Source organism: Cydia strobilella, chromosome 10 (assembly GCF_947568885.1).
Source record: "Cydia strobilella chromosome 10, ilCydStro3.1, whole genome shotgun sequence".
In the NCBI taxonomy this organism is placed as follows: Eukaryota; Metazoa; Arthropoda; class Insecta; order Lepidoptera; family Tortricidae; genus Cydia; species Cydia strobilella.
Window position 1 is genome coordinate 10,854,524 of NC_086050.1, and position 481,909 is coordinate 11,336,432.

At 37.2% G+C, this 481,909-nt stretch overlaps 17 protein-coding genes and 1 long non-coding RNA gene across 18 annotated transcripts; 8 read left to right on the plus strand and 10 right to left on the minus strand.

Moving 5' to 3' along the window:
- Nucleotides 1-20,663: 20,663 nt before the first annotated feature.
- Nucleotides 20,664-21,838, plus strand: LOC134744769 (uncharacterized). The gene is made up of 3 exons (XR_010128117.1): nt 20,664-20,816; nt 20,932-21,159; nt 21,652-21,838. It is a non-coding gene; the product is annotated as an uncharacterized LOC134744769 (long non-coding RNA).
- A 9,908-nt stretch (nt 21,839-31,746) lies between these two features.
- Nucleotides 31,747-32,999, plus strand: LOC134744658 (cuticle protein 16.5-like). The gene is made up of 2 exons (XM_063678558.1): nt 31,747-31,874; nt 32,182-32,999. The coding sequence occupies exons 1-2, from the start codon at nt 31,770-31,772 to the stop codon at nt 32,932-32,934; spliced, it is 858 nt and encodes a 285-aa protein (XP_063534628.1). The 5' UTR covers nt 31,747-31,769; the 3' UTR covers nt 32,935-32,999.
- A 4,035-nt stretch (nt 33,000-37,034) lies between these two features.
- On the plus strand, nt 37,035-440,856 carry LOC134744939 (mucin-5AC-like). The gene is made up of 7 exons (XM_063678887.1): nt 37,035-37,127; nt 37,519-38,231; nt 40,793-40,808; nt 41,147-41,847; nt 45,396-45,911; nt 45,960-46,322; nt 440,845-440,856. The coding sequence occupies exons 1-6, from the start codon at nt 37,116-37,118 to the stop codon at nt 46,306-46,308; spliced, it is 2,307 nt and encodes a 768-aa protein (XP_063534957.1). The 5' UTR covers nt 37,035-37,115; the 3' UTR covers nt 46,309-46,322; nt 440,845-440,856.
- On the minus strand, nt 52,214-53,361 carry LOC134744688 (cuticle protein 16.5-like). The gene is made up of 2 exons (XM_063678597.1): nt 53,213-53,361; nt 52,214-52,893 (listed from the first exon to the last, which is right to left on the minus strand). Exons 1-2 carry the CDS (start codon nt 53,222-53,224, stop codon nt 52,300-52,302), a joined length of 606 nt encoding a protein of 201 aa, XP_063534667.1. The 5' UTR covers nt 53,225-53,361; the 3' UTR covers nt 52,214-52,299.
- LOC134744697 (glycine-rich protein-like) lies at nt 54,420-55,309 on the minus strand. The gene is made up of 2 exons (XM_063678605.1): nt 55,058-55,309; nt 54,420-54,932 (listed from the first exon to the last, which is right to left on the minus strand). Exons 1-2 carry the CDS (start codon nt 55,067-55,069, stop codon nt 54,447-54,449), a joined length of 498 nt encoding a protein of 165 aa, XP_063534675.1. The 5' UTR covers nt 55,070-55,309; the 3' UTR covers nt 54,420-54,446.
- On the minus strand, nt 58,602-60,743 carry LOC134744695 (chorion class B protein B.L1-like). The gene is made up of 2 exons (XM_063678603.1): nt 60,445-60,743; nt 58,602-59,021 (listed from the first exon to the last, which is right to left on the minus strand). The coding sequence occupies exons 1-2, from the start codon at nt 60,559-60,561 to the stop codon at nt 58,602-58,604; spliced, it is 537 nt and encodes a 178-aa protein (XP_063534673.1). The 5' UTR covers nt 60,562-60,743.
- On the minus strand, nt 66,011-68,662 carry LOC134744686 (cuticle protein 16.5-like). The gene is made up of 2 exons (XM_063678595.1): nt 68,567-68,662; nt 66,011-66,702 (listed from the first exon to the last, which is right to left on the minus strand). Exons 1-2 carry the CDS (start codon nt 68,576-68,578, stop codon nt 66,106-66,108), a joined length of 609 nt encoding a protein of 202 aa, XP_063534665.1. The 5' UTR covers nt 68,579-68,662; the 3' UTR covers nt 66,011-66,105.
- LOC134744941 (uncharacterized) lies at nt 93,593-98,209 on the plus strand. Its single transcript, XM_063678888.1, has one exon. The coding sequence runs from the start codon at nt 93,593-93,595 to the stop codon at nt 98,207-98,209; it is 4,617 nt and encodes a 1,538-aa protein (XP_063534958.1).
- LOC134744589 (esterase FE4-like) lies at nt 111,329-114,238 on the minus strand. The gene is made up of 3 exons (XM_063678448.1): nt 114,038-114,238; nt 112,031-113,301; nt 111,329-111,553 (listed from the first exon to the last, which is right to left on the minus strand). Exons 1-3 carry the CDS (start codon nt 114,215-114,217, stop codon nt 111,367-111,369), a joined length of 1,638 nt encoding a protein of 545 aa, XP_063534518.1. The 5' UTR covers nt 114,218-114,238; the 3' UTR covers nt 111,329-111,366.
- LOC134744539 (prominin-1-A) lies at nt 117,511-160,694 on the minus strand. The gene is made up of 18 exons (XM_063678359.1): nt 159,544-160,694; nt 159,207-159,262; nt 155,242-155,465; nt 142,167-142,354; nt 140,969-141,064; nt 140,448-140,650; nt 139,686-139,821; nt 138,979-139,149; nt 138,625-138,724; nt 138,334-138,415; nt 137,452-137,615; nt 136,365-136,586; nt 135,486-135,601; nt 134,300-134,490; nt 133,541-133,699; nt 131,918-132,057; nt 118,410-118,475; nt 117,511-118,134 (listed from the first exon to the last, which is right to left on the minus strand). The coding sequence occupies exons 1-18, from the start codon at nt 160,535-160,537 to the stop codon at nt 118,107-118,109; spliced, it is 3,336 nt and encodes a 1,111-aa protein (XP_063534429.1). The 5' UTR covers nt 160,538-160,694; the 3' UTR covers nt 117,511-118,106.
- On the plus strand, nt 183,294-188,111 carry LOC134744771 (circadian clock-controlled protein daywake-like). The gene is made up of 5 exons (XM_063678682.1): nt 183,294-183,384; nt 184,614-184,833; nt 186,298-186,428; nt 187,399-187,554; nt 187,936-188,111. The coding sequence occupies exons 1-5, from the start codon at nt 183,315-183,317 to the stop codon at nt 188,103-188,105; spliced, it is 747 nt and encodes a 248-aa protein (XP_063534752.1). The 5' UTR covers nt 183,294-183,314; the 3' UTR covers nt 188,106-188,111.
- On the plus strand, nt 192,499-196,201 carry LOC134744772 (circadian clock-controlled protein daywake-like). The gene is made up of 5 exons (XM_063678683.1): nt 192,499-192,575; nt 193,379-193,598; nt 194,662-194,792; nt 195,176-195,331; nt 196,025-196,201. The coding sequence occupies exons 1-5, from the start codon at nt 192,506-192,508 to the stop codon at nt 196,186-196,188; spliced, it is 741 nt and encodes a 246-aa protein (XP_063534753.1). The 5' UTR covers nt 192,499-192,505; the 3' UTR covers nt 196,189-196,201.
- On the minus strand, nt 200,651-224,339 carry LOC134744664 (circadian clock-controlled protein daywake-like). The gene is made up of 5 exons (XM_063678566.1): nt 223,971-224,339; nt 213,362-213,581; nt 202,548-202,678; nt 201,665-201,820; nt 200,651-200,829 (listed from the first exon to the last, which is right to left on the minus strand). The coding sequence occupies exons 1-5, from the start codon at nt 224,044-224,046 to the stop codon at nt 200,663-200,665; spliced, it is 750 nt and encodes a 249-aa protein (XP_063534636.1). The 5' UTR covers nt 224,047-224,339; the 3' UTR covers nt 200,651-200,662.
- On the plus strand, nt 239,865-244,992 carry LOC134744662 (uncharacterized). The gene is made up of 5 exons (XM_063678564.1): nt 239,865-239,992; nt 241,068-241,293; nt 242,360-242,511; nt 243,356-243,517; nt 244,774-244,992. Exons 1-5 carry the CDS (start codon nt 239,929-239,931, stop codon nt 244,947-244,949), a joined length of 780 nt encoding a protein of 259 aa, XP_063534634.1. The 5' UTR covers nt 239,865-239,928; the 3' UTR covers nt 244,950-244,992.
- On the plus strand, nt 251,042-269,568 carry LOC134744667 (circadian clock-controlled protein daywake-like). Its single transcript, XM_063678572.1, has 5 exons — nt 251,042-251,174; nt 252,438-252,675; nt 258,694-258,824; nt 259,165-259,314; nt 269,408-269,568. Exons 1-5 carry the CDS (start codon nt 251,117-251,119, stop codon nt 269,557-269,559), a joined length of 729 nt encoding a protein of 242 aa, XP_063534642.1. The 5' UTR covers nt 251,042-251,116; the 3' UTR covers nt 269,560-269,568.
- On the minus strand, nt 364,736-430,191 carry LOC134744602 (trace amine-associated receptor 8b). Its single transcript, XM_063678466.1, has 9 exons — nt 429,853-430,191; nt 382,161-382,604; nt 381,956-382,081; nt 377,286-377,402; nt 371,220-371,359; nt 370,662-370,836; nt 366,732-366,860; nt 366,014-366,139; nt 364,736-365,358 (listed from the first exon to the last, which is right to left on the minus strand). The coding sequence occupies exons 2-9, from the start codon at nt 382,377-382,379 to the stop codon at nt 364,888-364,890; spliced, it is 1,503 nt and encodes a 500-aa protein (XP_063534536.1). The 5' UTR covers nt 382,380-382,604; nt 429,853-430,191; the 3' UTR covers nt 364,736-364,887.
- An 8,914-nt stretch (nt 440,857-449,770) lies between the features above and the next one.
- On the minus strand, nt 449,771-458,424 carry LOC134744669 (circadian clock-controlled protein daywake-like). Its single transcript, XM_063678574.1, has 5 exons — nt 458,272-458,424; nt 453,719-453,941; nt 453,087-453,217; nt 450,793-450,948; nt 449,771-449,969 (listed from the first exon to the last, which is right to left on the minus strand). Exons 1-5 carry the CDS (start codon nt 458,330-458,332, stop codon nt 449,818-449,820), a joined length of 723 nt encoding a protein of 240 aa, XP_063534644.1. The 5' UTR covers nt 458,333-458,424; the 3' UTR covers nt 449,771-449,817.
- Nucleotides 458,425-469,897: 11,473 nt separating this feature from the next.
- Nucleotides 469,898-470,479, minus strand: LOC134744943 (uncharacterized). The gene has a single exon (XM_063678890.1). It carries the CDS (start codon nt 470,477-470,479, stop codon nt 469,898-469,900), a length of 582 nt encoding a protein of 193 aa, XP_063534960.1.
- Between the last annotated feature and the right edge of the window lie 11,430 nt (nt 470,480-481,909).

Genomic DNA, 481,909 nt, shown 5'->3' on the forward strand with positions numbered 1-481,909 from the left:
TATATAAGCTTCTACATGTATGTAGATAAGCCCACTTTTTCTAACCAGCCTTCTGTAAAACATTAAATTAAGATATCAGATTCTCTGCTTTCATTTGGTCGCCATTACCTCCAACGCTGAACAACAGTTTACGTACAGCTTTTCTTAAAAGACGTTTAAAAGACATTTCGTATATTTTTATTTATTAATTAGTTAACTTTAATTATATATGTACCTACCAAAGTATACCGCCTAGGAATTGTTCCATACATACATCCTCCACACATTGAACTCACAATTCGTAAACCATTATAAAGGCGTCTAATGCGAGTTAAGAGTATTGATGTTATTAGTGTTAGTACATTGAAATGTTGTGGGAATTCTAAACTATTAATGTGTTGTAGTAGTATTTAGAAGTAGGTAAATGTTTAAAGCATTTTTTTCGGCCTCGCGTATAGTTTTCGAAAAGGGATTTTATGCGTGTAACGATGCTCAGTTAAGAGTGTTGATGTTATTAGTGTTAGTACATTGAAATGTTGTGGGAATTCTAAACTATTAATGTGTTGTAATAGTATTTAGAAGTAGGTAAATGTTTAAAGCATTTTTTTCGGCCTCGCGTATAGTTTTCGAAAAGGGATTTTATGCGTGTAACGATGCTCAGTTAAGAGTGTTGATGTTATTAGTGTTAGTACATTGAAATGTTGTGGGAATTCTAAACTATGAATGTGTTGTAGTAGTATTTAGAAGTAGGTAAATGTTAATAAAGCACTTTTTTCGGCCTCGCGTATAGTTTTCGAAAAGGGATTTGTGCCATATTATGGTACCTGTTACATGAGATACTTTTTGGTAAGTAATATAGTTTTGTAGTTTCACAGATACACTACCGCTCAAAAGTATTTAAGCACCCGCAATTTTCACCATACAATTGTATACAAAAATTATTTTCAAAATCATACTGTTCGATCGCAGGCAAATGACTCTTACATGTTGGATTGAATTTTTATTTAGGTAGATATATTGAGCCTCAAATTGTTGCCAGACATCCTTTAAAATTTCAAGTTTACTTTATGCAACGATTTAAAAAACCCTTATATACTAGTTCATACAAAATAAAACGATTTTGTACTGGAAAACGATTTATGGATTTTTTTACGCTTGGCATTTGGTAAATAGGCAATGTACACAAATATTCTGCACATCATTTTGAATCTCGATATGTCTGTTAAATTAGAAAAGTAAACTGCACAAAAAACTGTTACCCGACTGCGACTTAGCGGTATAATTCTGAGTCGATTTTGTATACAATTGTATGGAAAAAATTACGAGTGCCCAAATAGTTATGAATGGTAGTGTACCTACATGTACATGTATGGTAAAAATACACACAAATAGAGCAATTATTTTATTCGTAGTCGTAACGCTACGGGAACCTATTAATTATTTTTTATTGTGTAACATCTATCGAAATCTTGGAGTTGCCCGCTAGAAATCTCATATAGGGATAAGTTCGCCTTTATACCTCACTTTCTGAATTGTTTTGACAACCTTATTTGTGTGTACCTACAATTAAGTTCATATACTTCTATACAACATAGAAATCTCAAAATGTACCACCCGGGCGCCATATCCTCTAGCTACGCCCCTGCTGGGCTCGAATTCTGTTAGTGTCTGTGCGGAAAGAGAAGAGTCATAGAATGTATTAGTTCCCATATATTTCACGATTCTTCTCTTGCACAAACTGGTGTTTATTTGTTCGATGGGCATAATTAAATATTTGTTCCTAAGTCACATATGTTATCTGTTTGTCTTACATATATATCTTAGCCTTTTTGGGCTAAAATTTTTGTTGGCTAAAATGTCTTCTTGTGCGGATCTAAGATAATTTTTAGACTTTATTTAATTCAGTAAGTAAATTCCAATGTTTATAGTGAGACGACCGAACAGGGTGCTTGAATGAAAACTAAAGTATTACTAAGTGTTTTACCTCTTCCACAATTTGTGACTCGTTGAAATGTCTTCACGTTGCACGGGAATTATATTGACGACTTCTTTTGAGGGTTGCGTGCCAAAAAGGTACCTACAAAAGGAACCCTTATGGTTCGACTGTCCGTCCGTCTGTCTGTCGTATTGCTAAATATCTCGAGAACTACTTAAGCTATCGATTTGAAATTTGGTATATAGTCATGAACAACGCTAACCCAGACACATTGAATGTGTTATTTTTTAAATTAAATATGAATGAAGAGGGGCAAAATTTCAATGTCTAGTTACTAGGTCAAGTGGGGTATAGTTTGAAAGAGCTCAAATTGAAAAAATGGTGAAAAAAGTTGATTTATGAAGGAAAACCATTTCCCCCCTTATCTCCGAAGTTTACCAGTGAAAAATCATGAAATTTTTACAGTCATTATCATAAATATTACAGGAAAAATATCACTTCTCTATGTTGATAACTTTTTTTTTATTATCGAAAAACTTTTCCGAATTGAATTTCAAATTTTACCACCTTTGCGAGTGTTTATTATACTTGAAATTTTTATGAGATTACAATTAAAACACCTTCTTTTAAATAAAAACTAAAAAAATTAATAACTGTAAACAATTATCCCTGAAAAAGCAACATACATTCTACCGGTCACGCAAATTAGTTAGCCGATTTGCCGATAGATGGCGCTGTACATAATTAGGCTTAGGGCCACTTACACCATTCACTAACCCGGGGTTAACCGGTTAAACTTGGAGTTACCATGGTTACCAGTACAATTTGACACTGGGTTAAAACCAGGGGGGTGTCACTACGCAGTTTAGGTATATTTGGCCGGCGCACCGCCCAGGCAGGTGTATGGCAGTGGGCTGCCGCTCGGCTCGCACGATAGTCGTGTCACGTGGCGCTCGCGCAAAATTGTAAATACGCAATGGCTTCGAAACCTAAATCGCGATCTAATCTGTATAAAAGATAATGTTCTGTTTACGGATATCTGAATAAACGGAAGAACAAGGAAGCAGAAAAAACATTTTTTTTAAATTTCGGACTATATTAACCGACATATTTTCAAAGGAATAAGTACTTCTAGGGATCCCTTATAGGGATAAGTCCGCCTTTGTACATTGTTTATATTTTTGTTCTTTTATTGTGTTTGCAATCTGTCTTATGTACAATAAAGTGTTTACATACATACATACTTCTGTGGCATACCTACTTCCGTGAGAATCAGACATACTATCTCCGGCTAAAAAAATTATGTTTACAAAATCAACGTTTGTAATTCCTACATATTTATCTTAAAAATAATAAATCAGTAGTTATAGATACAAAAACTTGTCAAGTGACAACCCCGTGCCGACACTCGCAACTCAGTCATAAAACTGCGGCGCGCAAAGAAGATTCACGGTTCGTGCGCGGTTATAAGTTTCAATTTTGCTTTGCAGGCGGCGAGTGTAGGTATAATTTTATACCTAAATCTGGCCTTTGTGAAGGAGTGAATTTTCTGTACGGTAGTACTATTAGTTATTCTGTGTTAAAACCCCGGGTTAGTGGGATGGTGCAAGTGGTGCTTAGTATATTTCTGGCCAAAGTCTTTTGTTTGTAGTTACATGAGATAATTAAAAGTTTGTACGGAATCCTCGGTGCGCGAGTTAAACGAACTCGCACTTAACCGGTTTTTTTAGTCTATAAATAACTGCAATTCGAGGACATTTTAGCAATTCACTAATATGTTGTTGTAGAAGTTAGAATATACCTAATGTTTCGTAGTTTTTAAGAAATGCGAAATGCATTCTCGTCCGTTATTAGATATTACGTTTTAGTTAAGTTGTAGGTGCACGGTATTCAGGGTATTCTTCCATATTTTCCTCTTACTTACCTTTTATATGTTTAAATGCCAATATGTGATTTAATTGTAGCTCTTCTTAAATTACTTGTAGGTATGTGTTGCATGATGTGTTCTTCAAATTACGAAATATACCTATTGAGATTTCTGTTACATGATACGTTCACCTGCATCTTTTTGTGTTACTTTTATATAAAATTGAGAATTGACAGGTGACATGTTTATTTTTTTTTGCAATAGGTATATTAAGATAAGAAACACATGCATGAATTATTTATTATGAGTAGGGTAAATATACTAATAATGGGGTTTAAAAAACTAACTATGGCGTTTACTCTTAATATGTGTCGACTTTGTGCACAATTGCTGTTTAAGACGATGCCAATCGCTCGTGTAAGTGCCAGTTGCATCAACCACACTTATTAACAGACTGATCAACGTCACTCAGTCAGTAGTAGACTGAAACTTCCCATACAATAAAATTTAGCGAACTTTTTAACGGTGGCAGAAGGATTGGTGCAACCCACCCTAAGTGCCAGTTGCACCATCCGCACTTGACAGACTGATCAACGTCACCCGGCGCGCCGCGGCAATATACTATGAAACTTTCCATACAATACAATTTAGCGAACTCTTTAACAATGACAAACAGCTTGGTGCAACCGACCCTAAGTCTTGCTAGCATGCCAGTCCCGGCACTGTTATAGCGCTATAACGCTCTGGTATAAAAATCAACTTTTAGAAACCATTGATTGCCGCCGCTGTTGGTGACGTCGCTTGCATTAGTACTTACCTTTAATTCATGATTGTAATTTAAAAAAGAGTAGATCTATCAGAACACAATCTATGAATACACTGGGTTGTATAATACACATCACAGAAGAACAACAAGAACAAGTTTTAAACGGTGATTAATGATTAACCATGGATTAACCCTTTTCTGCTGAGGGCAAAAGCGACGGAATTGTAATGTGAATATTTAATATTTATTTATTTAAACTTTATAGCACGATATAAAATTGTACAAATGGCCGAATGGTTGAATATCCGTTTGACGAAATAATATTATTATTTATATATTAAAACAAAAAATAATACTTACCTTATTTGTGAAATAAAACCTGTGACCCGTTGACCACGAACGCTGTAAAGGGTTCGAAACGTCGGGTTGTATTATAAATTCAATATACGCGATATAATCCGTTTTCATAGTTTTATTTCATGAGTAACTATCGCGGTAACCGAAGACAATATTACCTTATTTGGTTTACATATTCTTAATCTCTAGCTAAGCCATTATAAAAACATAAAAAGGTTTTATAATTAGTTATTTTGAGGGCAATTTACAATTTTTATTTTAATGTATTAGAAACAATGTGATGTTGTATGAAACCATAGATAAATAAGTAAGTTTACTTATTTTTCTATTTTGGAACGGAATTTTCAGAAGTGCCAGCGACTGGGATCGTCTTAAAATTGTTTTAAAGTTGTCTTGTTGTACATCGGTGTTTTCCATCATTCTAGATGTAAGGACTAGGATAAACAATTAATTATATTACTTTTCTCGTTATACGTATTTTTAGGCAAGTAATTATGTAATGCAACGTTTTAATTTTAATAATTGTTTTATTTATCTGACATTTTATTACACTGAATATTTTATCGTTGTTACTATAAACGATTACAAAGATATCGTTTTAAACGAATCGTCTTTAAAATCCTAAACTAATGGACACAATATTTTTAACATATACGATAAATAATTAAATACTAATGTAATGAAACTATTGTAATAAAGGTGAGAAAGAGTGAGATTTAAAGTAAAGCAACCATACTCGTATGTTTCAAAACGTTTGGATGAACTGCTTTTTAATAAATAAAACGTTGAGTAGCGCCGAGGCGTCCAGTCAGCATCCAAAGTAGACCGACTTTTACCTACAGATACAGGATTTTTATACGTTAATACTCGTATGTCGCGCTAACAATAGTGCTATAAAGTCAAAGTATATAAAAATCTGCCTACAAAATTTTACCAAAATTATACTAGAATTAACTGAAATGATTGAAATGAAAGCATTTTGTGTCGATTCATAGTTTGCAAAATTCTAAATTCAAACATTTGTTCTGCAAGGTAGGTTTCTCAACTCAATGGCTCTTTCTAGGTACAAATAATAAATACAAATACAAATAATTTATTGAAAAAAAGTATTGTACAGAGGTTCATCTTAAAGACTAAGAGTTGACACGTCTGTAATGTCAAGGCGTTAGAGTGCGTGTTCAGATATTGTGAACACCTTGGCCGCTCCGATATATCTTATGGCGACTGTACATTTAAACGTAAGTTACAAGCGCGAGAAAATAATCTATCGCTTCCTGCTTGTACCGCCTCGTAGGCGTCCCGGCCGACGTCGACGGGCCGGGCCGTCGAACAAACTACCTTCGAAAAAGTTAGTTGGCAAAATAATAAAATTACTTTTGATGCTGACTGCTGCGTGTTTAACCCTAGAATAGAATGCAATTGTCAATAAATTTTGACTAAATTTGTTTCGGGTTAAATTGCTTGACGGCCCACCACTGGCGTTTGTAAGGGTAGGTAATGCTATACCGAGCTTATAGGTTAGGTACAGCGTGGAAATTATGGGCCTTGGACGGAAAGTGCCTTAAAACCTTAAGTTACCTCATTTTACTTAAAGGAAACATGCTTTTATTTTTTGAAACAAACAAAACTACATTCAAAGATTTTTTTTAATTCGCTTGTCTCGCCCGGAAATCGAACCGATTAAAAATTCCAAAAAATAAACACTAGCTATTTTATTCTACTAGTCGATACAGTTAATGTTAATGATTACATTTTTCTAAGAAACATTAGGTCTGTCGTACGAAATATCCATAAAATCGAATTTTGTATTTAAGAATATTTTTAGAGAAGCTAAATTGAAAAAAAAAAACTGGCCAAGTGCGAGTCGGACTCACGTTCCAAGGGTTCCGTACATACATGTCCGTCTTTGGGTCACAAACTTACATGTGTATACCAAATTTCAACTTAATTGGTCCAGTAGTTTCGGAGAAAATAGGCTGTGACAGACGGACAGACGCACGAGTGATCCCTATAAGGGTTCCGTTTTTTCCTTTTGAGCTACGGAACCCTAAAAATGAAATCTTTGAATGCACTTTAGTTTCTTTTTAAAAATAAACGAATGTTTCCTTTAAGTAAAATGTGCTAACTTAAGGTTTTAAGGCACTTTCCCTCCAGAGCCTATTAGTTTTTTCCATCCTGTATATTTTAAAAAGTAACTATCAGTGTAACTCCGGTGAAGATTTTTATACACTAGGATTTTGAAAGTGGTTTAGATCGTTCTACGGAGCTTCATCAATTGAATCATTAAAACCAGAAACTTGTAAAGGTGCTGCTGAATGTGATATCTACTTTTACAATTGTGATAAGTAGATTAGTCATGCTTATTCAGGATTCGGTGACCTAGATCGAGCCCTGGAAAGTAGGCTCAGAAGAGAGGGTAACTGACTAAAATTTTGGCCTAAGTAATTTAAGAAAAAGTAGAAATGAATAAGTGTCCCTATTGCCAATTTTTTTAAGGGACACTAAATATGCTTATTTTTTTAATGTAAAGGCGCAATCACACTGGGTTGTTTACCGGGTCGATCCCCAAATGTAATTTAAAAAATATGAGGTTGATAGGCAACCGATATGGTTTGCATGCGAACAACCCAGTGTAACTACGTAATAACTGGTGACATTGAAACTATGATGAATGTTTGTCAATCTAGTTACTTTATTAATTGTACGAGTAGTTATTTTATCATTCAATTATTATTAACGATTTTAAAGGTAATTTTGTTAAAAATAATGTTTTTTTAATAAATAAGTAAATCAATAAATATAAATGTGTCGATGTTTTGTAGATGGTGTCAATTAATGAACAATAAAAAAATCAATGTATTACAATGTTTTCTTTTTATTTTAATTAATGAAATAATTAAATATTCGTTAATGCAACAAAATAATACATTTTACATACATGTAAAACTACAAATATTTTTTTTTAAAGAAAAATAGAACCAGGTACCCAACAACAGGCGGTATTATCGCTAAAAAGCGATCTCTTCCAGACAACCTTTGGGTAGCAGGAAATGTAGAACTCGTACAAAAGTCAACAGGTAGTGCAAGGAGCTAAATATGGAGACTACTTTAATACGTTACCAAATAAAAAATCTAAGAATTAAAAGGGACTTAAGTATTACTATTTTACTACTATAACTTACCTACATGTGAATGTGAAACTGAATTTATTATTTAATATAGTGTGGCCTATACTCAGAAAGGGGCCTTAGCTTATTAAGTTAGATATATATACTCTTTAAAACTAAACACAACTGTAAATATTTTTTTGTAAGTTAAGGAAATAAAGGCTTTATTATTATTATTTGTATCTCCTTGGATATCACGGGCCTATAAATCCCGGTCTTTTGATAGGCTTGCGTGGGGATATAGATCCAACACGTAGAGGCCCCTTGGAGAGCTTTAATGTCATGTAGAACGCCTGCTGGAACCCGTTCACAGGCGCAACAATAGACACCCATGAACCGGTCGCAGCAGGCATTGGGACTATTGCAGAAAAAGTGAACAGTATACCGGTCTATGGATTGAAGTTTGGGTGGACAATGAGACTGGGCTATTGTAAAGAACGCCGGACACCTGCCATAACAATGTTAATACACGTTATCGAGGCAGGTGGTGACTTGCCGCTGACTAGATGGGCCCCTGAAACTGCCGTCGTGAAGACGACCAGGAGCAACACCGGTGTGAGCGGCTCAGGGGTGTCGAGAGGTGTGCGCCGCTTTCTACCCAGTGGCTGTTAGCAGCCACTGTGCCAACTCGCGTCTTATGCATCTTTCACTTCCACCCCTGGAGCATATAGCTCTTACGACTCCCCTCTGGACGGCCAATTAAGGCAAGCCAGAGCTGAGAGTCCTGCGGGTCCCCTTGGGGTCCACTCCGACCGACGAAGACACGCCGGAAACGGAGACCCTGACCGACTCTCTGGAGCACTCGGGTCCGTGGGGTCGTCACTCCCCAACAGCTCGCCACAAGCTGCCCTGCGTTTTTATTATTATTATTATTATTTTATAGTGTGTCAGACGTGCGAAATTCAACCGTCTTGAGCTTTGAGTCAGTATTATTTTTCCCATTTTCTATTTTACAGTGGCTCATGAGTATGTAAAGAGTCTCCCTGCTGACGAGGAACTTATGACAATAAACTCGCTATTCCCCTGCATTTCGCTTCCTGTAGGCAGTAACAATAATTAACGAGTCCTATGTGGGATGTGGGCGTCCGGCTTTCCCGTTATGTATAGGTAAAAAAAAAACTATTTTCGGGTTTTCTTTTTAAATTTTAGGCATAGGTAAGTCGGAACCTGTAAAATTAATAAAGGAAAACCGGTGGAAATAGAGTTCTACGGACGTCCAGCCACTGGTTGTGGACATAGTATCTCAAAAGAAAAAAAAACCATATAGGACACTTCCATAGGTGTCAATGGTTTGTTTCTTCCGCGCCGCAACGCGTCAATATCGCTCACATAGGACGCGGCTTTAAGACGATAGTCGCTGATGTGTCCTTGAGCGTCTCAGCGTCTCTGTACCCGCACCCCGCTCACTGCGATCGTACGTGAATTTACCACAACGAGGTTCAGATTTTAAACCTAAAAATAAATAATTAAATATCTATGTACAACGTAAATTGATAGCCTACTATATTAATTAATTAATAACTGTTTTGTTAGGAATCGAACTTTATTAAAAACGTAAAAATGCCAATATGTCCGCGCATGTTAGAAAACTTCTATTTTTATATTTCAAATGAAGCTTTCTCAAACATAAGTGGAAATATTGTCATTATTTTCGTAATAATAGGCTGCGAAACACCGTGTTAAGCGCGCTAAAGCGCGTCAGAACCTTGGTTTCAACTTTCTGCAGTTATTTAGTCTTTGGCCACAATAACTACAATTTTATTGCACTTGGGCTCAGCACAAGCATACAGAGTACAAGGAAGGCACGGAGCGACGAGCGACACAGCCTCCTAGTCTCAAAGCTAGCACACGACTGCCGGCCACGCTTTTTTCGAGCTACATACGCACGAAATGTTGAATAATATTCGATTTCTTTAAAAAAAATATTATTTTTTAACATTATGAAACGTTGCATTTGTAGTGCCTGTTAATACATTTATTTTAGTTTAAAAATAACTTTAATCGATTAAACCGTTTAGGAGATATAAGCAAAGTTAGTCGCAAAACGGCCTGTCGTAATGTTCCTTTTATGAAGAAACTATAAGTCACAAGGAAAAAGTCAAACGTTAGGAATGTTGTACATAAAATGTAGATTAATTTTTTTTTTTTCATAATTTTTTGTTGAACCGTTAAGCAGATATATACTCTAGAAAGTAAGAGTTTACGGCCAAAAATAGCGACTAGCGCCTTAAGTCCAACCAGTCCAAAGTTGCTAATGATTACAATGCTTACTCGTATTTAGTCCTGTATAAATGACATTTGTAAAACTAAATCAACAATAGTAAGTCGCTTGTGCAAGATCGACTAAGTAGTATATTCTATTTGCATAATTATCGCCCACCTACATCGGTGCATAACAGATTAAATTATTTTGTAGGTAATATAGAGACACGTAAACAGTAGACAGTCAATCTCTATACAAAGTAGCGTCCCCGTTTTGTACTGTAATGTAAAGACTGGGACAAACAAAGGGTTGTTTGACATAATTATTGAAAGTCATAATGTAATGATTGTCAAATTATCATTAGTCATAATTCTGACACCGTTAACTTTCAGGATTTTCGTAAGGTTATCCTATAGATAGGTTAGGTTAGGTTTGTTTTATGGCCCCCCGCGGGTTGCTCACCTTGTCGTGGTGGAGGGGCTTAGTAACCGTGGCTTGGTCACCCACGGTGAAGCGAAGAGGCAACCAGGGCCGGCCTGTTTGGGTCGCGGGCTGGCCCGAGGAGGACGCTCCAAGTGGGCTGGTTAAGCCCGCTTGTGATGCGCCGAAGGTGGACCGTCGAGGAAGAGGATTGTCGGTATTGCGGTAAGCCGTTCTCCCTATCTTCGGCGGCCGAGGTGGGATCGCAGGGGAAGAGGAGTGATGGTATTTCGATGCGCCACTCTCCCTATCCCCTGCGAACTTGGCGGGGCCGTTCCGCTGTAGCGGCGTTAGTGGGGCTTGTCACCCCCCCAACTATTACTATTAAAACTACTCTTATGCTAAACACCTCTTAAGAATTTACCCCTAGAATTTGGCCATGTGATCGTCTAGTCTAGCGTTAGAACCCCTCGAAGTGAACCGCGGAACCCTAGATTCTTTAATGAGTAACAACTATATTTTGGACCCAGATTTTAAGAAATAATTATTTATGGTACTGAAGATTATAATTTATTATAACACTAAAGAATAATGCAAGGAATATTTTAATAGTTACAAGAGTAGAAATAGTTAAGTCACAAGAGAGCAAAATGACGCATTTACGGTGAGGCCGCACATCGAATACAGAACGAAGCAAATGATTCCATAATTGAAAGCTGAGTGTAGCGAAGCATTCTAAAATAGAACCCCGAGCGCAGTGATGAAATTAATATTACAATTTAGTTAAATCTATCTGTGTAATGTAAATGCTGTTAAAGGCTTACTACATATGACGTTATTTAGGTAATTGCAGCATACATGGTTAGTATGAGATTGAAAATGTAGTAGGTAAAATGAGTTTAAAAATGTTTTTGGTGAAGTCCCGCTACGCCTATTAAGCCTTCGGGATAACATACGAAGCAGCACTCCCAGGATAAGCCCATTTACACCTTAGCTTTTTAGGGAAAGTTATAATTATACTATCACCTTCTAAACGATGTGTGGTTCCACACGTACTGCTTCGCATGCTCGATGCGGGTCAGAAGGCCTTATCCCGATTCAAAACATCAATCGGGTCACCTATCCTAACATTGTAGCCAGACGGGCTATGACCAACGCTTCGCAATCCTAAGCATTCCTAGATGATCTGATGAAAGAAGCGCCAAGTATCATCAGTCAATCAAAATTACTTCTTTTTTATGTTCAAAAGCTAGGGATACTAATCCCTTTTCCCAATTCCCAGAACTAAAAGAATAGACTGTATTTCTAGTCTTTAGACACACAAACGAAGTACCAAGATTATTTACTATATTTTATGAGACAGAAATATCAAGTCGAGCATTATTCCACTCTGACTCCTCCCATTGGACTGCTCTTGCCTGCCAAGGGATCCCTAAAACAAACCATTCTTCTATTCCAGAACGGCATGTATACCTAAACCCAGCTTGATATTTTAGGAATTTATTTTGTATATACCTTGGAGACCAGAATGAAATATTTAGTACCTCGCTTCTACCTCAGAACACTAGAAATTTTAGCAAAATAAAACCAAATAGTATAAGATTTTATATACAACAATACCTTTTTACGCAGATACATTATAAAATAGGAATTTCTAGGCAATTAAACCCCTTGCCTATTACACGTACGCTTTTCAGGATAATGAAGAAAAATATATATGTCAGATTTTTAGATCAAGCATTAAAAGAGACCCTAACTCCTAACAAATGGTGAGTGAGAAGCTACCCTATTCCTAATACAATGGCCTATTCTAGTGTAATCAAAGCACAGATCATACTTACCATAGACCTAGTACTTTGAAAAACACGCAAGTGATTTCCCTAATTAGAGAGCTAATCGTTCAACCGGCCAAGTTGATACATCAAAGCTAAACGGCCTGTGTTATTAATCCCCTCCAAGGCGGGTTGCACAGAGGCAGGGACAGCACTTGGATAGATTAGGTCCCTATTATGTCTATAAATGGCACATATAAATATATTTAAAATACAAGATCTCCAAATACTGTAGGTTTCAAACGAGCAGAGTTTACACTCAATGGCACGCACGTGATGCCCTCGCTTTAGTCTAACAGTTGGGCATTGGAGACCAGGGAGGGAGAGATATTTCGCTTTCTATGTTGGTAAAGAGAAAGCGCCAAGTACACCCTCATCTTGGTAAGAGAAAGACCTCCTTCCATTTGCCGTTTGTCACCGTTTTGGATAGCAAGTGAAAGGCTAGACTACTGTCTGTCTAGACACTGATCTGGCTTTAAATCATATGAAAAACAAGTAGGAGTTTTCTGATATTATTTTCAAACAAATAATTTTTATTACTTTATAATTTATGTCATATAGACATTATATTTTACATTTAAAACAAACAATCATAACGCAAATATTTAATCAAAACAATTTAATTAGATTATTATTCTATGAAGGCATAAAATGATAATGAAATACTCAGCCCGGATGCATTAAGTCCAAACGATATGAGTTCATAGACCCCATTCGTCCGAAAAATAACACATCTTCTAAACTTAGCCTTGTTGAAGACGTTTGCCCTCAGTAAAACCAAATAATAGATATCGTGGCAGAGTATTCACTTGATGTTAAACCTTCATTACAAAACTCCTGTTAAAATTAATAGCAAAAGTGGAAACACACTGCTCGATAGTATCAAAGTTTATCCATTACGAAAACAAACATAGTTTCCGCAAAGCCAAACAAAGACACAATTTCCAAAGGCTAACTTCATTAGGTCAAAGACTAAGTCTTGTCCCAAATAAAGTCAAACACTTAGAAAAATTAACAGAGATTTTCCACCCACCAGTAATTTTTTCAAACACTATTAAACCAGAGTCAATTGCCGGTCCGAAGCACAAAATAAAAACTGAATTCTGATCCTTGCCTACTCCCTTTTATATGATTTCGTCCTGACATAATATTTAAAAAGTCTTAAAACAAAGTACTTCCGTATCGCCATTATGTTTTGCATTTAAAGTTTATTTTTCTGTGCCGAAATTCATCCCTAAGTCGGACAACTAACTCGGACAAAAACACCTGCGCTTCATCATTAACTCGGACACGGTTCTAAGAAAATTTGTCCGAGTTACAAATTCTCAGAATTTTAAGATTGCAAATTTTTCATAAAATAGTCTGTACTTCCTTTAGTTAAGTCTCATTTTTGTTTGATAACATAAGTCGGACAACATGCACCTGCGTGGACATTTGATTTCTCAAAACAAAAAGTCGTAACAACGTGTCTTTCGTGTAATTATCCTGGTCTTATTCCTCGTACATAAGATTTGTTTTTGATTGACCACCTTAATCAGAGCCATCTATGATACCTCTCACGCAACCACTTGAACGTTAAACAGCTCGTTGATAATGTTTCGACGATCAATACTTTTATACGTACGTCGTAATGCACTGAATTTCTCACGCGGCCCACAGATGGCGTTGTTTTCAAAAGTTGATGTTATTTTCTAAGTTTTTGTCTAATAGTTTTTTTATTGTTTTTACTTTAATACAATTGTATTTACATTGTAATGTTTTGTCCAAACCCTAGAAAGAGAGAAAATCAAATAAATCGACATAAAACCATATGAATATTATAAAAAAAAACTAATTTTATTTTGAATCTAAGGCTTCTTACTATTTATATTTATGGATAGAGCATATGGCTAGTCACAACTCACCCCCAAAATGGATTCAAGTTTTGTAATGGCTCACAATGTGTGCTATGGAAACTTTAATCTATTTTTCTAGACTTGTCGGTGCTTTTCCCCCCCCTGTTTAAACGTGTAGTGTGTATTCCATTACTAAGTGACTGTTAATGACTCAGCTCTGAAACAAGTTCATTAGAATTCTGACAATGAACCATGATAACTCTTTCCCCAGAATCCTCGCTCCGCTATGAGATACCAGGTTGTGAGTCTGATAAGTTCTAATAACTCATCCTTGCCAGTTCATTCCGGCATCGTCGGGTATTCCTTCCCCCTGTGAGCCGCACACTTCCGTAGAAGAGCATCTAATGAGACAGCAAGAACTCCCCACACGAAACGAAGAGACCTTTAATTCTTATAAGTACGAAGCTTTCAACCTCCATTGCCAAAATTCGAACCAATTTTCACTGCCTTATCACCCTCAGTCACGCTTTCTTGGCGCATGTCTTGTACTTGAATAAAATATACCGACTTAAGTTTGTTTAGGTGTTTTTTTTTTTTTAATATAAAACAAACTTAAATTTGACAAATAAATACCCCATCATGGTATGATAAAAACCTTTTCGTCTAAACTAAAGCATTGCTTAACCAAAATAAATAACATTAAAATTATTTGCTCAATAATATACCTCACTTTCATGAAAACATAACTGTACTTCTTTAACCTCTTGAAAAGAGCCTCGCCCTTTCTAGACGCTCACGGCCCATCAAAATATGTCGAATGTCGGATAAATCCCATCCAAGCCAAGGTGTGTAGAGTTTCGTATTGGGCTTATTACCATGTGTAGTTCTGGCTACAAAAATCTACCCTTTAAATGGGTCTAGTCCAATGGACTTTAACCTACTGATAAGATTTTTCCAGCCAGATGTCCCATTTTCCCCCCCGTTTTGTTCCCATTGCAAATGCCGACAAATCTAGTTTACCCTGATTACCCTTAAGCTTTTGTCTATCTGCATCAATCCATTCTTTCCAATACACAAATACATTCATCAACATTGGCTTTCATCATCTCACATACAAATCCTCACATAATTCATCACAGACTTATAACTAAATATAAACACTCAACACACAATTTTCCTTCCTCATTCGCTCTTTCACTCAATTGATTACAGACAGCCAATGCCCCAACAAGTAATCAAAAAAGTATATTTTAATTTATTATTTCATTAAAACTTGAATAATAATTTAAAAAAAAAGAATAAGCCTATTCTGTCCTGATCCAATACTAATCCATTATTTCTAGTTCTAGATGTTTAAAATAAAAATAAAACTCGTGGCAATCATCCTGAGCCTACACTTTAATAATTTGATTTTTATTTCTTATTTATTTATCATTATCTGTGAATATTTTGACTAATAAAATTAATAATATAATTATTGACACACGAAAGAAAGAAAAATGCACCAATTTAGCCCCTTTTTTTATCACTATTGCCGCTCCAAATGAAACACTAACAACTGACACAGAGAACTGTACAGTCAGTTGCAGAGGAAAATTAACCACCTTGCATTCCTACAAACGGATAATACTGCTAACTGAACACATAAATAATGAAAACATAATCCTGAGTCGCACTCATTCCACAGTCAAAACTGGTGTTTTAAATAATGACTAACAAAAATAATTCTGTAATCCACACAATATAACGCAAATACCTACGCATATACCTATGTACAAATTATTCCCGAATTTCTTGAAAATGTGTTACCTACCGAATATCAATTAGAAAAATCAAGAAAGCATGTAATTATAAAACTATTCGAATGCTTCAGAGATCTAAACGCCAACTTAGTATTATATTTTATATAATGTGGACATGTGATAATATATTTTCTATATTAACATAACCTGGAAATTGTTTCGGACTTGTCAAAAGTTGTACTCACATGTTATAGGCAAATATAAAGAAATAAATACAAATACGTGAGTATGTTCTGAACTATCCACCCATAAACAAAAGGTCACCACAGTTGCTAGTCATCTGTCGATGTGGGTAAGTGAAAGTTAAGAAAGTAAAACTCTCTGTCCTTTGTTAATCAACTCCGGTCGCAATATCTGCATGGGATTTGTAAGAACTTGTTACAAATATGGTTTATTAAAGATACTTTTGCTACTCTCGAAGTTACTATATCCACATAAATCCAGCACTAAAGTATGCTTTTAATTCATGGGACTTGGAATTTACGTCGCTATAGCCGAATAATCGCTACAACCAAGGTTGTAATAAATGAAATCCACTGTATATAGATAATTTCATACATATAAATGGTTTATTCCATAATTCAAAAAAAAAAAAAACAAAGGAGGCAAAAGTAGAAACGAAATGAATACATACTAAATGTCCGAAGTTCCATGTGTGATGTGAATTTGCACAATTCACCTTCAGTGCGTACCTAAAAGATTCTTCTCTCCGTCCTTGGCTCGTGCAATCACCTGTTTATCTTGACTTTAAACATACTTGCAAAGAGGTTTCCTTGATTGTTTTATTAATCATCCATAGTAGTTATGATGTTGTGAGTGCTAATGATTATCTAAAGAACACCTTGCTCTCTCCTTCTCCATTTAAGTCTCGAGCTTTTAATGAAGCAACTGCACATCATTCGTCGTGTTTACTGTCGCGCAGGGAAACCGTGATTGAAGCGTTGATCCTAACACGCAGTCTGATCTGATGGGTGCCTGGTTCAAGTCCAGCAGCTGCGTGAACGCCTTAATCAGCACTAGCACGTCTTTGTGTCACTTTCGGCAATTCCACAGATTTCAATGTTGTTGATGAATAAAGCCTCTGCCATGATTTTGAAAGTCGAGTAGAATTAATTGTAAAATTCACTAATTTTTGTCACTCGCGCACAACAATAATCACAAATTATACTCATTTTAACATAATTTGAATCAAATACCACTACACTTTCTTCACTTTTTCACTAAAACAATAATTTATTCGTAAATTCACTTTGTTTATTTTGCAAATTAAATATCAAACTGAACTGTCAAAATTGAAACCAAATAAACTTACCGCCAGGTTATTGCCAAAACCCAAGACCACCCAAGACTATTAACGACAGATCAAAATATCAGAAAGAAATAATTTTATTGAAATGATTTTTGATTGGTCATATATTTTTTCTAAAGATCAATCTAATCTGTTTTTTTATGAAGAATTAATTAGCAATCGATTCATTAATTAATTTCAATACTGTATGAAAACGACAGTGTAAACCCGCTTTTTCGCATAGACAATATTCTTTTATAGAGGTGCGCGAGCGCCCGTGAGTATAATGTGACGAAATCAAAACATGCTCTAACATCCCCTGCAACACACCGAACACAACCCACGCAATTGGGTCGGGTATAGTTTGTTTGTCTATGAATGTAGTGTATCGGACTTAGTTAAGTAAGTTTCTAATAGATGGCGTAGCAAAATAAATTATTATTTAGGCCTTAAAATTGCACGTCATATTAATTTAAAGATAAATATGCATTATACAATGGGAAAATTTAACTAATCAATTTAATAACTTCAAAACCACAATCAAACCTCTAGACTGAATCGAAATGTTTAACACCTGCTTAACTTGATTTGTCTATGGCAACCTTCGCTACTGTCAATTGTTTAAATACCTATTTATTTTCTTCTTGAAACGACGTTCATTTTTTCTTATTTATTATTCAGGACAGTTACCTATTCCAGTTACCGGCGTTATACTGTTAAAATACCTAAACATTCGACAACCGCTGAGAACAAAACTGAAGACGCCATTTTTGTAATGGAAGTCGTTGCGTCTCTTTACGATGTGACGTTGTTTCGTGAGTGATTAGCGACTACAATTGTCCAGATGGACCTAATTTGAAAACCAGAATGCAAAGCAAAGATTGCCTCCGAGAGGGCTCTTATGATTTTCGCAATATAACCTATCATAAAATCTGTAGAAAACAAAATGATGTGGGAACTCGGAAATATTATATGGCCAATGTTCCCTCTTTTCTCGTCAACTATGAATGAATCTAGTGCTTTTTTACTATGACCCAGCGTACGATCAGTCTATAAAGGATGTTTAACAGGCCTACATATCGTTATTATGCATGAACTGAGTTTTAAACTTGGAAAATTTATTACACAAACAAGGTAAGGTTCTATTAATTTTTTTTTGTGAGATAAAAATGTCTTTTATAAGGTGTTAAAGCTACTTTAGCACAAAATAATTGATCGCAAATTGAACTATCTATCATGAAATCTACTGACCAATGATTCCTGTCCCTTACAGACTAGCATTAAGGTTTCTTGTTAAATAATAAGTACCTACTTTGCTCGGTTGTTAAAATTCTATATATAATGCTCACATCTACTGTTGTATGTTTTAAAACAGAAAACAACCAAAGTTAAGATCAGTATTTAAAACATTTTTGTTTGTTTTTAGTTTTAGCTGTCTATCTAATATAACAGAAATGAAGAAAATTAAGCTTACAACCTGTTTTTTTTGTTTTTTACAGCAAGCTAACAACTCTGCTGATATGATCCCCGGGTACCCGATAAGCATAAACTGTTTACCAGAACAAAATAAATTGGCTCTATATTATGAAGATACTAGTGTATTTTGAAGAAACATTCAACACTCATTGGACCATTTGTTGTCTTGAAAAGAAATAATAATAAATAAATAAATAAAGTAAGTACAACCCCATACTACTAGTTGACAGTTACCCCTAGGTTTGACCATACTATGTTTAAAAATTAATTGTTTTCAAAGACTGACACTTATTTCAAAACCCTAAGGAATAAGTGGAGAGGTTCCCTAGAAAGAACATTCCTAGCGTTATACATATTATTTTAATTCTATTCACTAACCTAGTTTTAATCCTGTTAATCTGAATCTAACCTATTTGTGTCCTAATTAATAGAAATTTGCCCCGTAAAGCAAAAATATCCTAAATTTCCTTTTTCTTAATTGTGAAGACCCTAAATACTTATAGTAAATATTAAATACTTTAAATGAAGCTTATAAATAGGTTTTCTTAAATATACCCTATTAGCTAACTCTTTTTCTTTCTGTTTCCAGCATTTCCTGGAGAACTGACATTTCTCCGCAGCGTCAACATACCCGCCTTCACTGTACATCTACTGACTATTCCCACTTAAGGCAGGTATTTTATCTTATTATATAAATACAAAACTTATTATATGCTTAAAAACTCATGGATTACATCTAACACAAATATTTCAAAAAGCCTAAACGGAGAGTTCCCGATGGATGAGTGAAAAGATGAAAATGTCTTTAGACTTACATATCCTCCCTATTCTAATTCTGTTTACTAACTAAACTTAATCTCTAGCTTATTTGTGATCTAAACTTATGGAAATACAACCTGTAAGACAAAGGTTCTCAAACTTCTCTAAAGTTTTGAAAAATAGTTTTGTTCTAGATGAAACTTAATATTTCCTGTGAATCTGTTTAATAATTACCTAGATTAAAATAGTATTCAAAATGATGCTGCACCCCCTCAAATGGATGATTTAAATGTAACCATTAAAGAGTTTTCTTTTTTTTGTTTCAGGCACTCCAATGAATATTGTCCATATAAAAAAATTAAGTTTTTGTTGTTAATGAATGTAGGTACACAAATGATGTTTGTTTTATTTTTCAAACCACAAAACCCTCCTTTTTCCTCCATTTCGTGCTTATATTTTACCAACAATTCCTTCATACCACCCTACTTAAATGGCAATAAAATAAAATAAATCGATAGCTTAATTAGTTCTCGAGATATTTAGCAATGTGACAAACAGACTGACAGAGTCGCACCACAAAGGCTTCCTTTGCACCCCCCTGGTACGGAACCCTAAAAAAATCGCATTTGTAAAAATCATCTAACTACCAAGTTAACGAGATAAACTCAACCCATTCATGGTAGGCTCCTATAGATGCACCATACGCGTACGCACGTATAAGACAGAACATACGCAATGATTGCGCGTTAGCTGCTACTCCTATCAAAAGACACAAGACATCTTGCTTAGTCATCTCCCCTCTCCCTCTAAATCTCATATCTAGTTATACTAAATTCATACTACCAACGTAACGAGATAAACGCATAAATGTCATTTTGATGTCTTGCTATAATAAAACGAACCTAACTTGTCAATCTTGCGCCTATATTTTTCAAATCAGCCGCCTTCCTCTACTGACAAAGTCGCCGTGTCAGAGTATATCTGTGATATGTACCAATGGCACCAACCATCCGCAAAACGTTTTCTTTCAAAACAAAACATGGACGTTCGCATAAAATGTGAACTGGCGATATGTGATTCCAAGTCAAATAAAACAAATGTTTGGAGTGTAACTAATTTTAAAGAACAAGTTAGTATTATACTTTAGCCCTTAAATATTGTTTTGTTTCAGTAATGCCGTATGAACAGTCTAGTGAAAATTATGTACGTTGTTTCAATCTTTCAATGAAAATTCTTGTTTACAGATTGAAATATCACTCACACGAATCTACAAAAGGATTTTGCCACGAATTATGGATGAAATACAACGATAATTATTGGAAAATGCAGTGTTACAGGTTAAAATTATTATAAAGCAGAAAATCAAGAAAAAATGCCTGTATTTAAATGTCTGCCTTTAGTATTTGAAGACTGCTTTTTATACTGGATACAACAAGAAAGATGGCTTTATATGTTGCATCGCCTAACGTCAGGTACCTTAAAGTCTAATCCTACTCGATCATATTGAATTTGTACTGTACATTCATAAAATACTAATGCCTATGAAAGTGAAATACCAATAAGTCACCTAACGATAAGGAACCCAATGTGAATGTCTCCCCTGTACCCCTAGCTAATTTCATCTTAACTGCTGTAACCTGCACACTACTAGCTATCTATTTGTCAAATGTAGTGTCACATTTGCGTTTTTATTAATAAAAAAGTTAGACTTCACCCCCATTCCTTTAGTTACTTGTAATTTTGAAGTGTTTTATACCCCACTGCTCATCATCATCAGTCTAATACGCTTCGGTTTTGTGACTAATGTAATAAGGTTCACCCCCCATTATCTAAACTGAAGTACTCTTACATGACATTGTTATAAGCTATCCTGTCTCATCTCATCTTAAGTGTTAACCTACTAGTAAATTTCCTATTTAATAAGGCAATGTTATTTAACTAATGTGTCTATTTTTATCTCTCAGATACAAGATACACTAGTAGTTACAAAAATGAAGATTGCTCCTAAAAGTCCCTAACATGACTGTGATGAAAGAATATGGAAGATGAAAAATGGGTACCTTCCAGGCAGCAGCATCTTTAAGAACGTTACCCTGAACTAAGACTGAAAGCTGAAGAAATGTATTTAAAGCCTTAGTTATTAAATAGTGAAGTCAATATTTGTCTTTTTATCTCCAAAAGGTCAGTTATTTTCTCTTAAAAGTCCAAAATGTAGTGTACACACTCCGTTTCACGTCAACAAAATGTAGCCGACGGCTACTTTATAGATCCCTTGGTCACAGAACCAAAATGTACCCCAAGGTACATTCTAAATACTGGTCACGGCTTCCAAAATGTCACCCCCCCAACTATTACTATTAAAACTACTCTTATGCTAAACACCTCTTAAGAATTTACCCCTAGAATTTGGCCATGTGATCGTCTAGTCTAGCGTTAGAACCCCTCGAAGTGAACCGCGGAACCCTAGATTCTTTAATGAGTAACAACTATATTTTGGACCCAGATTTTAAGAAATAATTATTTATGGTACTGAAGATTATAATTTATTATAACACTAAAGAATAATGCAAGGAATATTTTAATAGTTACAAGAGTAGAAATAGTTAAGTCACAAGAGAGCAAAATGACGCATTTACGGTGAGGCCGCACATCGAATACAGAACGAAGCAAATGATTCCATAATTGAAAGCTGAGTGTAGCGAAGCATTCTAAAATAGAACCCCGAGCGCAGTGATGAAATTAATATTACAATTTAGTTAAATCTATCTGTGTAATGTAAATGCTGTTAAAGGCTTACTACATATGACGTTATTTAGGTAATTGCAGCATACATGGTTAGTATGAGATTGAAAATGTAGTAGGTAAAATGAGTTTAAAAATGTTTTTGGTGAAGTCCCGCTACGCCTATTAAGCCTTCGGGATAACATACGAAGCAGCACTCCCAGGATAAGCCCATTTACACCTTAGCTTTTTAGGGAAAGTTATAATTATACTATCACCTTCTAAACGATGTGTGGTTCCACACGTACTGCTTCGCATGCTCGATGCGGGTCAGAAGGCCTTATCCCGATTCAAAACATCAATCGGGTCACCTATCCTAACATTGTAGCCAGACGGGCTATGACCAACGCTTCGCAATCCTAAGCATTCCTAGATGATCTGATGAAAGAAGCGCCAAGTATCATCAGTCAATCAAAATTACTTCTTTTTTATGTTCAAAAGCTAGGGATACTAATCCCTTTTCCCAATTCCCAGAACTAAAAGAATAGACTGTATTTCTAGTCTTTAGACACACAAACGAAGTACCAAGATTATTTACTATATTTTATGAGACAGAAATATCAAGTCGAGCATTATTCCACTCTGACTCCTCCCATTGGACTGCTCTTGCCTGCCAAGGGATCCCTAAAACAAACCATTCTTCTATTCCAGAACGGCATGTATACCTAAACCCAGCTTGATATTTTAGGAATTTATTTTGTATATACCTTGGAGACCAGAATGAAATATTTAGTACCTCGCTTCTACCTCAGAACACTAGAAATTTTAGCAAAATAAAACCAAATAGTATAAGATTTTATATACAACAATACCTTTTTACGCAGATACATTATAAAATAGGAATTTCTAGGCAATTAAACCCCTTGCCTATTACACGTACGCTTTTCAGGATAATGAAGAAAAATATATATGTCAGATTTTTAGATCAAGCATTAAAAGAGACCCTAACTCCTAACAAATGGTGAGTGAGAAGCTACCCTATTCCTAATACAATGGCCTATTCTAGTGTAATCAAAGCACAGATCATACTTACCATAGACCTAGTACTTTGAAAAACACGCAAGTGATTTCCCTAATTAGAGAGCTAATCGTTCAACCGGCCAAGTTGATACATCAAAGCTAAACGGCCTGTGTTATTAATCCCCTCCAAGGCGGGTTGCACAGAGGCAGGGACAGCACTTGGATAGATTAGGTCCCTATTATGTCTATAAATGGCACATATAAATATATTTAAAATACAAGATCTCCAAATACTGTAGGTTTCAAACGAGCAGAGTTTACACTCAATGGCACGCACGTGATGCCCTCGCTTTAGTCTAACAGTTGGGCATTGGAGACCAGAGAGGGAGAGATATTTCGCTTTCTATGTTGGTAAAGAGAAAGCGCCAAGTACACCCTCATCTTGGTAAGAGAAAGACCTCCTTCCATTTGCCGTTTGTCACCGTTTTGGATAGCAAGTGAAAGGCTAGACTACTGTCTGTCTAGACACTGATCTGGCTTTAAATCATATGAAAAACAAGTAGGAGTTTTCTGATATTATTTTTAAACAAATAATTTTTATTACTTTATAATTTATGTCATATAGACATTATATTTTACATTTAAAACAAACAATCATAACGCAAATATTTAATCAAAACAATTTAATTAGATTATTATTCTATGAAGGCATAAAATGATAATGAAATACTCAGCCCGGATGCATTAAGTCCAAACGATATGAGTTCATAGACCCCATTCGTCCGAAAAATAACACATCTTCTAAACTTAGCCTTGTTGAAGACGTTTGCCCTCAGTAAAACCAAATAATAGATATCGTGGCAGAGTATTCACTTGATGTTAAACCTTCATTACAAAACTCCTGTTAAAATTAATAGCAAAAGTGGAAACACACTGCTCGATAGTATCAAAGTTTATCCATTACGAAAACAAACATAGTTTCCGCAAAGCCAAACAAAGACACAATTTCCAAAGGCTAACTTCATTAGGTCAAAGACTAAGTCTTGTCCCAAATAAAGTCAAACACTTAGAAAAATTAACAGAGATTTTCCACCCACCAGTAATTTTTTCAAACACTATTAAACCAGAGTCAATTGCCGGTCCGAAGCACAAAATAAAAACTGAATTCTGATCCTTGCCTACTCCCTTTTATATGATTTCGTCCTGACATAATATTTAAAAAGTCTTAAAACAAAGTACTTCCGTATCGCCATTATGTTTTGCATTTAAAGTTTATTTTTCTGTGCCGAAATTCATCCCTAAGTCGGACAACTAACTCGGACAAAAACACCTGCGCTTCATCATTAACTCGGACACGGTTCTAAGAAAATTTGTCCGAGTTACAAATTCTCAGAATTTTAAGATTGCAAATTTTTCATAAAATAGTCTGTACTTCCTTTAGTTAAGTCTCATTTTTGTTTGATAACATAAGTCGGACAACATGCACCTGCGTGGACATTTGATTTCTCAAAACAAAAAGTCGTAACAACGTGTCTTTCGTGTAATTATCCTGGTCTTATTCCTCGTACATAAGATTTGTTTTTGATTGACCACCTTAATCAGAGCCATCTATGATACCTCTCACGCAACCACTTGAACGTTAAACAGCTCGTTGATAATGTTTCGACGATCAATACTTTTATACGTACGTCGTAATGCACTGAATTTCTCACGCGGCCCACAGATGGCGTTGTTTTCAAAAGTTGATGTTATTTTCTAAGTTTTTGTCTAATAGTTTTTTTATTGTTTTTACTTTAATACAATTGTATTTACATTGTAATGTTTTGTCCAAACCCTAGAAAGAGAGAAAATCAAATAAATCGACATAAAACCATATGAATATTATAAAAAAAAACTAATTTTATTTTGAATCTAAGGCTTCTTACTATTTATATTTATGGATAGAGCATATGGCTAGTCACAGGCTGCAGAGGAAGAGGAGTGTCGGTGTTACGTTGTGCCGTTCTCCCTGTCCTCTGCAGCCGACTTGTGGATTTGCGGCAGAACCATAGACCTGATCGGGGAAATTCCTGGCTACAATACAAAATGGAAGCCGAGGAGGAAGGCGCGTCTTACCATCTGGCGCGCCTAGCGTGAAGGGCCTTCGGGCATCCGCGAAGGAGCCGCGCTCGTGGGCGGCTGCCGCCGGTGGGCTCGCAGATGACAAGCGCAAGCGTTCCTGTAACCCCACCAATAGGGCGGCGAGGCGGCATATGGGGGGTTTTTTAGTGGGTACACCGTGGGCCTCATTAGCCTAGACGGGAGTCCCACATAACCACTCGGGTCACCCCCCGCACCCGGGTGGTATGCGTAATGCAATTTCCCCCCTAACAAAAAAAAAAAGGTTTGTTTTATGGCAATCCTAAAAGGTTACGCAATTCTGAGAAAAACCAAATTATGACTAACGAAAATACGGACAAACAATACGTACACTATGACTTAAAACTTTATGGCAAACAATAGAAAGCCGTAAACACTGTTAGGTACACACTTTGGGAAGCTACTCGAGCTGAAGGTTTCACATCAGGTCGCGTCGTTACACGACGAATACCTACCCCTTGTAGGTTTTTTCGGAAAGCCTACCGGCCAAATTCGAACAATGCTTTTAAGTTTTAAGAATGTCACAGCGATACGATACATGCTGACACCATGCTGTTGATCGCTGTGCCATCTTATAAGCATTCTTCGAATTGGGCCGTACCGTACGGCAGTGTTGCCAGGGCTCTTCAGTCAAAAATTACGTTTCGTTTAATGAAAAGTCACATTTTTATTGCAAAAGTCACATTTTTGTCCTTGCATTATAAAATAAAAAGAAAACCGGCCAAGTGCGTCGAAATCATAAGTCACACATATGTCACACAGTACACAGTCACAGGCGAGGGCCAAAAGTCACGAAAAATGTGACTTGTGACCATCTGGCAATACCTACTTAAAGTTTACAGTAGGTAATACTACACTATTAAGAGTTGAAGTCAAAGCCCCCCGCAATAAATTAAGTACAAGAAACTGATAGCTTAATATTATAATGTGACGACGTCGAACAAAACTAACGCTGCGTCCTGCGTCTTACGTAAGCGAACAACAACTAGAACAACTCGCGAACGCGAAGCGAAGCGGCGGGCCCACGGCGTTTGCGTTCGCAACGAGATCGCCCACGTAGGACACTTCTATAGGTATCAAAGGATTGATTCACCCCGCGCCGCATTGCTTCTCTTCGCGTTCGCGTGTTGTTCGCCTACGTAGTACACTGCGCGATATGTCGGATAGGACCGGCGCTTTAAGATTGGTAGTCTGTATTACTTACTTGTATTTGGTAGTTGATATTTTAAGCAAACCAGCCGATGTGTCACTTAAATTGGATTCGGTCTTGGCAGATTTTGGCTGCGTTAAAATGTCAACGACCCTAAGAAAAGGTCGGTAAGTGCAAGTGGAATTTAATTTCCGAAACATTACATGTTTTCATAGCTGATCTCGTTTACGTTACACAGCGAGGTATACAGCGAGCAACATCTGCCTGTCACTGCCAATTGACCATGAAACTGCCAGGAAAAAAAAAAAAGAAAATCTTGTGGGTCTTGCTTGCAATTAGTAAGTACCTATATATTTGACATCTTCAATCTCCTGGTTCTTGCGGAGTCTCCAGGTTCCATCCTCTCGACGTGTGGGTCCGAGCCGAACATCATTGGAGAAACGAAAGCTGCCATGCTCCGATGGCTCGGGCACGTAGTCCGGATGGGGGAAGATCGCGCAGTCTGGAGGGCGTACTCTGGAGTACAAAGTGGCCGAAGACCGTCTGGACGCCCAAGGTACCGCTGGAGAGACGAAGTGCAGAAAGACCTCAGCGAACTCGGCGCCTTCGACTGGACAGAAACGGCTTTGGACAGAGTAGCATGGCGGTCTTTGGTGTCGGAGGCCATAGATCCACTTCGGGTCGTCGCGCCACAGCAGTAAGTAAGTAAGTATATATTTTACATCAGATCAAGCCTATGATGCCAACCAACGTCACTAAATCGTTACTCCTCTTTTTTTAGGGTTCCGTACCTCAAAAGGAAAAAACGGAACCCTTATAGGATCACTCGTGCGTCTGTCTGTCTGTCTGTCTGTCCGTCTGTCACAGCCTATTTTCTCCGAAACTTCTGGACCAATTAAGTTGAAATTTGGTATACATATGTAAGTTTGTGACCCAAAGACGGACATGTAACGTAAACAAATGAATTTTAAACACCGGGTCCACTTTTGGGGGGTAAATGAGAAAATTTAAAAATGAAGTTTTTCTAACTATATCGTATTGCATATCAAATGAAAGAGCTCATTGCGAGAATCTCAAATATATATTTTTTATAATTTTAGGATAAACAGTTTAGAAGTTATTCAAGAAAATAGGCAAAAAATGACCACCCTTTATCTCCGAAACTACTGGGTCTAAAATTTTGAAAAATAAATACACAAAATAGTTATTTACCTATAGATCACAGGAAAACCTATTAGAAATTTGAAGTCAAGCGTGAGTCGTACTTAATTACTTAGTTTTTGATCCGACCCCTACGGGTTTTTTAAAGACGTTTCACATAAAAAATACATTGTTTCAATTGTGTAATGTACGGAACCCTTGGAACGCGAGTCCGACTCGCACTTGGCCGGTTTTTAATTTTCTGTTAATATTGACGTCAAGCTGGCAGAAAAGTCTAAAGAAGATTGTCATAAAAAAAAAACTGTCAGCATGATTATATTATTACAGTACATAGGTATAGTGCTACTTTCTCGCACTAGTGCGTCAAATAGCACTTTTCGTGCATATGCCGAAAGTTTAAAGGGCCATATGAACTGTAAAACGTTGTACGATACACGTGCGAATAGGTAATTCGCAACTCGTGTCGATTTAAAACACTCCCTGCGGTCGTGTTTTAATTTATCGCCACTCGTTTCGAATTTCCTCTTTTCCGCACTTGTATCGTAAATAACTATTCTTGAACAATTATTTGATGTTCACGATATTTTGTTGGTCACTCGGAGTAGGAATATTAGAAAATTCAAATTAGAAGTAGGGACTCAGTAGAAATAATTGTTAATGACATCTTTGAGCTATCTACAGGTAGCTATTGTTATAATATCACCACTGAACAATTGTAATAGGTAGGTACTCGTACGGTCAGCAGATAGCGGGCCAGGGGGTCTACCTAGCCCAGATGACAAAATAGTAGGTATATACTACAAAGGAAAAGAAAAATCTTGGCTAGGCGACGAGATCTCCAAAATGTCGCACACTCCTATTCCCTTAGTAACAAAGTTGTGTTCAGATCATTTTATACTTACTTACACCTCGCCCGCTCACCAATAACAAAGAAAACTCATAAAATAGATGGTCTAAGATTTAACTTCTTTAATTATATGGAGAACTCGTGAATTTCTTTATCTTTGTGCCTAATCTAAGTGGTCATTCCAATTTATCGAATCGAATTACCCACCCATACAGGATGTATTCGTTCTCTTGTTCTTATAAATGCCAAGGGCAACGCAATGAGGTAAGATTGGACGCAATCCATAGAATAATTGCGTCTACTAGCTAGTTAATAATTTTTCACTCCTCATGCTCTGAACTGAAAAAGGGTCATTGTTGTTCTAAAAGGGGTGCATAAAATGATACGTGTCTGCACTAGAGCATTTTGCGTTCAAAGTACGATTTTTTTACGATAAGCAATTGAAATTTGAGTTTAAATGGATTTGTTATACAATTTACATTCTGATATTTGACTCTCCATTCCATAAATAACGATACTTTTGTATGAATTGAAAGTACCCTCATGAAATACTACTTATAAAAATTTATACTTAGTCATGTTTAAAAAAAAACACATGCATTTTACTTTCTTCGTAATCGAAATAAAAAGTAGTGTTTAACTTGGGTGAAATGCATCATTTCAGCCTCGGATTATTGGCGCTCTCACATACCTCGGCAGAAATGAGTACCTTTCATACTTTACATACATCTACTATCACCAATCAAGATTCCACTTTGCGACTCAACTTTCTTGGTTCGTGGTTCCCGGATCGGACGATGTGAAAATGCTCAGTCGCTATCTAAATCTACTGTCAAATTAAAAGCACCATTTCCGTAGATTGTAACAACTCAGAAACGATTAAAAGATCTTTGGTAAAAACTTTACCTGCCAGTGTTAGCAATAAGAATACTTGAACAGGACAATGCACTCTACGAACTTACTTTATGTAAGTATATCCTGCAACGTTTCTCCTTTGTGCTTGCCCAACGGCCGTTATACTGACCTTTACAAAATTACGATTATATATTGCAAGTTAGGTAGCTATGTAAATAAACAAGAATTTTTATACCTACATAAGAATGTACATATAAGTAAATAAGTGTATCTAAATATAAGTAAGTACTTATTATTTTTAAGTAAAGTGGAGTTTATTAGAAATTTCAAATAATGTAAATTGTAAACAAATGTGGCATATTTTGTTAGCACTTGATATAATATATAAGCTTAGAAAGCTTACAATACAATACATACAATACACACAAAACACAAATACCGAATGGCGAATACATTATTATATACCTTCGTAATATTACGAAGGTTTTTTTGCACTGAAATATTAATAAGTAATTATTAATAATATATTTTTAATACAAATTAATATAAATAAATGATTTAAGTAAGTATACCTAACTAAATATAAACTGTTGATAAGACCATGGCAAGTGGAGTTCAATAGAAATGGCAAATAATGTAACATTATTTGCCACAAGCCGGAGATAACCTTACAAAAAAGTATGAAATTTCTGTGATCACTGGACCATAGCGTAGAGCAAAGAGGAAGTACGGAACGAAGTCCTTGATCTGTCGGCGTTGCCAATTAAAATAAAGTCACCTATCGAAGTGCCTATCAACGCATATTTATTTTATTTCAATATACTCTAGTTTTACAGACTGTACTCTCATATCACAAAATGATTTATAATGTTTATTTTAATGTTTCGACAGCTTGAAGATTCAATTGGTACAGTACAATGCATACAGTACTTATGGAAAGCGATGTTTCGATATTTTTTGCTAATGTTTTAGGCTTGCTAAACTAGTTAAGCACGACCTTAGAGGCTAACAAAATGGCAAACATATAGTCCACTCAACATAATAGAAAAAATAAGATCATTGGATAGTTGTAAAAGGATAAGTACTGTCGAAAGCTTAAAAAATCGGAAGGAAATACAAAATAAAACAAAATAGGTAAATATATGCAGTGAGTTTCATAGGATACCTACCTAAACTGTGCACGTTGTTAATGGTTTCTTGTCGTTTGATTTTGACGGTTCTTTGCTGCGTATATGTTGTAAAGAAATTAGTTTTTTAGACAACTAGAATAAATTTAAAACAATTCAAAGTATCCACTTATCGGTATCTCAACAAAGCCCACCTATGCATCATAAATAACGAGGACGATAAACCGGGCCCGCTCAAGGCTCTCGCGCCCTATGGCTCGCTTAATTTGACGTAGGCTCAAGCGGAATGAAATCGAAAGGCTATCTTTGACTCAGACGACATGCTACGCGATTCACAAATATGCCGTGACTTGTGATACGACTAAGCCCCAGTATAGCTTGACACCTACTATGAAAATAGCGAAAACGATAGCGTTACGTTTATTTTACTCCAAACATAATATGACTAGCTAGAAGAAGTTAGAAGTCATGACTTTTATGTGAGTCGTGTGAAATACAGAAAGAAGCTCTTTCTAGACTACAGGTCAAAAAAGACAACAACATACCTACCTAGTGCACACGAATATCGATCATACATCTATTATCAAATTATTGTCAGGGTAGTTTAGTGTTGATATACAGATCATTTAGAGTATCATGTATAGTTGCGTCATAAAAATAGTAATCAAGAAGGAATAAATTAATCAAGAAATTATAAAATTACGTTCCTCGAAATTTATAACAAACGATTAAATCAAATACGTAATGTATCTTTGTTTTTTTTTATGATAGAGGCAAAATCGCCTGATGGTAAGCGATTACCGTCGCCCATGGACAACCACAACAATAGAGGGCTTGTAAGTGCGTTGCCGGCCTTTGACATGGGAGTACGCGCTTTTGGATGGAATGCTTGATGAAATCGCCGCATTCCTCCCTTTAAGCAGAGTCGTCAAATTCTACAAAACTACAAATAAAGTCGTTTATACTGGACGGCTTGTAAGGAAATGTTATGGTGAGCGCGGAGAACAGCAAACGGTGTGCGCGTCGGTAATTCGAGGTGATATACGCCGGCTTACCTTGGCAATGAAAGTGAAATGGACGCACTGCACACATACGTATAAAAATCGGAGCACTCCTAGCCGAAATTATTCAGTTGCCAACTTTAGAACCAGCAACATGTACGCCAAGGTACTAAAAATAATTAGTTTTGTTGCGCAGTAATAAGGATTTAATCTAGTCTGATTCGTCAACTTTTCGCAATATTTTGCAATAGTGTCGGGACGATATCTTTCAACAGAGCCATCCTTTGTCTCAAGAGTTAATGGACTTTGCTTTTAAAGATGGAGGCTAAACAAGTCTATATAGAGCTTATAAAAGTTTCGAATGCAAAGTAGAAGAACACATTTTAAAGTTGAAAGTTCAGTTGGTGTAGTGTAGGGAAAGTTCAGCAGTAAATTTTAGGTAGGTGTTTTTAATAAATGTCGCTTATTTTCAGGTGATCGTAGCTCTGTGCGCCGTGGGCATGGTCCGCGCTGGAGGTCTCCTCGCAGCAGCTCCAGTGGCCTACTCCGCTCCCGTCATCACCAAGACCATCACCCCGGCGGTGTCCTCCGTGTCCTCCTACTCCACACACACCGCGCACGGAAGCCCGGTCGCCGCCTACGCCGCTGCCCCCGTCGCCACTTACGCCGCTGCCGCTCCCGTCGCGTACGCCGCTGCCCCAGTCATCGCCAAGACTTATGCCGCTCCCGCTATTGCGACTTACGCCGCTGCCCCCGTGTTGACCAAGACCATCACCCCCGCCGTATCCTCCGTGTCGTCTTACTCGACCCACACCTCTCATGGTTCCCCCGTAGCAACCTACGCTGCCGCCCCCGTGGTCGCTAAGGCCTACGCTCCCGTATCCTACGCCGCTCCCGTATCCTACGCCGCTCCCGCTGCCTACGCTGCTCCCGCTGTGGCCGCATACGCCGCCCCCGTTGTCACCAAGACAATCACCCCTGCTGTGTCCTCCGTGTCCTCTTACTCTTCCCACACCGCTCACGGTTCCCCTGTTGTGGCTTCTTACGCCGCTGCCCCCGCCGTGGCCACTTATGCCGCTGCCCCCGCCATCTCCACATACGCCGCTCCCGCCATCTCCACCTACGCCCACGGCGCTCCCGTCCTGAAGTCGGCCGTGGCCTACTCCGCCGCCCCCGCGGTATCTCACCTCTCCTACAGCGGACTCGGTGCTCACTATGGTTGGTAAACTGAATCCCTCGAAACTTTTGTAAATAGAAAATGTAGAAAATAAACAAGTTGTTTATTATAAAATGTGCCTTGTTTATATGAAATACCTCATACATTATCCTACATAACTATAAGGAGGCTTAATTAGGAGGCTAATTATATTGTCTAATATAATGTGCATGAATGTTGATTCATCAAGACGAACCATGTTGCAGATTTGCATAATGAAGCCTGCATTGCGGAAATTTCACATATGCACTGGATTATATATATTTTATGGTTTAGTTTAGCTTAGTTTAGTTTAGTTTATTCAAAGTCAAAGTCAATATAATCTTTATTCACATAGGCCTAGCAACAAGCACTTTTAAATTGTCAAGTTTTACATATTACCTTAATCTAAATATCAGAGCAATTTATTGATGCAGTTATTATTATTCTTAAAAACATTGAATTATTATAGAGCTTATACGCTTAATAATAATTGAAATCTAAGATTTACAGTTTGCGTCAATTAAAATATGTTTTAATGATAAATTTTGGTCATGAATAAATTCCTTGTTCAATCATCCACGTAGGAAAATTATATTTAACATTATAGCAACCATTATACATTAGTACCCTGATCACTGCCGTATTGGTAGAATGTTAAATGGTTCCTATTTAACATTATAGGTACCTACTACTACTAAAATGCTAAAATCAGGACCTTATCAGCTATTTCTGTGGGTAAAACCCACCGCGAAGACGGACATCCCGCTACCGAACATTTAATATTTTGTATTTTTAGACTTCATATGCACATAAGTAATATAAGTATCCCAATAGTGAATAAGTATATATTATATTTATCTTAATTTGTAATTATATGAATTTCTTAGATAGTTTGGTGGCTTAAAGCTATGGAAGAGACAATATACACAAAAAAATTAAATAAATGATTGAAAAGATAATTAACATTTAAAATAATTAATTAATAAAACCTAACCTAACCTAACTCTAACCATTATACAGAAATTAAATATGTAAATATTTTATAATCAAATGTATTTTATGTCCAATTAAAAGAAAAATATATATGTAGGATGGATCTTTTCGCCACATTAAAAAAGTGAAATCTAACCTAACCATATCATACTTACTTAAAGTGATCAATTCTAAAATGGCATTTTATGAAATAATCAGTCTAGCAACTTATGATCTGTACGGATATGATGGTCGTTCTTATCTACGTGACAGCGTGATAAAACTGTGTCCGTCACTTTGAATCCCGTGGTGGTAAAAAGTGACGGTTATTTTATCACGTGGATAAAGCCAGGCACGACATTGTAAGACATTACGTTTATTCTTACAAAACCCGCGAGGTGTACCGGGCGTAATTAAATTATGTACCTTAATTACATTTTACATTTAGCAAAATTATTAAAATTTACCGGGTGTTTCCTGTAACACAGGGTTTCTTAAAGTGGGGTCCGTAGCATGTTTATCGGGGGTCCGCAGTAAGTCAGTTACCTACTTTAAATATACTTATTAGAAAATTTTGTAGTAAACTTGACGAAATCTAAGTGTAATGAAACTTAATTTAAAAAATATATAGATAAGGGTTTTTATTATTTTCCTAAAATATTTTTTGACCGGGGTCCGTGCAAATATTTAAATTGTGAAAATGGTCCGTGACTGCAAAAAGTTTAAGAAACCCTGTTGTAACAGGAGCATTAAATTAAACTAGAGGCTGTACTCCTCAAACTGACCAACATTTGTTCAGCAACTTTTAAAAATAACTTGTGTTTTGATTTTCATTATACTTTAAAGTTTCTTCTAAGACGCAATGTATTGCAAAATTTGTTATGTTTCAAGGGTGACAAGCAACGTCAAACACACAGATGGTAGCGTACATTGAAAATAATATTTAATTAGTATGAAAAAGGTATAATCTAAAAATTCCTAAATTTTGAAAAGTTGCTGAACAAATGTTTGTCAGTTTGAGGCGTAGCCTCCAGTTTAATTTAATGCTCCTGTTACAGGAAACACCGTGTATATTTTTTGAAAAATGTTATAAACACGTTATTTCAAAATATTTATATGACTTTTTGAACGAACGAACGAGCGAGCGAAGCGAAGCGAAGTTCTTAAGACGGGCCCACCAGTGTACCGCACAAGCATTGGATCTATTTGGAACACACGGCTGGCTAGGGGCAGGGGAGCGTTTTAAGGGTTCCGTACATCACACAATAACAACACCACGTTTTACGTAAACCATTGCGGCTAAGCTGTATCCCTAAAACAGCCTAACCGCATTTTTGTTCTTAAGTCCGACTCACCCTTAACTGTATAATATTTCTAATAGGTTTTCCTGAAATTTTTAGGTAAATATTTTTGTTTTTTCTAATTTTTTTTTAGAATAGTTTCGTAAAGGGGGGGGGGGGGGGAAGGGGGAATGTTTGCCTATTTTCTTGAATAACATCTACACTGTTTATCTTAAAATTATAAAAAAATTATATTTGAGATTCCCACAATAAGCCCTTTAATTTGATGTATCACACGATAAAGTTGCAACTTTGTTTTTTAATTTTCTCGCTTAAAAGTGGCCCGTTTGTTTCAAATTTATTTGTAGACGTTACATGTCCGTCTTTGTGTCACAGACTTACATATGTGTGTCAAATCTCAACTTCATTGGTCCAATAGTTTCGGAGCAAAGAGGCTGTGACAGACGGACGGACGGACGGACAGACAGATGCACGAGTGATCCTATAAGGGTTCCGTTTTTTCCTTATGAGGTATGGAACCCTAAAAACGATCGCCATTTGGAATTTCTACATTTATGTCCTAATGATGATGAAAATTGATTTCTGAGAATTCGTAGTCAAAATTGTAAAAAATGGTCGCCATCTTGAATTTCTTAATTTTTGTCCTGATCATAATAAAAATTGATTTATGAAGATCTGAAGGGCCCTTAAACATAAATCCGTAGTCGAAATTATAAAAAATGGCAGCCATCTTCAATTTTCACATTTTTTATTCAATCGCGTCGAAAATTAAATAGATCCATTTTTTTAATAAGCGGATACGTCTGCGAGCGATGCTACAAATTTTTATATTAAGGAAAAAAATAAAAATTTACGCTTCCGGCTGGACTTGAACCCGCAACTTCTGCAATCCGTGCAATGCTCTTAACCAGTTGAGCTACGGAAGCCCACCAGAACCTCGCAAATCCTTCCATTCCTTCCCTTATGTATACACTCCTTTGGGGTGGCTTAAAGCGATATCTACCAAAGACGATTACATCTCCCCAAAGGCATAAGGGAAGGAATAATTTTTGAAGGTGTATTCACAATAAATAAAACATTATTAAACTAAAATTTATTTGTAAATTACCCAACGAAAAGGAATCAACTAAAAAAAAAAAAACAAATCTTTTATTTAAAAACCACGGATGGATTGGACGGCGTTATCTAAATAACTTATAATAAAAATATTATTTTTGGTGGATATCGCCTCCACAACAACACAATTTTTATACCTATACTTCCTATTATTATCTGCTGCTCGGGAATACTAAAGATTAAAGCTTAAATTAAGGGAGCTATTAATTTTATAGTAGTAAGTATGTAAGTAGCGATATTTTTTTTTGCCAATAAATTCAATTAATATCAATTATTTTCACGTTTGTAAATTGCCGAAGGCAAATTGTTATGTGATGGTTGTCTGAGGGTGACCATGGTTTGCTATTTTATAAATTTACATTTTCATCACAAGCACAACTTAACCAGACCAGGGCTCCTATTTCTGGGCGGTTTGCCCTTCGGGCATCTGAAGCTACCTAACGAACCTAACCTACTTACTAAAACAAGAAAACACACGCACTGTGCGTTCATTAAAGCACTAAGATACCTAGGTAAAAAAAAAATAGGTTTACACTTCAGGCACAATACTAAGTAGTTTTATTCACAATTCGTTTTCGATAATTGAGAGTATCTTTGTTGAGACGAATATTTAGATCACTCAAGTTCATTATCAATTTGATATTTGAATCCACTTAGGCAGTGCCCTTTCAAATGTCCTCCTCTGTCGATGCCGTCCACTGTATTTGCGCTCACTGAATATTTGTTACAAATCATTGAAACACTATCAAAATTTGGTTGGTATAAAAACCGGGGCGTACCGTGCGATAATCATTCAGTTACCGACATCAATTGAAGCAACATGTACGCTAAGGTACTAACATTAAAAATTCTAACTCATTTTAAGTCTCATAACACAATTTAAATTACGGAAAAAAGTGCTTGAAAGTTTGTATGATTGCCAATTTATATATGGCGAGTCAGAAATATATTTTTTACATTATTTAATGCCTAATAAGTAGTATGTATAGGTATATCATTATCGAGACCACGTCCATTCTGACAAGCGTGAGACGACCAGAAAGAAAGAAGTATTACCTAATGTTATGGGCAGTTTGCACACGAGTTTCAAGTTTACTATTATTATCTTCGTCCATCTTGTGACTTCACAGATCATGTTAAAAATTGTATAATGCAGAAGCAATTACAAAGGATTTTGTCAATTCATACCTACATTTCGTAACAATTTGTTACTTATATTCCAGCTGATCGTTGCACTGTGCGCTGTGGGCATGGCCCGCGCTGGCGGTCTCCTCGCAGCAGCTCCAGTGGTTTACTCTGCTCCCATTGTTACCAAGACCATCACTCCGGCGGTCTCCTCCGTGTCCTCCTACTCCACACACACCGCGCACGGTAGCCCAGTGACCGCGTACGCCGCTGCCCCCGTCGCCACCTACGCCGCCGCCGCTCCCGTCGCGTACGCCGCCGCCCCCGTCGTCGCCAAGACTTATGCCGCTCCCGCCATCGCGACATACGCCTCTGCCCCTGTGGTGACCAAGACCATCACCCCCGCCGTGTCCTCCGTGTCGTCTTACTCGACCCACACCTCTCACGGTTCCCCCGTGGCCACTTATGCTGCCACCCCCGTGGTCGCTAAGGCCTACGCTCCCGTAGCCTACGCCGGTCCCGCCGTGGCCGCGTACTCCGCCCCCGTTGTCACGAAGACCATCACCCCTGCTGTGTCCTCGGTGTCCTCTTACTCTTCCCATACTGCTCACGGTTCCCCCGTGGTAGCCTCTTACGCCGCTGCCCCCGCCGTAGCCACTTATGCCGCTGCCCCCGCCATCACCACATACGCCGCTCCCGCCATCTCCACCTACGCCCACGCCGCTCCCGTCCTGAAGTCGGCTGTGGCCTACTCCGCCGCCCCCGCGGTATCTCACCTCTCCTACAGCGGACTCGGTGCTCAATATGGTTGGTAAACTGAATCCCACGAAACTTTTGTAAATAGAAAATATAGAAAAAAAAACTGTTGTTTATTTTATTTTAGTTCTCCTTTTATCAAGAGGAAAGGATATTGATGTTAATAAAATTAGATGTTTATTAACAAATCGGCCGCGTAACGGGAAGCATTGGCCGTATTTGACTTGACTTTCCGCCGGTGCGGCAGCTGTATCTGCGCTTGTCTTAGCCCCGGTGCATAGATGGTTTTTCCATGTTCCCGTGTAATTACGAAAAAGTTAAGTATACTCCCAATATTCTTACCTCAAGTATATTCCATTTTAATAGTACAAGCTTTGCTTATTTTGGGGCTAGGTTGATCTGTGTAAGATGTCCCCTAATAAATAAAAATAAAAAAATAAAAAATAAAACGGCAAGTATTTTTGCGTAACGCACTGTAATTATTTATTTGCCTTTGGTGGCGCGGGACGGGTAGGATAAGACCTCCAGTGAATGAACACTTAAGCAATTATCCAAGTTTGAAAAATTATTTATCAGCATCATTAATAATTTGAATAATTAATCGCAATTTAATCAATCCTAATTTAATAATTAAGAAAGTAATTTCTGCGATTTTTTATTACTTTCATAGTTTTTGAGTTATAGCATAATTTATCAAAAAGTACCCAAAAACCTAATGAATGAACATAAAAACTAGTGAATGAACACCGCAAAAACCAGTGAATGAACATAATTTCGATTTTTTTAATCAGCATTAAAAATACATTTTTAACACAACCCGTTTCCAGCTCTGTTTTAGTAGTATAGCAAAAGCGTTCATATCTTTTTATCCCCTCCATATTGATTTTAAATATATAAGAATGTAATAAAATGATAGGTATTCACCAATAACACAGAAATCCGTTATATATTAATAAGAAAAAGAGAATAAATCTCTCAAATAACAAACATAAAAAAACATACAACCGAATTGAGAACCTCCTCCTTTTGAAATCTTGAAGTCGGTTAATAAGAAACAACTTGCATATTATGATGAAAAAATGTCAGGCTCAGCAAATAATGCTTAGAATAATAGACTTCATTGCGTTGTTTGTGGTTACATTATTCTGAATACATAGAATTAGTAGAAACCTAATGAATGAACAAGCCAAATTTTGTACTGTTCATACATAAGCATGAAAAATCTAGTAAATGGACTCTAGAAATTTGGTTTGTTCCAATACTGGCTGAATGAACCAGAATCGTTTTCTATGCACAATGACAAAAAACAAGTTCAATACCATTTCGTTTACATATAAATTTAGAAAAAAAAAAAAGAAATCTAGACGACACCAGTAAATGAACACACCGTTCATTTACTGGTTTTAGAACATTTGATATGTTACTCCAAACGTAGGCACACTGTTCTTATCTGGCATCTAATTTTTCCATACAAAACTTTAAAACCAAAAATACGTCAACTTCAAACGCCAGTCACATTGAAACTGGTCGAAAATAAATTTATCACGGGTTGCCATTGCATAGGAAATAAAGTTGTTTATAGGAAAAAAATACAACAAGTGGTAGAAATTGCTATATTTCTTATTTTAGACAAAAACCGTGAATTTGTTCATTCACTGGGGGGTGTTCATTCACTGGAGGGTTTACCTTACACAGTACAATTTTGCCGTATTTTGTCACCCCGTCAGTCAGCAGTAGAAGTTGCTAAGCGGGCGAGGTTTTCAAAATTACCTTGACACGTGAGATTTATTTCAGTTTTTAACCCTTATTTCACCAATTTAGGAAATGAATTTTCAAAAATGGTGAAATCTTTTTGTCAATATTCGAATTTTCCGTCGTGACATATATCTAATACTTCGTGGAGGTTTCAATATGTATGGCTTAAAATCTGTGCGGAAAGAGAAGAGTTGTGGGATATATATGGGAGGCCATAAATTCTATGACCTTTTTTATCTGCACAGGCTCTAATAATGTGTTGAGATTAGAAGCGTAACAACACTAACAACAAATGTTTTCCTATCACAACTACTTGCCATGATCAGCAAAAAATCCTCGTAGGCAAGGTTGGTTCTTAGGCTCGTAGGTTGTGAAACCAGTTGCGAACGAGGCAATTTTTTTCTTTATTGACAACTGGTTGCTTAACAGGAATAATTATTCTTCTATCACAACTAGTTGCCATGAAAGACTAAAAAATCCCCATAGACAACTGGTTGTGAAACACAGTTGCGATGGCGGCCGAAAGGGTAAACGTATTCCTATTTAAAAATTCAAAATGAATTTACTAAAACAACATGGGCGATGTATTCTATCACTCGTAATTAGCATTGAAAGTATATTTTGTAATACCTACAAATTCGGTATTACAAATCAGTTTCACCTAGTGCCCTTTCAAATGTCCTCCCTAGCCGTCCACTGTTCGCGCTCACTAAAGGAGCACCTAACTTGTTACAGTTGTTACACATCGTAGACACCTTGACAATGAAAGTGAAACTAGTACAGTACAGTAGTAGTTTGTATATATATAAACCAAATCGTTCTTTTCAACCAGTTCAGTTCAGTTGCCAACACTAACTAAAGCAACATGTACGCCAAGGTATACAAATAATTAAAATATTATATTCAAAGTAATGTCAGCTGGAAAAAAATGTCTTGAAGGATTCTTAACAAATTTAATACCTACTTAAGAGTATTGAGTGGCATATGATTCTTTAGAGCAAATTATTTTAAATAAGTTTTTTTTTAAGTTAGATAGAGCAGTATTAGGAGTAGGTAAGTTGCTTAGCGGATTTTAAGCTTTTAAGGATGCAACGTGAAAAGCGCTTAGACGAGGACGACGAGGTTGATGAATAGTCGCGCTTCTATCATCCTTATCTAGTTATTGTCGGACTGATAATAAGTAAGTAGGTATTTAATTAATGTCAACAATTTCAGCTGATCGTTGCTCTATGCGCCGTGGGCATGGCCCGCGCTGGCGGTCTGCTCTCTGCCGGTCCAGTGGCCTACTCCGCTCCCGTCATCACAAAGACCATCACTCCGGCGGTTTCTTCTGTATCCTCCTACTCCACACACACCGCGCATGCTAGCCCCGTCGCCACGTACGCCGCTGCCCCCGTTGATGCTTATGCCGCCGCTCCCGTCGCGTACGCCGCCGCCCCCGTGGTCGCGAAAACTTACGCCGCTCCCGCTTACACGACTTATGCGGCCGCACCCGTAGTCACCAAGAACATTGCCCCAGCTGTGTCCTCTGTTTCGTCTTACTCCTCCTACACCGCTCACGGTTCTCCCGCTGTGGCCACTTATGCCGCTGCTCCGGTCGTCGCTCCCGTAGCCCATGCGTACGCTGCACCCGTTGTGGCTAAGACCATCGCCCCTGCCATGTCCTCCGTGTCGTCTTACTCTTCGCACACTTCTCACGGTCCCGCTGTAGCCACGTACGCGGCTGCTCCCGCCGTGGCATACTCTGCCGCACCCGCCATCTCCACGTACGCTGCTCCCGCATTTTCTGTTCATGCCGCTCCCGCGTACGCTACCTACTCCCATGCCGCTCCCGTCTTAAAGTCTACTGTGGCGTACTCTGCTGCCCCGGCGGTGTCTCACCTCTCTTATAGCGGTCTTGGAGCTAACTATGGCTGGTAAATGAATCGCAATAATTGTAGTTAGGTACTATTTATATAAACAAATTAAATAAATAATTTTGTCTTTTATTTTCAATAACAATTTCAATAGGGAATTCCCTGCTACAAAAAATAATTGACCACACAGTACCTACGCTTAATCCTTATGATAATATATTTATACCTAGACATAATGCATATTATGTCCTGACTTACTGGCTCATCTACGCAGAGCGTACAATAAATAAGAAGCTATTTTGAATAATTCAACCTTTAAGGGGGCTAAAAGGAGAATACAGTTCGTAGGTGTTAAAAGTTTGAGCTAGGAACTTGAAATTTCGTGAAAAGGCATTATATTAAAATACAGGAAAATAAGTTTGTCTTTTTTCGAAAACTATTTAGTCCCCTAAGGATGACTCACGCTAGACCGGGCCGGGGCCGGGCCGAGGCGTCTGACATGATTATGACAGGATTTTACTCTTATTATGGCGCTTTACCAGTTTAGGGTTTTGGTTGGAGTTTGTCCTTGCAAATATAGACTAGTTTCCGCGTGAATACAGGGCATTTTCCCTTGATGTAAGAATTCAATATAAAAACTGCAATTTTGCGTTAGCTCCCTTTTAACGAACTTACACTAATAGATATACCAAACTGTCAGTCAAAGTATTTAGAAGCTATTACTAGCTTCAGATTGTTCTCTCATCATTTTAGAAGGAGATACAGGAGATACTTTTGAGCTATAAGACCGCTTGTTGGTACCTAATTTAATGTGGTTATCTGTATTCTTCAGAATAAAGAATATAGTATTTGTTTGTCCTTTCCACATCTCGGGACCATGGGTTCCGGGACTTTTGGGAGGCGTGCGTGGGGCCGAAGCCAACAGCGCAGAGCCTTTCCTTTAAGGCAATTTAATCTAAAAGTGAGGTGTACACTCCTTTTCACACTTCCCTGTCTAGTCTTAGAATGAAACTTAGACCTAAATTGTTTTAATATTTCAAGTATTGAATATAAATATGAATAAGTAAATGTATAAATGTAACTTTCCGGTTGTCCTGCCTACCTAGGTAGGTATGGCTCATGTTTTTCTTTGATCTTCTTTTTATCTCTGCTGTTTAGTGTGTATGTTAACACCTCCAGGTCTGTTTCTTAAGTATGTTAAGTACATTTGTACTTCAAATCCATTTGTATATGTGACTGTTTGTGTTCTAAATAAACTAAAAAAAAAAAGGCGTGGCGGATACCATCCCCGAGCGCACAAATTGATACATCCGGAGATGGTCCCCGCCAGGTGCGAGTACTATTGCAGTGCAGCACTTTTGTGCTGCGATGGGAACTGAGGTGAGTCTGCAGTAGTCAGTTCCCGGTAATCCGTTCAGCAGGCCGCCGGCGTTATGACATTTTACACTTCCAACCGGGAGCATAGGTCCCGCTCTTGCGACTCCACTCTGGCTGGCCGGTGAAGACAAGCCCAGAGGCATAAGGGCCCTCTGCCATTGCGACCTGTAGACGAGAACATCCGGACATACGAAAGCAAAATTCCCGAGTTAAAACGGAGACCTTCGCTAACGCTTCGGTCAATAATGTTAACTTTTGTGATTAAGTGCATGCGTCAGTTAAATAGTATTTTAGTTAACAAGGACATGACCAAAATTGCATGGTTTTTATCGCGATATTCATTCACAAATTTTATTCAATATTGTGCGAATTGCCAAAGTAATTTAAAATGTCACATTGATGTCAATTACTTGACCATAAATTTGAATTACGATTCTCATGTTTTAACTCGAAATGCGAGCAACCTTAACGCCGTTAAGTTAACGGCCATTGAGTCATTTCTTCAGCAATGTCGGTACTAAAACATTTTAATGTTGGTTTTTAATTAAGATAGGTTATAATGTTATTAAACCTAAATATTTTGCAATTATAACCGTAATACATCGTTTATTAGGTTAATATAATAATTAAGGAGTTTCGATGGGCTGTTTACGAGTGTGGTAAAATCGAGGAGGCCAGAAAAAAAGACTTTTACAGTACATATGGTGCTACTTTCTCGCACTAGTGCGTAAAAGAGCACTTTTCGTGCATATGTCGAAAGTTTAAAGGGCCATATGTACTGTAAAACGTTGTACGATACACGTGCGGATAGGTAATTCGCAACTCGTGTCAATTTAAAACACTCCCTGCGGTCGTGTTTTAATTTATCGCCACTCGTTTCGAATTTCCTCTTTTCCGCACTTGTATCGTAAATAACTATTGAACTTGATTGGTCTTTGTATGGAATAAGGAAATAACCCTACAATTGTAAGTACCTACCAGAAATCCCATTAATAAAGAGACTGTAGGTTTTGATTTAAATGATTAATGCTCCTTTTCATAGTTACGTTATAAATAACCCTTCAAGGGGTCCACTGACTATCAGTCCGCCGGACGATATCGGCCTGTCAGTTGTTCGGAACTGTTAAATGTTTGTTCTAACTGACAGGCCGATATCTTCCGGAGGAATGATAGTCAGTGGGCCCCTTTATAGGATCACTTTGTTGTCCTTCCGTCTGTCCGTCTGTCCACCTGTCTGTCAAGACCCTCTCTCTCTACTTCCCTCACTAGACCCTCTTCTCTCTAAGCAAAAAGTAATGTCAGAGTGATTGAGTGAAGTCATTACTATTATACTTAAACTTTATTCAAAAATACCTTAGACCACCAATAGAAGAGGATTTAAACATAAGTACATAAATATTTAAATTGAAGCCATTTGGCCATCGAATGCAGGATGCATAAGTTGAAATTGCAAACGACATCTTAAAGGTTACGAGTAGTTTCCTACACTGAAACTGGAAATGTATTTTGGATTAATTACTGGAAGTTTGGGTGGAGCTTTACCCTGACATTGTTACAATTCGCAGTCATAATGCCATGCGAAACTCGTTCTTGCTACCATATAATTATGTAGCCTGAAGCGCTATTTTGTAATGTAATGGATGTTATTTGCACCGGATAGCTCGAGGATTCGATACCAGTTTGTAGACGCTGGTATAAAAGAGAACGCAAGTGCTCTTGAAATTATTCTGTCAACAAAACACACGGATTAAACATGTTCGGAAAGGTACGCAGGAGTAAAAAAAAATATAAAAATTTAATGAAGTATGTGATTAAAAAAAAAACGTTTGTTGATTATAAGAAGTCTCAATTAATATTATAATTAAATATGAAAAATAAATAAACTCGTTTAAATTGTGCTAACGTGGTAAAATAGGTATCAACTAGAAAATTATTTTATTCTTTATTTATAAACAACTCGAATTTTTCAGACAAGTAAAATGTTTAATGAGCCATTTTAAGTAACTAAATATTTACAGGTATCTATTTAAAAAAAAACAAGCGCAATAGACCGCACTGTGTAAATCGAATATAAGTAGGTATAATAAGTTATGCAACGAATAATAATGGATAAGCTCTTTCGTTTTAATTTACCAAAATATTGAATAAGTAACAGTAACGGACAACGCTAACTAACTTCTTTCGTATTGTACAAATATATTTTTTGTATTTTAAGTTTAATTTACTTTCAGTTCATTAATTTCCTTTATTTGTTTACAGCTGGTCGTAGTCCTGTGCGCCGCGGGCATCGCCTCCGCCGGCAACCTGCTGCACGCCGCGGCTCCCGTAGCGTACGCCTCTCCCGTCTCCTCGGTGTCATACGCCACACACACGGCGCACACCGCCCCCGTCGCCACGTACGCTGCTGCCCCCGTCGCGTCATATGCTGCCGCCCCCGTTGCCTCATACGCCGTCAAATCCGTCGCTCCTGCCGTCTCCTACCAGACCATCTCGACTCACTCCGCTCCCGTCGCGTACGCCTCCCCCGCTGTGGCGCATTACGCCGCTGCCCCAGTTGTCGCTAAGACTTACGCCGCGCCCGCCATCTCTACTTACCATTCTGCCCCCGTGGCTTACGCCAAGACGTATGCTGCTCCCGCGGTGTCTTACTCTTCCTACTCTTCCCACTCAAACCATGCTGCACCCGTGGCGTACGCTGCCGCTGCTCCCGTCATTGCCAAGACCTACGCCGCCCCCGCCGTGCACACCTATGCCGCCCCCGCTGTGCACACCTATGCCGCCCCCGCTGTGCACACCTATGCCGCCCCTGCTGTAGCTTCTTACGCTGCCCCGGTTGTTACTAAGTCTCTTGCTCCCGCGGTGTCTTACTCTTCTTACTCCACCCATTCTGCGCCTGTGGCATACGCTGCCGCCGCCCCCGTGGTCGCTAAGACTTACGCGGCACCCGCCATCTCTACCTACCATTCTGCCCCCGTGGCTTACGCCAAGACGTACGCTGCTCCCGCCGTGCACGCCTACCACGCTGCCCCCGCCGTGGCCACTTACGCCGCCGCTCCCGTAGTCAAGAGTGCCGTCACATACTCCGCTGCCCCGGCTGTATCCCACGTGACCTATTCTGGCACCTACGGCAACTACGGCTGGTAAATTATCCGAACGAACTGATTGTTAATGTTTTATGTTGATATAATTTATTGTAATATAATGACAGAAAACAAAAACGAAAATATATAATACATACAAACATTTTATATTTTTCTTTTCATCATCATTTTGAATAAGATAGTAAAGATACTTTATATATTTAATGTACAACAAGTATTGGTTGTACATCGATTAAAGAGAGAACGCATACATTATACGACCTCCTTTGTCGGGTCTTTGATGTATGGGTAGAAAGGAGCTAATAAGGTCAAAAAAACAAACGAAAAACGTCGACTTTACGTTAGAAATTTCTATTTATAACTATACGATGAAAAAGTGTGTGTTGGCAATCATGATAGTGTTTTTTTATTGCAGTGATTGAAAGTTATAAGGTCACAACGTTTAAAAATTAAAAGCCCTTATAACTTCCAAAATTAAAAAATAATGGTACTTACCTTTCTTACATTTCAATTAAACTACTTATACAAATTTTTTTAAAATACAGTTGCTCAAAAAGTGCTACTTTACGTAGCTGTTTAGCGTGCGGAAAGTTGGTTTTCGCGAACTAGTTACTCATGAATGTTAATATTAGTTTCCTTTAAACGTCTAAATCAACATAAAAACCTACTATTCATGTAAGAATACGAAAAATATACATATTTTATATTTTATTACTTACCTCTTCATCATTATAACACGTCTATTTTTTTTATATTGAATTAATAAGTTGTCGGAATGGAACGGAACGCCTGTCAAAGAAGAGGCGTTTTTTCTTTCTGCTTTAAGTTTCCAAAGGCAACATTTGATATTGTTTTTATAAATGTACGATACACAAATAATCGTAATTAACGATATTTGGGTAATAATAGTACAATGTTTTATATTTACAATTGTTTCTGTCCGAACATGCATTTAAAAAAAACTTTCATTGAAGTGGGTTCAATAATAATCACCCAGCTAAAAAAACACCTCTTCATAATGTCACTGTCAATGATGTCACAGAATTAATAATATAAAAGTTTCGAATTCCTTACTTGTTGTTTTTCTTATTTTTTCGCAACTGTATTAAAAAACGTCATTCTTCACTCGTCCCCATATCTCGGTACTCGTGAAGTAATGACATACTTTCCGCACTGGCATCGAAATGTACTATTTCCAAGCACAACAAAATTTGTATCATTTAGTAAGAAGCGTTTCGTGCGTCTAGTAGATACCTATGTTAATGGCACCAATCATGGTACATTTAAGAGAAAATATGGACTATTTTTGATATTTCACCGACACCAGTAAAATTTCTACCGCTTTATGCGTTAAAAGTTGAATGTCCTATTCGTCGTTTATGTTTTTGGTGTATTTAATGAAAGCTACTGCAATTGGTTTCAATATTATAAACAAATTAAAACTATGTTTTTTTTTGCTCCAGTCATTGGTAGTATGGCGCCATTAATTATAAAACTAACATAAATCTATGATAAATTTAACTTTAGAAGCTCTATGGCGTTTAAAAACTGATGATAAATATACTTATTTTACAATATTTGTCTATACTATCCCATTACTGGTGCCACGCCCATCATTGGGGTGTTTACTGTTTACTATATTATGTCATAATTTTTTGACTCTCATTTCCGAGTATAGTATTGCTTAAATACAATTTGTCCTATATATGTGAACCTCACAAAAACAGCATCCATTGAGATAAAAAAAAAAACCTAAAATAACCTGGCTTATTGGTCTGATCTCGAGGTCACGTAAAAGAAGTTACACTAATCCCATTACACGGAATGTCATGGAACATTAATTGAATCATAGTCTTCGTTGGTGTGGATAGAGGCACACTCTGTCACGGTCTTATGGCTCCTCTACACGATGGACCATTATAGTGGCCTACTAAGATGGGCCAGCGTATAGAGAGGGTATAGTGGTGTCGGATGGCTTATAGCGCGGCGGGATGCATGTCCATCATGTATAGAGGAGCGTTCAGGTTTGTTACTTATTACATATTTTGATGATTATACCGGTTTATATGTGATGTATGTATTTTGCAAATTTGCTATATTCTTAATCGTTATTCAGGTTAGTTGATCCATAAAATTATACTCATACATTAGTAATGCTCAATATAGGAATATAAAGTCGGTACTAATGATGAAGTATTTATATAGGTATCAAGTTTTTGTTAAACTACTTAATCAAATAAAACCATCAACAAGATTTCGAAATGGGGGCGGATTTTTGAATTTCGAGCGCTCGCTTACGTCACTCGATAATCTGTGGCGAATTGATATTTTTGTAATACGAGCAATAGAAATTTGGATTCCACTCGCTTTTAATTCTATTAGTAGAATTTAAATGCCTAATAGTGGAGATATATTGAAGGGAGCCACACAAAATTTTGAAAAAGTTTGTCCAATTACTGAAATGTTCTGCCACCAGAGTGCAGCACTAGCCCCTTTAGTTAAACCATAGAGTAACTTACATATACTGTACCTTTAACTGGTTTTTGACAAGTTTTCAGAGATAATAAAATATGACATTGATGCATCAAGGCGGTTTGTTTACAGAGGACCTACCGGGAAACGCGAGCCCGTAATTTCGCTATCTGCCTATTTATCGCTCGAATATGCAAGAGTGACAGAGATATTAGATAACGAAATTGCGATTTTCTTGTTTCGCGATATACCCTCAGATTGTGGTAGTCCCAAACCCTGGTAAACCCTCAGGTTATGCAACAACATCATGAGCTTTCACGTTCGAAGTTCTATTTAATCCCAACAGAGTTCAAGACTTGTTTACATTTAAAGGACAAAAAACCGGCCAAGTGCGAGTCGGACTCGCGTTCCAAGGGTTCCGTACATTACACAATTTAAACAATGTATTTTTTATGTGAAATGTCTTTAAAAAAACCCGTAGGGGTCGGATCAAAAACTAAGTAATTAAGTCCGACTCACGCTTGACTGCACATTTCTAATAGGTTTTCCGGTGATCTATAGGTAAAGATCTGTTTTGTGTATTTTAAAAAAAAAATTGACCCAGTAGTTTCGGAGATAAAGGGGGGGGGGGAATGGTAATTTTTTGCCTATTTTCTTGAATAACTTGTATTATTTATGTTAAAATTATAAAAAAAATATATATTTGAGATTCTTATAATGAGCTCTTTCATTTGATTTGTAACACGATATAGTTTGACAAACTTAATTTTTTAATTTTCTCATTTACCCCCCAAAAGTGGCCCCCGTGTTTAAATTTTTTTTACGTTACATGTCCATCTTTGGGTCACAAAATTACATATGTGTACCAAATTTCAACTTAATTTGTCTAGTAGTTTCGGAGAAAATAGGCTGTGACAGACGGACAGACAGACAGACGCACGAGTGATCCTATAAGGGTTCAGTTTTTTCCTTTTTAGGTACGGAACCCTAAAAAGGCTTATAGGTTTATAAAACTTTATTTTTCTCAAAGAAATTATTCATTTCACTTCAGAGAAACTTAACTACAGCAGAACTAAATATAAATAATCAATAAGTATAGCGACTGCATGCGTACGGTACATACAAGGCTCTTAACTAACTAAAACTTAAAAAAAAAAATACAATTCACTGGTTTTAAAAATTTAGCAAACTTAATGTTTAAACATTCAAAAATTCAGAACAATTATTCAATTTGTTAAACGCTTTTCAGATTAATAAATGTTAATCGTTGACAAGGGTCCAAAGAAAACTCTTTTGTATAAAACTGTGTCAGTAACCGGCTCTCCACGTCAACCGCATATTGAGGTCGGTCCCGAGGCGTGATTCATACGGCTAAGCCGATTCTAGCGAGAGATTGCCTAAAAGGAAAATATGTGGTATTTTCTATAAAAAGGGACCTTATTGTCGATGGCGCTTACGCCATTATAAACGATGCTCCGATATAAATACAATGCCTCGCGACCCTGTGCGGCGTAAGCGCCATCGACAATAAGGTCCCTTTTCATAGAAAATGCCCCATATTGGTTACATTGAAATTGCAAAAATTGTATACACACCAAATTACCTTCAATAGAACAGTTACGTTCTTTAATAAACAAAACATTCATTTTAAATTGAAACATCGGTTAGGTCCTTATTCTTATTTCAATATTTAAACCAATATATATCTATATCTAGGTGACATTCGCATGTCAACTACAGCTGCATTACTGTTGCGGCGTCGTTGTTAACACCACTGTCAATTTCCTTGGTAAAATGAGTGACGCCATGAACGTCATAATCGCGGCAGTAATGCGGCGGCAAATATCGGTGTATTCCCATTTGTCCACGCCTCATACTATAAATGAACAAATCATTTTAAAATGACTGCAGTTTGTTAAAATGTGTTTTCGTAAATATTGCAATCTAAAATCTAAATGTTTTTCGCTAGGGGTTATTTATTTTATCTTCACACACGTAAAGTCTCCGATTGCAACTAAGTCCTAAGGAAAAAAATCATGGCCGTAGGTCTATTAGGTAGTACTTGAATTAATGATTTTGCAAAATTGCCTTGTCTTGCTTGGTTTCCTCGCATTCGATATGAAAAGTAGTGTTTAACTTGTGTGAAAGGCACCATTTCCGCCTCGGGCTATTGGCGCTGTCACTGCGTTCGAGCGCCAAACTACAGAAATGGATGCCTTACCTGTTAACCCTTGGTTAACAACCTACTATTTATTCAACAATTACATTTTAGACCACCAACTCTTCCAAGTTCAATTGCAAAGTACCTAATAGGCCGTGCGTACGATGCCTTCTCAAAAAGGTAAAAATAAAATAAACCCTTAAGGATGACTCACGTCAGAACGACCCGGGTCCGGGTCGAGGCATCCAACACTTCGTTTTCTATAGCAAGCATCACGTGATCATGATCATAGAAAATGAAGTGCGGGCCGTTATAGCGTGAGTCATCCTTTAAATTAAAATAATGAACGGAATCAGATCACAGAAAAGTTACTATTTATAAAATAATTGGTTGCATTGCTAATCGTAATCATCGATTTAGAGGGCAAATACTTTATGATACGAACGCTCGCCCGAGCTCAGCAAGTGATGACAATAACAACCCCGAAATGGACTGAAAGTCTGTGCCAGAAAAACGATCGGAAAAATAAATCAGGGATCACTGCCGTTATTTATCACATCGTCTCGATTTTGGTTTCATTTGAATTGATTTATGATTTGGCCGTTTTCTGCACATTAAAGGATGGCTCTATCAATGTTTCTAGTTGATCGAGTGGATAAATAATAGAGTAGTTACTTACATAATAAGTTCTTGAGGATGTAACAGTTAACCGTATTTACTGTATTTAGGTAATAGTCTGTGGGTAATAGCAAATCTAGATATAACTCCGTAATAGATGGATACAGTCTAAGGAAAAAACGTGCCTCGAAAATCACGAAAATTTGATTCTCGATCAGATGGCGCCACTACCTTTGGCCTACTCTCGTATAGAGGGCGTTGACGGTTTCGTTTGTTATTTAACAATTTTAACGCATATGAGTGAAAGAACATGGGTCAAAGTCATAAAAATAATTAATGCAAATAAAAAAAAACATTTATCCATATTTTAATATATTTTATCGTATTTTTATAAATCTTCATTTTTAGTTTTAAAGTGTGTCGATAGATGGCAGTGAATTTACTGTCGTTACAAAATTTACTATGACAGTACCCCTCTATAATATTATATCCTCTTTGGTAATAGTAAACTTGCTTGTATAATGAGTGACAATGACAAAAGCATACAAAGTAGAAGTATGTGTTACTTCCCTTAATATTTATGAAAATTGACTTAGGAAGACCTTTCATTAGAAGAGAGGTACTTTGATTATTTTCTAATGGTCTTATATTTGTAGTTTTGGTTCCATATTGGGCGGTAGATTAAAAGTAAATAAAATATTTTTCACTTTTTATATTTGAATATTTACAAGCGGTATAAAACTGAAAAAATAAATAATAAAACGCAACCAGTTTTAACTTAGATTACCAGCCGTAGTTACCGTAGGCGCTGGAGTAAGAGACATGGGAGACAGCCGGGGCAGCGGAGTAGGTGACAGCGGTCTTGACTACGGGAGCGGCGGCGGCGTAAGTGGCTACGGGGGCAGCCTGGTAGGCGTGCACGGCGGGAGCGGGAGCGTAAGCCACGGGGGCAGAGTGGTAAGCAGAAATGGCGGGCGCGGCGATGGTCTTGTGTACAAGCGGGGCAGCGGCATAAGTGGCCACAGGGGCGAGGGTCTTGTGTACAACCGGGGCAGCGGCGTAGGTCGCTACAGCGGGAGCGGCGTACGCGACGGGAGCGGAGTGGGTTGAGATGCTCTGGTAGGAGACGGCAGGAGCGACGGATTTGACGACGGGGGCGGCGGCGTAGGTGGCAACGGGGGCGGCGGCGTATGACGCGACGGGAGCCGCGGCGTATGATGCAACGGGAGCAGCTGCGTACGTGGCGAAGGGGGCGCCGTGCGCCGTGTGCGTGGCGTATGACAACGAGGAGACGGGAGAGGCGTACGCTACGGGAGCCGCGGCGTGCAGCAGGTTGCCGGCGGAGGCGATGCCCGCGGCGCACAGGACAACTACGATCTGTAGAAATAACATTTCTATGAAGAAACTCCCTGAATATGGGTATTTTATAAATAAAGAGAATTAAATAACGAAATATTACATAGGCTTACATTTCTAGCGTGTTAACAAGAAAGTAAATTATGTTAAGGTCAAGTTAGTGTCAGATACTTATTCGTATAGTAGACAAAATATTTTATTATAAATTATTGTCTAAAGAAAATAATCAGTAAACTAGACTTGAATCTTATGTGGAACTACACACAGCTATGCTTTGCACAACTTAACGTTAGTCCCATGAAAATAAAATAACCAAAATATTATTACTCCAATCGCATACCTTGGCGTACATGTTTGTATGAGTGTTCTTGTCAGAATACTTTTGAGAGCACTTGCTTTCGCTTTTATACGTGTATCTTCGAACAGGTATTAATCATTGGTTATTGCAACCGGTATGTTTACAAAGTCAAGGTGAGGCTCCACCCATCGATCTTAACGTTACACAAGTTATTTATGTGCCATCGGTATTTTGGATCCATAAGGAAATCCTGAGCGGAACGATTTGGTAAGATCTTCCTATCCGTCAGCTTCCTTGATTACCAAGGGCTTTATGGGTTTCAGCCTTATTTAGTTGGTACAAACTTTTTTATTAATACGAATTTAATAGCTATGCTAATAATCTATAGGATGTTGTTAAAGGAAGTCAATTAAGGATAACTAGAGACAATTTTATTACTGGTTAAACATTGAGGACAGTGGGTTTCCAAATATATTAAGCCAAATTTTATGTGTTAAATTCAAATTAAATACATAATAATAATATTACATTAAAGATGAATATTGTTTTAGGTAGTTTTCTGGGACTTGTACAGTGTTAAGATTGGCAAAATTTTAGGAGATAAAGTTTAAAACTGATTACCGCGTTCATTACAGATCAAACGAAGTCCGATGATACTTACACTTTTACTTTTTGAAGTAATCAAGTTCTAAAGTTAGTAGGTTAGAACTATTTGCCAAAAACACGCATGATTTTTCCGAAACTATTAAGTTTTGCTAACAACATACACGGGGATCAAATCATTAGTCCTTAAGGACCTGTCATTGGTCTTCGTTTATTGATCCGTACGAAACGCGAGACCGAGTTTAATACTAATAATTGTCTTTCGTTACTGTAGCTATATGCTTTAAGACGGATCGACTGCACAGCAACCGCCCGCTATGTGATACAGTCTTTTCAACTTAAGGAATTGTCCTTCACATATGATAATGATTCATTATGTGTACCTACAATAAAATGTTACACATCGAAGGCCGCAAAAATATCTGACACGATCTTATTTGTAGAGCCATAAGCTTCGCGGCCTTCGAAGAGTAACATATTTGCAGGTGACTGTCTCTATACATATAAGGTGGGAGACATATACCAAGCCTTTTCCCCATGTTGCTGATACTTGCACAAACATTCCAGACATATCTTATCTTAAAAGTTAAAATAAAATGCGATTATAAATTATATAAATATTATAATTTCAATACAAAAGTAATGAATAATAAATACTTCATAAATTCACTTTTTACCAGCCACCATAGGCGCCATGTCCGTAGGAACCGTGACCGTAACCGTCATAACCAACAGCACCGTAACCGGCTCCGTAGCCCGCACCGTAACCACCGTAGCCGTGGGCGGGAGAGCCATGTACACTGTATTGGTTAGCGTAAGAAGTCGCAACGGGAGCGCGGGCATAGCCTAAGGCTGAACCCGCAACACCTGCATATCCTAGGCCTGCGTACGAAGGAGTAACACCCTTAACCACAGACACGTGAGAAGTCGCGTGACCGAGACCGTGGCCCGCTAAGCCGTATCCACCATATCCTAGTCCTCCGTAACCACCGTGGCCGGCGTAACTTCCGTAACCCAGTCCAGCGTCGTTACCGCCGTAGTCACCGTACCCGCCATGGCCCAGATTTGAGCCATAGCCGACAGCTAAGCCGTAGCCAAGGCCGGAGCTCAGCGCTCCAGCATGAGCAAAGCCGAAAAGGCAGGCGGCAATCACAGCGATCTGAAATAAAGAAAATATTTATTTATTTACAAGTCGAAGAGTGTCTTACTGTGGTAAAGAATTTAATATTGCAAAATTAGTAACAAAGGTAACAAAGGGGAATTTTAAAAATGCTTTACTCGAACCTTAGCAAACATTTTGTTGTTGTTTCTTCAAAACTGATGATTTGAATGTTTCCCTGCTATTGTTAGCCGGCTTTTATATGAAAAAGGTAGGATATAAAGCATTCTTTGCCAAGGCTCTATTCTATGAAACGGACCGTAACGTGATTACTTTTTTTGCAGCCCGCCCGTGTTCGGCTGTAACGTTATTGTTAAGTAATTAGGTTGTCTAATTTGAATTATTTCATAAAACACCTGGTAACCATCTTCATCAAGTTCTCCCCTGTAATCTTGTCTAATTAAATCTTGAAGTTCTCTTAACTGTAAATGATTAATGAGGGATTTTAGTACTTGTTTAGATACTCCATTGTTAAACAAGCAGCCGATATACATGTTAGAGCAGCCTTGTAAGTTACTTATAACTCTTTTTTATCTCCGCAAGATTGGACGTGAATTGGGTTGAATCATAATTGTAACTATTTGACTACCGGGTACAAATAATTGAGCACGTTTTATAAGGGCACAGTCAGCCTTAGTAGCTCCTACCTTCAGCTGTGTTTTAAAGCAATATTTCGCAGTAACGTAACAAAGATTAGTAGATATGAACAAGTGTGGGAACAAATCAAATTATTTTATTAAATATTTTGATTTGTGTTTTTTAAGTAGTCACACTACTATATATAAATAAAAAACTGTAATAGATGTCATATATTAAAGAAGTGACGAAGCCCTCTAGTAAGTTTTTTGATTAGTAGATATATTATACTTTAGACATCGTAATCATGTTCGTTAATTTTTTTTGTGTGCACATTTTACAGTCGGCACAAAGTACCTGAAACTTTAATAATTTTGTATCTCGATTGCAAGAAGGAGCATATTGAAAGGTAGGTAAATCGCGGGGTGGCCGCCGCACTAGACGTTCCCGAACTAATTTAGTAGGTACCTATTTGAACGTGAGCCACTGTAGCCGATACATCAATCGCCTTCGAGTGACGTCCAAAAGTGAAGTACGCTAAAGGTGACGTTCGGATGTCAATTAAAGCTGCTCTATTATTATTTATTAACTCTATTTGTTACCGCCACTGTATCTGTCCATCTCCTTGATACAATTAGTGATGGAATGAACGTCATATTCGCAGCAGTAATGTGGCGGCGAATGTCACTAATTTTATCAATCCAATCGTAAAATAAAAGATTTATATGACAGATTCGTTTGGCGCGTTCTTTTAACGATTTTTGTGTATGCTCTCCTACATAATGAGATAGCTGGACAACTCCACTGTACCTTGTGACGTATAACCTCGTCTCCAAGAAAATGTTTGGGTCTCCGAGCAATATCTATCTAAGGAGGATTTATTGATGGCACGATTCGCATCGTCACGTTACATTGAGCAGAGTTTTGAGTAAAATCGGTTTTTAGGTGACATAGTGGTATGTAGTAGTGGTCTAAGTGATTTTTTAGGGAGCAGAATATAAGTACTATTAGTATGCGAATTTTACCTATATTATAAGTACATAGGGTATAGGGGGGTAGGCCTTTGATAATTAATATTACCTACTTAATAATACAATATTATAGTCCGTGGTGTACATTTAATTATTTGGCATATGATGATGATGATGGAATTTCCCGTTGCACAGCCCCCGTGAAAATAAATGCTTGTACTTTGTTAAATACATTATTATCTTATTCTACAGCTAGATTTACTTACTAATTAAAAGTCATGTCATGTATAAAAATCTAAACTATTATTTGGTGTCGTTATTAGCTAAGTATAGTTGGTCAAGCGAATCTTGTCAGTAGAAAAAGGCGGCAAATTTAAAAAAATGTAGGCGCGAAGGGATATCGTCCCATAGAAAATTTGAAAACTATAATATATTATAAAAAACCTAGAACCTGAAATAGACTGTGCGCTATTGGATTTGCCATTGTCAAGTTTATGGTTCACTAAAGTCAATGACTCTATTAACTCTATTTATAAACTACTGATTGTTTCCTTAGTAAATAACTATCTACGGTGAAAAGCCTTTCAATAGATAAGATCGAGGTCGCCTCAGGATACCTAAGGTGAATTCAGGTAGTCGAAAGGTTATGTTTGACGTATCATTTTACTAACTTTCCAGCTTCAGGAGACTGGAGACTGCGCGAAGCCGATTTGTATTATGTTACTGTAACTAGTTTTAGGCCCAAACCTCAACTAGAGTCAGACCAGGCTAAGTGGGCAGCGATTTTGACAGTCCAGACTGAATTTCATAGAGAAGTTTGACTTTTAAAATAACACTAGCACAGCTTGGGATATCAAAATCGCTGCCAGCTTAGTTTGGTCTAACTCTACCTTCTACTAGAAAATCACCGCGCAACTTCTTTATCAACCGCCTGAGATAAGTAGTAGACCTATAGACAGACGTGGCGAAAATAGGTAGATCTTGTAATGTTGACGTCGTCACCCTAAAATCGTAGATATCATGCAAAATTCCTAATCACGCGCAAAAAAATCCAATGTCATATTAATAATATAACGATGATAAATAAGAAATTATTCAGTTAAATCACGAAAAGTTCAATAAATACAACAACGTACAATTTTTTTATAAATAAACTGAATCATAGTGTTTTTTTTGAGAAGATAAACCATGCGGTCTACGTGCCGGACCATGAATGAATCAAGGTTTTATTTTGTAGCCGTTCTGAGCAACTGATTTAGATACATCCAGGTAAGGCTGAGCCCGTGGCGGTTTCACCAACTCACAAACAAGAGGTCAATTTATACTGGCTGTGTAAGTCAACCGGAATAATCCAATGGTGATTCTTATTATACAATCCACAAACAAAGAATCGATGGCGTGATAAATAGGAGCAGGTACCATAACTTCTTTTAACACGTACCAGTAAAATTACTGTATTTAGTGTTGTGAAATTGTCAGGAGTTCCTATCGGTGTAATACCAGCAATAAGCCATTATAGCCGTAAGTCTGGGAAATACTCTTCAAGAAACATTCGGGCCAATTCGAACAATGATCTAGATATCAACTAGATATCCATTAGGTATGAAACAGAAACGATAACGAGATATAAATATCTCGTTATCGTTTCTCTTTCTTAAAAGAAAGTCATGTCAAATTTGACATTTCCACGATTCCGAATGTCCTCTTGAACGATCTCTTTAAGATTTGCTTAAGATATTACTTAGACATCCAATGGATATATTATCTAATGGATATCCCAAAACGTCACAATAATTGTAGCGTGAAATGACAATTGGTTTCTCGAATCGAACTGCAAAAGATAACTAGTTGAGAACTAAACTATAACGTATCTGTTAGACCTCGTATTGTTCACATATCTAGTAATTATCACGTTGTTCGAATTGACCGGATTGTAGGTAAAATATGGATTTTTTCCAGGCCTACGAGTAGGTATATTTTTAATGATATTTTCAGTGGATAAACTGGTAAATTGGTAATATTGCTGGAAATTATTAATAAGTATTGTCAACAATAGGTACAAATATATTTGACGTTGAAAAGTCGTTTTATTGTCATAAATAAATTACAATTGTGCTATAGTTTACCATCCGTAACCACCGTATCCGTAACCGCCGTGGCTGTATCCATGTCCGTACGATGCGTAGCCCAATGGGGCGTAAGACTTAACAATGGGAGATCCATGGTAGCTGTACTGCGAGACGTGGGAGATGGCCGGGGCGTGGGCGTAGGAGATGGGTGCAATGGTCTTGACTACAGGGGCGCCTACTGTCTTGGTTACGATGGGGGCGGAGTAGCCGAGGTCGTGCCCATAGCCATAGCCGCCGTAGCCATAACCGCTGCCGTAGCCAAGGGATCCGTGGCCAAGAGATCCGTAGCCAAGGGATCCGTGGCCAAGGGATCCGTACCCAAGGGATCCAAATCCGAGGGAGCTGTAACCGGGACCACCGCCGTACAGGTTTCCAGCCCTGGCGAGGCCGAACAGGCAGACGAGAAGAGCGAACTGAAATGGGCAAATTAATGATTGGAAGAGGATCTTTACATAATACAGGACAGCCATATTGACATTAGGTATGAAAAAAACAAGAATTAGGTCAATCTCTACACTAACAAGTTTATTAAGCCTAGAGCAACATTTAGACCATTCCACTATTGTGTTGTTTTTTTAATTGATCATTTTTGTTGCATTTCCTAGTCAAGAATAATAACCTTAATGATAATAATATACAATACAAATACTCTTTATTGCACACCTCAATAAAAGAAAACAATATAAAAACAAACAGAAACACAAGCAGAGGTGAACAACAGGCGGTCTCATCGCTAAGAAAAGAAGCGATCTCATCCAGACAACCTTATTAATAATATAATTTGTTGTGTTGTATTTAAATTATAAGGCTCATTCGGTTTTGTCCTAGCCCTAAGTAGCTCCTAGTCAATTAATTTGCATATTAGTTTGTCTTGTAATTGTACTCTTTAACATTATTTTTTATTAGGTATGTAAGTTACAGTTACTAACATATATATAGCTTATTCTGCTGCCTATGCCGTTAAAAAAATTAGACAAATAACAGATGTAAATACAGCAAGATTGGTTTATTATAGCTATTTTCATAGTCTGATATCGTACGGAGTCCTAGTGCGGGGACGGGGTGCAGATGTTGAGAGCATATTTATTTTTCAAAAAAGAGCAGTGCGAGCAATTTGTAATCTAAAACCACGCACGTCAATAAGAAATCTTTTTAGAAACGTAAATATTATAATATTGCCGTCGTTCTTTATTTATGAAGTTATTATGTACGTCAAGAAGCATTCCGAGGATCTTCCAAAAATTAGTGACATACAAAACTATAATACGAGAAATAAAGGAAAACTTGCGGTGCGGCGGTTACAAAAGTTAGAAAGTCTTTCGTAGGACAATCGATCCATTTTTACAACAAAATACCTAGTCACATAACAGATTTTCCATATCATGAATTTAAAAGTTGTAAAAACCAATTTAACTAAGAAAGCCTACTATAAAATATCAGATTATTTAACTAATAATTTTTTTTGGGATGATTGTGATATATTACCGTAAAGAGTAGATACTAAGTCTGTATAAGTTTTAATTATTACTACTAAATCTACTAATAATACAAACTGATATGTAACAATAATATAATATACACGACGGACACAAGTGTATCTTGTATACCTATGTGGGAAATAATTAAATTAAATTATATTATGCCTGAAATAAATAAATATTTAATTTAATTGTAGTTATTGTTTTGGCCATACAAAACAATTAGTTCCTTCCCGTGGACACTTTTGGTTAATATGTATTTAATTTTTTTTAGAGTTCGGTCGATATCCGACTCCGTATCATCGCAGTCGAGTCATATGTGTATTTTATTTTAATTCTAAAATTTTATCGTCCTCACCTTTCCAATCATGTTGTTTCCTTTGCGGTGACACTGGGAATGTTTCTTCATCCAAATATTTTTGCTTATATATGTAACTATGAAGGAAATAACATAGCCTTTGCCAAGGCTGGCCATTAGCAAATTGTTCTGATTACGACATTGTCACCGCTAAATTGATATTTAATTTTAATAGTGAGAAAATGATACTGAAGGTGAACACACAAAGAGGTGGAATGAACTCCGTAAGGAAACCAAAGTTTAATGCACGATAAAAAGGCGATTATGGCCTGGCCGCACTATAATCACAGACATATATCTCAACAGACGCTTGTACTGCGATTTGTATGAAAAGAAAGGTCGTCACTGATTCAGTGATGTATGTATAATATATGTCGTCATTTAACTGATCCAGTGATCAATATTCGAAGACAATAAATGGCCTCTGCCTAGTCCGTACCTACCTTAGTGACCTTGCCTACGAAGCTGTCCAGGGTTCTATCCCAGTAAGGGAATTTATTTGTTTTTGTCAAAAATACTTGTTATTCACGAATGGAATGTTTTTATGTACAAGCTTTCAAAATTGCAAGCTAGGTAAATTTTTGCGTGATATAAAATTTTAAATTAAAAATTAAAACAATAGTAATAGGTACATTACTAAATGTATCAACCGCTTCCCGTCATTGAATATTATTTGTCGTTTCGATTACCTATATTTTATTCGCAACATATTAATTAATTCTATCCTAGAACAACCTCCATTGAAGCGCCTTGATTATCGAGCTGTGAGGTTATTGATTAAAATGCAGCCATTATTGGTTGAAGGACCTTGATATTGATTTGTAAATTTGTGCTGCAACCAAAATATGCAGTGGATAATACCATACGACTAAATTAATTAATTTAATGTCTACTGGTTTCCATATTACCAAAGAGGATATAATAAGATAGAGCGGTACTGTCATGGTAAATTTTGTAACCACTGTAAATTCACTGCCATCTATCGACATACTTTAAAACTAAAAATGAAGATTTATAAAAATACGATAAAATATATTAAAATATGGATAAATGATTTTTTTTTGCATTAATTATTTTTATGACTTTGACCCATGTTCTTTCACTCATATGCGTTAAAATTGTTAAATAACAAACGAAACTGTCAACGCCCTCTATACGAGAGTAGGCTAAAGGTAGTGGCGCCATCTGATCGAGAATCAAATTTTCGTGCTTTTCGAGGCACGTTTTTTCCTTACACTGTATCCATCTATTACGGAGTTATATCTATCTTTGATATTACATATAGATGCATCCCACTTACAGACAGACGAACGAATGAACTTGAACATCCGGGGCTTTTTAATGAGGAATGCAGTCTTTGCAGTAGGTACATGGTCCTCGGCATGTGAAGTAGACATAACGTGGTGGGATACTTATATGTCTGTGAGATCTGTGTACATAATGGTTCATAATGAACTTAACTGGATAGTATAATTTAGACAGAAGGGCAGTTATTCTCGTCGCTTATATAACACATCGCCTCACTGAACCAGTTTAACCTGTTTTCCTAATTGAACTGCTGGGTAAACTGAAAATTTGTCATGTAGTAAAGAAACCGTGATTCCACCCCAGTGGCCGTTGTCTGAGGTTGTTAGGTGTTGCAAAGTTAGGTCTTGTATGCAAAGTGATACACGCGTTGTATTTATAGGACCTGAAAGCCTGATCGAACTTGTTAAATTCAACTAGGGAACAAGACATATTATTTAATTAATATTTTGTGTCAGTGTATAACTTGACAAATTGTAGTAATTTTGACATCACTTGCAGCGAATTTCGTTCGGACTATAAATGTACGAGATCATCTGTGAGACATGTCAAAACGAGATTAATCTGTAAAGTTTAAATTGTCTGTGTGTAAAACAGTTGCGCCCGCCTAGCGGCTATGTGACGCATTAGAAAGAAGGTAGGCGATCTTGAAGTGACTTTTTATTTAAAACCACTTAAAAATTTGTCATGGCAAAAAAAGCTTTCTACCAGAAGAAACAATTATTGAAATCCCGTTTATCATGCAGAAGCAAGAAGCTACTGATTAAGGTGTGCATCTGGAGTATAGCCCTTTATGGAAGTGAAACGTGGACAATGACCCTAAGAGATAGAAAGAGAATGGAAGCATTTGAAATGTGGTGCTGGAGGCGAATGGAAGGCATTAGTTGGAGAGACAGGATAACGAATGAGGAGGTGCTAAGAAGAGTGAGTGAAAGAAGAGCTATTCTGAACACTATTGCAAATAGACGCGGGAAAATGATTGGACACTTAATACGACACGACTACTTCTTTAAAACTATCCTGGAGGGGCGGATAGGAAGGAAGCGGGGTAGAGGAAAACCCAGACGCAGCTTTTTAGATCAAGTGAAAGAAAAAGTAGGGGTCGTGTCGTATCAAAAAGTCAAAGAGCTGGCGCGGGACAGGGAAAGCTGGAAGATACTCCACCGACAAGAGAATAACTTAAGTTAATGATGATGATGAAAAATTTGTCACAGTAAATATGTAACAATTATAAATCATATACAATCATTTACATTCTTTTGCGTTCATAAGTAATATAACAAAATTTAACAAAAAGACACGTTACAATTGTTTCCCAATTTTCTAATGCTAAAAAAACGAATTATAATTATTGATGACATTTTACAGAATGTGAAATAGTAAATTACTAATGTATAATTTAATTTATAGTAGCCCCCCACAACGTAGCTACAGATGAAGTTCATAAATATTCATAATTGTTTGCCATCGTATTTTCACGGAAACGCACGTGTCTTGCTATTTCAGTCAGTCTCAGTACAATAAGTACTGAGGTTGACAGAAGTAGCATGACAAATACGAACGTTTCCGAGAAAATACGATGGCAAACAATTATGCACTACATCTATTTATACTTACTTCCCGCATACTGGTTCATCTGAAGCTATGCGCTCGCTAACCGTGGGAACCCGAAACATCAAGGTAGAAGGGATAGGATAAAAGCAGCGTTATTTGTGTAGTTCAGTATTTTCAACCGTTCTATGGGCGTGAGATGTCATAACACAAACCTACAAAAAGATAAAAACAAAAATAACCTGCCAGTAACATTAATGCCGGTCACTGCAGTCACCATAATAATATTACAGTCATGTCATGAGCTAACTAAAAAATTAAATAACGCTTCACATTTAGTTTAGGCGTTCAAGTTGGTTCATCAAAATTTTTACAACTTGTCACTCTCGTTGAAGGCGCGGCATTGTTTATGTTTTGACACAGTTTCTTGACCTTGTTTATCCAAACCGGCCATCACTGACTGACCCGCGACCTCGCCAAGTCTGTTTCCAAACCAGCGTTCAAGATAAACTGGAAATCTCATACATAATTCACGAGTTGATGCTCTTTCATTTTAACACACAATCATATATAATAAGCAAGATAAATGTTAATTACACGCTTTATGCTTTCCTTTGTAATTGTATTTAATTAATTGTTGTGGAGTATCTTTCATCTCAGGAGGTAACATCTTATACCCACAGTTTTAATTACATCTCTGTTTATTAATAATGTAAATTTGTCACTTAAGTTAATTTTACACTTAGACTTTTTAAAAAACGACGATTTGTGGACATCTGGCCGCCAATTTTTGAGATTCGAGCGCTCGAAATAGAAGGCGAGTGGTCGAAAACAATTGCATACGACAAATTTTCACAACGTTTTTCGTATGAAAAAAAAATAATTCGTGTAGTTTTGAAAATTGCTATAGTTATACCTTGTGGTGTCCAGATAAACATACTAAAAGTCCTCGAGGGTAGGGGTTATGCTGAGGGGTTATGTAATTACTTCGGACAAAAGTTTTAACATAAAATTTCCTACAAAGGTGGTTTGTTTATTTTTACTCTACGAGCAATACTTTAGTTTAGGAGCTAACAGGCCAATTCGAACAATAAGATACGTCATTTACAAGTTCTAGAAACGATATGGATTAAATATGTCAGTGTCAAAAATGAGGTTTCTTCAAACAAAAACGTTATTTTTGACGCTGACATCTAATACATATCGTTTCTAGAACTAGTAAATGACGTATCTTATTGTTCGAATTGGCCTGACAGGCTGTTAAAGTTAACAAAGAGATAAAAAATAGACGATCTAAGAAAACGTCGTTTTTTCGTTACTGTTCATCATAAATTAAATTGACCTCCCCATGGCCTACCCATGACGACTCCATGGACCACCCCATGACCACCCCATAGCCAATTCCGTGACCACCCTATGGCCAACCTATGACGACCCCTTGGACAATCCCATTACCACCCCATGGTTTACCCATGACGACCCCTTGGACAATCCCATAACCACCCCATGGCCAACTCATGACGACCTCTTGGACAATCCCATAACCACTCCATGGCCAACCCATGACGACGATCCCATGACCACCCCGTGGACAATCCCATGATCAGTACGATCACCCCATGGTTAATCCCATGACCACCCCATTACCGAACCATCTTACCAACCCATGACTTTGTCCACTACCACTGAGAAGGTAAGTAGGAGACTATGGCTCTCTTCAATATTATTATTCACACTACAAGGAATTTAAATTCTACTAATAGTAGGCACTGAATACGAGTGGTCAATACCACTCGATTCTCATTTTCTATCGCTCGTGTTTTCAAAAATAGCGTTTCATCGTTTTCAACAGATTTTCGAGTGACAAATCGAACGATCGAAATTCAAAAATCGGCCCCTTCGCTAGGGTGTACGACTGGTGCTGCCCTTATTTTATGGGTATTTCTATGTTAAAACTAATGGAGTTAAATTATTTCTAACGGCTGCCGCTGCGGCGGCTGTGTTTGTGGCAATCAGAACCACTTCTCCCTCCACCGACTTAGCACCTTGCCATATAGGTATAGTTTTTTCCAAGATAATATGACAATTCTAGCTAAGTATAATATTGCAATCGTGATTCTGTACTGAAATTGATGTTATAATAGGGATAGTGAGGCACGCCTTCAAATGAAAATACGAGTAGTTAGTTTGAAGCCTGGCTGACCTAGATATTTCCAATTCTATGTCGTGCTAATCTTTATGTGCTACATATTATTTAATATTTTATTAATAGCTTATTTCTAGTGAAAGCATCGTGAGGAAACCTGCGTGTGTACATCGTGGCTTTGTGTGAAGTCCCCATGCAATACGTTTGGACATAGCGGAAAATTTGGACCGAACAAGTATCAGACGTAGTACTACTTATTATTTATTCTGTGGTATCAGTGGGACGTTTTTATCAAAAATATGTAAGCATTGCGACTATTTTTTTTTCGATCCTTTATGTACTCACTGCTAGTAGCTATGTAAAAAAAATATACTGGATTTTTCCCAAATATGTATAGCCTCTATATTTAAAGCTTCCTGTTAAAATAAACGGATTGCATCCCAGCTGCAAACAGTACGAGGATTGTATTTTTAGCCTGCAGCAGTATACCCATAAAAATTACTGCAACGATATGTGCCGCCTAAGGTCATACCTAAGTGGATTATATAAATCAAACACAATATGTTTAGAAAAATACTGTTTTTAATTTCAAATTGTATAAAAATAAACTTTTTCTCAATTATAAAAAATAACTAGATTTTTACATTCGTGCGAGGTAATCACCAGCCATAATTGGCCAAACCGTTGTATGCCACGTGGGAGACCGCGGGAGCTGCTGAGTATGCCACGGCTGATTTCACCAACGGGGCGGAGTACGCAGCAAACGAGGCTGGGGCGTAAGACGCCAGGGGCGCTGAAGCGTAGCTCAGAGGGGCAGCGTGAGCGTAAGCTGGCGCGGAGTAGGCGAAGGAAGCAGGCGCGGAGTAGGCGACGGGAGCGGGCGCGGCGTAAGTCGCTACAGGCGCAGCGGCGTAAGAAGCAACAGGTGCTACCGCCTTAGCATACACCGGCGCGGCATGAGCGGTATGAGTGGTGTACGACGACACAGATGACACAGCGGGAGCAACGGCCTTCACAATCGGCGCGGAGTAGGCGGGTAGCGCTGGCGCAGCGTAGCTCTTGATAACCGGGGAAGCGGCGTAAGACGCCAGGGGGGCGGCGGCGTACGGCGATAAAGCTGGCGCAGCGTACGACGCGAGCGAGGCGTACGGCGAGGCGTACTGCGAGGCGTATGGCGAGGCGTACGACGCGGCGTAAGGTGAGCCGTAAAGCCCTCCGGCTTTGGCAGCCGCTACTGCGCACAGGAATACTACAAACTGTGGAGAGAATAGATTTTTGTTAATATTTTTAGTCAATAGAGCTTAAGTTCGCAATACAAATCGATATGTCGTGAACAATGGACTAGGCGAATGACATCGATCAAATTGTTTGAGTGAATTGAGTGATGAGTTCACTTCGGCAATAGTCGCCGGTATTTGTGTAAATGAGGGCTAACGCGTATGAATTCGCCGCTAGGGGCGCTAGTGTAGATGGTGGTCTTCGCAAAGTTCGAAACCCCAGGTTCCATTAATATTGTGTGCAAGAAATAAGAAGCGATTTTGATAAACTCAACAAAGGGGATGAAAGTTTTAAGCTAGGAACTTGAAACTTCGTAAAAAGACATCAATCTTATTAAAATCCAAGTATATACTTAGTGATTTCAGCGTTTTTGAAAATTCATCCCCTAAAGTGGTGAAAAAGGAATTATTTAAAGGTAAAGGCCTATTTTGGTCCCGCGGGAGTTATGGATTGTGAAAGAAAAGCTATATCTCCCTGGGGAGTTATAGCTATCTTTTTTAACTCTGTTACTAATTCATACGAAGCAAGTAGGTTATAAGTAAAATACTTGTATACGGGAATTTTACATTTAAAATACTGACGTTTACTGATAATTCAGCCTATGTACACCCTACTGCTGGGCACAGGCCTCCTCTCATGCGCGAGAGGGCTTGGACTATAGTCCCCACGCTAGCGTATGGGCTAGCCCAATGAGGATTGGGGACTTACACCTTTGAATTTCTTCGCAGATGTATGCAGGTTTCCTCACGATGTTTTCCTTCAACGAAAAGCTGGTAGTATTTAATTTAATAGCCGTTTAAAATATTTTTACACAATTTTTAATCGTGGCTGAATGCCGAGTCTGTGCCTTCGATGCCTAACCTGACGAGAAATTACAATATGGTGGACGAATGTTTGAATTGTCACTGTACATATTTAATAATTATTCAGCTTAAAATTAAGTTTTTTCTTAGCAACTTTGTGTGTAACTCCGGGGGTAAGAATATTGTACCTCGTTGCACAATGTACTATTAGACTTTGTATAGAGAAAGTAAATGTTTATGAGTGAGTTTTGGAAAATTCTTTCTGTACGGGGGTTGAGAGGAGATTGGCAGTTTGTATCGAGAACATTTATTTAATTGAGGGAGTTCAAACTTTTGAAGAAGACATTGTGACACTTATATCTCTTGTTTTCAACTGGTTTTTAGGGTTCCGTACCCAAAGGGTAAAAACGGGACTCTATTACTAAGACTCCACTGCCCGTCTGTCTGTCTGTCTGTCCGTTTGTCACCAGGCTGTATCTCATGAACCGTGATAGAAAGACAGTTGAAATTTTCACAGATGATGTATTTCTGTTGCCGCTATAACAACAAATACTAAAAACAGAATGAAATAAATATTTAAGTGGGGCTCCCATACAACAAACGTGATTTTTTTGCCGTTTCTTGCGTAATGGTACGGAACCCTCCGGTTTTTTAAAAATTGATTGTGGCGCTGATTCTTTTAATTGCACAAAGTTCATGTATTAGGCTTACAACAACCAATTTAAAAAAAAAACACCCGAACGAAGTCATTTATGTAGTTACTTTGTCAATGAGTTCTCAAAAATAGTACGAAAGGTAAAATTTTGATAAACATGGGCTTAAGAAAATTTACAATTGCAAAAATCGATTCAAATGGGTCATATGCTTGGGAAAATTGTTTTGTAAGTAAGGCCTATGCAGTTATCGGTCCCTCAAATATATTAAAATTTGAGGTGCATTTTTGATAACGATATAACTTCTCTATCTCTAAGCACTGAAGTATTTCCAAATTCACTTTTCGCAACAAACATTAACCACAAATTCCACACACTGTCCGTACCTTGGCTGCCATTATGTTATATAAAATCCACTACAGCAAGTGATACGGTTTGGTGGTACGCGGTAACTTTTATACTATTCTAGGTTACCCCCAAGCTGCGAACTAGATGGTTATATCCCTTGCTGTGTATTTCCATTTGCGAAATTTAGTCACCAATGAAACGTGAGCTCGAGATACTTAACAACTATGCGTTATCGTAGGGCTCGCTTATACTGGTCCTTCTAAGCCTTAATTTCCTGAGCTTGGTAAGCGATTGAAGGTCTACCAAGCTGCTATACACATTGCGTATTGACCGACGCATGAGTGACCAGTATAAGTATGATCTTAAGGACATATGTTACAGTTCAGAAATAAGATACAATTACATCGGTTTGTTCGTTACTCTTTATTTAAAACCATATTAACCAAGATACCTCGGCTACGTATACGTAAATAATTTAGGAGCCAAGCAGCACTAGCGAAGAGTCGCGAGCGTCAAGATAGGTTTGTGAATCGCGTACGTGCGCAGGATCAGTCTGTCAGTTCAGTTGCATGAGGTTATTTCAGACGATGTGTTCTGTCGCTGTAAATAATGTTAAAATGCCGCGTCTCGCTGCAATAAGTATTTAGGTGCAAAACAAAGTTTACTTCAATTTACTAATAAAGTGCTTTACTAATATGCTGTTCTAGTCTCAAATATCCATAATAAAAATACCATTAGAAGGAGACAATTAATTGATTACAATGTATTAGAGCGCTGGAGGCCTAGTGGTAAGAGCGTGCGACTTACAATCCGGAGGTTGTGGGTTCAAACCCCGGCTCGTACCAATGAGTTTTTCGGAACTTATGTACGAAATATCATTTGATATTTACCAATCGCTTTTCGGTGGAAAACATCGTGAGGAAACCGGTCTAATCCCAGTAAGGCCTAGTTTACCCTCTGAGTTGGAAGGTCAGATGGCAGTCGCCTTCGTAAAAACTAGTGCCTATGCCAATTCTTTGGATTAGTTGCCAAGCGGACCCCAGGCTCCCATGAGCCGTGGCAAAATGACGGGAAAACGCGAGGAAGATAATGATTGAATATATTAAATTTATCAGTTTTATGTTTTAAAAAAAAATTCCATTTCAATAACCTTTTAAGAGCAAAAAGTGAATTATAATAAGTAGGTAACTACAAGCTACTACTATTTTACTACAACTATTTCGTTCTCCGGTTAGTGCTGTAAATAGTAAAGTCCATTTAGTATGTGCATAGGTGATGAGTGTATCCGCTTTGAAACCGACGAGTACCTACTGCTTAGTCAGACAGTCAATTAAAACTGAAATGTAAGTACTATATACGCCTTCAATGTTTACGATTTATTTGTTTTTCGGAATATTTCCGATCAATCATTTACTTAAATAATTTGTGTCGTAGCGACGTCATTATGATGCCATAATTACGTCATTATTACGTCATTATGACGTCGCTGACGTCACTTTCCTACCGGGACCCTACTCGTAATACCTACTAATGTAGTGCTTAAAATTCTGCATAAAAATTCATTACTAAATTATGGTATTTTAGTTATAATTATGTAGTGTTCGTTTTTAGTTTACAATATAGATTTTGTGTCATTTAAAGTGTTGCTGCTGTTAACTGCTCTGCTGACAAAATTTAAGTACGTTACCTTTTTAATTCTAGATTCTTATTCACCAGAAACCATAAAATATATTTATACTGATTGTCCACTGATAAGCTTTCTTTTGAAGTCTCTTATATGTCAATGGGACTAACTACTTTTGGTTGTCCGTCTCGATACCGTACCTATAACTATACCGTACCTATTATTAATTAATAATAGTCATTTGTTTTATAAGGGGGCAAAGTTGTTGTTTAACCCCTCGTGCTAATATTGATGCCCGAGTAAGAAGACTCCAAAATTGAACCACGAGCACAGCGATTAGTTCGAACAATGGAGTTTTGAGCGTTGCGAGGGTTTCAAGGCACAATAAACTTTGCGACCGACTGAAACTCTAAATTTGTCACTACATCAACTGCGAGGAAAATACTAACTGTAAAACATTAAAAATCTAATCCATTTTTATCATTTTTTTTTAAGATGGGGTTTCGTCACTCAGTGACGATGTCACCCCCGTGGTTTAGTTGATTACCTCTCTACTGAATTAAATACCTAAACAAAGTTCGACACCCTTGTCTCGATGATACCAGCGTTGCAGGTTGTAAGCATCATACTCTTCTATATTTTTTATTTCGATGCTTGCACGGCCTATTGCATAACACATGCGGCTTTTGTGACTTTTGTCTAAGGGCACACGACACGTGGCGCAACTAGACGCCGGACAAGTCAATCGTGCGACCGGTTGGTCGAATAGTCGGTCTGAATTCGCGCTGTTCTCGCCAAATGACCAGCTATCATTGAACCGGTCCGGAGCGTCCTGTTGAGTTGTCGAAATATTTTTTCAGTGATTCTGCAACGTTATACTACGTTTACTTCCCTACGTTGCGACTTTGTTGATAAATTTGTGCCAGGAAACGTATGACACTGACAGATGGTTCACAATGATATATCATAGAGTTTATGACATAGACCTAGACCACCACAACTCCTAATTAGGTCAAACTATGGATGGTATAGAAAGGATGCCAATCTCTTATGGCAGAATTGTTGCAAAAGTGACCGCTTTCAGCTTTAAATAATAGTTCCTAATCTCTCCGGTGGCGCTAGTTAGGCTCTGGGACATGAGTATAACATGAACCATATAATAGTATAACATGAACAAATAACCCGAACAAATTACGTAGGTTGTTTTTGGTAGTATTTCGGTGTATGGTGGAGCCGCCTAATTACTGTTTTTTGATGGACACTTCATACATATAGATTTGGCTCCTTTATATAGTCTCCATGGGTCAAACCATTATGACGTCTTGTTTAGAGGTATAGCTACAGTACAGTACAGTGATATGTGATACCCCTTCATACTCGTACAAACTTCTACACAAGAGTGGCGGAGGCAAGAACTACGTCTTGGCAGCTGATAGTAAATAGTTTTTATAGAGGACAATCCAATATAACAATAGCATACTTTAAAAAAATACACGTGTTTAATTCGAGTACCGATAGTAACATCGCCCACGCAGGTACGCATCTCGCTAAAAGATAAAGTTTGCAGGAAAATTTGGTGTAATGTGTAATGTCTCCATAAACGGACGCATTGTAGACTATTGTGGAGCGTACCTAACGAGCTTGACAATGGACAACGATGTGGAGCAACCTTATTGTTGGACACGACACGCAATTTGTTATCTTATTTTTAAAGCGATTCGGCCAGACTTGTTACGAAACTGGAGTGACACCCCTGAGGAATGAGATGGCTTCCGTCTGGTTCTATTGTATTTCGCTCAATTTACAATCCATGGAACCAAATGGAACCAAGCTGCGCCCGCAACTCTCAAAAACCCGTCAGTAAAATTTTAGCTCCCTATCAAAAATATACATGTCATTAATTTAAATATCAAACATTAAAAGTTGGATCATTTTCGCTAAAGTACTTCCTTTTGTAACTCCCAAAGGTAACATCAAACCTACTAATTTGTTTCAGAAGCATTGAGTAGTACCTACCTACTAGTAACTAAGACGTTTTTAATATCAGGTTTTGAGTGTGATAATTCATCATGAATTCGTCTCAGATGCTTATGCATTATGAATGAATATCTTCAGCGACCCTCTGGCCTCGCTCCAGCTCAACCAGACCGTTCGTAGCTCACTCATGACGGACCGCTGCCATGAGTGTACAGGGCGCCCGAGGCCACGGCTTCCGTCCGGCGGTTTCCAACCGAAAGCGATGGTTGCGTTATTCGTTTTGCCTCTTCGAATAGTATATCCTATCTATCTCCATTTCCGTGTCGCTATTTCTTGGTGTTTGCCGGCATATACTCCATAGGTCTTCGTTACGAATAGTTTATGGCCACAACAGCTTAATTAGCGCTGAGTAATAATGATTTTTAAATCGATTGCACTCTTAAACTCACATTTCCAAATGTGTGAATTGAAAATGTAAAGGATTGCAGTTAATTAGAGCTGTTTTCAAGAGATATGGGGGGTATTCTGGTCCAATACGTGTATTGAATTCTTAAACAGTCTCTATACAAAAAGGTGAATAACTTTGTACCTACTATGTGCCAGTTTCTAGGAGTCGTATTTGACTTCATATTTTTGTAGCTTCTGATATAGCGAATATTTTAAATCAATTTATGAATTTATGAGAAGTAACAATCTCACCTAACAACAAACCTCTTCTGCATACAAAAGACTTATTAATACCGTGTGTGGCCTGTAACAGGAGCAAAAACTGTAGGCTGAACTCCTCAAACTGACCAAAACAACAATTTATTAGCGACTTTTAAATAGTATATTACTACAAAGGCCGTGATGTAAGGGGTTGTCGGCCGAATGGAATAGTCGGATACTTATGAGGCCGGCAACCCCTTTTCACGCCGAGGTGTGTATAGTGCTTTTCTCAAACATGCAATGAAATAATAATACAAATGTGATGATGATGATTGTTTCATGTCCTAATGTGATAGGTTATTCAATGCGTGGGATATTATAGGGGAACGAAAATTTTTTTTTTCGATACAACGCACGGTTAAGGAGATACAGCCCTATATTTTTTTTTCTTTTTTGTTTTTTAAATATATTTTTAATAAGATAACTTGTGTATTGATTTTTAGTATACACTTTAAAGTTCATTCTAAGATGCAATGTATTGCGAATTTTGTTATGTTTAAAGGATGACTCACGTTAGAACGGCCCGGGTCAGCGCCGAGGCATCCGACAGTTCGTTTTCTATAGAATGCATGACGTGGTCACCGGTCACCTGTCATAGAAAATGAAGTATCAGTTGCTTCGGCCCGGACCCGGACCGTTGCAGGGTAAGTCATCCTTAAGGCGTGACAAGCAACATCAATTACAATGATAATGGTTAATTGAAGATAATATTTAATTTGTATGAAAAATATGAAGTCTGAGGAACTAATAATTTTTAAAATGTTGTGAACTAAAGTGTCACCGTTTGAGGAGTACAATCTATTGTTTTAATGATTGGGTCGTGTTACAGTCCACACCCGGTATAATGCATAGAATGGTTTGCGATATCATGACCAGTCATAGAAGGAGAGTCGAATTGGCACCTACTTCGCTAGGAATGTTGAGTAAGGTTCAGACATAACCTTAACGCGTCTTGCCAACCATAAATGATGTGATTTAAAGTTGACAAGTCGACACATTGCTTCATAAACATCGCTGTTAAGAAAATATGAACTTGCTGTTATTTCATGTATTTTAAGGGCATATAATTACAAAAAGGCATGCTAGTTTCTATGATAAAAAAACACTTAATTTAATAGCAGCTTGAAAAATTATGTAGCTCTAATGTAACGCGCACTCGTATTTGTTGCACTTCGCATAACGAATAAAAAAATTAAAAGTTTGCAGAAATTTATTTATAAGTATGAAATTTTCATTCGTCATAATCTTAATCTAAAAGATAAATTAACTTACAGTACCTACAATAAAGTCAATCATATAACTAAAGTCAACCGCTATTACAAAATAGTGCTATACTTATCATTAAGAACCAAGAAAAACTTGCGTCCTGTGTGAAGTAAAACAAGGGCAGATTGAACATATCATTACCAAGAATAACTAGTGCCTTGGCTACTGTACGATTCATGAGTCACCGGAACTTCGTCAAGCACAGGCATATAAATCTTATAAGTCAAAGCTTCCATATTCGGTCTCGACGCATATGCAGATAGTCCTTCATTAATCAGAAAATGACTGGAATGTGAAGGGGCGTTTATGGTTTTGGATACTTTCGGTAGATACATTTTCTTCGGATTAACAAAAGATGTAACTGATGATACGTAATCTTCAAAATACGGTAGATCGTACTTGCTAATATATCGCTCAGGTATTTGTACAGTTTTCTGATCATAAAATGGAACTGCTGATGAAGACAGGCCTCCAAATAAATGTGAAGAAGTGGCATCTGGGTAGTGGGACCATAAAATTATGGCATGTGAAGATGCTACATAGCATAGTAGAATCCACACCTGAAATAGAAAAAAAAGCATTCTATAATAAAATTTTACGATTTTACATCTTTATACTCCACAGCTGAAAAAGGACCTCTCTGACAAAAAAGGTAAGAGGCTAACTACAAGTTGAGTCTTAAGCATACAATATGTCGGGCTTCCTAAATTAATGTTATTGCATAACGAGTTTTGCAAAACTGTAATGCCATGCACGAATGCTTTTAGTACCATGCCAGTTTTCGATTCGAAACCACGACCATTTATTTATACGCTCTACATTAATGACCTGCAACTGGTGTAAGTTACTGTGTACCTTTGCACTCATTTTCGCCAATATCGAATGGCGACTAAATATTTTTTTAGTTGGCTGCGTTTTATAAGGTTCCTTAATCCAGTTTTACATTGACTTGATGCAATAAGGACAATGTGTCACAATAATTATTGTACAAGTAATTTTAAAACTTGGCCTTAACTTAATAACCTTTGATTTTAATAAGTCCATTAAAATTAAAAAAGGTGACATCAATTTGTGGTATTACTGATTTATTTTAATAAAGGCACGTACAGAAGTCGAAAGGGTTTCTTCATGAAAAATTACTTGTCATTTCAGTGCGTAGCTACGTTTAAAAGAACTATGAATTGTCTTGGAGACACTGCTGTTACCGAAGCATTGAACACTAATAGGAAGCAATTTCGGTTCTATTCTACCCTGCTTCTCCGCTATTATCTTGATGGCATGTCATCGACTTACTGACTCATCCATCACTATAGTATAAGTATATACCTACTCAAGGGCGGTTAGCAAATCACGACAAGTTGGTTTTATTTTTAACAAAATGTCAAATGTGACTTAATTAAGGTTAATTGCAAATCATTATTAAAGGTGATGTTAGTCGACGCGAGTGTGTTTTGATTAATAATTTGATAAAATATTGTAATAAAATGCTGATAGAATTGGAACATGACTCGACATTTAGCTGTATGATTATCAACGTAATTTATTATCTTAGGCTCCAATGCAATTTAAAGCTTAACTTCAATTCCAAATTAGGCAACTAATACATATAAATATTATACAATATGTTATTTCATACATTTTTACTTACATGTGCTACTACTACATACGTTTCAGTTAGTGTCCTTCACTCTTTAAATGTTACGCCATTACATCTGCGTAAGCCCTATCAATTGCATGGCCTTGCGATCTTTACTTGCGTAGGCGTCGTTTATCAGGCCCGTGGATCTGTTGCACTTTCAATTTGTCAATGAACTGTTTAAAAATATTAGCATCAGTTAGCACAAATACTACAAACGTGTAGGCATGACCCAAATTTAACCTGTATGGCGTGAGAAATCCTTGTCACATAAGGAGCTCCACGCTTTTAATGAATAGCTTTTCTCTCAATAGGTATGTAGCCATCGTTTTCGTGCTATAGTTTGTCATAATAATGTATTTAATGCAAAAAAGTCGCATTATAATATTGACTGTAACTAACTATAAGGTAGATAGCGAAGGCAATTGAGCAATGCAGGAATGATTTAATGAATTACATCAAAATATTGCTGCGTAAGTGTTGTCCTAGGAACTAATATTCTCTTTATTTATTTTCCTTCTTAGGTATTTTCAATGTATATAAAAGTAAAATATAAAAACAAAAAACAATACAAAAGATATATAAAAACATTATAAATAACCTAAGCTAGAGTGCCGCTAGCAGCGGGGCAGGGCCCAAGCTGCAGGTGGTCAGGGCCGCAGAGAGAGGAACCGGCGGACTATCCGCGCCGTGTCCAAGATCACCGCCTTCTGCATTATTTAATTATATATCATTGGCAAGACATTTTTGTGAACATTTTGAATTTCAGTTTTTTATTTTTTTGTGATTATAAACTGATCGGCGATTGGCTCTAGTCGCCCTGATAGAAAGTTATGATAGAGCCCCGGTTCAGTAACTCGTTCACCGGTTCGGTTGAGATAATTCAAAGCCATCGTCTTTATCATTATCGCCGCTTGTATCCATGCAGCGGTCGCAAAATATTGTGTTTCATTCATTAAAATGTTTCGGTAAAGCCTTCATCGTATTATTGGATTAATTGGATATTTTTAATGCAAACCGGCAGTATTTTTAGGGTTCCGTAGCCAAATGGCAAAAACGGAACCCTTATGGATTCGTCATGTCTGTCTGTCTGTCCGTCCGTATGTCACAGCCACTTTTTTCCGTAACTATAAGAACTATACCGTTGAAACTTGGTAAGTAGATGTATTCTGTGAACCGCATTAAGATTTTCACACAAAAATAGAAAAAAAAACAACAAATTTTGGGGTCCCCCTACCCAGAACAGAAACTCAAAAAAAATTTTTTCATCAAACCAATACGTGTGGGGTATCTATGGATAGGTCTTCAAAAATGATATTGAAGGTTTCTAATATAATTTTTATTTCTAAAGTTTGCGCGAGAGACACTTCCAAAATGGTAAAATGTGTCTTCTAAAATAAGAGAATGATAAAACTAAAAAAATATATGATGTACATTACCATGCAAACTTCCACCGAAAATTGGTTTGAACGAGATCTAGTAAGTAGTTATTTTTTAATACGTCATAAATCGTAAACCGTAATTTACCTTTCACTCACGTTTCACATAAAAAATACTTTATTTAAATTGTGTAATGTATGGAACCCTTAGTGCGCGAGGCCGAATCGCACTTGACCGGTTTTTAATAATGTCACGTCAAAGCATATTATCGAATTTGCTTACCCGTTGTTCTTGTATTGCCGAAAGTATTTAATGAGTTTGTATAAGTACGTCTGTCTTATAGCGATTAAACAATAATATACGTACCTATTGTAACAATAAATTAGAAGTTGGCAGTATCCTTTCAGATTATAGAAGAACGGGAAACTTCTGACACAAGTAACTAAATAAATAATCTAGAAGTCTACTTAGAGTCAATAAAAGGTTACTAATTTACTATTAATTTAGGAACTTTACTACCCAGTAAAAGTACCCAGTATATTTTTGTTCCGTTAGTAGTGGAGACGCCCGGGTGTTGGTGTGCCGAGGCCAGAATATTCTTGAGCGAATTGGGCGGCGTTTGAGGGAGAGAGGTCACGACCCTCGTAACGTTCCGAGTCATTCCTGATACAGAGGATTCAGCGCGGCAACGCGGCGAGCATGATGGGCACCTTTGCATCTGGAAGGGCACGGGATAAGTTGTTTGACTAAGTTGGCTTTGTTTAGATTTAATTTAGTTTATAGTTAATTTTAATGTCATTTTTTAATGTACCTATTGTTTGTAACTATACTTATATTGACCGGGATATAGACCGTGATGTGATACTATGTAATTTATACTGTAGTCTAATATTATATAATAAAGTCTAAAACCAATACCAATGTTGAAATGCCATTGTAATACCAAATACTTTAGTTTTGTTTAGTTTTGAAGTTTATTTAGTTTCACGAAAGTCAAATGACAGCTGTTGTCCCACCCTGAATTGGAATAGATAGACATCTACAAACGTGTGGTTCTATTTGGAATTCCTGGGACTATTTGATTTGAGTTTTCGGATGGACAAACGCGTCTTCCAATGATCTCGGCAACGACCGGTCGTGACTTCGTGAGTTGTCCTTAAGCCGCGTATCTATACATACCTATATTATAAAAAAACAAAGTACCCCGCCACGTCTGTCTGTATGTCTGTGTGTCTGTATGTTCGGTTTTCACCTACCAATAGAGCGATTCTTAATTGAGGAAGGTTTAGGTATATAATTTATTAAGGTTTACCCGTCCGGAGCCGGGGCGGGTCGCTAGATTACTATAAACACTGTTTCTGAAACACTATGCAGATGTTTACAAAAACAATTAATGTTTCAGCTCACATAGTGTGGTAGAGATACAATGAACATGGCGATAACTTCTGTGTTTCAGAAACATGTGGGTTTCTGTATCTGAAACAATGTTTCTAAACAAATGTTTATAGTGAATACGCGGCTTTATCTATAAATTAACGTATTTTCCGCTTGCACCTTCAAACACTATTGCTAAGGTGAAAATATTTTTTACATCACTTAATCGGAAAAGGGCTTTTTCTTCCCTGCCGGGCTAGTACATGATTGGCGCGAGAGTATCTCGCTGCGATAGACTATACAGTTAGTAAAAGAAGGGTAGTCTATCTCGCGGCGAGATACTGTTGCGTCAAATCATGTACTCGGCCTAATACCGCTAAGACGGATCACAGCGCCACTTTTCTGTTCAAGGACATTTTATTGCCAGTATAAAATATTGACACAATGAAATAAATAGTATGCAGTTACTACTATTATTTTAGTTTAAGTAATATTTTGAAACATTATAATTTCCTCATAGGTGCTGTGCTGACGCGAAAAGCAGGACGCTACGCGACGCTAAGGATTAAATGTACTGTAATTATGTCATGTTGTTCCCTTGTGACACAATCTACAATTTATATAGATAATAGTTACAATTCTTTTAACGAGCCCAACATGACAGCAATAAAAGCATGTAAAAGTTAAACTATTATTATTATAACACCACGTTTTTCAAGACAAGATTGAGCCTTTGGTTAGAAAAACAATTTGTCCGACATAATTGCTCATACATAACTTGAGGTCGAGTATAAAGGTGATGAAAGTTTAATGTGCCAGGGTCCTTTAAGGCATCAATAAAACATGGGATGGTAAGTAGGATCCCGTGTTCAACGAATACATACACACTAGGCCTATTATTGTTTTTGTAGGACAGGGTAGTTTATTATGTAAGTTCTGTTTTTGAACGACATCCAAAAACAGAGAAGTCTAAAAAATTTAAATGCCTACGTTAAGTACTGCGTTTCACGACTAATATTGTATTTGTTGTGCAAACTTCTGAATAGGGATGATAACACATGTTGAATTTTATAACAAAATCTAGTAACATAGATAGCAAATGAGCAATTTATCACAATAGTGTAGATATTAAAATAATATAGGGAAATAATACAAAAATACAGGCCTTAAGTTTCAAAATTTAAGTAATTTTTTAACTTCCCAAAAGGAAAAAAGTAAGGCTACCATTCGATTCTTTACATTTTGTCCAAGAAAAGATTGTACAGCAACTATATATACATAAACGCAATATTTCTCCGACAAAAACGCAATTTTCTTGTTTCGTCCATTCTTCAAGATGGGATCTCAGTGACCTTAACGTCGCGTTCACTTATCGTTTTGTTAGGAGCGTTTCGCGAGTGAAGTACGACTGTCGGACTTTGACTATCATTTCTGACTTTTGTATTGCCTCAATGTAATGGGTCTCGTATAGACATTTGATCCTAAAAACAAACCTGATCCATTGATACCATTAATAATAATTTGTCATCTAGCCTATTTCACCATATTTACTTGAGATGTAGTGATGGAAATCCCCACAGCTCTCATATTTAAATACTGGTAGCCGAGTGATTCAGCTTACAGCATTCCAAATTTTTAGTAAAGGACAACAACTGTACCTATATACTTGCATCCGCGAAGAAATCCGAAGGTGTGTTGAATGTGTATAAAACTGTAGTCAAGATGAAAATAATTTATCGACAAACGCCAATCAAAAAATTAAACCGGACAAGTGCGAGTCGGACACGCCCACCGACGGTTTCGTACTTTTTAGTATTTGTTGTTATAGCGGCAACAGAAATACATCATTTGTGAAAATGTCAACTGTCTAGCTACACTGTCGAGGAACAGACCCTATGGAGGAACCTGGTCTTCAACAGAAGGACACGATGTCACGATCCTCAGTATTGATGCACCGACTGAAGAAGAAGCTATCACGGTTAATGAGATACTTGCAGCCTGCTGACAGACAGACAGACAGACGGACAGTGGAGTCTTAGTAACAGGGTCCCGTTTTTACCCTTTGGGTACGGAAACGCTTGCTCGGTTATCAAATATTTGTATGAGAAGTTAAACAACAATTTTGCGCCCTTGTAAAACAAATAACTATTTATTAAAACTTACATATTGTCTTCGCCTGCTTTATTAGATAAAAGTTGTATAACGCCTGGCCTTTTTCGAAGCAAGACTATTAACACACGGGACAGGCATGTTATAAACACGACTAAAAAGAAATAAAAATGCTAATCCTAGAAATTAATTTTGACTGTCATGAGTGTCATGTCAGTAACAAAGAAAAGTAATAACTCCTAACGGATGGACAAGGCAAGTTTGAAAATATTTTTGCAATAAAATTTCCATGATACTTTATTAAGCTGTTGTGTTATGTGATGTGTGATATGAATGTTTAATGAGTATTTGTAAGCAGTTTTGGACATCATACTCGTCGCTGCGAAGGTAAGTATGTCAAACTTTCATACTACATACAGTGAAGATTTTTTTTTCAAAGCGGACTAAATAGGAATTGAATATATTATACTATGTGTACACCCGTAGGAAGATCTACAAAACCTGGTGTGAGATTGTACCTTTTTATCATAATTATATTAATTGCAAATTATCACATTTTACAGGATTTTAAGCTATCTTTATCAGTACAAATGACAGACAGTACATTATGTATATTAATAAGAATAAGTCTCTTCTACAATGTATTCTACAAGATTTACAATTTATCTAATCAAAAATTAAGGAGGCAAATAAAAACTGAATATTTTAATACAAAAAAAGTAAACATAATAATTTAATATGGAACTTATTCCTAAAATATATAATATGTACACACCTCGACGAATTACTTAATGTGCGCTTAACCAGTTTGATAGATTGTGATCTAGTTTTCGTAAACAAGATACTATAGGAGATTTATGTACGCAGATGACCTTTTATAAGGCAATTAAGTTACAACAAAATCTGTCATCAGTAACACCGCGAAGGTTATTTTGAAAGTGACAGACATAATATCTAGTAAACCACCTACATTGGTAGTCAACATACAATTAGCCTAGTCTTTCTTTTTATGTTATTTACCTACAGTTAAAGAGTGGGATTCACTCACGTCGTCTGTTTTCGCAACTGAATACGAGCTTAAGTTTCTTAAAATCAGAAATATATGGGTTACTTACTACGATACTAGTGAGCTTTATCTTTGGCGCTACCATCACTTCTGGAAAATAAGAGAAATTGCTCGATAAAATAATGCGAGTAAATCACATGGCTCATCAACAAAATACCGAAGTAACGTCGTATGTATCGTCGATAATTCGTCACTTTTCTACCCCACCATGACATACGTAAAAGGCATTAGGAAAACTCGTTCAATTGTTTGACCGTATTCTCGTACAACAAATTCCAAATTCAAACTGGGTTCTCTTACGGATAGTGTGCTTAGTGGGGCCACCTACATGCGAATTGTATGTAAATATATATCTGTGCTTATACTGAAGCGAAATAATGATTTATATCATTTTCAATATCTATGTCTGAGATGGCAGTCGTTGATGTTTGATGGCCTTGCGTTCGAATGAGCCATTTTGGTTAGTAGAATTTAATGAACATGCAATTTACTTATTTGTATGTGGTCCATTTGTCCATATTTAGAAAATATTGTCCCTATTTTGACATTTTGACATTAATGTTTGTTAGAAAGAGATGAAATTTAACAAACGTTTGATAAGTTTTATGAATACGGGGGTTAATATAAAATTATTAAAATAAAAGTATATTTCATGTATCACACTTCTTGCTTCCATTATATTTATGGTGAATAATAGCGGATTAAATTCTATATATCTACAATTGTTGCAATGTATGATGTTATGTATTTGCAATAAACTCTTGTATAGAAATTGGTCAGTACGGATGGATGGCCGTTCTTGTCTACGTGACAGCGGTGTTAAAGAGTGACAGTTGTTTTATCACGTGGATAAAGCTATCAATAATCCACTTGCTGCTTATAAATTTGGCGATTGTCGGAATATATGCATATCGGAATAAGATATTTACAGAAACTGTATCCGAATTAAGGAACTTCCTATAAACGGGGTTTTAAGTTTTAAGCTGTATAATGGGTTCACACTTGTATACACGATTTTTTTTTAAACTCCGTTAACTTCGGGGTATGGCTAAGTAGGTAGTAAGTAGACCCTGGCATTCAGTATTCTAAACGTATTAATTAATTAATTAAAAAGTTCTTTATTTAGATAACCAGGATCCACATATTGTTAGTTACATATTTTGTTTTACTTATAACTAAGGTTAGTAGGTTTATAATACAATAAAATAACAATTAAAAATTAAATTGAAAATTAAATTACATTACATTATATTATTATTATTATTGTCCGTTCATGGATCACCGCTGAACACCTCCACTTGCGACTGTGCAGCACCGATTCATGTACGGACAGTTCAGTCTGCTCGAGATCATTTTCAGGATACTGTTGGTGCTGGCCCTCACCCTGCGCACCAGAGTATTGTGAGTAGATACAAAAATTTGACAGCTATCATTTTTCAACCTTAACGCAACGCAATGATATAAGGTATATTTTTTTCAAATGCGCAGATCTTTGTGAACGCCTTTATTGCTTAGATATGATTGACATTTCGTGCGATCAAATATTTTTGGCTGGAAGTATGCGAAGAAATTATCGAATAACAGCGAGCTAAGATATTTATGGCATTAACTAATAGTTATGATATAATTGATATGTATTTGCATGTGCATAATTTATTGAAGTTTAGTCCTGTTTAGAAATATTTGATATATCTGCTGGCGACTCTACATTGTTGTCACACAGTTGACATTTGTTAAAATGTGTAGCTTTTAATGCAGGCACCGTATAATTTAGTTTCTTTTAGTTTAAAATTCGATTACTTTTGACGCGTAATCAGATACGTTAATTTTGATCCTGACGTACTAATTGAAAATCCTTTGGTACGGTACGCCACTATGCTCTGCTGGCCAGCCATCCATTGTCACTAATCAATCCGCAACACTCACGAAACTAAACCTCCCAATTCCCCTCGCAATTCGTGTTCGAAAATTATTTGAATTTGTAACCGTGAATCTGCCGCTGGGCACCCTGATGTAGCTCATTTATGTTTAAGATTATTATTTTGTACCTAATTTTTACCAAAGTGACTGATGTAACCAAATTATGCTAGGTACTGTATTTTTATTGACATGTGCCCCTGAGCCCTACGGATTAAATGTTTGAATTTTAAATGCGTGCGGTGCACAGCCGGCCTAGCCAAGATGACAATCACTATCGCTACGACAACGAAACGCTTTGTGTCTCTTTATCACTCTTCCATATTAGTGCGACAGTGACAGTTGCGTTTCGATCGCTACGGAGCGTAAGCGAATGGCATGTTGGCTACGCGGCCTGACCTCATCTGCGAATGCGATAAGCGCTAACTACGCATGGGCGATGTAAAACTGCTCGTCGCTAAAAAATGGTTAACTGCGATATAAAATATTTCATAAACTCAAAATAACACATCACTTGGAACAATGACCCAGTATTTTATAAAAAAGCCTCAGAATGAACGGTTATTTTGCAGACCGTTCTAAGATAACTCATATTTTGTGTCGACAGATACCTACGCCCGTGTCAGACTACGAGTATATAATTAAGTATCTACTTTAACTTCAAATTAATCTAGTATTTCTTAACTTTATATTATGTACTGTAACTGCATTTATGTACCTTTTTGGTAGATAACTAAAACATACGATTTATTATTGTATTCGATTGCCGCGACCTCCAAACTTTTTGTTCACTATTTTTGTATACGTACTTATGGGTAGTTTTGTACATTGTAATTTTGACAGAGGTGAATATATTTTTCCTCAGTCTCCCGCTGATTGAGAACGCAGTAAAGGGTTCGAAACGTCGGGGTGTATTTTAAATACACTATACGCACATACGCGATACAAATCAGTAAAAATAGTCTTAGTTCATTGGATTTCAAATTTAGGTCAAAAAGTACAAAGATCATTACATAACGTACAATCGCAGAGATTCCCGGTGAACCACCTTAAGTGCAAAAATCATTTAAACGTCTTTCAGACGGTCAGGCGATATCATGAAAGTGATGACCATGGCACTTAAAAATGTGGGTGTTGAAAAAAAAAAGGTTAGCTCAGATAAAGTTTATTGTCGTCCATTATCTTTGTGACGGCCGGCATTTTCAAACTAAGATAAGGAATCCAAAATGCATCCTAATTAGTTACATTTATGGGGAGGCGAAGCTTAGCCTAAACAACAACAACTAATAAACTGTCCTTACTACCTATTGTTTGTCTCATTACAGTCAAGGGCATAAATATATATATATATATACATTCCCAAAGTTCCAAAAATATGTGTACGCTCTTATACCTTAGACAATAAAGTCGTGTTCACATAATTTCGAGCCATTTGACCCTTTTCATTATTAAGATAAAAAAAACCTTAATGGATTGTAATTGGTTATCTCTATGGGAGGCGGAGTTTAGCTCGCTCGTAAGGATCGAGGTAAAAATGTTCTTAAGTGGTTCACCGCGAATGTCCCCGATTGTACGTAACAAATGTAACAAAAGATAGGTTGCTGTTTACAAATTAACCATGTTAACGGTAAATGTTGTAATTTAAATGGCAATGTCACAAAGTAAGTAATATGCGATATCACGAGCTTTGACAAACAATGTTAATTAGGTAAATAATTGGTATCGGTTAATCTTACATGAAAGCTGCTTTCATTGGGCTTCCAACATGTTTTAACAATATCTATGCAGTGACTACTGTACTATTAGTAAATTTAAACCCGTCCGAATACAAAATATTAACCGTAGTACAAATGAATGTAGGTATGGATGAGTACTATGTATAAAATTACGGTCTACAACTCGTACATGCTGTCGGCAAGTTGCGAAAGATGACATTTGTATCAATAGACTTACAAAAGAGGTTACCGAAGAACGTGCGAAGTGGAGAAGATAAAGCCAGAAATCGAACCCTGGTGGGATGTGCTCCCGAGACTGGTTTTTTATACAAACTCGTAACCGGGAATTTCCGGTTCTCGACATATAAATTTAGCCCGGGGGCAATCTCTAGGCCCTGGACTCAAAAGCAACATCTGAAAATACAACCAGGATGAACGTAAGTTTTTCAACTGTAGGTATTTAATATTGTCTTCGGTTACCGCGATAGTTACTCATGAAATAAAACTATGAAAACGGATTATATCGCGTATATTGAATTTATAATACATCCCCCGTCCCCGGGGGGGAGTCACCCGTTGACCACGAACGCTGTAAAGAGTTCGAAACGTCGGGATGTATTATAAATTCAATATACGCGATATAATCCGTTTTCATAGTTTTATTGTAGGTATTTAATTATAATATACCTAGTAGTAGTAGTAGTAAGTAGGTTAATATGTTAGATAAATAGATTAATCGAGGCATCTTTGTTTTTACCTATTAACCTAACTACACACACACACAAACTTATTGCTAAGATATTAAGTTAAGGTTTTTGGCCCTTCATCCTTGTCAATAAATTATTTCAAGATCTGTACAAAAATACAAAATTAAAGCTAAATTGTCTTTGCGAACCGTACACGTAGCATATGTTCCGTTTCCCCAGCTGACTAGTTTATTCACTCAGCCGCATGCATGTTCAGTTTATAAATGTTATAATGCCAAGTAGGTTCGGTAGCAATTTTCTTAAGTAGGCAATCAACTTCTACCACATTTGATTATTTGCATTAGACCTTGGGAGATCTAGGACATACAAAAACGGTAATTGCAATAGTTTACAATTAAAATAATAACTTTTTGTAAGGTACCTAGCTGTGTAAATAAAGTGTAACCAGTTTTAATAGATTTATGATATATACTTAATACGTTATGCGTGATTTTGAAGGTACCGTCCTCAGACCGTCTCTTCGTCAGCAGTTTAGCTCACAAATCAGAACCAACTCCTTAATAAACTCAAAATAGTTCGTAATAAAATTGCCGATTTTATTCTTATTTATATATTTTTGGTACTAAACATTAGTAGCTTACTTATCTTATTATAACTGCTGTCTTTGTTAGCTCTAGCAGAGCATTATGGCTCCTCTACACGATTGCCCAGCGCGGGACTAGCGAGATGGCTATGCGATGGTTGAGAGCACGCACTATGGAATAGGCCACGTGCCACGTGTAGATGCGTACGCACCATCGCTGGCCCACTACCTTTGATGTGCGGACGAAAAACTGACAGGCGCGCCATAAGCTATCCGACACCACCACTACCCTCTACACGCTGGCCCATCTTAGTATGCCAGTATGATGGCCCAATGTGTTGAGGAGCCACATCAGTTACCACTGCATACGAGAGGCTTAAAATGAAATAGGAACTGAATTCAAAATTAATAACGAAACATACTAAAACACTCTAAAACACAGAGTAATAACAGTAACAGAGCATTGGCGCGCCGCCTAACCCGCGCGCCGTGTCTGCCAATACGGCGTAATACAGATTACCGCGTAATTGCACCCTCTGCTGTCTCAGATGCGCTGAACAATGGCCAAGAATAATTTTTGTGCTGATATCATCGCTTTTCCGTTTTTATTTTACATTTTAATTGTATATACATAGAAAAATCCATAACTCAGGAAAAAATATTTGTGATAAACACACAAATAAATGCCCTTGCCAGGATTCGAACCCGTGACCTCCTGCGTCGTAAGCAGGGTAACTACCCACTAGGCTAGGAGGCCGTTAACTCTATAGGAAACATCAAAATAATTTCCAAAATGCAGTTAGTATGAAAACTCAATGACGCTACAATACACCTCCTTTTAATAAATTTTGTTGATTTCAAAATAATTGTACTAAAAATATATTTTATTTGTTTTTTAAGTGTATTTTTGTAGATATTATTAGCGCTGTAAAATAATTTATATATGTGAAACAATTCTATTATGTAATAAAAAAAACTCCTTGCTGAGAACTCTAAAAACAAAACTCATTTAAACAACGTAGTCACCAAAAGTTACATTTCAACAATAGCTTAAAACTCCGGATGTCGAAATACCCTTAAAATACAAAACATTTAATATTAAAACTTATATGTGAAACTATTAAACTCAAAGTTGCGAAATGACACAATTAAAATTGTTTAACGAGTCTTTTAAGATTTAAAACGTATATAATATTGTCTTCGGTTACCGCGATAGCTACTCATGAAATAAAACTATGAAATCGGATTATAAAAAATAAAATAAAAATATATTTTGTTAACCAACACAAAAAACAGTGAATTGCAAGTACAATAAAAAATCAGGTAGAATTTACAAATATTAGTGCAGTAAAATGGATAAAACTCAGCGAGACCGTTCATTTTTAGCCCCCGACCAAAAAACTTAAAGCTAATTCTTAACTAAGTTATTAAATAAATAACTAGTAAACTAAGTTATTAAATAAAATAGTTCGCTGCCAAGGCGATGTTATTGGACAGTTTATCATTTCAAAGGCTTTATTAGTAATGGGTACATAGTTTGATAGTAATACTGGTAATGGTAATGGTAATGACGTGGATTAAAGGTATGTAATTATTAGCCATAAAAAAGTAACACATACTACCCATATATACCTATATATACCCTTGTGTATACTAACCTTAGTTGTAAGACTTCATACTGCTACTAACAAATGTAATTTATTATATAATTTAATATTAATTTTACATGTAATTCAATTGTATATGGACATGGTCTGAAATAAAGAATTAACAGAAGAACAAACAGTCAAGTCAAAACAGTCGGAGATTTACTTTTTCTTGTTTAATATTAATACCCACTATACTAAACTGGACCGGTGGCTTTTAAAATTTATACCATGTGACATACTTAATTATTTATGAATCCTAACATGGATACGCATATTACTAAAGCCAAGCCCATATTTAAGTGTACCTACATCAGATACCTAATCTTTCTGATCTTAATTTACCGTAACACCCCTCGCTCGCGGCTAAATAAGATTAATGAAAAACACCTAGAGATGAATTCAGATTTTATAAATATGATATTAACTTTTTCTGTCTGCATCCTGCTCCCACTGGTATATAACGCGTGAACCACACTGAGATTAATCAATCTTCAATAATATCTTTTTTGATCAGGATGCGCCTTTTGATGATAAAACTGTTTCATAAAATTTTGCGATACCTATTTAGTAACAGGAATAGATTTTAAAATATTTAGATCAGTACGGTTTTTACTCACTATTATTTCTAAATATTTTGAAATATGTCTCACGATAGTTTAAGTGCGATTAGGAATAGATTTTCTTCATAGCGGCATATACATACACTGTACCTAATTGCTACAAATATTGAGGTTTTTTAGTAGTGATTTATTTTTATAATTTTATTAAATTGTTTGATTGATTTTATAAAAGGCTAAGGGACTTACTTTAATATCCCAAGAAAGATTTACACTGTCTGTCAAATCAACCAAAGAGCCATACACAAATATGTCATGAATAATTATGCAATCGAACCGCCATACTCGTAACTTCCCAATTTAACTATCCCATTAGGCTAGATTACTGTATAAATTTAATTGTTTTAAGGCATAATATTGTCTTCGACTACCGCGATAGTTACTCATGAAATAAAACTATGAAAACGGATTAAACGGTAGTATAAATTCAATATACGCGATTTATATTTCAGGCAGTCATGAAATTTTTACAGATGACTTTCGGATTGCGACCGCAGCAGCGTTACGTTGCATCAATCTTCTTGATAAAATGAGTGACAGATTGAACGTTCTTATCACGACTGCAATGCAGCTACTACAGCGACGCAACTTAGGTATCGAGGATCTGGTCCTGGCAGAATATCAGTGCCTCTCCCATAGGGTGAAGCGCGTAATACTGAGCCAGAACATAAAGGGTGCGACGCACACAGCATTTTTATATATATGGAACGGTATTTCAATGCATTTTTTATTTCTATTTCAATTTTGTAAAAATCTGTGTTTCTCTTGTTTGATTTTGTATTATCTGTTTATTATTGTCATTTTATTATTTGTATTTTCTGGGTGTATTGTGGAAAACAAATAAACGGATTATCCATCTATCAATCAAGGAAATTAACAATGACATCGTCGTTTACCGCTGCTGCAACGCCGCAGCAGTAAAGCTGTACCATGCACCAGTAACGCTGCTCAGCTGACCTCGCACTTCCGAATATCACCTTTATACTAAAATAAACGATAAAAATAAAGTAATACATCTTGTTGCGCTTTCAATAATTTTAAATCTACAAAAGTCAGCTAAAAGAAGTAAAGTCAATCACCATACAAATGTGCATAATTATTTTCCGTCGTATTTTCACGGAAACGTACGAACGTCTCTTGCTATTTCAGACAGTCTCGGTACAAAAGTACTGAGGTCACTGAGGTTGACTGAAGTAGCATGACAAATACGAACGTTTTTGAGAAAATACGATGAAAACCAATTATGCACCATCACCACATTTGTACTAACTATATCGTCGTTGCGTCTCTTACTAAGTCCATGCATAGTAACAATCATTTTGACATATCGTAGAGATTAGTAAAAGAGTATATTGGACTCGATAGTAAACAGCCCATTGGACGATATGACAACATAGAGTAATGCATGTAAAGATTGCGAGATGCAGATAAGTATAGATATTTGGACGTTCAGTGATTGCCTTCGGTGTAATTGTAGCGCGAGTTCAAGAACATGACAGTTGTGCAGCCTTGCCGACAACAGTTCTGATTCAGGGCCGGTGTTAAGTGCGAAAAGAGTATCTTATAATAATGAATCATTATATACATTTAGCTCTCTAAATTTAGCAATCAGGAATTTTGAAACAGCTTGTTAGTAAGTCTATGCTGACTTACTAACAAGCACATAGAACAATGCGCCAAAAATTTTTTCGCCACACCGAGTAATCTACGACGAGTAATCTGTACTAATATATAATCTACTAGGTTTTATATTATTTTTATTTTTTAAAGAAAAATAAAAAATAAAAATAATATATAATCTACTAGGTTCAGTCGAATTTACAAACAACTTTACAAGCCAACGCTCCAAAAATATATTTACACGACCTTATTGTCAGTGCCTAGAGGCTTGTAAACTAGTCAAAATTCTTTTCGTTGTCTTGTTTTTAACCACTCTGTCACGCTTCTATTTTTGTTTTTTTTTTCAAATAAATAAAAAAAGTTGAGTGCTATTACATGTCTTTCTAGATGTATATTTAGCTGTAGAACCCACAAAAACATTTTCATGTAAAATGTTGCTAAGACGAAACTGTTAGCGACGCTCTAACACGACAGTAGATGATTCTAAGTTAATTTAAATCGAATAGTTTAAGATTGTATTCTTAATAAAGATTTTATCGTTTAGGTAGGCAAATTCGCTCTAGATTGTTATTAGTTCGTAAGTAACATGTTTATACGCGTTATTTTATAGCCTAGGATTAGTTATGTATCTAGGTTTCATTCGATTTCATAAGAAAAGGTCAAATTATTTCCCTTGAATTCCTAATCCCATAGTAAAAAGAGTGAGATAAAGCATTAGAAAGAGATTAAAATGTAGATTCGTTAATTGGCTCACGAATTATAGCCAATCATAAGAAAATGTAGACAAGGATAGGTAAGAATGAGCAGGACGCACGATCAACTTCTCATTGGTCACACAAAATCCGCCGAGCATTTCGATATCGCTCAGATTTTACTATGGAGTTAGTACGTTCGATCAAATATCACGTAAATTATAAATATCCGACCATAATAATGTATGTAGAAATCGTAGAGAATAATATCGTTTATCGATCAGTGCAGGTACTATTGTCATAGGCCTAGCCAAAGTATTGTATTCGGCCAGCGAAAGGGCAAAAAACCCGCGCTATTGTCCTCGACGCGAGCGGACAATAGCCCGTATTGTGTGAGTATTACCGAGCAGAACAGAAGAGATTCGCTAATCGAGTAGCCTAATGGTTTAGATGTTAGGATACATAAGTTTTAATTCGATAATTACGTGATTAATTAAGTAAACATAATGTAAGCGATAACGAGATAACTAAAATCGAGGCGATGACGGCCGGATAGCGTCATTAGCCAATCAGAGCCCTTCGAATCGAACGAATGGAAATCGATCTTATCTCCTTATCGTAGGAGCTTTCCTTTTCTTAAATTTTCGTATAAATACAGGGAAGGACGACTGGGAAAGCACAGTATCGGAAAAGCAGCTTCTACTATCAAAAAGTCCTCAAGAAAACCTGAAGAAGTTTAAAGTGCTCAGTCGTTCTACTCTCAGTTACCGTGTTAGGAGTATTTTTATACCTTGTACCGCGATTAATAAAAGTCAGTTTTTACAAGTGTCGTAATTAGTTTAATTCGAATTCGTGGATAGTTATCCTGGTCCTTCGAGGGTGAGTTGGCGTGGGAACGGACACGTCTCGGCAGTACGAGTGGCGGCGGCAGGGCGTGCCAGCGACCAGACTCTACAACTGAGCTCCGGAGGCTATAGTGCGTCGCGGACTGCATTATTTTCTGGTCCTTCGAGCCGGATTTCCTGTCAGCCCATCGAGACGTCGTGTTCAAGCCCATGTCTCTCAATATGGTAAAAACGAGGTCGAAGTCAGCGTCGCGGATCGACGAAGACAGGCAGCGCTTCCTAGACGAGGGCGCGGCGGCGGCTCAAGCGCGTGAGCTCGCCCGCGTAGCTGCAGAGAGGGCCGGAGGCGCCGACGCGGAGCGTCTCTCCCCTCCACCTGCCGAGTCGACCGGCGCAGAAAGGACCAATCAGCGCGCTGCGAGTGCCGAGCCGCTCGGCGCAGCGGCCGCGCTACCACCGATCGAACCCAGGTTTGGGGACTTACCGAGGCCACCGAGGTCTCCATCGCAAGATACAATGATGCTGTGGAGCAAGGATCTCAAGAAGCGCTTACGGCGTCTATCGAGACCGACACCGATACCGTCACGTCATCCGAAGACAGTCACCAGAGACTATACGACGTCACAACCGCAGGTAACTCCTAGGGAGGCAAGCACCTCGTATGCCCCTACCCGCTCTCATTCCGTGCGTTCGTGCGCGAGTACTATCGTCGAAGCCAGAGTCTCCCAGATCGAGTTGGAAGCGGACGAGCGGCTAGCGGCGATCAAGAAAAAGGAGTTACAACTCGAAGCCGACTTAATTCGTAAGCGGCTAGAAACCCAGAAGCTGCAAATACGTGCAGAAGGTAGTACGACCGACACGGTTTCCGATCCAGACGACATCGAGCCGCAAATACAAAGAAGAATCCTTAAGTGGATGGACGAATCGCAGGACAAGACGCGAACCGAGCCCGTCAAGTCCAACAAAAGGTTAGCCAACGAGCCACCGCCAGACTACGACACTCCCAGGCGACCTACGCAGGCGGAGCGGCATATTCGACGTCGCTCACCGAGCCGCGAGGATCGTCGGCGATCGTTATCGCCACCGGACGAGCCCCGTACGCCGCACACGGCACGTACGCAGCTCACGAACGAAGGTACGGTTGCGGAGTCTATGCTGCAGTTATTCGAGAGAATGCAAATGGCGGCTCGTCCGGCACCGAAAGATATATTCGAGTTGCCCCACTTCTACGGCGATGTAAGTGAGTGGCGAAGTTTCTACAATACGTACACCGAGACGTCGAAGAGATACAAGTTTACGGACTACGAAAACGTCGCGAGACTGCGTATGGCGTTACGCGGGGACGCGAAGACGTGCGTGTCACACGTCCTATCGACCGCTACGAAACCAGACATGATAATGCGGATATTGAAGAAGCAGTTTGGCCGAAGCGAAGTGCTTTTGGACAAGGCGATCGAAGATTTGCGAAGACTGCCGCAGTTGGGACCGAGCGCGAACGATCTCAACACTTTCGCAATCAAGATTATGAACATAGTGTCAACAATCATAGACGTCGACCGAAGACACTGCCGATAATCCGATGCTCATACGAGAAGTCACGGACCGATTATCGCCTCATTTACGCAGCAGATGGTGCGACTATGTAGCCAGGCATCGGGACATCGACGATCCGGAGATTCTACAACTCGCGGATTTCCTGATGGAGGAGAGCGAGCAAGAGATGTCGTTCTGTCACGCTCGCGCGGCCCCGAGGCGCGCACAGACCCCGTATGCACCGCCGCACGCGCGCGCGACCGGCGCTCGACTGACTGCATCCGCGCCGCGCTACCCCACTCCGGCTACCGCGAACGCGAGCCGCTACGCGATTGGCCCGAAAGTCACGTACGCCGCTCGTCATGTAAACGTCGCGAAGTCAACGTGCCTGTATTGTGGGGGCAATCATTCGACACCGGACTGTCGTAAGCTCGCCACACAGAGCATAGGCGCGAGATGGGAATGGGCGAAGCTGAACAGGATCTGCTACAGATGTATGGACGCGAAACATCTCAAGATTCAATGTAAGGCGAAAGCGTGTGGCGTGGCAGGCTGCCCGCACGTGCATCATCGATTACTCCATGCTGACCCGATGCAGGAGCCAAACGAAGACACTACAATGGCGGTAACTCTGTCTGTGCAACGAGCGGTTGCCCCTCCGAGAGTTACGTCATCGGTCGAGCCAGTGGCGAGAGCGGAGCCGCGGCCCTCAGAACGAGAGGACAACGACCCACGCGTGTACGTGTCATCGACCCCGAACTATAACGTGCTGCTCAAGGTGCTACCTGTTACGGTAACAGGCCCGAAAGGTACAGTTCAAATTTTTGCCTTTTTAGACGACGGATCGACGCTATCAATGATAGATCAAGATGTCGCGGACGAGATAGGAGCAGTGGGCGAGGACGAGCCGCTCTGTATCCGCGGAATACGCAATCTGAAGCATACATCAATCACGCAAACGGTAAAGGCAACAGTGAGATCTGTACGAGGAGGCACCGCACACGGGATCGTCGTAAAAACAGTAGAAGGTTTGGGAATCAGATCGCAGTCGCTCAATAAAGCCGAGTTAATGAAGTACGAGCATCTCGCAGACATAGGAGACGAGTGCTACACAGGTACAGGAGTACCACAGATGCTGATTGGAGGTGACTTTAGTCATTTAATAACTCCCATGGAGATAAGGCAGGGCGGCGAGGACGAGCCGTGCGCGATGAAGACTCCATTGGGATGGGCATTTTTCGGAAGAATGCCGCGTATAATTCGTACCGTCGAGCAAACAGTCATGCATTGTCGTACCGACGACGAAGACTTGAACGAGCAAGTGAAGAAACATTGGTCGATCGAGGCGCTTGGAGTAACACAGAAAGAAAATGTAAGTCCGAGCGATCAGCGAGCCATCGACATATTCAACGCTACGGTACGCAAAACTACGAGAGGCCGGTACGAGGTAGGACAACTGTGGGCGTCCGACGAAGTGAAGCTACCACCGAGTTATGCAATGGCACGATCGAGATTGCATAATCTGGAATCGCGAATGCGACGCGATAAGGACTTTGCCGCGGACTACGCAGCCCAGATACGGAAGTTACTACAAAAAGGATATGCTGAACGCATAATGGAACCACCGCAAACCGATCGAACTTGGTTTTTGCCGCATTTCAGCGTGTTTAACCTCAACAAAGGAAAGGGGAGAGCCGTATTCGACTGCGCAGCAAAAAGCCAAGGAAACAGTCTGAATGATTACATCTTAGCGGGACCGGACTTGCTACAGAGCCTGTTAGGCATACTACTGAGGTTTCGCGAATGGAGCTTCGCAGTAGTAGCGGACATACAGGAGATGTTTCTTCAGATCCAGATACGAGCCGAGGACCAACAGAGCCAGCTCTTCTTGTGGCGAGGTACAAGAAGAGACATGGAGCCGCAGGTTTACAAACTTAATCGAGTTTGTTTTGGGAACGTGTCGTCACCTTTTCTCGCGCATTCCGTGCGCAACCGGAATGCGATCGATAACGCAGATAAGTATCCCGAGGCGGTCTACGATATCCAGAACAACCACTACATGGATGACTACGTGGCGTCATACAAGACCGAAAACGAGCTGTTAAGAATATCATCGCAGGTACGAGACTCTCACGCCGAAGGGAACTTTCACTTGCGAGGCTACGCGAGTAACAGCGAACGATTGCTAGCGAGTATAGAGCCGGAATTGCACGCACAGGAGCCGACGCATCTAGGCGAGAGACAGCAGACCGTTCTAGGTATGACCTGGGACCCTAGCACCGATACGCTAGGCTACAACACGAAGATGCTGCGTGTACCGGAGGCCGTGAAGACTCGCGAACGACTGCCGACAAAAAGGGAGCTACTTAGCGCGATAATGTCCATTTACGACCCGATGGGACTTATCGCACAATACGTAATAAGCGCGAAGATTATTTTTCAACGAGTATGGGCGAAAGGGACGACATGGGACGCACCGTTACCGAACGAAGAAGCCGAAGACTTTTTTCAGTGGCTGAAAGCACTGAAATTTGTAGCGACTCTACGCATTCCGAGGCAATACGAGTCGCCGAGTAGAGTAACAAGGTACACTCTACACATTTTTACAGACGCATCGACCGAGGCATATTGCGCTGTAGCGTATTGGCGCATAGAGAACGCGGAACACGAAGTGCAGGTCAGCCTGGCGGCGGGTAAGAGTAGGGTTTGTCCCCTGAAAGTACTTTCCGTGCCGAGGCTGGAGCTGACAGCTGCAATTATCGGAGTCCGACTGGCAGACACAATAAAAAACGAACAGAGATACGATATTGAAAAAGTAAGTTATTGGACGGACTCGCAAGTGCTGCTAGGATGGATCAGAGACGACGCACGAAACTACAAGCCGTTCGTGTCACACCGCTTAGCTGAAATAGCTGAAAAATCGGACCGACAAGCGTGGAGGTACGTGCCGACCGACGTGAACCCGGCAGACCACGCTACACGAGGCAAGCCGACGAGGAAAATCGACATCGACGACGATTGGTATAAAGGCCCGCCATTTCTACGCCGACCCGAGGCGGAGTGGCCGAGTCAAAATATCACTGAAAAACCGAGTGAAGACCTCCCTGAAAAGAAGTCTAACGTGAAGGCGGAGACCACGCTGACTACGACTACATCGAGACCGGACCCATCGAGCGTGTTACCGGACATACGACGTTTCAGTAACTACGATCGACTAATCAACTCTACAGCCTACGTGTTGCTATTCGTAGAGAAATTGAAAACGAGAAATAGAAGACTACAGCTTCAAGTAAGTCACATTAAGCGAGCCGAGCATATGTGGCTACAAAATAGTCAGCGGAGGAGCTTCCCGGACGAGATACGAACACTGAACGCGGGACGAGAACTGGAGAAGAAATCGAGATTATACACTCTAGCACCCGAGCTGAGCGATGACGGCGTGCTACGTATGAAAACCCGCTTAGGTAGCGCTCCAGTCTTGTACTCATCACTGCATCCTGTTATATTAGACGGAAGGGATCCATTTACCAGATTAATGGTCCTACGAGCTCACAGACGATCAGCGCATATACATAACGAGGCCGTTATAAATCAATTGCGTCAAAATTATTGGATTTTGCAGTTACGACCGACCGTGAAAGCTGTGGCGCGAGATTGCGCGCTGTGCAGGCTACGCCGAGCCTTGCCGCGCGCGCAACCTCTTGGCGACCTACCACCCGAGCGACTACAGGCTTACCAGAGGCCATTCACCTACACCGCGCAAGATTACCTAGGCCTTATGTACGTGACCATAGGCCGACGACGAGAGAAGCGCTGGGTGTGTCTGTACACATGCCTAGCAACACGAGCCATACACTTGGAAAGTGTATACAGCCTGTCAACGGACAGCGCACTCCTCGCGCTACGTCGCTTCGCAGCGAGGCGAGGATGGCCGAGCACCATGTATAGCGACAACGCAACGTGCTTTAAGGCCGCATCGAACGAGCTGCGTGAGGCCTACCGACAATGGCTTCCGCAACTACAAACCTACGGCGTGCAACAGCGAATGAATTGGAAATTCATTCCCCCCGGCAACCCCTCGGCAGGCGGAGCTTGGGAGCGCATGGTGCGCACCGTGAAGACAGCAATGCTCTATACATTCAATACTAGAGCCCCGAAACCCGAAGTTTTCGAAACTATATTGACCGAAATCGAAAATATCGTCAACCGAAGACCGCTTACACACGTCAACGTCGACCCGGACAGCGAAGAAAATCTCACACCGGCACACTTTCTTTTGCTCCAAAACGCTAACCTACCGATGATTGGAGCCTACGACGAGAACGAGACGAGACAATGGAAAGCTGCCCAGGCGCTAGCTGACCACTTCTGGCGGCGCTGGACGAAGGAATACTTCCCACTTCTGGCACCACGCAAGTCGTCCGATGACGGAGGGCGACAGATCCAGCCGGGAGATGTGGTCATCATATCCGAGCCGAACGGACCACGTAGCGTGTGGCCCAAAGGAGTCGTCGAGATCGTCTACCATGGACCCGACGGACGGGTTCGCTCCGCAGACATCAGGACGAGGCACGGGACGCTGCGCAGGCCAACCTGTAGGCTTGCGGTCATCGCGTCGCAACCCAGACACCAGGAGTCTTCGACTGCGGGGACAAAATGTTAGCGACGCTCTAACACGACAGTAGATGATTCTAAGTTAATTTAAATCGAATAGTTTAAGATTGTATTCTTAATAAAGATTTTATCGTTTAGGTAGGCAAATTCGCTCTAGATTGTTATTAGTTCGTAAGTAACATGTTTATACGCGTTATTTTATAGCCTAGGATTAGTTATGTATCTAGGTTTCATTCGATTTCATAAGAAAAGGTCAAATTATTTCCCTTGAATTCCTAATCCCATAGTAAAAAGAGTGAGATAAAGCATTAGAAAGAGATTAAAATGTAGATTCGTTAATTGGCTCACGAATTATAGCCAATCATAAGAAAATGTAGACAAGGATAGGTAAGAATGAGCAGGACGCACGATCAACTTCTCATTGGTCACACAAAATCCGCCGAGCATTTCGATATCGCTCAGATTTTACTATGGAGTTAGTACGTTCGATCAAATATCACGTAAATTATAAATATCCGACCATAATAATGTATGTAGAAATCGTAGAGAATAATATCGTTTATCGATCAGTGCAGGTACTATTGTCATAGGCCTAGCCAAAGTATTGTATTCGGCCAGCGAAAGGGCAAAAAACCCGCGCTATTGTCCTCGACGCGAGCGGACAATAGCCCGTATTGTGTGAGTATTACCGAGCAGAACAGAAGAGATTCGCTAATCGAGTAGCCTAATGGTTTAGATGTTAGGATACATAAGTTTTAATTCGATAATTACGTGATTAATTAAGTAAACATAATGTAAGCGATAACGAGATAACTAAAATCGAGGCGATGACGGCCGGATAGCGTCATTAGCCAATCAGAGCCCTTCGAATCGAACGAATGGAAATCGATCTTATCTCCTTATCGTAGGAGCTTTCCTTTTCTTAAATTTTCGTATAAATACAGGGAAGGACGACTGGGAAAGCACAGTATCGGAAAAGCAGCTTCTACTATCAAAAAGTCCTCAAGAAAACCTGAAGAAGTTTAAAGTGCTCAGTCGTTCTACTCTCAGTTACCGTGTTAGGAGTATTTTTATACCTTGTACCGCGATTAATAAGTCAGTTTTTACAAGTGTCGTAATTAGTTTAATTCGAATTCGTGGATAGTTATCCTGGTCCTTCGAGGGTGAGTCGGCGTGGGAACGGACACGTCTCGGCAGTACGAGTGGCGGCGGCAGGGCGTGCCAGCGACCAGACTCTACAACTGAGCTCCGGAGGCTATAGTGCGTCGCGGACTGCATTAGAAACCATAAGGCTCGCACTGTCAAAAAGTTATCAGATCTCTTGTAGAGCCAAGCTTCTTTAAGCCCTAACTTCACAAACTCTACACCTTAGTCAAATTATGTGGCTTAGCTGTTTCGGCGGGGATCTTTCTCTTTTACTCCAATGAAGGCGTAATTAGAGTGACAGAGAAAACGCCCGCAATTTGCGAACTTCGATTTTCGCGGTTATAGCCCTCATTGTGATACTGTTTAGGAAATTAGAAATGTTAATAAATACGTTAAACATTGCAGTACAATGACTAGTGTTTAAAATTGCATAATTAGCAAGCAGACTGTGGACAGGTGCTCTGCTTCCCATCGCAAAGGTCCTGCCATTTGTTTGGCCTTCGCATCTGGGTCAATGTGAGCTGTCGCAGTCTTAAAAAATTGGACTACCGATGGTCAAAACCAGTATCGTCACTTCAAGGAAGCGCTTGTCAAATAATAGACCCAACATCTTTTTTCGTATAAGAGCCAGACAGTAAAAAGTCCCTGATACTTATTCACAAAAAAGAAAGTTCTGAAAATCAATGTAACCTTCTATAAATATCGTCGTCGATATTAACACGTTCAGGGACGGAAACACGAACCAAAGGAAACAAAAGGCTACGCGAATGCTATAGCATTCGTGTCCGCGAATTTGTTAATGATTTTTTTTTGAATTAAGATTAGTGATAATAAAAGCGAAGTCGACCACCCAGTAAGTATAACATAATATCTGAAAAACTGAAAATATACCTCAACTAGGCGTTTATTATATCTGAATAATAAGTCATACGTACATTATACAATTTTTATTTTTCCTGATATGAACTGCCTAGAAAATAAAGGAGAACGTTTGTTCATTGGAGTTAATATACTTGTTTCAATATTTTTACTGTGTATAGTTAAATTAATGTGACTCTACAGCACTTTCATGTATACCGGTAGCCAGTAAATTATCTTTATGGATCGTTTTAAACGAGTTCGAATGATGTTCACAAAATTTAATAGGTGTTTATTTGTATTTTGTTGATATGCTAATTGAGTAAGATGTAACAATAAAGAATATAATGGTATTGCTATACGACAGTAGGCCAAAGGTAGTGGCACCATCTGATCGAGAATTACATTTTCGTGATTTTCGAGGCACGTTTTTTCCTTAGACTGTATCCATCTATTACGGAGTTATAACTATGTTTGGTGAATCGTACTTACTTATGTACGAAATATCATTTGATAATTACCTGTCGCTTTTCGGTGAAGGAAAACATCGTGAGGACACCGGACTAATCCCAACAAGGCCTAGTTTCCCCTCTGGGCTGGAAAGTCAGATGGTAGTCGCTTTCGCAAAAACTAGTGCCTACGCCAATTCCCGGGATTAGTTGCCAAGCGGACCTGAGGCTCCTATGAGCAGTGGCAAGAAGCCGGTATAACGCGAGGAAGATGATGATATTTAATTGATTGCTTGAAATGTCACTTCATGTATAGATAATTTTCCCATCATATTTTAGCCCTCCCCTGTGTCATGTCCGGGCTGTATATGTATTGTGACATAAAAGAGACAACATAATACATGAATAACATAAGCTACTAGCATACACGCATATATCCACCTTGAACCAGATTTAAAGGCAAATTAATCTGTCATTGTAGGCGTATGTATAATAATGGCTTATTGTTCTGCTGTCTCTACCTACATGTCAGAGTTCCGTTTTAATGCCCATTACAAATCTCGATTTTACTTAGATATCATTTCTGTCGTCTCCATATCTAAATTGTGACGAGGTTTTCCTGCGTTTTTATTGTGTGTAAGAGTTATCAATTAATTCGTTTTCAAGGCTCGGCTGATCTGATATAAGTATATACTCATGGACAAATTTAGAGGAATGCAAAAAAAAGGTTTAATTACTGGATTATTACTGGACCTAAAGTAATTTTAAAATTAGTACCTAACTTTTTTTTGCGTTCCTCTAAATTTGTCCATGAGTGTATGAAGCTGGAAACTGCTTTGTTAATCAATATCATTATTAGGCTGTAAACAATTACGAAGTAAAAACATTTAAGTAGACACTTTAGAGTGGCATTTCTGCTAAAATATGTAAGAGTATAATTTGTGCCAAAACGCATAATCGTACATACTTATTAATTCGAAATATTTATAGCCCGCAGGCCAGGAGCATATAATATATCGTTAGTCATCGCCTCCCGGCTGATACTTTGTCTGATGATAGTTTAGATGCTATTGTGAATTATAAAAATAGTCGGCCGATTGTATCGCGGTGGAAAGACCGTCAGTTGGTGACATGAACATGTAAAAAAAACAGTCATTTCCTCCCGTATGTCAGATGATAGTTTAGATGCTATTTTAAATTAAAAATAACCGTCAGCCGGTTGTATCGCGGTGGGAAGACCGTCAGCTGGTCACATGAACATGTAAAAAATACGCGCCTTACCAGTTATGTCCAAAAAGTATGCGTAATGCGTAATCCGTTTATTGAAACGCCTGATGGAATGCTACATGCAAGTTTCATGATTTTAATATCGTTCTCATAAAAATGTATGGTGCCTCGTTTTTACATGTTCATGCAATCAGCTGACGCGTTTTCCACCACAATGTCCGCAATACAACCGGCTGACATTATTTTAATTTCACAATAGCATCTAAAAATTATCTGCTTTGCCCGAAGGTTGACTGGTAGAGAATGCCTCATAGCATTAAGTCCGCCTTTTGTACGATTGTATTTTCTTTTGTGCAATAAAGATTAAATAAATAAATAAATAAACTATCATCTGACAAAGTATCAAACGAGAGGCCATGACTAAATTTGTGTTTTTTAACGTGTTTCGGTGTTTGCCATTCTTCAACCCACCAACGGAACGGCAGCTGACGTTCACAAGGGTTTATCATACATAGCCGTTAACTACTATACGAGTGACAACTCCACTAATGAGCGATTGGTCATGGAAATCTGTTCCTGGCTCGCGGTCTATTGCGATTGTGTACTACTAAAGGCTCATCTTATTATTATACATTTTGAGTGCTCTAGGGCAGTTTGGGTCCAGTGTAAATAATAATTGGGTACCTAGCTAACCCTTTTTGCAAGTTAGTTCGTAGTTTTACCTTCATTTCATAATGGTCCCTTTTCGATCTCTTTAGAGGTTGGATGGCGGGCATAACGCGCTTGTTAATGGTATGCGTTACCTTCATAGAATTCTAAGTACATATTGAAACCAAATAACGTAATGGTCGAGTTTCAGTTCAGATTCCAATCATAATAAATAGTTTTACAGAGCTTGAAATATCACATCGTTTTAGGTTTATTTTTTTCCTTTCGTAAATAGGTAACTTTCGTAACTTTTTATTTAAATTGATAGATTATTGGGCAAGGGCGATATTTCAAATTTGTAATATTAATAATTTCCCTGTGGGAGGGAGCGACCTATAAGTTATATCGGCTATTATTAAATAGGTATCTAAGAAACATCACTAAAATAGATGTCTGGTAGCAATACAAGTAAACATCTTTTTATTTATTTAAGCCATTTAATTCCTTAATAATTATACACATATTTATATTTCATTATTAAATTCATCACATAATAAATTAAATTAAATGTTATCAAATTATTTAACATGCATGTTTAAGTCGGTAGTAATTTTATACAATAATTTATTTATTTTTATTATTAAGGACCTCTTGACGAGTAAAGGCCTCCTCCAGTAAACATCTTACATGAAATAATCGGGTTTCCGAGTTATATTTAAATATAAACAGTGTACTTATTACCAAGCATACGGTCAGGGTTCTGGATGTTTTTATATGAGCACATCATTTTTCTGCTAAAAGTTGGATTTCATTATTCCCTTGGATTCAGGATAGATGTCTATTAAATTTAGTTCAGTTGCAATGTAAAGGTTACATTGCAAACGATCATAAGACCAACCTGTCGTCATGTATGGATCAGAGTGTTGGGCCCTAAAGGTGAGGGATGAAAAGAGATTGCATGTAGCGGAGATGAGAATGTTAAGGTGGATGTGTGGCGTGACGAGATAGGATAAGGAATGAGTATATAAGAGGAAGCCTGAAAGTTGCACCCATAACAGAAAAAGTAAGGGCAAGTCGCCTAGCATGGTACGGGCATGTGATGCGGAGGGATGAAAGTCATGTGTCAAGAAAGGTATTAAGAATGAATGTGGAGGGAAGTACGAGGAGAGGAAAACCGAGGAAAAGGTGGATGGACTGTGTGAAAGATGATATGAAACTAACGCAAGTGAATGATGAGATGACGGGTGACAGAGATGTATAGAAGAAAAAGACATGCTGCGCCGACCCCAAGTGAATGGGACAAGGGCATGCGAATGATGATGATGCAATGTAAAGGTTACAATTGGATGGCGAGTGCAACAGCGTTCCTGTTATACAACGTTACTACTGCAGCTAACTGACGCGAGCGATGATTTACCCCGAGTCGCAGTGTCGATTCAGAGCTGGCCGTTCGACCAATGACATGATATTTACTCCTTTGCAACTACAAGAAAAATCTCTTGAACATCGTGTAGCGCTGTATATGTTCTTTATAGATCTCAACAAGGATGAGTAGGGTAAGTTTGTATGAAGTATAGCGCGGAATTGGATGTCCTCTTAAACTTTTGTCATTTATCAGGTCCTTCCAAGATGGCATGAATGCCTCAGTTCTATTTGATGGTGAAATGTCAGCGCCTTTTTCCTGTATGCGGATGATGCTACACTAGTTGCAAACTCTGAAAACGAACATCAGGAGTTGGTGACGCGATTTGGTCGCGCCTGGTGTGCGATCGATGTGGCAAGAAATGCCGCGCTGCTATAGGACTTTATTGCCATCAACAGCGATCCGTGTCCCCATAAACCCACAAGCGCCGCAACAAACATCTATTACAACAGATGATGTGGCCAATGATGATGATCCCTCTATAACCATTATACATTGGAAAACCAAATTAAATTTGAAATTTATTATACGAACCACGAGCATATCTACCGTATGCTCCCAGGTATTAAAAACTAATCCAATTGTCTACAATTGACTTCGTTGATGCTTGTCTAAGTCAATGCCTGTTACGTGGTGGGGCAGAATATTGTCTTTCAAAATCTGAAGGCTCGACCGTGACACTGAGCCACGTCATCGTGTCTGTCACTTTCTCGACTCAAATAAGCCTTCTCATATTTTTTATTTCCGAAAATAATATACGCTTAGGTGCCTATTTAATATCTACGGAATCCTAAAAACATAACATTTACAGAACACCCAAAACCTTATTATGAACTTATTAAAACTTTAATTGGTTGTATAGCTATAAAAGTAATTGAAGTAATTGTGAGGTCGTCCTTTGTGCTACTCCTTGCTTCACTTACGTTTTAATTCTTGCTAAATTTCACAGTAATTAGCAAGAAAAATTATAGCAATTAACACCGTGATTCACCGAGCAAGGATTTTCTTGTGAAATTTATTCGTACTAAAAACCACTGACTCGGAATATTAGATTGTTTTCGGAATTAATTAACTTAATCGCTTTTACAAATTTAATGTTCTCTTACAAGTCTTTTTCTGGTTTGCTCGCAGCGTTTGGCGAAAAAATTGACAACAGTACTCCGTAAAGGAGTCTCATTCTGTAACGAAATCATGTCCTTTTTTAACGCGTAGCAGGTTCTCTTTCGGCTCTAGGTTTGCCCATTTTGTGCGACTTCCCAGTCAACAATGAATATGTACATTAGTTGATGATAATATTTTAAGTGTTCCGTACAAAACTTTGTTCATGGAACACTTATGGGATCATTCCGGTATTGCAACTTTTTTACAAAATAACTGGTCCGAGAAGTTGGCGAGTCAAGTGTGCCGAAACAATAGTGACAAAATTAATGATTTACCCGCCTTAAACATTATGTAGGTCCCCATTTAAGGGAAACGGCATGGCTGGTCACCTTAAAATTACCTTAAGTATATATGTATTATACATATTCTATCTATCTTTTCTTCTATCGGTTCAAGGATCAATGTGAAAATTAACATTCACTATGCTGGAGACTCCGTGTAATTCGATACACATAATTACGCACATGCAACCTACTTATTAATAATTTCATAGAACTGCAGTCACCTATCGATCACAACATGAGTACCTATTTATCCTTGTTGCATTCGACATACACCTTGACGTTAAGTCATTTTAATAGACTTTAAATCTAGGCCTGTAATATGTACATTTCGTAAGCCCAGGTGGAGCTTACGGATATGTGAAATTGTATGTGTATTTAATTATAACGATGTGGAACGGTGCGTATGGGCGAGCCTGATTCATATAGACTGGCAGTATAGCTAAAATTCTAGAACATAAATGCAAACAAGCATGTACTAACCCAATGTACATTGTAATTACTTACAGCAGTTGTTTGTTCTTGGTCTTATTTAATTTGATGAAGCTTAGACAAAATGTAAGTTCGCGAATGAATCAAGAAAAGCCTAATTCTCTAATCTCTAAGCGCGAGTGATGTATCCTAAACAGGTCTATTCTCCGAAGACCCAGAAGTTATTGTATTATTTTGAATATCAAACCTTATCTTGTTTATTAAAAACTGATATTACATTTTCTATTTTGTTCGTACTTATAAAGGCCTCAGAGTTCCATCGGGAAACTATAATGTTTGAAATCGAAACTCAAGCGCTCGTCTAGATGTTTAATTATTATGTAGTTTAAAGTTTAGTATTACCTATATCATCGCTACGTTCAGAATTAGACACAGATAGTTAAAGTGCATGTAATTGTAGCTATATGTGTCCTACAAGTAACTTATTTGCATACGGAGATACGGTCCATGTTCATTATGTCTGCGTCCAAGTTGCCTGTGCATATAATGTCTATTTAATTTCAGTAACCACTGGCCACTGTGTGACCCAGGTACACGGTTAGGTAGGTCCACAAAGGTACTTTAATTCCGACGTTTGACGACGACCGACAAATTGACTGATGGCTACGATGAAAAACCCCAAAGGCTCCCCAGTAACTATTGAATTTTGTAGGTGTACGTTACATAAATTACGAAAAAGTCACTGGTACGAAACGGGGCTCGGACATACAACATTACTACCCTTTGGAAATCCGCATGCCTTATACTATAAGCTTGGCTGGCAACACTGGTGCAGCGAAAACTCACCACGAACCAGCTTTTGTCACAATGAAAATTATAAGCCTTATCTAACGAGTAAACAACATAAGCACAGTCTAAGCTCCTAAACATTACGTATCACCTATCCCGTCTACCAAAGCTGGTTGTATGCAGGTTTCGCAACGAGCCCAGCCCAGCCGTGTGTGGCCATCGCTTACCGGCGCCGGCGCAAACTATTAGTCTAGCTCTAGCTTAACCAGTATATCTAGGACCTCGATATCCGCAACATTAAAAATAACGAAAAATTATCCGTCTGATGGAGAAATCACAGAAGCGTCATCATGCTTTATGAGGTGAATATGTAGGCCTTAATGAACAATTTTAACATGAGTGAGACAAACTAGCTTATTCATACTTTTGATGAATCAGATGTCGACGTTTTCTATGAGACAATTTTTTTTCAGATTCAGAGAAGTTTTCATAATTGTTAAAGTTATTCAGCATGGCCTAACTTTTAGGGTTTTCTACAGGTTTGCATAATTAAAGAGTACACTGTTTAAGTATCTTCCGCTAGTGCTCGGCAAGCGGTTAGAATGTTACACCAGCAGACTCATGCGTAAAACTATCTAACTAACGGATCTAGATCGGCTCTTTTGCGGCGAAAGGTCAGTAGAACCCGTCAGTATTGTGTAACTGTCGGTCACTTTGTAAATAATCTATTCTTGCAGAACTCAGTGACGCATCAAGATGTTCTTTGTGATTTTATGATTGCCGAAATTACAATTCTGGTATTAAAATGAAAATGTACTTAAGTCTTAATAAAAGTACTAACGATAACCAAGTGAGGTCGTGTCTTCAATTTCACCATTATCAGAGCCTCATTCGAGAAAGTCACTTTGTGAGTTTACTACTTATTACAAAACAAAATGGATTTTACAACCAAGAATTTTATAGAAAAAAACCTAGCATTTACAGATTATATTTCAAAAATGGATATACACCTATAAAAAAATCATCGGGGTCCCTTTGTTTGCAATAATTATTGGAAGTCATAATAAATACTCGTATTAAAGTTTAAACTAGTAGGCAATTCATAAACTCGAACGCATCATAATAAATACTCGTATTAAGTAGGTAATATAAATGAAGAGTGGTTGTAAAGTTCAATGACCGCTCGATGATGTAACGAAGATGTTCCGGAGTAGGTCAGCGAGTCAGTGACTCGCGGGGTTAAGGCCGCTGCTCATCTTCCATAACATCTTGATAATTCACTGCCAGTTATTCGACTTACAACTGTGAGCACAAATGTAAGCTGGCGTTTCCGCCATTATCCTACATAGTAAAAAAAACCGGCCAAGTGCGAGTCGGACTCGCGCACCGAGGGTTCCGTACTTTTTAGTATTTGTTGTTAAAGCGGCAACAGAAATACATCATCTGTGAAAATTTCAACTGTCTAGCTATCACGGTTCATGAGATACAGCCTGGTGACAGACAGACAAACAGGCGGACAGACGGACAGCGGAGTCTTAGTAATAGGGTCCCGTTTTTGCCCTTTGGGTACGGAATCCTAAAAAGTATCATATTTATATACATAAGTCAATGTCAAAATATTCTTTATATAAGGACGTTATTATAATATGGGGTGAACTTTTATTTTTTTGTTATTCTGTCAGTCACGTTTCCCGTTGTTTATGTGATTCCATAATTCGCATGTGACTGTGTCTTAAGGGGCCCACTGATTACCAGTCCGCCGACACGACATCTGCCTGCCAGTTGTTCGGAACTGTAAATTTTTTGTACTAACTGACAGGCTGATATCGTCCGGCGGACTGATAATCAGTGGGCCCCTTTAGATACCCACCTTTTTTAGTTTTAATATATTATTCAATATGGGCTGCGACTGTCATCTCTCATCCCAAAATATATAAAGCATATTTACATAAAGTAAGAAATACATAACAATGTAGAACAAACAAATAAGAGCTCGCCAGTCGAATGTTTTGTTAATTATATACTGTAAAAATTATATGCCAAGGTAGTGTCCGTGCGTAATATCATGCCATACTTATAACCTTTTAGATTACATTGAAACAACAAAGTTCTAAAGGGTAACTGATTAACCTCAATGATAATTTTCGCTGATTCATAATCATGTCATAACTCATATTAGACAGTTGTGACAGTTGTGACTTGTGACGTAGCGTCAGTAAGAGCGACGTTTTGAATAATAGCAAAGATGATACAATACGGAATTATTTTATAAGGAGAAATAAAAGCCATTTTTTAGTTAAACATAAAAGTTACAAAGATAAGATACAACACTGAGATAAAAGTCAGTTCTGTCTACTGTATCAAATTCTCATATTCCGTTGACATCTAAACAGCCTGGGAGTCGTACCTTGCCGACACGTGTAAGTATTACGGTATATATGCTTCCTCTTTAATTTTTCTAAGGGCCACTTGCACCATCTCACTAACCGGGGTAACCGGTTAAACCTGGAGTTACCATGGTTACCAGTATAATTTGACACTGAGTATTAATAGTAGTAAACCACTTTATTGTAAAAACAGCTTCACATGACTCACATAAATTTCGGTACAAAGGCGAACTTACCTATAAGGGATCCTTAATTATAAGGGATCTCTTTCAGATAACCTTAGAGTTAATGAGTGGATTTTTTTAGAATGAATTGTGTAACTATAGGGTTAGACATATTAGATCTCTCTCGTGTCTTGACTATAAATGGTGGCACTTGTGTAAAACTTATCTTTAGAGTAATATTATAATTAAACTCGGTGTTAACAAAACAAACGTTTTATTACTAAATAATAATTTATTTAAAGTGTAAAAAAATAGTATTTAAAGATTAGTACTTAACCAAATCACACTTCATTGGAAAACCAAAACTTTTTCAGATTAACGCTTAACTCCGGGTTAGTGGAATGGTGTAAGTGGCGCTTAGTATACGTATTCGTGTTATTGTATTATAAAATACCTTTGAACTCTGTTAGATACGTTTTGCAGTAATGGAAAACGACTTAAGTATGTAGGTTGTGTTATTTTAATTTTCCTTCTATAAACCTAGCTCCTATTATTTACTTTATTTTTGGATACTATTCTAAAATAAACTATATATTCGACTTGCAAGCCTGCGACTAAAACATGAATAAAATTACGTACACAGTTCAGGCCGCGTAGCCAACATACCAATCGCTTACGCTCCGTAGCGATCGAAACGCAACTGTCACTGTCGCACTAATATGGAAGAGTGATAGAGACACAAAGCGGTTCGTTGTCGTTGCGATAGCGATTGTCACCTTGGCTAGGCCGGCAGGTAGGTACCTGCCACCTTACCTATACCACCATATCCATACTCCACGATTGTTTTGTGCGTGGTTTCTTCTTACGTTGCAATACAATATTAAACCAAATGGATAACAAATTTTACGTTCGTGAACACGCTCCATATTCTGAATTTTAGGCACCTTACAGATTACTACTAAGAGCCACTCTAATGCCACATTTGCCGGATCCAAACTCAAGGGCCAGCCACATTGTACCTATATACCTAATACCTACTAGTGTACTAAAAATACGATCCGACTTTGGCGGCTTTAGAGAGATACTTAAGACGCTTTTGCGAGTCAACTGCCCTTTCAACCTTTTGAATACATTAATTGGAATACATTTCAAGTGGGTGAGAGCCCTTGAATAAATTGTAGTGATTCAATTGAATTTTCTTAGAGAATTTTTGGTTTCTTCATTGGTCACAAAACCAACGTCAATATATTTGAAAGTGTTCTCATTCATTATGCATTCAGATATTGTGACGCGAATAGCTTCAGAATACATACTTAAAATAGTTATATTGCATGCGTTGCTACTAAATTCAATATAATATATAACTGATATTGAATTTAGTAGCAATGCAAGCAAATTGGAGTGGAGTGCATTCCAAAATTAGTGTTCTCTTTGGAGATTACGCCCCCCGAAGTTGTTAGTAACTTCGGTCATAAAACTAGTTACGGAATTCTTGTATCTCAGCAATCCGTCAATCTTAATGAGATTACTAGAACTAAATGTTGTTCGTTAGACAAAACTTATTATTGTTGCGTAAAAAGATAATAATAATAAATCCCGAAGTTTGTTGCTATACTGACTTGTTTTTTTATGTGTTAATATGTATAACTCATAAAAAAATTAAGTTACAATAAAAAGCCCATTTATTTCATAACCAACATAAGCTATAGGTACACCAAAAAAAATATATTATACAGTTATAATTTTGAACTAATTAACTAAAATAAAATAATTAATTGAATCTATTAAAAACTAAGTAGGTTTAGACCCCTCTCGAGTCTTTACTCGAGGCCTTTGCCTCCCCCAAATCATGCCATTTCGCTCTGTCTTGAGCTACTTCCTGCCAGTTATTTACTTTTCATTGTAAGTCGTCTTCCCAACGAGCGTCTGGTTTGCCCTGTCTTCTAGTTCCTTTGGCCTAGTCAAAAGCGTAAGAATCTTAGTCCAGTGACCGGCCCACTTCCATTTTGATCTTAATGCATATTGGGTAACATGTTAAACTTTTTTTATCGACTTTGTCTTTATTAAATCACCATCGAGACAGTACAGAACAATAACGCCCCTCTGTTTTCTGCGGAGCTTCAAGCTTAAAAAAAGTGAAAATTTTGTCGCTGTATCATCATTCGCCACACAGGAAATAGGTACGCATGTAATTTGGATTACAAATGGTAGTTATTTATATTTTACCTTTACTTATACAATTTATCTATCAGAATCTAGACTTTGTTTTCTATATTTTTGATATATATTTTTCCACATTTCATACGCCTCTGGACTGGGCATACTCGCCATCTCAAAATCGCTATCTATGTAAAGAAACCTTAAGTTGTCTTTGTTACTCGGCAGCCAGCGTACTTGAAGCTCCTTTGTAGTAGTAGGTGTTGGGTCCCTGCAATGTAATACATAATATTTAATTATATTTGCTGTGGTGTAACAGCTAACACTGCTCTGCAATTAATCGGCATCATCTTTTAGTTATAATTGAATCCTCTCCAACAAAATTTCATTTCATTTCATTACTCGCTACAATCTGCGTTAGATTTATTGGTCAGTGGTTGTATTCCGCCTGTCATGTAGGCAATGCTTACGAAATTGTTAGACTTATGAAATTTCATATACTAGGCTTTCCTATTTCTGTCATGCCAAAATTGCATTTAATACTCCTTTAACCATATTATTTTGAATAAAGTAAATTCAATATAAAACCTGATGGGTTCCAAAAATTGTGTTTTTAAACGGCTGTTGAGCCACTCAGATCTGTCCGGATCTTAATGTGGGCATGCAGTATGGTTCGATTCATCTCAATCATTGTAAAAGTGACGTATGTAAAATCTAGATTAGCTAGGCCGATGATGCCATGACTTACCCGTATTTCGCGAAATTTGTCCACATTGTAGTCATTCGTCTAATCATAAGATTGTCGTATTTATTTATTTTAAAAGGCCAAAGTACAGCATCGAAGAGGTATAAAAGGTCGTCTCCATGGCATGCGCCATCTATTTCATCATAACCTAGAGCAAATTTTAGGTAATTTCTGTTACCCGAGTATTTGAAATAATAATTGAACACCGTAACGTTACTTGCCTCAGCTAAAATTTGTGACTCAAAAATACTCGGCATTTCAAAGTGTAGGTGCTTGTACAATTCTGATAAATTCATTGCAGTTTTCATGCTAATAGATTCTTCAAGAAAATAAAAATATTGTATTTCTTTAGATACTTTTGCAGCTTCTTCATTAGTTTTGAACAATAAATCGCTCGCCATCAAGTACTTTCCATTTCTATAATTAATTGTATCTAGGGTATCGTACGAAATGAAAAACAGACCTTCTTGATCAGTTGTTCCATGAATAATTGATATATTTGTTGGGTTTCTTTTAAGAAGATTATAAGGATAGTCAGTTATAATAGCTTCAGTACCAGGAAACGGCTTTTCAATACATGGTAAATGAATTAGTTGAGTATCAAGATATTGTTCTACAGGTTTATCATGAGGTAGTGCAGCTAATTGTTTGTATGTCATGCTATTCAAAATACTGTATAATTCATACGGGTCTTCGGTGTCATAGCCTAATGATTTCAGGACATAATTTGCGACCCATAAGGGTTTCCGTGTGATTGCCCAATGGGCAAGAGCAGAGCCACTTTGAAGGATGGCTCTCTTGACCAGGCCATCCAGTTTGCCGCTAGCAATCAGAAGTGATACAGACGTTGCGCCAGCACTAACTCCGAAAACTGTTACGTTATCAATATCACCACCAAAAGCCTTTATATTCATTTTCACCCATCGCAAGGCAGCTAACTGGTCTTTCAGCCCTGCATTACCTGGAGCTTCTTCGATATCCAAGCATAAAAACCCTAAAACCCCAATTCTGTAGTTAAAGGTAACCAGTATTACGTCATGTTTGAGTAAAAACTTTGGTCCAAGAAAGAACTTTCCTCCGTCTCCGAGGAAAAATGCCCCTCCGTGAACATAGACCATAACTGGCAAAGGTTTCGTAGCAAAAGCTGGAACGAATACGTTGATCTTGAGACAGTCCTCTGTACCCCTGATGACGATGAAGTTATTCTGGGGACATGCCGTGAAATCGTCCGTGGCTTTGAAAATTCCTTTCCATGTTGGCGGTGGGAGTGGAGCCTGGAAAAGCAACACAATTTTGACGAAACCTGCAGTTGAAGTTAATCTACTTGCGGGGACAAGATTGCTTTTGAAATCCCAAATATCAGAACCTAAATCTAGAATAATCTTTTAACAGAAAAAACCGACTTCACAAAACAGTTTGAAACTCTATTAAAATTATTAACGACATAGTGCATATTTTAACAATTACAATTAGTCTAAAGATGTAAAAAATAAATAAACTGAATGGAGAAGACAAATCAGTGAACGTGAAATACGTCACTGAGGAGTTCTGTTCCAGTCTTCACCAATAGTTCCACTTCATCAACACTTTTTTGAATGCAAATGCTTGATTTGGTGATGGAAATACAAAACTCGCTATATGTAATGTATGACAATAAAATTTGAAGAGTTAACTTGATTCCTCACGAATCCCTCATCAGAACTGGATTTTGGCAAAAATTGCAAATTGCAAATTTGGAAATATATATATTATACTTTAAAAAAAAACAAATCGGCCTAGTAATCATGGCGTTCTTAGGTAATAAACATAACAAATAACAAGAAACACAACTAAATAGATCTCATTTTATTAAAAAAAAATGGGTTTGATGCAGCCTACATTTGGCGATTGGTTGATGGATATAAGTTATTTCTAATAAGTACAGACCACTAGGAGTAGAGTTATAATCAAAGTAATTTAGACTTCCAATGTGACTTACTAATTATCCAACTACAACATAATCAAGTTTACCTTGAACCTTGCCTTCTCATTAGTAGTCGCATAAGGTATTCCCAGGTACTCAAATATCAGTCCATCTTCGCTTATCCTCCCACTCAAAGTCCCTTGTTCGATAGTGACCTCTGGTGCGGGTTGTTCGATAAAGTTCATCGCGACTAGCGTAAACAAAACTACATGTTTTCCTGACCGCATTGCACAGACGGCTTAGTTATACTGATCATTAATTAGGATGCACTTGAGTATACCCTGTATACTTAATTGTTACCTACTTGATAAGTTATCTTTTACGAAGGAGATGTTAAGGCTGCTTGTACATGGTACAATTTAATGAACCTTTTTACGAAACGGCATAACACACTATATATGTATTAAATAATAAATAAATATTATAGGACATTCTTACACAGATTGACTAAGTCCCACAGTAAGCTCAAGAAGGCTTGTGTTGTGGGTACTTAGACAACGATATATACATATAATATACAAATACATAAATACATATAAAACACCCAAGACTCAGGAACAAATATCTGTGCTTATCACACAAATAAATGCCCTTACCGGGATTCGAACCCAGGACCATCGGCTTCACAGGCAGGGTCACTACCCACTAGGCCAGACCGGTCGGCAAAGGTGTAAAGGTCGGTAAGGATGTATTATTATGAGTCTATATATATATATATATATATATATATATATATACATAATACATTATTGTGTGTCTAAATCTTTGATCGTCGGCTGATATCACTGAGATCTTTTTATAATTAATAAAAACATGCGCAAAAAACAACTCATCGCTACTTGCTCATCTTCGGCGGTGGAACAGCTACTTCATATATATTCCATATTGTTTGTAGGATAGATAACAATGATTTTTTAATGTCCCTTAGGATTAACCTATCATTATTACAATAAGATATTGAATTTGTTTAATATTGTGTAGGACGCCTAATTACTAAATAGGTATATTATATGTACATTAATAGTAATTGCCCTTTTGGCGGGGTCAGATAACGTAATCAAAATAATTCCGGTATACCTAACACGTTTAGCAAATTATTAATATACACAATTTTAGACCCTTAAACAATACGATGATTGCGAGGTCTATATTTACACACTAATATTTATTATAATATAAATTAATAAATTTGTGTATAACATCACGTGACTAAGAAAACTTGTAAGTAACAGCATTTCTTGAGGAGAAATATGAAAATGGAAATTACAGAAAAACCATTTCATAGACATAAACCCAGTCCTCTTCACCGAGCGACACTATTATCCGCGGATTGGCGAAGGTGATTAAAATTAAAAAAAACTGGCCAAGTGCGTGTCGGACTCGCGCACGAAGGGTTCCGTACCATTTCGCAAAAAACGGCAAAAAATCAAGTTTGTTGTATGGGAGCCCCATTTAAATATTTATCTTATTCGGTTTTCACTAATACATCATCTGTGAACATTTCAACTGTCTAGCTATTACGGTTCATGAGATACAGCCTGGTGACAGACGGACGGACGGACAGCGGAGTCTTAGATTATTAATATTAATTAGGGTCCCGTTTTTACCCTTTGGGTACGAACTCCTAAAAACACCTTAAAAATTTGAATACAGAGGACGGGTACAAATTATCGTCAACTTGGGGACCAGTGATTCAAATGTTGAAACTAGCGGATCTATCATCGGATCAGTGAGATTGAGGGTGAGTGAGTGAGATACTGAACCACTTCCAGAGCTTGAGAAAGGAAAATACGTTGCTATCTCAATCAATCGATGCATTTGCATGGTACTAACAATAAGCCGATCTACATCTAACTAGAGTGGCGTAACATATTATAGTATCTAATGCCACACAAATGTTAACCGGTTGGTCGCAGATAGATGGTTCACATCGAATGTGGCGTAATGCACAGCTACCTAATTCACGAAATAAATGTTACGCCTCGACTGTAGGCTGGTGGCTGTTTTAACTTGACCGCATAATGTTGTTACTTACTGCAGCTAAGATGGCTTAAAAAAACTAATTATTCGCTGTGAACAGCCAATTGTTTGGCTTACCTAATTATGCATAGCTGTTAAAGCGACGCTAACTTATGTAAATATATATACCTACGTGATTTTCTGAAAAACTTACTCAACTCGTCATGACTTAAAATTTAGGTATTGGTGACACTGTTAATCAAGCAGTCTCATTTTTTTGTTATTTTGAGTAATTTTTTTTTTCATTTCAAGTTTCTCATCTCAGTAAAATAAATCCGATTTAGCTCACTGAAATGAAAATCATACTCGATGGGTAAAAAATATTGTATGTTTCATTCTGGTGAATGCTATCGGAGAGTAATATAATTAACATTTCCGTTTTTTAAATATCATCTGATTGACCGCTTTTATATACAGTGATTCTAATTTCTTTTGGTGAATTATTTGTCGTTTCATGTCAATAATAAATAAATATCTGGGGACAATCTTACAGACAAAAAATGGTTTTAATTAAAAATAGGTATATATTTACAAAGTTATATAAAATCCTTAGTAAAGTTAAAGGTACAGTAAGTTGCAGAGATAAGTGACCCCCTGCAAACAAGTTTCTATGCAGTGGGGGTGACTTATCTCTGCAGCTTACTGTACATTCATTGTACTCCAATACTTTAAGTGAAAATTGAGATCCAGTTACACTGGTCAGTCAGAGATGATGCGCCCGGCAAGCATTGAAAATGACATCTTAGATAATTGTCAGTATTTGCATACTACTATGACAAATCACTGTTATACTTGCATGTGTCAGGGCCGCGAGTAAGAAGTTTGAGGTGTAAGGGTATTCCAATTTTAACCTAGTTTACCTAGACTGTAGAAGATTTATACGCCCTTGGAAAATGGAACCGACGTGAAGTGGCTCAGAAAGCGTAAAGTGGCGGTTTGTGGGGTCAGGGGTCGGAGGCCAAAATCCTCTTTTGGTCGCTTAACAAGCGTAGTTAGTTGTTCCTATACTAGAACGAGAGACACTAATGTTGTAAGTTTACCATACACCTTGGTGACTAAAACGTTTTAACATTATGTAGTAAAGACGTAAAAATATTTTCGCATTAATTGTCGAGCGCACAACAGAGGAATTGTAATATATCTTACATGATCATAAAATAAAATATATTAAGCAAAATGAAATAAAAATTGTAGTTTCAATATTCTCAATTTTTCACTAGGCTCTACAAAAAAGATCTTTTTTTTTTAAATATGAAACATCATGGTTAAGATTTAGATTCCATTTAATTCTGTTAATATATAATCTAATAAAATTAGAACATTACCTACGAAAATACCTAGTCATTATTTTTTTTTTTAATTAAAAACAGGTGTCGCCAAAATAATTTTCCTACAAATTATTATATAGGTAATTTAAAAGCTGTACTGAAACTGTACAGCCATGATAAAAATTCACATTAAAACAAACATTATTGGGCAAAACGTATTTTAACAATATACATTTTAAAATCAATAACCAAATTATACTTACAAATAAAATAACCAACATCGGTATATTATAATGCAATACATGCTAAAGTTAAAATTCGATTTGATATCGTGAAAATTTGCCTCGTAGCCGATTTTTAAGCTTCAAAGCTTCTTTTTCTTGCTGTTGTTGTCTGTACATGTTCGTACATGCGTTGTGATCGTCATGAATAAATATATTTTATCTTTATCTTTATCAAAGTCATGGCTAGGCCTAAATACTAGACCTCAAAGGATGACTTAAGCTAGACCGGGCCGTGTCCGGGCCGAGGCGTCCGACATGTCATTTTCTATGACGGCTGATCGGTGATCACGTGGTGCTTTCCATAGAAAACGAAGCGCCGGAAGCTCCGGCCTGGCCCCGGCCCGGTCTAGCGTGTCATCCTTTGCTCTCCGTCTCGTGATATAAAAATGCAAAGGCAAGACGACCGCTACGTATAAAATCTTTAACATTATTTGAGTGACTCGTAGTTTGGCAGTTATCAAGGAACATCTTTTGGATATAAGTGTCACCATTGTGCTTTTGCGTTTTACGTTTAGGTGAAAGAACGGTTAAGTTTTTACATCCCATCACCAGCTGTCATTTCTTGGGGGCGGTCTGAAAACAAAAAATAAGCCGTCAGATTGATGGTGGCCATCCTAATCATATAATATTTAAATTTGAAGACTAACTTAGTTTTTTTTACTATTATACCGGATTAACCGGATGATGCTCGGGTCAATGACCCATAATGATTTAATGATAGAAAATGCGGAAAATTGCCAAATGTTTCTAGATCAAAACAATACGTTTAGTTTAGGAAAAGGCTTGGATCCCTGCATTCCAAGTCGCAAAATCAGAGGCGTTCTCTCTACAAAATAAAGTCTATTTACGCTGGTGTATTCCAATTGCTGCCCTCGCAGATTGCCGTTGTCGTCGTTGTCGGTGTCTCTTGTTGACTGAAACAATTCATCAACATGTCAATATCATAAAATACATGTAGTAGTAGTAAACGGAACAAGTAGTATAAAAAAAAAAACAATAAGGAGCCTTAAAATAAAAATTACAAACTAAAATTAAAAACTAAACTTAAAAATAAACTATAAATAGAAAATTTGCCCCAAATCTCCGTCTATTAGCAGAGTGCCCAGAAAGCTGGCAGTATTACCACGTTGTATGACAATGCTGATCCGCTGTGCTAGATATGACCCAGCCCTCTGGTCACGCGTCAATTTCACTAACCTGCGGCTACATTCATTGAAACTAGTAAATAGTAAACTATTTATTGTACAAAAATACACTGTCTGTCTTTCACCAGGCTGTATCTCATGAACCGTGATAGCTAGACAGTTGAAATTTTCACAGATGATGTATTTCTGTTGCCGATATAACAACAAATACTAAAAACAGAATAAAATAAATATTTAAGTGGGGCTCCCATACAACAAACGTGTTTCTCAAAATGTGTAGGTATAACATATTGCTTACAATATACCCAGGTACTTAATACGAGTAGATGAGTAGTATTGTAGCGGTTAACTATTTATACCTCTACTCTATACCTAACTATAGCTATGCTACGCCCAAAAAACTTAGTCAAAGCTAAAAGCCGTATTCTATAAAGAACAGTTTGAGAACCCTAGTTTAATTCACCTCAAAATGGGGTAAGATTGAAATATCACTTTTAAAAAAATCGAAGTTTAGCGGTAAATAAAGGATTTATTTAAATTTGAAGTAAAGTTTGAAATAGCTTTTTTTTTCTCGGTGTGAGAATGCTGTAACGCATCGTGTCCGGTCATTACTTGCGTCAGCCTGTGGTGGTACAATGAGGATCGTCTAGCTTAATTGATTTGTGATCGAGTGCCTTAGAGAAAATTACCTTCCTTTCTTGTCTTAATAGGAAACAAAACCAACACTGCAGTTAGGGGACATTTCGGTCTCCGGGTCAGTCGTTACTAAGGTCAATATATTAACTGGAGTGAGTACTTTGTTCGGCGGACAATGCAGACTCATCACTCACTCTACCTGATTTCTCCGAGATTTTGACGTAACGAATTTAGTTCAATGCGATATAGTTCTAAATAGTTAACTATCCTGGTATAAATAAGGACCGATTTATTTTCTAGCGCGACCGATCAGGTTAGAATATGTGATTGAGTTGATACATGTATGAGGCTCTTAGCCCATCGTGTACGACCGATATCGTTCTGGTACAGGGACGCCCTACGCCGATCCACGGCCCTTAAACATTGTTATTGGGGGCAATTGACCTCCTTATCGCTGCGAAGCGTTACGTATTCCCATTGTCCAAAGGACCGGTACTTAATAAATTGGGTTCTAGACCCTCCCCCAGTAACCATGGTTCTATATTTATATATATATATGTATTCAGATAAAGAGTTTTGGTTTGGCCAAACCAAGGTCGGAGGTCAATTGTAAGACATGACGTGTTTTGGGTACCAAGTTATCGCCGCCGCCACGCCGCTCGGACTAAGTACTTCAGTTTCGCCTTTTAGCGGTCAAATTTAATTCAAATTTAAATAATTGCCTCAATATCCCGTACTCTGCGTCACCACCCAAGTTTCTCTTAAGTACTTAGTATCTGTTACCTATCTGCCCAGTGAATACCTACTCAAGCTCCCGGCTGCTCAACTCCCACTCTGGATCTCGCCTCTGCACTCGTTGATTTAATCAGCATGACGAATAGTACTGCTGTAGCCTAGTGCCAGTACTCATATGGCTTGAAACTTAATAGAGTATCTTGGGCCTAACTCAATTGTTATGTAGCATTAAGTAGGTCAACTGCCATTGGCTGTGTCGCCTCTGGCTCACTGCATCCTCAGACCTAAGTCGGAGAGGGCTCTAATTCCCTTCCATGACAATTCAGTTGTTTGGCTTTAGTTTAGTCCCCTTTACTCATCTAAATTTAGGTAGTAAGGAGTAGTGTATCTAGTAGTGACCAAGTGAAGTAAGTATCGTGACAGAGTTGTATGAGAGCGGGATTTTTAGTACTGGAGATTCGATCAGGCTCATCTCATGAGTTCAGGATAGTATCTGTGGACTGGCTATAATTATACTTAAACGAAGTCTGAGTCTAGCGAATCTCCATTATTAAATACCCGGGGACGGGTCTTAATCTTAGTAATAAAAGAAGGTAGTATCAGTTTAATTATTTTATTTCCAAAATTTTTAAACTTTTATCTACCCAGACACTTGGGTAATCTAGACTAACACAAACGAAACTGGTTGATTATTTAGACCGCGAATGAATGCAGTGGCATTCATCCGTAGGCCGGACATTCCATTCCTAGCGCCATTCTAATCAAGGGGAAAACGAAATGTCCAAATGAAAAACCCCTTCGGCATCAATCAATATAATATATGTATATACGTGTATATATGTACATCATCGTTATACTAGTGCATGCTTGCAATTTTCTACTCAAAAGAATATTTATTTAATCATTGGTATCACCGAGGTTGAGACACACTGACTTATCATACATTATTCTAGAAAAGCATCTTATCTACAGCGCGTCTAGGTAGTTTCACAGTCAGACCTCAAAGTGGTCCCATTACATTTAAATCTCGCCCATCTCAATATCTACCCGCGAAGAATCCCCCCCCCGGCCCTGGGACCTCTAACGACTCCCCCGCGACGACAGCAGACTCCCTTATTCCAGATCTCCCGACATAATGCCGCTAGTAAAATGGTAAGTATGATCACCCCCACGACAGCGACTCCAATTTCTATTTGGTTCCACTGCCGGATCCCTTGTTTCTGCCCCGTGGGATAAATGTTGTAAGCTATCAGATAGGTATCCATTTTACCCAATCCGCAGCAAATTGTGAAGCTTTAGCTCTCGATTCTATTACCAAAGCTGTGAAACAACCTGTGACTTACTATGCATAAAGTTAGAAATACTTTACCCGGACTCCCGTAGCCCCACTTATTCTCTTAGAATTAGCTCCTCGAAGCCTCTCGAGTCGCATAAACTCCCACCTCAGTGGATCACATACACTTCTATTTATTTACACTAGTAATGGCACTCCACTCTCCCGCGATGTAAACTTAGCCCACCAATCACTCAGGCTCTCTCTCTGAACGTGACTCGAACCTTTCGCCGGACTTGCTCGACTCGCGCCCAAATTCAGACTGACTTCCAAATCCCGTTCCCTGCTTTGCCTCCCGTTTCAAGAGACTCCTCCCCCTGGAAAGAGAGATGGTATCCCCAAATAAATCTGTCCGGGCTTCATTTTTCGGCCCATGCGTTCACATGCTCGTGATTGGAGGATGACCATTCGATCATCTTAGATCCCGCCCTCCCCAATTCTCAGTAAATGTACCTTTTTTTTCCGCCACAGTTTTTTTTCACAATTTCGCTTCCGTCAACATCTGTTATCAATTCGCATTGACTGGCTATTCCAAAGAATCAATTGTACAACTAAATTTATGTCTTCCCGTCTTTGCCTAATTGCCTTAGCGTCGTGTTGCACCCATTGTTTCTTTCCTCTTAATTCTTTGGGCGTAGTTATTTTAGTGTCAATAAATCGTGAATTGTTTTTGTTTAACTTAATGGCTATAGATTGGGTTTTTGTCTAATTTTCGAACAATTCTGACTAAAATTTACCAACACCCTAACCCTTGTCACGCTTTCTAAAATTTATGACAATACGTTATTGGAAACCATTTCGAGTATAATAAATGGACAGATAAATCCATGTCAACCATCTCACACTCCCCCAAATATATTTTTAAACACCTACCAAGTCGTTTAAGGATATATTTCTCCTTCTACTGTTTCTGTTGACATCGAACCCTTATTCCATTCAAATTCCCACACTAATCCAAATTTTCACACGTCTATCTCAAGTTTCCCACGCCTATCCATTATGTCTCAAGGACGGCAATAAAACCTATCCAACTCAGGTCTCCTTTTTGTTCATACACTCTCAACTCCCCGTGTTTATGACGGTGGTCAACATTCTTTACTTCCCTTTGTTCGCCCTAACCCCCAATAAACCCTATTCTGTTAAGCGTTCCCATAATAGCGGAACAGGTGGATTGCATTGAAATTGCCCTTGACACTGTCAGTATGGGGGTCAATCAGGGTGTATACGTTATTGTACGGAACTGCCCCTATTACGTAAGGTCCCTCATACAGACGCATGAATTTCTTCGTTATTTTTTTGTCGGCGTCGGACTTTGCAAAAGTCTTAAGTTTCACCCGGTCTCCGATTTCGAATTGTACTAGCTTATGGTTCATGTTATAATGAAGTTCTCTACTCTGCGCCGCCTTAACTATGTTCTGTCGCGCCTGTATCCGAATCTGCTCTAACACGTCTCCCTGTAGATTTACCCCCTTCGCTATGGTTTTATCAAAATCGGTCGATAGTAGGGTCCTTGTCCCCCATACTATCTCATTTGGCGAGTACCCTGTCGTAGTATGTGTTACCTGATTGTAGCAATCTTCTATCTCCGGTAATATATCTACCCAAGAACGGTGCGATTTATTGCAATATGTTCTAAATAACCTCCCTAATTCCTTATTAACTCTCTCTGTTGAATTCGGTCGCGGATTTCTAACAGATGTGTGTGTTAATTCGATACCTAATTGGCGAACGCCGTATTCAAAGATTTTTGATGTAAAGTTAGCGCCTCTATCCGAGCATAGTGTCCTAACCTTGACCTGGTTGCAGAATTTTTTTACGCATGTTAGTGTAGACTTCCCGCTCGCCTGTCGTAGTGGATATAGCCTGATCAGTTTACTATAAGCGTCCTGTATTACAAATATGTATTTGAACCCGAAACGACCTGCCGGCAAGGGCCCATAGATGTCACAAAAGACCCGTTCTCCTATCTCGGTAGCTATTACAGTTTTGATCGGTCCCGTGTGTGCCTCTAACGCGTGCTTAGACTCCTGGCAAGCTTCGCAAGCTCTCACAACCCGTCCTATTATGCGCGTCATATTTGAGAAATAGTAACGACGCTTCATTAACGCATTGACCTTGTAACGTCCAAAATGACCTATTTCTTCATGTATGCTAACAATCAAATCCCTCTGCAAGACCTCAGGAACATATACCCTTAATGTGTCCTTGTGTAAGTCTTTCCTATAGAGGACCCCTTCTTTTAACACATAGTATTTTGATTCAGGTGTGCCCGCTGTTTCCATACGCCTGGTTATTTCACTAGCTACCCTGTCACGGCCTTGAAGGCTGCCTATTTCCTTCCATCTGTCTTGTACTACCCGCCCTAATAGCACCTTGAATAAATTCATTTCGGGCCCTGTAGCCTTGCTAGTCAGTACATCGGTTGTCCCCTTTATGTGTCGAGATAACACATCGGCTACTGTGTTGGATTGCCCCTTTACGTGCTCAACCGTGTAGTCGAATCGCCCTATGTAGTGTACCCAACGTATCATCCGCGCGCTCAGTAATTTACATGTCTGTAGAAATATCAAACTCTTATGATCTGTTCTAATTACTAATCGTGCCCCCCTCAGGTATGTCTCGAACTTCGATAAGCTAAAAATGATAGCCCACAATTCCTGTTCCGTAACCGTCCATTTTTGTTCCGTTTCCGATAAAGCCTTACTACAGAAGCCTATTATCCTTTCCTCTCCCACATCGTCCAGTTGGTAAACATAACCAGAGACCCCTAAGTTACTGCTATCAGTCTGTAAGTAGTAAGTCTCCTTCGGGTTCGGATGTGCCAGGAGTATTGTGTCTACGAATAATTTCTTGACCCTCTCAAAGCAATCGTTTTTCTCTTGTGTCCATACCCATTTTGTATTTTGTTTTAATAAGTCGCAAAGTGGCCTAACCTCTTCGCTGTACCTCGAGATAAACTTCCTGAAATAGTTCACTAGCCCCAAGAACCCTCGTAATTGTTTGGTTGTTCGAGGTATGGGGAAGTCCAGTATGGATTCCACTCGTTCAGGATCCATACGCACCCCATTAGTATTCACTATGTGCCCCAATAGTTTTACTTCTACACATAAGAATCGACACTTTTCGAGTCTGCCAGTTAACCCCGCGCCTTCCAATCTACCTAGTACTTGGTCTAGATGTTCTAAATGTAGCCTTATGTCCCCTGTGGTGAATATGACGATATCGTCCAAATAGTTCACGCAGTACTCGCGTACCCCCTCTAATATAGAATCCATTGCCCTGGAGAATCCCGCCACAGATGTCTTTAATCCTTGCGGTAAAACGCGGTAAGTGTAAGTCCTCCCCATAAAAGAGAATCCCGTATATTTTCTCGAATCCTGATGTAAGGGTATTTGAAAATAAGCGTTATTTAAGTCAATCAAACTGATATAATTTACTCCATGAAAGGATTGCAAAATCTCTGAAGTGAGTGGCGGTGACCCCGCGTCACCTATCATTTTCTTGTTGAGTTCGCGCGCGTCTAACAAAAGTCTTATTGACCCATCTCGTTTCTTAGTGAACGTGAGTGGGCTACAATACGGGGTTGCCTCCTGCCTGATTACACCTAGCCTTTCTAATTCGTCTAACTCCTCTTTTACCTGTTCCCTATACGCCAATGGTACCGGGTAACTATATTTCACAAAAGGGGTGTCGTCCACCAACTCAATGACGTGTTCGTATTTGTTAGTCAGCCCTAAATTGTCCGTAAATACTTTACAATGCTTGTCTAGTACCGGCATTAAAAGTTCCCTTTGTTCATTACTTAAGGCTGAATCGCCCAGGTAGTACCCTTTATTTTTTTCACTGTCAGAATCATTATCCAATCCACTACGCCCTATCGGCCTAATATCTCGGCTGAGTACCGAATTAATAGTAGCCGCGTTCGCCTCTCCCCCTAACCTTTCAACCTTGCAATCTGTATTCAATCTGACACAAGACTTGACTCCCAAATGCTCGATAGTCAATGTCCGCTCGCTACCGCAGTTCACTACCCCCTTTACTCTTTGTAACCAATCGTACCCCAGGATCAATGATCTAGGTAACCGTCGCATAATTAGTACGGGTGCTTCTACTAAAGTACTTCCCAACTGAAACTCTATTAGTACTAGACGGTTCGTGCTCTCACTTCGCGATCCAAATGCCCCGTGCACTTGTATTGCTGGAATAGCGATCGCAGGTAAATTCCCATTCTCCCTTTGAATAGAATCGTGCAACTCTCTAGTCATTCCGCTAACCTGACTCCCCGAATCAATAAGCGCATTTATATCCCTCCCGTACAAACACACACATATTTCCGGTAACCTAGGTAAAGAATAGTCAAACCCTAAGTTGTCCAATTCATCGGTTTCATGGAGCATCGTGTACATTCTCACTCCTCCCTTTGTGCAAAACCCACAAGCAAAGTCCATTTCATTACATTCTGCCACGTTGCTAAACTGGTCCTCCAATAAGACGCCTATGGCCCTAATTACTGACTGACTACTATAATTGTCAACGCTTGCACCGCCTTTCAACAATCGTTTTAGACCCCCTTCGCCTACTCCCAGACTCTGTCCTGGCTTCCATCCATTGTTAGTTAAAATTTTATAAGCCACATCTGTCCTTACTCGCTCCGAAGTCCCTCTATCCCCCGTACTACACAACATTAAACTAACGGACCTCGATTGTGTGGGGAAGTCTAGTTTTTTGACTGTCCCTCCCCCACATGTTTCATTTGAGTAGAGCTTTCTCCCTCTTTCACAAAGGCAATAGCCGGTCTAGTGCTGACCCCTTCTCGCTCAACCCCAGATAATGCAGGTCTGTTAAAGTTTGTCCTGTACCCAAATCGACCCTGGTGATAACCCCGTCCTCTCATCGAGCTTCCCCTGCTCCTCCACCTATTAGCTGAAATTGTCGCCACGGTAGGACGTGCAAGTGGAGACATGTTGTACCGTCCTCCTCTAGAGCTACTACCGACTACCCCTCTCGCGACCCCCCTTGACTTCTCAACTATATTTTGCTCCAAGCTTCTCAGAAAGTTCGCCCCGCTCATGATGTTAACTTCCTCAGTCCTAGTAAACCACAACCTCTGTATATCTATCGCGTAGTGTCGCATAATGGAATTTACTAAGTCTCGCTCGCTAAATGCAATAGTCAGCGACTGCATTGATTCGGCATGCTCGGCAAAATGCTCAGACATCGTCATTCCTGAATCGCTCGTATATACTGCATTAATCAGCCTATACCTCACGGACTCCTGAATCTGTTCAGTCCAATAGTTTCGTCTAAAATCAGCCTCGAAGTCGGCGAATGTAACCCACCCCTTCGAATATAAATCCATAACCTTACGGGCGTGCCCAGTAATGCAACCTAGCGCTATATCAATCTCGCGATCTGATCCATTTACTGCCCTTATATACTTCTTTAACCGCTTTAAAAATGCAATAGGATTAGTGAATGGTTTACCGTCGAAACTCGGCTTGCTAACAGAGGGTTGTACCACATATAAATTCCGAGCCTCTGAAACTGTTGTTACGGTACTCGCGGATGCAATACTAACCGACCCCTGCTTGTCGATTCCATCACTTCCTGCACTAGCTACCCCTGTCACCTCACTTATAGAACCGCTCGCACTTTCCCTTCGTACCCCGCCCTCATTCGAACTCAGCTGTCTTAGTTTCTCTTCGAATTTGTTAATTTTATTCAAAATCAACTCTAACGTCGCATTTCCCCCGGCTTCTGTTCTCTCGTTCACCTCTACCTCGCTAGTATTGGTCCGGCCTAGTCCTACCTGTCTCGCATTGCGTCTCCCTCTACGCGACGACATCTCTTACAAATCTGTATTAACGCAATCTGTACTAAATCTGTACAATTGTAATCTGTAAATCGGTACTATTGACCGTTCGAACCCACCAAGGTTAAGTTAGTTTATATTTTGTACAACCTTTGTCATATAATAGATAAAATTTAGACAGTAGCGAAATGTTTATAACGGATGTTAACGAAGCTCAAAATGTGCTACAAGCATATGAAATCTCAAGGCCCAAGGAACTTAGTCTAAGATATAAGCAAGAAGTAATGTCTCAAACGCCGCAATCTCCTCCGTGGAACCCTGTAAATGTTACATATTTGAGACATACAGTTTATTTTTGCATCCTTATACATAAGGTAAATGTAAATGCACAATATATATACATGATAACAAGCACAGTGTGTCTCTTATCCCACCTCGTATTAAACTCAAAATCTCTCTCTCATAGACCCGGTCACGATTCCTACGTTGTGTTCTATTTTTATGCTATTAAAATAGATCTAGTCGTATCGTTATTTCGAATACGTACTTAGATCCTTGGTCACACGCACCATTTTCTGTGGTGGTACAATGAGGATCGTCTAGCTTAATTGATTTGTGATCGAGTGCCTTAGAGAAAATTACCTTCCTTTCTTGTCTTAATAGGAAACAAAACCAACACTGCAGTTAGGGGACATTTCGGTCTCCGGGTCAGTCGTTACTAAGGTCAATATATTAACTGGAGTGAGTACTTTGTTCGGCGGACAATGCAGACTCATCACTCACTCTACCTGATTTCTCCGAGATTTTGACGTAACGAATTTAGTTCAATGCGATATAGTTCTAAATAGTTAACTATCCTGGTATAAATAAGGACCGATTTATTTTCTAGCGCGACCGATCAGGTTAGAATATGTGATTGAGTTGATACATGTATGAGGCTCTTAGCCCATCGTGTACGACCGATATCGTTCTGGTACAGGGACGCCCTACGCCGATCCACGGCCCTTAAACATTGTTATTGGGGGCAATTGACCTCCTTATCGCTGCGAAGCGTTACGTATTCCCATTGTCCAAAGGACCGGTACTTAATAAATTGGGTTCTAGACCCTCCCCCAGTAACCATGGTTCTATATTTATATATATATATGTATTCAGATAAAGAGTTTTGGTTTGGCCAAACCAAGGTCGGAGGTCAATTGTAAGACATGACGTGTTTTGGGTACCAAGTTATCGCCGCCGCCACGCCGCTCGGACTAAGTACTTCAGTTTCGCCTTTTAGCGGTCAAATTTAATTCAAATTTAAATAATTGCCTCAATATCCCGTACTCTGCGTCACCACCCAAGTTTCTCTTAAGTACTTAGTATCTGTTACCTATCTGCCCAGTGAATACCTACTCAAGCTCCCGGCTGCTCAACTCCCACTCTGGATCTCGCCTCTGCACTCGTTGATTTAATCAGCATGACGAATAGTACTGCTGTAGCCTAGTGCCAGTACTCATATGGCTTGAAACTTAATAGAGTATCTTGGGCCTAACTCAATTGTTATGTAGCATTAAGTAGGTCAACTGCCATTGGCTGTGTCGCCTCTGGCTCACTGCATCCTCAGACCTAAGTCGGAGAGGGCTCTAATTCCCTTCCATGACAATTCAGTTGTTTGGCTTTAGTTTAGTCCCCTTTACTCATCTAAATTTAGGTAGTAAGGAGTAGTGTATCTAGTAGTGACCAAGTGAAGTAAGTATCGTGACAGAGTTGTATGAGAGCGGGATTTTTAGTACTGGAGATTCGATCAGGCTCATCTCATGAGTTCAGGATAGTATCTGTGGACTGGCTATAATTATACTTAAACGAAGTCTGAGTCTAGCGAATCTCCATTATTAAATACCCGGGGACGGGTCTTAATCTTAGTAATAAAAGAAGGTAGTATCAGTTTAATTATTTTATTTCCAAAATTTTTAAACTTTTATCTACCCAGACACTTGGGTAATCTAGACTAACACAAACGAAACTGGTTGATTATTTAGACCGCGAATGAATGCAGTGGCATTCATCCGTAGGCCGGACATTCCATTCCTAGCGCCATTCTAATCAAGGGGAAAACGAAATGTCCAAATGAAAAACCCCTTCGGCATCAATCAATATAATATATGTATATACGTGTATATATGTACATCATCGTTATACTAGTGCATGCTTGCAATTTTCTACTCAAAAGAATATTTATTTAATCATTGGTATCACCGAGGTTGAGACACACTGACTTATCATACATTATTCTAGAAAAGCATCTTATCTACAGCGCGTCTAGGTAGTTTCACAGTCAGACCTCAAAGTGGTCCCATTACATTTAAATCTCGCCCATCTCAATATCTACCCGCGAAGAATCCCCCCCCCGGCCCTGGGACCTCTAACGACTCCCCCGCGACGACAGCAGACTCCCTTATTCCAGATCTCCCGACATAATGCCGCTAGTAAAATGGTAAGTATGATCACCCCCACGACAGCGACTCCAATTTCTATTTGGTTCCACTGCCGGATCCCTTGTTTCTGCCCCGTGGGATAAATGTTGTAAGCTATCAGATAGGTATCCATTTTACCCAATCCGCAGCAAATTGTGAAGCTTTAGCTCTCGATTCTATTACCAAAGCTGTGAAACAACCTGTGACTTACTATGCATAAAGTTAGAAATACTTTACCCGGACTCCCGTAGCCCCACTTATTCTCTTAGAATTAGCTCCTCGAAGCCTCTCGAGTCGCATAAACTCCCACCTCAGTGGATCACATACACTTCTATTTATTTACACTAGTAATGGCACTCCACTCTCCCGCGATGTAAACTTAGCCCACCAATCACTCAGGCTCTCTCTCTGAACGTGACTCGAACCTTTCGCCGGACTTGCTCGACTCGCGCCCAAATTCAGACTGACTTCCAAATCCCGTTCCCTGCTTTGCCTCCCGTTTCAAGAGACTCCTCCCCCTGGAAAGAGAGATGGTATCCCCAAATAAATCTGTCCGGGCTTCATTTTTCGGCCCATGCGTTCACATGCTCGTGATTGGAGGATGACCATTCGATCATCTTAGATCCCGCCCTCCCCAATTCTCAGTAAATGTACCTTTTTTTTCCGCCACAGTTTTTTTTCACAATTTCGCTTCCGTCAACATCTGTTATCAATTCGCATTGACTGGCTATTCCAAAGAATCAATTGTACAACTAAATTTATGTCTTCCCGTCTTTGCCTAATTGCCTTAGCGTCGTGTTGCACCCATTGTTTCTTTCCTCTTAATTCTTTGGGCGTAGTTATTTTAGTGTCAATAAATCGTGAATTGTTTTTGTTTAACTTAATGGCTATAGATTGGGTTTTTGTCTAATTTTCGAACAATTCTGACTAAAATTTACCAACACCCTAACCCTTGTCACGCTTTCTAAAATTTATGACAATACGTTATTGGAAACCATTTCGAGTATAATAAATGGACAGATAAATCCATGTCAACCATCTCAAGCCTGTAGCTAGCACACCATGCTCTCTATCGAGCCACTGGTCGAGTGACGGGAGGAGCGCCCCTATAGTGCGAACTCCATAGGGAGAGTCCTTCAGGTCACTCTTCCAGCGCTCCCTCAATCTCTCAGCGGCCTGTACTACTGTGCTATACCGTTGGATTATATGCATAAAATATACCTACGACGCGTGGAAGCGATTTTAAAAACTATATATATCTTTATCCCATTACCATTTCATCTTGCCCCAAGTTTTTTTCAGTTACAATCGTAACTTTATTCAAAGGTGTTTATCTAAAAGAAAAAGTCTAAAGGATGGGTGTCTAAAGGATGTCAAAAAGTTTTTTTTTAATTAAGTGTAAACAAAATTTTGTTCTATTTACAAAAACCATAGTTTCATGTACCTGTTCCTCAAGCCGTTAGAACAATGGAGCTTTCATAAAAAACACTACTCATCTCGTCTAAAACCCCGATCAATCTTACCCCAAAGCACCCTATCCTCCACGCCACGAAGAACTGTGAAATTTTCGATCTGGCAAATTATAACGAGCTAACTTAAAGATTTAAAAAAAAGTTTGTAAGTACAGTAACTACATCAATGAAGAAATTTTTTATTTTTAAAATAATTTTCTTTTTTGTTTTTTAACTTTTCAACAATTGTATAAGAATTGTGTTATAGGTAACTATTTTTGATAATTAAGGATCTGTTGATATAATATTTTAACTACCCTCCGCTTGCGACTTCAACCGCATAGAAGTTTCCAAAACATTTAGCCCCTAGGAGGATATAACCAAACGGAGTAGCCATTAATAGGCTTTCATCTCTGTCGAAAATAGTCGGCCAAATATGGTACGAAAGTGAGAAATTATTGCACATTTTACGAATGTCTTAAAAACTGTGTTTAATTTTCCTTTTTACAAATTATTCTTGTTCTAGGTAGCATTTTGCTCTTGGTTTTACCTGTTAGGCTAATACCTATCGCAAAACACACCATGGTACATGGTACATGGTGGCATGGTGGTGGTGGTGGTGTGTGGTAAATACCTATCGCAGGAGTTAACAGGCCTTATATATATATATAGGTAATTGAGAAAAACGTCAAAGTATATGGCAGTCAATGTTGTCCATGTCAGGGTCGAGTGGATCTGCTTAAAGCATTATTTTCTTGCAATTTCCCAGCTCGCTGTACATTACATACCCTGATCCTAAGGTAGTAAGGTTCAGGGCATCCCGGGCCCTGACCTTCCGTCCGTAGGCTCGCCACAGCTTCACACTAAGTGGAGTCAGGAATGTGCACCAAGTCACACCCAAAAGGAGACCGCAGAACCACCAACCATGCTGAAAAAAAAAACAGACTAATTAGGTTTTATGACTGGTTGGTAAGATATATTTTTTGTATAATAATTACGTTGGAATTGGAAGCTGGATTAATCCAGTAGTCAGAAGAATTTAATTCAGGGTGACTTTTCGGTCGATCGGTATCGTATCGCTGTTATATCTTATAAGTATTGTTCGAGTTGGGCTGTATGCTTGCCAATTCCATGTGTAACAAAGATACCGCTTCCATTACGCACTTCATAGTTAAGTGCTACGACGACACAAATGAGCAATTGTCTCAACAGTTCTGAAAACACATAGACCCGGTTATCCTCTGCACGCCGGATAAGCAACAACTATGTTAGTTTCATTTAATTTTCACTTCTCTAATATTTAGGTTAAAACAATAAAATGCAACTAACACAGTAGTCCTCATACAAATAACCTAGTTTCAGACATTGAAGCCTTTCATACCGTTTAGCGTTTGTTCAGTTGCAGTTTGCACCAAAGATAAATAAGTTAGATAGATTAAGCTAAAATCTGCTAAGCAAGCTTACCTACGAGTTTTAATGAGAACAGTTAGGCTAAATGAACAGATTAAATGAAATTAAAATGTTATTTGGTTGGGAATTCTTTGAGATAATATGATAAGAATAAACCCCTCGAAATCCGTAAATATGAATCAGTCAGTGATGACCTGATGACGACTAATTCGATGCAATGAAATAATGTTTGAAAATATTAAATATCTCTTTTATTCACCATTAACTTATTAAAGTAAGTACTACAAACTATCGATATTCATCAGTGTGTATAAGACACAAATTTATTAAGGCAGCAAATGCATACTAACTAATAGGTTTCGTAACAATTTGATAATGTTACTGATTGATATCAGTATTATTTTAACTTTCAATTAGGTGCAAATTAATATTCGTAGCATAAAACGTAATAGTTCATAATGATTTTCTGCGTAGTAGCGTTGTATGTTATAATACTCACGACTTATTATTTGTGTATTTGTACAACTATATTTTTTACAAAAATAAAATTACAATTGGAAAACATGTTCCCTGTCAATTAAGTTCTTTTTTTTGTACTAGTGCTGGTGGCCTAGCGGTAAGGACGTGCGACTTCCAATCCGGAGGTCGCGGGTTCAAACAGGCGGGTTTCGAACTCATGTACGAAATATAATTTCGTATTAACCATTAGCTTTTCGATGAAGGAAAACATCATGAGGAAACCGGACTAATTCCAATAAGGCCGGATCCGGCCTTCACTTTTTCTTTAAAAAAAACCAAATCAAAATATTTAATAAAATAATTAGATTTGTTTCCAAAACTTGTTCGTTATACTCGTAGTTCAGGAAAAATTTGTATTTACTGTTGTAGATGTCTTATTTTTTAGCCAGAATTACCGTAAAATTATTTTATTAGGTGCTGTAATACTAACATAAAAAGGAAGGATAAATTGAAGAGAAGAGATACATCATCGATTTTCTTACCAATGACCCGATGTATCTAGTGCAGAGCAAAGACCTAGCGGCTTCATAAACGGTGAAAAGGGGTCGGCATCGCGCCGCCTGCTTTCCGGCCGCTGTGAGCGCATGGGTTCGCCAGCCGGCCACGTGGGATACCAACCGAGATACGTACATTGCAACTTTCTGAAAAGAAAATAGACCTTTGTAATAATATTTTTGTTGTCTTGTCACTTATTGCATGCCATTAAAACTTATTACCTATAATCATTACAATAGGGCAAACAATATAAAGTTCACAAAATCACAATATAAACAACACACACAACACACACACACACAAAGCACGCACACACACAGTATAAAGCGCATGAGAATTCCTTCTGAATCATTCTTGTTTATTCGTGGACCAGAGGGAGTACATAGTCCTGTCTCAGACTGAGGTGGGAATACCTACAATCTATATAGGTATTTTATGATATATTTCTTAACAAACAGTACTCCTTACCTATTTATACTTCAGCCCGAAGATAATTATTAATAGCCAAGGGATTAAAACCCCTGTAGGCTGAGCACATAATTGGCGCGACAGTATCTCGCCGCGAGATAGACTACCCGTCTTTTACTAACTGTATGAATTAAAGAGGGACGGGTAGTTTATGTCGCGGCGAGATACTCTCGCGCCAATCATGTGCTAGCCCGGTTGATCACGCAATTTTATGTCAGAGAATAGATTAAATACTTAATCAAGATATTGTCCTCATTTCAAGATCACTTATTTATTACCTTATGAGCAATGGTTTCTCCCTGATTGTCGATATAGTATTGCGCAGTATAGATGTGGCTGAGTGATATGTTCAGTTTCCTCCTGAACGGCAACAGCTGAAGCTCCAGCTCAGTCAGTTTGTACACCACGTCTGCTCGGAGCTGTTCTAGTGGTTTTATATTCGTCATGTGCAACCGTTTGGTTCTTGTTGCTGAAAAAAAGGAACTAAATTCATTTTAGGGGGCTTAATAAGTAGGGGGCTAAATAGTAAGAATAAAAAAATATTATCAATGCAACGGAAAGCATATATATTTGAAATCAATTTTGTTTCTCTTCACGTGCCTCACACCCACACACATTAACAAAAACAAACAGAGAACGAGTCATGGAAGAAAACGACGTTTACAATCCCTGAAAAACTTGTTAACACTAATATTATGCAATATCTTCTGGAAGATCTTCAAAGCATGATTGAAAGCCTATACCATGCTTCTTTGAAGATAGGTCTTAAGATGAATATGTCCAAGACTAAAGTTATGACGAACATCCCCGGTAAATCGATTCCAATCATTAAGGTTGGGAACGAAATGCTAGAGGTGGTCGAGCAATACTTGTATCTTGGACATGTTCTATCATTTGACAATACACACCAGCAGCTTAGAAGGAGATCTCCAGGAAAATCCAGCTGGGTTGGGCGGCATTTAATAAATTGGCAGACATCTTGAAACCTGCTAACATTCCACAATGCCTGAAAACTCGCCTGTTCAACCAATGTATCCTGCCCACCATGACCTACGGTGCCGAGACATGGACGCTCACTAAGGAGGCTGTGCATAAAATTCGCGTAGTACAGAGAGCCAAATGGAGCGCGTCATGCTCGGTATCAAGCTTCAAGTTCGAGTAAGGAATGTCGAGATCCGTTGCCACACCAAGGTGCTAGACGTTGGTTGGGTGGGACATGTTGCTAGGCAGAGTGATGGCAGGTGAACTAAAATGTTAACGAAATGGTGGCCGCTTTCGGATGAAAGAAGCCCCTGGCATCCGTTGGCTCGTTGGGTGGACGACATCCGGAAGATTGCGGGTCACCTCTGCATGAGATTAGCTCAGGACCGGGACAAGTGGCGTACTAGAAGAGAGGCTTATGCTCAGCAGTGGGCGATAAAGGGCTGATATGATGATGATCATGATTATGGAATATACAGTTACCCAAAGTTTCCAATCTGCTAGCTGTCGTCAAGTCCGATATTCGTGCTCCAATGTTTTCCAACTGATCCACTAAAGAGGGCAAATCTTTGCCAACAACTGGCCCGTTGTATTCCATCCTAAAATTAAAACAAGTCTAATATGAAAACTCATTAGTCAAAAGAAAATTGTGTATCTCACGGCCTCTTGGGTAATAAATTCAAAGTTTACTTTAAGTAATACTTGAATTGAAAGTTAAAGATTTTCTTGCTGTTATTAAGCAAATACTCTTTTGGCGAGATTTCATCTCTAATAAGTAAATTACAAATAACTACGTTTGCGAGAAGAGGATTTCAACTTTGTTAAAATTACTTCTGAAAAAAAAAACCCGAGACGGGCAGGGATTGAATAATTATTCCTCGGAAAGGTTTCTGTACTTGTGTACAGTATCTGCGTCTGAAGTTTAAAAGATCTGTACTTAAATGTAAGTAGGTATTATTATATTTTTGTAATTTGGCACTTAAATAGAACATTTCCCTTATATGTAAATAATACTTTTATATCAATTTATGTTATACTTTAAAACAAGCCATTTGTTCTCTGATAAACCTACAATTTATATAAATATTAAATTGGTAACGTGATTTCTTGGTAACTCCAGACATTTTGGTGACTCCAGAGACGTAAAAGGTGTCGGTCTAAAAGACAATTCGCAGCGTTCCAAAAGCGTTAACAAAATGTCTTAGGATAAGTATGTCGACGTAGGTGAATCGATAATACAATCCATTTATGCGCTTTGCGCGGTTGACTACAGTAATGGTTGAAATAAGAAACTTGTATGGTGGTATTGTATAAGCTTGTATTAGAATTAGGACATGTCTAAAGATAACATAAAAACCATACCTGTATTTCGATAAGTTCACATCAGACACCTGCAAAATCCTATTCAGCAGTTTGTTAAAATTGACAGAGATTGTTTTCAAGAACCTGACGTCAATGGATGACGTCAGACCTTCTAAGTCCACCTGCAGTTGGTCCCATTCAAAATATGACGTCTCTTTATTGACGTCCAAAACTTTGTCCAATTGAAACACTATATATGCCGGCCGGTCCTTTTCGCAATCCCTGTAAATGTCAAAATAAACAGGTAATAAATAGTACAGTAACTCGGGTCGACTTAAAACACTCCCTTCGGTCGTGTTTTAGTTTATCGCCACTCGTTGTGAATTTCCTATTTTTCGCACATGTAGCGTACAACGTTTTACAGTACATGTGGCCCTTAAAATTTTCGACATAGTTGCGTAATGAGAATTATGACTTAAAATAATGAAACAAAGCTAAATTTGGTATTTTTTTATTAAATATCAAACCATTTATTTAATAATAATTAATATCGAACGAACCATTATTATGAGCGTTTTCCGTTTTGTTATCTGTCAAAAGCTACTCAAACACGCTCCAAGGTCAAATTACTTTCCCCACTAGTGAATAAAATGCGTTTTTACTTTCGTATTGATTGTGACTATGACAAGGTACGAAATGGGTCGGAAATTGAATTATTTGACTGTTCCTCACTAATTTACCTACGAGTTAACAGCCTTTACCTAAAATGCCGTTCACCCTCAGACAATATGTACGCAAGCCTAAAGGTGCCTAAAGATGATTTATTTTCAGGTTAACAAAGGTCGACATGTACTCACGCTTAGACTATTGCATACCTGGGATATTTTCCCTCTAGGGCTAAAATCTGGCTAAACAATATTGAATTAACTAGTTACAACAGTTATCGCTGTCCGTTACTGCCGTTTGGGACCTCATTTTACGATTGACGATTGACGTTAATTATAATCGTTAATCTGTCACTCATTTTATCAACAGCGGAGTCGTTGATGCTGTATAGGATAGCTTTTATTTGTTTAGTAGATAAAAATGTGTTTGATGGGAATGCCATTAAAGAGTTCAAAAGATAACAACAACACAACATACTTACCTAAGGACATCCTTGACGGACACATCAATAGTAATATTCTCGAGATCCGAGAACAACGCATCGAAAATCCCTTTTTTGTCAGTAAGCAAGGGCGAGGGTCGGTCTAAGAGTGCTGATAAAGTTTGGTATTGCGGCGTGTCCCAAAGAGCGCGACACACAAAAACCTGGAAATTAGTCATACCTAATTTATACGCAGGTTCATGAAAATCATGGATAAGTAATCTAAACTTCGTAAATGGATATACCTACATAGAGTACATAGTATATAAATTATATTATAATAAAAATAATATAGTCCCTACAGGAATGGTCTTTCATTTTTACAAGCTTTTACTTAACTTGCATTATGTTGTATGTACCTAAATATTGTACCTATGTAATTAATATTGAATAGTTGATTAATACCAGTAAATGTTTAGTATTATATCTTAGCATACCTAAAACTGTTGATTAAAACAAAACGCCATTGATATGAGGAATAACGAAACGCAAGTGTCAAGAAGGACTGAATGCATATGTTTGTACGGGTCCTATTTTGCAGGTTTTTGACCCACGCTATTTAAGATGTAAATACTCTGCACTAATATTACCATACTAATCGTAATCGCATAGGATTTTCCTAATGCCACCCCAAACGAAACATACTATCCGTTCCATACTGCCGTTTGCGTCAATATGATTTAAAACGTAGCTTTCATGGATACAACAATGAACTTTGTTATGATAACGCATAAATTGAATTGAATTAAATTGATTGATTGATTGTGAAAATTCAAGCAATACATTGAAACATTTATTTTTATGAGTATGTACACCTAAACCCCTCAAATAAAGGAAATCCTAAAAACACAAGCTCGCCCTTATACGCAACGCGGGTCTTACCTCAGCATGTCCCGCAATAACAAAAATGGCGGATATCACGCCCCATAAAATAAGGGACACGGCGCACATCCAGACAGCCGATCTGAAACATTCATCACAACTCTGAAAAAAGGTAAGTTGTCGCACAACCTAGGTAATAAAAGTGGTTTGCTCGTAGGTATTTACATAATTACATTTTATAACTTATTTGCTTAATGATTTTCCTATATAAGATTTTCATATTAACTGAATTCTCTACGTAATAGTGGTCAAATTGAGATTGGATGAAAAGTATTATCACTAAAAACTTACATTTGTAAAGTTCGTTTAGCAAGCTCCTTACTGTTGCCGCAACCGCACATCAGAGCGAGTAGCACAAGCATCATCACGAAGCCTACGGCCACCACGCACGCTAAAATGTAAAAAGAGATGATTGCTATTTTTTATTTTTAGGTGTCAGTTTTTTTCCAAGCAAAGACCGTCGCAGATATACTTTGTACTTTAGTAATTCTATTTACTTGACTGTTTTTATTTCATAAATACTTTTATGATGCATCCATAATGTGTTGCTTAAAACTCGTGACAGCATTCGTCAAATGGCCGTTCTTTAATATTTTTTATTTGGCATGTACCCTTTAAATTTGAATTTTGTAATACCATGCTCACCCAACAAAATAGTCCATCTCCAGAACTCGTACTGTTGCATCCTGACAAGCGCGGAATCAAACTGCCTCACGACGCTGTGGAGCCCCGCCGTTAGATGGCGGACCATGTCGCTTAGTATCCGTACGGCGCTTTGCAATTTCTGTCTCTTTGCTTCAATGTCGCGAAGAATTGCTGAAACTTATTTACTCGTAATGCATGTTAAATTTATTTTATTTTAATACTCTTATCTAGATATTAATTAATATAGTGAATATATATACACATATACTTACAGATATATAAATATATATATATATATATATACCGGTGCATGTGCTCAGGGTAACTAATAAAATTAGTCCTACTAGGCTTGTTCTAGCAGGTGCTTATGAAGTAAGCGTTTGAAGGTTATCTTGCTTGGGGCTTGTCTTATCGTCAGAGGGAGCGCATTCCAGAGACGTACAGCCTGGACAGCGAAGTGATTCTACTAGTTTAAAATAGGTACTTATTATTTTTGTTGACTCGTAGAAAAAGTATTGTATACAATAGTTATAAGCTTGTCAATCTCGTACCCAATAAGGCGACTCGGCAAGCTTCGTGGCCGTAACACAGTACTCGACTGAAAAGCTCTCCATTATATCACGATTGTATAAAATACTATTGGTTACAGACCTACATAAAGAAATAGTACTATCCCCTCTTCGCCAGATAGGTTATCAAAATCTAACCTTCCCTGACTTGCGTCGTCTGCGTGGATATGGCATGTGGCAGCGTCCTGAACTCCTGCCGGGCGTTTGATATGGCACGGGTCAGATTCTCCACTCCTAAAGTGCGCAGGTCGAGAAGCTGTTGCTCACGGAGTATCTGAAATACAGAGAAACAGCGACTAATCACTCAGTACAAACATTGTTTGCAAAAAACTGTCCACGTGTTAAACTGACAGTTATCCCTTCTCCATAAATATACCCCGCTCCTAGTTTTGAATATTACTCAATACACAATTTTCCACTATTAAAAACAGTTTTGATTGGTCAATATAAGTTTTGATTATATAAATTAAAATTAGTTATACCTATACCTCAAACCTCTTGCGACAAAGTTTACAATATCTAACAGGCATACCTAACTATTTGAATCTTCTTGCATACACATTAAAATGTTAAAAGATTTTTTAGGATAGATAAATAAATAAATAAATATTTGGGGACATCTTACAGAGATCAACCTAGCCCCAAACTAAGCAAAGCTTGTACTATGGGTGCTAGTGCATGGCGAAAATACACATACCTATATAGATAAATACATACTATATACTTACATAGAAAACACCCATGACTTAGGAAGAAATATTTGTGTTCATCACACAAATAAATGGCCTTACCAGGATTCGAACCCAGGACCATCGGCTTCACAGACAGGGTCACTACCCACTAGGCCAGTCCAGTCGTCAATTTAAGTAAATTTTAATAACTTAATAAAAAAATACAAACCAAGTCGAACTTTAGTTGTATCTCCAACGAATTCATGTTAATAGTATCACAGAGCGGAGCGTCTTTAGAAGTGCAGTGCTTCTTCAGGATATCTAGCTGTTTGGTTAAGTCCCGTATTCGGTCTGATGCGGTGGAAGCCAGCGCTCCAGCCCTAATGCTAACGTCGCGGAGAGATGCAATTTTCGTAGCGATATCTTCGCTTTCTGAAAAATTCGGTTTTCATATGTCCATAATTTTTGGTATTTCAGAAACTTATAGACAAATCTTTCAAAATGCTTTTGTTTATTTCCGTACTAGGGGCCGTTATTTTTGTAAGCAGAATCACAAATCACCAGCGGACAAAGCGAAAGGATAAATAAAATAAGAACGTGGTTAGTGATAAAATAATCAAATCAACTAGCGTAAAGCATATCGTCTCATAGACACTTCAAATCGACCGCTAAATCCGAAAAAAGAAATCAGACATTGATTTCTTTCAACCCTGTTCAACAGCACACTTTAAAGATCAAAGCGAACTCAACCTGAGATGATATCAGCCAACGAATCGAACACCAAGTCGATGCCGCTCTCAGACGCGATGGCTTGTTGAACCGGCTCCCCGAGGAGAGGGCCCACGTCTGAAATTAATGAATCCAGTTACGAATAAACTTGTTGATGTTTACGCTCCCATTCCCGATTTTTATTGGTTAACGCTATCCGACCAATTTAGAATTGGTTTGTAAAAAATCATTACGAGAAAATTCGGAGGTGAGGAATGAGGTTTAGATTACCAAAATTTAAATCGAAGTGTCAAATCACTGTATAAAATCCATTATTCATATGGGGCGCAAGAATTGTGGTTGTCAATATTTCGATATTTTTCAAGTAAGTAAAGTCGCTATGTCAACAAACTTACTTTTCAAGACCTGTCCATAAACATGGACTATTTAGGTAGGTAGGTACGATATCCTTAGGCGGCACCAGTGTGGCGTAGCTCGTGCGCAGATGTGGCCAGCCAAGTCGCAATGAATGAAGCAACAATTATTTTTTTATATACAAGGAACAAATACCTATACTGTCTTATTAAGAAGGAGGAAAAAGTGGCGAGCGAGAGGCATGAGGGATACTTTTGTCACTTTCTAAATGTTGCCATTTAGGAAAAGTAAATCTTCTTTGGTAGTTAATAAATTATTTACTTTGCTCGTGGTTCAACTATAGAATCCTTTCGCTTGCTCGTGTTTCAATTCTACACTCGCGGGTAAAATACAACTTTGCACCCTTGTATAACAAATAACTATACTTGGTCACTTACAGAAAGTCAGAAGTCCAAACTGAATGTCTGCCAACGCGCAATGGAGTGCAGCATTTTAGGTGTTAAAAGACCAACCGCGTCCGGAACACTACGCTGCGCTCCAAAACCCGCATTGCTGACGTTGGCAAAAAAACCGCCAGACCAAGTCTATCGCATGCATCTGGATAGTTGGGCTACATAGCCACCAAATGGATGCCGGTAGAAGCGTGGGCGGGGTAGGCCAAGGAGGAGATGGAGAGACGACTTTGACACCTTCCTTTACAACTGGCCGGAGGAAGCACAACATCGGGAGTTATGGAGAACCAGAGGAGAGGCCTTTGCCCAGCAGTGGGACACTCAAATGTTTCTTGCAGGCGAAGCGCAGTCTTCTTAAGTCTATGGTCAGCGCACGCAGTTTTTTACTAGTGTAACTACCATCTAATACTTACTTCTCAAATCCTGTCTATAAGCATGGACTACGATATCCATAGGTGGAACCAGAGTGTCGTGTAGCTCGCGCGCGGACGCCGCCAGCCAAGTCGCTAAGTCCGCGCACGCGCAGCTTACTATGTTTCGGCTGTCGGTAGCAGCGCCAGCAGCCTGCTCGTTGCTCAGCGCCATGCCTGACATGAATACGCTGGAAATGAAAACAATTAGTTGTACTAAATTATAATATACTTATGCAGGTATTTTACTTACGTACCTTTAGAAAGTAAGCCTACCTATTTTAAGGAAACTAAATATTTGGAAAACAATTGTCATAAAAGCTTGATAATTAATAATAATTGGAGATAATTTGTTAAGTATTATAACTTTTATAATAATTATTATATTATACAGATTTAATTTTAATTCTTTACATTTCACAGCATAACAGTATGACCAAGCACTGTGAAACCAATATACAATTTTATACACAGATTATAATACACATGTCAAAAATTAACATAACACAGAAGAAGGGGTCATTCAGATTGGTTTCTGCAACAATACTGAATATAACAAAATTAAATATATTAATAACGTGTCACTCACGTATTATATTAAATAATATATCTGTGTCTCACGGAAATTTTGTTATAACAAAATTGTCTCAATGGATTTATATATCAATTACTTCTTCAGCACATTCAGCAGATTGTCTGTTTTTGTTGCATGCTCATATTTATTTTACATAATTCAACATTTTTCCTTGCTTTGATCTGGTAGTATTCACCAGATCTATTCAAACACAGGCGGTCGGTTCGGTACTGGGTAAATAATTTACACCGGTTTTTTTAATGGATTCTCTTTAGCTAACGTTGCTTTTAAAAAACAACAAATACTAGAAAATGTAATTGATATAGTCAAACCAAGAAAAGTCTAAGGAGATTTTGAGAGCACACGCAGTGTAGGTTATTTTAAGCGTCAAACTTCTATGAAATGATGACGTATAAATAACACTGGCACTGCATGTGTTGCTGTCAACATATCTGCAGACTTTTCTTGGTTTGACTATATCTGCTTTTATGATTTAACGGGAAAATTATATATTTATTGTTCATTTCTTTTTTATTGCGAATATATTATGTATCTCGAAAATAGTAAATGCACGGCGTAAGCACAACATTGCAAGCGTAAATTTATAATATCATAGTATTAAAAGCGCTGGTGGCCTAGCGGTAAGAGCGTGCGACTTTCAATCCGGAGGTCGCGGGTTCAAACCCCGGCTCGTACCAATGAGTTTTTCGGAACTTATGTACGAAATATCATTTGATATTTACCAGTCGCTTTTCGGTGAAGGAAGGCCTGGGGAACTAGGCCTTGTTAGGATCAGGGTTGAAAGGTCAGATGGCAGTCGCTTTCGTAAAAACTAGTGCCTACGTCGATTCTTAGGATTAGTTGTCAAGCGGACCCCAGGCTCCCAGGAGCCGTGGTAAAATGCCGGGATAACGCGAGGAAGAAGAAGAGATAGTATTAAAAAATAAACCCAGGGAACTTGCTTGAGGTGTAAATTTTACAGTTTTTACACTGTAAAAACTCTATAGGTAAGCCAGTACCTATAGAGTTTTGAGTTAGACAATTTAGTAACATGCAACCAATATTCGACACATGGCTAACTACAAAGTAGGTATAATAAATTCAGTCAATCGACCAAATATCGCAAAGAAACGTAAAACTTACTCATATCAACAAGATTAGGTATATTTATCGGGTGCTTGTTTAAAGCTGAATTTTACCACAGAATGATGACTGAAACTGAACTTATCTTCGAATATTATGACCCCCTCGTAATATTCGAAGATAAGTTAGTAAAGCCACAGAATAAATAATAGTACTACCGTACAGAAAGGACACTTCCTATAAAACCGAAGTTTGACAGCGATTCAGGATCGAATCAAGCGATTCAGGGGCTATCCCTATCTAATGTATGGCACTATCCCTTTCGGCTATTTAGGGTTGTCAAAATTCAAGTCATTAAGTATCTTATCTGTGGTCGTGCACGCAAAAGGACGACAAGTGGTGCTAATCTTAATAATTGCTCGAAGCAATACTGAGCCGAACGGAGCCGAGAATGCTCGAAAGGAGGAATGTCTCCCATTGGTGTCTCCCCATTTAATTCACTAACTGTTCTGCCGTGTCAGACGTATCTCTGCTATCTCAAAAAACATAGTTTTGAGTAAATCGACTTTAAAGTTTTTGGTGAGCGTGAAAACTAATAAACTCATATATTTCGTGAGTTTATTGAGTTAAGTCATTTTTAATATGTGTTTTGTGTTTCAATAGACGTGAAGAATAATATTTCTTTACTTTTTTTTTGTAAAAGTACATAGTTTTTGAAATAAACGCATAAACATAGTTTGGCGTAACCACTGTTTCATACATTTGGTGGTTGCGCGTAACTATGTTAACTTAAAGTTAGACGAGTTCGTTGTATGAGCGCTCATACTATTTCGCGTGGCCACGGCTCGCGGGCTTATTGCGGTTTTCGTTTATCTAAAGTTAGAAGACTACATTGTATCAACTTCTAGTAAAACGTGTAACCAGGGCATGGGGAATATTGAGGTGGTCACGCGTAGTTCTTTTATCTTAAGTTGTAAGAGTTCGTTGTATTAGTGCTCCTAGTAAAACGCGTAACCAGACTACACAAGATAATCCATTTTATATTGTGCTAACTCACATTACATACAAGGAGCCCGATTTCCATCAGTCCTTACATCATTGGTTATAAAGTAGATCAATCGTATGGTGGAAAGAGCCTTATGTTTAATAGCGTTTGTATGTATTGCATGTATGTATGTATGTATGTATGTATGTCTGTATGTATGTATGTATGTGTGTGTGTTTGTTTGTATGTACTTTATTAAATATTTAATCCCAGTAAGTGTAAAAGGCGGAATTAATGGCAGAAGGTCAGTTACTTCAAAATTTTTAACCGCCTTAAAAAAAAGGTTCTCAGTTTGACCCGTATGTTTGTCCGAGATTATCTCGCGTTTGGCTGAACCGAGTTTGATGCGGTATTCAGAAAAATGTTTGTTACATTTTGGAGAAGGTTTTAGTATACATAGATCTAAGCTGATGCTGAACCCTGGCTGTACCTAGTGGAACTCAGGTTTGGTGCAACATAGGCACACGCTGTTTTGGTCATCCAACACGTCTTAATGAGTAGTTGGGGGAGCAGTACCCAAGATAAAGCTGATGCTGAACCCTGGCTGTAACTAGTGGAACTCAGGTTTGGTGCAACGTAGACAAACGCTGTTTTGGTCATCCGACACGCCTTGATGAGCACTTGGGAGAGCAGTACCCAAGATAGAGCTGATGCTGAACCCCGGCTGTACCTAGTGGAACTCAGGTTTGGTGTAACATAGGCACACGCGGTTTTGGTCATCCAACACGTCTTAATGAGCACTTGGGAGAGCAGTACCCAAGATAAAGCTGATACCATAGAGTAACTTATACTAGAGCGGTACTGTCATAGTAAATTTTGTAACCCCAGTAAATTCACTGCCATCTGTCGACACACTTTAAAACTAAAAATTAAGATTTATAAAAATACGATAAATGTATTTAAATATAGATAAATGATTTTTTTTAAATGCATTAATTATTTTTATGATTTTGACCCATGTTCTTTCACTGATATGCGTTAAAATTGTTAAATAACAAACGAAACAGTCAACGCCATCTATACGACAGTGGGCCAAAACTAATGGCGCCCTCTGAACAAGAATCAAATTTTCTTGATTTTCGAGGCACGTTTTTTCTTTAGACTGTAAACATCTATTACGGAGTTATATCTATCTTTGCTGATACTGAACCCTGGTAGTACCTAGTGGAACTCAGGTTTGGTGCAACGTAGGCAAACGCTGTTTTGGTCATCCGACACGCCTTGATGAGCACTTGGGAGAGCAGTACCCAAGATAGAGCTGATGATGAACCCCGGCTGTACCTAGTGGAACTCAGGTTTTGGTTCAGGTTTGGTGTAAATTTTTTGTGGGTATTAGAAGATATATAGTAAAAATATTAAGGTCAGTTACTCCAAAAATTTTATTCTGAATCAGAATCGTTTCTATGTATTTCAAAATAAGACACTCCAGCGATCCAAATATATGTTTAAACTAATATTTTGCCTCTACTGACACTGTTTGAAACTTTTTCTTGCTTTTAGTAATAAAAATGAAAAGAAGAGTAAAAAAATATGTTTTATAAATTATGTTCATAACTTTACTTACTTTTTATGCATTTATTAGTTATCTTCTACAGAAGAAAGAAACTACTACAGAAGTATGTAACAAGATACTCGTGCATTACGTATATTATATTGTCAGTTATTTCAATTAATTTTGTGTTTGTCATTTTTTATTTACGTTAAGATGTTTGTAAGTAGGTACCTGTCGGGGCTTCTAACCTCCGTGGCGACCTGACATAGACCGACTGACTGACTGGCTGACTGACATACATATTTGGAATATTGGAACATTTGGAACGACCGACATTTAAATTCAAAATTAGACATGACAATCACAAGACCAGTTGACGACTAGTTCATGACAGACAGCGGACGACGATAAACAGTTCAGTACCTATGTAGGTTATCTTAAGATTTAAAAAAAAAACGAAATAGTTTAGTTTTTCACAGGGTTTTCAGCAATGATTACAAAGTGAGATTAGCTAAGATAATTAGTCGCACAACCTTTGTTTTCTACCACATTTCTATCACTACACTTGTTACGAATGTGTAGTCTACACATTCGTAACAAGGCTTTACTTCGTAAAAAACTCATTTCAAAGACTAATTTATCATATTTTGAACAAACAACATAAAAAAACACCGGAACGCTAACTTAACCGGGTCAATATTACGTACGTAATGAAATGTAAATGTGACGTTTTCAATCAAAAGGTACCACATTGTCGCTTACCATAAGGACGAAAATTGCTTGTATCTTTATACAAAAAACCTGTCAGAATGTCCTTATGATAAGCGACAATGTGGTACCTTTTGTTTGAAAACGACACAAATAAACAAATACACGTGGCAAGGAGCGACGAGCCCCGCCTCACCGCGAGCCGCCTATCGCCGTACTACCTGCGTGTGGTTACGCGAAACTATGATAACTCGAGATAGTAGATATCCAGTTTGCCGTAAAAAAACTGCGAAGAGTTACGCATAATTATTCTAACTTGAGTTAGAAGAGATACGCATAACTCAATGTCCAAAAATTCGAAAACGTCTATCTTAAAACATGAAATATCTCAGTAACTAAAGACATTTTTTGAAATTTTGTTTAAGTATTATATAAAGCATAGTGTCTAGTTTCATTTTGCACTGGTTAGGCGTATCTCTGCTATCTAAAGATAGCAGAGATACGTCTGACACGGCAGTGTTCGCCCAAGATACAGGCTATGCCTAGTTTGGGGACCTCTGTTCATACTGTTATAAATGTACCGCTGTATGCGCGCAACCTGGACCTCATGTATATATACTTCATCTGCAAATTCCCATCTTTGTGTGTGCAAAATAAATATATATTTCATTTTTAATTTTTTTTATTTTTTTTTTTCATTTTTAGGGTTCCGTACCTTAAAAGGAAAAAACGGAGCCCTTATAGGATCACTCGTGCGTCTGTCCGTCTGTCACAGCCTATTTTCTTCGAAACTACTGGACCAATTAAGTTGAAATTTGGTTTACATATGTATAAGTTTGTGACCCAAAGACGGGCATGTAACGTAAACAAATTAATTTTAAACATGGGGGCCACTTTTGGTGGGTAAATGAGAACATTAAAAAATAAAGTTTTTCAAACTATATTGTGTTACATATCAAATGAAAGAGCTCATTGTGAGAATCTCAAATATATTTTTTTATAATTTTAGGATAAACAGTTTAGAAGTTATTCAAGAAAATATGCAAAAAATGAGCATTCCCCCCCTTTATCTCCGAAACTACTGGGTCTAAAATTTTGAAAAAATTACACAAAATAGATCTTTATCACACACATCACACAGATCACAGGAAAACCTATTAGAAAAGTGTAGTCAAGCGTAAGTCGGACTTAATTACTCAGTTTTTGATCCGACCCCTGGGTTTTTTTAAAGACATTTCACGCACGTTTCACATAAAAAATACATTGTTTAAATTGTGTAATATACGGAACCCTTGGAACGCGAGTCCGACTCGCACTTGGCCGGTTTTTTCATTGGTAAAGCCAGGAACCGTGCGCACCTTGTGATGGACGATATTACCGTCGCGCGGGTTTTTACCTTCTATCTCGATTACTCTGAAAATATAGTTCTGCTTAAAATTTTACTGGTCAGATCCCTTGGCTATGTCACTAGCTATTTTACACTAAAGTAATACAGCTACGATTGCATTCTCATATCTCTCATACTAAAATTATACTGCTGCTGAAATTAAATAAATGAAAATTATGTCTAAGTTCTTTCTATCGAGGCAACTTTAACCTTCTGAGCTTTTCGTCGTCGTTTTAGTTTGCCCTTGCAAGCCTAGTTTTCGTGTGATTTTTTCATAGCATTTGCCCTTGTTGATAGGAAGTTTTGGGACACTTATTCTTCTATTAGGATCGAAAGAGCTTACTTAAAAATAACATAAAAATACCCATTCTAAAAAAATTGTGGTGTACAACTTTAAACAGAATGGCCCAAACATTTTTTTATACGTATACTGTACCTAAATACAATTGAGAAAATATCTAATATAATGATCTTGACTTTACTTAAAAATAATGTTTAAATGACAAATTGACTATGCGTTACCGCTAAAAGGGATGTTGTATGGAACTGTTTTTATTTTATATTAATTATTACAATTACAAAAAAAAAAACATTAATTTTAAATAAAAAATCGAGTTTAATTAATATAGTGTTTAAATTTCGCGCCTAAACGCTCCAAGATGTCACGTGATCTTGATGACGTCACGATGTGATAAATAAACAAACTGCTGTCAAACTGTCGGTCACAGCGTGGATCAAAAGCTGTAGTATCTAATTTATCTCTCTTTCTAATAGATATTGCGTACATATATAGGTATAAGCTAAATAAAATAATGAATAACAAGTTTTACAAGGTGAAGCCTATGTGTAAAAGAACAACAATCAAGACACTAGAAAAAAAATTACAATAAAACAAATATTTGTTAGGTACGAGTACATGAGTAGGTATTACCAAAAATAGATATAACTCCGTAATAGATAGATACAGTCTAAGGAAAAAACGTGCCTCGAAAATCAAGAAAATTTGATTCTCGTTCAGAGGGCGCTACTAGTTTTGGCCTACAGTCGAATAGATGGCGTTGACGGTTTCGTTTGTTATTTAACAATTTTAACACATATCAGTGAAAGAACATGGGTCAAAATCATAAAAATAATTAATGCAAATAAAAAAAATCATTTATCTATATTTAAATACATTCTATCGTATTTTTATAAATCTTAATTTTTAGTTTTTAAGTGTGTCGACAGATGGCAGTGAATTTACTGGGGTTACAAAATTTACTGTACCGCTCTAGCATAAGTTACTCTATGGTATTACACTTACGTATACGAATTTTGCCTTGAACTTGAATGATATTGTTAATTCAGCACTATGTATATAACGTTAAGTGATGAAATACATTGCAAAAATTAATCACAATAACAGATTTCATACAAAAACACTTACGGTTACAATTTAAGATGAATTATTTTGATACAACTAAATTTTGAGTGCAAATAGCGGGATCCGGTTTAACTTTTAAAATTTTAATTTTTTCGGTTTCCGCCAACGTGGCAATAATAGTTTCATTCAGTCAAAAAATTAAAAAGATTTATAGTGAAATATCGTAATAACAAAAAACATAATATACACTTTATATCGTGTAATAATATGTTTTGTACGTAATAAAACTAATGGCGAAATAAAAAATACATATAGTTTTTGAACATCCCAACTCTTTGGTTGTCTAGGTGGGAGAGGTCACACCGTGACGTAACGCGCTCCTTATTTCTAATTAATTTGTTACGCTTTTGTTCCCTGCTATGATAAAAAACATAACATGTTATATATTCGCGATTCATGTCAGCATCCCTATCAGGAATACCGAGCCTCCATAATTTGCCTCTATAGACTTCGTGGGCATTGATTCCCTTCTTCGTGGGCAGTCAACGCCCACAAAGTCTATACTAGGGCAAATAGAAAAGTAAAGTCTAAGAAGTATATAAAATCTAGGTTGCTAGAACCCACAGTTTTTTTAGGTACCAGGACCGTAAACATTGTATTTGACGATGTACTACGTACTTTCCTCTAATTTTACTTTGCAATTAGCTTTTTGTACAACATTCAGGCCGTATTGGACTTTAATATTCCGATATAACTTTTTCATTGCAGATTGGTGTTTGATGGGTCTTGCGAATATTTTAAATTATGTAAGCGCAAAAAATAAAAAAGAAATATTCAGTTTTAGCTGCACGCCGGTGAGTATGATTTATTAACCTCTTGGGGTTCAATGTCCTAATTCTGGTACAAATTAACTCCAATGAAATTTGAATCATTACTAAATGGAACAGAGTTGCTTTTGGTTTGTTTCGTTTGATTTTAAAACAAAACATAATCAACTCTATTTTATAATACCATTAATTCAAATTTGCCTGGCAATTTTTCTTGTATGGTGGGTGGTTTATGTGGAAATGATATTTCCACATAAACCACCATAAAGTTCGAGCGACCGTTAAAACCTCTAACGGCGTACCATACAAGAAAAATTGTCAGGCAAATTTGAATTAATGGTATTATAAAATAGAGTTGATTATGTTTTGTTTAAAATTCAAACGAAACAAAGCAAAAGCAAAGTTCTGTTCATTTAGTAATGATTCAAATTTCATTGGAGTTAATTTGTACCAGTATTAGGACATTGAACCCCAAGAGGTAAATCATACTCACCGGCGTGCAGCTAAAACTGAACATATTATGTGCCTGAGGGTAGGTCCTCAGGTCGGTAGGCCGCGAACCACGTTCGACGTGTTGCCTCTCTGTCGCACTTGTAATTTCATACGTAAGTGTGACAGGGAGGCAACACGTCGAACTTGGTTCGCGGTAGGCCCTCAGATAATAACAATCCAGCTTTACTTGGATAAAAACATTCGGTAGTCAAACAACCTTTGCGCAACTAAGAACACATTGTGTTCAAAATAGTCGATAATAATAAAATTAGAAAGTTTCTTTCCTGATATCAACGTTTCCGATGTCACCCTCTGGTCTATACTTATGACAGTCTTTTCCGAATTAGTTAAGTAGGTACCTACTGTTGCGAATGCAACTTATTATTGTATAACATAATTATTCCTTATCTTATGTAGCAGCCGTCCGGCTCGGCTAGTATTCGGAGGCTTTTCTAAAGCACCAATTCCCAGCACTCCACATTATTTTGTATCGCGGCCAATGGGGTTGGCCGGTCGAAGTATTTAAATTAGCAGATGGCGCCAACATAGCTTGCTCTGTCAATCCCTAGAATAGTGTAATTTTTTTGTTTTTTTTTAATGGAACTTTACGGCCTGGATGCTTTAAGCCAAATTTCATAGAAAAAGGGGCAAGCTATTGATGGCGCCATCTATGCAAACCTTTGACAGTTGCCAACCCCATTGAGGCACCTAAATTTAAACCACCTTTTGTACCGATCAAATATTGAAAATCACTCTTTTATCAGCCTCCAACAACAACAAAATGCAACACACCACTTCTGCATTTAACTGTTTTGACAAGAACCTTTGTAAACCAGAACCTATTGAAGAATATATCAGTTTACTGCAAATCAAAGCTTTTATTTGATTCGTCGTGATCCTGACCTGCACGGCGGCTACAGGTACTGTTAATTAACTTTTCTGTATATGTACTTACAAAACAGCTAGCCTAACTAAGACGATAACTTTGTTAATGAGGAAATCAAATTCTGGTGTCATCTCAAAGTGCTCTTTAACTTTTAACGGAGGTGCATTCATATTTTAAATATATAATATTAATTTGATTTTAATATCAGTCCACCCCTCGTACCAAAATGTAAAGTTCGAGCGAAATGCGCTGAGAGCAACATCAAATTAGTATCACATTTTTTAAATATCTGAATTTCTTCCTAGAGAAAATTGGTAACTGTGTCGGCACTTCATTTAACTTTTCTCAGCTTTACATTTCAGCCGTTTAATAGTAAAAACTCGTATTTAATTTATACCAGCTTCATAAAAGGATATTTTATTTCATGCCCCATAAAGTTGCTTTTAATACAAACTTTGTAGTTTGTTGCGACGTTGAGAAAATGGGCGGTTAAGTGAGATAACGCAAACGAGGCGAGTATTTCATTGAGGCCATTTCTCAAAAAATTGGCACCGCCAGGTTAAATTTGTTTTTCAAAAATTTCACATTTATTATTGGGATCGTTAAAATGCAACCTAAGCTACCTATTAGAAAATGTGGAAGGGAAGCAATTCCTTTGATTCGTTTAGAAGATATAGGCGTTTGAAATTCGGGTGAATGACATCAATGACGGGTGGAACATACTTTGTCCCCAGGTTATTGATAGTAGAAGCAGGTTATCGAGAAATAAGTACAAATTCCAATGTGATTTAACCTGTGTCCGTTGCCGTTGACCTGCGGGCTTAGCACGGTAACATTTTTATCGCCTATCACTATGCCTGTCACGTTCTTTCAAGTATGTAAGTGCGAAAGTGACAGGCATAGTGACAGATGATAAAAATGCAACCATGCTAACACCGCTGGTAACTTGTCATCATTCACCTGAAATGAGCGTCATTCACCTGTCCATCACATCATTTTCAATGCCTTCTAAATTAATATAATAAATCATAATATTCATGGGAATCATGTAGGAGGATGATGATGAACATTCAACAAAAAAAAACCCGGTTTGAATCCGGCCTCCGTCGCTGGAGGCCTTAGTCTCTTTTTTAAATAGACTTATCTACGACATTTGTGTAAAAATATCCAGGGAAGAAAATGGGGTCTACGTTTATATTTATGGAGACACAGTCGACTAACGTTTTAACAAAAATAATCACTGTTTGCGTAGGTATATGTATCGTGGATTTTAAACAGTTATCGTTTGCCTGTCATATGGCGAGTGAATGACGCTTCGTTCACCTGCCATTGCATCATTCACCTGACTTTATTGGACAGGTTAACGAGACGTAAGACAAAACTACACATTTTTAGGGTTCCGTACCCAAAGGTTAAAAACGGGACCCTATTACTAAGACTCCGCTGTCCGTCTGTCCGTCTGTCTGTCTGTCTGTCACCAGGCTATATCTCATGAACCGTGATAGCTAGATAGTTGAAATTTTCACAGGTGATGTATTTCTGTTGCCGCTATAACAACAAATACTAAAAACAGAATAATATAAATATTTAAATGGGGCTCCCATACAACAAACGTGATTTTTTTTGCTGTTTTTTTTCGTAATGGTACGGAACCCTTCGTGCGCGAGTCCGACTCGCACTTGGCCGGTTTTTTATAATATACAGCTTTAACAGACCGGATAGGTTTTATTCCTAAATTAACACACAAAAGCGATCCTACAATCCTGAACTAACTACACGTTTCTGTTTGACCCAATGGTTAACTGGTAGAGAATGCCTTAAGGCATTTGATTAAGTCCGCCATTTGTACAATTTTATATCGTGCAATAAAGTTTAAATAAATAAAAGCTATATTAACGCTATACAATTATATAGTTACGAGTATTTGTTGTGGTATAAGTGACATTAACCTGCCGCAAAATCTCGACGTGGACCATATGCAGGTGATGGGGAAAATGACAGTTATGTCGCACATAAAACTAAACAATGAATTACGTTACATATCTTAATAGAAATGCAATAGGGTGATAGTAATAGCGAAGTTAATAATTTGTGTGGTTTTCATTCCTCGGAACATCAGTACCTCGCGCTGGGAAATGGAAGGTGATTGGTAAAACGTAGTTACAATATTTTTTCGTAATTAATATTCATTAAATCAATTTCAAAATATTAGGCATCTGTTTAAAAAGTCTCTCAAAACATGTGTTAATATTTTATATATAAAAATTATACATACTGAAAAAAAGTTCTAAGATAATAACAGGTGGCGGTGCCATTTTTTTGAGAAACGGCCTTAAATTCTCGTGAACATGACACGTTAGGAATCCGAATTAGGCTGTAATGGGTAAATAAATGTCCTAATTTATAGTGTTAAAATAGAATACGAGCTTTGTTTTAAACGGCGGTTAGATTAAATCTACATAAATTCATTTCGTATGAACAGCGAGGTGCAAAATTTCATGGACTTATTATTAAGTGGCCATGTAATTTTGTGGCTAAGAGTAAAGGAGAGAAAAAGTAGTATCTAATTGAACAAGTTTGAGAACAAATACAATTATTTTATTAAATATTTTGATTTGTGTTTTTTTAAAGTAGTCACACTACTATATATAGTATCTAATTGTTTGAATATTAGGTATTTTAAAACGACGGTGAGGTAAGTATTATACATATTGCAAAAAAAATCAAAACTTACAAATAAATTTAGAAGAAGAAGCACATTCTTCCATACACATACAACCTTAGGAAATGGAGAACTCTAAACCGTTAACAAGTAATGCAAATTATAGTGGTAGTGTTGCCTCGCTAACCAACAACAAATGAATTTATAAATTAATTTTTAACAAGCAGAAACGTCTGCGATCGATGCTATTAAGCTTAGAATAAATTTAAAAGTGGAAAAATTACTGCCTTGGGTGAGACTTGAACTCACGGTTTCTGGATCCAGATTCAGAGGCCGTGAGTTCAAGTCTCACCCAAGGCAGTAATTTTTCCACTTTTAAATGAATTTATGTTCAAATACCTAGTGGCGCTCAAGACATTTCGTAGTCAAAAATGTTATTTACCATGAATTACAAGTCGTCTGTTTTTTTGCAATGCAATATGCCATCAAGTATGATATTACCGCTATCCTGCTTTTAAATAACTGAACAATAAACATAATGTAATATTCAAATACTTACCAACAAAATAGTGCCAAAAATAAAGTGATCACCGCCAAGACTCGGCCATTGTAGTCTGAAACTTCATCATCAGGAAATAGAGCTCCGGTTTCCGTTTCGTCATCGCAGCCAGACTTTGAGAACAGTGATAGTATCGCCAATATCAGCATGTACGCCGGTATAATGAACGCTATGCATGAGAATATCACTATGACTGCTAGGAATGTAGATTCCACTTTGATGGACTGGAATGCAAAAAATAGGCAAGTTCAGTACAAAAAAAAACTTAAGTAAATTTATAACAGCGTCAGTCTCAATAGCCACTACGTTATAAACACAAAGGTAATTGTAACATACAGTATACTTTACTTATATTTATCTACTACGTTCGTAACCCCAACAAAAAGTAAAATACAGGTAACTCGGAAATATATGTGAATATACAGGTCATACTGAGCATCTATTACTATGGGACCAACTCTGAAATTGCGAAACATGTTGACTCTCCCATAGAAAACATCCACATCTGACCAGCCAAAATGCATGAAACTGCCAATTTTAGGCCAGACGGAGGATGCGTTATTTTAAACGTCAAACTTCTATGAAATTATGACGTTTACTTAGCACTTGCACCGTCTGGGCTATGAAAGTCGCTGCCAACTTAGCTTGGTCTGACTAGAAATATATTAACGGGAGTTGAATGAGATTACCGTGGGACGATATCGATTTGTGTAATTTTATAATGTGCTGGCGGAGATTATTTATCTTATTAAATACGAGTCTACAATATTTCACTTAAGTCACAAGGGATCCTACTACTAAGACTTCGCTGTCTGTCCTGTCTGTCTGTCTGTCCGTCTGTTACCAGACTGTATCCCATAAACCGTGATGGCTAGACAGTTGTAATTTTTACAGATAATGTATTTCTGTTGCCGCTATAACAACAAATACTAACAACAGAGTAAAATAAATATTTAAGGGGGGCTCCCATACAACAAACATGATTATTTGCCGTTTTTATAGATAATGGTACGGAACCTTTCGTGCGCAAGTCCGACTCGCACTTGGCCGGTTTTTACTAGCACCTAAATTAATATTAAACATTCTAGCACATTCTACCACTAAATTATTATTTCATCTACAACTATTGCAATAATAACATACAATTAACACGACACGCGTTATCATATAATTTGTACATAATTATATTGAATTAATTACTTTAATATTCTTCCACAAAAAAGTATCTTCAAGTGAATATGTATCATGTAATAATGTATCAAAATGGTGACACAAAAATGATTCTTTTAGTAAATAAAATAGTTTTAAAAGTTGGGTTTATGTTGTACTGTAAGTTATTGCTATACATAATTGTTTACTTTTCTTTATTATTATTATTATTTCTTTAACAAGACTTGAACAAAAAAAAAACATTAATATACAAAATGTACCACCGTTTTAAATTACTTCAGGAAAAAATACCTACCTACTGTATTGTGGCATGACCAATACATCTTGCGTTAAGAAAAATGTGCTCTTTCGAAAATAAGTCAGGGGAATCTCGGCATAATCATGCTTTTACTGCGCCCGGAGGGTAAATTTCATTCAGAATAAATATACATGAAATTACTTTTTCTTCAAATTAAATTATTTTCGTGTAAGCACTCTGATATTAAGCACCAAATTACTTTTTACAACTTCAAAGGGCAAGGCATCTAAAATCGTTTTAAAAGTTACAAAATTATGATTTGAATATGATTTGTAAGTTTTTTTTATACGACGTCGGTGGCAAACAAGCATGCGGCCCGCCTGATGGTTAGCCGTTACCGTAGCCTATGGACGCCTGTAAGTGTAAGTGTCATATTACCACTCTATTACCTACACAGTACACACAGCTAGCTCTTTTAGAGTATGGCACATAATATACAATTATATTATTAGATACAAATCTAGGATAAAAGACCTGGCAGATAAGGTTAAGCATTATTAGTAACATCAAATTATAATATTCATCTGACTTCACCTAATAATTACAAAAAGCTGTTTTATTTTGTGTAGGTAGACACGCTTTAAATAAAAAGTAAGATAAATTCTCTTTTAAATTTTTCATCAATATTTTCAAATAGGAAAATACCAGTAACTGATATTACATTACACTGATTTAAACTTTCACGATTTTTACTCATTATTATTTATCTCCACGGAAAATTTAAATTATTTTAGATTTTTTTTTAAATATCGAAAGTTGAAAAATCGAATATTGTGAGTGTTGTGTGTCGACCCGGTAGCATCCCTAGTGCGCAAAACGTTCAAGTTAATAAACAAGACCAAGTGCGGGTAGTTCGAAAAACTCGCGCGCCTAGAAGATGTTGATGTCAACTTTAGCCAGTCTTCTCCGAGACCACGGGGACAACGCCGTCCTCGAAACGTCGCAGGTACATTTTAAAACTATTTTACGCGATTAAGTCCCGTGGAGATAAATAATAATGATATTACATTGTTCCGCATGAATGTGTAAAATTCAACGTGCATTAAGAACAAAGCCATTTACACCAAAGGTTTGGCACTATCGTGTTGCCGGAAGCCATCCTTTTAAGGTGTCAGAGGAACGGGATATTCGTACGCTCGTCGGTCAATGCAGACAACGGGCATCCATGTAACAGCCGTATTCGAACAATTCTTATAAGATGTCACAGCGATACGATACCGATCTGACAGTGTCAAAAGTTACGTTTTTGATTGAAGAAATGTCACTTTCGTCCCTGACAGATCTGTATCGTATCACTGTAACATCTTATAAGCATTGTCCGAATACGGCCGTTAATCACAGATCACTAGATCTACTAGATATATCATGAAAAACTACTCGCAGTCGCCGCAAATTTGCTCTCCCACTCATGACGACTGAGAATAATGGGCGGTGTTGTAAATTGTCGCAATTGGACAGTTTTAGGGCTTACTAATTTAATTAGTACTTATTTACTAGAGTATACCTACCAAAATTTTACTGCGCTGAAGCGCTGATGACCTAGCGGTAAGGGCGTGCGACTTGCAATCTGGAGGTCGCGGGTTCAAACCCCGGTTCGTACCAATCATTTGATATTTACCAATCGCTTTTCGCTGAAGGAAAACATCGTGAGGAAACCGGACTAATCCCAACAAGGTCTAGTTTCCCCTCTGGGTAGGAAGGTCTGATGGCAGTCGCTTTCGTAAAAACTAGTGCTTACGCCAATTCTTGGGATTAGTTGCCAAGCGGACCCCAGGCTCCCATGAGACGTGGCAAAAATGCCGGGACAACGCGAGGAAGATGATGATGATTTAGCCCTTTCTTACCTTACGATGTCAAAATTAGTAAGTTAGGCAAATCATGAAACATCGCTATCTAGAAGAGATTTCAGAGATTTTCTGGGTTGTCTAATAAACGAAACGTTTTCCAAAGTTTTAATCAAATATTTAATTCGTTTCGAAAGAGAAAATTTACAATTTAGGTGACCATTTATTTTCGGAAACGAGTGCTAAGATGCTTCAGATTGGCTATCTTATTCTAAATCTGAAATATTTATTTGTTTTGAATCTACTGAGATTGGCTTTTGCTATTATTAGATTCCTGTGAAGTGATATCAATTAAGTAATGCAATTTACAGACAATTAGAATTAATATAATTATAAGATAAAAATAGTACATTGTGCAACATGGGGCGTAAGTTAAATATTGCAAACGATAGTATAGTTAAATCGCGATCGGTATAGCTATAGACTCGAGTTTGCAATATTATTACGCCCCGAGTTAGTTACACAAAACACTACAGATGTGTGTATCAAGAGCAATGAAAATGGGTACCTTCATTCAAAATATATAAAATTTGTTACACTTATTCCTTATTAAGGAATGAAGACTCAGTGATTTATTCCAGCTCCATATATTTCTAAGAAACGCTATACTATTTTCTACATACATCTACTACAGTAAATGGAAATACCTTTACCTGTAAAAATGAGTAAGGAAATGAGAAGTTTCCCCATACGATATCCTTGATAAGACCTAAAATTTTAAACTTGCGCGTTATATTGACTACAAGTTCGAGTCTGCTAGTCTAAGTATCGATTTTTTTTCCATAATGCACTCTTTTTAGCACTTACTGTACAGTGCACTTGTTAGACAAGGCTTATTTAGTGCCATAGTGCATTCTCTACCAGTCAACTTTCAGATGAAACAAAGAGTTTGTGGGCGGTAGTCAAAATTCTGATTTAAAATTATGAATTAATTATTAACTTACACAAAAAAGAAAATATAACCAACATCAGAAAGATAACTTTACTCACCAACTGGAAATTCAAACGGGTAAATGATAGCGAAGAACTGTGACATAACCCCGAAAGGATAGAACCCCTCTTCCGCCATTAGAGCCGGTATCAAATATGTCTCCGACTGAGGCTGCAAGCCGAATCTTATCTTACTCCTGTCCTTCGGCTCGAACCAATCTTCAGTGTAACTTGCCCTAATGTTGTTCTCTGTCACTACAACATCGACAGATATGCTCAACGTATCTGTGGGTTCATTGAATAATTCCCGCGTTATAGGTATCATTTTCATAGTAGTCGATGAAATCTCCGTATTAGTCGGTTTCTCTATATTCCTTATTAGCAACGAATCCGATTTACGAAATGGCACATTGGTAGATCTAGTCCTTAAGCTGTTGTATTTTTCTATCCAAGACTTTATTGCCAATGAGTTATTTGCGTTATCGGCGTCTCTTTTGGTCAATCCTTCTCTCCATATACTTCCATGTCTATTCTTTTGGAACTGTGAATCGTTTCCGGCATCCTCCATATCCAATAGGGACTGGATCGATATTCTTAGATTATCTCTGAAATTTGTTTCCATACAGCTATCCCAAACTAAGGCCAGAGGTTTAATGTTAGTGCCGTCTGCATTAATTTCTCTTGCCGCGGCATTTCGATCAAAGGCTTGTAAATTGTCGTTTCCTTCGTCTGCATCGTTATATTTCTTTTCTGTTGCCTTTTTGTTTTGCTGTGAGTAAATTGTTGGAATTGCCTGATAATTCTCTGACTGTAGCTGTGCGCCCGGTACGCTGGCGCCAACGACATTTAGATTGTTTCCGGCGGAGGCCGCGGGCGTCGCTTCCGATGTCGCCCGGATCTGTCGGATTTGCAAGGCAAAAATGGCGTCTGTAAAGCTTTCTGGTAACGTGTTTACCTCGAGCGCTGGATTCAACTCTGTTTCCGTTATTTGCGCGGTCTTAACTTGATTTAAGAAAAATATTGCGATGGTAGAAATTAGGGCAACAGTTGACATCACTGCGAGGTTTACGAGCACCCATATATTTGTTCCGAGTTAGAGGAGTGTGTCGCGAGGTAGCGAGACACTGGACTGAGGATTTGTAGCACTTAGCAGTCTGCCCTGCCGGCGACGTTGCACAATCGTATCGAGCCGCGCCACGGTGCCTTTACTGGATTATGTAAAGAGTACTTAGCGAACAGAGTCTCGCATCTGAAGCTATGCTACTTTATTGTTAACTTTGTTATACGGTAATAATAAATAACCGCGAAACCATTGCCTATTAAAGTGCTAGTAATTAGCACTACATTTATTGTAGTATTTACCCAGTCCCATGGTGCCTATGAATAACGATAGGAATTCATTCTTGTTGTACTAAAGTTATAAGATTACTTTAATAACAATAATAACATGCACGCCTTATAAATGACCGGGCTTGAAAACCCGAGAGTTTGTAACGGAGATACAAATAATAATAATAATATAATATAATTATTTATTTCAGACCAGGTCCATAATTATAAACATTAATAAATATTATGTACATGTATCATGACGAAATGGTGTGCTTTATAAGGACAATTAATCATGTTTTATAACTTTTATATTTGTAAATTAAATTTAAAATTCAATTAAAGTAAGTAATTTACGCCAAATAACATTTTTACCGAAATTACAATGTCAATAATTAAGAATGAATTCATATGTATATGTTTTTGATACTTGTTATTATTCAGCGCTGATGGCCTAGCGGTAGAGCGGCGGAATTTCCAAATATAGGTACCTGGGCTGCTGGCTGAGTGAAAACTGGGATCCAGAACAGGAAACCAGGGTGAGAATAGAAATAGCCCGTAGTATGCTTTCATTAAAATGCAAAAATTGTATACCAATAAAGACATTAAGTTAAAACTAAGATGGAGACTAGTAAAATGCTATGTACTATCTACACTTTATTATGGTGTTGAAACAGGGACCCTAAATAAAACAATGTAGAAGAAAATAGATGCCTTCGAAATGAGGTTGTACAGGCATATGATGAGAGTATCATGGACCGCAAGAAAAACGAACATAGATATCCTAAAAAGAATGCAGTAGAAAAAGGAAGCACTAGCAACAGTTAAGCGGAGAAGATTGCATATTTTGGACATCTAAGAGAAAAAATAGAGGGAAAACGGGGAAGGTGAAGAAGGAGGATGAACTGGCTCGATAACATCAAAAAATGGACAAACATCAAGGACGCGGCCACGCTAACAAGACTGGCCAAGAGTAGAAAAGACTGCAAAGGTGGCCACCGACGCCCGCTAGGGCATGGTAGCAGAAGAAGAGAAGGTGGCCTAGCGGTAAGAGCGTGCGACTTGCAATCCGGAGGTCGCGGGTTCAAACCCCGGCTCGTACCAATGAGTTTTTCGAAACTTATGTACGAAATATCATTTGATATTTACCAGTCGCTTTTCGGTGAAGGAAAACATCGTGAGGAAACCGGACTAATCCCAACAAGGCCTAGTTTTCCCTCTGGGTTGGAAGGTCAGATGGCAGTCGCTTTCGTAAAAACTAGTGCCTACGCCAATTCTTGGGATTAGTTGCCAAAGCGGACCCCAGGCTCCCATGAGCTGTGGCAAAAATGCCGGGACAATGCGAGGAAGATGATGACTTGTAATTATTCTACGAGTGTGTGAAACAAACTTTAGTTACTGTATACTTGTCGTGTCAATTAATTTTACTCATAACTATTATTTCCGTATCAGATGAGTAAAATGACCCCCCCTTTTTCGCACCGGAAGTGCCTATCTTTATTCTACTTTCGGCAAGTTCCGCCGTGGCAGACCGAGTACCAAGTTAATTTCATCGCGATATCAAGTTATTACGAAATTTTACGGCCGACTCTTCTACCGCATTTATAAAATCTAGTAAAAAGTAAAACATTAAATAGAACAAACAAAGTACTGATTAGTAGGAAAACATATTTTCTGTACAGTTCCGTAAAGGTGATGTAAGCGCGTATGATTACAGTTATAAGGCTTCGCGTAACGAGACCCGCCACGCTGCAACTAGCGCGTTCATTGGCTTACATACCCTATACCTAAGCCTATGTCAACTCACTAAAAGCAGGCTAATACATGTTGGTTATTTTTTTATTATATAAAAACAATTACTTTTATATACTTAACGCCACTTGCACCGGCCCACTAACCCGGGGTTAACCGGTTAAACCTGGAGTTAACATGGTTATCAGTACAACTTGACACTGGGTTAACGGTTTAACGGCTTAACCCCGGGTTAGTGGACAGGTTCAAGCGGCACTTAGTTGTTACTTATGTTAGTAATAGAAAAATGAATATCAGTCATGCACGTTATTATTAAAATTTGGCTAAATTTGTAAAATTTGATAGTTTGAAAATATAAAAAATATAAAATGATTAAACAGCAAGAAATGTATGAATTATTCACTTCAAAGCTACGCATGTAGCGCTTAATCGTAGCTTGTAGCAATACCTTTCTCGTAGCAAAATTTTTTTGTAGAGGAGTAACAATTATTCGTCGCGATTAGTGCGGGATGGGTTAAAATAAAATAGTGTTTCCCATTCTATACCCCAAAACTAGTGTTTCCCATTTTATACCCCAAAAATAGTGTTTCCTATTTTATACCCCAAAACTAGTGTTTCTCATTTCATACCCCAAAAATAGTGTTTCCCATTTTATACACCAAAACTAGTGTTTTCCATTTTATACCCCAAAAATTGTGTTTCCCATTTATACCCCAAAAATTGTGTTTCCCATTTTATGCCCCAAAAATAGTGTTTCCCATTCTATACCCCAAAAATAGTGTTTCCCATTTTATACCCCAAAAATAGTGTTTCCCATTTTATACCCCAAAACGTAAATAATAATAAAAAGAGTGTGCATATAAAAGTGCAGAAGTTGTCGTTTCACGTTATCTACTTAAAATTTGTCGTTAATTAATTTGTATGTAAGTCTATAAGTATACAAAAGTACATTGAACGGATGTGCTTCCTACACCTATATACGTAACTATTTGATATATTTCAGGGAACGCAATTATGTGGAGTACACTCCACAGTATACAAATGCACTGGAATCCGGTTTGTATCAATGCTAAATCAAAATCCCACGGCGTAAAGTACTACGGATTTCCCAATGCATCTTCAAGCGTGTACTTCGACTGCGACCCGACTACATAATTCATCCCACTTGCTTACGGACACATCGTATTTGGAATGTGACTGCATTATGTACGATGTAGTCAGCCGTGGGTAAATCTGCGTCCTAGCACAGAATAAGTAATAGTATTTCATACCGAATGAACACGGTTCATCCCGGCTAAGGCTATAACCGCGAAAATCAAAGTTCGTAAATTAGCAACTATCTCTCACTAATTTTTTTTTTTTTATATATTAAAGGAAAAAATAGAAAAAGTTACACCTCCGGCAGGATTTGAACCCGCAACCTCCGCAATCCGTGCGTTGCTCTTAACCAATTGAGCTACGGAAGCCTACCAGAACCTTGCAACTGTAGTATCTCTGTCACTGTAATTACGCATTAATTGGAGTAAAAGAGAAATTTGCGAATTTCGGTAGGCCCTCAGAAGTACCTCAACCCGTGGCGGTAGATTGTCTATATTCGATTAGCAACTCGATGACAGAACGTTCAAAATATCAGTGTATTGTGTCTTGTATGTGAACTGGTCGATTTCAATAAAAAACAACTTTTTTATTCTACCACGTTGCCATGGTTATGCCGAAGTATTATCAACTGATTGCCCTAAATACCTTACACACAAATTGATGCTTATAGAGACATGTCGTGCGCACATAGACACAAAATCGATTTCCGTAGGTACTATTAGGCCAATTCGAACAAACATTGACATCAGAATGATATTTTAGTCATGTTATTTAGTTATCTTGCGTCACGCCCGCGCCAATATGACGGACAAGTACGAGCGAAATGTACGATAACTGAAAACATCAGCTAGTGTCATTCTGATATCAATGTACGTGGTTTTTGTACCTAATAGCTAAAAGTTAGTTAATGTAATTTGTTTTTATTTTTGCCCTAGTTTATGATCGTCAGTGTACTACAGTACAAATTATTTTATTTATTTGCATACTCGGTAGAGAGCGTGCTTGCTAAAACTGTCTATAAATATATCAATGGTAATTGATGGTGTCATTTCATGTATTTATTGCTATTTATTTAAGAAGGATATGTGCTCAATCCCATTCTAATTCCGGTTTGTTAAACAAGTGACAGTTGTTTGCACCTATAAACACTAAAAAAGTTATAAACTGAAATAGATCTCATATACACGGTGTTTCCAGTAACAGGAGCAATAACAATAAATTAAACTGGAGGCTGTACGCCTCAAACTGACCAACATTTGTTCAGCAACTTTTCAAAATTATGAAATTTTTAGATTATACCTTTTTCATACTAATTAAATATTATTTTCAATGTACGCTGCCATCTGTGTGTTTGACGTTGCTTGTCACCCTTTAAACATAACAATTTTTGCAATACATTGCGTCTTAGAATAAACTTTAAAGTGTAATGAAAATACAAACACAAGTTATTTTTAAAAGTTGCTGAACAAATGTTGGTCAGTTTGAGGAGTACAGCCTACAGCTTAATTTAATGCTCCTGTTACAGGAAACACCCGGTATTAAAAAAAGTAACGAAGCCCTCCAGTAGTGAAGGCCGGATTCAAACATTTCAAACCGGCGTCTTTAGCAATCCGGGCTATATTAAATAAAATAATTTGATTTGTTCCCAAAGTTGTGACTACAAAAAGTTTATTAAAAGAAGACAGTCCATTAGGTAATGGATTGTTTCAATGTACAGTCGCCATCAGATATATCGGAGCGGCCAAGGGGCTCAAAAATATCTGAACGCGCACTCTATCGCCTTGACAATAGAGGCGTGTTCAGATATTTGTGAGCGCCTTGGCCGCTTCGATATATCTGATGGCGACTGTACTATTAGTATCTTATAAGATACTAGTACACAGGAGTAGATAGTGGTACTGTATACAGAGAAAATAGAGATACAAATTAAGATACAAACAAAATTATCTATTCGAAAATAATCACTGTTGTACAGCAGCGTGTCATTAATATACCAGAGTGCTGCCATTTGAACCAAGAAGTTATTAAGTCTGAACTAAACAACTTCCTTAAAGGTAGGAATGGGATATTTTAATTAAATCTCACCTCTGAATAGCATACTAGCGCGTTATATGAGTATAAACCTTGTATCCGGGCATGTGACATCAATTTGAATACCGTAAACATCGCGCTTCAGGTCTCAACCATTCCTTTGCATTCCTCAAAATCCACGTATCAAAATGCCACAACTACCTTTCAACGGTACACAGCGATATCGACTTTGAAAGCAAAGGCGTCAAAAGGTTAAAGAAACATTTCCCCTGAACGTGGAAATGGGGGCGCGCTCCCGTTAAGGCATGTATGTGAGTTAAGTCAACATACTGCTTTTCTTTGGGGCGGAGGTTTTACGAGATTTTTTTAAGGGTAAATTGACTGGTCGCAGGTGGCTAGGGAAACGGGTCAGCGGGCCTCGGCGTGTCATGTTCATGTGCCACCAGGGACGGATTCGGGTAATAAATGATAGTAAATTCACCCTGATGGCACTTTGTGACCAAAATACATTTATTAGCCTTACAGCTGAACCTTTTAGTCTTTAATATACGCACAAATAGTTATAACGGCGCAGAGCGAAGTCATTTGCGCTTGAAAATAGAATTTGTCGTAATGGAGCCTTGCAATTAGATTTCGGCGTGAAATGAAAGGTCTTGATTACATTGAGATTTTGAGTAGTGTCTGCTTATAAGAAATGAAATGCAGGCACTTAAGTGTAGGCACGTAGGGTTATTATAAATGTATTTTTGAAAGACATACCTAGTCAAAAAGGTTCTCAATATCTTATTTTATTTACTTACTTATTTATTTTTATTATATTGGTTCAAAAAAATACACAGCATTACAGCGAACTAATACACTGTGAAGGTACATGATACGGTCTTAAGGAGAGGAGGACAAACAGTAGGTACAATTGCAAAAATGAAAAACTTATGTATACAAGATAGAAGATTCACGTTTAACCATCCTCTCACAGAACTGCATACACTCTCTACACAGATCTATCCAACTACTTGCAAATACATTCCGGTGCTGATGCGAGGAGCGCGTTAATATATTGAAGAGCGCGGACAAGTGGTGATTTGCCATGGGCCGCACAGCTGATAAGTGACGACTTCGCGGCCGGAAATTAAATTGGGCCTTAACCATAGAAGGGACGAGCAGGCATACGACTTGTGCAGCCTGTTCAGGGCAGAATATCTTTTCAGATTCTTTAACTAAGTCTAAATCTAAAAGAGCTTACTAATATATGAGAGCGTGCTTGCTAAAACTGTCTATAAATATATTACCACAATACATTGAAGAAAATCCTATAACTACGTTATGGTAACCATATGGTTATCAGCAACGTTAAGCTGCTGCATTATTTAGGCTTCAGCTTATCGGTATCATAAACATTAATGTTAGGACAAGGCGGAATTGTTGCAGTCTAACATGGATCCTCTTTGTTGTAAGACAACGGTCTGGGCCTAGCCGCAAATCTCAATGGATACAGTGGCAATTTGTATTTGAATAAGAAAAGATGTAGCTCTGATAAGACACTCAGTGACATTAACTTTCTGCAGTCCAATTTAAATCACATCATCATTTTAGGCAAAAGTAACAATAAAATGATAAATAAGATTATATTAAAAATTAAATAAGGTGTGAATCATAATCACAATTATTCGTCTATCGTCGCAAATACCGTAACTGTATAAACATATTTTTTTCTAAGTACTACTCAAATTTTAAGGAGTGTTCGCGGTGTTCTATTCTATCCTATTGAATCCGGCCCTGCTTCTCCATATTTCTATTAATTACCGTGTCAACTAGGTCACGTCTTGCATCTTCCGGAACTAGAGGGCGGAGCCGCGTCGATACGATGCTGCCTCTTTTAACTTACTTAGGCACTGCTTCAGCGAGATGGACATTAGAAATAAATTATTAGGTACACATAGTATCAGCATTTATACCTATTTAAATAAATAAATAAATAAATATTATAGGACATTCTTACACAGATTGACTAAGTACCACAGTAAGCTCAAGAAGGCTTGTGTTGTGGGTACTTAGACAACGATATATATAATATACAAATACATAAATAGATAGAAAACACCCAAGACTCAGGAACAAATATCTGTGCTCATCACACAAATAAATGCCCTTACCGGGATTAGAACCCAGGACCATCGGCTTCACAGGCAGGGTCACTATCCACTAGGCCAGACCGGTCGTCTATTTAAATATCTATAGTTTTTTCTATAATTGATGCATCTAATTTTAATAGATATGTGTATAAATATAAACGCTTAAGAAAGTTAAGACACCTCTGAAACGCGGAATGCCGACAATAGGATAAGGATTCGCCTTTATGACGTCACTTTAGTTCAATCCAAACGAACGAAACAAATGAATTAGGTACCTTTTATAAAGTTAGCTGTCTTGAATATAGTTATTGCCAAATAAGCGAGTATAAAATAAAATTAACATTTAACTAAAATAATAACTTATTAGAATAGTGGAAGGAAATATAAATTTAAGTACCCTGCTAACTCGTAGATCAAACCAAGTTAGTTAGTCAAATTAAGTCGTCAGTAAATAAAAACTACACTCATCCTTTTCTTTTTGGTGCTAGTACTAGTATAAGAAAAAGATAGTATGATTCTCTCTGTCTATGTTTGAAATGAGACAATCCTTTGACAAACTATAAATTTATTATTGATAATATTGCCGAACTATTCAATAAGCGGAGCTATTAATAGTGATTGTGATTTCTGATTTCAACAGCTGGCCCATTAATCTTACACTACCCTTGCCTTAGTTGCTTTGCCCTGTTATACTACAAATATAGGGATGTATACTACCTACCTGCCTACCTGTATAATTTCATTATTGAATAATCATATTCATTATCATTACATAATTTATTTCTGAACAAAGTTTATAAATTAACCGTAGGTTGAATATTTTTTCTAGAGATGTAGATATTTAAGATCAACTGAACGTATTTACTAAAGGAACTTTAATGTCTGTTTCTGTAACAATAATGTTGGTAGGTATTGTGGAAATTTAGGTTATGCTTGAGTTGTCCTTAAAAGACTACAGCTTAAAAATAGCCTAAATATTTTTAAATGTAGATTAACTTTAATATTGTCTTCGATTACCGCAATAGTTACTCATAACTATTTAAATGACTATATCGCGTATAATGACAATTATTACGCGATAAAATCCATTAAATAGCTTTGTTTTAAGTAGGTATGACTGATTTTGTTAAAATTGAAATTAACCATTACTGCTAAAACTACGTAGGGATAGTAATTTTCAAAAAAATAAATTTGTCGCATTAAATCATCATTAGGTACTTACCCGAAATTTTATTGACATATGACAGTAAAGTAAGTAATCGTCAGGGCAAATTGCCCGGAGCGGCGACATGGCCTTTTAGCGGTCGAATCTAGCCAGCAGACGGTGGCGCGTGGCGAGACAACTTTACTGCGGCACATTGAATTTAAGCCGAAATTGCTCCACGTATCTCCCAGCTTTATGAATATACTTACCTTATATTCTTACCTGTTTTTATTCATAATTATTTTACCTTCTTTTTTCGAGAATTCATGCTAATGGTAAGTAAAAAATTGCGGAATTTTTAGCAAATTGAGTTAAAAATTCAAATTACGGAATAATTAATTAAGTACGAAATTTTCAGCCAGCCGCATAATGTAAGTCAAACATAACTTTATAATAATGTGTACCCATCCATATACTTCAAAAGGGTAATAGCTAAATATACGTGAGTAATTTTTTTACTCATTAGAAGACATGCATGGTGTTTTCATTTAGCGTGGTAAGTAATAAAAAGTTTTGTCAAAGTCTAATTATGTACTTACAAAGTAAATATGCACTTATTGTATTACACAGGCTTTTAGGACTTAGAGTTTATACTTACCTAGCAAAGAATTTTAAATATTAGGAATCTGGTAAAAGGAAGCTTCGGTTTAACTAAGAAACCTTAACACAACAGGCTTGTGATTCCCATCATTTACCGAACGACTCTGAATCTAAACTAGTTAGTATAGTACGGCATAGTTGAAAGATAGTAAGTACTACTAACAGTGATTCCTGTGTTTGCCATGTCATGGTTTTATTCTTATTACCACATTAGTGATAAACAAGGGGCAGTTAGCAAACCCTACGGACGCCTGCAACATCAGGCATATGTGAGGTGTGCAATAAAGAGTATTGTATTGTATTGTATTGTATGAGGTGTCACATCTCTAATATAATCATTGTAATTGAAAGCGCTCTTTTTCGTAAACTACATACTACGCATGTTGGTTTTCTCGAAAACTATTGACCCGCACTCGCACAGCACAGATAACACAAAACACACCCGTCGCGCCGACACATAGCGAGACTCGAAGAGCTCTAATTAATTCTGAGCTGCGGTCCCGCTTCTGTTTGACTTCTTAATTAGGTTTTCGTGCTTGCTGTAAGAAGTCAATACGTTAAGAGATCTGTGAATAAGAGCGCGGGGTATTGGTATCTTTTAGCCATCAGGAAATTATATTTGGTTTGGTGCAACCGCCCCGGTTCACCACCGTTAAAAAGTTCGCAATTTTTTTTTTTTTTTTTTACTAGCAAAGGCCTCCCCTCGTTTCCTCCACTCGACCCTGTCGTTTGTAGTGTCCCGCCAATCCGGATAAAATGCGTCTAAGTCGTCCCGCCATCTCCTTTTCGGCCTGCCTGCACCCCGGCCAGCACCATCTATGGTGTTCCGTGGGTCCCACTCGGTAACCATTTTGGCCCACCTTTCAGGGTGCATGCGGCAGACATGCCCAGCCCAGTCCCACTTAAGCTTAGCGGTCTGGACACCTACATCTACAACTCGAGTTCTGGAGCGCAGTTCCGTGTTTCTGATTCTATCAGTTCTGCGAACACCTAGTATACTGCGCTCCATCGCTCGCTGGCAAACCTTGAGTTTGGACTTTAACGCCTCAGTTAATGACCATGTTTGAGCACCGTAGGTTAGGATAGGCAGGATACACATGTCGATGTCGATGGGGGTCGCCCTTCAATAGCGCCTTCATGGACATAAATTTTATTATATATGGGAAATCTCATAGTTCACTACTGAATGACGTTAGTCAGTCCGTAAACTGGGGACGGTGCAACCGGCCCCTAATGTAGGTACCCTTATCATTGGTCTGTATTCATTAGTTAGACGGTATCGTTTCAGGGAAATTTCTATACGAATGGACCTTTTTAACTGCTTTTTAGGGTTCCGTACCCAAAGGGTAAAAACAGGACCCTATTACTAAGACTCCTTCTGTCTGTCTGTCCGTCTATCTGTATCTCATGAACCATAATAGCTAGACAGTTGAAATTTTCACAGATGATGTATTTCTGTAGCCGCTATAACAACAAATACTAAAAACAGAATAAAATAAATGTAAGAATAAGTGGGGCTCTCATACAACAAACGTGATGTTTTTGCCGGTTTTTGCGTAATGGTACGGAAGCCTTCGTGCGCGGAGCCGACTCGCACTTGGCCGGTTTTTAGATTTTCATAATAGATATGTATTTGGCGTATCACATACGATGATAATCATTTGTATCTATAGTAATCGCGACAGCATATCTTATGAAAACAAATGAGAAAATATTCAATTTATAATGTATGTTTCAATATAAAGGGTTAGTTACCTCAACATAAAAAATAAACTAAAAAGTGCAATCTTATTAATACGTTGACATTAATAAAAAGTTATCTTTTTCGTGCACCTTCCACTTTTTACTACCAGTTAATGCAGTTGATTTTAATAAAATATTAGAAACTCTTTTTATTTTATTTTATTTAAACACCTCATAGCTCATAAGATTTCTCATTGTATGTTAAGAGTATCTGAAAATGAATGCAAATGTGACTTTCCATTACAGAAGGGTCCTTATGCTTCAATCGCAATAAGGAAGTTTCCATTAATACGAGTCGAGTACCTCTATCAACAGAAATTCTGGTAGGAACGTATTGCAGATGAAGTATTAAGGACCCTTCTCTCATGGAAAGCCACAAATACTTTTATTAATAACCATCACAGTACAAAAATAATAAAATATATATTATACCTAAATTATTAAAATGTTGTTCATCCTGGTTTCCAGTTTATTATTTTAGAAGACAATACTTATTCGTCTCCGATATATACTGTGTATAGGTACATGGTAAATGGTCAAATTACAAAAAAGTTACCTATTTTAGGTCCGCTGAGTTCGGTTAGCTTGCTTGGTACCTATCGAGGTTCCCCAATCACACCAGGATTCTTCTAAAGTTCTGGAAAGACCCTGTTGGTAATTTACGTAGAATTTTTTTTCTTTTAAAATACTTTGTAACTTAGTACCACGAATGTATGGACTTATATCGTAGTGCTCATTCGTGAACACTCATCACTAATCAATTATTCAAAGCCCAATCAAGTCAAGTGCTAATTATTCAAATGATTCTCGTTTGCCCATCGTTTTCCTGTTAACATGCGGTAACCAGTAGGTATTATCATTAGCAAGGAATGAAATTCGATGTACATTTTATTAAAATTACCCGTGAATTGAGCTACTTAATCATAAACGTAAGTCGTGACATTGTGTAGAAAACATCAGAATTTCAATCAGTGTCCGCTAAGTGCAATAGATTAAAAGTTAAAGAGCAAGGCCACGGATATTTGAGAAAACCCGCGCATAATGCTTTACCACTGACATATTATGTATATACATGCTGTCGAGAACAAATTTTGTCCGCGAGACAAGGGCCTGACACTCTTTGATAGAGAAAGATAGTCTAATTATGATTCCTATAAGTGGAAAAAGAAAATAGTGACATGCTTTGTCCTTATCACCGACCGGGTTTTTTTTCATGGTCGGGTTATGGCAGCATAGGTAGCAGGCGATGGCGAAATACCGAAATTTATGAGTGAAAGAGAAAAAGGATTGTGATGCCATACATTAACCTGTCAATACATGAATATGTCTTTCTCTTACCCCTGGTCGCTCGGTTTCATGTCTATAACTACTATACTATGTCTATGCCGCGAGATGTCCGCCATTTTTTGCGTTTGACGTCTGTCATTAAGCTAAAGAATAAGCGCAGCTCTAGCCGGTAGCAATGAAGTGAAGTAGCACTTCGTTGAGGTGCGGAAACATTTAATTTCTTCGAGACGCCGCCTTTAGTGTATACATAGGTATTACCTCAATGTGCTTTACTGTTTTATATAATTTGATTTCTCCAGTCTTCGACACGAAAGTTACGACACGTTTGAAACATTAGAAATATTCCAAAGTTACTTTCACCTATGGTGGTCGTCATTTTACACAATTTAGTTGCCTGTAGATTTCTCAAGGAAACAAGAAAATAAAACCTGTTACACGAATGTAAACAATCGCTCGTAGGTTCAAATATAATTAACCACACAAATTTTCCGCGGAGGTAACACGAATACACAAGATAAAGTTGTAAATGGATTGCGAATTCAACCAACGAATAGACCGAAAGCCAATTTCATTATTTCTCTCCGCGTTGGCTATCCACCTTTGTAACATTGCGGGAATTTCCTTTTGTTTTTCACGAAATTAAATAAATGAAAGTCGAAAACTATCGTTGCCGTTGATATTGTAGTCTGTAATTGATTTAACGTGGGTTTCAGATGCTTGTTTGTTAAGTTTAGGCCTTAAATGAGCTATCATTTGTAGAGAAATAAGTGTCGGTTTCAGTATTCTGTAGCTGTAGATTTTGTTTCCTTCCTGGGGATACTTACCGGTCAATGGTCAATTCGAACAATGTGACGTTATAGTTTAGTTCTCAACTAGTTATCTTTTGCAGTTCGATTCGAGAAACCAATTGTCATTTCACGCTACAATTATTGTGACGTTTTAGAATATCCATTTGATATCCATTGGATGTCTAAGTAATATCTTAAGCAAATCTTAAAGAGATCGTTCAAGAGGACATTCGGAATCGCGGAAATGTTAAATTTGACATGACTTTCTCGTTATCGTTTCCGTTTCATATCTAGTGGATATCTAGTTAATAGATCATTGGTCGAATTGGCCCGTTAATAGTCATGTCAGCAATAACTTTGAATAACTACTTAAACATTTAGTGGGTTAAGTTCTTAAATAGAGGAAGTTAATGCATAACTTAAGTTCTTAAGGAGTGTACAGGTTTTTAAAGGGTCGGCAACGCGCGTGTAATATCTCCGGTGTTGCAGGCCTCCATAGGCTACGGTAACTGCTTACCATCAGGCGGGCCGTATGCTTGATTGCCACCGACGTGGTATAAAAAAAAAACTTACAGTTACATGCATGTAACGGAAGTATTTCTTTTTGTAAGCAAAGCAAAAGTTCTCATCTCACACACTTTGAACATTTCCATACATTCAAAATTGTGTTTACTTGGAATGATAGAATTTTAAATGTTTAAAAGAGGAAGATACCTAGAAATATTGTTCGGTTGAAAAATAACTTCTAGATTTTAACTTAGGTATCGGTTTTCATATACCTATAAGCAGGTTTTTAAAACTGTCCTAAAAGTTTATTCCATGAAGGGTTTAGCAACAATATCAACCCTACTTGGAAATATGAACGAACCCGATCGCTCGTAACTCATAATATTAGTGGTTAGTTATCCCACTCAAAACTTTATTAGCCTGGACAAATTCGTTTAATGGCCCATGTAAATATTCCATCTAATCCCGGTATTATCTTAATCTGTTGCGGATGCGGACCATGTTACTCAAACACTAAAGGATGTGGGATGGGATCACATTTGTAAAGGATGATGAGAAGGGAAAAGAGGGACAAAAACTATATAATGTGAATGTGAGGCAAATAGGTACTACTAAGGTACATTGTACAGACCTATGTTATTTGTAAACTCTTAAAAATAGGAATACCTATATATTATACTACCTTCTGCCCGCGACTTATTTTGCGTGTGGTAATGATAATGATTGATAAAAACTACCCTATGTCCTTCCTCGAGCTTCAAACTATCTCCATACCAAATTTTATCGAAATCGGTCGGTGAAGAGGTAATAGACAGACAGGCAGAGTTACTTTCGCATTTATAGCCGGTCAAACAACTATGTCAGTGTAAAAGGCGCTTAATTCAAATTTTCTATGGGACGATTAAATTTGCCTTTTTTTCTACGGACGGAAGTGGCTTGGCAGACTATATAATATTAGTGAAAATTAAAAAGCAATTGAAAATAAATACTTACCCGTAATACATCTCTAATTTTATGTTTTTGTTAATGTGTTAATTTTATTCCTACACATTTAATTAAATACATACCTACTCAGACCTTCTAGGGGCCAGCCAACTGCATTGAAATGTATTACAAATGACAATGCGTTCAAGTCGCCGAACAAGTTCCAACATGCCTGCAAGCTAACAACTTGTTGGAACAACTTAACTTTGTCCCAGCTGAATTGACCAAAACTTTATTGTACTTTGGATGTTGTTGGTCCTATTAAGATCTAATGCAATAAACCGAAAGCTAATTGAGACACAGATAATTAAATGAAATTTGCTTCGAAACAAACTAGTCCTACAGTAGGGACCATCTAAGTGAAGTGACCTGATCAGAGAAAATATGTATGCATGTAGAAATCCGTTTTCAGTTATGCATATTTTACTTTTTCCAAAAACGATAGGGATTTTCCTGTTCTAATGAGCCTTCTCAGATGGATAAAAAGTTGGAAGAAGGAAATAATGGTTCACTCTATAAGGATACTCGGAAATTGATATAAATGAGCGGCGTTAAGAGAGGATTCGCCTGAAGAGTGGATCGCTGGGTGCAGATTCGGTCTGCTGGCGCCAGCACGGGACAGGAGCTTACGACAAACCTGTGTAAGGTGAGCTGGAGGTCATTTGACGATTATACATAACCAAAGATAGATATAACTCCGTAATAGATGGATACAGTCTAAGGAAAAAACGTGCCTCGAAAATCAAGAAAATTTGATTCTCGTTCAGAGGGCGCTACTAGCTTTGGCCTACTGTCGTATAGATGGCGTTGACGGTTTCGTTTGTTATTTAACAATTTTAACGCATATCAGTGAAAGATCATGGGTCAAAATCATAAAAATAATTAATGCAAATAAAAAAATCATTTATCCATATTTAAATACATTTTATCGTAATTTTATAAATATTTATTTTTAGTTTTAAAGTGTGTCGACAGATGGCAGTGAATTTACTGGGGTTACAAAATTTACTATGACAGTACCGCTCTAGTATAAGTTACTCTATGACATAACTGAAGAGTCGTATTATGCTGGTTGTACTCGTATGTAGTAATTAACGGCCGCACTTCAAGTGGAGCGACAATCCTTGGCCATATGATGCCGTAGCCCAGCCATCAGGCTAGTAGGGCATTCAGGGGAACCAGGTAAAGGATTCGTGACCAGTCGAGTACGTTTGTGTGGAGAAATGACCACTCCTATTGGCTCTTAATCACCTACTTTTATCTAACTGTACCTAATAAATTACAACAACAAATTATAGTTGCGTGAAAATAAAATCCACGATTACCTTACATATTTAAATATTAGTGGTGGTAATTGCTATAACTATTTCAAATTTTAGGTATTTAGGTCAAACGGTCTCTGAGAAAAACGCATTTAACTGATTTGCAAGACCGAAGTGATCCCATAAGTGTTCCGTTTGTCAAAACAGAGTTTTGCACGGAACACTAAAAACCGGACAAGTGCGAGGTGGACTCGCCCACCGAGGGTTCCGTACTTTTTAGTAGGTATTTATTGTTACAGCGGCAACTGAAATACATCATCTGTGAAAATTTTAACTGTCTAGCCATCACGGTTTATGACACAGCCTGGTGACAGATAGATAGACGGACAGACGGACAGACACAGATAGACAGACGGACAGAGGAGTCTATAGTAATAGGGTCCCGTTTTTACCATTTGGGTGAAACCCTAAAAATAAATCTTACTGACTCCGAGATAACACGGCTTAAAATTCATGGAAAATCAAAGTGGGCACCCACTCACTGTGATATATACGACCCATCGTTCAAATGTCGTTGGGATAACAAATCCATGTGAAGCCAGAGTAGTTTCGTGAGGTCATTTCAGAAGTTTTGCTTTCTTGAGGGCACAATTTCATTCCGTGGTACTGATATATCTTACTATTAGACTTATATTGACCGTGATATAGACAGTGATTACCTTTTGTATTATTTCTGAGCTCCCGATATTAATAATAATATAAGTCTAGTGAAATTAACCGTGAATCATTCAAAACTCTGATATATCTTATACCTTTAAACGAGCAATTTTTGTATATAAGTACAAGTACAAGACATACCTATGTCTATATATTTATATATATTTCGGGGATCTCGGAAACGGCTCTAACGATTTATATGATATATTTGCTATATCGGGGTTAGGTAGGGGGGGAGCCAGGTCTTATCTCTGGGAAACGTGAATTTTTAAGTTTTTAGATAGATGTTTTCCGAGCAAAGCACGGTCTCCCAGATATTTCGTCTATATGTTCGTAACTGGAACGATGTTTAATACTTCAACGCCTCAAACATTAGTCGTTCATCGACCTTGATAGGTGAATAAACATCTATAGATAAAATATGGTAGGTACCTTAATCAATTTAGTGATGCAGATATCACTATAGACCAGTGTTGGGCAAAAAGTAATTTCATTACTAATTAACAATTGCAATTACAAAATTTAATTGCAACAAATAATTTCCATTACACGTAGAAAGTAATTGCGCATCCAATTAACCATTGCAATTGCAAAATGTAATTGTTAATTAAATTTTTAATTGTTAATGAATCTTTATTTTCAAAATCAGACGAAAATTTTGAATGAGCTTAAAGTTTGATTAAGCAACATTGTCTGCATTAACTGATTTTGTAGCAAATTTTTAGACGACATCTTAATAAAGTTAGAAATGATATAATTCGGTCATATACTACAATTAAATGATCTATCAACATTTTACATATAGAGGAGATTATTATTCAGGAATAAGTTCTTTTCTGTTGTATTAATTTACCTTGTAACTTTGTATCTCGTGTTTCCTGTACATTTTTGAGCTCTTGACATTACGGTTGTGTAAAAAAATATTAATGATTTCCGAGAGGCAGGTAAAAGTAAAATATGGTGCTCGTTAGAATCCGCGTCGTCGTTACGTCGCAGGTAACTTGCCTACAATTTTGTAGAAATGACAGAAAAGCTGTTTTCGTTTTAATGGGGCGTTTGAGGCTCATAATGGGTTCACCAATTTAAACCCTTAGCTGCCACTGAGACAGCAATTTTATAAAAAAAACAATTTGTGTAAAAAGTACGAAACAAGTCGTTTTTCTTTACCAATTCATTGCCTAGAAGCATTGCCAAGTCATTATTTTGGAATCATAATTGGTTGTGGGCAAGAATAACGTCAGGATTTTATTTTTATTTTTATAGGACATTCTTTCACAGATTGACTAAATCCCACGGTAAGCCCAAGGAGGCTTGTATTATGGGTACTCCGACAACGATATATATAATATATAAATACTTAAATACATAGAAAACACCCATGACTCAGGAACACATATCTGTGCTCATCCCACAAATAAATGCCCTTACCGGGATTCGAACCCAGGACCATCGGCTTCACAGGCACCCACTAGGCCAGACCGGTCGTCAAATTGATAACAATAATGTTTACCTTGTTGGTATTTGTATGTCAACTGCAGCTAAATTACTGTTGCGACATTACTGCAGCGGCGTTGATGCTGTCTATTTTCTTGATAAAATAAGTGACGGATTGAACGTCATAAACTAAAACTATCTATAAACAGAAACTTTGGTTTAAAATATCTAAAGGCATGTAATTTTATATTTAGTTTGTCTGCCGTGTGACTAATTATTATGACGAATGCAGCAGGATATTTGTTCGTCAATTATGTCCTTTCGTGCTCTTCTTGAATGGACATTGAACTTATTTATCATTCGTTCCCTCGTTTTAGAAACTATGATCACATCGACGTTGGATTCAACCAATATAGAATTTACAACGCAGTGTTTTTTAGGGTAAACTTAAATTAAACTGCGACACATTGGGCGATTATCTTTAACAACAATTTTTCAAACTTAAGCTTTGGCAAAAATGCTTCGTATGTCCAGCTGTTCTCCTCTGCAGGTTGCATTTCACAACCGATGCTCGTGAAATTTTGTGAGAAGGTCCGATAATTATATATATATATATATATATATATTTTTTTTTTTTTCAATTAAGTTTTTGGGAATTTTGCAATATCCCAAGGGAGCAGGGGATCGCGAGGTATAAAGCTCACAGAACCACTAGTTTATAAATACCTACTTACATACATGTTAGAAAGTGACAGGTATGGTGACAGGCGATAAAAATGCGACCGTGCTCAGCCTGCAGGACTACCAGTTTTGTAGACAGGGTCACTACCTAATTACTAGTGGCCATAATAATCCTTCTTTAAATAAATAAAACACCAATCACTGCCTCTTTCCGCCTCTTTTATGCTTTGTTAAATCTATGAGTATTTAAGTAGGTGATAAAGCGGGCGGCCGTTGTTAGAACTTACAAGTGCCCTAATCCAATTATATATGGGCGCCCGCCAAGTTGTAAGTTAGGATAAAAGGGTGCAAAGTAGAGGCGTTCGTAGCTGGAATAATAAGTAAACTTGTATAGACGTTGTCCTGTGGTAAACTATATAAGTATCTAAATAAACACCTATTTAAAAATATGGCCGGCATTTTAAGATAACAAAACTAGTATTTATATTATTATTGATAAGTTAAATATTCGCAGAACCTCTCGCTCACTATTTGTAGTTCGAGTTGGCTTCCAGATTGTTCCTTGACAATTTAGTTGCAACTTTACCTTTTTTGATGTAAATACTAGTCGTCATGAAGTAGGAAAAATTATTAGAACACTTGTTTCTACGACTACTGAGCCAGCTCCGATTTTCTCGTAAAGTTGAAGTGTCAATCGATTTGTTTTCTACATTTTAATCGATTCGTCAGGTTGGCATAAGCTACAATTTAACAAAATTGAAAAAGTACGTTTATAGAAGTTTTTAAACGATTTAAAGTTTATATCACATAAAAACCGAATGGAATAATTTAGCGTTGTAAAGATGATCGCTCACTTGTGCATACGTGACCTTCGAGGACGTACGTCTGTTTATTTTTAAATCCATATAGTAAAAACCAACCAAGACAACACCTTTTTGTAATGCAGGTTCCTAAAAATATTCGAGGTCATCTAAATTAACTGGACAAAGGTCGCTACCTAAAGCGTAAACACTAGATATTAATAAAGTTAATTTTTTAAACAATCGACTATTCTCTAACAATAATCGTGATACTTAAGTTTATTTCGTCATTTACCTTCACTGTCACTTGAACGAACTGGCAGTTAATTTTACTTATTTGCGCGACTCCATTTGATTCTACATAGTTATTAACTCTTAGGTTTCTGGAAAGTGCATTTTTGTGTCCTTTTGCGTCATATTATGCCTAAAGCGTAAACACTAGATATTAATAAAGTTAATTTTTCCAAATAATCGACTATTCTCTAACAATAATCTTGATACTAAAGTTTATTTCGTCATTTTCCTTCACTGTCACTTGAATGAACTGGCAGTTAATTTTAATTATTTGCGCGACTCCATTTGATTCTACATAGTTATTCTCTTAGGTTTCTGGAAAGTGCATTTTTGTGTCCTTTTGCGTCATATTATGCCTAAAGCGTAAACACTAGATATTAATAAAGTTAATTTTTCCAAATAATCGACTATTCTCTAATAATAATCGTGATACTTAAGTTTATTTCGTCATTTACCTTCACTGTCACTTGAATGAACTGGCAGTTAATTTTAATTACTTGTGCGACTCCATTTGATTCTACATAGTTATTAACTCTTAGGTTTCTGGAAAGTGCATTTTTGTGTCTTTTTGCGTCATATTATGCCTAAAGCGTAAACACTAGATATTAATAAAGTTAATTTTTCCAATTAATCGACTATTTTCTAACAATAATCGTGATACTTAAGTTTATTTCGTCATTTACCTTCACTGTCACTTGAATGAACTGGCAGTTAATTTTAATTATTTGCGCGACTCCATTTGATTCTACATAGTTATTAACTCTTAGGTTTCTGGAAAGTGCATTTTTATGTCCTTTTGCGTCATATTATGCCTAAAGCGTAAACACTAGATATTAATAAAGTTAATTTTTCCAAATAATCGACTATTCTCTAACAATAATCGTGATACTAAAGTTTATTTCGTCATTTACCTTCACTGTCACTCGAATGAACTGGCAGTTAATTTTAATTATTTGCGCGACTCCATTTGATTCTACATAGTTATTAACTCTTAGGTTTCTGGAAAGTGCATTTTTGTGTCTTTTTGCGTCATATTATGCCTAAAGCGTAAACACTAGATATTAATAAAGTTAATTTTTCCAAATAATCGACTATTCTCTAACAATAATCGTGATACTTAAGTTTATTTCGTCATTTACCTTCACTGTCACTTGAATGAACTGGCAGTTAATTTTAATTATTTGCGCGACTCCATTTGATTCTACATAGTTATTAACTCTTAGGTTTCTGGAAAGTGCATTTTTGTGTCTTTTTGCGTCATATTATGCATAAAGCGTAAACACTAGATATTAATAAAGTTAATTTTTCCAAATAATCGACTATTCTCTAAGAATAATCGTGATACTTAAGTTTATTTCGTCATTTACCTTCACTGTCACTTGAATGAACTGGCAGTTAATTTTAATTATTTGCGCGACTCCATTTGATTCTACATAGTTATTAACTTATAGGTTTCTGGAAAGTGCATTTTTGTGTCCTTTTGCGTCATATTATGCCTAAAGCGTAAACACTAGATATTAATAAAGTTAATTTTTCCAAATAATCGACTATTCTCTAACAATAATCTATACTTAAGTTTATTTCGTCATTTACCTTCACTGTCACTTGAATGAACTGGCAGTTAATTTTAATTATTTGCGCGACTCCATTTGATTCTACATAGTTATTAATTCTTAGGTTTCTGGAATGGTATCTGGAAAGTGCATTTTTGTGTCCATTTGCGTCATATTATGCAAGAAATAAATAAATCTATTGAAAGTAAAAGTAAAATGAGCTAACTTAAGGTTTTATGGTACTTTCCCTCCAGGGCCCATTAATTTTTTCCACGCTGTTTTTATCTTAATAGTGCCTAAATATGTTATTAATATTAGTAAATCAGATAATTTTAACCGCCAGTCAATATGCTAAAAATCGTTTAAGTATCAATACGTTATGTTGCACGACTATGCTTAGTTGAAACGCCAGCGTTTGTGTAAAATTGGAGATTTTCAGGTTGTTATTACAATTGCAGGAAAATCGAACCAGCTAGTTTATAAATACGCTCTCCGATTATACAGATGTTTAAGACCTCAAGATCACAGATACATTGGTTCATTTGAGCACTCTACTACCATGGCAGGTAGCAGTGGAATTACTACTCTCGCTTCCGATCGGAACCTCGTCATTATCGAGCTAAAGTACAGTGAAATATACGTCAACAGTAAGGTACGTTAGCAGACTCGTATCTGATCAAACTGTTGTATTGCAAAATATACCAACAGAGATGGGCATAACGTAAATAGTTTAAAATGAAAGCGCGAACTACAGGTTATTTTAGACATACACGATATTTAGAGTGATATTTTAGAGAATATTCTGATGGCATCATGTGCACGACTGGATAAAAATTCAGGATTTGAGAAATGTCTTGAATTTGAGGAAAAAAATATATACTAACTAACTTTTAGAATTTTTAGAACAAGCTCGATAAAAAACAAGTACGAGTCGGAATCGCCCACCGAGGGTTCCGTACTTTTTAGTATTTGTTGTTATAGCGGTAACAGAAATACATCATCTCTGAAAATTTCAACCGTCTAGCTATCACGGTTCATGAGATACAGCCTGGTGACAGACCGAAAGACGGACAGACGAACAGACGGACAGAAGGACAGACGGACAGAACCCTACGGTACGGAAGCCTAAAAACGACTGCAGTAAGTAACTTGTCTGCGATATATGTTTATTGATTTTTATATTCTAAATTACATTTTTAAATATGCAAGTTTGAGTTATTATCTTATAGACCCCATTATTTTGAGGCCTTAATATGGTTTGACGCCAAAATAAACCATCCCTTAGCTTGGCACCCCTGCATATACAATAAGTTTGCCTGGCTGTCCTGAGTTCCCCAAAAGTTAAAACCTAAACTGTATGACGGAGAAATTTGAGGTTATGTATACATTTCTTACTAATGGCAGCTACTGAATCTACATTAAAACGTTATTGCAGGTGACTAAATACACACACTGTACATAATATGATGTCCTTTATACATGCGGAACAAAAAAGTCGTCAACGAGCCATTTTCTATAAAAACAGGCTGCGGGACCTAGATTTTGTTAGTTCCTTGTTGTGTTTCAAAGTTTATGCTACCTTATATAACTAAATATTGAGCATTATATAAGATTTTAAGTAATATTGAAGCCACAATGCACTGGTACTTGCCGTTTTTATGTATAGCTGGATTTTTTATTGAACATGGATTTACTAGATTGACACGTAAGTACCTACCTATATACAGCTATAAAAATAGTTCTAATTTTGTATGTTAAATACATATCCTTTGTCTTTCTGGTACATTTTACATTTTATACATTTGTCTTGTTGTTGTACATTTTAATGCAATTATCACCCTCTTTCTCTCTCTCTCCTCTCATCTACTCAAAGGTTAACTGGAAGAGATGCCTCAAAGGGATAAGTTTGACTTTGTACTTCTTACTAATTGTATGTTATTTTTAATATGTCCTTTTGTACAATAAAGAGTTTACTACTACTAATTTCAATCAGTGGTTTCTTTCTTATACTTCTCTTAGAAATAGGTGTTATCGATTTTAGATGTACCTATGATATTACTTTAAAAAAAAATATTACGTGTTATTTATTATTCCTCGTCATTATATTGTTTTCCCGGTTGCAAGCTAAAGAATCTTGAGCATCACACGGTAACATAAATCCAAGATTTTGCTTTTCCGAAAGCATCAGGCCTTCCAACTGGAAGAAGAAATTATGTTTTTGTAGAGGTTAGATCGGTTACCTTATGATTATTTCCTTCACTCAAAAGATTAGAGAAATGACTTTTAATTATTGACAAATTCATGGTAAGAACAGGAAACTTTTTAGTATTTACATTGTGTCTTCTTATTTGCCTACCTAAAATACCTAATTTGTTTTGTTTGAAAAAAAAATTAGATAATTTCTCTGGTTAGATTATTTTCGGTAACGTACGTAGTTCAATATATTCCGCCCCAGATACTATTGTATATGAGATGATGTTATGTCATAAACCGTATAATAAATAAGAACCACCACCCATAACAAGGGCAAGTGAATCATTAGTTAGATATATATATACTTAACATTAACTGGAAGAAAATTGTCTTGTTTTGATAATTAGTGTGTTACAAAACAAAATCTTGTTCGTACTTAATGCAGTAAAACAATTTATTGAGTCTGGATATTTTTATATTTTTATCTATGTCCTTAGTAAATAACATTGATAAATGGAATAATGGAATTTAGTTTGCTTTTGCACTCAACAACGAATTACAAGCAGATTTACAACTGTTGTCTTACATTGTTTGCTTTAAATTGAAGTTTATATGTACATATGCATCTAGGAAGTAAAAGATGTAAAACTGTCAGTGTAAACTGTACCGGCAAAACACATGTTTCATCAAAAAAGGATTTTACAAAATAGCGCGTTAAAAAGTAATTCTTTCTATTTTCAGCGGACTTTATCCACCCATGTCCTTTAGACAACAAGCCGTGCGTAATGCAATCCACAATTGATGCAATCCCTTACTTCACGAAGGGAATGCCTGACTTGGGAGTACCAACTTTAGATCCTTTTTATATCGACAGACTATCGATTCCGCTTGCAGGACTTAAGATTTCCTTCTTTAATGGAAACGTTACTGGATTCAGGAAGGCCGTCATAGATAATGTTGAGTAAGTAAATTCATAATATAACACTTAGAGCTGGTTGCACCAACAACGTTGACGGACTGATCAACGCCACTCAGCTGTGAACTATGAAACTTTTCATACAATAAAATTTAGCGAACATTTGGTGTAAACGACACTTACTAATATTGTCTTCGGTTACCGCGATAGTTACTCATGAAATAAAACTATGAAAACGGATTATATCGCGTATATTGAATTTATAATACATCCCGACGTTTCGAACTCTTTACAGCGTTCGTGGTCAACGGGTGACTGAGGAAAAATTACAAAGTGCAAAAATACCCACATACTAAAATAATGAACAATCATAGACTACAAACTTTAAGGCTGGTTGTACATGCAAAAACCGGTTCATAAGGCTAGTTATACACTATAATTATTTTTCAAGTAAAGATATATATATATACGCGATAAAAAACTAACACTTACTAATTATTAGAATGAACAGTTTGGTTTCATAGAAAACAAAAAACGGTGTCTACTATTTACTAGAGTCTGTGCGGAAAGAGAAGAGTCGTGAAATGTATGGTATCCAATATACAATACATTCTACGACTTCTTTTTCCGCACAGACTACTAATTAACACAATTAATATTGAGATGTGACTTTAAAATGCCCTTTGAAGTATTAGGTACATAAAAGTAGGTGTAACGTCCCAGACAGTAAAAATAAAATTAAACAATCGTAATGAGTTGGTAATTTTATTTACGTTTTTAGGTACTATTGCTACTTCGTTTTTATTTCAGTTCATGTTATGAAAAGTGTTATATATTTGTTCATTTATTTATTACCATATTTTTCTTCATAACGCAAACCATACAATTACTTCACACTTTTTCATATTCAGCTTAAGCTATATGTATAACTCGAATAAATAATTAGTCATCGAACTAGTCGTCGTTCAGAACAAAACGTTTTGATTTTCCTAATTAAAATTTAATCTTGTTTGACATTTCTTGACCTCAACTAATACAATTGTTGGTTAATAAAATCACTCCGATCAAGTTGAAGGTTACATCGATTAGATCACTCGAAGAAATCGCGATTTTTTTCCTCTAAAACAACACGAACTCGAACGTGTCACCCTTAAAATGACCTTCGTTTCATTTCACATTTAAGGCAACGCGTCAGTGCAATCGGCAAAACTGAGGTGTTAGATACTTATGTAAATAATAAACGTTGGTGGATCAAGTCCTCTTGACATCAATTGTGTTATGCGTTTATGTTCCTAATTACATATAATAATACCTAGAGTAAACTTGCACTCATTTTTTTTTTATTTTTTTTTAATAATAACATCCGGCTGGCATAGTTTTGATGCTATTTAAATCATTTAGACATTTTCCTTACGACTTTAATAAGTTACCATTCGATGTTTTTTACCTGAACTTATGTAAAAACATAGTAATTAAGTCAAATCACAATAATGTGTGTGTATATTGCAGGTCTAATTTAGCTAAACGCAAATTCGTCCTAGAGTTCCACAGCAATGTTACCCTCAAGGGAGGTTACGAGGCCACGGGGACAATACTCACCTTCCCCATTAATGGAGAAGGAGACGCCAAAATAAAAATAAGTAAGATATTAGTTTGATGGGTCTCTGTAGATTCTTAGTATGGTGTTATAACTTAACATCTTATCAACAGTATGTGACGTGCCCTCAGGATTTTGAGAGATTTGAAACACCTTGGGTCCACCGTATCTGACTAGCATACATTTTGTGATTAGTTTGTAAAGTACATGTTATTTAAATACTTGTTTTATCAGTTCAGAAAATAAGCAATTTATTACAATAAACTGGAAACTTAAATAATATAAGGGAATAATAAAAAAATACAAGAAAAAAAAAAAGTTTTTTTTAACTTTCTAATAGGAAAAAAATAATGGTACCATTCGGTTGCTTACATTTTATTGAAAAAAAAAAATATTGTAATGCAACAATATACATAAACGCAATAGTTCACCGACAAAATCGCAATTTCCTTATTTTCCATACATCGAAACGCTTCTAAGCAACAGCGACGTTACATGGTGTCGTCACGATATATTGCCATTTTGTTAGAAGCGTTTCGCCAGTAAAGTGCGATTGCCAGACTGACCATTATTTGTGACTTGTATTGCTTTTAGACAATGGGTCCCATATAAACCTTTGATCCTCAAAACAAACCTGATTGACTGATACCATTAAATAATTGTAATACCCTATTCTGTAATGTACCGAACACACCGTGAAACTTTAATTTTCAACTTTCTATAACTAACATAACTTATAACTTACTACTGCTAGCAATCAAATTTTAGATGTGCACAATGTATGTAAATTAGGTGTACTTACTTATAACTTAATTATGTATGTAAATTAGGTGTACTTACTTATAACTTACTACTGCTGGCAATCAAATTTTAGATAAGCATGTATGTAAATTAGGTGTTCTCTAAAAATTGATCGAACATCAAATTAAGTCAAAGAATTATTGAACACAGGTTACTTATCAATATGTTTTCAGCTTAAGGTCTAAACAATATGAATGGTTTTATTTTGACAGCTAACCTCAAAATGAAGATCACGATGAATTTGGATATGAAGTCAGATGACAAGGGTGTCAATCATTTATTTTTCAAGGATTACAAATATAGCTTCGGCTCTGGCGATAAAGTGCAATACAACTTGACTAATCTCATTAAAGACAGTCCCGAATTGAGTAAGTAAACAGTGATCAATACTAATAACAACTAATACATAAAAATATAAATTTTATTACATTTATGTAAACATGTATCATAAATGAGCTCTGAGAGCAATGCGAGACAACTAACACGCCTACCTAAACTAACCTAAGTTGAATCCAGGACAACTGAAAAGTCGAGAATCGCGCCGCGCCGCGTTGTTAAAATTTTTACTTTGGTTTGGAACTTTGGAAGGCGTGAACACCAAGAGCGAAGCCACGCGATTTCCCTACACCATATTTTTGCGCCTAAAAAACCTAGGTAGTAACTATGATATGATAAGTATGTAGTTCCTTTGTCCAACGAAAAAGGCAGTCGGCAATAGCAGTAAAAATTAAAGATGTTTTTATTTCCAGGCCGAACTCTGCTGCAGTTCCTGAACGAAAATTGGAAACTCGTGTCTGAAACGTTCGGGAAACCAATATTAGATTACGCAACAGAACTGGCTCTGAGGACCATCGAGAAGTTCTTTCTCGCTGTGCCTTTTGAAGAGTTAATTGAAGGACCTCTCCCTTCGTTTAAATAAATGCATAAACAAGCCATTTAGGCCATCCTAAAATAAATTTAATGTTATGAAAATATAGGACGAATATAGAAATCTAAGTGTTTCTATACGTTTTTCTTTTCCATTATCCCTAAAATAATGTAAAATAAACTATTTTTTTAAACTTTTAAACAAATTAAAAGTGGAAAAATTCACCGTCTTGGGTGGGTGGTGGAAGAGCTCCGGGCTAGCGATCCCGTGGTCGTGGTTTCAAGTCCCACCCAAGACGGTGAAGTTTTCAGCTTTTAATTTGTTTCTAAGCTTAATAGCATCGTTCGCAGACGTTTCTGCTTGAGACAAAAAATAATTCTGTATTTTTTAATTCTTAAGATACCTACCTATTGTTCGGATCCAGACTACACCAGTATTTACTGCTGCAGTAATTAAATTAAATTAAAATATCTTTATTAAAGACAACAAATTGCTCCATAAATTGATTAGTTATTGCTTATCATATATGTTAGTAACAATAGTTACCTAATAAAATAGTTATAAACAAAAGTGACTTTGTTAGATGATCCATTGCCCATAACAGAGGACAATCTAGCTTATTAGCTATCATTAATGCAGTGCTACATAAGAAATCCAAACATCGATTTTGACATTTGCGGCAACAATAGGCTATTTGACTAATTTTTGAAAATGGTTTTAATTGATTGTTTATGACTTAATAATTACACTACATTGATATTTCCGTGAAATTTCCTGTATTCAATATAAAAAAAAAATGTTAAAGTTTATTTATTTTGAACGCGCCTTAAACGCTGTTTTTGCAAAGGGGCTAATCACGTGACACGTGTGACGTCACACGCGAGTAAACTCAGTCAATGACCTTAGTAAATCTTATGGTTTATGTGCATTGAATTGATTATTTCACTGTAAAATGGTATATAAATGGTGTATAGTGCCGCAATGTTCAAGTACGACTATAAAAAATCCAGATAAATTGTTTGTTTCCGTTCCAACGAATCCCAAAAAAAGAAAAATGTGGTTAAAACTAGCGCGAAGAGACCCAAAGAGCATTTTAGCGCATACAAATGTTTTTATGTGTGAAGACCACTTCGATGTAAGTAATATTTAACTGTAAATAAATATGGTAGTTAAAGCAGCGGATTTTGTTGTATTTAACGAAACAAGATCTAGGTATTTAATGTATTACTACATAACCTCATAACATAGCTCTTTCAGCATTAGTAGGTAGTTAGTAGCATACTTTTTCTTTCAAACTAAAGTGCAGTATGGAGATACTATTCTCGTCATCGTATTCTATATATATATCGTCGTCGTATTCGTATCATCAAAATCGAAAAGTTCGTAAATAAACAATTTCTACGTATACTCACACAGCTGTTTTTACATTTCTAAGTTCCGCAGCATAGTAATCCGGATTATCTTTAAAGAAAAGTGCAACCATTAATGCGTCTATGTCTGGTAGGTTGCCGCTATCAGCTTTCACATATTTCGGCTCCATTTTGAGATTCTTATGAATATTGTGCTACTAGATATACGGATAAATCGGAATATATCAGAAAACTGTGGAACAATAACTAAAATTAACTAAATACAAATAAAAAAGTTAAAACACTCAAGGCAATCAAGAATGTTTACCCGCGTGTGACGTCATCCGAGCGTTGACCAATCACAGAGCGTTCACGTCCCTGATGAAATTTCAAAAAATATTAAATTTTCTTTCGTTTATATTCCAAAAACTAAACATAATTTACATTCAAATATAGTGAAATATACTTTATTAGTTTATTATCTTTCAGGATGACAGCAATTCGTTATGTAATCTGAATTCAAACGGTACCTTTCTCAAATTAGCGATCCCTTGAAGAAATAAAAAAATAAACGTTTAAGTAACGGTATCAAATTATACAACATTCAAGTTTTCAATATTTTCAAGAGCTTTAACAAAACAAAATTACTTCTTCTTAGTCGGCGTCTTCATTGCTGAAGGTCGTGTCTAGTTTGAAGAGTTTCCTGCGCGATGTACCATGCTCTTCCAAGTGTTCCTGTCCTTGGAAGCCTTAATAGCTTCAGGTATTGGCAAGCTAGTGATGGTTTTTATCAAGTCTGCTTGACCACAGGGTAGGCGATCGACCGTGTCCTCTTACTCCTTCGACCTTACCAACTACCATCAGCTTTTCTAAGCTATCTGGGTCTCTACGAGCGACGTCACCGAAATACATAAGGATTCAATGGAAGCAGATAGTGGACAGCCTTGTGGTTATTCCGAGCTCCTTGAGTATGGACACGTTGGTCCGACGTGCGCTCCAGGGAATTTGCAGCAACACCACATCCCAAATGCGTTAATTTTCGCTCTTTCTTTCTGCCTTATTGTCTAGGATTCGGCGCCATAGAAGAAGATTGAGAAAACTAACGCACGCACCAGTCTGACTTTGGTTTTTCAGGATATGTTGCGGTCTTTCCATACCCTAGTAAGTTTAGTCATAGCCGATTTAGACATTTGGATTCTTCTGATGATCTCTTTTTCGTTCCCACCCTCGTTGTCAAGGAGAGAGCAAACTGATCGACAAATTCTAGGTCTCTGAGTTCATTGGAGCGAGTTAGCGTGACTTGTTGATACTGAGACCAACTAACTCACTTTACTTATCTACTCTAGAAAGTAGCTCATCCAGTTCACGCTCGGTTGGTGCAAATAAAGTAGTGTCATCTGCGTATCTTAGATTGCTAACCATCTTGTCTCCAATAGATATTCCACCATCCCAACCTTCAAGGGCTCGTTTCATTATACATTCTCCATATATGCTGAATAGAATTGGGGATAATATGCATCCTTGTCTGACTTCTTTTTGCGGCTTAAAAGGTTTCGAAATGACATTCTTGACCTTTACAACTGTGCTTCCGTCCCGATAGAGGTTTGCAATAAGCACAACGAGGTGCCTGGGTACTCTCATTTCTATTAAGATGTTCCATAAACATTTCCACCTAACGCAATCAAAGGCTTTTGAGTAGTCTACAAAACACATCAGCATTGGAATGTTGAATTCACGACACTTTTCTATAATCTGCCTAACATTCACAATCAGTTCCCTTGTTCCTCGACCCTTAACGAATCCTGCTTGCTCTGCTGGAATCTGCCACTGCAGAAAACCGGCGTTCGTTGATGATGTAAAGCAGAACTTTGCTTGCATGGGTAAAGAGCGCCACGGTCCTGTAGTTTCCGCATGACTTTGTCGAATCCTTCTTGCGCAACGCTATTAGAGTAGATTCTTGCCAGTCCATGACCCATTTTCCTGTTTCCTGTTTTCCATATACGGTTGCATAGACTTTGTAGAAGGCAAACACCGCTATCTCCTAGGAGTTTTAAGTATTCGGCAAATATACAGTCACTTCCGACTGACTTATTAGTTGAGCTTTTTTATAGCAAACTCAATCTCCGACTTCAGAATGTCAGGTTCTAGAGGAACATCGGTCATGTTGTGGTGAAGGTTTATTGATGCCGCTGCCGCATCTGCGTTCAAATTTTGGCAATAACCTCTCCACCTGTCTACTACTTACTAATCCATACTAATATTATAAATGCGAAAGTGTGTCTGTCTGTCTGTCTGTCTGTCTGTTACCTCTTCACACTTAAACCGCTGAACCGATTTAGTTAAAATGTGGCATAGAGGTAGTTTGAAACCCGGGGAATAAATAGTTTTTATGTCCGAAATCATCCCTTAAGAGAGTGAAAAGGGGGGTGGAATTGAGAGATCGAGTTAATGAATTGCCTGATAATTGATGTAAGCAATTAAGCTTATGCTCAAATTGAATGATTGGTATTACAGTGTATCCAGGCGCTACACTTACTCTAGCTGCTGTTACTGATTCCACGCAGATGAAGGCGCGGGAAAAAAAAACTATTACTAATAAAATGACAAAGACAAAAAAATATTCGCACGTCGAGTGGATTCAATAAAATGTTGAATCTTAAAAATAATGGTATTATAGTTTTTACTTTATCACTTTGTGGGTATGATTGATTTGTATATTATGCGAAATTGCAGCTTTCTAGCACTAACGATCACAGCAGCAACAAGCCGCGAACGGACAAATGGCGAAGCTATAGGTAAGGTAGGTAGATAACCCTAAAAACTACTATATATTTGGTATCGAGCGATGTTGCCACCTTTTTTTATGGAACTTGTTACACCACTCCCATCTATATACCTATAATTATTATGTTTTGTGTCGATATTTATACTGTTTGTCCTTTTTACAGATGGAACGAAGTCGTCAACAAGCCATTTTCTATAAAAATAGGTCGCGGGATACAAAGCTTGTTAGTCCCTCGTTGTGTTTAACAGTTTATAGTACCTAATATAATTATTTACTATTTTTTAAGGTTTTAAGTAATATTAAATATTGAAGCCGCAATGCAGTGGCACTTTTCATTTTTATGCATCGCTGGATTTTTCATTAAATATGGACTTACCAGATTAACACGTAAGTATATGTAAAAAGTTCTTATTTTTATTAATGGTTTCTTTGAAGCTCTCTTAGAGTTAGGCTTTATCGATCTTAGATGTATCGATATTTATTTCATAAATACTCGTCATTTTATTGTTTTCTCTGTTACAAGCTAAATAAGCCTGAGCTTTACATGGTGTTGTTGCAAATCCATAACTTTGCTTTTCCGAAAGCATATGTCCTTTCAACCGGGAGGGGAAAATGTGCCTTTGTGGAGGTTAGGTCGGTTATGTTAGGATTATTTCCTTCACTCATAGGTTTAAATAGATCACTTAGGTACCTAATTTGAACTAGACATATCGACCGGGACGTTGACCGTGATTACCTTTTGTATTATTTGTGAGCTTATTTATATTATTATTATCCCGATATACGCAGTTACATGCATCTTGTTCACGGATAACTCAATTTTAAGTTTTGACAAACTCATTAAAAGAACAGGAAGTTCACCATTTATATGCCCTTACCAAGCTTCGAACCCGGGACCTCCTGCTTGGTAGACAGGGTTACTACCAAAGAATATAATACTCACTGTTACTATTCACTAGGCTAGGAGGCCGTTGAATTATATTTCAGCTTGTCAAAAAAATGGAAATGTACATGGATTTAGGACTTACTCGAAAATTAAAGTTTTCTTGTATTGTTTTAGCCAAAACTAGAAAAAGACAAGATGCGAGACTATCAGCCTACGTATACATAAAAAACTATTCGATAGATTTGTTTCATGTACTATTTTTTTTATTGGTAACGTGTTAATATTGAATTCCTTACATTTTCAGCGGACTTCATCCACCCGTGTAAAGTGGATGACAGGGCGTGCTTAATACAATCAACAATAGATGCAATCCCATACTTCACCAAGGGAATTCCTGAGTTAGGAATACCGACTTTAGATCCTTTCTACGTCGAGATAGTGGCGATTCCGCTTGCAGGACTTAATATTTCCTTCTTTAAAAGCAATATTTTTGGATTCAGAAAGGCTGTCATAGACAATGTCGAGTAAGCAAACGCATAAATATGCGTAAATATATTTATCTACATATGTATTATACACACTCGAAATGAAACTATCGTGAGACATATTTCAAACTATTTAGATCACTACGGTTCAGATCGGTACGGTATATCGCATAAATGTCCATTTTTATCCTCGACTATATGGGTCCTCGCTGCGCTCGGACCAATAAATTGCCTGGGATATAAGTGGATCGCTTTATGCCCTTTTTGTACAATCTACTAATATCTTTAGATATCTATTTACATATGACTTGTACATAATTATAATTAGTCATCGAACCAATCGTCGCTCAGAACCAGACATTTTGTTTTTCCTAGTTTAATCTTCTTTCGACCTTCCTTGATGTCAACCAATAATATTGAGTCGCACTTAAACTATCGTGAGACATATTTCAAAATATTTATCAGTACAGTTTTTACTATTATTTATATTTTTTAATAATATTGAGTGTTTGATACAACCATGTTCAAGGTAACATCGCTTAGAACAATAAATTAGGACTTTCGCAAAAATCGCGAAAATGTTTCCTCTAAAAACATCTTGATACGAACGTGTCGTTTTTAAAATCAGCTTCATTTCATTTCAAATTTAGGGCAAAGTATCATTGTAATTAGCAAAGCAGAGAAGTTGAATATGTTTGTTTATTTACCTAAATAATAAACGTTGGTAATATCAAGTCCGCTTGACATCAATTGACATTGTGTTTATGCGTTCATATTCCTAATCATATATGTTTTTTTTTATATAAATTAATTATCCCAGTTGACAACCATACAGTAGGTAAATTTGTAATTATGTTTTTACCTTTTGAGGGTAACTTATTTGCCGTATACTGCCGGCTAAGTTTAAAATTAGTTTGGATGTTATTAAAAACAATTGCACATTTTGCTTTGAAACTAATAAATCTAACTTTCGGCGGTTTATTTTAAATTACCTTATTAGTGAAATTTTGTAGGTGGTAAGTTTCCAAACTTATATCAAAATACAGTAATTAACTATAAAAATCAAATATTTGACGATACTTATTGTATGTTCATTTTGCAGGTCTAATTTTGCTAAACGCAAATTGGTGATAGAGTTACATAGCAATGTTACCTCCAAGGGCGGTTACGAGGCCACGGGGAGAATACTCACCTTCCCCATTAATGGAGAAGGAGACGCCAAAATAACAATAAGTTAGAAATTCAGTTTTAGGATGACTCACGCTAGACCGGGCCGGGCCCGGGCCTAAGCGTCCGACACGTCAATTTCTATGACGGCTGATCGGTGATCACGTGGTGCTTTCCATAGAAAACGAAGCGCCAGAATGATTGACCCGGCCCCGGCCCGGTCTAGCATGAGTTATCTTTTATTTGGCTAAAATTCTAAGCAGGTCTCAAAGAAAATTCAATTATTCATAGCATATGATTAGACTTTGAAATCTTATCAAAAGTATGTGACATGTCCTCAAAATTTTGAAGTGTTAAAAATGAATACTTACACTTATAAATATATTTTCTGCTTAGGGAGGTTGAAACAATATCAAGGTATTTCATACTTCATGCTTTTATTTTCACAGCTAACCTCAAACTGAAGGTCATGATGAATTTGGATACGATGTCAGATGACAAGGGTGTCAATCATTTATTTATCAAGAATTACAAAAATAACATCGACTTTGGCGGTAAAGTGCATTACAACTTGACTAATCTCTTTAAAAACAATCCAGAGTTGAGTAAGTAAACAATGATCAATTATATCAACTAATGTCTAATATCTTAAGGGTCCCCGGTAAGCTCGGTTCTCCATACAAACGTAGTTCCGCTCTCATTTTAGCACGACTTAGTGGGGCAGAGTGCTCGAACAAATTGTCGTAAATGTGGACACGCTGGATATTCATGATATACGTATAATTCAAAATGGCTGCCATAAAATTAAAGATGGCCGACGGAGGAGTTGGTTCCTATCTAAAACTTAAAGCTACCTAACAAGTACCTGAAAAAAATTGGTGCTTTTGTCCAGCGTGTCCACATTATCACCTGAAACTGTCCTACTACTATTGGTTGCCAACTTTTACCACCTTATGCGCTGCGAACGCTTTAGTTAACCCCACTTTGCACTTCGCACGGTGCCAATATTATTTTCAACATGTATGAAATGTATCCTAAACGAGCTTTAAGAGCATCGCGACACAAACAGTTGACGACGCAACTAAAGGACAAATCAAAAGCCGAGAGTCGTGCCGCGTTTATGCAATTTCACTCACATCACTTTGTTTACGAACTTAGGAAAAGTTGTAAACACCAAGAGCGACGCCACGCAACTTCTCTATTCCATATTTTTCTAGAAACTATCACATGATAAAGTACTTCCTTTGCCTAAGGCGTTCGGCGATAGCAGTAAAGACCAAACATGTTTTTATTTCCAGGCCGAGCCATGCTGCAGTTACTGAACGAAAATTGGAAACTCGTGGCTGAGGAGTTCGGGAAACCAATAGTGGCGTACGCCACAGAACTGATTCTGAGGGCCATCGATAAGTTCTTCCTCGCTGTGCCTTATGAAGAGCTGTTTGAAGGACCTTTACCCTTTTAAATAAATGCAAAACCAATGAACCTGAAAAAATCTCATTTAAATATATAGTTATATGATATTTAAACATGTATATACGTTTTACTTTTTCATTATCCCTAAAATAATAGCATAAGGGAACTAGGACAAAGCTCGAAATCTCTACACTACAGAGTTCCGAGTTTTGTTGATCATCAGTTCTTATACAACTTTTTTGGTCGCAGTTGGATAAAATGTTCATATGTATGTATAGACAAAAGTGAAATTCCTAATTCTCCCTAAGTTCTATATTAAGAGATGTCCACTGGAAAATTATTAACGCTAAATCTTGATTTAGCAATTTTTTTTTAAGATACCTATATTTCACTAGACTTATATTGACCGGGATATAGACCATGATTACCTTTTGTATTATTTGTGAGCTCCCGATATTAATAAATATAATAAAGTCGATAATATAAGTCTAGTGAAACTAACCGTGAATCATTCAAAACTCTAATACCTATATTTTTTTCGCAAAGGTAGGAAAGCTCAGTTTATAGGTTTTTTTTTTTGTAGAATTTAATTATATTGACAAATACAACATTTTTTAAGCGTCCCGTGCATTGGTAAAAAGGCAGCGGCAAAGTACTAATATATTAAATTTGTAATATCATAGTAGATTGTTAACCAAGAGATGAAGTGGTGCCTTATGCCTGACTTAAACACTCTATTTTTCATTTCGAATACGAGGAAAGTAAAATACATGTGTATTTAAATAAACAATAAATAAGTATAAACTTTCGTAGTATTTTCTTGAGGGTACTTTCAATTAACAATTTAGGTAAAAGTATAGTTTTAGGGTTCCGTACCCGAAGGGTAAAAACGGGACCCTATTACTAAGACTCCGCCGTCCGTCCGTCCGTATGTCTGTCAGTCCGTCTGGCTCATGAATCGTGATAGCTAGACAGTTAAATTTTTCACAGATGATGTATTTATGTTGCCGCTATAACAACAAATACTAAAAACAAAATAAAATAAATATTTAAGTGGGGCTCCCATACAACAAACGTGATTTTTTTTGCCGTTTTTTTTGCGTAATGGTACGGAACCCTTCGTGCGCGAGTCCGACTCGCACTTCGCCGGTATTTTTATGTATTGAGGAGTTAAATAACAAAATGGAATTGAAATGGAAAATTGTATAACAAATCCATTTGTCCATATATTATGATTGTTTATGGTAAACCCTACGAGGATATAACCAACGGAGACGCCATGTCTGTAATTTGCTGTACAAAAAAGTCTGCCAATTTTTGCGGGGGAGGGAACGTCAAATGTATACGTAACGTCAAAATAGCCATGTCAGATAAACGTCAGTCCATACATTGTGTATAACCAATAGCCGACTTTTTTCGACAAAGGGGAACGCTTGTTACTGTTAATGGCTATTCCGTTTGGTTATATCCTCCTAGGTGTAGCAGGATCGTGTAGAAATTAATAGACAAACGTGGAATTCCTATTCATCCAAGTTTCGTATCAAGAGAATGTCCCCTGGAAAATTGTAAGCGCTCAATCTGGATTCAGTAAGTATTTTCTACAAGAAGATTGAATTTTTCCGCAAAGGTATGTTGTACTTTTTTGTGTAGAATTTAATAAGCTTTAATGTTGCCTGACACCATATTTCCATAGATTACGTAGATTCAGAGTAAATTGCGATTTTTCCAGGAAGGCACACATTTTCCAAGATGTAATATCAAAAGAATAGAGCCAAAAGGCTAATCCTATCAATAAGACAACATCCAGTAGTTACGTAACATTTTATTTATATAAACTTTGCGCTACTTGTACCTACCAGTAAACAAATTGAAACTATGTTAAATACAAAGGATTTTAAACCTTAGTAAAACAAACATTTTTATCCATAAATAACTTAAACTATGAGTTAGTTACAGTTTTATTCGTGGTATTCTTTTTATACTTATCTGAGAATTAGAATCAAGATTTGAAGTACCTATCAAAAAGTCTATTCTTGAAATAATGTTTTGCATTCAACTTTACATTTTACACTGGTAATTAATTGCTTACTTTGATAGTCAAAATAATTTTCGTTGTCTTGTTTCTGACCACTCTGTCACGTTTCTATTTTTATCTTTAACTATCAAATATATAAAAAAACTTGAGTGCTATTGCATGTTTTTCTAGCTGTATAGGTAGATTATAATTCTCTTGAGAAAAATTAAAAACTAATTTTCACCCCATACAAAAAGCTCCACTCCGTCACATTTTTTCGGGACAAAACAAAAGACATCGAAAAGAAATTTGACCCAATTATAACGAATCAAAATCTCGACATGCAGCCGCAGAATTGTTACCTATGTAACAGAGCTCATGTGGCTATATTTTCATCTCTATCATGAGACCAGTGCATTGATACATTAACACTGAACTTGCATTATTACTTTAACTTAGATAAGGTGGGGTAAGGCTATCACCGGGATAAGAGTATCACTTGACTTATACCGTTATCCGTGATTACTTTTTGTATTGTTTTCGAGTTCCCGATCTTTCGACGTATAAGTCTAGTGAAACTAATAACCGTGAATAATTCAAAACTGTATCACTTGTATGGAATTCTCATACTGTTAGTCTTGTCTTGCCCCGAGCAAAATTAACTAAGTTATTCTTGCCCCACCTTATCTGTATATCAAATTTCTGCCGAGGCCTGCATGTGATCTGTTGACTAATGAATAAAAGAATGATACTGATTAATACAAAAAAAGTTTTGATAGTTAAATTTCAGTACCGTACATTTTTTTATACCACTGTCGGTGGCAAACAAGCATACGGCCCGCCTGTTGGTAAGCCACCGTAGCCAATGGACGCCTGCAACTCCAGAGGTTGTCGACCCTTTAAAAACCTCCGTACCGTACATGTTTAAATTGACTCCGATTGCAATTTTCATGGTAGTCAGAAGTATAATTTATTGCAAAATTATACATTTGATATACTTACAGTAAATTACCCAATATCACCATTCTTTCAGTGATTGTTTTAATTAACGTTAGGTTGTTATTTCTCAAATTAGAACTGAAATTGTTTAATTTTATTGTCTTTCTTACACAGAAATAGTGTTCTATATAGCCAACATCAAACACATATACGGTTTTTTTAATTATATTTTATATCATTTTAATTGAATATTTTTTTAACTTGTTGAGGAAGAAGCGGTTCAGATCGGATCACTGAATAGAAGTATATCGTATCTGTATCGTAGCCGGGCTCTGAAAAACGGTAACAATTAGGTTTACCAAATACCACAACAACTGGCAAGAGTTTACAATAGCAAGGGAAATATTTATACAGCACTTAGCCTAAATTCTAGAAGATATGTACTATGACATTTTTTTCAGTAGGTAATGGTATTTTCACCACACCACACGGTAAAGGCTCTCTTGATTATTCTAAAACTGATGAGAAAGTTGTTTTTCATCCACATGTGGGGCAAAGTAATCTGATGTAAATTTTGAGTTATTTCCTTGAATTGCCCTTTATTAAATGATGATTTTGAATGATAAATATTTAATAACGTTCATTTGGATTTGATTTGATTTTGTTTGTTATTTTACAGTTAGTATTTTCCTCGCATTGGTGTGATGAAAAATTTTGTGTGTCACCCGGTAGCAAAACTTGTTTAAACCTCGTGCCTTGAAACCCTCGCAATGCTCAAGATGCACCTTTTCGAACCACTGCTACGCTCGTGGTTCAATTTTGGGATCTTTCGCTTGCTCGGGTATCAATATTAGCACAAGCGGTTAAACAACAACTTTGCCCCTTTGTAAAACAAATAACTATTAAAACATAGTTTAATTTTACGATACATGTGATGTTTACATTTTACAATCCTATTCCTCAATACTTGACAATTATTAAATATATACTACATTGAATATAATCTCTTTTAATTAACTCCTGTTTCGTATATACAAATTGCTTAATTAAAGATTTAAAAAGCCTCGATTTAAGGCTACGTAAAGGTGGTTTTTAATTCTCACATTCAACTTAAAATAATTAAATCGATTGCTAATATCAACACTTACTCAGTCCGCTATCAGAATGAATAGGAACCAACGTAGTTTGAAAAAGTTGTTTATAATTTACCGATCTTAAGTACTTATTTGCCTTGTCTTTAATACCTCCAATGGAAAATAGTTACAAATCGTACCTATGTCCAAGTTTTGTTAGGTATTAAAGATAATGAATTACTACATTAATAATTATGCCAGATTCAACTCTACTTGGCTGTCATACAAATAGTTTGTAGTGAGTATATAAAAATTAGAAGAGCATTTATTATAAAACTCCAATGACTTTACTAATATTCTGTATCAATCATTTTAACGTAATTTTCATGCCAGTGATAATAATTAAAAGTCCATTCTCATCACGAACCGGATAACACCACACGGTTTTAAACAAATCAGTGGTAGGTATAATCGATTGATTTTTTAAATTATTATTTTCAATATTTAGGAATGGGTACGTAAAGCAGCTCATCGTAGGGCACAGCGTTGAAAAACTTCGTTGCTGTGGACACTACGACGTTCATGGCATAGTCTACGACCGGTTTGCCGAATTCTTCTGTGACTGTTCTCCAGTTTTCATTCAGGAATACGAGAACTGTGTTACCTGAAAAATGTTTTAACATTGTAATCAATAGATAGTAATAGGTAATATTAAAACATGTTTAGAAAATATATGTAGGCCCTACATGTAGGTAATATGTGTATTTTGCCCTTGTTATGGGAATCACCTTGAATATTGCAATGTAATATTTAACAGCAAAACTAAAAACGCCTGCCCGGATGAGGTCTATTCAAGACGAGTAAAATTGCCAGACCTGTGAAATATCTACAGGCATTTATCGAACACCTAGGGTTTATTCATGAACGGTAAATAACAATACAAACATAATTATAATGTACTAAACAATAGAAATGACCTATTTCAAAGATAAACATTTGTGCTTTGTGCTCGGATAGCTGTCAACGGGCAGGGTGTTCAGAAGGCCGGCCGTATTGCCTCCTCGCTAAATGACGACACAAAATATACTTATTCACTGTGCGTAATAGTGTCCCGCCATCTGTAGAGAACACGGGCTCGATTCTAAAGTTTCAGCCCCAAACGCCTCGAAAACCGAAAACTTACGAGTAACTGCTTCTTAAGGAGCATTAAATTATTTGCGGTGTTTGAGGTTATATAAGAGGCCGAGGTGGGAGGCGTTTATAAAATTTTGTAATAATTGGTGTACTTAGTTAGGAAATCTACAATTAACTTAATTATTAATATTGCATCTAAGTTTTCCAAGTTAGAAAACTGATATGTTATAAAGTCTACGTTATACATATAAACTCTCAATTTAACAGTATAGAGACTGTAACTATACATTTAAATATGCAACTTCTCCAAACATTTAATAAAGTACTTTCTCAACTCATAACTCAGAAACATTAAATTCACTTACTTAATTCGGGATTTCCCTTGAAGAGATTGGTGATGTTGTAGAAAATTCTATCACCATAGTCGAAAGTGTATCTATAACTCTTGATGCCGAAGTGGTCGCGGCCCTCGTTGTCTTTGTAGTATTTAGTCTTGATGTCCATTTTGATAACGGAGTTCACTGAAAAAAAAGTAAGTACTTTTTAGATAGAAATAAAAACACAATATTCATAATCTAATAAGCTCATCGTCTAAAGGCATAAAAATAGCTTCTTTGGAAAAACGAGACACTTTTCTGAAAATAAATTACTTATATAGTGCGATATATATATATATATATATATATATATACTAGGAGCAAATACCTAGGGACTCCGTGCACCCTAAAAGAGGCAGTTAGCAACCTCAAAACATTGCTAGGCTTCATGGAGGAGCTGGGGTGGTTAGAGTAGCGCTACCTCGTTTCACGCAAAATAGGCACAATAGTTGTAGAATTGCGGAAAAATACCCAGAAAGACTAACTAGTGCGGCATAATAAACGCAAACGTTTAATGCAAATAAATGATTTATGATTTATAAAATAGTAGAAATTAAAAAGAATGGAATTAAAGAAATTCCATACTAAATTGTAGCCATGTTAAAGCATTTTACGTCAAAAATGTGAACATACATACATAGGAAGTAGCGCCCTCAATAATTTTCTACAATTTCTTGTCGGACTATTATAGCTATAGACGCCTAGTTATTCTAAAAATGGTAAGAAGTGAAAAAGCGCAACAACAACAAAGTACCGTTATCGTCCGCGTCAACGCTGCAACAGCGGTCAGCGCATACAACAGCAAGGCTGCTGCATTCGGCATCCATATAACATTTATATTTTTCTATATTTAGTTGATACAAATACTTACCGATTTTGATCTTAGCGTCGCCTTCTCCATTGATGGGGAAGAGAAGCAGCCTGCCGACCGCCGTGTATTTTCCCTTGATGGTGATGTTGCATCGCACCTGCAGCTGGAAAACGTTCTTCTCCAGATAAGCCCTGGAAATTAAACATAAGTAATTTCTTAAATTTGAATTCTCACAAATTCTACACTGCCACCATCACGCGTAAAATAATTAAGTAATTATAAACTATAATCTGGAATTCGTTGAAACGGTAAACAAATGAAGAAGTATTCCAGTGGCCGCTACGTCTGTTAATCGTAGTTGGGCAGAATATTGAAGTAGGTAGGTAACCTATGAGATTTTTTTAGGTTAAGAGAACATAAAATAAACTATTGTATAAGATTATTTTATTACATGCTGTCAGCACTATTGAGTTTTTAAATATCGAAACGGTTTAGGTATATGTTAGAATCGCATAAGAGCATGCAATGAAACTAGAATACGTATAAAATACTATGTACCAACTTAAAAACCCCCAAAAATCACCAATAAACAGAAAATCATTAGGTACATACTTATAAATTATCAACAGGCAAAGAGCAGTATGAAATAGTAGATTCTACAACAAGGGCATAAAGCGATCCATTTTTATCCGAGGCAATTTATTGGTCCGAGCGCAGCGAACCTACCTACAAATTAACTAACACTATTTAAAATACCACAATTTCAAGGGACACAAGCACATTCGAAACAGTGGACGATTTTTTTGCAAGGTTACGTTCATTGAACCTTCAAGTTTAAGTTCTCACAGGCACTACAGCAACAAAAGGTTCGCTCAAAGTCGGTTTACGCAACTGAGAATAATGCACCGCGCCGGTAATTGCTGTGAGGCAATCTGCGTGGGATGCCTACATGACCGGGCCACAGAGGACTGATCTGCACAGAGTTATAAATTTTCATATCTCATGCTCTGAAAGTGGGTCGTTGTTGTTCTAAAAAGTGTGCAGAAAGTGATACGTTTCTGCTTTAGTACAGAAAAGCAGTGTACTCCTCTGCGTCCCCATCCCATGAGCAACTGGTTGGAAACAAAATGGAAAAATAGTGTCTTTATTTCCCCGCCTGGTACAATTGGTAATTGTGCTAATTTTACTAATCCCGCATTGAATCTTTTTTATCAAAAATGATGTAAGTAAATTGTTAAAAATATAAGTTAGTCTAAAAACATTCATTTACATGAAAGATATACAGTGGTAAATTATTCTTGATTTCTTTTGTTGAATTGTATTTATTCGATTTCATAAGGTAAGGCCAGGGATGAAAAGAAATACACCAGAAATATTTTTTGAACCTTACACTTGCGTAAATGAGCAAAGGCAGAATCTTATACAGCCACAGTTAAACGTTTGTACGATATAAAATCGGTTTTTAAAGTTAATCTACAAACCTATAATAATGCAAAAACATCCGTAATTTCGTGTTACTAACTTCAAACTAGTGTGTAGCTGGCGATAAAACTTGATCGACGTGTTGGAAGTACGTACAAATTCAAATAATAAGTGTATTGAAACTGTTAGCAACACTGTTTGTAAGGATCATTATTTATTATAGCTTATATTTTGATCATTTTTACTTTTACGATTAGCTTAAAAAAGAGTATCAGTTGACCCTTCCTTGTCACTGGTTCCCGCCATCTTGAATTGTTATTAAAAGGCGGGTACACTGTGATAAGGGGCAGTTCGTGTACAGACGAGTTACAGTGTAGACGTCTTGGAATATTTATTGTAAATTGGTGGTTATTATGTTGGTAACGAAAGAATAAAGTTAAAATATTGGTACAAGTATTAGTTTTCATCATCAACCCGGTGGTAACCTAACAATCAGAAGCTGGATCCAACAAAAATCGATAAGATTTTGTTTTGCCACGCCCCACGAACGTAAGGTTTTCTTTCCGTTGGTATCAGTGAGTAAAACATTATTTACCGGAAAGTATGTTAAATTATGGTAAGTCAGTCATAATTTTTATGTATTTCTTTTACCTTCTTTCATTTTAAATAAAACTGGTTAGATAATCTATCGTCGTCTAAGATAATATCATTTAATGTAGTAATTTTGGCATATGTATGTGAAGAAAGAACGTACGAACAAATAACAGGTATTCTCAGTAATAATAAAAAATTAAAAATATGAAATTTTAAAATCTACAGTTGTCTATTAAGCGTTTTTTAATACAGCATAGGAGCTAGTGAAAAGTCGATCGTGTCATTAGAATGTTTCTTATTTTTATTTTATGAAAATCGATTGTACGATGCTGTAACACATCGATTATTTCAAGTTCAGGCTAAGGATGCATTGTTTAGTTTTCTGCGTAGCAAAATAGCAGTAGTGTAATAGCAGACTACAGTAGGATATTGTTTTATACACATTAAAAATTTACGATCTGCTGCATCTTTGAGGTCAGTTTGTGGTACTAAAATAGGCTAGATGACAAATTTTCTTTAATGGTATCAATCGATCAGGTTTATTTTTAGGATCATATTCATATTCCTTTATTGATAAAATTACAAATTTTACATGTCATAAATATTAACAAGTAAATATCAGTTAATTACAATTCATCCAATGTCTATATGGGACCCATTGCATTAAAGCAATACAAAAGTCAGAATTGATAGTCAAAGTCCGACAGTCGTACTTCACTCGCGAAACGGTCCTAACAAAAAGATATGAACGTGACGTCAAGGTCACTGTGAGCCCAACTTAAATGTATGGAAAATAAGTAAAATTGCGATTTTGTCTGTGAAATATTGCGTTTATGCATATCGTTGCTATACAATCTTTTTTTGGATAAAATGTAACCTTACTTTATTCCTTTTTGGAAGTTGAAAAAACTAGATTTTGAAACTTAGATCCTGTATTTTCTTATCATTTCCATATATTATTTTAATATCCATATTATTGCGATTAATTGCTCATTTGCTATCTATTTTACTAGATTATGTTATACAATTTAACATGTGTCATCATCCCTATTGTATAAATACACTACTTAGTAGCCGTGAAACCGATGAGTGAACTAAAATGATAACTTGTCAATTTTATTGAATATCTCTTAATTAATGCTGCGTTTGAATAAGAAAAGCCTCGAGTTCCAAGTGGTTAAACGCGATTTGCGTCAGTGTCATAATTGTCCCGAATGCAATCTGTTCTTAAACTAAAATAAGCCTCAAATATTTTCATAAGGAATTAATGATGTAGCTGTCGAAAAACGAACCTTATTCTAATTTTGCCAACTCTGGTATGTTAAATCTCCAAGTTATGGAGCAGAGCATATGTCTTATTTTCCATATTGTACACTCCTCATGATATATATATATCTCGTAACTTTATGCGCTGAGCATTCAATTATTTTTGTGTCAATGTACCCAACTACTTATGTAACCCAATATTCATATGCAAATAAATCACTCATCATTCATACGAGGTCGTTGGGAAGTCGATATTATTATTTGATTAACTCGCATATTTTGAAAATTAAAAAACTCATTTTCCCGTTTTCTATTATTTATTGAGAATATTTTGAATATCGTATAGTGTATTATATGGCAGTAACTACATTTTATTATTTATGTTTTGTAATAATACTAATTCATACGTAAATAAAAAAAATAAGGGACCTTAATTGGAATCATATAATATGAATATAATGCGAAAAAATGGGCCTTGCCCCGCTGCCGGCGGCCAGGTTAGGTTTTTTATATTGTGTTTATATATTTTTTGTACTGTTTTGTAAGTGCTTTTATATTTTACTTTAATATCCATATTATAAAAACACTAACTTAAGATGAAAGACAAATATAGAGAAAATATTATAATGCGTAATATGTAGTCGGTTATGTAGTCGTCACATGTACTCATATGTAGTCATATGTAGTCACATGTAGAGTCACATGTAGAGTCACATGTAGAGTCACATGTAGAGTCACTTGTAGAGTCACATGTAGAGTCACATGTAGAGTCACATGTAGAGTCACTTGTAGTCACATGTAGAGTCACTGGTAGTCACATGTAGTCACATGTAGAGTCATATGTACAGTCAGAGCTATGTAGTTACATGTAGAGTCATATGTACAGTCAGAGCTATATTGAGTAATTCTCATAAATAGAAATGATGGCGTACGTGTAGACGCTAGTATCAGTAAATACGAACATACATCTTGTGAAATCGATGTGTATAGTGGATGAACATGTGAGACCTTGAAGTGCGTGGATGAAGGCGCTAGACTTTTATTACAACTCTCATAAACATATTTACAACACTAAAATAAGGAGTCAACCATGTAAATATGTATAACATACAAATAAACAATAATAATAAAAGGAAAAACTTAATAACGTCGCTACACGCTAATATGTGGAGTTCTCATTCAAGTGCAATTTAGATTAAAACTGAATAAATTACAGATAATGTGAATGAAATATCATATTACATGTGTTATACATTACTCGTACTTGTATTTTTGTGTACACCTACAAAAAAAATAAGACGAAGGAGTTATACACTTGACTAATAAAAGGAACGCAGCGTTACTATCGCTCGTTCATAAATATAAAGGAAATCGATATACGCGTACATTAGTGATACCTGTTTTCTTAATGTTCAATTTGAACTTGAGCGCGTTAGCCATAGAGTTGAGACATTCCATATATATATGAAAACTCTGCTTATTACTGAGGAGATATGATAAAATCTTTGCAAAAGAAATAACATGATCTTATAAGTTTCGTTCATAAGAGAATCTCATTTCTTCCATTATTTAAATCACCATAGTGACATGTAATTATGTACATATAAAATAGTAATTAATAAGGTGCTTCGTTTTCAATATGCTGTTTCTGTTCAATATTATCTTGACAAGTAAGCATGATGTAAATTCTAGTCTCATATTTTATATTCTAATATGTAGTGTGTTTGATAACTGATAATTCAGAAGAAAGTACCACTTATCCAAATGTCAATTTCAATACAACAAATAAATTGACAAAAAAGTCTTAATTTAATAACGGTTCTTAATTTGAATAATTATTTACGAATACCTATCTCGATATAGTAAAATAGTATTAAAAATAATATGCAAGATAAATTGTATTCGACATATATACCCAAACTTTATTTTGCCCAGGGTTTTATACGTGAATTATGACAGTAATATTAATAAAGTCTTGTTTTCGTAAAGCCAAAATAATAATAAATAAAAAAAGATATTCCAAGCATACGTATTGAAATAATTACATGCATTAATTGTGGAATCTGGAATTTAGTCTGAATAACGAATTAGGATAACAAATGCACCGTAAACAAAACCCCTAATACAAACCCGTATTACAAATTGTTTCTAAAAAAAATACGATTATATTTGGAAATTAAATACTTTTAATAAAGTAATTAATTAAAGTCATCTTTTTTTGTGACATGGAATTTGTTCTTGTAATGAATCACTCGTTAGTTTATTTGATGTTCTTAAATTTGGTTGAGTATTCATGAGTCTTTAATGGCTATAATAATGACCTAAAGCGGGTAACCGTCAAAGTAATATAATTTAAAAGAAATTATCGAATAATCCTGATATTGAAACGGGACTTACTCGTTTACACTTCCGTTTATTAAGTATATGAATGAAATATTGTCAAATAATGGGTAGCCTAAACCAAACAACATAATTTGTTACTCATAATTATTATTATTATCAAGAGGTTTTTTATCTCAGCATATGCTTGCATTCATGTTGACTACGGGTTGGACCCGAAGATATAAAATCAAAACCATGCATTGTTTATATAGGTGTAAGACTTATTATGTTAAACTTTCATTATTAAACGTTATTGCACAATACATGATATAATACATGACTAAATGACTAATAAATTGTGGACTATGTGGCTTTAATAATTAGGTAAAATACTTGGTAGCCATGTCGTTTATGTACGAAAATATCTGAAACGTGTAGCAATATTAATCCATTACAAGCTTAAATCGATATGACTACTAAACCAACAAATGAAATAAATCAATAAAATAAAACCACGAGTCTTAAGTATTCAATAATAATTTGAAGGGAAGTCTTGAAATATCGTCAATACCAAAGGGTTTACTATTGCTCAACTGCTGTTGACAATAGGAACATCGTAATATGGACAATATTCAACATTAAGTACTGCCTTACTGTTGGTTGTTAACTTATTAAAAATATTTGATAGATGAAAGGGTTATTTAGGATAGTACATACATCTTGATAATTATTAAAGATCTTACTATTAATTTTTTTAATAATAAGGTATATTTGTTGTCTGATCTCTATTTGGTACCTGCGAGGACATGTTATTCCAGGTTGCTTTATTATTATTAAAAGATATATATTTGCTATCGCAAACTTCTGGCGATTTGTGAATACATAGTTAAAAAAAAAACTCGTGACCAGCTCAAACTTGATGACCAATGTCATTAAATAAAGTGTAACTAAAAAATAATACTAATAATATTTACATGATTAGAATAAGCGCAACATAGTCTGCGTTATATGTAGTATTTATGTTGGTGTGATATTTAATACATTTATATTCAATTCAGGTACTGAAATATGCCGTATACTGCGGTGATCAGTGATTAGGCAAGAAAATATATCTGAACTGAAATATGCCGTGAATTCGGTGATCAGTGATGATACGAAAATGAATGTTTATGCTGAAATATGCCGTATACTGCGGTGATCAGTGATTAAACAAGAAATTATATCTGAACTGAAATATGCCGTGAATTCGGTGATCAGTGATGATACGAAAATGAATGTTTATGCTGAAATATGCCGTGAATTCGGTGATCAGTGATGATACGAAAATGAATGTTTATGCTGAAATATGCCGTGAATTCGGTGATCAGTGATGATACGAAAATGAATGTTTATGCTGAAATATGCCGTATACTGCGGTGATCAGTGATTAATCAAGAAAAATTATATCTGAACTGAAATATGCCGTGAATTCGGTGATCGGTGATGATACGATAATGAATGTTTGTGCTGAAATATGCTGTGCAATGCGGTGATCAGTGAATAAATGAAAGAAAATGTTTGTTCTGAAATATGCCGTGTAATGCGGTGATCAGTGACAAAATGAGAATGAATGTTTGTACTGAAATATCATCATTATTTCTGTTTTGGAAATGTACCTGTCGTTTAACGTGACAAGACTGGCGGATACCTTTAAATAATCACTTAATCCCCTTTTGTCGATGATGATGATAATTTAATGATGGAAAAAGACAGATCAAAAAGAAGTCTCAATAAGTCACAGAGGATATTAAACGCTTCCTGAGCGTTGTTCGAGCTAATAAACTCATAAAAGGAGAGAGCCTTTATACTATCATGAAACTTTCTATAAATAATCTCTACAATAGTCTTGATTTCATTAAAGGTTTAAAGCAATTGATTGTGCCAGGTCATGATCAGATGATTCAAGTTGCGTTTTGAGTATGAGATCTCGTCTACGGTGACGTAACGCGTATATATAAGAAGGAAGGTGAGATCTCGTCTACGGTGACGAGTACACATAAGAATGCATAAGTGCTCTCGTCTACAGTGACGTGTACAAATAAGAGGGAACGTGTGATCTCGTCTACGATGACGAGTACACATAAGAAGGTATGAGTGATCACGTCTACGGTGACGAGTACACATAAGAAGGTATAGATGATCTCGTCTACGGTGAATTAGACACATGAGAAGGAGTGTGTGACCTCATCTACGGTGACGTCCACCAAAGAAGGAGCGTGTGATCACGTTAAAGGTGACGTGCACACTTGCAAGGAATCGACGTCTACGCTGAAAAATTGTATAAATAAATCGACGACGATGAGTGTGCAAGTTTTGAAATAATGGATTGGATTATAAAAGTGATACATTGTCCTAGAAAGTCTTATTTTATTTTAGTTTCATTTTTATATGCTTATTGCTTATTAATGATGTATAAGATTAAAGTTACATTTTAGAAGACTAGTCTTGTTAGACGTGTTTATTGAAATTAAATCCTTAATTTTGAGTGTCAATTTGTCTATTTTGCAAAAACTTAATTTTGCACGTAATATCATATAATATAACAAATAAAAGTGTACTCGTCAAGATAATTAATTATTAGTATAAGTACTCATGTAAGTGAATTGTAATATTCTTATGAGTAATAAAATTCTTTAAACCTAATTTTGTAGAGATTCAAAATAATTGTATGAGGCCATACGCCTTTTGTAGAATGGCCGAGCATTAATCGGAATTCGGAATAGGGACATTCCTACATCAGAATGGCCGTCTGTTAGCAACACTGTTTGTAAGGATCATTATTTATTATAGCTTATATTTTGATCATTTTTACTTTTACGATTAGCTTAAAAAAGAGTATCAGTTGACCCTTCCTTGTCACTGGTTCCCGCCATCTTGAATTGTTATTAAAAGGCGGGTACACTGTGATAAGGGGCAGTTCGTGTACAGACGAGTTACAGTGTAGACGTCTTGGAATATTTATTGTAAATTGGTGGTTATTATGTTGGTAACGAAAGAATAAAGTTAAAATATTGGTACAAGTATTAGTTTTCATCATCAACCCGGTGGTAACCTAACAAAACTCAAACAAGCGTTTATCTAGAATTAGTCGACAATAACCGATGTTTAAGATATAACCATTTTGAATTGCAAAATCGCCACGAAAATACATTTTATACTAGATTTCTTTCAAAATCAGTGCGACGCAGAACAAAACAACAAATCTGTCTAACGAGTGACGTCACGTGACGTTTCGAAAAATGGCGTTGCGTTTCACTCATTAGTTTTTGCGCACAATTTTTGTACTTTTTATGTGTTATTTAAAGCAGTTAAATGATAATTTAATAACGGAAATGCATTTGTAACAAACATCCAAATAAAAAATATTTGGTTCAAATTTAAACTTCATGCATGAGGCTAATAGGCCCCTAAAGCAGTGTTTAAAAGTCGTTTAAGAAAGTTCATGGCCAACTGCAGTATAAGTTACATGATGATAGAACTGAGGAAAAGTCATGCATGCCCGAACGCTATCTGATAGATCGCCGATCGCTTAATATTACTCTGCATAGTTTTATTCTCCGAAACCAAACCGCTCCGTCGTTGTCCCGCCAGTACGTTGTAAATAGGACTCACTATGATGTTGAGTTCGTTGTAATTCATTTCAATGAGCTTTGTGTAAGTAATGTTAAAGGCCGTAAAATTATTTAAAATCTACTACTTCCTTAAATGATAATAATTTAAAATTATTGTTTGAAATGAAAACAGAAACAATTAATCATATCCAATCACACGTTATTAATACGTCACTCTGTTACACGATGTGCACGTATTTACAGCAATAATTTTATTATAAGAATTGAAAAGTTAGAGTCATTAAGTATAATAATAATTTGACTTTTTTGATATAATGCACCTGTGGATGCATCCATTTCGTATCTTGACACTTTTTTCCTCTCTAATATTTTTCTCAAAAGAAAAGACCGTCAACCGGGACAAATATTTCATGCTAAAAGGGGGGGTTGCGTCAGGGGAAGGGGAGGGGACGCTAGTGTGCGTAAAGTACCATACCTAAAGGTATCATACTCCGTTCATTTAATACTGACTATAATTTGTTTGTCTTCCCCATACATTAGAACATAACTTGACCGAATCAATAATAAAACATCAAAAGAAGCTTGGCATATTTTTAAATTGTTTGTTTCCGATGGGTAATAAAATCAGTTGGCACTGTGATAATAGGTACACGATACTTAAGTCCAAAACTTCCACATCATTCAAGTATAATTTTAAAATTTAGTTACCTTGGATAGCACAAAATATAAAATTGCGATATTTTATGTTTATAAATTAAATAACTGTGAAAAAATAGTGTCAAGGTCGTCAATGATGACATGTTAAACCGGTTGATCGTCCGTTGTTCGAGAAAGTGTTTCCACATTTCTGGACTTGTTTGATTTATTAAAATAAAGGTTACACGATGTCCTTACTTCAACTTCAGTAACATGAACGGAGAATATTCATTTATTTTTGAGTAGTCATTACCATATCATGTTAAAGTCCATAGCTTGAATATATATTTTGGTGAAATCAAGCATACATTTTTACATAGTATATTATTTTGTATGCGTAATTTATGTTTAATTGGTGCCGTATTGAGACAAATATTACCTTCTTGTCGATATTCATCTTTTTTTCGTACGTCATATTGTATGTTGGAAAATAATTATTTAATATTGTCTTCGGTTACCGCGATAGTTACTCATAAATAATTATTTCTTAAATTGTTAATCCCTCGACGTGAAATATTTGAGTTCGTCTTGAATTACGCCCCATGAACATAGATTTGAGCCTAAAAATAAATATACCATAGAAGACGCAAATGCATCTACTCCGCGTGTCCGAACCCCGACCAAGCGTCGAGGTTGACCGTCGCTCTTTAGAGTCCACGCGCGTCAGTTGTTGCAGCCGGACGTCCGTGAAAACTTAAAAAATGCTTCGTTGCATGATAAAAAACTGCAACAGCCCAAAAATTGCGAGCAACCAAAGGCAAGAACATATTTCCTATCACAGATAAGTAATTTTAAACTATATTATGCGTACATTTTGTATGAAAAAGTCGGCACGCTTGGTTTCAATACATATCGTGGTATTTGCGTCATCTAGCGTATATATTAAATCTGTGCTAACGGTCATGTCTCTAGCGATTTAGGGTTCGGACTTTCGGAGCTCCAAAAACAACAATTTCAACTTACTCAACATTCAGCACTTGGCATTTCCTCAGTCCCGTTGCTTTTCCATCCAGAAAGGTGACTTTTACTCCAGGCAGTTGGATGGGCAATTCGTCAATAACAAACGGATCCAGGGAAGGCACCCCGATGTCCGGCAGGCCTTTTGTAAAGGGTATGACTGCATCTTGGGTAGCTTTTATCAGGCAGGCCGGCTCAGTGTTGTTGCAGGGATGAATGAAATCCGCTGTAATATTAAAATAAACAGTGTTACTTTATGGTAGCTTATCGAAATGACTAAAAGCAGCTGAATTATCAGTACAGATATTATGGCCGTATTTGTCTAAATGACGTGTGTCTGTATCTTGTAATCCCGTGGTGTTAAAAAATAACACAAATTTATATAACTGATGATGGTCGTATAAAAAACGTCGAATTAACGCGATAATTAACGCGTTTCCCGGTAGTGTGGCCCCATCAGCATAAAAGTCGTAGTATTTTCGTATTAAACCAAGCGTCCTTACGATTTGCCATTCTAATGTTAGCCATGTTTTACGTCTATTTAAACTGCATTAAACTAAATCTGTCATGTTGCAATATTTCATGTTCGATATTACTTCACGGCATTCACGCAAGGATTTAAGGAGCATATAGAATGGTAAACACAATAAAAATAGATTATTTAGCTTTTTACCAACGACACTTGAATCGAAATCTAAGCGAACTTCGTTGTAGTATAAAGGTGTCTATTGAAATGCCTAGCCTAACATGTCACAGGATTTTTTTAATCAATCTGCTGTTTCAATAAAGTTCATTTTGGGAATTCGAATAATATAAGTTGAAACTATAGTCTGAATACAATAATTTATTTTATCAAACCGCAAAATATCTTCGCTTTAACACCAGTAAATTCCGTCGATTATTGTGTAATTCGCGAAAACGCCACTCAGGCACGCAAAACTAATTCCCATGCATCGCATACGATAGGATAGGGAGCATGATTCAACGCGCGAGGTATCTTATTATACTTAAGTGCAGGAGGCAAATAATAAACAAAAGGGTCAACTGTCTCCCGGACCGCTTTTAGCTCCTTTGAACAGCTCAAATAAAATTTTCCTGAAGGCATATTCAATCAAACTTGCCTTTCGATATAACCATTATGAGGCCTATAGGGCAATTCGAACGTACACTAGACATGAAAACGATATCTGAATGGTGTCATTTTTTTAAAATCATATTTTATCATTATCATTGGCGCGTTCATCGTGCCATCAAAATGATATCTAAATAATGTCAGTCACGCGTGGGTCTCGTTCGCGCCAATACATGTACGGACAAGTACGAGCGAAATGCACGAGTCAGTAATGTATGGCACGTATTTAACCGGTCAACTGCAACAACAACAACGATGTGTTTAATATAATTACTTAGATGTAAACAACTATATGACAACAAATATTAAAAATCATACGCTTTACAATAATAAATGCCAATTTATTATTTAGTCGCCAAACTATAATTTCGAGATCCCAAATTATAATTTTTTGTGGCTTGAATTGATGCCAGTTTTTTTTAAATAATATGATGCTTATATTTAGAGCTAATATAAATTTTTAGGCTCTAAAATATTAATGCACGGCCAAATTATATTATTATATGCCCAATGAAAGTTCCTGTTTAATATTTTAGTTGCCCGGTTAATAATAAGCCGTAATGTATTACTGACTCGTGCACAGTTGCACACCCATGGAAGTGGGTGTGTACACCCATATACATACATACTCATACAAATGTGTATGCAGGGGTGCCAAGCCAATAGCTTAGCTGACTGTACGTTAACCCAAGTGACGGCCTCGAAACGACATCGCTAGGTACGTCACTGCTAATTCACCATATGCAATCGCCCTTAGTTATAATGACTGCCTGATTTTAGGTTAAGTTGGGAAGGCAGTGTGACAAGGTCCTTTTAATTATCTGTGAGTTATTATTATGGCTACGTGTAGTGTAGTTAACCTTTTTGTATGTATGAACACGACATGTGATGGCGAATTAATGATGTACTAGGTGCTTATTTATAGCCGGTTAATTTATCTTGCTTTAATAACTCGTACATGGCGACACATTACTTTACTTTAACTAAAGTGGCAATATCACCAATAAACCTATCGATTAGGTGATTTGCAACTTGTTGACTGTATCTTAGAACGGACTGCGAGTATATATTTTTTTATACCACGACGGTGGCAAACAAGCATACGGCCCGCCTGATGGTAAGCAGTCACCGTAGCCTATGGATGCCTGCAACACCAGAGATATTACATGCGCGTTGCCGACCCTTTAACCCTTAAATGCATGATTTTTTGTATAACTTTTTAATAAATTGAAATAGATGTGTCATGCTGTATAAAAGTAATAAATGTGATTTTGGATAGCTGCATATTGAGCCACGGACCATCAAATATACGATGCATATATACATCATTATGCATTTAAGGGTTAAAAACCTGTACACTCCTTTTTTGAAGAACCCCATACTGTAGTCCCTCGGGAAATCCTCGGCAGGTCGTATTTTCTTGCGGTTTTAGTAATTTCTTGCGGTTTCAGTCTTGCAAGTGCTTTTTTAGGGTTCCGTACCTCAAAAGGAAAAAACGGAACCCTTATAGGATCACTCGTGCGTCTGTCTGTCTGTCCGTCTGTCTGTCTGTCCGTCTGTCTGTCTGTCTGTCCGTCTGTCACAGCCTATTTTCTCCGAAACTACTGGACCAATTAAGTTGAAATTTGGTACACATATGTAAGTTTGTGACCCAAAGATGGACATGTAACGTAAACATATTAATTTTAAACACGGGGGCCACTTTTGGGGGGTAAATGAGAAAATTAAAAAATAAAGTTTGTCAAACTATATCGTGTTACATATCAGAAGAAAGAGCTCTTTGTGAGAATCTCAAATATATTTTTTTATAGACATTTCACATAAAAGATACATTGTTTAAATTGTGTAATGTGCGGAACCCTTGGAACGCGAGTCCGACTCGCACTTGGCCGGTTCTTTTTATCAACGAGCGTCATCTTGGCTAGGACTTCAGAACTCAATGTCCAGTTAAATTCATTACAGTATTATTTTCTACGAGATCTAAAAAAATCCAACAGTGATACGTGAAATTGAGCGAAGTCCCGCGCATCAAATTCAAAATTCAAACTGGTTTTTCAATGACTGCTATGATTACACACTCTTGCTGCGAAATATTGTTATTTTCATTACAATAAAAATGATTTTTGTAAAATGTAAAGTTTTTTAAAGGGTCGGCAACGCGAAAACGTGGAAACGCAAATATGTAGCTACCTCTCAAAACAAACGCGACCTTCAAAAAAGAAGAATAGCGACTGAGAAGGCCGTCTGGCTTTTGACACATTACAGATCAGTCGTAACAACGCGTTTAACCAGAGAGCGGCCTTGACCGCTGCGCTGTCGCAACCGGACCCAAACAAACTGCATACAGAGGCGGTATGCTGGTTTTAAAATCGGATAGGTTTCGATATTGATATGATCGCTCACGCTAATTGCACTGCGAGTCGTGTCATTGGGCATCTCGCGCGTACTTATTTTTGCGCTAACTTGCTGCCAACTTCTAGCGTGATGGGCTTCTGCGGCATCCAACGCGCCTTGGCGCGTCGCTAGCTTCTCAGCGTGGTGCGTTGACGTCGCCTTCCACTGTAAGGCACAGCTGCGTCCCTAAGGTTCTTCAACGTGGGTCCGCTCGCAAACCAGTTTCTGCGGGTTGTTCTCAGCCTGGCTTAGCGAAGCTAGGGCTTGATGGGCGCCCGCCTTCTTCGACCTGCAATCCGCCCGCTACTACCGGTATCGGCGCTCTTCGGATAACATCGTCAACCATGGTTTTTGCGAGTGCAATGAACTTTAGTATCTGATTCTGGCCAGTCTTGCGTCCCGTTTCATTGTAACATTGGACTCCGCTCTTTAGCGGCCCACCTATTTTGTGATTTAGTGGCATGACTTGTAAGTAGGGTCTCCTTAGTTAATAAATTGCATGTTCTCTATCTGGCCTTGTTAATAATACAATCCCTGCCAAATTCCCAGAATTATTACTAATTAGGACTACTACAAGTAGCCCTTGTACTTCAATGGTCTGGTGCTTCGCTGCGAGCATCCTATCTAGGCACTTATTTCTTAATACTGCTACCTATTTTTAAAATAGCTTACATAACAGGGCAATTATTACCATTTTTATTTACTACACACTAGGCTTTCGCCTGTGTGATGTGTCTTATTGAAAAAATTAAATATTATTAGTGACGTAGATTATTTATTTATTAGTTTTAAACAGCTACTTTCTTTAAAAACTGACATTTTTTTTATCAGCCTACTTTGGTGTCCCACTGCTGGGCAAAGGCCTCCCCTCGTTTTCTCCACTCGACCCTGTCATCGGCATTTTCCCACCATTTAGGGTAGAATGCGTCCAAGTCGTCCCGCCATCTCCTTTTTGAAAACTGACATTACAACAACAATTATATACTTACATGGCTTTTATAGATATTATACAGGGTGGCTAAAAAAAGGTGCATTCTCATTGCCAGGAAGGTTTTGCGATTATACTGAGCAACCATTACTGTATAAAAATTTGGCTGTTTCATAAGTTTAGGCTGGTCAATATTCTTTGGGAGGGTAAATTTTTTTTCGCGATTTCGTGGTTGGTCCCTTAGTAAAAGTTGCTCATTATAATCCCAAAACCTCCCTGGCAACGGCAATGCACTTATTTTTTAGTCATCTTGTATAATAATTTTACTGCCAAACGATTGGTTGCTTGAATAGGTACAATCAGTTGCAAAAAGCTTTTATAGGTAGTAGGCATACTAAAATGTGAGAATTATCTAATAAGCTGCAGAAATATCTACCAAATGCAAAATATTTGCCTGGTCCTACTATTAGGTAAATTAAAAAAAACATTAGCAGTAACAAAAATAGATGACCTACGATAATGCCGTTTAAGCTGCATTTACCAGAACAAAAGATACAATGACCTTACATTTATATGAGACCTTGAATTTGCTTCTGACTGGACATAGCTATCCATAATTATAATCAGTGTAATCTGTTACACAAGAACAATTAGCAACTTATCTTTGTGGCCTTCTTTTTATAATTTAAAGGAGGAAATTAGGTACCATGCGTCCTGTTTTAAACTGTTGTGCATCCAAAATATCCGACCGTTAACTAGTTTTTTGTAATTACTTTGACATTGAGATTCATAAATATTGTAGGAGCCAACGACGGGACGTCTTAGTTACAAAAAAAGTAGTTCTGGTTTCCTAGGATAGCGGTGCCGTCATGCCGTCTCCACACAAAATACTATTCCATCCATATACTTATATTTTGTATGGAGACGGCTGCTCAGCTATATGACGGCACCATTTTCGCTTAGCAGAACGTAGTGAACACACACTAGTGCCCTCTTTGACCCATTACAGGTACAGCCTGTATAGTTATATTTACCTACTTTTATTTATTGATAATCTGGAATTTTTATTATTTATATTGAGAACATAAACTGCAACTTAATTTAAATACGGACAATATGCAAATTATGTAAATTCATGTGGTGCTTATGTAAGCGTAAACCAGAAGTAATTAAAGCTGACGTGACTCTGAAAACATATTGTTTTCTTTACCCATGAAAACTGTCACTGAACCGAATAATGCGAGACTAACTTTTGAAAACTCCGAACCAAATCACTACCGGGTATGTGTATCTGTATGCAGATTTAATTCGGTGCTCACGGCTCACGGCTACTTACTGGAATTTTATAATTAAGTTACTACAAAAAGTTACTTTTTGTATAAGGCTTACAAAGCTACTAAAAGCACATTAAAAGCATGTGACATAAGTCCCCACAATGTTTAGATGAGTCAAATAGAAACTCAACCTGCAAGGTGGATGGTTTGACTCGTGTTTACGATTAGTTAATATATTATACGTGAGCATACGTTTTTCATAACACTTGCAAGGAAATAAACGAGATGGCCGTGATGTCACACAACTTGTGAGAATTCTTCAACCTTTTTTAGCAGTGTAATTTTAAGAATTGGCCTATCAGGCCAAGGGCAAGTTAAGCAATTGGGTCATAAATGCCCGGCAGCTAGATACTATTTTCCTGGGGTCGGCATCGGTAGCCTTATAGTATATCGCTTATCTATAATATTCTCTTTCTTATGTAATATAGAATTGTGGCCCTAAGAAACCGCAACAGAGAGGATCGTTCACATATGAATACCCCGATAATACTTTAGCAACTTGCCTCAACGACTTGCCAATAAAACCTAAGTCTAACCTTTAATAAAACCATAAATCGTATTCTATCCCATCATTAAAGTTTAAATTCCTAAACGTGGCTATCAGTGACTGCAAAACTTTGTAAGTGCTCATTAAAGTGGTATTAAAAAGTCTCTACCGTACAGAAGGACATAAAAGGACGTTATAAGAAGCGGGGAAAGCGATAAATAAGATAAGGTCGGTTCGTAATCAATCCTGAGCGCCGATATAGCGTTGATGAGGGCTGGTATTAACCGTGACTTTGCTTTTCTATTCTATCTTTAAAAGCTTTGCCAGATTACTGGACTTTTTCCTGTTTTTTGTCATACTATTTGTAAATATTGCTGCCTATTGACGAATCTGCAAGTAAATATTTGACCTATAGAAAGGCGACATCATTAAAAATCTTCTCTTCATTTCCCAAGCGCATGTTGAGTGATGAGGCAGGTTGCGGATCGAACTTTTCCAATACCTAAGTTGGAAAAGTCCTTCAACATTTCTGGAAATTTTTACTAGCAATAAAGGAAGTTACACAGTTTCGTTCCTCATATGAAAAAGTGTGCGCAATTCATTTCGGACACCGGGCTCGTTCATTAGCTAATAGGTACTTCTGCTGCTGCTGTATATATCCATTGTATTAAATTTTAAATAACAAAAGTGAAAAAGGAAGTATGTAGTTAATATGGTTTAAAACCCGCGAATTCGAGTTCAGGGAATAACCTTATACGATCAGAAATGAGGTCGACAGGTTTCCTAGTCCTATGACGAAGGTAAGATAACAACTTGCAATACTTTTGTACTCCAATACAAATATTCTATGTATAATTTCAAGCCGATGGTCATCTACATTAGTAATACTATTTGAAAAACGAGGTATTCACCTAGCTACATTTGTTTTTGTGACTTCCTTCCTTCCTTACTACCCCCACTCAAAATAGTGCCGAAATATTGGGATTGGGAATATTATAAGTACTAACCAAAACAAAATGTTCCTGGTAAAAACTCCCTTTTAGTTTAATACTTGTAATAAATGGTCTTATTATTGCACTTCTTAATAGAATAAACAATATAAAAATACACAAAAATTAAAATAAGAGGTTGACAGGCGTTCTTATTGCTAAAGCGATCGATGTTCATTAAAAATGTTTTTTATTTGTTGGTATTAAATCGCAATTTCGTTTTCGCAGTGACCTACTTACTCGCTTTTGCGATTAAGAATTTAAATTAAATGTGTGTGACTAAGAAGGGTCCACATTTATGATGATGATGATGATGATGCTATTTATTTAATTGTGAAATAGAAATAGAAATAGAAATAGAAATAATTTTATTTGCAGAAAAAGGGTACAATAATTGTCTTAGGTTAAATGTACATTACATACAATCGTTTCACCTTCTTCAGCTGTTTAAACAGCATGCAAATTTACACATCGTTAATAATGAATTAAACCATGCAAATAAAAAACTATAAGGTACAGAAATTTTTCAAGCGTACATTATTTTAATTTAACTTTAAAGATAATACATTAGGCTAAAAATATAAAGAACGAACAACAGTAAATTAAACATTATGTACAATTAGTGAAATCATCATTTTACTCTTTATAGGCAATATAATCACTAATGTTGTAGAAGCAGTGATCAAGAAGCCATTTCCTTAGAGTTGTGTTAAACTTATTGCCTTCAAGTGATTTTATTTGAACAGGTAAATTATTTATTATAGATTTTTATACTCATGTTATAAGCATTTTTTCTGTATATATCTGTCATACATCGTGGCTGATGTAAGATATCTTTGTATTGTGTTCTTGGGTTAAGTGAACACATGTCTGTACGCTTTTGGAAATATTTTGGGTATTTCTTTGAAAAATTACAGATTTTTAGTATATACATACAAGCTAGAGGTAATATGTTCATCTGTTTAAAAAGTAGTTTGCAACTAGTCCGTATATGAGCATTTGCTATAGCACGCACGCATTTCTTTTGGAGTTTGAATACCCTTTCGACATCAACAGAGTTACCCCATAGAATAAGGCCGTAATTAAGTATGGATGAGACGTAGCCATGATAAGCAGAGAGAGCTGCTTCACAAGAAACAGAAAGTCGTAATTTTCGTAGTGCAAAAATGAAACGGTCAAGTTTTGAGCATACGGAGTTAATTTGTTCCTTCCAATTTAAAAATGAGTCAATATTTAAACCTAAGAATTTTATGTTACCTGTTTTAAGTAATGCAAAGTCGTTAATATTAATATTGAGTTGAGGAGGTATTGATCCATACGAGTGAAATTGCATATAGTGTGTTTTGCTGAGGTTAATCAAGAGATTATTATTTGTTATCCATCTATTTATGTCTGTTAAAGCATTATTAATATCTGATTCATAGGTATTTTGATCATGACCACTAACTATGATAGTTGTGTCATCAGCGAAAAGTATGGATTTAGGTTTGGTCGAAGCAGGAAGATCATTATCCATATATCATGTTCGCGAATCTTTTTGCGTAACGCGTCGATGCTACGTGCGTGACTGAGATACCTAACTGAGGTTCCTAAATACGCTAATATTATACAAATTAGACGCATCATCTATAAATCAGATTGAATCTGAATTATATTTAGGTTAAGAGAAGACAAACAGAATAAAGATATAAGTCCAGGTCAAAGCATTTCACGTTAATCATTTTCACCTTTTGTATGCCGAGACTGGTAAATAGTTATCGAGCATCATTGCTAGTGCTGCCAAACAAATATTGATGACTGATCATGACTAACTACTCCCATAAGGAATTTGAGCCAGATTTTTTTATTGACATCTCTGTATCTTCTGCAGTAGCGGTATCATGGTCGCATTTTTTTTATCACCTTTCATGCCATGCGTCACTTTTGCACTTATACATATAGGTATTTGTTAGAATGTGACAGGCATAAAGAGCCGACCATCTTAGCCCTCCTGTATTAGGTATCAATTGTCGAAGATGCTTGTATTGTCTCATTATGTCACCCACATATTAAAAATTTTGCCGTTTTGTGGTGTTCATAATATAACTTCCTCCTCATTTATTAATTGTTAGTAGAATCGTCTCATTTTGTACCTAATTATCATTTTGAACACGCCCGCTTAGCTACTTCTACTGCTGATTGTACGTAGCAGAGCGGCATGGGGCGCGGCTTTCAAATCGGTTGTGGTGGAGGAGGCTTTACCAGTTCCGCTTTAATGCATCAAAACTTGGTGAGCAAGCCCTTGGGTACATTTGCGGTGAAATTCAAGGGTGTGTATACTGTGTATGTGAATGTAGCCCCCAACATTGCCCAGCAGTTGGTCGTATGCAATAAGTGATTGCGATGATGAAGCCCGTTGAGGACTTACAATTTCAACTTTAAAGTCATTGATATACCACATACAAGAGGTTAAAGTCTCAATAAATCATAGTAAATGTGCATGTATTAGTAGCTAAGTAAAGTAGTTGAAGACAGGAAATGAAATATTTGTCGTTGCCGTGCCGTTGCCGCGGCACGCATGTCGTTGTTGGGCAAGTGCGCAACCGAGTTTTATTTGATGCGCCATTATGTGCTAAATTACTAAATTGTAAAACGGGACTTAGTCGCGTAGGTATTTAAGTTTTAAGATTTACCTCCGACGTTTCGACGACGGCGTCGTCCCGTGGTCTCGGAGATATCGACAGTCGATAAATGATTAGAACGTTCAATCCGTCACTTACTTTATCAAAGAGATCGACAATGACATCGACCGTGTCAACGCTGCACCAGTTACACCACAACACTATGTTACAGTTGCAATCCAAATCGCAACAGTAATTCAGGTTCAGTTGCCATCCGAATACTTACTTACTTGTCATACTTAAAAAAGGTTCAGAACGGAATTTAATAATTTGGTCCAGGAAAATTACTAAATTAAAATGGAAAAATCTGTTGATATTTTTTTTGTTCATAATTCTCAAATGAAGCATTGTCTATTTCCATGGCATTGCATGGTATTAATGTAAATAAATTTTGTTCTCATTTAAATTGAAAATAACGCATTCATTGTCAATTATACTCACGATATATCCCATAAACCTCTAAAACCGGTTAACAAATATGCACCATCTATTCCATGTTGCAATAGACATTTGTCATTCCTTATTTCACAATCAAACTCCGGATAGGTATACACAATTGCTAACAAATAATGCGCCGTATTGCAATTATTGCAATTAGGTTATCGAACATAAATTATACTCAGGATTTACCGCCTGGCCTGAAAACGCATCCTTCCCTAGCCCTAAGGTTAAGTAATTAAAGAAAACTCACGTGCTAATTTTGCCGAGCAATCACTAACGAAGGTCGCAGCCGCGAGGAAAGTGAAAACCAAAACATACGCGCACATTGCGAATACGCACGCACTGGCCGGCGCAGAAATCGGAAATAAAAAAAACAATGCGGCGTCCGAATCGAGGACCACAGACTGACTGAATGGTGACCCTGCTGGCTTCGCGCGCTTACTTCTTATGTAAATTGAAACGAGTTCTTTCTCATTTTCGGTTGCACAAATTCGGTTAGCTCTTTGCCAATGTGAAGCCTGCTTTTCACGCAACACTGGTCGCTAATCCGCTTTATAAATTGTGTTCGCATTTGGTATCGCATGAAGATAGCCGTTTTTACGATATCGTGAAAATGAGATAAGTAGGTAATAGACCTCCAGATTTGCGAATTTAACACAGACGTAAAAAATGTAATGCATTGTTGCTTAGAACCTAACTGGTAAATACGGTACTCATACTCATACTCATACTCACTTTTTTATAGTTATAAAATAAACCTTTCCATCCCAGAAAAAAACATTGTGGAATCATAACCGTAAATGAAAATATACATCATAATTATTATTACTTCTAGGGATTTATTACACTAACATAGACATTTTCATGAACAACCCGTGGAAACAACTTTTATTAATAAAATACAAGTGTGTCTACATAAATAAAATGCTGTTCCCTATAATAATGGGTTTATTTTATTTAAAGTTTTTATTATTATTATTATTCAGAGCCCACTGTGTCCCACTGTTGGGCAAAGGCCTCCTCCCTCTTTTTCCACTCGTGTCAAGAAGGAGTCCAAGTTATCCCGCCATCGCCGACGAGGTCTGCCGGATCCCCGGTTAGACTCGTGGGGCTCCCACTCCGTGGTTAACTTGGCCCACAAGTCATCCGGCATTCGGCAGACATGACCAGCCCAGTCCCATTTCAACTTGGCCGCTTTCCGAGCTACGTCTATTATTTGAGTCTTTATTTATTTATCTTTGATTTAAACTTTACTGCACAAAATAGATACAACAATATACAAATGGCGAACTTAATGTCAAACGGCATTCTCTACCAGTCAGCCATAGGGCCAAACAGAGATACCTACAATTGGTGCAGGGAGAGAAATATATTGCGAAATTAAAAAACAAAACAAACTATACCTATAACTTATAAACCACTTAATTCATTATTATGGAGATTTTAAACAAATGTGTGCCCGTCTTCAACCTGATGCAGATGGATATCAGAACTAATTAGTGTCGCTAAAGTAAGTCTACTATTTACACTTATCTCATACAATTTTAAAGTTTTCGTAGAACGCAATTTTATAACAAAAATTTTAATACTCCAAAATTATTATTCAGCGGGAAATGTTGAGCATGCTAATTATAGTATGTTTAGCTCTACGCGAGAGGAAAAATAATAATAACCAATACTCGAAATTTCCATTTACTATCGTAGGTATTTATCATAGTACTTAGTCATGAAAATATTATTTTAGATCACACTTCCTCAAGTAGAAACTCTCTTCCGACGTATTCCGGAGACTTACAAAGGCTTTTTTCGGTTAAACTTGCTACATTAGAGACCTCGTCTTAACTTTCTAGTAAATTAGACCAGGGTCATAAGCAAACATATTTATGTATCTACCTAAAATAAAATCGTTAAGAAAATATGCATAAATGGATCGTGCCTTATTTAAAAAAAATATTTTTTATGTTTTTAACACTGAATACATATGTTGTATAGGGTTGTCTTTTACACGTAGATATTTTTTTTTTTCATGAACACACAGCTGTCATAGAACTGAATCATTACTTAAAAACTCATTGAAAGGAGGTGGATTAATTGTGACCTCACAGAATACGTTCTGAATTACATAGAGAATCGCTGATTTTTTAAGTCAGAACTCTACCCTGTTTCGAAAATACAAGTAATTTTCGGTTCCCGCGATTTATATTCAATGTGTGCCTTTGTGAAGTTGGTACCTACACTACAATATAGGGGAGACCGGGACAAGACGGGATACCTAAGGAAAAAACTTACATACATATAAGGAAAATTAGACTGTTTAATTAATTACCTTTTACATGTATCGCAGTATCAGTAAGTTAACTTTATTTAAGTTAACTTAAGTTTTCGGTAAATAGGAGAAATAATACAAAAAAATATATCACAAATATTCCATCTTGTCCCATAGCCCGGGACATAATGGAAAATCGCACGGGACAAAAAAAGCACATTTTATTCGGACTGACTCGTCCTCGTCCTACTCATCGACCCCAGCGCAAGAATTGCGCTCCTAGCCAATGGCCATTATTACAAATCACCCCCCCTTCGACTGAATACAAATGCTCAGTCATTTCTCAGTCTGTTTTTCTTTATTGCTCTTCTACTTACAAGGGTTTATAAGGGTTACAACCCAAAAATTTAAATTTGTTTAGCACAAAATCACAAATCGTAAAACGGGGCAAAAACGGCATACCATTCCGTTTTGCCCAACCCTTTTGCCACTGAATTTTTTTTATAATAATCCGAGGTTCATCTTGCCCCGGTCTCCCCAACTTTGTAATTTTATTTTGACGAAGAAAAAGTATGGCGCCAAGAGGAAGCTTGTGCACCATACGAAACAAATTGTTTTATTCGTGAAAATAATGTATAAATCGGTCAAGCAAGTCCGTTCCCAATCAGTGTTCCATGACCGATTCTTTGCGTGCACGCCTATGCAGTCAATGGTCGGTCGGCCAGATCGGTCGGACAATGCGTGCTGCCTAGAGATGGATATTGGGTAGGTTTGCTTTGTGCATGATGCTGAGTGGGACACACATGTCACACAATACCTACCAGATAGTTGACAACAGTGTAATATTTTTCCGAGGCCGGGTGCCAATGCATAGACTGCTTAACCTGTACGACTTCCACCAGTTTAATACTGACATATATTATACGCTAGCGTGTGCGTAACTTACTTTCTATGCATCTCGTTCGTATTACTCGCATAATAGTGCGCATTATCGAATATGTCAGTTTTAGGGATGTAATGTAGGTAACGATACATGATTTTGCCGATACGATACCGATACCGATATCCATTGCTTAGTAGTTAGTTAATAAATCAAATTAATAAAGAATGACTTGCCTCCACAAGATGGGTTCCCACAAAAAGCGACATCTAGGACACCCTGAGGGTGAGGGTAGAGGTGTCACAAACATATAGGCAACTCTCCCTCAGGAGTGCTATGCCCCCACGGGGTCCATGTATTGTGGAACTACCAAGAATTTGTAATACCTATAAAACCATGGTTGCAATAAATAAATATGAAATATGAAATACTCGGGCACGTGGGGCCACTACTCTCCAACAGCTCGCCACAAGCACAAGCTGCCCTACGTTGATATTTTATTTAATTATTATCCATCGTTTGCTCGTCTCATTGTTATTCGATTCAAATATTATTTATTTATATATGAATGCTTTCAAACTACCTTGGAGGTTAACGAGTAATTTAGGAAAAAATCGGGAAAATTCAGGGTATATACCCGCTACCCATCTCTACCGCTATCAGTCTGGCCACTGGCGGTATTACAGTTGGTCATAGAGCGCAATTGAGTCAATCACTCACGTAAACCAGAGTCAAGTATACTGTTCGATTACATTCGAATATCCACAAGTCAAATACAAACTAAGCTTTATATAGTTTTAGTTAGGTACGTACTTTGTTTCACTTGTTTTATGTGAAGTTTAAGAACGTTCCTGTTTAAATCGAGCGAAATGTTTAATTTATGTGCAAAAAACTTGTAGGTATCTTATTAAGTTTCAAGTTCTTTATATTGTGATATCCAGATACCTACATAGAAACTAATGCATTATCATAAGGCGAGTTTATAATAGTTAATGCGATTGACTGTTCAACTCGTTTGAGTATAAGCAATTGCAATAATATCCCTGCTATGCTTACGCAAATGAGCATATGTTACTGGGAATTACCAGTTTCATATATCCGTTTGGTTATCGAGGCCAATATATACCACGATAATAATTATGTCTTCTATGTCAAGCAATAACAAACAGTATGTTAATGATGACAAGATTTTTATTTGCTTCTTATTTAAGTACAATAGGAGCTACTATTTAGCAATATTTGTGAAAGATTTTTTTATCGGTGTTTACAAATAATTGAAGACACAGTAAAGTAAACCTTACGACTTACGCGAATTTGTTTACTCGAGTGAGTCGTGTGAAACTGATATGATAGTTACATGCAATATATTTTATAGTTCAATCCTTCACTTAGCGGTTAAGTGTTTAAGGCATTATTAACTATTCTAACTTCTCAGTCGCCCGTCATTCTCATCATCCACATGCTTCCTTTTCATCCTATCCACTTTTTCCTTGACTTCTTTGCTATTACATCCCTCCATATTCATTCATAATCCTCACACCTTTCACGCCACGTGCCACGTGCCACGGTGCCACGATAGACGTCTCAGTTACAAGTATTTAAGGTAAAATCAGGCAATCTAGTTCAGCAATAATTAGTACCAACAATGAGTAACCTGTATGTTGTTCATTGGGTTCGGGTTCTGTAATTCTCAAGGATGGCTAGATGGTCCAATGTGGGTACTTAACAACGTTTTTGCACCTATTCCCTGTCCTATGAATTGATAACTATGAAATTGGCAATGAAATATTGTTAATGCTAATCAGAATTGTATACCAATTTTAAACGTCAATACCTCGATACTCTTAAGATAAATTGACGATTGTTTTGAACTTTTGACGTATCAGTATTAAATAGGGAATATTACGCGAAACTCTGCGTAGGGGGCGCCAGGGCGCCACTACCACACAACACAACACAAGAAAATTTCTTTATCTAACATCTCTGTCACTCTTGCATATTCGAGCGATAAAGAGGCAGATAGCGAATTTTCGGATTCGCGTTTCCCGGTAGGTCCTCTGTAAGCAAACCGCCTTAATGGATCAATGTCATATTTTATTATCTCTGAAAACTTGTCAAAAATCTGTACAGTTACAGTATGTATAAGTTACTCTATGGTTTACTAAAAAGGCTTGTCCTGCACTCTGGTGGCAGAACATTGCAGTAATATCCCCTATTGGCCTAATGGTTCGTCAACAGACGGTTTTGTTCGCACAAAACGCATGCGGTGTGTGTAAAAGAATAATTCACGTATCTAGATTGCCATTCCGCGGGGCTAAGATGGACGGCTGTTTATCATTTGTCACCATACCTGTCACGCTCTAACAAGTACGTAAGTGCGAAATGACGCATGATATGACAAGTGACAAAAACGCGACCATGATACCGGTGCTGGTCTACATATAACAAACATCCCATACAATGAAATTTAGCGAACGCTTTAACGGTGGCAGACGGCTTGGTGCAACCGATTAGGCTCATCAGTTGTACCAATCACATTTAGCAGACTGATCAACGTCAGTCAGTAGTGAAGTATGAAACTTCCCATACAATGAAATTTAGCGAACGCTTTAACGGTGGCAGACGGTTTAGTGCAACCGATAAGGCCCAGTTGCACAAACCACATTTAGTAGACTGATCAACGTCACTCAGGAGTGAAGTATAAAACTTCCCATACAATGAAATTTAGCGAACATTTTAACGGTGACAGAACGTTTTTGCACCTATTTGGCTTGGTGCAACCGACCCGAAGTATCGTTAACACAAAGTCGAATAACATTTCTGCTGTATACTATTTATAATAATTCGATGTATAACAAGCTTAATGATGAGGGACACCGTAAAGTACGTTTATTACGATTTTCGTTTACTTATTCGGTCGCCGACCTTGACCGGCGTTGCGAATGAAAGTTGCATCAATAAAGCGCCTCGCGCGATCGGCGCACGATCGTAGTGAATCACCGCGCTGCGCTGCGTATAGTAGGCGCAGCACAGATCGTGCCCATTAGAGCACACATTTAATATTATTCTATTACCTTCCTCTAGTCTATTGTACATAGTAATGTACTTGTCTATCGTTCTTTATCTTTTTTTTAATACTATGTCGGTGGCAAACAAACATACGGCCCGCCTGATGTTAAGTAGTCTTCGTAGCCATATGTACATTATGTACGCCTGCAACTCCAAATCTCATCTACTCAAAGGTTACTGGAAGAGATTTTAGCGGGTCTAGTCGCTTTTAGTGGCATAGTCAGTGAAACCGTACTGATCTTAATATTTTGAAATATGTCTCACGATAGTTTAATTTCGAATTTATTTATTTATTCGTATCGCATAATTGTTCGGTCGTGTAAAGATATTTTTCAACACATTTGCTCGTACCATACAAGTTATTTAACTGCTTTTAGGCTCATTATCCTAGATATTAAACACGCGTGCTTTTTCATTATATTAAAGAACTTGTTAGGTAATGAATGATAATCCGACTGACTTAAAAAGGTAACTGATTGCTAATAATATGTATGGAAACGGAGCCTTCTTAAATTTGTCGAGTAGATTTGACAACACGGACTGGCGGGCGCCGGCGACTAACGCGGCCCGCCAGCGGCAGGCAAGAGGCGCGGCAGGCAGTATAACAGATAGATGCAAGACTGCATACTAACTGTTTTAACAATTAAACTTTAAATTTTCCTTTTTTTCCTCACTTGTGTGTTAAAAAAGGTCGTATGAAACGCGTGTGCATAGGTCATTACACACAAGGCGATATTGTGCGCGCGAGCTGTAAGCGAGCGCGCAATTAGAAAGCCGATGTGTAGCAATGTGGATGTGTAACGTAGCACACTTGTATCACAATGTACTATTAAGGTTCTGTATCCATCCGTGTGAACGTGTTCAAGGCATTTGCCCTTGATACTTGAACTTGTTTTTACAAATTCAATATAAATACTTTAATTTTGCATTAGCCCCCTTTTAAAAATGCGGAATCTATGGAAGGTGAGCAATGTAACGTAGCCATGTTGTCTGTCCTTCAAGCTATGATCAAGAAGTGCATTTACGGGTGCCGACAGAAACATATTACATTTTGTAATAAGGATAATAGATAAGATTTTTTACGAATATTGAACAAGATTCGTTTATAATTTGTTTTGTAATATAAGTATTAGCATTACCGACACATTGTAAATAAATACAAATTTGCATAGGTACTTATGACCGATCGGTGATCCTGGGAGGCCAATTTAAACTTAAATTGTGACATCAAAATGATATCTATATGATGTCAGTCATAAGACTAGGTCGGTCGCTTTGTGTAAGATTTTCTTATAAGCATTTAATTTTTTAATTAGGGCTGTATATGGTTATTTAAAGTAGTACTAAAAAAAATATTTTTAAATTTTTACTCTCACACTACAAAATGATCTATTGCATTGATATTTAGGACGTAGGAGGCTACAGACGTTTGAACATTTGTGAAATCAAGGAAAAACGATATTATTATTATTATTATTTTACTCTCAACCTCTAAAACTGATCTATCGCGTTAGAACACACCCCATTATTTTTTTAAATATTTTTAAATAGATATTAAGGGGCCGCTACCGACATTTGAAAATTTGTGAAATTAAAAGATGGTGATATTATCGTAAATGACGCCTTTTATTATGTAACAGTCACATAAACTACTGTAATAGGTTAATATTTTTAAAGGAACATATTAAAAGCAAACCATATCCCACATCTCAGTAAGAACGTAATTGTAGAAAATTTGTATAAGTTCGCAGGTGGTATACTAGTGGTGGAGGTATTTGTGTTTGTTTTATATACAAGCTACATAAACTAATTACAGACCCAGATATACCTTATCCTATTGTAAGTACAACGTTTCAGAGCAATCTAGCTAGTCGTTTTAAAATGAGAGCGTAACTACGTTTGTATGGAGAACCGAGCTTGCCGGGGACTCTTAACAAAATTTTGTTTCTTTTCACATTCTTATATATTTTAGTCACTTGTTGGTATGTAGGATTACAGCTGACTGTATTAGGTACGTGTCCATTTATCTCATAGATCGGTAAACGCTCTAATTAACGTCTTACCAATTAACTGTTCACGGGTGGTAACTTGTGAGATATAGGGTTCGCTCGTTTCCGATGTTTCTCAATGGCAACAGGAGATACAAAGTATACACATTATTATATTTTGGCTTAAATAAAGTTACACGTACGTTCCATTTATGGGTGTCTTGCATAGGCAAACTTTAACTTCAAGTTCATCCATAAACTAACGGAACTTGGTTTATTAGTTCGAAGCTCAAAAGCTTAATATATTAAGAGTTAGGCTCACTACAGCTTAATATCGTTTAAAATATCGTTGCAAGCTTCCTTAAACTCTAAATCAGGTTTGAGATAGATTCGATGGCTTATTTGGTTAGAGAGTTATTGGATCAGTATCCCAGTCTGTCACAGGTGTGGATACAACTGGCTACGAAATCTTTTTTCCAAAATCTATCTTATATTGATTTATACATTTTTTTGCTAAAGATTCGATCTTCTGGGTTATTCTTTGACTGGCGGTACGAAGTTCACCGGGACCGACAGTAATTGATAAAACTTTTGTTGGTAGACAAGATGGTAGTTAGACCTTGTGTCCGAGCCACACATTATCGGAGATTTCAAGACAATCTGGCTTGGACATTTCGAGAGAATGCCAGCGTAGGACGTCCTAAAGATCGACGACCATTATGCTTGCCCCAAGTACCGCTGCGGGCTTAGCATAGGAGCGCCGCGACATTATCATGCGTCCGAGATAGACTACCCGTCTTTTTAGGGTTCCGTATCCAAAGGGTAAAACGGGACCCTATTACTAAGACTCCGCTGTCCGTCCGTCTGTCCGTCTGTCACCAGGCTGTATATATCTCATGAACCGTGATAGCTTTAAATTTTCACAGATGATGTATTTCTGTTACCGCTATAACAACCCATACAAAAATAAAATAAAATAAATATTTAAGGGTAATTATAATATTTACCCATACAACAAACGTGATTTTATAGCCGTTTTTATAGATACAGAACCCTTCGTGCGCGAGTCCGACTCGCACTTGGCCGGTTTTGGTAACTGTTTTAATTAGAGAGGGGCGGATAGTCTATCTCGCGGGCGAGATGCTGTCGCGGCTGGGAGGAAATCGCACTTGCACCAACTCGTATGGGAGGCCAAGACCCACTTGGTGTCGCTAAGAGTAGGTAGTAGGTGATTATCGTCTTTTTTAATTCCATTTGTTTTTACTCCAATAACCTACTTAGTTATTAATATACCTACATCCAGGAAACCTGACGAAAACCTGAGTATGATTTTTCAGCATCACCTCAAAATCATACTCTGCTCACTTGTCACACACTGGTTTCCATGAAGCGATTGGCTTGGTGACCGATGAGAGTAACAGTCAGGTACTCATTACCAGGTTGTAAAGAATTGCCCGGGCGTATGATGGTAACTGGCATCACAGCGTGAAAAACTTTGAGCGACATTTTAATAGAAAAGTTACAAGAGGGTCGTATAGAAATTCTAAGCTAACCTAATCCATTTTGTTGGTCTTGATAACGCTACCCTTTGACTAAGGATTTTTGTTAATCTATGTCGGCTCAAAAGGACCCACGCCTTGATGAACTTATTTAAATTTTAATTAATATTAAATAACTTTTGTAAATTTATCTTTCTACTTCTGTCTGATCTACCTAACCCTTCTACATGCGGCGCTAAACATCACAACAGTGGAAGCTATACGAACCCAATTTCAAAGAAAAACCGCAAATCGATGTACAATTTAGCCACCTTCCTCTGGTACACGCAAATTTTTGACCCGCAGTTCTTATAGTTCTTATTATAGTATTTTTTTAAATAAAAAAAAACATTATTTTAGGGTTCCGTACCTCAAAAGGAAAAAACGGAACCCTTATACCCTTATAGGATCACTCGTGCGTCTGTCTGTCTGTCTGTCTGTCCGTCTGTCACAGCATATTTTCTCCGAAACTACTGGACCAATTAAGTTGAAATTTGGCAGACATATGTAAGTCTGTGACCCAAAGACGGACATGTAACGTAAACAAATGAATTTTAAGCGGGGGGGAGGGGGCACTTTTGGGGGGTAAATGAGAGAATTAAAAAATAAAGTTTTTCAAATTATATCGTGTTACATATCAAATGAAAGAGCTCATTATGAGAATCTTAAATATATTTTTATTATAATTTTTAGATAAACAGTTTAGAAGTTATTCAAGAATATAGGCAAAATATGACCATTTCCCCCCCCCCCCTTTATCTCCGAAACTACTAGGTTAAAAATTTTGAAAAAATACACAAAATAGATCTTTACCTATAGATTACAGGAAAACCTATTAGAAATGTGCAGTCAAGCGTGAGTCGGACTTAATTACTTATTTTTGATCCGACCCCTACGGGTTTTTTAAAGACATTTCACATAAAAAATACGTTGTTTAAATTGTGTAATGTACGGAACCTTTGGAACGCGAGTCCGACTCGCACTTGGCCGATTTTTTCAGAAACCTAACGTGTGTGGGATAATGGGATTATATTAAAGGGCTTTTTGAGGCGATTCTAAAAACACCACATCATTATTTAAGCCATTTTTTTTATAAACAAAAATAATTTTCAAAACATACCAAGTTTGGTCCTCCTGATACTATATGGCTGATTTTTTTAAATAAAAAAAAATGTCTGAAATGTAACGATGTTGTATATTGTTAGAATCGCCTCAAAAAGCCCTTTCGTATTATGATACCACACACACACGATAGATTTCTGAAAAAAAATTCCATACAAAAAAGAATGACAGCATTTTTTTAGGAACTGCGGGTCAAAAAAATTCTTTTGACCTCTAGTATGCGTATGCCAAACGGCTAAATTGTACATCGATTTGCGGTTTTTTTTTCGCGTACCCCTTACTCTACAAGGTAACAGACAGATAGACAGGTAGAATTACTTTCGCATTTATAATATTAAACTAGTTTTTGCCCGCGACTTCGTCTGCGTGTAATTAGTAATTTGGATCTGCTTTATATTGATTCCCCATACAAACTTCCACCCCCTTCTCATCCCCTAAATTGATGCTAATTGGTCAAAAATGCATGACTATTTTACGAAAAGTTAAATGATAAAGGTCTTATACTTAGTTCTTTTTTTAAGAAATTGTTGATTCCCTTTACAAGCTTCGTCCCTCCTATTTATACCCTTACGGGAAGATTTCTGGGATAAAACGTATCCTATGTCCTTGGGACTCAAACAATTTCATCTATAGATACCAAATTTCAACTAAATCGGTTCAGCGGTTTAAGCGTGAAGAGGTAACAGATATACAGATAGACACACTTTCGCATTTATAATATTAGTATGGAAGTAGGGATTTGAGTAAAAAGTGCTATAAACGACGTCACGGACCAGAACGCGTTTTTCACGGCACTTGCTAAGATTAGTAACTTTGCTATATACAATGACGTAGGAGAACTTATTTACTAAAATACCTATATTTTTCCATTCCAAAAAGCTTATTATTAAGTATACTGGAGATATGTAAGGTTTTCAAACGAAATTTTGAAGAAATAATAAAGTATGGTCTTACTTTAAGACACATTATGCGGCATTTTCACCTGTGTCATGAACTTTACTAGGTGATTGCGTTGCTGTAGGTACTGTTCTATTCTGTTCTGTTGGTAAAGTACCCAGGTACTGTACCCGTCAGCTTACTTAATCAGACCGCGAGCGGTTAAATTATGGCACCATACTTTGGACGTTTAAAAGGATAAATCTTGAGAATCTGTATACGCTTACTATGGAAAATTGTTCCAAGTTGTACCAGCGAGATATTCATAGATCTAGTATATTTCTATAGATGCGGCCTACCGTAAGGGATTGACATAGATGATGTCATAAACGTGGGGATACCATATTGGTAAAAATTACCCCAATATTTGATATCACGTTGGGGCGATTACCCTGGAGGCAAAGTTAGCTTGTTTGACGGTATTCAAAAATTGTTAAATAAAATGTCAATGGGCCGTTCTTTTTAGGCGTATGAACAATGAAATACCTCCTATAATTCGCGCAGGTGGTACAAAACACATAAACATGTTGAGTAAATAAAACGTAAAATAAAATGTATTATGGGTTTTAATTTAAAGAAATCACAAATCGCAATCACAGCAAAACACCAATTAATGTACACCACATTTAATCTTCACATTTGTTTTTTTTTTTTTAAATTAGAAGTACCAAAAAAACTTCGAGGCCAAAATTACCTATAAAATTATGATATTTTCATCTGGTATCCCTAACATGATTGTCATGCAGCTAAATTAAGAAGAAGTTTAAAAATGGTTGACCTCAGACTCCTACCTACCTACGTAATTTGGGCGGATAATTTGTTTTGTTAATTTGCGTAAATAATTGTGAGGTTTTTATTGAAATCGTTTGATTCTACATTGCTTTGAGTGTAACGTAATTTTACGATGTTATTCTCACATATTGCGTTAAGAGGAAGGTGTAAAATACCGTACTTACGTGTGAAAGGTTATGATCTCATATTTTTGCTCAGAGCGGCTATTACAGCCGATTACAGAACAATTCACCATTATTTTATCAAAGTTCAAGCATTCAAAACGCTAACCATCACTATATTTCATAAGAGAAAGCACAATTTCATACAAAACAACAATAATTAAACAAGCAACGAACAAACATGACAGGTCACGAACTTATTTGTTTGCCACAATCTCGGTTGTGGCAGCGGTGGAAAAGTGAAACTATGACAAGGACAAACAATTATTTATTTGTATTTGTATTTGTTTGGTCATTTTCCCCCACCCCTCATGACCGATCCAGTTATACTAGATTCATGGAGATATTACATTAAAGAAGATCTTACTCCGTTCGTAAAACAATTAAATAATGACATTGTCAAGTATTTAAATAGCATTGCATAATTAGAAAATTATTGAATGTCAGAAATCAAAATAAACATAGCAGTAGGTACCTAGTTTAGTTACAAAATTACGTAGAAATCTGCATCGAGATTTTTTGTTATATATTTCTATTTTTTTAATTTATTAATATTAAATACTAATATCTTGTTTTCCCATGAATATGTTGTTTCCAGCGAATACGAGCTTCCTCAATATTTCAAAATCATACTTTGTTTGATCGTTAATCGATGTGAAGTAAATTTCACCGTCATCAGTTTTGTAGGCATAGGCATGCTAAGTACAAATCGAAGTGTAGTTTTTCTGAAAAAATAATAAGTTAATTTGCAGTAGGTACGAACAGAAACACTCATGCCCTTATCTTATGCCTTTTGTAATAAGATTTACCGATAGACAGAACAGTGTGGGCGATGGTACAAGTACGTAGTTTTTATAGTATAATACGTAGTTTTTTTTTTTCACACCACATTGCTCGACATTATAGGTTTCTATGGAACAATTTTTTATACGAATACAAATCTCATTAATAACCAGCTGGTTATTATGAGATTCAGTACCATATTATGACCCGGCGGGTTATAATGAGATTTAGTACAACCCGGCGAAATCAGAACTTATTTGAAAATCGAACTGGCCACTACAAGCTGTATACGCAAAACAAAGAAAAAAAAAACAAAGGCTGCGGGTGTTGCAAAACGCTGCAGTATTAGCAGGAGGTTGAAGTTGAAAGATTATAATTTGTACGTTTTTCTTTTTAAATAAGGTACCTTAAGTTTTAATAAAACGTTGTATCTAGTAAGTAGCCTTGCTTTTTAATTTCTCGCAAAAGGTGAGAAAAGTAGAGTATTCTCCTTTGGGATAAAGCTGTTTTCGTCTTGGGCGAGCTTGTCCTCGCTGCACTCAGGACTCCGTTTTAACTCGTAACACCCTCGCTACGCTCCGGAGTTAAATCTAGTCCCTCATTTACTCAGAATTCAATATCGCGCCCGTGGCATAAAACAATGCTTTATCCCCTCGGTATATAATTTACTATTAAATAATGAAGGTCATAAAACGCAGTTATTTGACCCAGGTTAGAGCGATTGAAGTTTATTTAATATATTTATTTCGGATAACAAGATCCAAACATTGCAATAATTACATTACATAATTAATACAATAAATTAAATTAAACTAAATCTAAATTTATTTCTTAAATAACTAAATTAGCCCAACAGCAGCTCTGTTTAGTTTTTAATACAATACTATTCGGAATGCATTTCTATTGTCCATGTGCTGAATAGTGTTCCATTTAAGAACTATTGGACAATCTAAATTGTCAATAACAGTGTTCAGAAGGCTGTAGGGGCTGTCCCTGACACGGTGCATCAGGGAGGCCACTTTCTTGCGCATTATGGCTTGGAAGCCATCCACGCGAGCTTCGGCAAACATCCCCGAACCACTGCAGAATCGAGGCAACTCCAACAACACTGAAACCGTTATTACTTATACTGAATGCGTAAGGCATTGAGAGATCTCTGCGTACACTTGACCGCACGCTTGGCTTGCGTACGCTTGGCTGCACGTATAAAAAGACTGACTAAATGCCCTGAAAATAGTTATCTTGACGTTCTTCGTGCAACGTGCAAACCTGCGAGCCCACATAATTATGTTGCTTCTCACCGCCAATGCCCTACGCTCGCGCTCCGCATTCGCTGAAATGGATTCAGAGAATTGTTTAATACCACTCGTAATTATTTACAATATCTCACGTCTTACTCTGGGTAAAAAATACCTACCAATATTTGACTTAAAATTTTTGATCATCAAAATCAATTTTATAACTTTGGGTAAGTTATAAAATTGATTTTGATGATCAAAAAATTCTCTCTTACTTTTCCTATTCCATCAGCGCGGATAAATTTTCCTCCCAATAATGTCTTGATTAAGGGGCTGGAGGAAAAAGCTTTGTAATATCCTTTTACCGTGATGTCGCATGTCATATCCAAGTAAAGGTGTCCGTTGGGAATAGCGGACATGGAAAATGTAATTAAGGATTTCTTTTGCTACGAAAAATTACTGGAAGCAATGACAATCAACAAATTATTTTTGAAAACATCTTGTTATTTAGGGCACTCTTCTCTGTATTATTGGAAGAGTAGGATGTTCTTTGTCTTACCAACATTTTATTTGCTGTCTGACCTGTTATAGTAATTTAAAATTATAGGTAAGTAGACATATCATGACTTTTAAGGATCCGGAGGAGGATTGTCCGGGCGGGAACGTGACTTCCGACACTTATTCTTCTATGACAGCTGATCGGTGATCACGTGATGCTTTCATAGAAAGCTGAAGTGTTGGGCACCCTGCCCGGGCCCGAACCGTTGTATCGTGTTGTTGTTGTTGTCCTAGGGCACCCCGGAGGTGCATAGGGCCTTCACAAGATCCCTCCACCCCTTTCTATTTTGAGCAACCGTCTTGGCCTCGTTCCAGCTCATTCCTACGGCACGCAACTCGTTCTCTACGCTCCGCCTCCAGGTGTGTACGGGGCGTTTGCGGGCTCGCTTTCCGTCCTGAGGCCGCCACTCAAACGCGATACTGGCGTTGTTCGCAGCTCCTCTTCGAAGGGTATGTCGGATCCATCTCCATTTCCGCAGCGCTATTTCTTGGGCGATCGGAGGTTGTCGGCATATACTCCACGGAACTGAAGAGTAGAACAATAAATAAATAAATAAGGTGCGTTGAGGTAAGATTGAAAGGGTTTTTCATGCGGGGTAAGATGAAAAGTCACCCGTAATGCTTCGGCATACGGACGATTTTTTGTCTTACCCCTCATGAAAAACCCTTTCAATCTTATCCCAACGCACCTTACAGATTTTATGTCATCTGCACTGCGTTAATCTTGGTGGTCGTAAATAAGTACAAATGAATTTTTTTGTTGTAGGTACCTGTATTAATTAAGGATTCAAATAGCTACAGTTATATAAAAACAAGTTTCAGTAAATCTGGCTTTATAATAACTTGTATACTACGCTGAGACGGACAGCTACATAAGATGATTGCATTTAAAGCTACGATTTTCCTTTTGTGCGCAATTGTCGTCAGTGAATCAACGTTCAGTGAGTTTTGTTTTAAGTTTTTTTCTTTTTTTTTTCTTTAACGATTTAATCTAAACGAATCGATCAGGCACAAATAATTTACCCACTTTTCTTTCAAAATGAAGAAATTTCATGCCCTATTTATAAGCATGCATGCATGCATTTATCGCATTTTCAAAACCAAGTTTGGCTTCGCAAGCCACATTAGAGCGTTCCATGCTCCCTTTTAAAAACAGTTAGGAGTCGCCGTCGTCGGACGCGGCGAGGAGGACTATACGAGTATAAGCATGCTATTTGTCAAGATTACGAGAATAATTTAATACAGTTAGTATTTTCCTTGTGTTGGTGTGGTGATTTTTTTTTTTACAATTTTGGAATCTTTCGCTTGCTCGGGTATCAATATAGCACGAATGGTTAAACAACAACTTTGCCCCCTTGTAAAACAAATAACTATTGTTTTACAAGGGGACAAAGTTGTTGTTTAACCTCTCTACCAGGAAACAACTCAAAATTTGCATTTGATTACTTTTCCCCACATGTAGATAAAATGCAACTTTCTTATCAGTTTTTGAACAATCAAGAGATCCTTTACCAGCTGGTGTGGTGGAAATATACAAAACATCCCTATTTTACATTAACAACACACACTTTATTCTACATAAAAAGGTGAAATGTACCTTTATAATCATTTCAGAACGCCTAGGTAATCACTTGGGACATCATAATATTTAATATTTACCATTTAATAGATAGCTTGCTTTTAGAAATAAGAAATTTATTATTAGTTACTTTTTGGCTTTAATTATTTTCATTAAGTACGTATCATCGTTTCATATTGTGGAAAACTTGGATTAAATACTTTGGATTTCGTTGTATTAATTGAACTGGACTGAACTGACTTGGAAAATAAATATTTTTTTGCTAATTTAAGCAATTTATTACGGACAGAGATGCTATGAGTCCTGTGACCATATTCAATCAATATTATTTTATTAATTAATTGTTCAGATTCTAGAAGAAAGGGAGAAATATAAAAATATCCCTCGTCAATTTAAATGTCATTTTACACTCGTATAAATTAAGCCTTTATTTTTAGTTGACACGCTGACCAAATGTTCAATCAATGATGGAGAATGTTTGAGGGAACTATATCAAAGGGTGCTGCAAGATATCGGCAAGCATGGCATCAAGGAGTTGTCCATACCACCCATTGATCCTATCGAGCTGAAAAATGTAACTGTCAATGTACTTGACCAGCTGGAGGTGACGATGGTTGATGGAATTGCTACCGGTGTAAAGAATTGCATATTCAATGACTTTAAGTAAGTTTGTTTAGATTTTCAGGGTTCTGTCTGTCTGTCTGTCCGTCTGTCCGTCTGTCACCAGGCTGTATCTCACGAGCCGTGATAGCTAGACAGTTCAAATTTTTACAAATGATGTATTTATGTTGCCGCTATAACAACAAATACTAAAAACAGAATAAAACAAATATTTAAGTGGGGCTCCCATACAACAAACGTGACTTTTTTGCCGTTTCTTTGCGTAATGGTACGGAACCCCTCGTGCACGTTTTAAAACATTTTTTAAAACAACAGCGACATTCTGAAATAACATGAAATATTACATACAAAACTTCTACTTGATCTATTTTCTTTGTATAATTATTTTTAGCAATGACTATTAAGAGTCCCCGGCAAGCTCGGCTAAATTTCACCTTCCCATACAAACGGAGTTTCGTTCTCATTTTAAAACTACGTGTTGGATTGTAATGAAACTTTGCACATACAATGACATGAAGTATATCTAAGTTTATATAGCTCCAGTTTATAAAACAAACTAAATAGAGCAAAACAATTTTTGTATGAAAAACTTAAATTCGCTGTATTTTTTTAAATATGGTATCTGAAGCTACATAAACGAATTAAAGACATAGATATACTCTATCCTATTGTAAGTACTAAGTTTCAGAGTAAACTAGCTACTCGTTTCAAAATGAGAGCGTAACTACGTTTGTATGGAGAACCGAGCTTGCCGGGGACTCAAGCACCAGAACTAGACAATTATGCTACGTAAACGTGCATGCCAAGTTTCACGTAATTCAAGCAAGTAGTTTTTTTTTATGAGAGCGAAACTTCGATTGTATGAGAGCGGCTTTTTCGTGGCGGGTTCGTGTGACTTAAGATAAACTCACGGCACATTTTATTTACCCGAATTATAAGGATTATCCGCTTCTTTTTTCGTTTTTGTCAAAACCGCCGTCAAGTAGACAAAGCAGGTGAAAATATGATTTAAATAATATGATACGAATACCAAATTCAATTCTGATTCACCGTAGACACTTCACAAAGTAGTAGGTATTAAATATTGAAATTATACATGAAATTTCAGGACTGAACTCGAGAAGGAGCATGCGTGGATGGATCTTACTTGTGATATTACCATAAAGGGACGCTACAAGGTCGCTTCGGACAGCCCTCTCCTCAAGTCCATTTTTGGAATACAATCAATTCACGGCGATGGATACACTAAGGTCAAGCTAGGTGTGTTTGTTAATTATTAATTAAAGGGATTTACTTATTAAAAAAACACAGACCAGTATTTACTGTGGACGTCAAAAGTCATGCAGTAAAGTTGACAATATATTTTTTGTGTTATTAAAATATCGTACAAGTAGAAGTCAAAAGTTACAACTTCAAATCATGAGGCCAATTCGAACTTAAATTCCGATGTTAAAATGACGTCATTTTGATGTCAAATTATATGTCTGAATTGGCCTCCATTATGTGTACTTTCGAAAATAATGTACATTTGTATAATTATATGTCTATGTGAAATAATGAGGATTTTATTTACACATACATAAAATCCTCATTATAACTTGCATAAGGAAATCTTGTTGTCGATAACGTGAAGCAGTTTCATAGATAGGTAGGTACGCGTAATTTTGAACTATTAACATTACAAAGTTTACAGTACTTACAGTGTTGCATACCGGTTACTAACTAATTTTATATAATTATAGTGTTTCCAGTTACTTGTCTTGTTTAAGCAAGTCATAAAGAAGTACACGTGGACACTTGGTTCCCATAATCATAGTGTTTTTTGCTTATAGATTGCGCATACTTAATTACTTTGTTTTTTCTAGCATTTTAAAGTACCTATGTTTAAAGGCATACATACTAATAGTAGGTACTACAAACAACTACGAACATTCAAACCTTGGTGTAAATAACTTTTAATGTATAAAGATATTTTCCGTTTCCGACAAACTTAATCTTTACTTTTAAATGGGATATTTTACTTGTTTCGTTTTTATATTGGAACAAATAAAAATAATGTGGACCTACAATCCTTTTAATATTGGATACGTATTATTTTATTCAGAGCAACTTAATCTCCGAATTGACTACGATTTCTTCATTGAGAGAGGTGCGGATGGCGAGCTGTACTTTAAGTGCAAGCATAATGAGACGCAGTACACGTATAATATTGGTGGGCGATCTCTTTTCTACATCGACCAGTTGTACTTGGACAATGAAGACTTGAGTAAGTTTGAGTTAAAACAGTTACTTTATTTATTTAGTTATTATTATCACTTTATTATTGTTTATAAAGCCCCCTCCACTTGCGTTTCGCACACGAGTGTGGAGAGGGCTCATGAAGCGTAAAAGAAAGAATGATATAGGTACAATACCTAGTTCCTTTATCCTGGTATTCTTCTTACACGTTACATAAGTTTATAGCGTAAGTTGTATTTTATCTGAAAAAATATTATGTTGGGAACCTCAGTATAAGCAGAGAGAAGTAAATATCCAAGACAAACAACCTCCGCACAACACAGCGTTTCCCGCTCGGTTTATCATGGTTGTAGGTGGCACTTTTTTACTATTTCTCCATTTTAGCTTTATACGTATACAGTCTGACACTTATCTGATACTTCTAAACATAAAATCCGACTTGCCTGGCCGCTGTCACATGCACACTAGTACAGTACAACTAACGCATGATATAGAAGAATTTTAGCCATATTCTTATTTCAGGGACGTCATCTAATGAGAGCTCTCTGAGAAGGTTAAAAAAATGCTAACACTGCATGGCATCATCAAATAATAATATGCGTAAAATGCTTTATATTATGCTTTAAATCTAGTCACTATAACTGATACTTCTAAACATAAAATCCGACTTGCCTGGCCGCTGTCATATGCACACAAGTACAGTACAACTAACGCATAATATAGAAGAATTTTAGCCATATTCTTATTTCAGGGACGTCATCTAGTGAGAGCTCTCTGAGAAGGTTAAAAAAATGCTAACACTGCATGGCATCATCAAATAATAATATGCGTAAAATGCTTTATATTATGCTTTAAATCTTGTCACTATAACTACTGTTATACAAGTCCAATTTTACGTTACGTTTAAAATTATGAATAGCAGTACCTTGAGGATTGTCGCGGTGTTGTATGGGGGTTGCCAGATTATTTGCTTACTAGACTAATGTAACAAGCACAGATTTTTCAAATTAATAATTAAGTCATAAAACTCAACTGTTTGTAGAATGTTGAAAAGCTGAGAATTTGATAAACAACACGTTCAACGTTTTATATTCTTGGCATTGTTTTCAACACGTAAATTTTTGAAGCCTTTCTTGGCATACACCCTTCAAAACGAATATTTTGTGGGCACTGTATTTTTAACAAATTCCCCACTGCTGATCTTCAATATAATAATAGAAGATACCGAAATAAAGTTCAACAAAGTTCACGCCCGGTTTCATTTAACGCTTTGATTATTTCCAGGCAAATACGTCACCACCTTCCTCAACGACAACGGAAAGTTCCTCCTCCAGAACTTCGGACGCTCCTTCATGGACAAGGCGATGGAATTCTTCTACATCTTCACCCATAGGTTCTATGACGTCGTGCCAATTAAATACTACATCACTGAGGATCTCTCCTCTTACGAAAGATCATAGGCGAGGCTAAGTAAACACAGAATAAAAAAAAAGTAATATTGAAATAAAATCCAAAGGAAAATATGAATATATATTTTTTGTTGTTAAAGATCAAGTAATCAGAATAAGTAACCAGCTTAAAAAATCTTGGAATAATTTGATTTTAGTATTCATGAGTACCTATACGAGTATAAAAACCTGTACAAAATAAAAGTGCTTAATAAATAAATAAATAATAATAATAAAAATAAAAATGTTATTTATTTAGGTATCAACCCATTACATTAAGAATAATTATAATTATTAATCTAATGTATACATTCTAATCTATATTAAATTTTACTATTCTAAACTAAACTAAACTAATTATTACGTAATCTAACACTAATTAAATATTTGCAGCGGAGGCCTTGTTCATACAGTAGCAGGTTGCGTACACTACGCTAACAATGCTGTTCATCGATTCGCTCACTCTCCCGACAAACGACCAGTGCCTTTTACGCATTATAGCGTAAAAGTCGTCTACTTAATAAAAGTGTTTTGTTTCAATTGCATTATGTTTGTGAATATAATAACCAAATAACAATCCTAATAAAAGTTATATTGGTTCAGTTAGGCTGGAACAATACCAGTATTTCGTATGTTAGTATTACTAACATACGAAAGTGAAGTCAATAAGAAAATGAAAATTAGGTACATAGGTGAAAACTATAAATTTAAATCAATTATATTGAATCTTTTTAGGGTTCCGTATACCTCAAAAGGAAAAAAACGGAACCCTTATAGGATCACTTTGTTGTCCGTCCGTCCATCCGTCCATCCGTCCGTCTGTCTGTCAAGACCCTTTATCTCGGGAACGCGTGGAGATATCGAGTTGAAATTAAGATCATATATATACTTAGGTCTATGGTCCCTTAGCGTACGTAAAAAAAGATACGGCCGATTATGCCTCAAAAAACGTATATTTCGACACTCAAGGGAATCAAAGTTTATAGGGCACTTCCCGTTGACCTAGAACTATGAAGTTTGGCAAGTAATATCGTCTGCTACGAAGATCGTCTTATAGAAGTTTTTTTTTTTCTGGATGACATGGATTTAGATGTAAAGCTTTGATTGGAAATAATAGGCAAGATACTAAATCACAATTATAGTACACAATTGTATTAATTTCATAGGGTTCGACAGTTTTACAAAGAATTCCGCGAGTCAGTAAAAAAGCCGGTTTTTATCATATGTTTTTTTTTACTCCAATATTATTTAAGTAAAGGTTACAGTTAATTTTGAAACAATGTCAAGTAATGTAGAAGAAATAAAAAAAGATCCAATATATTTCGTCTAAAGTTATAGTTTTCCCCTAATTTTCATTTTCATATTGACACTTATTATATTGCACACAACTGTAGGTATATGTTGTAGCTTAAAGCATGCCTATATGCTCCGCTTACGATCTAACCAAAGCCTGAAAACAGTACATTGAACACACTGTAGAATCTCACAATGTCTCAGACCAGCACTTAGTTAAAACACACGACCGCAATTAGATAATTAGTAGGTAAGGCAGCAAGTAAGAGCGCCTTTACATTAGACAATTTAGCAGTGTTGGCCGAACGTTAATTGCAATTAACCATTAACCAGTACAAATTGAACCGTAAACCGTAACGACCGGTTACAGTTACATTCAGTCGCACGATCAGCGCTGCAGCAGAAAGTTCCTTCACATTACTGCGTTTACAACACATATCACATTCTACCAGATAGACCATTACCCAATTCTACCTTAGTATGAGAGCGCATCCGGTCATTTCAGTTGCCACCCTCACGACCATATACTCATGTAAATTACAACTATCGGCAAAAATTGACTTACTGCTTGGGATACATATAGGGTATTGTAGCATAAAACGGTGGAGGTTGCAACACTTGCAACTAAGTAGTGGTAAACGTCAGCTGCCGCTCCGTAAAATGTATCAAATTACAGATAATAAACTATCTTGAAAACAAGTCAGCTGACTATATGTATACCTTAGTAGTGAAATTGTGCCAGCTGGAGATGGACTAGTATATTGTATAACTTACTAACATATATACTACTACCATAATATATTATAATGCCTGAGAATACCCTAGCTTACCGCGCGATTGGAATGCAATATCTTTTCAACGTACATACATATTTGTATGTTTCACGCGTCAAAGCAGTTGTATTGCGACAACCGCATTTCTTGGCTATGCTACTATAAATCAGCTATTGTGAAATCCCCCTTTTAATTGTACTGAAATCCGCTGACTAATGAGCATTAGAGGAAATTAGTTAGAGTTGGTGTTTACTTTATGAACTGTCATACCACTTTAGCGGAGCTTGTAGGCGACACTAACAATATGAGAGTGATTAACGACCTTATTACTTATAACTCCGATTAGAGATGCATCGCGGGTATATACCCAATCTATAGACCCAAATAAATACCGGGTTAAAATGTACATTTTTCCAGTAACTATCAATATCTACACAAACCGATAGATAAATCAGTTTATGTTAGACAGACATGTGTAATAAAGTAATAAGACCCAAATAGGCGTATTTTGTTATAACAAATGGGATAGAACTAAATAAGCAAGGGGCAGACAATTTTTTCTAAATTAAAATTTAGCCTAAGTACATACATTTATATTTTTTTAAAGAAATATTTTTAGAAATTTTTTAGGCAATAAAATTTAAACTGTACCTACAAACTAAAGTACTACGATTTCTAAAATAATTTCCGAGCGCGTAAATATTGGGTATATACCAGGTAAACAGTCGCCTTTGGATATTTACCCATTAAATATCCAGCTGCAATGACTAAGGTGAAGGTTTCAGTTATTGACAGTTGAATTTATGATCACCATCCATTATTGTGTTCTGGATGTTACCTACTTATTCTAAAAGGCATATATCTTTAGTTTAAACGTTAAGGACGCTAACTTGACTTTGTAGGTAATGCATTACACATATGCATGGCGCAAAATAAAGTTTTTTAGACAAACACTAAGGTTAGGTAAACACCGTGAGGAGGCGTGCCGAGTTGGCCAACAAAAACATTTTATTTTATGTTGTAGTAGAAACAATTGCTTCATAAGTCAGAAACGCGCATGTGACACCCTTCATATAGCAACATCCATTTATTATTATTACGAGCCTATTGTGTCCCACTGCTGGGCAAAGGCCTACCCCTTCCACTCCTCCCGGTTTTAAGCTACATCTGGCCAGTCGCTCAAAAAGGAGTCAACATATAGCAACATCCATACTCAACGAAAACCGCTTAGCATTGCTTGTTAGTCTCCATAGGCTACGGTGGCCAAAATCGAGAAAAATACTGTCTTAAAATTGAATTTAGCAAGGAGCAGGTACCAGGGCCTCATGAGTTACGAGGTGTCGTTGACCAACCGGCCGGGGCGCGTACGAGTATGAAGGTATCGCGGGTTGCGGCAGCTCGCGTATCTTAGCTGTATACTTTTAGTTTGTTTACCTATATGATTCTACTAGTTGAAAGTATAATTTTTTTGTCTCGTAGAAAAAGTATTGTATACAATAGTGATATATTATAATAAAGCTTTTCAATCTCGTACCTTACTTAAGCAACTCAGCAAGCTTCGTTGCTGAGTAAACACGGTACTCGACTGAAAAGCTCTCTATTATATCACGATTGTATAAAATACTATTTTTTGGTTGTAATACTCTCATCTCGTTTTCTGGTGTTACAAGGACAGTGTCCTGCCCAAAATGGTCGACGCTTTGCCGAGATTGTTTTACCAGTCGACCCTAAGTAGCTAACCTTATTGACAACACTTTAACATTTTTTTTATTTAATTTAATTCAAGACAAAAATTAATACTGTTACCCTAAGTAATCGGTGCAACATAACATGTTTTCAACTTATGCGGCACTAGATGCAGCGAAACTATTTCGACGTCTTCTCCAAACATGACTATCAAAATACTAGCGAAAAATAGTACTGTTTGAAAAATAAAACTAAATAAAATCATCTTTCCCATGACTCGAAATAGACATAGGTATATTATTCCTCCACCATAAAACATTCATCATTATCATCAAAATTAGCCGACAGACCACCACTGCGGCACTGCGGCACAAAGGTCTCTCCCAAGAGTCCCAAGTATAACTACAATTACTGGTAGAGAACTGCCTCTATCCTTCGGTTTCCCGCGATCTTGACCAGATCCTGGATTCTCCTTGTTTTTCCGTGTTGCATCTTCAGTATTCAGGACATCTTAGCACAGAAAACAACAAGCATAATAAATAACACTACTAGCTACTTGTACTTGCTTTGCATGTATTACAGTGCTCCTATGGTGCACACACTATCCCAGTTATTGACAGTTATTTGAATTTTGGAAGATTTGGATTTTGTGACATAAGTAGCCAGATATGTACAGCACATGTATTTAACCTGTTAACTCAGGGAATCATTACAATTCCTATAACGCATCGCTTAGTTACGTGGATTATATGGGGGCATATAATAGTTTTTAACTGTCCGTTTTTTTTTTCTTATTTAAAATATGGATTATGGATTATGAGGGATTCATGTCCCAATTGAGTACGTTCTCCAGTTACTGCCACTGTCCAATTCTATTTGCATTTCCGCATGATTTATTAAGCGGTATAATTTTTCATCCTCGTTGCTTTTCATGGCGCGTTGTTAAGTGGACATTGAACAGTTTGCGTTCCACCCATCCCATATTTAAATATTAAAAAAGCTTGTTGAAATCAAAAATAAATGTAAAAAAAACCTTAATTTAACTTGACATTGATAAATTGTAGGTACATGACGTAGTCTGTCTAAGCTGCGACAACTTTGAAATGACAGTGTGAATGTGCCTCTATAAGGGCCACTTGCACCATTCACTAACCCGGGATTAACCGGTTAAACCTGGAGTTACCATAATTACCTTTACAATTTGACACTGGGTTAACAGTTTAACCGGCTAACCCCGGGGTAGTGGGATGGTGCAAGTGGCGCTAAACGTCATATTTTCATTGAATTTGGACGTTTATTGTGACAATTCCCCTCCTGTCACCTTAAAGTCTGAGCAGAGTTAGCTTGATCCGAGTCTAAGACACATCACGTCTAGTTTCAAAGATTATCAAGTTTTTAATTCGGAATTAACGGTTTTTTTTATTTTATCTTTATAGCTAATTACTTTTCGGTGTAGAATGTAATTTTGAAACAAACTAATTTAAATTTAATTTGTTCAAGTTTTGTATCTAACTTCAAAAAAACATACTGCTAGTCTAATAATAAGCAGGTGTTTTTAGAGTTTAATTATTAAACTCTAAGGGCCACTTGCACCATCCCACTAACCCGGGTTTAAGCGTTTAAACCGTTAACCCCAGCGTTAACCCAGTGTCAAATTGTAGTGGTAACCATGGTTACTCCACTGCAAGTGGCGCTAATTAACTAATACGATAGTCACCTGAACTCTGACTACGCAAAAAGAACAAGTCTTTCGTTATTGCAAAATGTTGATCCTAAGCAAGAAAAATCGCGTAAAATCATCTGAGGTGACGACTAATCTGATAATAAACTCATCTAACCATAAAAGGTATGCTTTTTGTGCAAATGATCAAAGGTGTACGCTGTACGTCACTGCCACGTAAAATTATATGTAACGCTTCATAACGACTGTAATAATACCTAACTCATCGTAGTCATCGTAATATCAGGCATACATATAAGGAGCCCCGATTAAATTTTTAAAAGTAATTTACGTCACCAGATGCGTCATTAAAGTGTCATGTGTACTGTAAATGTGGTTTTAACACAGGGTCATAAAGTCGCTTTGTCTCGTAAACTCTTAATATGATGAAGCGGAGATTCTGCGATCGTATATCACTGGCTACCTATATAATCCCGTGCCATTCCGTGCAGCGCATACATTGGAGGCTTCATTAGATATCATTAATTTCAACACGTTCTAACTGCACAATAAACATCAAACATGACAACAAATCTTGGAAACGCAATGTTTTGTATTATGCTCTCGTGCATGCATTGTTTACGTTTGCGTATGGGCGTGTGTGGTTGATGAGTGCCCTGGAACATGTAATTTTGCAACATTAGTAGTTTATAAAACCGAGTAGCAAGCAACTGAAAGTGTAGCCTGTTTCAAGTGCTGTTGGGAGCATGCTAGCACTGTGCCTGTTATTGTGCGTTTTGGCGTCAGCCACCGGCTTGGGTCTACGTAAGTGTTAATTAAATTTGACGCTTGCTGTTCTGCTTTGGGAATACCCCTTCCCCTTCCTCTTGAAGTAGTCTGAAGGACTAAAAAACGCAACTACACTCAAGAGCAACGAGAATAGGTCACTTTGCATATTTGTATGACCTTCTGTTGTGCATCCTCAATAAATATATACCTACTTACCTTGTTTTTGTATCGTTCAATGAATATATGTGTTATAAATTACAAATTTTATTATTAATAAATACTTAGATAATAATGTCAACCGGTATCGTAAATATTTTAATGTAGGTAATAGAATATACTCGTTCAAGTAATTATAGGTATCAATCAAGTTGTTTGCCTTAATTACGGAAAAGTTTATAGGTAATTTAAATAAATTTAACAGTTATTTGCGACCCACATTACGACCACTCTCCTTTATTTGTGTCAACTGTTTGATACATACTAAATCACAACGCCGTCCTCGAAACGTCGGAGGTAAATTTAAAACTATTTTACGCGATTAAGTCCCGTTGTTGTAAATAATAATAAAAATTATAATTATAATTTTTATTTAAAAACAAAAATTGATTATTTATGTTTTTTTTAATGCATTTATCACTGGCCCACCCTGTATAATCGGGTCTGTCGCGAATTTATTATGTTACCTTTATTTACCGACGTTTCGACACAGGTTTCGCTGGTCGTGGTCGCGGCTAACTGACGTCCCAGCAAAATGTCAAAACAGAGATTTGTGTTACCCGATGAAGTGTATGAAAAAGTTTGGAGTAGACAACACATTTTCAAACCACCCATAACATGCAATTTAATATGTGTTCAAAGCGTTCATAACATTTAAAACCTTCGGGTTTTAAATGTTATAACTGTGATACCCAAGGAATTCACATACCTATCAGTAAGGCCCACTTGCACCATCCCACTTACACGGGGTTAAGCGGTTAAACCGTTAACCCAGTGTGTAATTGTAATGGTAACCATGGTAACTCCAGGTTTAACCGGTTAACCCCGGGTTAGTGAATGGTGCAAGTGGCCCTAATGGGTAAAAAACATGCAGAAACAAACATAAACAAAAGTATTGTTTTCTAAACAATACGAGCGCCCACACCACAAACAATTAGGCATGTAATATTGTTAAAAAAACAACCCAGCTCGCTTTTGATGGACGTGAAAAAAGTCTGTGTGGCCCAATTTTTTATTTATTAATTCAACAAAAACTTGAGAGAGAACCTACATACTCAACGATTTTTTTATTTTTTATTTCAGCCGAGTACATCCAGTCTTGTTCAAGGAATGACCCTAATTTAAACGCGTGTGCTCTGAAATCAGCGAGGGATTCTCTCCAACAATTTTCCATGGGCGATCCGAGCAGGGGTCTAGACCCGCTGGACCCGCTTTTCGTGCCTGTGATGACAGTATATATTCCCAATGAAAACGGCCTGAAACTTGTCTTTAACGACAATTCCTTTAGCGGGCTTTCAGTACTGCGACTTGATGATTTTAAGTGAGTATTTAAAAACAGAATTGCAAACCTTAAGTGGCAGTGGGCGGGGCACATTGCTCGCAGAACTGATGGCCGGTGGGGCCGGAAGGTTCTGGAGTGGCGTCCGCGTACCGGAAGACGAACTGCCGGTAGGCCTCCAAAGAGATGGAGCGACGACCTGGTGAAGGTCGCGGGAATTCGGTGGTTGCGAGCGGCACAGGATCGGTCGGAGTGGCGAGCCTTGGGAGAGGCCTATGTCCAGCAGTGGACGTCTATCGGCTGATGATGATGATGATGATGATTTAAATCGTTATGGTGAGATCCGCTCGAACTGCTTTTTTGTTTTTTTTTTATAACACAGGCATTGTTTCTTCCGAATCGAGCGTTATTTCTTGAATACAGTACATTCACTGTTAAGACATAAAAATAATAACTTATTAATTTTTTTCAAGCTCCATTTTACATTACGAATACATAAACATAAACACGGGGCTGTTCCGAACAGAACTCTGACCAAGCACGGACGAGTCGAAAGCTTAGGCGTACCAGTATACTTAAACCAATCTAAAAACCAACCATTTTTTATTTGTGTAATTAAATATTATTATATATAATCAGACACGAAAATTTAATTTTAATCTTAATAGGTAGTATGTATAATAAAGTAGTGACAATTTAAATATATTTTTCATACAATACATTCCGTTACTGTCATACAAGTCATATAAGAAATCGTAACTGTATGGGTCTGATGTCCCATACTATGGGAAAACATTCTTGGGATACTTTGTTTCTACCATTCGGAACGAAAGTGCTTGTAAATTGTAATCTATATTTTTACCACGAGTTTGACACTGGCATATTCGCTAGCGACTGCGTAAACTAACTCACAATAGGTACATCTCCCTCGTCCTGACATTGGTGCAAGCGAGATGCACTACGTTTGAGTTGACGCAGTCTCTGGCGTTTGAGGCCGCTTAAAACTTATCGTGAGGGTACTCATTAAATTTATTAAATCAATAAAATGGGTTTTTGTAAAAACCCCAAATGTGTTATTTGCCTTGTTATATTGTTTTGCCTGATGCAACTAGTCGCATTTGTTCGCACAACAATAGAAATACACAATCGGCACTAAGCAAGCACAATCCGCCTCATTAATGGGTACTTGGGTAGGCTGTTCTAATTTATGGCTCCTCTACACGATGGGCCATCATACTGGCCTACTAAGATGTCGATGGGATGGCCGAGGTATCGGTTTTTCGTACGCACATCAAAGGTAGTGGGGCCAGCGATGGTGCGTACTCGTCTACACATGGCCCATTCCATAGTGCGTGCTCTCAACCATCGCATGGCCATCTCGCTGGTTCAGCGCTGGACCATCGTGTAGAGGAGCCATTACAGAATTAGTATGTACTGAGCAACGTTACAGTTAATTGCTTTTCATGGAACTCAAATCATGTAATTTAAATTAGACATTACTATATAAGATGCGCAACCATGTAGGCCTCAAGGACTCTTCCGTGTCAAAATTCTGTTAAAATGTCTCTTTCTAACAAATCCAAATAGCAAAATGACAAACGGCATGATACGTCAAAATCGATATGGATCGGATGTGTCAGTGTCAAAAGTTTTTGTTTGAAGAAACGTCACTTTTGACACTGATATATACGATCCATGTCGTATCTTTAGCAATCTTGGACTTCCGGTTCGAACGCCATCTTGATAGTAGCCTCGTAATTGATTCCTTTGTTTTTTGCTCATAAATATTGTTTAATGTGTAACATCGATAGCTTTATTATACAGTAATCTAATGTGGTAGTGTGCAGTGAATGGAGAATTAATCTCAAAGCGTGTTTAACCACCATTTTGGAGTCAACGGCCGGTAGTCCACGTGCTTCTCGTAAAATCCAGCTATCGGTTTTACGAGACAACTACAACAACCACCGAACAACGTCGTGCTCTAAGAGCATTTGGTATTTCTACCTCTAACCGTGTCTGGCTAGAGCCCTAGAGGCCCATAATTTTATTGTTTACCGTACACTGGCTATGGCCGATGGCCGATATGTTTTAATCAAGAAATATTAATTCGATCCCACGTGGATCCCACTTTGACGTTGGCGAAATCATCGACAGTATCGATGGAGCCATACTACCTGAAAAATTGATTGATTAGCAATCTTGAGCAGATTTTTGACGTATCTTAAAGTTCGAATCACTGCAGGACAATGCCTAAAATATTCTAGAGAGTGCCGCAAAATAACGCAACGTCTTGCTGTTTTAATTTTATTTTATGATAGTATAATACTCAATATCACTATTAGCGGTCACATGAATAAACTACATCAAAAATATGTAAATCATTTTATTTTGCCACTTGATTAATGGCCAAAAAGCTTGAAACCCTTTTATATTGAAATATTACTTACTCATGAAAATGTATCTGCCAGCCAATGAAAACCGCAAATAATGAAAATATTTTACCAATATTTGTTCAGTCCCAGGTAGAGTATGTGCAAACATGGAAGGAAGTAACTCCATTAACATTTTCCAGCCACCGCGCCGATATGATTACCGTAACTGTTAAAGGCTGCAAAATCATGGCTACAACGCTTAAAAAATACTTACGTTGCAACTTCTGAGAAAATGTTTACTTAAGAGAGGGGGCGTAAAACCAGAAATTAGAAGGGTACAAAAGATACTTGCAACGGAACATATGGCCATCGTGCGGGTTTTTACCGTTTATCTCCTGAAAATATACTTCTGTTTAAAGTTTTGCTCTTCAGGTCCCACAGCTATATCACTGGCTATTTTATTATACTAAAATTATACAGCTAATGTATGCGGAGAAACGATGTACAACTGAAAATTAATGAAAATTAGACATGTTTTCGTGATTTTTAGGGTTCCATACATCAAAAGGAAGAAACGGATCACTTTGTCGTCCATCCGCCTGTCTGTCAAGACCAATCTTGGGAACGCGTGGAGGTATCAAGTTAAAATTAAAACCATATACTCAAGTCTACAGCCCATTGAAGCTGTGAAAAAAAATCATACTTCTAAGTTAACGTAAAAAAGATACGGCCGTTTATGCCGCAAAAAACGTATATTTCGAATTTCGATACCCTCAACTCAAGGGAATCAAAACTTATACTATAAGGGTACTACCGTTGACCTAGAACTATCAAATTCCGCAAGTAATATCGTCTTACACTACAAGTAGAGGGAAAAATCCGAAAACTATAAATTTGTAAAAAAAAAGTTAAATTTGTACGGAACCCTCGGTGGGCGAGTCCGACTCGCACTTGGCCGGCTTATTCTATCGAGCCAACTTTAACCTGTGAAGGTTTCGGTTACTTGGTTGGAGTCTACCCTTGTATACTTAGTCTATTTTCCGTGTGAATGTTTTCATGGCATCCGACCTTGATTAAAATGTGTAAAAATTCAATATATAAAAACGACAATTTAGCGTAAAGCTGAGAACGCACTGCGATTAATTTTTTGCGGTTTCAAACCGCAAAAAGTGTAACGTACGGCATGCTTCATAAGCGCACGCACTCAAAAGACTGAAACCGCAAGAAATTATTCGCAGTGCGTTCTAAGTCTTAGCCTCCCCTTAACGGTGCAGTGAAATGCGTAATAAGAAAAATGATGGGTCGTTTGAGTTTTGTTTTGATATTTTCCTCCGACCTCATAATAAATACAAAATTAAATTTACATCATACAGACCGCAATTTTGTGATTTAAAAATATAAAAATAAAATTTCCTTGAAAATTTAAAAGATATGCCAAGTTAATTAAAAAATACCGTACCTACATACAAAAAAAAATTGTAATATTTTTTATACAGCTCACGGGAAGAGATTGATTTTAGCTTTTAGCAGTCATGTTATGTTTATGTACCTCTTAGTATGTATATGTGGAATACCACACTTTGCAATCAACCTTGAAAGAGAAGAAGGTTTTTGTTACGAAAAGTAATACGTAGTTTGGTTAGTTTAAACTATTTGCTTATTAAAGCAACTTCCCTTTTCATCCCATGAATTTATTCCTTTCATAACTCTAACGCTACGCTCTATAATGAACTATGTGCCTAACGACGTCACGACTTACGGACAATTAGCCCTGGCTCTTTTAATTACGAATATTATGAAAACTCCTTCGTAAAGGTCGTTTAAATAATTAAGCACAAAGCCGTGATTCATTGAACGGTGGCCTAAAGGGTTAATGGGATGAAAAATGATTCGGAGCAGTGTGATACGTTTGAGGGTATTGACAAAGCATTGGGTGTAATGTAATCAAGCTTAGCACTAAAGCTTAGAAATAAATTAAAAGTGAAGATACGTAGCTCGTGTCTCGGTAGCTCAGTTGGCAGAGCGATGGGCTAGTGATCCAGACTCGCAAGTTCGAGCCTCCCCGAGATAGTGAATTTTTTCACTTTAAATTTATTTCTAAGCTTTATGGCATCGTCTACAGACGTTTCTGCTTAAAACAAAATTAATTTGGGCTTAGAACTGATAGAAATGGGTCTAGAATCACCATTTATGGCAGGTTATGCTAATTAGTGTGGTTATGAATTCGGTTTTTTATTGAGATAACTGTTTGTAATCGCGTAACCACTAGTGACAATAAGTACTACTTAATTGATGATATTGAATCACGTTGTAATAAGAATAGGTTTGATAAAGTCATACTATAAAAAATATACAGTAGAGTCCTGTTATAATGACGCCCAGGGGACCTCTGATATTACGTCGTACCACGTCGTACTAAACGAACTGCCAATTTTAATATATGTAGTTTTATTAATATTTGAAAACAAAATATATTGTTACGTAGGTACCTTATTTCTTGAGATAAATCATCATAACAACATCTCGCATCGGCTCCAAGTCTTCATCAACCGCTGTCTTCGCCGTATTCTCGGTGTATACTGGCCCGAGAGAATATCCAATGTAGATCTGTGGGAACGTTGCGGTGAGACTCCGATCGACCAGCAGATCAAATCCCGCAAGTGGAACTGGATCGGCCACACGCTCCGAAGGGACCCGAATCACATCCCGAGGCAAGCCCTAGACTGGAATCCCCAAGGAAAGCGGAAACGTGGTCGCCCTAAGCAATCCTGGCGGCGGACAATCATCACCATTGGCAAGACGTGGAGCGAAATGAAGCGCGAAGCTCAAGATCGAACGGGATGGCGGAGCACTGTGGATGCCCTCTGCCCCATCTAGGGGATATAGGACCATAAGTCAAGTACCTTATTTCTAGGTTAGATGAATTAGCAACACATTGACCTAGCCTATTCTCCCTTCAATAACTGGCAATGAAGCGAACGACGGAACCGAGCCGTATAGGTACTGTAAATTAACCTTTATTTCACCTATATAATATACTACATAACATATTAAGTACCAGAAAAAAAGGCTATTTACCGTAGGCATGTAGGTATCGACGTGAATTTTGACATTTGCTCATACATTCCTTATGACCTCCTTCATTTTTTCACGGATCACTCATATGGTAGCAACTAGCCACAAAACCTTATGACTGTAGGTATATAAGGCACCTACTGCGAATATATCAGTAATATATAATATATATGTTGTTTATGTAGTACGAGTAGAATCATCAATTCATTTCTATTGGAAAAGTAACATTTTACACAGTTCAAGGTTTACGCAAAAATCCGGTTTATGCTAACAGAATGTAAAGCAAACTAGGTATCTATTTAAGTATTCATTGAAAGTTATTTTATGCCTAAGCATATTATTCACCTTTCAAACAGGTTTTCGGTTTGTTTGAATAATATAAATCAAATTCGGCGCAATTTCACATTAGTTGTTAACCCTCCATGTGTCCAGGGGTTTTATAATTATAAGTTAAACGTTTTATGTGTCTGTCTGTGGCATCGTAGCTCCCCAACCCAACAGATGAAGCGATTTGATTTTATAAAATATACCATTACCTAAATGGATGGATGTCATGTTATGAATTGTCCATTACACTACGGGAATGTTAGTTACCTCACGTTTTCATTTGCAGGTTTGATCTGAACAAGAAAATGATAATGGTTGATGCTTTGGTAAATCTGGACGTCACGAGCAAATACGATCTCAGCGGGAAACTATTGGTAATTCCTATCAAGTCGTCTGGCGATTCCTCTATTAAGCTCAGTAAATAGACTTATTTATTATTATTACCTACTCTATTAAGTTCAGGTCCTACGTGAAAAATCCGACGCGACAACGTGCTTGATTATGATTACTTATTTCATCAACATCATAATCAGCTTACAAACTAAAATCTCTTGTTCGAGTCACGTATAACATTATATGTATATGAGAATTGACGCGTCACCTGAGATGGCGGCCATTCGTCCTCTAAATATTCAAATTTTCATCATCATCATATTGGATTGCTGGCATATTGGAGCGGAAACGCAATAAAATTAATAACTGATCAACATCATACAGGTTGTTTTTATAAGTCTACTTTTTTCTTACACTTTTTCAGAAAACGCTAATCTTCACATTCGCTTCTGGTACGAGCACGTCGATGGCGACGATGGAAAAATTCATTGGAAAATAACAAAGCACGATATTAAATACGAAGTGGAAAAGGCCAGTTTTCGCCTAGAAAATTTATTGAATGATAAAAATATTGGTAATTTTTTTTAAATTATAATATGAGTTTAATCATTTAAGCCATTATCATAATTATCCTAACTACACGCGGCAATCCGTCCGCAACTGTCTAAAAACAGTTAACATTGTCGTATTGCGTCGCGTCTGTCAAAATGAATGAGTTGCGGTCGCGCATTATCGCGTGTTCGCGTCAGTTAGGTCAAAATGTAAGCACCACAGTAAATGGACTGAAGACAGTTAGTTAATGGTCATTTTATAAACGTTCATTCGGTTTCTGCTGCACGCATAGGCGTAAGTAAAATAGCGCGATGGAACCTCTCATCTCTAGTATTCACGGTGACTCGCTTCTCACCACTGCAACTTTCTGCCACCGCTTTTATTGTTGAAGGTAGAATTGATAAAAGTCTTTAATTATTATTCATATGCACTTTAACGCTGCGTTTTACGTACATAAGCGAACAACTCGCGAACGCGAAGCGAAGTGGCGCGACGCGCCGCGACGGCCTCACGGCACGGCGTTCGCGTTCGCAACGAGATCGCCAACTTAGGACACTTCTATAGGTATCAAAGGATTAATTCACCCCGTGCCGCATCGCTTCGCGTTCTCGTGTTGTTCGCCTACGTAGTAAACTGCTTAATACGCATGAAGCCACTCCATCCAATCATTAAACATACGTACATAACCCTTCAGGAGGCATACATAATTTTTAGGGTTCCGTAGCTCAAAAGGAAAAAACGGAACCCTTATAGGATCACTTTGTTGCCCGACCGTCCATCTGTCTGTTTGTCAAGACCCTTTATCTCGGGAACGCGTGAAATTGAAATTAAAACCATATATTACTCAGGTATGAAATCAGATGAGAAAGTATGGGATGCACAAGCGGGATTCCGAAAGGGTATGGGATGTACGGATCAAGTCTTTTCCTTGCGATGGATAGCCGAAAAGTATTTGGCCAAAGGTCAGAAGGTCTATTGCGCTTTCGTGGATTTGGAAAAGTGGTGAGGAATGAACTTTGGTCGGTACTGTCGGTGTATGGATTGAGCGGCCGTCTCATTCAGGCACTGAAATCGCTCTATGAGGATTCCAGTGCTTGTGTGAGAGTAAACGGGTCGTACACTGAGTGGTTTAGCATCGAAAAGGGTGTTAGGCAGGGATGTGTAGCGTCACCGTGGCTGTTTAATCTGTTCATGGACAGTAGTTTGCATGATTTGAGAAATCATGAATGTGGGCTGAGAATGAGTGGGCTACCCGTCAAATGTCTTCTTTACGCTGATGACCTGGTATTGCTAGCGTCATCGTGTGAAGAGTTGCAGGAGATGGTAACTAGAATGCATGGATCTTTTGAAAGGAAAGGAATGAAAATAAATGTAAGTAAGACGAAAGTTATCGTATTTGAAAAGGAGGAATATATGACAAACTGTGGAATTTTGATTGGTCAAGAAAGAGAATATCTGGGAACATTATTCACTAGGGACGGTAAGCATGATAAAGATATTGAAAGGAGAGTGAGTGCTGGAAATAGCGTGAATGGGGCACTTAACGCTTTTATGAGCAGCCAGAAGGTGTCGCAAAAGGCACGTTTGGCTGTGCATAGAGGGGTGCTGGTGCCTACACTTATGTATGGTAGCGAAAGTCGGGTATGGCAGAAGAGGCATCAGAGCCAAGTGAATGCAGTGGAAATGAGAGCGTTGAGAAGTGTGTGTGGTGTGAGATTACAAGATAGAATTAGGAACAGTGTGATAAGGGAAAAGTGTGGACTGAGCGAAGAAGTAGTGACAAAAATTGAGAAAGGTATGTTGAGATGGTTTGGACACGTGGAAAGAATGAGTGAAAGAAGGCTAACAAAGAGAGTGTATATGGGAGAGGTAGAAACGGGAGTTGGAAGGGGCAGACCTCGGCGGACTTTCTCTGATCAGATCGGGGAAATCCTGAAGAAAGGCCAGGTCAAGAGCACCCTAAACCGGCGAGCGTGTATGAGGAATGTTATGAAAGTGAAGAAAGCGAAAGAGGTATGTCAGGATCGTAGCAAGTGGAAATCCGTGGTCTCTGCCTACCCCTCCGGGAAATAGGCGTGATTATATGTATGTATGTATTACTCAGGTCTACAGTTTCTTAAACCTGTGAAAAATTCGAGCTTCTAAGTTAACGTAAAACAAGATACGCGTTTATGCCACAAAAAACGTATGTACCTATCTCATGGGAATCAACTTTATAGGGTTCTTCCCGTTGACCTAAACTATGAAATTTGGCAAGTAATATCGTCGTATACGATGGCTGTCCCAAAAGATGTTAACTGCTCTGCTCCACTCATGCGATTACAATATTATTTATACCATTGTGAGGGATATTTCAATGCTAATGATGGCCATCTTTTTTATTTATTAATGATATTAGTCTTTTTATTATATATTTTTGTTTTTTTGGTCTTGTTCGCGGACAATTGATTTCCCAGCAAATCCGACGAAAGTCTTTGAAAAAGTTGGGAGTAGACATCACAAATTCAATCCAGCTACAAAGAAATAAAAAATAAAAAATCATGTTTAATAGTCTATTATGTATATCGTCGTCTGGTCTTATAAGACTATACTGTCTTATTGAGTTTACTATAGGACTCGCCGATTTGTGTAAGATTGTCCAATATGTGGTAGGTACCTATTTATTTATTTTAAAACTAAACTGCTAATTTTTACAAATGGTGCCAAATGGTCACCTTGCCGTTAAATAATTCGAATTCATTCACTACACTGCGGTCAAACAGTCAATAAACCTCGATAGAAAAAGCGAGCGAAACGTGAAATGAATCGTAACAATATTACAAAAGTAACTTGGTCGCATGATGTGATAAATAGCCGAAAAATCGGTTTTCGGTAAAAAAGGGCTCCGAGATTTATGATTCGTAGTCGCTTCGGGAACATTTGAAAGCCGATAACAGTAAAATTGGACGATTTATGGACAAAGTGGGCGTATTGATGGGCCAAACAACAAGTTTGCATGTGAGTTTAGTTAATTGGCGATAGATATTGCAAGAGATTAAGCCAAATACATGTTAATAATAGAGACTGGTAGTTTAGTTAAAAAGTCTCGCTAAAGTTGCTGAACGCAGTCCGGCCTTGGATATAACAGAACGCGTTAGAATGAGGAGCATTCTCTTAAGTGTTTATTTTTTTTTGTTTTAGCTCTGCTTAACATCGTAAAACCATCTTTATAATATAATACTATCAAATTATCATACGAGTATCTATCTATCTCTACACTAAATTTGTAAGATATATTAAATAAATAAATAAATATTATAGGACATTCTTACACAGATTGACTAAGTCCCACGGTAAGCCCAAGGAGGCTTGTGTTATGGGTACTCCGACAACGATATATATAATATATATATATATCTGTGCTCATCACACAAATAAATGCCCTTACCGGGATTCGAACCCAGGACCATCGGCTTCACAGGCAGGGTCACTACCCACTAGGCCAGACCGGTCGTCAAATATCTATCCCCAGAATGTGGTTAAACGGAGAATAAGGGGTGAGCATGTAAGTGCTAACTATTACTACTACAAGAAATTCAACTATAGTCTTGTTTATTTTATACCAGGCACTAATTTAGTACAAGTAAAAGCAATTAATCCTTGGACAATGGTGGTTTTCAAAGTTTGGCATATTGTCTATGTTATTTACATGTCTCTGGTTAACGATTAGTGTTGACTGGCGGCGGTGCAAACAAAGCATGGTGGTTTTATTCAGTAGGCATCAACTGTTGTGTAGGTACATCAAACATTGCGTTTGAAAGGATTTATTTGCGAAAACAACATAAATAATTGAATACACACTCAGTTAAAACCTTATAACAGCTATTCTTTGTACCCATACCTACTTATAGAAAATTGTTTACGGTGAGGTTGTTTTTGTAAACATGATTTAGAATATTCATTTACATGTCTACTAATTAAGTAGGTACATAATATGTAAGTGCGTAATTATGTTGAGTCACTAAAATTTTATTTGGATTCTAGCGTTTTTCAGTTGTAGCAAATTTAACGATTCGACCATATAATATATTTGTTATCTACCTACTGACAACGCCCTTTTTTTTCATACCCCACAAGGTAAGTTTTAAGTAAAAAAAAAGTATTTTAGTAGTCTACTGAAACAGAAAATTACACTGTTATTCAAATTGATGTACCTACTTCTCTTATTTTTTTAATATTTCTGTTTGTCACATTTTTGAAAGTTTTCTAATAATTTGTGAGACTAAGTAGTGAAAATATTATAAAATCTTATATTTTTGTAAAGCCCTTCCATTTGATGCCCCACATGGTATCTTTAAAAGAAAAAAAAAACAAATTTTCTTTGTACCGCCGACTTTAAATAAATAAATAATAAATAAATATTATAGGACATTCTTACGTACACGGATTGACTAAGTCCCACGTGACGGTAAGCCCAAGGAAGCTTGTGTTATGACGTCACAGTTACTACCCCCACCATGTTCACGTTGTTGCATCAGTGCATGCAATGCATTGATACTATATACTTATACCCATATCCGAGACAGGGACGGCCCGCTATCCCTTATCGGGGGTTTATAAGGGTATTGCATAAGGCTTAACTCACCATACCCTTTGCCAGACGAAACCCTTTGTTTTGGTTTTAAAAACCCTTATATAAAGCTACCACATTTGAGTAATCGGTAGCCCAAATACCCTTACAAAACCCTTATCATCCGCTCACCAACACCTTGCATATCGCTTATAAGGGTTAGCCTTATAAAGGGCTTCCCGTTTAGCATATAAGCGTGCTAATTTAAGTCGTCTACCTTGTTCATAAAGCACTCATTACTTCGAATCCGAATTCGAATTGATAAAAGTCTTTAATTATTATTCATATGCACTTTAACGCTGCGTTTTACGTACATAAGCGAACAACTCGCGAACGCGAAGCGAAGTGGCGCGACGCGCCGCGACGGCCTCACGGCACGGCGTTCGCGTTCGCAACGAGATCGCCAACTTAGGACACTTCTATAGGTATCAAAGGATTAATTCACCCCGTGCCGCATCGCTTCGCGTTCTCGTGTTGTTCGCCTACGTAGTAAACTGCTTAATACGCATGAAGCCACTCCATCCAATCATTAAACATACGTACATAACCCTTCAGGAGGCATACATAATTTTTAGGGTTCCGTAGCTCAAAAGGAAAAAACGGAACCCTTATAGGATCACTTTGTTGCCCGACCGTCCATCTGTCTGTTTGTCAAGACCCTTTATCTCGGGAACGCGTGAAATTGAAATTAAAACCATATATTACTCAGGTATGAAATCAGATGAGAAAGTATGGGATGCACAAGCGGGATTCCGAAAGGGTATGGGATGTACGGATCAAGTCTTTTCCTTGCGATGGATAGCCGAAAAGTATTTGGCCAAAGGTCAGAAGGTCTATTGCGCTTTCGTGGATTTGGAAAAGTGGTGAGGAATGAACTTTGGTCGGTACTGTCGGTGTATGGATTGAGCGGCCGTCTCATTCAGGCACTGAAATCGCTCTATGAGGATTCCAGTGCTTGTGTGAGAGTAAACGGGTCGTACACTGAGTGGTTTAGCATCGAAAAGGGTGTTAGGCAGGGATGTGTAGCGTCACCGTGGCTGTTTAATCTGTTCATGGACAGTAGTTTGCATGATTTGAGAAATCATGAATGTGGGCTGAGAATGAGTGGGCTACCCGTCAAATGTCTTCTTTACGCTGATGACCTGGTATTGCTAGCGTCATCGTGTGAAGAGTTGCAGGAGATGGTAACTAGAATGCATGGATCTTTTGAAAGGAAAGGAATGAAAATAAATGTAAGTAAGACGAAAGTTATCGTATTTGAAAAGGAGGAATATATGACAAACTGTGGAATTTTGATTGGTCAAGAAAGAGAATATCTGGGAACATTATTCACTAGGGACGGTAAGCATGATAAAGATATTGAAAGGAGAGTGAGTGCTGGAAATAGCGTGAATGGGGCACTTAACGCTTTTATGAGCAGCCAGAAGGTGTCGCAAAAGGCACGTTTGGCTGTGCATAGAGGGGTGCTGGTGCCTACACTTATGTATGGTAGCGAAAGTCGGGTATGGCAGAAGAGGCATCAGAGCCAAGTGAATGCAGTGGAAATGAGAGCGTTGAGAAGTGTGTGTGGTGTGAGATTACAAGATAGAATTAGGAACAGTGTGATAAGGGAAAAGTGTGGACTGAGCGAAGAAGTAGTGACAAAAATTGAGAAAGGTATGTTGAGATGGTTTGGACACGTGGAAAGAATGAGTGAAAGAAGGCTAACAAAGAGAGTGTATATGGGAGAGGTAGAAACGGGAGTTGGAAGGGGCAGACCTCGGCGGACTTTCTCTGATCAGATCGGGGAAATCCTGAAGAAAGGCCAGGTCAAGAGCACCCTAAACCGGCGAGCGTGTATGAGGAATGTTATGAAAGTGAAGAAAGCGAAAGAGGTATGTCAGGATCGTAGCAAGTGGAAATCCGTGGTCTCTGCCTACCCCTCCGGGAAATAGGCGTGATTATATGTATGTATGTATTACTCAGGTCTACAGTTTCTTAAACCTGTGAAAAATTCGAGCTTCTAAGTTAACGTAAAACAAGATACGCGTTTATGCCACAAAAAACGTATGTACCTATCTCATGGGAATCAACTTTATAGGGTTCTTCCCGTTGACCTAAACTATGAAATTTGGCAAGTAATATCGTCGTATACGATGGCTGTCCCAAAAGATGTTAACTGCTCTGCTCCACTCATGCGATTACAATATTATTTATACCATTGTGAGGGATATTTCAATGCTAATGATGGCCATCTTTTTTATTTATTAATGATATTAGTCTTTTTATTATATATTTTTGTTTTTTTGGTCTTGTTCGCGGACAATTGATTTCCCAGCAAATCCGACGAAAGTCTTTGAAAAAGTTGGGAGTAGACATCACAAATTCAATCCAGCTACAAAGAAATAAAAAATAAAAAATCATGTTTAATAGTCTATTATGTATATCGTCGTCTGGTCTTATAAGACTATACTGTCTTATTGAGTTTACTATAGGACTCGCCGATTTGTGTAAGATTGTCCAATATGTGGTAGGTACCTATTTATTTATTTTAAAACTAAACTGCTAATTTTTACAAATGGTGCCAAATGGTCACCTTGCCGTTAAATAATTCGAATTCATTCACTACACTGCGGTCAAACAGTCAATAAACCTCGATAGAAAAAGCGAGCGAAACGTGAAATGAATCGTAACAATATTACAAAAGTAACTTGGTCGCATGATGTGATAAATAGCCGAAAAATCGGTTTTCGGTAAAAAAGGGCTCCGAGATTTATGATTCGTAGTCGCTTCGGGAACATTTGAAAGCCGATAACAGTAAAATTGGACGATTTATGGACAAAGTGGGCGTATTGATGGGCCAAACAACAAGTTTGCATGTGAGTTTAGTTAATTGGCGATAGATATTGCAAGAGATTAAGCCAAATACATGTTAATAATAGAGACTGGTAGTTTAGTTAAAAAGTCTCGCTAAAGTTGCTGAACGCAGTCCGGCCTTGGATATAACAGAACGCGTTAGAATGAGGAGCATTCTCTTAAGTGTTTATTTTTTTTTGTTTTAGCTCTGCTTAACATCGTAAAACCATCTTTATAATATAATACTATCAAATTATCATACGAGTATCTATCTATCTCTACACTAAATTTGTAAGATATATTAAATAAATAAATAAATATTATAGGACATTCTTACACAGATTGACTAAGTCCCACGGTAAGCCCAAGGAGGCTTGTGTTATGGGTACTCCGACAACGATATATATAATATATATATATATCTGTGCTCATCACACAAATAAATGCCCTTACCGGGATTCGAACCCAGGACCATCGGCTTCACAGGCAGGGTCACTACCCACTAGGCCAGACCGGTCGTCAAATATCTATCCCCAGAATGTGGTTAAACGGAGAATAAGGGGTGAGCATGTAAGTGCTAACTATTACTACTACAAGAAATTCAACTATAGTCTTGTTTATTTTATACCAGGCACTAATTTAGTACAAGTAAAAGCAATTAATCCTTGGACAATGGTGGTTTTCAAAGTTTGGCATATTGTCTATGTTATTTACATGTCTCTGGTTAACGATTAGTGTTGACTGGCGGCGGTGCAAACAAAGCATGGTGGTTTTATTCAGTAGGCATCAACTGTTGTGTAGGTACATCAAACATTGCGTTTGAAAGGATTTATTTGCGAAAACAACATAAATAATTGAATACACACTCAGTTAAAACCTTATAACAGCTATTCTTTGTACCCATACCTACTTATAGAAAATTGTTTACGGTGAGGTTGTTTTTGTAAACATGATTTAGAATATTCATTTACATGTCTACTAATTAAGTAGGTACATAATATGTAAGTGCGTAATTATGTTGAGTCACTAAAATTTTATTTGGATTCTAGCGTTTTTCAGTTGTAGCAAATTTAACGATTCGACCATATAATATATTTGTTATCTACCTACTGACAACGCCCTTTTTTTTCATACCCCACAAGGTAAGTTTTAAGTAAAAAAAAAGTATTTTAGTAGTCTACTGAAACAGAAAATTACACTGTTATTCAAATTGATGTACCTACTTCTCTTATTTTTTTAATATTTCTGTTTGTCACATTTTTGAAAGTTTTCTAATAATTTGTGAGACTAAGTAGTGAAAATATTATAAAATCTTATATTTTTGTAAAGCCCTTCCATTTGATGCCCCACATGGTATCTTTAAAAGAAAAAAAAAACAAATTTTCTTTGTACCGCCGACTTTAAATAAATAAATAATAAATAAATATTATAGGACATTCTTACGTACACGGATTGACTAAGTCCCACGTGACGGTAAGCCCAAGGAAGCTTGTGTTATGACGTCACAGTTACTACCCCCACCATGTTCACGTTGTTGCATCAGTGCATGCAATGCATTGATACTATATACTTATACCCATATCCGAGACAGGGACGGCCCGCTATCCCTTATCGGGGGTTTATAAGGGTATTGCATAAGGCTTAACTCACCATACCCTTTGCCAGACGAAACCCTTTGTTTTGGTTTTAAAAACCCTTATATAAAGCTACCACATTTGAGTAATCGGTAGCCCAAATACCCTTACAAAACCCTTATCATCCGCTCACCAACACCTTGCATATCGCTTATAAGGGTTAGCCTTATAAAGGGCTTCCCGTTTAGCATATAAGCGTGCTAATTTAAGTCGTCTACCTTGTTCATAAAGCACTCATTACTTCGAATCCGAGCGAACGTCGGCGGCGACGGCGGCGTTCTTTGACTAGGCACGTATTTTCTTTCCTTTTCATACACTACCGTAGATATATACTAATATGTCTCTTTCACGCAAAGGGAAATTTTTATAAAAAGCGCTTAAAGATAAGGGTAACCCTTATTAAGAGCTAGCCTTATTTTTGGTTAGCTTTTCGGTAAGCAGGGTATGAATGGGCTTGCAGTTCAAAAGGGAAAGTCTTTCAATGTGTTAGCCGTGTTTAAGTGTCGGCCATTGAAAGGGTTTTATCGCGGAAAGGGTTGTCCAGTCCCTGATCCGAGATGACTTAAACGAAAAGTAACCGAAAACATGATTTGCCACCATACGATATGGGGTTTAGTAACCCTTTTATTTTGGTCTTCTCACAAAACGATAAAATAGACGGAGATAGTCTTGCAGCACTTATAACTACATCTGCCGCTTTTTTAGATCTGTATTCAGACAAAACATGCAATAAATATCGCACTAATATTGATAACCTAAACAAAACAGAAAAAAGATACATAAATTAGGGACAATTCGTTTGCTCCTTAAAATTTTGGCGAGGGATGACAATATAGAATAATCAAAAAGCATTTTATATTCTTTATTAGTTTGTGGTGGCCTGCTCGGTCATTTTATTAAATATTTAAGGTCTCTATGGGCAATTTTAACTAAGTATGTGTCAGAGTTTTTGACTAGACTAGATTCTTTATAGTGTTACACTTTTATTGCCTTTTTGGCGCTTTGTTTATTAATTATAATCCTCTTACATTTTACAGGTGACCAAGTGAATCGCTTTTTAAACGAAAAGTGGCGAGAGATAGTGGCAGACGTGGGCCCCTCCATCTGTCAGTCTCTGAGCACGGCCGTAGTCCAAAACCTGGACAAACTTCTCGCTCAAGTTCCCTACGACGATCTTTTGCCCGAATAAAATTAATAAGTATAGTCTAGCCAGGAATTCGAGTCGCTAAAAAGGATGTAAAATTAAAAAAAAGTAGACGTGGAAGTTTAATGAGCTATAAAAATCTTGATTTTTGCGTCTTTTCCTGGTGACATGAATGCCATGAACCGCTTGGCCAGTTCATTGCACGGGGGCGATAAATAAGCGGCAGCGGCTAGCTTTGAGCAGCCCAGGAATGTGATGTCAGCTCTCGTTCCTACTTATGCTGCTTGCCGTCCCCGATAGTTCGGCTAAGTGGTTGGCCGGACTAAGTGCCAGTTGCACCATCCGCACTTGACAGACTGATCAACGTCACCCGGCGCGCCGCGGCGGTTTACTATGAAACTTTCCATACAATACAATTTAGCGAACTCTAACGATGACAAACAGTTGGTGCAACCGACCCTTAATCCATGCAAGCGCTTATCATTTACATCCAAGGTCAAAGATATTGATGCATTTCAAATCGCAAATGTTTATCTTCTTTAGCTGTCAATCTTGTGTGAGCACTATTTTTACTATTATCTTAGACTTTAAACATCTTATACAAAATAAATATTTTAGGTACACTTCCATATTGTCATATTGTTAAGACCATGTGTGTACATGTTTTATAACATTATACCTACCTGTATTGTTATCATTGAAGTTGATTGTGCAATGGCACGAGATTTTTACAAAATATTTATTACAGTACCTCAATTGCTTCTTGAAGTTATGTATGGACAAAAGTGTTAAAGAAACTCGCGTTTTGTACACATAACTAATGTCATTACCGGGTCTAACGCGATTAAATTTCATTATTTTACCTTTTTTCCGACGTTTCAACTATAGGTTGCACTAGCTAAATCTTAAATGAAATCTAGTAAATGAAATTTAATCGCGTTAGACCCGGTAATGACATTAATTATGTTATGTATGTACTCTGAATTAACATTTAATATTGCCGCTAATGTATCCGACTATGAATATTCACTCTTATCTGCAGGACAAAAGATTATTTCAATTACCTAAGACTACACTGTCGCGGGAAATATTTATCGAAGGCAATGACATCAGAATTTCCCACGGCAATGCCACTGGCACTGCATTATTTACCTCCGAAAATATAATTTTTTCATCAACAAACTAATTTCTTTTTATACTACGTCGGTGGCAAACAAGCATACGGCCCGCCTGATGATAAGCAGTCTCCGTAGCCTATGGACGCCTGCAATTCCAGAGGTGTTACATGCGCGTTGCCGACCCTAACACCCCGCACCCTCGTTGAGCTCTGGCATCCTTACTCACCGGCAGGAACACAACACTATGAGTAGGGTCTAGTGTTATTTGGCTGCGGTTTTCTGTAAGGTGGAGGTATTTCCTCAGTCTCGCTCTGCTCTAGATCTGGAATGACATCCGCTGTGCTGTGCCCTACCACACAAAGCGAGATAACATTCACAGTGCCCATACTTCTCTTTTGGACGTAGTTTTAGGACATACCCGGGTCCGAACATCATGCAACATTCATTAATCAGTATGTGATTAATATGATTATAATTGCGTTAGAATGAATTAAAACAAAGAAATATCAGGTTTCTGTAATTAGAAAAGTCAACCGAGGCAACATTTTTAAGTGGATGAGTAAAGATTAGGAAAGTATTTTTCTTTACTCAATTTAAATTATTTCCGGAGTTGTACCAATTTTAGAAATTGTTCGGAACAACTTTCTTTTCATGACGTTTCGCACGGGTTCCGGAAGTAAATTAAGCAAATTGTAGGTTATTATGGTGTCAGTACACTCAGTACATACCTCCTGAGAACAGAGATTCTTGTCTTTAGGGTTTTATACTTATAACCAAAATTTCTAAACAGCGAGCGGGTAAAAGTTTCGTAAAAATATTTGCATGTGGATTAGGAACCATAGATGCATGTAAATAACATTTCTTTAGATATATGATAATTTTCACTGTTTCGAACATAGAGGAGCCGATCGCCAAAGAAATGAACTCCTCAAATATCATTCAATCAATAGTTATTTATGAAATAAAACTATGAAAACGGATTATATCGCGTATATTGAATTTATAGTCACCCGTTGACCACGAACGCTGTAAAGAGTTCGAAACGTCGGGATGTATTATAAATTCAATATACGCGATATAATCCGTTTTCATAGTTTTATTTCATGAGTAACTATCGCGGTAACCGAAGACAACAATAGTTATTTGTTTTAAAGGGGCAAAGTTGTTGTTTAACCTCTCGTGCTAATATTGATACCCGACTTACCCGAGCAAGCGAAAGATCCCAAAATTACACCACGAGCGTAGCGAGTAATTTATAAGAAAGTAATTTGATTTGTACCTTGATCAGATCCATAACTAATCCAGATCTAATTTATAATCTGTTATTAAAACCAGAATATGCCTGCTACTTTTTACTATACGACTCGACGACGACTTTCGGAGCGTCGGGCCGATAGCGGGTGACACGCAGTAATTGTGTTTTTAAAAGTAGATCACAGATATGCTCATGGACAAATTTAGAGGAACGCAGAAAAAATACGTTTTTGTTTGAAGAAATAGTTTTGACTCTGACATATCCGATCCATGTCGTATCTTTAGCAAATTTTTGACGTATCTTAGTCATATAAGTTCGAATCAGGCCGTAAACTCAGGAACAATTAATATTTGTAATTATCGCACAAATAAATGCCCTTACCATAATTCAAACAAGGGAACCCCTGTTTCGTACCGACTAGGCTAGGAGGTAGTGAAACTTTTCTTTTTAGAATATTTATACTTGAATGAATGAATGAATGGGTGGCAAGACCTGGCGAAGGACAGGGCAACCTGGTTTCTTTGGAGGAGGCTTTTACCCGAAGGGGGTCCACACAGATTTAATATTTATACTTAGGTAATATTTATTTCTGTCGCTTCACCCCTACTTTTAAAATCGTTGTCCTCATGCTCCCGCTGAATTTACACAAAATTCTACTTTAAAACTAAGTGGGGAGCGCGAGCATCGCATCAAAAGGATCTAAATTTGTTCGAGGTTCGCATGACCATAGGTCTTTCTGAGTAAAACACGGAAGAAAAGGCAAATGTGTAGTGACGTGAAGTTTCACAGAATATTTCGGGCTCAAAAGGAAATGGGATTATTTAACATTTGCAACCTAGTGAATTCAATCCTTGGGCTACCCTTCAAAAGTAAATAAAAACTGACAAATGATGAGTCTTTTCAAAAGGGCTTATTTCTCTATGGACAACATACAAAAATTTGCCTCAAATAGGATTTTGTAACTTTAATAAGCAGCTTTAAAAACCTCGTCTAAGTATACACGGAGGCCTCAACATGCTGTATCTGTTCATATCACAACAAGAAATTACCTACTATCTGAACACACCTCATAGTTTGCAGCGAAAGTGTGACAGCGCCATTTTAAACATTGTATTTTCATACAAATTTGATTTCTATAGTCACGCTTCTACACTCGATTGATTGCCGATTGGTTGCAGAATTAGTTTAGCCGCACTCATTCTAGTACCTATCTAGCTAATACCTAGTAAACTGATTTTATCAGTAAATATTTCTTGTTTTTGTTTGCCTTCCTACCTACTATCTACCTGCTCGTAGTAGTACCTAGTTTTTTTTATTTACTTATGCATATATCTTAGAAAATACTCCCATGGACAAGAAGTCCGCTAATAATTTAAAAAAACCTCATGATCCTACACCACTAGTAGAGCGGCAAGCCAAAATGTAATTTAGACGTGATAAAGGTGGAACAATGTGCCGCTTGGAGACGCGATTACGAGGAATAGGGACGTAATGTTGTTTGTGTCCTCTTAGATAGGATCGCAAATTTAAAGTTTTGTACATACAATTCCGCGATAAAAATACGTTTTAACGTTATTAGACGACATAGAAACAAAGAACTTTTCCGCAAACATTATTTACCGAAAATTCGATGATGCCTAAAGATATTAAGTTCTGACAACAAATTAAAAATATTGTCAAGGACCTTCGGCAATAAAATGATGCATTTATATCGAGTTGGTTTGGTTAAATGCACTAACGTCAAACGAAGTACAACCTGCCAGTCGTAATCCCAGCTTGTACCAATAAGTTTGCCAGAACCTAGGTATATCCGAAATATAATGTAGGTACCTAATGTTGACTTTGTTTGGTGCGGGTTACACCATGCACATTTGACAGACTAAATAACGTACCTAATACTATAAAATTTCTCATAGTACAGTTTAGCGAACGTTTTATGACGACAGGTGCTTTAAAAAAAAAGATTGTGAGGAAACTTGACAAATCCCAACAACTCTGGTTTTGCAGATTTGCAGTTGCTTTCGTAAAACTAGTGCGCCATGTTTTAAGTTAGGTTACTAAATGGACTCCGGGGCTCCTCAAGGATGCAAATGGAAGAGCGCTAAGACAACGGGGTGGAGGGGGAAGGTGTTTAAAATGTGTTCATCCCATGCTCCTTTACACGCAACAATTCCATCTCTTAACAGTTAAAAGCTTCTAGTTTCTCGAGTTTGCTGAAAGCCGGTAAAGCCAGTATGAATTGAGCCTTCTGTGCGCGCACAATAGGCTGAAAAGGCAACATTAAGACCAGATTTTAGTCTTAAGAAAGGAAATGACTCGGGTTAGGATAATGCATTTGGGTAGTTCATTCTGCGTTGTAATGAATTCTTGTTAAATTTGGTCTTTATTTGTTTGACAGCTACTTTAAAAACGTGTTTTCGAACACTTGTGATAATGTTTAGCTTAGTTTTTAGAACAGCTTAATTCGGTTGTGGCTATATTTTATATATCGATAACATAACTATATAAAAGAAACTTCATAAAGGCAGCTGTTTAATCGACGGTGTTCGTCCCGAAACAGTACTCGCCAGCAGTGTGAACATACTCATCTTTTTTAGGGTTTCGTACCCAAAGGGTAAAAACGGGATCCTATTACTAAGACTTCGTTGTCCGTCTGTCTATCCATCCGTCTGTCCGTCTGTCACCAGGCTGTATCTCATGAACCGTGATAGCTAGACAGTTGAATTTTTTACAGATGATGTGTTTCTGTTGCCGCTATAACAACAAATACTTAAAAAAAACATAAAAAAATATTTAAGTAGTATTTATTTCATACAACAAACGTGATTTTTTTGCGTAATGTTACAGTACCCTTCGTGCGCGAGTCTGACTCGCACTTGGCCGGTTTTTTATTATTATTATTATTTTATGAAATAGGAGGCAAACGAGCAGACGGATCACCTGATGGTAAGCGATTACCGCCGCCCATGGACACCCGCAACACCAGAGGGGTTGTAAGTGCGTTGCCGGCCTTTAAGATTTAAATCAGGACTAACGGTATCTATAATGGGATCTCCTAACGTCACCGATAATCGGATGCGATTTGCAATACATTGCGGCCTTTGATCGATCGATAGAATTCGTTGTTCCTACTTAGCCAGCAATTAAACCTTAAATCGCTTGCCATTTATTGCAACTTCTGTAAAAGCCTTAAGACACAAGTAACTTTTTACTTACTATCATTTTGGTTGACAGAATTCTTCATTGCAGCAAAAAAACAGTTGAGTTAATAATTCAATAATTCACATTTGTCTAGCAGTATGTCTAATTATCTACCAAATTGTAGGTCCCTCGCTCAAAGAAATATTTGTGTCGTTCTCAAGTAAAAGGTCGTTTACCACATTGTCGTTTAACTCAAGGACGCTCTGACAGGTTATTCATATAGAGATGCAAGCACATTTCACCCTTATGGTAAGCGACAATGTGGTACCTTTTACTTGAGAACGACACATTTGTTTTCGATACCAACTTTTAACCCCCTCTTCTCACCCCCTTAGAGAAATAATTTTAAATGGGATTCCTATGACTCCCTTAAACTTATTGCTGCGAATTTAGATAGTTGCACCAGAACATATAAAATCTAAGAAAACACTGATAATTAGTGTATGTTAGTGTACATATAAAAAGTAGCTCCGCTAAAATTATAGCCTCGAGATTACGATATTATGAAAGAAACCATTTGGACACTAATCAGGAAATTGGGCGAAGGCATTCAATTTCCCCCTCACATTAAGCATGTCAATATTGAATGAGTAATTGACAGCAATGTGGCGATACCAGATCTCAAATTCAATATTATTTAGCTGTTGCCATATTATATTGGCAAGAGTAAATTAATTATACCTACTATGATTATTGAGTTTCATCTACGAATGATATGCTAGCTTCTGAAAAAGAAATGTTTTATTTGGGTCATTCTCAGGTAAAGTTGTTCTAAGCCTCAACTTCGTCTTGATTTTAGATATTATTCTTATTGCTATATTATTTGTAAAACGCGAATGAGCGCGCTGAGTAGCCTTATCCATGATTTATCTGCTTTTGTCCCGCAAATATGTCAATTAGTTCACATGTTATGAGCCATTGTTTTTTTTTTCATCAAGATGGAGTTTATAATTGCTATGGAGTTGAGAAATTAAAGATGGAGATTAGAAATATTGTTATGGAGTTGGGGTTGGGAGACAGTATATTTGAAAAATTTAGTTATATTATACATTTATTGAAATATAAATAAATAAAAGCCAGCCAAAAAAGGAAAATAATAACATTTACTGACTTCCATGAAGTTAAATTGGGATAATAAATATGCCTTTTTTCTCAATTCCAACCTACATTTGGCGGAGTTTATTTGACGGAGACGGGGAGAAAGTAATTTATATTTTTTATTTTATCAATGCTCCTATTTTGTAAACCTGTAAATTACACATCAGAGAGATACAACAGTTAACCACATTATATAAAATAAGCAAAGTCCTCAAGTACACCAATAAAAAACCAAACAACTAAATAGAGTCGAGTAAACGCGAGTGACAAAAATGGGTGAGATATATGTGTTCATAATTGCGCCAACTGTCTCGATCCACACAACCGACCCGCATGATGTCACAGACAAGACTAAACTGAACTGACTAAACTCGAATGCTCAATGCAATAAATAGTGTTGCACGTAAACTTAGAATTTAGTGATGTGAAATTTAATTTCGATACCAATGACGGACTTAAGGCACGGATTAGTACGCGCGATAATAGTGTAATTTTATTAACGGACAACAATAATAAAGTAGGTACTGAATCTTAAGAAGTTGCAGTCGTTACCCTAAAACAAATGATTTTGTTCCTAATTTTAGAGTCTGTACGTTTGACGGAGCTCGATAAAAACAGGCTTCCATTTTTTTTATTAATGGTTCTTAACAATGTCACGCCAAAAAGCAACTGTAACAGGTAGAAAGTAGCTAATACTACCCTCGAAATATGGCTATGTCTAAAATACCTATAGATGATTATAAAGACAATGACAAAACTTCAGCGTAGGAAAATGTAAATTGAAAATTGGAATTGTTACAACTGACTTCACAAGACAGGCCTAGCCTAGTGTGGAGGAAATAACTTAAAAGGAGATACCAGCCACTGTAATATTTGTAAAGTTTCTGAAAGCAATAAACAATTTTGAATTTATTTTTTTGAATTTTTGGAGGTCATAGCATCGTAAGTTCCCGTGTACTTATACAAGTACAAATTAAATTCGAGTTTTGAACTCATATAGAAATAAAAGAAAGTTCCAAATTCAAAAGCGCAAAAATTTACATAGGACTTACGAGGCCAAGTTAATAAAACAATATGTATTATTTTGGGTAAATAAACTATTTTCATTTCTTTTTATATTTTATAGTTTGCCCGACACCCAAAAATCGAACTCTCTGAGAATGACCCATTTACAATCGACAAGTGCGAGTCGGACTCGCCCACCGAAGGTTCCGTACTTTGTAGTATTTGTTGTTATAGCGGCAACAGAAATACATCATCTGTGAAAATTTCAACTGTCTAGCTATCACGGTTCATGAGATACAGCCTGGTGACAGACAGACTGACAGATAGACAGACTGACAGATAGACAGACGGACAGTGGAGTCTTAGTAATAGGGTCCCGTTTTTACCCTTTGGGTACGGAACCCTAACAAGGTGTATTTTTTACATTTTCGCAGAGGTAATATAGGTAGGTTAAACGAGCCATAATTTTTATCCAGATTGTATAAAATATATGACGTAGAATACTAGTTATTGGGGTGGCAGCAATTCGATCTAGCTAATAAATTCTCAATGCCCGAAATGCTCCAAAGATAAATATATCCTGAAGCATGGTGCCTGATTGCAGGGACACTTGAGACTGGATGCTTTAACGCAATTAATGACCCTTATCTAGCGAACGTTGACTTGATAGTAATGGCATGCCATAAACACGATCTTAATGACGTTAACAATCACGACCCTGTAGCAATTTTTGTCAAGTTTTTGACAAGTTTTTGATCATTAACATCGTGCTTTGGTGCAGATTATTTTTTACTAATTTATTTATTTATTACCGTGATTGCTAGACAGTTGAAATTTTCAGATGATGTATTTCTGTTGCCGCTATAACAACAAATACTAAAAAGTAGGGAACCCTCGGTGGGCGAGTCCGACTCGCACTTGTCCGTTTTTTTGTAATTCAGCATACGTTGCGCTTTAATAGAGGTAAAAAAAAATCACAGCTTTGTTTAGGTAGGTACCTACTTAAATTGATAAACACAAATCGCTTGAAATCTCTTAATTGGAGCGGTTCGTGCCTGCAATACGACCACTTGGACACCAAAAATTTTAAAAGAAACTTAACTTTATTATTATTCATTAAGATTGAATCTCCAGTAATCATAAATTTTGAGATGTGGCCGTAAAGCAGGCAGGGGATTTTTTATGCATAAACTACTTCGGCGGCTTTAGGCGAGATACAGGGTGGGCAAATAACAGGTATACACTTTAGTTTTGTAATTTTATTATATATGAATTTATAAAAAATATTAAGTATTTCTTGCTAAATATAGTATTTAGGGGCGGCAGTTAAACATGGAAAATAATGTCAGACAAATGTCCACCTCTAGCAGCATGGCAGATATGAACCATTTTCATCGCGTTTTTCATCACATTTTCACACATTTCCTGCGTTATCTCAGTGACTGTGTCTCGAATATTTTGTTTTAATTGCTGAAGGTTCGTTAGCCTGTTAGCATAGACACGTCCCTTTAGATAGCCCCACAGAAGAAAAGTCAAGATCTGTTAAATCAGGCGATCTTGGGGGAGAATCAGTGTCGCCGTTTATCGAAATTGGCCGCAATTTTCTTAGTTTCCGCAATACATGATTGGGTTGAGTAAAACGTTTTAATAATTAAAACAAGTTGTTCCGTCGTATAACGCTCCATAACAAAGTTGCCGTATCTACAACAAGTAATTTTCATGCAACAACTGTCATATTTACCGCCAAAAGAAAATGGCGGCAAAAAAAGTTGTATACCTCCAAGTTGGCCACCCCGTACTTTCCAATTTCCTCCGGATTGTTTACAATAAATCTACTAGTAGCTACCAGGAAAAGTGGACGAATAAATACAAGAAACAATTGGGAAGAAGCAATTGGGAGTTGCTTCCCGGGCTCAAGGAGTTGTCACCCCAAACGTTTAATCTGTTAGGCTCTCCCATTTTTTCGGAAGCCATCCCGGAGGCCTTCGAGGTGAGAAGACAGGTTCTTTTGAGCGCCGGGGATAAGTTAAAGAACATTTCTGCGCACGTGTCACTGGTTCTGTTGCGGTCCTGTTTCGCCGTTCCCAGAGTCATCTACTTTTTGCGCACCGTGCCCACCTGGCTTTGCCCCGGCCTTATTGACTCGTTTGATGCAGTGGTGAAGGACTCGGTAGAGTCACTGCTGAACGTCTTCCTCAATGCGGACCAGTGGGATCTGGCCTCCCTTCCCATTCGATCGGGTGGGTTAGGCGTAAGGCGCGCAAGGGACGTGAGCTTGCCGGCCTTTCTGGCGTCGGCGGCGGAGGTCGTGGATCTTGTCACTTAAATTTTATCTCCATATGGTGACAGGGTATCCATACCTTTCGCTGCGGAAGCTATGGAGGCTTGGCTGGCTCTCAACCCGGAGGCAGCGCCGCCGGAGAGACCGGATCGTCAGCGTTTGTGGGATGACGTGGGGGTTAAGCGGTTGCTGGGGGGCTTAGTGGAGAGTGCGGTGGGTGTGGACAGGGCGAGGGTAATCGCAGTGTCGAAGCCGGAGTCTGGAGCGTGGCTTCACGCGCTTCCTTCTCCGCACTTGGGTACACTGCTTGACAACGACTCGACGCGGATTGCAGTTGCTCTTCGCCTGGGCTGTGCGGTGTGTGAACCCTACGTTTGCATCTGCGGTACTATGGTGGAGAGCAACGGTCATCACGCGTTGAGTTGTGGTCGGTGTGCGGGGAGGTTCCCACGGCACCACGCGCTTAATGATATCGTGCGAAGGGCGCTAGTATCTGCTAACGTCCCGTGCGTCTTGGAACCTCCGGGTCTCAGTCGCTCTGACGGGAAGAGACCGGATGGGTTAACTTTGGTTCCCTGGGAGAGGGGGAAATGTTTAGTGTGGGACGCAACGTGCGTCAGCACTTTCGCGGCGTCGCATATTGGCCGTACTGTGAGAACGGCAGGGGCAGCAGCCGAGTTGGCTGCAGTTCGCAAGCGGGAGAAATATGAGGTCCTGGCGAACTATTTATTTGTCCCTCTTGCAGTGGAAATTACGGGCTGCTGGTGTACGGAGGCCAAGGGCTTTTTCGGGGAAGTGGGGAGACGCATGCGGGAGAGGGGTTTGGATCCTCGCTCTGGGTCCTTCCTGATGCAAAGATTGTCCATCGCGGTTCAGCGTGGCAACGCGGCGAGCGTCATGGGCACCTTTGCATCGGGGGGGTCACGGGACGATTTTTGGGACGGCTGAAGTTTGACTTATTATTATTAGTGTTAGTTTCTAGGATAGTATAGTTTAGATTTTTAGTTGTAATTTTTGGTTGTAATTTGTAGTTGTAATTTTTAATTGTCATTTTATTATTAAATTATAAATAATATAAATGTTTCGTCAGATATATGAATGTATGAAATGATTATATTATCATGAAACAATTGCAAGGAAATACCTTTTTTATTTTTACTTACACATATTTTTGAAACTTTGGGAATGTATATATATTTATGCCCTCGACTGTATATATGTTTCGGGGATCTCGGAAACGGCTCTAAGGATTTTGATGAAATGCTATATGGGGATATTCGGGGGCGAAAAATCGATCTAGCTAGGTCTTATCTCTAATATGAACTTTGCCGAATACGAATATTTGGCCGAACATTCGATTCAACTCAAACCGAACCGAATCATCGGCCGAATATTGGGTTGGGCTAAAACTGCCTAAAAAGCTGAAAACAAGTTCAAACAGGTCCGCGGTCTGCACTCATCACGTGTTTTTGATCCTTCCCTTTCCGACCGACCGGGAAATTTTATGAAAAGAAACGGAACCGTCTCATGCCTGAGGGCCTACCGTGAACACCGCACTCTATCACCCTAATTACGCCATAATTGGAGTACTTAAAAGAAAAAGATGCCCGCAATTTTCGAACTTCGTTCTTCGTGGTAGGCCACGAAGTGCACCTTCTGATCACGAAGTGCACCTGCCGCGCCAGCTATATTACAGCGAACGCCCTTTAAAAAAAAAATCGGTAAATATTGGGCAGTCCGAACCGACCTATTCGGCCGAATACGAACATTGAAAAATATGCCGAATAGGTACCGAATATTCGGCCCATCTCTAATAGAACATATCATAATAATATATAACACAAAAGGAAATTATAATAAAAATACATTATAAGTATTTACAACATGTTTTTATATCGAATGGCTTTACGGCAAGCGTTATGTAATGATAGTTTTATTATAATTATGTTAAACACCCGAACGCATAAATAGAAAACGTGTATAGCTGCGTTTATTAAATAAATAAGGATAAGTATAGGCATATTCATTAATAATTTCTAACTAACCCGAGCGTCTAATGGATTTTCAAAGCCACCGAGTTCACTGAAATGTATTTAACATGACTGTTTGTATGCCGTTTAATTTTCCAGACACGTTTGAAAGCGGCAAGGTACTAACGTACGTACTCAGTCCGCCTTACGTACGACGTTGGCTAATTACAAAACGCCACCTCGGATGCGCTCGTCCGGGATGTACCGAACCGACGGAAACTCCTCGAGATACACTTTAAAGCTAAAAGGCGATAGTAGCTTCCTCTAAAACCTACGTACTGTGCTTTTTGATGAACTGTTAAAAAATATTCTTCCCACGACAGCGCTTTCCGGGCCGGAGAGTTGCCTATGCCTGTCTATCTGCCTGGGAGGAGGGGTGTTCAGAACCTCATTTAAAAAATTACGTAGTAAACACCCGTATAATGGACGCATGGCACCAACAATGATAAATAGTTGGTCAAGTAAATCTTGTCAGTAGAAAAGGCCCGAAATTAAAATTTTCTACGGGACGATAACCCTTCGCGGCTACATTTAACAAATTTGCCGCCTTTTTCTACTGACAAGATTTGCTTGACCAACAATATAAACCACAAAATTAAATCCTGTAATATAACTGTTTGACATCAGTTTTTGAACACTGGCAACATTTCACCATAAACAAGCACTAGAGAGCACAAACCTAAAATTTATGCTTACGCCTGTGATAATTCCAGTATATTTAATTAAACACGTCGAAAACATAAAATATGAATAGGACATTCAACTTTTACAACAATATAAATTTTACAGGTATGAGTGAAAAAGAAAAAATACCTACAAATTTTCTGTTAAATTTCTTATGATTGGTGCCGCTCGTGCTGCTACCATAGTGAATCTCATTAGATTGCACTTTCGGAAAATGTGACTTGTCTTTAAACGAATCATTAAAGCAGGATTAATTTGAATTTATTTATTAAGATTTTTTGGAAAAACCTTGTAGATTGGTGCGGCCTGCTAAACAAGTGGGTTAACATACGAGTAGTACAAGTTGGCTTCAAATAACGAGCTGTATATACCTTAGCGATTTAAAAACACAGTGCGTCGTATCTAACATCCATGAACCTATAAGACCAGACGCGGCAAACCGCCCGCGGGCACAAAAACAATTTACTGTTCTAAGCCCTGTTTTACAACGGCAGGACTTAGCAAAGGCACTTCTTGTACCTTTAAAAGTCTATTTCCATCACAAAGTCGTACCTGGGGCTAGCAAAGAAAGAAGTAACTGCGAGCATTGTGGAGACCGGTAATTGTCGAAGGTAACGGAAAGTTACCGCTGTCTGTTTTCATCGACGTTTGAGCAAAATATACCCGGAATTTTATACATTTATCCCTTTCATGAAATTATAAATGTCTGTATTGTCTTTTTTAAGGTTCCGTACCTCAAAAGGAAAAAACGGAACCCTTATAGGATCACTCGTGCGTCTGTCTATCTGTCTGTCTGCCCTTCTGTCACAGCCTATTTTCTCCGAAAAATTACAATTCCCCCCCTTCAACTACAAATAGATCTTTACCTATAGATCACCGGAAACCTATTAGAAATGTGCAGTCAAGCGTGAGTCGGACTTAGGTAATAACTTAGTTTTTGATCCGACGGGTTTTTTAAAGACATTTCACATAAAAAATACATTGTTTAAATTGTGTAATGTACGGAACCCTTGGAACGCGAGTACGACTTGCAGTCTAAATATCTAAACTGGTTTTAATGTGGGTATCGTAACAGTTACTCGATTTCTGTCTTCAGTCGATTTTTTATTGTTCTAATCGGGCGGGATAAAAGAGCATCTTAAAAGCCGGCAACTTACTTATTGTAACCCTTCTGGTGTTGCAGGTGTCCATCCCAACTCCAATTTTCATAATAAATAACCTTTATATAGCATTTTGCGCTATGAGAAAGAAGAACAACCTGATTAATAAACCTACATCGAATAATGTATTCCATATTCAAGAATCCTTGAATTCCCAATACGACGTCTAAATAAAATGTCACGGCAATTCTCATAATAATATAGCATACCGTACTCGTACATTATTATTACTTAGAATCGGTATATTAAATTCTGTTCTTACGAAAATGTCGGAAAATTCCCCTTGCGCCAGCAGAAATGTGTTTGGGTTTTTGCTGTCCGCTATCAAATAGAGAACAAAAATTTTCCCCGAGGGGCTCGGGCTTAAATCCGACATATGCATTTTAACTGCAAGCCAAGGATTAGGGAAGAGTCCAGAATAAAATCCAACGAATGAGGCTAAAGCGATTTTTATCGCTGTGAAACGGAGGTGGCTTTTGCAATAAATAGTTCAGTCAGCGTGTAATGCTTCATTGAAGTTCTGTCTTTTAGTCTGTACATCAAAGGTTCAAACGAAGAAATGTTATGTGTTAATGTTTCGATTTAAAGAGTATTTATTGTCTAAAGCAATAACAAATTTTCACATATAAGACAACAATTAACTATACATATAATCAAGCTTTGGATTTATCATCGCATTGCAAGATGAAAGAATACTATGGAGTCGATATCAAAACCAAAACCCAACTCATATTCAAACCCATCATACTCATACCATCACTCATTGTTTAAACTTTATCATCCTTCGTTTTATTGATGAAATAAGAAACTATAACGTATGCCTAGAAAGCACAGTCTGTTCCGAGTTCTGCATATTTCGAAGTGAAGAAACGGGTACAGGGCGGGGTAAGCGGCTTTCACCCATAATTCCTTGGAGCACGTGCACATACATACGTATTTCAGTTGATGTATCGACGATAGGTAATTATAAATTACTGAAAATGGATGTATGGCCCAGCCTGCATATAACAAATTAAAATAAATAGGTATGTTAAAATGTAACAAACATCTGACTAGTTTTAAGTTTGCGCTATCAATGTTTATTTAAACTGAATCTAACATAATGTATGTAAGAAAGGAAAGGATAATTATCGAGTTTTGGTTCAAAAGTTAATTAAATATTGCAACTGAGTGCAGAGCACTTTATCGTCAAATAACGCCGTCAATAGTGTTCAGTTTTACTTTACGAGATATTCAATTATGTTACCCCGGCGGTATCGGAGAATCCAACACGTGCAATGAAAGTGGGCACAGTTTGTAAAAAAAAACTTTTAAACAAGGTTTTTTTAATGTACTTATGAATTAATTTTCATTGCTTGCTGATTTGTGCAGGGGGCCGACTTTTGAATTTGGAGCGCTCGATTTCGTCACTCGAAATTCTGTTGAAAACGATGAAACGGGCGATAGAAATTGAGAATCGAGTGGTATAACCACTCGTGAATTCTGTTAGTAGAATTTAAATGCCTTGTATTTTGATTAGTATTCAAGAGAGCCATAGCCCCTTACTTAAGTACCTTCTCAGTGGGCATGGGGTGGTTATGGGATTCGACATGGGGTAGTTATGGGATTCACCATGGGGTGATCATAGGATAGTCCATGGGGTGGTGATGGGGTTGATAATGGGTCATGGGTCCTGCTATGGAAGTAGTCATACTGCTCAGACAAGCACCCGCAAGTCAATTCTACATACAGATATGCGGTCTTTCGAGTGAATTTTTAAATAATCGTGAAATATTTCGTTTGCGATTATTTTCGATTTCAAGCGCTCGAATTTCAAAAATTGCCCCCCAGAATTTTAAATTTTAAAGGGTCCGCAACGCACAAGGACCACCCGTGGAGTCGTATTACCAGCTGGAGGCCGTTTTTTTTTTAATTCGAGCACTCGATATCGTCACTCGAAAATCTGTGGAAAACGGCGAAATGCCATTTTTGAAATACGAGCGATAGAAATTGGGAATCTAGTGGTATTGACCACTCGTTTTCAATTATATTAGTAGAATTTAAATGCCTAGTAGTGGATATAAGAGTATTAGTGAAGGGAGCCATACGAAATGGAGCGCTCGTAAACAGAAAAACATCACGACGATTTCCTATAGCAACGCCACAAAACAATGTTTTAAGGTGGCTATTGGCCACTTTACCTCATCATTGGCCACAGCATCTTTACAGATGATAGTTGCAGCGACTAGAGGTATTTCGAGGAGGTAGTCTACAGTGTACATCGACTGCGGTGACTGTATAGACCAATGGCCGATCGGCATTTCTTGCCGCACCGATCACAGATGTGTCTTGGGGTGGTCCAGCAGCTCTGCGAATTCGTTTCTACTTAAGGTGGTCCAACCAGAGCTCGTCGTGCCTTGCCATGCCTTCCCGCAGGTCACGACGCCACTCGGGTCTCATCTCCGCGCGTTCCTCCGAACGGTTAGCTGGAATGCTGAAACCATTCATGTCGCGTTTACATGAATCCTTGAAACGGAGTACGGGGCGACCAAACGGTCTCTTAGCTTCGGCAATCTGTCCGAGCATGCATGTGAAGTCATGACTTCACTTTACCTGCCTATAAATATATATGTATGATTTGTAGGATGTTATAGATCTGAGATTTCAATATCACACGGCACCGCGCGTAATCGAAAGAGGCCGCACGTAAATAGATGCTCTTAGCCGTCGTATTGGCAATTAGGTGAGGGCGTAGATTAAATAATACAAAATGAGATACACATTTTAATGTCAACTTTAGCCAGTCTTCTGAGACCACGGGGACAACGCCGTCCTCGAAACGTCGTAGGTAAATTTAAAACTTATTTTACGCGATTAAGTCCCGTCGTTGTGAATAATAATGAGATACACATCTAAAAAGGCCGGATTCGATTTTAGGCTCCAGGTGTGTTAGGATGAACTAATATTAGACCACGATAATTAAAGTAATTATTTTACGCTATCAGTTATTTCCTTGCAAGTTCAAACCAACTCCGAAGTTGAGATGACAATCACAACTTAACTAACGGCCTGATTCGAACTTTAAGAATGTCTTGTTTGTTTGTGCTTACGCATAAAAAAATCTATTCTATTCTAAGATACATACGTCAAAAATTTGCTTAAGATAATCGTATCTTTAGCAAACTTTTTAAAGATAATCGTAAAAATTTGCTAAAGATAATCATATCTTGTTGTTGGTTGGTTTGAACTTGCAAGGAAATAATGGATCGGATGTGTCAGTGTCAAAAGTGACGTTTTTGTTTGAAGAAACGTCACATTTGACACTGATATATCCGATCCATGTCGTATCTTTAGCTAGTTTTTGATGTATCTTAAAGTTCAAATCTGGTCGTAAGTCGTGTAAATCTACAGGTTGTTTCGTATTTGTAAAACGCTAGATTGTCGTTTTCAGCGCTTACGTAGAATAACTTGTTACCGCGCGGCGAACCTATTCTACGCAACTGCTTGGTTAATATAATTAAATAATTTAAATAGTGCCGCATCTGCTATAAAATAAAGTAATCTGTGATACGAGCATCTTTGGTAATGAAGATGAAGCGACCCGGAAACCTCTGCACTTGTAAAATGTGAACCACTTAGGTTGCATGACGACAGGAAGGCCCCAGGAGTTGGAGACAGGAGTTTTTCATTTGACTTTTTATGAATTTTCCTTTTGACCGATATGAAAATACCAAAAAACTGCCGGCCGGTATCTAAAATCATGACGATTGTCTTTGTGATTGGTGCGCGTCTCACGCACGACTTTCATTTCATTGCACAATCAACGTGAGCACTCAAAACAAGATCAAAAATGTAACAAATGATTAAATCTGAACCGGCTTCCTTGTTTTTTTTTTATCATCGTTCACGCTTTTATGCGCGCGTGATGCAATTCAAGTCTTAGTAAGTTAGTCAACCGTCGTAACATATGAGATAAGAAATCTAGTTTAGATTTTAAATTCAGAATAATCCTCAGAACACACTGAGCGGTGTGAACGTTATGAACTAAAATCGGCGGTTATCGCACTGCTTCACACTTCGGAGCGACGTTCGGTGCTGCAGTTTTAAACTTTGTACCGTAAAATCGTCTTGATTTGTATACAAAAACCGCATGGTATGGTTTAACACATTGGCTCCGCCTCTCCGTGCGAAGGTGCGAATCGCACTTATCAACAAAATTCGGCGGCAGTGTAATAACCGCCTAAACTGCACGCTATAAGTATGCAATTATATGACTTTATTTTATGCTATTAGTTTGACCCAGTACTCGTAAAATAAGTGGAAAACTGTACTTACTCCATTTTCCCTAGGGTTTCGGGATAATGAATGTTTCATTGAAGTCAATTAGAACTCTATAGTCTGAGTCAGCTGAAGGCTGAAAGAATATCGGCACAAAATATGCACGGTAAAGTAGGCCAGCTGTCTTTCTATATTTATTATACACCCATGTTCACCCATTATGTAACATAATATAGGTATATAGTTTAAGAGAATAATAATGCTAAATGCAAAACTTTGCTATATTCTTAGGACGACTGCACTTTTCTTACACAGTTGTGATCTCCATCGAGACAAACCTAACGCCTAACGACATATTAAATTATATTACAACGGGTCACTCATGTATTTTAAGTCGTTGTAATATATTTAAATTTAATATGTCTGTGTCTCAAAGACATTTTTGCGATACGGTATATTGGTACACAAATTTCTTAGTTTTTACTTAATAATTTTATATAAAATGCGTTAAACCCTTCATCAAACAATGTACAAAAAACTACGTAACCCTTTTCCATTTTTTTCCAACAAGAAGGCGTATTCTGATTGTAAAACAGGTTATGAATTTGGTCTGGATTTAATATGGATGTGGTTTCATTGTCAAAAGTGACATTTTGTCAACCATAAACGTCACTTTTGACACTGACAGATCATATACACGTACAAAACAAATCCAGATAAGTTCGCTGTGTTTCATGTTATTACATCAAAATACGCCTCCAGAACCATTATTACTATTGAGCGCTAAAGGAGCTTGATATTGCCTACTACCTATACTTTTTGTGCCTGATTAAAGGATTAAGTGGATTTTCTGTTTATTTTGAATATTATTTATATCTGATTTTCCTTAATATTTTATTGAAGTGTATTATTTCAATACCTTATATTTCTCACAACAAACCTACTATATTTTTATCCACCATCAAATCGGGCATGTCCTCGCAAGAAGGAGGGACATGATCATTAATTAAGGGGACTGCAGATGTTCAGAAGAAACGCGCAATTAGTCGCCAGAGGGAAGAAAGGCGTTAAGGGAAATATAGCCTCCTTTATTACTATTGCTTCTTTATTACTATAGCAATATAGGTTCGGGTATTCTTTTTAATACCTACTTTTTACACCCGTTACCTTAAATCGTCTAGGGGATTTATATGTCGAAGCGTGACTCCAGTTCAGTTTTATATAGTCGCCTGTATACAATCGATTAGCAATGTTTGACGTCTGAGAATGTTTTTTTTTTCACTAAAGTTTACTTATCGTTTTTGAATAAGTTTATGTGGAAGTTGCATTCGTGTTATTTTATATTAATTTTAAAGTGTTTGTAGTTAGCATGGTCGAACTCAAAATAGGTACACGTTTTATTTATCGTTTTGTCAAGTCTAAAAACCAAGTTGTTTATAAAATATCAAAATGCCACATCCAACATCGCTATGGGAAAGCGACAAACAAAGCAACTTTTCAAGAACAAAGCCACGACCTGTGCCACTGTGAAGAATATAAAGTGTAAGTTTGTAACTTAACAAGTATCTAATCTCCACCTTATAACCGTTACATAGGGTTCATTTTCAAAGTGAAGCGCTTAGGCAAAAATGCACGGAAGAAGCAGTGAATCGGGGTGACATAGCTGGAATATGTGTTTACTAGTGGTGGTGTTCCGTTGCGTTGAAAATTTGTGTTATGTCGTTGAATTGAGGAAGAACTTGAAAATATGTCCGGAAAAGTTTCATTCCTAGAATAGATTAAGCTGACTAAAACCGTTGAAAACTGAGGTCGAGTCAAATTTATTTGTTATTATTTTAACGATTACAATCACATTGTCGGGACAAATACGGATAATAATCTGTGTAATTTCTGAGAGTAGGTCACCGTGCCTTTACTGTTTTTATTTTATTGCTTACTTACTTACTTACTCCTCTGGCGCAGCGACCCAAAGCGTGTCTTGGCCTCCAACACGACAGTTCGCCACTGATCCCGGTCCTGTGCAGTTTCTCGCCAGTCTTGGACCTGGAGCTCGCGCAGATAAGCGTCCACTACATCCGCCCATCGGTACCTAAGTCGCCCGACCGGGCGGCGTGCTGTCGGTTTTCCCTCAAATGCTCTTTTCACCGCCCGAGCTATTGCTAGCATAATTATTGCTAGCATAATTATTTAGCATAACAGAGCGAACGAAAATACATACCTACGATACACTTATGGTTTTGCAAATAAGGCCGAGTTGAATGGTATTTTAAATGACTGTGCTCAATTACAAACGTACACTATATGTGTTTTAAAGTCTACCCAATCCTTTTATCCCTTTTATAAATAAGTTGACCATCGCCAACATTTAATAAAATGTTGGCGATACATAAACAATTCAAAGCCGAATAAGTTTATTGCAGACAAGTAAATATAAAAGATGTGTACTGTGTAGCCTCTTTACATTATATGTAAGTCGCGTGACAATGCAATATTATGGTACCATAATCGAGCTGATCTGATGATGAAGACAGGAGGTGGCCATAGGAACTCTGTGATCAAACAACGCAACCTAATTGTGTTTGGGGTTTTTAGAATTGTCTCGATAAGTATTGGTTGCACGTGGAAAGAAAAGTGGACAGCGCAAAAGCTTGTACCAAAAATGAAATTTTGGCCAAAAACTTATTTTAAATACGTAACTTAGTAAGCTATGTACGAATACTTTTTCTTTAGATACCTAGATATGTATGAAGATAGTTCTAATAAGCTTAGTTTAACATACAATATGTTTTTTTCTACTCGTCGAGTATAATCTGTGTATTACAACTTCATATGCAACACCCTTACTCTTTTCAACGTTGGATAGTCTATGGCACTTCCGACTCAAGTATAAGAATTTTATCGATACGGTTTAGTCAATTATAAAAATTTTGAAAATAGAACTTCATACATTTCGATAAAATATTTCTTGTTTAAGGAGACTCGATTCAATGCAAATTAGCCTACTTAAACACGCTGCTGCGTCGCATCTGCTTTGTGATTGGTTGGCAAAAAAAACATTTTATTTTATGTTGTAGTAGAAACAATTGCTTCATACGTCAGAAACGCGCATTTGCCATACCCTACGAAAACCGCTTAGCGTTGCTTGCTAGTCTCCATAGGCTACGGCGGCCAAAATCGAGAAAAAACTGTCTTAAAATTGAATTTAGCGCGGAGCAGGTACCAGGGCCTCATGAGTTACGAGGTGTCGTTGAAGGTATCGCGGGCTGCGGCAGCTCGCGTATCTTAGCTGTATACTTTTGGTTTGTTTACCTATATGATTCTACTAGTCGAAAGTATTATTTTTTTGTCTCGTAGAAAAAGTATTGTATACAATAGTGATATAGTCAAGCTTTTCAATCTCTTACCTTAACTTAAGCAACTTGCAGCAAGCTTCGTTGCCTAAACACGGTACTCGACTGAAAAGCTCTCTATTATATCACGATTGTATAAAATTCCAATTTGACATTGTGTACTGTTTCATTTCAAATGTGGTTACTCATTGAGTACGTCTGAATGTCTGCCAAATTAAACCAGTTTGACAGTACTGGCTTCCCTCGAATTCGGCTGACCCAGCCCCACCCAGATAGCGTTAATTATATTATTATCATTATGCGTCATCTATTAAACGGATCTTTATTCTCTTGTCAACAAAGTCATGTTTAAATCCATTTATTCAGCCATTCGGTCGGTTATTACTACTTATTACATTGATGTAAAAAAAAATATAAAAAAATGCTTTGAATAATACGAATAAGTTTATTTAATTTATTTATCGTCTTAACAATTTATCTTTAATTTTTAACATTGATTTTTGACTCAACCAAAAACAAAAATTGATACGTGTCCTGGTTCCGAAAATTAAATCGCCCAAAAATATATGCACCTATACCAAGCCTGAAACCACTAGCAATCAACCAATACGCCAATTATCAATGCGATTTTTATTAAAACATGTAATTAGTATATCAAAACTTATCGTTGACAGTGCAATAAATAGTCAAGGATATCCATATAAACAGCTTCCCTTCAGCGGTGAATTTCGAAGAATCCTGTCAGTTCCTGCTAAAGCGATAGCACGTCATCTATTACCGCATGCGACAAATGACCGAAGCACACTAGGTCGCTAATGGCTTCCAAGACGTTACGGTACTCATGCATTACCGGCATATTTATGTGAATTTCCAAGCATTTGCCTCATAATAAAAACCAGTATTCTGTGCGCTCTAAAATCAAAGCCAATTAGTAGATTCATAATATGGTAATATCGTCGCTCGCCACTCACGGGCACAATTAAATGTGATGTGCTCTACCAAAAAAAAATCTTGATCTGTCTACACAGTAAATATTTCCATACATGTAAAAGATGCGCATAAATACGCGTTTTAATGTTTTTCCTCTGGAGTTCCAGTTGCTGATTAGAGCCGATGAGACGGGACGTCATCGGAGCAGTCATCTGCGAATAGTCAACGGGGTGGGTGCCAAGCTGAACATCTCAGACAAATAACAAATTTAACTATTGTACATTAAGCTCCAAATTCTTTTTCATTTATCATAATCTGAAAGAGAGTCATTGTTGTTCTAAAAAGTATACAGTGGTACGTTTCTGCACTATAGCATTTTACTTTTTCAGTACCATTTTTTGGTTTTAAATGCATTAGTTATGTTACAACACAAAAAAATACTTAGTCATGTTTAAAAAAAAACATGTACTTTACTTTCCTCGTATTCGAAATGAAAAGTAGTGTTTGAAAGGCATCATTTTTCATCCCTTGGTTAACAATCTACTATTGCCATCTAAATAGTAAATGCTCCATTATAATTGAACAATTTGATGTCATGCCTGACTCGATCACCTGCTCTATGTTGTTGGCAATGGGAATGCGCAGCCAGACTCCTCGGCTTTATTTAGTAGTGAGGCTAAGTAATATGACAACGACAGCGACGTTAACAACTCCTAGAAAATGGTAGTTTGTTATTGAATTACAGCATATTTCTCAGAAAACTCATAATATGCGACCATAAAGTGCGACTAATAGAAACGAGCACCACGTGTTTCTGTGACCCTCGTCAATTAATACTGGCTGATAAAACATGAATGTTGCTATTTCAAAAGGGTTTTAATAACAAGTTCATAATTCTTTACAAAACGGTAGGTGTCTGATTGTTTGGAAAACGGAGGGAAGAATGAAATTCTGTTACAGAATTTGAATGGACACCTGCCACGTGTCCATGGAATCCTTTGTTACCATACCATGAATGAGAGGTTTGTTTTCTATTGAAGTGTCCGTTTATTTGCAATGCAATGTTTTGATGGATGTAAACGTTTGAAAAATGATACTGCTATCTGCACTTGAAAATAATAATAATGCATTCATACCACTTTAGTAACCGTATGAACAGTCAGAGTGCAGGAAGAACAAAATATGTATGCATACATATTTTGTTCTTCCTACAACACTGCACAGCAGCAGTTACTTAGATATCATATTCAATACCAAGGCTAATTCGTACGTGCAATGACATTAAATCGATATTAGAATGATATGGGAATCATATCAATCAGCTGTCATCCCGGTCATCCGCGCGGGCGTCTCGCTCGCACTGTTACTTGTGCGAACAAGTATGAGAGAAACAAACGCGCGAACGACATCTATTAACTGATAAGATTCCAATATCATTCTGTCGGTTTCATGTCAGTGCACGTTCGAATTGGCCTGCAACACAAGTACGCATACTTTTTAACCGACTGCAAAAAAGGAGGTTATCAATTCGACCGTATTTTTTTTGTGTGTGTATATTTTTAGTGTTAGAACAATAAAAAAACGACTCGCGCACGAAGGGTTCCGTACCATTACACAAAAAACTGCCAAAAAATCACGTTTGTTGTATATTTTAGAAATACTATATCTGTGAAAATTTCAACTGACTAGCTATCACGGTTCATGAGATACAGCCTGGTGACAGACGGACAGATGGACGGACAGCGGAGTCTTAGTAATAGGGTCCTGTTTTTACCCTTTGGGGACGCAACCCTAAAAAGATACCATTATAGCTCAGTGGAGCAATTTTCGATTGTTTTGTGACAACCTGCATGTTGAAATAGGTTTCAAAACATAGATAGGTACTTTAAATAATGAAAACTAGATCAAAAGTTATAGTGATTAATTTTTTTCGATTATTTTGAATACAAAAGTATAAATAGGATAAAAATTATAATACATTTTATAGTTTTGGTTGTAACATACTCGTAGTATGTTAACAATTTTGTTAAGAACAAATTAAAAATGGTGTAATTGTTTTTTCTCGCTGGCTTTAAATCTGTTCTGTAAAGTTCCAATATAAAAGTGTTACAAAGTTGCATCAGTGAACAACAAGCAAAACAACTTTTATTCCTACTTGTAAGTACCTACCTTAGGTAGTAATAGTAACTAGTAGTGCCATTTCATGATTTTTAAACAAAAAAGTTTTAATTAGGAAGCCGGAGCCTCATTTAAAAACACTTGTGGTTTTAAGGATGAAAATTCCTGGTTATTTTTACGAGTTTTCTCTTGTAATAAAAACTTTAAGCAAAAACTGTTTGAGCATGATACTAACAACTAGGAACTACATTTATTATTGCGTTATTGTTTAATATAGTTATTTGTGCAAGAGAGGAAAGTTGGTTTTTCTTGCGAGTGTTTATTTGTGTGTGTGCCATGCCGTGCCGTGCCGTGCCGTGCCGCGCCGTGCCGCGCCGTGCCGCGCCGTGCCGCGCCGTGCCGCGCCGTGCCGTGCCGTGCCGTGCCATGCCGTACCGTACCGTACCGTGCCGTACCGTACCGTGCCGTACCGTACCGTACCGTACCATGTAAAAAAGTATGAAGTTCATGGCCTTCACTAAATTAAAAAGCTACATTGTTTCACTCCCTGGAGTGAGGAAAGTCGCACTTTCCTCACTCCAGGGAGTGACGAAAGTAGGCTTGTTCGAGCTGCTGAGGTGAAAATTATTGTGTAAATGACGGTGTGACGTTCTGTTTTCAAATTACCTCCGGACGAATTTCAAATTCTGATTCTATTTTATTTAGAGTATGACAAAAGTTCAAATCGCACTATAGTCATCAACCGAATATTAAGCATAATGTCATTAAATTAGGGCTTATTTTACATTGAGATAATAGGTATCCTTAACTTTTTGCGCTAAGCTTAAAACTTTTTCTGAGTTAATAAGAAAGCAGAACAGCAGTATCACCTTCGCGTGTTACCGCCGATACCCGATGTATCTTTCTAAAATCCGAAGGTCATCTCAGAGTTAACGGACTGTACCTACTTATAACTTTGTTACGGTTGAAAATCGTAACTTAGGTTTTGGTTTATGTAGGAATCAATCTCGTTTCGATACTCCTAGCGACATCAGTCTGGCAGCGGTGCTGCAAAGGTATGTTAAAACGATAGTCTGGTCGAAGGAGTTTACCGCCATCTGTCGAGGTCGGGTAATACCTTTTGGATAAAACCTGGTATCACTCAGCACGTGTTTTTCAGATGCTTCGCTACATTATTTAAGGTTCTGTTCTGGAAGTATAATTAAAAAAAATACACACGGAATATTTTCCAATATGTTCCATCGTCTTTCTCAAATTACTTTAGACTTAAATATAATTTCGATGACTGAGTGAAAGTTTTTTTTGTCCTCTGTTGATATGGCAACTTAGTACGTGGGGACGTGGAAAAGCGGACAGTGCTCGATCACTTGGAATCTGGCGGCGATGTAGAACGTCACGCGAAAGATTCTTCAGGTCAATCTCTTCGGGCAGGCAGCCCTAAAATGCAAATACACTTTGCGGCTTATAACCCGTAACGAGGTAAGTTTCTTGATATTTGACATCGTGAAGGCACATCCCAATTTCTAAAGTGCTGACTTGTATTAATTTTTGGTTTCTTTGTTATTATAGCACACAACGTGGCAATGGCGTCCTTTTCTTTTTGAATTCCTTGTGGGAATAATTTTAATTTGGCTTCGGGTCAACATGTTAGAAGTTGATACTAACAATTTCATTGAGAGTCCGGGTAAGGAACTGTGATTTAATATAGAAAAGTGTAGTTTTTTTCTGTCTTTGTGCATACGTGGCAATAATGACCATGGGTCAAATTTAATAGTTTTCTCGTGAGTAGTAGAGTAATGCAGAAGTTTTTAATTATTGTCTGGTCTGTTTTCGTGGAAGATAAAATCAAAGTGCACATGGGCATGCACTTTTGCCAACACGTGCTTCAATGTGTAATTTTGTTTGTAGCTTGAATGCCGGTCCTTCCCTCCGGGTCCTTCCTTTCGCCCCTGCACACCTGGCTTTGTCTTCTGGAACGTGCTAGCGCAGCCTGCTCTCGCAGTCTTGTCCTTGTGACTCCATGCTGTTCATCGCGGCTGTGGCGTACCAGTAGAACGGCTGGCTGGGTACGCAACGACGGTCTCGCTGCGTATCGTCGCGACTCCTGCCGTCTGCTGCGCGCCACTGGAACGGCATGTGGCCACAGTTCTGCTGCCTCCGTAGCAACACGTGTCTCAGGTGTGGTCAACTCTAATTGCTCTTAGTGGTCTTTTATTTAAGACTTAATTAACCTAGCAAGGAACATATAATAGTGGCCTCTTAGATTTGATTTCAAATGCGAAGTGCTAAGCGTGGAAACAGAACTTCATAGACTTTATCATGTTCAACGTCTCGTTATAGCATAGTTCACCCTAGCATAATTACCATAAGTATGTAAATTCTGTATCAGGCCTACTGCCCGTCGTCTATTTTTTTTTTAAGGTTTATAATTAAATGTGTAACTGAGCTCAAACAATAGTTTATTTCATCTCTTATTAATTCTTCCTTCTTTTGCACGCTTTATGTGTGCTGGCGCCCAGTCTTTCTTTAGCTTAATATACTTTATCTAGGAGATACCTTAAGAAACTGCCAGACGTGCATTGTGATGACAGCGTCAAGGCCCACGACTGAAAGAACCTACATATAGTCCATAGCTTAGTATACATGTTACAACTTGAGCAAAACTTGGAGTAAATGATTTAGCTAGTTGGTTTTGATCTAATTCAAAATGTTAAACATTAAATAATTTCACGGTTTTAGTCACTCGCGCGACATGTTTCGGAGAGCCTAGAACGCTGCTCGCACTATTAGTGCTTGAGAAAGGAAACCTAAGCTCTCCGAAACATTTCGCGCGAGTGACTAAAATAATCGGTCGGAGTGGCGAGCCTTGGGGGAGGCCTACGTCCAGCAGTGGACGTCTTTCGGCTGACATAATGATGATGATGATGATGATGACTAAAACAAGTGAGTCTAAACCGTGAAATTATTTAATGTTAGTATGTCTCGCAACAGTTTAAATTCGATTAAATTCAAAATGCTATCTGGTGACCTACGTGTAGCGCTCGCGCTAAATTATCTAATAAACTCAAGAGCAATAAAAACGGGATATTTTGTTAAAAAATGCTTATAAAGTGAGTAAATACTAGTTGGCTACCTGGTCATTAAGTAAAAAAGTCATTTATATTAACATCTTTAAATTTTCTTTTTCTAACTTCAGTAATCTACATTAAAAATAAGAAGTTTAAACTTTGAATATGTTACAAAAAACTATCTTTAATACAGCTTGATACAGCGTTAAAAAGTGAATTTATTTAATTAATCTGCACGAATTTAAAACATGGCTGCTGTTAATCATAAACATCAAACAAGACCAAACAAGATTTTGCGATTTTATGACCCATTGCATGAAGATTGTATATTTAAGTTGACTATACAGTGGTACGAGTGACTATTGGAGAATTTTAAAACATTAAAACAATTAAATGGTAACAAAATATTAATCATTAAGTCTTTTGTAGAAAAAAACTATAAAATCAAGTCACACGGTCAATGACACCGCAACCAATAAACGTAACAGTCGATACAATAAGTTACAGAACTACTATTTAGTCCATTTGGAAACCCCAACTCCGTCGTAACTCATTAGGCCCAGTACTGCCACTTCCGTCAATACCAATTTTATCAATAATTCGCTAATTATATTTTGCTTTGTGTTGCCGCTTTATTGCTCTCATCTTAAGAAATATATTTTAGGCTATATCGTTTAGCACGAATTGATGATTAACGAGTGGAGTTCTTCAAGAAAACTCATTTATCATCATCATCATCATATTCCTCGCTTTATCTCGGCATTTTGCTACGGCTCATGGCAGCCTGGGGTCCGCTTGACAAGTAATCCTAAGAATTGGCGTATGTAGGCACAAATTTATAAGAAAACTCATTTATAATATTAGATAATATGTACATATAAATCATCATTTTGCTCGCGTTGTCCCGGCATTTTGCCTCGGCTCATGGGAGCCTGGGGTCCGCTTGGCAACCAATCCCAAGAATTGACGTGGGCACTAGTTTTTACGAAAGCGACTGCCATCTGACCTTCCAACCCAGAGGGGAAACTAGGCCTTATTGGGAGATAATACATATAAATATTACATAATTTTCAAATAACTGTGACCTCAATACTAGTGCCGAGACCTAAGAATTGTACCTTATAATGATTGTATATATAACGATAGATCCAATTAAACTTGTAGATTAAAAATTTTGCACGTATGACGTACGGCATGTGTGTAAAATCCATTTTACTAGTAGTTCGCCCTGAACTGAAAACTCGCGATTCGCCAAATCTATATAGAGTAGATTCATAACACCTATTTAATTTTCAACACGACTGAACAAAAAATGTGAAAATTCAAGATGACTGCCGTATTTTATAACTTCGACTACGGATTTATGTTAAAGGGCCTTTCAGATCTGTAAGCGACGCGAATTTGTTTTTGTATTTTTTATATTTTATTAAAAAAGGGTATAATTTAAAAAGAGGTTGCTTGAAAGTCTGTAGCAGTGTTGGTCGTAATTGTTAATTTTAATTAACCATTGATCAATTTTATTAACCATTAGTTCCGCCATTAACCAATTGCATTAAAGTTAATTCGGATTAAAGTTAATTCGGATTAAATTTTTGAGACGTTAATGGCCATTGAAGTTAATTCGGATTAACTTTAATTCGGATTAACTTCAATGGGCATGAAAGTCAAATAATTAATCCGAATTACTCTCAATTTGGATTAACGTCTAATAAAATTACATTCGTGATATTTTAAAATGAGAGAGCAAAATGACCCTGACTGAACCCTGGCAGTAGTAGCAGTACCTACCTACTACCTAGTAGAATTCTGGTTTGGTGCAACACAGACATACGCGGTTTTGGTCATTTAAATCGTCTTGATGAGCACTTCGTAGAGCCGTACCCATGATAGAGCTGATGCTGAACCCTGGCAGTACCTAATGGATCTAAGGTTTGGTGCAACATAGGCACAGGCTGTTTTAGTCATCCGACTCGTCTTGATGAGCACTTCGGAGAGCCATACCCATGATAGAGCTGATGCTGAACCCTGGCAGTACCTAATGGATCTAAGGTTTGGTGCAACATAGGCACAGGCTGTTTTAGTCATCCGACTCGTCTTGATGAGCACTTAGGAGAGCAGTACCCATGATAGAGCTGATGCTGAACCCTGGCAGTACCTAATGGATCTAAGGTTTGGTGCAACATAGGCACACGCTGTTTTAGTCATCCGACTCGTCTTGATGAGCACTTATGAGAGCAGTACCCATAATGGAGCTGATGCTGAACCCTGGCAGTACCTAGCGGAACTAAGGTTTGGTGCAACGTAGGCACACGCTGTTTTAGTCATCCGACTCGTCTTGATGAGCACTTAGGAGAGCAGTACCCATGATAGAGCTGATGCTGAACCCTGGCAGTACGTAGTGGATCTAAGGTTTGGTGCATCATAGGGACACGCTGTTTTAGTCACCCGACTCGTCTTGATAAGCACTTAGGAGAGCGGTACCCATGATAGAGCTGATGCTGAACCCTGGCAGTACCTAATGGATCTAAGGTTTGGTGCAACATAGGCACACGCTGTTTTAGTCATCCGACTCGTCTTGATGAGCACTTATGAGAGCAGTACCCATAATGGAGCTGATGCTGAACCCTGGCAGTACCTAGCGGAACTAAGGTTTGGTGCAACGTAGGCACACGCTGTTTTAGTCATCCGACTCGTCTTGATGAGCACTTGGAAGAGCAGTACCCAAGATAGAGCTGATGCTGGACCCTGGCAGTACCTAATGGATCTAAGGTTTGGTGCAACATAGGCACAGGCTGTTTTAGTCATCCGACTCGTCTTGATGAGCACTTAGGAGAGCAGTACTCATAATGTAGCTGATGCTGAACCCTGGCAGTACCTAGCGGAACTAAGGTTTGGTGCAACATAGGCACACGCTGTTTTAGTCATCCGACTCGTCTTGATGAGCACTTGGAAGAGCAGTACCCAAGATAGAGCTGATGCTGGACCCTGGCAGTACCTAATGGATCTAAGGTTTGGTGCAACATAGGCACAGGCTGTTTTAGTCATCCGACTCGTCTTGATGAGCACTTAGGAGAGCAGTACTCATAATGTAGCTGATGCTGAACCCTGGCAGTACCTAGCGGAACTAAGGTTTGGTGCAACATAGGCACACGCTGTTTTAGTCATCCGACTCGTCTTGATGAGCACTTCGGAGAGCCATACCCATGATAGAGCTGATGCTGAACCCTGGCAGTACCTAATGGATCTAAGGTTTGGTGCAACATAGGCACACGCTGTTTTAGTCATCCGACTCGTCTTGATGAGCACTTAGGAGAGCAGTACCCATGATAGAGCTGATGCTGAACCCTGGCAGTACCTAATGGATCTAAGGTTTGGTGCGACATAGGCACACGCTGTTTTAGTCATCCGACTCGTCTTGATGAGCACTTATGAGAGCAGTACCCATAATGGAGCTGATGCTGAACCCTGGCAGTACCTAGCGGAACTAAGGTTTGGTGCAACGTAGGCACACGCTGTTTTAGTCATCCGACTCGTCTTGATGAGCACTTAGGAGAGCAGTACCCATGATAGAGCTGATGCTGAACCCTGGCAGTACCTAGTGGATCTAAGGTTTGGTGCATCATAGGGACACGCTGTTTTAGTCACCCGACTCGTCTTGATAAGCACTTAGGAGAGCGGTACCCATGATAGAGCTGATGCTGAACCCTGGCAGTACCTAGTGGATCTAGGGTTTGGTGCAACATAGGCACACGCTGTTTTAGTCATCCGACTCGTCTTGATGAGCACTTAGGAGAGCAGTACCCATGATAGAGCTGATGCTGAACCCTGGCAGTACCTAGTGGATCTAAGGTTTGGTGCATCATAGGCACGCGCTGTTTTGGTCATCCGACTCGTCTTGATGAGCACTTAGGAGAGCAGTACCCATGATAGAGCTGATGCTGAACCCTGGCAATACCTAGTGGATCTAAGGTAGGTGGTAAGGCTCTATCATGGGTACCGCTCTCCTAAGTGCTCATCAAGACGAGTCGGGTGACTAAAACAGCGTGTGCCTATGTTGCACCAAACCTTAGATCCACTATGTACTGCCAGGGTTCAGCATCAGCTCCATTATGGGTACTGCTCTCCTAAGTGCTCATCAAGACGAGTCGGGTGACTAAAACAGCGTGTGCCTATGTTGCACCAAACCCTAGATCCACTAGGTACTGCCAGGGTTCAGCATCAGCTCTATCATGGGTACCGCTCTCCTAAGTGCTTATCAAGACGAGTCGGGTGACTAAAACAGCGTGTCCCTATGATGCACCAAACCTTAGATCCACTAGGTACTGCCAGGGTTCAGCATCAGCTCTATCATGGGTACTGCTCTCCTAAGTGCTCATCAAGACGAGTCGGATGACTAAAACAGCGTGTGCCTATGTCGCACCAAACCTTAGATCCATTAGGTACTGCCAGGGTTCAGCATCAGCTCTATCATGGGTACTGCTCTCCTAAGTGCTCATCAAGACGAGTCGGATGACTAAAACAGCGTGTGCCTATGTTGCACCAAACCTTAGATCCACTAGGTAGTGCCAGGGTTCAGCATCAGCTCTATCATGGGTACTGCTCTCCTAAGTGCTCATCAAGACGAGTCGGATGACTAAAACAGCGTGTGCCTATGTCGCACCAAACCTTAGATCCATTAGGTACTGCCAGGGTTCAGCATCAGCTCTATCATGGGTACTGCTCTCCTAAGTGCTCATCAAGACGAGTCGGATGACTAAAACAGCGTGTGCCTATGTTGCACCAAACCTTAGATCCACTAGGTAGTGCCAGGGTTCAGCATCAGCTCTATCATGGGTACTGCTCTCCTAAGTGCTCATCAAGACGAGTCGGATGACTAAAACAGCGTGTGCCTATGTTGCACCAAACCTTAGTTCCGCTAGGTACTGCCAGGGTTCAGCATCAGCTCCATTATGGGTACTGCTCTCCTAAGTGCTCATCAAGACGAGTCGGGTGACTAAAACAGCGTGTGCCTATGTTGTACCAAACCTTAGATCCACTAGGTCCTGCCAGGGTTCAGCATCAGCTCTATCATGGGTACTGCTCTCCTAAGTGCTCATCAAGACGAGTCGGATGACTAAAACAGCGTGTGCCTATGTTGCACCAAACCCTGGATCCACTAGGTACTGCCAGGGTTCAGCATCAGCTCTATCATGGGTACTGCACTCCTAAGTGCTCATCAAGACGAGTCGGATGACTAAAACAGCGTGTGCCTATGTTGCACCAAACCCTAGATCCACTAGGTACTGCCAGGGTTCAGCATCAGCTCTATCATGGGTACTGCTCTACTAAGTGCTCATCAAGACGAGTCGGGTGACTAAAACAGCGTGTGCCTATGTTGCACCAAACCTTAGATCCACTAGGTACTGCCAGGGTTCAGCATCAGCTCTATCATGGGTACTGCTCTCCTAAGTGCTCATCAAGACGAGTCGGATGACTAAAACAGCGTGTGCCTATGTTGCACCAAACCTTAGACCCACTAGGTACTGCCAGGGTTCAGCATCAGCTCTATCATGGGTACTGCTCTTCTAAGTGCTCATCAAGACGAGTCGGATGACTAAAACAGCGTGTGCCTATGTTGCACTAATCCTTAGTTCCGCTAGGTACTGCCAGGGTTCAGCATCAGCTCTATTATGGGTACTGCTCTCCTAAGTGCTCATCAAGACGAGTCGGGTGACTAAAACAGCGTGTGCCTATGTTGCACCAAACCTTAGATCCACTAGGTAGTGCCAGGGTTCAGCATCAGCTCTATCATGGGTACTGCTCTCCTAAGTGCTCATCAAGACGAGTCGGATGACTAAAACAGCGTGTGCCTATGTTGCACCAAACCTTAGTTCCACTAGGTACTGCCAGGGTTCAGCATCAGCTCCATTATGGGTACTGCTCTCCTAAGTGCTCATCAAGACGAGTCGGGTGACTAAAACAGCGTGTGCCTATGTTGTACCAAACCTTAGATCCACTAGGTACTGCCAGGGTTCAGCATCAGCTCTATCATGGGTACTGCTCTCCTAAGTGCTCATCAAGACGAGTCGGATGACTAAAACAGCGTGTGCCTATGTTGCACCAAACCCTGGATCCACTAGGTACTGCCAGGGTTCAGCATCAGCTCTATCATGGGTACTGCACTCCTAAGTGCTCATCAAGACGAGTCGGATGACTAAAACAGCGTGTGCCTATGTTGCACCAAACCCTAGATCCACTAGGTACTGCCAGGGTTCAGCATCAGCTCTATCATGGTTACTGCTCTTCTAAGTGCTCCTCAAGACGAGTCGGATGACCAAAACAGCGCGTGCCTATGTTGCACCAAACCTTACTTCCACTATGTACTGCCAGGGTTCAGCATCAGCTCTATCATGGGTACCGCTCTACTAAGTGCTCATCAAGACGAGTCAGATGACCAAAACAGCGCGTGCCTATGTTGCACCAAACCTTAGATCCACTAGGTACTGCCAGGGTTCAGCATCAGCTCTATCGTGGGTACCGCTCTCCTAAGTGCTCATCAAGACGAGTCAGATGACCAAAACAGCGCGTGCCTATGTTGCACCAAACCTTAGATCCACTAGGTACTGCCAGGGTGCAGCATCAGCTCTATCATGGGTACTGCTCTCCTAAGTGCTCATCAAGACGAGTCGGACGACCTAAACAGCGCGTGCCTATGTTGCACCAAACCTTAGATCCACTAGGTACTGCCAGGGTTCAGCATCAGCTCTATCATGGGTACCGCTCTACTAAGTGCTCATCAAGACGAGTCGGGTGACTAAAACAGCGTGTGCCTATGTTGCACCAAACCTTAGATCCACTAGGTACTGCCAGGGTTCAGCATCAGCTCTATCATGGGTACTGCTCTCCTAAGTGCTCATCAAGACGAGTCGGATGACTAAAACAGCGTGTGCCTATGTTGCACCAAACCTTAGACCCACTAGGTACTGCCAGGGTTCAGCATCAGCTCTATCATGGGTACTGCTCTTCTAAGTGCTCATCAAGACGAGTCGGATGACCTAAACAGCGCGTGCCTATGTTGCACCAAACCTTAGATCCACTAGGTACTGCCAGGGTGCAGCATCAGCTCTATCATGGGTACCGCTCTCCTAAGTGCTCATCAAGACGAGTCAGATGACCGAAACAGCGCGTGCCTATGTTGCACCAAACCTTAGATCCACTAGGTACTGCCAGGGTTCAGCATCAGCTCTATCATGGGTACCGCTCTCCTAAGTGCTCATCAAGACGAGTCGGGTGACTAAAACAGCGTGTGCCTATGTTGCACCAAACCTTAGATCCACTAGGTACTGCCAGGGTTCAGCATCAGCTCTATCATGGGTACTGCTCTCCTAAGTGCTCATCAAGACGAGTCGGATGACTAAAACAGCGTGTGCCTATGTTGCACCAAACCTTAGATCCACTAGGTAGTGCCAGGGTTCAGCATCAGCTCTATCATGGGTACTGCTCTCCTAAGTGCTCATCAAGACGAGTCGGGTGACTAAAACAGCGTGTGCCTATGTTGCACCAAACCTTAGATCCACTAGGTACTGCCAGGGTTCAGCATCAGCTCTATCATGGGTACCGCTCTCCTAAGTGCTCATCAAGACGAGTCGGGTGACTAAAACAGCGTGTGCCTATGTTCCACCAAACCTTAGATCCACTAGGTACTGCCAGGGTTCAGCATCAGCTCTATCATGGGTACTGCTCTCCTAAGTGCTCATCAAGACGAGTCGGGTGACTAAAACAGCGTGTGCCTATGTTGCACCAAACCTTAGATCCACTAGGTACTGCCAGGGTTCAGCATCAGCTCCATTATGGGTACTGCTCTCCTAAGTGCTCATCAAGACGAGTCGGGTGACTAAAACAGCGTGTGCCTATGTTGCACCAAACCTTAGATCCACTAGGTACTGCTAGGGTTCAGCATCAGCTCTATCATGGGTACCGCTCTCCTAAGTGCTCATCAAGACGAGTCGGGTGACTAAAACAGCGTGTGCCTATGTTGCACCAAACCTTAGATCCACTAGGTAGTGCCAGGGTTCAGCATCAGCTCTATCATGGGTACTGCTCTCCTAAGTGCTCATCAAGACGAGTCGGATGACTAAAACAGCGTGTGCCTATGTTGCACCAAACCTTAGATCCATTAGGTACTGCCAGGGTTCAGCATCAGCTCTATCATGGGTATGGCTCTCCGAAGTGCTCATCAAGACGAGTCGGATGACTAAAACAGCGTGTGCCTATGTTGCACCAAACCTTAGATCCATTAGGTACTGCCAGGGTTCAGCATCAGCTCTATCGTGGGTACGGCTCTCCGAAGTGCTCATCAAGACGATTTAAATGACCAAAACCGCGTATGTCTGTGTTGCACCAAACCAGAATTCTACTAGGTAGTAGGTAGGTACTGCTACTACTGCCAGGGTTCAGTCAGGGTCATTTTGCTGTCTCATTTTAAAATATCACGAATGTAATTTTATTAGACGTTGATGCAATTGAGAGTAATTCTAATAAATTTTTAGAAACTTTAATGGCCATTGAAGTTAATCCGAATTAAAGTTAATCCGAATTAACTTCAATGGCCATTAACGTCTCAAAAATTTAATCCGAATTAACTTTAATCCGAATTAACTTTAATCCGAATTAAATGGCTAATGGTTAATGGCCATTAACCTTTTTAATTGTTAATTTTTAATGGTTAATGGCATTAGCGTTCGGCCAACACTGGTCTGTAGTATATGCCGGTTCTGGGAGACCGAGGAGAGCGGCCAGGGGAGGGGCACAAACAGAGATTTCCCATTGGCTCTCAGCGGTCAGTCGATCTATACAATCACGCGTTTGCTTCTCGCTCTCCAAACACCCTTAAGTTTTGTTGCTTTAAAACTGCATATTATTTCACCACGCCCCCTACAAGATCCTCATACATCAATTTTCATCATATTCAGGACAAAAATGAAAAAATTCAAGACGGCGGTCATTTTCTACAAATTTGACTTCGGATCCTCAGATAGGTATCAATTTTTGTCATGATCAGATCAATGTGTTCAAAAAAAAGAGAACATCAAAGTGAGCGAACTTTGTCCATTATTGACCCCCGTTAATTTTGTTTTAAAAGTCCTTACGCACACCCTAAGGTCTCGATTTTCAACTCAATCAGATCAGTGATACCTACTAATATTTTATATGCCTCCTTAAACGCCCGGTTTCCCGCCTACCCACCACAATTGACCAGACAAAAGTCCACCTACCCTACCAAATCTATGTACCTACACTATGGCTATGTATACTTTTTTGCAAAGAAATTGAGCAGTATAGCAAAACCCCTGACAAATACCTTTTTTGCAAATTAGATCAAATTTACTAAAGTTACTGCGGAACAAACTAACCTCTGATAGTTCAGGCAAAAAACATCGGAATGCCGGGACGTGCCCCTGGCCAGCCGTGTCTTCCAAGTTGAATGTAAGAACTTCAGTTCGCTTGGCTCACTCATTTGATCACTGAAAACAAATTATCAATATGGTTTGCACCGTTTGCACTAAAACCTAAATAAAACAATCAGTGGTTATATAACCCAAGTCAATATGATAAGTATAGAAGCTGCTAAATTAGTAATTTTCCGCCGTAAGATGAAAAATAAGAAGTCGAAGAAGGTACGTAATCTACAAATCTGTGGACTCTAACAATTCTCACAAATGTGTTCTCAGCAATCTCAGCTCAAAACCAAACCCTTGCAGCTTACCTCGATATGGAACGGGATACGGGTAGATGCAATAAAACTATTCTTCTCGGTTAATAATGAGCGGGTCGACAATAGTTCAATAGTCGGCGAACGGTAATTGAAGTGAGGAATCGAACCTCGGAATGCTGATAACGGGAATTTCCCGCTCTCGTGAATTTTTAGCTGTTTCCGCTCTTTGCTCATCCACTCGCTTCCCTAATCTCTAACTTATGCAGAAAATGTTGAGGTAATATAATTGTTGCACGGTTATCTGCGGGATTTACGGAGCCCTACTTTTCTATCAATAGGTAGATTTCGTTGTTCATATTGATTCGACTGGACTGTGGAATCCCCATCATTGGACTGCGCAATATCCGTGCAATGTCTTAGAATATCTACACGGACTTGTTATCGAATGTGACTTATGTATCTAAATAGTTCTCAAAACCAAGGAACCAAATCTAAAATCATTTTATTGATTTCGATATCGTTATATAAATATAGGCTCAGGAAACAGATACATGGAAATTGCTCCACCGACAAGAGCTAGGCTCTTAAATTAATGATGATGATATAAATATATATGTACATACATTTATGCAGATATAGGATGAGTGACAATTATTGGTTGTCGTTTTTTTCACTTCCGTTAGAACAAGACAAGTACCCTTACCACGAGTTACTGACAGTGTCAACATTGATATACACGCTAACGTCTACGTAACTTACTTTCTATGAATCTCGCTCGTACTGACATATTAGTGCGAGCAAGATACGGGTAGGTACTAATACAGACATTAAATAATAGGTACGCAAATAGTTATTTGCGGAAATAATAGAATTGCAAAATCTGGATGCCTTCTCATCCTTTTCGGAGGAAATTTTTCTATCTCATTCATGCCCCAGCGAGCCTCAATAGCTTATGCAAGTTCAAATGCAATTCCTTTCCTCACGAAATTTAATTCTTTCCTCTTTTATCTGCAACTCGCATTTGCTGGACGCTATTATCATTTTTATCTTTTGCCGGAATGTTAAATTATTCTCATTCGTTTCATACTGTTTCGTCTTACCTGGGGCATGTTGAAATTATATTTAAGTAATATGAAACGAAGTCTGCTCAATTTAAACCGTTTTTTTTTTTATAAAAAATGGATTTATTCAACAGTTTGCAATTTATTTTTATTCGACTAAGTATAGCCAAGCCGAGAGAAGGGAAATGATTATAGCTGTCTAAATGAAACCTGTTTATTATTTTGGTTTACATGTTTACGGCCAATCTCTCATTGATTTTGTCGGTGGCTAGGCTTTCTCATCGAGTTACGAGACTTTTTTTATTACATATATACAGTGTGGAAAAAAATATGGGCCCTGGAGGGAAAGTGCCTGAAAACCTTAAGTTAGCTCATTTTACTTAAAGGAAACCGTCTTTGTTTTGTAAAACGAAACAAAACTGGATTCAAAGATTTTTTATTTAATTCGCTTGTTTTGCCCGGGAATCGAACCGACTAAAAATCCCAAAAAATAAACACGCTATTTAGTAGAATATATTTTATTATACTAGACTAGTCGATAAAGTTAATGCTAATAATAATATTTGTCTAAGAAACATTAGGTCTTACACTCGTCTGTCGTACAAAATATCCATAAAATCGATTATTTAGTACTTAAGAATATTTTTAGATACCTAAGCGAAATTTAAAAAAAATCTTAGAATGTAACTTCATTTAATGTAACATTATTTCATTTTAAAAATAAAGAATGGGTCCTTTGAGTAAAATGAGCAAACTTTAGATTTTAAGGCACTTTCCCTCTAGGGCTCGTTATTTTTTCCACTCTGTATATGAGAGGAAAATATAAAATAAATTTGAATTGGGAATCGGTTTATATTTCGTAACAAAGAAAATACTCAATAGTTTTGAAAGAGAGAGATGGTGTAGTAAAGAAATTCAGTGTTATCGGAATATTTCTAATATTATAACTGACATTATAGAATGACATGAACTTGTGAGACATTTAATAGTAGATTGTTAACCAAGGGATGAAAGGCACTCATTCCTGCCGAGGTATTTTGGCGCTCGAACGCAGAGAGAGCGCCAATAGTACGAGGCTGAAATGATGCCTTTCACCTGAGTTAAACACTCTACTTTTCATTTCGAATACGAGGAAAATAAAATGCGTGTGTTTTTTTTAAAACGTGACCAGGTATAATTTTTTATAGTATTTTTAAGGGTACCTTCAGTTAACAATTTAGGCAAAAGTGTCTCTATTTATAGAATGGAGAGTCAAATATCAGAATGGAAATTGTATAACAAATCCATTTAAACTCAAATTTCAATTGCTTATCGTAAAAAAACAAAAAAAATCGTACTTCGAAGGTGAAATGCTCTAGTGCAGACACGTATCATTTTCTGCACACCTTTTAGAACAACAATGAGCCTCTTTCAGAGCATGAGAAATGAAAATAGCTTTTATACGACACCTCATTTGTCCAAATCGGTTTAGTACTTTTTAAGTTAGACGAACAAATTTGACGGTAATAACCTGTTTAAAAATAAAAATAAAACTTTATCAAGTTGGCTGACATCTCTACTAAAATAAATATTTGATTTACTAAGAAACATAACATTATTATTTGTATTTAATATAAGGAAATATACTAATTAATACACTTTATTTGCAATTATTTTCTGCAATCGTGGAATAGTAATTTTTAGAATGTGTACATTTACAATTAATAGTAATACCTACACATTAAACACGGATCAAAATATCTTAACCTGATTATTTAAAAGCAAGATTTCCAACAACTAATGAATACTGCAACGAAACAATCCATCATTTCACAGTGTCACTTTTTAAATAAATAGCCAGCGCTCATATTGTTAAGATTCTCCAACGTCAGATTTTCAGGGCAATATTTTAATAACGTGGTGGATTTTTATTTTAGTATTAAATTCCACTGACATCCATCAATCATGTCGAAAAACCGGCCAAGTGCGAGTCAGACTCGCGCACATAGGGTTCCGTACCATTACGCAAAAAACGGCAAAGAAATAACGTGTGTTGTATGGGAGCCCCACTTAAATATTTATGTTATTCTTTTTTTAGTATTTGTTGATATAGCGGCAACAGAAATACATCATCTGTGAAAATTTCAACTGTCTTGCTATCACGGTTCATGAGATACAGCCTGATGACAGACAGACGGACAGACGGACAGACAGACAGACAGACAGACAGACAGACAGACAGACAGACAGACAGACGGACAGACGGACAGAGGAGTCTTAGTAATAGGGTCTGGTTTTTGCCCTTTGGGTACGGAACCCTAACAATAACAGTTATTAAGTTTTTTTTAAATATAATTATTAATAACAACATTAACAACCAAAGTCTACCTCAAATACTTGAAATTCAATCAAGATACCTATTGTTGAATAGCTAAAGTTTGTATTAATCCTTAATGTTTAAGGAGATTTACAAGTTAGTTGTAAAATCGAATCTAAATAGATATTGGATTTTTCTATTTATTACCTCCCGAAACATCCTAGTGTTTAACAGCCTAATCCTAATTTGATAGCCTCTTTGTGAATAAGATATATATATGTATTGCTGCGACTTAAGATTTCAGGTATAAACCGCTTGCCATTTAAAGCCTCCACCACCACCAACCAAAACACCAAACCAAAAAATATTGTTATTTTCAAATATTTAAAAGGGGGCTAGCTGGGGCCCGTTTCTCAAAAGATTGTAGCTTGTAATACAAGTGGAAGTCCCTTTCAAACAAAAGCTGTCAAAAAGTGACATCCCCTTGTATTTTTTATTTATTACAAAAAGGCAAGCATTTGACCGCAATCGACTTCCGGTTCGAACGCCATCTTGATAGTAGCCTCATGATTAATTACTTTGTTTTTTGCTCATTAATATTGTTTAAAGTGTAATATCGATAGCTTTATTATACAGTAATCTAATGTAGTAGTGTGCAGTGAATGGAGAATTAATCTCAAAGCGTGTTTAACCACCATTTTGGAGTCAACGGCCGGTAGTCCACGTGCTTCTCGTAAAATCCAGCTATCGGTTTTACGAGTCAACTACAAATAATAACTACCGAACAACGTCGTGCTCTAAGAGCATTTGGTATTTCTACCTCTAACCGTGTCTGGCTAGAGCCCTAGAGGCCCATTATTTTATTATTTACCGTACACTGGCAGAAATATTAATTCGATCCCACGTGGATCCCACTTTGACGTTGGCGAAATCATCGACAGTATCGATGGAGCCATACTACCTAAAGATTGATTGATTGATTGACCGCAATCTCACCTGATGGTAAGTGCCGATGCAGTCTAGGATGGATCATGCTTACCTAAAAGATGTCTATTCACTCTCGATTTAAAAAGATAATTTACAAGCTTTTGAGAAACGGGCCCCTGGTCGCCTACTGTAATTCAGCCCCTGGATGAAAATGTAGACCCTTTCTTTTCCCAGAACGTCAACAGCGCATTAAAAAAATATTTATTTTTATCTCTATAGCTTTTGCATTATTCAAGTGACTGGATAACAGATTTTCGAATTGTGAAGTTGCCATGTGACTACTTTCTGAGGAGGAGAAAATTTGCAACCCACTTTCATTCAAGACGATTCTAGATGACTAAAAGCAAACAACTTGTGCTTGTGTTGATAACGCTTTAAAAAAAACATTTATCACAAGAGTACATTTTAAATTCTTATTTTTAAAACATATCACGACAAAGTTTCTCATTTTAATAATAATCCGTAAAAAACATCACTTTTCAAGACACTGAGTGTGAACAAATGATGCGTTTTTCTCTTGTTTTATGTTTCTTTTTGTACAATAAAGAGTTTTATTACTACTACTACTGAGTATTTCCGCGAGTCACGTGTCACGATTCACGACGAGCTAGACAACGAGTAAGGTCGTAGCTCTTTCCTTAAAACCACACACTTTTTCCTGAAGAACTTTGTGAAAATAACCAAAATAGGGATATGGGACAAAATGGCGCCAAACGAGCGGTATCAATCGGCTTACCTCGTCGGATAGTAATTAAAACTGGCTTAAGCCGGTATATCTGAAATAAATTGGAAGGCTCCATTAAAAGTTGTAGCTTGTCTCCCACATGTTGTCAATATTGCGATTATAATCAAATTTAATTTTAAATTAATTTTAGCTTAGTTATATATAGGCACATGGCAGGAAGCTCAATAATCTAATCAGACATGGCATATGACGACGAGCGAAAGATTGATCTAACTTTTAATGTGTGTGTTGTAATACCATAACTTGTGATCTAGATATGTTAAAAATACGCATTTAATAGTATTTAGCTACAAATATATATGGATACAAATGCTAGCCGTTTAAATCGCACTATAGAATATTGAGAGTACAATTTGTTTTAGTTTTTAACATTTGATAATCGTTAAAATCTATATGTGGAATGTGTGACATGTTAATAAATTTATGTAATAGAAAAAAAATTAAACGACCAAGATTACAATTACCGATTACCAAGATTCGATTTTTATATTATTATTTTATTGATTTTATTCATATGACATCCTTGTTTTGGCGATCATAAAATGAATTCTTGTAGATTGACATGCCTGCAATTTATAATGTTATCTGTATTATGAAATAAATAAATCTAATCTAATCAAGTACCTATTTTTGAGCCGTATAAGTATGATTTCGCATTCTGGTAATAAGTATTTGCTATTTAAACCTAAAATAAGCAATGAACTTCCTAAAACCAACTCGTCAGCTAAACCGTACTGATGGCAATGCTTCCGAAAAAATGCATTTTGACTATGTTAATTTGATCCCAGAAGGCTCATCTTCATAACCAATGTAGCCAGGACACTGAACTTTTATATGCACAGTAAAACACTTTGTAACTAAGTGAAAACTGGTACGATATAGCCGACTCTCCCATATATACCTACGCCTCTAACGCAGCGTACTACGTAGGCTAAGTTAGAGGCTAACAACACGCGAACGCGAAGCAAAGCGGTGCGGCGCGGGGTGAATTAATCCTTTGATACCTAATACCTATAGAAGTGTCCTACGTGGGCGATCTCGTTGCGAACGCGAACGTGGGCCCGCCGCGCCGCGCCGCGCCGCTCCGCTTCGCGTTTGCGAGTTGTTCGATTACGTAAAACGCTGCGTTAGGTCTGCGATAACAGTACAAAGGTAAAGACGATTAACCTTTCAAGCTTTTGACGTACTTAGTCTATTATTATAAGTAATAATGTCGTCAGAGTTTACAAAGTAAGTGACTAAATTAGATTTTTCCTAAAATCACAACACTCAGTAAAGTGAATGCGGGAAGTTCATAGAGCGAGCAAAAAGCCGAGACGCGACGTTGACCGATGGTGTGGACATTACGGAGGCCATTAGACCAGGGAAATACTGGAGTGCAATATTAATGGTGGTTAGTGATTCGGGAAAAATATATGACCTTGAATCAGTAATATGGTCTTATAATAATGATAAACATATTAAATGTTCTTGAGAATTAAAAACTGTAATAGATGTCATATATTAAAGAAAAAGTGACGAAGCCCTCCAGTGGTGAAGGCCGGATACCACTGGAGGGCTTCGTCACTTTTTCTTTAATATCAATTTTTAATTACATCTATTACAGTTTTTAATTTATATATAGTAGTGTGACTACTTAAAAAAAACACATCAAAAAAATATTTAATAAAATAATTTGATTTGTTCCCAAACTTGTTCATGTTCTTGAGAACTTTATATAATTTATCCAAAATATAGGTAAGTTTGGTACATAGGTATAGCACGCCGTTAACAAATTTTATCCAACTATTGCATTTCCACGTTGACAGCCGCTCCGCACTGCGACTGCTTTTTGGGGTTCCGTACCCAAAGGGTAAAAACGGGACCCTATTACTAAGACTCCAATGTCCGTCTGTCCGTTGTCTTTCCGTCCGTCTGTCTGTCACCAGGCTGTATCTCATGAACCGTGATAGTTAGACAGTTGAAATTTTCACAGATGATGTACTTATTTCTGCTGCCGCTGTAACAAAAAATACTAAAAACAGAATAAAATAAATATTTAAACTCTCCTCGGCTCCCATACAACAAACGTGAGTTTTTGGCAGTTTTTTGCGTAATGGTACGGAACCCTTCGTGCGCTAGCCCGACTCGCACTTAGCCGGTTTTTGAATTGTATTATTATTTTTGAAAGCCAAAAATTTCTGAATGCCACTGACATGACATTACAGCTATTTGGCGGTCTAGCATAAGTTGCGTGTACGCGCGCGACTCCATACATCTAGCGCGACTTCAAGTATGGACTCGCGCGCGAGAACGCAACTTATGCTAGACCGCCTGATTGTGATAAAGTGACGGTCTGAAAAAGTCGCCTAGTCGCACGGTAGACAAAGTTAGTTTTAACCGTAGAAACAATCTCCAAAGATTTACCCCCTTTATTCATAAAACTTTACAGGCCTGATTTAGTCAAATTATGTTTTATCCCTTTCTTAGAAATACATAAGTCAAAATGACAGATAAAGACAAACGATTAATAGTCAATTCATAGTACGGTGGTTTTTGGTCTAGAAGTTTTCTGGAAATCGATTTTCGCTTATGTCGTCGCAAATATGGACATATTTGGTATCAGTGAATTCAGTGTGATGTCCTAACCACAAATATATGAGATGACAAGCGCGAAAGTGGTGGGGGTAGTTGCTGTGACGTCAAAAAGTCGGCAGTACAAAGTTTTTTACTTTTTTTTTTAATCATACCATGTGGGGTATGAAATGAAAGGGCTTTGTGAGTAGATTACAAATATATAACAGACTGTAACATTTTCACTACTTCGTCGAACAAATTATTAGAAAACGTTCAAAAATTTCACAATCCACAGTTGACTTTGAACTGCTCTAAATTAAAAATGACTGAATGGATCATTCCAAAATACATACCAAGTGACTGTGAATATCCTCTATATAACGTTAACTATATATAGCCAAAAATAAGAAAAGTACATCAAGTGGAAAATATGTATAATTAATAAATAAGTATAAACATTAAACTGCAACTAAATATTATTAAAACAAAGAAGAAACCAGACTATTTACATATATTTTTGAAATGGTCTTTTCACTAGCTTCCATTTGCTACCCATATTGCTATAGTAAGAAAAAAAACAACCCTCCCCCTCCCTTTTTCATTAGCGGGCGCCATTTTCAAAATTTATATAACAATATATTATATTAATAAAAGTGATATTTTTCGTCGTCAAATAACATTAATAATGTTCCTACTTTGGGATCAAATAAAATCAAGTCCTTTGTAATATTCCGCATAAGCAAGTATAATAACTAAAGAGCTTCGTCGTTTGTACGTCTATGTCTATTAACCAGCATTTACATACAAGGCTGATGCGGTGGCGGTGTTCGCTAGTCGTCACTTAGTGGGTTTTGCTTCCGCGAGTCGACGCTGTCGCACTGGTCAAGTAACAGTAGGACAAATAAAGAAAGTAGGTCATTCATCTTGGTTATTTGATATTTTTAAGATGGTGTCTGAAATATTGTTCTTTTGCGATAAGACTACAAGTTGAAGGGTAATTAAAATGTATCTAAAGAATTTCACACTGCCTACGACATTGATATATTATTTATTACTACGTATAGAACCGGCACAGAGAACCAGTATTTTGAGCTATGAGTTTTTGACGGCCGACAAAAAACTGGAAGCGGAGCGTGAATCTTGCGACCTAAACCAGTAAGCGCTATGAATTTCACGGCGCTTATTTACGACGTTTTGTTCGAGTGGTACAGGTTACGATTGCGGCAAGTTCATTGTTTGGTATGGCTTCTCTATGGTAATAATAACTCAATAGGGGGTATTACTGCAATGTTCTGCCACCAGAGTGCAGCACTAGCCCGTTTAGTAAACCATAGAGTAACTTACTCCGCCTTTTAACAGTTTTTTGACAAGTTTTCAGAGATAATAATATGACATTGATGCACCAAGGTGGTTTGTTAACAGATAACCTACGGGAATCCGAATTTCGCTATCTGCCTCTTTATCGCTTGAATATGCAAGAGTGACAGATATGTTAGATAACGAAATTACGATTTTCTTGTTTTGCGATAGACCCTCAGATTGTGGCGAGAGAGAGAAGCGCGTCAGATCCCGGAGGCCTAGTAGACGCTACCCCGTTTGGTACACTGCAGAGCTTATTAACGACCTAAAACAAAAAAGTAAACTTCATAGAGAATGGAAGGCTACTAAGAACAGAGATGTGTACAATGAATTCTCGAAACTAAGGTCTGCGGTGAGAAAACGTATAGCGTCTGCTTACGATGGCTGCCTTGATCAGATCCAGCGTAAGGTAAAAGAAGATCCTCGCGCGTTTTGGCAATACCTTGACAGTCTCAAGTCAAAGGGTGGATTTGTAGCCAGTGTTACCTTTGATGGGAAACAATTTACTGGAAGTGAGGCGGCAGGTGCGTTTGCCGATTACTTCTCAGGAGTGTTCCTGCCCGATGCTCCGCAACTAGACTCTGATGCGGTAGGGGATCGGGGTGGTGATGTTGATGCCAATCACATCCACGTCGACTCAATATCAATGGGGGAGGTAGAGGCAGCAATAAAACGGCTCAAATCCAACTGCTCCGTGGGGCCTGGCGTATATTGTCAAGGGATGTGCCGAGAGCCTGAAAATACCTTTACGATACATATTTAACTTAGCACTCACCGCTGGAGTGTACCCTAGCCGCTGGAAGATGTCCAGAGTAAGGCCAATCCCAAAGGGGGGCGACACCTCTGCGGCAGAAAGTTACAGACCGATAGGCGTCCTTCCGACGCTGGCTAAGTTATTTGAATCCGTACTCCATCGGACCCTATCAGCTCAAGTGAGGCCATTTTTGTGTGACGGTCAACATGGCTTTAGACCTAATCGTTCCGTAAATACAAATCTCCTTATTTTAGTAGATATCATATCTGAACATCTTGATAAGGGCATCCAAGTTGATGTCGTTTATTTCGATTTCAGGAAACGTTTCTGTACCCAACCAAATTCTTGTTAGGGACCCTCGGTTACAACTCGTTAGAGGTCAGGCGAAACTTTTCTTTATTGACTACGGCTTTACGGGTCCTGCGTGGCGAGTCAGACTGCCCAGAGCTGGTGTGCCGCCTGGTACGACTTTTTGTCCCTGACGTTCCCAGGATGGCTCTCAGGCCCCGCCGACGCGACTTATTGGCAGTGCCGGCGGCTCGCACTGTGTCGCGTAAGAACTCGCCACTTCTTCGTGCTCCCACACTATTGAATGCGCTCCTGACATCAGCTACTGACTGCGATATGTTTGCGTGGCGATGGACGGCTGTGTGCAGTGAATGTCTGAGGTTTTGTGAGAGGATGGATGATAGGTGCTCAACTGTAGTAATTTAGTGTTGTAAATATACCATAGTACTAGTTGGAATTTAAATGTAATTAACTTTCATGGCGCATTAGTTTTATACTGTAATGTCATGTAAATGTGTTTTCAATAAATAAAAATAAATAAATTGTGGTAGTGGCGCCCCCTGCGCAGAGTTTCGCGTAATATTCCCTATTGTCTACGAAGACCTTTTCTAAGACAAAACACTGGCCTATAATTAAAACACTTACTCAACGCTTATCGCTTCTCGCTTTATCATGGGCAGTGAGACAGCTGACATAAGGCGACGTCAAAACTGTTTTCGAAAACAGGAACAAATGTAAGTAAGCATTTAGTGACGTTATTATCTTGAGTTCAGGGCTATAACCGCGAAAATCGAAGTTCGCAAATTGCGGGCATTCTTCTCTGTCACTCTAATTATGCCTACATTGGAGTAAAATAGAAAGATCCCCGCAATTTGCGAATTTCGGTTTTCGCGGTAGCCCCGCAGATCTAGCGTAGTAACATTACTAAAACGAATTCATCTGAACCGTTATTCCTTTCATTTATTTCCGAAGTCTAGCCTCTTGCTGCTGAAATCCTGCTGCCATTGTATTCACTACACGTGGCCTCTATAAATAGGCTGGTAAGGGCGTGTTTGCACTATCCAAGTGAATCAAAGAGGTACAGCGACGTTGACGGATAGTGTTTGCGGACACACAAGAGGGTGCTCTAGCGGTATCATGTAAACAAGGTGTTATTTATTTGCTAAGTTTCTCTGCCGGATTTCTTCGTAGCCCTATGAGAGTGGTTGTGAATATTTTGGGAGAGTTTGTTAAAAAATAAGTATTTAGTGCAATGAATAAGTTGGATGTGAGGAAACAGAGTTAGCTGTGCTTCCTGTGATATATTATTTATAAGTGTTTCGATTGGTAAATAAGACAAGTAATAACTGTTTAGGAACAAATAATAGTTTACTCGGAATTATCTGATTGTCAACTCAAGTTACTGTTTAACTACTAACTTTGAGAATTTATCACAAAGTTATCAATAAACTTAACCTTGATTTAGTGTGTGTTTTAGTGCTGGGCAAAGGCCTTCCCCCGTTTTCTCCACTCCATCCTACCTTTTGTGGATTCCCGCCAATCTGGGTAGAAACGCGTCCAGGTCGTCACGCCATCTCCTATTCGATGTGCCTGCACCCCAACCTGCTCCATCTATGCTATGGTGTTTCGTGGATCCCACTCCACACCACCCATGTTGACCACAAAAATGGTGGTTATAGTTATTAAGACCTAATGAGATAAGGTAGACATCACCGACAGGTAGCAGCTGAAAAAAATCAAACTTTTCATGTTTCGTGCACCCGACCCTAAGACTTATTATTTTTTTACTTCAGAAAAACAAAAGATTAAGCTGCGTGTTTTATACGAGTATGTTTGATACGCAATAATACTCCGGCAGTCATGAATTGTATCAGATGATTTTTCTGATAGTTCTGATACCCTTTGTCAGAATAATTAAATACTTAGTTCCAAATGTATTTAAGTCAACCTAGTTCCCAGGGTTAAGGATGACTCACGTTAGACCGGGCCGTGACCGAGCCGGAGCTTCCGGCGCTTACTTTTCTATGACATGACAAGTGATCACGTGATGCTTTCCATAGAAAACGAAGCGCCGGAAGCTCCGGCCCGGACACGGCCCGGTCTAACGTGAGTCATCCTTTAATTTGTTTCATAGTTTAGACTAAAATCGCGCTTGGCAGTAACATATGTACCTAGGTACACAGTCCTACACTATAATTTCTTATTATCCCGAGTCTCGTATTATGACATGTAATCGTTATGCTTATAATGACTATGTGATAAATATAAATATATTAATGACGGGTCACTCACGTATTTTAAGTTTCACTCCGTACCTAGGAGTGTCATCAGGAGCTTGCGTTGACGGTGACGGTCAAGCGCAAACTGCGGGCCGCAGCCCTCCGCGCCCGATGACAAGAAACTACCCTCGTTTACTGCATTATTGTCAAATGATGGGTTGCACACAACACTCACTACGTCATTCGCTAATGGTTCGTCCACACTGACTCGTTATTAATATTATATTTAATAAGTCTGTGTCTCACGGAAGTTTTGTGATATGTATATGTATACAAGAAATATGATATAAACGTATAGCAATCTAAAATAAAACTGAATAAGACATATAATAATTATATTTTTTGCTTCCCGGAAATGGCAATTTATTTATAAAGCAAGTCAACCCAGATTAAATAATAGCTTAGAATAAAACAAGGTAAAATTACTACAATAAGAGAAATTCTTTCAAAGGGAACATCTAAGTGCAGCCTCTTAACGCCAATTCAGACCATGAGGCATTCAAATTATTTAAATGTGATCTTGACTAATCTCGAGGCTTTTCTCTTGCACTGATTTAATATAGGTGGGAGTAAAATGCACTGAGACTAACAATAAATCAATATGAAATCAAGATCCTATTTTTAAGAATGGCATCCTGACCTCATCAATTGATTGCATTGAATGTGATCAATGGGGCTCTAAAAGGTTGTGTTCTAAGAAAATGTATTTTCACAATTCCACTTGAAACAATTCCGGCTCAAAGTTAAATATTTTTCTAACGTTTCATTCGATTTAGAACAAAATACAATGGAAAAGGGCGCTGAATGGGCGACTTACACAAAATCAGAAATATTCATTTTGGAAAAAAATTGAGGATCGTTTGTTGTTAAATCATCTAATAGAAAATTCATGAAATACTCGTACACTTTCATGCCCTCATAAAGTAGGTAGTTGTTAATTTAGGATTTTATTTTAGAATGATAAAAGCAAGGAAAATGTAAAGGTTAAAAAGGTTAATAAAACTTGCGTATGGCTGGGTAAACCATGTGACAACTGATATTGAATGGCAACGACTTTGACATGTTTTCACACACAAAAGAAAATGTTCTCTGTTAAACAATAGCTACATGATCTTACAATACCTTTCAGCCTATGTGAGATGAATAACACATAAAGTAACGTTTAACTCGTTTGTAATCACGCATAGATAGGCCAAGGATGAAAATTAATAATGGTCTATTAGTATTGCAGCAACATCGATTTCGAACTTCAAGTTTCATGAAAAATGTTTTGATAAAAAGACCTTGATGTTTCCTGCAGTAATACAGTCGGCAGCATTAATGCAGCAGTACTGCAATGTGATTGCATTGCTGCCGCAAACGTCAAAATCGATAACAGTAAGCTAATAATACGGTTTAATTCACGTATTTTTAGTCACTGTTAGTGCTTGAAAATGGAGACCTAGGTACTCCGAAACATGCCGCGCGACTCGCGAGTGTTATTATGACTCACGACAATTTAAATTCGGTCAAATTCGATGTTGTTGCCCGGAGTTTCGAGATGTACAGCCGCCTTACTGCCACAATAATGAAGGTGTAATATTAATTCGGACGGTACCTTTATTCGGCATATCGCTCGCTGTTATTGATGCGCTTGAGATACTTAAAATGGAAATGATATGATAAAAACTTAAACATAGGTTAAATCAGAATCGACCTCGTTATCTTCCTGTTTACATACATTTTGTCTTTGTGTACCTTTTAAAACAAAGAATGTGTGTCTTTTAAATTGCTTGAAAAAATTCATAAATATCATTGAATTCCTGATTCTAAATTACCTTAATGGAGATGGATTAGCAGCAACTGAGTATCCAAGTTGTCAATTTCCTATAACCATATAAAAATAGGAAACTAACAATATCCTTATAACAAAGTTTACCTCATCCCTGGACCTTTATAAAACGAGGAAATCTAATACATTGTTTACACAACTAAGGCAGTTTTGTGAAAGGTTTCAACAAATCCACACTTTGAAAGGAATTTGAATATTCGACCCGCTCTCCTAAGGAATAACTGGGTCAAAATTCTTTACGTTTTCTTGTTTTCTGTTTCCAAAAAATTTTACGGAGTGGAGCTTTTTGTATGAGACGAAATTTAGTTTTAAATTTTTCTAATGTGAAATATAATCTACAGCTAGAAAGACATGCGATTATTTTTTATTTGATAGAAGACGGATAGACAAGCGTGATAGAGTGGTCAGAAACAAGACAACAAAAAGAATTTTGACCCAACTAAAAAGACTGGTTGGAATACAAAATAGTAAAAAAAAACTAGATCTAGATTGACATTATCGTAGATTTGCTGAGACCTGGAGCGGCATTAGACTTTTAAAATCGGTTTTCGTAAGAGTGAGAAGCACGGGTGAATAGTGTCCAAACGAAATGGAATAATTGACATCAATCCGTAAGCTCGAATCGTCCTTCTTTTTTTATGGTTCCGTAGCCAAATGGCAAAAAACGGAACCCTTATGGATTCGTCATGTCTGTCTGTCCGTCCGTATGTCACAGCCACTTTTTTCCTAAACTATAAGAGCTATACTGTTGAAACTTGGTAAGTAGATGTATTCTGTGAACCGCATTAAGATTTTCACACAAAATTAGAAAAAAAAAAAAACAATAAATTTTGGGGCTCCCCAGACTTAGAACTGAAACTCAAAAAAAATTTTCATCAAACCCATACGTGTGGGGTATCTATAGGGATCTTCTTCTTCTTTGTTTGCCATGCCCTAACGGACGTCGGCGACCACCTTTGCCATCTCTCTCCTGTTCGTAGCCATTTCTGCCAGCATGGCTGCGTTATCTATAGGGATAGGTCTTCAAAAATGATATTGAGGTTTCTAATATCATTTTTTTCTAAACTGAATAGTTTGTGCGAGAGACACTTCCAAAGTAAAAAAAAAAAATAAAAAAATCTTTATTGCCACACCTTATTAAAATAATTTACAATTTGTGAAAAGATAGCTTAAAAATACAATATAAACTAAACTTAAACTCAACTTCATCAACTTAACATAATAACTATAACTATAACTTAAATCTATGGTTAGGCAAAGGGTCCCAAATTCCCAATCTCAGCATGTGCGGTGCCAGAGCGGTCCGCGCTGATTTTCAGACTGGTCCCGGGACGGTTGGGGTCGGTCGCTACTAGCATAATGTACCCTTCTTAGGTACAGCTCTATATTTATAACTTTATGTGTATTTGTGTTATTAGTGCGCGTAATATGTTTATGTGGGGGCTGATATGTGGATGTAGTGTAGGTAAGAATGTATTTTGTATTGTGTGTGTGTATCATGTTTTGTCATTACATACAGAGAAGAATCAAAAAATATAATTAAAAAAGAAATAAAAAAAGATATATATATATATATATATATAGTAATTAGAGTTTACAACATATTTTGCATTTTGGTATTAAGACAATAAGGTAATAGGGTAGATAATTTGCTGAGAGGGTCGAATGGATTTACCCGAGTTTGAAGTTAAGCGACACATATTTTATATGATACAACATTCGTTTTTACCCTGTTCGTCAACAGGGTTTGGAAAGGTATTAGACTAATATTATTAGTCCACGAACTAGGGCCCATTTCTCGAACGGTATTAGTCTAATATTATTAGTGTGTCGCCATGGTGGCCTAATAATATTAGGTAGTCTAATACCGTTCGAGAAATGGGCCCAAAAGCGATGCTTCGGAGTATGCTACGCCGTAGCCTGTAGCGTTACTCTCCAGCCAAGTTACAAGCGGGGTTTGTAGACCCCTGACGCACAATCGCACATGCGTCGTTTTGTTGTGTCCAGTCCTTTATCATTGACCAACGGCCTGATTCGAACTTTAAGATACGTCAACAATTTGCTAAAGCTTTAGCTTTTTGACGTATCTTAACTTAAAGTTCAAATCAGGCCGCAAATCATTTACATTTACTACAGTCTAGGTTGACTTTTACTTTTACGTCCAGACGATAATGCAATGAAACCATGCCGATATATCCAAAATTATATTTCTGTTTTTTGTTTGTATCTTCCTGGTTAAACGCTTTAAGTTTTATTCAAGTAATGGCAAATTACTGAAATACTTCCATATTTTCAGTAGCACTAATAGGCGGTGAAGCGTTAAAGCAAAATTATAGTTCCAATATTGTAGATAATCGTTATATTTTGTGAGCGCAGACTGAGGATTCGATATAAATAATATTTACGTCTTAATATAGTCTCAATCATAAAAAGCAGAATACCCAATTTGAGATAGACGATCATTCTTACATTGAGAATTCTTGGCATTAGATTGAAATCGTATTAGTTCGTGTTCTTTAGCAAAACAAAATGTGTGCGAGCGCAACGCTTTATGTTTACATTGAATTGGTGTTATTTTAAATGAATTACCGTTTCCGAATACAAGCCTAGAACAATGTAGCGTCATCGTCACTGACATTTTAACGTGAAACTAAGTTCGACATAAATTTCAGGATACCCATTTGTTAAGAAGAAAGCTATGACGTCCTGAAATAAAGTTCATATTCGATCAAAAAATGACAGTTTATGGGTATGAAACTCACAGTACATAAAATGTATAAAGGTTTTTAAAAGTAGATGAGTCATAGCCAACATAATAGCGCAAACTGTGGCAGGTGGTGTTTCACGTGCAATATTGCCTTAACTATTTATTTAAGTATATTGAAAGGAGAAAAGTTAGATTTAAATCGATCAGCAAAATGAATGTACCTTATTTTATGAAGTAACATTAGTCGACATTTAGATTCGGCTTAAGAAATAGTCATAGCTATAAAGATATACCCGAAAAACATGTATTCGTCAGCTCAATAGAAATAATAAATTGATCCATAGTGAGCATTAATATAATAAAACAAAGTCAACTTTTCCGCATCCCTTAGAAAATCTCGAAAATCTGCTCGGTTATGCAAAACCACGAAACTGATGTTAGCAAGCCTAAGAGCAATGAGCGTGACTGACGCGACCGCAGCGCCCGGCGGCCATTGCGGGAACTAATTTCTAAATCACGCCTCCGTTTTATGCGGTTTCCATTACGCTACGCGTAAAATTAGCCAATAGAAGCAATAAAGGCTGCTCTAGTTTGAGGTATTACTTGAATAAGTAATCCAGTTATGAAATATTATTTCAGATACTAAATGCCGGCTACTAAGGGTTCAGGTTCTTCTCTCACTCTCACTGAGCGTAAGCGTGAGGGAGATAGTTGTGCATGCCCAGGATAGCGGATATAATTTTTTGTAAATTTTAACAAAAAAGTAATCGATGAGTTTGATCAAAAATAAAATTTTACAGTACATATGGTGCTACTTTCTCGCACTAGTGCGGAAAGTGCACTTTTTGTGCAAATGTCGAAAGTTTAAAGGGCCATATGTACTGTAAAACGTTGTTCGATACACGTGCGAATAGGTAATTAGCAACTCGTGTCGATTTAAAACACTCCCTGCGGTCGAGTTTTAATTTATCGCCACTCGTTTCAAATTCCTCTTTTCCGCACTTGTATCGAAAATAACTATTGCGTTTTTTAAAGCATTTTAATATTTTTAGCTTTTGTGCAGAAATTGTTACAAATTTTTAGTCAGGTCGGTTTTAGACTTATGTTGGTGATTTTTTTATCGAGCGAAAGTCAAGAAATCAAGCTTCAAATCGATGAAGTTACTAGAGAAAGGCATCAAGATTTACAGTAATAACATATACTAATCTATGATCAAGATTGCCTAATTTTTCTCTAGATTTCCAATTGAAGCGTCTGCAATTTGATTGAATCACACCGTTACAAACTCGGATAATTTTAATATAACAATCGATTACCGAGTCGATTTCTCAGATTAACCAGTATACGCGCACTCTTGGCTGAATCTCAATCGTTAAGGGGTCCACTGATTACCAGTCCGCCGGACGATATCAGCCTGTCAGTTGTTCGGAACTGTCAAATTTTTGTTCTGACAGGCCGATATCGTCCAGCGTGCAGCGGACTGATAATCTGTGGGCTCCTTTACATATATCTAGGTCACAGTATACTGATGCCTTTGAAAACTCGACCAGCGCACGCTCGCGCAAGCAACATTCTAATTCTTACATGGCCCCGAGTAGGAGCGAGGTGATTTGAAATACTCTACAGTTACAAATAACAAACGCCGTAACGTCCCTTGCACTCTAATATATATGTGGCATTCTACATTTAAATGTCATCTGAATAAAACGCTCGAGGGCCCGGTGCATGGAACTCGAATCTTGTCTTGGTTGTATCCCCTCGGGCTTTTCGTTCGCATTCGGAGTTATACGGAACAAAATAGTAGTTGATAGCCACATTGGTTAGCCATTATTCCGGTATTAATGGGATTCTTTCAAAAATTCCACATAGTAGAGGTAGGTACCTTAATTAAAAAAAGAAGTAATTGGGTTAGGTTATCGCTTATCGCACAATTGTCAATTTGTCAATTGTTGATGACAACCAAGTACTCAAAAAGACAATTCTGAGCCCTAAAATGAAGTTGTTTTATTTTATTACAGAATTTCTATTAGAGTATTGTTAGTCTAACAGTCTATGACGGTTACTATTCCCAATGTGGCGTATTTCTCTCTTTATAAAAGTAAGGTGTATCGGGATTAATTCGTAAACGGTAAAATTTCAAAATGGAAAAAAATCATCTAATTTAAGTCATGTTGATACATGAGCAATATAATATTAGTCTAGCCTAGACACCAAGTTTATCTGAGCTCGCGCTGCCGTTTGTTCCGATCGGTGACAAGCTCTGACCAATCTTCAGAACCAGCTTCGGTTTGATTTTTGTCCCACCTATATAGAATAGAATAGAAATAATTTATTCTTGAGCACAAACACAAAAATAGAAAATTATACAAAACAAAGAAACATAAAAAAGAGAAAGTAGGTACCACGAAATGGCACTGAAATGGAAATGAATATCTGTAATATTTTTCACCATTTTTCGAAATTATTGAAAAATACGGTTATATTTTTTTGATATTATTATTTTCATAATCCAATATTTTTGAACAGCACTGTAGTAAAGGTTTGAATTCATCAAATCATAACATCTAATAAACAATAACTTGTTACTTTGGAATTATAACATGAACCCAATTCCCAACTCGCCCAAGATCGTATCAGAATAACTACTAATATACACCTTATATTTATCCTCCAATCAAGCTGGTTAATTTTCCACCTCGGCGAGCCCGTCAGTTCGGCGACCGCATGCCAAATGAGTGAGGACACCTAATTACCAACGAATTTATTAATGACAGATAAATTTGCTCTTTTATCTGTTTTTTACAATGGAATGAAAAAAATGGTTCACAAGTCACAACGAGTTTCAAATTGCAACTAAATTTTTCTTTATCATCAACAATAAATACAACCTAAGACCATTAAAAGAGCGGGTTTTTTTAGTAAGAGACCTATATATAGCCATAAGAGTTTTTTTTTGTATCCAAGCTCACGAGTTTTGCTTGTTTAATTTTATGTGCATTTGCCTTTTTTTATTTTACTTTAATATGTCTCAACAGCTTTTTACCTTATTTTAGATTAGTATTGTTTATGTTTTAATCTTGTTCGAGGATGTTATTATTTTTAAAATGATTATCCAACAACAATCACTTATGTAACTGGCAACTGGCTTAACTACTTAGTCTACACTCGAAGGATGTACCTACCCTTATAAAAAATAAAACCTTTTTGTTGTAGCCATTTTTATCTATTTATTATATCACCTTATCTTATAAGGGTCTATTTTATAATAACTACTGGACGGACGGACATCCATTGCAAAATGATAATGGTTTCTCATTGACTACGAAACCCTACAGAAGGTTGTGGATGCATCCGCAAATACAATTAGTCCGCTAGTCTATTATCAATAAACGAAGCAATAGTATCCCGGAATTGACTGGTCAGAAGTTGCATACATCCATTCCATGCATGTGATGTGACTAATAGTTCACTGGGTACAAACTATTATCTACTGCCAATCAACGCGAGTTAATTAAAATATACGAGTACCTACCCGTTGCGGCACTCGGACCACTATTGAACGCAATAGTGTTTATTTTTATTTATCACACTCTCAATCCCATTATTATAAAGCTTTGTTTAAAATAAAGTTATATAATGTAGTTAATATAGTTATTTAACGTGCGGAGCACATATTCGACTTAATAATAATTATATAATATCGCCGAAGTATCACGAATTTTGACTCAATAAGTCAATATCCAAGTCATTTATTACTGATTCTCATGTCAGGTGCAGCGCGGCAACTTCGACTGGTAATGTAAATTATAAAGTACAATTTTGACTACTGAAAACTACTATCTACAGTACAGTAGGAACTTTTACTGACAATTAATTGCCTTCATACTGTAGATTTTATTTTTTCAGACTTACATACATCTAAAAATGTTGAGTCTGTATACTTTAAAATGCATTTTTAATATAAAAAGGCAAAAATAGTTGCAATTATCCCGTCCAGGGGCAATTACAACTGCTGATAATAAGGCTCGTTACAGCGAAGTTGTACTGCTAAACCTGAGCTCCTGTGGTTAGTCATGGGGTAAGGGATCTAAATTGAAGCCTTTTATTTATGTAGCTAAAATCTTCAACTGGTCTCCATAGTAAGTAGTGATGGGACCTGTGTCTAATAAAAATCAGTCGACAGGTCTACAGGTTTATACATCTCTTTATAATGTAAAATACCACGTAACAACTTTGCGTATGTAAAATATATTATTTTAATTGACATCAAGTTTGTCTTTGCATACAAAAACTTAAATTAAACGGCCTCCAGCAGAACGTCCCACATATTCAATTCAAACACAGTCCTAAACTAGACTTGATATCACGTTCAACTCCCAATATTCTGAGCCAAACATCGTTTCAAAGAGATCGGAACTCCCCCTAATGCAAACTGCTGCCATTGTCATTGAACATAGCCGAGATACGTATGAACAAACAAATGAACACTAACTTCGTTGAATCTACTGTGACAACCGCTGAGCGTCCTTATTCTGAAATAAATATCTAATGCCAATCCTACTAATTAGTTAATTGATACATATTTGTAATTCTTTAAGGCAAAACCGGCCAAATAGACCTGTACCGCTGGCTATATTTTGACCCCTAGGTTATAAAAATATTAAAGTCAATTCTGTTTTCGCTTATGAATACTTTGTTAAGATGTAAATCTTACATTTTGTTTTGTGTCATATTTATAATTTGCTTTTCTAGTAATTTGTTATTTTGTGGTAATTATTTTTTATTTTGAATTATCTTGGAGAAAAAAATATTCGAGAGAAAACATGTAACTGTGTTGCATTTAGGATAGTGTTTTTAGTGTGAAAGCATAGTTTGTGTCAATTACGTCCACTGCAATCTGATACTATGTCATAATATTCTAAATGACACAAAAAAAAATTAGAGTTAAAAAAAATTACTTAGGTCGAATTTAATCGTTTAAATAGGTCCATTAAATGATTTTGTGTCTTATTAAGGCATAGCTTCATAAGATATTTGATGATTTTGTTGTAACAGGCTGTCACCGTTACAAAAGAATATTAAAGATATTAGAGTTTACATCTTATTAATTTGAAATGCGGGATAAATAAGATGTATGAATTTGTGTCACTTGCATCCACTGCATAAACAAATATTACAAAAATATTATTTGCGTTCAAACGAAGCTAGCGGGCGGTCTGAATGGGCAACGGAGGCCGTGCAGGGTGGGGCCGCGGCGTGACCTTGCCGTACGCAACGCATGTTTACTTCGCCTGTGCGCCAAATTAACGCAACTTATTCAAAGAAGTTACGCAAACAACACAACAACAAGCAACAAGCAAGCAAAGAATGCATCGAATTATCTTTTACCTATTTAAAACTCATAGATATTGTACAATGTCACCATTATGCAAAAGAACTGTAAGTACATGTTTGATTTGCGAGCGAGCTGGCAACATTGCGCAGGGAAATCTTAAAAATATCGCGTTTACGTGAACGCCACATACATTTGTGACAGTGATAGGGAAAAGGTACCACTAAAGTAAAATTTGGTTATTAATACCGTGACTTTCTTTCATTCTTTGATAAAAAAAATTGCTATTTATGCAACAAGTGCGGAAATCATCTTTACGCACGTGTATCATACAATGTTTTACTATGCATTGTGCGAGTAAATAAAAAAACATGTCATGGCAAATAAGTTTAATTATTAAAAGGAGTGTTTTAAATCGACACGAGTTGCGAATTACCTATTCGCACGTGTATCGTACGTTTTACAGTACATATGGCCCTTTAAACTTTCGACATATGCACGGTAAGTGCTCTTTTCCGCACTAGTGCGAGAAAGTAGCACCATATGTACTGTAAAAAAAAATGAAAACAAAAAGCACTAGTGCGGAAAAGCAGTACTTTCCGCACGATATGGCTCCGTAGGAAACGCACTTTTCGAGCACATGCATTGTAAAAAAATATATAGGACTGTATCTCCTAAACCATGCGACGTAGCGCAAAAATAATAAAATTTTCGTTCCCCTTTATGTAACCCAAAAGTAACACATGAAAAATACAATGAAAAAAAAAGAAACAAAATCTTTATAGGGCTGTATTAGCTGTATCTCCTATATCGTGCATCGTAGCGCAAAAATAATCAAATTTTCGCTCCCCTTTAAGAAGCCCCCAATTAAGATTTAAAAACGCAAAAAAGAAAAAAAAGAGGAAAAAATCTTTATAGGGCTGCATCTCCTAAACCGTGCATCGTAGCACAAAAATAATCAAATTTTCGTTCCCCTTAAGAAACCCTTAATTAAAACTTTTAAAAAAACCAGGAAAAAAACTTTATAGAGCTATTATAGCTATATATATAGATATAATATCTCCTAAACCGTGCGTGGTGGCGCAAAAATAATAAAAATTTCGTTCCCCTTTATGAAGCCCCAAAGTAATATACTAAAAACACAATGAAAAAAAAGAAAAAAAATAACAAAAAAATTTTTTAGGGCTGTATCTCCTACACCGTGCATCGTAGCGCAAAAATAATTAAAAAAATCCCTTTAAGAAACCCCTAATTAAGATTGAAAAACGCAAAAAAGAAAAAGAGGAAAAAAAATCATTTTAGGGCTGTATCTCCTAAACCGTGCGTCGTAGCGCAAAAATAATAAAATTTTCGTTCCCCTTTACGGAACCCCAAAGTAATATACAAAAAACACAATGAAAAAAAAAACAAAAAAAACTTTATAGGGCTGTATCTCCTAAACCGTCGTAGCGCAAAAATAATCAAATTTTCGTTCCCCTTTGTGGAACCCCAAACTAATATACAAAAAACACAATGAAAAAAAAAAACAAAATAAATCTTTATAGGGCTGAATCTCCTAAATCGTGCATCGTAGCGCAAAAATAATCAATTTTTCGTTCCCCTTTAAGGATCCCTTAATTAATACTTAAAAAAAAAACAAAAAAAAAAACAGGAAAAAATCTTTATAGAGCTATATCTCCTAAACCGTGCGTGGTAGCGCAAAAAGAACAAAAATTTCGTTCCCCTTTACGGAACCCCAAAATAATATACAAAAAACACAATGAAAAAAAAACACCAAAAAAAATCTTTATAGGGCTGCATCTCCTAAACCGTGCATCGTAGCACAAAAATAATCAAATTTTCGTTCTCCTTTAAGAAACCCTTAATTAAAACTTAAAAAAAAATTAGGAAAAAAAACTTTATAGAGCTATTGTAGCTATATATATAGATATAATATCTCCTAAACCGTGCGTGGTGGCGCAAAAATAATAAAATTTTCGTTCCCCTTTATGCAACCCATAATTTATATTTAAAAAAAAAACGCAAAATTTAAAAAAAAAATCATTATAGGGCTGTATCTCTTAAACCATGCGTCGTAGCGCAAAAATAATTAAAAAAAACCCCTTTAAGAAACCCGTAATAAAAAAAAAACAAAAAAAAAACAGGAAAAAAAGCTTTATAGAGCTGTATCTCCTAAACCGTGCATGGTACCGCAAAAACAATAAAATTTTCCTTCCCCTTTATGCAACCCATAATTTATATTTAAAAAAAAAACGCAAAATTAAAAAAAAAAATCTTTATAGGGCTGTATCTCCTAAACCATGCGTCGTAGCGCAAAAATAATAAAATTTTCGTTCCCCTTTATGCAACCCATAATTTATATTAAAAAAAAACGCAAAATTTTAAAAAAAAATCATTATAGGGCTGTATCTCTTAAACCATGCGTCGTAGCGCAAAAATAATTTAAAAAACCCCTTTAAGAAACCCGTAATTAATACTTAAAAAAAAAACAAAAAAAAACCAGGAAAAAAAACTTTATAGAGCTGTATCTCCTAAACCGTGCGTGGTACCGCAAAAACAATAAAATTTTCGTTCCCCTTTATGCAACCCATAATTTATATTAAAAAAAACGCAAAATTTCAAAAAAAAATCTTTATAGGGCTGTATCTCCTAAACCATGCGTCGTAGAGCAAAAATAATAAAATTTTCGTTCCCCTTTATGAAGCCCCAAAATAATATACAAAAACACAAGAAAAAGAAAGAAAAAAATAATAACAAAAAAACTTTATAGGGCTGTATCTCCTAAACCGTGCATCGTAGCGCAAAAATAATCAATATCCGTTCCCCTTTAGGAAGCCCCTAATTAAGATTTAAAAACGCAAAAAAGAAAAAGAGAAAAAAATCATTTTAGGGCTGTATCTCCTAAACCGTGCGTCGTAGCGCAAAAATAATCAACTTTTCGGTCCCCTTTATGTAACCATTAATTTATACAAAAAAAAAACGCAAAAAAAAGAGTTTTTCTTTATAGGGCTTGATCTCCTAAACCATGCGTCGTAGCGCAAAAATAATTAAATTTTCGTTCCCCTTTATGAAACCCCAAAGTAATATACAAAAAACACAATGTAAAAAAGAAAAAAAGAAAAAAACAATAAAAAAAACTTTATAAGGCTGTATCTCCTAAACCGTGCGTCGTAGCGCAAAAATAATCAAATTTTCTTTCCTCTTTATTCAACCCTTAATTTATATTAAAAAAAACGCTTTCACTAAACTGCTGTAACTCGGAAACTTAGAATCCACAAAGGGGACTTTACTAAATTATGACACATATTAAAGCCTGACCAGTAATATATGATCATTGTCAAGAGGGCGCTGTTCATTCTCATGTATAGGGTGACAGTTCAGTATAGTATGAAAAAATATTGTATTTAATGAACATCATCATCAATGTAATTAATGTTGCTTGCCACGCTTAAACATAACAAAAATCACAATAAATTGCGTCTTAAAATAAACTTAAAAAGTCTACTAAAAATCGAAACAAAAGTAATTTTTAAGTCGCTGATGTGACATTCTCAATCAAAAGGTAGGTACCACTTTGTCGTTTACCATAAAGACGAAATTTGATTATATCTTTATACAAATAACCTGTCAGAGAAAGTGGTACCTTTTGATTAGGAACGTCACAAATGTTGGTCAGTATGAGGAGTGCAGCCTACAGTTTATTTTTAATTATATTTATATACCTACTACGGTAAGATTGATAAGACAATGTAATTATGCCTCCGAATGAAATAAATACACTGTATCGCAAAACTAAGTGGCGAGACAGCTCATAATGCCATCTCTTGGTTGGTCTTAACAAGGGTTAAGACCAACCAAGAGATAATATTAAGAGGGGAGATAGTATTAAGATCTCAGTCGCCAGCTGATATTGCGGCAAGTATAATAAGCACCCCACCCGCGTAGGTACCCTTCCCCGCGCACGCCCTTCTTGCTCAATTGAGTTTTATTTTGCCAGATAGTAAAAAAACCGTGGATCAAAATGACCCAAATTATGAATGATGTCTCAATGTGGTATTATAATATTGTAGACGTAAACTTAATAATATGAATTTTTTTTTGTGGCAGATACAGGGTGTTAATTAGAAAAAAATTTTTTTTAAATAAAAGCGGTGGATGAATTTGACACAGATTTGTTTGAATAACATATAACAATGTTCTGTAAAGTACAACACTTCACTTACCGACTCTAATATTTTTTTAGGCGTTTTAGGATCAATATTAGGTATTTATTAAATGCCATTATACCCGTGGATGAAAATGACACAAAATGCGTGTGTACGTCGGAAGCCACTTTGCCTTTACAGGGAAACAAAGAATTTCGTCTCGAATATTTTTTTTACAGAATGCTGATTGAAAAAAGAAATACCTAAATTTCTACCTAAGCAAATACCTAGGATGACACAAAATATTATTTTTAGGTTTAGTATATGGTCTGGAAACTATATATAAAAAATAAGCAACATTAATATTCTTATAACCTCAGAAGTTATTGGTACAGGTCTAAAACGGATTCAAAGATTTATACGAGTTCGGTTTTCCTTCCGGTTTCACTTCCATCAGAATATCAGCGTCGATAATTTTCTAGCTTAATGAATTCATTGTGATACGTACCTAAGGTATATAATTGAGAATAAGGCCCAAAGCACCGCATGACTGTTCCAAGCTTACACAAGTGATTTAAATATTAATATCTCATTTAAATAAAACACGTTAAACGGATTACATTACGTACCCAGGAGATACTTTTAAGTAAATGGCGCTGGATAAGACAAGTGTTGTCTTCAACGGACACCCTACAATTTTAACAAAGATGAACTTGTCAAGTTCCCTAAAACTGAAATTCTTATTATATTTGTAGGTACCACTTGAAGCACCCATAGAATCACACGGACACGGGATAGCTGAAAAAATTACAGCCTATAAACGACCACATCCACATAACATATTTAGCGGCCTCCTAATCTAGCCGGGAGTGACCCTGCCTATGAACCCTCGACCTTCAAATCAGTCCTGGGTTCGAATCCTGATAGTCGCATTTATTTGTATGTTATGACAAATATCTTGAGTTATAAACGTATTCTATTTATTCAAGTATTTAGTATTTATCTATCAACAAGCGTGCATCTGTGGCCTTTGCTAAAAGGACCGTGCTTGAGGAGGTTGCGCCAGATTGTGCCAAAAGGAATTTCCCTTCTGAAAGCCATAGGTAATGTCAACTAATTATCATTATTTTCATCACAGCTTTGAATCACAGTTTCCATCATTTTCATCACGGCTTTTCATCACAGTTTCCATATAACAATCAAAGCCGTACTTACTTTTTTATGTTATATGATACTATTTGCTACTCACAAATCACGCAAATATGACTAAAGGGGCCCACAGACTATCAGTCCGCCGGACGATATCGGCCTGTCAGTTGTTCGGAACTGTCAAATTTTTGTTCTAACTGACAGGCCGATATCGTCCGGCGAACTGATAGTCAGTGGGCCCCTTAACGGATTAAAATTGGCACATGGATAATTTATAATCTGAATTGAAATTTAAAAACTTCAACCTATAAAAAATTCAAATTTACTAGAGGATTGAATAAACTATTTTCTTAACGTACGTAATTTGTTGAAACAAAATGAGAATATTTCAACCTCGCATTCTTAAGCTGTAGTGAATCGGTTTGTAATTGCTAAGATTAATCTCAATTATGAAAAGAGGTTAAACTCTCAGACTAGCAGCATTTTATTTCTCATTCATCCTAGTTAAACATTTCCAGTTCTCACTTGTGATATTTTTTCTGAGAAAAGAACCTCTGGCCGCCTAGCCAACGTGCCAATTGTTAACGCTCCGTAGCGTATCGTAGCCATCTCTCTCTCTATCACTCTTACTTCCTTATTAGTGCGACAGTGACAGTTGCGTTTCGTTCGTTACGGAGCATAAACGATTGCACGTTGGCTACGCGCTCAGGAATACTATGTATTACTTATAATGTAAATGAAAAATAAATCTTAGTATATAATTTGTTGAGATATTTTCTTCCCAAGTCATATCTGCAGTCACACAATACAGGGTGAATCTGTTTGAAGCACTTTAGTTACAATGCCATCATAGAATTGTCGAACTTGTTGCTAATGCCGTCGAATTAAATATACCTGTCACACCGGAAACGTCAGAACAATTTAATTATCTATACATATATAGAAGACAACCCTACTGGCACTCGGATACGATTTACACTGCGATTTCTCGCGAATACAGCTAAATTAATGTTAATGAAGAGTGCGGTTAAGATGGCTTTGAAAATTTACCAATTTAACGTTTCCATGATCAATGTAGTTTTGGAAATTGGCAATTTAAACATGAGAGCCGGTTGCTACAAACAGAGCTCAAGAAGAGATATATTATATTTACTTATGTAGCTCTTGAAAACAGTTCTAACTGTAAAAGATATACGGAAACGAAACATCCTTACAAGATTCACTCTTGTAAAATTTGTTTTCTCGAGCGTTTTCGATTAAGCAGATATTGGCAATAATATGCAAATGTCATACGTTCTCGAGACAATCATCTGTATTGACTACAGTGTGTTTTATTTATGAACTAGCTACCCGCCCTGGCTTCGCACGGGTTACACAAAACCTTAACAAATAAAATCACTCTATTAAAAGGTGAAAACCGCATGAACAACGAACATACAGATAGACAGACGCGGCGGGAGACTGTTTAATAAGGTGTATAGATATTATAGATGTTACATACGGTGCTATGTATAAGCTAAGTAATTGTTAACGAATTATAATGTATGTATGTTGCAAATTGCACGGTCGGTTAGCTTAGCCAACTCGATCGGCTAATATAGACTATATTTAATAAATAATTGTTTTCATTATGTCAGACTATTTAGGGGTGTTACTTTTAATTTTAATTTATTTATTTTAGTTTAATTTTTATATATCCATGTAGGTGACATGTTACGAGTGACATATCGTCGATTATAGACGTCAATTGTTTGTATAAAATCTCAATCGCTTACTGTACTCTAGGTCTTCTCATCTTCATATAAATGTCCACCTTGGTCATTGTATTACCTATTATCTACTTATCTACACTTGACAAGCCCTGGCTTCGACGGCATTTATCACAGGATAAATGCCGTCGAATCACTCATACTTGTCACTGAATATAATTGGCAGTTGATTTCGATTTGCCGCGCGATTTCTAGCCGAAACAGGAAAATTAATAACAATGAACACCGCGACGCATTTCTGACAGCATTGAATTTTTTTTCTGATTTTTTTTCTACAATCAGCATTCTCAGCCAATTTAGTTAAGATTTTTTTTTATAAGAAAAAAATTAACATGGAATTTTTTTTTTAAATAATAGTCTGACCAGTAATATGATCACGCGCCTTGTAGCGGAATTTCACTATAACTAATTTCTTCATACTATACCCACTGTACTGTCACCCTATACATGAGAATAACAGCGCCCTCTTGGCAAGGATCATACATTACTGGTCAGGCTTCACATTCATGAGCTTTATTCCGTTTTTTGGTGACGTTCCTTTAAAAATTTAAGTTCTTACAGATAATCGCAAATGTTGTGTGCACGGTCCGTCTGTATAAATTGATAATCAATTAAAAATAACAGCAATTAACGGATATCAAACACTAAAAGAGATACCTAAATTAGTTCTTATAAACCGTAAGGCCCTTTTTTACAATCCAATCCATATCCTCCTTAGTTATTCTTAGCCATCCTTAGTTAGATAGTAGGTACCTTAAATTCGGAAAAATTTGAATCACTGATTGTAAAATACAAATCCTACAATTCAATTAACGTGTTTGGAACTAGCAAACAATTAGCGTGACAAGCTTCTGATGCGTTAGGAATTCGTCTTCTGGTTTTGAGTGATATGTATCAAATTTTCATCACAGCGCGCACTAATTATGACTCTCAATATACGAGTTTCAACGTTGTATTTAAAGTTTTAATGTTTTCAAGCTCATTTCACTTTCCATTGGCTTACACTGTAAAAATATACAACGCTCCATTTGTTTTTACCGTGCTTCGCCACTAGTTCTGTGAAACTTTAAAAGCTGCTGAATATTGAACGCAAAATACAATAGGATACAAATCTTAATTTAGGGCATTTAGGATCATAATAATATCATTATTATATTGTATACTATTCGGAGTAGCTTGAGTAACTTCGTCTAGAAAATATGTAATACAAGATAAAAATTATTGCCCATACATTTAGGTAGTATGTACATATTTTTGGTACTTTGTCCGTAGATATTTAATACCTTGACTTTACTATGATAAAGGAATCGGCCATTAGTGATACATTAACCCTTGTATTGTAAACTTCTACCCTATTTTATAAACTATAAAATAACTTGTACCCGTTTTGCTTCCATATTACTTACCGGCATAAAGTTTGAAACTAGAATACGGGGATTGAAATGACGAAAAGTAGGCTCAAAGCCCGCGCCGGTATAATATTAGATTTTATATTCAATAGGAGTTTCAGAAAGGCTCAGCCGAAGGCGAGGAAGGCAGATATTATTTTAAAAGTAAATAATAGCCAAGAAATAACGGGTAAAATAGGGGAGAAATAGCCAAGTAAATTTACGATTGGGTTATGAGTGTCCGTATTAAGTAATAAAATAAAAGCGCTGTTTTATACTTTATTTATTTGTGAAATAGCTCAATGAAATGTAGTAAAAAGATGATAATATAATGTTGAACTGATTGTTATAAAGTGTTTTTTGTATATTTTAATATCGTCATAATTTTATTATGTTTAGCTCGATATTTTAATATAAAACCTTTTACAGTACATATGGTGCTACTTTCTCGTAGTGCGTAAAAGAGCACTTTTCGTGCATATGTCGAAAGTTTAAATACTGTAAAACGTTGTACGATACACGTGCGAATAGGTAATTCGCAACTCGTGTCGATCTAAAACACTCCCTGCGGTCGTGTTTTAATTTAACGCCACTCGTTTCGAATTTCCTCTTTTCCGCACTTGTATCATAAATAGCTATTTATTGACACCTCTTTCATTAAACTCATCGATACTATAGGTATTTCCTAGGAGGATATAGCCAAACGGAGTAGCCATTAACAGGCGTTGCCCTCTGTAGAAAATAGTCGACCAATGGTCATACACAATTCTCTAGAAACTTCCTGCCTCGCACAGCTAAACTGTGGAATGAACTGTCGCCTGCGGTATTTCCGGACCGATATGACCTTCAAACCTTCAAGAAAAGAGCGTATTCCCGTCTTAAAGGCCGGCAACGCACTTGCAACCCCTCTGGTGTTGCGGGTGTCCATGGGCGGCGGTAATCGCTTACCATCAGGTGATCCGTCTGCTCGTTTGCCTCCTATTTCATAAAAAAAAATGGACTGACGTTTATCTGACATGGCTATTTTTAGGTTACGTATACATTTGACGTTCCCCTCCCCCGCAAAAATCGGCAGACTTTTTTGTACAGAAAATTACAGACGTGGCGTCTCCGTTTGGTTATATCCTTCTAGAGTTTATTCCAGTTTAACTTCCAACAGGTTTTATTTTAATGAATAGGTACTTATTGAATTTTAATGATTTTTAAGACTCGATATGATTTATTATTTTAGACGAAAGGGGACGACCGCCTCGAAACCGGTTTTCCATACAAACGCATTACTGGATATTAACACAATTGAAAATATTTTTACACAATTTGATGTATTTTAATGGCCACTGTCGCGTTATTACTTTTCTTAGTATAACGGATTAATTAAAACAACATTAACTTTTAACATTAGGTTTATTACTAATATTGTATATAAGAATAAACTACGGGTCGCGGGTCTATTATTGAACAGCCTAACTAAAACTTGGGAATCCGCAAAACGACACTTCCCTTAATAGGCTATTTGACTAATTTTTGAAAATGGTTTTAATTGATTGTTTATGACTTAATAATTACACTACATTGATATTTCCGTGAAATTTCCTGTATTAAATATAAAAAATCAATGTTAAAGTTTATTTATTTTGAACGCGCCTTAAACGCTGTTTTTGCAAAGGGGCTAATCACGTGACAGGTGTGACGTCACACGCGAGTAAACTCAGTCAATGACCTTAGTAAATCTTATGGTTTATGTGCATTGAATTGATTATTTCACTGTAAAATGGTATATAAATGGTGTATAGTGCCGCAATGTTCAAGTACGACTATAAAAAATCCAGATAAATTGTTTGTTTCCGTTCCAACGAATGCCAAAAAAAGAAAAATGTGGTTAAAACTAGCGCGAAGAGACCCAAAGAGCATTTTAGCGCATACAAATGTTTTTATGTGTGAAGACCACTTCGATGTAAGTAATATTTAACTGTAAATAAATATGGTAGTTAAAGCAGCGGATTTTGTTGTATTTAACGAAACAAGATCTAGGTATTTAATGTATTACTACATAACCTCATAACATAGCTCTTTCAGCATTAGTAGGTAGTTAGTAGCATACTTTTTCTTTCAAACTAAAGTGCAGTGATTCTCGTCATCGTATTCTGTATATATATCGTCGTCGTATTCGTATCATCGAAATCGAAATGTTCGTAAATAAACAATTTCTACGTATACTCACATAGCTGTTTTTACATTTCTAAGTTCCGCAGCATAGTAATCGGATTATTTTTAAAGAAAAGTGCAACCATTGATGCGTCTATGTCTGGTAGGTTGCCGCTATCAGCTTTCACATATTTCGGCTCCATTTTGAGATTCTTATGAATATTGTGCTACTAGATATACGGATAAATCGGAATATATCAGAAAACTGTGGAACAATAACTAAAATTAACTAAATACAAATAAAACAGTTAAAATACTCAAGGCAATCAAGAATGTTTACGCGCGTGTGACGTCATCCGAGCGTTGACCAATCACAGAGCGTTCACGTCCCTGATGAAATTTCAAAAAATATTAAATTTTCTTTCGTTTATATTCCAAAAACTAAACATAATTTACATTCAAATATAGTGAAATATACTTTATTAGTTTATTATCTTTCAGGATGACAGCAATTCGTTATATATTTTTAATGTTGTCAAATACCCTATTGTCCGTTCGGCCGGCGCGGCGGTAGGCACTCCGAAAGTCCGAACGCAGGTAGCAACGCAGGCACTAAGGTGGACTGATAAGCGTCGCAGTGTAGTAGGCACTTCCCGTCAATCGGGAATTGGCGAAATGTCCAGATGCTGGGTACACCGGCCACGGGTAACAACAGCCCGTACGGTGTTCCCAAAAGTGGGGAATTACACACGCACGACAGTTTCACACTATTGCACCGATATCGAGAGTATTTATAACAACTGCAATAAATTATCGGAACTCAATTTGGTGCGTGTTCGTACACAAGACACCGCGCAAAAGCGACGCGGGCAGAGGTCTATGCATTACATCGCAGAATCAAGCTATGCCGACCGTTTGTTTTTTTTTTCGATTTTTTAATTATTATATGTTAGCAAAAAAAAACAGGTTGCATACAAAATATTTATCAGTACGGTTTTTACTCACTATTATTTTTAGTCGCTTTTGGCGACATGTTTCGGATTCTTTGGGAATCCATCCTCAGGCACGAGTGTCCGCGGCGGTTGTACGTCGTGCACTGCCCGCGCCGCCCGCCTCGTCGCTCGTTGCGCACGCGCTGATGGGGCGGGGTCGGGGGGCGCGGGGCAGTCCGCAGATGGAGTCGTCAAGTGATTCCCAAAGAATCCGAAACATGGCGCCAAAAGCGACTAAAAATAATAGTGAGTAAAAACCGTACTGATAAATATTTTGAAATATGTCTCACGATAGTTTAAGTGCGATTAGGTTGCATACAATTTTTTAAGAGCCCCTAACTTATAATAAAGTTAAAATCTAAAAAAAACAAACGGCCCGACCGTTTGATTCTATTAGCTATTATTGAAATATATCAAATTGAGTAAAAATATTTTCCATAATGTCAATATCCAGGGAGGACAGGAGGAGAATAGATCGTCCCCTATCCTCTTAATAACGTAATATAATACATATGTCAATAAATAAACAAGTGAAATAATTTGTCAAATGAACAAGAAACGCGTCATGCTAAGTAAAATTAGCATGAGTCCGTAGCCCAGCGTGGAGTATGAATTCATGGTACATTTCCATAGTAAACTGATCCATAGCGTGATTCCGTGGCGCGGTGTCGCAGCCTCTTGACACTCATTACCGCGTGCACAGTTTGGGTGAAAGCCGCATAAACAGTGTCATAGCTCCCTACGACATAGCTTACAACACAACGTGCATCCGCAATCATTATTAATTTTGAGAATTATAACCGATTATTTCGATTACGATTATAACCGATTTGCATTTCCTACAATGGAGGCATTTACATAGGTACCAAATAAGTAAGTAAATATTTTTTACTGTGCACCATACAGTTAAAAATACACAGAAAATGAAATAGGTACATAGGTACAGTTAAAACCTGCGGTCCTAAGCGATCTCTTCCAGACAACCTTACCAAACCTCAATTACTCGAATACTCGATAAAACCGTTGCAATTTCTGCTAGGTATTCATCATTTCATTCTAAAGGAGCCCGCGATTCGCTCAGCTAATCCCGACTATCCCGAGCTCGAACTAAACTAAATCTTATCCCAAGAGTTGGCATAATCCGAACAAAAGCGGTTTTCAAAATAAATGAGAACGTTCTCGGCCATCAGATAGTTTTATTTTTTAAACTTGTACCTATTGACTATAGTCTATAGACTCCGAGAATTTAAGTGGCCCCCGAGCAACACGCATATCCCTGGAGGAACTGTAGTAGTTTCCCCATAATTACGCGTAGCTCGTGTGTGTGCGTGTGGTATTAAGTACACACAACGCGTGACTATCAGCGCTTCAAGTCACTTGTAAAAACAATAAGTTTAACTTAACCAACCTATAACTATAGAACAAATTAAATTACCTACTTATTTTTATTAAATATTTATTTTCACACCTGACCTGAGGATGCCGAAGACCGGGCAAAGTGGAGAAGATTGAGTAGGAAAGTGGACCCTCGCGCTAGTAAATGTGTTCTGTATGAATCTATTTTGAATAAAAATATTATGATTATGATTACGATTAGGCCGGGAAAACGCTAGGTCGAAAAAGAAGATTTATTTTCAAAAGCTGAAGACGCTGCTGGTTCGATTCCAGCCTTGGACACTGGATACAAAGATCATTTTTGCCTAATGAAGCATCTGTTTCAATTATATAAAAACCCTATTCTCAATACTCAAACCAAATAAAACTATGAAAACGGATTATATCGCGTTTTCATAGTTTTATTTCATGAGTAACTATCGCGGTAACCGAAGACAATATTACTCAAACCAAAGTTTTTAATTATAAAAAAAAATCGACAGAACTTTCTGCGTTCTTCCACTAACTCCTGTATACTCGTATGTACACCGAACTACAACACAACACAGAGAAGAGAACAAATATACCCTCTGATGTCGTTCTCATTTCACACGCTTTCACACTGCGGGAGTGCGCGATTAATGTGATTTTCAGGCTACATCATATAAAATCAGTATGAACTCGTACCGTTTATTTGCTAGAAAGACGATTATTGTGCTACTCCGTATAATAATTACTTAAATATAAGTTTACTTATATTTAGGTAATTATAGCGCCCGATATGGTCCGACCGGACCGGTACATGTTCGGTCGGTTGATCCGTGTAAGTCTACTTAATGTTATGTACTCATGTTATGTTCTTATGTCGTCATATTGTATCTCTTTTTGTATTAGTTTGTGTAAACGATGTGTAATTTTATTTTTCCCATATTTTATGTCTCTTTCTTTTATGTTGCTTTCTTTTTGTCTGTTACCTTCCGTAATTCTCACCTGATGGTCTCATCGGAAGATCAGCGCTGGAAGTCGCCAGCAGCATGCTGAGATGGGGCCATTTCGTGACACTTTATTTTCACTATTTTCTTTAAATGTATGTCTATTGTCTGTGTGTTTACGAATAAAAAATATTCTATTCTATTCTATTCTATACTTAGAAATAATTACATGGAATGTCTTAAACGGCACTGACATAGAATAAATGAAAATACTTATTCATTTGTACATTGTTGTATACATTTTGTGCAAAAAAGTTTAAATAAATAAATAAAATAGTACTAACTAAAATTATCACCCTTCCATTTTATCAGGGTGACGTACAATTTATTGAAAAAACTACTTACTATTTGTTTATCACTTAACCATGTTGCATATAATTTTACAAAATACCTGTCTCCCACGCATTGTGTAAATCTGTCTGACAAAAAATAACAAGAGTATGAATTTCGGCCGCAAAACGTGTCACGTGTCTCCGTCTGGTTGCTTTAGTTGAAATAATAAGTACAAGTATTACCTAAGTTGGACTAATCAGACTAATATTTGCTTACGCGAGACGCACAGATTTGAACTACATACCCTTCTCAACTCTGATCTCTCCTATTATTTAGATTTATTCTTCAGTGAGGACAAAGATTTATCAATATCTTGCTAACTGGTCTGAAAGTCGCACTACTTACCGTTAGGCCACCAGGTACAGTCAAAGGCATAAATATATATACATTCCCCAATTTTCAAAAATATGTGTACGCCACCTTAGACAATAAAGTCGTGTTCACATATTTTTGAGCCATTTGTCTGGATCGATATTTTTGCCTTCGATTGCACTAATTATTATTACAGAATAATCCCTAGGTTCTATCCCTGGGTATAATCTAAGATTTCAAGCCAGTGGGTCAGACTCAGCGGGATCTTCGTGCAAAGCCCGTTTACATTATTCTGACTAAGCGCATTAGTAAGTTTCAAACACAACAGGTTAAAGTTAATATAAAGCCTTTAAGCTTTATGCTGTGACGGAAAATTTTGCGGTTAGTTTAGATCCAAACCGGGATCGGGAAACTAACCGCAAAAATGCTTTCACCAAGTTTATAAGAGTGAGTAGGCAACTCTTGGAATGAGTTGGAACAAATCAAATTATTTTATAAAATATTTTGATTTGTGTTTTTTAACTAGTCACACGTCACACTTCGTGCGTCTGTCCGTCCGTCTGTCTGTCAAGACCCTTTATCTCGGGAACGCGTGGAGGTATCGAGTTGAAATTCAAACCATACACTACAGTCCCTTTAAGCTGTTAAAAAATCAAACTTCTGTTAACGTCAAAAAAAGATGCTGGCGTTTTTAGTCGCAAAAAACGTATATTTTGATACTTAAGGGAATCATTGCATAGTAATTAACATTATTATGTAGTATAATTTTGGAAGTAATATCTTCTAACACTACAAGTATAGGGTAAAATCTCAAACTATAGATTTGTAAAAAAAAAGTAAAAAAAAACTTCAATTTGTACGGAACCCTCGGTGAGCGAGTCCGACTCGCGCCGTATCTGTCTACAATTTAGCCAACAGAAGAGTTTTGACTTTAGAACTCGATGCATGCACTTAATTAGGGTGGTATGGGTGGTTGGTTACGTTTGTCTTTTATTATAAGAGTATTTAATTATGTCTAGATATCAGACCTACAATGTATGTTCCATGCAGGTGACGTTCGGATGTCAACTATAGCTGTGATAAAATAAGTGACTTTGGCCGCCGCATTTATGACGTGCGAATCCGTCACACATTTTATCAAGGAAATTTACAGATAAAGACTAAAGAAAATTGATTGGTAAATCAAATGATATTTATATGGTACATGCCTAAGTGGTACCAGGAAACTCCTTGGTACGAATCGGGTTTCGAGCCCGCGGCCTTAGGTCTGAAAGTCGCACTACTTACCGTTAGGCCACCAGGTACAGTCAAAGGCATAAATATATATACATTCCCCAATTTTCAAAAATATGTGTACGCCACCTTAGACAATAAAGTCGTGTTCACATATTTTTGAGCCATTTGTCTGGATCGATATTTTTGCCTTCGATTGCACTAATAATTATTAAATTGTATTTTATTTTCAGTTGAAGCTAATTAGAAGCGTTAACACTGAAAATTTGGTAAGACCTATTTAATTACCACTGTATGTACAATTGTCGTCAAATAAATGTATACATATTTGGGCTTATTACAAAGAATATGTGCGAATTGTCTCAGGATGTAGATTGCACCTATTAATGTAAAAACCATTCTCTTCTTTTTGTATTATCTGCCTATGTCTGTTTTTTTGCCCGATAAAGAAAAAATAAAATATAATTGTGTAAAAGTACTATAAACAGGCCTTTGACGTCGACAGTACAAGGATTATTACTAAATATTATTAACGGAAAGCTGTAATTTGTATGCAAAGGAGCCTACGAACCGTTTTAGTGGTAAGCCTCAATTAAATACACAATATATTATGTATTCATTAACGATGTGTGTTCCCGGATTAGAAACGTTGCAACCACAGATATAAATATACCATAGATGACGCAAATGCATCTAGTACTTCGCGTGTCCGAACCCCGAGAAATCCTCGGGGTTGACTGTCGCTCTTGACAGTCCACGCACGTCAGGTGTTGCAGCCGGACATCCGTGAAAACTTGAAAAATGTCTCGTTGCGTGATAATTAACTGCATCAGCCCAACAATTGCGAGCACCCAAAGGCAAAAACATACTTCCTATCACAGGTAAGTAATTTTGTATGAAAAAGTCGGCACGCTTGGTTTCAATACAAATCGTGATATTGGCGTCATCTAGCGTATATATTAAATATGTGGTTGCAACGTTACGAAGACTTGGTATGACAAAGTGACAGTACTGTAGATGATACTGTAAGTTACTAGAATATTGTAGTTGGGAAATGTTTTCTAATTATGGGTACTCAAAAATAGATACAACATATAGGATTATTTAGAAAAAGAGTTACAACATTACAATAGGAGATATTTTGTACCGAAAAATGTATTAGTCAAGGCAACGACCAAAATCCGTTTACTTGTACTTAATCCTTTTCTTGGCATCGTAACCGTGTTACTTATTATATACATAGAAGTTATAAGATCTAGCAGCTTCACTTTACCTACTACCAGAGCTACCTTCCTTTAATATGGCATAAAAATGCACTGACGTGTAATTTTAAATTAATTAAACAGTAAGTAATTATCAACATAGCGCCCCAGAAACAGCAGATTCTGATGCAAGAAGGTGTCGTTTGGTTCTAATCTAAGTTGAGTGGTTGAGTTTTGAAACGAAATATCATCAATCTTATACTTACTACTTTTTTAACAAAACTAAAATACAAAATACCACTTAACCCATCGCCTTCTAATTTACGCTCTCATATAAAATTCACTCTTAAATAAAGTAACACTCAGATTAAAATGTACAATTCACTGCGAACTCTGAACGAAGATCCCTTTCGCCAAGTCCTACCGTGGCTAGGAGCCAAGGCAATAACATTTCAGCCCACATAACAACACTTGGCATCAACGGCTTGACGACTATTCTGGATGACCTAATGTTATAGTACCTACTCTTGCTATACTAAAATGAGGTTTGTTACGACAGTTACCTTATTTACTCTACAGCCCACATTAATTCCTTTGTGGTGAGCGAAAAGTAAATTAAATACTCACGTAATGATCTTCACAAAAATAAAGATGAGATAGGCAATACGGCCGTTGTTCTCGCTTTGCAAGTTTAAGCTACTTGTTTCGTGTTGTTTTATTTTGTGGAACATGCACAAATAACTTATTAGGAGTTGTTATTGATGTGTTATTATACTGAGGAACCGCACAAGATTTATACACTTTGGTATTCATATTTAATAATACGAAATAAACAAATTATTTAATAAGCTTCTAAGGAACGTCTTGAGCGTACGTTTTGTTTATATGAACTTGACGTCACTAGGGACGCTATGACACTTACAAGCGTTTTGGAGCGAATTTTTAATCTAAAAACTAAAATCTAGTTTTAACATTATAGGACAGTTTTAAATAACAATAAATAACATCGGAGCTATAGACATTTTGATATCCGCGAAAAACCGATTTGTATGACATTTGACCTTGAATAACTTCTGACGCGCACACGATCTATGCGTCGATTTTTAAGAGAACCTTTAATACGTCATAACGAAGGTGTATATGAGTTTCCAGCTTATTATCTCTTATTCCGAGGTTGACCCCCTTTTTAGGCTTAAGATGACTGGCCCAAAATGGTATTTATCTCAGAAGCAAGCTATATTTAATTTTTTGACAGATACGCATAATTAATATTGCTGCGCTTATAATCCAATATTCATCATTATTTGGAAAAATAAGTAAGTCATTAATGACAGTATTAAGATTGTTGGGCTGAGTTTATGAGAGTCATCAATTCTATTATTATTCTTACCTAAAATTAATGCAAATGTGATAAGCGTTAGGTGTGAGACTAATTGAGAAAGGTGAGTATAACTTTATCTTATAGACCGCGGGCCAGGAGCATATATCGTCAGTCATCGCCTCCCGGCTGATACTTTGTCAGATGATAGTTTAGATCACGTTTAGATGCTATCATGAATTTAAAAAATAGTCAGCAGTCAAACTATCATCTGACAAAGTATCACACGGGAGGCGATAACTATTTTTTTACGTGTTTCGGTGGCTGCCATTCCTCAACCCACCAACGGAGCGGTAGCTGACGGTCACGAGGGTTCATTATACATCACCGTTAACCACTAGGTATACGAGTTATCGCCCGGGAGTCGATTGGTCATGGAAATCTGTTCCTGGCTTGCGGTCTATTAATACAGTCTTGTAAGATTTTTAGTCAATAAGATACAAATGCTAAGCTAAACAAAATACTTACTTACTTACTGCTGTGGCGCGACGACCCGAAGTGGATCTTGGCCTCTGACACCAAAGACCGCCATGCTACTCTGTCCAAAGCCGTTTCTGTCCAGTCGACGGCGCCGAGTTCGCTGAGGTCTTTCTGCACTTCGTCTCCCATTATTTTAAAAGGTTTTAGGTATGTCTCGGATTTGAGTATGAATAATATAATTAATAAAATAATGTTTGTGTCACTTGTTACCAGCTTTCAATATTGGATTTTTTGGGTTTTGTTCTATGTTCTTATAAAATCGGCCAAGAGCGTTTCGACAAAATGGTAACTATAAGGAAGACTAAAAACATGCCAAGTTTTTAAAACATTACCTATATGAAATCACTAATTCCATTTCACTTGTACGTCCCAGCTTCAAACATAATCTAAAATATTATCCACGCATCAAAACTCCGCTGCGCTAGTACCTATATTTCAGCGACGATAGAAAATTTCCTCCCATTTTAGTCACAGGAAAAGTTACCGACGATGTGTCCTTTCCACAGATCATAAAGTTAGTAATGGCCGATAAAATTAATGCAACTTTTTTAATAACTTTGATTAATAGCCTGATTTTTGTCCGCTGTTTCACGATAAAGTGCATAATTTTATAACCGTTTTATAAACTTACACAATGATGTCCTAGTATTTGAACGAATTATGTAAACACACACCTGCCAATTCTTCTTTTATTTTGGACTAAATTTTATAACTAAAAAGTCTCGGCCATATCGTGTCATTGTTTATGTGTAAGAATATAACGACGTAATGTATTATGTGAGGGATGAGCTCTGCACAGTGAATGTCCGGGACGTGCTTCGCCTAGTTATATGTCGTAATCCTGAGCCCATGGCATCTTCATTGCGTACAGACTATTCGCCCCCATGACGACGCCATCTTTACAAACAACCTTTTCCTCCATTTTTTATTTTTTTATTTTTGCATCCTAAAAAATTAAAATAAGTATTAGTAGAGACCAAGCACGGAAAGTGAACCATACAACCCGAGATATTTTGGCGCTCGAACGTAGTGAGTGAGAGCGCCAATAGTTCGAAGGTGAGATGGTTACTTTTACCCGAGTTAAACACTACTTTTCATTTCGACTATTATGAGGAGTCTATCACAAAAAAAATATTGTGACCGTTAAGAAAATTAGGGACTGAAATTGGCGAAATTAACATTCTGATCGGAAAAAAATTCTAATACTAATATTAGACAATCCGATCTTAAATTGGGATGTGACTGAAACGGACTTAATGTATACGCGCCTTTAAAAAAGTGAAACTGAATGAATGAATGTAAGGTAATGATAATATTTTAAACATTCATCGTCATTTAATAATAATTCAAAACTGTCTGAAATCAAAATATTTTATTGCTCGATATACATATGATGTAACGTTACATTTAAATATTAAATACAAGTAAGATAATAAATATTTGATATGGAAAAAGTGTGGACAGACCGAAGATGCATGTAGTGACAAAAATTTTGAAAGCTATGTTGAGTCACTTGAGATGGTTTGGACACGTGGAAAGAATGAGTGAAAGAAGGCTAACAAAGTGAGTGTATAAGAGAGAAGTAGAAGCGGGAGAGAGGACTTTCTCTGATCAGATCGGGGAAATCCTGAAGAAAGGCAAGGTCAAGAGCACCCTAAACCGATGAGCGTTTATGAGGAATGTATGAAAGTGAAGGAAGCGAAATAGGTATGTCAGGATCGTAACAAGTGGAAATCCGTGGTCTCTGTACATCTGTATGTATGTATTTTTTCTAAATAATGCAATGCAATTGAGATTTAGTTTCAATAATACTTGGTCTGAAAATGCGGAAGCTAATATGAGAGCTTTTAACTGAATAATATAGCATATATAAATATTAGCTGTTGCTCGAAGCACAAATTAAAAAACAAATACTTTCGACCCTGTGGGAAATTCAATTTTCCTGGCGGCTATCACAGCCTATGAAATGCGAACATTCCGAATAGGAGAGATGAAAAATATTTTTACACAATTTAATTTACATTCACCACATGCCGCTTGTTTTAATTATTTCGAATTCAGTGCTACAAAAATTGCGAAACCCAATTACCTATAATGTCAAACTTAAACTTCCAGGAAGTCTTATAGAATAAATGTTGGTCTTTGATATTATGTTTTCCTATGAACATATAATATCTTTTTCACACCACATGCTCGACATTGCCCAATTATATATCATGCAAACCTCACCTATAGTAAGTCATTATTGTTGTAATAGGTCTCTATGGAACCATTTTTCATACGGATTCAAATCTCATTATTAACCAGCGGGTTATAATGAGATTCAGTACCATATTATATTATGACCTCCCAACCACTGTACTAAATTGTACTAAATGTCATTATAACCCATAATGGGTTATAATGACATTTAGTACAACCCGGCGAAATTAGAACTTATTTGAAAATCGAAATGGCCACTACAAGCTATATATTATACGCAAAACAAAGAAAATAAAACAAAAGCCGCGAGTGTTGAAAAACGCTGCAGTGCAAGAGGTTGAAGTTGAAAGATTGGGTATAATTAGTCCGTTTTTTATTAAATAAGGTACTTTAAGTTGTAATAAAACGTTGTTTCTAGTAAGTAGCCTTGCTTTTTATTGCCTCGCAAAAGGTGAGAAAAGTCTCTACTTTCTCCTTTGGGATAAACCTGTTTTCATCTTGGGCGAGCTTGAATCCCTCGCTGCATTCAGGACTCCGTTTTAATTCTCGTAACACCTCGTCGTAACAACTCATAACACCCTCCCTACGCTCGGGAGTTAAATCTGGAGTCCCTCATTTACTCAGAATCCAATATCGCGCCCGTGACATAAAACAGTGCTTAATCCCCTCGGTATATAATCTACTATTATACCTATTGTCTTTTAATATTTGAAAGCTGACCATAATATTAATATGGTTAGCATTAAAGTATTTTTCCTTGAATTTTATTCAAATGTAGATCGTAGATATTGTACGTTTAGTCGTTCGTTACTAATAATGATTATAAGCTTACGAACAACGCATGCAGAGTATAGTCCTCTTTGTGAGATACTAAGATGATGATGATGTTGGTTGATGTTACTTACTATCAAAGTTTTAATCTGTTTTTCAAGGTTCACAGTTATTTTCTGGTTAGTCGTTGAGCATCACACTCCTCTTACGCTCCACCCTTATGCTGGTTCACATGACGCGAACGCCAGCGCTGATAATGGAATGTAACAGCCCATAACCCGGTGTATAAATGTGACCAAATATTCTGTGGGGTTTTATTTTTCCTGTTCGTTACTCATTACTGTGAAGTAGAGTTTATTTTCCTGGACTCCTGATGTTGACTGTGCATGCTATGTCTGCCACGTATAGTACGCATGTTTATGCTTATCAGGCCTTAGTACTTATTATTGTTTTTTTAAAGATTAGAAAAACCATAGACTACACCTTTAACATCATCTTTCCTTTTAGGTCAACTTGTTGACCTAAGAGCTCTACGACATCTTCTAGGTTTTTATTATAAAATCATGAAAGTCCTCTAACTACGCAGCAAGAAGAGATGTATTATGGTCGGACTGCCTACTTTCTAAAGCACACAGTGTTATTGTCACGCTTTAAATAAGTGAGATGAGCTAAGCGAACTGCTGGAAGCAAGTAGCTATGAAATGATTTGTGTACTCTCGTTTTGATACCTATTCAACAATTCCAGTTAAAAGCACAGAAAGGTGGAATGCGATTTCATGACCAGTGAAAAAAATATCTTCGACGCTACGACGCTTTAGATCCGTTTAATACACCTCACTTATCTCAGGCTAAAGCGCAAAGATCCCGATTCACGCAATACCGTTTATCATAATTTCTTATTCTAGCTAAATATAGCCTTACCAACAAAGAACATAAAAATTGAGGTAAAGTGTGACAAATTATTATGTCTGTAGCACAAAAAGCCAGGAGGGCAATTACGGCAGCGAATTTGTCAAAATTAGGGACTTTTTCAAATAAATGGATTCATTTTTAGACACATCATAAAAGGACTCAATTTCATTGTGTCTACCGTAAAAGGCACCAGAATAATGGAATTAATATGTCTTAATTCAACTTCATTGTGTCGACGTCTGAGAATGTATAATGCTGATGGGGATGACACCTGAAGTAGGTAGGTAATTTGATAAATCATCACGCTTGCCTACTTTTACGAAGAATGTTTTATCAGTAATTTTACCAATGTGAAAGCAATAAATATATATTATTATTATATTATTATTGTCCTAAATTCGACGTTACCACAGAATAACTAATAGTACCACACGTTACTAAGTAGTGAATAAAAAAGTACCGCACAAAAAAAAACTAAAAGTCTAAATTAAATAAAAACTTAAATCAAACGTTCCATATTAAAAACTGCAGAAAAGTTACTGAACACAATGAGTAAAGTGCTGAGTGTGTTTTGGCAAGAATTAAATACGAGTACAGTTCAGATCGTTCGAAATTACATATCACGGCGACTTATAATAATAATAATTATAGTTGGTCAAATCAATTTGTCAGTCAGTAACACCCAGGAAAATTATACTCATCCCTTTCTTTTGGGTGCTAGTACTAGTGTAAGACAAAGATAGTATGATTCTCTCTGTCTATGTTTGAAATGAGACAGCCCTTTGACAAACTATAATAATAGTGCATATATACGTCGGTTCCTCACTCTGCGGCCCTGATCACCGGCAGCTTAGGTCTTGCCCCGCTGCCGGCGGCACCCTAGGTTAGGTATTTTATAATGTGTTTATATATTTTTTGTATTGTTTTGTAAGTGCTTTTATACTACTACTACTACTTTACTGGCTCAGTGACCCAAAAAGGATCTTGGCCTCTGACACAAGTGCTTTTATACTTTACTTTTATATCCATAAATAAATAAAATAAATAAAGGAGATAATAATAAGTCCGCAGGGCCGCTTGTGGCGAGCTGTTGGGGAGTAACGACCCCACGGACCCGATTGCTCCAAAGAGTTGGTCAATGATCAGGGTCTCCGTCTCCGGCTTGTCTTCGTCAGTCGGAGTGGAACCCCAAGGGGACCCGCATGATTGTCGGCTTTAATTGTCCCCGTTCTACCCTATTTTGTTTTATATTTTTGACGTAGTTACGATTACAATAGCTTAGTTGCCAAAAATAAAATAAAAATTGTGGGTGGAACACGTTGATCATAAAGTCGATGGCCAAAGGAGCAGAATGGTTTTTGAGTGTTGGCTTCAGGGAAGGCCACAGCTGTATAGTCTATTCCTTTAGGACCTTAAAAGATTATAAATAAACAAAGCGATGGGACTAGGTCATTCACTCAGAATTTTATCATTAGTAATCCATACGTGACAATTTCTGAGTTTTGCTTCCATACATGTAAACATAGATTAATTAGCGCGATAATGCACTGATAATGTTGTAGACAATTCCTGCTTCTGAAAATACCCTTAGGCTAATGTGTCAGGTTGCCTTTTGTGTCCTACCTACCTCTATGAACGTACGCGCCATATTTCAACACACATTACCGCATAAGAGCTGCCCCTGTCGACCGCTAATCTATTAAACCCCCAGGCCCGGAAACTTGGGAGTTGAGAAGCGCATGCCCTTTATGATCTACCGGATAAATATTCTTAATATTTTACACTTGAATATGAACTCTGATTAAAATCACGTAAAGTGCATCTTACACTGACATGGTGAACACACACAGCACACAGCTAGTTTGGAAATGGTTAGTTAGATGGGCATCAAAGACGCTCATTTCTTTGAATTTTGGTAGTTAGCTGACGCGCCAGGGTTTTGAGGTTTCGGCCCTTTGTAAAAAAAATTTAACTTATTGTTTATAACATTAATTAAACAAAAAAAGGCATCGTGCCCTAGTTAAAAACAATGCATGGTGTAGTAATGTTTTTATTTTATTGCGGTCAGATATTTTAATGCCTCGGGTCGGGTATACTTTCTTCCTCTGGACGCAGAAAATTTACCGTTTGAAGAATGACCCCAATACCATCAAAATATTTGCAAACAAAGGCGCAAAATAAAGGATTCTGGTAGCCATCAACCGTCTGCTCCCGGTCAGACAAAACGCTTTGTCCGATATTTTCATAAAAGATTGACCCTTTGATTCTATGCCAGCTCTCGTGACGTACCTACAGTAGGTAATCTAAATAAGTAGCTCTAAATACAGCTGTGATTATTTTTTAGCGAAACCCTAAAAAACAATCACAGCTGTATTTAGAGCTATAGCCAAAGGGTAAAAACGGGACCCTATTACTAAGACTCCGCTGTCCGTCTGTCTGTCTGTCACCAGGCTGTATCTCATGAACCGTGATAACTAGACAGTTGAAATTTTCAGATGATGTTTGTATTTCTATTGCCGCTATGACAACAAATACTAAAAAGTACGGAACCCTCGGTGCGACAGTCCGACTCGCACTTGGCCGGTTTTTTGGACTTCCTAAGCTCTATACCTAATTACAAAACTTTACAAATACCGATATAAGTCACAAAATGACAGATTATTACAAACTATTAATAGCTATAGTACGAAAAGAAATTGTAGAAAATTATTGAGGGCGCCACTTCCTACGTAACTGTCACATTTTTGACGTAAAATGCTTAAACATCCTGGCAATTTAGTATGGATTTTTTTTAGTTCCATTTTACATAGACATAGTATATACAAGTAGTTATAGACATGAAACCGAACGACCAGGGGTAAGAGAAAGACATATTCATGTATTGACATATATATATATTCATGTATGGCAGCATAATCCTTTTTAGGGTTCCGTACCTCAAAAGGAAAAACGGAACCCTTATAGGATCACTCGGGCGTCTTCTCCGAAACTACTGGACCAATTAAGTTGAAATTTGGTATACATATGTAAGTTTGTGACCCAAAGACGGACATGTAACGTAAACAAATAAATTTTAAACATGGGGGGCACTTTTGGGTAAATGAGAAAATTAAAAAATGAAGTTTTCAAACTTATATCGTGTTATATATCAAATGAAAGAGCTCATTGTGAGAATCTCATATATATATTTTTTTATAATTTTAGGATAAACAATTTAGAAGTTATTCAAAAAAATAGGCAAAAAATGACCATTCCCTTTATCTCCGAAACTACTGGATCTAAAATTTTGAAAAAAATACACGAAATAGAACTTTACCTACAGGAAACCTATTACAAATTGTAGTCAAGCGTGAGTCGGACTTAATTACTTAGTTTTTGATCCGACCCCTACGAGTTTTTTAAAGACATTTCACTCACGTTTCACCTGAAAAATACATTGTCTAAATTGTGTAATGTACGGTTATGTAAGGTTTTCCTCTTTCACTCTTATAAATTTCGGTATTTCGCCATCGCCTCCTTGCTATTATGCCATAACCCGACCATGAAAAAATGCCCGGTCGGTGATAAAGACAAAGCATGGCACTATTTTCTCTTTCCTCTTATAGGAATCGCAATAAGACTATCTTTCTCTATCAAAGAGTGTCAGTATCAGGCCCTTGTCCATTATATTTCATTTCTACTATTTTATGTCGCACTATAGTTAGGGCTTGTAAAGCGTTTATGAATAACGCTTTTAGTTTTCCAAGGTAAAATATTTTTATTCTTTCAATCACGACACGATCAAAATATTACAGCTCCGAAACGTTCCTAATACGTATATTGTAAACTACTGCTAAAGGTTGAGTTTGGATTGCGCTTCCAGCAGCTGTAAAGGTACTGTTCGGATTCAGATTAATTACACCACACCAGCATTAGGTAAAGCGGCGTGCTATTGCTGCCGACTGCAGCGCTGGTGTAGTCTGAACTCTGAATTCGAACGGTACCTTAACGCTGCATCAGCAATGCCACTGTAGTAGCAATCTAGCAATCAGAATGTAACCTTAATTTGGACTCAAGGGAAAATTTAACTGTATAGGTAGACCCGGTACTAAAATTATATTTCCGAGGTATCATGTCAGTTATCATTTATCTGGTGTGAGTAAATTCACACCTTTTACAAGATATACACTACTTGTTAATAACTATTCTATCACAAACCCCATGTTCCGGCAAATACACATCATCAACTACACAAACAAATAACAGTAATTACCTGTTGCTAACCGCCTCGAAGCCGGCTTCAATGGGGCATGGGGCAGAGAGACCCCGCTCTCGTTGGTGCTTGAATTTAATGTTCCGAATTCCTTGACACTTAATTCACAAACACAGAACCGTCACGGGTTTGTATATATGTATAGCAAAGATAGATATAACTCCGTAATAGATGGATACAGTCTAAGGAAAAAACGTGCCTCGAAAATCACGAAAATTTGATTCTCGATCAGATGGCGCCACTAGCTTTGGGCTACTCTCGTAGAGAGGGCGTTGACGGTTTCGTTTGTTATTTATAATTTTAACGCATATCAGTGAAAGAACATGGGTCAAAATCATATAAAAATAATTAATGCAAATAAAAAAAACATTGATCCATATTTAAATACATTTTAATGTATTTTTATAAATCTTCATTTTTAGTTTTAAAGTACGTCGATAGATGGCAGTGAATTTACAGTGGTTACGAAATTTACTATGACAGTACCGCTCTATCTTATTATAATCCTCTTTGATACATAGTATTTTCACCACAGACCTAAAATTTATGCTTACTTTCACAATAAAACCATTTTTCCGCGACAGCAAAAACGTGCCGCCCGTGTTTTGTTTTCTGTTGCGACACTTGCGACTTGAGACTAGTTTCCCTTTTTAGCCACGGGCGGAACGCGGAACTCACCGGAGAGTGGCGTGACAGTCGCGCGGTCGGCGCAAGGACGTCCGTTCCCGCGTCATTTAAATTATGTAGCCGATAGACGTTTTATTATGCCTGAACAATACTATTAAGAATTATTTATAGGGAGTTGAAATTCTTATGAACAATTGCCTTGATCTTTTCTTCTGGCACGGCAGCCTTTATGGCCATCTTGTGTATTGTCTTGCCAGTGAGTGCGTAGGTGTAATATCGACGCCGTCTCCCGACACTTGAGTGTTTAATGGCCCATTCTGAGGCAGAACTTGCCATTATATTCGCGTTCTGACCACAATGAAATATTTATATGCGTTTGACTTTTTCTTTGAAATTCATAAGACTTTGTTTACAATGAAAACGAGTAGGGATATTATTTTTTTATAAAAGTACATACCTACAATATAGAGGTGTGTATCATTTCATTTTTATTTATATATTTATTTATAAATACGTTTACACGACTTTACAGTAAACCAATACGTCATGAAACTAACACATAACAACATAGAATCATTACACTAAGTATTACATTACATTTAACACACGGATAACAAACATTACGTTACACTCGAGGGCCTAGCATCCATCACCTCACAGAACCTCAAGCATTCGTTTCTCACAGCCACCCATCGCCATGCAATCAGATCGCATTCCGGTGCTGACGCCAAGGTAGAAAGAGAGCGCGCGGCAGTGGCGATTTCTTTCGCGACACAGTTCGCGCAGCCGGCACGGCTGCGGCTAAAAGAACGCGTCTCCGCGGCCTGAGATAAATTCTGGAGACACCTTTTTTTTATACCACGTCGGTGGCAATCAAGCATACGGCCCGCCTGATGGTAAGCAGTTACTGTAGCCTATGGACGCCTGTAACACCGGAGATATTACACGCACAGATATTGCACCCGTACACTCCTTTTTTGAAGAACCCCATACTGTAGCCCCTCGGGAAAACCTCGGCAGGGAGCTCATTCCACAGCCGAAGCGTACGCGGGAGGAAATTCCTCTTAAACCGCACAGTACGCGACCGTTTAGGTGCTAGGGTGTGAGGATGAACACCCTGCCGATAGCGAGAGGTGCGGTGATAGAAAGCGGCGGTTTGCATCATGTCAACACCTGGAACAAACAGTCGCTCGTAATAGTCAGTGACGTTTGAATTTAGACTGCACCAGCAGTACTGCTGCATTGCTGCGCGGCATTACTGCTGACTGCATTACTGCCCCAGAAGTCAAAATTCCGGACAGCAACATCGATTTTGACATAAGCGGCAGTTATGCAGTCGGCAGTAATGTCGCTCTGCGATACTGCAGCAGTATAAGGTTCAGACTGAAGCCGAACGTCACCTTTAGTTACTTGTAGGTATACTTATTACTTGATCGTTAATAATTGATCATTTGATTTTACGTGCAATTATTATAAAACATTTATGAAATTAATTATGATAAAAGTCCAAGAAGTGTAATTGCTATACTGAATACAGCCTATTCATTTTCTTTAAAGCTAATGCAAAAACCTTTTATGGTATTAAAATTAGGACGGCAAAGTATTTTCGGGAATGTATAAATAATGGGCGCATTAGCGAATGTGCCATTTTGTATTTAGAATCGATACGACATAAGTCTTATATGATTGCAAAGTAAATCCGACCATTAAATTGTAAGATACTACTTATTAACGCGTGAAGACAAGCCAGAAGGAACGACGCGGGAATCACATAAAACCGTGAACTCATCCAGTCAGTATTTATTCTTCGATTTCCCAGTTAGGCAGCGTCTTACGCAGCGTACTACGTAGGCGAACAACACGTGAACGCGAAGCGAAGTGATGCCGCGCGGGGTGAATCAATACTTTGATACCTATAGTGTGCGTAGGCGATCTCGTTGCGCAGTTGTTTGCTTACGTAAGACGCTGCGTTACGTAGGCGAACAACTCGCGAACGCGAAGCGATGCGGCACGGCGCTTCGCTTTGCCTTTGCGAGTTGTTCGCCTATGTAAGACGCTACGTTACTCTTCGCTTTCGCTTATCTGATTAAATCGATTTTCTGTTAGTGTTTACGTTAAAGAGGGAATGGCGTTGAACAGAAAACTCTTAACATCAGGTTCAGCAATTGCTAGTGCCGGCGCACTGCAACTTTAATAAGTGTTACTCGAGAAATGCTTGTACCATTTTAAAGCAAGCGCAAGCTATTGTCGGTTATCAATAAAGAGCACAGATGCGAGTAGAAATATTTTTATATCGACCAAGAACTGTGTAGTACTTTTAGTCTTCATTTTTGCTTTTCTGCTGAATTAAATTATCAAGGAAAGACTATTATATAAAAGTTTAGAGAAGAGATTTTTTCGTGTACCTATAGAATATCTTTCTTTTTGGAAGTCTGTTGAAACCGTACCCTCTGTGTCCGGACCATAAAGATTACTCTGACATCAAATTACAGCGAGATCACCAGAAACAATTTATTCATCAAAATTGGATTAATAATAATGTCAACACTAATATCCACGCAGTCCTCATACCTGCATACCACAGTCTATAAAACAATACAATCATTCGACGAAGCCAAACGAAGACAGGGCAATCGCGCGGGGTGCGAGGGGCTAGGTGTAGATCGCGCGATTCGCGCGCACCCGAGGTGCATATGCATACATCGCCATTGTTAGGAGCTCGGTACTACTTACAGGGTTAGCGTTTCTTATTTGAAATAGTTGTAATTTTTGGCCAGTTGTGTAAAGCCTGACCTGTACGAGCACATGATTGACGCGACAGTATCTTGCCGCGAGATAGACTACCCGTCTTTTGCTAACTGTATGAATTAAAGGGGGACGGGTAGTCTAATCATGTGCTAGCCCGGCAGGAATACATGATCATTGATCACGCGCCATGTTGCGGAATTTCACTGGAACTAATTTTTTCATACTATCACCCTATGAACTGTCACCCTATACGTGAAAACAACAGCGCCCTCTTGACAATGATCATATATTACTACCTACCTACCTAGTACTATTATATATTCTGTTACTGGTCAGGCTTTAAAAGTCTGTGACAACCCTAATTAACTGTGTTCTTGTGTGGTGGCATTTACGCAAACATCAAAGGCGTCGTCGGTCCACTGTTACTTTTCACACTGTGCCTAGACAGCTAAATTAAATCATAACATACCAGACAGGTAAAAACAGCTGTGTTAAAATTTAATTTTTCTAAAACGCTACTCTAGCTAGTAGCGCCTGATTCTAAACGTTGCCATTGAGAAATAAGTAAGCTTAAAGTGCTCACAATAAATATGTTTTTATCTAAGTATGGACTGAGTCCATGCTTAGATAAAAACATATTTATTATAAGTATGTATCAACGGACTGTGTATTCATTAGTCAATTGGTTCTTAGTCGTTGATGACTTAAATTGATCATAATCTAATGCTCTCTATAAGTAGTATTTAACTTACCAGAGATCTGTAGTTTCACCAACTATCGGCCCCATCATTTTTGTTAAGTACGTGTATCTTAGATTGAAAATCCAACTACGGTTATAAAGATACTGATGAAGCCGCCCCGGGATAAGTCCGGATAGCAGAATACCCAACATCAAACCATTTACGGTCGCGCACTACGCTCGAAGCTGTAAAACCTCTGGACTCACCCATAAAAAACACATAAACTGATATGTCATAGATATCCTAGTTTGCACTGCAATTTTATTTTTTAGCAGAGTTAGCGTTAATACCATGTTTTATTTACAAGGTTGGCGAAGAAACATTTTTGAATGACGTAAGCAATGTAAGCGTAAAGTTGCTGTAGCGTTGACGCGGGTGAATGTCACTCACAATATATTTGATGAAATTAGTGACATATCCCATTTCCTGGTGCTGTAACGCAGCGTACTACGTAGATATCAGTACAGCGTACAACACGCGAACGCGAAGCGAAGAGATGCAGCGAGGGGTGAATCAATCCTTTGATACCTATAGAAGTGTCCTAAGTGGGCGATCTCGTTGCGAACGCGAACGCCGTGGGCCCGCCGCGCCGCTTCGCTTCGCATTCGCGAGTTGTTCGCTTACGTAAGACGCAGCGTAACTCTTTACCAGTAACCAGTAACACTGTAGCAGTGACGCAGCTGCAGTCGCCATCCAAATATTTTTTTTTGTGTCAATTTGTCAACAATCCAGTGTAAGCCCGCTCTAAAAATGCAATGCATCCAGACTTTTGTATATCACCAATTAATTGTTTGATGGATAACATACACAAATAAATATATATGAATAAACACACAAATAAAGGATGACTCACGTTAGACCGTGCCGTGTCCGGGCCGGAGCTTCCGGCGCTTCGTTTTCTATGGAAGGCATCACGTGATCACCTGTCATGTCATAGAAAAGTAAGCGCCGGAAGCTCCGGCCCGGACACGGCCCGGTCTAACGTGAGTCATCCTTTAATGCCCTTACTGGGATTCGAACCCGGGACCTCGTGCTTTGGGTCACTAACGACTAGGCCAGCTTTTCCCACCAGCCTTAAATGTGTCTTTTTACACAGATAAAGAAAATAACAGTAAGTTTTAATTTTGTGTTACTGGAAAGTTGAGATTTGGAATTTTGTGCGAAAAGACTAAGCCGCTTTTTTCGTTCCCTTATGTTTTGCCGCGCGTTGTGCTGATGTCCACTTCCCTATTAATTAGTTTCTGCGTCGCTTGGTCTGACGCTTCGTATTTATGTAAGTAAAGAAATTTCGGTAATAAAATACAGTCCCTTTAATACAAATAGTTTATTTCTCTCCTTTGCCAGTTTAACATTTAGGTAGACATAAATAATTTATTCACGATTATTCATATATAGAAGAAAAGTATAATTGTGCGATTCTGAATATAGAAATTACGTTCAAACAGTCTTATTGTATATGTACAAGCTTAGTGGAGAAAGATAAATTAACATAGTTTTCATAGTCTTAAACAATATTTTAAAACATTTCCTACTCATAGTCATGGGCGTAGCCAGCATTTTTTAAGGGGTGGGGCAGAAGTAGGGGAGGCTGTTTCAACCGTACCCTGTTACCATACATGGTACGGTTAAACCGCTCGAATATTTTCGATCTACAGGAGAGTGAGGGTTAGGGCAAAGATAGATATAACTCCGTAATAGATGGATACAGTCTAAGGAAAAAACGTGCCTCGAAAATCAAGAAAATTTGATTCTCGCTCAGAGGGCGCTACTAGCTTTGGCCTACTGTCGTATAGATGGTGTTGACGATTTCGTTTGTTATTTAACAATTTTAACGCATATCCGTGAAAGAACATGGGTCAAAATCATAAAAATAATTATTGCAAATAAAAAAATCATTAATCCATATTTAAATACATGTTAGGGGAAAGAGGAGCGGATAAATAGTACTATGCCTTATGGGAAACGGTCGAAGAGATAGTTCAGATCCGGAAACCGCCATCAACTTTTAGTATGTTGTTGGGCATGGTATTGGGTCTCCAAAACTTGAAAATGACCAATTTAGATTTTTTTATACTTTAATGCAGTTATTCTGGCAAATACCTGTATTTTGGTATAATTTTTTTTTTTCATTTTTGGTCTGATTTTGATTTTTTGATCTGTGTATGGCTTGAGACATCATCTTTAATATTGTAGTATTTGTAGTACATCGCTTTAACGTCCGACTTTTGGTTTGGTTGTAAAACCCAAATAATCGTTTTTTTTTTACGTCATTTTCATTTCTTTTGTAAATTGCTCTTAAACTACTACAGTGTAGGAATTAAATATAGAATATTTTTAATTGGCTTTCATTTAATACCCCACGTGTGTATGTGCAATGCAGTTTGGGAGCAATATGGAATATTCGCAAAGAGGCGGGAGTCATTCCGCTGAAGTAGATGGCCGGCGCCGCTGTCTCCCGGCAATTTTGGAAACCCAATACTAAATAACATACTAAAAGTTGAAAGCGGTTTCCGGATCTGAACTATATTCCCATAAGGCAAATCATATTACGATTCAAAGATTTTTTTTCGAGTCGATACTTTTACGGAGTATTTCAATTATTAGTTTTAGTGTACGTAGGCTGTTTTGTTTCGAACCCTGGTTTATTTTTATTGGTAAACCAGGGGTTGATTGCAGTAGTAACAGAAACATTTTTTTTTCCTTACTATCTTGTAGTTGTGAGAATAGCACAAGACTAGGGTAGATTTAATAATTAATAGGTACTAACAAGGAAGAAAAAAAGCCTGTAAATAATCTAACTTCAGGCCTGTCCAGACGGAGACAATTTTTCCCTAATCTGATTAAATTGTCCGGTCAAATCAGGCCTTGCAAACGCCAATTTGGCTTGCCGATTATGACCGATATTACCGATAAAATGGGGTGCGGACGCAGGAAAACCAATTTGTGACGCTAGTATTTGGGGGGCATTTTTTAATCGTTTAAATATTTTTTATTTTTTAAATATTTGAGCGTTCTAAATTGAACAAATGCCCGCAAACGCGAATACTAGCGTCATAAATTGGTATTCTTGTGTATGCACCTCAATTTTTTCAGTAATATCGGTCATAATCGGTGGTCGAAATCAGCGAGCCATATTGGCGTTTGCGTCCGCACCACCTGATTTCATCAGACAATTTAATCAGATTGGGAAAAATTGCTCCCGTCTGGACTGGCCTTAACTTTGTCCGGAAATCGCAAATAACTCTAATAGACAAAAAACTATAAACTATAAAAGACACGATCTCTGTGCTCGAGAAAATGTGGCGTAAAGCCAGTGGACTGTAGTTGGTGTTTTAGCGTATATTAATCCAATAGATTTAGGTGGGCTTACCGGATGGGTTTGTGGTCAAAATTTAGAGAAAATTAAGATCCGGCTCGAAGGACCAGAAAATGTGGCGTAAAGCCAGTGGACTGTAGTTGGTGTTTTAGCGTATATTAATCCAATAGATTTAGGTGGGCTTACCGGATGGGTTTGTGGTCTGCTGCTGGCAGAGGCCTCTGCTGGAGGATGCCTGGTGTATTCCTTCGAGCACTTTAAGAGGGTTTTTACTGAATATTATTTGCATTCGCGTTAGGTTCTGATCACGTTTTTTATGACACGATGACGTCGTCAGTTATTATGTTTTTCAAGACCTCTTTTGTGACCGGCCAGTAGCCGTCGCTACTTCCAATGAGTTAATATAGCATTTACTAAACACCCCCTACCGAAAGCACTATGTGGCTTTCTCACAAAACATAAGGAAAATAAGAGAAACAGAACATGCGCATGTTTAGGCGCGAGAAATCGATTCGCGGAGTAATTTTTAAATTACCTAAATTAATATTTAATTTTCCGGTCAGAGACCATAAGCGGTCAGAGATCAGGGTGGGGCAACTGCCCCACCTTGCCCCACCGTGGCTACGCCCATGCTCATAGTTATTACGTTTTGTCTAATTAACAAAGTTAATGACTAGAATATTTGACATCACAATCCGTTTTATTTCAAGTAAGAATAAGTTTGTAAAGTAATATAATCATAATCTACGATTAAACAACTATTACAAAAAGTAAAAAATACAAAATGTCCTTCTATACATGAAACCTTATACAATACTGATACTTCAATTAATTGTACAACGTTCTGAATACAACAAATTCAGCAATTTAAGTACATAAATCAGACCTGAATCTAATGGTCCACAAATTTAAAACTGCAACAATTCTATCTATTCGAGCTACTACGTATATCTTTTTATCGACAGATTGCGCTTGGACTTAGGTCTCTCAACAGTCGCCTGCAAGTGAACTACATTCACCGCCCTGTCGAAAGTCACTCTCGGAAGTCATCGCGTTAACGTCACTTCAGTGTCACTGGAGCTTCTCGAGCTCTCCTTTATAATATCGAGCTCTCTATTTGAGAGAGATGAAGTGCGCGAGAACTTATTTGTAACACTGTAATCACTCTTTTCATCAGACATTTCACGAGAACTGTTGTATTCCCTATTCTCATCGGAATCGTTGTCCACGACATCGTTTACTTCTACTTCCAACATGTGCTCGTCTTCTTTTATACCGAATGTATTAAAACTTCTATCGTAACTAACACTTCGTATTCTATCCAAGTTTTGCTCCAAAGTCTGCATATCTTCGTCAACATCAGGAGAGTCATCAAACTTCCACTTGATATTTGAGTTAAAGTGATCTATCCCTGGGTATATCCCTATACTGTTGCTCCTGTGCCCGAAGACCGGGCATTGTCGGAACTCTCACAATTCTGGGTGTCTGCCATTGCAAGTTTTGTTGAAATTTCCTTCATCTAAGCTTAAATTTGACCGCGACCTGCCACATTCAAATTCTGGTGCCGGTCTAAAGAGGCAAATGTCTGAATTCTTAAGTCTACATTGTCTTGAGCATGATTCGATTTGAAAAGCTGATCTATCAAACTGTCTGTAATCTGTAGGCCCACAAACATCAAAATATCTTGGGTCCTGTTTACACACACTACTTGGGCATCCTTTGAAGGATCCAGTGCACCGCAGGGGATCTCTATGGCATGCTTTTTGAATAGCATGCAGAGACGTAGATGATACCGTGCGTTCTAGTATCTCGCCCCAATATTTTTCGCCTATTCCTTCGAACTCTCCCTTCGAATGTCGGCCATCGGATGTGATTGGGGAGCCACAACAGCCCGTCGGTTTATCATAGTTGCCGAAAGATTTTGATCTTCGGCAACAAATCTGTGATAAGACAAACTGAGTTTACCAATTGTATCAAACACCAAATAGTTAGTCTAAGAATATGGGTTTTAAACTGATACTTATATTCTATCGCCCCAATTTTTTTTACAAAACACAAGAACAATGGATATGTACCTACGTTAGTAAAATTCTACTTTATTTCTAATACTTAAGAGTTCATACTCGACTCGTTCGTAGTTGACTTGATAAGGTCATCTAAAGGTAAAATAATATTTTCGAATTTCCAAATAGGGCTACAGCAAATGACGTATGTCAATTTAGGGACAAAAAGGCAAAATTTAAGAATGAAGAAGGCTTATTTCGGGAAGGCGGTTAGAATAGATTTGAATTTGGAAATTGAATTTTGTATATAATTTGAAAAAGAGTTCGAAAATAGGAAACCCTAGGATGCAACAAAGTGACTCGCTGTTAAATATATTTATGTTCGGAGTTAGGGCGTTGAAGTTTTGTTCAATATTATTGTGATTCACATTTGCTAAAATTTATTTCAAGACCAGTGATGTTGATTGTGGACATTTCGGAAATAACAGTATCTACATGCACTTATATCGCCACCCTTCTAATATAACCATTATTATAATTTGTGGCGATATTATGGAGGGTAGCCAATGCTACCAAATGTACTACAACTTACATAATACTGGAGTAACTCGTTGCTGATTCTTCTGAAGTGACTATTTAAAAGCCAGTACAAAAAAGGATTCCAAAAGCTGTTGCTAAGGGCCAGCCAAGTCACAATAAAGTCTAGCGTCGGTGGAACCTGCGTTGAGAAAAATGCATAAGAAAATTAATATTTACTAAACAAGTTACATTGCCTGATTAAAAGAATATTACTGAAACGCAATTATTTATACCTTTAAATGAGAAATTCTTGTATACAATATATATAAATATATTGGGGATCTCCCAAACGGCTCTAACGATTTCGATGAAATTTATTATATGGGGATTTTCGGGGGCGAAAAATCGATCCAGCTAGGTTATCTAGGATAACGCGCACTTTTGAGATTTTATATGTTTTCCGAGCAAAGCTCGGTCTCCCAGATATTATTACTGAAACGTATGATTTTGTTTTGCAAAATTTGGTTAAGTACATACAGTGCTAGAAAGCTGGGAAATCGATCATGCAAATTAATTTTAAAATTTCATTATTTAAGCGCGGCATAATGGCGTTGAGTAGATAAAAGCTTCACTCTTTACAGCATAGGTACACAAATTGATTTATGATTAGATTACTCAAAGGTTGACATGGGAAAGGAAATTTGTGACAGACTAAATTGGGGTTTATCTCCTGGGACATGTCCCAATTTGTCCTATGTCCAAGCCACTAGTAAAATAGGTACAGTTCATACCTTGCAACCAGTACACGCTGCTACGACCTCTTGTATAGTTGCGGGGGTGACCATTACAATGAATCCTAAAGACATCGCGGCCATGGTTCGGGATGTGCTGACACTGTGAGGTCGGGCTGGTGCTTGGATCTGCAATAAAAAACCATTGAATATATCAATTGATAGCTGTTTGTATTTATTATGCAAGACTACGACCTTCTTCTAGCATAAAACTGCGTCGACCTGCTAGTGGCCCCCTCATTGGGAGAATTGTGTTTTCAAATTTTATGTATAAATCAGTATATTACTATTGTTGTCCTACTGATTGCACTGAATGGTGGCCACATTTTTCCGTTTAGGTGATAAAGCAAAAAATAAGCAAAATAAAACTATGTGACAAAGACCACAAGTTGGGGAACCAGTAGGACAACAATAGTAATACATATACTGATTTATACATAAATTAATTGCTTTATTACAAAATACAATTCTCCCAATGAGGGCGCTACTGGAAGGTCGACGCAGACTTAAGGATGACTCACGTTAGACCGGGCCGTGGCCGGGCCGGAGCTTCCGGCGCTTACTTTTCTATGACATGACAGGTGATCACGTGATGCTTTCCATAGAAAACGAAGCGCCGGAAGCTCCGGCCCGGTCACGGCCCGGTCTAACGTGAGTCATCCTTTAAGCTTAATAGTGACAAATAATGTAGCAATGCAACAGCACACAGCGATAGCTACACTACCAAAGACTACGCCTGACTGCGATCACTGTCACCTGTAGGTCAATTCGAACTTACATTGTGATGTCATTTTATTATCGTTTGCGCCTTTATTTCGCTCACTTGTTTTTACTCGTACATGTATTGGCGCGAGCGAGACGTACGGGCGAAAGATAACAAAATTACATTATTTTGACATCTAAAATGTAACTTCACCAAACTGTTTGTCATCGTTAAAGAGTTCGCTAAATTTTATTGTATAGAAAGTTTCATTTCATTACATAGTAAACCGCCGGGGCGCGGCGGGTGACGTTGATCGGTCTGTCAAGTGCGGATGGTGCAACTGGCACTTAGTCGTACATATTACGGCGTCATTATCCTTTAGTGCCGAGTAAAGGCGACATTCGGATTTCAAAAGCAGCCGCATTAGGTACCTACTGTTGCAATATTACTGGGGCACCGACGTTGATGCCGCTGCTGTCCGTGTCAATGACTGATGGATTGAACGTCTAAATCGCGGCAGTTATGCGGTGGCAAACGTCACTCATTTTAACAATGATGTTGCAACGGTAACGCAGCTGCATTACTGTTGAGGCGTCGTGATTGCCACCGCTGCATCTGTCAATTTCCTTGATAGAATGTGTGACGAAGAAATAACGTGTCGTGTGAAGAAAACGCAAAAAAAGACATAAAATTTTTGCTCCTTATGACCTCAGGAATGCGTGGTTAAAATTGTCGGGTCACTCCCGCCCACGGCGGCGTATACAGAACATTTTTTCAACCCTTAGCCATATTTTGCGAGATGAATGTAAGCATGGTATGGGTGACTGAACAACTTTTACCAACCCCGAAATACATTTTGGCAGATCAGATGTCGACGTTTTCTATGGGAGAGCCAATTTTTTTGCAAAGAACGAAGTTGCGAAATATTATAACACCTCACGAATTATGTCTAAGCCAGCTAAGGCTTAAAACACCGGCCAAGTGCGAGTCGGACTCGCGCACTAAGGATTCCGTTCCATTACAAAAAAAAAAACAGCAAAAAATCACGTTTGTTGTATGGGAGCCCCATTTAAATATTTATATCATTCTGTTTTTAGTATTTGTTGTTATAGCGGCAACAGAAATACATCATCTGTGAAAATTTCAATTGTCTAGCTATCACGGTTCATGAGATACAGCCTGGTGACAGACAGACAGACAGACGGCCGGACAGACGGACAGCGGAGTCTTAGTAATAGGGTCCCGTTTTTACCCTTTGGGTACGGAACCCTAAAAAACACTACACGACATGGTTTAGTGTGGATACTAGTCGTTATCCTAAAATAATGTTTTTTTTTTCTATTTTTAACGAGGATTTCCTTTAAACTTAAATACATTGTTCATGTTAGGAAACCTTGCAAAGAAGTTTGCCGTAATTAAGTCTTCCTTGTTCATTGACGTGAATACTCGGTAATAATGTAAAAAAATGACAGTTAAAGATGTTTGAATTACTTTTAGCGATATAATCTTTAATAGGATTTTGTACATGGAGAATAATTATCACCGTTTTTAAATCATTTTTATGTAGTATATATAACATTTAAGAGTACTGTTAAAGTTCAAAGGTATTACAAAAATACAAGTAAAATTTTGCTTCATTTTTTTCTAAACTAACATTGCCTTGGCAACGAAATTGGGCACTCCAAAGAAAAGCAAAAAGGCAGGGAAAATGGAACAATAGAAAGTCGTAGGTATTCAGTTTATTGATGCCATTTGCTTTATAAAAAATATTTATTGTTTGCTCTTTTTTGCTACAAAACTTACAAGATATTTATTGCTTATTAAATGTTATAGTATTGTAGATAGTAGTTTTAAGGTTCCGTACCTAAAAAAGGTAAAAACGGAACCCTTATAGGATCACTCGTGCGTCTGTCTGTCTGTCCGTCTGTCACAGCCTATTTTCTCTGAAACTACTGGACCAATTAAGCTGAAATTTGGTACACGTATGTAAGTTTGTGACAATTGTGACCCAAAGACGGACATGTAACGTAAACAAATGAATTTTAAACATGGGGGCCACTTTTCGGGGGTAATAGAAAATTAAAAAATAAAGTTTTTCAAACTATATCGTGTTAATCGAATTTAAACTGTTGTGAGATATACTAACATTAATTATACACACATACAAGTTGACATTTCTCGACGCGCGCACAGCGGGCGACGCGGCGCGCGGCAGTACGCGATACACGATACACGGCCATCGTGCTCGCACTGTTAGTGTTTGAGAAAGGAGACCTAGGCTCTCCGAAACGTCGCGCGAGTGACTAAAACAAGTGAGTTTACACCGTGTAATTATTTAATATATCGTGTTAAATATCAAATGGAAGAGGTTATTGTAAGAACCTCAAATCTATTTTTTTAATAATTTTAGGATAAACAGTTTAGAGGTTATTCAAGAAAATAGGCAAAAAAATTACCAATACCTCCTCCCCCACCCTTTATTTCCAAAACTACTGTCTAAAATTTTGAAAAAAATACACAAAATAGTTCTTTACCTATAGATGTCAGGAAAATCTATTAGAAATGTGCAGTCAATCGTGAGTCGGACTTAATTACTTAGTTTTAGATCGATTTTTAGGGTTTTTTTTACCCAAAGGGTAAAAACGGGACCCTATTACTAAGACTCCACTGTCCGTCTATCCGTCTGTCCGTCAGATGATGTATTTTCGTTGCCGCTATAACAACAAATACTAAAAACAAATACAAATACTCGTCGTTCTTCTCGTCGTCTTCTACTAGCTCACCCAAACACAAAACTCGCACACAAGTCTGTTTTCACTCCTCAGTATCCGTCATCTAGCCTACTTACACTCATTCATATTTTAGGTCAGTTGTTGAAGAGGAACACGCGCAAAGTGACTTTATATCTATGCCAGTTATGGTGATTAATGTGTTGGCAAATGGACTTTAACGTGACGCTTTGCGAAGTAATCGTCAACTTATCTACGCCCCATTCAAACGGAGCGCCACAAATGTCTCTTAAGGTACCGTTCGGATTCAGCTAGCACCAGCAGGGTTACTGCTGCATTGTTGTACCTTTAAGGGCTATCACATCAGGGCGTCTTATCAGCTCTATGGAAAATGGCGTCGCTGCGCAGTTACGTCAACGTTGCGTCGAGCAGCAGCCATGGAGTTGACTAGACGTCGACGTCCAGAAGACGAGTGTGGGGTCACTTTAAATATCTTACCACTGTGACCGCATGACTGTCCAGAGCGCTCTTCGTGCACGGCGGCGGGATCCCGTTAGGTCTCACCGGGTCCGGCACGCACTTGCTGCGGTTCTTGCTCACGTGGAACCCGGACCCATAGCAGTACATCAGCGCCATGGTCGTCGGGAAATAGTAGGCGCAGCATGACAGGATTCTACAAGCAATGCATTTAGTAATTAATATACCTAGGTATACATAAATACAAAACTTTAGGGCGAGATGTGTTATTTATTAAGTGGTCGCAAAAAAAAGCGAGTAGGCAAAAGACCCCCGCAGTTTTAGCGCAGTCATATTTGGCTTTTTGTCGCCCGACAAAGGTTCCGTGACAAAGGTTCCGACAAAGGTTTTTGTGAAGCGCATGATATGTTTTCCGAGATTTAATACACGAACTACTTAAGATAGAAGTATAATAACTAGACTTATATTACAATAAGTATGTTAATTATGTTAAAAATGTTCCTTCGAATTCAAAAGAATCTCTTTATAAAACTAGATAAAATCTTCAAAAAAGAGTAAAAAGTGAAATCGATAATGTACCTGAACGCTACTCTACTGTGAAAAACATCACAGGCCATAAGCCCCGTGGAGTTGAAATAGTACCCGGAGCGAGGTAGCACCATACTAGCGAAGAGTGATACGGACAGGATCCACGTAATGCTTATAACTAACACGCAACCCTGAAAAAAATAAAAATGTAAGTAGAAAGTTTTAGGTTATATGCAGACGTCGCTGCCAACTTTCAGATATGCCTATAGTCACCGACGTCACCGTCAAGCAAAGTGAAGTTTAACTCGTAAAACTTTTTTTCAAATATGCAAACTGGAAAATAAAAGTTTCACGAATAACATGAGCCCGGTCGTTACTGACGGCGAGGCGAGTAGGTGACGTTCGAATGACAAGTGCAGCTGCTTTTTGACGTGGGCGCTGTCACTATCGAGTTCCTTGATAAAATGAGTGACGGATTGAAAGACCTAATTGCGGCAGTAATGCGGCTACTAACGTCACTCGTTTTATCAAGGAAATTGACAGTGGCAGCGCCCGGACAAGGCCACAGCAGACATTCACAACAGTAAAAGTGACATTCTGTCAACGGCGCATTACTATTCAAGGAAATTGACAGATACAGCGGCAACATCAACGCCGCCGCAATAATATCGCGACAGATAGTTGACATCCGAATGTCACCATAATACAGGTGCAGTCGCCATCCGAACGTCACGTTTAAGGTGACTGTCCATTTTCAACCGCAGCTGCGTTACTGCTCCGACACTACTGCAGCGGCCTGAACGCGTCGGTGTTATTGTCAATTTCCATAGTAAAATGAATGACGATATCGACTGCACGTAATATGGTGATTTTAACGTTTTCCCGACCGCAGCTGCACTACTGCTCCGACACGTCGGTGTTATTGTCAATTTCCATAGTAAAATGAATGACAAGACCGACTGCACGTAGCATGGCCATTTTTGCGTATTTGGTGTATTATTGCAACTGCGGCTACAGACCGCACGTCAAATCTGTCACCTGCACTGAATTGTCTTTGATCACAGATATTAGTAGTTTTAAGCAAAGAGGATATAACCACTACGTTCTAAGGAGTTATTACACCCACGGATAAACAACCCCGATGGTACCGTCGCCATATATCGCAGATATATCGGGGCAGCCAAGGAGCTCACAAATATCTGAACACGCCTTTATTGTCAAGGCGCTAGAGTGCATGTTCAGATATATTTAGCACCTCGGTCGCTCCGACATATCTGATGGCGACTGTAGTACTACTGTAAACTTTTTTGCTAATCTATATTGAGCCATACGAGTATCACAGAGCCAGTTAGGAAACTAGAATGATAGGTCCGAAAAAGAGAGTGTCAAATTCGGAAGTTAACTATAGTCTGGCAAACCCTTCGAGCAACACCGGCTTCCGACACGTCGGAAGGGAGGAGCCCAAGCGATATCTTACCGTACAAATCGTTCTGCCATTTTTTGCGGGGGAAAACGTGCACACAGTCGCACTTCTCACTCACTACTTGCAAAATCCAATCTCTAATTAGGATTGTTCATTTTTTTTTAATGTTCTATTTCGAAAACCATTTCGAGATATTAGGTTTTTAAACAGTTTCCGACATTTGCTGCGATATAATAATCGAGGATTGAAGATATTTCAACAAATATACTGATGACCTTAGTTTGACCTTCTCGCGAGGCTGAATATAATAATGTCATCGTATAGTAAAAGTTATCGAACCATAGTAAATAAATCCGTCACTCACGTAATTGTCAAAGATGTCATTGTCATCAATTGTCATAATATAAAAATTCAGTTAAACCGCTAGTTTCTTACGATTTGATTTATAATTTTTAATACCTAAACAGTAGATTTTGATTGCTTAATATATCAAAAACCATGTTTCCACTTGTGGGAATGATTTACAAAAATTATAGTCCGCGAAGACCTACGTGAAAGACAGTGTTGTCATGAAAATGTGGAATGGAATACTTCAAGTGTTACACACAATATTGCTGTGAGGATCACGTCGATGTAAGTATAAAATTAATATTATTTTACTACGAATATTTAAAAGTCCATTTTGGTGGTCGGGTCACTATTACCTATTTATTTTCTGTGATGATGTGGCCAGAATATCTAAAGACAAACCGTTTAACACAGCTTGTCCGCTACTAGCTCCGTTTTACTGATTTGAAGTTAAATTCAACAAACAGACATACATATATGTAACTTATAACCATCTTGCAAGCAATAAATCATATACATACAAAAATACATAGTTATATTCAAAATACAACATGAAACTGAAAAGATAATTTCTAATTTCCAGGTACCTACAAGTTGCAGTTCAAGGCTCAAGCTGCTGATATCACGGTCATGGCGGACAAAACTAAAGTTAATAAAGAGTTGTGAAAAATAAAACATGTCTTATTTTTTACTTTTTTATTAATTTACGAAAAACCTGTTTCCCAAAAAAGTGTATACATTATATGTTCAACATGTTCTGCACGTAAGGTTGACATTGAGGGCTTTGTTTAGTAGCATTCAGTTGAAGTTGATTTAGGTTCTACTCTTGTTGATCCAGAAAATAATTGTATAGTATATTATTAAATCTATGCCCACGCCCAGGCACTATTCTTGCTATAACTTTACATTCTCCGCCTTCTCTAGAAATTTGTACATTATATACATCCAATAAAACTAAGGTATATAACTTAAGGCAGATTTGTGGAATCAGCTTTCACAAATTTAGCGTATTTTGAGATTATTGATTTAGGGATTCAAATAATACGACGATATTATTTATAGATTCATTAAATAAACTGTTCTTTTATTTTTTCGTAGTTTTGCGAGGATAGCTATAAGCTCGACAGGGCACGAGCGATAGAGAGGCAAATAGAATACCGAATATCCGGCAAAGTGGCCAAATACCGAATAGTTGCCAAATATTCCTGGCAACTGTAATTGTATTGTAATATATCATATTATATAATGTCGTTTATGGTGACAATTTCTCATTTTGTCATTGCAAAGCCATTCCTGAGCTAAATAAAAGAAGCAATCATTTATTTTTATTACAAGGGGCAAAGATGTTATTTAATACCTCATGGTAACATATTGATATCCAAACATACGAAACGATACAAAATTGAACCACGAGAGAAGCGAATGGTTTAAAATTTAGAATATTGACAGTTGCGGAGGTCTCAAGGCATGAGGGTTAAACAAACTGTGTTACAGTGCAACACGTAATTCTTCACACCAACACGAGGAAACCATTTATTATTCAAATTAATTTATTAAAAGTTCTTTCTATCGGCCAAGGCGAGGGAAATATATTTCTTCATAAAGGATTTCTTGTCTCGCCCGTCAAGTTTTATATGGATGGTGCGGTCATATCATAGAGTGCCGTCGCCCATTCACACCTGCAACTGGACAATATGAAGTGTAAATTACAAATTATTTTATTCATCATACTTCACTGTTTGGTACCTAAGGAAAGTAAAATTGGCTTAATATGGATACTTAGAAAGATAAATCTGTAATATTTTGCTAACACCGAACGACTGCCTGCCCACCATTGGATAATTTTATTCTTACGTGTCGCATCGTCATCTCCAGAACCCACGAATCACTTTGCAGAAATCAATAAAAGGCCTGCTAAAAGAGCCTACCTGGCATGGTTTTGAGGGGACGTTTATTACAGACTTCTAAATCCAGCCGCACGTTTCTGACGGCCGAGTACCTATACGTGATGCAGATGGATCAAGTGCGCACTCCCCCCGTATATATCACGAACTCCATGAGTCCCGTTTCCGTCGGATTGCTGTGTGCGGTGGTCACGCATTTAGGCAAGAGGATGGGGAAGAAAATTTCACATTGTGAACTTACCTTAATGTTAAGAATAATTTTTCCTTGAAAAACTTGACGTTTTATATGGATGGTGCGGTCATATCATAGAGTGCCGTCGCCCATTCACACCTGCAACTGGACAATATGAAGTGTAAATTATAAATTATTTTATTCATCATACTTCACTGTTTGGTACCTAAGGAAAGTAAAATTGGCTTAATATGGTACTTAGAAAGATAAATCTGTAATATTTTGCTAACACCGAACGACTGCCTGCCCACCATTGGATAATTTTATTCTTACGTGTCGCATCGTCATCTCCAGAACCCACGAATCACTTTGCAGAAATCAATAAAAGGCCTGCTAAAAGAGCCTACCTGGCATGGTTTTGAGGGGACGTTTATTACAGACTTCTAAATCCAGCCGCACTTTTCTGACGGCCGAGTACCTATACGTGATGCAGGTGGATCAAGTGCGCACTCCCCCCGTATATATCACGAACTCCATGAGTCCCGTTTCCGTCGGATTGCTGTGTGCGGTGGTCACGCATTTAGGCAAGAGGATGGGGAAGAAAATTTCACATTGTGAACTTACCTTAATGTTAAGAATAATTTTTCCTCTGCATTAATTTTATTTGAGTAATTTGATTGTATTTCGTCAATTATTAAGTCTCATTCAATGTTGAATTATCTGAATAAAGGATCACCATTAAATATCAGATTTTTTATTAATATTGCGTAGCTGCCTTCGTCGGACTCATTAGAAAGGAAAGGATAGAAAGAAATAAATTGTAGAAAGGCAAACTGGTCTTCTTTTTCATGTAGCATGTAGCATTATCGTCACTCGCTTCTTCACGTAAAAATACAAAAGTAAATTAGTATTTTATTTGTACGTCTGACATTATATGACTTGACATTGACAAGCCATCAACGAACGCTGTCGCGACTGCACGCCGCAACAGCCGCAGTCGTGCTGCTACAGTAATGCGGCACCGCGTAACGTCGCAACTGCAGTGCAGCGGCAGTTACAAACGGACAGTCACCTTTATGCTGAAATGACATACACGAAAATACGTACCAACCTTGAGAAACTGTTTGTCAAAACGTTTATACCTGTGTAGGCTTTGTCACTTAGGAAAATAGCTATAATGAAAAGCCCTAAAACTCGTAGCAGGAGCTTGCAATCCTTTCTGATAAAAAAAGAAAACCACGTACGCTCTTACAGAATTGCAAACAGAATCGTAAGTGTATATCTTTTATATTTACTAAAGCAACCTCGATAAATTTTAATTAAAAACAGCTGCCTGCTTCTTGTTCTATGTTGTTTATGTCATTACAAACATACATTACAAGCGGTCGACTCAAATAAATTACGACTGGCTTTTGAAAGTTTTCAAATGTCGGTAAGTTTCTCCGTAGATTTGTTTCAAAGTCCACAAGTTATGAATGTGTCTAGACGAACACAAAGTGGTCTTACAAATAAAACTATACAAAACCTAAGCCAGCCTGAACTCACAATGCACAGCCTGAAAACTTTGTGGTGGAAATACCTAGTAAAATAAGAATGGTGTTTAGATGCCAAAGTCTTGTTAGAGTCGGGCGATTTACAGAGAAACTGTGTTGTTGGTTTTTATATTCTTGAACAACAAAATGCTATTTAGGTAACAAACGCGGCGTGGTCCAATATAATGAGCAAGATTAGTATTTTCTTTTTGAGCCCAGTTTTAAAAGAATACTGCGACATAGCTTAACGAGGCTTAAACCGTAACTGAAATGTTTAGAGTAATTGGAAACGGGTTTGCTTTTGTTGCTGGACACTCACAAAGACAATTTTTGTAGCACATTTTAATATACATTGTGTCTGAAAGTACTTGAAATTATCTTTAGTGGCGGGCAACAATAGAATATTTGATTTGTGAACATTATATATAATTGAGTTTCACCTCTACACTACTCGTGTTTCCAAAGAAGCTACAACTATCCCTATACATATAATTGCCCTGACCGTACTTAATGCTTATAGACCAATTTGAGTCGAGTTTTAGTTATTCAATCTGTTTCCGATATGATACTGATTTGCTAGTGTCGTTTTTGGTTGAAGAAATGTCACTTTTAACACTATTCGAAACAGATCAACTAACTTTGGCCTACTTACCAACTTCTCGCAAATAATAATGTAATTTTTCGCTATAGTAGGTACTGTCATATTGTTTCATCAAAATGAAATAGGAATCAACTTACCTTTTTACTGGAATGTTTTTGGTAGGTATTTGGGTGTAGCAGAAAGAGGTATCTGTCGATAGCCATACAGACTAATATAACAGCACTCTGTTGGCTTACTGCTCCTCTCAATAAGGCCTGTGAACATTCAAATGGATCAATTTATGTAATCATAGTTCATATTAATTAAACCAGCACGGGTATTTTACTCCCGCATTAAATACCATGATATTAGCGTTCGTTTTTTATTGTGTTGCGCTGGTTGCTCTTTATCCTCTATTTGTAAAATTTGCATTATATAAACTTTGAAAAGTGAGAAACCCTACGGCCTCCAAAAGACCAAAGGGCGGCGGGAGTGGTAAGTTAAAATATATCTGGGGGCACAGCAGTGCCCCCGCCAAGACGAGGAAAGCGAAGCGCAAGGGCACTACCTACCTTTTCTCGAAGCGCTTCGTCGTTTTTCTGTACCCTTATTACTTGAGTTTGGATTATACCAGATCAACAAAATTCTCGGGATACGATATACCTACGATGTCAATTAAATAGTGGACTTATCAAACATAAAAAGTCTCAAATGCATAGCTCTTACTCGATTTTATTCATATCTAAAAAAAAACGATTTCGTTACTGATTCACTCACTGATGATCATCAAAACTCTTAGGGTGCTTCCTTAAGTCCTAGAAAGCTGAAATTTGAAAGGGGGTGGAATCTTGTATGGGGAATCAACCGTTGAACCGATTTAGTTGAAATTTTGTATGGAGATAGTTTTTGTTATGGGGAAGTATATAGAATAGTTTTCAAACGTTAGGGGGAAAGGGGGCTTGAAGTTTGTATGGGGAATACAACAGTAAAAAGCAGATTGTATAAAAGATGCCCCCAGATACGTACTTCAGGATTTTTAGTAAATCACCCCCAACCCTTTAAATTAAGGGATGGAAGATTGTCATAAGCAACTTACAAAAATAAGTGAAATCCCACCAAAAACATTTCCATGTAAAATGTTGCCAAGACGAAACCATAAGGCTCGCACTGTCAAAAAGTTATCAGATCTCTTGTCAGCTTCAAGCCAGCCAAGCCAAGCTTCTAACTCTATAAGCCTTAGAGCTTATGCCTTGGGCTTGTTGTTGTGAAGTTAGCTTCACAAACTCTACACCTTAGTCAAAATATGCGGCTTGGCGGTTTCGTTACTACAAGAACTATTGTATAACAAAACCGTACGAGTCGCACCATAAGGGTTCCTTTTGTACCTTTTTGGTACGGAACCCTAAAAATTATGTATAGTGAATACATTTTTCACCTTACGCCCATAAGACGGTAGCGAAACGGCCAAGCCACATATTTTGACTAATGTGTATAGTTTGTGAAGCTAATTACTTTTACTTGATTTTGTTATAGGTAGTTAGCTAGACAATTTTATACTGTGCTATGTCCAGACAAATAAAAACTGTTTTCAGGCAGCCATTCTTACAAATCACCTAGGGTGTGTGTGGTTCTGTTCAAGGATTATTACAATAACTTTTGTAAACCTTTTCCACTGCGAATATCTACATCTGTGAGCACACACAAATATTCTGACTTGCTTGTGTGCGAGCCTGTAACCTGTAAGTTTCTGTTTGCTTATTTTTCTAATAGCCACGCTTGTTAGAAAGAGATACGGACAGTGATTAAATTTTATAAGATAAAACGTCATACAGAAAGTATGTCTTTTGGCCACCTTCATACACACGCTCCGACAGGAGATGCATTCAAACAAATTCATCGGCAATCTAATGATAAGAGGGCACGTATTTCCGCTATTAAGATTTAGTGTCCAACCGGAACAGGAAGGTAAGGTTTTGCTCTAATTTCAGCTGAAACAAATGTTTATGCCGAAATCTGCCGAAACCGAAACTTCGGTCGGATACTAAACTGTCTCGTAAGCAATGACATCAAGAATAGCATGTACAGATGTAATGCATAATTGTTTTCCATCGTATTTTCTCGGAAACGTCAAGTCAACCTTAGTATTTTTTGTACTAAGACTGACTGAAATAGCATGACACGTTCGTATGTTTCCTTAAAAATACGATGGAAAACAATTATGCACTACATCTGTAAAGCCCCGAAAGTACAATAAAACGGAATCGCTCGTCAGTGGGTCGACAGGAAGGCATAAGTTGGTCGCTGGAGTTTGAGCGAGTTTGTGCTCGGTCACCGTGTACCATTACACGATAGCGCAAGCCCAGTGATGTGACATTCCTGGGAATATTTCCCAAATGAGGGTAAGTATTCTCGTATTTGTATAGTTCCTAGGAAATCGTAATGATATAAAATTCCAGTTTATTTCAAACCAAAATTGTATATTTATGTATATCATTTTCATCAAAGAGAAGCCGCAATTTTTAATTTCACTCATGTGAACTCATGCATAATAAATATATGAAATACAATAAATACCAACTAGGGATAACTTAATATTTTGTCAAAAGTTGAATTTAGAACATATAAAAGACATATGAAGCAAATCCAAGAAGTAGTCTGTAACAAATTTCTAAATAGGTATAAACATAGACTGTAATTGTAACTGGCATGATCATGTCGAGGACATATGCTCTAAATTGAATAAATTTGTTTTTGCTTTAAGGAGTTAGCCGATTAATTTCAGTTCAAGCAGCCATTACTGCTTACCACGGTCATACAGATTCCACTATTCGTTATGGTATTCGGTATGGTATGGGGAAATTCTTCACTCAAAGAATAAGGTACTATTAATCCAGAAACGATATATTAGAGCCATTTTTAAAAGACTCGATTCTTGTCAGATATATTTAAAAAAAATATTAAATGCTAACAGCGCCCTGTTTATATATACTGGAAGTTTGTATATTTGTATCCAAAACTATTTTTTCTATTCAGCTTACAGAGGAATTATCATCATGGATAATTAGGTCTCAATACAAACATAAAATTTTCAAGCCATGCGCAAGCTGACATCCGATAATACGTACATGATGTGCATAGCAATATTTAATAAGCTACCAGATAGGTTTAACGACATGAATCTCAACACATTTCGAAAAATGACAAAGCAATGGCTGATCAACAAATGTTAATGATTGGATTAAGGCCTATTATGTTTTATTTTATATATAATTACATTGTGACATTTATAGAATTGATACTGTACTATTATGACCTTTTTTTATGTAACCTAAACAACACACAATAAATAAATTTTTCATTTCATTTCAAGAGAATCAATCGACTAGTAACATACAATAACTTTAACTTTCTTTTCTCTTACTTAGATACGTGTATCATATATTGTCCTCTGAATTAGATTGTGTTTTTTGAGTTTTCGAGTGCGATGAAGGGAGTGCGTATATACAATACCGCAAGTATTCCTGCTGTAGGCTTAGCACAGGAGCGCCGTGACAGTATCCCACCCGCTAGATAGTCTATTACCCATCCCTCTCTAATTAATACAGTATGAAAAAACATGTACATAGTCTATCTCACGAGCGAGATTACGCAGCGCTCCTGTGCTAAGCCCACAGCACATCACTAGTTAGACGATAGCGCAGCCCGCCATCACAAGTTTTACCAACTTTATTGTTTGCGGATCGGCGCCTACACCCCTAATAATCGCTCTTCAAACACTTAAAATGCTTCCGCATCTTCAAAAGCTATTAAGATAAATTGCTTAAAGTTTGAAATTTATATTTATTACAGTAGCGGCAAATAATCTATCATATTTTTTCAGATACATTTACATCATTATTCTAGTAATTTCTCAAAAACGGCTTTAGCAATTTCGATGAAGTTTACAATATAGGGACGTATGAAAACGACAATTCGATCAACCTGGGGTTCTTTTTAAAAATAATTAGTTTGCCCGAATTTTCGTGGTAGCCCGGTGGGTATTAAATTGTAAAGTAATGATTTGATTTAATTTTTAAACCAGAGGCTAACGAGGGCGAAACATCGATCCATCTAGGTTTTATTCTTGGTAAGATTCGCTTTTGCGTGTTTTCAAATAAGAAATTCAATATTTATAACGTACATTAATGTGTGTGGATCCCAAGCCGCATCACATTGTGTTAACGAGACTGCCTAATGCCACGTGCAGTGGGACGTAAGTACTTATACATATATATGTATATGGTCGTGATGATCATACAATCTTGTTTATATCATATAAAGTCTAATTTCACTAATTTTCGAATGAATGCCTGCATAAAAATAGCAATATGATAGATTTTTGGCTGCTACTGTATATTCCGATAATTTCAAGTTTGTATCAAAGTCGAATCGATTTTATCACTAGTACCTATCCACAAAAACACGCCCTTAATAAGTCTGCATATAAAGTTTGTACATAATAAGCAGAAAATGTAATAAAAAAGTCACGGTACTGAATACTGTCCTTAGTATCCGATTACCGTTTAACTTTGCCTCTTTGAAAACTTTTTTTTCTGTTTCAAAGTAGCAACTTTACTCATTTTCTCTTCGTCTCTTGTTAAAATAAAGTTTTAGCAGGGACAACGTAGCCTCTACCTTGCTTTAAATGGATTAAATAACTCTCAAAATTTGATGGAAAATTATTTTTCCTATTTCAACACTTTCCCCTTTACGATTCGATTTATCAGTTCAATCAAATCCAAAAGATGATAATAATAGCGAGGGAACTTTTTCTAAATTGAGTACTCACCTGTATTTGACAGAAGATTTCGCCGTAGGGCCAACACTTGTAAAGCGCTGGAAGTAGGGCCACGGGAGCTACCAAGATTCCCGTGAACAAGTCGTTAAGAGCCAAGGATGTCAGCAAATACCTCGGCTGGAAAAATATAGTAATTTAATACGTGATACTTTTATTATTTAAAGACTTAAATTTAACTGCACAAATAATTATTTACCTGGTTTTCGATATACTTGATATACCTCCTATTGCTAAGTACGCAGATAAGAACTAGATTTGCGAAAACTATGCCCATAGATAGAGCGAATATGAAAAAAGCTTTGACTATATCAACTGGAGCGGGAAACGTGGTAGGCCAGCCTTTGCCGTTGAACCAGCAGGAACTGTTGACGAGAGACGGCGCTACGAGCAAGGCGCCTTTGGTCGAGTCGAACATAGTCGGCGCCTGCTCTTAGCAGCGCACAGTTCTCTTGAATAAGGCATTTAGATCACATGCGCAGCACTAGTATCTATAGTTTCATCGGCGTTTATCCACTCGTCTTTCCTTTTGATAGTGCGTTTTAAATTCTCATTTTATGTTTATAAGTTTATCTGTAGATTTGTAAATCTTAGTTATTTTTCCAACCCTTCATCGACCCCTTCTCATCCGCTGTTGTCGTACCTATAACAAACAAAATTAAATTTAAAGACACCAATTTTTCTTTGTGATTCATTTAAAAAATACAATGTCAATTTAGAATACAAAATCGTTATCTCGAGGCAAAATTATAAAACATTCTCGTCACGTTGTTAAGGAATAATAAAACTTGGAAAAAACGGGAAGTCTAAGATACTGAATCAATTTCACTGTCTTCCTGCCAGGATCAGTGTAATAAATTGTCTCGTCCGCTGTGGACCTGATTTAAGTTTATTTATAAGTACTTGAAATATTTTTGGAAACACTTTTTAATAAAAAAATGTAAGTTAACAAAACATAAACAATTCTTACTATTTTCGAACAGAAAAAAGCTAATTAGCCTCATGCATGAAGTTTATATTTGAACGAAATATGTTTTATTCGGATGTTTGTTACCGTTATATCATGTTACAAATGCATTTCCGTTTTTAAATTACCATTTAATTACTTAAAATTATAAATAAAAAGTACAAAAATTTGCCCTCGAAAAGCTAGTGAGCGAAACGCTCGAAACGCCACGTGACGTCACGCGTTCGACAGATTAGTGTCATTAGTAGCAAACGTCAGTTGGGCCGCCCAACGTGTGACGTCATCACGCTCTGTCGAATTCGCGCCAAAAATGATGAGCGTTTCAACCGCTCAAAATTTTTCAACATTTTAAATATTTTTTAATAAAATAATGTTAAGGTTTACAAAAGTATTTTTATCATTTCCGGTGTTCCAACGATATAAATTATGAATCCAAAAATAAAAATAAATTCATGCATGGAGCTAATTGTGATTTTTATGATTGTGATGTAATTAATTAGTGGCTTGACATAACTTATCACAAAATTTACATAATTAACCTTGAGATAACTCAAGGACATATTAAATGAATTTAATATAATATAATAACACCCGTACCGTGGTCACCCGTTGACCACGAACGCTGTAAAGAGTTCGAAACGTCGGGATGTATTATAAATTCAATATACGCGATATAATCCGTTTTCATAGTTTTATTTCATGAGTAACTATCGCGGTAACCGAAGACAATATTATAATAACACAATTAAATAAAAATATATATACATAATAATTTAACATAAACTTTTCACATGTTTAATTTTTTGAGAGAAATAGACAAATAATAATACCTACAAATGGACAAACAAGAAAACACAAACATCCACAAAGTAGAAAAACATCCGATAGACTTCCTAATTCGGCAGTCTCGAAAAACACAGAGCAAGCTTGTTAAAGTAATCTAAAGTCGCTGTCTAAGGATTCCTAGGCAAACATTTGAGGCGAACCAATTTACGAATAAGTGTTTGTCCCCCTTACTAACCTTTCAATGTTATTTGCTTCAATACGATCACTATATATATATTCTTATATATGATCTGCATAATCTTCCATTTTTAAAGCAACGCAAGAAATCTTAAACAATAAATTTAAATGTACAGGTAGGGAAAAAAAACAAGTAACTCGCTCGCATTCTCATGAACAAAGCAACGAATAAGACGTGTGCGAGACGTGACATAATATATCCAAGGCAACTTGTAGAGATTTTTCTTAGTTGGGACTTTTTAAAGATTGGTGGCGACGCCACTGTCAGTTTCCTGGAGGAAATCGAATTCCGTGGAATCGGGAAAAGTGGTCTTATATTATAGTTGTAATGGTAATATCCTTTGGCATCGTTTTATGTTCAATAGATGCCAAAGAAAAGTATTTAGTTTTGCCTTGTTACAACGGAGTAAGATACAAAATATAAACAAACGTCTCTAGTTTGATGACTAATTTATAATTTGTATTAATTGACATACTAAAATTGTGTATTTCAAGCAGATGATGTTCATTTGGGTAAATTACTTATTTTCGACATGTAAATTGGTTTTATGGACAATAATTATAAAAAAGATTCAAGTACTCTATTTAAATTTATACCAGTTTAACAAATCATCATTCGCTTGCCCTTGTCCCATTCACTTGGGGTCGGCGCAGCATGTCTTTTTCTTCCATACATCTCTGTCACCCGTCATCTCATCATTCACTTGCGTTAGTTTCATATCATCTTTCACACAGTCCATCCACCTTTTCCTCGGTTTTCCTCTCCTCGTACTTCCCTCCACATTCATTCATACCAGTTTAACAAATATTACATTTATCAACAATATTCTCTAGCTCAACAATATTGGCTTCAGTTTTTCCCATGCTCCCCTATATTGACTTATTGACCTTCGTAATCCTTACAGTTGCCACGTTTATTCAAGTCAGTCCCCTGTTAACGTCGCGGGGTCAGTTAGGTCACTGTCACGGAATGACCGTTTGGCGGTATGTTACCTTTGAATATTATACACATATAGCATTCCTCTCTTTAAGATATTCATAGCTCGATTTTTGATTGTTTATCGTTTTACCTAGGTTCATAATGTTAAATATACATTTGTATTTAGTATGGATGTACGAATAAGTAAATGGAGTATCCACCCACACTAATGCTTAAAAAAAGACATTGTGACAAACAAGTATCGCGTGTTCTCAAATTTCCAACCCTAGGTACCAAGTGCTATAATTCGTGTAGAATATACGACAACCAACATGCAAGTCCACGCAAACGAAGTCGCGGTCAACATCGAGCTCCAATGCTGTGGAGTTCGTCGTGTGAAAATCAAAACACATGTTTATTTTAATATTTTTATTATACATGAAAATGAAACGTTGCAGTAATGGGACCTAAAATAATAAAACAATAATGATACATTTCCATGAGACTTGTTGCTGAAGTTTAGCTTTTAAAACAGTTGTTTAAATCATATTTTCATCTCCTGCTGCACTCTTTCATTCATAGACTTGAAGCAGAATTGTCAATTTTTTGTCAGAGCCTGTTGAATACCTACGATTCATTTTCTAACCCTGCAATTGCGTTGTTTTGTACAATATTTTATAAAATGAAACTACAATATTTAAACAGTGTCGTTTTTTTAAAAAAAAGCAGTTTTAATTAATTGTACTAATGGGAGAATCAAAACGAAATGTTCAGACTAGACGAGAACTTCTGCATCGAAGCTCGTATAAGTTTCACTAATTTAATGTAAATATAGCCTACCTTACATAGAAACTGTTTAACTAAACGACTTTTCCCTACCCAAGCAAAAAAGTAGAACATTAAGGGTTCTCATTTGGCGTCACTACGTCTGTCAATAAAATAGTTCGTTTGTAGAGTAAATAACGAATAAAGATCGAATCAGAAAGGAAACTGTCGAAACGTAATAAAATGTATATGAAAATATTTATTTTACATTAACTCTTTAAAAATGTTGAACATTCGTTGCACATATCGATTTCTTCCATCCCTAGTACCCCAGTAGTTCGCCCCAAACAAAGACCTCGCAACACGTACATTTTGATCAGTCTGACTCCATACTGATCCTTTTCATGGTGGAACTTAAAAATAGTATTTATAACATTAACTAGGTTCCTGTTTAAATTGTATGAACATTAATATTAAAAGTACACTCCTAATTGACATTAGTGTCACTTCACTGTCACTTCACTTTGCTCGGCCAATCATAGCATTAAAAATCCACTGAACCTACGCTAACAAAATCCATAGCACGGTTAAAAGACAAAGGTAACTTGGAGCACGAAGAAACGACTTCTAGGCACCGTTCTTTATTTTATCACAATATTATATCATATGATTGCTCTCAAGAGCTCCAGAATCTCATATAAGCCGAAGCTCTCTCGAGGGATATTTATTTGTTAAGATTTTATGTGACTTCACCTGTCTCAGTTCAATAATAGTCGTAGGCTATAAAATGATGTGTAACAACAAAAAATCGTTCGAGGTTTCCCTTTTATACATCGCTTCGGGTTTTTAGCTCGCATTGAATAATAAAAAGGTAGAACGATTGGAAAAAGAATATGAATACCTACCTATGACGCAGTGCTACATTAGATTTGTAAGTTGTCTGTTTTAAGGCGAAATAAGACTTAAAGTGAAGAAATCATTGCATTTTTGACTTAGATATTTATCCCGATGTCATTTATTACAGCTTTGGAGCCCAAAATCCGCTTCGGGTTAACTAAGTCGTTTTATTTATCTAACAATCTAACAATGACAATACATTTTTCCCCGCTTAAACAGAGTACTGGGAGAAGCCTCTTACGGAATTTTAAACCCATTTCTATAGATTTTGTATTACTCTGCATTGCTTTTCTTAAAAAAGATCGGAACGTAAACGGAAGAATACCTCCTTTTAACTTCATGCGTTGGGCAATTTTTTCTTCGAAGGAACTCAGTAAAGTGCGTCATATATTTATGTCGTACAGCGTTAACTTTTTAAACAGAAGGTGTACAGTGAAAGAAAGCACTGAGTTTTAACACTTCAAGAATCACAAGAGCTAGCTGCAAATCTCATTCCAGAAAACACCGCAATAGAAAGAAAAGTAAAGTATTTTCAGTTTCACCGAGTTCAATTGTTTGGTTTCGCACAATCGCAAACCGCATTTTATCTGAAAGAGTTCCACGAGTGATACCCAAACAATCCTAAAATTTCCCTAAATAAATCAAGTCGGCGAACTGTGAAGCGTTATTGGAATTTGCTTATTTTATTACCCCTTGTAAAGACTGATGAGCAATGTTACTATACTGTCGGACATGTACATAAGGACATTTTACATGTTTTTCTTTACTAGTATTTTCTATTGATTTTCATAAGTGCAGTGTTACATAATTAATTCATTTCTTCATTCATTTATTTCTTCGTTAAATGGAATTAGACAATATTCCACTTTTAGGAGTAACTAAAAGGTGGATAACATTTTGTTATATTATATCTTACCGGGTAATGACACTATAACGTAACGTTCTGATAATTCATTGCTGATATATTTCTTCTAGCAGAACCGGCAATAAATCAAATCAATAGCACAAAAAAACAATTTCCCCATAAAGTTAAAAAAGCCGTGCAACAAATCTCCCCACATCCGTAAAGTTCTGTCTCGGAACTACCCCCTGCTAGTAGGAAAATGTAAAAAAATAGGTCAAGATAATTATGATGTTCTTGAATGCGTCGATTGGGCGGATCGAAGCCTTATTCTGGCATGGCGCGAACCGCCCACTGTGAAAGTTATGGCGGCGAGAGTCACGACCCATTTAACCATTTCCTATACAAAAGAAAGATTCTTGCTGGATGTAACAATTCGATCGTTGCCTCGGATATTATTGTCACTTTTGCGTAATTGCGTACGTTTTATTGTGTAGCCTGCCCTATTCGTTATTAAATATTCCAATAACCAAAAAATCAGTCACTCATGTAATAGTTGACCATAATATATATATTTAATTATACGAACGGGTCTACCTACTGCGATTAAATTTCATTGTTTTTACCCGACCCGTTCGAATAATTAAATATGTGTAAATATGTTTTCAAAACGCGAGAGTTTAAAGTGTTGTGTTACATAATATTTTATTCTTGTAATATATATAATAATTAATTTGTTGATACCTCGTCCTTCAGAATAATGGCCGAGGCACATAAATACAATGGCATGAGGTATATCTAGGTCTGTAATTAGTTTTTATAGCTCCAATATATAAAACAAACGAAATAGAGCAAAAACTAGTTTTGTACAAAAAACTTGAATTCGCTGTATTTATTTACTATGGTATCTGAATCTACATAAACTAAATAATTACAGACCTAGATATACCTTATCCCATTGTAAGTACAAAGATTCAGAGCATTTTAGTTAGTCTTTTAAAAATGAGAGCGTAGCTACGTTTGTATGGAGAACCGAGCTTAATATCCTAAATTCGCTAGTAATAAAATCGTGTTAGATATTTTTCAAACATATTTTCACTTCGTTAATCCAAGGGTAACTGTACGTTATGTGTTATGTTTCTTGTAGAAATAAACCATTTGTTTGTCTATCTAAATATGTGTACCTACAAAGTAGCCCGGAGCTCTAATCTTATCTTAGTTTTGGTCAGCTTATTATAAGATGATTGACGTACAGTAAGTCCCAGGGTAAGCTCAAGCTAAGTTATACCTTGTATATTACTCTCTCTCGCTCTAGAAACGTTCAAGACGAAAATTGAATAGATATAGTTTCTCATCAATATCCGCTTAGATGCAGCAATATTATAGTTTATGACGTGATCATATTTCCCCCAGTAAAATATTTCTCCACTCGTGCAAGGACGATTCAGGTATAAAAAAAAATTAGCGGCAAAGGCTGCGATGTCAGCAGCTCAGCTACAGATAAAATAAATTTGATAATAAGGATATCCCACATTGGAAATATTTAGTGATTGCTACGAACTAGTACGAACACATATAAACGTTTAAATAAATAGACAAAAATATTTAGACAATAAAATCTGTGACGCATTAACAATGAAATGAGAAATAACAAGATATTTTTACGCTGAAGAATTTAAAGGGGTTCGTTCGTAAAATAATATTGGCTGATATCAAAAATTGTATTAAAAATAAATAACTTGTATTTGTAGGTAATAGAAGAGTTTTATTTTAATGTTTTTGTTATGTCTGGATTGTCAAGCCATACATGAAGGGTGAATATGTAGGTCATATTGTACAACTTATACAATGGATTCAACCTCGAAATCGCGATCAAAAAACCTGCTGTTCCATAAAAAACATTGACATAATTATGATTAACCGAAATTAATGAGACAACAGATTTATTTCAGGTTCCGAACTGCCACCATCAATCGGGCATACTCGCTAAGGTTGGGGCTATTTTACAATAGGTAGCTTTTGCTTTTATTTGGTCTCTGTAAGTTAGTACAATATGAGTTACTTAGGTACAGTAGTGTTGCTCTAACTAAACTAAATGGGTCAGGGATATGTTCCACTTGGCTCATGAGCTGTGTGACATAACTGCTGCGGGCTCCTGCCTATGTAAGTATCTCCTGTTTAGTGTGTACTGTGTGTGGTACAGTCGACGTCAAAGATATGTTTACACTTTTGCACCTTACTGCTTTGTAATAAGGCGAAAAATGTAAACTTATCTTAGCCGTCGACTGTATGTGTATGTGTAGTGCCTTCCAGCCGCTTGGTAAACCCGTAAACCCCAAAGGCAGGTTCCGCGATCTTCCTGTTGGTGTTTATTGGCTTATTTTGACGTTTTATTTACTGAAACGAGCTACTGGACTTAAATTATTATTCTATTATTAATTAATTAAATTAATTTTGGTATCATATACGGCAAACCAGTTATTAAATAAATCAGATACACAGATAATATTACGTTACTAATTACTATATATTTATTAATTGATAAGTAATCGTGTATAAATAAAGGAATGTGTATATCAACATTTTCATTTTGGGCACAAAATTGTTTAAACCTCTTTTATGCCTTGCCCCGTATCCTTTTCAGCCGTTTAGGTTTTAGGTATTAAATTAAAGATACTGACTTTTTTATCAAATATGTCTGTCATATCCTTGTTTTGGGCTTTAGATTCTAGTAAGTGAGATACAAATTCAGTATTCTTCTGACTGAAATGCCTGAGACACTCAATTTGAAAATCGCTCTCAACCCATAATGTGATTGTCGTATTTAAAACTGCTATACGTAATTTAACAAAGCCAAACAGTTATTATCTTTAATGTTAGCAGTATATACCTTTCACAAATCGACCTAGACCCACAGTAAGCCCAATAAGGCTTATGTAAAGTAACCGAGTGACATCCCCAGTGCGCAAAACATTCAAGTTGATAAGCAAGACTTGTATAACAACTTGTAACTTATAATATTAGCGGAAGTCTTTTTCCAATTCCTTTGATTAGAAAGAGACTCGCTAATATTATTAGTTATAAATTGTTATGCAATCTGCCCCTGGTGCGGGTAGTGCGCGGCTAGAAGATATTGTTGTCAACTTGGGTTAGACCGTCAAGAACACGGGGCCAATGCCGTCGTAAGGCCGGAAATAGGTAATTTTAAAACTTATTTGCGATTCGTTTTCGTAGTTAATAAAATAATGTTACGTGTTATGCATTTCAATTTTTTTATTTCCTAATATCGGTTTTCAACGACCGGACCGGCTCATAAAAACACTTTTACGACTTTCATTTTTTCATTCGTCCATAAAATATTGCCATACCTTTAAATATATTTGCTTAAATGCCTACGCAATCTTTCGTAATTCAAATTCGATAGGTCGTATATATCGTAACTATTGTATCAGCTGCTTCCCGGATAGCAGTCATAAAAACACAAAGGGAGATGTTACGATGTGATTTAAAGGCTCCAGAAAACGGGGATTTTTCCTCCTCGGATGTTTGTTTGCAGTATTCGGCAATAATGTTACCGAAGATGTGCTGATTGAAAACTTACGAGCATACTAGCGTTTTGTTTGTTGGAGAACAGGAACTACCTTTTTCATAAACGCCAAATGTTTTTGTGCGTAAAAGCACTTTGAGTTTTCTCCTTTTTATCATCAAACGCGTCTTCTGGATACGGAACGTTGTACAAGACGTAGAAATAACGATTTTTCACAGCCATCTCCTTAATTACTTTGTGCCAAGTAGTAGAATAAAATATTTCTGACTACACCAGCCTATAAAGGCTCTCTTTATTATTCAAAAAATGATGAGTAACATTTTATCCACAAGAGTGGCAAAGTAAGCTGGTGCTAATTTCGAGTTGTTTATTTCATCATGTTGGTTAGTATATAGTATTGACTTTTAAATTATTTGATTTGTAATATTTTACAGTCAGTATTTTCCTCGCGCTGGTGTACTGAGACATTTTATGTTTCACTCGATAATATCAAAGTTTGTTTAACCTTTGTGCCTTGAATCCCTCGCAACGCTCAAGATTCCACTTTTCGAACTAGAATGTTTGTTAGCTATCACAGTTCATGAGATGCTGACAGACAGACGGAAAGCGGAGTCTTAGTAATAGTTTTTAGTGTTTTTACCCTTTGCTGGGTACGGAATCCTAAAAATTACCACTACTGGCCCCGTAGACAACATGCCACTTGCTAACGCTACGTAGCGAACGAAACGCAACTGTCACTGTCACAATAATATGGAAGAGTGATAGAGAGACACAAAACGATTCGATAGCGAAGCACAAGCGAAGCGATCGTCACCTTGGCTAGGCCGCCTGGAAGGGTAACGACTATTGGTCGGTAGCCGACTATACTACTTTTCCTTATCTCAATTTGCCATTGTTTATTATTGTTTTTACTGAAAGAGTTAAATACCTAACCTGTATAAAAACCGTTCACATTTATTAATTAAAATTGTTACTAAGCTTAGAATAAATTTTAAAGTGGAAAAATTACTGCCTTGGGTGAGACTTGAAGTCACGGCCTCTGGATCGATACTCCAGCGCTCTGCCAACTGAGCCACCAAGACCTCATCCATAGTCAGCAAATCTGAAAAATTGTTACGTAAGGTTGTATTTGGAAACTAGTATGAAATAGGAAAAAGAATACCACTTTCACCGCCATAAATAAAAAACACCACAAACAAAAGCATAATTCAATTTATAAAAGCTGATAATGTTCCGTCTACGGGAGAACCATGTCGGTAATGTTTTCCAAGGTAAGTTACAAGTTTCGCAGTGTCGTTAATTCTAGCGAGCAGACCAAAAATAAGCTGACCATGTTGGCACTAACCTTCTAACTTTACCTTTTATGGGCCCGTTATGTCGATGGATGTTTCCTAGTTTCATTATTATTGGCGACTACCACCTTTGGAAATGGTTTTATATTCGGTGATAGTCTTACGGGCCAATTCAAAAAATGATCTAGATATCAACTAGATATCCACTAGATATGAAACAGAAACGATAACGAGATATTTGAGAGTCATGTCTTTGACATTTCCTCGATTCCGAATGTCCTCTTAAACGATCTCTTTAAGATTTGCTTAAGATATAACTTATCCCAAAACGTATATAAATAATATAATACTATTGCCATTGGAATATTAAAATGTTACTGTTAAATAAACCTTAGCGCATTTGCGTGAACCCTCATTTGATTCCAGTTACAACATGAAAAGTCACACTCCACAACTTATGTATTAACCCGTAGATTTTCCTCATAAAAAAGCTAAGTTTTTTTATTTATTTACGAGAATAATATTGCTTAGCTCCGTCTAAATCCAAAAAAAGATACTTACCTACCTATTTAACGGATTCCCAGGAAACTTTATTAAATAATAAAATTAGTACGTAAAAATTTCGCAAAGTAAACGCCTGATTAAATTAATTGTTATCTTACTCGTCTTTAGGTAGGTACCTACACACATTTAGTATCCAGATATAGATGAACATTTTAATTTTCCCTTTCAATGAAACGGGCTAAATGGAAAAACTACCCTAAAATTTATATTACAACTTCCCATTAGGTATTAATACAGTCGCTTGTTAACCCGGTACGCTTCATTGGGTGATTAAAGTTTTTAATGAAGCTCTTAAAGCTCGTTTAAAACTACTTAACATGGTACTAATTGTGGTCATAAAGGTTGAACTACAATGCTTAATTATCATATTTACGGACGGTTTTAGAAAAAAAAGAAGTTCGAGTCGGACTACCACCTCGAGAATCATTTTTTTTGTTAAGCCTAAATCACGCTTGACCGGTTATTATTATTTAGTATTAGTTGTTATAAATATGTAACTACATTTATGCATTATTTTTAGAATCGCACCTAATTTAATAATTAAAAAAATATCAACCGACTGTACAGTCGCCATCAGATCAGATCAGAAAAATATCTGTATAAACACGTACCCTGGCGCCATGACTTTAGAGAGATTATATCTGATGGCGACTGTATATTATGTTCAATTAGTTAAAATGTGTTCTGGCTCTTTTTATTTTACATTTTTTTTTATTATGCTTTTGAGAGTAATGCGTAAGTAAGTACCAACCCAAATTATACATTAATATAACAATATTTTCGTACAAATACTTTTACAATATTGATAATTTCATTTTAAATGGCGAAACGGTGTTTTAAGCTTCCCCCAACCCCCAATAAGCATTATTATACATATAACCAAATCAAAACTTAAAACAAAACTTACCGTAAAATGGGGTGAGTAGGGTTCGCGGGGAGAGTTGAGTTATGAATGGGGAGAGAAGGGATAAAAGGGGGGTGAGATGGGATTTTAAGGCTACTGCTACAAAAATAATGTATTCCAATTTAAAATGGAGCTATAGTGATCCACATAATAATAAAAAATCGATCCAACAATCTTCCAAATTCACCTTTGTATGAAATCCCATCTCACCCCAATTACGAGGGACTACGGGGTGAGGTGGGATTTCCTGTTTATCGTCAAAGTTATGAAATGGAACTACCTAAAATAAGATCGGCAGATCACGAAATGCCGGCGTATCATGTTATTTTACGATGAGCCCGGTATGAAGCTAGGAATATCAACGAATGCAATTGGTATGATCGATCTGCCGCCTCTTTTATTAGGCAGATCGTGATATGCCTGGGTTATTCTTAGTCAGATCGTGAAAGGGCGGCGTTTTATGATATGCCTAGGAATATCTCGATATGCCCGATTTTACGATCTGCCGCCGACATATACACCATTCAGTTTGCATATGTAAAAATAAAATGTTATCGCGGTTTGAATATCAGTTTTGTCCCTACTCACCCCATTTTACGGTACGCAATTAATCAAAATGAAAGTACTTAAAAAGTAATTATTGTAATTATTATATTCTCTCCGGCTGACTACGGACTTTCCTTGAGCTATTTGACATAAATACAATGCTATAGGTAGGTATAATTTATACTTCCTAGTTGTCCCGAAAGCACTTACACGCAAAATTTGCGATGCATCGAGATTTCCGCGCACGTTTTCAATTTGTCACCGAGGGGTTAGAAGATAACAATCAACTTAACCCAAGCAATTGTCTTGAAAGCGTTTTTCAACAAACATAGCCTACAAAGTGTACAGAAAATGGAATTCAACCAAGTGTCAGCAAGCTATCAAAAGACAGTGCGCTTCCAACACCTGATGAAAAATCAATAACTACATTTGCATAATAATGTCGCCACACGGGTAGTGATGTGCTATGGAAATTAAATGTTACTTACATTCAATTATTCATATTCCCCGCGGGACATTCATATAAGGAAACATTGAGGAATATGAAAAACGTTAAAACGTAACCTGGTTTATATTCAAAAAGTGTAAGTTTATGAGGATTGAGATTAAAAGCTTAAAGGTAACGTTTCGATAAGCTGTTTTTTTTTAATTATAAGATAGACAAAAAATATGACGCCGGGAGAAAAACAAATAAATACATTTCTAGGCCATGGGAGGGAACCACTTTTATTTTTATGAATTTTCGCTTCTTCGCTTTTGCGGTGAGCACACATTTCTATTTCTCGCTAATACTTTTTAAATTGCTTCTTTTAAATTAACTATGAAAATATTCCCATTGAATTAAGTTCCTTAAACACTGTAATTTACTTTTCCCCTCACTAGCTCGGAAAGCCGTCTTTTATCCTTTAAAACAAGCGGGGAAAAACGCATTTTATCCACTAGTGGGGAAAGTAATTTGACCTTGGATGGAGCGTGTTTAAGTAGCTTGACAGATAACAAAACGTAAAACGCTCATAATAATGGTTCGTTCGATATTAATTATCATTAAATAAATGGTTTGAGAATCTAATAAAAATACCAAATTTAGCTTTATTTAATAATTTTAAGCCATAAACCTTAAAATTCCATAAGAAACGTTATACTTTTATAATGATGTTAAATATAATTCTGAACGCACAAGTTGAGTCGATGCAATTTCAAAACGCATCGTTGATATTTCATACGTCAGAACAGAAATGTCAACATTGTCAACAAAATTTTTACTGTTCTTCTCACCGACTCACGTAAAAATCAGAATTTCTAGTGTTTTCTGTTATAATATCGTAAAAAAATTAGTGATTCCAGTGATGAAGATGATCTAACGCCTGTGGATGTTGCACTTTCCTCGCTATAGTGAGGGGAAAAGTTTTGTGTTACACAGGGGTGCAAATGTATTTTACTTCTCGTGTGTTGAAACACTCGCGGGTAAAATACAACTTTGCACCCTTGTATAACAAATAACTATTTTTGAGTTTTCACATCAGTCCATATAATTAATTATGATGGTTGCACTTTTGCAGTGACGGCCATGATTACAGAAAATAAAATCGCGGCTATCTCCTGCGGATCATTACAGAAAAAAGCACATCACTACTTATACACCTACGTACATTACGAATGCTTAAACAGCGTAATAACGAAGTGGGGATCGTTTAAGACAAACATTCAGATGATGTTTAATTTAAGTATAAACCGTACAATATTATTACCTACTTTATGGCTGTTTTAAATGGGGTATAAGCCGCTTAGCTTAAGATAAGTATAATGGTGCTCCCACACTTAGTATAACTTTATATAACCCTATGATGTTAAGGAAATAAATTATTAATTACATTTTATTTTGTTACTTTATGGATCCTGAGTTTGACATAAATATTTTAATTGAATAATTGCTGTGTAGGAAATGGGAAAGTTCACAAATTGGAGGAAGGAGGCAAAGGACCAGAGCAAAGTGAAAAAGCACTGTAGAGGAGGCCACAGAGTGTTGTAGCGCCACAGGATGTAAGAAGAAGTAATTGCTGCGTGTGTGTGTGTGTGTGTGTGTATGTGTGTGTGTGTGTGTGTGTGTGTGTGTGTGTGTGTGTGTGTGTGTGTGTGTGTGTGTGTGTGTGTATTGTGTGTGTGTGTGTTACTATAATATTCACCAATTATACAAGATGTCACTGCATGTTGAACCGGATTAAACGGAGCTAAATGATAGACAGGTATGTTTCGCGTACATTTGCAGATTCAGAGATATCTTTAATAAAATTAGATAAAATCAAACTAGCTTTATTTGTCATTAGACTAGTAGGTATTCTTATTACTTCTTCCTTAAATTAAATTAAATATCGTTTATTTCAGTCTTTTAGCCCATAATACAAATTCTTTGTATAATTCTTAATTATTTGTTTTATCAAAAAGCTCTCTATGCAAATGCTACGAGGTTATGTTAGGCAATACATAGTTCCTTTATAAGGTAGGTTACAATAGAAAGAATAAACATTCACAAATTTCACTAAAGCAATCAAAACGGGTCACATTCGGTAATCGCGTTGTATAAAAATGTCCATATAAATACTCTATCTTCATGAGTGTATTTCATGAACCCGCCTACACAATAAACCTCCAACTTGCAACTAAAAACAAGAGGCTATCTAGGTGAGTGTCCGAAAGCAGTGACCATTTCCTCGTCGCTATAGCGTCGTTTGTCACCGATGGTTACAAAGGAAAAGACGGTGTATTATCATTGTTAACTGCAGAGGAGTTTATCGCTCAGCCAAACCAGTATAAAAGCTCTTTTCTAACACAACTTTCTACTTGCAGAAACCGTGGATTAGGCTATACTTAGTTTGTGTGTGTGTGTGTGTGTGTAGTGGTGCATTACACACACAGCTGGTAAATAATAATTATAAAGGTTCTTAATGGTTACGGATTTCAAGGTCGCGTTGCATGAGTTTGGTAAGTTATAAGTGGGAATTACAGTCTGTGAGACATCGAACTTTATGAGTGTAATACATAGCCAGGCAATATATTATGTATGTCCGTCAAGCGCTGGCGAGTTGAGCACTCAGACAAATCAGTTTATTACCGTGAGCACGTGAATTTTTAGCACTTTCTCACACATAGGGTTCCCGTCTGTCACCGTTAAAGCGTTCGCAATATTTTATTGTATGGGAAGTTTCATAGATCACTGCTGCGTGACGTTGATCAGTCTGTTAACTGTGTTTGGTGTAACTGGCCCTTAAACTTGACCGTTGGACTCGCCCACGCGGCGTGGGGATTAGAATAACACCCATCGCCAGTCAGTGCTCGGTGATGGCCTTGGCTGACTAATGGGGTAGCACATAGCACATACAACGTTCAAGTGCTTTATCGAGTGATAACGTACTAAAGTCATGCGAGCCTAGATCATATGTCTTTTTAGGGTTCCGTACCTTAAAAGGATAAAACGGAACCCTTATAGGATCACTCATGCGTCTGTCTGTCCGTCTGCCACAGCCTATTTTCTCCGAAACTACTGGACCAATTAAGTTGAAATTTGGTACACATACGTAAGTTTGTGACCCAAAGACGGACATGTAACGTAAACAAATACAAGATACAAGATACAAGATACAAGACATTTATTGGTAAAAGTTAATGTTTTACAGGTCGGTAAAATAGGTAGGTACATAGTAGGTACAACATTTCTAGAGTGAGTATTTATGTCACTTAAACTTAATAATTATTAAATAAAAACATATTTTGAGCAAAGCAGGTTCGTAAACAGTAGACAATAGGGTCGCATATGGCGTAACAAGTCGTCATTTTAATTTATAAGGTATAAATTTGCTTATACATATTAATTAGGAGATAAATTACTTAGGGTTAGTACACGTTTCAACAAATTCGTCGACGCTGTAGCATGCTAAGTCAGTTAACATTGTTTTAAGATTTCGGTCAAACTTTTTATCCGTTTTAGCTAATTTTATTTCCTCAGGTAGCAAGTTATACAATTTTAGGCCTAAGATCCCAAGTGACTTTCGGGCCTTTGCAAGCCTGCACCGCGGGACGATTAGCCGGTTACTTCTACGGGCCAGGGAATGGGTAGCGTATTGATCCACGTTTGCCCTAACGTACTTACATGCGGTTAATATGTAAACACTCGGAAGAGTGAGAATCTTATGGTGTTTAAATAAACTTTTTGCGGGATGATCATATGGCTTTCCGCTAATGATACGAACAGCACGTTTTTGTAATTTGAAAGGCCTTTCGCGGTCAGCCGCCGTCGCCCACAGGTCAGCACCCATAATAAGAACAGAATGAAAATATCCGTAGTACGCTTTTATCACATTTTCATGTGTCAAGGTCGGTGCTATTCTTGAAAGCGCATAGCAAGCGGAAGACAGTTTGTCGCACATACGGTCGATGTGAGGGGACCACGTGAGACCGGAATCCAGGATGAAGCCTAGGTAACTTACCTAAATGAATTTTAAACATGGGGGCCACTATTGGGGGGTAAATGAGGAAATTAAAAAATAAAGTTTTTAAAACTATATCGTGCTACATATCAAGTAAAAGAGCTCGTTATAAGAATCTCAAATATTGTTTTTTTTTTGTAATATTAAAATAAATAATTTAAAAGTTATTTACGAAAATAGCCAAAAAATGACCATTCCCCCCTTTATTTCCGAAACTACTGGGTCTAAAATTTTCCCTCGCGATTTCGTGGTTGGTCTCATAGTAAAAGTTGTTCAGTAAAAAACCTCCCTGGCAACGGGAATGCATTATTTTTTAGCCACCCTGTATAGACAAAACCGACAAAATTCGGCAGTGGATTTAGTAGTAATGTTAATAAGCGTCGGGGGGCATTCCTAGGGAGCCTGAATAACAATAGTGGGCCAATGGGCCTGCCACACTTATCATTTAGGTCAAATAGTGATCATGAGAGTGCAGAAATTGATGACCGCAGATTGATTTGTGAGGTAGGAACAAATAATCGGCCCACCCTACCACATTCGCCATCTCGCTTATGCGCACATAATATATCACCTGTCTCAACAGGCAGTAAGGACCAGTCTAACGGTGTAATGCCATCTCATTCACGCACGGTAGGGGGTACGACAGTTGCAGCACCTATCTCACCTAATAATAAACAAAAAGCGGGATTTGAGACGGTTTCAATATTGACTGATAAGGAGCGGTCATCAACCCACAATGCAATAAACTGCAAAACGGTGCCGAATAACTTGTTTAAGGAAACAGCCGGTTGTCATGCAGCCGATGTGTCACAGATTAATCATAGTGCAGAATGCTCACCTTTAGAAAAATCGTATGCTCAGGTGGCTAGCGAGGTCGGGGACTGGAAAAGCGAGTACGTCGATCCGGACTGGGTGAAACAACAGCGAAAAAGACTAAAAAATAAATTTGTAGGTGATAAGGGGGCAGCAAAGATGACGCAGGAATCGACTTTTAAGGCCGCGGATGTGAGAATTCCATTATTTATTAACTTTGTTGATAAGAAAACTGAAATTACAGACATCATAAAACACATTGAGGAAAGGACGCAAGTGAGGGTCGAAAATATGCTGCATAAAATTATTACCAGAAAAGAAAAGGACTACGACTCTTATAAAATTTATGTACCTAAAAACAAGTTAAATGTATTTATGAGTAAGTCGCTGTGGCCGGAGGGTGTCACTTATAGGCGTTTTGTGGAATTTAAGTACAGGAAATCGGATGAGATAAACCGTGATAAAAAATACGAAAAATAATGCATAAAAACGACAAGATTAGTTGTAACCAGTGTAAACTCGTTAGTTTCAATTGTAAATCTGTGAAGCGATCAGTGAATTGCGTACGAGATTTGTGTCAGAGTAGTGATATCATTGCGCTACAGGAGACCTGGCTGACGACAGAAGAGTTGCCTTTCTTAAGTACCATAAATACGGACTTTGGATCTACGGGTGTATCGGCGATAGACACGGCGGCCGGGCTTCTTAGGGGTCGTCCTTTTGGCGGCGTAGCACTGTTATGGAGAAAAAGTGCATTCGAGTCTGTTATCACAGTGAACTGTAACAGTGTGCGTGTTACTGCAATTAAAGTTACTGCGTCAGAGCGCGCGTTCATAGTGTTTTCGGTATACATGCCTACGGATTGCGCAGACAATTTGACGGAATTCACACAGTGTTTGGGTGAAATTAACGCCCTAATAGAAAGTTATGATGTAGAATCAGTCTATATTTTAGGGGATTTTAATGCACATCCGAACGAGCCTTTTTGGAACGAACTTGTAACCTTTTGCAATTATCAAAACTGGGTCTTTGCAGATATGGAAAAACTGCAATCGCACGTATGTAACACATATACCTTTGTTAGTGATGCGCATGGGTGTACAAGGTGGTTGGACCATTGTGTGGTCACAAAAGCAGCTTGGGAGTCTGTTATTGATGTAAGCGTAAAATATGGTACATATTGGTCTGACCACTTCCCGTTGGAAATTACGTGTAATTTAAAATTGTTAAGAATTAAATTGGAAATGAAACCCACGCTTGTAAATAGTGTTGTTTGGGGTGAAAGGGACAGTCAGCAAATAGATAACTATACTAAATTGTGTAATAAAAAGCTTATAAGTGTGGATTTTCCTGAATCTCTCCGGCAGTGCTCTCGTGGAATGTGTAATGATGTTGAACATAGGAAAGTTTTAGATGAGTTGTACAACACCATTATACAAGTACTGAGTGGAGCGGCTGTGGAGTGTTCCGGTAACAGGACGCGCAAAGGTAAGCGACGGGTTGTGGGTTGGAATAAACATGTGAAGGGTCTGCATGGGGAGGCTCGTCAGTATTTCCACGCCTGGGTTTCGGCTGGTAAACCTTCTCAAGGCCCCATTTACGAGGAAATGCGCGCGTCTAGAAAAGCCTTCAAATCACGACTTAAGTGGTGCCAAGCGAATGAAGAGCAAATAAAAATGGACATTTTAGCCTCACACCATGCCAATAAAGATTTTCGCAGGTTCTGGAAAGAGACAAGTAAACACAGTCCGCGAACGAGCCTTCCTATGAGCGTAGATGGTGAAGTAGAACCCGCAAACATCGCGAACCTGTTTATGGAACACTTCAAGGTCGAGCCGCCGGACCGGCCGCCTGTGGTGGGGGGGTTCGATGCTCAAAACCGTTGTGTCATGACATCGATTGTCAATATTACGGCGGCAGATGTCGCCTCTGCAATTAAGAATATGTCTAGGGGAAAGTCCCCAGGGCATGATGGGTTGAGCATCGAACACCTGCAGCACGCGGGGGTCCACTTGCCGAGGGTACTTGCCCTGTTATTCAACTTGTGTTTCCGGCATTCGTACTTGCCCGAAAATCTAATGCGAACGGTTATTATTCCGCTAGTTAAAAATAAAACCGGAGATGTGTCTGACAAGTGCAACTATAGGCCAATATCGTTAGCCACGATAACAGCCAAAATATTGGACAGTTTGCTTGATCGCATCTTAACAAAGTACCTTTCTTTCCATGACGCCCAATTTGGCTTTAGACCTGGGCTATCCACTGAGGCAGCGGTGCTATGCCTCAAGCATACTGTCCAATATTATACAGCTAGGAAGACACCCGTATATGCGTGCTTCCTAGACCTCTCAAAAGCATTCGATCTCGTGGCGTATGATGTACTTTGGAGTAAGTTGCGCTGTGAGACGGATCTCCCGGTCGAAGTTATCGAACTGTTTCGCTTTTGGTATGAAAACCAGATTAATACAGTCAGATGGGCGGGAGCTTATTCAGACGAGTACAGGTTGAAGTGCGGAGTTAGACAAGGTGGGTTAACCTCACCTAAGTTATTCAACCTGTACATTAATAGCCTTATTGTGGGACTCAGCAATACCAAAGTCGGCTGCTCTATTGATGGCACCATCATCAATAATTTAAGCTATGCAGATGACATGGTGTTGTTGACTCCCGCAATGAGTGCTCTGAATAAGCTGCTGAAAATTTGCGAAACATATGCGGAGAGCCACGGGCTAAGGTATAACGCAAAAAAAACAGAGCTCCTCGTGTTTAGGCCGCAAGGCGGTCACGTGGGTGCGGTGCCACCAGCGTTCCTGTCCGCAAATGAGATTAAGCGCGTGTCACAATTTAAATACCTGGGCCACTGGCTCACCGATGATTTATCCGATGGAGTTGATGTTGAGAGGGAGAGAAGAGCTCTGGCGGTAAAATGTAATATGCTCGCTCGCAGGTTCGCACGTTGTACAAAACAAGTAAAAATCTCCCTTTTTAAGGCATACTGCCAAAGCTTCTACACGTGCAGCCTGTGAGTGAAGTATACGCAGAGAACGTTGAACACTATAAGAGTTCAATATAATAATGGGTTCAGGATGTTAATGGGGCTGCCGCGACACTGCAGTGCCTCGGGTATGTTTGCAGAAACGCGTACAGATGGGTTTCACGCGATTATACGTAAGCGAGTCGCATCCCTGGCGCAGCGTGTTCGTGGCAGTACCAATGGCATCCTGACCGTAGTGAGCAATAGGCTAGACTGTCCTTTTCAGAAGCACTGGATGGAGCTTCATGTTAGAGCGCCTACCCAGTCTAGGATGTAATTTTATGTTGTGTGTTTATTTTTTGTAATTGTTTTGTTTTGTTTTGTGTCCTATGTAATAACTAACCATAATTTAATTACCTATGTTACCTACATGTAAATATTAATTGTACCTATACTAACACACTGGACCACGGTCTGCAATAAATATTTCAATTTCAATTTCAATATAGAATCCTAGCTCTATGCCTACTCGTAAGCTCGTAACACATTTGTCATATGAGCTGATGTTTGTTTGTGAAAATCCAGATCTTGTTTATTACTGCGCTAATATAATGCAGATAGGCAATAAGATAACATGTTCAAAAGGTAATTATTGTTCATATTTTGTTCATTTTACTAATAATCTGTCAGTATTTGTACGAGGTTCGAAAAACTTTTTGTGATCCCAAATGTACGAGGAAGTTTGCGAAAAACAGGATAAATAAATGTAACGTCCGAAAACTTTGTACCTTCTGTTGTTGTAACGCATGTATTTTCGTATTCAATGGATGTCATTTCAAACAAAAGACAAGGTTTCGCGCGTTTGTTTGCGCTGTGTATGAAAAGATACGGAAAGTTTCATTTTAGATATTTACTGGGTCTCTACCTCACAGTTTCACCAGCAATTTATTGACTAGCCTGGTTTAAAATAAAATGAATAACTCAATGATGGGGTGATCATGAAATGTTTGAACGAAGTCTTTCGTTATTTACGAGAAGCGAAGTTCGAATATCGAATGGCGGTTATCACTGTTTCTATCCCTTGATTTGTATACCTATGTAATAACAATAACGGGAGAGATATTAGTTAGCGATGAAAACCTGTATTGTGTGGAGGGGGGTGAACGAACTATGCGACCAAAACGTCGTAAGCGCCGTAATTTCACAGCGCTTGACACGTTTAGGGTTTAGGTCGCGAGATCCATCGCCCCTCTTTCGTAACGTCGTAAGCGCCATGAATAACGCCGGCGCTTAAGGCGTTTGGTCGCGATGATGACCCCTATATAGATTTGACGCCGTTACAGTACATTTATGATTGAATACATATTATATGACTTGCATGCGTTTGAAATTAAATTAAATTTATCATATCGTATAATATATCGATATCTGGTGTTAATTTTCGTTGATAGAAATCGTACCTAATACAAATAAAATTTATTTGTATGTAAATCTTCTATTCGGTCTATTTTATTTGTAGATATAATTTTATGATACTCATATGTTCATTTCATGCCATGTTTCATATTTTTTGTATTGTCGATTGAATAGCGCCATCTTTTTTCGTCAGACTTTAATACATAGAGTCAGACCAAACTAATTCTGCAGCGATGTTGATAGCACAGACTGCGCAAGTGTTATTTTAAACGTCAAACTTCTATGAAATTATCTAACGTTTAAAATAATACTTGCACTGTCTTTGCTATCAAAATCGCTGAGTTTTTAGAGTTCGCTTGGTCTGACTTTAAACAAGTAGGTAAACAAATATAAAAAAACATTAAGTATTTGACATTAAAGTTCTCGACATTAGAGTCTGTTCTAGTTTTGTCCCTGTCAGCTCCGGCGTCCCTCAAGGATCTCATTTGGGGCCCCTGTTCTTTAATGTTTTTATTAACGACGTTACTTCCCATCTAAAATCTTCAACCTGCCTTTTATACGCCGACGATAAAAAGATACTGAAACTTGTTAAGAGCATAAGTGATTGTCAAGCTTTACAGGAAGACTTAACCCGATTGCATATATATTGTCAATTAAATCATTTGCACTTAAATATAAATAAGTGTAACATAATAACGTTCAGTAGAAAAAAACAATTTATTAACTACGACTACCTTATAAACAACGTGCAATTATGTAGAGTTTCTACCATTAAAGATTTAGGTATTTATTTGGATAGCAAATTATTATTCAGCGACCACACCGACAACTTAATAAATAGAGCCTTTAGGTTACTTGGGTTCATCTTGAGAACTTGTAAAGAATTCAAAGAAGCTCTCACCTTGCTGACACTCTTCAACTCGCTAGTTAGACCAATTCTGGAATATGGATCAACAGTATGGAACCCTAGCTATAAATGTTATATTCATAGTATTGAAAGAATTCAAAAGAAGCTCATCAAACATTTAAAATATAAAAACCTTGTGTCAACTCAACCGCTTAACCTGAATAAACTGGTGTCTCTTGAAAGCCGGCGCACATTAAAAGATCAAATATTTTTGTATAAAGTATTAAGAAATTTAATTGACTCCCCTTATTTGTTAAGTAGACTTAGCTTTAAAACTCCCCGCTTGAACACACGGCGTAGCGATAAATTATTTTGTATTCCCTTTACTAAAAAGAAATACAAATCAAACTCCTTTCTGATAAGAGCTTGCAGATTTAATAATGATATTTTCTCAAAAATTGATATATTTAATGACTCCTTGTCTAAATTTAAACGTCAAGTACTTTTGGTTTTAAATAAACAAACGAATTAAAGACACTGTAACTTTACACTTAATTGCAAATGTAATGTATAAAAATAGTTTTATCTTCATTAATTTAGCCCCTGTCCTAATTCGACCCTCGTTGTTAATCTTTAAGTTTAGTTATCCTGTATTTTGTTTTTCTTTAATGAGCTATTAAGTGGTGGCAACTGTCCTGGTTTATGAATTATGTATAAGACACTAGTTATAAGAAACATGTACCGTTTGTGCCCAAATAAACATTAAAACATTAAAACAAAACTTTATTTACCTTAAAACAAACTTAGTATTTAGTAACAAAATTAGGTACCTACGTGTCCTATCTGTTTGGGTCACATTTCATAATCTATGATTTTCAAACAAAAAGTCTGCACGCAAAATAAAATAAAATAGTTTTGGTTGGTTTTTACTTACCGATGATACGTTACGCCACTATATATGTTTACAGTACATATGGTGCTACTTTCTCGCACTAGTGCATAAAAGAGCACTTGTGCATATGTCGAAAGTTTAAAGGGCCATATGTACTGTAAAACGTTGTACGATACACTGCGGTCGTGTTTTAATTTATCGCCACTCGCTACGAATTTCCTCTTTTCCACACTTGTATCGAAAATAACTATTTCTTAACAGTGGATTGATTTTTACACGTTTTTAGGGCACAACACGGCATTATCGCGTTTTGTTGACACACAGGCGAGTGCTAAGAGTGTCGGCGAGTGACAAAAATCTGTCAAAACCAGTTGCTGCCGCCCAGCATCAACGCATGGAGCAAAATACATGTTGCATGTCTGTGACAGTTCTATACGAAGTAATAATAGTTCAATGGCTTGACGTACGGAGTAACGAATTGACAGTATCACACCCATCAGAGTTAGTACGGCCTATACTTATTGGATGTCAATGTATCTGTCACGTTTGGTTGCGTCGAGTCTGATTAATAACCGCTGTCAAACTGACATAGTCTTACAATACGTATTATGGATGGTATACCTATAGAAAGGATGCCAATCTCTTATGGCAGAATTGTTGCAAAAGTAACCGCTTTCAGCTTTAAATAATAGTACTTAATCTCTCCGGTGGCGCTAGTTAGGCTCTGGGACATGACTATAACATGAACCATATAAGGCAACAAATAACCCGACCAAATTACGTAGGTTGTTTTTGGTAGTATTTCGGTGTATGGTGGCGCCGCCTAATTACTGTTTTTTGCTGGACACTTTTCATACATAGAGATTTGGCTCCTTTATATAGTCTCCATGATACGTATACCTATGTGAATACGTGTACAATAAGCATGCCATATTTCAATACAGCCAAGTTCAGACATTGACACCCGTGTGTCTGACAGTGTCATTTCAATAGAGTGAACAATTGGGGCGAGCGGGCGTGAACGCCATTGTACGCTAAACGGCATGGCTATCGTGTTCTCTATATTGTACTGGAGTTATAAACATATTGTACAGGATCAAAAAATAATATTATTTTATTTCAACTCTTCATTTAAAATAAATTTCAGCCTTATATCACTGCTGCCGTCTATGAATTTTTAAGGTTCCGTACCCAAAGGGTAAAAACGGGACCCTATTACTAAGACTCCGCTGTCCGTCTGTCCATCCGTCTGTCCGTCTGTCCGTCTGTCCGTCTGTCCGTCTGTCCGTCTGTCTTGTTGTCACCAGGCTGTATCTCATGAACCGTGATAGTTAGACAGTTGAAATTTTCACAGATGATGTATTTCTGTTGCCGCTATAACAATAAATACTAAAAAGTACGGAACCCTCGGTGCGCGAGTCCGACTCGCACTTGGCCGTTTTTTTTATTTTATTAATTTGCCTACTGAAGTAATTTATATATTATTATCATAAGGTGTCAGCTCAAACATGTTTCTTTACCAACTCGTCTTGATATTCAAACATAACAAACACCCGACAAATTCCAAATTTGGATAAAAATAACTTTATTCTAAGTGATTAGCTATCTGTTGAAACAAAATATATTGATTGTTAATATATTTTTTAATACAGTTGCTCAAAAAGTGCTACTTTTCGTGGCTGTTTAGCGTGCGGAAAGTTGGTTTTCGCGAACTAGTCCTTTTTACTTTTCCAATTTTTTTAAATGTTTACTTGCTCCAATTCATGACTACTTATAGGTATTGATGAGTGTTAATATTAGTTTCCTTTAAACGTCGTAATCAACATAAAAACCTACTGTTAGTATGAATACGAAAAATATGCATATTTCATATTTTATTACTTACCTCTTCATCATTATAAGTATTATAACACGTTTATTTTTTAATGTTGAAAAACCGTTCTTAATAAGTTGTCTGAATGGAACGGAACGCCTGTCAAAGAAGAGGCGTATTTTCTTACTGCAAGAATGTTTTAAGTTTTCAAAGGCAACATTCGATATTTGTTTTTATAAATATACGATACACAAATAATCGTAAATAACGATATTTAGGTAATAATAGTACAATGTTTTAATATTTACAATTGTTTCTGTCTTATAGAACATGCATTTGAAAAAAAAAGTTTCATTGAAGTGGGTTCAATAATAATAACAAAATCTATTCTAGTCGAATAAAAGCTAGAAAAACACCTCTTCATAATGTCAATGATGTCAGTGTCACAGAATTAATAATATAAAAGTTTCGAATTCCATTCCTTACTTGTTGCTTTTCTTATTTTTTCGCAACTGTATTAAAAAACGTCGTTCGATACACGTGCGGATATGTCATTCTTCACTCGTCCCGCCTACGGCTCGTGGCAAGATATCTCGGTACTCGTGAAGTAATGTCATACTTTCCGCACTAGCATAAAAATGTACTATTTCCTTTTGAGAGTTGATCATCGTTGATTTTTTCATTGTGATTGACGTCTGTACCTATATATACAATTTATAGAAAATATATTGATAATATACTATCATAATTTTCATATATTTTTTAAATATCCACTTAGTTTGTATTGATTAAATAAAAATCGGAAACATTGAAAATAAAAAAATGATTTTGTTTTATTAATATGTCTATAACCTTGTAAGAACGAAACGTACGAAAAATGGTGTAACATGAGAAAGTGTATTTTATTACCGAAATAATTAATTCCAAGAACATCATATTGGCTTCCATGATTTTCATATTTGATGGGAGCTTCCAAGCGCCTCTTCCTCAATGCATTATTGAAATACCTAAGGCTTATTTCAATTTAACGAAATAAACGAAATTGGTACATAAATTCCGCGTTACAGATGTTACAATAGTATGTTATAATAGTAAGTGTCACAAACAACCGGTGTACAGTGTACAATGTACAGAAGGTATTAGTAGAATCAAAGATAGATATAACTCCGTAATAGATGGATACAGTCTAAGGAAAAAACGTGCCTCGAAAATCAAGAAAATTTGACAGTAACGCTCTAGTATCAGTTACTCTATGGTAGAATGTAAGTAGTTAAATTTAATGGTTGAATTAGTTATGTCGAGTCCAGATTCCGTGATATCGTGTTTATCAAATTTTATAAATTATGACTTATGACAACTAAGGACATTTATCAACCAACCCATACATTTTGTTGATTTAGGCATGAATCTTACAAATAGTTATTTTCATACATACATATGTAGGTACGTCACACATTGGTACTTTTCGAAAACGAATTTACTTATTTACACCAAAAGAATATTTGATTTTCCTGTAGAATAAAATCTAATGTTATTATAAAATAATCATTCCTGCAAAAATAACCATTATATTTTTTATTCTTAAAAAAATTTCTGCCTTTATTTATCATCTACATATTTTAGAACCCAATGTCTACTGACTGACAGTCTGTAAAGGATTGATACCTTTAATTATTATAGAATAATGTCTCATTTTAATATAATAGTATTAGGTACCAAAAAAACACTATTACAAATAATTTAATATTTCGCGTAGCGCTAAAATGATTGAACTACAACTTTACTTTACAGCAGCGTATTTACCACATAGGCGAACAACACGCGAAGGAGAAGCGAAGCGATACGGCGCGGGGTGAATCAATCCTTTGATACCTAATACCTACCTGTGGGCCCGCCGCGCCGCGCCTCGCTTCGCGTTCGCGAGTTGTTCGTAAATAGGCTAGCTGCGTAAATAGGCTAGGTGCTAACATGTCATAACACTAACTCTTTCAATAGGAGCTACCAACACCATAATTTATAATCAATATAAACTTATGGAGTCATTAAATATCACACATGCTACGAGAAATCAATATGCTACGAACAATTATCAACGTGCAATATAATTATTTCTAAATTTAATTTCAATATTTCTGTAAAATAGTGCAGAGGTATTCTATAAAATACTTGTCCAGTCAGGTAAATAACAGATATATATATATTCACTTCCTAGCTTTCCTTGTCCATTAATAATAACCTGGAAGTACCTACAACCTACAATAAGTGTTAGTAGAGTGTAGAAAATAGAAAGTATGATATAGAGTAATATCAGGGCGGAAGTTAAAAGAATCGTGCTAACGCAATATTGAGATAATTTTCCCATTCTCATGCGCCTATTAGAAGTAATGCCGATCCCAGGCTAACCTCCCTGAATGCCGCCACTGGCTAACAGAGACTAAATTATACCATGACAGATTCGCCGTTCTCACGACTTCACAAAAACTTGATCATCATCATATTCCTAGCGTTGTCTCGACATATTTGCCGCAGCTCACTTGGAGAACCTGCAGTCTGCTCGATCACTTATTCCCAGGAATTTGCACAGGCACTAGTTTTAATGGAAGCGACTGTCTTGATGCCTTCTGATTTCAGAGGGGGAAATAGGCCTTATATTTAATCACAAAAAATATATAAATAAAACCCGAGAATCGAACCTAACTCTGAATTCCTGTCCGGTCCTGCATTATCCAACATCAATGCTTTGACTTTTATACCATTAGTACCACATTAGTACTTAGTAGTTGAATGCTAAATATTTGTGGCCGCACGGCACACTAATTTTCTATAAACTAAATAAACATTTTTTGGAAATATTAAGAAATTCCCAAAAAGTTACACCTTCTTTTTATAAAAATGGCAAAGTATTTTAACGTTACGTTACGTAATAAAGTTAACGAAGTGGTCAATCCCTTGTGCGCTTGTAAATAATGATCGTGGAGGCAGCTTATGATAAGGTACGCAGGTAAAAAAATAGAAAATATATACATTTGCAAGAGTGGAATACCTTTAACAAATTTTAAGGTTTAACTCTCACGTCTTTCTAGTTACTCGAGCGACATGTTTCCGAGAGCCTAGGTCTCGATTAACAAGCACTAATAGGGCTGAGTACGGGTTCACGTTTCCCGCGAACCGTAAAATTAGTTTAATGTTAATATGACTCACGACAGTTTAGATTGAAGTATCTGCTGAGTCACGTAATCTGTGACAAGTACAGCCGATAACATAGGTAGGTATAACGCCTTATTGAACAGTAAAATATCGCTGTTAAATATGTCCTAGACAATCGCAGAATGCCTGATGTTCAGTAAGTATGAAGCCCTATTTTATTCATGTTAGAAAGCGTTGCCTAAAATGCCAGAGCAAGAGAAGTGATGTTAACTGAAATACATATCATATACTAAAGAACATGAATTGCATGTAAAAAACGCAAGTAAGTATAACGGGTTAGCACTGATTGACTAGCACGTTATCTTTTCGCGGATTAGCAAAGTCATATGTTGGTATTAAATTAATTAGATTTTTGATTTTTTTATAATGTAAATTAATATTAGGTACTATATTTTAATTAGAAATGTAAAGGTAGAAGTAAATGGCTGTACTGTCATTACTGTCAATATAATAATGTACCTCACCTAGCTTACCCACACCTACCCTAAGACCCTTAAATTTTAACGAAGCGGTTTGTGTAACGAGTAACGACTAAGCGATTTTGGCTCTTACTCTTGAGTGTATTTATAGTGCCGGGCTACACGTGATCTAAACCTACGCTAATGATATGGACAAGTACATATTGAAGACAGCTAACCTGCATAACAAACAGGAACAAAAATGTAACGGTCGTCGCGTATGCCGCAGTGTGGATGAAAAGTGAAGTGAAAAGTGGAGCAAAGTACTGTGAGGGAGCAGGTATAGAAGCAGGATATGATCCCGATTGAAACACAACAAGAATTGGAATTAGAAAAGGCCTAACTATATATGATATATTATGCAGTGGACGAGTAAGACTGTCTCAAATAAAGGAACTACGCACAAAGTGATGGTCATCAACATCAATGATCTCCCGCGCCAGCTCTAACGCGGAGCAACGCTTCGATGAATTTGGCTTTAATATTTAATATTCCTTATAATTTACTTGTCTCTACTACACTTTGAAGAATAAACAGATTGAGTAATGCGTATTCTCTGTTAGTACTGACCTATAACATAATACAATAAATCGACCCCCGAGCCTCGGCCTCGGTCGGCCTCGGCCGGCGAAATCGGCCTTGAGTGATTAATACAAGGGTCCTAATTGCAAATTCACGGCGAGATGTGTTGGCCCCCGAAATCACAAGGGTCTATTAGATGGGACGCGTTATGGTCTTGGTTGTTTCACATTTGCCTCTTCGCTAAGTTTAGAGGTAGTAAGGTTTACTTTAACTAAGACTGGAAACTCAAATCGAAACCTTGGTAGGCAAGACATTTTTCCGCTTGAGGACAATAGATTTGTCCTCAAGCGGAATACAAATTCTTGAAAAACTGTCAATCAGGTACAAACTCCACGTGCTGGTTTCAACTGAGTAAAATGAAGAATTAATCTTGAACCACCATTTTGGAGTTAAACGGCCGGTAGCGCTTCGCTTTACAAGAGCTAATAAAATCACCGTACACTGTCTTGTACTAACCGTACAATTTTAGTAGTATTTAAAGCTCCTAAGACCTTGATAGCCATTCTAAATCCATCCATCCATCCATTCTAAAAGAATGGAGAATGAAGGTTATTGTGACACTGGTTCGCCTTAGAGATCGATTCGCCTGCGTTTGGTATGCAATAGGAATATACGTTCTGATTGACGCTCTCATATCGCCGGTACATAACACAAGTTCTTCTTGACTAGTCTTGTCAACCATTGAATGCTAAGTAATATCTGGAAAATATGACATAAACACCGTTACCGTTTCTCGGATGCATTGCCGTCGGTTGCGGGCGTTGCGAAATGTTTATAATAGGTACCCGGTAAATAACAAAGTTTCCTGAAACCTCCGAATGCTGGATAATAACGACGTACTTAACTTAATTGATGTGATATATCTTTTGAAAAACTTTCATAAAAATTAAATAAGATTTGTTTTTCGTGAATAAAAGTAATCTCTCGAGAGAATAAGTAGGAGAAATAAACCTAAGCAGGTGTGTACCTACGTCTTCCATTTTGCGCTTTACGCATTACTTATTTTTATCCACATCTCATTTTATGATGTCTTGAATTTCATTAGGTATGGTTGGCGGTACTTGACATGGCTTTCAGTTGAATACTCGCTCGTTCATTCGATTTATATTTCTTCCGTTAGCAATTCAATGATTTGACAGAGAAAGCATCGCTTGAAGCCACGTATTTAAACAAAAAGCAAAGCCAACTGCGCTTATGATATTTCTAAATTATATACCTACATAATGTTTATTAGGGCCATCACTTGCACCATTCACTAACCCGGGGGTAACCGGTTTAACCTGGAGTTACCATGGTTACCAGTACAATTTGACACTGGGTTAACGGTTTTTTAACCGGTTAACCCCAGGTTATTGGGATGGTGCAAGTGGCGCCTAAAGAAACAGTATTTACGGAGAAATTAATGATTTACTATTGATTGCTTTAAGGTAGGTTTTTTGCCCTTTCATTGATTATGTTTGTTAGGACTGACATCAGTATCGAGATCAACCGTCTATTAGAGGTTTTATTTATTTATTTAGGTACCTATCTATGAAACTAACAAGCTATAAGCTAACAAGGGGACCATCATTTGCTTTCTGTAAGTACAAGTAATAGTGCTCGTTGATAATATCTTGAGTTTTCCTCTCATTTGTTCAAAGGTTAACTGGAAGAGATCTCTTTTAACTTCCTCGTGGTTATACTCTTATTTTTAATATCTTTTATTTGTCTTGCGTAGAAAAAAGTCTTTAAATACATATTTTTATTTAAATAAACTTTATTGCACAAAATATATATTAACATAATAGTTTTAAACATGGTTTTACGTGGTGCTGATGAATGATGAAAGTTTTTTGTCATTTGGTTGTTATTTTTTGAGGTTAAGTATAACCTCAAAAAAGTGTGTGAATGAATATTAATAAACGAACACTGTTATTATTTGCTGTCGCTTAGGGTGGTATTCCATCTCTCCAATTTCTTTGTACATTGTTTATTTGCGTCTCACACTTTGCTCAGTAAGAGAGTGAAACGCAATGCACATTGGACCAAGAAATTGATCAAGTATATACCAAACTTAGTTGGGGATCAATTTGTGACAAAATTAAGATATTTTATTTTTCGTCTTTTTTATTTTAACTCATTCATAGGAGATCATTCTTAAAGCTACGGTAGTTGATATTTATCTACGAAAATAAATAAGTAGGTATATACATTTATTTATTCTTAAGCAGTAGACTTTAATATCTCATATTAAGTTGTTAGTTAAATCCCTTTTTAGGGTTCCGTAGGCAAGAGGAAACCCTTATAGTTTCGCCATGTCCGTTCGAGGTTTTGCTTTTGCTCCGTGATTTTAAAATGATACTTGTCGCCGTATCGCTAAGTAGGTACCTACATTTGTGAATGTGAGAATTGGCCCGTTCGCAACTCAATTCGGAAACTACGCCCGTGATAGTCTCAGGTCTTTCAAAAAATGGAATAGAGTAAGCTAGAAAATAGAACTCAATTCAATAATTCTAGTGACCGGCGAGGATTCCCCGTCATTTCGCTGCTATGCAAGGAATATTCCGACTCCGTTATTTTGAATTCCGGAATAAAGCGTGCAATTTCTCGTCCCATCTGAGAACCTATTTAGTACTGACTGTTATGGGGACTATTTATGTCGCTTTACATTTTTTATGTTTGAATTGCCCAGACAAGTTATTCGGGTGTTACTCTCAAATTGGAGGTCTTGCAATCTCGGTTCCAGCAAAGAATATTTCGAAACTCTGGTAACGGAACAAATTATGAAGAAACTAAACTAACTAAAATAAGCGATAAAACGAGATTATAGGTACCAGAGTCCAGACAACCGCGAAACACAATAAAAGATTGCATGCTTGCCTTACAATACCACCAGGAAACTTACGGAACTTGCCAACCACCGCACTGAACTTAAATATTTGTGCAGCATCTATTTCGATAATATTTTAAGAATATGATAATTATGAGATGCTGAACCAGATATGCAAATATTAACGGTCAAGTGAGTTGTCGCCCGAAATATATTACCTATTCATATATGTTAGATCTGACCACAAATGCAAAATAGGTTAATCACGTACCTACAGTTACTGCACTTTGCTTTGCTTCAACAGAGTTCGTTACGCGTACAAGCTACGGTTGCTTTCATCAATTGGAGAGCAACAGAAGACTTAAACTAAATAAAATTCTTCTTTCAATTGTTTGTCTTCGGCAAGCTGTATTGCAATGTAAAAGCGATGAGAACAAAAAACAACTGCATTGATTGCGCTACGAAACTGGACTAAGTTATTTTATTTCCAGTTGAAAATGTTGTTGGAATGAAATTTAATTTTACATTGCCTTGCCTTGCCTTGGAATAATTCATCCCGTCTGGTACTCGTGGACATCTATTTTCAGTCCTTCTTCTCTTTCTATGGAGATTCTGGTTTTTCTCGCTCATTAAACTACTACTACTACTTACTTTCAAGTCTTTATATTTGAATAAACTAACATTTACAACTAATAGGTATACTTCAAAAATATCTGTTGGGTTACCAACTATGTTGCAAATATGCATTAGCATATACATAATATTTATAGGATAATATTTTATTTTATTAAATTGAAATATTATTTTATTTTATTATCCTTTTTCAAGTCGTCTTTTTTTGGAGTTTTTATTTTTAAATTTTTAGTTTTAAGGTATTGTTAAGAGCTTTTGAGTAACGCGTGACGCATGTCATGTATGAAGAACAAATGTTTAACACTAAATTCGTAAACTTTCCTTAATATTCAGGATTTTCCTCAATCCAATTCCTGTCACTAAACCTACACTCAGCCATACCACTGACCCAATCCCTCTACCTTTAATTTCTCAACCTTACAATCCCCCTTAATCCTCTGATTAATGAACCCTTCAGACCTGAACCCCAACCCCTCAACTGCCAATCCCAGACCCCTCAACCCCAAATCCCTTTACTCCTAAACCCCGATCCCTCAACTCCCAACCCCCGTCCTCTCAACTCCGCCGCCTTCACCTCCCACGCCTAACCCTCACCTCTCAGTCTCGTTAGTCATTTCCACTACCGAAGATTAATAAATAGTTACTACGTAACCACTACTACCTACATCATAAACCATAATACATCCACTTGATGTAAGGGAATATGGACATATGTACATACCATATGGTATGGTATTCCTCTTTTACATTTTTACAAAAATAAATGCCAAGGTCACAAAATATTTTATTAAAAATCCGATTCTGAATACCCGCTTCAACTGTTAGTGTTACTGTAAAATTTTGTTCCGTCAAAATCCGACATAACGTCCCCCCACGTCGGAGGGGAGAATAGGCTACCTAGTAATATTTTCTGATACAATAAAAGCAAGTGAGAACTCGCATACACTGAACCCAAAAGCCGCTTTAATAGCAAAAACCTGACAACAGTACGACTACTTAATTCGATTGGTCCTACTCTTAATCGAGGAAGTAGGGAACTGGGCATTCTTCCACTCCATTAGGTAAGGGATGGAAACTACTTATGCCCCGGAGTGACTTTGAACTACAATCTTTTATTGATATGTACCTACTACTCGCACATCTCACTTGTATCAAGACATAACGCGAGATTCACATCAGGCGAGTGTAATGTTATCAAAAAGAGATAAAATTGGCATGCATTTGTAAGTTCGAATTGGCCTTCCGCATTTGGTCCACGCAAACATCGCGGTCCTTTGTAACATTTTTGTAACAAAAATACATATTTTACGGCCAGCCTAGTCGGTAGTGACTCTATTACCTACGAAGCAGGAGGTCCCGAGTTCGAATTCCGGTAAGATCATTTATTTGTGTGTTTATCACAAATATTTGTTCCCGAGTTATGGATGTTATCTGATGTATATAAGTATTTATATACCTATGTATTATATGTATCGTCGTCTACTCGTAGTGCCCACAACACAAGCCTTATTGATATTACTGTGGGACTAGCTCGATCTGAGTAAAATGGTCCTACAATATTTATTATTTATTTGTATTTCCTTGGATTTCACGGGCCTATAAATAAATCCCGGTCGTTTGATAGGCTTGCGTGGGGATATAGATCCAACACGTAGAGGTCCCTTGGAGAGCTTGAGTCATTGTTTTTATTTATTATTATTTTAGTTGTCTCCGAAAGGATTTTCTTTAAAATGTTCTGTTGTTATAGTTATCGACTTCTCGCATTACAATGATTTTAAAGACGGTAAGGCTTTTGCTGACTGTATGGTTTTGAAGCTGGACATAAAAGGTCTGGGAAACTTTGTTTCGTCCACAAAATACCTGCTTTGTCTGGAACGTTAACATTTATTTCTACTTTGTTCAAAATCAAGCGTTATGAATAATAATTATCAATAAAAAGCATCAAAATAATAACCTTGCCAACTCCCGTTATACACGAAAATGAAAGCATGATGAAAATTAAATTAACAGGAGAGAGAATAATTTTACCTTTCAACGGCGTGCCAACCACGAAAATTAGGTATGTTTAGAGACCAGTAAATAATAATACATGTCAAATCTGTACACAATCTGTAGGTAGATAGTGACAACGCAAGGCTTCTGCCTTAAAATTAATGCAATTATTGAAATAAATAGCATAATGCGATCTTTTACCTTAGTTCTCTGGCAGAGTTGAAATATGTAGATAGCGTCAACTCTGCCAGAGAACTTAGTTAATGTACGCGATGATCTAAACTCTGTTGACTAAGTATTTTAGTCCTTATAATTACCTAGTCTCTGCTATGTTCATTAAAGGTATGTAGGTCTAAGTAAACTGCGAGACTTAATTGAGACCAGGCAAATCCATACGCGGGCTTTAATGCGACTTCGTGGGTAGTGGGCGGAATAGTACCTACTTTAATATTAAGACTCGCTTAAGGAACTTCCCTGAGCCAGAAGGCGAAAATAATGAAAACCATTTATGAGGCCGAAACAAGTCAATTTTTGGAAGTCTTTAAGATGACTGAAAAAAATTACAAAGATTTTTATTGCCTGTACGTTGTTAGCGATGCTACATGACGACCTGAATATCTTACAAATATAGATAAAACTTAATACATTATTTATAAGACAAGAGTACCGAATGTAATGCAATAAAATAAAGAAATTACAATTATCTTTATTCTTACTCTCGTTTATTCAGACTAAACTTAGACACAAACATTACAGGACGGTAGTCACGAAATTTCATTGATGTATATACAGTCGCCATCAGATATATCGGAGCGGCCGAGGTGCTCAAAAATATCTGAACACGCACCTAACGCCTTGACAATAGAGACGTGTTCAGATATTTGTGAGCACCTTGGCCGCTCCGATATATCTGATGGCGACTGTACCATACCAACCTTATCACAGTGGCAATCAATATGAAAGTCGCTAACGATCTAATATTAAAATTGTCGCTGTGACAAGGTACAAAATGTTACAGAAATCAAATTCATTTACCGTGTGTATCTAACCTAGATACCTTAGTAATAAATGGTATCACATCATCCAGCCATTATAGATTTAAACGTCAAGAAACCATAATTAACGTTGTTATATAAGTTGCGGTGCTCACAACCACCCCAAGATCGATTAAAAGTTTGATTGCGTATACTACCAAAGTAATTAATGTGATTTTAAGTTAATATATTTTGCTAGTTGTTGTGTTGCTGTTTGGCATGTGCGTGGTATTTTTAGGTATAACATGGCGGTTAAAAATTTTTGAGTGCCAAAAGTTTTGAAAGTTCCAACGCCAAGGGGAAAGATAACCATGTCAGGGTCAGGTTCCATCAAGCTATTTTGTAACTGAAGCACTTTATTAAAATATGTTCCCAAAAAAATACCAAATATTTATTTTATCGAACGAGCGAGCGAAGCGAAGCGAAGTTCTTACATTCAACTTGGCACGTCCCGGCATTTCGATGTTTTTAAGCTGAATAGTTTGATGGACAATAACTTAAGTAAATTTGTTCTAATTTAAATGAAATCGTGTAGATGAAGGCATTATATTTTAGTCATTAAATTATGAGCAGCAGGTTATGGAGCTAGAAGAGCGTAGAAGACCAAAAAGATATTTGTGAGGGATCTTGCTATTCTGGTCATCTTATTTGCAAGAATTGCAAGAAAGTATGGTCGAGTTTGATATCAAATTTTATATTATTTTTTTAATTTCAATATTAAAATAATTGGCAATATTTATAAAAAAGAAATAAAATAAACAAAAATAGGTAGGTATATGACATTTGACAAGAAAGATTACGGGTTACCACAGATACAGTTTATTTTAATCTCTATGGGGACTTAAATCTATCAGCTAAGGGCTCGCGGTTTTCGATCCTTTTACAAAGTATGTAGGTGCATTCAATTGATCTAACTTTTTGGAGAACCGCGAGTCCTCAGTTCGGGGCGAACTACTAGTGTATCTTTTCGTGATTAAATAATACGTACGAACCATACTAGCCACTACCTATATGTAAACGAAATATCCATTTCTCATGAGTAAGAGTGATAAGGTGGCTCATGGCACGAGCTCTTATACATCTTGTTAATTAATACAGTTGCTAAAAAAGTGCTATACATATATACTTTACGTAGCTGTTTAGCGTGCGGAAAGTTGGTATTCGCAAACTAGTGCTTTTTACTTTTCCATTTTTTTTTAATTACTTTCCGCACTAGCATCGAAATGTACTATTCTTCTTCATTTAATACTTGGTTATTAATATTTACGATAATTTAGACAATAAAATAATCTGAAGAATTTAAGCACAAACATTATTTTTAGAAAATTAAATTTTTTGGCCAATGTCTCGAAAATCATGTGAAGTGGAAGAATAAAACTTTGTAAAGTAATCCAACCCTTGAGCTTCCAAACAGTAACCTTGGGATGGGATGGAATAACTTACTAAGAAAAGAAAATTTATTATATAAAGATTTTTTCATGAACGCGGAAATTAGGATAATTGGTATCCTACAGTGGAATTCCCATATTTCGCTGGTAAATAATATATGTAAATACATGATGAACTCCCCTTCCGTGAATTTTCAGTTGAGCATGATACGTATAGAAATTTTCTCACCAGCAAGGAAACTTGCAAAAAAAATACAAAGTCATGCTTTGCTCAGATTACAGCCAAAACCTAACCAGCAATAAGGCACCGACATTTGATCCTCTTGTTGCTAACAAGTTAACATGATTAACTATGCAAATCAAAGCGCTCATCAAACGCTTAATAGCATTACATTAATTTCATCGTTAGTGAAAATTACTTCACCTGAACATCGAATCGTTAGAAAATCGTCTGTCGCCATCTTTATCGCTCTTGCCTTATTGGAGCGACAGAGTAATTTATACACGAATTTGAATTATTCTATGTGGCGGCAGGCCCCCTATACCTACTTGAATTACAATCGAAATGAATCGACGAAAAGGCTGGCAGTTTTTCCATGGGTGTTATAGCGAGAACGTGTACAACCCAATTTGGTCTCGCTTCACTGTGATAAAATGAATTGTCATTTCTCAGGAGAAGGTAGACATTCGGGATTAATTACCTATTCTACAAACTCCTACTTACGTAATATGTATCGCTGCCGCATTAAGCGGATACTTTGAAGACAGATTAAATTAAATGTTTGTATTAATATATCTATATGTAGGTACATAAGCATAATATTATTAAAGTGGTGCCTAGTATCATTCGTAGGTATTTGCGATCTACGCTTTGCGCTGCATTGCGAGAATTCAGTTTTTTAAGTTTGGGTTTTTCTGAAATTATCAAGATTAGAGCTGTAAAACGTATTCAAGTTCAAGTTTAACTTCATAAAGCATGAAAATTAGCCACATAGAATTTTAGCCTTCATAAACGTCTGAAGTTTTAATTTTATCGAAATCACAACTGTAAGGCCTCATACTCACGAGCGCTTTTTCAATAACGCGCGTTAAAAAGCATTTGAATGACACAAATGGAAACATGTGTATTTATCCACACGATGGCGGTAGCGCTTTTTATCAAGCGTTGTTGAATTTAGCGTGCCGTGCGGGCAGATTCAAGCGCTTTTTTAACACGCGTTGAAAAAGCGCTCGTTTATTTTATTACCTACCTTATATCCAATGATCAGACAAATCATCGCAAAACCAGCAAAAATAATTTATATCTCAAAATAGGACAAGATTCTTTAAACTCGTATTATGTACATTGTACAGTATTTTTGAATAAAATTTCCAGGTTATACTCAAAACTGCAGTTCAAAATTGTTCAATTTTTTTATCCTGTTTCATACCATATTTACTTTTGCGATAATTTATGAAATTTATCCGAACTCTGCTTATATGCCTTTTCACGAAACGTTTTTGTTTGAAACGTGTTCAAGAAAATAGTAGATTGGTTTCCGGCCATACAATCAAACTTAAAACCTTGGGAACATGCCAACTACGCCCAAGTCGCCCAATACTGAACTGATACTGTTATGTTTGCCCTGTAAATAAAATTTACACGTTCTGAAAAATAGAGCAATGGATACAAAATATGGTCTGAAATAACGATGCACTAAGTAATATATTGTTTTAGTTCTTACTTGGCAATTAGATTAAATTTAAATCGAATCACAATTATTTTCACTTGACAACATGAATGTTTTACGTATATCATAAGCAAAAAACGCTTATTTTACAGTATGGGAGTACCCTAAAGAATTATTTTTGTAGTTCTTATTTTACTGTTCTGTCGCCATGCATGATTTATGTATCCATGCCAAATTGCAGCTTTCTAGCACTAACGATCACGGAGCAAAGCCGCGGATAGACAGACGGACATGGCGAAACTATATAGGTAAGTGTTTCTATAGTCGACTATGAACCCTAAAAACGCCAACATCGACACGCATTACATAAAATATATGTATAATGAAGGAATAAACAATTTTTTTAAACATAGAATCTATCATTGTATTAAAACCCCAGAATCAGAGACGGTCCCTATGAAAAACAACAATGCATGTGTAATGCACGAAAAACAGCGATATTGACTAAAACGACGTGATACGTTTCATGACAAGGATTATCCGAGATAGACATGTTTCCCGCAAAAACACTTTCCTACCAAAATGCTGACAACTAAACATTTACCAGTGGTACAAGAAATAGTCTCAGGGGCCCATTTCACGAACGGCATTAGTCTAATATTATTAGTGTGTTGCCATGGTAACTCATACGACTTGACAGTTTGTGGACTAATAATATTAGTCTAATACCGTTCGAGAAATGGGCCCCTGGTCCTTTAGCCGAGTTAGCGTAATTGGTACTAAGCCTCTATTACATTAAATATTATAATATTAAAAGGACTTGTGTTTTTCGATGGAGTATTAATTAATTACCCATTCACAACAGTACAAATATTACTTAGAATAAAGAATCTTCTTTACAAATCAAAGACAAGCCCGGGCTAATGCCAATTCGTTTCTAAATTTCTGCCAGCGCGTATACTCTGGTAATATAATATATTTGCTAACAAATTGGCGTATTTATTAGTGACCTATATCATACTTAAGGTACCTACAGATCACTCCACAAGACAGATGGAGTTCTTTCAATATATTAATATCGACAACTTTGGAAATTCAGTAAATTAAAAGTCGTATCAATATCATCATATCAAAAGAAGGTCATCATATCAAAAGAAGGTACCTTGGTATACCAATACTAATGAAACATTTTTTTAAACACTGAGATAATGACGAAAGAAACCATTAATCTTCAGCCACGAATACGAAAATAGACTATTACAAATAGCTCTTAGCGAGTCGATAGTCTGAAGAACCTAAAAATTGCTATTCATATGAAATTAAGCTACTGACTTACTATGACTGCACCGGTCTCACCGACTTCCCTTGCTAAGGCAATCGCATGAGATTACCCCCGCCACAGGGATTTGCTTGCCGTACTAACCGATCCGGCGAATATTTCGATAACGCGCCGGGAAGTTTCCATCGCTTGCAGGCATTTTCCTCCGACGTACCAGTATAAAGTAAAGAGTCATCTAATATATCTATAAACTGAAATAAATGTCATACACCAAATAAAAAGTGACCAAATCCTATTGACCGTGAAATTTCAGTCAACAAATAAAACAAATAAAATAAAACAAATAAAAAGTCGACTCGTTAGGTTTACGATGGGAACAACCCTGCTGAGCCGAGGGCCGTTGGCTCCGTAAGGAGCTACTTACCTTCCTAAACAATCCGAGCTAGTAAAACCTACTTTAGTGTTCAAGGGGCTTTTATTGTAAATAGTGGTACTCTACTCACAATAGCTAAACTTTTACAATTTACGTAAGGGTGCTTACATTTGATTTTTATTAGGATTGGAGACTACAAATCAAGACAGTTCAGAACTTCAGCATCTTCAAACTTATTTTAGGGTTCCTTACCCAAAGGGTAAAAAAAGGACCCTATTACTAAGACTCCACTGTCCGTTTGTCCGTCTGTCTGTCTATCTGTCTGTATGTCTGTCTGTGCGTCCGTCTATCCGTCTGTCTATCACCAGGCTGTATCTAATGAACTGTGATAGCTAGACAGTTGAAATTTTAACAGATGATGTATTTATGTTGCCGCTATAACAAGAAATACTGAATAAGAACAGAATAAAATAAATATTTAAGTGGGGCTCCCATACAACAAACATGATTTTTTTGCCATCTTTGAGTAATGGTAGGGAACCCTTCGTGCGCGAGTCCGACTCACACTTGGCCGGTTTTTTGACATTGACAGTGACAAATGATCTCATGTGGGTAACATAATATGATGGAATTTTATTGATGTAATTAAATTGTATTGATGACTGTAAGTAATTATCTAAGTAACAGAACTCTAGATTAGATTAGCATTTAACTTACCTATTTTATCTTTTACAGTACAGCTGGTGCTACATTACGACACCGGTGCTATAATAAGCTCATTACGTAACTACGTCGAAAATTAAATACATTGTACGATACACGAATACACATACAATTACGAATTTCCTATTTTCGCACTTGTATCGAAAATAACTATTATTGCACAACATGTGAATACATTTTATGTTTATTCACTTCAATTTTTTAATGCAATTCAAGAACCATTCGATTTACAAATAAAAAATGCAAAACACCACTCTGGGTTTGCGCACTCAATGGCTTTTGTTATAATCGGATTTACCTATTTTGAATTTTAGATTAGTTTTATTACGTCTTTCAAGTAATATCGTGAAATCTGTACGACGAGCACGTAACTCAATGCGTTATTATTATATGTTCCCGATTCCCGATGTTATTTCTTATCGTGTACCTGCGTCACAGATTTAATACTTCGATATGTTTGTTTTAAGATATGGAAAGTGAACCTATTCATGTATCAAAATAAATGTCGACCACACCTGCGGACCAAAAAACTTCGAATCACTTGTAGGGTAGGAGCGTACTGTAGAACTTTTACGATATAAAAATAACATTTGGTATTTGGCAAGTACATAAAATAAAGCCGATGCCTAAGTACATAAAATCGCACATAAAAGTTTTCTTTAACGAGGAAGACAAATGCCGCATAAAAATAGGAATATATTGTCAGCAATAACAAACTTATTTCTTAACAAAAATACATGTAAAATTCCTCCTTAAATATGAGCGCTCCAACAAAAACAATACAGTCATAAAAACATTAGAAAAATAAGTCTTTAAAAAGCGTAGAGCCCTCGAAAGTCTTAACAAAGAACGCGGATGGAATGATACCTACACAGTTAAGAGATATTTGAGTTAAGTACAATAAAAGAAAAGAGAAAATGGAGTTACGTTTGAAGTTAACGGACGTAGGACCCGTAGCCCGTGGTCAATACTTGAAATACTTAGTTCACAGCAGAGCTCTGCTGTTCGAACCGTTGCGAGATAAAATAACAGTGAATATAGTCCCAGCTTATACAATAACGGTTTTCATTTTATATAAAAGATATAATACCAAATTTTATCATACTCTAAAGAGGCCTCGTAGATGTGGGTTTTCTTAGAGATGAGACGCATTTACTCCACTTTTCAAACTGTACTCCACGGACCCTGACTGTGGATTACGCCTTTTCAAGGGGTCCACTCAAAAATTTGCCTTTAGGGAATTCTGAACGGTCATTGCGAAAAATGCCAATTATGACAAAAAGTAGGGTATGTAATGGCCGATAACACCTTTTATATACTTGGTATTTGCTTTTTTTGCGAATCAAATATATTTTTTTTGGGAAAGACTCCCCCTTCTTCATAAACGTCTACTAAAGTTGACAAGCCGCTAATTATCGTTTGTCCCTTTCCGACGTATTGGTATGATGGAAAGGGACAAACGATTATTAGCGGCGTCTCAACTTTAGTAGACGTTTATAAATAAGGCCCAAAAGTTTTCTTCATAAGTGCGTCGAAATTACTTTAATTTGCATTATGTCATTTCTTTATTACTTACATATTACATACAAGTTCTCATATTAAGGCTATTGCTATTTCTCGGCTCGTATCCTTATACGACCTATGACCTGAATAAATGGACGCACGACGCACACTTGAACACTTAGGAGTTAGGACCTACAAAACTAAACTTGAATACTTGGTAGCATTCTATCTTATGTTTCTGCTGAGTACTTATAAACTTGTAGTTAATATTGTGTGTAACTACTATATAACTTTTGCTACATAACAATATCAAGCAAAACCAACTGTGACTGTACAACAGCATTAGGTACTAACTCAAAGATCAGACCTGCCTAACTGAATTTATAAAGATACAATTCATGATCAAGTGGGTCGTACACTTTGTTGCTGTCATCAAATCGTCAATCATTAGTGGCCCGCTGATTACCACAGTCCGCCGGACGATATCGGCCTGTCAGTTGTTCGGAACTGTCCAGTTTTTGTTCGAACTGACAGGCTAATATCGTCTGGCGCCCTGATAATCAGTGGAACCCTTTAAACTTCCTGCGATCGTATGTTATGGTTTATGATTGCGCTTATGACGCGTGACATGACACATGAATCATGATATAACCCTCGTGTCTTACTATTAAGTACAGTACCACAAGTGGAATCAACTTGTCAAGTGAGTATTCGCCCCCTTCCCCCGCTTTTGTGTTTCATTTTGTAGTTTTTTTTTCATTTTTATTAGAAAAACGGTTGAAGTTAAAACTTAAAATTAACTGCCATTGGAACAACATATTCTTCATTAAGTTCTATACAACGGTTGTCTTTAAAGTGTGTTGCGTACTTTAAAAAATAATAATAAATAAATAAATAATAAAAATTAAATGTCTGCACTCCGCTTTGGTGGACTGTGCGCGAGCGAGCGAAGCGTGTTTACGCCTCCTAAGCTGTGATTTGTTGCCGCCGTTGCCGGCCTTTTATTGTCTTTCTTCTTTTTAGTGTTCCGCTCAGAGGAAAGGGCACGGCCGCTTCTCTATACAAACGTAGTCCCCATTTTCCTCTCTGGATACTGACATTATGGAAAATATTTTTACATCATTTGATATATATTAACCATAGGTATGCTACTACGTATGACTTTTTTGATTATTGTAAAAATTAGGAGCGAAAAACAGATTTTTTACAAATTTTTAAATTGGGAGCATTTAATAACTCATTTAATAATTCAAAATTCGAAAAAATCAAACGTAATGGCTGTAGTTGATATACAAATAGTATCAAAACATTTTCAATAATGTTAATATCCAGAGAGGAAAATGAGGACTACGTTTGTATGAAAAGGCAATTTCGCACGGGTCCTCCACTTTCGTCTTGTTACGTAAACGTCATAATTTCTTCTTATTTGTCTTTTACGTATATAAACCTTAAATCTGTGCAGTTATTTGGCTCTTCTATAATGCAAGTTGGGCACCAATAACCAACCAAAAGAAATTAACCAATTATTCGATATAAAATTACAATTATAAAATATAGATCCTTTTTCTGAGTTTAAAATTTTTAAACTCAGTACCTATAATAATACAAAATGGTAACTAACGTTTTGACCGCCATTTATCATATCCAAAATGTGATTTTTTGAATCCCAAATCATACAATACCAACAGAAGAATCCGAGTGACATATTCGGATTTAAAAACATATGATACAAACATAGTACTTATCTTATTAATCTTTTCGCGTCTCGCTCGAGCTAATATTATTATGCTCTAAGATTGAAATCATGTTAGGTAATACTCTGTTTGTGAAACATCTCCGTCTTATGGATGACTCAAGCTAGACCGGGCCGTGCCCGGGCCGAGGCGACCGACATGTCATTTCCTATGACGGCTGATCGGTGATCACGTGGTGATTTCCATAGAAAACGAAGGAAGCTCCGGCCCGCCCCCGGCCCGGTCCCGCGTGAGTCATCCTTTATAGGAATATTTATCCATGTGATTTTGATATGTCTGGACCGTACCGTTAAAGGTGAATATGAATATGTAGTTCATACTCAACTTTTAATGTGAGACCAACCTTGAAATAGCGAAAAATAAAATCGCTGTTCCTTAGAAACATAAATTAGATTTTCCGAAATGTACTAAATGATTTGTTTTTTGCGTACTCGGGGTTGGCCTCATGATTCTCAGATTCTCAGAGCATGGTCATACATAACAAAATCATACTGTATATAAGTATATGCGGACGTGTTTTTTCATCCAACAAAGGTAATTAAGTGCATCCATCCGATAATTACAAAAGAAAATGAAATAAAATGATCAAACTAAGGTGGATATTTTGCAGTATTTTTGAAGTTTTCACGTAGCTGATATTATGTGTGATAAAACTACCCAGCCACATACGGCCCATACCTACTGCTCACAACAGATAACATGTGTTTTAGATGAACATAAATTCAACTTCTGCTTTTTAATTATACTTCAACGATTCTCGTTGCGGACAAATCTATAAACGAACTCAAAAACTCGCCATCTATAGGTAATTTGCCTACATCGTCAAAGTATCTAAAGTCTGATAGGTAGTTATTTCTCTAAATTTGTGTTTTGTGTATTTTGTGTGATATTTTTTTGCAGAGGCCTTAAGCTAACATTTGATTTCATACTGCACCAACGTTTCTGCTGCAGTATTGCTGTGCAGTCTGAATCGGAATGTTATGTTACTTTAATTAAAAATTTAAAATGGTACGACGCTATCTATATTAAACAAAATAGCCATGAGTGCCATGACAGCTTGTGGAACAGCAGTTCGGTGAGGGCTGTTCTCGCACTTTTATTACAATTTTACTGCCCTCACTTCTGAATAACCTTTCTGAAATTAAGAATGTTATACAGTGTAACTTGGTTAAGTGGGACCTGGATAAGTGGGAAACCCCTACAGCGGGGACTCATGATGCGGTCCCGACACTTTAGCACTGAATTATCTTCCCACAGAATTCGCATTTAGTTGATTGTGTCTGAACGTCTTCAAGTTTTATTTAGTAGTTAAAACTTTCGAAACAAAAGCTAAAATCAATAAGATGCAATGCATTCTGTATCAAATTTAATGTGACTAAAACTATCCTTATTAGAATCATTCTAAACAAAAAATGTCGAAACAGAAATTACAATTACAACTCTATTAATGAAACCCTCTGAAAATGAGACAGCAATTTATTTATACCTGGCTAACTGACACCTTAAGTGAGACATTTGCTCGCCCCTTAATACCCCACTTATCCAGGTTTCACTGTATTAAAATAGCACGGCGAGCCGCATTTGGTGCTCTATTTCATGATTGTAATCCATTTGCTCCAAAGTCGAAATCACGTCGCGTTTTACAGAAAATTCCGTGACGTAACCTTTTAATCGAGAAATGTGTTTATTTATTATTCTTGCATCGGACCTGCCTGTTTAATTTTTTTTACTTAACATAAAGTACATAAATAGCTTTTTTTTCAAAAATATTTTAATATTTAATATTGCGGTTTTAAAAATGTTACCTGTTATAGTTTGTTTTTCCTTTTGATATTGTGTATTTATATTTTGTATTTTTGTCACAGACTAGGTAGGGTATTTATTCCAAAATCTGTGAATACGAATCGTGATTAATAAAAAAAGTTACCGAAGGGCGCCTACGCAATTTTTTTTTTCATGACACGAGATATTGTAGGTGTTGTAAGGTTGTACCTGTCCCATCTAAATAAAACGCAAATTTCTTAATTTGCTTTGTGTATACACAAACTTTGTGCTTTATGAATACATAAATATATACACAAATAGGTAGGTACATAGAAAACACCCATAAACTCAGGAAAGCTTCGTAGGCAGGGTCACTACCGACAAGGCTAGGAAATGTTTAATATACATGTGATTATTCTGATAAATCCGGCTCTAAGTTTATTGAATTAAATAATTACTCAGTGATGCCAGGGTAGTTATTTTGATTTTATTTTAAATATAATTATTAAAGTCGAGATGTAACTATCCTTGAATTTTATGTAGTAGTTTTTTTAATCATTACAGATCACTAAAATTCAATACTCTATTAATTTGCCTTAATTTAGGAAAGCAGTATTATAATAGTATTTAATGAAATAAGTTTCGCAACGTCCCGCCCGTTATATTTAAAGATTAAGTATTCAGACCGAAAAGAATTATTTTGAAGAAACAGTTACGACATTTCTTTAATGAAAGGGCAGCGTGCAAAGCGTTAAATTACGGTAATGAATAAAAGAGTAATTTGAACAGTAAATTAAAAGCCTTGCTGACAAATGGCTTCATTGTGACCGAAGTGAAATATTTACCCGAAAATCTCGCTGTCGATGTCGGGTTATTTCAGAGTTTGTTAACATTACGTTGACAAATTATTCGGGGGCGAAACCCGAGGGAAAATATACGAAATGAGTGTTCCACAGGAAAATTTACTTCTTTATCTCTCGGACTAGATGAACGCTGACCATTTTATAAATAATTTAGTTTAGTTTATTTATTTCATAATGATAAATTACATTATAAATTATTCTTACACTAATCTATACGAATTTATATTATGATCGTCAATAATGTTCTCATGTTGTTCATAGTCGCCTACATTCATTAAGCAAATGTCACTCTTGTGTTGCAAAACGTGTTTGAGAGACGGAAAAATAAAACCGTATTCTGTAGTATCACTTCACTTACCCACACGGCAAACAATGTCAACAATAATTTGAACTGTCGCACACATACACATACAATCAACCAAGACCGACTTTTTAAGTTCAGCCTACAAACTCATCTATAGGCGTCATCACTATGAGATTCGTATTTTCCCGGTTCATGGGTGCTTAATTTCGCTCGTAGCGAAGTGACTTGCGCAGAAGCGCGACGCACACCTCCTGTCGAGGCCGTGTCTGAATGAGGACTGAAACGCCGCTGAAACATTTGGCACTCCCCACGGGACGCCGTTCGCGGGATAAAGTTCTATTTGTCGCACTAAGCTGATTACAGACCTTGTCTAAGATAGACCTACATCCACAATGTTAAGCACTTATTGGCACTTTCAACAGCCCGTAATCTTTTATTCTTAAGCTGAAGCACGCTTTAGTTTCTAATATTGCCATGCTTAAGTTGGCCAGACACAAAGATTTGAAATTAACACCAAAATTTTTTAATTCAGGTTACGAGTGATTTCCCACCAGGTGTATATTACATTTGAGCTCATTACATGTCATGACTCCATGTAGCGCTCGTCTCTTACTACGCGCTCTCAGAATATTATTAATTTATCATTTAATTCCAAGCCTTGTTTTAATGTTTTTACACGCTTTTGCCAAGGTTCACTTCGTTCCTATTTGATCAATAATCATAAAATCTTGCAAGATCAACATTGAACTAGTTACCGGTAGATGCGGGCTGTTATTCAGATAAATTGCCTCAACTTTGGTATACGTGGATGTAATTCCGATGACAATGTGATAATATGCTACCACTTACGTAGATGACCTAAGGTAAGGCGGCCTAAGGAACTGCTTCCTGCTGTTGCTAAAAAAAAGAAAACTATCCGCTCATTAAAAATAATCTACATATCTCGAAGAGAAATCGATAGACCTACAAAGAACATTAGGTACAGTCAGCAATAAAAACGCGTATTAAACTGTGACGGTAATTTTTAATTAGATAAGTAAACACCTAGGTACTTCGTAGTCTGACAATTTGCTCGGTTGTTTTAAATTCTAGCAACAACACCTGAGTAAAACTTTGAATAGACAACCATTGATATCGTAGACGTCCGACTTAAGGATGACTCACGTTAAACCGGGCCGTGACCGGGCCGGAGCTTCCGGCGCTTACTTTTCTATGACATGACAGGTGATCACGTGATGCTTTCCATAGAAAACGAAGCGCCGGAAGCTCCGGCCCAGTCACGGCCCGGTCTAACGTGAGTCATCCTTTAACTGTGTCAGCTTGAAGTTTGTAAACTTGCAGTATGGCCAAGGTGCCTAACCAAGATGTCAATTGTTCGCTCCGGCCCTCCGGTCCTAACGATACGGTAATCTCTCTCTGTCACTCTTCCATGTTAGTGTGACAGAGACAGTTGCGTTTCGTTGGTTACGGAGGGTAAACGATTGGCATCTTTGGCTACGCACTATTGTATGAGCAAGTAGATATTGATTTCAATTTCAAAAGATATTTGAGTACAGTACGTACCAAGCTAACAGTTGTTTACATACGACAGCCATACAACGTCAAATAAAATAAGTAAGGGTAAGTATTTATTTGTTTAAGTTATTGTAAATAATAGTGTTGTTACTGGTTGTTTACACAATACTAGCATATTGTGAACATTGTTTGAGTAGGTATAACATATACTGCTCTTATGATTTTAAAAAGTTTACAATATTTGTTAAAAATCAAAATATCGGAGAAGTTAATTTATATTCGTTCTTTTTTTGCCAAAATTATGGCTTATTTTAGTAGGTCTACAAAGCGTTGGTTTACTTAGCATTGAATATAACATAAAGAAAGATCAAAGAACCGCACTTCAGTCTTTAAACATTTATATTTATTATTATATTTATTCAACATTACATGTCATGTGCATTACAAAAGATGTTAGTTACAGGTAGTTGGTACATGACACCCTGATAGGGCACATAATGCTAACAGATAGATAGGTACATTAGGTACTTACAATTCTAGCGAAAATCAAAATAATTAATATAATTTAAAGCTAAGATAGTTCATGCAAAGCAAAGGTATGTCAAAACAATATTAATTAAATTAAGAAGTTATACAATGCGATGTCATAATCTGATATTATAATTATTTTTAATATTTACATAATCATATTCATTCCTACTATATTTAACTTAACGGATTCCATTTCAACAAAGTGTCATCATTTAAAAATTCGTCAATTGAATTAAGACTTATCGGTGAGCAGCATTTTTAACTTATTTTTAAATATTTTGTCATTACTTTCCTGTTTCAATATTTCGGGTAGTTTGTTTGCTATGATGACGCATCTACAATAAGGACCGTTTCTGTACATAGCTAGTTTCGAGATTGGTAAGAAGTACTGGATTTTATTTTGATTAGGATTAAGTCTGTTTGATATAATTTTTTGCAATGGGAATAAGTTCGGGTGATTCCTAACGAACATTGCCGCTTCCATTATGTAGATACTTGGTAAAGTAAGAATTTTATGTCGTTCAAAATGCGGACGGCAGCTGTTAGGTATTTGCGTGTTGGTCAAGATACGTAAGGTATACATTCCTTTTGACTAACAAAGAGCTGGTGTGCGTCCGTACTTGCACCCCAGAGTATTATACCGTAACTAAGCCAAGAATTCGCGTACGCATAATATGCTGACAAGGCAGTCTCGAAGTTTGTATTTACTTTCAAAATGCTTAGGGCGTATATAAAACGGGACAATTTTGTTTTTATGTTTTGCACGTGGGATTTCCAGTTCAAACTGCAGTCAGTTTTTATTCCTAGCAAGTTGAATTCAGTCACTTCCTCAATACATACATTGTTAATTTTTAATGACATATCCAACGATTTCTTTTGCGGGGGCTTAAATTGAATAATTTTTGTTTTCTTTAAATTCATTTCGAGATTGTGATCAATGAGCCATTTTTGGGTTGTTTGCGATACTTCTTGCAACCGCTCATTGCAATCTCCATTTTCCGAGCAACTAAATAACAAGGAAACATCATCCGCGAACATTATACAGGTTGTGTCCAGTATTTTAGGCAAGTCATTTACATAGGCTAAGAATAATAAACATCCGGCGACGCTTCCTTGGGGTATGGAACATGAAGTGCCTCGTACTTCAGACATGATGTTTTTTATTTCACCGGAATCTTTGCAAAAATAGTCTACCTGTACATATTGACTACGATTTTCAAGGTATGATTTGAACCACATATAGGCGTTTCCGCGAATACCCATGCCGTTTAATTTTGCCAAAAGGATGTTATGTAAGACGCGATCGTATGCCTTGGTCATGTCAAGAAGTAATCCCACTGCGTATTGTTTGCTCTCTATACTGCTAAGGATATGCTGTGTGTAATTGTAGACCGCAAGCGTTGTAGAATGACGCTTACGAAAACCGAATTGGTGTTTATCTAGCACGTTAAACTTTTCAAAAAAATTCTATACTCTGATTACCATTGCTTTCTCAAAGATCTTAGAAATAGCAGGCAAGAGTGCAATAGGCCTATACTGACTCGGGTCTTTCTTGTCGCCTCCCGGTTTAGGTAACGGTTTAATTTTTGCAATTTTTAATGGATCCGGAAACACGCCCTCGCTAAAAGATTGATTTATGAGTACCCGTAACGGTGTAGCCAACTCGTTTGCACACAGTCTTAAAAGCGCCGCGGGGATTTCATCTATACCAAAACTTTTTTATTCTTTATTTGCCGAATTATTGCAAGAATTTCGCTTTCAGTTACCTCGCTAATAAATAGGGAGTTTGACAATGGTGAGATAACGGGTCTGCCGGCCGGTTAAGCCGGCGCGGTTTCCCCGCCACTCCCGGCCGGTGGTGACTCACCACTCACCTACAGACGCAGCGATTCTACAATGGTTCTATTAATTTTTAGCGACATGTTTTTAATATAGTTTTGTTGGCTAACTTTTTTGTATGTTGTTGTGTCCCTAATAATATTCCACATCGTTTTAGTTGTATTTTTGGATGCTTTCATTTTTCTTACAAAATTTAATTTTTTTGATGTATTTACACATTTTTTAAGTCTTTTCGTACAATTTATAGTATCTTTCTAGTGTGGCGTTTTTAGACTGGTTTTTGAGCCGTTTTAGCGCTCTTTTGTGTTTACAAGCGATTCGAAGACCGTTTGTTACCCATGTATTAGTTTTAGGTGTACGCAGATATGTTTTACGCTTTGGTATACATTTATTTAAAATTTGTGTTAGGTGTTCGCTAAACGCATTGTAGTTTTGGTTTATATTGTTGTGAGCGATGATTTTATTCCAGTCTGAACAGTATAATTCGTTTTTGAATGCGGTCATGTTATTATCATTATAATTCCTTTTATATATGTATGTTTTCTTAATTTCATTTTTGTTACAAACATGTTTTGGGAGTACATAAATTACACTCTTATGATCTGATATACCGAAGTCCTCAACCAAAATACGTTTTTTGTCTAGCATATTAGTAAATATAAGGTTGGTGTTTTTACTATTTGGTGCAAGTTAAAAGTTAACAAAGTATTTAAAAGCCTTTCCGATTGTCGCGACTTTGTTGCCATATTGATGTTAAAGTCGCCGCATAAAATTATTTGCATTTTCTGTTCCTTTAATCTTATTTTGTTAAGGAGAGTGTTCAATGTCTCATAAAATACATCGATATCGCGGTCAGGCCTATAGACACAAATTAATAATATGCGCTCCGTTTGGTTTTTCCACGGCACAACATTCAAAAATAAGTTCTGTAGATAATTGAGTAATATCTTCCCGAATTATGAAGTCGATACCTTCTTTTAGCAGAATCGCCACTCCACCACCCGAATGGCATTTCCGATAGAAAGCCGAGGCAAATATGTAGCCTTCCATACGTATTAAATCTTTTTGCATTTCAGATATCCAGGTCTCTGATAAACAAACGGCTGTTATGTTTTTTGAGCTGAGGAGAGTTTCGAGTATGTGCGCTTTATTTTTTATAATTTGTGCATTCTGTATCAAGATGTTAAAGTTCATTTCGAAAGGTGCGAAAAGTGCGACTTGCTAGCCCTGTCCATTTCTTCGGGGCATCCGCTGGAGACTGCCAGCCCGTTGTTTGAGGTGGTCGTAAGTTGGTTTTGCGCATTGCCGTTTATCGCTGCCTCGTTCTTGTTTACGCTTTTTTCCTGTGCGGTAGATGAAAGTGGACTCTGTGGTAAGTCGCATTCCGTGGGGGTAACTTCTTGACCGTTTACATATAATCTATTATGACGTATGTACGCATAATTTCCGTTCCGACGTGAGTCTTGTAACATTTTTATCAGATTTTCAATACGAGTATATAGAATATTTTATGTACAGTCAGCAAAGATTAGGGGTGCACAGAAAAAAGTTTTGCTGACTGTACCTCAGTCGTGGCACGTGTAACCGCGAATTGAATAGGTATCCATACGACCACCGGTCTGGCCTAGTGGGTAGTGACCCTGCCTGCGAAGCCGATGGTCCTGGGTTCGAATCCCGATAAGGGCAATTATTTGTGTGATAAGCAGAGATCCTGAGTCATGGGTATTTTCTATGCATTTATATATTATATATATCGTTGTCTGAGTACCTATAACACAAGCCTCCTTGGGCTTACCGTGGGACTTAGTCAATCTGTGTAAGAATGTCCTATAATATTTATTATTATTTATTTATTTATTAGAAAAAAATTTTTTAATGAATAAAGTATGGTAGTAAGTAGGTATTGTTCGTAAACGTACATTATCCCTTATGTGTATATACTGATTCTTTTCAGCCCTATTAATATATTCTCATATTGTATTCTTTCGTCTTTTGTCTCTTTTTAAAATTAATTAACAGTAAGTAGGTACCAGCTTTCTTAATCAGTTTTTAGGGTTCCGTACTTCAAAAGAAAATACCTCATGTCATTGTATGTGCAAGGTTTCATTAAAGTTCAACACGTAGTTTTAAAATGAGAACGAAATGGGAAGTTTGCATGGGAAGGTGAAATTCGGCCGAGCTTGCTGGGGACTCTTAAGTTTGTGTGGTAAAAGATAAATAGCATGGTAGTTTTGAACTTCGTTTTACTATGTTCCATTAAATTATATACATCGGAAGACTTGTGAACTTGCACAGCCAAGGGCGCCACGTATGGCTCTTGAGAAACAATACATCTATTGAAATTGCCGTCTTTGCCTGGAAGTTTGAGGTCAGTGTCAAGCAGTGATTCAAGACAGTTTATATTGAAACTAGGTTTTTAGGGTTCCGTACCTCAAAAGGAAAAAGCGGAACCCTTATAGGATCACTTGTGCGTCTGTCTGTCTGTCCGTCTGTCACAGCCTATTTTCTCCAAAACTAATGGGCCAATTAAATTGAAATTTGTTATTGGTGTTTGTGTTGTGTTTGTTTGTTGTAGGTTTGTGACCCAAAGACGGACATGTAACGTAAACAAATTAATTTTAAACACGGGGGCCACTTTTGGGGGGTAAATAAAAAAATTAAAAAATAAAGTTTTTCAAACTATATTGTGTTACACCTTTATCTCCAAAACTACTGGGTCAAAAATTTTGAAAAAAATACGCGAAATAGATCTTTACATATAGATCACAGGAAAACCTATTAGAAATGTGCAGTCAAGCGTGATTCGGACTTAATTACTTAGTTTTTGATCCGACCCCTACGGTTTTTTTAAAGACATTTAACATAAAAAATACATTGTTTAAATTGGGTACCTAATGTACGTAACCCTTGGAACGCGAGTCCGACTCGCACTTGGCCGGTTTTTTCTTTATCAGTCCTACAGTAAGGTCTTCATACAGTATTATGGTCCTTAAAAGTAACAGGACTGATTGGCGAGATAGAAAACTGTGAATAAAATTTCACGTTTTCTCCATAGTAAACCATTACCGTAAGTTGACCCCTAGAAAACGATTGATACTGGATAGGAATGGAATCGAATGGCATAAAAAATAGCATGTGAAAATAAAAGTTTTTATTGCCGTACAAATTGTATGGGAAAAGTTTTCCTCGATTTGTGGCTTTTCTAGCCGTTTTTTTTTGGTCCAATACAAGCTTTTGGTCCTGTTACGTTCAGTAACACACTTGAATCCCTCACTACGCTCAGGATTCTACTTTAGATTCCCTAGTTACTCTCGGGATTCTATTATAGAATCCTTCGCTTCGTTTAGGATTCAATATACGCCCTCGCCGTAAATATAGAAACTATCGACCATCTACTCAAACACTGTCCCAAATATTCATACTTCCGCAGTGACCACGAGTTTCTCTGCGAACTGCATAAAATTGACCCGTATGATGTATCTAAAATAATAGCAAAAGAAACAGCAAAAACATCGTTCGAAAATTTTATCACAATAATTTTTAAGAAAAAAAAACCGACTTCAATGGGGGATGCCGCTGAAACTTCACTTATTGTTGATGATGGTGCACTCTTAGATTCCAGACAATGACATGAAAAAGACAGCATCTTTTGCCTAATTATGTAGAAAAGGAGGTAAAACCTTCTAGTAGCATTTCGTTTTTATTAAGGGTCGCAGTTCTAACCTAACCTAACCTACTTTTCTGATAGCATTTCGTTTCTGTAAGGGTCACAGCTCTAACCTAATCTACTTTTCTGATAGCAGTTATGTTCTGTGAGAATCGCAGTTCAAAAAACACCCACCCACCTAACCCACTTTTCTAGTAGCATTTCCGGGTCCGGGCCTGGGTCCGGATTCGAGTCCGGGTCCGTGTCCGGCTGTCGGGGTCCAAGTTTGGGTCAGAGTTCGGTCCGGGTTCGGGTCCGAGTTGGGGTCCATGTCCGAGTCCGGGTCTAAGTTTGGGTCTGGATCCATAAGGAAGAGAACAAATCTCAAAACGTGAACTATGTGTCATTGAAGAGTTCCATTCTGATCATCATCAGCAGTTCCACTTCATCAAATGTCACTTTTTAAAATGGAAATGCTGGATTTGTTGATAAAAATACAAAAATCACTATATGTATGCCTTTCACATTTCAGGAGTTCCCTCGATTCCTCATGGATCCCATCATCAGAACTCGAGCTTGACAAAAATGTTTATTGAAAACCTAACTTGCTTAACAAACATAACGAAGAGGACAAATCGCCAAACGTGAACTATGCGTCATTGAAGAGTTCCGTTCTGATCATCATCAGCAGTTCCATTTTATCAAATGTCACTTTTTTAAATGTAAGTGCTTGATTTGTTAATGAAAATACTAAAATCACTTTATTTATGCCTTTAACATTTGAGGAGTTCCCTCGATTCCTCATGGATCCCATCATCAGAACTACTTTTTGACAAAAACGGGACCAACTACTTACAACCAAAAAAATAATTTTCAAAATCGGTCCAGAAATGACGGAGTTATGGAGTAACAAACATTTAAAAAAAAAAACCGAATTGAGAACCTCCTCCTTTGAAATCTTGAAGTCGGTTAAAAATAATAAACACACTAAAGAAATTTAACAATACATAAATAGATCGTACTTATATATATATATATATATATATATATATAATTAATATTTTATATTCAGTAATCAATATTTATGTAAATGTAAAACAGAAACAAAGTAATAAGAGTTGTAGGCCGCCCGTACTGAAAGCGAGGACCTACAACTTTCAACTGAAGAAAAAAAATATATAGAATTTTAAGGTTTATGACTTAAAATCATTAAACAAAGCAAAAGTTGGTATTTTTGATAAAATTTTCAAACCATTTATTTAATTATAATTAATATCGAACGAACCATTATTATGAGCGTTTTACGTTTTGTTATCCGTTCCCCACTAATGGATAATGCGTTTTTACCCGCTTGTTTTAAATTTTAAGGGATAACAGACGGCATTCCGGGCTAGTGAGGGGAAAAATTCTTCTTTTCAAACTATTTTGAGAACTGAACTTGAGATGGAAACAGGAAAGAGTTTTTATATGCAAAGATTGCAAAGTAAGTAAATGGAAAACTGTATTTAGAAATGACTTCTCAAATTTGCTCGGCCGCCTAAAATCTAATTAATGTCGCATATGACTCTCCTAGCGCTGACTAAGAGCTGATTTGCATAAAACAGTTATTAATTTTACATCCCACAGCCCCGGTGATTACGATTTAAATTCATTATGCAATATGATGGTAGTAGATTTATATCGGAAGCTGAGAAAGATTTATATGGTCTCAGGGTAGCTAGTGCAGGATTCTGATTGTAAATTATGGTCACATTCAATATGGATTACATTATTATATAGACCTTATTCAGTCAATTAAAATATACTTATAACAAATTAAGTAACAACATAAAATTAGAAAAAACACAATACTACATTTTTATAACAATAAAAAAAATCTGAATAAAAAAATGTTACTAACACTTTCAAAAAGCAATAACGTATTCTATTTTTAAAACAATTAAATTTTTTAAAAATGTAGTATTGTTTTTTTTCTAATTTTATTTTGTTACTTAATTGAAGACAGAAAGATATTTAATGTGCTTAAATTTTGTATTATGTAGGTATTGTAATTACTTAGGATAGTTTCGTATTTAAATTTTAGACAGTAAGCTATCTGCTGCAATGCCCTAACAGGGTATCATGTAATGTGTATATTTTTGTATACCTATGTGACCAAAAATCGATTTACCTAAATAATGTTGAAATTTCAAAATACCTACTGTTCAATTTACTTAAACATTGAATGACCTAAGTTTATATTATAAGTTACCTAATGAACGAAACCTTATATTTATGTTATTCTACGTATTCTAAACTACTACCTGCCTAAGTACTATAGCGTAGCAGACACTGGTATCAGAATGACATCTAACCGATGTCATTCAGTTATCGTGAATTTGGCTCGTATTTGTCCGTTGCTACAGGGTCAGGTGGGGTACAAGACACGGGTGAAAATAACACTCAAAAAAAAATTCCCATTCCATTTGAAAAGAAGCCTTGTGTGTACACTTATTTTTAAATAGAATAGGAATGAAATAAAAAAGTTAAGTCTTATTTTTACCCGTGTCTTATATTTACCCCACCTGACCCTACATGTATTGGCGCGGACGAGACGCACGACGCACGATAACTAAATAACATGATTCAAATATCATTCTGATGTATCGTTGGAATTGGCCTGTAAGTGATACGATTCCGATGACAGCTAACTGATATGATTCTAATATCGTTCATATACATATAGGTTTGATGTCAGTGCTGTATTGAATTGGCCTGATAATGGTAGCGTGTCACTCGCGCCAATATATGTACGGACCAGTACGAGAGAAACGCAAGCGTGTGTTATTAATTGACATCATTTAAATACCATTTTGATGTCAAAGTGTGTGTCAAATTGACCTCCTGGGCACTGATAACAAGATACTGATACTGACACGTAGTTTTATTCGCGTTTTCTATTGAATTAAAAAAAATACTTCTGATTACCTTTGTATAAATAGTTACTGAAATCACTTAATACGTTTGCCAAAGTACCTATCCATTGTAAAGTACTCAAAATTAATACTTTGTAAAGATACGCTTCCCCCGCATAAAATATTATTGGCTGCTTCAACTTTTCGAATCCCAAATTGTACTAAACCATGAAATCAATGCCTCGCCGAAATATGGACAGCTGGTCCATTTTAATGTCCAACTTTTACCATTACTCACAGCGACGCAGCGCAGGTTATGAGTGGCTCAATGGAAGGAGTTTCGATTTATCCTTTGTCTTTGGTCGGTGATGTGTTCACAAAGCTTATAAATTGTATTTTATTTCGGCTCCGAGTGTATATATTAACTCTTTACTTTCCCGTATTAACAACGATCTGATTTTATGTAAAGTTGTATTTCATAATTTCGGGAACGGATGTCAAAATTTGATTTGATATTGATAATAATTACGATAATTTCGCGGGAGAAAGTTATATCATTAATATCAATAATATCAATTCAAGTAACTAAATTAACTATAAATAATTTTATTAACTGCGACGTTGTTACCAACCTAAGATTATTGTTCGTACTTTACCCCACGTAAGCCATACATCAATTTCATCAATAAAATTTATCATCACATTGTAGACAAAATACAAAATTCAAGTTACTTGCGATACATGTGCCTCCGAATTCCGGTGTAAAATGTAAATTTGGCATTATGATATTGTCTTACTCTGGCATGGCACAATTGCATTAGACACGACACATGCATTAATTTCCTGTGAAAACGTGACAAGAATGAATGAACTTATAACTGAATGAATAAGGTATTATTACAGTGTATACAATTTTTACCTTATTGCATGGATTAAGGTGAAGAATTAATACATGGTCCGTAGGAGTCTAAAAGCATGGCTACATTTGATTGTGTTTTTTTTTTTATTAGTTTGGAGAATAACTTTTTTATTTATTGTACGCTCTCGGATCACTAGTTTAGTTAAGGTCAAGGGACCTGCATTAGTCTCGCTCCCAAGCTGTCAAATTACCATTAAAATACCATTTTTCTTATTTTACACTACTGACACTACTGACATTAATATTTGGATGGGTGTCAATGGTGACATAAATTTTAATAACAAAACCTCCGTGAAAAACAGACATATTAAATATATTAATAACGGGTCACTCACATATTTTAAATCGAAAAACGCTCGACATGTTTCACTCCGTACCGAGGAGCGTTTTTCGACTTAAAATAAGTGAGTGATGCGTTATTATATTTATTTAAGGTGTCATTAAAGTTCATCGCTACTTAATGACGCAAAGCCACGGGGCAGAGTAGTACACACTAATCAGTAAGACATATCCTATCACGACCGGTTAAGATGTGGAGGCCCTTATTCCAGTCATGTGACGGACGTTGATTAATACGGTTGGCAAGGTCCACAGTAAAAGTAATAACAGCACCTAACTACTACAGATCCCTCATACGATACGGCGGTCGCAGCTGCCACTTGGGCCGTTCCTGTGGATTTTAAGTTCAGTTAACCTTATGCCCTATAATGTGTACAAGCGAGTACCGAGAGCAGCATTTAAAAACCAGCTGAGTTACTACTACAACGGAAACTTTCCCTTAAGCGACGAATATTTTTGAGCAGAATAAAAGGGAAGGTGTGCGTCGCGTGTTGCTTTGAGAGCGGAGAGCATGGATGGCAGGCAAGCGAAGCGGAACTGCCCTGCTTGTGCATGACCTCATGTGCAGACTGTAATAATGAAATAAGTTTATGATATGAAGTATGTCTTAATTTGGTGTAGCTACTACACGCGTCTCTGATAACTGTTTGAAATCGGTAATATTCATCCACTTTAATGCGTGGTAATAAAACTAAACATTGCTGGGATTATTCTACTGCGGCTTCCTTCACTAAAGGCAGCTGTCGGTAATTAGGCCTAGATAACGACTCATATCTATTGAATCAGGGAGCTTAAGCAAATGTTACTGTAGGTATTATACTATTATACAACCACAGATTAGTACCTCATCCTCCATTAAGTTTCACCGTGCAGAAATAAACTTTAATATTATGGAACATTAAGTTCATTTTCAATTAGGCAGGCAAGGTGCTATATTTATATAGAGCTACACGATATAGCAAATAGCTCAATCCCATTGAATGCAATTGTATGTGTAGTTAACTAATTGCTTCTGAAAACAGATCGTTATCGGCCTGCAACCTCTCAAATGAACTTGTTGGACATTGGGTAAGACATAAGATCTGATTAAGTCAATAAAGGTCAAGTCAGGACGTAGATAATACGGGTTGAGTCTCATTTTCGACGAGTTTCATTTTATAATCAAGCGAAATATTGATATCTCTATAATAAAACTTGACTGAGATTAATTTAATTTTGGCTTAAGACGGTTTCGTCGTAGGAACATAAATAAAACAAGACCCAAATTTACTTTTTTTTGCAATCAAATCCGAATAGTAGGTATTTTTTCACAAGGAGTAGGTAGAATAAGTAGGTAGAGTAGGAAGAATTAAAGTAGGCTAGAGTACACTTGCCCTAACTAAGTAGTTAAGACAAAGAACCACTAACTTGAACGCGAGGGTTGAATCCGACTTTATGCCAGTATTTTTCTCAGTGGATTTTTTATTGAATAACATTTTTTTTCCTTTACCTAGCAATTGCAATATTTATGATAAGACACATGTTTTAGGAAACCAATTTTAAAACGATTTGTTAATTAAAGTATGAAAATCAGCGGGATTAACTCTTACTTTTTTTTAAATAATTTAATAAGTAAAATTAACAACAAGTATATCGTACATTTACTTTATTTACATGAAAAATGCAAAATAACTTTGAAAACCCTTTTAATGTCGTAATAACTGTGGCTGTACGTCTCCTTACTATGTAGGGGAGACTTTTTACGATAACTCAAAAACGGCTAAAGTGATCATGTTCGCTATAGTTTTCATTTAATGTCTTTCTTCGGAGCAATTATTTCCGAAAATCTTCACTTTTTCAATTTTTTTTTGTTGAAAACCCCTATTTGTTTTGAAAGAACTATCCAACGATCCCACACTGTAAGGTTGAAGCATTCGTATAAAAACACTGCGCATTTAGCCTAAGACTTATTCCATAAAGTAACTAAAGAAAAGATCATCTGTAAGAACCGGGAATTTTTACCAAAATTCCATTCGAAATATTTTAATTTCCAATGAAAGATCCAAAACCGATAATGATTTTCAATAATTAAAGAAAGTACGCAGGCTTCTTAAAATAACCCTTTCTGCGTAACTTTTAACAACAAAAAACACTGATTATGAATTCTAAAAAGTTCAATAAGTTACGAGTTTCTTTTGTTTGTACTAATTTAAAAAGATCAATACGGAGACGAAAACCTTTAATTTTAAAATGGCGACATTGTTTGACTTTGTTGACTTTAATTCAATTATTCAAATTCATGACAAATTTATAGATAGACGCGCTGCTTGATTGTTATAGCTTTAATCAATCAATGCTAAGTTTTAAAGTCCTTACGTACGAATTAGATTTTTACCCGATTTTTATTTTTTTTATTTTTAGGAGAGTTATAATTATTGATAGGTATGTACAGTTAGCATCAAAAGTAACGTATCATATATGCGTCAAAAGTATACATATAATATACCCTGATAGGGCTGACAGCTTTAACAAAAAGATATGTCTATAATACTTATATATATGTCGCAGGCATTTTGTAACAATCCGCCGTTTACAAACGGCGCCGTCATGTCACAAATGCGAAGTGGTTTGCAAATTGCCGAAGGCAATTTGTTAGTGCGCTTAATAGCGTCAACGTCAAACGTTCTGGGTTTCGTTAGGGTGACCATGGCTTTAAAAAAACTTAAATCTCACGACTTAACTAGTCGGAGCCCCGCTGAGCGGGGCTCCTATTTCTGGACGGCTTGCCCTTCGGGCACCTGAAGCTACCTAACAAACCTAACCTACCAACCTATTGATTTAGTATGACGTCCGTGAAACCATTACACTTTGGGCAAAAAAGCGTAGGTAGGTAAGTAGGTTAGATGTTAGGTGTTGTTGAAGTATATTGCGTGCCAAGAAAATTAAAAATTTGCTATCAAACTGCATGCCATTTTATATGCTTACTTACTCACCTACACATTGAATATGCTACTGGTATGTATGTATAGGTTAGGTATTCCCGCATTCAATATAGTTATACTGCCCCCTAATAGGACACAAAGTTGAGAGTTCTTAGGGAGTACTTTCTGTAACTACTTAAACTAATTTGGGTCTACTTTCTAGAGAACTTGATTAGTCCAAATAAATTTAGGACGTGATTTCAGAACACAGAAGAAACACAGCAGGGTGTTGCAAAGGGCCTACGAATTGACTGATTATTAGATATCCAGCCAAAGGGGAACTAAGTCAATTTCAGAAAGCCTAATATAATATTCTTTTTCTCAAACTTGCAAAGAAATGTTGACACGACTTACTTCAAATTGGGTCCGGAAATACTACGTACACGGTGCGATGAGTGAAAATTATAAGTAATTTGGAATTTTATACAGCCTTCCTTACCTTACACACCTAGGCCTGTAAAGCAACTTTCTTTTGTTAAACGTAAAATTGTGACACAACGTCTTGGCATTCAACCATCAAAAAAACCTATAAGCAATATTTTTGGTTCATTATGACATTCTGCCATTACGCTTCTTTTTTCTTTTTTTATTATTACCTAGGGGTATTAGGGCTACGAAAATTTTATTATTTTTGCGCTACAGGTCACGGTTTAGGAAATACACCCCTATAAAGATTTCTGCATGACTAGATAACTTTTCCTGGTGAAAAATAAGAATGTATCTCCTAAACCGTGCGTCGTAGCGCAATAACAAGCAAATTTTTGTTCCTCTTTAAAACCCCACGCACTGAATAACCTATCACATTAGGACATGAAACAATCATCATCATATATTTATTATTATTTCATCGCAAATTTGAGAAAAGCACTATACAAATCTCGGTGAGACTGGGGTTGCCGACCGCGTAACTATCTCTATCCGTCTATATCTACTTGGCCTGCAACCCTTCGTTTCCCGGCCTCTATAGTAATGTACTATTACAATTACACGAAGATTGAAGCAGATGATATTTAAGAAACAACTAATATTCATGTAATTTATTTCTTACATGATACAAACATAACTACATTATTATGCATGCATAATCATGTATGATTTCTCTCTTTAAGTATAATGTGTAGCATGTGTACATATTTATGAACTTGACTGTATAATCGGCCGCTATGCTAAGTGCGATATAAATTACTTCATTAATTCTGGTGAAAAGTGATTCAAAGTTGTCATCAATTTGATGAGCGCCTGACTGTCGGCGTGATATTAAAAAACGTAGGCCAGGAGAACACATGCTTGGCAGAGACAGACAGGCGCTAACGCCTTGAAAATCCCATTCTTCGTTTTCTTCCTCGCGTTTTCCCGGCAATTTGCCAAGGCTCTTGGGAGCCTGGGGTCCGCTTGACAACTAATCCCGAGAATTGACGTAGGCACTAGTTTTTCAACCCGGAGGGGACACTAGGCCTTATTATGATTAGTCCGGTTTCCTTACGATGTTTTCATCATATCAAATGATATTTCGTACATAAGTTCCCTAAAACTCTTTGGTACGAGCCGGGGTTTGAACCCGCGAACTGCTTGAAAGTCGCACAAAAAAAATTCTTTTAAAGTGTTACAATGGAATTTTCAAGTCATAAAGTATCATATAAGTATTCGTTTCCATTATTTGATACCTATTTAATAATAACGAAGATTTTTTTAAAACTAGAAATTGATATAAATAAAAGATTTAAGTATCTATAAAAAGTATTGACAGGATCATGGTTGTCCTGGGGCGAGATTTCGAAGTAAAACGTTAAATTGATTTGTTTACTTTACATTATTTTCGCAATTTCTATAGAACTCGAACACGACTATACTATTATAGGTACATGTTCAGGATGAGATGAGTACCTTTATCTATCACTTGCATCTGCCCACAACTTTGTCGACGTACAATTTGTTTAAATTAACAGTATACTATGTCATGTCATACTATTTATTATCTGACGCGTTCAAACATAGCACAAATTTTAAAAACAGCATCTTTTTGTCAAATTTGCAACCATTTCAAAGTATTATTGGAAAAATACAAACGAGTACCTATCCGCGAATTTCATTTGGCTGCCGTTATCCGTTTTGTCGTAATAAAATATTCATACAACGGACGAATGGATTCCGCAGGTGTTGAAATTGTATTTCATAATATTATCGGATTTGATTTTTAAGCATTGGTGATGGCAAAACTCCATGCTGGTCGAATGGAAATTTGATTGTAGGTAGTTAATTTTTGTATTTTTAAAGTTTTTTGCTGAAAACCAATGCAAAACCGATTTACATGCAGATTGCAATATTTTCCGGTCTTTATAATGTATTCGATGAAAATAGTTATACATATATAAAATATATTGATGGAAGTATTCGAGTGGTATTGCTTCCCAGTATTTTTTGGTCAGAAAGATCATCCCCTAAAAGGGCCCACTGACTATTCAGTCCGCAGGACGATATCGGCCTGTCAGTTAGAACAAAAATTTGACAGTTCCGAGTTCCGAACAACTGACAGGCCGATATCGTCAGGCGGACTGATAGTCAGTAGGCCCCTTAATGGGTTAAAACTTAAACCCCTTTTAATGTTTGTATCGAAAAAAATTTTTTTAGACAGACAAGTAACTTCGTAGAAAGACATTGTAACATTTGTAATAGACAAATGATATGTGTTGTCAAATTATTTAAAAAAATACTCAACCCATATGCTGTTTTTTTGCTGCACATAAAATACTTGTGTAGAATCGCAAGCACGCACATACATCTCGCTCACGCTTACGCTTGGTGAGAGAGAGAGTAGAACACGCACCTACTGGGCCTTAAAAACAAATTGGGAGCGTGTGCAATATAAAGCGCTGGTACAATGTGTGCAGTGGTATACACTCCGCATTGATACCGAAATTAGTAATAAGTATAAGTTTTGATATTTGTGTTGAAAATTCTGTATATGCCTCTCAAAGATAAAATCCGAAGTCCGAGAGCGACTCCGAAGCTAGCCGGTTAATTAAGCGTAAAATACAGTTATTTCCCGATGTCCCGGTCCATTTGCATTTCTATAAGAAAATTATGCAAACGAATCGATAGAAGTTCCAAGAAATTATTACATGAATTTTCACGCTCCGCTATTTTACTTAGCGAACTTGAAAACACAAACACCATCCGAAATTTGTTACGAAGTGAAATGTTTGCGAATTTATTCCAGTGTTTAGTCCGTTATTTAGTCCGGTCCGGCTTAATAAGATCCTTTTTCATTATTCATTATCCATAGTTACCTACTAATCTCAATATGTACTACTAATATTATAAATGCAAAAATAATCTCTCTGCTTGTCTGTTACTTCTTCTTCAGTCGGTCCCTCAATGCTGAGGATCGTGACATCATGTCCTTCTGTTGAAGATCCGGTTCCTCCATTCTTCGCCAAGCGCATGGCCTCGTGCAGTTTTAATTGCATAGGTTCAGTGATTTGAGCACACCATCTAGTAGGAGGAGGGCCCTGAGGTCTGGTGAATTCAACTTTACCCGTCATAATAACTCTGTCCAGGCTATCCGAGGAGCGACGTGAGAGGTGTCCGAAGTATATGTAATACTCATATCGTCCTGGCATATCGTTGACAACCGGCATTTTATGCGTATGTAGCTCTTCCAATATGGACTGATTAGAACGCCTAGCTGTCCAAAGTATCCGTAAAAGCCGGCGCTCTTGATCAAATTTGCTCGATTAGTCCATGTCTCACGACCATAGGGAAATATTGGGAGCACCAGAGAGCGCACAAGTCTTGTCTGTAGTAACAGTAATAACACTTCAAGGCTTCAGAACCGATTATATGGTTTATTAAATAATTTGTTCTTTGCACAATTGATTAAAGAGTACAAATGGCGTACATGAACTACGTACGTCTTAATACTTGTATAACTATTTAGTTACGGATTTTGATGAAATTTGTCAAGTAGAAAGCTACACCCTGCTTTGCAAGGCTACTTTATTTTGTATATCCACCCCCTAAGTGAGGGAGAGGAAATGTCACAGACCAAATCCCACGCGGGCGGAGCCGGGGTTCGGTTAATCTATACTATCTTTCTTTTCTCATGTACTCGTAGGTTGAACGCTATGATCAAATAAGATCCTAATAGTTCAAAATATTTAGATCAGTTCGGTTTCACTCACTATTATTTTTAGTCGCTTTTGGCACCATGTTTCGGATTCTTTGAGAATTCTTCCTCAGGCACGAGTCTGTAAATATTTTGAAATATGTCTCACGATAGTTTAAGTTCGATCCTAATAGTTATTTGTTTAACAAGGGGGCAAAGTTGTTGTTTAACCTCTCGTGCTAATATGGATACCCGAGCAAGCGAAAGACCCTAAAATTGAAGCACGAGCGTAGCGAGAGTTAAACAAATTTTGCCACCGCGTGAAACGCAAAATTTTCCACCACACCAACACATTGTAAAATGTAAAATACTAAATGTAGAATAACTGTAAAATATCAAACAAAATCAAAGCAAATCGATTCAAAATTAATGTTATTAAGTAAATATTTATCATTCAAAATCATTCTTTTAAAGTCAACTCTACCAACAAACATAAGAAAATAACTCAATATTTGCATTTGATTACGTTAAATATATGTGAATAAAATGCAACTTTCTTATCAGTTTTTGAGCAATTAAGAGAGCCTTTGCCAGCTGATGTGGTAATAATAATTATCTATGTCTAATCTAATAGTCTAAGAATAGAGGTACTTGTAAAGATGGGCAGCGTTTTGTTTAAATTTAATTCGAACTAGGGCCTTTCTGATGGAAGAAAAATTTGATTATTTATCGACAACATAATATATGATAGTTATAGCGACCATATGCACACCTTTGTGGAATAAACTGTCGAGTTTATCTATAATAATAATAATATAATAAAAATCTTTATTACCTTGGATATTACATTTCACATTATCTATTCGAAACATTATTTGTATCAATATTTTGAGTAAATTCATCTAAAACTTGTTTATATCCGTGCGAAATAGTAACCAAACTTGAGTAACGTCAAAACTTTGTGAGTTCGAAACACTGATCCATTTTATTCGGCGGATATGGATAGGTTCACAATCAGATCCGATTCTTTTAAACAAAATGAAAATGGATTACGTTATCCTTAGCTAAAGTAGATTTCAGAATAACTTAGTGTAGGTAAACTGACCTTATTGCGGTTAATTTTACTTTATGACCTAATTTATGTAGTTGATCCCATATAAGGTAAGCCAAGGTTAGGGAACTGATAAGAAGAACCATATATATATATATACATTTATTTTTTTAATAACCACAGCAACTTAAGTAGTTACATATATAAAATAACAGGTGAGTTAATACTGCGCAATGTCGTTTATCGCTACGCTTTTCAAAAACGCCTTTACGTTTTTGAATATCTTCTTCGATGCGGAGTCCACAAGAGGCCGACCGAATTCAATGGAAATCTGCTTCCAGTTTTCGTTTAAGAATTTTAACATGGCGTCACCTGATAAAAGATAAAATACAAGTTAGTAAAAGTATAAACCTTGAAAAGTCTCCGATCTAAGGGGCTTTGACTGCAAAAGTTGGTTTTACCTACTCCAGAAAACATTATCTTTCTATTAAGATTCCTAATATATTATCATTATATTTTTGTAATAAACTATTTGTTATTAAAATAAGGTTTTCTAAGTAATTTCTATGGACACCGCCCGCCACACTTCATATCTGTTAACGTAAAGACTTGAGCTGCAATATGACAAATAAAATTAGGTTAGGTTTATTAAAATACAACACATAAATCTGAGTGTCCTGGTGCCTTTGATATAGAGCCAAACCAAGTGCAAACCAGGCCTAGTTTCCTCAACATGTTATTTTTCACCGAAGAGCTCCGAATAAATTTTAAACCATATTTCACATGTTAGGATTTAATTTTTATTTTTATTTAATACTTAAAGCTAATATGTGACGTATTCAACCAAAAGGTACCACATTGTCGGTTGTCGATAAGGTTGATTTCTAATTGAAGCTATATGGAAATAGCGCCTTACTGACAAGCGATAATAAGTACCCTTCTGGTTGAAAATGACACATATGTATTACTTACTACAATGCCAAAACTTCAGCGTAGGAAGATGTCAATTAAAAATTGGAATTGTTTCAACTGACTCCACAAGACAGGCCTAGCCTAGTGTGGAGGTCATAGGTTAATAAAACAAAATGGATTATTTTTTGATAAATCGTAAAAAAAATATATTTTTACGAGCCCTGGTCCAAACTCATGGCCTCGGGTTTAGATGCCTGACAATAGTATTATAATTATCACTTACTCAGTTCCTTATTTCCATTGAAGAGGTTGGTAAGACTGAAGTGGGCGTTGTCTCTGATGTCGAAGTCAAAGGAATACTTGGTGGGGACCATGTGGTCCTTTCCTTGCGCGTCCTTTTCAACTTCGTAGTGCATAAGCAGCTTGATAAGGATGTTTTCTGAAAACAATAAGTAACTTAATTTCAGACACTCATGACTTACCATGAGAACTTTCTGTCTTGACTGCACTAAACCGAAACTACTTACATGATGTAAAATGTCCGTTAACTCTAAGAACGACCTTCGGATTTTAGAAAGATACATCGGGTACCGGCGGTAACACGCGAAGGTGATACTGCTGTTCTGCTTTTTTATTAACTCACAAACAGTTTTAAACTTACCGCAAAAAGTTAAGGATACTTAGGGCCAGTTGCACCAACCACAATTAACAGACTGATCAACGTCAAGCAGCAGAGAACTATGGAACTTCCCATACAATAAAATTTAGCGAACGCTAAAACGGTGACAGACGGTTTGGTGCAACCCGACCCTATTGTCTCAATGTAAAATAAACCCTAATTTAATGACATTATGCTTAATATTCGGTTGATGGCTATATTGCGATTTGACTTTTTGTCATAATCTAAATATAAAATAGAATCAGAATTTGAAATTCGAAAACCAAATTTGAAAACAGAACGTCACACCGTGCACCGTCATTTACTACTTCTGGCGGAAATTATACATATAGTTAATAATACCAGTCACATAATATTTCAGTTCATATTTTATGGTAAAATTATACAATTGGAAAATTGTGATATTATTGTAATCTTTAAAACTACCTATTCAACATCAGAGTCATTTGTATTAATTATAAATCGGTAACTATAATCGTCCTATAATCGACCTTCTCTTGCAGCAGATTCTTTACGCTTGTCAAAGTCATGTCAACATTACGTTGAGCTACGTATTGTTTTAATTGGGCCCATATATTCTCAATAGGATTAAAGTCTGGGTGGTACGGAGGTAAATGCAGAACAGAATGACCATGTTCAGCCAGTATTTTATCTATGGAATATTGTATATGTTCGTGTTTTTGTTAAGCTGGGGTCTACTGGAATATCATGTGTTGTCAACCAATCTATCATGTCTTGTTTCCGGGTATTAGAATTGGGCAGTTTTTCGGTGTATTTGTTGTGATATGGGGCATTATCAACAACTAACACTGAATTCGTCGGCAAATTTGGAATAAGCTGATTTCTAAGCCATTTTTCATAGTTCTCGCTATTCATCTCTTTGTGATAATCGCCTGTTGTGTCTGTAGATTTATACATAACAACGCACCAGGTATAAAACCACTTTCACTGCCGGCGTGCGCTATTATGAGACGTTGTCCTTTGGAAATTGGTTTTTTAATTCCTGCGTTGCTAGAGTCTGACTAACCTTTGCTACCAACGTGTGACGTTGTCGGCTTCGCTTAGTATTTTTCTTAATGTATGTTTTGAAATTCCTGTTGCTTCTATCACCCGGTCTTGAATTTTATTAAAATATTTACACCTATCACTATTCTTAAAAGTTTCCGCTTCTCTTGAAAAATATTTGTATACATTATATACGATTTCCCGTGATTGACCATTTACAGAAATACCCTTTTTGAGACGAGTCCCATTTAGTTATGAAATTAAATATATTGTTTACCTAGTAGTTATGGTGGTATTAACTACTCTATATATTTTAAGGCTGCACTCTTTGGGTGTTGGATTGCAACTAAATCAGTAAGAAACTGTCACTTTCTATTACGCGATTACGTCCAATTTTACCCGAAAAACGAATGTCGTTCTAAGAGTTAACGGACCATATGTTAACTATATTGCACAAAAATGTGTATCATATGTTAACTTGATTTTTCCATGATTTTGTTCACTAAACCAATCTCATCACATTGTAACAAATAATGACATTAAAACTCGCTCAGCTTCATTGTAGCAACAAAAACTAATACCAGACATAGATATGAGTATATGTTGCTTAAATGTTCATGCCAAGGTTCGTGTTATTTCAGCATGTCGTTTCAACACCATAACTTGGGTTGCATGAGAGCACATTTTTCGCGGCGGGTTCGTGAGATTCGTTCAGTTTAGGGTGGTGCTCTTAGTACTGTCAACAACATACATACATATGCATATTTATAATTATATATACATTTATATTTATAAACATATTTTTGCGCTCGCCTTTATAATACGCGATGAATTTTTTTGCCACAAAATTCTGCCGTTGAATGCAATGCAACCATGAATGGATTTTTGCTTACTCATTTTCAGTTTCATCTGTCCGTCACCAGTGATGGGCAGGATCAAGATCCTTCCGGAGGCAACGTAGTGTCCCTTGATCGAAGCATCCGTATGGAAAGATACCGACAAGGTCTTCTTTTGAAGATTCCATCTGGAATGATATTTCTTTATTCCAGAAATTCACATAAGTACTTTAATTTTTTATAACAGGTATCCTATGAAATATAATATACTATATATATTATTATTATAGATAGGTTTTGTAATCCGTTTTAGACATCTGGCCGACAAGGGGCACAGGAAAAAAGTATTATATTATGCCAACTATCATATGTATAGTCCTATATGACCTATATCACTGCGTCTCGCGTAAAACAATAATTTAACTAATACTCGTAAATGCACTTAAGAACCATAAACGGGAATCATCAGTTTTCATGGCTCTCGAGTTTATAATAAACATAAACCTGAATAAACCGTCTTGAAATCAGGAAATAAGTGAGAAACTGCCCATGAAACCAGCTAAGAAGATAAGTTGCGCAAACCAATTACATGTTTAGCGCCTTTCCAATATATATAGCTAATTTCCAATATTTCACAGAAATACGAAATGCAGACCTAATGCCATTAAGGGATTAAAAGTTTTCCTTACTTCACGTTATCAACTGTTGCTGCCTTCAAGCCCTTCAGTTTTCCTTCTTTAAGGCTGAACTGGAGACCCGACAAGTCGAAGGCAACATCGTCCATGTTCATAACGTCTAACACTTCCACTCCTTGCTCAGGCAGACCGGACATGAACATGGGGAAGGCCTTTTGGAACGCTGGGGTCATGCATGCCGAGTCTTCGAGGTTGCATTTACCCACATCAGGTAGCACTGAAAAAGAAAACAATGATACTAATCGCACATTTCAAACCGTGCTTGAAACGAGCATTGCTTAATAGCCTTTTTATTAACTAGGACAAAAAAGCGAAAGCATGTAGGCCGGAAAACAGTAAGACGCATCAAAATTGTGTAGACAAGACAACGTGGTGGAATTTTATCACTTATTTTAGCCTACATCTTATTTTACCTATATGTATATTAAGCAGTAGGTACCTAGTGGATCGGACTTGTTACCAACTCGGCACGGCGTAAAGTCGTTTTTCCACGGGAAAATGTAATAAGAAATGGACATCGTGAAGAGTATGATATCATGTGTTAATTAAAATCAATTATTAATCAGTTATCAGTTAGCATGGTTAAGGTTAGAAAAGGTAGGCTTGACACACCAACGCAACCCACAAGTGAACATCATCTTCTCATTTTAGCTTTAACTTGTACAGGAACTCAACACCGACTGCACAGCCCCAGTACATACCTAAGTTGCAGTTGGGATGCAGTCCGCCTATAGCTATAAGATACGAAAACCGTTTCCGTTTCTACCCAGAACACATATCTAACTACGCAACGCAAAGAGCAATCTCTTTCTCTGGAAACGGACAATTATGATAATAACCTTGAATTAATTAAAGGCACTAATTTGTCGCTCAAGTTACATTCCTAATTAAAATACAATCGGAATTATGCAGCAACCTTTTTAAAAGATATAGGTAAGTATGCGAAATGCCTTTACGGACTCAAGGAAAACCTGCATAAACTGGATTCACACTGGATTACTTCTCGCATGCCAAACGCAAGATCAAATGTAAGGTTGGCGAGTTAATCTCTTCAGGGTTCCGTGTTCCGTACCATAAAATCACTAGCCTTGGTCATTATTTCTATTAATTTGCTGGACTCGGAATTTTAGTCAATTAAAATGCTGCATCTGCAAACTATCTGAAAAGTTGTTTCTTTAATAACATAATAACAACAATTTATTATGTAGGGTAAATTACTTTTCGTTCCTCATGCTCTGAAAGAGGGTCATTGTTGTTCTAAAAGGTGTGCAGAAAATGATACGTGTCTGCACTAGAGCGTTTTACGTTCGAAGCACGTTTTTTTTTAATTTTTTACGATTTGCAGTTGAAATTTGAGTGTAAATGGATTTGTTATACAATTTCCATCCTGATATTTGACTCTCCATAAGTAATGATACTTTTGCCTGAATTGTTAATTGAAAGTACTCTCAAGAAATACTATAAAAATGTATACTTAGTCATGTTTAAAAAAAAACACATTTAACTTTCCTCGTATTCGAAATTAAAAGTAGAGTGTTTAACTCGGGTGAAAGGCATCATTTCTGCCTCGGACTATTGGCGCTCTCACCACCTCACCTGAGCGCCTTTCATCCCTTGGTTAACAATCTACTATACCTACACTAACGAAAAACTCACTCAATTTCTCAGTCACACAACTTATTTAGTTTGCGCACAAACAAACAGTCCTTCGTCCTAAAGGAATAAGGAATTAAAAAATAACATTCTAACAATCAATAAATAACCACGCGTGAATCCGACTCGCACTTAAGTGGATTATTACTTTTATATCCTAATAAAGTGTGTAAAATATGTTCAAAATATATTTTATAATAGGTACATGCTTCTTCTTCAAGGCAAGCGTGGATGCCAGCAGCGACTCCGTGCCGATGACCGTGGCGTGGCGTGGACTTGCTGTGACCATGGCTTTGATGGGTGAATTATGTCATAGAGCGAGGTTTCCTGAATATTCCTGATTTAAAGCTTAATGTGTATATGTGTGTATAGAGGTATAATATGCTTTATTTTTATTCATCAATATCATATATGATTTATATTCTTAACTCCTCAAATAAATTTGATAAATAAAGCTTACAAATAATGCTTGAATAATAGTAGATTGTTAACCAAGGGATGAAAGGCACCTATTTCTGTCGAGGTAGTTTGCCGCTCGAATGCAGTGAGAGCGCCAGTAGTCCGAGAGGCTATAGTCAGGTCCTGTATTTTTGTATTATTTCCATGAATTATTTTATTATCCACATTATTGTGTTAAACTGCTCATTTGCTATCTATTGAACTAGATTTTGTCATAAAATCCAACATGTGTCATCATCCCTATACTCGTAGAGTTTTTTTATTCTGAACTACCTATCCTAGCTAAAGTAGGTTTTCACATTGGAATAACCCATTTATCTTAACTAAGATATTGAACAAAAGTGCATATTCGAAAAGTTTCCTATTAAGTAATTATGTTTAATCGACAATGGTAAACCGCATTCAATATCTAATGAGGATCGATTAAATAGACACGTAATAAATGCAATAAAAAGGTCATTCATTTGTAATTAGCGCCATCACTAAATCTATAAGAGAGCAATGCACCGAATTCTGACTAAATAATCGTTCCGTATACAATTAGCATATTGGTCAGGCCAGTGTTTATGGTTCCGTAGCCAATATAGCAAAACCGCCAAACCCGTCTGTCTGTCCGTCCGTCTGTCAAAGTGTCACAAACATTTTACTCGAAAACTATAAGCTAAATTTTAATTAAATTTGGAACATAGGTATATTTTACTTACTTAATTCAGAAGTAAAAATTTCAAAACAACGTATTTTTAGGAGGGTACGGCACTCCATACACGGTACTAACGTGAAAAAAAAACCCGCTAAAAGTTTATATGTGGCACATCATTCGATTCGGTTTCTAAAAACGTTTTTTGGCTAAATATATACTATTGAAAATAATGGCTTCAAAAGTCCGAAAAAATATTTTTTTTGATTCCTAGCCTGTTTTGGTGTCCCACTTCTGGGTAAAGGCCTCTCCCCTTAATCTCCACGACTCCCAATCTAGCTCCTCTTCCGGCCAGTTGTTGAGTACTAAGGTGTCTAGGTCGTCCCGCCATCTCTGTCTGGGCCTACCGCGCCCATCTTCAAAATATAACTTATAAAGACTGAATACGATATAATCCATGATTTTTTGTCCAGGGTTTATTGATAATCTTCACTCGCTTCCAGGGGCGTAGCTAAAGGATATTGCACCCGGGGCAGTCACCAAATTTGCGCCCCCTGACGACTGACAAAAGTTTCCCTGATGCTGCCTTTTGCCCATTTTGGCGTCCCCCCACCCCCTTGGATGGTGCCCGGGGCACATGCCCCCTCTACCCCCCCCCCCCCCCCCTAGTTACGCCACTGCTCGCTTCCTGCTACTTGAGGTAGTGAGGACCTTCTACTCCAAGCACTGAAAGTCGTTAGGCAGTTTTTTGTCAAAAAGTCGAATTCACCAAAGTTAATACACCTCAGAACTACGAGTATGAGTATCTCAATCTGAATACAATTATAAAAATGTTAGGCATTGTGAAAAGATAATTTAATAACGTATAATATGGCTTATCTAATTAAAAATAATAAAATTATTTGACGTGATGCACGAAAAAGTGTCACGTTGTGGACACATCTCCGTGGTAACGTTGTGGACAGAGATCTCCATGGTAACGTTACGGCCTTTTCACCAATGCTTTCTTATGACGTTATTACGCAAAAATATCGCCCGTAAACCGACTTTACAGACAATCATATTTTTAACAGGAGAATTTGGTAAAGACTGTCAGAAGACCGTGGACAAAAAATTTTTGGTACATACTGTGGAATATATAATGCTCAAAGTCACAGACAACCTTACGTTACATTGTGTTTGTAATTTTATTATGTGTTAACTGTACATCGATCAGTGGATCTTGTGCCTTTTGTAATAAGGTTCACCGATGTTATAGCTGGGAGTGTTGCTGTTTGTATAGTCGCTATCAGATATATCGGAGCGGCCGAGGTGTTCACAAATATCTGAACACGCACTCAACGCCTTGACAATAGGGGCGTGCTCAGATATTTGTGAGCACCTTGGCCGCTCCGATATATCCGATGGCGACTGTATATAAAATTAATTATGCTTAATATTTTTCTTTGAACTATATTGCTTAGGAAATGAGGATAGCGGCTATTACAGCTCCCAAAAACCAGAGTGTCCAGAAAGTTATCATGTTAGTACAATGAAAATATCAACAATAAATATTCCTAGAAATTCATATTGAAAAGGCAACAGCAGTGAAAGCACAAAACTAATCCTGAAACCCACTGAGTTATATGAAAAACTACCCAAATTATAGTTACTTAAATATTTATGAATAAATTAAAAGCAGTAATTATTAAAAAAATATATAATAGTCATCAGTTACTTCTTTACTTTTACTTGCTTTTTCTGAGTTAGCGACATGATCATTTCAAGAGTTATATTAAATTTTATATAAATACTTTACCTGCACAGGAAACGAAATTCACGGCCATTAGACAAACTACAAATTTAAATATAACACCCATTTTGTAAATTATAAAACCCAACCACAATTATTCAATTACACTAGGTCTTTGGTGGCGCTCAAACTCGAAAGTGAGTCAGGAATCATCGGACCTTCATTATATAGGTCTCGAATATAGTCTCACGGCGACCGCTGCGCCAATTAGGTCGTTAAAACGTAATGGTCATTTTCCGACAATTATAAACAACAAGCTGGAACATTATTATTATATATAATTATATTATTATTCTATACCGGCTTTGCGTCTAGTTGTTGTTTGAGGTGCCATCTTCTTTAAAGGGGCCCACTGATTTATTACCACCCTGATTGATTACCAGTCCGCCGGACGATATCGGCCTGTCAGTTGGTCGGAACTGTCAAATTTTAGTTTTAACTAACAGGCTGATATCGTCCGGCGGACTGGTAATCAGTGGGCCCCTTTACAGTAACTGTACCCGTATCGTGAGTCACTGACAGTGTCAAAACTGACATATGTATATGCTAAAGTCAACTTAAAAGTAATTTACTTTCTATACATCTCGCTCGCACTAATATGCGAATACGAGCGAGATGCATAAAAAGTAAATTACGTTCTCGATAGTGTTTATGTCAGTGCCAAACTGGTAGTAGCCACACTTGGTGTGGACCTAGTTAAGCAATAATGTGTCAATCCAAAAAATGAACAAAAAAAATGTTATCGATAATTAATGCTTCCTTAGCCAATTTTATTTATTTATTTATATGAGCCTAGTGTCCCAATGCTGGGCAAAGGCCTCCCTCCTCCCTATCCAAGTATCCCGGTCTTGACCCGTCTCCCACCAGTTCCTGTCAAAGGCGACGAGGTTTGCCGCGACCTTGAGTTCGATTTTGATTCGAGCCAACATGAAACGAAAACCCACAAAATCGAGCCCCTTAGTCAATAATTTATATTTTTATAGCAATCCAGATGCGATCAAGAAACGTTAATAATTTTTAGGGTTCCGTGCCCAAAGGGTAAAAACGGGACGGTTCCACAAAATGTTCCATTATCTTCGCTTTCGGCCATAGCGAATTAGTACTGAAGAAATTACATACAGTTTCGCGACGTTCTTCTTCTCGGTTGACCATAATATCCTATGCCCATGAAACCTACAGGATTAATTGACAGATATTGACAGAGACAAGACGAGCAAAGCGAAGCGCAAGGGCACTGCCTACCTTTTCTCGAAGCGCTTCGTCGGTTTTTTGAACCCTCATAACTTGGGTTTGGTCCCTCATAAGTGTCAAAGATAATACTTGTTTTTTTTTTTAACTTAAGCTATGTAAACAAAATATTAGTTAACTTTGTATTAAGCAGTAACATCTGCGACGATGTTACTAAGCCTAGAAATATAAACCTCGCGCGAGACAGTGAATTTTTCCACTTTTAATTTAATCCAAGGCATAATTAGTTAACGTCAACAAAATATGAAGATTACAAAATAGAATCGATATTTATTACGATAATCATCAGTGACCGGAATAGGCAGAGTAAAAATACCTAAACTTGGTAGAACAAAGTCATAAAGTGGAGACTACAGTCCCGGAAATGTACTAAGTAAATAATGTTGTTATAAATACGGTAAAAAACAATGCATTCCTCGTTTTTGTCCAATACAATCAATAGGCGTAAAATAAAACAACCATTTTTTTTTTGTAATTTTCTATATACATTTCTTAAATCTAAATACACATAATCTCGCTACTCAATGTAAATACAAAACTATTTAAATTATATATCGTTAATTATATGTTAGTTGTGAATATGATCCTGATCCTGACGACATTGACGGTATGTTATTTAAATAATTTTGTATTTTATTGAGTAGCGATATTATGCCGTTTTTGATGAGTAAGGACACACAATTAGACGTTACGACGACATGCCATGGCACGTTGCGGCGTCGTGTAACGTTGCGACGTCGTGACGTGCAAATCTACGGCGTGTAACGTAAAAAATCACGTCACGCCGTCGTGCCGTGGCACGTTGCCGCAACGTGCGACGTCACGACGTCGTGTCGCTTCAAGAGCCATGGACCGCACCAGACTTGTCTTCATCCTGCTGCTATTAAGAAGTCGCCTAAAAAAGAGGCAGAAACACAGAAAATACTGGGTCCATCCATTTCTTTCTATCATGAATGATGGAATCACTTTAAGAGAAATAAACTTTAAGGGATATTATTGATCGACATCAATTTCATGCGTCATTTTCCTTTACCTGTTGTACATCAAATGGCGCCGGCGCAGGATTATAACATTAGTTTTAACGTCACGACATCGTGACGTCGCACGTTGGGGCAACGTGCCACGGCACGACGCCATGACGTGATTTTTTACGTTACACTCCGTAGATTTACACGTCACGACGTCGCAACGTTAGACGACGCCGCAACGTGCCACGGCACGTCGTCGTAACGTCTGACTGTCCAATTGTAACTGCCGCTGCACTGCAGTTGCGACGTTACGCGGTGCCGCACTACTGTAGCAGCACGACTGCGGCTGTTGCGGCGTGCAGTCGCGACAGCGTTCGTTGATGGCTTGTCAATGTCAAGTCATATAATGTCATACGTACAAATAAAATACTAATTTACTTTTGTATTTTTTACGTGAAGAAGCGAGTGACGATAATGCTACATGCTACATGAAAAAGAAGACCAGTTTGCCTTTCTACAATAGTCAGAGTCCGACGAAGGCAGCTACGCAATATTAATAAAAAATCTGATATTTAATGGTGATCCTTTATTCAGATAATATTGCCGATTAAATGAAAAGCAATTCAACATTGAATGAGACTTAATAATTGACGAAATACAATCAAATTACTCAAATAAAATTAATGCAGAGGAAAAATTATTCTTAACATTAAGGTAAGTTCACAATGTGAAATTGTCTTCCCCATCCTCTTGCCTAAATGCGTGACCACCGCACACAGCAATCCGACGGAAACGGGACTCATGGAGTTCGTGATATATACGGGGGGAGTGCGCACTTGATCCACCTGCATCACGTATTATAGGTACTCGGCCGTCAGAAACGTGCGGCTGGATTTAGAAGTCTGTAATAAACGTCCCCTCAAAACCATGCCAGGTAGGCTCTTTTAGCAGGCCTTTTATTGATTTCTGCAAAGTGATTCGTGGGTTCTGGAGATGACGATGCGACACGTAAGAATAAAATTATCCAATGGTGGGCAGGCAGTCGTTCGGTGTTAGCAAAATATTACAGATTTATCTTTCTAAGTATCCATATTAAGCCAATTTTACTTTCCTTGGGTACCAAACAGTGAAGTATGATGAATAAAATAATTTGTAATTTACACTTCATATTGTCCAGTTGCAGGTGTGAATGGGCGACGGCACTCTATGATATGACCGCACCATCCATATAAAACTTGACGGGCGAGACAAGAAATCCTTTATGAAGAAAGATATTTCCCTCGCCTTGGCCGATAGAAAGAACTTTTAATAAATTAATTTGAATAATAAATGGTTTCCTCGTGTTGGTGTGAAGAATTACGTGTTGCACTGTAACACAGTTTGTTTAACCCTCATGCCTTGAGACCTCCGCAACTGTCAATATTCTAAATTTTAAACCATTCGCTTCTCTCGTGGTTCAATTTTGTATCGTTTCGTATGTTTGGATATCAATATGTTACCATGAGGTATTAAATAACATCTTTGCCCCTTGTAATAAAAATAAATGATTGCTTCTTTTATTTAGATCAGGAATGGCTTTGCAATGACAAAATGAGAAATTGTCACCATAAACGACATTATATAATATGATATATTACAATACAATTACAGTTGCCAGGAATATTCGGCAACTATTCGGTATTTGGCCACTTTGCCGGATATTTGGTATTCTATTTGCCTCTCTATCGCTCGTGCCCTATCGAGCTTATAGCTATCCTCGCAAAACTACGAAAAAATAAAAGAACAGTTTATTTAATGAATCTATAAATAATATCGTCGTATTATTTGAATCCCTAAATCAATAATCTCAAAATACGCTAAATTTGTGAAAGCTGATTCCACAAATCTGCCTTAAGTATATACCTTAGTTTTATTGGATGTATATAATGTACAAATTTCTAGAGAAGGCGGAGAATGTAAAGTTATAGCAAGAATAGTGCCTGGGCGTGGGCATAGATTTAATAATAAACTATACAATTATTTTCTGGATCAACAAGAGTAGAACCTAAATCAACTTCAACTGAATGCTACTAAACAAAGCCCTCAATGTCAACCTTACGTGCAGAACATGTTGAACATATAATGTATACACTTTTTTGGGAAACAGGTTTTTCGTAAATTAATAAAAAAGTAAAAAATAAGACATGTTTTATTTTTCACAACTCTTTATTAACTTTAGTTTTGTCCGCCATGATCGTGATATCAGCAGCTTGAGCCTTGAACTGCAACTTGTAGGTACCTGGAAATTAGAAATTATCTTTTCAGTTTCATGTTGTATTTTGAATATAACTATGTATTTTTGTATGTATATGATTTATTGCTTGCAAGTTACATATATGTATGTCTGTTTGTTGAATTTAACTTCAAATCAGTAAAACGGAGCTAGTAGCGGACAAGCTGTGTTAAACGGTTTGTCTTTAGATATTCTGGCCACATCATCACAGAAAATAAATAGGTAATAGTGACCCGACCACCAAAATGGACTTTTAAATATTCGTAGTAAAATAATATTAATTTTATACTTACATCGACGTGATCCTCACAGCAATATTGTGTGTAACACTTGAAGTATTCCATTCCACATTTACTTCACGACAACACCGTCTTTCACGTAGGTCTTCGCGGACTATAATTTTTGTAAATCATTCCCACAAGTGGAAACAAGGTTTTTGATATATTAAGCAATCAAAATCTACTGTTTAGGTATTAAAAATTATAAATCAAATCGTAAGAAACTAGCGGTTTAACTGAATTTTTTTATTATGACAATTGATGACAATGACATCTTTGACAATTACGTGAGTGACGGATTTATTTATTATGGTTCGATAACTTTTACTATACGATGACATTATTATATTCAGCCTCGCGAGAAGGTCAAAGGTTTGTTGAAATATCTTCAATCCTCGATTATTATATCGCAGCAAATGTCGGAAACTGTTTAAAAACCTAATATCTCGAAATGGTTTTCGAAATAGAACATTAAAAAAAATTAACAATCCTAATTAGAGATTGGATTTTGCAAGTAGTGAGTGAGAAGTGCGACTGTGTGCACGTTTTCCCCCGCAAAAATGGCAGAACGATTTGTACGGTAAGATATCGCTTGGGCTCCTCCCTTCCGACGTGTCGGAAGCCGGTGTTGCTTGAAGGGTTTGCCAGACTATAGTTAACTTCCGAATTTGACACTCTCTTTTTCGGACCTGGCTAACTGGCCTAACTGGCTCTGTGATACTCGTATGGCTCAATATAGATTAGCAAAAAAGTTTACAGTAGTACTACAGTCGCCATCAGATATGTCGGAGCGACCGAGGTGCTAAATATATCTGAACATGCACTCTAGCGCCTTGACAATAAATGCGTGTTATATAGATATCTGTGAGCTCCTTGGCCGCCCCGATATATCTGCGATATATGGCGACGGTACCATCGGGGTTGTTTATCCGTGGGTGTAATAACTCCTTAGAACGTAGTGGTTATATCCTCTTTGCTTAAAACTACTAATATCTGTGATCAAAGACAATTCAGTGCAGGTGACAGATTTGACGTGCGGTCTGCAGCCGCAGTTGCAATAATACACCAAATACGCAAAAATGGCCATGCTACGTGCAGTCGGTCTCGTCATTAATTTTACTATGGAAATTGACAATAACACCGACGTGTCGGAGCAGTAGTGCAGCTGCGGTCGGGAAAACGTTAAAATCACCATATTACGTGCAGTCGATATCGTCATTCATTTTACTATGGAAATTGACAATAACACCGACACGTTTGGGCCGCCGCAGTAGTGTCGGAGCAGCAGTGCAGCTGCGGTTGGAAACGGACAGTCACCTTATTGTGTGTAGGCCCTAAATGCTAAACGTACAATGTATGACATGACACAAAAGTGTTAGATATGTCACACTTTTGTGATAATTTTCTGTTAACAGAGAGTAATTATCCTGTCTTTCAAGAAACGAGAACCAAATGTTTTCAACACCGGCCGATCACGGGCGTATTTTCCGCGTTGTGGCCACTACCTCTCATTTCACCAGCAGTGATGAATTAGTACTCAAACTGATAAGTTGACAACCATCAGCCAGTCTACGTACTAGAGCGCTTTTCTTCAGATCTTTACAGCGCCGCAGCATGTGATATACCTAAGTAATTATAATACCATAGAGTAACTTATACTAGAGCGGTACTGTCATAGTAAATTTTGTAACCCCAGTAAATTCACTGCCATCTGTCGACACACTTTAAAACTAAAAATGAAGATTTATAAAAATACGATAAAATGTATTTAAATATGGATAAATGATTTTTTTATTTGCATTAATTATTTTTATGATTTTGACCCATGTTCTTTCACTGATATGCGTTAAAATTGTTAAATAACAAACGAAACCGTCAACGCCATCTATACGACAGTACGCCAAAGCTAGTAGCGCCCTCTGAACGAGAATCAAATTTTCTTGATTTTCGAGGCACGTTTTTTCCTTAGACTGTATCCATCTATTACGGAGTTATATCTATCTTTGATAATACAAACAAAATGTCAAGTAGTATTAGTACCATTATATATCTGTATCTTCACACACTAGACTATATTTAGACTAATTACACTATATTTTGTAGACAGGCTTGCTTTACTTGTTATTTACTTTGTAGTTCTAATCAAACGTTCAAAAGGTAAAATGTTACCCGGATGTAGTAAGTATTGTATTCAAAAATAAGTTAATAACTTATGGCAATAAATAAAAAGAAAAAACAATGGCTAAAGTGAATTTTTACGTATTTATTATGAGATTATGACCAATCGCATGCTTCCAGGATATTCATGACATATTGAATATGGACCAATATTAACATAAATGTATATCATTTATTTTTTCCCACTTCCACATTATATTACATTACATAAAACTTAAAAGCTATATCTAAAAATAAATAATACTAACCTTAAAAAAAATACTAAAAAATATCCCCCTGCGGCACAGAATAACTAATAGTACTCCTGCGGCATTGTGCCGCAGATGCTGGCAGCATTTCCTCGCTGTACCGCTAGATTAATTCTAAATAATTGAACAAAGGCATGGAGAGTGGTTGCCTTTTAGTTACGAAGTTACAGTTCAAATAACAACAAAACCTACAATTTTATTTGTTGGTATTACGGATAAGTGCCCTATTATTTAGTTTCACCCAGATTTAATGCTACTTACTCGTAAAGTTTATAAACAAGTAACTTTACCATTTATTTACTTTATAGACTCTCAATTGATGAACGAGGTAACGTTGCTATCGTCGCGTCGTTGTTGTCTTTATTAAATGAGGGTTTTTTTTAAATAAATTTTATTGTTAAGTTAGTCGTTTATCAATTAATGATTTGAAGGTTTATGCCTTAAGTTGTAAAGAGTTTTTGTGAATAAAATTGTTACCTTATACTTCTTATAGGTAACCAATTATCAAAGTGATGAAACACAAAGCCGACTGGCTTGGGTATGTGTTTTTTTGCTTTTTTCGCTAAAATAGTGGCACGAGTGAAATTAGCCAGATTTCTAAATTAAGTTATATCCAAAAAATACATTCTTTAAGGTTGCTGAGGAAAACATCTAACTCAATGCCGTAAACCACAAGAACCGCCCACTGTAGATAATTTCTATTTCTCTGGCCAGTTTACAGAGGCTCCCCGTTTAAAAACATAAATTAGCACCTAAATTTCTTTAAATCCCTAAAAATTTACATTATGATACAATCTTCTCGGATATTAGATAAGCTTGTACTTGTTAAAGTTCTTCAAAAGGAAAATGAAAACCAGTTTAAGGGGCAATGAAAAGCAGTTTATTACTTATTCTGTGGTATAGCTTCCTTCCAATAATATTACAATGTTCTGGTAGTTTTGTAGAACATGGGGGCCAATTTTTGAGATTAAGCGCTTGAAATCGAAGGCGAGTGGTCGAAAATAATCGCATACGAAAAATTTTAATTTTTTTCGCATGAACTTTATAAGTACTTTTTTTTTTTTTTTTAAGTCATAGTCAGCAGACGAGCCGCCTGATAGGAAGCAGTCATCGTCGCCCATGGACGTAAGCAACACCACAGGAGCCACTTAAGCATTGCGACCCTTGAGAACCCTAAATACCCGCTTCTTGAAGAATCCCATGTCGTAGCACAAAGGAAATACCTCAGGAGGCAACTCATTCCACATTCTGCACGTTCTAGGAAGAAACGAGCGGGATGCCCGCTTATTCATGGTGTGCCATGTGTCTAAGAAGTGAGGATGAGCTTTGCTCCTTTGGCGGGAGGTGCGGTGATAGAAACGAGACGATGGCACCAGATCAAAAAGTTCTTCGGAACATTCCCCATTGTACAGACGGTAGAACATGCAAAGAGAGCCAACGTCTCTCCGAAGACTAAGAGGTTGTAAGCCGTCAGTAAGTTCGGGATTGCCGACAATACGAACTGCCCGACGATGGATGGAGTCAAGGGGAAGGAGCTGGTATTGTGGAGCGCCAGACCTTTTTGACTTCACTCGCAAGACCGCAATATCATTAGTATAGAATGGACTTGGGGGGTTGCTTGTCACTAAGAAGGAGTAGTAAGAATTCACTATGACTACTTCCATGGCAGCCCCCATGTTTAACCCCATGGCCCAACCTATGATCACCCTATGGCCAACACATGACGACCCCTTGGACAATCCCATGACCATCACATGGCCAACCCATGAGAACCCCATGAACAATCCCATGACCACCACATGGCCAACCCATGACCACCCCATAGGCAATCCCATGACCACCCCATGGCCAACCCATGACAACCCCATGGACAATCCCATGATCACCCCATGGCTAATTCCATGACCACCCCATTACCGAAATATGATGACCAACCCACGACTTTCTCCACTAGCACTGAGAAAGTAAGTAGGAGGCTATGGCTCTTTTCAATACTAATATAATTGAATACGAGTGGTCTATAGTTCAATACCACTCGATTCTCAATTACTGTCGCTCGTATTTTCAAAAATAGCGTTTCATCTTTTTCAACAGATTGTCGAGTGATGAAATTGAACGATCGAAATTCAAAAATCGTCCCCCTGTACATAATCCATAAAAGAAAATAAAAAATAAATCATATGAAAAAAAATTACCTACATATTTCAACAGTGAAGGCCAGAGCACACCGGCTGCGCGTGCGTAGACGTGCGCTAAATATACGAGCCGTACACGCACACGTAACGCAAGCGGTGTGCCGTCTCTTATAAGGATCTGTACATCACAATACCCCTGTGCACGTGACCATCAACGCACCTTCATCTCGTGTCCACAAGCCTTAAATACGGCACGTATTTGGTGCGATAATAAGTAAAGGCGATTTGATAAAAAATATTATTATCTTTGTGGTAAGGCAGAACTATCATATAATCTGTAGTAAGGCTTTAAAAAAAGAAAAACGTCCAAATCGAAGCAAGTTCATCCTGGGCAATGTAACTGGTAGGTAAATGATCCGAGTGACATTAACAACTAGTTCTTGTTGGACTCGTTCAATGTGATGATATCGGAGTCCGTTCAAACCTCAACAGGAAATATAAGAACAAGGTTACTGGTGCCACCATCTTTAACGCGTTCTGCGGTGGCAGATGGGTGGCAGCATGGTTCCATTTTTATCGCCCGTCACTATGCCTGTCACTTTCGCACTTACATACTTGTTAGAACGTGACAGGCATGGTGACAGGTGATAAAAATGCTACCGTGCTACGGCCGCTAACAAACAAAATAATTAGTGCAAATTGGAATGTCATCTTGTTCTATTGAAGCCTAACTGGGGAATAACCTCCATTTTAAGCACACTAATACATATTTATAATAACCACTAAGTACTCTGGTAGTGGTAGGTATGTAGTATGTTCTTGACGGTATGATAATTTTATCGGATCTCAAGGTCGAGATGACATGCATTAAGGAAGCTAAAAAGTTCGCAATAACTTACGAGCAAAAGCTCTCTGTCTTCTTTTTAGGGTTCCTTAGCCAAAATAGGAAAAACATATGGTCATTTACGATAATTTCGTTATAGGTCATCTGACCATACCCTCTGCTCATCTGACCATATGTCACAGCCATTTTACTTGCAAATAACTGTCCGCGCGCGAATTTCGTGCACGGCTGAGGAATGTTAGGAATGTTGGGTGTCATGACAGAGTGGTGTCATTTTGTACTACGTACGGGCGCGGCGAACACCCTCCCACTCGACCTCCGAATGCACGGAATTGGCGCGCGGACAGTACATTATGTGCCTTCATATATTCATGAAATTTGGTATAGACTATAAAATTTATTATTAAAGTACAATAAAAAAATACGGGCGCTCTGCATAAATGTTAATGTATTTTTTAGCAAACATCAACGCGTAACACATCATTAGAGATTTTGTTTTATCTATTTTGTTTTTAAGAAACGACATTCGATAGGTCTTTAAAAAAATCATTTTAATAAGTTTATATGATATTTTTGAAAATATAGCTTTATGGGTCTCAAAAATGTGTCCTTCTCCTCTAACTTTCGAACCGCCGCCAGCAGCCGCCGCCTAAAAAAAGATACGGCCGTTTATGCTGCAAAAAACGTATATTTTGACACTCGCAGGGAAATCAAAGTTGATAGAGTACTTACCGTTGGCCTAGAACGTAAATTTCATAAAATTTGGCAAGTAATATCGTCTTACACTACAAATACAGGGAAAAATCTGAAAACTGCAAATTTGTAAAAAAAATATATAAAATTAGATAAGTTTGTACGGAACCCTCGGTGGGCGAGTCCGACTCGCACCTGGCCGGTTTTAAATATGACTCTGACTCCACTTTGCTCGTCGATTTTTTGTATAATGTAACTTTTTTTTAATATTGCATGTAGGGTTCCTCCATAATGCTTGGTCCGACACTCGTTTGTTTAGTAATTCGTGCCTACGCCAATTTTTTGCTTTCGCATTGGGATCCTGGGCTCCTTTAGGGGTAACCTCACACACCATAAATGCGTACCTAATTTAATGACAATAATAAAAAAACCGCTAGCATATCACTTACTGTTGAAGAGCGTCTTAAAAATGTATACGTAATACATGGGTAAAACTAACTCATTAGCATTTTTAGAAATATATTTCAAAACATAATACCTACTAGTCGTGTTAAGTGAAAACGTTAAGAGGCAAGAGGAGTGGTCATTTTTCTATACAAAAGTACTCGACTGTTTCCTCCGTAGTATTTGACCCTAGAGCAATGAATTTTTCAACACATTAATATTATCAATATCGTTGCTGAACTGTTTTTTTTTGTTTTTTTTTAAGCATTGGAGAGCTCTTTAATCATTGCCTATCTTCTTCTTCTTCTTCTTTGCCATGTCCCGTTATTTGGGGTCGGCCCTCCTCGTTCGAAGGCGCCAGGTTTTTCTGTCCTGGGTTGTCGATATGTTAGTCTGCGCCCGCTCCATGTCTTTGGTAACGGTTGTCCACCACGTGGTAAGCGGCCTCCCTTTGCCGTTCGTTTTGTCTGGGATGGCCAAGGCTTTTTTGACAGCATACTCTTCGTTACGCCTCATCACATGCCCGAACCATCTCATACGGCTTTCAGCCATCTTTTCTGCAATGGGAGCGACCTTGAAAGAGCCTCGTACATATACATTTCGGACTCTGTCCAGTCTCGTCACTCCCGCTGCCCACCTCAGCATTTTCATTTCATTGGTGTGCATCTTCTGTTCATGTTTCTTCTTGGTCGCCCAGCACTCGGAGCCATACATTAATGCCGGTCGTACTGCGGTTTTGTAGACGCGCCCTTTTAGCCGAACTGGCATGCGGCTGTCACAGAGTACCCCGGTTAGGGTCCTCCATCTCAACCATCCTGCGTTTACTCTGTGGGTGACGTCTGCGTCTATGTTGGCATCTGCCGTCAGCATGGATCCGAGGTACTTAAACTGATCAACCTTAGGCATTGCATGTCTGTGCTTGGAATTGGCTGGTCACTGAAGCTGCATTTTAGGTATTCGGTCTTGGATCGACTGATGCGCAGACCATTGTCCTCAAGCGCTTTAATCATTGCCTATAACGTTATAAATAATTGACTAGGCCGTAAGGAGAATCCAATATCAATTTGCCAAAAAAGCAAAACAATGCGGCACAGATAATTTCATTATCATTTTAATTTCAAAATTTTGTTACGATTGGTTAGGTTTTGGAGGACGAAACAGTCGAGTACGAAACCTCGATTTCTGAGATTTAACGCAGGATTTTTCACCTAAGCTACAGTTGTCCTTACCGCACTAATTTTAGGAGCCGCCCTCGTAAACGCGATGGATATTTTCACCCAAAATTTTCAAATCGGAGTAGGAGCTCAGCTCCCCTTTCCTCTTAAGATGAGAAGGAGGATTCCTTAGTAGGTATATGATTTCTATTTGTAAAAATCTCTTTAAAAAGTTTAAAGTTGAAAGTCACAAGAGCTCCAGTTCTAGTAGCTCTCGGTAGAAATGAGTGACTTTCATCCCTTGGTTAACAATCTACTATTTTTCTATCGAGCGAAAGTCATCAGGATTCGAATCGCTGAAGTCCCTAATAAAAGGCCTCAAGATTGATTATTAAATTTATGGCAGCCGTATTGTGGTCCATAAAAGCGATACGACTTTTTTAAAATCTGTTTGCAGAACCTAAACTAGGTACTTAACATATTTTGAGTTGTAAATTTCTGCGCAGTATTCTAACAAGGAAGTTAAGTATGGTTAATTGGTCTTGTTATAGCCTCTACTGAGATGAAGTGTGCAACTATGCAATTACTTACGCTTCAAAGAGCTACATGAAAAACATCGCATGTCTGTCTATTATATTTACAATGTATTTCTAGAACTATGTAGTTATGCACGAAATATGATTATTAGGCATGCCTGCAGACTTAATAATAAATGTGTGAATCTCTCATAAGTTTAAATTTTGTTGATAATAGTACCTAAGTAATAGATTTAGATTAGACGTTTTAGGGATCGCTACCGAATTTCGAAAATTTAACCCTTCATAAAAAAAACTCATTTTTTCTTGAGACAACTTAACATAAAATAACACCCCTAATTTTTGTAAAGCATATTGCATGCATGTTTTAGGCGTTCTAAATAATTAAATATTGATTAGGCAGTGCATTGAATACTCCTAAAACAGGAATAAAAATTATTTAAAAATATATATTAATTATAGCTACTATAGGCCAAGCAATAAGAAGGTATAGAGGGAAATGCTAGGAACACAATTTTTGACTCCGTAAATTTGTTTGGACTAGTTAGGAGGTAAACATATCAAAAGTCCCCGGTCGTAGCCCTGGTGCCGCGGGGGAGAGAGGGGTTTGAAGGTTCCATTTTTCGGTTTTTCGATTATATCTCGGAAAGTATGCGTCTGAGCGACATGGCCAAAGTCAAGTTTTTCGATACCTTGTATAGTTTTTGAGATATCCGCTCCTGGAGGTTTATTTGGGGCTCTCAATTATATTTGATATCTACATCAATGAAGCTACTAGGCCATATTTGATATCGTTTTCGTATAAATCGGGAGTGCCAAATTCATTTATGGTATCACATTGACACCATTCCGAAGTAAAAACATATAAACTTTAAACAAATAACTTTTTTTAACTCTTTTTCACGCTTAAACCGCTGAACCGATTTAGTTGAAAGTTGGTATAGAGATGTTTTAAGTCCCGAGACAGGACATAAGATAGTTTTTATCTCAGAAATCATACTTTGAAGGTGTGAAATTTGCTGTGAGGAGAATTTAACTTCTTCGCTGAAAACTGTAATAGATGTCATATATTAAAGAAAAAGTGACGAAGCCCTCCAGTGGTGAAGGCCGGATTCGAACCGGCGTCTTTAGCTATCGCGGCTAACGCTGAAGTTGATTTCCTGAGGTTAATACTGATTAAATTTAGGTTTGAAGTCATGATTGGTATCATTTTCAACTAAATCAAACATGAAGACCATCCCAAATATTATTTAAATCGATTCAGCGGTTATTGATTCCCCATATCACACTTCCACCCCACTTTTCACACCCTCAAAAGATGTTTTTGGTTATATAAACTATCCTAGTACAGTCCCGGGACTCAAACCATCTCTATACACATTTCAACGAAATCAGTTCAGCAGTTTAAGCGTGAAGAGGAGTTTAAAAAACTTTTTTTTTATATTTTGTTTTTACTTAGGAATGGTGTCAATGTTGATACCATAAATGAATTCAGCAACCAATTTATACGAAAACAATACCAAATCCGGCCTAGCAGCCAGCTTCACTGATGTAGCTAATCAAGACAAAATTGAGAGCCCTAAATAAACCTTCAAGAGCGGATATCTCAAAAACTATACAAACTTGACTTAATAAAACTTGTAACAAATTAAATCACTTTTAATTTTGTATAAATGGCCATGTCGCTCATTCGCATAGTTTTCGAGATATAATCAAAAAAACGAAAAATGGAACCTTCAAACCCCTCTCTCTTTTTCTATGACTTGATATGTTCACCCCCTAACTAGTCCAAATAAAGCTACGAAGTCAAAAATTGAGTTCCAAGCATTTCCCTCTATAACTTTTTTTGGGCATTCATTTTCTGGCCTACTATTAAATAACATATTAATAGCTTCAATATACCCTTGACTCACTTGCTCGCTTTAAAAAACGAAAAAATAAAATTAAAAAAAATTAAAATAAAAATGTATGAAGGGTCATAATTTTCAAAATTCGATAGCGACCCCTAAAACGTAATTAATAATTCTGATAAAAAATCCACATTTGTTTTTTTTTGGAAGAGACTACATTAAGCGGGTGAGTCGAAATTTTAACTTCGACGAAATATGCAACACCCTACTAAGTATATGTAGGTACTCGTAAATGCTATTTTTAATCAATAATTTATTCTTCACCAGCGACCCGCCCCGGCTTCGCACGGGTAGTTCAACTAATTTACACAAAACCTTTACAAATTATACATATAAACCTTCCTCTTAAATCACTCTATCTATTAAAAAAAACCGCATCAAAATCCGTTGCGCAGTTTTAAAGATCTAAGCATAAGTACATAGGGAGATAGGGACAGACATACAGACAGCGGAAAGCGACTTTGCTTTATACTATGTAATGATTATTTACTTATCTTTAAGCGCCACTTGCATCATCCCACTAACCTGGGGTTAACCGTTTAAAACGTTAACCCAGTGTCAAATTGTACTGGTAACCATGGTAACTCCACGGGTTAGTGAATGGTGCAAGTGGCCCTAAGTATCTTAGTAAAGTGCTTAACGCGAAGTCGTAAGTTTTATTTGCATCAGAATAACTACCAGGTCATCAATACATTCATCTACCCAAGTTAAGGTGTAATATATGTGTACTTATTTGTTTTAAAGTTTTGCGTTAAGAACATAGGTACAGTCAAGGGCATAAATATGTATACATTCCCAAAGTTTCTTCAGTAGTTCAGTCAGTACACACCGTAGACATTAAGTCGTGTTCACATATTTTTGATCAATTGTCTGGGTCGATATTTTTGCCTTCGACTGTACTTGAAAGTATCTAACTTCTCGTAAAAGGAAAAAAACTACCTATTTATACAATTTTCTAAATTTCAGACCAATGATCCCAATCATACACACAGACAGGGAAAAAATCCGGAACCAAATTGTTGGTCCTTATTATTAAAAATATATCCTTCCTATTCTCGAAACAATATTCGTTCTCGGTCATTTAGGATTTAGGAGCCGTGCGCGGAGCCGAAGCCAACACGTAGAGCCCTTTCGAAACTTTAATGAAATGTAAGGATTACACCGTCCGAGCAGATGCTGCCCTTGCCGGTCATGGGATGCACACAGTCACCACCCGCCAGGGCTTAAGGACTAACTTAAGTATAATATTGAGAGTTGATGGAATCTAAAACGTAAATACTATGGCATTTATAACCGGAAAGTGGTATGCAATTTTATTTCCGGCAAACGGTCTCGACCCCACAAGATGGGCCCCCACAAAAAGTGACATCTAAGATGGCTCAAGGGCAACATCGGTGTGAGGGCTGAGGGTAGAGATAGTCAACTGGCCACTTACGTTTCTACGTCTACACTCCGCGGCTCCACTCTGGAACGGCTGGCTAAGGCAAACCAGAGAGAGGCAGACGGCCTGATTCGAACTTTATCAACATATCGTATCTAGACCTAATATTTGATGTAGGTTAGGTATACTAACGTTCGAATCAGGCCGATACTTTAAGATACGTCAAATATTAGATCTAGATACGATATGGATTGGATATGTCAGTGTCAAAAGTGACGTTTCTACAAGCAAACACGCCACTTTTGACACTGACATATCCAATCCATATCGTATATAGACCGTGGACATAGTATATCCCACCAAAAACATTTCATGTAAAGTGTTGCCAAGACTAGGTGCATAAAGCTTTTACACTCAAAAGCTATCAGATCCCGTAGTAGGTACCAAGACTTTTACTCTGTAAGTCCTAACTTTATTAGCTCTAACTGTATAAAGCCAACATCTTGGTCAAACGTACAGTACGGCTTGGCCGTTTCGTTGCAGTCACATAAACACTCACTCGGTGGACTTGTTGTACAAAGTAGTTACACAAGTCTTTCAAATTCTGAGTGTCATTAAGGGATTGTCCAATTTGTCCATTTGACAGCAACGAAACGGCCAAGCCGTACTGTACGTTTGACCAAGATGTTGGCTTTATACAGTTAGAGCTAATAAAGTTAGGACTTACAGAGTAAAAGTCTTGGTACCTACTACGGGATCTGATAGCTTTTGAGTGTAAAAGCTTTATGCACCTAGTCTTGGCAACACTTTACATGAAATGTTTTTGGTGGGATTTCATTCATTTTTGTAAGAGTTGATATACCAGCTAGAAATGACTTATTCGTTTATAGAATCTACGATAATACAGGATCATATATAAGCAGGCATAATTCTAAAATATTTTAACATTAGATTTTATCAAAATTTTATAAAAGTTACGTATTGCTGGCGCCATCTATGTAGAGCCTATATAAATTATAAGTCAGGAATTTTATGTATTATAAATTGTAAGTTTCTAGAAATTTTAAAGCATTATTATCATAATCGGAATTGTTTTTAATGACCTAAGCGTTAGTTAAAGTCTCCGATTCAGCTCACTCAACCGATTTTTGTGAATTTTGTGTGGGTACGTACGTGCTATCGCAGTGCTGTTGGAAAACGCTTGGAAAGCTGCTTTGTAGTGCGACGATTCGAGTTTGATCCCCAGACATGTATTTTTTAAATTCAAATTTTAATTTAGCGAGTGCGAAGTGCGAGCTAAGCATAGGTATTCGTTACAGTTGGGCAAAAATATTTTCCCCTCACTAGCTCGGAAAGTTGTCGTTTATCCTTCAATACAAGCGGGGAAAAACGCGTTTTATCCACTAGTGGGGAAAGTAATTTGACCTTGGATGGAGCGTGTTTATGTAGCTTGACAGATAACAAAACGTAAAACGCTCATGATAATGGTTCGTTCGATATTAATTATCATTAAATAAATGGTTTGAGAATCTAATAAAAAATACCAAATTTAGCTTTATTTAATGATTTTAAGTCATAAACCTTAAAATTCCATAAGAAACGTTTGTTTTTTTTTATAATAATGATAAATATAATTCTGAACGCACAAGTTGAGTCGAAGCAATTTCAAAACGCATCGTTGACATTTCATACATCAGAAATGTCATTCATACATCAGAAATGTCAACATTGTCAACAAATTTTTTACTTAAAACCTTTTCTCACCGACTCGCGTAAAAATACACAACTTCCAGAGTTTTCTGTTATAATATCGTAAAGAAATGAGTGATTCCAGTGATGAAGATGATCTAACGCCTGTGGATGTTGAACTTTCCTCGCTATAGTGAGGTGAAAAGTTTTGTGTTACACACGGGCGCAAATGTATTTTACTTCTCGTGTGTTAAAACACTCGCTACGCTCAGGATTCTATTTTAGAACCACTCGCTTCGCTCGTGGTTCACCTATAGAATCCTTTCGCTTGCTCGTGTTTCAATTCTACACTCGCGGGTAAAATACAACTTTGCACCCTTGTATAACAAATAACTATTTCTAGTCTCCGGCTGTTCTTCTGTATAAGTCGTACGTATTACTCAACTTATTTTTGGGAAATTTTGTGAGCAGAATTTATTTAAAAGATATTAAAATAGCTCACTTATCACACGCGAGTCAAGAGATAAAGAAACCGGTATATAAATGAGCTCTCCGAATATGCATACATTGTTATGGATCTTACGGTCGCGTTACTCTGGTGTATCGAGATCTCTACACGCATGCGAGTTTCTAAATCGTTGGGAACTGTTTGATGGTACTGTGACATCTGAAAACAAAAAGTCGTATGTGCCTGCAAACTTCCTATTATGATATGACTACATATATTCACCTTTCGCTGAATACTGCAAAAATAAATTGTGCAGCACAATACGGAAAATTTAATTTAATTAACAATATTTTGTTACGTGAGAATACGAGTCACATGAACGTCGTCAGTCGAGTATGTAATGTAGTTTAGAAAACAACTGATCATAGTCTGCTCACAAAATACACATAATGTTCCAAAATGGCTGTCACATATATGGACAGACAGACGGAAGACCGGACGGACAGACGGACTAAACAAAACTGTAAGGATCCCGTTTTTGCCATTTTGGCTACTGAAGGCCGTATGCCCGGAGCGTATGACAGGTACACGCTCCATGTATCTCCAAGTATCTTCATGGCGAACGGTTTGGCCGAAGGTCGAGCTCCGCAAAGATATTAAGGTCAGAAGAGACCAAGAGAGGCGCGCTTCTGTAGTGTTCAAACACAAAACTTTAGTACCTACAAGTGTATGCATGCATGGTTCTTGCGACTTCCACAAACATCTACTTGCGAAGTGCTCGCCATCGGCCTTCGCATTCAGAAAATTTAACTGCTAATCAAGTTCGGTAAAATAATTTTTGTATCAATACAGTTTTGTTTTTTTTTTCTAATAGGCTACACTTATTTAAGCTTTGTTCGCGAGGTTGAACAGCTCACAGAACCTCCCTTGTGCTTAAAGTTCATCATCTTCCTCGCGTTATCCCGGCATTTTTAGCCGCGAAACGGCTCATGGGAGCCTGGGGTCCGCTTGGCAACTATTATCAAGGTACAATTTTTTACGAAAGCGACTGCCATTATTAGGATTAGTCCCGTTTCCTCGCGATGTTTTCCTTTCCGGAAAAGCGACTGTTAAAACCTATCTTAACAAGGTACAATAAGTACAATAAGTAGGTAGGTAGGTAGGTATTTAAAGGTACAATAAGTAGGTATTAGTCCATACAAATAACAAAGAAAATACCTAATACCTACCTAATCTAGATAGATTAAGTCTCTCAATTCTATGATATAATAATTAAACTAATTAAGGTGACATCTACCGAATCCCTTGTGTACTTGCAGAAGTACTCTATGAGCTTAGTTTAGCTATGTCATTATATGTAATGTAATAGTTCATAACCAATCCGTAGTGTCATACTCTTACCGCTAGGCCACCAGCGCTTGTGTTTGAAAAGTTTACGACAAGAAACAATGCCAATATAGAGGGCGCTATTTGGCTGGTTTACGTGAACCTGGTTCAAATCGGTACTTCGAAAACTTTTTGGTTTTTTTTACTGTTGTTTTTGTATTAGCATTCCGATCACTGCTACCACAGAAAATTTCACGATTCTAGGACTTCAGGAACCAATGTTTTCAGGATTAGAGGTATTTTTAGGTACCCCCATTTTAAGGGGTTGCAGGGCGAAAGTGACAGATTTCTGGTCACCATATGTGTCTGCATACAGACCCATCCCTACATGCCAAATTTCAGCCTTCTAAGACTTCAGGAAGTAGTCTGTATTTTCTATGACGCGAATTTCATGTGTTTCGGACAGTGAAAATTAAGGTACTATAAAATTTTAAGTATAATGCCTACAAATTCAACTATTAATCTGCCGGAATTCACCGACTGTCTGGGTACGGTAAGTGCTATTATAGACGAATATGGCATAGATTCTGTGTACATCCTGGGTGATTTTAATGCTGCCCCGGGGGAGCTATTTTATACGGAATTAATGCATTTTTGCGATGAACAAAATTGGTCTTGTATTGACATAGATAAATTAGGTGTAACGTCAAACACGTACACTTTTATTAGTGAAGCACACGGAACGCCTAGCTGGCTCGACCACTGTATCCTGACCCAGGCGGCGGTGCATTCTGTGCATAATGTTTATGTCAAGTATGATTGTTTCTGGTCGGATCATTTTCCTATAATTGTTGAGTGTGATTTGCGACTCGTTTCACCTAAATTGCCGAGTATAACCGTGTCGGATAAAAATGTAGTGTGGGGAGAAAGAAGCGAGAAGCAAATAGCACTATATAGTAGGGAAGCTCATGTTAGATTAAGATGTATAGACTTTGATAACAATTTTTCTAAATGTGCAGATTGTTACTGTGGCGATATGGCTCATAGGCGTACCTTAGACAATTTGTATAAAAATATTGTAACGGCATTGTGTGAGGCAGCGGTATGTGGGAGGGGCAGCAGTGGTAGGGGGGGTAAAGCTCCACGTGTGGTGGGGTGGAATAAACACGTGGCTGATGCTCATCGGGCGGCTAGGTCGAGATTTGTGGAATGGGTGTCCTGCGGAAAGCCTAGATCTGGCATAGTATATAATGAGATGTGTGACAGTCGTAGGGTGTTCAAATCACGATTAAAGTGGTGCCAGAACCATGAAGATCAACTGAAAATGGACGCCCTAGCTGAACAACACTCTAAAGGTAACTTTCGAGGTTTTTGGAAAAATACAAGAAAGATGAACGTTCGGCCTGGCTTTCCGGTGAGTATTGATGGGGTGAGTGACTCGAAGGGCATAGCGGACGTTTTTAAAGAACACTTTCGTGTACAATCACCGCTGGGACCGATGCGTCTAACGCCCGGTGCTCAGACCGTAAATAAGGTAGTAGAGATAAGATTTACAGCCAAAAATGTCGCTAATGCGATAAAGTCGATCTCAAGAGGCAAATCTCCCGGTCACGACGGTCTGAGCATTGAGCATCTTCAACACGCTGGTCCACACATATCACGAGTCCTTGCTATGTTCTTCAACTTGTGTGTGAGTCATTCATATCTGCCCACAGACATGCTGAAAACGATAGTGGTGCCGGTAGTGAAAAATAAAACTGGAGATCTGACAGATAAGGGTAACTACCGACCCATTTCTCTTGCTACGGTTATTGCAAAAGTGTTTGACGCTATGCTTAATACACAGTTAGGCAAATACTTAAAGCTGCACGATAACCAGTTTGGGTTTCGGCCTCACCTGTCCACAGAAAGTGCCATACTGTGTCTTAAGCATACCGTCAGACATTATACCGATCGCGAGACCCCGGTATTCGCATGCTTTCTTGACCTCTCCAAGGCATTTGATCTGGTGTCCTACGAAGTGCTATGGCAAAAGCTCGAGTCAATTAACTTGCCGCTAGAACTAATTAATATCCTTAAGTACTGGTATGGACATCAGATCAACACGGTCAGGTGGGCGGGGGCAATGTCTGATGTGTATGGGTTGGGGTGCGGGGTGAGGCAGGGGGGCCTGACTTCCCCCGCACTGTTCAACCTTTACATGAACGACCTGATCGAGGCGCTCAGCAAGCAGCATGTCGGATGTCAGGTTGGCGGAGTTTGCGTGAATAATCTTAGTTACGCAGACGACATGGTGTTGCTGAGCGCGTCAGTCTGTGGTCTCAGGCGTTTGCTAAAAATATGTGAGGGGTACGCCGTGAGTCACGGTTTAACGTACAATGTTACGAAGAGCCAATACATGGTCTTTGAGGCCCGCAATAACAAATTATCGAATGTGCCACCTGTCATGCTGAACGGAGCTCTCTTAGATAGAGTGCAGAGTTTTAAGTATTTAGGGCATATTGTTACTGCGGACCTCAAGGATGATGTGGACATGGAGCGGGAGCGGAGGGCGTTGTGCGTAAGGGCGAACATGTTGGCTCGCAGGTTTGCTCGTTGTAGTAGCGACGTGAAGATAACCCTTTTCAAAGCGTACTGCACGTCGCTGTACACGTGCAGCCTGTGGGCGGACTACACGCAGAGAGCGTACAACGCGCTCCGCGTCCAGTACAATAACGCATTCAGGGCGGTGTTGGGGCTGCCTCGCTACTGCAGCGCGTCCGGCATGTTCGCGGGGGCCCACACGGCCTGTTTCCACGCCACCATGCGCGTGCGCGCCGCCGCGCTGGTGCGGCGCGTGCGGGCCAGCGCCAACACTGTCCTGGTGATGATCGCAGATCGTTTTGACTGTCCTTACATCACGCATTGTTGCAACAGGCATGTAAGGACAGGCGTGGGCTAGTTAGTAAGTAATTTATTTATTTCATCTGATTGTATTGTTATTATCTTAATGTGGTATTTATTATTTTAATGTAAATTGTATTATTATTATTATTATTTTAAATTGTAATTGTAATTGTATGAGCTAAATAGCTTGAAATAAATGAATTTTATTTTTATTTATTTATTTATAATAGGTAGCTTAATAAAACTTGGTGTTTTTGATAAGTCTACTGAGTACATGGTATACAAAAAATTACAGCTCTCTAGCATTGTCCAAGACGAAGCTACGAGAGTTCGAAAATACGGCGAAACGTGCCGAGAAAAGATATGCACTGCCTTTTGCCCTTTGTCTCGTCTTGGCGGGGGCACGGCCGTGCCCCCAGATACAAGTACCTAGTTATAGACGCGCCACCGAGCGACCGGGGGTAAAAAAGAATATTCCTATAAAATTTGGGCAGCACAGGATTTTTTCTCTTTCACTTATAAATTTCGGTATTTCGCCATCGCCTCCTACCTATGATGCCACCCGGTCGGTGATAAGGACAAAGCATGGCACTATTTTCTCTATCCTCTTATGGGAATCGCAATAAAACTATCTTTCTCCATCAAAGAGTGTCAGGCCCTTGTATCTAGACCTAATATTTGACGTATTATAAAGTTCGAATCGTGTCGAGAGGGACCTGTTTCACCCACCCACCTGTCACCTGTTTTCAATAGCAGTTACGTCTGTCATGCCTTGTCTCCATGCCTTGTTGGTTAAACCCGCCACACTCGTGCTACAGACTGAGGGCCGTATGTGTAAAAAAATTAAAAACCGGCTAAGTGCGAGTCGGGCTCGCGCACGAAGGGTTCCGTACCATTACGTAAGAAAACGGCAAAGAAATCACGTTTGTTGTATGGGAGCTAGACAGTTGAAATTTTCACAGATGATGTATTTCTGTTGCCGCTATAACAACAAATACTAAAAACA

Coding starts and splice junctions, on each gene's coding strand:
- LOC134744658 (XM_063678558.1), top strand. CDS start 31,770: ATGAAAGTGAAATGGACGCACTGCACACATACGTATAAAAATCGGAGC. Junction 31,875..32,181: donor CCAGCAACATGTACGCCAAG/GTACTAAAAATA, acceptor GCTTATTTTCAG/GTGATCGTAGCTCTGTGCGC.
- LOC134744939 (XM_063678887.1), top strand. Junction 41,848..45,395: donor CTTGGAGCTAACTATGGCTG/GTAAATGAATCG, acceptor ATTTACTTTCAG/TTCATTAATTTCCTTTATTT. Junction 45,912..45,959: donor GCCGCCCCCGCCGTGCACAC/CTATGCCGCCCC, acceptor CGCTGTGCACAC/CTATGCCGCCCCTGCTGTAG.
- LOC134744695 (XM_063678603.1), bottom strand. CDS start 60,561: ATGGCCAGCCTTGGCAAAGGCTATGTTATTTCCTTCATAGTTACATAT. Junction 59,022..60,444: donor GAAACAACATGATTGGAAAG/GTGAGGACGATA, acceptor TGCCCATTTCAG/TTCGCTCTTCTCGTCTGCCT.
- LOC134744941 (XM_063678888.1), top strand. CDS start 93,593: ATGCTCATACGAGAAGTCACGGACCGATTATCGCCTCATTTACGCAGC.
- LOC134744589 (XM_063678448.1), bottom strand. CDS start 114,217: ATGCGGTCAGGAAAACATGTAGTTTTGTTTACGCTAGTCGCGATGAAC. Junction 113,302..114,037: donor ATGAGAAGGCAAGGTTCAAG/GTAAACTTGATT, acceptor TTGCTTTTCCAG/GCTCCACTCCCACCGCCAAC. Junction 111,554..112,030: donor ACAAATTTCGCGAAATACGG/GTAAGTCATGGC, acceptor ATTACATTGCAG/GGACCCAACACCTACTACTA.
- LOC134744539 (XM_063678359.1), bottom strand. CDS start 160,537: ATGTCAACTGTTGCCCTAATTTCTACCATCGCAATATTTTTCTTAAAT. Junction 118,476..131,917: donor CTTACTACCTTAGGATCAGG/GTATGTAATGTA, acceptor GAATTGTTTCAG/TCAACAAGAGACACCGACAA. Junction 118,135..118,409: donor AGCAATTGGAATACACCAGC/GTAAATAGACTT, acceptor TTTTGTTTTCAG/ACCGCCCCCAAGAAATGACA.
- LOC134744771 (XM_063678682.1), top strand. CDS start 183,315: ATGCACTGGTACTTGCCGTTTTTATGTATAGCTGGATTTTTTATTGAA. Junction 184,834..186,297: donor GCCGTCATAGATAATGTTGA/GTAAGTAAATTC, acceptor TGTATATTGCAG/GTCTAATTTAGCTAAACGCA. Junction 187,555..187,935: donor TAAAGACAGTCCCGAATTGA/GTAAGTAAACAG, acceptor TTTTATTTCCAG/GCCGAACTCTGCTGCAGTTC.
- LOC134744772 (XM_063678683.1), top strand. CDS start 192,506: ATGCAGTGGCACTTTTCATTTTTATGCATCGCTGGATTTTTCATTAAA. Junction 192,576..193,378: donor TGGACTTACCAGATTAACAC/GTAAGTATATGT, acceptor TTACATTTTCAG/CGGACTTCATCCACCCGTGT. Junction 193,599..194,661: donor GCTGTCATAGACAATGTCGA/GTAAGCAAACGC, acceptor TTCATTTTGCAG/GTCTAATTTTGCTAAACGCA.
- LOC134744664 (XM_063678566.1), bottom strand. CDS start 224,046: ATGTGCGCGTATGTTTTGGTTTTCACTTTCCTCGCGGCTGCGACCTTC. Junction 213,582..223,970: donor TTGCTCGGCAAAATTAGCAC/GTGAGTTTTCTT, acceptor TTAATATTACAG/CGGATTTCATTCATCCCTGC. Junction 200,830..201,664: donor CAAGGGAAATCCCGAATTAA/GTAAGTGAATTT, acceptor AACATTTTTCAG/GTAACACAGTTCTCGTATTC.
- LOC134744662 (XM_063678564.1), top strand. CDS start 239,929: ATGATTGCATTTAAAGCTACGATTTTCCTTTTGTGCGCAATTGTCGTC. Junction 239,993..241,067: donor CGTCAGTGAATCAACGTTCA/GTGAGTTTTGTT, acceptor CTTTATTTTTAG/TTGACACGCTGACCAAATGT. Junction 241,294..242,359: donor TGCATATTCAATGACTTTAA/GTAAGTTTGTTT, acceptor ATGAAATTTCAG/GACTGAACTCGAGAAGGAGC.
- LOC134744667 (XM_063678572.1), top strand. CDS start 251,117: ATGCTAGCACTGTGCCTGTTATTGTGCGTTTTGGCGTCAGCCACCGGC. Junction 252,676..258,693: donor CTGCGACTTGATGATTTTAA/GTGAGTATTTAA, acceptor TTTCATTTGCAG/GTTTGATCTGAACAAGAAAA. Junction 258,825..259,164: donor CGATTCCTCTATTAAGCTCA/GTAAATAGACTT, acceptor ACACTTTTTCAG/AAAACGCTAATCTTCACATT.
- LOC134744602 (XM_063678466.1), bottom strand. CDS start 382,379: ATGTTCGACTCGACCAAAGGCGCCTTGCTCGTAGCGCCGTCTCTCGTC. Junction 382,082..382,160: donor TCAAGTATATCGAAAACCAG/GTAAATAATTAT, acceptor ATATTTTTCCAG/CCGAGGTATTTGCTGACATC. Junction 371,360..377,285: donor AAAAACATTCCAGTAAAAAG/GTAAGTTGATTC, acceptor TATTTTTTTCAG/GGTTGCGTGTTAGTTATAAG.
- LOC134744669 (XM_063678574.1), bottom strand. CDS start 458,332: ATGGGTGTTATATTTAAATTTGTAGTTTGTCTAATGGCCGTGAATTTC. Junction 453,218..453,718: donor GCAACAGTTGATAACGTGAA/GTAAGGAAAACT, acceptor ATATCATTCCAG/ATGGAATCTTCAAAAGAAGA. Junction 449,970..450,792: donor CAATGGAAATAAGGAACTGA/GTAAGTGATAAT, acceptor ATCTTTTATCAG/GTGACGCCATGTTAAAATTC.
- LOC134744943 (XM_063678890.1), bottom strand. CDS start 470,479: ATGCCTAAGGTTGATCAGTTTAAGTACCTCGGATCCATGCTGACGGCA.